Source organism: Cucurbita pepo, chromosome 12, assembly GCF_057944985.1.
Source record: "Cucurbita pepo subsp. pepo isolate OVF chromosome 12, ASM5794498v1, whole genome shotgun sequence".
In the NCBI taxonomy this organism is placed as follows: Eukaryota; Viridiplantae; Streptophyta; class Magnoliopsida; order Cucurbitales; family Cucurbitaceae; genus Cucurbita; species Cucurbita pepo.
Genome location: NC_141809.1, coordinates 14,325,219 through 14,838,671, shown reverse-complemented (window position 1 = coordinate 14,838,671; position 513,453 = coordinate 14,325,219). Strand labels below are relative to the sequence as shown.

General features: G+C 35.4%; 84 protein-coding genes, 1 long non-coding RNA gene and 6 pseudogenes across 169 annotated transcripts; 52 read left to right on the top strand and 39 right to left on the bottom strand.

Moving 5' to 3' along the window:
• Positions 1-532: 532 nt before the first annotated feature.
• On the bottom strand, positions 533-3,174 carry LOC111807072 (PPPDE putative thiol peptidase family protein). The gene is made up of 5 exons (XM_023692646.2): positions 3,043-3,174; positions 2,106-2,194; positions 1,905-2,002; positions 1,152-1,468; positions 533-1,070 (listed from the first exon to the last, which is right to left on the bottom strand). The coding sequence occupies exons 2-5, from the start codon at positions 2,112-2,114 to the stop codon at positions 682-684; spliced, it is 813 nt and encodes a 270-aa protein (XP_023548414.2). The 5' UTR covers positions 2,115-2,194; positions 3,043-3,174; the 3' UTR covers positions 533-681.
• A 964-nt stretch (positions 3,175-4,138) lies between these two features.
• Positions 4,139-8,364, bottom strand: LOC111807071 (putative serine/threonine-protein kinase PBL25). Its single transcript, XM_023692645.2, has 5 exons — positions 7,988-8,364; positions 7,208-7,401; positions 6,844-7,033; positions 5,634-6,025; positions 4,139-4,628 (listed from the first exon to the last, which is right to left on the bottom strand). Exons 1-5 carry the CDS (start codon positions 8,184-8,186, stop codon positions 4,224-4,226), a joined length of 1,380 nt encoding a protein of 459 aa, XP_023548413.2. The 5' UTR covers positions 8,187-8,364; the 3' UTR covers positions 4,139-4,223.
• A 2,405-nt stretch (positions 8,365-10,769) lies between these two features.
• Positions 10,770-11,619, bottom strand: CLE41 (CLAVATA3/ESR-RELATED 41). Its single transcript, XM_087129035.1, has one exon. The coding sequence runs from the start codon at positions 11,364-11,366 to the stop codon at positions 11,031-11,033; it is 336 nt and encodes a 111-aa protein (XP_086985161.1). The 5' UTR covers positions 11,367-11,619; the 3' UTR covers positions 10,770-11,030.
• Positions 11,620-15,464: 3,845 nt separating this feature from the next.
• Positions 15,465-21,800, bottom strand: LOC111807070 (ARM repeat superfamily protein). The gene is made up of 15 exons (XM_023692644.2): positions 21,266-21,800; positions 20,784-20,960; positions 20,579-20,703; positions 20,359-20,500; positions 19,785-19,931; positions 19,607-19,660; positions 18,961-19,056; positions 18,826-18,885; positions 18,315-18,389; positions 18,187-18,240; positions 17,668-17,769; positions 16,932-17,561; positions 16,684-16,818; positions 16,463-16,570; positions 15,465-15,878 (listed from the first exon to the last, which is right to left on the bottom strand). The coding sequence occupies exons 1-15, from the start codon at positions 21,626-21,628 to the stop codon at positions 15,726-15,728; spliced, it is 2,421 nt and encodes an 806-aa protein (XP_023548412.1). The 5' UTR covers positions 21,629-21,800; the 3' UTR covers positions 15,465-15,725.
• A 148-nt stretch (positions 21,801-21,948) lies between these two features.
• LOC111807506 (pentatricopeptide repeat-containing protein At5g28460-like) lies at positions 21,949-23,403 on the top strand (annotated as a pseudogene).
• Positions 23,404-23,982: 579 nt separating this feature from the next.
• Positions 23,983-26,844, top strand: LOC111806561 (3-methyl-2-oxobutanoate hydroxymethyltransferase 2, mitochondrial). Its single transcript, XM_023691929.2, has 5 exons — positions 23,983-24,497; positions 24,954-25,160; positions 25,299-25,445; positions 26,201-26,254; positions 26,345-26,844. The coding sequence occupies exons 1-5, from the start codon at positions 24,081-24,083 to the stop codon at positions 26,561-26,563; spliced, it is 1,044 nt and encodes a 347-aa protein (XP_023547697.1). The 5' UTR covers positions 23,983-24,080; the 3' UTR covers positions 26,564-26,844.
• On the bottom strand, positions 26,645-33,423 carry LOC111807500 (phosphoglycolate phosphatase). 6 transcript variants are annotated; one of them, XM_023693243.2, is made up of 10 exons: positions 33,288-33,423; positions 33,046-33,134; positions 32,327-32,436; positions 31,631-31,948; positions 31,254-31,476; positions 30,551-30,694; positions 30,309-30,433; positions 29,408-29,615; positions 28,582-28,835; positions 28,028-28,350 (listed from the first exon to the last, which is right to left on the bottom strand). In XM_023693243.2, the coding sequence occupies exons 3-10, from the start codon at positions 32,434-32,436 to the stop codon at positions 28,182-28,184; spliced, it is 1,551 nt and encodes a 516-aa protein (XP_023549011.2). In that variant the 5' UTR covers positions 33,046-33,134; positions 33,288-33,423; the 3' UTR covers positions 28,028-28,181. The 6 variants fall into 6 exon arrangements, with proteins under 6 accessions (XP_086985374.1, XP_023549011.2, XP_086985376.1 ...); XM_087129248.1 differs by lacking the exons at positions 33,046-33,134; positions 33,288-33,423 and adding an exon at positions 26,645-26,784 and having other exon boundaries at positions 28,180-28,350; positions 32,327-32,466; XM_087129250.1 differs by lacking the exon at positions 33,288-33,423 and having other exon boundaries at positions 33,046-33,281.
• A 1,046-nt stretch (positions 33,424-34,469) lies between these two features.
• On the bottom strand, positions 34,470-37,205 carry LOC111807241 (uncharacterized). Its single transcript, XM_023692883.2, has 3 exons — positions 36,836-37,205; positions 35,975-36,129; positions 34,470-34,904 (listed from the first exon to the last, which is right to left on the bottom strand). Exons 1-3 carry the CDS (start codon positions 37,011-37,013, stop codon positions 34,692-34,694), a joined length of 546 nt encoding a protein of 181 aa, XP_023548651.2. The 5' UTR covers positions 37,014-37,205; the 3' UTR covers positions 34,470-34,691.
• A 1,308-nt stretch (positions 37,206-38,513) lies between these two features.
• On the top strand, positions 38,514-42,207 carry LOC111807240 (cellulose synthase, putative (DUF1644)). 6 transcript variants are annotated; one of them, XM_023692880.2, is made up of 3 exons: positions 38,514-38,653; positions 39,807-41,710; positions 41,831-42,207. In XM_023692880.2, exon 2 carries the CDS (start codon positions 40,532-40,534, stop codon positions 41,690-41,692), a length of 1,161 nt encoding a protein of 386 aa, XP_023548648.2. In that variant the 5' UTR covers positions 38,514-38,653; positions 39,807-40,531; the 3' UTR covers positions 41,693-41,710; positions 41,831-42,207. The 6 variants fall into 6 exon arrangements, with proteins under 6 accessions (XP_023548648.2, XP_023548647.2, XP_086985386.1 ...); XM_023692879.2 differs by having other exon boundaries at positions 38,532-38,679; XM_087129260.1 differs by having other exon boundaries at positions 38,570-40,033; positions 40,524-41,710.
• LOC147790046 (Galactose oxidase/kelch repeat superfamily protein) lies at positions 41,846-43,309 on the top strand. Its single transcript, XM_087129447.1, is given in 8 exon segments — positions 41,846-42,043; positions 42,406-42,533; positions 42,535-42,732; positions 42,734-42,988; positions 42,990-43,067; positions 43,069-43,125; positions 43,127-43,208; positions 43,211-43,309. Coding segments are annotated over 8 exon segments (1,095 nt in total).
• On the top strand, positions 43,164-44,415 carry LOC147790045 (mitogen-activated protein kinase kinase kinase 17-like; annotated as a pseudogene). Its single transcript, XR_015423291.1, has 3 exons — positions 43,164-43,305; positions 43,629-44,174; positions 44,237-44,415. The product of XR_015423291.1 is annotated as a mitogen-activated protein kinase kinase kinase 17-like (transcript).
• Positions 44,416-44,515: 100 nt separating this feature from the next.
• On the bottom strand, positions 44,516-47,196 carry LOC111807237 (uncharacterized). Of its 2 annotated transcripts, XM_087129261.1 has the most exons (4): positions 46,940-47,196; positions 45,963-46,441; positions 44,958-45,040; positions 44,516-44,870 (listed from the first exon to the last, which is right to left on the bottom strand). In XM_087129261.1, the coding sequence occupies exons 2-4, from the start codon at positions 46,436-46,438 to the stop codon at positions 44,791-44,793; spliced, it is 639 nt and encodes a 212-aa protein (XP_086985387.1). In that variant the 5' UTR covers positions 46,439-46,441; positions 46,940-47,196; the 3' UTR covers positions 44,516-44,790. The 2 variants fall into 2 exon arrangements, with proteins under 2 accessions (XP_086985387.1, XP_023548640.1); XM_023692872.2 differs by having other exon boundaries at positions 44,516-45,040.
• Positions 47,197-47,280: 84 nt separating this feature from the next.
• LOC111807238 (mRNA splicing factor, thioredoxin-like U5 snRNP) lies at positions 47,281-50,691 on the top strand. Of its 3 annotated transcripts, none has more exons than XM_023692873.2 (5): positions 47,281-47,598; positions 48,077-48,218; positions 48,325-48,482; positions 49,798-49,864; positions 50,194-50,691. In XM_023692873.2, the coding sequence occupies exons 2-5, from the start codon at positions 48,087-48,089 to the stop codon at positions 50,290-50,292; spliced, it is 456 nt and encodes a 151-aa protein (XP_023548641.2). In that variant the 5' UTR covers positions 47,281-47,598; positions 48,077-48,086; the 3' UTR covers positions 50,293-50,691. The 3 variants fall into 3 exon arrangements, with proteins under 3 accessions (XP_023548641.2, XP_086985388.1, XP_023548643.2); XM_087129262.1 differs by having other exon boundaries at positions 48,066-48,218; XM_023692875.2 differs by having other exon boundaries at positions 47,281-47,690.
• On the top strand, positions 50,551-54,317 carry LPA66 (Pentatricopeptide repeat (PPR) superfamily protein). 2 transcript variants are annotated; one of them, XR_015423221.1, is made up of 3 exons: positions 50,551-50,679; positions 51,525-53,726; positions 54,176-54,317. XR_015423221.1 is itself a non-coding variant. In XM_087129256.1 (3 exons), the coding sequence occupies exons 2-3, from the start codon at positions 51,715-51,717 to the stop codon at positions 54,241-54,243; spliced, it is 1,983 nt and encodes a 660-aa protein (XP_086985382.1). In that variant the 5' UTR covers positions 50,551-50,679; positions 51,525-51,714. The 2 variants fall into 2 exon arrangements, 1 of the variants encoding a protein (XP_086985382.1); XM_087129256.1 differs by having other exon boundaries at positions 51,525-53,629; positions 54,176-54,243.
• Positions 54,318-57,472: 3,155 nt separating this feature from the next.
• On the top strand, positions 57,473-60,109 carry TMKL1 (transmembrane kinase-like 1). The gene is made up of 2 exons (XM_023692864.2): positions 57,473-58,865; positions 59,296-60,109. The coding sequence occupies exons 1-2, from the start codon at positions 57,473-57,475 to the stop codon at positions 59,934-59,936; spliced, it is 2,034 nt and encodes a 677-aa protein (XP_023548632.2). The 3' UTR covers positions 59,937-60,109.
• A 6,903-nt stretch (positions 60,110-67,012) lies between these two features.
• ABI3 (AP2/B3-like transcriptional factor family protein) lies at positions 67,013-70,167 on the bottom strand. Of its 3 annotated transcripts, none has more exons than XM_023692862.2 (7): positions 69,946-70,167; positions 68,125-69,710; positions 67,942-68,034; positions 67,698-67,798; positions 67,562-67,608; positions 67,400-67,476; positions 67,013-67,314 (listed from the first exon to the last, which is right to left on the bottom strand). In XM_023692862.2, exons 2-7 carry the CDS (start codon positions 69,706-69,708, stop codon positions 67,165-67,167), a joined length of 2,052 nt encoding a protein of 683 aa, XP_023548630.2. In that variant the 5' UTR covers positions 69,709-69,710; positions 69,946-70,167; the 3' UTR covers positions 67,013-67,164. The 3 variants fall into 3 exon arrangements, with proteins under 3 accessions (XP_023548630.2, XP_023548629.2, XP_023548628.2); XM_023692861.2 differs by having other exon boundaries at positions 69,992-70,167; XM_023692860.2 differs by lacking the exon at positions 69,946-70,167 and having other exon boundaries at positions 68,125-69,726.
• Positions 70,168-75,720: 5,553 nt separating this feature from the next.
• LOC111807784 (uncharacterized) lies at positions 75,721-76,327 on the top strand. The gene has a single exon (XM_023693653.2). The coding sequence runs from the start codon at positions 75,796-75,798 to the stop codon at positions 76,117-76,119; it is 324 nt and encodes a 107-aa protein (XP_023549421.2). The 5' UTR covers positions 75,721-75,795; the 3' UTR covers positions 76,120-76,327.
• A 1,249-nt stretch (positions 76,328-77,576) lies between these two features.
• On the top strand, positions 77,577-78,202 carry LOC111807783 (uncharacterized). Its single transcript, XM_023693652.2, has one exon. It carries the CDS (start codon positions 77,640-77,642, stop codon positions 78,069-78,071), a length of 432 nt encoding a protein of 143 aa, XP_023549420.2. The 5' UTR covers positions 77,577-77,639; the 3' UTR covers positions 78,072-78,202.
• A 2,999-nt stretch (positions 78,203-81,201) lies between these two features.
• Positions 81,202-81,627, top strand: LOC147790044 (S-protein homolog 74 pseudogene; annotated as a pseudogene).
• A 1,570-nt stretch (positions 81,628-83,197) lies between these two features.
• On the top strand, positions 83,198-83,656 carry LOC147790043 (S-protein homolog 1-like). Its single transcript, XM_087129446.1, has one exon. The coding sequence runs from the start codon at positions 83,198-83,200 to the stop codon at positions 83,654-83,656; it is 459 nt and encodes a 152-aa protein (XP_086985572.1).
• Positions 83,657-89,547: 5,891 nt separating this feature from the next.
• On the top strand, positions 89,548-90,009 carry LOC111807778 (S-protein homolog 1-like). Its single transcript, XM_023693646.2, has one exon. It carries the CDS (start codon positions 89,548-89,550, stop codon positions 90,007-90,009), a length of 462 nt encoding a protein of 153 aa, XP_023549414.2.
• A 3,142-nt stretch (positions 90,010-93,151) lies between these two features.
• LOC111807781 (S-protein homolog 1-like) lies at positions 93,152-93,613 on the top strand. Its single transcript, XM_023693650.2, has one exon. It carries the CDS (start codon positions 93,152-93,154, stop codon positions 93,611-93,613), a length of 462 nt encoding a protein of 153 aa, XP_023549418.2.
• Positions 93,614-95,772: 2,159 nt separating this feature from the next.
• Positions 95,773-96,228, top strand: LOC147790042 (S-protein homolog 5-like). The gene has a single exon (XM_087129445.1). The coding sequence runs from the start codon at positions 95,773-95,775 to the stop codon at positions 96,226-96,228; it is 456 nt and encodes a 151-aa protein (XP_086985571.1).
• Positions 96,229-108,968: 12,740 nt separating this feature from the next.
• On the top strand, positions 108,969-109,427 carry LOC111807780 (S-protein homolog 1-like). The gene has a single exon (XM_023693648.2). The coding sequence runs from the start codon at positions 108,969-108,971 to the stop codon at positions 109,425-109,427; it is 459 nt and encodes a 152-aa protein (XP_023549416.2).
• A 2,374-nt stretch (positions 109,428-111,801) lies between these two features.
• Positions 111,802-112,257, top strand: LOC111807779 (S-protein homolog 1-like). Its single transcript, XM_023693647.2, has one exon. It carries the CDS (start codon positions 111,802-111,804, stop codon positions 112,255-112,257), a length of 456 nt encoding a protein of 151 aa, XP_023549415.2.
• A 5,182-nt stretch (positions 112,258-117,439) lies between these two features.
• On the top strand, positions 117,440-117,895 carry LOC111807239 (S-protein homolog 5-like). The gene has a single exon (XM_023692877.2). It carries the CDS (start codon positions 117,440-117,442, stop codon positions 117,893-117,895), a length of 456 nt encoding a protein of 151 aa, XP_023548645.2.
• Positions 117,896-124,071: 6,176 nt separating this feature from the next.
• On the top strand, positions 124,072-124,530 carry LOC147790041 (S-protein homolog 1-like). Its single transcript, XM_087129443.1, has one exon. It carries the CDS (start codon positions 124,072-124,074, stop codon positions 124,528-124,530), a length of 459 nt encoding a protein of 152 aa, XP_086985569.1.
• Positions 124,531-126,398: 1,868 nt separating this feature from the next.
• On the top strand, positions 126,399-126,839 carry LOC111807776 (S-protein homolog 74-like). The gene has a single exon (XM_023693643.2). The coding sequence runs from the start codon at positions 126,399-126,401 to the stop codon at positions 126,837-126,839; it is 441 nt and encodes a 146-aa protein (XP_023549411.2).
• Positions 126,840-127,415: 576 nt separating this feature from the next.
• LOC147790040 (S-protein homolog 1-like) lies at positions 127,416-127,721 on the top strand. The gene has a single exon (XM_087129442.1). It carries the CDS (start codon positions 127,416-127,418, stop codon positions 127,719-127,721), a length of 306 nt encoding a protein of 101 aa, XP_086985568.1.
• A 1,553-nt stretch (positions 127,722-129,274) lies between these two features.
• On the bottom strand, positions 129,275-136,270 carry LOC111807235 (transcription factor PIF1). The gene is made up of 11 exons (XM_087129441.1): positions 136,105-136,270; positions 135,507-136,027; positions 134,758-134,927; positions 134,520-134,603; positions 131,888-132,181; positions 131,581-131,679; positions 131,399-131,464; positions 131,243-131,308; positions 129,754-130,179; positions 129,585-129,663; positions 129,275-129,453 (listed from the first exon to the last, which is right to left on the bottom strand). Exons 1-11 carry the CDS (start codon positions 136,209-136,211, stop codon positions 129,449-129,451), a joined length of 1,917 nt encoding a protein of 638 aa, XP_086985567.1. The 5' UTR covers positions 136,212-136,270; the 3' UTR covers positions 129,275-129,448.
• Positions 136,271-140,259: 3,989 nt separating this feature from the next.
• On the bottom strand, positions 140,260-141,943 carry LOC111807775 (palmitoyl-monogalactosyldiacylglycerol delta-7 desaturase, chloroplastic-like). Its single transcript, XM_023693642.2, has 5 exons — positions 141,686-141,943; positions 141,476-141,616; positions 141,269-141,409; positions 141,069-141,175; positions 140,260-140,473 (listed from the first exon to the last, which is right to left on the bottom strand). The coding sequence occupies exons 1-5, from the start codon at positions 141,935-141,937 to the stop codon at positions 140,260-140,262; spliced, it is 855 nt and encodes a 284-aa protein (XP_023549410.2). The 5' UTR covers positions 141,938-141,943.
• Positions 141,944-145,505: 3,562 nt separating this feature from the next.
• LOC111807774 (palmitoyl-monogalactosyldiacylglycerol delta-7 desaturase, chloroplastic-like) lies at positions 145,506-147,193 on the bottom strand (annotated as a pseudogene).
• A 1,689-nt stretch (positions 147,194-148,882) lies between these two features.
• LOC111807773 (palmitoyl-monogalactosyldiacylglycerol delta-7 desaturase, chloroplastic) lies at positions 148,883-150,773 on the bottom strand. The gene is made up of 4 exons (XM_023693640.2): positions 150,467-150,773; positions 150,048-150,395; positions 149,848-149,954; positions 148,883-149,234 (listed from the first exon to the last, which is right to left on the bottom strand). Exons 1-4 carry the CDS (start codon positions 150,734-150,736, stop codon positions 149,021-149,023), a joined length of 939 nt encoding a protein of 312 aa, XP_023549408.2. The 5' UTR covers positions 150,737-150,773; the 3' UTR covers positions 148,883-149,020.
• A 4,684-nt stretch (positions 150,774-155,457) lies between these two features.
• Positions 155,458-161,829, bottom strand: LOC111807232 (transcription factor bHLH155). 4 transcript variants are annotated; one of them, XM_023692865.2, is made up of 11 exons: positions 160,864-161,829; positions 160,189-160,359; positions 160,032-160,119; positions 159,855-159,896; positions 159,719-159,778; positions 158,361-158,474; positions 157,333-158,274; positions 157,139-157,240; positions 156,112-156,252; positions 155,905-156,030; positions 155,458-155,813 (listed from the first exon to the last, which is right to left on the bottom strand). In XM_023692865.2, exons 1-11 carry the CDS (start codon positions 160,959-160,961, stop codon positions 155,733-155,735), a joined length of 1,965 nt encoding a protein of 654 aa, XP_023548633.2. In that variant the 5' UTR covers positions 160,962-161,829; the 3' UTR covers positions 155,458-155,732. The 4 variants fall into 4 exon arrangements, with proteins under 4 accessions (XP_023548633.2, XP_023548634.2, XP_086985449.1 ...); XM_023692866.2 differs by having other exon boundaries at positions 156,112-156,243; XM_087129323.1 differs by lacking the exon at positions 159,719-159,778.
• A 3,182-nt stretch (positions 161,830-165,011) lies between these two features.
• On the top strand, positions 165,012-167,037 carry LOC147790039 (uncharacterized). Its single transcript, XM_087128821.1, has 2 exons — positions 165,012-166,625; positions 166,828-167,037. Exons 1-2 carry the CDS (start codon positions 165,282-165,284, stop codon positions 166,894-166,896), a joined length of 1,413 nt encoding a protein of 470 aa, XP_086984947.1. The 5' UTR covers positions 165,012-165,281; the 3' UTR covers positions 166,897-167,037.
• Positions 167,038-168,592: 1,555 nt separating this feature from the next.
• LOC111807234 (putative WRKY transcription factor 21) lies at positions 168,593-172,582 on the top strand. The gene is made up of 3 exons (XM_087128822.1): positions 168,593-170,967; positions 171,065-171,190; positions 172,130-172,582. Exons 1-3 carry the CDS (start codon positions 170,252-170,254, stop codon positions 172,272-172,274), a joined length of 987 nt encoding a protein of 328 aa, XP_086984948.1. The 5' UTR covers positions 168,593-170,251; the 3' UTR covers positions 172,275-172,582.
• A 1,603-nt stretch (positions 172,583-174,185) lies between these two features.
• Positions 174,186-178,852, top strand: LOC111807227 (putative galacturonosyltransferase 6). The gene is made up of 9 exons (XM_023692856.2): positions 174,186-174,621; positions 174,760-174,794; positions 174,979-175,014; positions 175,097-175,187; positions 175,282-175,337; positions 176,176-176,429; positions 176,518-176,881; positions 177,131-177,652; positions 178,391-178,852. The coding sequence occupies exons 1-9, from the start codon at positions 174,510-174,512 to the stop codon at positions 178,664-178,666; spliced, it is 1,746 nt and encodes a 581-aa protein (XP_023548624.2). The 5' UTR covers positions 174,186-174,509; the 3' UTR covers positions 178,667-178,852.
• Positions 178,853-179,925: 1,073 nt separating this feature from the next.
• Positions 179,926-180,838, top strand: PSBW (photosystem II reaction center W). The gene is made up of 2 exons (XM_023692859.2): positions 179,926-180,094; positions 180,346-180,838. Exons 1-2 carry the CDS (start codon positions 179,998-180,000, stop codon positions 180,660-180,662), a joined length of 414 nt encoding a protein of 137 aa, XP_023548627.2. The 5' UTR covers positions 179,926-179,997; the 3' UTR covers positions 180,663-180,838.
• Positions 180,839-182,013: 1,175 nt separating this feature from the next.
• Positions 182,014-186,356, top strand: LOC111807226 (F-box/LRR-repeat protein 17). Its single transcript, XM_023692855.2, has 11 exons — positions 182,014-182,687; positions 183,170-183,271; positions 183,739-183,883; positions 183,968-184,152; positions 184,287-184,391; positions 184,667-184,764; positions 184,877-185,094; positions 185,172-185,238; positions 185,360-185,445; positions 185,593-185,691; positions 185,999-186,356. The coding sequence occupies exons 1-11, from the start codon at positions 182,086-182,088 to the stop codon at positions 186,062-186,064; spliced, it is 1,773 nt and encodes a 590-aa protein (XP_023548623.2). The 5' UTR covers positions 182,014-182,085; the 3' UTR covers positions 186,065-186,356.
• An 890-nt stretch (positions 186,357-187,246) lies between these two features.
• LOC111806618 (auxin-induced protein AUX28) lies at positions 187,247-189,382 on the bottom strand. The gene is made up of 5 exons (XM_023691990.2): positions 189,034-189,382; positions 188,770-188,948; positions 188,440-188,575; positions 188,295-188,356; positions 187,247-187,629 (listed from the first exon to the last, which is right to left on the bottom strand). The coding sequence occupies exons 1-5, from the start codon at positions 189,321-189,323 to the stop codon at positions 187,592-187,594; spliced, it is 705 nt and encodes a 234-aa protein (XP_023547758.2). The 5' UTR covers positions 189,324-189,382; the 3' UTR covers positions 187,247-187,591.
• A 4,524-nt stretch (positions 189,383-193,906) lies between these two features.
• On the bottom strand, positions 193,907-195,060 carry LOC111806627 (auxin-induced protein 22D). Its single transcript, XM_023692001.2, has 4 exons — positions 194,802-195,060; positions 194,485-194,690; positions 194,295-194,394; positions 193,907-194,204 (listed from the first exon to the last, which is right to left on the bottom strand). The coding sequence occupies exons 1-4, from the start codon at positions 195,002-195,004 to the stop codon at positions 194,126-194,128; spliced, it is 588 nt and encodes a 195-aa protein (XP_023547769.2). The 5' UTR covers positions 195,005-195,060; the 3' UTR covers positions 193,907-194,125.
• Positions 195,061-197,788: 2,728 nt separating this feature from the next.
• Positions 197,789-203,468, top strand: LOC111807491 (protein OSB1, mitochondrial). Its single transcript, XM_023693233.2, has 5 exons — positions 197,789-198,227; positions 201,031-201,169; positions 201,252-201,336; positions 201,430-201,539; positions 203,200-203,468. The coding sequence occupies exons 1-5, from the start codon at positions 197,863-197,865 to the stop codon at positions 203,368-203,370; spliced, it is 870 nt and encodes a 289-aa protein (XP_023549001.2). The 5' UTR covers positions 197,789-197,862; the 3' UTR covers positions 203,371-203,468.
• Positions 203,469-204,912: 1,444 nt separating this feature from the next.
• Positions 204,913-208,052, bottom strand: UNE12 (basic helix-loop-helix (bHLH) DNA-binding superfamily protein). The gene is made up of 6 exons (XM_023693239.2): positions 207,447-208,052; positions 206,997-207,116; positions 206,804-206,869; positions 206,281-206,346; positions 205,741-205,818; positions 204,913-205,580 (listed from the first exon to the last, which is right to left on the bottom strand). Exons 1-6 carry the CDS (start codon positions 207,813-207,815, stop codon positions 205,350-205,352), a joined length of 930 nt encoding a protein of 309 aa, XP_023549007.2. The 5' UTR covers positions 207,816-208,052; the 3' UTR covers positions 204,913-205,349.
• Positions 208,053-209,278: 1,226 nt separating this feature from the next.
• On the top strand, positions 209,279-218,407 carry LOC111806692 (Guanylate-binding family protein). Its single transcript, XM_023692093.2, has 17 exons — positions 209,279-209,730; positions 211,014-211,116; positions 211,763-211,832; positions 211,939-211,977; positions 212,067-212,184; positions 212,267-212,324; positions 213,728-213,792; positions 214,368-214,374; positions 214,461-214,521; positions 215,258-215,317; positions 215,431-215,450; positions 215,548-215,613; positions 215,866-216,033; positions 216,181-216,438; positions 216,790-217,002; positions 217,393-217,664; positions 218,011-218,407. Exons 1-17 carry the CDS (start codon positions 209,645-209,647, stop codon positions 218,150-218,152), a joined length of 1,806 nt encoding a protein of 601 aa, XP_023547861.1. The 5' UTR covers positions 209,279-209,644; the 3' UTR covers positions 218,153-218,407.
• Positions 218,408-218,451: 44 nt separating this feature from the next.
• LOC111806693 (light-inducible protein CPRF2-like) lies at positions 218,452-225,096 on the bottom strand. The gene is made up of 6 exons (XM_023692094.2): positions 224,612-225,096; positions 224,350-224,446; positions 223,191-223,401; positions 222,533-222,608; positions 222,335-222,460; positions 218,452-219,114 (listed from the first exon to the last, which is right to left on the bottom strand). Exons 1-6 carry the CDS (start codon positions 225,059-225,061, stop codon positions 218,752-218,754), a joined length of 1,323 nt encoding a protein of 440 aa, XP_023547862.2. The 5' UTR covers positions 225,062-225,096; the 3' UTR covers positions 218,452-218,751.
• A 957-nt stretch (positions 225,097-226,053) lies between these two features.
• On the top strand, positions 226,054-231,807 carry LOC111807187 (peptidyl-prolyl cis-trans isomerase CYP63). Its single transcript, XM_023692791.2, has 14 exons — positions 226,054-226,192; positions 226,743-226,829; positions 226,927-226,981; positions 227,354-227,442; positions 228,393-228,417; positions 228,526-228,564; positions 228,639-228,756; positions 228,930-229,090; positions 229,184-229,511; positions 229,606-229,751; positions 230,123-230,321; positions 230,424-230,765; positions 230,862-230,942; positions 231,340-231,807. Exons 2-14 carry the CDS (start codon positions 226,752-226,754, stop codon positions 231,671-231,673), a joined length of 1,995 nt encoding a protein of 664 aa, XP_023548559.2. The 5' UTR covers positions 226,054-226,192; positions 226,743-226,751; the 3' UTR covers positions 231,674-231,807.
• A 1,936-nt stretch (positions 231,808-233,743) lies between these two features.
• Positions 233,744-239,730, top strand: LOC147790038 (uncharacterized). Of its 2 annotated transcripts, XR_015423224.1 has the most exons (3): positions 233,744-234,372; positions 236,966-238,380; positions 239,447-239,730. It is a non-coding gene; the product is annotated as an uncharacterized LOC147790038 (long non-coding RNA). The 2 variants fall into 2 exon arrangements; XR_015423223.1 differs by lacking the exon at positions 239,447-239,730 and having other exon boundaries at positions 233,744-234,520; positions 236,966-238,308.
• Positions 239,731-239,834: 104 nt separating this feature from the next.
• On the bottom strand, positions 239,835-260,065 carry LOC111806939 (protein SPIRRIG). 2 transcript variants are annotated; one of them, XM_023692481.2, is made up of 19 exons: positions 259,307-260,065; positions 257,352-257,421; positions 257,112-257,197; positions 256,097-256,232; positions 255,954-256,010; positions 255,363-255,539; positions 253,571-253,762; positions 253,325-253,390; positions 251,845-251,959; positions 250,477-251,645; positions 249,623-250,319; positions 249,413-249,515; positions 248,196-249,310; positions 246,281-247,931; positions 243,110-246,154; positions 242,678-242,986; positions 242,219-242,525; positions 241,775-241,921; positions 239,835-241,574 (listed from the first exon to the last, which is right to left on the bottom strand). In XM_023692481.2, the coding sequence occupies exons 1-19, from the start codon at positions 259,474-259,476 to the stop codon at positions 240,399-240,401; spliced, it is 10,788 nt and encodes a 3,595-aa protein (XP_023548249.2). In that variant the 5' UTR covers positions 259,477-260,065; the 3' UTR covers positions 239,835-240,398. The 2 variants fall into 2 exon arrangements, with proteins under 2 accessions (XP_023548249.2, XP_023548250.2); XM_023692482.2 differs by lacking the exons at positions 255,363-255,539; positions 255,954-256,010; positions 256,097-256,232; ... (1 more) ...; positions 257,352-257,421; positions 259,307-260,065 and having other exon boundaries at positions 253,325-253,361; positions 253,571-253,711.
• A 4,172-nt stretch (positions 260,066-264,237) lies between these two features.
• Positions 264,238-270,464, top strand: LOC111807652 (lysine-specific demethylase JMJ31). Of its 18 annotated transcripts, none has more exons than XR_015423254.1 (8): positions 264,238-264,416; positions 264,504-264,581; positions 265,142-265,234; positions 265,374-265,703; positions 265,941-266,264; positions 267,254-268,455; positions 268,687-268,796; positions 269,123-270,451. XR_015423254.1 is itself a non-coding variant. In XM_023693459.2 (4 exons), exons 1-4 carry the CDS (start codon positions 264,327-264,329, stop codon positions 267,274-267,276), a joined length of 306 nt encoding a protein of 101 aa, XP_023549227.2. In that variant the 5' UTR covers positions 264,238-264,326; the 3' UTR covers positions 267,277-267,558. The 18 variants fall into 18 exon arrangements, 2 of the variants coding, with proteins under 2 accessions (XP_023549227.2, XP_023549231.2); XR_015423252.1 differs by having other exon boundaries at positions 264,504-264,603; positions 265,101-265,234; XR_015423253.1 differs by having other exon boundaries at positions 265,101-265,234; positions 269,123-270,450.
• An 803-nt stretch (positions 270,465-271,267) lies between these two features.
• LOC111806652 (protein indeterminate-domain 12) lies at positions 271,268-274,118 on the bottom strand. Its single transcript, XM_023692031.2, has 3 exons — positions 273,649-274,118; positions 273,172-273,568; positions 271,268-272,263 (listed from the first exon to the last, which is right to left on the bottom strand). The coding sequence occupies exons 1-3, from the start codon at positions 273,767-273,769 to the stop codon at positions 271,345-271,347; spliced, it is 1,437 nt and encodes a 478-aa protein (XP_023547799.2). The 5' UTR covers positions 273,770-274,118; the 3' UTR covers positions 271,268-271,344.
• A 1,608-nt stretch (positions 274,119-275,726) lies between these two features.
• On the bottom strand, positions 275,727-280,640 carry LOC111807540 (heat stress transcription factor A-7a). Of its 6 annotated transcripts, none has more exons than XM_087129151.1 (5): positions 279,875-280,604; positions 278,227-279,395; positions 278,056-278,141; positions 276,234-277,025; positions 275,727-275,958 (listed from the first exon to the last, which is right to left on the bottom strand). In XM_087129151.1, exons 1-2 carry the CDS (start codon positions 280,241-280,243, stop codon positions 278,586-278,588), a joined length of 1,179 nt encoding a protein of 392 aa, XP_086985277.1. In that variant the 5' UTR covers positions 280,244-280,604; the 3' UTR covers positions 275,727-275,958; positions 276,234-277,025; positions 278,056-278,141; positions 278,227-278,585. The 6 variants fall into 6 exon arrangements, with proteins under 6 accessions (XP_086985277.1, XP_086985279.1, XP_086985278.1 ...); XM_087129153.1 differs by having other exon boundaries at positions 276,969-277,025; XM_087129152.1 differs by lacking the exon at positions 275,727-275,958 and having other exon boundaries at positions 276,388-276,648; positions 276,969-277,025.
• A 1,951-nt stretch (positions 280,641-282,591) lies between these two features.
• Positions 282,592-288,485, bottom strand: NEK4 (NIMA-related kinase 4). 3 transcript variants are annotated; one of them, XM_023693447.2, is made up of 15 exons: positions 288,253-288,485; positions 287,223-287,368; positions 287,034-287,100; positions 286,523-286,588; positions 286,388-286,434; positions 286,027-286,072; positions 285,862-285,942; positions 285,675-285,717; positions 285,513-285,562; positions 285,281-285,362; positions 285,144-285,193; positions 284,914-284,987; positions 284,611-284,662; positions 283,619-284,080; positions 282,592-283,374 (listed from the first exon to the last, which is right to left on the bottom strand). In XM_023693447.2, exons 2-15 carry the CDS (start codon positions 287,306-287,308, stop codon positions 282,748-282,750), a joined length of 1,833 nt encoding a protein of 610 aa, XP_023549215.2. In that variant the 5' UTR covers positions 287,309-287,368; positions 288,253-288,485; the 3' UTR covers positions 282,592-282,747. The 3 variants fall into 3 exon arrangements, with proteins under 3 accessions (XP_023549215.2, XP_023549214.2, XP_086985510.1); XM_023693446.2 differs by having other exon boundaries at positions 287,223-287,371; positions 288,253-288,484; XM_087129384.1 differs by lacking the exons at positions 286,388-286,434; positions 286,523-286,588; positions 287,034-287,100; positions 287,223-287,368; positions 288,253-288,485 and adding an exon at positions 286,345-286,367.
• Positions 288,486-293,004: 4,519 nt separating this feature from the next.
• Positions 293,005-297,832, top strand: LOC111806574 (sulfate transporter 3.1). Of its 2 annotated transcripts, XM_023691943.2 has the most exons (12): positions 293,005-293,412; positions 293,992-294,199; positions 294,288-294,459; positions 294,529-294,594; positions 294,692-294,805; positions 295,432-295,548; positions 295,931-296,057; positions 296,150-296,436; positions 296,630-296,820; positions 296,962-297,047; positions 297,134-297,210; positions 297,366-297,832. In XM_023691943.2, exons 1-12 carry the CDS (start codon positions 293,070-293,072, stop codon positions 297,552-297,554), a joined length of 1,977 nt encoding a protein of 658 aa, XP_023547711.2. In that variant the 5' UTR covers positions 293,005-293,069; the 3' UTR covers positions 297,555-297,832. The 2 variants fall into 2 exon arrangements, with proteins under 2 accessions (XP_023547711.2, XP_023547712.2); XM_023691944.2 differs by lacking the exon at positions 295,432-295,548.
• A 220-nt stretch (positions 297,833-298,052) lies between these two features.
• LOC111807284 (protein NETWORKED 1D) lies at positions 298,053-305,662 on the bottom strand. 2 transcript variants are annotated; one of them, XM_023692943.2, is made up of 5 exons: positions 305,331-305,662; positions 305,092-305,135; positions 304,811-305,010; positions 299,669-304,701; positions 298,053-299,438 (listed from the first exon to the last, which is right to left on the bottom strand). In XM_023692943.2, exons 3-5 carry the CDS (start codon positions 304,911-304,913, stop codon positions 298,275-298,277), a joined length of 6,300 nt encoding a protein of 2,099 aa, XP_023548711.2. In that variant the 5' UTR covers positions 304,914-305,010; positions 305,092-305,135; positions 305,331-305,662; the 3' UTR covers positions 298,053-298,274. The 2 variants fall into 2 exon arrangements, with proteins under 2 accessions (XP_023548711.2, XP_023548710.2); XM_023692942.2 differs by having other exon boundaries at positions 304,811-305,006.
• A 5,341-nt stretch (positions 305,663-311,003) lies between these two features.
• Positions 311,004-312,495, top strand: LOC147790037 (methylcrotonoyl-CoA carboxylase subunit alpha, mitochondrial-like). The gene is made up of 5 exons (XM_087129440.1): positions 311,004-311,100; positions 311,304-311,371; positions 311,676-311,815; positions 312,108-312,273; positions 312,379-312,495. Exons 1-5 carry the CDS (start codon positions 311,004-311,006, stop codon positions 312,493-312,495), a joined length of 588 nt encoding a protein of 195 aa, XP_086985566.1.
• On the top strand, positions 311,049-319,913 carry LOC147790036 (serine/threonine-protein kinase 54-like). 5 transcript variants are annotated; one of them, XM_087128872.1, is made up of 10 exons: positions 311,049-311,129; positions 311,304-311,399; positions 312,185-312,273; positions 312,356-312,500; positions 316,602-316,977; positions 317,348-317,469; positions 317,704-317,912; positions 317,988-318,162; positions 318,254-318,388; positions 319,493-319,913. In XM_087128872.1, exons 5-10 carry the CDS (start codon positions 316,614-316,616, stop codon positions 319,697-319,699), a joined length of 1,212 nt encoding a protein of 403 aa, XP_086984998.1. In that variant the 5' UTR covers positions 311,049-311,129; positions 311,304-311,399; positions 312,185-312,273; positions 312,356-312,500; positions 316,602-316,613; the 3' UTR covers positions 319,700-319,913. The 5 variants fall into 5 exon arrangements, with proteins under 5 accessions (XP_086984998.1, XP_086985001.1, XP_086984997.1 ...); XM_087128875.1 differs by having other exon boundaries at positions 312,108-312,273; positions 316,637-316,977; XM_087128871.1 differs by having other exon boundaries at positions 312,108-312,273.
• A 593-nt stretch (positions 319,914-320,506) lies between these two features.
• On the top strand, positions 320,507-324,639 carry LOC111806412 (homocysteine S-methyltransferase 2). Its single transcript, XM_023691716.2, has 7 exons — positions 320,507-320,819; positions 321,818-321,874; positions 321,951-322,180; positions 322,365-322,494; positions 322,738-322,941; positions 323,934-324,005; positions 324,280-324,639. Exons 1-7 carry the CDS (start codon positions 320,628-320,630, stop codon positions 324,418-324,420), a joined length of 1,026 nt encoding a protein of 341 aa, XP_023547484.2. The 5' UTR covers positions 320,507-320,627; the 3' UTR covers positions 324,421-324,639.
• Positions 324,640-324,668: 29 nt separating this feature from the next.
• LOC111806413 (uncharacterized) lies at positions 324,669-326,793 on the bottom strand. Its single transcript, XM_023691717.2, has 3 exons — positions 326,633-326,793; positions 326,129-326,305; positions 324,669-325,419 (listed from the first exon to the last, which is right to left on the bottom strand). The coding sequence occupies exons 2-3, from the start codon at positions 326,286-326,288 to the stop codon at positions 325,037-325,039; spliced, it is 543 nt and encodes a 180-aa protein (XP_023547485.1). The 5' UTR covers positions 326,289-326,305; positions 326,633-326,793; the 3' UTR covers positions 324,669-325,036.
• Positions 326,794-330,475: 3,682 nt separating this feature from the next.
• Positions 330,476-335,114, top strand: LOC111806411 (type I inositol polyphosphate 5-phosphatase 4). The gene is made up of 13 exons (XM_023691711.2): positions 330,476-331,281; positions 331,366-331,453; positions 331,596-331,652; positions 331,780-331,867; positions 331,937-332,041; positions 332,140-332,755; positions 332,837-333,030; positions 333,143-333,251; positions 333,359-333,507; positions 333,591-333,884; positions 333,967-334,038; positions 334,758-334,864; positions 334,967-335,114. Exons 1-10 carry the CDS (start codon positions 331,252-331,254, stop codon positions 333,811-333,813), a joined length of 1,659 nt encoding a protein of 552 aa, XP_023547479.2. The 5' UTR covers positions 330,476-331,251; the 3' UTR covers positions 333,814-333,884; positions 333,967-334,038; positions 334,758-334,864; positions 334,967-335,114.
• A 3,791-nt stretch (positions 335,115-338,905) lies between these two features.
• On the bottom strand, positions 338,906-341,412 carry LOC111806711 (vicilin Cor a 11.0101). Its single transcript, XM_023692136.2, has 6 exons — positions 340,962-341,412; positions 340,690-340,862; positions 340,314-340,391; positions 339,963-340,238; positions 339,566-339,878; positions 338,906-339,204 (listed from the first exon to the last, which is right to left on the bottom strand). Exons 1-6 carry the CDS (start codon positions 341,410-341,412, stop codon positions 339,050-339,052), a joined length of 1,446 nt encoding a protein of 481 aa, XP_023547904.2. The 3' UTR covers positions 338,906-339,049.
• Positions 341,413-341,602: 190 nt separating this feature from the next.
• On the bottom strand, positions 341,603-346,114 carry LOC111806710 (guanine nucleotide-binding protein-like NSN1). 2 transcript variants are annotated; one of them, XM_087128870.1, is made up of 11 exons: positions 345,783-346,114; positions 345,222-345,283; positions 344,907-345,151; positions 344,633-344,744; positions 344,356-344,529; positions 343,688-343,908; positions 343,142-343,406; positions 342,875-343,054; positions 342,403-342,623; positions 342,143-342,305; positions 341,603-341,735 (listed from the first exon to the last, which is right to left on the bottom strand). In XM_087128870.1, exons 2-11 carry the CDS (start codon positions 345,238-345,240, stop codon positions 341,695-341,697), a joined length of 1,641 nt encoding a protein of 546 aa, XP_086984996.1. In that variant the 5' UTR covers positions 345,241-345,283; positions 345,783-346,114; the 3' UTR covers positions 341,603-341,694. The 2 variants fall into 2 exon arrangements, with proteins under 2 accessions (XP_086984996.1, XP_023547903.2); XM_023692135.2 differs by lacking the exon at positions 341,603-341,735 and having other exon boundaries at positions 341,783-342,305.
• Positions 346,115-346,192: 78 nt separating this feature from the next.
• LOC111806712 (F-box/kelch-repeat protein SKIP30 pseudogene) lies at positions 346,193-348,599 on the top strand (annotated as a pseudogene). Of its 2 annotated transcripts, none has more exons than XR_015423112.1 (2): positions 346,193-346,249; positions 347,379-348,599. The product of XR_015423112.1 is annotated as an F-box/kelch-repeat protein SKIP30 pseudogene, transcript variant X1 (transcript). The 2 variants fall into 2 exon arrangements; XR_015423113.1 differs by having other exon boundaries at positions 346,207-346,329.
• Positions 348,600-348,812: 213 nt separating this feature from the next.
• On the top strand, positions 348,813-352,814 carry TRM82 (Transducin/WD40 repeat-like superfamily protein). Of its 2 annotated transcripts, XM_023693295.2 has the most exons (11): positions 348,813-349,040; positions 349,223-349,387; positions 349,684-349,867; positions 350,383-350,439; positions 350,520-350,590; positions 350,716-350,794; positions 350,874-350,933; positions 351,268-351,368; positions 351,460-351,520; positions 351,668-352,094; positions 352,446-352,814. In XM_023693295.2, the coding sequence occupies exons 1-10, from the start codon at positions 348,907-348,909 to the stop codon at positions 352,058-352,060; spliced, it is 1,305 nt and encodes a 434-aa protein (XP_023549063.2). In that variant the 5' UTR covers positions 348,813-348,906; the 3' UTR covers positions 352,061-352,094; positions 352,446-352,814. The 2 variants fall into 2 exon arrangements, with proteins under 2 accessions (XP_023549063.2, XP_023549061.2); XM_023693293.2 differs by lacking the exon at positions 352,446-352,814 and having other exon boundaries at positions 348,814-349,040; positions 351,668-352,411.
• A 1,971-nt stretch (positions 352,815-354,785) lies between these two features.
• LOC111807813 (protein MARD1) lies at positions 354,786-356,075 on the top strand. The gene is made up of 2 exons (XM_023693690.2): positions 354,786-355,734; positions 355,837-356,075. The coding sequence occupies exons 1-2, from the start codon at positions 355,040-355,042 to the stop codon at positions 355,913-355,915; spliced, it is 774 nt and encodes a 257-aa protein (XP_023549458.2). The 5' UTR covers positions 354,786-355,039; the 3' UTR covers positions 355,916-356,075.
• A 2,540-nt stretch (positions 356,076-358,615) lies between these two features.
• Positions 358,616-360,006, bottom strand: LOC111807302 (uncharacterized). 2 transcript variants are annotated; one of them, XR_015423139.1, is made up of 3 exons: positions 359,837-360,006; positions 358,981-359,728; positions 358,616-358,906 (listed from the first exon to the last, which is right to left on the bottom strand). XR_015423139.1 is itself a non-coding variant. In XM_023692968.2 (2 exons), exon 2 carries the CDS (start codon positions 359,649-359,651, stop codon positions 359,055-359,057), a length of 597 nt encoding a protein of 198 aa, XP_023548736.2. In that variant the 5' UTR covers positions 359,652-359,728; positions 359,837-360,006; the 3' UTR covers positions 358,616-359,054. The 2 variants fall into 2 exon arrangements, 1 of the variants encoding a protein (XP_023548736.2); XM_023692968.2 differs by having other exon boundaries at positions 358,616-359,728.
• A 1,181-nt stretch (positions 360,007-361,187) lies between these two features.
• Positions 361,188-362,858, top strand: LOC111807450 (late embryogenesis abundant protein D-34). The gene is made up of 3 exons (XM_023693183.2): positions 361,188-361,546; positions 362,177-362,464; positions 362,540-362,858. Exons 1-3 carry the CDS (start codon positions 361,220-361,222, stop codon positions 362,699-362,701), a joined length of 777 nt encoding a protein of 258 aa, XP_023548951.2. The 5' UTR covers positions 361,188-361,219; the 3' UTR covers positions 362,702-362,858.
• Positions 362,859-366,842: 3,984 nt separating this feature from the next.
• On the top strand, positions 366,843-367,900 carry LOC111807293 (uncharacterized). Its single transcript, XM_023692956.2, has one exon. It carries the CDS (start codon positions 366,911-366,913, stop codon positions 367,658-367,660), a length of 750 nt encoding a protein of 249 aa, XP_023548724.2. The 5' UTR covers positions 366,843-366,910; the 3' UTR covers positions 367,661-367,900.
• A 2,703-nt stretch (positions 367,901-370,603) lies between these two features.
• LOC111807292 (uncharacterized) lies at positions 370,604-378,342 on the bottom strand. 3 transcript variants are annotated; one of them, XM_023692955.2, is made up of 8 exons: positions 375,568-378,342; positions 375,075-375,216; positions 374,800-374,882; positions 374,282-374,523; positions 373,929-374,015; positions 372,592-372,691; positions 372,195-372,408; positions 370,604-372,089 (listed from the first exon to the last, which is right to left on the bottom strand). In XM_023692955.2, the coding sequence occupies exons 1-8, from the start codon at positions 377,896-377,898 to the stop codon at positions 371,383-371,385; spliced, it is 3,906 nt and encodes a 1,301-aa protein (XP_023548723.2). In that variant the 5' UTR covers positions 377,899-378,342; the 3' UTR covers positions 370,604-371,382. The 3 variants fall into 3 exon arrangements, with proteins under 3 accessions (XP_023548723.2, XP_023548722.2, XP_023548721.2); XM_023692954.2 differs by having other exon boundaries at positions 370,604-372,113; positions 375,075-375,213; XM_023692953.2 differs by having other exon boundaries at positions 370,604-372,113; positions 375,568-378,341.
• Positions 378,343-383,935: 5,593 nt separating this feature from the next.
• LOC111807741 (pentatricopeptide repeat-containing protein At2g03880, mitochondrial) lies at positions 383,936-389,534 on the bottom strand. 2 transcript variants are annotated; one of them, XM_023693614.2, is made up of 3 exons: positions 389,370-389,534; positions 388,769-388,872; positions 383,936-387,504 (listed from the first exon to the last, which is right to left on the bottom strand). In XM_023693614.2, the coding sequence occupies exon 3, from the start codon at positions 387,478-387,480 to the stop codon at positions 384,508-384,510; it is 2,973 nt and encodes a 990-aa protein (XP_023549382.2). In that variant the 5' UTR covers positions 387,481-387,504; positions 388,769-388,872; positions 389,370-389,534; the 3' UTR covers positions 383,936-384,507. The 2 variants fall into 2 exon arrangements, with proteins under 2 accessions (XP_023549382.2, XP_023549381.2); XM_023693613.2 differs by lacking the exon at positions 389,370-389,534 and adding an exon at positions 389,033-389,166.
• Positions 389,535-391,195: 1,661 nt separating this feature from the next.
• LOC111806954 (uncharacterized) lies at positions 391,196-392,515 on the top strand. Its single transcript, XM_087128899.1, has one exon. The coding sequence runs from the start codon at positions 391,302-391,304 to the stop codon at positions 392,229-392,231; it is 930 nt and encodes a 309-aa protein (XP_086985025.1). The 5' UTR covers positions 391,196-391,301; the 3' UTR covers positions 392,232-392,515.
• Positions 392,516-393,268: 753 nt separating this feature from the next.
• LOC111806953 (F-box protein At4g02760) lies at positions 393,269-401,605 on the bottom strand. Its single transcript, XM_087128898.1, has 13 exons — positions 401,127-401,605; positions 400,293-400,468; positions 399,514-399,687; positions 399,332-399,442; positions 398,725-398,810; positions 398,522-398,643; positions 396,617-396,681; positions 396,459-396,531; positions 396,323-396,385; positions 396,163-396,227; positions 395,889-395,963; positions 394,393-394,657; positions 393,269-394,008 (listed from the first exon to the last, which is right to left on the bottom strand). The coding sequence occupies exons 1-12, from the start codon at positions 401,457-401,459 to the stop codon at positions 394,444-394,446; spliced, it is 1,557 nt and encodes a 518-aa protein (XP_086985024.1). The 5' UTR covers positions 401,460-401,605; the 3' UTR covers positions 393,269-394,008; positions 394,393-394,443.
• A 1,059-nt stretch (positions 401,606-402,664) lies between these two features.
• Positions 402,665-405,632, bottom strand: LOC111807616 (uncharacterized). 4 transcript variants are annotated; one of them, XR_015423126.1, is made up of 3 exons: positions 404,677-405,630; positions 402,854-403,588; positions 402,665-402,754 (listed from the first exon to the last, which is right to left on the bottom strand). XR_015423126.1 is itself a non-coding variant. In XM_023693416.2 (3 exons), exons 1-2 carry the CDS (start codon positions 405,520-405,522, stop codon positions 403,172-403,174), a joined length of 1,263 nt encoding a protein of 420 aa, XP_023549184.2. In that variant the 5' UTR covers positions 405,523-405,632; the 3' UTR covers positions 402,665-402,995; positions 403,168-403,171. The 4 variants fall into 4 exon arrangements, 3 of the variants coding, with proteins under 3 accessions (XP_023549184.2, XP_023549185.2, XP_023549183.2); XM_023693416.2 differs by having other exon boundaries at positions 402,665-402,995; positions 403,168-403,588; positions 404,677-405,632; XM_023693417.2 differs by having other exon boundaries at positions 402,665-402,995; positions 403,172-403,588; positions 404,677-405,632.
• A 349-nt stretch (positions 405,633-405,981) lies between these two features.
• LOC111806532 (Acyl-CoA N-acyltransferases (NAT) superfamily protein) lies at positions 405,982-408,885 on the top strand. The gene is made up of 6 exons (XM_023691885.2): positions 405,982-406,136; positions 406,254-406,344; positions 406,821-406,953; positions 407,141-407,210; positions 408,375-408,435; positions 408,514-408,885. The coding sequence occupies exons 1-6, from the start codon at positions 406,059-406,061 to the stop codon at positions 408,603-408,605; spliced, it is 525 nt and encodes a 174-aa protein (XP_023547653.1). The 5' UTR covers positions 405,982-406,058; the 3' UTR covers positions 408,606-408,885.
• A 410-nt stretch (positions 408,886-409,295) lies between these two features.
• Positions 409,296-411,708, top strand: LOC111806633 (fatty-acid-binding protein 1). Its single transcript, XM_023692012.2, has 4 exons — positions 409,296-409,711; positions 410,922-411,168; positions 411,270-411,361; positions 411,450-411,708. Exons 1-4 carry the CDS (start codon positions 409,348-409,350, stop codon positions 411,608-411,610), a joined length of 864 nt encoding a protein of 287 aa, XP_023547780.1. The 5' UTR covers positions 409,296-409,347; the 3' UTR covers positions 411,611-411,708.
• A 750-nt stretch (positions 411,709-412,458) lies between these two features.
• Positions 412,459-418,066, bottom strand: LOC111806634 (protein TIME FOR COFFEE). 3 transcript variants are annotated; one of them, XM_087129096.1, is made up of 13 exons: positions 417,770-418,066; positions 417,324-417,680; positions 417,025-417,197; positions 416,620-416,929; positions 416,222-416,501; positions 416,090-416,141; positions 415,919-415,999; positions 415,646-415,823; positions 415,474-415,543; positions 415,282-415,348; positions 414,819-415,196; positions 413,108-414,712; positions 412,459-412,980 (listed from the first exon to the last, which is right to left on the bottom strand). In XM_087129096.1, exons 1-13 carry the CDS (start codon positions 417,873-417,875, stop codon positions 412,951-412,953), a joined length of 3,687 nt encoding a protein of 1,228 aa, XP_086985222.1. In that variant the 5' UTR covers positions 417,876-418,066; the 3' UTR covers positions 412,459-412,950. The 3 variants fall into 3 exon arrangements, with proteins under 3 accessions (XP_086985222.1, XP_086985220.1, XP_086985221.1); XM_087129094.1 differs by having other exon boundaries at positions 412,459-414,712; positions 417,770-418,065; XM_087129095.1 differs by having other exon boundaries at positions 412,459-414,712; positions 417,025-417,161; positions 417,770-418,065.
• Positions 418,067-426,676: 8,610 nt separating this feature from the next.
• LOC111778896 (putative inactive patatin-like protein 9) lies at positions 426,677-428,411 on the top strand. Its single transcript, XM_023658898.2, has 2 exons — positions 426,677-427,816; positions 428,078-428,411. The coding sequence occupies exons 1-2, from the start codon at positions 426,884-426,886 to the stop codon at positions 428,282-428,284; spliced, it is 1,140 nt and encodes a 379-aa protein (XP_023514666.2). The 5' UTR covers positions 426,677-426,883; the 3' UTR covers positions 428,285-428,411.
• Positions 428,412-433,535: 5,124 nt separating this feature from the next.
• On the bottom strand, positions 433,536-436,125 carry CYCP1;1 (cyclin p1;1). Of its 2 annotated transcripts, none has more exons than XM_087128847.1 (3): positions 435,813-436,125; positions 434,082-434,489; positions 433,536-434,015 (listed from the first exon to the last, which is right to left on the bottom strand). In XM_087128847.1, the coding sequence occupies exons 2-3, from the start codon at positions 434,480-434,482 to the stop codon at positions 433,757-433,759; spliced, it is 660 nt and encodes a 219-aa protein (XP_086984973.1). In that variant the 5' UTR covers positions 434,483-434,489; positions 435,813-436,125; the 3' UTR covers positions 433,536-433,756. The 2 variants fall into 2 exon arrangements, with proteins under 2 accessions (XP_086984973.1, XP_086984972.1); XM_087128846.1 differs by having other exon boundaries at positions 435,817-436,124.
• A 1,679-nt stretch (positions 436,126-437,804) lies between these two features.
• On the bottom strand, positions 437,805-441,824 carry LOC111807298 (uncharacterized). 2 transcript variants are annotated; one of them, XM_023692962.2, is made up of 5 exons: positions 441,610-441,824; positions 439,944-440,336; positions 439,780-439,863; positions 439,626-439,697; positions 437,805-438,140 (listed from the first exon to the last, which is right to left on the bottom strand). In XM_023692962.2, the coding sequence occupies exons 1-5, from the start codon at positions 441,655-441,657 to the stop codon at positions 437,940-437,942; spliced, it is 798 nt and encodes a 265-aa protein (XP_023548730.2). In that variant the 5' UTR covers positions 441,658-441,824; the 3' UTR covers positions 437,805-437,939. The 2 variants fall into 2 exon arrangements, with proteins under 2 accessions (XP_023548730.2, XP_023548731.2); XM_023692963.2 differs by having other exon boundaries at positions 437,805-438,131; positions 441,610-441,822.
• A 2,906-nt stretch (positions 441,825-444,730) lies between these two features.
• LOC111807297 (protein FANTASTIC FOUR 3) lies at positions 444,731-445,977 on the top strand. Its single transcript, XM_023692961.2, has 2 exons — positions 444,731-445,436; positions 445,546-445,977. The coding sequence occupies exons 1-2, from the start codon at positions 444,922-444,924 to the stop codon at positions 445,865-445,867; spliced, it is 837 nt and encodes a 278-aa protein (XP_023548729.2). The 5' UTR covers positions 444,731-444,921; the 3' UTR covers positions 445,868-445,977.
• A 4,999-nt stretch (positions 445,978-450,976) lies between these two features.
• On the bottom strand, positions 450,977-460,509 carry LOC111807296 (mitochondrial Rho GTPase 2-like). 6 transcript variants are annotated; one of them, XR_015423227.1, is made up of 15 exons: positions 460,188-460,508; positions 458,942-459,224; positions 458,440-458,616; positions 458,012-458,263; positions 457,506-457,574; positions 457,299-457,354; positions 456,821-456,902; positions 453,852-454,063; positions 453,648-453,717; positions 453,286-453,398; positions 452,683-452,833; positions 452,304-452,490; positions 452,089-452,195; positions 451,790-451,863; positions 450,977-451,301 (listed from the first exon to the last, which is right to left on the bottom strand). XR_015423227.1 is itself a non-coding variant. In XM_087129290.1 (14 exons), exons 1-13 carry the CDS (start codon positions 460,385-460,387, stop codon positions 452,122-452,124), a joined length of 1,926 nt encoding a protein of 641 aa, XP_086985416.1. In that variant the 5' UTR covers positions 460,388-460,508; the 3' UTR covers positions 451,447-451,863; positions 452,089-452,121. The 6 variants fall into 6 exon arrangements, 4 of the variants coding, with proteins under 4 accessions (XP_086985416.1, XP_086985417.1, XP_086985415.1 ...); XR_015423228.1 differs by having other exon boundaries at positions 451,790-451,860; XM_087129290.1 differs by lacking the exon at positions 450,977-451,301 and having other exon boundaries at positions 451,447-451,863.
• A 1,356-nt stretch (positions 460,510-461,865) lies between these two features.
• LOC111806410 (small ribosomal subunit protein eS19x) lies at positions 461,866-463,587 on the top strand. The gene is made up of 4 exons (XM_023691710.2): positions 461,866-462,040; positions 462,410-462,500; positions 462,632-462,815; positions 463,372-463,587. Exons 1-4 carry the CDS (start codon positions 461,957-461,959, stop codon positions 463,442-463,444), a joined length of 432 nt encoding a protein of 143 aa, XP_023547478.1. The 5' UTR covers positions 461,866-461,956; the 3' UTR covers positions 463,445-463,587.
• Positions 463,588-466,503: 2,916 nt separating this feature from the next.
• LOC111807346 (uncharacterized) lies at positions 466,504-469,469 on the top strand. 3 transcript variants are annotated; one of them, XM_023693034.2, is made up of 5 exons: positions 466,504-466,664; positions 466,819-466,923; positions 467,073-467,226; positions 468,882-468,971; positions 469,236-469,469. In XM_023693034.2, the coding sequence occupies exons 1-5, from the start codon at positions 466,584-466,586 to the stop codon at positions 469,376-469,378; spliced, it is 573 nt and encodes a 190-aa protein (XP_023548802.2). In that variant the 5' UTR covers positions 466,504-466,583; the 3' UTR covers positions 469,379-469,469. The 3 variants fall into 3 exon arrangements, with proteins under 3 accessions (XP_023548802.2, XP_023548801.2, XP_023548800.2); XM_023693033.2 differs by having other exon boundaries at positions 467,034-467,226; XM_023693032.2 differs by having other exon boundaries at positions 466,505-466,664; positions 467,028-467,226.
• Positions 469,470-470,357: 888 nt separating this feature from the next.
• On the top strand, positions 470,358-474,595 carry LOC111807345 (non-structural protein). Its single transcript, XM_023693030.2, has 7 exons — positions 470,358-470,556; positions 472,098-472,155; positions 472,234-472,539; positions 472,610-472,658; positions 472,757-472,851; positions 473,369-473,499; positions 474,266-474,595. Exons 1-7 carry the CDS (start codon positions 470,420-470,422, stop codon positions 474,321-474,323), a joined length of 834 nt encoding a protein of 277 aa, XP_023548798.2. The 5' UTR covers positions 470,358-470,419; the 3' UTR covers positions 474,324-474,595.
• A 788-nt stretch (positions 474,596-475,383) lies between these two features.
• UVH6 (RAD3-like DNA-binding helicase protein) lies at positions 475,384-482,056 on the top strand. Its single transcript, XM_023693027.2, has 12 exons — positions 475,384-476,104; positions 476,384-476,664; positions 476,835-476,917; positions 477,023-477,426; positions 478,142-478,335; positions 478,462-478,642; positions 478,746-478,870; positions 480,049-480,138; positions 480,404-480,482; positions 480,567-480,643; positions 481,118-481,226; positions 481,519-482,056. The coding sequence occupies exons 1-12, from the start codon at positions 475,571-475,573 to the stop codon at positions 481,636-481,638; spliced, it is 2,277 nt and encodes a 758-aa protein (XP_023548795.1). The 5' UTR covers positions 475,384-475,570; the 3' UTR covers positions 481,639-482,056.
• Positions 482,057-482,449: 393 nt separating this feature from the next.
• On the bottom strand, positions 482,450-484,142 carry LOC111806928 (uncharacterized). The gene is made up of 6 exons (XM_023692457.2): positions 484,034-484,142; positions 483,745-483,960; positions 483,345-483,662; positions 483,090-483,257; positions 482,726-482,809; positions 482,450-482,646 (listed from the first exon to the last, which is right to left on the bottom strand). Exons 1-6 carry the CDS (start codon positions 484,064-484,066, stop codon positions 482,539-482,541), a joined length of 927 nt encoding a protein of 308 aa, XP_023548225.2. The 5' UTR covers positions 484,067-484,142; the 3' UTR covers positions 482,450-482,538.
• Positions 484,143-486,208: 2,066 nt separating this feature from the next.
• LOC111806929 (uncharacterized) lies at positions 486,209-488,804 on the bottom strand. The gene is made up of 6 exons (XM_023692458.2): positions 488,646-488,804; positions 488,345-488,557; positions 487,213-487,530; positions 486,946-487,107; positions 486,631-486,714; positions 486,209-486,527 (listed from the first exon to the last, which is right to left on the bottom strand). Exons 1-6 carry the CDS (start codon positions 488,673-488,675, stop codon positions 486,420-486,422), a joined length of 915 nt encoding a protein of 304 aa, XP_023548226.2. The 5' UTR covers positions 488,676-488,804; the 3' UTR covers positions 486,209-486,419.
• A 1,118-nt stretch (positions 488,805-489,922) lies between these two features.
• Positions 489,923-493,658, bottom strand: LOC111806930 (R3H domain protein). Of its 4 annotated transcripts, XM_087129237.1 has the most exons (7): positions 493,301-493,651; positions 493,071-493,138; positions 492,314-492,422; positions 491,349-491,431; positions 491,053-491,210; positions 490,729-490,831; positions 489,923-490,284 (listed from the first exon to the last, which is right to left on the bottom strand). In XM_087129237.1, exons 1-7 carry the CDS (start codon positions 493,371-493,373, stop codon positions 490,132-490,134), a joined length of 747 nt encoding a protein of 248 aa, XP_086985363.1. In that variant the 5' UTR covers positions 493,374-493,651; the 3' UTR covers positions 489,923-490,131. The 4 variants fall into 4 exon arrangements, with proteins under 4 accessions (XP_086985363.1, XP_023548231.2, XP_086985365.1 ...); XM_023692463.2 differs by lacking the exon at positions 490,729-490,831 and having other exon boundaries at positions 491,052-491,210; positions 493,301-493,658; XM_087129239.1 differs by lacking the exon at positions 493,301-493,651 and having other exon boundaries at positions 493,004-493,140.
• A 3,761-nt stretch (positions 493,659-497,419) lies between these two features.
• LOC111806355 (adenylate isopentenyltransferase 3, chloroplastic pseudogene) lies at positions 497,420-498,810 on the top strand (annotated as a pseudogene). Its single transcript, XR_015423237.1, has 2 exons — positions 497,420-497,612; positions 497,717-498,810. The product of XR_015423237.1 is annotated as an adenylate isopentenyltransferase 3, chloroplastic pseudogene (transcript).
• A 2,515-nt stretch (positions 498,811-501,325) lies between these two features.
• On the bottom strand, positions 501,326-507,268 carry LOC111807419 (Ubiquitin carboxyl-terminal hydrolase family protein). Of its 4 annotated transcripts, none has more exons than XM_087129301.1 (2): positions 505,959-507,268; positions 501,326-501,816 (listed from the first exon to the last, which is right to left on the bottom strand). In XM_087129301.1, the coding sequence occupies exon 1, from the start codon at positions 507,190-507,192 to the stop codon at positions 505,993-505,995; it is 1,200 nt and encodes a 399-aa protein (XP_086985427.1). In that variant the 5' UTR covers positions 507,193-507,268; the 3' UTR covers positions 501,326-501,816; positions 505,959-505,992. The 4 variants fall into 4 exon arrangements, with proteins under 4 accessions (XP_086985427.1, XP_023548909.2, XP_023548910.2 ...); XM_023693141.2 differs by having other exon boundaries at positions 501,326-501,800; positions 505,959-507,267; XM_023693142.2 differs by lacking the exon at positions 501,326-501,816 and adding an exon at positions 502,721-502,858.
• LOC111807420 (uncharacterized) lies at positions 502,322-502,924 on the bottom strand. The gene has a single exon (XM_023693143.2). The coding sequence runs from the start codon at positions 502,920-502,922 to the stop codon at positions 502,470-502,472; it is 453 nt and encodes a 150-aa protein (XP_023548911.2). The 5' UTR covers positions 502,923-502,924; the 3' UTR covers positions 502,322-502,469.
• A 697-nt stretch (positions 507,269-507,965) lies between the features above and the next one.
• LOC111807200 (uncharacterized) lies at positions 507,966-512,874 on the top strand. 4 transcript variants are annotated; one of them, XM_087129265.1, is made up of 9 exons: positions 507,966-508,142; positions 508,420-508,484; positions 508,677-508,812; positions 509,244-509,929; positions 510,596-510,769; positions 510,858-510,974; positions 511,325-511,504; positions 511,666-511,712; positions 512,164-512,874. In XM_087129265.1, the coding sequence occupies exons 2-9, from the start codon at positions 508,437-508,439 to the stop codon at positions 512,585-512,587; spliced, it is 1,812 nt and encodes a 603-aa protein (XP_086985391.1). In that variant the 5' UTR covers positions 507,966-508,142; positions 508,420-508,436; the 3' UTR covers positions 512,588-512,874. The 4 variants fall into 4 exon arrangements, with proteins under 4 accessions (XP_086985391.1, XP_086985390.1, XP_086985389.1 ...); XM_087129264.1 differs by having other exon boundaries at positions 509,208-509,929; positions 510,858-510,941; XM_087129263.1 differs by having other exon boundaries at positions 507,967-508,142; positions 509,208-509,929.
• The last annotated feature ends 579 nt before the right edge of the window (positions 512,875-513,453 follow it).

Sequence of the window (513,453 nt, the reverse complement as noted above, 5' to 3'; positions counted from 1 at the left end):
AACATTAAAGGTTAGGATTTGAACTTAAATTTCAATGGTTGAAAATTGTCAATATGCTACTCAAGATTATTTATGGATAGTTGTTAGTTAATTATTTTATATTTATTTGCTTAACACACATTCAAAACTCCAAATAAAATATTAAGAAAAAAATATTAAATATTATTCACAGCTCAGATTTGAATTTCAATTTCAACGGCAAATATTAATAAGATTAATTATTAAATATCAAGAAAATATATTAAATTTGTGATGTCCCACATTGGTCGGAAAGGAGAACAAACCACCCTTTATAATAAAGTCGAAGGGGAAGCCCAAAAAGGAAAACACAAAGATGACAATATCTAGCAATAGATCTGGATCGTTACAAAATTAATCCTTAAATCATTTTAAAATTAATCCACCACTAAGATTTGAATTAGTTGATTTTTCTATTAAAATGGCTCGAAATAAAGCATTTTTCTTTTTTAAAAACAATCTTGACTTCATTGAAGTTTAGTAATTCAATAAGTAATAGAAGATATGTATGCTCTTTCTAAAGCACTCTGAATTCAGCCATAGTCAGTCAACTTAATTCTTCCCTCATACAAAGGAAGACATCCCATACAAGTAAGTTACTCTCCTACACCACTCCATCCTCTACAGCTATCATTAATATCGCATCGTTTTTTTAATATGAATCTAGCCTTGAGATAGTGTAGCATGCCCATACTTCTGCATCACTCTTTTTGTTGCCAATGCTGCTGCTTCGCTCGCCCGCAGAGTCCCCGTCGCCATGATTGCTGCAAATTCTTGCCCGATCTCTTCCTGCACCTTGCTACGAACATCCCCGAGTGGATCTGCAACCTCGCTCGCGTCCGATTTCTGTGGTGCTGCTGCAGGCGTTGTCTTCTCAGGTGGCTTGGCATCATCTTCCTCTGACTTTGCTTTGACAGCCACCGGAGTACTAGAGCTATTTGTCGACCCCGACGGTGATGATCTAGTGACGTTAGCTGAAGCAGGATTGAACTGTGGGGTCTTCGGAACGCCGCCTGACTTCAATGTAGTTTCCAGGTTCTGAATCATGGGCACTGGAGAAGAAATCATGTTCATTAAGAATTTACTTGACCCAACTAATGAAAAGTGAAAGCATGGTTGCTAAAATGACATACATATGAGGGCGCCCATGGGACTGCTCATAACTATGTTAGGGAGGTCAAGAATGTAATCAGGAATGGTTGCACCAACTAAAAATTGTGCAACTTCATTACTGAAGTTGTTGCAGTTATGTGAGAGTAAACTATAGGTCTCGGCTGTGTACCGAGGGCTGATATCCTGCAAGTAAATCTCGAAAACGTCCTTGGGAATGTGTGTCGTTCCTAAATCTATCGATCGCATCGGTTTTCCATATGGAGTTCTTCCAGCAGGATCATGTTGAATACCTCCACCAAAATAATATTCATTGCCATACACAACTATTCCTGTGTGCCTGTCACAAATTAGAAATTTGACCAAAGTATAGTAAGTTAGTTATCGAATCGGGGTTTACTTTCTAAGTGCTTAAATCCCTTTTTGGAACTTAAAAACACTTTTTTCAAACACTGACAATTTTCAACCCAAGACTTCAAGCACTATACAAGATCCAAGAAATTTTTTGAAAACTAAAAAAGGGTAGCTTTTAAAAACTTGTTTGAGTTGATGGAATTTGGCTATTGAAAACCATAAGAAAATGGTGAGAAAACAAGCATAGTTTTCGAAACCGAACACAAAAAATAAAACAATTATAAAAGGGAGCCCACATGAGGCATGTTCTTAAGATATCTAAAAAACTCATCACACTATAACTTCCAAATACTAATCATTTGAAGCGTCACAAAGCACAAACATTTGGATTCAATTTTAAATAGGCTATACCAATGACTTACCATATGGCCTCGATTGGTCTCCCGAGGAATGCGGTGGAAAGCTGCCGGGCTAGACCTTGGCTCAAGTCATAAACATTCAAAGTGACCTTGTGACCTTCCTGCAATAGATTCCATAATTTCAAAGAAAATATAGACGAATCAGCTTCCAAACAACAACACAAGAGGAAATTGAACAAATTAAAAGGTGTGAGCCTTCATTACCTCAGCCATGACTCAAAAGTTTGATTAATAGTCTTATTATCTTTAATTGCTCAAGGAAGGAAAATCACTGATAATAAGAAACGGATGACCTACACAAATCACAATGGAAAAAAATAAGGTTCGATATCAAGAAAAAGAAAACGCACATCAATATCATCCCACACAGTAAACAATCAAATCTAAACAATTCACAAAGGAGACAAAACACCAACAAATAGTATATATAAACAATGTCCTCAACTAAGATCCTGTAGATAAATATTGGATTTTTTGTTTTTGAAAAATGTGCTTATTTTCTCACGATTCTTTATAATGATCTTCGTATAAGATTCGAATTCTTAGCAAAATTTCAAAATTAACATGGATTTTAATAACATTGTTGGAAAGTAGATTGATTGACAGAGACATTCAAAGGTTTATGAAGTGTTTATAAGTTTAATTTTCCACAAGATCCAAGAAATTACAATTCCTACAAAATTAGCAGATCTCTCTAGCAAAATACCCCATATCATTGAAAAAAACACAAGGATTCTTTCTTTGTTCCAGGATAGAGGATTCAGGAACGCCTCCACAATCTTAGAACAATATAATCCGTAGCGAGTGAAATCACAAAACAAAACACCATAAAAGTAACGCACCAAGCCAGATCTCCACGCACATTACCAAAAGACACAAAAACAGAAAATTATTGGAACGTCACAGGCTTCTTTCAATCCAAAATACAGAGCATAAACAAGAAAAGATCCGCATTGCAACCATAGAAGGATAATGTTCTAGAGAATTCCATCGCAGAAAACCGGACTCAGATTCAAACACGAGGATTCCAAATGATGGAAAAAAAACAAAAACAGAAACAATTGCATAAGAACTAGAAAACAAGAAATGCAGTTCCCAATAGAAAAGAATCACAAAACAGATCGAAAAGAAAGAGACGAACCTGGGCAAGGTAGGGAATTAGAGGCGATGGCTTCGCTAGAAATAGCAGAACTTGACAACAAATTTGTTGGGTGGAAGCGCTTTTATAGTTGGAAAGGTATTCTCAACCATTGGAATTGATTCTATGTCTTCTAGAATGTACCAATCAAATTTTATTTCAGTTTCAATGGCTTAAAATTAATTAAATTATATTTAAAAATCATTTTTAACCCTTTAAATTTTTTTTTAACTTTCTAATTTATAATCAATTCCCAAAAAAAAAAAAAAACAAACAAAACAAAACATAAAATTAAGTCCAATTTTATAACATCTGATAATATTTTCAATTTTAATTTTCTATTTTTTGAAATTTATATTTGTTTTTTTTTTCTTCTCAATTTTCTTATTTGAAAATCGAAATCTCTCGTTCACGTGGGCTTGCACTTACATAGCTTCAACTCTGACCCTTTCAGTCTGTGTTGACTTTGACCTTAACTGTAACGATAAGGGCGTAACCTTTTGGGTCTAAATTTTAAATCAAATGAATATATTAAAGACACGTATGATTATTTAGATCTGTCTACGCCTTTCTCGAACATATTCTATCTCACTTTCTTATCCTTTTGAAAAGTCTGCTATGTTATTGTTAGAAACTTTAAAGGCATACTTTTTAGGTAATATGACATAAAGATCCGTTTTTAATTATAACAAAATTTAATTGTTATGGTAAATTTTTAATTAATTATATAGTTTAATTAATATACTAAAATATAATATAATTAATAATTGAATGATCATTATGATAACTAAAATATCCATAAATAAAATAATTTAACAAATTAAAATGAATTTATTTAAATTAATATATTTGATCATTTTTTTATTTTTTTAAGTTCTTTTGAATTAAGTACTTATATTAATTTATTTATTCTTACGAAAAAAAAATTAAGTAAATATATACTTTAATCAATAAATTATTGTTTATGCATCGAATAATTTAATATAGTATTTTTTATAATAGGTAAAATTAATTGAAAAAAAGTACCCACCAACTTTCGTTTAAATAAATAAAAAAAAATATATATATATTTTGACCGTTAAATAAATAATAATAACAATAATTTAAAACTATTATTAATTAGTATATTGTAACGTAATTGGAATTTAATATACATATGGAATGAGAGCGTGGGTTTATTAAATTTACAAGGAAGAACAACTTTGGGGGCGCGAAGCGGCGGCGTTTTGCCTGGAGGAGGAGCCCCATTCGATGGCTTCGGCCACCGCTCGTTGGCGCGCCTCGGCCGTTTCGTTGTCGTCGTGAAGATAGTCTCTGGGTTTGGGTTTGGATGGGTTGATTGGACTGTGATCATTAAGTGGTGCGGGGACATCGCCATACGACGATGGCGATGATTGCGTGGCTTCTGCGCCCAAGAAGCTGAGAGCGGTCACGACGTCGCTGATCAACGGGCGTGCCGCTGCCTCCTCGTGCAGGCACATGGCGGCTACCGCCACTGCTTGGTTCAAAGCCCTCACTGGGAAGTCTCCCCCAAGAAGAGGATCGGCCAGCTCCTTGAATCTCGCTGGTTCCTTGAATATTGGGTATGCCTAAATGTAGGAAAAAATTCAACTTTTTTTATCCATTTTAATATTATAAATACATGTATCATGCAATTCTCGGGAGCTTATGCTCAGAGTCACAATATCATACTATTGTATTTCTAATATCTTATTAGAGTTATGCCGTTAACTTGGCCATGTCAATAAAATCTTCAAATGTTGAACAAAAGTTCTGAGACTCGAAGGTGTAGTCAAATGTGACTCAAGTGTCGAACAAATGGTGCACTTTGTTTGAGGACTCTAGAGAAAGAGTCGAGCCTCGATTAAGGGAAGACTGTTAGAGGGTTTACATAGGCCTTGAGAGCTTATGTTGGGAGGGAGTCCCACATTGACTCATTAGTACGAGACATTTTGGGGAAGCCCAAAGTAAAGCTACGAGAGCTTATGCTCAAAGTGGACAATATCATATCATTGTGGAGAGCCGTGATTTCTAACATGGTATTAGAGCTATGCTCTTAACTTAGCTATGTTAATAGAATCCTCACATGTCAGAACAAAGAAGTTTTGAGCCATGAAGGTGTAGTCAAAAGTGACTCAAGTATCGAACAAATAATGTATTTTGTTTGAGAAATCTAGAGAAAGAGTCGAGCCTCGATTAAGGGGAGGCTGTTCGAGGGCTCCATAGGCCTCGGGGGAGGCTCTATGTAACGGCCCAGATCCACCGCTGGCAGATATTATCTTCTTTGGACTTTTCCTTTCGGGCTTCCCCTCAAGGCTTTAAAACGAGTCTGCTAGGCGAAGGTTCACACCCTTATAAATGGTGGTTTGTTCTCCTCCCCAACCAAAATGGGACATCACACTCTATAATGTACTTTGTTCGAGGAGAGGTTGTTGGGAGGGAGACCCACGTTGGCTAATTTAGGGAATGATCATGAGTTTACAAGTAAGGAATACATTTTCATTGGTACGAGACATTTTGGGAAAGCCCAAAACAAATTCACGAGAGCTTATGTTCAAAGTGGACAATATCATACCATAACAATTTCGACTCACCCAAGCGACCAAATTTTGCTGTTTAACTGGACGAGCGTTGTCAATGACTCTCTGGCCGGTGATGAGCTCCAACAAGACGACGCCAAAGCTGTAGACGTCGGATTTGAGCGTGAGTTGTCCGGTTTTTTGATACTCAGGAGCACAATATCCATAGGTTCCCATAACTCGGGAGGAAACATGGGAATTGTCCCCGACAGGCCCGAGCTTTGCGAGACCAAAATCCGACAGCTTTGCATTGAAATCATTGTCTAATAGAATGTTTGATGCCTTCAAATCTCTGTATATCACTGGTGGGTTGGCTTTGTCGTGTAAGTATTCTAATCCTTTTGCTGCTCCCAACGCTACTTTCAACCTTGTTGCCCAATCCAATGCCTTTGTATCAGCTGGAAGGTCTATAATGTCATATCAAACAAATATATAATCAATGCCCATCTTTGTGAGCTACTTATAAAGCTTATTTATAGCTAACCCATTTCACATGTGGTATCTGTTCATTTAAAGTATGGTTTAGATTATCGAGAACATAGACCACATGGGCAAAAAGGTACGAAATCGAGACACTACATTTAGCTTATGCACCAACGAAAACATGTGTTTGTGCGTCACAATGTGTTTTGGGCTTCAAGGTGTGGCGTTTGACGTCACCCTTCTTAATTGTAACAACCCAAGCTCACCAACGAAAACATGTGTTTGTGCGTCACAATGTGTTTTGGGCTTTCAGGGTGTGGCGTTTGACGTCACCCTTCTTAATTGTAACAACCCAAGCTCACCGCTATTAGATATTGCTCTCTTTGGATTTTCCTTTTGAGACTTGCTCTCAAAGTTTTTAAAATGGGTCTGATGAGAAGAGGTTTCCACACCCTTATAAAGAATGTTTCGTTCTCCTCTCCAACAGATATGGGATCTCACGTTAATAACAAAAATTTGTGTTTGTACGGCTTTCAGGGTGTAGCGTTTGACGTCACCCTTCTTAATTGTAACAACCCAAGCCGACTGATAAAACATATTGTCCTCTTTGGGTTCTCCCTTTCAGACTTCCTCTCAAGGTTTTTAAAATGGGTCTGTTAAGGAGAGGTTTCTACACCCTTATAAAGAATGTTTCGTTCTCCTCTCGAACCGATATGGGATCTCACGATAATCTTGAAAAATTAAAGGACGGAGAAATTAGCGTGAAAATATGAAAATTTTAAACTCGTTTTTGGATACTTGCCAAGAAGATGATCTTCGAGGGATCCCAAAGGCATGTACTCATAGACTAAGAGTCTTTGATCACCATCTGCACAATAGCCAATGAGATTGACAAGGTTGTGATGGTGCAAAAGGCTTAGCATCAAAACCTCCACAAGAAACTCTTTGTTCCCTTGCATTCCATTTCTATCTAGCTGCTTCACTGCTATAACCTGTGGCATGTCACACATTCATTAGGGTTATCGAACAAGCCACTCGTATATTTCCTCCCGTGTTCGTCTCATAAATTAGTTCGATTCACGAAACTCAACAAGTAAACGAGCATTTTAAAAACAAGATGGTTATGAAACGAGCGGGAAGAAACAGGTGACGGGTGAAGACGTTACCTGGTTAGTTTTATCGAGTTTGCCTTTGTAAACTCTCCCGAACCCTCCCTCGCCGATGAGACATTCTCGACGGAAATTCTTTGTGGCGGTGGCAAGCTCTCTAAATGTAAAGGTTTGTGCTTGAATGTTATTCTTTTCCCCAATCTCAATCTCTTTCTCTACTTCCTTTTGCACTTGGTTTCCTTTTGGATTTTCTGTTCATGCATTTGTAAAAAAATACACAAACAATAAGCTTTCGAGTTTGATTATGAATTTCTAGTTAATTTCGTGACGTGACACGGGAACATATTAATATTAGAATCAAAAGTTTATGAAGGTAAATAGAAACTTTTTAAAACGCTTAGAGCCTAAACCTATAATATGATCTACTTCCATTCATACATCAAAAAATGATAATGGGGTCGAGAATTCCGATCTTTATACCCTATTTCCGTTAACGGGGTTGGGTTGGGATGATTTTTCATCTCGATTTCCAATCTCTATCGAAACCCTATTGGAAATTTTTCTAAAAAAAGAGAAAAATCTCGAATTAAAAGTTTATGAAGGTGAAAAGAAACTTTTTAAACGCTTAGAATCTAAACTTATAATATGATCTACGACCCTTCATACATCAGAGAATGAAAATGGGGTTGAGAATTCCAATCTCTATACTCTATTTCCGTTAACGGGGTTGGGTTAGAATGCTTTTTCGTCTCGATTTTCAATCTCTATCCAAACCCTAATCGAAATATTTCTAAAAAAAAAATGTAAAGAAAAGAAAGGGAGAAGTGAAAAAATGACCTGCAGGCGTAGGGCGTGGAGGAGGAGGAGGAGGAGGAGGAGCATGATGATGATGATGTTGTTGTTGTTTAAGACTACGAGAATGCAACGAAACAGACAGTTCCATTCGATCACTCTTTGTTCTTCTCGTTGCTTTCCCACGAGACCAAAAACATGGAAAGCAACTCATTTTTCTTCTTCTTTTCCCCCTTTTTTTCATCAAATCTCAATTTTTTCCTAACAATTCCTTTGTTTCAACAAAAACCCAAATGGGGTTTTTCCTTTCTCTTATCTCGGTATCAATTTCAAAGAAAACGCTCGAAAAATGGCTCGAAAATGGCTCGAAAATGGCTCGAAACGGCTAAAAAAATGGCTCTTTTGGCCTAAACAAACAATCAATCAATCAATTGATGAACTGCAAAATGCAGGCTTTGAAAGAGGAAGTTAGGGATGAGGAAAAGAGAAGAAGAATGGAAATGAGAGTTAAAAAAAGAAACCCTAAATTATTGCCTTCAAATAAAAACATCTCTCACATAGAGGAGGTGAGAGGAGACAGAAATAGAGAGAGATTTATGAGCCATTTTAGGCTCAATTTTGACTTTTTTTTTTCCTTCTTATTATTATTATCTTATAGATTAAATCAAAAAGAGATTTGACTCTTTGACTTTTGACCAGTCAAAGTCAACATTTAGGTTGACCTTGACCTGATTTTGTTTCAATTTAGTTATTATGGATAAGCATGGTCCGGTCGGGTCATCTTAATTCAAGTGGTTCCGACCCAAGTGGACCATTTATTCTACGTGGATCAGGCCCAGGTTCAGGCCTGTTCAACTCCTCTCCTATCGGTCACAATTTTCCACATCACTCCCGCCGGTGGAGTCTTAGGTTCGAATCACGGGTCAATCAATCAAACTCGATTCATATAAATTTTTTATCAATTAAATTGAGTTAGTGGGTAAGTTTCCTAAAATTAATTTTTATTAAACTAAAATAATTTTGTAATTAAAACTCGAAATAATTAAAAAAAAAAAAAAAAATCACTCAATTGAGTTTTGACATGTTCTTTGACCCGACACAAGGAATCACTTCAACTCGAGTGAAGTGGTCGAGAATCTCATGGTGTTGAGGTTTATTGGGAGTGAGTGTCCCACATTGGTTAATTTAGTGGAAGATCATGCGTTTATAAGTGAGGAATACCAACTCCATTGGTATGAGGCCTTTTGGGGAAGCCCAAAGCAAAGCCATGAGCACTTATGCTCACAGTGGAGTCGTGTTCGTCTAACATGGTATCCAGAGCCATGCCCTAAACTTAACCATGTCAATAACAAAGAATTGTGAGCCTCGAAGGTGTAGTCAAAAAGTGACTAAAGGGTCGAACAAAGGGTGTATTTTGTTCGAGGGCTCAAGAGAACGGGGTCGAGCCTCGATTAAGGGGAGGCTATTCGAGAGCTCCATAAGCCTCAGGGGAGGCTTCTAGTGTACTTTGTTCGAGGAGAGGATTCAGAAGGTGTAGTCAAAAAGTGACTAAAGGGTCGAACAAAGGGTGTATTTTGTTCGAGGGCTCAAGAGAAAGGGGTCGAGCCTCGATTAAGGGGAGGCTATTCGAGAGCTCCATAAGCCTCAGGGGAGGCTTCTAGTGTACTTTGTTCGAGGAGAGGATTGTTGAGGTTTATTGGGAGTGAGTGTCCCACATTGGAAGTTTCGTCAAATTATCGCTCATTTTTTCGATAAATCACCACCGCCAACTTTGTATACCGTAATTTTCTTACAATTTTGTCTTGATGATAAACGTTATGATTGCAGACAGGGTAATTATAAAGTTTTGAAGAACAGTAAAATGATATCCTCATTATTATCAAATCATAGGCTTAATATAAAAATTATATATATATATATATATTATTGATTGTGGTATCAATAAATGAACTTTATTGGATAATGTGTTAGGGAGAGGACAAAAGCCAAAGTCCCCAAAGCTGTTCAAATTATTTCTAAGGCAAAAACAAAAGGTGTCCTCTCCATGTCAGTGCTGCTGCTCTTCTCCTTCACTGCTTTCTTATTCTTCACAAAACTTTTCACATTTCTATATTATATGCTCTAATTAACGTATTGGGTTAGCTGCGGTTTCGGTCGAGCACTCTCTTTTCTTTTTCAAATTCCATCTTACCAAACATGATTGGCATATGAAAAACTAGGGTTAACAGTTGTTTCGGTCAAGCACCCTCTTTTCTTTTTCAAATTCCGTCCTACCAAACATGACTGACATATGAAAAGCTAGGGTTAACAGTTGTCTCGGTCGAGCGCTCTCTTTTCTTTCTCAAATTCCGTCATACCAAACATGACTGATGTATGAAAAGCTAGGGTTAACCATTGTTTCGGCCGAGTGCTCTCTTTTTCTTTCTCAAATTCTATCTTACCAAATGTGATTGAATTATAAAAAGCTAGGATTAACGGTTGCTTCTGTCGAGCGCTCTCTTTCTTTGTCAAATCCTGTCTTACCAAACATGACAAACGTATGAAAAGTTAGGGTTAACAGTTGTTTCAATCGAACGCTCTCTTTTCTTTGTCAAATCCCGTCTAACCAAACATGACCAACTTTCTAACCAACCCGTTCACGGTTGTGAAATTGGACCAGGTATGAAGAATGAATCTATATCTATGTGCGAAAGTGAAGTGGTTGATTCCAATTCGACAAGGGTCGTATGGTTGATTACGATAAATTTGAATACGAACCCGGTTTATTTATTTTGAAATGAAACCCGTGATTAAAATGCGAAGATTATATGAAATTAAACTCAAATAATATCCAAACCATGACCTTCTATATATGCAAGAAATAGAGGGCTATTACATACAAAGAAAACCAAGAAGAAGAAGAAGAAGAAGAAGAAGAAGAAGAAGAACGCTGCAGTATCTCTGTCACTATACAATTAAAATAACCCAACAAAAAAGGAAAAACAAAACAACAAAAAAACAGCATCAGCAGCGACAATTGAACAAACCCAAAAAAACATCAAACCTCACCAAATGTTTCTTTTTGTGTTCTTTTTTTTATGTCATTCCATTAGTTGGATATAGGGTTTGGACCACTGGGGACTTCATGCGCTTCGGCTCCGAACTCTCCGGCCGTGGCACGAGAGGATCGAGGTCGAGATTTCTTCGGATGGAAGGCGGTGGAGGTGGAGGTGGGGGTAGAGAGACGGCGGTGGGTGTCGGCCGCCATGGAACGAGGCGAAAGAGGAGGAGGAGGAGAGGAAATGAGGGTTATAAGGAGGAGGAAGGAAAAGAAAAGAAGGAAAAGGAGAAAGTGAGATGATGAAGATTGGCTTGGTGTAGCAGTTGCCATACAATTTAAGACAAGAAACCACCCCCCAACACCCCACAAGGGTTCAATATCCATTAACCAGCAACAATTCCTATGAAGGAACACAGAGAAACCAAGGTGAGAGAAGAGGGTGGAGAAGCTTCAACAACAACAAGGAAGAAGCTTTAATGGGGTTGAGTGAAAAGACAATAATGCCCTTCACAATACCATGTTTTTTTCATCACCAAAACATATAAATATTTAGGGCAAGGCTTAGAACATGTTTGTTTTTACTAAATGTTTGCCTACGTCATCGGCTTGAACGAGTTGAACGAGTGAAACAATACCTACAGCTCCTGCTATCACAAAACTAGCTAGAATCACTAAAACAGTGAACATGAGAGTACTCGTAAAATGCAAACAATACTAATATGTCTTAAGTCTTTTGAGAAGAACGGTGCGTATAGCTAATAAGATGCGTCGGGCCTAAATACGCTTTGAGGGAGTATTCCCATAAAGCCCTTGCATGATAGAAGAAAAAGAATAGAGGAAATGGAAGAGGGGTATTATGGTCAGAAAAAAGTGGGGGGTATTGTTGTAATTTAATAACAAAAGAGAAAAAAATCAGATATAGAATCTGAAAAGGAAAAGGTAAATGGGAGAAAGATCATAAAAGAAAAAAGGAGGAAATTTTGTGGTGGCTTTTTGTTGTTTGGACGGTTCCTCAACAAATCTTTCTAAGTCATCAAAATTTGCATTCTTCTTTTAATTTTTTTTTATTTGTTTTTTTTTCTCGATAAGTTAAATTACTATTTTGACCTTCAAACTTTGGCGTTAGTGCATTGATGATTTGATTCTAATTTTTCGTGACATGTTGATTAGACTCACGAGTGATGACTTGACGAGACGAGGTCAAATGGAATAGACTAATTTGATAAATGTAAGAGAGTAGTAATTTATTTTTTACGAGGTGGGTTGATAGCGGAATTAAGTATTAAATTAACGATAAACCCGAAAATTTAAGGTGATGGGTTATGGTAAAATTTAATTATATCAATATTTTCACACTCTTCTATGATTGGTAGACTTGAAATTTGTAGAAAGCGAGTTAAAATCTATAAATTTGGTCGGACAAAGGAAAAGTAGAGAAAGAGAAAGCAAAAAAAAAAAGAAAGAAAAAGCAAGGCAAGGTATTCTCTTCATCGACCATCAAAAGCGAAAGACATAAAATAATGTGATAAAAAAAATCGAGAAACCCTAATGGGTCTGTCTCCCTCTTCCGACCGAGGTTATTATGTTTTAGCTTTCAAAACGGGTGATGAAAAAATACCGCTCTCTCTCTCTCTCTCTCTCTCTCGTATAATTATTTGTGCTCGGTCATGTTCCTCTCTATCATAAAGTGTCTCGTTCGAGCATCTTCGAAAGGGTCAATAATGTGGCTGACCATTTTATACTATAGGTTATAGAAAAGAGAATCATATTGAATAATTTTTCGTCCCGAAAACTCTCTCTCTCGATGTGACGTGTGAGAAATTAGGGTAATGGGTAAAAAGGAAAGGACAAAGAAGAAATGTATGTCTCCCATGATGGAAGAAGAATGGGTCCCCATTGGCCTCGGTAATATGGCTCAAGATTGTGATATATAATCAAACCTACTCCTCCCTCCCTATTTCCCATGCATGCAAATTAATTCCGTAAATCTCTCGTATTTCTACGATAATATGATATTATTCACTTTAAACCTAAGTTTTCGTATATCAGTAGATAAATTATCCGACCTTATTTATATACTTTTATATATATATGTAACGACCCAGATCCACCGCTAACCGATATTGTCATGTTTTCTCTTTTGGGCTTCCCTTCAAGGCTTTAAAACGCGTCTACTACGTAAAGGTTTCCACACCCTTATAAATGGTGGTTTGTTGTCCTCCCCAACCAATGTGGGATATCACAATCCACCGCCCTTTGGGACCCAGCGTCCTCGTTGACACTCTTTCTTTCCTCCCATCGATGTGGGACCACCCCCAAATCCACTCCCCTTTGGGGCCAGTGTCCTTACTGGCACACTACCTCGTGTCTACCCCCTTCGGGGAACAGCGAGAAGGCTGGCACATCGTCGAGTGTCTGGCTCTGATATCATTTGTAATGACTCAGATCCATCGCTAGCAGATATTGTCATTTTTTGGTTTTCCCTTTCGAGCTTCCCCTCAAGATTTTAAAATGCGTATATAATATATATATATATATATATTAAAATAAAAAAGAAAAGAAAAATCAAATCACTAAAAATTGACAAGCCAATGAATTTTTTGGTTGGTAGTATTGTTTGATTTAGTGGGTGGGAAAGTCTCTCATTTATTTCTTATCTCTCATATCCAATTCCACCTAGGTCACCTTACCAGGAGACAAAATCTGCCCACTTAAATAATTCTCTAATTAATTATAATTATTTGTCTAACATATTCAATTATTTAATTTCCTAGTAATGATAATCAACGATTTATAAGTTTCTTTTCTTTTCGCGTGAGATTTCACGTTCGTTAGAGCGAGAAACGAAACGTTCTTTATAAGTGTGTGAAAACCTCCCCGAGCAGACACATTTTAAAATTTTTGAGAAAAAAACCTAAAAGGGAAAGTCCAAAGAGGACAATATTGGCTAACAGTGGACTTGAGCTGTTGTAAATGGTATTTCATGTGTGCCAGCGAGAACGCTAAGCACCGAAGAGGGATGGACATCGAACAATGTGTCAGCGAGGACACTGAGTCTCCAATGAGGGGTGGATTGTGAGATCCCACATCGGTTGAACAAGGGAACGAAACATTGTTTACAAGGGTGTGAAAACCTCCCAACGCATTCTTTTGTTGATATTATGTCTAAGTCATTTCTTTCAGAGTTGTTCTTAAGGAAAACGTTTTGTGATCCGTCGAGCATATACATTTGAATCAACTTAAATATTACTCATCGATCTCTACCTTAAAGTTAATTAAGAGGCGACGTAGAACGTTTTAAACAAAGATCGAAGAAAGGCAGCTCATTGTAAACATAAAGTATGCATACAACTTTACATCTTTCATTAATTTTAAAGATGAAGAGAGTTGGGTGATGTGACATTCATTAGAATATATTCTTCACTTATCAACTAGCTTTTCCCCATACTTCAATGGCTGTGAATCAGATATATATATATATATACATACATACATATATATATATATATATATATAATTCCTTTCTTATTAAGATACCCCCAAGGTAGAAAGTTTGTCCCTAGGCTATAGAGCACCCTTTTCTTTTTGACCAAAGCCCACATTTCTTTAAGTTAGTATGATTTTTGGGATGGTGGAATATGTTTTCGTAGCTCGGTTTCGTAGTGAAAAGTAGGTTATGAGCTCGAGAAAAGAGTTAAAAGTATTCACAAATACTTTCAACAACATCCATTTTCATTTCTTTCAAAAGTACTAATAGAGAAAGTGGTTCTATGACGAGTGTTTCATTGAAAAGTACAGTACCAATCATTCTAATAAACTTGAATATGATCGGTTAATCGCGAGCTTTTAATAAAATAATTTTGAAAAAATTAAAGTTAATGTTTTGTTTACCCTTTTTCATGGTCTATATTGGTGGGTTATTTGGATGAGTAAGAGTGGGTGAAAATGGAGAGACAAAGATGAATGTGTTGAGCCCACAGTGAGTTTGCAAGTCCTTAGCTGTTTCCCAAAGCTACGTTTAAATTCACAAACCCTTCTTGACATGTTCCTATCACTTTCTTGTCCTCTTTATTTTCATCCAAATCAACCACAGCTCATACTCTTGCACTTGTGTTTTTTTCCTGTGGCATCCCATGCTTCCATCCACAAAAATTTGAACTATTTTGTGGCCTTGTTCCATGGTGATTTGTTTGTTCGATCTAGATTTAAGTACGTAAACTCGTTTCTTGATCGACACAAATTATGTTGACATGTTTTATGCTTGTTGAGGGTTCTCTTTTATTTTATAAACCGGGAATAAATAGGGAAATGAGAGTAACGGCTGATCTAAGAGAAGAAGAGATTTGCCCCTCAATGGAATGAAGTGATTAATCAAGAAGTTGCTCGACTAATGAAGGGCAAGAAGTCTACTACCCGACGTCGCTCACCAATCCAGTTATGGCAAAGACAACTGGATTATAGAGCTAGGGACATATCAAATCGTACAAAAGAAAATCCATAGACTAGAACATTCAAAAGGATATTCTTGTTCATCAAAAAGATTCTCTACCAAAGATATTCCTCTTGATTACATTCTAAATCAGAATTTATGTCATCAATAATTAACCCCTAATTGGATCATTCTTATAGGCATTCTTTTCTCAACTAATAAGTTATGAAACAAAATACATAATTGATACTTGGATCAAAGCAATAATTTAACAAAATTTGCCATTCCATTCTTAAAATAAAATAAAAGTAGCTTTACTGCTTCCAGGCTTTCTTCCCTCTAAACTGTTTGCCAGAACGTTGATCTTTCTTCCTCTTGTCAACTCGAGATTTTGCAACTCTAGATCGTTTTGCAGCTAACGGCATGGCCTTCTTGTGTTCTTTCTGTCGATTGCTTAAGCCTCCCGTCTAGTCGTAATAATAATAATAACCCGAAAACAATCAGCTAATATCATCGTATGAAGTATCACACATGAATAAGATATGCTAACTTAGCTTTGAAGTAAAATCTTAAGGATCCATTTGACAATCTGTAACCCCTTCTTGATAATCATAAGGTTTCTTTTTATGTAAAACCGACTTAGTAATAAACAAAATATTTTGAAATCTATACTTAAAAAATTCATAGTTTTAAAATTGGGAAAGAAATAAAGGACAACTAATCTTGTGTAACAGTCTATAAGTCTATACCCCCACTAGCAGATATTGTCCTCTTTAGGCTTCCCCTTTTAGGCTTCCCCTCAGGGTTTTAAAACGCATCCGCTAAGGAGAGGTTTCCACACCCTTATAAGGAATGTTTCGTTCCCTCTCCAACTAATGTGGGATCTCACAACTTATTTCTTGAACAGAGCTATCAACAAAATTAGCATAGAACGTGGAGCAATATGGACCCAAACATTCATTTTAAAAGTGGTGACTTTGGTGACATCTACCCAAAGAACAAAAATATCTAATGGGCGCGAAAATATTCTAGAACATATCGAAACACAAACCTTCTTTTGTTTGACAGCAGCACGTGCTTGGTACTTTCCTCTATCTTCTCTCCCAGCCTTAACTAATGCTAATTTTTCCTCCTTGCTCATCCTTCTCCGAATATGAACCTAGCACACCATCAAGGCAAATATATCAAGTTGAGCTTCATAGTTTGAGAATCATGATAAAATTAGAATTTGCAATTAGAGAAGTATAAATATCCAGTAAACTAGAATCTTACCTCGAGTTTGGATGGATCCATTCGCTTTGTACTCAATTCATCGGTACTCGGAACCTTAAATGCAGTTGACTTCGCATCTGGAGCATTTCTCAACAAACCATGTTGAGTCAAAGCACTTTTTGCATCTTTCTTTGCCTAATCATTTACCCAAAACAACGATTATTGGTTGGGTCGTATTGCTACTTGACAATTAAAAACTACATTTTGAAGATGTTACAAAGCCTGAAGAGTTGCAAATATCAGGTTACCTTTAATTCCTTGATCCTTCGAAAATCTTCATTGGAAAGAATGCCATCGGTTGGTTCTGATGATTTTCCCTCAACTGTGCTTGCTAATTTCTTCAATGCTCGGAGACTTGAATTGGCAGTAAGAAATTGTTGGTCAAAATCAGAATGTTTTCTTTTCTTCAGCTTAGAATCTCTAGAAGTAGTTCGAGCATCTACGGAACCAGTCTCAACAATCTCATCTGACATAGCATCTGGTTCGTCGCCACTATCCTCAGCCTCCTCATCTGTCTCCAATTCCAGCTCACTAGAATCGTTGGCATTTTCATCATCGTCTGTACCTTCATCGGAATCAACTTTAGGTGCTGAACCATCTTCTGTCAATTCATCCTCGTCATCAGTCCCACTGTCACTGTAGATCTGATTATCACCATCGTCACTAGAATCAACCACTTGTTCCAGGTCATCATCAGATCCAGTTGCAATCGTCTCACAGTCATCGTCGTCGTCATCACTATTGACGCCATCATCATCTTGTAATAACTCAATACCAGGAATATCAGATGCAACAGATACTTCCCCATAAGCTTTAGGTTTTGCCTTTGGATCGGTAGGACGCCCACGATCCTTCTTAACCAGTAAGGATGGACAAATCTACCAACAGAGAAGTTGTCAGCTTCACTCGTGTATAATTATAGAAAAATTTAAATAAATGTAGGAAGCAATAAATACAAGTAATGGAGGCCGAGCCTATGCATACCTCTCTAAATAATCCAATAAGTGATCGTGCAGCTACAGAAATTGCCTTCTCATGTGATTTCTTATACAACGCAAGATCTTGTAACAAATCTTCGGTCATTAACTGGTTTGCAGGAATGCAAGAATACAAAATTACTATTAAGAGTATACCAGCCACAAGAACAGTGTACCATATGAAACATGATAGAATTCTATAGTAAAGAAAATGTGTGAGTTAACCTACGTCTGCTTCAATATATATTTAAACAGTGTACCAAATTTCTTTTAAAAAAGATCTCACTTCGAATTAAAAACAGCCAAATCTAAATATTGTATTAACATGCAATGTACGCATTTTTTTTATCTTCATTTTAGACTCTTGGGTTTATACCCTCTCTCTTTTGTAATATTGGATAAATCAAATGATATACGTTGTTTCCTCTAAAAAAATAAAAAAGGAAAACTGCAGGAAAGGTAGAGCACATAATCCTGATATTAACATCTGAATACTACAGAGCAAATAGCAAGTAATGAAAATTACCAAAGGCATACGTAAACAGATCTCCCTTACTACATTGAGTCCAACCGCAATAGCCTGAAAAAGAACAATAAACATTTGGAGTTCAAGTAGATAGGAACAATATAAAGCATCATCAATCATACAAGCACCTCTGTTCGTGAACGATCATGTACAAACTGATTCACAATCTGCTTGAACAAAGGTTCAACTGCATCAGGAGGAACCTGAATTGAAGAAAAAGAAGCTAAAATTACTAACATGGAGTCCATGATGAGAGTTGGCCTTGTAGGAAAACAATACTAATCCACATATAAACATTCTAATTACAAGTTTATAATGTAGATCTTGTTTGATAACTATATGGTCTTTTATTTTATAAAATTAAGCTTATGGATACTACTTCTACCGATGAGTTTTTTTCGTTTGTTATCTATTTTCTAAGAGTGTATTCAAAGCCAAAGCGGATTTTTGACAGTTAAAAAAATAATTTTCAAAAACTTATTTTATTTTTAGAATTTGACTACGCATTCAAAAGATCTAGTTAAGAGAAGTGAAACCCATAGTAAAGAAAAGGGAGAGACAAAACATGATTTTCAAAAACCAAAAACAAAATCCTTGTGGAACGGAGCCATAGGAATTTGAACATCAAAAGTTGCATACCACATCATGACAGGCCTGGACAGCTGCTGCAAGTAAACTTGTGATATCACGTTGATGAGGCTTCATGAATAAACCCGACATTAGATACATGTTAAGGAATCACCCAATTCAGGACGTTAAAACAACATTACGTACCTGAACATACTTCTGAAGGTAAGGGTAAAAGCTTAACAAAATCAAGCGGTGAAGCCCAACCGTTCTAGCAATAACTTTCAACATCATCATTTTAACCTGACATTTAAAATAAAATGTAAGGAAGTTTTGAGTTCTAGTAATAGGAGAACATTTGGCCCATTTATTGTTTTTGTTAGTCGATCGTGTCATGGAAAGACATTATTTGCTGTTCTGTGCTGGTTCATAAACCCTTTTGTTTAATACATTCAGACTTGTGGGGACCTTTCTCTCTATCCATTCTATCAATGGTGTTGTTTACTTTCTCCTATTTATTGACGGGGGAAGGGGGTTGTTTCCTCAGTTAAATCTCAATCATTTTTTTCCATACATATAATTACTTCCGCCCAATGTGTGTTATATGTCAGGGAAAGATGTATATAATGATTATTTATGCAATAAGTAACTACGTCACATGTGTTTACCATATATTATATGTGTTGTGATCATTTGCTTGTCAATTACTCAATAATCAGTGTTTGTCATGTCTATTTCCCCGCAAGTAATCAAGAAATATGGCATTTGTCTATTTCCTTTCACGTGATCAAGAAATATGATAAACCAAAATAAATGGTTATGTATGGTAATTAGTCAAAGTAAGCAAATTCACCTCAAATCGTTCATGGCAAGCATGAAGTCGAGAGAACAGCTTTTCTGCAAACCCCTGCAGGTGCAATGATTTTTTTTTAAAACTCATATCAGTATATCACTCGATCAAACCCTACCAAGAGAACTTAAACAGAGAAAAAAGAATAGGAATGTACAGATAAATATGGAAATAAATAGACCTGTGCATCTTTCAAATGGTTAAGTGGAGAATAATATGAATTGTTTCTGTCTGATGACACACGTTGCTGCCTCTTCATACTACGCATGACTCGTTGCAGTTTTGCCTTTTTTTTCTTCTTGCTAGATGATGTACCTTTATTGTGTGCCTATATGCCCAAAACATAATAATAATAAAGTTTAAAATAAATATAATGCATTCAAAATTTTCAAGCTTGACAGATTTGAAATAGCCTCCAATAAGTTAAAAATCATTCTTAGTTAGAGTGCAAAACACGAGCGTTCGAAGATAAGTTCTTACATTTTGATGTTTTGATAATCTTGTACAAATTACAGCCTCTTGGTGGAACACACACACACACACACAAAAGAATGTAAATACAGCATGTAAATGATTATTACGGATTGACAGGCTCTTTTTGTGTAGTATGTAGTTCTTGGTAGGGGGTGAACTCTACCCCTGCCCCTAGGCCATTTTTGCCTCTTCTTTTGAATATATTTACCGTTTCGTGTTTCTTATAAAAAAAAAACACTTACTCTAAGTTACATAATTTTCTAGCTTATGTCTGCACCAACCTTATAAACCAATTCCTTACTAAGAACAACATGAGGCGATTGAGAAGACACATCATCTTCACCGCTTTCCTCGTCACTATCATCCTCACCATCTTCAATCTTCTCATAATCAAGAAGAAATGATAGAGCAGCAATCATAATCCTAAGGAGTTCAAGTGAATTGTAATCATTCTGAGAAGAGTTAGCAATAGAATATCATTGAATCAATAAAGTCCAATACCTTGGTGATGAATGAAAGCATGCAGTACAAATAGCATTTGCTGTTCTTTCATCAAACCAAACCTTTCTTCGATGAAGTTCACACAGAGTTATAAGCGATCTCTTGGCCTTAGCTTCATCCTCTTGCTACAGTGAAAGTCAAAGTTTATCATCCATCCAATTCAAGCTCAATGCTCTCATCAGCAAAAAATAAAAAGAATTATTACCTGCAGTAGTGCAAACAAAATTTTCTGGAGAGCTCGATTCTTTGCTTCATTTTTATGCTTTTGATTCATTCTTTTAATGCTGTGAATTACATGAGAAAATGCCAATTTTCTCAATGTTCGGTCACCTAAGGTCTGTAACTCCATGAACAACGCAAGATTTTCCTCAATATCAACCATCTGAAGAACAAAGTCAAGAGGAATTTCCAAACAAAATTAACAAATGCACTACATTTAATACTGAGCGGAAGACAAAATTCAAGTATGAAAAGAAAAAATTATACAAAGGACGTGAATTTAATTTAACTAATTTAAATGCAGAAGCACTTTCAATAAGAGCTCATACGTAAACTTCGATCTATAGATTTCCAACTCTTGGAGGTTTAGCTCTCTAAATTTCCATATTTTAACAGAAAGTTTATTCATCCAGATACAAAAAGAAAGAATGTACGAGAACCAATTTGGGTTGAAAATTCCAACACTACCTTCCGATTCATAAGAAGTATAAGAGCCTGCGCTATGTGGCATCTTAAACCTGAAGGCAGCGACTTTGAAGATGAGTTAAGCAAATCCGCTAACTGTTTAGGAAATTCAACAAGATGTTTCGAGTAGAACGGAGTAACATGAGCCAAAAACATCGCCCTATCACTAAGATCCTTAGCCACTGAAGGGTCGCTACCAATGCCACCAACAGAGGTGAAGTGAAGAGATGCCTGTTGTTTAAAGAGCTCCATGGATGATTTAAATTGGTTGTAGAGCAGAACCAACTCACACTCGTATCCTTCCGGATCACACTTCATCTTCGATTGCAGCAACGGCAAGCTTAACCTCTCAGGAGTCGAATTCATAGCTGAAAAACTGGTTCCGCTTTGGTAAGAACCAAAGGATGTATCGATTTTTTTGTTTTTCTGGTTGGTGTCGAAATGAAAAACCCAAACCTAAAGTCGCCGGAATCGCGCGGCTGTCGTGGTTACAGCCGTCGCCGTGAACAAGAGGTGTGCCGGCTGGAAGAAAACTCGCGGGGACTAGGGTTTTAGTTTAAAAAGAATAAAGAAAAAAAACCATAAATTATCCTCCTTTTATAATTTTCCCACGTGGATTTTTTTTTTTTTAATAAATAAAAGGAAAGTTTAGATTTTTTTTAAAAAAATTAATTTAGTATTTTTATTTAATGTTTGATCTTGAATGAGAGCTCTACGAGACAACAAAATTGCAGAATGTCTCGCCCAACAGCGCAGAATGCTGTTCATCTTCTTCGGCGCCTTGGAAGGGCTGGCATGGTTGATGAAGCGCTTGCTGCGTTTTCCGGATTTGATTCCCACACCAAAAACACAAATGTTCGTAATGTAATCATTGATTAGCTTCTGAAATCTGGGCGACTCGACAGTGCATTGAATGTGCTCGACGAAATGCTTCTTCCAGGTTCGGAGTTTCGACCTAATGATATAACTGCTGATATTGTTTTCACTTAATTTTTGAAGTTAAATGAGTCGGAGGGGAGAGTCAAAGGAACATGAAATCGCTGGGTTGGTCGCCAAATTTGGTGAACACCATGTTGTTCCTAATCCGATTACATTAACGCAATTGATCTCCATGCTTTGTAGGAGTAGAAATACAGATCTTGCTTGGAATGTTTTGGATGATGTGATTATGCGGAATGGTCTTAAGGATGCTGCGCCCTGCAATGCGCTCTTGACAGGATTGGGAAAGAAGAGGGAATTTGAGAAGATGAATCTGCTGATAAGAAAGATGAAAGACATGAACATCCAGCCTAATGTTATTACTTTTGGTATTATTATCAACCATTTGTGTAAATTCAGAAGGATTGATGATGCACTAGAGGTGTTCGACAAAATGCAAGGGGAAAAAAGAAGGTCAGGCTCGTCGCATCCGACGCAATCACGTACAATACTTTGATCGATGGGCTGTGTCAAGTGGGGAGGCAAGAAGAAGGATTGCACTTGATGAGAATGATGAGAGCCGATGGCTGTACTCCCAATACTGCAAGGCGGGCGAAATTGAGACAGCCCATGAGCTCTTGAATGAGATGGTCAGGGAACACCTTGCACCTAATGTAATCACCATAAATACTTTAGTCGATGGAATGTGCAAGCATGGTAGAATAAGCACTGCACTTGAGTTCTTCAGGGAAATGCAGCAGAAGGGCTTGAAAGGAAACTCTGTTACTTACACGGTGTTCATTAATGCGTTTGCAAAGTCGACGATATCGATAAGGCGATGAAATTTTTGGATGAAATGTCCAAAGCTGGACGTTATCCTGATGCCATTGTCTATTATACCTTGATATGTGGCTTAGCCCGAGCTGGAAGGTTGGATGATGCAAGCTTTATTATATCGAAGTTGAAAGAGGTTATGTACCTAAACTAGTTAAGCTATGTTCATGGGCGTAAATGTATGTATCATATGATGTATACTATACTTTCCGAGCCTCATACACAATTCTTAGGAATCTGCTGTTGCAAAGTGCATTATACCAAAATGGCCAAACTATTGTCATCAATTCTTTACGATGTATTATTTTAGAGAGCTTTAGCGTTTAAAGATTACGTTGAAGTTTGCTCTTACATCATTTCAAGCTTAACAATACTGAACTTTTCATATATCATACATTTCATTCTCACCCTCATTAGGTTTTCTCCCTTTTTCGGACCTATGCTCTAGAAGCTGTTATGTCTCGGGGGCGAACCAAAAGAACAATTTTTTTCCTATCTCTTTATAAAAATGAAAAACCAACGATAGTTATTAGTCACCGACTTGAAGGTCATAAAAAGATATATTCATAAACCGACTTAACATTTTATAATAGCATACCGGAAGAATGACTTACCAAATTCTTAGTTTTAAATCACAATCTCTTAATATTTTTTTTTGTTTTTGTTTTAATTTGATCATTTTTTTAATCATCATTAAAAATAAATTCAAATTAAAAAATGATTTATCAAATAGACTTAATTTCTTAACTAGAATGCTACAAACTAAAAATAATTATGAAGCTAGAATATTAAAAAAAAATTAAATTATTTTTTAAATGAAAATGTTAAATTTTTTTAAAAAAAAGTTTTAAAATATTAATAAAAATTTTAAAAGTTAGTTATATTTTAATTTTCATTCATTTTTTTAATTTTTATTTTAAAGTATTAAGGATATGCATGAATTTGACACGTGTTGTCGGCGGGAGAATTCCACGTTTGCAAACCTGCAACTAATTCGCAGGCAACAGAGCAGCAACCAACCGATTGTGAAAATCCAATTCATTCGAAGACAAATTTCTCCCCATCAATGGCGCTCTTCAACCTCGTCACCAAGGCCGCAGTTCGTTCCACATCGCAATCGCTGCTCAACACGCTTCGTTGCATGAGCAATGTCCCTGAAAACACGGTCTACGGCGGCCCGACATCGAACACTCCAAACCAGAGAGTCACTCTCACCAATCTGAAACAAAAGTACAAGAAAGGCGAACCGATCACCATGGTCACTGCTTACGATTACCCCTCCGGTGTCCATTTGGATATGGCCGGCATTGATATCGCTTTGGTTGGCGATTCGGCTTCCATGGTTGTACACGGCCACGACACCACGTTGCCTATTACCTTGGATGAAATGCTTGTTCATTGCAGGTCTGTGGCTCGTGGGGCTAGGAGGCCGCTTTTGATCGGCGACTTGCCCTTTGGTACCTACGAATCCAGCTCCGTTCAGGTTATTTTCCTTTTGCCTCTTAGGTGTTCGATGAAATGATAGCCATCTGGATTTATTCAAAATCTAATTTCCATGCTTAGAGATGGACAGCACGGGAATCTAAGAATTTCTTTTTTCTTTTTTCATGCTAGATTGTAAAAGGTAAAAGCAGTTTCAAGCTCTTGTTAGAATTATCGAAAGGATTGAAAGTGGGAGGCCTTAAATTCAAATCTAAACATGTTTCCATTTGATTTCTATGTTAAATTAGGTCACCATCATGTCTCAAAATGCACGAACAGACAGAACTTACTTTTGATAGATTCTTTGATGCTATTGTTTTTATGTCCATGACCTGGTGTAAATGCTCCTTTTAGGATGCTAAAACCTTAAACAAATCAATACCCACTTGACGAAAGAATTGTAGACAACATCTGAATTCTCAAAGTTATTCAGAACAGTGTTGCTTACTATTGTCAGGCTGTTGATACGGCAGTACGAGTTTTGAAGGAAGGGGGAATGGATGCAATAAAATTGGAAGGGGGTGCACATTCTAGAATAACAGCAGCAAGAGCTATAGTCGAAGCAGGAATTGCGGTAATGGGGCATGTTGGGCTTACTCCTCAAGCCATTAGTGTTCTTGGAGGATTTAGACCTCAAGGGAAGAACATCGCCAGTGCTGTTAAGGTCCCCCCCACTCCCCTACTTCCCTCTTCTTATTAGTACTGTTTGCAGTTGTTTCTGGGATACAATTGCTGTTGTTATGTTGCATAGCTTGTCGTGTTCGGTTTGGCTGTGAAATGCTGAATGGTGTATCTTTTGCAGGTGGTGGAAACTGCAATCTCTCTACAAGAAGCTGGGTGTTTCGCCGTCGTCCTAGAATGTGTTCCTCCAGAAGTTGCAGCTGCTGCTACAGCTGCTCTCCGCATTCCCACCATAGGCATTGGAGCAGGGCCTTTCTGTAGTGGACAAGTTAGTTGATTGGACAGACATCCTTTTACATGCCATATGCACATACACACGTACATACATATAGGACTGCCAACCGTATTTCCTTTCCTTGAGCTATTTGTTAGCTTCTCTTTGTTTGACCTTTGCATATAATTATTCTTTCAAACTATTTCTTTTTCCCCGAGTTCAGGACTCGGAGTTTCTTTCTCGAGTTCTCAATTAGAGAAGCATCGAAGGTCATCCTTGTTTAGCTTTCCTATATGGTCCTGTTCTATGGCTATTCGATTCTTGCACCGTGAAATCCGAACAGACTGTAAGTGTTTAAATTGTTGTGAAAATCCCTAGTGGTTCATTGTGCTAGACTGAACTGCAACTGTTTAACTTTAAATTGTTTCGAGAATCCCTAAGGAGTGTATGCATCTGAACATAGAGGACATATTCAAGATTAGAGAAGTATATCTACTTGGTAACAAGTCATGGAGGCAAAATAGCGATTTGTTCATATTTGGGTTCGGATGCCGCTCCCTCGAATTGAAAGGAGCTTAAGAAGAAGAAAATAGACCTTGCATTTCACTCAACAAAGAGACGGGGTTTATGATTTATTCAATATTTCAGATAACTTGTTAGTTTTTCTCTTTAAAGAAATGTTGGTTTCATCATCCATACTTGTTTGATAAGCTTGTCCATTGTGCTGCTCGTTTTGTCTTCGATTACTTGACGACAATCATAGAGTCGAGTATCCTCTGCAGCTGGACTAACTAATTTCTTAAACACAGGTGCTAGTTTACCATGATCTACTCGGCATGCTTCAACACCCGCATCATGCTAAGGTTACCATCAGCCTGCACCTTTGCTTCGACTAAAGTTTCTATATGTTTGTTTAAGGTGTTTTGACTCCTGGATTGGATGTGCCATTGCAGGTGACCCCGAAATTCTGTAAGCAATTTGCACAAATTGGAGATGTCATCAACAAAGCTTTATCAGATTACAAGGAAGAGGTATCTAATGGTTCATTTCCCGGACCGCTCCATAGCCCATATAAGATCAGCGACGACGATTACAACGGTTTCTTGAAAGAGTTACGAAGTATGGGATTGGATGGGGCAGCATCTGCAGCTGCTGCTAAAGCCAACCGATGATTAAACTCAGCTGCATTCACTGCCTCGCCCTCTTGGTCGTCTAGCCTTTCCAGTTTTAGATCATTTATGGAATTTATCAGTTGGGACAATTCGTTCTTAGAATCATTAGCTGAAGAACACTTGAACCACTAGAACACTATTATCCCCTTTAGTTATAGCTGATTTGAAAGATGTGTTTGGATTCTGAACAAAGCCACTGCCACTGCCACAGCCACCGGATTCTGAACAATAAAAAGGATCTAATTGTATTTTTTTTTAAAACATTAATTTGTTTTTTATCACTCGGTGTAGAGAATGAAAAATATTTATAATGATAATGTACACATTTTTTTTAATATTGTTAAAATAAATATTGATGGTTAAGTCATAAATATATGATCCTTAGTTTTAATATGGGTATTAAAAATATTTGGTTTTCATAGTTTCTAAAATTTTAATTTAGATTTTATGATTTGGTTAAATTTCAAAAAGATTATAATATGGTATTTTCTGTTTGATTAATTTTGGGGTTTAGTATGTTAGTTAAGATATCAAATTTTAAAATTGAATTTCAAAATTAAATTTAAATTATAAGACCATTAAATTATAGGTCTTATTTATTGAGACATTAAATGCAATCTTGGATGAATTTTAAATGCTTAAAAATATTTTTACATTTTTTTTTACCCCTAAACATATGTTTTGAGCATTTAAAAAAGAAAAAGAAGAGATGAGTTGATCATTTGGGATAAAAGTTTATTTGCTCATGTAATTTTTCTTTCTTGAACCCGATTCCTGTGAATTTCTAGTAAGAAATTCCTACTCGATCCTTGCAAACATAAAAAAAAAAAATTCACCGAGATGTAGAACCTGATTCCTACGAATTTCTAGTAAGAAATTCCTACCCCAATCCTTGCAAACATAAATAAAAAATTTTACCGAGATGTAGATGACATAATTGAGAAGGATGAGGATGGAAAAGTTTCCTCATCTCCAACCCGCACCCTGCACCATAGACATCTCTAGCTAATATGACACAACTTAATATTTTCTTATGCCCTAAGTTATAATTCGTTGCTAGTCAAAATGTATGACTGGTTGACCACCAAAACTAATACTATAGCATGACATGAGATTAACTATAGTGCTTAATGGTCTATGATACCAATGCCCATTATGTTAAGGTTAGGTGCCTATAGTTATGACGGTATCAAACTCGGACTTGAATGGGACTCCAACCAGTTTTAAATTAGATTGAGAGTCATTTATGGCTAGCCCACATATGTAATTTATAGTTGGTACAAGCACGAGGTAGTACCCTTATATCATATGTTATGTTATGTTGAGACTCTAGAGGGTTGCTAACCACCTCTAGATGTGATTAAGAATCATTTACAGCTAGACCACATATGTATTTTAGTTGGTAGGCATCGAATCACTCCCTTACGAAGGGAATAACAAAACCAATGGAAAGAAAAAATGTACTTCAACAACAACATTCTATACTATCTCATGTTGCAATTGATATAATCTCAAAAATTGTTATGAACTACCAAAATCAAGTTGATACATAAAAGAAATGAGAAGGAAACCAAAATAATGGAGAAACAACCAAATATAGATCAGAACTATCAAACCTTCATTTCCACCTTAGTGACTGCCTGATTCCTGTGTAGATGAGCCCTAAAGATCTTCCAATCAGGCAGACTAGAAAGAACGATATTCCGCTACTGATTTTATCGATTACTACTCTTATCATTGGCATTGTAATGTCCGATAATTCAATCAACAGGCTGAAGTAATACCTCCTGCAGTATGAACCAAAGCGACTCATTCATGACTAATGCATCTCATAGATAACATGAAAAACGTCATCAATTGGCCTCTTTTTATCTTTTCGAACTCAGAAGAGAAAAGCACATGAATGAACTAAAGTGACTCGTTCACTTAAAAAAAATGAAAGAATATACGAGCATACTAAGAATAAACCACGTGTGCATGAAATAGAGAATTACATGAACTATATTGAAAGAACGTACCATCCCCTTAAAGCTCTCAACTCCTTGGTCCGTTTTACAGGCATGGCGAAGGAGTCTATCACAACATAACGCAACTTAGAAGACAATGTTTCTCTTCTTCTGAGGATATGTTTCATCCACCAATTATCAATATTGGCCTGTCTACTGCCTGGTAGCTCAATCTGTTGACTACTAAGTGTACACAGATCAAATCGGTCTTCATACATCGATACAATTGCCTCGATGTTTTGATACAACCATTGGTTCATGGCCACCTATCAACAAGATCCACCCTTAAAATTTCCTTCAATGGAAATAAAACAAAGGAGCCTGGCAAAAGAACAAGTAGCCCAACAAAAACAAAGGGCAAGAAGGAGCCCAAAATTACCTACAAAAGGGGACTCTAATCTAACAAAATAAAACCAAGGTCATAATTGCAAAGCTAAGCTCCAAAGACTTCTTCAGCAATTAAAAGGGTGAAGCAAAAAAATGAAAGGAAGCATTTTGTTTCTATAAATTGGTCAATCGCATTAAGGAAGAAAAAAGATTCTTCATGCACCTTCAAAGCAGAATAACACCGACAAGGGAAATTGCAGACGAGTTAATAAGGCTAGAATGAAATTTTACAAAGGAACAAAATAATCAAACACAAGACATTGAAGTATTCATGTTTATTTTGGCCAAATGACAATAGAGGACAAATAAAATTCAATATTTGGCTCTAAAATGTAAGGAAAAGAAAAATTGGAGTTCCCAAATTTATCATGAGATAATAAATTAAAACAGCTATAAGGATTCATTAACCTCGTTAACCACAGGCAAAAAGTAAACAAAAAACAAAGAGTACCTCATTACGCAATCTTTGGAGTGCTCGTGTTGATAAGGTACACAATGCCAAGCCAATATTATCCACTTCATCAAAAAAACTGCCGTCAACAGAAATAAATTCCAGATACATACTTGCAATCCCGTCAGCAAAGGTTATCAGCAAATCTTCTAATATTGAAATCCCATGCTTGACAAACAAGCTATAGTCATAATAGCAATAATCCCTGCTAAAAAAACAAAATTCCAAAATGGTCCTGTTAAAGCTAGGAAGCACAGACATGTCAAACATGGATTCATCACGAATTTCATCTGGACAAGCTCCAATAATGTGAAACACGGTAAAAAAATATGTTTAAATAATTTTCTTTCCAATTTCGAACACGGTTTGGACACAACTCTTGAAAAACTTTAACCTACAAAAATAGAGGTAAATATAGTGATACCCTTATAGACTCTAATCCTTATTCTTAAAGTAGTAGGAATACATATTCTTCATCTAGTCATGACCAACTAAATCATTCCTATCTTTTAAGTTTTATATTGTTAATCGACTTAAATTTACGTTTTTAATGAAGTATATTTTGTTTTTAAGTTTTTATATTAAGTTTTTACATGTTTCTTTTTTTTATACTAAATAGGTAACCGATAATCAATTGTTTATATCTTATAAATTATGTTTATGAGATCCCACATTTAATTTAATTTTTTTTTTAAGAAAAATTGTTGTGTATAACATAAATATTCTGACTACAAACTAAACACGCTTACAGTTTTGAAGGCCTACCAAGCAAGCAAGAATTGGAGTACCAAAGTTAAATTCTGATTTCCCTTTGACTATGAAGAACAGCCTAGATATCGTAATTTCTTTCGTGAAATGTGAAGGAACTTCCTAAACTTAAAGAGAAAAGAAAACAAAATACCTGCGAGGACCAAAACTAAGAAAGTGCATCAATTCTGCATACAACTCTTCCTTGCCAGACTTCTTAATTCCTGGTAAAATGTTGTCTTCAGCTTTAAGCTTCTCAGACATCAATGAAAGAAATGCCTGTAAACATTCAAGGAAGGGAAGAAGCAAGATTGTTTACTAGTAAATCTAAGAGAAAATGAAAAAAAAAAAAAAAAAAAAACACATCTGAAAGATAAAATCTATTCCTAGAAGTACCTTACTAGAATCATTATTTTTCATCGACAGTTCGTTTTTCAGCCAAGACATGCATACTGGTTGAGAGGATTTTTTAATAAATTTAGAAAATATTATAGACAAATCATCCATGTTCTGAATAGTAGCAGTGGAAAGATTGTTGACCTGCAAAACAGATGTTCAATTAACAAAAGATAAAAATAAAAAAAATAAAAAAAATTTAAAAATCTACAATGAAATTGAATTCTGAGAATCTTCAATTTCCTAAAAATAAATTACCAAATTATTTGGCAAACCGAAATCCCATGAAAACAAGGAAAGTACGCTTTCGACAGATGCCCACGGGAGAAGAGACTGAGAGCTGGAACCTATATTTGAGCTGAGAGGCAGACAGTGCTCTCAGTCTCACTCCCAGTGCCATCCACCGAAGCTTACTTTCCTTGATTTGCAGATCTCACGTAAGGAGCAGAACTCATAACAGTAGGCTATTGTTAAAACTCAATGCTATGATAAAGAAAACAAGTTATCGTAGTTGAAGACTTCTAAAAATGACAAGCGAAAAATATATCCCTCTTTCCATCAATATACAAGTTTCAATACCAGTTTGCATATTTATCTCATGATGTCAAATTTAAAAACTATATAACATAACAAATAACACCACTCAAAGATCAAGAAGAACATGCAGAATAAGGCAAAGGTGTCAGTACAGTTAGATGCCTGCCTCTTCCTCAATTAGTTGAAAAGAAGCCCAAAGCAACCTTAACCTTGGACCCTCACCAATGGCATTCAAGCATAGGGGTTGCTTGGCATGACTTTCTGCAAATTCGAGTACCTCGTTTTCCACACTTTTCCTACGTTCAAAAGCATCTAGAAAATCCAATATCTTTCCTTTAACTACATCTAATGCATACTTCGAATTAATTTGATCATCAGTCTTCATGCCACTGCAATAAAAAAGTATAAATACAATATGAAACCTCAAAATAAACAGGAGTAGAAATAAAGTGCAGATATACACATCAAATAACAAAGCAACAAACAGTAAATTATGTTAGTTAGCGACAACGTAACTCAACCTTGTAAACTGTGCACCCTTACCTACCAGAAAATGTTGGGTTATCTGAGGCTGAATTGGTATTAGAGATGATATTTCCAGGTTGATTAGACTTCGGTACGGGTATTACTCCAGCCATATATGTTAGAAATATACTGGTCATCAGAAGCAATTGATCAACAAAAAGTACCTCAGAGGCTGTTGTTCCATCAACGTTTACCAAAGACCTTAGGTAAGCATGCTCTCTGAAGATCTTCCTGGGAGCAGGACTTACAATTAAGTTTGAGCCCCGAAAACCACTAAGCGCACGCCTTCTCCAAGTTGAGATCCTTGTGAACTTATAGCTCCCACAAGAGGATTCTCTAGAATACAAAAGTTGAAAAAACATAAAATTGTACTTTCTACATATGAAGAACCAAAAAGAACAAGCAATCAATTTATACCAATAAGACAAACCAAAGCATGTTAAAAAGGATGAAATCATTTTTGTGAGCCTCACGTGAAAGAAAAAAATTGTGTAATATAAACATTTTCATTAAGATAGAATAAGGAACCATAAACAATCACCATCGTGATACACTATTCAGTTTATTTTCTCTCTAACCTCTCAGGACTGTTGAACATAAAAAACAAGTTTTACAATTTAATACTCACTTCCTAACCTTATAAAGAATCCTAGACATTCAAAAAACAAACAAACATACAAACTGAAGGTAAGCAACTAGGCAAAATCAGTAAACCTTTGTTCTCTTTTAAAACTGAAACTGCACGGTGCGGAGCTTTTCGATTCGGAGGGAGTTCTTCCAATTTGCAGCTTGATACATGGTGCAACAACCACATTCTCTGCCATCTGCATAAAGTTCATCGCTTACAGTCAACATATATAAGAGTGAAGTAATTGTTTTTATCAAGAAACAAAAAATTTCATTGAATAATTTTGAATAAAAGCAATGGTGAAAAGTAATTTTGAACGTAACCAGCAAGTATAATAGACTTAGTTTGCAAGTCCAAGAGAAACAATGAGACTTGAAAGAAGGCAAGGCACTTGGAAGCGATAGAGAAGCACGAGAATGGCCTCTCTAATTCCATGCCTTAAGGGTAGAGAATCTTTCCCAAGAAAGTGGGAAGCATTATTAATCCAAGGAACCGCCCGAAAAATCAAATTAAGGAAATATGAAGAAACTGGATGTAGAATTAACGCAGAGCTCGGGAACAAGGAAGGGCTTAAAAAATTAAAATCTCCTATAACGAACCCAATCGCTGTTTTTCAACTTCACTTGAAATTTGTTTCCTTATATAACAATAGAAGCCTCCAGGAATTCGCCAAAACATGTGAACAATCAACCAAATTCATCAATTTACACTTGCAACTAAAATAGTTGACCGCAACGCCATTGCATTCTAGACCCATTTTGCAAATCAGAAACCAAACAAAATGTACAAACATCGAGAGCTTTACCGTAAATGGAGGCGGAGGCAGATGCAGCGAGCGTGAAACTGGAGAAAATCACTGGGAGCATCAACTTCTATGCGTATACAAAGAAATCACTGATGAAGTAAAAATCAAAATTGAGTGAATGGCAGGAAAGAACATGTTCAACGAAAATGGAAATGCATTGAAGATGAGAGAAATTGAAGTTTGAAGGGTGTGAGGTGAAGAGGAAGATTGATGGAGAAGATGAGGATTAGAAATGTGCGTACTCCTTTTTCCATTCATCAAACAGACTCTTTCTTCGCCCAATCACAAACACCAAGAATGATTCCTTTTTTTCTTTTTCTTTTTTTCAATTCATGGTCTAATTTCTCAACATGATTCCACCGGTTATTTTAAATTCTTAACCTAAAGTTCTCATGTATACATGTATATACATATATACATGTATATATATAAACATATATATATATATATATATAACGGTCTAGTTAATTAATTTTAACATCTAATAGCTTCTAAAATTATATTTTCACACTAAAAAAAAATCTTTTTTCTCGAAAAAAAAATTATTTTGAGATGAATTCCCTAGTTAATTAATTTTAACATCTAATAGCTTCTAAAATTATATTTTCACACTAAAAAAAAAAATCTTTTTTCTCGAAAAAAAAATTATTTTGAGATGAATTCATATTTTTCTGATAACAATGGTATGGAATTGATAACAATGGTATGGAATTGTTCGATTTAAAAGTACTCGCTCGTGACTTTGTTTTGTGTTTCAAAAAAGAGCTCATACTAATGAAGATAGTATCACTTACTTAATCTATGATTTTCCTATAATTTAGCCAAATTTATCTTCTAACCATGTACAAACCGATTTTTACTTAAGCAGTCATCTATTTGTGGATTTTTACTTAAGCAGTCATCTATTTGTTTATGTATGGCGTTGTATGAGCCAACTACAGTGGATCTCCACTATGGGCTCACATTTGAAGGGCTCACATTCGAAGTTTACAAATTTGATGGTTGATGCCCGATAATTTTACCGATATTGCTAATGTATGGGACGTGACTTTGAGACCATTTGTTGCGCGTTTCATGCCCATGATTCAGATCAGAACTTAGAATTCGAATTCGGCATTTGATGGCCTCAGTATTATCCTACATTCTCAATGATATGACCACATTATCTCCTTGAAAGACTATCTCCAGGAACCAATACAACGGCATGCTTTCAACATAAAAAATAGTTTTATGAATTCAAATACCCAATCAAGCATTCTAGAAAATATTGTTTTCTGAATCCGCACTATTTCGATCATAGATTCTAAAAACAGATTTAAAAACACACTATCAAATGCAATGACTACAATACACGAGTAATCGAGCTCAAACTATGAAAGATACACTGAAAATCAGCCAAATAATTCAACTACAGTCTGCTCGAATGAACGAAAATAGATGATTTACTAATACACATCGAACGATCGTAACTGGTTGTTCGGTCTGAATTATTCAACACCAAGAAACTCATAAGATACCTAATAGACGAACCTTAAGAAGACAATCTCTGTATGATTTCAAGACCAAATAACTAACTTATCATCATCAGACTACATGTTGCAATCATTGGATGTGTATAATAACCAAGAGAGATCGACAAGAGACGATTACTCTTCGTCACCACGAGGAGGATCTTGATTCACCACAGTTTCTGAATATGCGTTCGGACTTGAGCGTTGTTGTCCATTGCTCGAAGCAGTTGGAGAAGAAGTAACTTCGATTGTAGCCGATATTATCGAAGAGGAGATGGGTCCTTGTGCTTCTTTGGCATCACGTTCTGCTTTTTCCTTGGCCTTTTTAGCTCTTTCTATAACCTCCTCCTGTATATAAAGCTCGTTCAAGTAAGAACATGCCATTTTCAGCATAGGCAGAAAAGAAGAGAGCATAAAAGAGTGTCGGTATTTTAGTCCATAAGGGCATAGAAGAAACCCCACGAGATCGAAACTACAAGAAAGCGCTCTGGTCAAGCGAAATAAGACCTAGCGAATAATTACGAAAGAGCTCAGAAACAGAGGTCTAGAGAGTAACAGAGAATCTAATACGAGACCAAACATCGCTAAGAACTCTCAATTGTTTCTCTCGCCCCGACAAGATAGCACACAACCCCGCACTCTCAATATTGAGATTCATTCACCTCATGCATGCCAGTCTAGTTTGAGAGGAAATACCGAAAATGCCAAAATCCCAGCCATAAAAATACCGAAACGTAAACCACAAAATCGAGTAAAAAGCCATCAAGCTTATCAATAAAATGCCAAGCTCCATCTGGAAAACATAATATCTAATACAATCAAAACAATAAGTACTCACAAAAGGAACCTCGTCCAACCATAATGATGCTTATAGCCAGACAGTTTTCAAAAGAAACGAAAACTTAGTCGAATGATCTATAAATTTGACCACTTATTCAAGTTTAGAGCTCAATTCGATGACATTAAAGTTCAAGGTTAAAATCGACTCGCTTAAGAACAGTATAAACGTTTATCTCAGAAACAGTAACCAACATCCCAATCCAGGACTAACGTGTTGCTACAATCAAAAAGTTTTAAGCCACAGCAGTTTCATCAGATACTTATGACTCAAAGTAGTTAATTTCATAAGCTAATCTCCAAGAGAGAAAACATTGCAGAAACACCAGCCATGGATTTTCAATGACTTTGCCATACAGCCATCTTTTTTGTTCATTGGTTTTGTATAATCCGTAGTTCAGGAGACAACGATGCAGTAAATTAAAAACAACAACATTAGGAGATTCTATGCAAATTTATGCCCTCATTTTTTAAGAGAAACTGAGAGTAAACTGGTGATTAACCACACAAATGGGAAGCACATGAAAATCAGAATCTCATATCAGTCATCTAAGTTTATCATTAACTTTGGTGTACCCTACCTGGAAATCAATAATTTGTTGTTGTCGTTCAGCTTGCAGCCTACCAATCTCACTCAAAACCACTCCAACAGTTGACTCGACACGCTCAGTTAAGGTTTCTGCAAAAGCTTTTCCTAAGAAAAAGGCATCTAGAACAGTCCTGTTGTCACCATCACCTGCATCATACAGCTAGCTCATTGCATGCTTGATAAAATTAACAAAACTCGAAGATCACAGAAACCAAAAGGCTGTTTTTCCTCCGTTTCTACTGAATTTTCTCTAATGAGATTCATATCATCTTCTTAAACTTGTCTACTTTTTCTCCTTCAATATATCGGCAATGAGGAAAATACAGAGAAGTGAAAATTCTATGAAAAGGGCACATGGGTATTCCATTGTACACATATTTAGACAAAAAGTAGGATTCTTTTTATTTATGATTATCAGTTTGGAATATCATTGAGCAAGTTCTTCATGAAATCAGAGAACAAGAACATGGTTAAAGACCTAAATACAAAAGTCTAATATAAGATCGCCAAAGAGTGTTATATTTGCCAAAGAGTTAACTGCAAGGAAAATGAATTCCTAGTCTAGAAACCCAATTTTCTTTAACAAGGAAATGCATTGAGTTAAAGAAAACAAACCAAACAAAATGAGGCCAACTTCACACCAAATAAAACCATTGACAATAGATCAAACACCTTGTAGTCAAATAATCAGATAGCTCCACACGAGAAGTAAACCCATCATTGTTTTATGAAATTCAGATAAAAGCCAACAAAAACGCAGAGATTCACTCAAATCTCAGAATCAATAACAGAATCACCAATAACTAACGACAGATTGGAAGACAAAAACAGAGGAGGCGAAGATTAAAGGTACCGGAGCTGCAACTGGCTATGAATCTGAGAGACCCATTCGGTCGAAATTTGAGATTTGAGGAAGTGGATGAGGATCGAAATCGAACGAGAGAGGGAGATGAACAATGGGTAATCTTTGATTTAGTGGGTACAACCGAGAAAAGGGATGGGGAAACTGAAGATGCAACCCCGCTACTCATTTTGTGCGACGGAATGGAAGATTATCCGGCGCACTTTCCCAACGTTTTCTCTCTGAGTTTCTTGACAGCCAAACAGGAATCTATAAGGAGAGATCTTTGGCGGGGAAATGAAATGACAGTGACCCAGAACCCTCCCTGTTCTTGCTCATTCCTTGTTCGACATGCCCAATTGCCGCTTTCGTGGATTGGTATTTGGTACCCTAAATAAATAGAAATTTATTTATTGTATTATTTTCTTTAAATTTTAAATATGGAAAGTGTGCAGCCTACGTGGCAGTGACAGCAGAGCGTGGCACATGCATGGCTGATGACGTGTTAAGAAGTCTATTTGGAGGCCGTTTTGCATCAGCGTGACATTATTATGATCACATAACTAATATTTTTATAATGTTTATTGAACCCATCAACATAGGTTAAACCTGTAATATATATTTACTGGAGTAAAATTATAAGTTTAATCTTTAAATTTGATAAATCTTGAACGTAAAACGTCTTTTTATTATTTTGTGTCCGATGTCATTTATTTCTTTCACGTTAAATTATAAATTTAGTCGGTAAAATTGGTAAATTTTGAGAGTTGTGGGTTAAGATAAAAACGTCCTTGTATTATTTTGTGTCTGATGTCGTTTATTTCTTCCACTTTAAATTATAAATTTAGTCTGTAAATTTCGTAAATTTTAAGATCTATGGGTTAAAATAAAAACGTTCTTTTATTATTTTGTGTCTGATGAGTTTGGTAAATTTTGAATGTGGTTGGCTAAAATAAAAATGTTTTTATTTTTATTATTTTGTGTTGGGTGACGTCACTATTTCATAGATTTTGGTGTTTGTTCAAATTTTTTTTCCTTTTATTTATATATATAAAAAAGTCGGACTGTTAATTATTTAAAAGTATCTTATTTATCTGTAATATAACAAGAAAATCTCATAAAACTCAGATATAAAATATTTACGAGGGACAACACATTATTAATATCGACTACAAATGTTAAATATTCTTAATCTTAGTAATAATTTTAAAAACAAGGTAAAATTAGGTTAGGTTGTAACGATATTTTTGGGTGGTTGGATTGACCCGACTAAAAAGAGCATCAATCTACTAATCGACCCGAATTTTTTATTTTTTTTTAAATTCAAACAAAAAAAATTTAATTGTTATGATTTGAATTGTTCGAGTTATCGAGTCATTTGAACACTCCTATTTATTCAATTATAACTTGTTATTTTATAAAAAAATGCTTAAAATATTTTTCAATTTTAATTTTTTTTTTTAATGAATTTTGATAATTTTTTGTAAGATAAATTTAAAATTTTAATTTTTTTATATGGTATGTTTGATTTTGTAAGGAAGGATATTTTAATTAAATTTATTATCCTCGATACATAATTTATAATTTAACCATTAATTTATTAAACTTATTGTGGCCCAGGCCCATAAAGTAAGCCCATTATCTTACAACATAACCTCTTCGTCACCGCCCACCCAGGTGAAACGCTGCGTTTTGTATTCTATCTCTGTGTCTAAGTCTGGCTATAAATATCCGAATGGATTCTCAAATTCTTCGTCTTTGATCATCTCTGCTGTTTCTGCGCTAGAACTCAGCGAGTTCTTCACGAACTCATCGTCCGACCCTACCACGGTGAATTCCATCGGATTCTGCTTTTAGTAAACCCTAATCTTCCATGTTTCATTTTCGAATTTTTTTTTTTTCGCTCTTGATATTTCGATTGCGATTCCTGTTTTTGGTTTCAATTATTTGTGATCCGGATTCAATTCGTTGCTGCCCTTGTGTTTGATCCTTTGTTTGTTTGTCTAATCGTTTGATTCCCTTGGTAATTTCGTTTTCACTGTGGTGGCTCGATGGATTGGTTGGTTTGGGTTAGGGTTTGTTTTGGATTTGGGGATCTGATTATTTGGATGTGATTTGGGCCTTTTTGCTTTTAGTTTCTGATTTTGTGTAATTGTTCATGAGGATGGTAATTGAACTGGAATATGATCACAATTTAAGGCATCAGAATGAGAATCTATATCGGCTAATTTTCTTTATGCTGCCTGAAATTCAGACTTCGTTTTGGTTTCACTTATAATTTCGTAGCATGGGTAGAGGCTTTGAACTTGGCTTCTTTCTTATGAAACTTTGTCATTCTTAGGATTTGGGTTGGTGGCCTAGCATATGTACACGATTCTATTTCCTCTTTTGCTTATGTCTTCTTGAACTTTGATGGGAAAGGGGGTTTAAGGATTACTTGGAGGGAAGATCAGATGGTTGATGTTAATATAGTCGCCTCCTTCTTTTTTATCTTTGTGCAGACAACTCTCATCTGGATTTTGTTGCTCTTGCATATCTTTCATGGCTCTCTCTTTTTTTTTTTTTTTTTTTGACTTTTTCCCCCCCGTGTAATGGGGATGTCAAGGGGGGTTGCCTTTGGAATCCGAAGGATGTTGTTAAGAATTTTCCTTTGTAGGATAGTGATATTGTCTGTTTTCACATATGCTTAACTTTTTGTTGAGGGAAGTTGTTTTTTGTTTTGCACGTTTTCTTCTTCCATTGTTGCTGGTTTTGGGTTTGTTGTTTTTAACACTTCTTTGGCAGGGTTTGTATTAGAAATAAAATTGACTAGGATTTATGTATTTGTTTGATTTGAATTTTCAAATTTAGCCCTAGATATGTTTTTTTAATGGACATGCCAATAGTTGTTGAATACATTTTGATTTTGTAGTTGCCTTTTCCTTTCAAAATTGAGATCTTGTATTTATAACCATCAAATTTCTTTTACGCTGCATAAATGCAGGTCAAGGACTTGTACAGACCTTGGCGTCTTGGAGAAGTTGCTAATAGTTTTAGTCAAGGGTGTAGTCCACCAATTACTCCTACAGTTACAGTTCTTTGCTTTCAATTAGTAGACCTGTGATTTCGCTTTAATAAAGCCAGAGTAAGCATTCTGTAGATTTGAATTGGTAGCACAAATAGAGACTGAGAAGCCTCCTGTAGGAAATATAAAAAGAGCTGCTTCTCTTGGTGAGTAACCATGCAATTGCTTGATATATTTCCGGGTAATATATTTATATGTACGTTGTATATTTTGCATGTATGGCTACTGTCTTCATCAACTTTCATTTATCTTAGGTCCTCTCTTAATTTGGTTCACATTTTTTTTTGTGTGATATGCAATGGTCAATTTAATGTTTGCGTTGTGTGCACTTTGATAACATGAAATGGATATCTTGATTTTTTTTTTCTGTGTTACTGTCCTTTGTTAAATTTAGAACACTTTTTTTTGTTTATGTATTTACAATTTACGTTTTCTTGGTATGATTTATCTTTGTTTTGATGTTAAAATTGGATGCTTTATTAGTTTTGTGACAATCCTCTTTTTCTCCTTAAAGACCCATAAAACAAACGACTTTTCTAGCTGTTTCTAAATTGTTTTTAGCTTACTATAAGTATTGTGCTATTGTTGTCAGTAGAAGCATTCTGATCTATTAAATATGCTTAGTGATTTACCTAGTGCTCAAGATGGCTGGTGTGAAACGAAGAATTCATAATGATTCAGATATCCTTGCTTTGCATAAAGAATTGGATGAAGTCTCCTGCCCTATCTGCATGGACCACCCACATAATGCTGTTCTTCTACTTTGCAGCTCTCACCACAAGGGTTGCAAACCTTATATATGTGACACAAGCCATAGGCATTCAAATTGCTTTGACCAATTCAAAAAATTAAGAGAAGAAACTAGGAAGAGTCCACGCTTATCAAGTCCTTCACCTATAAATCCATATAGCTTTAGTAGTCCTACAAACAACCTGGGTCTGAGCATTGATTTGAATGAAGTTGATGATAATCAAAATATAAATGAAAGGAACACTGTTGCATCTGCTGGATTACCTGTTGTAGTTTTAGGGGATAATGGAACTGAAAATTCTAATAGAACTTTAGACTCGAATGAGGCTGGAGATCTGGATACTGTTGGTTCTGGGTCTAATACTGAAAGGGATGAGCAGGAAGGTTTGGGTGCTGGGAACTCATCCGAGTGCTCAGATTTGAAGTGCCCCATGTGCCGAGGAGCTGTGCTAGGCTGGGAAGTTATAGAAGAAGCAAGAGAATATCTTAATCTAAAGAAACGAAGTTGCTCCCGTGAAACTTGCTCATTCTCTGGCAACTACCAGGAACTACGCAGGCATGCTAGAAGAGTTCACCCGACAACACGGCCTTCAGTCATAGACCCATCTAGAGAACGGGCATGGCGACGCTTGGAGCGACAGAGAGAAGTTGGTGATGTTGTTAGTGCCATCCGCTCAGCCATGCCTGGTGCCCTTGTGGTTGGAGACTACGTAATTGAAAATGGAGATGGTGGTATGGTGGCAGCTGAAAGAGACAGTGGCACAGGTGATGTCAATGGGCCATTGCTGACTAGTTTCTTTCTGTTTCATATGTTTGGATCGGTTGATGGTGCTCGAGAGCCAAGGCCACGTTCAAGGTCTTGGGTGAGGCATCGACGCTCTGGAGGAGGAACACCCGTACCAGAGCGCCGGTTCCTTTGGGGTGAAAACCTTTTGGGATTACAAGAAGATGCAGATGAGGATTTCCGCATATACATCGGAATGGGCGACGATGCATCGCCACCTACGAGAAGGAGACGCGTAACGAGGCCTGAATCTGATGCAGATCAACCATGAGAGGATTGATCTTCTGTGGTAAACATCTATATGCCCTTGAGTTTGAGGGAGATTTGTTCCAAAATGAAATGGAGTGTGTTTGGTTTCGTTTCTCGGTCTCAATGCCTAAAAACAGGTTAAATTGTTAAACAACCACAGGCGGGCATCCCAGCAATGATCCATCCATCCATCCATCCATCCCATCTTGTTGGGTCGTCTGGAACATCAAGAAATTTGTGCTTCCGAAGTCTCCAAGGGAGGCGTTTTGTTGGCCATCATCTTGATGCAGAATACACCGCCCAGCAATTGGCCCTCGACAAGAAGCAAGAAGCAAGAAGCAAGAAGCAGGAAGCAGGAAGCAGCCGGATAAGAGTAATAAGCGTCATCTTTTGGAAGTGTTCTCAGATGGAATCACAATCCTTTATTTTATTCGAATTTAAGTTCTAAATGATTGCATGATGTCCTTTTCCAATCTTTGTATATAAATGGGATAATGATTTCATTTGATCAATCTAGTGTGATGGTGGTTCTATTTATATGTTATCCTATATTTTATTCAAGTGGTTATGTGTTTATTTGCTCTTAATAAAATATAAATGGAGTGCTAATTTGTGTAAATTTATGGTTGCAAACTTGGAACCAGATTCATGGTTGCAAATCCGGAACTAGAAGTGGTGTAGTTTGCACAAATTCATGGTTGCAAACCCGGAGTTGATGGATAACAATTACCTATCTTAGTGGTAGCCGCCATTGATGCCCTCTCGAGCTCCCTCTTTTCACCAGTGGCTGAATTTTCCAACCTCACCTCCGACTCGAAGGACAATCAGTTCTTCGCCTTCGATCCTCTCTCTGATCTCTGGTTCTTCCTCCTTCCTTGGCTCCGACGGCTTCTTCTTCACTACTGCGCCTCACTTCTCTTTCTCTCCGATCTTCAATCCGTCTTGGACCATCACTTCGCCTCTCAGATTCACACCGATAGATCCTCTCCTCGGAATTTTCCGATCCGGATCCAAGTCGAATCTCCAGTTTATCGTCGTCGGAGGCGTACGACTGCTAGGCGGCCGCCCATTTATCTGTCGAGATTTACGATCCGGACGCTGATTTTTAGGAGCTCTATTCGCCATTGCCCCCGGATTGATCCGAAATCTCCTCGCGCTCTCTCTCTTCCGCTTTGTTCGAAGGTAAGTTCTACGTTCTCGGAAGTCACTCCTTCTTAGTTTCTTGCTTCGATTTACACGATCATGTATGGAGTGAAGTCCAAACTCTTCAACCTCCTGGAATTATCTTTTCATTTTTAATTTCTTGCATCGACCGCCTTGTTCGTTCTGTGGAAAATTGATGTGGAGAGCATGGAATTCCTCGAGATTTCCGTCATGCCGAGCGATCTGCGTGAGAATGGAAATGAAATGCGTTGGACAGGAGAATCTGATCTACGTTTTTAGCGAGGAGTATGAACTGTGAAATCAGGCGTGAGAATGGAAAGTTTGGTGGAAAAGAGTGCCCTCCATTGCCGTCTCCGATGAACAAGCTCAATAAGAGGTCGTTAGCTTCTGTTCCAATGTCGGTGTGCACAACATTCTGGGCCGAGAGGACGAAGAAGATCAAACATTATTCCTCATTCTGCCATGTCTGAGGTAACTCCATTCCTTCTTTCCTCTTAATTTCTTAATTAATAATAATTTATTGAATTATAAATTTATTTAGTCAAATCTATCAATTTTTAATCAAATTATTTTTTTTTTAAATTCACTAAATTATTATATATAAAATTAAAAATTTGAAGTTTGATTAGATATAAAATTTCCAATTTAAATTTATAACCAAACTAAAAAAAATTGAGTTTATAAATATTATTTTTTTTACTTTAAATTAAAAAACGGGAGATTATTTCATAAATCAAATAGAACAAAATCAAAATGATATTTAAATCAAATAATTTCTAATTTTTTAAATTTAGTCTAAGGATTTGGGCCGATGAGCTGACTTGGTGGCCTACTCACTCAACAAAGAAGCCCTCATCTTGTTCAAATTCATCGGCTCTCCCCAAATCCTTCAGCTCATCGGCCACCAAGTCGCCGCCGAAGACGACGGCAAGTGCAGCGTTTACAATCTGGTTTTGGAGTACGCCGCCGGTGGGTCTTTGGATGACCTTATCAACCAACGCAAGAAGCTGCCGGAGGATGAGCTCAAAGGGTATCTTCGTATGATGCTTACAGTGCTTTCTTGCATTCATTCCAAAGGCTTTGTGCATTGTGATTTCAAACCTTCTAATGTCCTTGTTTTTCCCTCTCAACATGGCAAACCCGATCTCAAAATAGCCGACTTTGGTCTTTCGAAGATGTATATGAAAGAACAGAGACCAAAGTCGAGTTTTGGTTATAAATCGAGTTTTGGTTATAAATCGAGTTTTAGAGGGACGCGTGAATACATGTCTCCTGAGTCTTTTATTGGTGAGATTACACCCTCGAACAGTAAATTTATGGCAAATACGCGTGTGATGTGTTGAAACTTGTAAACGAGATAAAAACTCCGACCGTACCAAGAGAATTGTCCTAACACGGAAAGGACTTTCTCAAAAGTGCTTTCAAAGAGACCCTAAGCAAAGATGGTCTGCAGAAATGTTACTTCAACGTCCTTATTTGGTAGAGGAAAACGAAATTACCTAACTGTAGGGTTTCTTCTACGAACAATTTTATCGTTTTAGTTACCTTGTAAAAAATTTACTTTTCATACTAAAATGAAATAAAACTCAAAATACAATCATTTTCGTCTCGAACTATTGATTATAATCCTTTATTGCAAGTTGGGAAAAATGATACCATCAAACCCTGTAGAGAAGGAAGCTGACACTAAATCGTCCTTTCATAAAAACAAGAGAAGGAATGTACATCCCTGCAATCTGCTAATCATCGGCACATTGCATCGACCATATGCTCGAATATTACACAACAAATGTGCAGCGAGGGAGAGGAAGGAACAAGGGATTGGATCGTACACGAAAATTGGTTTTATCAACAATTCTTCCATTGGGGGTTTCGGGTTGGATTGAATACACACATGTACCAACTGCAACATGTTCTTATTCAAACTGAGGGGCCTAACAACTAGTCTTCACCTTCTCAGTTGCTTTCGATTTTAACAGCAGTGGCCTTTCTCGCCGCCCTTCTTTTGACTTGTATTTGGCGAACGCATTCAGCTACTAATACATGGAAATCAGGACGAAGTTTACTAGTCGACGAGACGTTAAGACCTGCCTTTCTTAAATCTCTAGCTAAACACTTTTCGCCTTTTTGTAGATGACCAGGGCAGTAGCAAGGAACAGTAGATCTTAAAACAGGCTTTGAACATAGAAGCGGTCCGGACTGCATACTGCAAATGAAAGAGAATTTCTTGTTAACGAAAAAACGAAAAACGAAAAAAAAAAAAAACATAAGTACAAAAGACCCCAAATGAAAAATAAAAGCTTAACCAAAGTGTGTGGACATCAACTTCGGATCAATGCAATCAAAAGGTGTGACCATCTAATTCAGCTCAACCATGTTGACTACCTTTCAATTATAACAAAAATCATTAAACTGTACGGAGGGAATGACAAGGATCACTACAAATATTCGAGAGTTCTTTGGGAAGGAGCATGTGAAATCCCACATCGGTTGAGGAGGATAATGAAGCATTCTTTATAAGGGTATGGAAACCTCCTTGCAGATGCGTTTCAAAAACCTTGAGGGGAAGCGTAAAGGGAAAGCTCAAAGAGGACAATATCGGCTAGCGGTGGGCTTGGGCCGTAATAGAGCAGATCCTAAGGGAGGCTGCATTTCATTAATCTGAAATTAGATTCAGCTCACTTACATTGCCCTCATAATTTGGGATTGGGACACAAAAAACAGCCTATAGGCCATGGGGCAATAAATTTCCTGTAAATATTGTAATAAGCTTGGTTGGTTTCTTACCACATGGTTTTCACTTGGTAAATTCAAGCAGTAGATAGATGATAACCATTGTTCTTTAACTAAGAGGATTGGAAATGGTGCTATATTCTACAATAGGAATTTGGGAAGACTTGAGCATTAGAAAAGCTTTTACACAGCCTTTATCCTTAGGATCTACTCGGACGAGCTCTAGCAAAATTATATCTTAGGACAGTCCAAAGAGAAAAAAAGAAACTCAAGATATTTATAAATCGTCGTAATGATATCAATACTAGACGAGTCTATATTTATGGCTATTGCTTATTAAGTAGAAAACTCATAGTATTACTAAGCAGCAAAAATAATTGATATAGAATGCAAACCTCTTGATTACAAAGGTGCAACCCTTGTAGAGCCTCTGCTTTTTATCCGAGAGGATATGAGCATGACAGTATTTTGTCAATGCCATCGCCTTCGCCTTGCAACCTGTGACATCACACCTTCTAATCTCATCGCTCCCGGTCACGGAACCTAATCCTAGCTTTCCGTTCTCCCCAATACCCTCTGGATAATCACCAATGCCCTCAGCCTCCTTCTCGTCCTCCTTAAATGGACTCTTGCCGTATGTCCAATAATACTCCCTGTACTTGCGCTTGAGTTCCTCCATTAAAGCCCAGTACAGTTCCCTATATACTCGACAAAGTTGTTTCACTCTCCGGGACCGACGCTCGAGTACTTCTCGACGAGTAAAAAACTCACAAGAGGCTAGAGCTAGATCGTGATTCGCCCCATCAATAACCATAGGATGTGGGGGAGCAGGAGGAGATTGAAACGAACCAGGCGAGTTTGATTCTGCCATGACCTACCAAGTTGTCACATTCCAAACAATTATTCCTAATGCAATTTGCAGGGGTGTAGAACAATTCTATAGACACGCATAACTGCATAATCCACCCTATTCTCTTCGTGAAGACTATAGAGCACCAAGACTCTATCAAATGCTTTACTCAATCCCCCAATTCACGTAAAATCAAAATGTATACTAAATTTACTTCAACTACCGGCTGAAAATGAGTGCATATAAGAAAGATACTTTCCAGAATACATAATTCTCAAGTAGAACAATCCAAATAAGCAAAACAACCTTACATAGCAAATTCCTCAATCATCTACAAAGACCTCCTTAACCCAAAAAAAAACAGTCGAAAATAGGTCGGACTTGGCAGTATTTTAGATCAAATTTAACCTCCTTCCAATTTTACCCTATTTACGAATTGCTTGAATTGAAGAAAAAAAAAAATCCATGCAAACTCAGTAACGAGCATGAGAGAGGGAGGGGTTTCGGAAGACAGAGTGGCACCTTAGCGACGAGCAGAAAATTCAGTGGGCAGTCGGCGAGGAGAAGAAGAAGACTGGGCAGTCGTGCCGGCGAGGATGGGGCAGAGAGGGAGATAAGGAGAGAAGAAAGAAACGGACGTTACCGATGGAGGGCGACAGCGTGCGACTGCAGCGAAGAGGGAAAAACAAACCGGTGCTGATAACTGTGTGGCGGCGGCAACGGGAGGGCGAAGCAAGATAAGGGGCGCAGAATTTAGGGTTTCTTTTTTCTTTTTTTATACAATAATTTTAAAAAATAATATATATATATATATATATATATATATATAATAATTTTTGTTTCTTATTTTTTTTAAAAAATTATAATTATTTCCTCATTTCTTTTAAAATTAAAATGTACATATAATATAATAAATATATAAGTCGTCCGCAACCTTGTTATTGCCTCCCCCAACGTGACTGAACCAGAGAATCCCCGCCTTCAGCCGCGATCACGCGTCCTTCCTCCGCAAATACTTGATTAATCAACCCAATAGCCACCGCCCAATCGGATTTATCCTCTTCGCTGCCGTTAATCCCTCAACCATGCCTGTTATTTCGAACAATTTGATGCTCCAGCTACTTTGAACGCTACATTACCCACCTGTTTCAATTCGTCTTTCCCGATAGCTGCATCTCCCGGTGCTACATTCTTCCTCTCATCGCGCATTAAGTCTCCTCACTGTCTCTTGATTAAGCTTTGTTTGTTCCTTGAATTAATTTCTAGTATCTGGGTATTGTTGCTATTTACCTTTCCTGATTGCCCTTAATCTTAATTTTTCTCTCTCGTTCCAATTTTTTGGTTGATAATCTATGGCGTTAGTATGTTTTAACTTTTGTAGGTTTTAATTGCTGTAATCCGTGTAATCGTATGTTAAATGCACGTCTTTCTCTGTTTCTTGTTATCTAGCGTATTCTGCTATAACTTATGATTTTGGGGTGTTTTTGTTTTGTTTTTAGTTTTTGCAAGCTAGTTTATGGTCTGTGGAACATGTAAAGATATGAAGAGTTGCATTATATATGTGTGAATAGTTAAAAAAAAAAGTTTAATTAGACAACCCTAGGGTGTGTATGAAGCTTGTTTGGTTTCTTTAACTAAATTCGTTTAGGCGGATTGCAGGAGAAGAAGGATGAGCTATCTTTTAAGGACCTTAACAACGAAGAGAGAAGTGGATTCCATCATTAGGGACACTATTGATAAGGTTCTCATTCTCCGATTTGGGCGGTGTTCCGATTCAGTTTGTCTCCTCCTTGACGATATTGTGTGTTACCAATTCCCTGAATTTTGTTTTCATCTTCCATGATTGATATGCTTTTTCAGAATTTATGATTTTGTTTTCCTTATGTTTCACTCTTTTGATGATTTAGCTTGCAAAGTGCGCTCGAGAAGTGTCGAAGTTTGCTTCGATAGCACTGGTTGATATTGATTCAGAAGAAATACAGGTTTACATCAAGTACTTTGACATAACTCTTATACCGTCCACTGTTTTCTTCTTCAATGCTCATCATATGAAGATGGATTCAGGGTGAGTTTTATCCTGCTGGTCTTAGTTAATTTATTGCTTGATTTCTGTTCAAATATGTTTAGTATGGATATGTAACATTGCATATGGTTGATCTGTGTGGCCTTAGCTACTGGATTTGTCACAGTAGAGCACTTAACATCCCTTAGGATTATTAGCAAATAGTTGCTGTTGAAATGAGAAGAAAGAGTATTTATTTTTATTGGAAAAAGAAGGGCAACAATTGGTTATTTTTGTGAGGATGCGTCATCCGCCCAATAACTTACCGCATCTCTTATTGCCAATTGAAGTATTGGCTTCTTATTAGACACAAAATGAACCTCTAAGAGTCTACTCTAGAGGATGCTCAGATTATCTTCGTTTTATCAAGTTTAATTGTTTCCTCAATACTTCATCTTTATGGTGAAGACAACTCTGAGTAAATTTAAAAGCTATAATGTGGTAGAGTGTATAATAGAATGTTTTCTTGTAGCTGTTAATTTTTGTGTTGTTTCTACACGTTTTGTTGTCGTAGTATTCTTCTAATGTTTTTATATTGAATTATAATTCATGAAACAAAAATTAGAAACATGAGCAACTGGGGTTGGCTTAGTTGTGAAGGAACAAGCTATTAGCCCGCAAATGTCTTAGAGATTATTAGTTCAACCTACTAGCCCCCGTATGTTTGTTAGATCAGATAGTTACTCCATCATATGAGTTTTGAAGTGTGAGTGATCTAGTCCCTCTTGGCAGATCTCCCGGTTCATAATAAGGCCATTCTTAAAGTGTTTATAATGTCATTTGGGGAAGTAAATGTCCTCAAAATCAATATTTTTATTTGGTATTTGATTTAAGTGGGCTGAAGACAAGCTTCAAATAAGTAATTTGCAATTTTCTGTTTCTTCTGCTTGTTGCACGTTGCTCAGAATCCAGGAGAATATGCAAATGACCTCTTTATGTAACGCTCTTCCATTAGCTTCTAGTACCTCAATTGACATATTTACTTAACACCTGCTCTTCCGGTGGTTCTTCCCTTTAAAGCTAAAATAATGTGGATTAATCTTATTTGTGCTCTTTTGGGGAGTTCTGATTAGATTCATTAGAAAATCACTGAATTTTTCGTGAGGAAGAGAGATCTTCCAGTTTTGAGGGTATTACTATCTTAATTCCTTTGAACTGAAGTATTCTCTTAAAAGTCTTTTACAATCTTGTTTATTTTTCATCAATTAAAGAGTTATTTTTTTTTATTGAGTATTTTGGTTTAGGAATATCTAATTATGCCTCCTATGTATTATTCTCCGTATTTTTTATGATGAAAGGGTATTCTTTTGACATGCAGGACTGCAGATCATACAAAGTGGATTGGTGCTTTTCACGAAAAGCAGGATTTTATCGATGTTGTGGAGGTAAGTGTAAGCCCTTATAAAAAGAAAACTGATTCTTGAACCCCTTTGACGCTCATGTCACGTCGAGGTACTGCAGAGTCCTCTGTTTTTGGAACATAAACGAGAAGCTACAGATTGTTGAATTTTGGTGATTGGGTAGTACTGCTCTGGATTTATTTCAGGAATTTTGGTACATTGAACACACTGAGCAATTATATTGGTCTTTCACTAAATATAAGCTGTTTTATCATTCAAATTTCATGTCAGATCAGATAATGTGTAATTTGGTTGTCATGTATGCATTCTTTTGGAAACGGACTTGAAAACATTCTTCCTTTTTTTCATGTCAGGCAATATTTAGGGGAGCTATGAAAGGCAAGCTCATTGTGAGTTGTCCATTGCCTCCTGAGCGAATTCCAAAATACCAGTTATTATACAAGGACGTGTAGGAGACGAATTGGCACCAAAAGGTTCCTACTGAATTTTCCTGCCTCCTAGTTTATATTTAACTAGTTGTTTGATCGGATCAGTTGATCTCGTGAAGTCCAATTCGGGTGAATTTCATTAATCGAGATTCTGCGAAGAATGTTGCCAAAATCTCATCAACAAAAATAGAAAATGTTTTCGTCGCTTGGAAGCAATGGAATGAATGGTTCAAAGAGATGTCTTTTTCTTCTGTGATTCACATTGTTTTTATGTATCTACATCACGTCTTTCTATTATTTGGTGTATTGTGCTGTGAGAACTGACTTGTTGATATCAACCATGAAGCCCTTTGAGCAGGTCCCAGCTTCCAAGTTATGGATATCAACTGGGTCATGAGTCTGAGCATGGAGGTTAGTTTCTTATTTTAAGCATCTAATATGAATTGCATCATCCCAGTAAGCAACAAGAAATGATGTCAATAAATACTCTGACTAGATGAAAATGTTTAAAATATACTTAATCTTTTACTATATTCATTAGTAGAAGGAAAAAAAAATGTAGCGTTTTAGCGTTTTAGCGTTTTAGCGTTTTAGCGTTTTAGCGTTTTAGCGTTTTAGCGTTTTAGCGTTTAGGGTTTAGGGTTTAGGGTTTAGCGTTCAGGGTTTAGGGTTTAGGGTTTGACGTTTAGGGTTTATGGTAAGAGAATCTTTTAACCTAATTTTTTTTAGAGGTTCAAGTTTAGGGATAATTTTAAAATGAGGTGTTTGTATATCGAAAATTTAACGAACATAACTGCTAAGATCAAACCACATTAATGTTTAATCTAAAGTAAATAAGTATATAAAAGTGCATGAACAAACTATTCTATCAAGCTTAAAAGGTCATTTTTTTTAAGTATGCATTTACAACAAATATAATCTTTTCTATCCATTGTATTAAACGCCGATGATGTTTTAACGGAAATGTCGATGTTGGATATTTTTTGAAAAATCTATAAATAAATCAATAAAAAAAATTAAAAATTAAAAATTAAAAATAAATAAATTAAAATGTCTTATTATTATATATTGGGTCAGAGGTTGTTACTTTATTTTTTGGTAGATATCCAAATTACATATATATTAAAAATACAATATTTTTTTTATATAGTTTTTTTTTAAAAATATTATTTTAATAAAATGTAAAATAAAAATAAAATATAATACCAAAAAAATCTCCATGGAGCGACAGGTTACGTAGAATGATATTATTGTAGATAATGTCCGCGGGATTATCAAAGACCATTGTCGAAACTGCAAACATCAAAAACACGATTCTGTGAAGAACTCCAGGAACCAAGGCAAGCCAGGCCACTGAATCATCCTCCCGCCATTGGTTGCTCATCATCTTCCTCTCTGTTCATTTCTCAACCCAAAACCCAAAGCTAAATTTGACGACAACTTCCCATGAATTCCGTATTTTACAACCCAAATGGGACCGTCAGTTTTTCAGCTCAACCGTCATCAGTCCTCCCGAGATCAATAACATCATGCAAAACAGCCAGAGACTTGAAGCAACTCCACGCTGTTTTCATCAAAACTGGTCGAATTCAAGACCCTCTTACGGCCGCTGAAGTGATCAGATTCTGTGCATTTTCTTCGCGACGCGATATCGATTATGCCCGCGCGGTCTTCCATCAGATGCCGGAACCCAATTGCTTCTGTTGGAACACCGTTTTGAGAGTTCTTGCTGAGAGCAACGACGAGCATCACCAATCGGAGGCTTTGATGCTCTTTCGCGGGATGTTGTGCGATGGGCGTGTGAAGCCCAATCGGTTCACTTTCCCCTCCGTGTTGAAGGCCTGCGCTAGAGCTTCGAGGCTTCGAGAGGGGAAACAGGTACATGGGTTGATTGTGAAGTTTGGGTTTGATGGGGATGAGTTTGTAATTAGTAATCTCGTTCGGATGTATGTTATGTGTGCGCTCATGGAAGATGCGTATTCTCTGTTTTGTAAGAGTGTTGTTGATTTTGATGGGTCTTGTCAAATGGAAGTAGATAAGAGGAGACAAGATGGGTATGTTGTTTTGTGGAATATAATGATTGATGGCCATGTTAGACTCGGGGATTTCAGAAGTGCTAGAAACCTGTTCGACGAAATGCCTCAAAGAAGTGTGGTATCGTGGAATGTGATGATATCGGGTTATGCACAAAATGGGCATTTCATAGAGGCCATAAACATGTTTCAAGAAATGCAAATTTCCAATATTGATCCAAACTATGTGACTTTGGTGAGTGTTTTGCCTGCCATTTCACGAATAGGTGCACTAGAATTGGGGAAATGGATCCATTTATATGCAGGAAAGAATAAGATTGAGATCGATGATGTGCTTGGTTCTGCTCTGGTGGACATGTATTCCAAATGTGGGAGCATTGAGAAGGCACTTCAGGTCTTTGAGAGGCTGCCTAAGAGAAATGCCATTACTTGGAATGCCATAATCAGTGCGTTTGCGATGCATGGTCGCGCAGAGGATGCAATCGATTACTTCCATTTGATGGAAAAAGCTGGTGTGACACCCAATGATGTTACTTATATTGGAATTTTGAGTGCCTGCAGCCATGCGGGGCTTGTGGAAGAGGGTAGATCATTCTTCAGCCACATGGTTAAGGTGGTTGGGTTACAACCAAGAATTGAACACTATGGATGCATGGTCGATTTACTAGGCCGTGCTGGACGTTTGGAAGAGGCTGAGGAACTTATCAAAAACATGCCAATGGCACCAGATGATGTAATATGGAAAGCTTTGCTTGGTGCTTGTAAGATGCACAAGAACATAGAAATGGGTGAGCGTGTGGCTGAGATTTTAATGGAGTTGGCTCCTCATGACAGTGGATCCTATGTTGCTCTGTCAAATATGTATGCTTCATTGGGAAATTGGGAGGCAGTTGCAGGGGTGAGGATGAAGATGAAAGGGATGGACATTAGAAAAGACCCTGGGTGTAGTTGGGTTGAGATCCATGGAATAATCCACGAGTTTCTCGTAGAAGACGATTCCCATCCTAGAGCCAAAGAAATCCAGGCCATGTTGGAAGAAATGTCCATGAAGTTAAGGTTGAATGGCTACAGACCAAACACCTTAGAAGTGTTTCTCAATGCGGATGAAGAACACAAGGCAAGGGCCTTGCAGTATCACAGTGAGAAGATTGCAGTTGCCTTTGGACTAATCAGTACAGCCCCACAATATCCACTTAAGATTGTTAAGAACCTACGTATATGTGAAGATTGTCATGCTTCATTAAAGCTTATCTCCTTGATTTACAAGCGTCGAATCATCGTGCGGGACAGAAAACGATTCCATCATTTTGACCATGGCTCATGTTCATGTATGGATTATTGGTAACTTCTCAGAGGCAAATGACCGTCGTCTTTTGCACAGAACTGTAGAAGATCGAGTAGTCATTGTGAAGATCATAAGGAAAAGTAGGTCCATTCTTCTCTGTCATCTGTCTCATGGAATGATTTATTTATTCACCGAATTGCATCACTGGTTACTTGCGTTATTTTATAACCAGGGCGTGAGCCAGAATTATACTAATGGCTCACCCCAACAAATCATCAAAGAGTCTCTCATGCTTACATGATACTGCACTATCTCTGCAAGAGATTGAGAGGCTGAAACTTTATTTTTCTCTGAGGCTATTGGATATCTATAGCTCTAGGGAATTTTTTCTCAATGAGGACTGAATCAGCCCTCATCCCGAAGTTCACTTCGAACCTAGATTGGCAGACAAAAGTGAACCTCATTGAAAAATTCTTGTTTTTTGCTTCATGTTGTTTATCATAGCTGAATTACTTACTGTACATGCTATTCCACGACACTTTTCTTTGAGTACTGATAATTCTGCATCAATTTCAATCTCATCAAATAGGTGATGGGGATGCTTCCATCATGCTGAACAAAATCTATCAAAAGGAAAATTGTGTTGCTGATTTCTGAAATGAAGGGAAGCAAAAAAGCTGTGGGGAAAACTTTTTAGCAAAGTGAAAGCAACAAGCATGAAGTTTTGGCATCATTATTCAGGTTAGAAAACTTGTTCCTGAATTGAAACATGTTGATAATTGTCTTGTCTTCTTTCTGATTCAAACTAGATTTTGATTGGCTGGAAAGTTTTTGCTTGGTTTTAGTTTTAAGCTGGGACACAAAAACAGGATAGCCTATATGATACAATCGAAGCATTATTCTTCCTTCTTTGCTCATTAAGATGCTTCTTACATGGAAAAGTTTTGCCATAATGAAAACCCCTTTTGTTAATACTTTTTTGGGCCAGTCAAATTATGGTTTGGCTATACGAAAAAGGTGATGATGAGCTCTCACTTTGAATTCAAAAGCCCTTGTTTCAACGGCCTATTCTTTTCTTTCTTTTTTTGTTTTTCTATACTATTTTGAAGAATATGTGTTTTTTTTTTTATGAGATTTACTCATCTTTTAACTAAGTTTCAAAAATAGAAAAGAACTTTGCAGATTAAAGTAATAGAAATGAAAGTTGATTTGAAATTATTTGTTGGACTTAAAAGTTAGATAAGTTGGGAATAAATTATTAAACTCCCCTATAATGGGTAGTCCTTTAGACCCTCTTTATGACCTATCGTTTCAATCATTTTGATTTATATTTAAACCTTATTTTAAATTTTAAATTTTGGCACTTATAAACTTCTCAAACATATTCATGCCTTTTTTTTTATATATATATTTGCATGAAAATTATTTTTATTATTTGACGAATTTTGAGAAAGTTACTTTCAAAAGACTAAATTTAATCTTTATTAAACGTATATGGATTGAATTAGATATTTAAAATTTCGGGAATAAGCTTGAACAAGTGTCCGATTACATGGACCAAAATTATATTTTAGCCTTTCAAGCAAGCATTAGGTTAATTTTTGTTGCACATTACGAAAAACGGAAACTTAACGGAAACTTACACGAGTCTACTAAGTGATTTCTCTACCAAAACTCCTATATTTAGTTGGGGAGGTTTTTTTTTTACAATTCAACTTTGAAATAGAGATGGGTAATGGTTTGGTTGCCCATTCTCGACGGAATTGTTGAATTACTTTTGATTAAAATACTATTCCAAGCTTAGTAGTTTGAGTTCATGCACTTTTAATAGATTTTCAAAAAATAATTCTAGTTGATTTTTATTCTGACCTTACATTTCTCAGTCTCTAGAGAAGATCGAGAGATTAGTTTATTTAGCTAAATTTTTTAGTTCAACAATAGTAAAACCTCTAACTTTCGGTCGGTCGTGAATATAATGCAATCCTAACTTTTTAACTTATTAGATTTTTTCCATGTTATTGTGGTCAAACTTTATATTACAACCCTAACTTTTTTACAGCTGGATATTGAATCCCTAACTCTTAGTATTGCCTCATCATCTTCGGTCTAAAAAGTATACCATATTTCCAAATTTCATTATTAAGGTGATAAGTGGTAAAAGATAATATTGGAAATAAGATTACTTTGAAAAGATCATACATAGTGCTTTTCCTTTCGTCCCATAATAAGATACACAATTATTTGTTTATAGGAAAGTAATTATTGATTGCCCCAACATTGGCGTGAGTTTGAATAGGAAAAAGGTAGAGATTGTGTTTGGTAACACATCAACAAAAGCCATAAAGGTAATAAACTTGTAGCACGTTATCTTATCTTACCATTAGAATATGGAAAGTTGTAGGAGAACCATGTTTTTTTTGTTTGAATGTTGCAAGAATAGTAGTTTCTTAGAAATCATTAGTGATTAATGGTCTACTGTTTCAAAGTTAATCCATTAGTTTACTATTCTAAAAACTATTTTTTTTTTTTATTGTGGATCAAAGAATCAAACTAAAACTGTTTTTGAGTATAAGCACTAATATGGAAAAGTGTACAAGATCAAGAATCAAAATAAAATGCTGATATTGTTTAAATTGATGATTCATGTTTTATGAGTGATTAGTGTTGTTCTCTTTCTTACTTTGGAGATCTTGAATCGCATGCTCTATAATAGTCATTCTCTAGTGGAGCTTTCGTAGATTCTGTAAGTTGGATGAGTCTATTTAGTTGGGGATTTGACAAGATCCAAGCAATTTCTAATTAATATTGTAACAAAGATTGAATTTATTGTTTCTATCTCCTTCAATGGATTGTCATCTGCAGGATTTTTCGATAGATGGGTATGATGTTTGTCAGAGCAATCCCAACATATGCGAATTTCAATAGAGAGCTTTTGTATCAGGTGAATAATACACACCTCAATTAATCTTAATATAAGTATGATTCTAATCAAATTTATATTAATAGAGAAATCCTTATTAAAGTTAACCTTTTATGGAGACTAATATACATGTATAATAATAAGGTAGATCATAATTCAGAGCTGCTAAATAGTTAAGATATCTTATTTTTTATTTAAAAGTCAAAGCTTGAGAGCCAAAAGTGAATTTAAGAAGCATAACATACAATAATGTTTTTAAATGTTCTTCGCAAGTAACCATTCAATTGGTAATTAGAGATTGTTATAAAATCACTTAATTGCAACACCCAAGCTTTGCCTCAAAATCCTCAACCTAACCCAACAATTTCCAACCGTGCTTTGTATAGGGCAAGCAAGGGTGGCCCACAGCCGAAAGAAGAAACACAACTCTGCATGTGAGCTCCATCAACCTGACTCTACACTTTCACACGCCTACCGTTGATCTTCATCACCATTCCCAATTAAAAGATCATGGGGACATGTTTCGAGTGATGAAAGGCTGCTCCTCTGCAACTATCCGTTTAAAAGGACGAAACTTGGTGAGCTGCTCCATGGGAAATCTTTCTTTCCTCTATCTCCACACCAAATTTGATAAAACCCAAAAAGAAAAATACAACAAAATGAACTGAAAATATGCAAATTTCAAGGGCAAGCGTGCAGAAAAAACAGATGAAAAATACAGAAAAACACAGCAAATAATTTAAATAATACATTTCAGGTCTGCCTTTCCAAGATGCTATTAATCTGTCTGATATTTGTCTTGTACAATCGGACGGTGGAGAATATGGGAGGAAGCGTAAATGGACTATCAGTTCACTCATAGTCAACAGTCCGTCAGCTTTTCCAGCAAAAAAAAAAGCTCTCTTGGTGGTTCTATAAAACCACACTTTAGTAAGTTTCCTATTTCTCTACTCTTTCACCACATACATGGCGATTCTAAAGCTCTTTTCTCTCTGCATTTGCTTCTTCTTATTGATCAGAGCCCCTGTACGTGGTGATTCCTTACATTTCCCTTCTTCTTCTTCTTCCTCCTCTTCTGTTTCTTCTGATGTTCTACTTCTTTTGGGAAAGATCAGAGCTTCACTTGAAGGTGACACTCAAAACTTACTTTTATCTTCATGGAATTACTCTTTGCCTCTTTGTCAATGGAGGGGACTCAAATGGGTCTTCTCTAGTGGAACTCTTCTGGTCTGCAGTGATTCTTCTTCTCCACAGTGGTCTAATCTCACTCTTTTCAAAGACCCTTCTCTTCATGTTCTCTCTCTGCAACTTCCATCTGCTAATCTTACTGGTTTATTGCCCAAGGAGCTTGGTGAGTTTACTATGCTCCAAAGCCTCTATCTAAGCATAAACTCTTTGACTGGAACCATTCCACTTGAACTCGGTTACAGCTCCTCTCTTTCTGACATTGATTTGAGTAGCAATCTGTTGACCGGAGCTCTTCCACCGTCGATCTGGAATCTGTGTGATAAACTTGTTTCTGTCAGGCTTCATGGGAATTCATTATCTGGGTCTCTGTCGGAGCCGGCTTTACCAAATTCCACCTGCAAGAATTTGAAGGCTTTGGATTTGGGTAACAACCAGATTTCAGGTACTTTCCCAGAATTCATTACTAGGTTTCAGGGTCTGAAAGAGCTTGATCTTGGAAAGAATTTGTTGTCTGGAAAAATCCCACAGAGCTTAGGCCAATTAGAGCTGGAGAAGTTGAACCTTTCAAACAACAATTTCAGTGGAATATTGCCTGTTTTTGTTAACTCAAAGTTTGGCGTTGAGGCTTTTGAAGGGAACAGTCCTGGGCTTTGTGGGGAGCCTTTGAAAAGTTGTGCAGGACCTTCCCATTTGAGTTCAGGTGCTATTGCTGGCCTTGTTATCGGCTTGATGACCGGGACGGTGGTTTTAGCGTCATTGCTTATTGGTTATATGCAAAACAAGAAGAAGAATAGGAGTGAGAGTGAAGATGACATTGAGGAAGGAGAAGATCAAGAGAATGGCGACAGTGATGGAAAGCTCATTTTGTTTCAGGGTGGAGAGCATTTGACATTGGATGATGTCTTGAATGCTACAGGGCAGGTTATGGAGAAAACAAGCTATGGCACTATATATAAGGCAAAGCTTGCTGATGGAAGTACCATTGCTCTTAGACTGCTGAGGGAAGGTAGTTGCAAAGACAGAAATTCTTGTTTGTCTGTGATTAAACAGCTGGGAAAGATCCGTCATGAGAACTTGATTCCATTGAGAGCTTTCTATCAAGGGAGGAGAGGAGAGAAGCTCCTCATTTATGACTATCTCCCTATCAGAACTTTGCATGATTTTCTACATGGTATGCACATTCTCTTACGTTTCATTTTATCTCTGAATGTTACAGAATAGTTTCTTTTGTTTGCTTTTTATATCAGCAATTTGCAATGACAATCTTAGAGTTGGCCTAATACTCTAAGCGTCTAGCTGTTTGAAGTTGTATATTTAAATCATAATACTTATAATGACGAACCAATATTCATTAATGAAAACATTTTACTGCTGCATGTTGTTGCAAGTGGCCACCACTTCAATGAAGATCTGATATTCGAAATTTTAGTAAATTTGAAGATTGATACTCTTCTAAGACTTCTAGATGATTTTCAGGTCCTGATACAAGCCTTGCAAATGTGTTAAGTTGTTAGACAAGATAACTATTGGTCTGAAACATTAAAATGACAAATGAATCGAGGATGTTTAACATTGAACGTTTGCTTTATGATTGATTGCAGAGTCTAGAGCAGGAAAACCAGTGTTGAACTGGGCTAGGAGGCACAAGATTGCATTAGGCATCGCTCGAGGACTAGCTCATCTTCACACAGGTCTTGAAGTTCCCATTACACATGGAAATGTTAGATCAAAAAACGTGCTTGTGGATGACTTCTTTGCAGCGAGACTGATGGAGTTCGGGCTCGACAAGCTAATGATACCATCGGTAGCTGACGAAATTGTGTCGCTTGCAAAATCAGATGGTTACAAGGCACCAGAGCTGCAAAGGATGAAGAAATGCAATTCCAGAACAGATGTGTATGCATTTGGAATCTTGCTATTGGAAATTCTGATTGGGAAGAAGCCAGGAAAAAGTGGAAGAAATGGAGAGTTTGTGGATCTGCCATCAATGGTGAAAGTGGCTGTTTTGGAGGAGACAACAATGGAGGTTTTTGATGTGGAGGTGTTGAAAGGGATTAGAAGTCTCATGGAAGATGGAATCGTTCAGGCATTGAAGCTTGCAATGGGCTGCTGTGCTCCAGTGGCTTCCGTAAGACCCTCCATGGATGAAGTTGTGAAGCAGCTGGAAGAGAACAGACCAAGAAACAGATCTGCTCTGTACAGCCCAACTGAAACAAGAAGTGAAATTGGTACGCCTTTTTGATCCCTTTTCTGCCTCTTCAAATCACGATGAGCTTCACTAATATCATTATATTCCCCCCTTCACTTTATTTTTTTACATTTTACTTTAACATGAACTTAATTGTAATACGTGCTGATAGCGTTCATTCATGCTAGTAATACAAGTGATTGTGGTTAAAAGTAGTTTGGTTCCAATGATCTAATGCCCCTAAGCGTGAGATCCCACATTGGTTGGAGAGAGGAACGAAGCATTTTTTTTTATAAGGTTGTGGAAACCTTTCTCTCGTAGACGTGTTTTAAAAACCGTGAGACTGACGGCAATACGTCGTGGACTAAAGCGGACACTGTCTATTAGCAGTGGCTTGGGCTGTTACAAATGGTATCAGAGCCAGACACCAGATGGTGTGCCAGCGAGAACGCTGGGCCCCCCAGGGGTGGATTGTGAGATCCTACATTGGTTGGAGAGGGGAACAAAACATTCCATATAAGGGTGTGAAAACCTCTCCTTAGTATACGTGTTTTAAAAACTGTGAGGCTCACGGTGATACGTAACAGACTAAAGAGGACAAAATATGTTAATGGTGGCTTGGGCTGTTACAATAAGTATATTGATCTGACTATCACGAACTTAATCATAACTTGATTGATAAATGTATATGTCATTGATTACGAGTTTAGAAGTTCAAATCTTCGTCCTGCATGTTGAACTTTAAAATAAAGTCATATTCAACATCGTGGGCAAGAGTTTGAACGAACGTACCGCCCCAATCGCCCCAACGGGAAAATGAGTTGCAATAGTTTAAATGAAATTGCAGAGAACCAAAGGGACCAAAGAAATCATGGTAAAGGAAATAAGTGTCCCATGTTTACTTGCCTTTATACTCAATGCATGTGGGCTCAATACCATTATATTGTCTTTACTTTGTACAGAAATTATTACTTCGCCTTTGGTGGAAATATGCTGTCAATACTTTTAAATAAATAACGGCTATTATTATTATTATTATTATTTTTATAGTTTTTTTTTTTTTTTTTTTTTTTTTTTTTTTTTTTTTTTTTTTTTTTTTTTTTAAATTCACCCGACGAGTAGAAATTCGAATATGTGACCTCTTAGTCGAGAATATATATTTGAACCAGTTGAACCATGTTCAGGGGATGACTGTTCTTTTAGTTCACAACTAATTCTTCTTTACTTTTCCTTGAGTGTTACGTTATGAGTAAGATGACCTCGGTATTCCCCTATGACATGTTTATGTTACTTACTCCTAATCTTCTAATAGTCAAGATTATTCCTACCGATTAATATGAGTCATTTCAACATGTTTTTTCCTTACTCACATGCATGTTAGAAAAATTTGTTGGAGGTCATTTAACATCGAATTACTCCAAATATACTCCAAATAGTACACTTAACCTTGAAGTTCTTATGATTGAGCCACAGAAAAGAAAGATACACCTTGTTGGTATAGATAATAAATTTCATTTCCTTTAAATCTTATCTTATTCTCGAGATCACTCTCATTCGGATAGGAAAATTTAATGGTATTATCGAAACTTTAAAAGTTTAAAAAATATTTTTTAGATAATATCAAAATTGAAGGGTAGTTTTATTAATCTAGCCAAAAAGAATCGAAGCCTTAAAACTTTTTTTAATGAGTGATACCACCAACCAAATCTATGATTCAAACAGGCGTTTTCGTTTATTGCAAGGTATATACGATTGCATCGAAGGAATACGATCATGAATGAATGATAAGTATAGTAGTTGATAGTATGCAATGGCAAACATTTGTGATTATTTAAGGCACAAAACTCAATTAGTGGGAGCAACAACAAATTTCTAATCAAATTGGCTTTATGGATATTCACCATTTTAGTGACATTTATAATCAAATTTACATTATGAGCTACCCATTTTAGGGCTACACCTAGAGAGAGCTATACCCAAACTTTATTCACGAAGTTAATGGACGACCACGATTTTTTTCGAGTGTCTATCATCGTTATATTAATGATTTATCTTTTGGCTAACAAATGCAACACTTATTATCGCATTTCTAACAATTCTTCGAGTGAGTAAAGTACCTCATAGAATCTCTCAAAACAGTAATGTATTAGTCTCTCGAGCACATTGATTTTAAACGAGACCTCCCATCAAATGACCTCTTAAAATGTTACTCATTTTATTACTTTTTTTCCTAAACATTTTGTAACAATCCAAGCCCACCGCTAATAGATATTATCCGTTTTGGTCCGTTACATATCACCGTCAGCTTCACGATTTTAAAACGCGTATGCTAGGGAGAGGTCTCCACACCCTTGTGAAAAATGCTTCGTTCCCTTCTCCAATCGCTGTGGGATCTCACAATTCATCATCTTCGGACCCAAAGTCCCACTCGTCCCTCTCTTCAACCAATGTGAGATTTCATCTCCTATATCTTCCTCGGATTATTACAAATCAATTAATGTGTTGAATATTTGGATCTCCTTCATATTTACCCTAATGTTACTATAGAAATAGACACACCCACTTTTCAACTTGAACATTTGTTGAGTATCAGCACAAATGAAGAACAAATACGTGCATATCTGATTTGATATCACTTAGCAATGCAATAGCCTTTCCTCTATTACCAATTATGGGCAACCCACTTGATCTTGTCAAGAACAACAACCTTATTACATTCTATTTTCTCTTTATATACTTCTCTTGCCTTCAACCCTTCTAACTTTCTCAAGAATTTGGTAAGAAGAGATGAATCTTTATCAAGTTCATCTTCTTGCATGCTTTAACAAGTTTCTTCTTGTTCATTTGTTGTAGGAAAAACGAAGGCAAACTCGAGGAGAATATGTCGAGGAATTTGAAGGTCGTAGCGGTCGTGTTCATGTTCGTGTTGCTATTGACAAGCTCTTGCTTGATTACTAATGGGAAAGTTGAAGAGAATCAAGAGGTTCATGATGAGAGTAATGGAAATGAAGGCAAAGGGAGAAGATTCCCAGATGAACAAATTCCTCATCGTGAGTGTATTAGGCAAGATTATAAGTGTTGGAAACAAGGACTAAATTAATTGACTACTTGTATGATGATATGTGTTCTTGTGTATAAATAAGTTATGGTGTGGTTGTAATCCTTGTCTTCAAAGCTATGAACAATATAATATGAAAAACAAGTGTTGTAATCCTCGTCTTGAAACGTTTTTGAGTCTCGTATAGATTGACGTGCTTGATAGAATGATCGACTTTTATTTTGACAAGTGCAAATCAAGAACGTGTTGATACAATCTGAGTTACATAGGCCTTAAAAGGAAGATCGAGTAGTGGTGGTTTTAAAGAGTAAAAGTGGTAATAATGGTCTGGTAGAGTTCGGAGATAATTTCATTAGAGGTTCTAAGAAGAAAAATTGTTCTAACCGAGCAGATATGTCAAAGGGTTCTAGATCAAATGCTGACATGTCCTTAGGTTGATGTTCATGATATGTTCGTTTTATCATAGTTAGCTTGTGAATGGACAATTACGAAAGGTGTGTGTGATGGAAGTTATGTCGATGATTGAATAATTTTTAGGTGTGCCAAGTGGAAGTTGCACCATAAATTTCAATAGGGTTAATTGACACGTGACGAAAAAAAGGCTTGAAAGCTAGTGTTTCGAGTGGTCTACGTTTATAGCATAATAGATGATAATTTACTAAGTTATGAATTTTGATTGTCGATGAAGAGAAAATAGGTGTCATGGGTTTGTCTTAGCTAACCTTTACTCCCCACGGCATAAATAGTGAACTAAACGTCGGCACCGAATATGGACCAAACTATCTCAAGACGCTCTGCACCCAACTCACATACCATTTTAATGGTCGAATAGCCCAACCCTTAGAATATATTGCAGCCTCAGATGGCGAAGAGATGACATCGAGGTGACAAACCTTACCGTTGATGTGAACTCTTGGAAAAGATCAGTTAAGCTTTTCGAGACAGGTCTCCCGCTTCAAGAATTACACAAACTTAATATCTCATTTTACAGATAAAATTACAAGAAAATACATACTGAAGCAGCTTTCAATACCGGGAATACGAAAAACTATACCTAATATTTTGTTCCCACGCCCACACCATAATTTATTTATATACATACTCATTTCATCATGTCTCCTATTTTGTGTACACACCCACACCATAACTTATTTATATACATACTCATTTCATCATGTCTCCATGACTCAAGAAACGAGTCATTAACGAGTCTTTAACTTGGCATTACAAGTAATTTAGGGTCGTTCGATAACCATTTTAGTTTTAGTTTCATTATTTTAAAAACTCGTGAACGGATAAAACGAGACTTAATGTTTATTTCCAGCGTCTGCATCTATCTTCCAGCACGGATAACTACTCCGAGGACACTCGTGATGTTTATTATTCACATCAACTTTATTATCATCCTCAATCTCAAATTGGTGTTGATTCTTCACTTGAAGCAAGGGTCGGTTGGCATGAATAAGGAAGCAAGAGCTTGTGAGTAGCAACACCAACATGATGCTCACCATTGCAACCTTAGGAGTGATCCTCACCATTTTTTCTCCAATTTTCCTCTCTTTTCAACTGCAAATCAAGAATAAGAACAAGTAATTAGACACATGAAATAGTTTAATCTTACAAAATTAAGTATCTAATTTGAGTATTTCTCACCAAGCGATGAGTTCTTGAGCAAATTTTTGAGGCTATATAAAGAAAATTTTGAATGGGAATTGTTGTTGTTTTTCAAAGGATGAGTGGGTTGCTCATAATTCACAAGATAATGGGTTTAAATAGATTTTTAGCGATGAATTTGAAGGAATTAGTTCTCTTCTAGAGCAAGTTGGAGCAAGTTGGAGCAATCTAGAGTCCATTTTAGAGCATACAACAAAGCCTCTTCCATTGCTCACCACCATCCAACATCAAATCAAATGGTTAATCGTTTAAAATTTTAAAAAATTCAAAAATATTTTTATCGTTAATACTAGGTGTAACGGTCCAAGCTCACTACTAGCAGATATTGTCCTCTTGTCTGCTTATTCTCAAGGTTTTTAAAACTGTCTCGTACGGAGAGATTTCCACACCCTTCTAAAAAAATGTTTCGTTTCCCTCTCCTACCGATATGAGATCTCATAATGAAAAAAATGTTTAACACAGAATGTGTTAATAAAAATAAAAACTTTACAAAAATCTAAATTTTGTAGTTTTTTTGTTTTAGAGGATCAGATCGGTGTCTAGCTTTGATACCATTTATAATGGCTCAAGCCCACAGCTAGTACTTATTGTTCGTTTTGGCCTGTTTCGTATTGTCGTTAGCTTCCCAATTTTAAAACGTGTCTCCTAAGGAGAGATTTCCACACACTTATAAGAAATGTTTCGTTTTTCTTTTCAATTAATGTGCTCACAATTCCCCCCTTGAGAGTCAGCGTCCTTGCTAACACGTGAAGGATAGTTGGAGATGCAAATCATTGGTTAGACATTGACGAAGATTCATAATATATAATAAAAGTAATCGGGTACGATCTTTTTTTTTTTTTTTTGGGGATGAAATCTAAATTCATATAAACTTACCAACATAATTAAGTAATATTGAAGCTTTACATTTTGTAATCTAAAATAATTAATATATACTTGTTTAAAAATATATTTTCCTCTAGAATCTATACTTAGCTTATAATACATATTTGATTAGAAATGTCACTAGAATAATGGAAAATAATATCCATCAAGAAATTTAATGAGAAAAATAGTTTGTCCCACTAATTGAGTTTTATGGCTTAATTAATTATCATGTTGGCCATTAAGTAACGTCACCTACAATGTTAATCATTCATTAATACTTATTTTGGTAAGTCATTCTTCTCTTCAATGCAATTATGTGCAAATTGCAATATATAGAAAAAAAAAAGTAATATTGATTCTATTTTTTTCCCCTTATGTTCCAATTTAGCTCAATCATTATGGTCGGAGAGGGGAATGAAACATTGCTTAGAGGGCAGAAACTTGTACCTGATGAATTCGTCTTAAAACTTTGAGACGAAACCCAACAAAAGAACAATATCGGTTAGTGGTGTGCTAATGAGAACGTTGACCTCAAGGAGGTGGATTGTGAGATACCACATCGATTGAAAAAGTAACGAAACATTTCTTATAAGAGTGTGGAAACCTCTTTTAAAACTGTGAGGTTGACACCAGACAATATCCGTTAGCGGTGAGGTTGACACCAGACAATATTCGTTAGCGGTGGGCTTAGATTGTTACATTTCTTTTTTAACATTTTAAATTAGTTGAAAAAAAAAAGTTTTAAAAGTATAAAATAACATGGATGCACAAGTTATTATGGTGAACTTGTGTATGACACCGTAACCTATACACATGGACATGTAACGTATATCATATTATAAATCTTACTAGAACTGCTCGTTTTTTTTATCAGAAGCTTGTGATTTAGTTTTTGATGCAGCAAGTAGGGGCAAACAATTCTTAATTGCTGGTACAAAAAATAAAGCAGCGGATTCAGTAGCTTGGACTGCAACAAGGGCTCGGTGTCATTATGTTAATAAAAAATGGCTCGAGGGGATGTTAACAAATTGGTCTACTACCAAAACGGGACTTCATAAGTTCAGGGATTTGAGAACGGAACAAAAGACGGGGGGACTCAACCATCTTCCGAAAAGGGATGCCGCTATGTTGAAGAGACAATTTGATTTGTAGAGTGCCCCATTCCTCATAGCATTTTATGATATCAACATAATTATCATGAGAATATACGAAGAAAATTTTGGTATTAGCGTCTCCGATGGTTGAATATCGTACGAACGAACACATCAAATTACACGATATAGTAACCATTGATACAAACAATCATAAAAACGAGTTATAATAAGCATTATTTTTATTATATATGTTCATAGTAAGCCACATAGAGTAGATATTACAAGGCCACATAATAATTAACAACCAACAATATTGTATATGGTACAAATTGAAAGTTAAAAAAAAGGCCCTTAATTACCAACAAACCCTATAGTGGAACCCACCAAAAAAAACACCGAAGTATATATATATATCCCATCATATATATACATATACATATATATATATATATACGTATGACTGTTCTTCATGCAGTGCTCAATGCCCTCTCAGTCTTAAAAAAATCTCAACACAAAAGGCTGATGCAAACAGGATCAAATCCAACCAACCTACATTTGTTTATCTTCTACACATCAAAACACAGCTTCATCAGAGCCTCCTCGGGGTGGCGGGGGTCGGCGGTGAAGACGACAAGCCGTTGGCATTCACACCGGCAGTCGAATGGCTTCTTTGCGATTTTCCTCCCCTCTTGCTATCGGGTTTCGACCCCGGTTGCCGTACTTTCACTCCTCGAATCATCTGTAAATATACATACATACATCTTTTGATTTAAGATCTCACTCGATTATACAAACCCGAAAAACCCGACCCCGGGTCAACTTACATATTTTCCGCACTTGACGTCGGAGTAGATGACAATGAAGTCTCCTTCTTGAAGTCCATTGGCTCTCACAAAGTCGCCTGAAAATGGCATAAAAAACTGACCTTAATAAATGGCTTTCATAAAGTAGAAATGATCTAAGCATTCATTCATTCAAATACACACCTGTATTTTCAAGGAGATACATTCTGCTTTTGTTGTTTGGCCAATATCTAATAATTAACAAAATAATAATTAAATTTATTTAAAAAATAAATAAAATAATTATTGAATATTAAAATTTATAATTAAATTTTAATACCTATAACGCATATTCCAAACTCTTGAAGTTCCAATGTCTTCCATGGCTATGGAAATCCCATCTCTTGCCTCCAATTCTGGGAGATGGGTTTCTGCTTCTTTCTGAAACAAACCCGACAAAATATGAGTTCGTGTTCGTGTTCTTGTTCGTGTTCTTGTTCGTTTCGAAAACGGTATACCGTTCTTGATTTGATCGATTGATGGATCGACACTAAGTTATAAAGGGAAATTCAGTGTTTTTTTACCTTTGGCAATACAATTCTCCCCAGATTTCCCACATCGCTTTGCTTCAATACTTTTTGTAAAAGAAACCTTAAATTTTTCTCTGGTTTCCATCCCTAAGAGATAAGAGACAACATTGTTCAAAATCAAATCTATTTGACGAACTGAACTAAACTTGTAATTTAACTATGGTGTGGAAATCCAACCTGTCGTCGGTCCGATTGGATCCGGGGAGGATACGGCTGGTTTTGCAGGGAAGAATTAGACCGATTGACAGCGTGCACCGGCGAGTCGGCTGGAACTACATCTGTGGAGGATGGCCAGTAGACCCAGTTTCCAGCATTTGGCTGAGAAGTTGTAGCCATGTTGCAATGATCTGAAGCATTAGGATTCATTTGATTTTGGTGGCTGTTGCCGTGGTGGTGGTGGTTGCCGTGGTGTCCACCGTGATTGTGGCGGTGGTGAGCGGAGAATCTCCGCTGCCTTGCCATTCGCTTCTTTCGAGCCTCCTTTGTCGCCGATGAATCCAACCTAACCAAACCATTATCCCCACCGTGGCCTTGAAAATACTGACCCATATAAGGGTACTGCTGCCCCCTACCGTACCCCGCCGCGAAACCTTGTGGTTGCGGCGGTGGCAAAGGCGGTCCAGCCACAAAATTATCAACAAACGAGTTGAAATGCGACGGGGGCAGTCCGAACTGTCCCGGCAAATTACTATTACTATTACTATTACTCCAGGACAATGAGGAGTCAAGTAATTGGTAATGATCGGAATAACCGCGGCCACCGCCATACGCTTCCCCACCACCACCTTGGACATACCCAAGAATCGGTGGAGAATACAACGGCGGAGGTGGTAATGGCGGCGGTGTTTGGATCCAGGGGTGGCCGGAGGAATTAGGGTTTTGAAACCCTATCAAATTGGCTTCATTTTCATTGATCTCTTTGAATTTCCTCTTGTGAAGATGATTGGTTTGAACCCATTCAAGAACAAGCTTCAAAAGCTGTTTCATTCCCTCCTTGCCGCCGAGGCGGCGGGCGGCGCTTTCAATAGTAGCTTTTTTGATCCTAACATTTCTCAAATCATCAGCAGAAACCGTCTCTCTATTACTCCTAAGCCACTCCAAAAACACCTTCGCCAAATCCTCCTCCTCCGCCGCCGCCGCCGCGGCGGCGGCGACGGCGGCGACGTTTTGCTTTCCTCCATTATCATTACTCTCACCGCCATGCATCATCATCAAATCCTCCATTTCCACTTCTTCAAAGCTTTCCAATTGCAAATCCTCCAAAGGGTCTCGTTGTTGTTGTTGTTGTTCGTTCTGAAAAATACACGTCGGATCGAAAAACTCATTGCTATCTTCAAGTAAATCCATGTATCCAAATGTCTCCATCATCATGTCATCCGTACAATCTCCGCCGTTAAACTCAGTTTTCACCGCCGTAGGGGACGACACGGCGGCGGCGGCGGCGGCGGCGGCGGAATTGTCATCATTAATTCTGATTTCTTCAGCAATTTCATCAGCATCAGATTTCAAAACTGCCCATGAAGTGGCGGAGGAGGAGGAGGAAGTCGACGACGAGGACAACAACGACACGGTGGGCTTGACCGGAGCGGGAGTAGACGACGAAGAAGACGACATGCAAGGAAAATCCGGCAAGGGAGGGAAATCAGAGTAGAACATCAAAGCATCATCATCATTATCCGACAGAAAAATTTGATGATTTTGATGTTGTTGTTGTTGTTCTTGTTGATTTTGATCATGAACCCACATCTGTGTTTGATCCATTTCTGCATGCAAATCAAGATCATGAACTTCTTTCATCTTTTCCTCAAAAACCCTTTTCTTCAAATCCTCTGTTGGTTTCAGATATAATTAAAAGATCGCGTTTTTATTTTCAGATCACAATGGATAAGGAAAGAGAAAAAAAAAAAAGAAAAAAAAAAAAAGAAGAAGAACCGATTTTGTATCGAATTAAGGAAGCAAAAAGCAAAAATAAACAAAACCCATCTCAAGATTCCTTACTTTTAACACAAAATTACCAAACAAATTGAAGAACATGGATACCCACATGGTGCTAAATCATGTCAAAGCCACGCCCCCCATGTGCAGCTTCTGGTTTGTTCCATCAATTTTCAAGAGAGAGACAGAGAGAGACAGAGAGAGACAGAGAGGGAAAGGGGCAGTTTTTGTTGTGTTTTTTTGAAGAAAAATACAAAAGATAGGCGAAGGTGGGTGTAGTTTATGAACCAGATTCCGTATTTTATGCAGTTTTCAGTATCCCATACGTTTGATTTTGAATGGTGGCTAATAACGGTGATGTTCAGACTTTTTTATCTGCCTTTAAACATGAATGGTGCCCTTTAACGGTGCTCTTCAGGATCTTTTATTATTTTATTACACCCAGTAAACAAATTTCAATGGAATATTGTTCATTGTTAAATTGTTAATGAATGATGTTATTATGCTTCTTCATGTGGCCTCCAATCTGCTTTTACTGTTTCTGGATTTTGGTATTTGAATCATTTGTGTTCATCCTTCCATTTGGACACTCTCCACTGGTTTGCCTGTTTGTGTTCATCACCAATGAAACCCTTTTTTCTTTTTTTATTGGTTTTGAGAACCCTAATGAGAACAAGTTTTCCAAGCTCAAAAATTCAAACTTGTTTTCTTACCTAATTGGTTGATTCTTCTTTTTGTCGTAGTTGGAGAAAATAATCACATGCAATATGATTTAGGGTTGGACTTACTTTTCATCACTCTTCCTTGAGTTTTACCTTTTGTTTTCGAGTAAGGTTTGAGACATAATACTTCTATACATGGGTCATGCACCCGCTCGTGAACCCATTAAGTGGGCTCGTATATGTAGCTCATGTTCATGCTTGTTGAAAACCAACGAAAAAAAAGGAGGGTGTATGTGTTGTGGTGTAGACGTTCAGACCTAATATACTAGAGAAGTGATCCATGTTTGTGACATACAACGTACATGAGGTCTCACGTTTTAACTACATGATATTCATCACGAAAGACACTAACACATCATAACATAGAAGTATGGCGGTTTCAACAAGAAGTTCATTTACAATTTCAAGCTCAATTTAGTGTTTCTAAGCTCGTTTTAGTCTAATATTTGTAGATTCAGGTTCACGTGATTAAATTTCATCTACATTATTTCATCCATTAAGAAAATCGAGTTTAGAGTCTACCCACAAGCCATCTTTTAACGTTATCTACGAGCTAACAAAACAAAAAAGACAAAAGGACAAATAGAGGAAAATATTATAAATTTTATAACTTGCTTTTTTTCCACTACAAGTTGCAAGTGCTTATCCAATTACAAATATTCACTTTAAATTTTATCCATAAACTTTTTATATTCATAAATTAAGTAATTATAATGTAATGTTATGTGTCTTTTATGGATCAAAATCGAATAATTTTAAAAATTTACGAACTAAAATGTAAGAACGTACATCTGTTCGAGAAATCTTTTGGATCAACTCGAAATTTTGAGTTAGTTAGGTTGGTTCAAGTCACAATGCATCATTGATATCGATTATAAACGTTAAATATCTTTAATTATCCTAATAATCGTAAAATTATGGTCCGGTTGGATTTAAGTTAATAATTTTATTTTCAAGTTAGTCTAGTTGACTCGACCAAGAAATGTCAATTATGAACCAATTTAAATTTTCGATTTTTAAAAAATTAAACTTAAACTAAATTCGAATTTTCGAATTAATCCATATCAAAACATAAAATAATAATAATTTTGGATAAAAAGTTTAAGAAATTTCTCCATAGGATACAGTTGCATCATTACTACGACGCCGTACAGCTGGTACACACTCTTTCTCTCTCTACATTTTTATTTTTTTAATTCATTTTCTAGAGAGAGAAATTCTGAAATGGGATGAAAACGACACGTCGTCTCTCATGATTCGTGGCATCAGCGTCGCCGCTCTTAATATGGCGCCACGTGTCCCATCCATGCAAGGTTTCCACCAATCACATTTGGTTCTTCGGTTTCCCTAGCTCCGTGACGTCCATGATTATCTCATCCGCCTTTGCGTCACCCACACATGAGAAGTTGCCACGTGTCGAATTTCTTGGTCATCCAGTAACCACTGCGGGTCATGGTCAACTTGCTTCCGTGGATCTCAAGTACCCTTAACCCCTGGGTTTGGTTTTGTTTGTTTTTTCACATTTGTGCGCCTAGTCACGTGCCATGTGGACCATCCCTCAGTTTGTTTTTATTTTATTTGATTACGTGTCTAGCATAAATATTATAAATATTACATCAAATATATTCAAAATTATTAATTTAGAATATGTTTAGTAATTATTAAAAATCTTATGAACATAAAATTAAAAGCATATGGTTAGGCTATAAATTCATGGATGCAATATTACCTATGAGATTGATTATATTATTATTTAAAAATGGATGATGCATGCAAAGTGAATGAACCAAAATGTCCACATTCAAAGCGTTAACCACGTTGGATTGGGTTAGGATTTCTTTCTATTTGGGTTAGAGGTCAACTCGATCAACCCAAAAATAGGGTTACAATCTGTAATCCAACCCAATCCTACCTTTAAAAAATTAAGAATATTTACTTGTGTACCCGTTGAATCTGGTTGCGTTATGAACACTATTCCGGTTACTCATATCACCAGCCCAACCAACTCAAAATTTTGAGTGCACTTCTATCAGATATTATCCTTTTTGGGTTTTTCTTTTCCGAACTTTTCTTGATGTTTTAAAATGTGTCTGTTAGGAAGAGGTGGAGGTTTCCACGCACTTGTGGGAATCATTTGTTTTTCTCTCCAACTGATGTGAGATCTTACACTTCTAGGTTTCGTGTGTGATTTGTAGACATGAATTTTAGTATAAAAGTGAATATTCATCGATAAAAAAATGATACATATAACAATAAGATGACAACAATGTATAATAATGAATGTAAGTACATAAGATTATTTGAATAAATCCAACCACGAACGTAAGCAAAAATGAACATGATGAAGATCATTGAAGATAAATAAGAACTATAACCCACCAATTAATGCTAGGGAGGTCAGCATATATATATGCTTTAACATGATCATGTTACTTATTCATCACGTCAAAAAATAAAAACTATCTCGAGAGACTATTTAAAGTCTTTTTATTCTGCGTAAATTTTATTGAAAAGGATAATCGTACAACTTTATCGAACATTTAAGTCATAAGCATAAGATCCCATGACTGTCTTATTATTCTCGGTAAGAAGGTATTTATTGGAATATATTTTATATACGGATACATTTTATCAGGATTTGGTCCGTAGAATATTTTCTCTTATTTTTTTCTATTTAAACATTGTGAACGAAAATGAGACTGTCAATCCCACTTGTGCTTCTCATTCTTAACATGGTATCAGATCATCATTCTTAACAACATAATCGAAGAAGAAAGTGGGAAAAAAAAAGAGAAAATAGGAAGAACAAAGCCGAGACGAAGAACGATTCATTTGGGAGAGCAATCAATAATAAATTTTACTAGACGAACAATTTTCGTCATATTTGTTGAATGATGAAACTCCCACATCGACTAATTTAGGGAATGATCATGGGGTATAAGTAAGGAATACTATCTCCATTCGTACGAGGCCTTTGGGGAAGCCCAAAGCAAAGCCATGAGAGCTTATGCTCAAAGTGGACAATATCATACCATTGTGGAGAGTTGTATTCGTCTAACATGGTATTAGAGTCATGCGCTAAACTTAGTCGTGTTAATAGATTGGTAAATCCTCAAATGTCGAACAAAGGACTCTAGAAGAAAAAGAGTCGAGCCTCCTAGGCATAGTAAAAAATGACTAAGACTCCAAAAAGAAAAAGGAGTCGAGCCTCGAACGAAACAACAAAAAGGGAACGATTTCCATATTGTTCTTGATCCCACAATCTTTATTGCAAATAAGTAACAAATACAATGTGTTTTCAATATTATTGAATCAAAAACACCAAGTTTAGCATAAGAATTAGGTAGTATTACAGCAACAAGAAGGAGGATCTTTGAAGAACCCTAAACATTCACCACCCTTCGCATGCCCTGCATTAATGCAAGCACTCTCGCAGTTTGGGATCTTTGAGCATGGCCCCAGACACGCCACTGCCAAATTTATGGCACTTCCTGGCCTCGTCCCTAGCCCAGCGATGAGAACAAAAGCCATGCAAAGGAGGAACGAGAACGAAGAACGCATAGCAAAGGAGGAGGCCATTTGTTTGGGGATTGAGAGATTAATGGAATCTCACTTTCTTAAATACTGTTCTTTTCATATCTAATTTAATTGCTTTCGAGCTTTCCTCAACGGTTGTCTCGAATAACTGTTGTTTTATCATTGATCTGACTTGACTTTCGGTATATGTATCAGTCCGAGCCATTACTTAAAAACAATTTTTTTTTTTTTTAAAATAGAAAAATGTTCTTGAACGTTGTCGAGATACTCTTTTAAAAGATATGAAAAAGCATACGTGTAGGTAAAACAAATCAACCCGATACTAAGCTTTTATTAAAAAAAAGAACGACCTATTCATAAGTTTTTTTTTTAATAAAGATTAAACTCGATTTGGGTACCCTAGGCCTGGGATCGAATTTGTAATTTAACCTTCCTTGTTTATCTAACCTATTATTATGGGTCTATATAGGTTGGGTCGACAAAATCTTTTGGACTAACCCGAATAAAATTCACAATCCAACTCTATATTTTTGAGTTGGATGGATTCGATGGCCCGATTGTTATTTTGTAATTATTTAAAAAAATTATACTTATCCACAAATATCGAATATTCTTAATCTTCGTAATAATCTTAAAAGTACGGTAACGATAATAGATTAGGTCGTTACTTTATTTTCAGGTCGTGCAAAAAAATGTTAACACATGAACTGATTTAATATTTTGGTTTTCCAAAAATTCAACCTACCGAGAAATAAAAATCTAACGTCCTTTCCCAATCTTTATGAACACCCTATCGATAATGCACGTTGAAATGAAAATTGTGATTCATCTCTATCTCCAACAAATAATTTTATTAATAAAGAATCATAGGTTTAAAATTTTATGAAAATTAATATATTTCAATAAGTATTATTGGAAAAAATCTATATTTTCTGACAAAAGTGGTTGATTCAAATAATATGTCACCTTGCTTGTGATGTACACTAAAAACATAGTCTAAATTTTTATAGGTAGTATTACTACCATTATTATTCATATTTACTATTTCTTTACATTATTATTACGAATTAAATGATTTATAAATTAATATAAGATTTGCATTGCTTATATTATACAAATATAAGAATTATTGAACCCACCATTATTATAGATATTTGAATTATTTTTAATTATTCGTGGTACATTATATTATGTATTTATTTATTAAAAACGGTAACAATTCAAGCTCACCACTCGTAGATATTGTCTTTCGGGTTTTAAGTTTTTACCCCTCTCCAACCGATGTGGGGTCTCACGATCTATCCCCTTTGAGACCTAGACGTGGGATTTCACAATCTACCATTTTTCGGGACCTAGGGTTCAGTGTCCACCCTCTTCAAGGTTTAGTGTCCTTACTAGCACATAGCTTGTTGTCGGGCTTTGATATTATTTATAACAGCTTAAGCCCACTGTTAACGGACATTGTTCTCTTTGAATTTTCTCTTTTGAACTGTTAGTAAATGTGTCGGCATTTAAACTCATTTACTTCTCTCAACTGTCCCTCAACACTCTCTGCCCTTTAAAACGCTAAGCTCACAGCTCCATTGGCCATCAACACATACAAAGACAAGTGTAAGTGTTAGAACAGAAGAAGAAGAAGAAGTCAAAGAAGAAAATGGCCAAATTGCTTATGGCTTTGTTTCTGGCTCTTATGGCCACTCACGCCCTGGCTAGACCTACGCCACCCGACGCCACCTTCAATGACCAAAAGAACTTCCTTACCTACGGTGGCATTGGTAGCTACTCCGGCATTGGCAGCAACGGCCTCCCCTTCGGTGGCATCGGCGGTGCAGTCGGATCGGGTGGCGATCTCGGTGGTGGACTAGGCGGCCCTGCTGGAGGAATTGGTGGACTAGGTGGGCTGGGAGGCCCCGGCGGTGGCATTGGAGGCGGAGCTGGCAGTGGTCTCGGTGGTGGCTCTGGTCTTACCAATCCCTGAAGTTGTTCAATCTCGTTTGATTTCTACTTAACATGTTATTGGTCGTTTGAAGTTTAATTACGTTGTTGTAGGTTATGAGTCGTTAATGTTTTCCTTCTAGGCTTTATCAAATTTTCATTAAACTAGTTTGCTTTATGTTGTTAAATTATTTCATTAACTTTATGTCGTTTTTGGTTGATTAATCGAGTTTGGTTGATGCGTTGATGTAGACTCTTGCCTTTATCTAGATAAGTTAATTGAAGATATTCTAACCGTCCCTACCTCATGATACTGCATATCATATGCATTTAGGACACGAGAGCTAGTCAACTCCTTCTTCAACCTCGTTGCCCGTTTATCGTTTACTTTTGACAAGATGGGTTTCGTCCTCCCGTGTCTATGTTTCCATGATGTTCAACTATCTCCAAAACATTTTCAGTTACAAAAGAAACAACGATAATTTTGTAAATATTCAGTCGAAAAATGAAAAGAAACACCTAATGCGTACAATGATTTTTCAACGACCATGGACGGTGACTCTACGACGGAGAATACTCTAAATGGAAATCACAAATCGATAGCTCAACTTTGTCAGATATGGAACGAAAATCCCTTTAAACAAAATTTAGAAGGGAGAAATTCATGGTATATAAAAGAAGACAATTATCTTTATGGGTACCCGATATTTTACGTGATTATATATAAAAAAAATAAATTGAGAAACTAATATCTAAGTGAACAATATTACGCCATCGTGCCAGATATGATATGGAAAATTGAGTAAAATCTTTTTGAAAAAAATAATTACCACTTTTTTACTAGCAATTGACTACAAATAATAATATTGGACAATTACACCATACAAACATGAAAGTTATTGATCATAACTTCAGGTCGACCATTATTCAAACGCAAAATAATAATAATAAAAAAGGTCGACCATTATTTGTGACTTTAAATTATTTTCCAATTGTTTCGTGTCGGTATTCATCTACTCAATTATGCTAATGGTATCAGAGCCAAACACTTGAAGGTGTGTCAATGAAGACACTGAGTCTCGAAGGGAGGTGGACACCAGGTAGTGTGCCAGCAAGGACATTGAGCCCCGAACGAGGGTGGATTGTGAGATCTCACATTGATTGGAGAAGGGAACAAAACATTGTAAGAGGCTAGTGGTGGACTTGAGCGGTTACACTTTAATAGCTCGTCTACTTTGTTTTAGCTATAAACATATATATGTTTATTGAAATTAAAACCCTAATGCAAATGGACAGATACCATAAGAAGGGTATGTGTGTGAAAAGTTCTTATTTTGGTGATAGACTTGGTGCAGTGGGCTATAGCAATTGCAGAAATTACCACTTTAATTACCCCATTTGGTAATTTCATACGGCCTGGCTCTGCCTTCGCATTTAAACTCATTTACTTTCTTCAACTGTTTCTCAACGCTCTGTGCCCTTTAAAACCCTAAGCTCACACTGCCATTGGCCAACAACGCACACACAAACACAAGTGTAAGTGTTGGATTAGAGAAGAAGAAAATGGGCAAATTGTTTATGGCTTTGCTTTTGGCACTTGTGGCCACTCACGCCGTAGCTAGACCTGCGCCAACCCACGCCACTTTCAATGACCAAAAGAATCTCCTTGGTGGGGTTGGTGGCATCTCCGGCCTCCCGTTCGGTGGATTGGGTGGTGGTCTTGGTTTTCCTGGTGGAATTGGTGGTCTCGGTGGCCCTGGTGGTATTGGTGGTCTTGGCTTTCCTGGTGGCATTGGTGGTCTTGGCTTTCCTGGTGGCATTGGTGGTCTTGGCGGGCTCGGTGGCCCCGGTGGGATTGGTGGTCTCGGTGGCCCTGGTGGAATTGGTGGAGTAGGTGGAGTTGGGGGACTGGGAGGCACTGGCGGTGGCTTGGGTGGAGGTGGCAGCGGAGGCACCGGTGGTGTTGGTGGCGGTTCTGGTGGCCCTTACCCTTGAAAACTTATGTAGTTGTGTTTGATTTCTACTAAAGAGTTGTTGCCATTTGTAGTTTGTTTAATCAAAATTGTGTGGAGAGATGTAGTTTAGTGATCTTGTAATAACATTTGGTGTCATATTTGCTTTTTTTATATTATGATTTGGTTGTGATAATCCTCTTTATATGTAATGAAAAATGATATGGGTTTGCATTCATATGAAATAATATCACGTAGAGTTGAAAAAAAAAACATTTTTTTCGATATCTCAGTAATATCACCTATACTAACGAGATACATCTTTCTTTTCGATATCTCAATTATAAGAACTTCATAATTAATCGTGTTTTCTCTTAAACAATTTTATGTTGGGTGATCTCTTACAAATTTTTCTAGAATGCATGTGAGTAAAGATATAACAGACTGAAAAGACTCGTGTTAATCTGTAGGGATAGCTTTTACTTTCAGAAGTGATGAGTAAATAATGTGATCATGTTACAAGAAAATGATTTTCCATATTCGAATCGGGATTGACCCGTGAACTAGAGGCTTCTATAGAGCAGCTAGTGAATGAATTAAAAGCAATGCATTAAAGAGATGAACTAAGTATTGTACTTAGTTGGGTAAGGTGGAAATATTAACAGCTACCATAATTCACTGCTTATTTTGCTACCTACCAACCACTGATACTTTCATATGGCTTATAAATTCATGGTATGGCTGTGTATCTCATTGTGTTCATGTTCACCGCTAGTAGATATTGTCATCTTTAAATCTTCGCGATTTTCTTCAAGGTTTTTAAAACGTACATCTTTATAAAAGAATGTTTCGTTCTCTTCCCTAACCGATGTGACATTTCACAATCCACCTCTCTTCGGGATCTAGCGTCCTCGCTAACACACGTTTCCTTCTCTTATCATCAAATAGATAATATATTTTCAAGTTCATGATATTTTTAATGTTACTTTTGAAAGTTCATAATATTTTGAAACAAACTCAGTTCATATGCTAACCGTAAAGGTATTAATGAAATTTTAAGAATTCCTGAAGGGTATTTTTGAAATAAATTAATAACGGTGTCGAGAATGGTAATGATATTTTTTATACTTTTTTTTTTTTACCAATTAAAAACTTTTATTCATATATTGAATAATATATTTAAATATTTAATATATTCAAAAATATATATAATTAAAGAAGAAGGGATAATTTGTTTTAGTTATTATTTAAAATTTAAAATGTCATGTCCACATTTAAATGAGTTGTTTTGGCATACCATGGGGCTAATTAAATGCATAATTATCTATTTTTATAAAATCTTTTTCATGCCTTCTCATCTACCAAATATATATATATATCATAACTATGATAAGAATCAATAAAAATTAGCCTCCTAATTTAGTTATTTGTGTTTTATAATACCTAGAAATTTTAATGAAATGGACACCGTTACTCGAGGTGGATAACAATTCATTTATAGCATCTGCAGTCTATTTAAAAGACAACGACAAAGTGATTTTTCAAGTACAGTATCTTCAAACAATGAAAATGAGTTCTCTGAAAAAACAATCTCTGGTTTTCTTGTTTATCTTGTCTTTGGCAATAGTTGAGCAAACGGAGGCCAATTTATCGAAATGGCATATCCACGTGGTGAATGGGCTAAGCAACAACGATGTGTTGTATGTTCGCTGCAGATCAAAAGACGATAATTTAGGGGAACACAATCTTAACGTTGGAGGTGAGTTCAAATGGACTTTTAGAGTAAACTTTTGGAATACGACGTTGTTTTGGTGTTTCTTGCAAAAGCCAAATGGACAAAAGCAGTCATTCGAAACGTTTTGGGTCGAGAAAAGAACGTTTTGGCTCTATCACAATTGCTTCGAGAATGAATGCTTTTGGATTGCAAAAGATGATGGAATCTATTTGAAAGAGAACTCTACGAACACAGATATTTTGGTTCATAGGTGGGAATAAGTATTCACTACAAATGCAAGGCTTTATCATAAATGTCTCTTTCTTTTCCAAATATTGGAATATCCTTTGTATTTGGTGAAGGAAATTAGAGTGTGGATGAAAAGTATGATTTTTATTAAATAATGGGTTTAATATATAACCCTCTTCTTTGTTTAATGTCTAAATTAATTGTTCTTATCATTTTCAATTAGAAATATTAAGAAAAATGTTGATTTAATTCGCGTGAACCTGCCCTAGTTGAAACATGAAGAGATTTCTCATCGTTAGCTAGACGGGGCTAAAGATGGATATTATATTTCATGTCCTAAACTTGTCCAAATTACCACCGTAGCTCTTTTGTGAGATCCCACATCGGTTGGGGAGAAAAACGAAACACCATTTATAAGAGCGTGGAAATCTTTCCTTAGGGTTTAAAAATCTTGAAGGGAAACTCGAAAGAAAAAGCTTAAAGAGGACAATATCAACTAGCGGTGGTAACTTGTATCCTGTTTACACGTAATGAATATCAATGAAAATACAAGTCCTTCGATCCCAATTTTATTTCTTATTCTTAACAACTTAAAAGATTATGTGTAATATTGAAATTTAATTTTTTAAAATTTATGTTGGTAGAACATTATATAATTTGTCGGGTGAATTTGATCCTTGCCTTAATCATGCAATTTTTTTTTTTTGAATATACGATCCATACAACAGAAACTAACTCAACCCAGAAAGCTTATAGTTAAGTTGAGTTGGGTTCATTATCTAATATAAATTATTGGAGTTGAAAAAATTTATAATCGAACAACTGAGTTGAGTCTAAAAAATATCCCGACTCGATCCGATCCAATCCAACCCACAAACACCTCTAACGCTTTGGAAAAAAGGAAATTTGAAATTAAGAGAGCCTTAAAATTTGTGGCTGTCATATATTTTATGATAGGAACATGATAAATTCATCTAAACATTCATTCCCTCCTACCACTATTTTGATTATTTTTGAGTAAATTAGCATATTTAAGATTCAACGACGTCCTTAAATGGCTTGTTTAGCATATTTACTTAAACGGATAGCCATTGATATTAGCATTCAAAGAATTTTTCCAAATGGGGTTTGGACGTTATATCCATTGCACTACACATCCCTATTTATAACCCTCTCACAAACTACATTTCCTAGTGAAATATGTTAAGCAATGGATATGAGAGAGCACTTCTTCCTTTTCGTGTTTGTCTTGTCGTTAACAATGTTTCAGTCGATCAATTTTATCGACTTTGAAAGATGGCACATCCACATTTTGAATGGGCTAAGCCATGGTCAAAGCTTGTTCGTCCACTGCAAATCGAAAGACGATGATTTGGGCATACATGATCTTAGTTTTGGAAGTGAATTCAACTGGAACTTTAGAGTAAACTTTTGGGGTACGACGTTATTTTGGTGCTATTTGCGGAAGTCTAATGACAAATCTGTGTCGTTCGAAGCGTTTTGGGTTGAGAAGACGTCGATTTGGCTGTATTATAGATGCTATAAGTATAATTGCATTTGGACTGCAAAACATGATGGAATCTACTTGAAAGATAACCCCGTTGATAGAGATGTTTTAGTTCATAGGTGGAAGTAATATGCATAAAAAACACAAAACACTTAATTGTATATGGTTAATTTTGATGTATATAAAGTTCTTCCCATACCCATTTCTCTTCCCTTTGTTCTTTTTTTTTTGTTTCTCCTTGTTCATATGAGTTTAACGATCAATTGCATATCGAACAACTACAATATGGGTCAGAATATCCACCCTAAATCGACTGAAAATATTTCTCTTTAATTGTTTACTGAAATAGAAATCGAATCTATGACAATCGTGTAAGGAGAGGTACCTGAATGAACCGATACCATATCTGAATGAAAACGATCTTCAGAGTAGGATGGTTAAGAAAGACTTCAAAAAATTGAAAGTTACTATCTATCTCTGCCATAAATCATTAAATAAATAAATAAAAAGTCATCAAGAGTCAAATTAGTGACACGGGTAAGTAATTAGCACTAAACTTTTTATAGCGTTTTTTGTATAGCTATAATGAATGTTATAATTATAACTTCTAAGTTACCATGAAAATATTTTATAATTTTAATTCAATAATTTATAATTATAACTTATAAATATCCTATGATATTATTTGTTTTTCATTATATAAATTTATTTAATTATTTAAATATAGTTAATTATATTTTGATATAATTTAATTTGAGTACTCCTTTTCTACCATATTTGTATTTTGTATTTAGAATTATTAATATTTTTATTGGGTTAATATGAATCAAATAATAAATCTGTACCTAATTAATGCAATATTATCATTAAATTAAATTTAATAACGCAAAATTAGATAGCTCATTCATTTGCTTTCCTTAATTTCTTGTTTGTGATGTATATTTATATTCACATAATATTAATAGATTGATAAACCAAAAAAAAAAAAGTTTAAAAAAATGATTAGAAACGTGGTTATTTTGTTGCTCATCATGGTGACTTTTGCTCGAGCTCGAGTTGTTACAAGAATTACGTTAACTCCACTGGTACCTACAACTTATAACGTTCATGTTGTTAATGGGCTAAGCAACGTCGGGTTAATTGTGCATTGCCAGTCGAAGGACAATGATTTGGGGACTCACAATTTGCTTAATCGTGGAGATGAATACCAATGAAACTTTAAGGAAAACGTTTGGGAAACGACCCTTTTTTGGTGCACATTTGAGAAGTCGGGTGCTTATGTCTCTTTTGATAGCTTTTGGCCTGAGTTAAAAAACGCCTGAAAGGTGCAGAAATGGAGAAGAAGGAACTTGTATGTGATAACTAAGCTTTAAATTTTTTTATCTAAATTTTTTTTAATTAATAAAAAATAAGTGAAATGTTTACGTAAATTCAAGAAGTATTATTATGATGAACTATCTTGCACAAAATTAGGAACACAGTAATTTTTTTTAGATTTTTTACCATATGTAATCTATTTTTAGTCTTCTAAATAATGATATTTTTCTATCTTAGGCACGAAATTAATGGAGTATTACCATGAACTTAGGTTGCCCAAGCAAAATTAGTTAGATAATTAATTTTCTTAAATTTTTTTTGTCTATATATTTACCTCATGTCCAACGGTAATAGACAGACCCAACAAAAATTTGGTCCAGAAATGATAAAGAATGTGGTTGCATTGTTTCTCGTGATGGTAGGTTTGGTCGGGGCTCAGCTTGAAGTTGAGTCTGAGAAGATCAATGTAGAGCCTCCGCGAATTTCCAGTTATAACATTCATTTGGTTAACGATCTACAAGTCCTTGGTATAACGGTGCACTGCAAGTCGAAGGATGATGATTTGGGAGTTCATAATTTGCCTCATCGGGGAGATGATTACCATTTTAGTTTTAAGATTAATGTTTGGCAATCAACCCTCTTTTGGTGCAGAGTGGAAAAGCAGAATGCATACATCTCTTTCGAATGCTTTTGGACAGAAATACACCACACATGGCTTCGTAATAGATGCCAAGATGGAGATGTAGGAACTTGTACATGGAAGTTTAAAGATGATGGAATTTACTTGAGACACAATTCAGCTAATACGGATGAATTGGTTCATACTTGGATCAATATGTGATAAACAACCTTTATTAATTTATTTTGTTCTTGAGTTATTCATACTCATCAACAAATGAAAATGTATATCAAGGTTGAAGGTGAATAAAAAGATAAGTTGGGTAACCCTTGTTGATGGTTTCGTTTTTTTTTTTTTCTCTAAAACTTAAAATTAATAACAAAATAACTTATGATCTCACAACATTAATAACTAAATTAATAACTCATTGATCTCACAACATTAATAACTTATGAACGAAAAAGAATGATATTTAGATTTTAGAAAATATATAAATTAATGTGTTTATTCACTTATAATATCATTTTTTAAATGCTATAATATAGTATTTATAACTTTAATTTTATATTATAATAAATTTAATAGATCATTTATAATTGTTATAATTATCGTAATATTTTTTTTTTCAATTGTATACATTTATTTAATTCTTTACAAATCATTTGATATAATTTAATTTTAGTACTTATTTTTAGCTAAATCCATCCCATCAAACATATGTAAATAAGTTTAATGTGGTACACAACAAGTAAATAAGTTTCTATCAACTTTTCATCTCAGTTTCTATTCGTTAGATCTTACGAGGAGAATAAATCATTCTTATAATTGTAATGGGTCAAGGGTCAAAATGGACAATATTCACTAGTAGAGACATTTGGTTCACGTTTTAAAATCGTGAGATACATAATAGACAATATCCACTAGTAGAGGCATTTGGTTCATGTTGTAAAATCATGAGATACGTAATGGACAATAACCAAGACACCGAGACATTTGGTTCACGTTTTAAAATCATGAGATACATAATGGACAATATCCACTAGTAGAGGCATTTGGTTATGTTTTAAAAATCATGAGATACGCAATGGACAATAAGCAAGATACCGACCTAAAATTTTTGTATTATGCAAAATGATGTTTTTGTTGCTAACTTAGGTAAGTTTTGAAAATTAATGAAATTTGTTAACTCACGTCACTCATTACGAGCTTGTACACATGCTTCTAGAGCTACTCGGTTAGCTATGGAACCTGGTGCATTGCTCCAAGAGTGCTCCAAAGTTCCTCCGTCGAATTGTAGTTAAGAATCATCTCCAATAATCTCGGCTAGAGCATGACACAATATCAAAAAGTGCGAATAAATCTGAAAATATTATTACTCAAGGAAACGAGTTAAAATGAAAAATAAATATTATTACTCTAAAAATATTATTACTCAAGGAAACGAGTTAAAATGAAAAATAAATATTATTACTCAAATCTGAAATTATTATTACTCAAGGAATCTTCATTCATACATATAAATATGCTAACCAACTAATACCAAAAATATAAATTAACTCTGTCTTAAGAATAAAATAAAATATACTTATAATCAAATCATAAACCGAAAAATATTAACAATATCTAAGATATATTCGATAATTAATATATTCTCCAAATATTAACTGATTACGAATATATTGACTAATTCAAACTAGTACTAAATTCTGACGGCCTCCCTTAGTGCAAGCTTATTTCTCAATAACTCCGAGAGCCTTACGAAAAACTTCAAATTTCATTTGTTAAGTGTCTTAGTAAATATGTATGCAACTTGCTCATTAGTATGTATTTTATGCAATTCAACATCCTCATTTCTTGAATAAGTCTCTTGAACCACAAACATTCTTGAGTAGCCATTGTAGCAGCTACATATTCTGCTTCACAACTTGAGAATGCAACTGTGCTTCGCTTTTTACTACACCATGAAATTGCAGCAGAGCCTACTGTAAAACAAAAACTTCTTGTAGAGCGTCTGTCGTTTGCGTCACCAGACCAAAAAACATCCACAAAACCACTAGGATTTTTATCAGGTTGAGCACCTCGCCCCAATGGTCCAAAGTTATTGAAACCCGACCTAGCTACACCTAAAGAAATGCCTCTTCCAGAGCCTGGAGAAACTGGTGGGCCTCGATCGGTGGAGAAACTGGTGGGCCTAGATTGGGTGACATGCCAGGAGTAAATGGTTGTTTTGCCCATCCGTGTATTGAGGAAACAAATGACATAAAGTCTTTCTGTAATCCACGAATAAGATAACGTCGTAATCGAGCATCATTCACTGACTCCTTAGTATCTAATTCTAAAATTTCAGAGCACAGATTTTTCACTTTCAAGAAATATTCTTCAACATAAAAATTACCTTGAGTTAGTATAGCTAGTTCATTCTATAGAAATTGCAATGAGTTAGTATAGCTAGTTCATTCTATAGAAATTGCAATCGAGCTGTATTTTTCTTAGTGAACAGCTTTTGAAGTATTTCCCACACTTGTTTTGGCGACTTTAAATCATGAATATGATCAATATATTCCTTGCTAATCAAAGTTCGCAAGGTAAATATAGTTTTTCCACGTTTGATATTCCACTTTCGGCGTAATTCAGCATTTTGTGGAGTATTTGCTGGAATTTCTATGTTATCACCCTCAATTAAATCACCTTCACCTTCAATTATAATTATTGCCAACAAGTACTTCCATCATTCATCTCGTTACCAACTTGGCTCTGATACCAATTGACACAATATCTACCACTCAAAATGTGAATATATCTGAAAATATTATTACTCAAGAAAATAATATAAGTTAAGGATGAGAAATAAAATTGGGATGAAAGGTTCGATCTTTATGATATTTACACCAGTTTAAATACGATATAACCAACTAATACCCACAAATAAAAAGAAAATATAAACTAACTCAATCTTTAAATATAATAAAATATACTATTAATCCAATTGAAAAATATTAACGAGGAATATACAAGATATATTTTATAACTAATATATTTTCAAAATATTAATTAATTACAAATATCTTAACTAATTTATACTAGCCATAAGTTGTACCAAATTCTGATAGAGCAGTCATATGCCAAACACCACCACCGTAGAATACATGGTAAAGTAAAATCATCTTTCAAGAAGCTTGTCCAGTATTATTCATATATTCAGAGTCAATAACAAAATATTGATATTGAAAAGTTAATAAATCTCAACGTATAATATGTTGAAATTATCTAACACAAAATTAGGAAGATTTTAATTTTTTTAGATAATTTATTTTTTATCTTCAAATAACTATTTTTTTCCATTTTAGGCACGTAATTAATGGAGTATTATCTTTTTCCATGTTAGACACGTAATTAATGGAGTATTACCCTGAATTGAAAGCATTTTTATAGCGTCTTTTATATAGCTATAATGAATGTTATAATTATAATTTATATAAGTTACCATGAAAACATTTTATAAAGTTTTTATAAAACTATAATATATTAATATAGCTAAAAAAATTTAATTCAATAATTTATAATGGTTATAATTATGGTAATAATTTTTTAATATTATTTCTTTTTCATTATATAAATTTATTTAATTATTTAAATATTGTTAATTATATTTTGATATAATTTAATTTACCATATTTGTATTTTGTATTTAGAATTATTAATATTTTTATTGGGTTAATATGAATCAAATAATAAATCTGTACCTAATTAATGCAATATTATCATTAAATTAAATTTAATAACGCAAAATTAGATAGCTCATTAATTTTCTTAAAACCATTTCATACGCTTTCCTTAATTTCTCGTTTGTGATGTATATTTATATTCACATAATATGATAAACCAAAAAAAAAAAAAAAAAAAGTTCAAGAAAATGATTAGAAACGTGGTTATTTTGTTGCTCATCATGGTGACTTTTGCTGGAGCTCGAGTTGTTACAAGAATTACGTTACCTCCACCGGTACCTACAACTTATAACGTTCATGTTGTTAATGGGCTAAGCAACGTCGGGTTAATTGTGCATTGCCAGTCGAAGGACAATGATTTGGGGACTCACAATTTGCTTAATCGTGGAGATGAATACCAATGGAACTTTAAGGAAAACATTTGGGGAACGACCCTCTTTTGGTGCAGATTTGAGAAGTCGGGTGCTTATGTCTCTTTTGATAGCTTTTGGCCTGAGTCGAAGAAGAACAGATGGCTTCGTGAAAGGTGCAGAAATGGAGTAGAAGGAACTTGTATTTGGACCGCTAAAGAAGATGGAATTTACTTGTTTAATTTCCCTTCTAGAACTGATGAGTTAGTTCACAAATGGATCTTTACCTAATAGACAAGTTTTATTAGTTCATTTCACGGTTGAATTATTCATTAACAACAATGAAAAATAACCATGCATTTAAATTCGAATAAAAAAAGCAAAGTTTCAGTTGGATAATCTTTAATGATTGTTTTTTTTTTTAATTATATGATAATGTATTTGTTTATGTTGAAAATCTGATTCATATATGCAAGTCATAATAAAAAAAGATATTATAGGAGAGATTATACATTAATAATTTTCTATATTTTCTATTTTTTATTTTGAAATATTGATATTAAATTTCTTTGTTAAAAAGTTAATAAATCTCAACTTATTATTAGGATGAAACAAATTAGGAAGATATTAATTTTTTAGATCTTTTTACCATATGTAATCCATTTTTAATCTTCGAGGCTCACCTCGAAGTTGAGCCTGAGAAGATATGGACTGTGGCTGCATTGTTGCTGGTGACGGTGAGTTTGGTCGGGGCTCACCTCGAAGTTGAGTCTGAGAAGATCAATATAAAGCCGCCACTTTCTAGGTATTACATTCATTTCGTTAATGATCTAAGCATCTTCGGTATGATGGTGCACTGCCAGTCGAAGAACGATGATTTGGGAGTTCATCATTTGCTTAATCGAGGAGATAATTACCAATTTAACTTTAGGGTTAACTTTTGGAGAACAACCCTCTTTTGGTGGGAAGTAAATAGGCCGGATGCAAACGTCTCTTTTCAATGCTTTTGGCCTGAGAAGAGGAACACATGGCTTCGTGATAGATGCTGAGATAGAAATGTAGGAACTTCTATCTACTAATAGTTGTCAATATTTTTTATTTCTATTTCCAAATATTGATATTTTTGTTGCAACTTAGGTAAGTTATTGAAAATTAATGAAATATTTTCTATATTTAATGCAATATTATCCTTAATTATCTTTCATAATGCAAAATTAGATACTTAGATTAATTTTCTTAAAACCATTCCATGCTTTTCCTTAATTTCTCGTTTGTGATGTATGTTTACATTCACATAGTATCAATAGATAGATAAACAAAACAAAAACATTTAAAAAAATAAGATAAGGAATGTGGATGTTTTGTTATTCATCCCAGTAGCTTTTGTTTGGGCTCAAGTACTTCCGTCATTATCTATAACGTATAACATTCATGTTGTTAATGAGCTAAGCAACCTCGCGTTGGTTGTGCATTACCAGTTCAAAGACGATGATTTTGGGAATTCACAATTTGAGTAATCGTGGAGATGAATACAAATGGAACTTTAAGGAAAACATCGGGAGAACAACCTTCTTTTGGTGCAAATAGGAGAAGTCCAATGCCTATGTCTCTTTTGATAGCTTGACCTGAATCGAAGAAAAACAGATGGCTATGTTAAAGGTGCATAAATAGAGCTGAAGGAACTTGTACGTGATAACTAAGCTTTAAATTTTTTTATCTAAACTTTTTTTAATGAATAAAAAATAGTGAAATGTCTACGTACATAAATTCTAGAAGTATTATTACCATGAACTATGTTGCACAAAATTAGGAACACATTCGTTTTTTTAGATTTTTTTACCATATGTAATCTATTTTTAGTCTTCTAAATAACCATATTTTTCCATTTTAGGCACGTAATTAATGGAGTATTACTATGAACTTAGGTTGCACACCGCAAAATTAGTTAGATAATTAATTTTCTTTAAATTTTTTTTGTCTATATATTTACCTCATGTCCAACATTAATAGACAGACCCAACAAAAATTTGGTCCCAAAATGATAAGGAATGTGGCTGCATTGTTGCTCATGACGGTAAGTTTGGCCGGGGCTCAGCTCGAGGTTGAGTCTGAGAAGTTCATCAAGTTAGAGCCGCGAATTTCCAATTATAACATTCATTTGGTTAACGATCTAAAAGTCCTTGGTATAATGGTGCACTGCAAGTCGAGGGATGACGATTTGGGAGTTCATTATTTGCCTCATCGGGGAGATGATTACCATTTTGGTTTTAATGTTAATGTTTGGCAATCAACCCTCTTTTGGTGCAAAGTGGAAAAGGAGAATGCATACATCTCCTTTGAATCCTTTTGGACAGAAGTACACCACACATGGCTTCGTGATAGATGCCAAGATGGAATTGTAGGAACTTGTATCTGGAAGGTTAAAGATGATGGAATTTACTTGAGAAACAATGCAGCTAATACCGAAGAATTGGTTCATACTTGGATTATTATGAGATAAAGAACCTTTATTATTAATTCATTTTGTTCTTGAGTTATTTATGCTCATGAACAAATGAAAATGTATACCAACCATGAAGGTGAATAAAAAGAAAAGTTGGGTAATCCTTATGATGGTTCGTTTTTTGTTTTTTATTTTTATTTTTATGTTTCTTTTTTCTCTAAAACTTAAAATTAAGAACAAAATTTCTAAATTTTAATTAAACAAAAATGACCAAAATGCCTTTTTAAATTGACTTTGACATTTTTTTTTTTAATATAGCTAAGAAATTAGATTAAAATGTTTTAAAAAAACTAAAAAGGTTAATTATTTTATTGTTTATGATTTTTGTACCCTCGACCCTTAGGATTAAAGTCAAGACGGCATATTGTTTTGAAACGGATTAAAGTCGCGTATTTTTTTGAAACGGATTAAAGTCAAGACAGCGTATTTTTTTGAAACGAGGCCCTCTGTAAGCGACATAAAAACTCTTTATTTTATTTAAATTTCATAAACCTAAATTAAAACTAAATGATAAATATGATAACTGAAATGATAAATAAATATGATAATTGAAGCGTAATTCAGTAAAGTATTGTACGACAATATATGATACACAAAAGTAAGAGTGGTAAGAGTTTCTTTCTTGATTTGTTCTAAAGAAATAGAACGAACGAGAGTTTAATAATAAATCAATTTTATTGTTTTTTCCACATTTTGAAAAATAATTTTCATATTACGAACTAAACTTTTATTATTTTTCATATTACGAACTAAACTTTTATATTAAATTTAGCTATAAAGTAATAACTTATCATTTATGATATTTTGATCTCACCATCGATAATATTTTTAGATTTTAGAGAAATATATGTATTAATACAGCTGAAATAAAATACCATTTTCAATGTTATAATATATAGTTAAGGATTGTGGCTGCATTGTTGCTGGTGACGATGAGTTTGGTCGAGGCTCACCTCGAAGTTGAGTATGAGAAGATCAATATAAAGCCGTCACTTTCCAGGTATTACATTCATTTCGTTAATGATCTAAGCATCCTCGGTGTGATGTCCCACATTGGTTGGGTAGGAGAACAAATCACCTTTTATAAGGGTGTGGAAACCTTCCCCTAGCAGACGCGTTTTAAAGCCTTGAGGGGAAGCCCGAAAGGGAAAGCCCAAAGAGGACAATATCTGCTAGCGGTGGATCTGGGTCGTTACAAATGATATCAGAGCCAGTCACCAGATGTGCCGGCCTTCTCGCTGTTCCCTGAACGGGGGTAGACACGAGGCGGTGTGCCAGTAAGGACGCGCAGGGCCCCAAAGGGGGGTGGATTTGGGGGCGGTCCCACATCGATTGGATAAAGGAACAAGTGCCAGCGAGGACGCTGGGTCCCGAAGGGGGGTGGATTGTGATGTCCCACATTGGTTGGGTAAGAGAACAAACGCTGGGTCCCGAAGGGGGGTGGATTGTGATGTCCCACATTGGTTGGGTAGGAGAACAAATCACCCTTTATAAGGGTGGAAACCTTCCCCTACCAGACGCGTTTTAAAGCCTTGAGGGAAAGCCCAAAGAGGATAATATCTGCTAGCGGTGGATCTGGGTCGTTACACTCGGTATGATTGGTGCACTGCCAGTCGAAGGACGATGATTTGGGAGTTCATCATTTGCTTAATCGAGGAGAGAATTACCAATTTAACTTTAGGGTTAACTTTTGGAGAACAACCCTCTTTTGGTGCAAAATGAATAGGTCGGATGCAAACGTCTCTTCTCAATGCTTTTGGCCTGAGAAGAGGAACACATGGCTTCGTGATAGATGCCGAGATGGAAATGTAGGAACTTGTATCTGGAAGTTTAAAGATGATGGAATTTACTTGTGAAACAATGCAGCTAATACTGATGAATTAGTTCATAAATGGACCTTTACGAGATAAAGAACTTTTATTATTAATTCATTTTGTTCTTGAATTATTCTTCAACGAAGGAAAGATACACTGAATAAGTTGGGTAACACCCCTTGAATGTTTTTTTTTTAATTTATATTTATAACTAAATCAAGTTTTTTTTCCTCTAAAATTGAAAATTTTTCATTATATAAATTTATTTAAATAATTATATTTTGATATAATTTAATTTGATTACTAGTTTTTACCATATATATTCTATTAATAGTTGTCAATATTTTTTATTTCTATTTCCAAATATTGAAAATTAATGAAATATTTTCTATATTTAATGCAATATTATCCTTAATTATGAAATTATCTTTCATAATGCAAAATTAGATAGTTGATTAATTTTCTTAAAACCATTCCTTAATTTCTCGTTTGTGATGTATGTTTACATTCGCATAATATCAATAGATAGATAAAAAAAATGTTTAAAAAAATGATTAGGAATGTGGTTGTTTTGTTGCTCATCATGGTAGCTTTTGTTTGGACTCAAGTACCTCCAGTCGGTACCTATAACGTATAACATTCATGTTGTTAATGGGCTAAGCAACCTCGCGTAGGTTGTGCATTACCAGTCCAAAGACGATGATTTGGGAATTCACAATTTGAGTAATCGTGGAGATGAATACAAATGGAACTTTAAGGAAAACATATGGAGAACAACCTTCTTTTGGTGCAAATAGGAGAAGTCCGTGGAGATGAATACAAATGGAACTTTAAGGAAAACATCGGGAGAACAACCTTCTTTTGGTGCAAATAGGAGAAGTCCGATGCCTATGTCTCTTTTGATAGCTTGACCTGAATCGAAGAAAAACAGATGGCTATGTTAAAGGTGCATAAATAGAGCTGAAGGAACTTGTACGTGATAACTAAGCTTTAAATTTTTTTATCTAAACTTTTTTTAATGAATAAAAAATAGTGAAATGTCTACGTACATAAATTCTAGAAGTATTATTACCATGAACTATGTTGCACAAAATTAGGAACACATTAGTTTTTTTAGATTTTTTTACCATATGTAATCTATTTTTAGTCTTCTAAATAACCATATTTTTCCATTTTAGGCACGTCATTAATGGAGTATTACTATGAACTTAGGTTGCACACCGCAAAATTAGTTAGATAATTAATTTTCTTTAAATTTTTTTTGTCTATATATTTACCTCATGTCCAACATTAATAGACAGACCCAACAAAAATTTAGTCCCAAAATGATAAGGAATGTGGCTGCATTGTTGCTCATGACGGTAAGTTTGGCCGGGGCTCAGCTCGAGGTTGAGTCTGAGAAGTTCATCAAGTTAGAGCCGCGAATTTCCAATTATAACATTCATTTGGTTAACGATCTAAAAGTCCTTGGTATAATGGTGCACTGCAAGTCGAGGGATGACGATTTGGGAGTTCATTATTTGCCTCATCGGGGAGATGATTACCATTTTGGTTTTAATGTTAATGTTTGGCAATCAACCCTCTTTTGGTGCAAAGTGGAAAAGGAGAATGCATACATCTCCTTTGAATCCTTTTGGACAGAAGTACACCACACATGGCTTCGTGATAGATGCCAAGATGGAATTGTAGGAACTTGTATCTGGAAGGTTAAAGATGATGGAATTTACTTGAGAAACAATGCAGCTAATACCGAAGAATTGGTTCATACTTGGATTATTATGAGATAAAGAACCTTTATTATTAATTCATTTTGTTCTTGAGTTATTTATGCTCATGAACAAATGAAAATGTATACCAACCATGAAGGTGAATAAAAAGAATAAGTTGGATAATCCTTGTGATGGTTCTTTTTTGTTTTTTTTTGTTTTTTATTTTTATTTTTATGTTTCTTTTTCTCTAAAACTTAAAATTAAGAACAAAATTTCTAAATTTTAATTAAACAAAAATGACCAAAAATGCCTTTTTAAATTGACTTTGACATTTTTTTTTTTAATATAGCGAAGAAATTAGATTAAAATGTTTTAAAAAAACTAAAAAGATTAATTATTTTATTGTTTATGATTTTTGTACCCTCGACCCTTAGGATTAAAGTCAAGACGGCATATTGTTTTGAAACGGATTAAAGTCGCGTATTTTTTTGAAACGGATTAAAGTTAAGACGGCGTATTTTTTTGAAACGAGACCCTCTGTAACGCGACATAAATACTCCTTATTTTATTTAAATTTCATAAACCTAAATTAAAACTAAATGATAAATATGATAACTGAAATGATAAATAAATATGATAATTGAAGCGTAATTCAGTAAAGTATTGTACGACAATATATGATACACAAAAGTAAGAGTGGTAAGAGTTCCTTTCTTGATTTGTTCTAAAGAAATAGAACGAACGAGAGTTTAATAATAAATCAATTTTATTGTTTTTTCCACATTTTGAAAAATAATTTTCATATTACGAACTAAACTTTTATTATTTTTCATATTACGAACTAAACTTTTATATTAAATTTAGCTATAAAGTAATAACTTATCAATTATGATATTTTGATCTCACCATCGATAATATTTTTAGATTTTAGAGAAATATATGTATTAATATAGCTGAAATTAAATACCACTTTCAATGTTATAATATATAGTTTATAATCGTTATATTATTCTAATTACTCTTTTTTTAAAGTAAAATATCATTTGATATAATTTAATTTGAGTATTCATTTTTAACAAAATCCACGCCCTATCAATAAGTTTAATGTTGTAGACAAGTAAATAAGAAACTTTTCATCTTAATTTTGTGAAAGTACCCAAGATAAATGTGCCCCTACGTCTCACAGAGCCCCTTTTACACCCAAAAACAACCACAACTGACACAGACAATCACAACACTCAAATAACACATATGTACACACTTACACAAACTCTTATTTCAACACACAAAAGACTAACTCCATTCAAACACACTCACCTTACTCATATCCATAGTTAAACATTTAATGCCAAAACACATAAAAACACACACAAAAACCTCTTAGAAACACCCACACTCAAAGATACCTCAACATTCTCAATAACCAGAAAGGATAATATGTTTTCACCCTTATCCAACTCCTTACCTCTGAGACTGTGGTCCATCTCATCCGAGAATACAATGGATCACAGCAAGTAAGCCACAATCCACTGTGTGCCCTTTCCGCCAAGTTAGTGGTTATGCTAGCGGATGAAAGCCCCACCCAATTAATTACGGGGTGAATCGGCTAGGTGAGTGGGGAAATCCCATTGAGAATGAAGCATTTCTTATAAGTGTGTTCCAATTCTTTTCCGGATACCTCCCAAGTAAAATTTCGAATTGGATTTCGTAGACGCGTTTTAAAACTGTGAGACTGACAATGATATGTAACAGGTCAAAGTGGACAACATCCAATAATGGTGAGCTCGCGCTGTTACAAATTGTATTAGAGACACCGGGATGTGAAAACCTCTCTGTAAAGAGGCATTTGGTTCACGTTTTAAAATCATGAGATACATAATCCGCCAAAACAGCCTTGTACTTGTATTGTAATGTATTGTAATATCGTTTTTAAATTAAAACTAGAAAATTAGGATATTGAAATATTGATATTGAAAAAATAAATCTGAACTTATATGTTGAAACTATCTTGCAAAAAATTAGGAAGATATTAATTTTTTTTAGATAACCTACTTTTAATCTTCAAAAATAACAATTTTTTTCCATCTTAGGCACGTAATTAGAGGAGTATTACCATGAAATTATCTTGCATAACGCAAAACTAGTTAGATAATTTATTTTCTTTAAAAAATTTTTGTCTATATATTTACCTCATATCCAACGTTAATAGATAGACCCAACAAAAACTTGGTTCGAAAATGATTAGGAATGTGGCTGCATTGTTGCTCGTGACAGTTTGTTTGGTCGGGGCTCAGCCCGAGGGTGAGTCTAAGAAGATCACTATACAACTGCCAATTTCCAAGTATTACATTCATTTGATTAACGATCTAAGCATCCCTGATATGACGTTGCACTGCCAGTCGAGCGATGATGATTTAGGAATTCATCATTTACGGAAGGGAGAGGATTACCAATTTAACTTTAAGGTTAATATTTGGAAAACAACTCTATTTTGGTGCAGAGTGGACAGGCCGAATGCATATATCTATTTCGAATGCTTTTGGCCTGAGAGGAAAAGCTCATGGCTTCGTGATAGATGCAAAAATGGAGATGTAGGAATTTGTATATGGAAGTTTAAAGATGATGGAATTTACTTGAGATTCAATGCAGCTAATACTGAAGAATTGGTTCATAAATGGATCATTACGAGATAAAGAACCGAACTTTTATTATTAGTTCATATTGTTCTTGAGTTATTCATGAACATATGAAAAAGTACACTATCATTTGAAATGATAGTTGAATAAAGAAAATAAGTTGGGTGACCCTACTTGATTGTTTTTTTTTTTCATTCAAATATATTTCATAACTAATTTAAGTTTTTTCCTCGGAAATTTAAAATTTAAAATTAATAACAAAAATTGCCAAATTTTAATTCATTTGTTGAAAAATGATCGAATACCTTTATAGGTTGAGTTTGACAATATATTTTGTATTATACTAATTGATTGTCTGTATTTTCAATCTTCTGTTTCGAAATATTGATGTTTTTGTTGCTAACTTAGGTAAGTTTTGAAAATTAATGAAATTTGTGGTTAACTCACGTCACTCCTTACAAGTTTGTACACATGCTTTTAGAGCTACTCGGTTAGTTACGGAACCTGTTGCATTACTCCAAGAGTACTCCAAACTTCTTCCGCCGAATTATAGTACTGAATCATCTCCAAATCTTAGTTAGAGCAGACATATGCCAAACCTGAATACTACTGGGAGACACTTGCATAATACTTGGTAAAAAGATCATCTTTCAACAAGCTTGTCCAATATTATTTAGAGTCATAACGAAATATTAGATACGAGATTCTATATTTTCTATTTTTTATTAATTATTACGAAGAAACTATCTAAAATCTCGAAACTATCTAACACAAAATTAAGAAATAACTTATTTTTAATCTTCGAAATAACTATCTTTTTCCATTATAGGCACGTAATTAATGGAGTATTACCCTGAATTTAAAGCATTTTTATAGCGCTTTTATACCGCTATAATGAATATTATAATTATAATATATTAATATAGCTAAAATAATTATATAACTATAATTTTAATTTAATAATTGATAATGGTTATAATTATGGTAATAATCTTTTAATATTATTTCTTTTTCATTATATAAATTTATTTAATTATTTAAATATGGTTAATTATATTTTGATATAACTTAATTTGAGTACTCGTTTTTTACCATATATATTCTATTAATAGTTGACTGTAGTTTGAATTTTGTATTTAGAATTATTAATATTTTGATTCGGTTAATATGAATCAAAATTTAATAACGCAAAATTAGATAGTTCATTAATTTTCTTAAAACCATTCCATACGCTTTCCATAATTTCTCGTATTCACATAATATTAATGGATTGATAAATAAAAAAAAAAAAAATTAAGAAAATGATTTAGGAATGTAGTTACTTTGTTGCTATCATGGTGACTTTTGCTCGAGCTCGAGTTGTTACAAGAATTACGTTACCTCCACCGGTACCTACAACTTATAACGTTCATGTTGTTAATGGGCTAAGCAACGTCGGGTTAATTGTGCATTGCCAGTCGAAGGACAATGATTTGGGGACTCACAATTTGCTTCATCGTGTTGTTTTTTTGTTTTTTAATTATATAATAATGTATTTGTTTATATCGAAAATCTGATTCATATTTTCAGTCCTAATAAAAAAGATTGTATAAGAGATTATATATTAATAATTTTCTATATTTTTCATTTTTTATTTTATGTAATCTTCCATATTTTTTATTTTTAATTTTGAAATATTGATATTAAAAAATGAAATATTGATATTATTATTATTATTATTTATTATTTTTTTATTTTTTTTTTTGTCAAAAAGTTAATAAATCTCAACCTATTATTGCGATGAAACAAATTAGAAAGATATTAATTTTTTTTAGACTTTTTACTCTATGTAAGGGGTATTACCATGAAATTATCTTGCATAACACAAAATTAGATAGATAATTAATTTTCTTAAATTCATCCTTTTAATTTTTTTTGTCTATATATTTACCTCAGGTCCAAAGTTAATAAATAGATCCAACAAAAATTTGGTTCGGAAAATGGTAAGGATTGTGGCTGCATTGTTGCTGGTGACGGTGAGTTTGGTCGGGGCTCACCTCGAGCTTGAGTCTGAGAAGATCAATATAAAGCCTCCACTTTTCAAGTATTACATTCATTTCGTTAATGATCTAAGCATCCTCAGTATGATGGTGCACTCGAATGATGATGATTTGGGAGTTCATCATTTGCTTAATCGGTGAGATAATTACAAATTTAACTTTAGGGTTAACTTTTGGAGAACAACCCTCTTTTGATGCGAAGTGAATAGGCCGGATGCAAACGTCTCTTTTCAATGCTTTTGGCCTGAGAAGAGGAACACATGGCTTCGTGATAGATGCTGAGATAGAAATGTAGGAACTTCTATCTACTAATAGTTGTCAATATTTTTTATTTCTATTTCCAAATATTGATATTTTTGTTGCAACTTAGGTAAGTTATTGAAAATTAATGAAATATTTTCTATATTTAATGCAATATTATCCTTAATTATCTTTCATAATGTAAAATTAGATACTTAGATTAATTTTCTTAAAACCATTCCATGCTTTTCCTTAATTTCTCGTTTGTGATGTATGTTTACATTCACATAGTATCAATAGATAGATAAACAAAACAAAAACATTTAAAAAAATGATTAGGAATGTGGATGTTTTGTTATTCATCCCAGTAGCTTTTGTTTGGGCTCAAGTACTTCCGTCATTACCTATAACGTATAACATTCATGTTGTTAATGAGCTAAGCAACCTCGCGTTGGTTGTGCATTATAAGTCTAAAGACGATGATTTGAGAATTCACAATATGAGTAATCGTGGAGATTAATACAAATTGAACTTTAAGGAAAACATTTGGAGAACAACCCTGTTTTGGTGCAGATGGGAGAAGTCCGATGATGTCTCTTTTGATAGCTTCACCTGAGTTGAAGAAAATCAGATGACTCTATTAAAGGTGCATAAATAGAACCGAAGGAACTTGTATAACTAAGCTTTAAATTTTTTTATCTAAACTTTTTTTAATGAATAAAAAATAAGTGAAATGTCTACATACATAAATTCTAGAAGTATTATTACCATGAACTATGTTGCACAAAATTAGGAACACATTAGTTTTTTTAGATTTTTTTACCATATGTAATCTATTTTTAGTCTTCTAAATAACCATATTTTTCCATTTTAGGCACGTAATTAATGGAGTATTACTATGAACTTAGGTTGCATACCGCAAAATTAGTTAGATAATTAATTTTCTTTAAATTTTTTTTGTCTATATATTTACCTCATGTCCAACATTAATAGACAGACCCAACAAAAATTTGGTCCCAAAATGATAAGGAATGTGGCTGCATTGTTGCTCATGACGGTAAGTTTGGCCGGGGCTCAGCTCGAGGTTGAGTCTGAGAAGTTCATCAAGTTAGAGCCGCGAATTTCCAGTTATAACATTCATTTGGTTAACGATCTAAAAGTCCTTGGTATAATGGTGCACTGCAAGTCGAGGGATGACGATTTGGGAGTTCATTATTTGCCTCATCGGGGAGATGATTACCATTTTGGTTTTAATGTTAATGTTTGGCAATCAACCCTCTTTTGGTGCAAAGTGGAAAAGAAGAATGCATACATCTCCTTTGAATCCTTTTGGACAGAAGTACACCACACATGGCTTCGTGATAGATGCCAAGATGGAATTGTAGGAACGTGTATCTGGAAGGTTAAAGATGATGGAATTTACTTGAGAAACAATGCAGCTAATACTGAAGAATTGGTTCATACTTGGATTATTATGAGATAAAGAACCTTTATTATTAATTCATTTTGTTCTTGAGTTATTTATGCTCATGAACAAATGAAAATGTATACCAACCATGAAGGTGAATAAAAAGAATAAGTTGGGTAATCCTTGTGATGTTCGTTTTTTGTTTTTTTTCTTTTTTATTTTTATTTTTATGTTTCTTTTTCTCTAAAACTTAAAATTAAGAACAAAATTTCTAAATTTTAATTAAAAAAAAATGACCAAAATGCCTTTTTAAATTGACTTTGACATTTTTTTTTTAATATAGCGAAGAAATTAGATTAAAATGTTTTAAAAAAACTAAAAAGATTAATTATTTTATTGTTTATGAATTTTGTACCCTCGACCCTTAGGATTAAAGTCAAGACGGCATATTGTTTTGAAACGGATTAAAGTCGCATATTTTTTTGAAACGGATTAAAGTTAAGACGACGTATTTTTTTGAAACGAGACCCTCTGTAACGCGACATAAATACTCCTTATTTTATTTAAATTTCATAAACCTAAATTAAAACTAAATGATAAATATGATAACTGAAATGATAAATAAATATGATAACTGAAATGATAAATATGATAAATAAATATGATAACTGAAATGATAAATAAATATGATAATTGAAGCGAGAGTTTAATAATAAATCAATTTTATTGTTTTTTCCACATTTTGAAAAATAATTTTCATATTACGAACTAAACTTTTATTATTTTTCATATTACGAACTAAACTTTTATATTAAATTTAGCTATAAAGTAATAACTTATCAATTATGATATTTTGATCTCACCATTGATAATATTTTTAGATTTTAGAGAAATATATGTATTAATACAGCTGAAATAAAATACCATTTTCAATGTTATAATATATAGTTAAGGATTGTGGCTGCATTGTTGCTGGTGACGGTGACTTTGGTCGAGGCTCACCTCGAAGTTGAGTATGAGAAGATCAATATAAAGCCGTCACTTTTCAAGTATTACATTCATTTCGTTAATGATCTAAGCATCCTCGGTGTGATGTCCCACATTGGTTGGGTAGGAGAACGAATCACCCTTTATAAGGGTGTGGAAGCAGACGCGTTTTAAAGCCTTGAGGGGAAGCCCGAGAGGGAAAGCCCAAAGAGGACAATATCTGCTAGCGGTGGATCTGGGTCGTTACAAATGATATCAGAGTCAATCACCAGACGATGTGCCGGCCTTCTCTCTGTTCCCCGAAGGGAGGTAGACACGAGGCGGTGTGCCAGTAAGGACGCGCAGGGCCCCAAAGGGGGGTGGATTTGGGGGCGGTCCCACATCGATTGGATAAAGGAACGAGTTCCAGCGAGGACGCTGGGCCCCGAAGGGGGATGGATTGTGATGTCCCACATTGGTTGGGTAGGAGAACAAATCACCCTTTATAAGGATAATATCTGCTAGCGGTGGATCTGGGTCGTTACACTCGGTATGATGGTGCACTGCCAGTCGAAGGACGATGATTTGGGAGTTCATCATTTTTAACTTTAGGGTTAATTTTTGGAGAACAACCCTCTTTTGGTGCGAAGTGAATAGGCCGGATGCAAACGTCTCTTCTCAATGCTTTTGGCCTGAGAAGAGGAACACATGGCTTCGTGATAGATGCCGAGATGGAAATGTAGGAACTTGTATCTGGAAGTTTAAAGATGATGGAATTTACTTGTGAAACAATGCAGCTAATACTGATGAATTAGTTCATAAATGGACCTTTACGAGATAAAGAATTTTTATTATTAATTCATTTTGTTCTTGAATTATTCTTCAATCAAGGAAAGATACACCGAATAAGTTGGGTAACACCCCTTGAATGTTTTTTTTTTTAATTTATATTTATAACTAAATCATGTTTTTTTTCTTCTAAAATTGAAAATTTTTCATTATATAAATTTATTTAAATAATTATATTTTGATATAATTTAATTTGATTACTAGTTTTTACCATATATATTCTATTAATAGTTGTCAATATTATTTATTTCTATTTCCAAATATTGATATTTTTGTTGCAACTTAGGTAAGTTATTGAAAATTAATGAAATATTTTCTATATTTAATGCAATATTATCCTTAATTATCTTTCACAATGCAAAATTAGATACTTGATTAATTTTCTTAAAACCATTCCATGCTTTTCCTTAATTTCTCGTTTGTGATGTATGTTTACATTCACATATTATCAATAGATAGATAAACAAAACAAAAACGTTTAAAAAAATGATTAGGAATGTGGTTGTTTTGTTATTCATCATGGTAGTTTTGTTTGGGCTCAAGTACTTCCGTCAGTACCTATAACGTATAACATTCATGTTGTTAATAGGCTAAGCAACCTCGCGTTGGTTGTGCATTACCAGTCCAAAGACGATGATTTTGGGAATTCACAATTTGAGTAATCGTGGAGATGAATACAAATGGAACTTTAAGGAAAACATCGGGAGAACAACCTTCTTTTGGTGCAAATAGGAGAAGTCCGATGCCTATGTCTCTTTTGATAGCTTGACCTGAATCGAAGAAAAACAGATGGCTATGTTAAAGGTGCATAAATAGAGCTGAAGGAACTTGTACGTGATAACTAAGCTTTAAATTTTTTTATCTAAACTTTTTTTAATGAATAAAAAATAGTGAAATGTCTACGTACATAAATTCTAGAAGTATTATTACCATGAACTATGTTGCACAAAATTAGGAACACATTCGTTTTTTTAGATTTTTTTACCATATGTAATCTATTTTTAGTCTTCTAAATAACCATATTTTTCCATTTTAGGCACGTAATTAATGGAGTATTACTATGAACTTAGGTTGCACACCGCAAAATTAGTTAGATAATTAATTTTCTTTAAATTTTTTTTGTCTATATATTTACCTCATGTCCAACATTAATAGACAGACCCAACAAAAATTTGGTCCCAAAATGATAAGGAATGTGGCTGCATTGTTGCTCATGACGGTAAGTTTGGCCGGGGCTCAGCTCGAGGTTGAGTCTGAGAAGTTCATCAAGTTAGAGCCGCGAATTTCCAATTATAACATTCATTTGGTTAACGATCTAAAAGTCCTTGGTATAATGGTGCACTGCAAGTCGAGGGATGACGATTTGGGAGTTCATTATTTGCCTCATCGGGGAGATGATTACCATTTTGGTTTTAATGTTAATGTTTGGCAATCAACCCTCTTTTGGTGCAAAGTGGAAAAGAAGAATGCATACATCTCCTTTGAATCCTTTTGGACAGAAGTACACCACACATGGCTTCGTGATAGATGCCAAGATGGAATTGTAGGAACGTGTATCTGGAAGGTTAAAGATGATGGAATTTACTTGAGAAACAATGCAGCTAATACTGAAGAATTGGTTCATACTTGGATTATTATGAACCTTTATTATTAATTCATTTTGTTCTTGAGTTATTCATGAACAAATGAAAAGTACACCAGACCTTTGAAGTTGAATAAAGAAAAAAAGTTGGGTAAACACTTGTTGATTGTTTTTTTTTTTTAACTCGTTAAAATTATTTCCTTCGAAATTTAAAATTAAAAACAAAAATAGTTTCCAAATTTTAATTTATTGATAAGCAAAGATCTTGACATTTTTTAACATGAAACTATGTTGTTTCTTACACCAAAGTTTTGAGAACGTTTTCTTACGTATGTTTTTCTGTCACCTATTTTAATCTTAATCGAAAATTTTCATTTATTCTTTTCGAATTGTGTTTCAAAAAAAATTCTCTTATATAAATATAATTCTATAATGGTATAGTTTGTTCAATAATGGAATATTTAAAAAGTTTCTTTGTTATCAAATTTGAAAAAAAATATTTAGTGACTTATAAAATGGCTTATACTCAAATTCAAAAACATTATTCATCAAAACGATTGAGAGGATTAAAGTCAATAGTTTAGTAATAAATCCTTTTTATGTTTTCTTTTTCTTTTAAAAATTGATTTTGGTATTACCAATTAAACATTTATTTTAACTATATTATTTTATTATGCTAAATTAATAAATTCTCAATTTGACTAATCGTGGAGATGAAGCCTAGTGTCGTATGTCTCTTTTGATAGCTTTTGGCTTGAAGGCTTGAGTCGAAAAAGAACAAAGAAAGATCTTTACATAAAAAGAACAGATGGCTCCGGCTAGAACTGATGAATTAGTTCACTAGTGGATCAACGAAGAAAAATAATTATGCATTTGAAATTAAATAAAGAAAGTACAATTTTGTTGGATAAAATAATGTAATGTATTATCTTTCACTTCTTTATTATATAATATTTATAACTTTAATTGTATATTATAACAAAGTTAATTAGTCTTTTAAGGGTTAGATTTTTTTTTTTATAAATTTATTTAATTATTTAAATATCATTTATTCGTTATATTTTAATATAGTTTAATTAAAATTCATACCCATCAATCATACAAATAAGTTTTCATCAACTTTTCATCTTAGTTTCTTAATAAGAGTTGCCATGGGTATTTTGTAATTCTTTTTATTGGGAATTTACTCGTTTAACTTTGGAACAGATGAGTTAGTTCACAAATGGAGAGAAGTTTTATTAATTCATTTAGTGGTTGAATTATCTATTAACAATTAAAAATACCATTTGAAACTATCTAACATAAAATGAGGAAGATATTAATTTTTTAGATAACCTATTTTTAATCATCCAAATAACGATAAGGAATGTGAGTCTGAGAAGACTAATGTACAACCAATTTAAGCATCCCGACAATGATTTAGGAATTCATCATTTGCTTAATGCATATATCTTTTTCCAATGCTTGAGAAACAATACTTGGAAGTTTAAAGACGGTGGAATTTACTTGAGAAACAATGCAGCTAAGACTGATGAATTGGTTTATACTTGGATCAATATGTGATCAACCACGTTTATTAATTTATTTTGTTCTTGAGTTATTTATGCTCATGAACAAATGAAAATGAATAAGTAAGATTTTTTTTTTTTTTTTTTTTTTTTATAAACATAATTAATTTAATTTTTTTTTTCTAAAACTTAAAATTAATAACAAAATTTCCAAATTTTAATTTATTCGTAGATACAATGACCAAAATGTTTTAAAAAACTAGAAAGGTTACTTATTTTATTGTCCATCAACACTTAAAAGATTAAAGTCGAGTTTAATAATAAATCAATTTTATATTTTTTTCCACATTTTGAAAAATAATTTTAAAAAATGATTATCATATTACCAACTAAACTTTTACATTAAATTTAGCTCAATAATAATGATATTTTGATCTCCATTAATAGCTTATCAATATGAGATGATATTTTTAGATTTTAGAAAAATAAATGTATAATATATTCCTATAGCTAAAATAAAATACTATTTTTTCAATGCTATAATATATAGTTAATTAATCATTTATAATTGTTATAATTATCCTAATAATTTTTTTTAGCATATATTTATTTAATTCTTTAAATATCATTTGATATAATTTAATTTGAGTATTGGTTTTTAACAAAATCCACGCCCCATCGGTAAATAAGTTTAATGTTGTACACAAGTAAATAAGAAACTTTTCATCTTAGTTTCTTTATGTGAGATTCCTTAGAGATGACAATGAATCATTTCTTATAAGTGTGTTCCAATTCTTTCTCGGATACCTCCCAAGTAAAATTTCGAATTGGATCCTCATAAAACTGTGAGACTGACAACGATATGTAACGGGTCAAAATGGACAACATCCATTAGTTGTGGGCTCGGGCTGTAACAAATTGTATTAGAGACACCGGGATGTGAAAACCTCTCTGTAAAGAGGTATTTGGTTCACGTTTTAAAATCATGAAATACATAATCGGCCAAAACTGACTTGTACTTGTATTGTAATGTATTGTACTATTGTTTTTAAATTAAAACTAGAAAATTAGGATATTGAAATATTGATATTGAAAAAATAAATTAGGGAGATATTAATTTTTTTTAGATAACCTAGTTTAATCTTCATAAATAACCATTTTTTTTTCATCTTAGGCACGTAATTAAAGGAGTAAGGAGTATTACCAAGAAATTATTTTGCATAACACAAAACTAGTTAGATAATTTATTTTCTTTAAAAATATTGTCTATATATTTACCTCATGTTCATCGTTAATAGATAGACCCAACAAAAATTTTATTTGAAAATTATTAGGAATGTGGCTGCATTGTTGCTCGTGACTGTCTGTTTGGTCGGGGTTCAGCCCGAGGTTGAGTATGAGAAGATCAATATACAACCGCTAATTTTCAAGTATTACATTCATTTGATTAACGATCTAAGCATCCCCGATATGACGGTGCACTGTAAGTTGGCCGACGATGATTTAGGAATTCATCATTTACAGAAGGGAGAGGATTACCAATTTAACTTTAAGGTTAATTTCTGGAAAACAACTCTTTTTTGGTGCAAAGTGGAAAGACCGAATAAATATATCTCTTTCGAATGCTTTTGGATGGAGAGGAAGGGCACATGGCTTCGTAATAGATGCAGAGATGGAGATGTAGGAACTTGTATCTGGAAGGCTAAAGATGATGGAATTTACTTGAGAAATAATGCAGCTAATACTGAAGAATTGGTTCATACTTGGATCATTAGGAGATAAAGAACCGAACCTTTATTATTAATTCATTTTGTTCTTGAGCTATTCATGAACACATGAAAAAGTACACAACATTTGAAGTTGAATAAAGAAAATAAGTCGGGTAACCCTAGTCGATAGTTGGTTTTTTGTTTTTGACATATATATATATTTTTTATAACTAATTTAAGTATCTTTTCTTCAAAATTTAAAATTAATAACAAAAATTACCAAATTTTAATTCATTTGTAGACACATAAAAATGATCAAATACTTTTATAGGTTGACTTTGTTTATATTTGAAAAAATATATGGCTATCCTTCTTCTTGCAATTTCACAATCAATATCGAGCTGATATTGCAATTTCACAATCGAATGAAGCACTAAATAATTTATTTCTTCTTTTCTTGGTGCTTGGTATATTATGTAGGCTTCAGGCTTGACAACGAAGATTGGGTACTGGTTGGTTTATAATAATTATTCTCATAGTCCCCGACTTATAAGTAAGTGGTGCATATTAAAACTTAAAAACTATATTGTCGCAAATGTTAAGAAATTAGACTGAAATATTACAAAACTAAAACTTATGCGCTAAATATGATTTTAATTTACTTTTATAAAAATGATTTTCATACCATCACGATGATTTCAAACGATTAAAGTCGAGAGTTTAATAATAAATCATTTTTATGTTTTTTTCCATATTTTGAAAAAGTAATTTTAAGAAATGATTTGCATATTACCGATAAAACTTAGCCAAATTAATAACTTATCAACTAGCATCTCCATCTCATGATATTAAGACTTATGAACGAAAAAGATGAATGATATTTAGATTTTAGAAAAATAAATATATAAAATAATGTGTTATTTTTCACTTATAATACCATTTCAATACTATAATATAGTGTTTATAGCTTTAATCTTATATTATAATAAAGTTAAGGGACGTAGGCCTCCCAAAAGGTAACGGAGGCATGCAAATGTCAGATTGAGATTGGCCCTCGAGTGTAAAGGCAGAAGGGGCCTACACCTAGACATAAAGACTCTATGAAGCTTCATTGTTCCCTCGAATTGGCTTTGGGCCTTTCCTGGCAGCTTAGATGGAGGGCAAAGAAGGCCCCTTTCCAGGGGGCCTGAGCCATCAGTGAGATACCACTCTGAAAGAACTAGAATGGGCCTACACCTGGACATAAAGACCCTATGAAGCTTCATTGTTCCCTCGAATTGGCTTTGGGCCTTTCCTGACAGCTTAGATGGAGGGCGAAGGAAGGGGGCCCGAGCCATCAGTGAGATACCACTCTCAAAGAGCTAGAATCCTAGCCTTGTGTCACGATGTGTTACGAAATAATTATCATAACTTTTTTCAGTGTATAAATTTATTTAATTGTTTACATATCATTTGATATAATTTAATTTGAGTACTAATTTTTAGCTAAATCCACACCCATCAAACATATGTAAATAAGTTTAATATTGGACACAAGTAAATAAGTTTCTATCAACTTTTCATCCTAGTTTCTACTCGTGAGATCTTACATCGGTTAGAGAGAAGAATGAATCATTTTCTAATAAGGCATTTTAAAATCTTGAGACGGACAACGATAGTAACGGGTCAAGGGTCAAAATGGACAATATCCACCAGTAGAGGCATTTTGTTCATGTTTTAAAATCACAAGATATGTAACAGGCCAAAATGGAGAACAAATTGTGGTGTCACCAAGACACGGACCTAAAATTTTGTATTATGCAAACTCATTTTCTATTTTTTGTTTAGAAATATTGATGTTTTTTGTTGCTAACTTAGGTAAGTTTTGAAAATTAATGAAATTTGTTGTTGACTCACGTCACTTATTACGAGCTTGTACACATGCTTCTAGAACTACTCGGTTAGTTAAAGAATCTGGTGCATTACCCCAAGGGTGCCCCAACGTTCTTCCGTCGAATTATAGTTCAAAATGATCTCTAAATCTCGGTTCGAGTAGGCATATGCCAAACATGTATACCACCAGAAGCCACTTGCAGTATACTTGATAAAAAAAATCATCTTTCAAGAACTTGTCCAGTATCATTCATATATTTGAGTCATAACAAAATATTATATACCAAATTTTATATTTTCTATATTTTCTATTTTTTATTTTAAAATATTGATATTGAAAAGATAATAAATCTCAACGTAGATGAAACTATCAAGCACAAAATTAGGAATAAAATTAGGAAGATATTAATTTTTTTAAATAACCTATTTTTAATCTTCGAAATAACGATATTTTTCCATCTTAGGCACGTAATTCATGGAGTATTACTATGAACTTATGTTGCATACCGCAAAATTAGTTAGACAATTAATTTTCTTTTTTTACTTTTTTTTTTTTTTTTATGTCTATATATTTACCTCATGTCCAACATTAATAAACAGACCCAACAAAAATTTGGTCCGGAAATGATAAGAAATGTGGCTGCATTGTTGCTCATGACGGTAAGTTTGGTCGGGGCTCAGCTCGAGGTTGAGTCTGAGACGAACAAGGCAGAGCCGCAAATTATCAGTTATAACATTCATTTGGTTAACGATCTAGAAGTCCTTGGTATAATGGTGCACTGCAAGTCGAGGGATGATGATCTGGGAGTTCATAATTTGCCTCATCGGGGAGATGATTACCATTTTGGTTTTAAGGTTAATGTTTGGGAATCAACCCTCTTTTGGTGCAGAGTGGAAAAGCAGAATGCATACATCTCTTTTGAATGCTTTTGGCCAGAAAGACACCTCAGATGGCTTCGTGATAGATGCAAAGATGGAAATGTGGGAACTTGTATCTGGAAAGTTAAAGATGATGGAATTTACTTGAGAAACAATGCAGATAATACTGAAGAATTGGTTCATACTTGGATCATTACGAGATAAAGAATCTTTACTATTAATTCATTTTGTTCTTGAGTTATTCATGAACAAATGAAAAGTACACCCCGGACCTTTGAAGTTGAATAAAGAGAAAAAATTGGGTACCACTTGTTAATTGTTTTTTTTTTTTTTTTTTTTTTTAAGTTTATTTCCTTCTAAATTTAAAATTTAAAACAAAAATAGTTTCCCAATTTTAATTTATTGATAAGGAAAGATCTCACATTTTTAAATATTTTTAAGTTGAAACTAGGTTTTTCTTACACCAAATTTTGAGAACGTTATGTTTTTGTTTCTATCACCTTTCTTAGGTATGTTTTTGTTTCTATCACCTATTTTAATTTTAATCGAAAATTTTCAAATTTTCATTCTTTCGGGATTGAGTTTCAAAAAAAAAAAAAAAATTCATACCATCAAAATGATTGGGAAGGATTGAAGTTAATAGATAATAAATCATTTTTATGTTTTTACTTCCAACTTTTAAAAAATAATTTTTGTATAACTAATTGAACATTTACTTTAACTATATTATTTTATTATGCTAAATTAATAAGTTATCAATTATCATCTCAGATATTATTCGATCTCACAATATTAAGACGATTGTTCGATCTCGCAATATTAAGACGATTGTTCGATCTCGCAATATTAAGACGATTGAACGAAAAAGAACTTTAATATAGTTAAAATGTCAGTTAGGAATTCACAATTTGAGTAATTGTGGAGATGAGTCGAGTCGAAGAAGGAAAGATAGCTTTTGGCTTGAGTCGAAGAAGGAGAGATAGCTTTTGGCCTGAGTGGCCTGAGTCGAAGAAGGAGAGATAGCTTTTGGCCTGAGTCGAAGATGGAAATGAAGGATCTTTACATAAATGGAACCGATGGCTCCAACTAGAACTAATGAATTAGTTCAGCCGTGGATCAATCACAAAAAATAATTATGCATTTGAAGTTAAATAAAGTAAAGTTAAATAAGGTTTAGATTTTTTTTTTTTTTTTTTTTTGTATAAATTTATTTAATTATTTAAATATCATTCATAAATTATATTTTAATATAGTTTAATTAAAATCACACCCATCAAACATATAAATAAGTTTTCATCAACTTACAACGTTCATGTTGGGTTAATTGTGCATTGCTAGTTGAAGGACAATGATTTGGAGACTCACAATTTGCTTAATCGTGGAGATAAATACCAATGGAACTTTAAGGAAAACATTTGGAGAACGACCCTCTTTTGGTGTACATTTGAAAAGTCGGGTGCCTATGTCATCTAGATGGCTCCGTGAATGGTGCAGAAATGGAGTAGAAGGAACTTGTATTTGGACCGCTAAAGAAGATAGAATTTACTTAATTTCCCGACTAGGACTGATGAGTTAGTTCACAAGTGGATCTTTACATGATAGACAAGTTTTATTAATTCATTTCACGTTTGAATTATTCATAAACAATAATGAAAAATAACCATGCATTTAATGGATTGTTTTTTTTTTTTTTTAATTATATGATAATGTATTTGTTTATGTCAAAATCTGATTCATATATGATATTATATAAGAGATTATACATTAATAATTTTCTATATTTTCTAATTTTATTTTGAAATATTGATATTAAATTTCTTAGTTGAAAAGTTAATTAAAGATAAATCTTTAATTAGATAGATATTTACCTCCAACATTAATAGATAGTCCCCATAAAAATTTGGTTCAGAAAAAAAGATAAGGACTGTGGCTACATTGTTGCTTGTGAGGGTGAGTTTGGTCGGAGCTCACCTCGAAGTTGAGTCTGAGAAGATCAATATAAAGCCACCACTTTCTAGGTATTACATTCATTTCATTAACGATCTAAGCATCTTCGGTATGAGGGTGCACTGCCAGTCGAAGGATGATGATTTGGGAGTCATCATTTGCTTAATCGAGGAGATAATTACCAATTTAACTCTAGGGTTAACTTTTGGAGAACAACCCTCTTTTGGTGCGAAGTAAAAGAGTTACCATGAGTAGTTCATTTGCCAATTTAATATCCAATTTAATATTACTAACTTCATTTGCTTGAAGGGTTACCATGAGCATTTCGTAATTCTTTTTTCTCGGAAGAGATTTACTCATTTAACTTTGGAACTGCATTTGAAACTATCTAGCATCAAATTAGGAACAAAATTAAATTAGGAAGATATTAATTTTTTAGATAACCTATTTTTAATCATCGAAATAACAATCCTTTTCCATCTTAGGCACGTAATTAAAGGAGTATTACCAGGAAATTATCTTCCACAATGCAAAACTAGTTCGATAATTTATTTTCTTTAAAAAAAATTGGTTTATATATTTACCCCATGTTCAAGTTAATAGATAGACCCAACAAAAATTTGGTTCGAAAATGATTAGGAATGTGGCTGCATTGTTGCTCATGACGGTTTGTTTGGTCGGGGCTCAGCCTGAGGTTGAGTCTGAGAAGATCAATGTACAACCGCCAATTTCCAAGTATTACATTCATTTGATTAACGATCTAAGCATCTCCGATATGACGGTGCACTGCAAGTCGGCCGACGATGATTTAGGAATTCATCATTTACATAAGGGAGAGGATTACCAATTTAACTTTAAGATTAATCTCTGGAAAACAACTCTATTTTGGTGCAAAGTGGAATTGCCGAATAGATATATCTCTTTCGAGTGCTTTTGGGCTGAGATAAAGAGCACATGGCTTCGTGATAGATGCAGAGATGGAAATGTCGGAACTTGTATCTGGAAGGCTAAAGAGGATGGAATTTACTTGAGAAACAATGCAGCTAATACTGAAGAATTGATTCATACTTGGATCATTACGAGATAAAGAACCGAACCTTTATTATTAATTCATTTTGTTCTTGAGTTATTCATGAACACATGAAAAAGTACACAAAATGAGGTTGAATAAAGAAAATAAGTTGGGTAACCCTAGTGAATGGACCTATATATTTCATAACTAATTTAAGTTTTTTTCTTCTAAAATTTAAAATTAATAACAAAAATTGCCATATTTTAATTTATTTGTAGACACACGTAAAAATGATAATACTTTTATAGGTTGACTTTGTTCATATTTGAAAAAATATATAGCTATCCTTACTTTTATAGGTTGACTTTTGTTCATATTTGAAAAAATATATAGCTATCCTTTTTCTAACGGCAATTTTCACAATCAATATCATTAATATCGAGATGAGATGAAGTAGTAAATAATTTGTTTATTCTTTTATGGGTGCTTGTCGTTAGAATGTACCATTCATTCAATAGAAAATTTTCTTGTATATAGTATTATGTAGTATATTATGTAGGCTTCGGGCTAGACAGCAAAGATTGGGTAAAATATGAATTTGACGGGTTGGTTTATAATAATTCATGAAGTGAATTCTCATAGTCCCCGACTTATAAGTGGTATATATTAAAATTTAAAAACTATATTGTTTATATTAAACTTTAAAAACTATATTGTTTGTCGGCAAAGGTTAAGAAATTAGACTGAAATATTACAAAACTAAAACTTATACGCTAAATATGATTTTCATTTACTTTTATAAAATTGATTTTCATACCATCATGATGATTTCAAACGATTAATGTCGAGAGTTTAATAATAAATCATTTTTATGTTTTTTTTTTCATATTTTGAAAAAGTAATTTTAAGAAATGATTGGCATATATTACCAACCAAACTTAGCCAAATTAATAACTTATCAACTAGCATCTCGTTCTCATAATATTAAGACTTATGAACGAAAAAGATAGTATTTATAATACAATTTCAATGCTATAATATAGTATTTATAGCTTTAATCTTATATTATAATAAAGTTAAGGGGCGTAGGCCTCCCAAAAGTCAAAAGGTAATGGAGGTGTGCAAAGGTTTTCTTGGGCCAGATATGGAGATTGGCCCTCGAGTGAAGGCAGAAGGGACCTGCACTCGGATAGAAAGACCCTATGAAGTTTCATTGTTCCCTCGAATTGGCTTTGGGCCTTTCCTGGCAACTTAGGTGGAGGGCAAAGAAGGCCCCCTTCCGGGGACCCGAGCCATCAGTGAGATACCACTATGGAAGAGCTAGAATCCTAGCCTTGTGTCTGGACATAATTATCATAATAACTTTTTTGGGTTTACAAATTATTTAATTGTTTACCTATCTTTTGATATAATTTAGTTTGACTACTCATTTTTAGCTAAATCCACACCCACCAAACATATGTAAATAAGTTTAATGTTGTACACAAGTAAATAAGTTTCTATCAACTTTTCATCCGAGTTTCTATTTGTGAGATCTTACATCGATTAAAGAGGAGAATGAATCATTTCTTAATAAGCGTGTGGGCATTTTAAAATCTTGAGACTGACAACGATATGTAACGGGTCAAGGGTCAAAATAGAGATATGTAACGGGTCAAGGGTCAAAATAGACAATATCCACCAATAGAGGCATTTGGTTCACATTTTAAAATCAATAGACAATATCCACTAGCATGTTTTAAAATCACCAGATATGTAACAGGCCAAAAATATCCACTAATATCCACTAGCATGTTTTAACACTAGCATGTTTTAAAATCACCAGATATGTTTTAAAATCACCAGATATGTAACAGGCCAAAAATATCCACTAGCATGTTTTAAAATCACGAGATATGTAACCAGCCAAATTGGAGAACAAATCGTGGTGTCACCAAGACATCGACCTAAAATTTTGTATTATGCAAATTGATTGTCTGTATTTTCTATTTTCTGTTTAGAAATTTTGATGTTTTTGTTGCTAACTTAGGTAAGTTTTGAAAATTAATGAAATTTGTTGTTGACTCACGTCACTCATTACGAGCTTGTACACATTCTTCTAGAGCTACTCGGTTAGCTACAGAACCTGGTATATTACCCCAAGGGTGCCCCAACGTTCTTCCGTCGAATTATAGTTCAAAATGATCTCTAAATCTCGGTTCGAGTAGGCATATGCCAAACCTGTATACTACCAGAAGCCACTTGTAGTATACTTGATAAAAAAAATCATCTTTCAAGGATCTGGTCCAGTATTATTCATATATTTGAGTCATAACAAAATATTATATACCAAATTCTATATTTTCTATTTTTTTATTTTTTATTTTAAAATATTGATATTGAAAAGTTAATAAATCTCAACGTGTTATTAGGATGAATTTATCAAGCACAAAATTAGGAAGATATTAATTTTTTTAAAATAACCTATTATTAATCTTCAAAATAACAATATTTTTTAATCTTAGGCACATAATTGATGGAGTATTACTATGAACTTATGTTGCATAAGCAAAATTAGTTATATATATATATATATATATATATATATATATATATATATATATATATATAATACTCCATTGAACTTATGTTGCATAAGCAAAATTAGTTAGATATATATATATATATATATATTTTGTCTATATATTTACCTCACGTCCAACATTAATAGACAGATCCAACAAAAATTTGGTCCGAAAATGATAAGAAATGTGGCTGCATTGTTGCTCATGAGGGTAAGTTTGACCAGGGCTCAGCTCGAGGTTGAGTCTGAGAAGATCAAGTTAGAGCCACAAATTACCAGTTATAACATTCATCTGATTAACGATCTAAAAGTCCTTGGTATAATGATGCACTGCAAGTCGAGGGATAATGATCTGGGAGTTCATAATTTACTTCATCGGGGAGATGATTACCATTTTGGTTTTAAGGTTAATGTTTGGGAAACAACCCTCTTTTGATGCAGAGTGGAAAAGGAGAATGCATACATCTCTTTTGAATGCTTTTGGCCAGAAAGAAACCAAAGATGGCTTCGTGATAGATGCAAAGATGGAAATGTAGGAACTTGTATCTGGAAGGTTGAAGAGGATGGAATTTACTTGAGAAACAATGCAGCCAATACTGAAGAATTGGTTCATACTTGGATCATTACAGGACAAAGAACCTTTATTATTAATTCATTTTGTTCTTGAATTATTCCTGAACAAATGAAAAGTACCCCAAACCTGAGAAAAAGTTGGGTAATTGTTATTTTTATTATTTTTTTATTTATTTATTTAACTCAGTTTATGTCCTTCAAAATTTAAAATTAAAAAGAAAAATAGTTTCCAAATTTTAATTTATTGATAAGCAAAGATCGAAAATTTTCTAATATTTTTAGTTGAAATTATGTTGTTTCTTACACTAAAGTTTTGAGAACGTTTTCTTACGTATGTTTTTGTTTCTGTCACCTATTTTAATCTTAATCGAAAATTTTATTTATTCTTTCGGGATTGAGTTTAAAAAAAAAATCATATCTTATATAAATATAATTCATTTTATTATGGATATTCTTCCATTTTTAATATAATTTTTATTAAAAAAATGTATAGGTTTGTTCAATAATGTAATATTAAAAACGTTTCATAATAATGACAAATTTGTTACCAAATTTGAAAAAAAAAATATATACTAAAATTCAAAAACATTATTGACTAAAATATATTACAAAAATTTCATATCATCAAAACTCGGGAATGATTAAAGTTAATAGTTTAAGAATAAATATTTTCTATGTTTTTTTTCCAACTTTTAAAAAATGATTTTCGTATAATCAATTAAACATTTACTTTAACTATATTATTTTATTATACTAAATTAATAAGTTATCAATTATCATCTCAGATATGGTTTGGTCACGGCTCAACTTGAGGTTGAGTCTGAGAAGACCAATGTACAACCAATTTCCAAGTATTTCATTCATCTTGTCAACGATCTAAGCATCCCCGATATGACGGTGCATGCAAGTCGATCGACAATGATTTAGGAATTCATCGTTTGCTTAAATTGGGAGATGATTACCAATTTAACTTTAACTATAATTTTTTTGAAACCAACTGTGTATTGGTGCAAAGTGGATAAGCCGAATGCATATATCTTTTTCCAATGCTTCTGGCCCGAGAAGAATAGCACATGGCTTCGTGATAGATGTCGAAACGGAGATGTAGGAACTTGTACTTGGAAGTTTAAAGATGGTGGAATTTACTTGAGAAACAATGCAGCTAATACGGATGAATTTGTTCATACTTGGATCAATATGTGATCAACCACCTTTATTAATTTATTTTGTTCTTGAGTTATTTATGCTCATGAACAAATGAAAATGTATACTAACTATGAAGGTGAATAAAAAGAATAAGTTGGGTAATCCGTCCTTATATGAAGGTAAATAAGAAATTTTTCATCTTAGTTTCTATACTTGAGATCCCACATCAGTTAGAGAGAGAATGAATCATTTCTTATAAGTGTGTTCCAATTCTTTCCCGAATCATTTCTTATAAGTGTGTTCCAATTCTTTCCCGGATAAAATTTCGAATTGGATCCTCGTAAACGCGTTTTAAAACTTTGAGACTGACAACGATAGGGTCAAAACGGCCAACTGGTCAAAACCAGTAGTGGTGGACTTGGGCAAAACGGCCAACTGATCAAAACAAGTAGTGGTGGACTTGGGCAAAACGGCCAACTGATCAAAACAAGTAGTGGTGGACTTGGGCAAAACGGCCAACTGATCAAAACAAGTAGTGGTGGACTTGGGCAAAACGAGTGGTGGACTTGGGCTGTTACAAATTGTAAATGAAAACCTCTCTCTAAACCAGGCATTTGGTTAAAATCATGAAATACTCTCTCTAAAAACAGGAGGACTCGTATTTGTATTGTAATATCATTTTTAAATTAAAACTAGAAAATTAGTATATTGAAATATTGATATTGAAAAAATAAATTGAAATTATATGTTGAAAGTATCTTCCACAAAATTAGGAAGATGTTAACCTATATTTAATCTTCAGAAATAACAATTTTTTTCTATTTTAGGCACATAATGAAAGGAGTATTACCATGAAATTATCTTGCATAACCCAAAATTAGTTAGATAATTTATGTTCTTTAAAAAAAAATTGTCTATATATTTACCTCATATTGGACGTTAATAGATAGACCCAACAAAAATTTGGTTCGAAAAATGATTAGGAATGTGGCTGCATTGTTGCTTGTGATGGTGGGTTTGGTCGGGGCTCAGCCTGAGGTTGAGTCTAAGAAGATCAATATACGACCGCTAATTTCCAAGTATTATGTTCATTTGATTAACGATCTAAGTAGCCCTGATATGACGGTGCACTGCAAGTCGGCCGACGATGATTTAGGATTTCATCATTTACATAAGGGAGAGGATTTCCAATTTCACTTTAAGATTAATTTTTGGAAAACAACTCTGTTTTGGTGCACATTGCAAAGGCCAAATGCATATATCTCTTTCGAATGCTTTTGGCCTGAGAGGAAGAGCTCATGGCTTCGTGATAGATGCAAAGATGGAGATGTAGGAAGTTGTATCTGGAGGATTAAAGATGATGGAATTTACTTGAGATTCAATGCAGCTAATACTGACGAATTGATTCATAAATGGATCATTACGAGATAAAAAATCGAACCTTTATTATTAATTCATTTTGTTCTTGAGTTATTTATTAACATATGATTTGAAAGTTTAATAAAGAAAATAAGTTGGGTCACCCTCGTGATTGTTCCATTTTGTTCTTGAGTTATTTATGAACTATGATTTGAAAGTTTAATAAAGAAAATAAGTTGGGTCACCCTCGTGATTGTTCGTTTTTTTTTTTCATACAAATATATTTCATAATTAATTAAGTTTTTTTCCTCCAAAAACAAAAAATTGCCAAATTTTAGTTCATTTGTAGACACATTTATAGGTTGACTTTTGATATATTTTTTTAATATATTTTGTATTATACTAATTGATTGTTTGTATTTTTTATTTTCTGTTACGAGTTGTAACTCACGTCACTCATTACAAGCTTGTACACATGCTTTTGGAGCTACTCGGTTAGCTACAGAACCTGGTGCATTACTCCAAGGATGCTCCAAAGTTCTTCCGTCGAACTACATGTCAAACCTGAATACCACCAGAAGCTGATTATGATGAAACTATCACGTAAGATATTAATTTTTTTTAGATATTCTATTTTTAATTTTCGAAATAACTATCTTTTTCCATTATACGCACATAATTAATGGAGTATTACCCCAAATTGAAAACATTTTTATAGCGTCTTTTATATAGCTATAATGAATGTTATAATTATAATTTATATAAGTTACAATGAAAATATTTTATAAAGTTTTGTGAAACTATAATATATTAATATAGCTAAAATAATTATATAACTATAATTTTAATTTAATAATTTATAATGGTTATAATTATGTAATAATCTTTTAATATTATTTCTTTTTCATTATAATAAATTTATTTAATTTTTTAAATATTGTTAATTATATTTTGATATAATTTAATTTGAGTACTCTTTTTTACCGTATTTCTATTTGGTATTTAGAATTATTAAATTTTTACTAGGTTAACAGGAATCAAATAATAAATCTGTACCTAATTAATGCAATATTATTATTAAATTAAATTTAATAATGCAAAATTAGATAGCTCATTAATTTTCTTAAAACCATTCCATATGCTTTCCTTAATTTCTCGTTTGTGATGTATATTTATATTCACATAATATTAATAGATTGATAAATAAATAAATAAATGTTTAAGAAAACGATTAGGAATGTGGTTATTTTGTTGCTCATCATGGTGACTTTCGGTTGAGCTCGAGTTGTTACAAGAATTATGTTACCTCCACTGGTACCTACAACTTATAACGTTCATGTTGTTAATGGGCTAACCAACGTCGGGTTAATTGTGCATTGTCGAAGGACAATGATTTGGGGACTCACAATTTGCTTAATCGTGTTGTTTTTTTGTTTTTTAATTATATAATAATGTATTTGTTTATATCGAAAATCTGATTCATATATTAATAATTTTCTATATTTTCTATTTTTTATTTTGAAATATTGATTTTAAATTTCTTGGTTGAAAAAGTTAATGAATCTCAACCTATTATTGCGATGAAACAAATTAGGAAGATATTAATTTTTTTTTAGACTTTTTACCATATGTAATCCAATTAATCTTTGAAATAAGGATCTTTTTCTATCTCTGACACAATAATTAAAGGAGTATTACCATGAAATTATCTTGCATAACCTAAAACTTAAATTCATCTCTTTAATTTTTTTTTTTTATTTTTTATTTTTTTGTCTATATATTTACCTCAGATCCAACGTTAATAGATAGACCCAACAAAAATTTGGTTCAGAAAATGATAAGGATTGTGGCTGCATTGTTGCTGGTGACGGTGAGTTTGGTCGGGGCTCACCTCGAGGTTGAGTCTGAGAAGATCAATATAAAGCCGCCACTTTCCAGGTATTACATTCATTTCGTTAACGATCTAAGCGTCCTTGGTATGATGGTGCACTGCCAGTCGAAGGACGATGATTTGGGAGTTTATCATTTGCTTAATCGGGGAGATAATTACCAATTTAACTTTAGGGTTAACTTTTGGAGAACAACCCTCTTTTGGTGTGATGTGGATAGACCGGATGCAAACGTCTCTTTTCAATGCTTTTGGCCTGAGAAGAGGAGCACATGGCTTCGTGATAGATGCCGAGATGGGAATGTAGGAACTTGTATCTGGAAGTTTAAAGATGATGGAGTTTACTTGAGAAACAATGCCGCTAATACTGATGAATTGGTTCATAAATGGACCTTTACGAGATAAAGAACTTTTATTATTAATTCATTTTGTTCTTGAATTATTCATGAACAAATGAAAGGTACACCAACCTTTGAAGTTGAATAAAGAATAAGTTGGGTAACACCGTTGAATGTTTTTTCTTTTTTTCGTTAACCAAATATTGATATTTTTGTTGTAACTTAGGTAAGTTGTATTCAATTTCCTTTATTTCTCGTTTTTGCTACGGCTCAAGTACCTCCACCGGTATCTATAACGTATAATGTTCATGTTGTTAACGGGCTAAGCAACCTCGCGTTGGTTGTGCATTGTCAGTCCAAAGATGATGATTTGGGAATTCACAATTTGACTAATCGTGGAAATGAATACAAATGGAACTTTAAAGAAAACATTTGGGGAACAACCCTCTTTTGGTGCAGATGGGATGGGAGAAGTCGGATGCCTATGTCTCTTTTGATAGCTTGACCTAAGTTGAAGAAAAATAGATGGCTCCATGAAAGGTGCAGAAACTAGTAGAAGGAACTTGTACGTGATAACTAAGCTTTAAATTTATTTTATCTAAAATTTGTTAATTAATAAAAAATAAGTGAAATGTCTACTATGTTGCACAAAATTAGGAACACATTAATTTTTTTAGATTTTGTTACCATATGTAATCTATTTTTAGTCTTCTAAATAACAATATTTTTCCATTTTAGGCACGTAAATTAATGGAGTATTATGTTGCATACGGCAAAATTAGTTAGATAATTAATTTTCTTTATTTATTTATTTTTTATTTTTTTTTTTTTTTTTTGTCTATATATTTACCTCAAGTCCAACATTAATACACAGCCCCAACAAAAAATTGGTCCGGAAATGATAAGGAATGTGGCTGCATTGTTGCTCATGACGGTAAGTTTGGTCGGGGCTCAGCTCGAGGTTGAGTCTGAGAAGATCAAGTTAGAGCCTCAAATTACCCATTATACCATTCATTTGGTTAACGATTTGGAAGTCCTTGGTATAATGGTGCACTGTAAGTCGAGGGATGATGATTTGGGAGTTCATTATTTGCCTCATCGTGGAGATGATTACCATTTTGGTTTTAAGGTTAATGTTTGGGAATCAACCCTCTTTTGGTGCAGAGTGGAAAAGCAGAATGCATACGTCTCTTTTGAATGCTTTTGGACAGAAATGCGCCACAGATGGCTTCGTGATAGATGCGAAGATGGAAATGTGGGAACTTGTATCTGGAAGGTTAAAGACGATGGAATTTACTTGAGAAACAATGCAGCTAACACTGAAGAATTGGTTCATACTTGGATCATTACGAGACAAAGAACCTTTATTAATAATTCATTTTGTTTTTGAGTTATTCATGAACAAATGAAAAGTACACCGGACCTTGAAGTTGAATAAAGAGAAAGTTGGGGTAACACTTTTTTTTTTTTTTTTTTTAACTCATCAAGTTTATTTCCTTCAAAATTTAAAATTAAAAACAAAAATAGTTTCCAAATTTTAATTTATTGATAAGAACATTTTTTAATATTTTTAGTTTAAACTTTGTTGTTTCTTACCGGTTTTGTTTTCTAACTAGGTTTCTGTCACCTATTTTAATCTTAATCGAACATTTTCATTTATTCTTTCGAGATGAATTTCAAAAAAAAAATCATTTCTTATATAAATATAATCTTTTTTAATGGATATTCTTCGATTTTGAATATAATTTTTATTAAAAAAATGTAATGTTTGTTCAATAATAATGGCCTATACTAAAATTTAAAAAAACCTATTGACTAAAATATATTACAAAAATTTCATACAATCAGACTTGGAAGGATTAAAGGTCAATAGTTTAATAATAAATCCTTGTTATGTTTTTTCTTTTCTTTTAAAAAATGATTTTCATATTACCAATTAAACATTTATTTTAACTATATTATTTTATTATCCAAGTTATCAATTATCATCTTAGATATTGTTCAATCTCGCAATATTAAGACATTGAACGAAAAAGAAGATAGAAAAATAACAGTTTAACATATTAATATAGTTAAAATATTGACCGTCCAAAGATGATGTTTTGGGAATTTGAGTAATGGAGGAGATGAATACAAATGGAACTGGAGAAGCTCGGTGCCTGTGTCTCTTTTGATAGGTTTTTGCCTAAGTCGAAGAAGAACAGATGGCTCGGCTCTATGAGCATAAATGGAAAAGAAGGATCTATCGTGGAATAGATGGGCTAGAATCACAAGTGGATCTTTACCTGATAGACAAGTTTATTAATTCATTTGGTTGAATTATCCATTATCAACCACGAAAAATAATTACGTATTTGAAGTTAAATAAAGAAAATAGAGTTTTGTTGGATAAAATAATGTATTATTATCTTTCACTTATAATAACATTTTTTCAATACTATCCTATAATATTTATAGCTTTAATCTTATATTATAACAAAGTTAATTAGTTGTTACTTCATCAAGATCAATATTTCGTCATTACTTCATCAAGATCATAATTTCTACTCACAATAATATCGATCTATGTGTTGCTCAATGTTCACACGTAGAGAGAAGTTTTATTAATTCATTTAGTTGTTGAATTAACTATTAACCATTAAAAATATCCATGAATTTGAAACTATTTAACATAAAATTAGGAACAAAATTAAATTAGGAAGATATTAATTTTTTAGATCTTATTTTTAAAGGAGTGCTACCATGGAATGTGGCTGCATTGTTGCTCGTGAGGGTGGGTTTGGTTGGGGCTCAATTTGAGGTTGAGTCCGAGAAGATCAATATACAACTACTAATTTCTAAGTATTACATTCATTTGATTAACGATCTAAGCATCCCTGCAAGTTGGGGGACGATGATTTAGGAATTCATTATTTACAGGGATTACCAATTTAACTTTAAGGTTAATTTTTGGAAAACAACTCTGATCTGGTGATTTATTGTGTCACGACATAATTATCATAATAACTTTTTTTCGGTGTATAAATTTTGTGATATAATTTAATTTGAGTACTCACTTTTAGCTAAATCCACATCCATCAAACATACGTAAATAAGTTTAATGTTGTACACAAGTAAATAAGGTTAATGAATCATTTCTTATAAGTGTGTGGGCGTTAAAATCGTGAGACTGACAACGATAACAGGTCAAGGGTCAAAATCGACACTAGTAGAGGCATTTGGTTTCGACAATATCCACTAGTAGAGGCATTTGGTTTATGTTTCAAAATCATGAAATAAGTAACACGCCAAAATGGAGAACAAATAGTGGTGTCACCAAATGGCCTAAAATTTTGTATTATACAAACTGATTGTCTGTATTTTCTATTTTCTGTTTCGAAATATTGATGTTTTTGTTGCTAACTTAGGTATGTTTTGAAAATTAATGAAAGTTGTTGTTAACTCACGTCACTCGTTACGAGCTTGCACACATGTTCTAGAGCTACTCGGTTAGATACGGAACCTTGTGCATTACACCAAGGGTGCCCCAAAGTTCTTCCGCCGAATTATAGTTCAGAATCATCTCCAAATCTCGATTAGAGCAGGCATATGCCAAACCTGAATACCACCCGAAGCCACTTGAAGAATACTTGGTAAAAAATCATCTTTCAAGAAGCTTGTCTAGTATTATTCATATATACAAATCATAACAAAATATTATATATGAGATTCTATATTTTCTTTTTTTTTTTTTCTATTTTTTATTTTAAAATATTGATATTGAAAAGTTAATAAATCTCAAAGTATTATTATGATGAAACTATCTAACACAAGATTAGGAAGATATTAATTTTGGTCGGATAACCTATTTTTAATCTTCAAATAACCATCTTTTTCTATCTTAGGCGCGGAATTAATGGAGTATTACCATGAACCTATGAGCAAAATTAGTTAGATAATTAATTTTCTTTAATTTTTTTTGTCTATATATTTACCTCATGTCCAACGTTAATAGACAGACCCAACAAAAATTTGGTCCAGAAATGATAAGGAATGTGGCTGCATTGTTTCTCGTGATGATAGGTTTGGTCGGGGCTCAGCTTGAAGTTGAGTCTGAGAAGATCAATGTAGAGCCTCCGCGAATTTCCAGTTATAACATTCATTTGGTTAACGATCTACAAGTCCTTGGTATAACGGTGCACTGCAAGTCGAAGGATGATGATTTGGGAGTTCATAATTTGCCTCATCGGGGAGATGATTACCATTTTAGTTTTAAGATTAATGTTTGGCAATCAACCCTCTTTTGGTGCAGAGTGGAAAAGGAGAATGCATACATCTCTTTCGAATGCTTTTGGACAGAAATACACCACAGATGGCTTCGTAATAGATGCCAAGATGGAGATGTAGGAACTTGTACATGGAAGTTTAAAGATGATGGAATTTACTTGAGACACAATTCAGCTAATACGGATGAATTGGTTCATACTTGGATCAATATGTGATAAACAACCTTTATTAATTTATTTTGTTCTTGAGTTATTCATACTCATCAGCAAATGAAAATGTATACCAAGGTTGAAGGTGAATAAAAAGAAAGTTGGGTAACCCTTGTTGATGGTTCGTTTTTTTTTTTTTTTTTTTTTTCTCTCTAAAACTTAAAATTAATAACAAAATTTTCCACATTTTAATTCATTTGTAGATACAGTAAAAAAAAAAAAAAAAAAAAAAAATTGTTGAAATCTGGTTCACGTTTTAAAATCATAAGATAAAGATATGTAACCCGACAAAACGGACTTGTACTTATATTGTAATACCGTTTTTAAATTAAAACTAGAAAATTAGGATATTGAAATATTGATATTTAAAAAATTAATATCGTTTTAAAATTAAAACTAGAAAATTAGGATGTTGAAATATTGATATTGAAAAAATAAATTGAACTTATTATTGGGATGAAAATTATTACCATGAAATTATCTTCCATACCCCAAAATTAGTTTCATAATTTATTTTCTTAAAACTCATTTCTTTAATTTTTTTTTTCTATATATTTATCTCAGCTCCAACATTAATAGATAGATCAACAAAAATTTAGTTCGAAAATGATAAGAAGTGTGGCTGCATTGTTGCTTGTGACAGTAGGTTTGGTCGTGGCTCAACCCAAGGTTGAGTCTGAGAAGATCAATATACAACCATTAATTTCCAAGTATTACATTCATTTGATTAACGATCTAAGAATCCCCGATATGATGGTGCACTTCAACGATTATTTAGGAATTCATCATTTACATAAGGCAGAGGCTTAATTATTGGAAAACAACTCTATTTTGGTGCATAATGGATAAGCCGAATGCATATATCGCCTGAGAAGAATAGCTCATGGATGGAAATGTAGGAACTTGAATCTGGAAGGCTAAAGATGATGGAATTTACTTGAGAAACAATGCAGCTAATAGAAAGTTTCATACTTGGATCGATCATTACGAGATAAAGAACTGATTCTTTATTATTAATTCATTTTGTTCTTGAGTTATTCATGAACACATGAAAATGTATCTTTATTATTAATTCATTTTGTTCTTGAGCTATTCATGAACACATGAAAAAGTACACAACATTTGAAGTTGAATAAAGAAAATAAGTTGGGTAACCCTAGTCTATTGTTCGTTTTTTTTTTTTTTTTTTTTTTTTGACATACATATATATTTCACAACTAAGGTGAAGTTTTGTAAAAACTTGCTTTAAAATATCATGAACAGGTAGGTTGAGCACCCTTTTCAAGGAAATGTAGAATAGCATGAACATTTAAATAGGTTTGATTCTTTATATAAAAAACCCATTACGAAGATATCTTCCTTCTCTTCGGGCTCAAACATCAATGGCAATGATTCAATAAACGACTCATTGGAATAGTAGAGGTATTTGGTTCACGTTTTAAAATCATGAGATACATAACAGGCTAAAACATATAATATCTAGGCTAAAACATATAATATCTTACGTTTCATTTCTCCGAACTGTACTTCGGTTGATTCAAAATCAACCCAAAAAAAAAATTCAAAATGGATAAGAACATATCATGGTATATCATGCAAACCTTTTTACCATATATTTAACCGTTGTCTGTATTTTCTATTTAAATATTGATAAAAATTCGTAACTTAGGTAAGTTTTGAACATTACTATAAATCAAATAATAAATTTGTATCTAATTAATATCATGAAATTTTCATAATGCAAAATTAGATAGCTAATTCATTTTCTTAAAACGTTACATGCATTTCCTTAATTTATGTTTGTGATGTATATTTATATTCACATAATATCAATACATAGATGAACAAAAAAAAAAAAAAAAAAGTTAAAGAAAATGATTAAGAACGTGGTTGTTTTGTTGTTGGGCATGGTGGCTTTTGTTGGGGCTCAGGTTCCGGGAATTATATATCAACCGAAACCTTCAAGGTATCACGTTCATGTTGCTAATGGTCTAAGCACTCTTCCGTTGACAGTGCATTGCCAGTCCAAAGACGATGATTTGGGGATTCACCATTTGCCTAATCGTGGAGATGAATTCCAATGGAACTTTAAGGTAAACTTTTGGGGAACAACCCTTTTTTGGTGCAGATTAGAGAGGCCAGATGCGTATGTCGCTTTTGAAACCTTTTGGCCTGAGTCGAAAAATACATGGCTCCGTGAGAGGTGCAGAAATGGAACTCAAGGAACTTGTTTATGGATAGCTAAAGATGATGGAATTTACCTGTTTAATTTTCCTGCTAATAATGACGAGTTGATTCACAAATGGATCTTTTAGTCATTCACTTTGTTCTTGAATTATTCACAAACAACAAATAAAATACAGCAAAATAAAGTGAATAATTTGAACGCTTGTTGATGGTTCGTTTTTTTTGTATCACATATTTGATAACTATTTAATAAGAAAAATGAAAACTTACGTAAGGCGTTAAAATGACCAAAATACCCTTCTAAGGTTAGATTTTGACTTTTAATTTTTTTTTTTTCGAGTTTCTGAAATTCTTTAATCATTTGAATGTAACCATCATCTTGAAATTCGATCTCAAAGATCCTCAATAAAATCTCATAAATTAAAATTAAAAAAAATTAATTATTGTCGGGACTCGAATATTCAATGACGAATCATGCATAAAGTCCGTAGATTTATCACTATAAAAATTAAAAACCCAATTACCCAAAAGAACTAAAAGAAAAAGAAATGGCCAAATTCAAAATTATTCCTTCATTTCTTCTTCTTCTTCTTTTCTCACAATCCTTGACTCCATCTCTGTGTTCGGAGACCAAAGGAAGTGTCTTCCCTGCCTTTATCCGTTGGCACGTGACCGTCACCAATGGCTTAAACGGGGCGGTAGCGATGTCAGTTCATTGCCAATCACAGGACGATGATCTCGGCCTCCACACACTCCCTCCGACCGCCGATTTCTCGTGGAGTTTTGAGGCCAATTTCTTCCACACCACACTCTTCTGGTGCCGCCTTCAGAAAGGCGGCGGAGGTGGCGGCGGCGGCGTTGAGGCAGCTTTTAAGGTGTTTTGGCATGATGCCCGGTTGTTTGAGAAATGTGGGTGGAAGAACTGCGTTTGGATCGCCAAAGATGATGGCATTTACATTAAGAACTTTGCCAAGGGGATTGATGAACTTAGTTACACATGGGAAGCTTGAATTGAATATTAGTTTTAATCCATTTTTTGTTTTTTTTTTAATTATTATTTGGTGTTTATTCGTCGGAAATGTTTCAATTTGGTTGCTCGTGTTTTAAATAATAGAGATTAAAGTAAGAAAACACGAGTTTTGATAAGAATTGGAATAAAATTTTTAGATCGGTTAAGTATGATACAAGTCTAGAAAGTTGACCTAATAAATACACTAAATTCATTAGCTACGACTCGATTAGCTTTTTTTTTATATTGTTGTTTGAGCCGTAAATGGTGTCCCTCTTCTTAGACCTTGGAATCCACGAGTACCCGCGGAGGACCAAGAAATAACTTGACCCCGTACATCCAGTTACAATTGTATTGTTGAAACTTTCTTGAACATGAATAATGCCCTTTGGTATTTTACGTGTACTTTCTTGAACATGAATATTGAACATGAACAAGAACAGAAGTCAAAATTTTGATAGATAGAGATCCCGTAAAAACTTCTATCGAAGAATGGGCTAGACGTTTTGCTAACCCATCCCTTTTAAATTTTAATCTTATACATATGCCCCATAACACATAGGAAATGGGGGACCAACAAGAAAAACTATTCTACACGTAAGGGCAAATTAGTAATAAACCAAAAAGAATAGTTCGTTCACTTTATTCCTCTTTATTCTTATTTTTTTTCAAGTATATAATTTCTAACTATTCCTACATTTCCCACAAAAAGTGAAAAATAATTACCTTTAACAACCATACTAAAGACACCAATTTGAGCATAGTTGAACTAAACAGAGAGATTAATCACACCAATTTGAGCATAATTCAACTAAATGAAGATTAATCACACTAATTTGAACATAGTTTAGAACTAAACAGAGAGATTAATCACACCAATTTGAGCATAATTCAACTAAATGAAGATTAATCACACTAATTTGAACATAGTTCAACTAAACAGGGAGGATTAACCAAATCATTTGAAACGTTGAAAATAATACCATTGGAATAATAATAAATAAATAAATAAAGTTAAGAATTTTTATTGCATCTGAAAAATGTCACCTTCAATGGTTCCATACCAAAAACTATTCCCAAAGAACAAAAAATGTAAATATACCAAAAATGACCCTAGTTCACACTTTCATCTCCTACAGAAGACCTAATCTTTACAGTGAATTTGCTCATCTTCCACTTTCAGACAACATTGAAAAATTCAGTGTGAAACAAGTTCAGAGTTCATATTCCAAATGCAAGTGGAAATGGCTATGAAACAAGTTCTACTATGATGGAGGAAAAGAATCTTGAATATCATGCAGTGGGAACCATGGTCCAGGAAGAAACATGGAAATGCCTCTCGAGTTTGGAATACTTCAAACGACGACGACGACGACGACGACAACAACCACGTCAAGTTGGATCTATCAGCATCCTGGACCCGACCCCAACCAAATGCAACACAATAGTTTCGTGTAAAAAGAAATTCTCTACTTTCTTTCTATCACAATCTAACAGAATCACAAGTCAGGAAAAGGACTAGGGTGCCATGAATGATCAAAACAAGATCCAAAATGCAAAAGGGGTATAGATTTTTATTTACAGGGACGTGGTTGGTTGTTACATGTTATTTGCGAATATATATCGTATTAGCAAGCAGCGGACGGGCATGTTCAAAGCTTTCGACGCTCTAACATGCACCAAAACTTGCCCAGAAAGTGTGTTTCTTGAGTCCATGCATTCAAAATATTAACCTACAATATGTGAAAGACGAGTAAATAACGATGTCAACCGAACTTATTTCGAAGTGCAACTAATCTATGGACAAAGAATCATACAACCAATGAGTATTTTGAACTCCGAAAAGATATATGAAGAAGTTTACCTGATTGATGATTTTCGTGGTTTTCAGGAACCCGACTCGTACCTGGCCGGATCGTATTCGGCTGAACTGGCTGATGATTCTGTAAAAGGTTTAAGGTTCCAATTTGCAAGGTTGATAATCTAACACGCTGAATTTCAATACAGAATGAAGGTAACATGCAAAAAAGTACCTGCAGAGGCTGTGTCATATGGAACGGCATCTGGTTCGAGCTAAGAAACTGCTGATATGAATCGGGAAAACCCGAAACTGAAGGTGGGGTTGCATTTTGTGTTCCAACTGAGTTAGCCATTGGATTGAGTTGATTATTCGTCGCTTGAGCTCGAGATGGATCGCTGTCGGGAACAGGAGACGTTGCAAAGGGAGGGAGAGGGAATCTCGGGCCCATATGAGCTGCTGCTGCTGCTGCGGCCGCTCCAGCTTGCATTGGCAAGTTTGAACCAGCAAGGAGATTATGAAATTGCATCATTGGTCTATTCATGCCCATTTCCATTCCCATCCCCATCCCCATCCCCATTCCCATCCCCATTGGCTGTGGCAAGTATTGCTGAACGCCCGGGAACATCATCGGCATCATTCCGCATCCCATCGACATCATCTGGGTTATAAACAGTCATTGCTAAAGTTATCAAGATGCATCAGCTTATAATGTTTAAGTGCTAGACATTGACAATAATGTTTACTAATATGCTTGTTGTATATGTATATGCAGAGAAGTCACAATGAACATCTACCAATCTGAGACGTTGAAATGCAGCAGGCAGAATCGCTGCGAATATGTTTTATTTCCTATTCGCTCTATCATCCCTTTGTGAGATCCCACATTCGTTGGAGTGGGAAACGAAGCATTCTTATAAGAGTGTAGAAACTTCTCCCTGTCAGACGCGTTTTAAAAACTTTGAGGGAAAACCCGAAAGGAAAAGTACAAAGAGGACAATATCTCCTAGCAGTGGGCTTGGGCCATTACAAATGGTATCAAAGTCAAACACCGAGCGATGTGCCAGTGAGGAGACTGAACCCCGAAAGGGGGTGGACACAAGGCGGTGTGCCAGCAAGAATGTTGGGCCCCGAAGGGGGGTGGATTGTGAGATCCCACATTGGCTGAGGAGAAGAACGAAACATTCTTTATAAGGGCTAGGGAGGATAACGAAACATTTTTCGTAAGGGCACTGGGATGCTGGGCCCCGAAGGGAAGTGGATTGTAAGATCCCACATCGGATGGGAAGGAGAACGAAGCATTCTTTATAAGGGCACTGGGACGATGGGCCCCGAAGGGAGGTGAATTGTGAGATCCCACATCGGCTAGAGAGGATAATGAAACATTTTTCATAAGGGCACGGGGACGCTAGGCCCCGAAGGGAAGTGGATTGTGAGATCGACTGGGGAGGAGAACTAAGCATTCTTTACAAGGGCACTAGGACTTTGTGGATTGCACATCAACTGGAGGAGGAGAACTAAATATTAAACATTCTTTACAAGGGTGTAGAAACCTCTCCCTAGAAAACGCGTTTTAAAAACCACCTTGAGGGGAAGTCCAAAGAGGACAATGGGGCCATTACAGTTTTATTGATCTAAATAGGAGACATTTCTGATTCATACATTTCCTTATACCAAAGTTAAGCTTATACTTGCATCCCTAAGGAAGAACTCAAACCATGTACCTGCACTTGCAACTGAAGAGTCTTCAAGTACTCAATCGCTTCATCCAACATCGAAGCCTTATCAGTCTGAAAATCAATAGGGAACTCAACTTAAGTTTGCACATTGGAAAGAAAGAAACATTCAACTGAAAACCACAACGAAGCTAAGCAACCAACCTTGTTGCATCGAGGTATGAGCTCCTGTAACGCCTTCATCTTCTCGTTTATCCGATCCCGACGTCTCTGCAAGTAGAATTGCAATATTTCACTTCACATCCAAGAGGAAAACAACACTACCAAAAAGGAAACATTTGCTTGATCACAAGCATACAATAGTACTAATAAACTCAATCGCGCACCCTCTCCGAGAGGTTGTGAACCTCAGCTGCACGAGATCGCTTGGTCGATGTCGACCCCTGCATTTGCTTCTTCAGATCAGCAGATTCGCAGTCAACATCCTAATGAAAAATAACATTAGCAAATCACCCAAGAACTGCAAAACAATACATTCAGCAATTATGTGTGGAGCTTTCAATGGCCACTGTTCAACTACGCATTTCAAACAGTTTGATTTGATGCAATTCTGTTTCATATGATCATAGTGATTTTTCGTTAAAAAACTGATGAAGTGTAACAGTCTTTGAAAAGGATTAGAGTTTTGTTTACATCGCTTTGGCACTCCGTGTCATCGAGAGCTCTTCCCTTTCGCTTCCGGTCATCGGCAGCAAGTTTCGGACAAGGGGGCTCGGCGCTGGCGCTAGAGTCGCCGGGAGACGAAGTGACAGTTATTTCACAAGTCGTCATCTCTTTCTCCCCAATGCCATCGCCACCGACCGACGAACCTCCGATTCCACCGTTGCCGCGAGCGGTCTCGTACCGCACATCACCACAACTCACCACCTCCACAAGCTTCCTCCTCACCATCTCCGAAGCCCTAGACTCCGGTCCCACAGACGGTGTTGAGATATGATTCAAAGTATTCAAAATCAAGATATGATTTAGAGTAGTTAGATATGATTCAAATATTCAAACTAACAAGATTTTAGGAGATTGTTATTAGATTTGAGTTTATCTAGATTTCTATGATTTACTATTTCTGGTCCACTGTATTAGCTATAAATACGGGAATTGTGTAACCCTCTAAGCATCAAGTCAGTAGACATTAATAAAGCACTGCAGCTTCTATCTATTCTCATCTATTCCTATCTCTTTCACTATCCCTCTTTCCAACAATTTTGGTATCAGAGCCAGGTTCGTTCGACACGAGGGCGAGTGATTATTTTCTTTCACAAAACAAAAATGGCAGTAGCTGGTTTTTCTTCCTCTGCACCGTTGTTACCAATATTTAATGGTGAGAAATACGAGTGGTGGAGCATCAAGATGAAGACCTTGCTCAGATCGCAGGAGCTATGGGACTTGGTGGAGCACGGGTTTGCTGATGTATTAGAACCCACAATAGAAGAAAAGGAGAGACTAAGAGAAACCAAGAAAAACGATGCCAAGGCTCTATTCATTATTCAGCAAGCAGTTCATGAGACTATTTTTTCACGAATTGCAGCAGCAACCACATCAAAGCAGGCATGGTCAATTCTACAGAAGGAGTTTCTAGGAGACTCAAAGGTCATGACAGTGAAATTGCAATCTCTAAGACGTGATTTTGAAACTCTACTCATGACGAATGGCGAATCAATTGCTGATTTTTTGTCAAGATCAATGGCAATAGTCAGTCAGATGCGTACCTATGGAGAGAAAATTTCAAACGAAACAATTGTTGCAAAGGTGTTGAGAAGCTTGACTCCAAAGTTTGACCATGTGGTGGCCGCCATAGAAGAAGCTAAGGATCTATCCATACTCTCCGTTGATGAACTGATGGGCTCGCTTCAGGCTCATGAGGCAAGAATCAATAGAGCATCAGAAAGAAACGAAGAAAAGGCACTACAAGTGAAGGAGACAACCAATAACGAAAGAGAAAATATTCATTTAGCAGGTAGAAGTCGTGGAAGAGGAGGATTTCGCAACTTCCATGGTGGTCGTGATAACAGGTGGAGAAGTGATGGACAGAGACAATTTAATGAACAAAGGAATGTCATACAATGTTACCATTGTAGAAGGTATGGTCACACAAAATCTGATTGTTGGTATAAAAATCAACGAATGAATTTTGCAGCAGAGAATGAAGAAGAAGAAGAAAAGTTGTTTGTGGCGTGCATGGATACTAATCCAGAAAAAGGTAACTTATGGTTTGTTGATAGCGGATGCTCGAACCATATGACAGGCACCAAATCCTTATTCAAAGAGCTTGATGAGACGCAAAAGATTAAGGTGCAACTTGGAAATACAAAAGAGATGCAAGTTGAAGGAAAAGGTACAGTGAAAGTCGAAACCAGTCACGGTAAGATAAAACAATTAGATAATGTTCAATTTGTACCTGATTTAGGGTACAATTTATTGAGTGTTGGACAATTGATGACCAGAGGACACTCAGTTCTATTTGATGATAACACATGTGTCATCACAGATAAGAAATCAGGCCATAAAGTTGAAATTGCCATGACTTCAAATAAGATGTTTCCACTTGATGTTTCTAACATGGAGGATTTTGCTCTTACTGCTAGCATGAAAGATGATTCAACATTATGGCATCTCAGATATGGACATCTTCATATGAACGGCCTGAAAATACTCAGGGATAAAGGTATGGTTTTCGGATTACCAAGAATTGACTCAACTAATTTATGTGAAGGATGCATTTATGGCAAGCAGACTAGGAAGTTCTTTCCTGTTGGAAAAGCTAAAAGAGCTTCACATTATCTAGAACTAATTCATGCTGATTTATGTGGGCCAATGCAAACGAAGTCCTTGGGTGGAAGTATATACTTTTTACTATTCGTTGATGACTATAGTCGCATGAGCTGGGTTTACTTCCTACAACATAAGTCAGAAACTTTTCAGAAGTTCCAGATTTTTAAAGCTATGGTAGAGAACCAAAGTGGCTGTCACATTAAAGTTCTTCGCACAGACAGAGGTGGCGAGTTCGTATCTAAAGATTTCAATCTCTTTTGTGAAGAAGAGGGCATCCAAAGGGAATTAACAGCTCCCTACACTCCAGAACAGAATGGAATCGCTGAACGAAAAAATCGAACTATTGTGGAGATGGCAAGAAGTATGTTACAAGCAAGGAGACTTCCAAACCAATTTTGGGCCGAAGCCGTAGCAACATCTGTTTATCTATTAAACATCTCACCAACAAAGGCGGTTATGAATCGAACTCCTTATGAAGCATGGCATGGAAGGAAACCATCTGTAAGTCATTTACGAATCTTTGGTTGTGTTGCTTATGCTTTGAAACATCCTCAAACTCGTCAAAAGCTTGATGAAAAATCTGAAAAATGCATTTTCATTGGCTATTGTACTCAATCAAAGGCATATAAACTATACAACCCCGTTAGTGAAAAGTTTTTAGTTAGAAGGGATGTAATATTTAATGAAAACGTGAGTTGGGATTGGAGTAAAGAACAGGAGCAGCAAAAGATTACAGTTGAAGTTTCCCCAAATGAAGAGACAAGGGTCAACTCCAGTGCATCTCCCAGTGCATCCACTGCAACACAAAGTGTGTCAAATTCATCATCTTCAGAATCACTTAACAGCAATTCCTCTCTTGAAGAACTTTCAGATGAGACACCTCCAAGGAAGTATAAATCTTTAGCTGACATATATGCATCATGTCAATTTGCTCTTACTGTTTCAGACCCTATGAATTATGAAGAAGCAACTGAAGACGGGAAGAAAGCCATGACAGTAGAGATGCAGTCCTTTAAGAAAGATGAAACATGGGATATGGTTTACCTACCAAACGAAAAGTTTTATGGAGATTTACAAGAAGAGGTTTATGTAAGACCGCCAGAGGGATTCATAAAGGAAGACAAAGAAACAAAGGTATACAAGCTGAGACAGACAATGTACGGGTTAAAGCAGACATACTTACGAAGGTCTTGTCAGAAGAAAAGCTCTGTACTTACATCTGCAACTTTGAATCATGGGGGAGTGTTGAGATATGATTCAAAGTATTCAAAATCAAGATATGATTTAGAGTAGTTAGATATGATTCAAATATTCAAACTAACAAGATTTTAGGAGATTGTTATTAGATTTGAGTTTATCTAGATTTCTATGATTTACTATTTCTGGTCCACTGTATTAGCTATAAATACGGGAATTGTGTAACCCTCTAAGCATCAAGTCAGTAGACATTAATAAAGCACTGCAGCTTCTATCTATTCTCATCTATTCCTATCTCTTTCACTATCCCTCTTTCCAACAGACGGCGTGTCACAAGAATCAACCATCGTCGATTCCCGCACCATGACCTTCGAATTCAATGGCTCCGATTCGCCCGTTGCTTTGTTCCTCGAGAACTGCATCGAAGTCTGCGCTTCAGGAATCCGGCTAGGAGGAATCGGTGGCCGCGGTGTAAGAGTGACCGTCGCTGTTGTAGACGGTCGGAGCTCCGGTTGAGGATTGGCGCAAAGAGGAACAGAGATGGCAGGGAAGAGGAGGTCGGAGCAGAAATTATGATCCTCAACGAGAGGATAGTTAAGCCAAGCGGCCATTTCATCTTCTTGCATAAAGAGTTCATGAGGTTCCTCCAAATGAGCCGACGGCCGGATCTCTCTCACCGCCGCCTGATCTTGCGGAATCGAACCATCGAATTTGGACGGCGGAGATTTACGGACCGACCTCTGGTTCTGGCTATGTGTCACCACTTGACCGTTCTGCCATAGCAGCTCCACCACGTCATCATCCGGCCTACGAATTTCAAACTCTCAGTCCATAAAAACAAAATCAAAAACAAATCAACAAATAAATCTTCAAACAACGCTTACAGAGACGATTTTCTCGGCCTGGTTAAATTAGAGAATGTCGGAAGAGAGAAATCGTCGGCCATTTCAAAATCAGGAACGCAATGGTTCATCCTCAATCTTCCAACCATCAATTACCTGGTGAAAACTAAAATCACAGAAACTTCAACCTTCAATCGACTGAGAAGAAACCGAATCGAGACAGGAGGAGGAAGAAGAAGAAAGAGCCACTCACAGAAAAAAGAAAAGAACAATCCGCCATGGATGAACACCATGAAAATAAGAGATTAGATGATATCCAAAACCAAACTCCTCCTCAACAGTAAGCTTCGAAGTGAGCACAACAATGGCGTATATGAAAAGAAACTTCTAGAAAAATTGTGGATAGAAATGGAATCTTATCTTAACAGGTATTTGAGGAGATGGATTATGATGAATTAGGGTTGAGGAAGAATGGGGAAGGCGGCTGGTCCTCCTCCGGCAGCAACAATGGCGGAAAGCCAGAGATAAGGAAAGCGTTTGTAAAAATGGGAATAAAAAAGGGTAGGGAAGACGACCTCTATCCAATGCCCTCTCTCTTTCCCGATGTTTATGTTTTTTTCCTTCCTTTTTCCCTTTTTACCCTCCTAATTTTTTATATTTTTTTTTAATAATAATTTTTTATTTAATCATTTTATTTTCATTATTTAAACCAGACATCTTACAATTTTAATATTTAAATTCGAGAAAAACTGTAACTAACTATGAAACAGTTAAGGTCCCAACATAATGTTGACTTGGGATGGATAGTCGTCAATTCAAACTTCTATCTATTTGGAGTTTCTGACATGACGAGTGAGTTCATAAACAACAATCCTACCTGTTTTCTGCATAGACAATGTCAATAGTACACATAAATTCAATAAAGTGAGTAAAAGTTCGATCTCGATCGGAAAATTTTGTTACCCACCGACGCTTCAAGAGAGAGAAATTTGAAAATTAAATCGAAAGTTGAAATCACACCTGATGATAGCCTTGAAATATCAAGTCATGCAATGTGAGATCCCATGTCAGTTGAAGATGGGAACAGAGCATTATTTATAAGGGTGTGAAAATTTCTTCCTAACAGACACGTTTTAAAATCCTTGAGGGGAAACTCAAGAAATGACAATATCTACTAGCGGTGGGTTTGAGCTGTTACATGCATCATCTTTATTGTTGTGAATAGTTTCATGTCTAATATGAAGTTCTTCATCAGTATGTCGTTCTTACATAAATAAAAGACAAAATGTCATTTTCTAGGGTTTCGTCTCATTAATTAGAGATAGGAAAATAAGCTTGTTCGTACACCATTGGCGTTCGTATAGATTTTTATTGATTTATCTCAAATTTTAATTGGCCTAAGTCAAATTTATTTACATTTATCTTCTCTGTGGATCAATAGGATTTTGAAAATTGTTATCGTATCTCGAGCCTTATCTACACGACTTGTGCTCAAGATCTCTTTACATTATTACTAGTTTTGTCGTAAGGATGAAGCATTCGTCACTAGAAATTACGTATCGAAACTCGCTTTGTCGCTATACTCGCTAGTAGGTTCAACCTAGACCGACTAAACTTAGGAATTTGTGCGTATTTAAATTCACTAATTATGAAGATTAGAGGTGTTAATTAAAAAAAAAATTAAAGATTGAGAATGCCACGTGGTGCGTTTAATTGGAAACGGACAATTAACGGTAAACCGTCACTAAAAGGATTAATTAAGAACCAATAAACATGCCTCCATGTCAGCAAATTAAAAATAAAAGCGAAAAGAAAAGGCTCTCCTTATCCCACGTCATTTCTAGGAGCGTATTAAACACGCGCCAATTATGAGGGGAAATGACAACTATTTCTCCCACTAATTTGAGTGGACCAAAATAGATAAATTTTAATTTTTTTTAATTAAAGAGATAATTTTTTTTATTTTAAAAAATAAATATTTTTTCATTGGAAATTGGTGGCCACAAAATTAGGAGTATAAGTAGACAAAATAGATAAGCTTATACCCTATCATTTTCAAATATGCCATTGCACTTATTACAATAATTAATGATTTACAAATATATATATATATATATATATATATATATACGGAGCCTCGACTCCTTTCTCTTGAGCCGAACAAAGCGACATCTTAGTCACTTTTGACTAAACCTTCGAGACTCACAAATGATTATGATACCATGTTAGGAATACAGATCTCCACAATAGTATGATATTATGCTCTCATAGTTGAAAGAGACCACGTATGAATGAGAATGATTCTCAAGATATAATAATTAAAAAATATTTAAAAGAATTAATGGTTATTATTTACCCGAGCCATAAGAACCAACTTATGGCTTCGAGCCTATGAAGCCTTTTATGGATCGTGTTCCCTAACCATACTCTTAAGTGGACCTCCAAAGTCCAATCCATCTTTTCATGTTGATTTGGAATTCTAAAGCCTCAATCATTCGGTTTAGGAGGAACTTCGCTTCGATGGATGTATACTCCATGACCCATGTACGTGTCGTGTTTTATAATTGAATAACATATACTACGTTACGTTTTATGCTATCATATATCCAAGAACCCAATCCGACCCAATTTGAATTTTTTTTTATTTCATTAAAATTCATGACATCGTTTATAAAAAAAAAAAAAATTCACGTATAATAGACATGTCATGCATATAGTGACGTCTCTATTTTATTAAGAAAAATAAGGTCACGAGAGGTTGGTGAGCGAGGTAATATGAGAAAGATATTGTTGTCGAATGATTGTCGATGGTGGGTCGATACATTTGGTTGTTTCTCACATTTTTTCCCTTCTCTACATATTGTTTTGTCCCTCTTGTTTGTAGCATCTCTTATGATCACCTTTTTTTTTTAAATAAAAAATAAAATTAAGCCATGTGACACGTGTTGCTATTCTAGTGGCGGAGGGAATACATATTTGGAGGAAAGATTAAGCTTACCACGTGTCAACACACGTTTCGTCTCCTGATTGGACCGAAACTTGAAACTTGCTTTGTCATCTTTTTTTATTTTTAGTGATTCAAAAAAAAATATTATAATTATTTTTTCCAACTCGAAATATTTAATTTAAGATTAAATACTAAAAAGCTAATTAATAAACTCAAATTTTAAAAGTTTATAGATAATATTGAATGTTCAATAAATTAAATATATTATTTAACGTAATAAAATAACTAAAATAAATATATTTCATGTACGACTTTTTTTTAAAAATTAATTAAATATTTAAAAAAAATAGTGCTGCAGTTGGAGTTCCCAGACAAAGGGGAGAGAGGGGTGGGATTAAATAGGTGGCAAGTGAAGGAAATGCCAAGTCAGCATTTGGGTATCCACGTGTACGTGATTACGTGTTGCCTATTTGGCTTTTTTTGAGAAACTTTTTGGGGCAAAGAAACTGTCTCCCTTTTGTACTTTTAATTCAGACTCTGCGCTCTCTTTTTTCTCAAAATTAAATATTATATTTCAATTTTATTTTAATATATTATATAGTCTCGTGTTCGTGTATTGAATTGAGACATTTTTTAGACTCAACTTAATTATTTTGAGTAAATAAAAATATATTTTTAAAATTAATTATAGATGTTCGAACTATAATTGATTTTAATAAATCAACGAACTTCTAATAACACTAAAATATGGGAGACAGACCGGTTGACTAATTTTAAATAGTTTATAAGTCTCTCGATTTTGTGATATTGTGTTGCGAATGCAGACATATAGATCATGATCAAAGTGCTCGTTAGTTGCATTGGAAGACTATTATCGTATTTTTATTTGTATTTCTATGTCACTTTTGTAACAACTCAAGCTCACCACTAGTAAATATTGTTTGTTTTGACTCATTACGAGTTGCATATTTTCGTTCTTCTACTTTCAAATGACATCATCATGTATATGAATAATAAACGTGAGTCGATCTAGGGTTTTAGAAAGTCGGGTCGTTGCATAACGAAATATTATTGGTGATTTTCGTTAAAGTTATTAATCATTAATTGTTTTAGTTGTTGTTGTCAAACATTAGTGATTTAAAAACCACGAACATAATAAGAACATAAGTATAGATGTCTCATCTTATTCGAGACGGGTACGGTATAATAAGTTCATAGTTCGATATAGGTGTTCTTAATGAGTCATAGGGTTAAGAAAGGCTAGGTTTTGATTTGTTTAAGGCAGCCAGCTTCTGGGTTTGAGAGGGTAATTTGACGCAGGTGGCTAACCCAATGGCTTGAAGAAACTTAATGAAATACCAACCAAAATCAATCTCCCACCATTCATGCCCATGCCTCGCTGAATACTCGAAGGCGTGGTGGTTGTTGTGCCATCCTTCTCCAAACGTTATCAAAGCTACCATCCTGAAAAAACGTACGAATTTTATCAGATGTAACGACTCAAACCCACCGCTAACAGATATTGTACTCCTTGGACTTGTTGTTTTCCTACTAACCCGATGTGGGATCTCACAATCCACCCCCTTCAAGATCCAGCGTATAAAGAATGTTTTGTTCTCCTCTCTACCCGACATGGGATCTCACAATCCACCTTCGTTGGGGTCGAGTGTCCTTGGCTGACACTCATTCCTTTCTCCAATCGATGTGAAACCCCACCAAATCCACCCCCTTTGAGGATCAGCCTCTTCGCTGACACATCCCCTAGTGTCCGGCTTTGATATTATTTGTAATGATCCAAGCTCACTACTAGCACATATTGTCCTCTCTCGGCTTTCTTTCCTTTCAAGGTTTTTAAAACTCATTTGCTTGGAAGATGTTTTGTTTCCTCCCAACCAATGTGGGATCTCACACTTCTCTTCAAAAATTTTAAAACGTGTCTGCTAGAGAGAGGTTTTCACACCCACATATAAGAATGTTTCGTTCTCCTCTCTAACCGACGCGGGATCTCATAAAAAAGTTCTTCACGTGCAAATAGTAAAAAAAGAGAGAAGAAAATTACCAATTGTTCTTAGATAAATCGCCTGTATTCCATGGTTGCTTTCCCCAAATATGGCAGACCGAATTGATCATAGATGTTACATGCAAGCTCACTACGAACCTCACGCACTACGAATAGTTCAATCAACACAAAACCCTAATCAATTTGGAGGTTAATCAATACTTATAATCATAATCAAACCATGCTTAGATTAATGATACCATTCCCCATATGACATAAGGAACTCCTCCAATAGCAAACAGCAACACTGAAAGAGCCAATGGATGAAGCCAATAGGTTTTATGCATAAACCTATAGAACCATTGTTTCTCCAAGTCTCTGACATTGTCTGGATTTGCATACTTAATAAAGAACATAAACGTGTTTCTTTCCACCTTTTTAAAGTTCTTAAAATAGTTCGGACACACTTTTTTAGTCAAGTTATAAGAATCGAAAAACCACATCATTTGACTAAACCAGAATCCGTATATAGGACTATGTGGATCTCGTTCCGTATCTACATATAGATGATGGCATCTGTGTGTACTCACCCAATCGATCGGATCACCCTAAAAAAAACAAATGGTTACGAAACACAATATAAATAGAATATGACGTAGAGGTTGGCAATGTCGAACCTGAATTGCATGAACGGCACAATAAGCAAGTGAATACTCTAGCCATTTAGGAAGTTTGAAAGCCCGATGTGTAAGATTTCTATGATACGAAACACTAATAGCCATGCCGGTTAGATTTCCTAATATCATAGCAAGAAAGAAACAAGTCCAAGTGAAATAGAAGGGTGCCAATATACAAAGTAGATGCAAAAGGAGAATGTATGAAGCATTATTTGTATCCAGCTTCGTCCACCTTTTCCTCGTAAACAGCATTGGAGGAGATTTCACCATGTTCTTTGCCTCTTTTTTGTTCTTGTTCTTGCAGCTATTGTTGAGGCTTCATCTATGGCGTACGTGTATTTATACTTGTGAAGAACATTAATATAAAGTTACAATTTTAGTTTATACACCCTTACCAATTTCGAGCTAAAGTTGGTTGAACGTTCTCCCTTATTTATTACCCACGTTGATGTAACGACCCAGATCCACTGCTAGCAGATATTGTCCTCTTTGGGCTTTCCCTTTCGCGCTTCTCCTCAAGGCTTTAAAACGCGTCTGTTAGGGGAATGTTTCCACACCCTTATAAAGGGTGGTTTGTTCTCCTCCCCAACCAATGTGGGACATCACAATCCACCCCCCTTCGGTGCCTAGCATCCTTGCTGGCACTCGTTCCTTTATCCAATCGATATGGGACCGCCCCCAAATTCACCCCGCTTTGGGGCCCAGAGTCCTTACTGGCACACCGCCTCGTGTCTACCCCCCTTCGGGAAACAGCGAGAAGGCCGACACATCGTCCGGTGACTGACTCTGATACCATTTGTAATGACCCAAATCCACTGCTAGCAGATATTGTCCTCTTTGGGCATTGTGATGTCCCAATTGGTTGGGGAGGAGAACAAACCACCGATATGTGGAAACCTTCCCCTAGCAGACGAGTTTTAAAGCCTTGAGGGGAAGCCCAAAAGGGAAAGCCCAAAGAGGATAATATCTGCTCGCGGTAAATCTGGGTCGTTGATTTCTGATTCACTAACGTATGCACTCGTTTTTTCTCCTGGGTTAAATTATAAATTCAATCGCTATTGTGTTAGATATGTATAGACTTTACTCGTAATCTATTTAATTCTCTTTAAAGAACGTTTAAAAGATAAATTGATTATATTTGACATGTTCTTGAACTTTCATCAATGCACAAAAATGATGTATGTAGGGTTGGTATGTGAAAGTGATACTCACTTATATATAAAAATGATGCATACAGGACGAAGGTTAGGAAGTATAAATTGATTTTTTTTTAGTAAGTTTCGTGTGCATGAAAGTGATGTTTATGAAACTATGCACATCTCGAGAATTAGTAAAGAATTAGAATCCAATACTAGATTTTAGGTTCTCACCCCGATAGTAGGATCACTATCGAAAAATACATCCTAGATGACGGACGATGTTTACTACAAACCATGAAATATGACCGATATCTACGTCATATGACCGCAGTATCAATTTCTATCAAAATATTAGGGTTAGTTCAATGGACAAAAATATATACCATCTACCAAAGGTAGAGATGTTCGTTTAATCTGTGGGACTGAGGTCCTATGGTGACCTCTTTCGAGCGAGCCTAGAATTGAGGAGGGAGCGAGAGATATTTATCTCCATTAGCAAAATAGGGTATGTCCCCTATTCTTCGTGCTAACGAGGATGTACACCGTTTGAATTGGGTTGGGTTGAGGGAATTTTTTGGACCAACCAAAAGATTAGGTTGGTTAGATTGGTAACCCAATTCAACCCGAAAATTTTTGCAACCAACCTAAGGTTAGGTTATCGAGTTGTTATAATTTTTTTTATTTATCCACAATTCATTATTATTCAATACAATCTTACATAAAATATATTAAAAGATCACAAACAAAAACATACTAATCTATAATCATTAAAAAAAAATTATAATGTCCTAATTCAATATTACTATAGAACTAAGACAACTAAATACAGACACTTCCTTTGAGTTACTTTAACAAATATTTTACATGACATGTTAGAGGTCCTATCGAAAAAACAATGTAACAGGTTGTAACATAGATAATAAACAAGTTTGGAAGCAGGCAGCCTCGAAACGATGGCGATGGACCTCACGTAGGCTATGGTCGACCCACCTCCTCCACGACGTGATTTGCAGCATTGGCAACCGACGTTGAACGGTAAAAGGCAAAAAATCTCAGTCAAACTATTTTTCTTTCGTGAGTGGAGAGACAGAACACTTTTCTATTATTTCTCTGTCGTATGCCTTTTTTGTCGGATTCTTAATAATAAAGGCTAATAAAACGCTACTATTTTCTATAACCATTGTTAGCCTTTCATCTACTAACTCTTCTCCTTTCATTTTTTCACTAACTTTCACTATTTACTATAACAACGACTCTCGACATTTCATCTAACTTTTGGCCTTTCACTTTTCTACTAACTTCCAGGTTTATTTAACATGAACGAGCGGCGGCGTAACGATCTTGGGAGATTTCTGGTAGCGGTGGAGCAAACCCACAAACCAAGACGTACAGCGACGATCCCTCTAACTACAGGTGGCCAACATTTCTCGAGTAGCGACCACGACGCTCGTTCCTTTCTCCAACATCGAAGATTTTAATCATTAATTGTTTCATATACGGTTTCTCGGTTTAATTGTTTCCTTTCTCCAACATCGAGTCGATCTACGGTTTCAGAAAGTGGGATAAACAACATCGAAGAGTTTAATCATTAATTGTTTTAGTTGTTGTCCGACAAACATGCATCATTCTTAATTAATTTCATATAGTTGAGTATTTATTAATACGTGTTTGCTAGGGAGAGGTTTTCATGTCAAACTTTCTCTCAATGTTTTTAAAACGTGTGATCTCACAATCCACCCCCCTTCGGGATCCAGCGTTCTTGTTGAAACTCGTTCCTTTCTCCAATCGATGTGGAACCCCATTGAATCTACCTCCTTTGGGGCTCAGCCTCTTCGTTGGCACGTCGCCTAGTGTTTGACTCTAATACCATTTTTAAAAATACGTGTGTTAGTGAGAGGTTTTCACCCTATTATAAAGAATGGTTCATTCTCCTCCCCAACCGAAATACTATAAGTCTATTATTATCGTTTAAACTTATTTAATTTAAGATTAAATCCTAAAAAGTTAATTAATAAACTATAATATAAAATTAAAAATTTATAGATAATATTGAATGTTCAATAAATTAAATATATTTTTTAACGTAATAAAATAACTAAAATAAATATATTTCATGACTTTTTTTTTAAAATTAATTAAATATTATAAAAAAAAAATAGTGCTGCAGTTGGAGTTCCCAGACAGAGGGGAGGGAGAGGGGTGGGATTAAATAGGTGGCAAGCGAAGGAAATGCCAAGTCAGCATTTGGGTATCCACGTGTATGTGATTACTTGTTGCTTACGGTTCTAAAACGCGTATGTTAGGGGAGGTTTCCACACCTTTGTAAGGAATGTTTCGTTCTCCTCTCCAACCGACGTGGGATCTCACAACTTCAAACACATTACTCTAGATTTTTCATAGACATTTTCTTTCGTTTATTGCGAACTTGGTACACTCGGTACATTATTTTCAAATTTGATTCAAGTGGGGTACTATGTACAAAGTGTAGTTATTTTTTGAAATTGCATATTTTCGTTCTTCCACTTTAAAATGACACGTTCATGTATATGGGTAACAAACCTGAGTCGATCTAGGGTTTTAGAAAGTCGAGTCGTTACACAAGTATAAATGACGAACACAGTAACAACGAACACAGTAACAACACAAGTATATATGTCTTATTTTAATTGAAACGGGTACGATATAATAAGTTCATACATGGATATAATATTGATTTTGCAACACATTCAGAAATGAGACAATATAATAATGGTGTTCTTAACGAATCATAGGGTTAAGTAAGGTGAGGCTTTGATTTGTTTTAAGGCAGCTAAGTTGTGGGTTTGAGAGGGTAACTTGACGCAGGTGGCTAACCCAATGACTTGAAGGAACTTAATGATATACCAACCAAAGTCAATCTGCCACCATTCATGCCCATGCCTCGCTGAATACTCGAACGCGTGGTGGTTGTTGTGTCATCCTTCTCCAAACGTTATCAAAGCTACCATCCTCGAAAAAAAAAAACATACAAATTTGATCAAATGTAACGACCAAAGTCCACCGCTAACTGATATTGTCCTCTTTGGACTTTCTATTCTCCTACCAACCCGGTGTGGGATCTCACAATCCACCCCCTTCAGGGTCTAGCGTATAAAGAATGTACCGTTCTCCTCTCCACCTGATGTGGATCTCGCAATCCACCTCCGCTGGGGTCCAGTGTCCTTCACTGACACTTATTCTTTTCTCCAATCGATGTGGGACCCCCACCAAATCCACCCCATTCGAGAATCAGCCTCTTTGCTGGCACATCCCAGTATGTGGCTTTGATACCATTTGTAATGACCCAATCTCACCACTAGCACATATTGTCCTCTTTGGGCTTTCCCTTTCGTGCTTCCTCTCAAGATTTTTAAAACGCATTTGGTAGGAAGAGATTTTTACACTCTTATAAAAAATGCTTCGTTTTCCTCCCCAACAGAGGTGGGATCTCACACTTTTCAAGATTTTTAAAACGCGTCTGCTACAGAGAGGTTTCCACACTCACATAAAAAATGTTTCGTTCTCTTCTCCAAACGATGTGGGATCTCGTAAAAAAGTTCTTCACGTGCAAATGGTAAAAAAAGAGAGAAGAAAATTACCAATTGTTCTTCGATAAATCGCCCGTATTCCATGGTTGCTTTCCCCAAATATGGCATACTGAATTGACCATAGATGTTATGTGCAAGCTCAATACAAACCTCACGCACTATGAATAGTTCAATCAACACAAAACCCTAATCAATTTGGAGGTTAATCAATACTTATAATTATAATCAAACCATAGTTAGATTAATTATACCATTCCCCATATAATTATAATCAATACTTGTTTCTTTCCCCCTTTTCAAAGTTCTTAAAATACTTCGGACACACTTTTCTAGTCAAATTATACGAATCGAAAAACCACATCATTTGACTAAACCAAAATCCGTATATCGGACTATGTGGGTCTCGTTCCGTATCGACGTATCGATGATGACACCTGTGTGTGCTCACCCAATTGATTGGATCACCTACAAAAAAAAAAAAAAACAAATGGTTGTCAAACATGGTATTCGATAGAATATGATGCAGAGGTTGGCAATGTCGAACCTGAATTGCATGAGCGGCACAATAAGCAAGAAAATACTCGAGCCATTTGGGAAGTTTGAAGGCTCGATGTGCTAGATTTCTATGATACGAAACACTAATGGCCATGCCGGTTAGATTTCGGAAGAAAGAAACAAGTCCAAGTGAAATAGAAGGGTGCCAAAATGCAAAGTAGATGCAAGAGGAGAATGTAGGAAGCATTATTTGTATCCAGCTTCGTCCACCTTTTCCTCGTAAAGAGCATTGGAGGAGATTTCATCATGTTCTTTGGCTTTTTTGGTATTGTTTAGGCTTCATCTATGTGTGTATTTATAGTTGTGAAGAACATACATTAACTTAGTTTATTGATCCCAAAATCTTCAACCATTTCCATTGCAACATTTATGAACTTGCAAGCACCAACATTATACACCCTTACTTATTTCCTGCTAAAGTTGGTTGAACGTCGTCTACGTTAATTTTTTGGGTTAAATTATAAATTTAGTATTGTATTTGATATGTTCTTCAACTTTGTTCGATGTCTCTTTAGATCTTTTTAATGTTAGCATTAAATTGCTCTCGATCCCGAGAGACCTATAGTTGGACAAGTCCTTATTTGAGTAAATCTTTTGTCGCTTAGTTTGAGGTTTGGAGTTAGTATCGTTGGAATGCCTTAGGGCTAAGTTGGATGGTTGGTTGCTGCATATGATCGATATGTGATTGATGTTATGTATGGTTGTGGGACCTCATGCATGTGTGATCGTTGAAATTATAAAATACTCGTATTGTGAGATCCCACATCAGTGGTGAGGAGAACGAAATACCTTTTATAAGGGTGTGGAAACCTCTCCCTAACATACGCGTTTTAAAAACTTTGAGGGGAAGTCCGAAAGAAAAAGCACAAAGCGGACAATATCTGGTAGCAATGGGCTTGGGCCGTTACCTATATAGTTTGAGATTCTACATGCATGAAAGTGATGATTGTAGGGTCAGTTTGTGTGAAAATAATACTCACTTATGTATGAAAATGATGCATTCGCAAACAAGGTTAGGAAGTATTATATATTTGATGATTCCTTAGTGAGTTTTGTGTGTACGAAAGTGATGTTCGTAGAATTATGTACATCTCGAGATTTAGAAAAGAATTAGAATTCAATACTAAATTTTAAGGCGAGTATCGAAAGCTCGGATCACTATCTAAAAAATACATCCTTAAAATACATCCTAGGTGACACACATGTTTATTACAAGACCATGAATCCTAGGTGACACATGTTTATTACAAGACCATGAATCCTAGGTGACACACATGTTTATCACACGACCATGAATCCTAGGTGACACACATGTTTATTACACGACCATGAATCCTAGGTGACACACATGTTTATTACACGACCATGAATTATTCACCAATTAATTTTTTATTTGATATCAATTTGAATTTTATGTTCGATCAATATTTGATTTTTTTTATTAACAAAAAAAAAAACTGACAATGATCCATTTAATAACCGTTTCCTAAGTCGGTAACTGAACCCATTAAGCCAAATTCAATGAATATGAAAAATAATAATAATAATAATTGATGTCTTTATTACCGTAAAAATAGTTAAAAGATTCTAGATTTAAATGTGACAAATTAAAAAATTTTAAATTTTAAATTTAAATAAAAAATTTGAATGATTGGTTTACTTCTCCAACTCAAATCTCACAATTTCGATCATTACCCTACATTTTTTCTAGACGTTTTCTTTCATTTGTTTAGAAAAATTAATACACTGTTTGTGGAGATTCGAGTAGGGTACTCCGTACAAAGTGCCGTTATTTTTTGAAACATATGAGGTCACCACTAGTATATGTTTGTTCTTTCACTTTAAAATGACATCTTCATGTATATGGGTAACAAACCTGAGTCGATCTAGGGTTTTAGAAAGTCGAGTCGTTACACAAGTATAAATGATGAATACAGTAACAACACAAATATAAATGTCTTATTTTAATCGAAACGGGTACGATATAATAAGTTCATACATGGATATAATATTGATTTTGCAACACATTCAGAAATGAGACAATATAATAATGGTGTTCTTAATGTATCATAGGGTTAAGTAAGGTGAGGCTTTGATTTGTTTAAGGCAGCTAAGTTGTGGGTTTGAGAGGGTAATTTGACGCAGGTGGCTAACCCAATGACTTGAAGGAACTTAATGACATACCAACCAAAATCAATCTGCCACCATACATGCCCATGCCTTGCTGAATACTCGAAGGCGTGGTGGTTGTTGTGCCATCCTTCTCCAAACGTTATCAAAGCTACCAACCTGAAAAAAACATACAAATTTGATCAAATGCAACGACTCAAACCCATCGCTAGTAGATGTTGTCCTCTTTAGACTTTCTGTTCTCCTACCAACCCGGTGTGGGATCTCACAATCCACCTCCTTCAAGATACAGCGTATAAAAAATGTTCCGTTCTCCTCTTCACCCAATGTGGGATCTCATAATCCACCTCCGTTGGGGTCTAGTGTCTTTCATTGACACTCATTCCTTTCTCAAATCGATGTGGGACCCCACCAAATCCACCCCCTTCGAGGATCAGCCTCTTTACTAGCACATTCCAGTATCTGGCTTTGATACCATTTGTAACGATCCAAGCTCACCACTAGCACATATTGTCTTCTTTCGGACTTCCTCTCAAGGTTTTTAAAACGCGTTTGCTAGGAAGAGATTTCCACACTCTTATAAAAAAATGCTTTGTTTTCTTCCCCAAGAGTTTGGATCTTACACTTCTCAAGATTTTTAAAAGGCGTCTGCTACAGAGAGGTTTCCACACCCACATAAAAAATGTTTCGTTCTCCTCTCCAATCGATGCGGGATCTCATAAAAAAGTTCTTCACGTGCAAATAGTAAAAAAAAAAAAGAGAAGAAAATTACCAATTGTTCCTCGATAAATCGCCCGTATTCCATGGTTGCTTTCCCCAAATATGGCAGACCGAATTGATCATAGATGTTACATGCAAGCTCACTACGAACCTCACACACTACGAATAGTTCAATCAACACAAAACCCTAATCAATTTGGAGGTTAATCAATACTTATAATCATAATCAAACCATGCTTAGATTAATTATACCATTCCCCATATGACATAAGGAACTCCTCCAACACCATACAGCAACCCTGCCAGAGCCAATGGATGAAGCCAATAGGTTTTATGCATAAACCTATAGAACCATTGTTTCTCCAAGTCCCTGACATTGTCTGGATATCCATGCTTCATGAAGAACATAAACATGTTTCTTTCCACCTTTTCAAAGTTCTTAAAATAGTTCGGACACACTTTTCTAGTCAAGTTATAGGAATCGAAAAACCACGTCATTTGACTAAACCAAAATCCGTATATCGGACTATGTGGGTCTCGTTCTGTATCGACGTATCGATGATGGCATCTGTGTGTGCTCACCCAATCGATCGGATCACCCTAGAAAACAACAAATGGTTATCAAACATAGTATTAGATAGAATATGATGTAGAGGTTGACAATGTCGAACCTGAATTGCATGAGCGGCACAATAAGCAAGGGAATACTCGAGCCATTTGGGAAGTTTGAAGGCCCGATGTGCAAGGTTTCTATGATACGAAACACTAATGGCCATGCCGGTTAGATTTCCTAATATGATAGTAAGAAAGAAACAAGTCCAAGTGAAATAGAAGGGTGCCAAAATACAAAGTAGATGCAAAAGGAGAAAGTAAGAAGCAACATTTCTATCGAATTTGGTCCATTTTTTCCTCGTAAAGAGCATTGGAGGAGATTGCACCATGTTGTTTGGATGTTTTTTTTGTTGTTCTTGATGCTATTGTATGTGTATTTATAGTTGTGAAGAACATAAATATGAAGTTATAATGCCATTTTTCAGAACATTTATGAATTGACATGCACCAAAACACTACACCCTTACTTTAATTCCTGCTAAAAGTGGTTGAACGGCCTCCCTAATTTATTACTCAAGTAATTTTTTTTTTTTTTACTTTTAATGGTAGGTGGACTTTTTAAATGTGAAATTGATTTCTTATTGACTTTTAAACGGGATCAAAACATTCTTTATAAGGCGTGGAAACTTCTCTTTAATAGACGCGTTTAAAAACTGTGAGCCTGACGACGATACATAACGGGTTAAATCTGACAACATCTACTAGTGGTAGGCTTTGGTTGTTACAAATGTTATCAAAGTCAGACATCGAGCGGTGTGCCAACGATGGCATCGGGCCCTAAGGGGGTGGATTGTGATATCTCACATTGGTTGAAGAGGGAAACGAAACATTACTTATAAAGGTGTGGAATCTCCCTCTAGATGACGCATTTTAAAACTGTGAGGCTGACTGTGATACGTAATGGGCCAAATAAGATAATATCTACTGATGGAGACAATATCAGCTAGTAGTGGGTATGAGCTTTGGTTGTTATAAATGTTATCAGAGTCAAACATCGGGCGGTGTGCCAACGATGACGTCGGGCCCTAAGGGGGTGGATTGTGAGATCTCACAATGGTTGAAGAAGAAAACAAAATATTACTTATAAAGGTGTGGAAATCTCCCCCTAAGATGACGCATTTTAAAACCGTGAGGCTAACTGTGATACGTAATGGGTCAAAGCAGATAATACCTACCGATGGAGACAATATCGGCTAATAGTGGGTCTGGGCTGTTACAAATGGTATTAGAGTCAAATATCGGGCGGTGTGCGAGCAAAGACATTAGGCTAGAGGTGAACTTAGGTTGTTACGTAAATCTTCCATAACACACGATCCCAAGATTTAGTGTTAATATTGTGATTTGTGTTTATAGCTGGATTAACTTAAATATAAGTGTAATGAGGAAATCAAATTATCTATTAGAATGTCTTAGTACTAGGTTATATGATTGGTTGTTGCACGATAGCGATGTGTTTTCCTGAAATAACAAGACATTATGTATGATGGTCACGTGTATTGTGAAAAACGTCTCGTGTAAGAAATATTTTGTGTTGTATAATGTTTCAACATGTCTACTAGACGTTTTTTTATAATATTTAGTTTATGTTCTTTTATGTTCGAGGTTATACCAAATAAAATTAAAATCACTTTTAAATTTTAAGGGTATTAAACAAAATAAAAAAAAAATAATACTATTGGATCACTAAATTTATAATTTAATTAAAAACAAGACCAATTTAAAAATTATTTATCTTTAACCATTATAATTTCAAATTTTCAATTTTTTATTTTAAAAATTGTGAAATGAATACAAAACGACGAATTTATTATTTATTTGGCGGCGGACCACCGTGGTGTCGGAAGGGCCATGACCCATACTATCATTAATTAAACAATTAATTATTACAATAAAAAAAAATCATTTTCAACCATTTTTTTAAATTTTTTATACAATTATTTATTCATTCACTAATTTTCAATTTGAATATATTTATCTCAACTTTATGAATAAAATAAATCTTAAAACATTTTAACCATTTTGTTGTTTTATTATTCATATTTTTTAATTAAATATGGGTGTTTATATATATATATATATATATGATTGTTATAAATTACGAATGTCACGCTGTTGTAAAACAATTGATACAGTTACTCATTTAATATCACGTTAATGAAGTGTTAAGTCGGGTTATGTCTCAAAGCATTCAAACATGATTATATCAATAGAGATAACTGTTCTCACTTATATCTCGTTGATCTCTTGTTTTCCTTACCCGTGAATGATTATTTTAGAAGAAGAACGTATATCAAATTGGTTGAAATTTTTCCTCTACGAAAACAAGATTTTACACAACGAAGGTGGCATGAACATACATATAATAGAGTTCGTTTGAATGTGGACGATCGAAAATGCGTACCCTATAAGTTAGCTTGTGATATTAATATTCATGAATGCATAGCTTCTCTCATTGGTTTGACAACTTGACCAAGGGTTCAATCAAGAGCTATATAGATATCATATCAATCTACCCATCTATAACCTATTGATTTAATGACTTCCCATTTAAATAGTCGTATCACAATCGAACTAATCGAACTAATGTGTTACTCAAGCTATAATATTCGTTACGACCAAGCTAAAGTAATGCACTGAATATATAACCAAGTTTGAAATCTCGGTTTCATGTCGTAATTAATACATTTAATAGAGCTTGAAACCTCAACTACTTAGTTTGTTATACAAATCATGTGAGATCTCCATGTCGGTTGGAGAGAAAAACGAAGTATTTCTTATAAGGGTGTGAAAATCTCTCTGTGAGGTTGACACTGATACAAGCGAACAATATCTACTAGAGGTGGGCTTAGGGTGTTACAAATGGTATTAGAGCTAGACTCTGGGCTATGTGCCAGCGGGAACGCTGGGGCCTCTGTGAGGTCCCACATCGATTGGAGAGGAGAACGAAGCATTTAGCGGTGGGTTTGAGTTGTTACAAACATCAAATTCATGTCACAATCAAAATATTGTGTTTCCCAAGCTAAAATGTTCGTTTACGGGTCATGCTACATTAATCCTCTTAAACAAAAATTGATAACCTCAACTCCTTAGTCATTTGACATCATTAATATAACATTGGATATAAAATCTATCGTTATCTATAGCTTATTAAATGACTTTAGCTAAATAATCATGCACATTAATATTTTCGAGGGTCACGCTACATTAATAAAGAGAATAAAATAGCTTATAATCTCGGCTCCTTAGTTCGAGATATACACTCTAACTCGAACGATTTGACATCTTAGTCTAAATTGTCAATTTAAATATTGTTTATGGAATGCTTAATTCATTCTCGTTATGACAACAACTTTAAGAAGTTTCGAGTCGTTAGTCCACATGTTACACATCTTCCATCATAATAATGAGAAATAAGTATATGCATGTGAATCTGTCACGTCGTTGTTCCGTGAATATTACTCACTTTAAGTTCAATCCTTTTGTTGGTAGATACGACATGTTCATACAATCGAGTTAAGTCTCTCAAACAGGTCTCTTTGTAGCAATGGATAGGGATGGACCAGCTTCATGGGTTTGGTACTTTGGATATGGGCATGGTGGCTGATATGAGTTATGAATCTTTTGTTCAGCAGAGTAGCCATTAAATGATCTCTGGTAGCTAAATGAATGCTCAAATTGCTTGTAGTTTCAAATATATGTTATGCAACAGTCGAAGCTGAAGCCCACTGCTAACAGATATTGTTGCTTTAGTCTGTTATGTATCGTCGTTAATCTCACGATTTTAAAATACATCTGTTAGGGAGGTTTCCACACTCAAGGGAATGTTTCGTTCCTCTCTTCCACCGATGTGGGTTCTCACAATCCACTCCTTTCGGGGCCCAGTAAAGAATGTTTTTTCCCTTCTCCAACCGATGGAGATCTCATAATCCACCTTCCTTAGGGGCCCAACGTCTTTACTGACACACCGTCTAGTGACTGCCTCTTATACCATTTGAAATGACTCAAGCCTACTGCTAGCAGATATTGTCCATTTTGGCCTGGTACGTATCGTCGTTAGCCTCACGGTTTTAAGACCCTTGTTAAGTAGAGGTTTCTACGCCCTTATAAGAAATGTTTTGTTCTCATCTCCAACCAAGGTAACATCTCAATCTTTAGAATGGTAATTTAGTGTCTTATTTATCGAGCTATATGTACTCTTTTTATATATATATATATATGTTGTATGTGTACATGAGACACCCGAATAAAAGAGAGGTACATGAATGAATCGAGATTACGTCCAAATGAGAGTAATTTTGAAAATAAGATGACAAAAAAAATACTTAAAAAAATTAAAAATTACTATCTATACCAACAAGATTCACCTTTTTTTCGGATAGGAAGCTGGTTCTTTTAATTGGACATTCATTAATCCATTTCTTCATCTACTTCCATTATTTCCCCAATTCTCTCTCTTACTTCAATTTTAGGTTTGACCATATATGTTTCTCTTTCTTTGCATTAATGTTCTTCTTCCTTCCCTCACAAGATCTTAAATCACCCTAGTCTCTTCTTGGAGGCGTCGTTATATATTACGTATCCTCCTGAGCTCTCTAGTATTGTAAGTACTGGAGCCGACACTAACCTCTATTTTAGATCATAAAAGCTTGCCTCACATGTACCGCTCCAAACAAATGGCATACCCTTCTTCGTTTAACTGTGTAAGAGGCTAGGCTATTCTAGCAAAGTCTTGAACAAACCATCAATAGTATCCTACTAACCCTAGAAAACTGCACACCTCAATAACTGTGATCGGGCAGATCCCACTTAGCAATTGCTTCAATCTTGGTGGGGTTTACTGTGATACCATCTTTTGACACCATGTGTCCTAAAAACGAGACTTGTCGTAGCCAAAATTCACATTTGTCTCACAAGAAGACCTAGTTATCTAGCTTAAGTCTCAAAGTGTGTGCATGCACCTAATTCTCTATTTTTCAGGTCACTTCATCCCGCTTCACAATCGAACTTATGCATATCAACCAATATCATATCCGTGCATCCAACGCTAAAATACACTTGGTACTGTTCAAATGAACTTATAAAAATTGGGTTGTACAAATACACAAAAAAGATGCACTCTATCAAGTTTAAAGCTTTTTTCAAACAAATGACAACACTTGCTACAAAACACACTCAAAAAACAAACACAAAAATAGTTTTTCACACTTGGAAAACAATAATGTTCTTCACAGAAACTTGGTTTTGTGTGTCAGAGTAATACCCTTCTTCTATGTGTTCTTTTTTCTTTAACCTTGTGTTCATCTTTAAGTTCAGCAGTTGAAGCTGTCACGATGTATTACTGCGCTGTAGGATTTGAACAAGGGACCATAAGATATCCATTCTGTGTATGTTTCTGTTATTCTCCCCCTACAATGGTTCAAAACCAGACATCAAACACGATGATTTGACAAGTACGATGAACATGAGCTAGCAGCTAGCTTCCTTTAGCTTCCCTTACCTCAACCACAAAACAAATCCATGTCTTGTCGCCATGAGCTTCCGTTATGCCTTTGAGTATTGTGAGTCCCAAGCTTCTAATAGCCTCGGCTATCTCCAAAAAGTGGCTGCATTCTTCACACAACATCTGCATAGAGGTGTGTCGCTTTTTCATTGAATCAAATGAATGAATTAAAGTTGAAGAAACCACAAAATGTTTATATCATACCTCTACAAGAATCTGTCCATTCTTGTTGAGATTCTCCACAATGATCGAACAAACTTTAAGTTGACCACCCACCTCAACAGCCCAGCTTGAACCCTGGTCAGTATTTGAGGTTCCCATCCTGCCATTTTCCTTCTGATGCAGCTATAAATACATAACATGTAAGACGAAGACAACCGTGTTCATGATTGCAACATAAAAACGTTACATAAGTGCAAACAATTTGCAAGTCTAAGCCTGCTATCACAAGGGACTTGATGTGAGATCCCACATTGGTTGGGTAGGAGAACGAAGCATTCCATAGAAGGGTGTGGAAACCTCTTCCTAGCATACCGTTTAAAATACATTGAGGGGAAGCCCGAAAGGGAAAGTGGGTTTAGGCTGTTACAAATGGTATCAAAGCTAGACATCAAGCGATGTGTCAATGAGGAGGCTGAGCCCCAAAGGGGTGGATTGAGGGGTCCCACATCGATTGGAGAAGGGAACGAGTGCCAGCGAGGATGCTAGGCCCCGAGGGGGGTGGATTGTGAGATACCACAACGTTTGGGCAGGAGAACGAAGCATTCCATAGAAGGGTGTGGAAACCTCTTCCTAGCAGACGCGTTTAAAACACATTGAAGGGAAGCCCGGAAGGGAAAGCCTAAAGAGGACAATATTTGTTAACGGTGGGTTTGGGCCGTTACAAATGGTATCAGAGCTAGACACCAAGCGATGTGTCAGTGAGGAGGCTGAGCCCCGAAGGGAGTGGACACCAGACAGTGTGCCATCAAGGACGTTGGACCCCAAAATGGGGTGGATTGAGGGATCCCATATCGATTGGAGAAGGAAACGAGTGCCAGCAAGGATGCTAGGCCCCGAGGGGGGTGGATTGTGAGATCCCACAACGATTAGGTAGGAGAACGAAGCATTCCTTATAAGGGTGTGGAAACTCTATTTTATTGGATAATAAGCATGCCATCGGCTTTTGCTCGGGCAAAATTAGCACAATAACGGAAAAGGTATCCTAATCATGTAGAAAAGATAAAATTACCTTCATGTTGGCACATTTATTTAGCTTGTCAACATGCTTGGTGATGCCTTGCAAGAACAACATGTGCTTGATTGTGCGCTCCAGCAATGAATCAATACTACACTGCAATACAAGCAAGAAACTTTCAGTGAATGAACCAAAAAAGCTATTTCCATCAAAAGGGAAAAATGGATGAATGGCTTCTCCAAACTTACTTTTGCTCCATTTGGTACGAGCTCCCGAAGTTCTTTGATCCGGTCCTGTATCAATTGTCTGTCCCTCGGCCTAGGCCTACAACTCTCACCTGGCCTAGCCCTTCTTTTACTGTTCTTCCCCGGTTCCGAAGACTTCTCCAACCGCTCACTGCCAGTACCAGAATAAGTCGACGAAAACCCTTTTGGGGACATCACCCCACATATTCCAGATGAGCTTAAAGAGTTTGGCATGTCCTCTCCAATAAAAGATGTTCGACTTTGACCCATAGAGTATCCTTCTGAACAAGCAGATGTTGTAACGTTCGTGGAAGGCTCGGGAATTCGTTCTGATGTTAACAGAGACTGTCCAGACTTGCATAGAGACGTGTCGCTTTTAACATCAGAACCACTGTAACAAACATCAGCCACTACTGCTTCTAACAGATGCTCCATCGGTGAATCAGATGTCAACTGGCTGCTACTCATTCCCTCAGATAAATTGGAAGCTCTACCACCAAAAACGTACTCGGTTTGCCAATCAAGATGAAGGGCATCTTTTAGAAAAGCAGGACCGAGTACTTCGTGCAGCTCGTAACCAGCAGGGAACTTCAACGATGCGTTTGATGGACACCCATCTTCCGATGCTTCGACATCATTTTGCAAGTACATTTCCGTAGGATTGGTTCGGCTCAACATGGCGTTGTGATTCACAGGGAAGCATGCATCATTTGTTATGTCCATGGCAGAGTTTTGTGATGGTGCATTGCATTTTTGTTTCAAATCTACTGCCATATCTTTGTATCCACTAGGCTCCCCTCCACATATCCTGTCATCGAGCAATCTCGCTTTTGATTTAAAACTCTCCACATTGACAGCATCCGGCTGTGTTCTTAGAGATTCGTTGCCCCCAGATCCCGACAACTCTATCCCGACGTTCTTGCTGACACTTTCATCTTCACTTTTCTGTACAAGAAGTAACTTATTAAAAGAAAGATCCCAAGTTTGATCATCATTAGCGAAGAAAAAGTACGATATAGAAAGAGAGTTACCATGTATCCCGAACTCTTACAAGAAGGCATTGGCTCGATATGCCCTGCTGAAGACTCCTGAAGAGTTAGAAAGACGTTTCGGATGTGAGCCACAACGTTGACATTCTCAGTGACCTAAATCCAATAAGAAAACGAACACGGTACAATAAACTAGAGTTAGATGACATTCATATTTAAGAAAGCCATGAACTGAATGTTTATAAGATATCTTTGCACTGATCCATGCAAGCTAAATCAAGCATTTTTATAAACAAGTACAGAAGTTACAAAAGGGTGATTAGGAACCCCATGCCCATCCTGCCCTAAATCTAGATGGCGAGCTTAGAAATTGGTATCTCAGTCACATCTCGATAATATTACAAAAACAAAAACTGTAACAACCCAAGCCCACCTCTAGTGTCCGCTTTGGTCCATTACGTATCGCCGTCAGCTGTTAGGGAGAGGTTTCCACACACTTATAAGGAATGTTTCCTTCTCCTCTCCAACCAACGTGGGATCTCACAATCCACTCCCCTTGGGACACAGCGTTCTCGCTCGCACATTGCTCGGTTTCCGGCTCTGATACCATTTGTAACAACCCAAATCGATGTGGGATCTCACAATTCACCCCCCTTGAGGGTCAGCGTCCTCACTGGCACACTGCTCGGCGTTGACTCTAATACCAATTGTAACAGCCCAAACCCACCGCTAGCAGATATTGTCTGTTTTGGCCTATTACATATCGTCGTCAGCCTCACGGATTTAAAATGCGTCTGTTGAGGAGAGGTTTCCTGTAACGACCAAGGCCCACCACTAGCAGATATTGTCCTCTTTGGACTTTCCCTTTCGGGCTTCCCCTCAAGGGTTTAAAACGTGTCTGCTAGAGAGAAGCTTCCACACCCTTATAAAGGGTGTTTCGTTTCTCCTCCCCAACCGATGTGGGATATCACGTTTCCACACGAATATTTCTTTTCCTCCCAACTAACATGGGATCTCACAAAAACACTCTATTACAAGAAGCCAAAAGGCAATAATAAGACACATGAATTCAAAACCAACCAGTGGCCCAAAGCACGGTTTTAAAACGTATCATCGTCATCGTCAGCCTCACAATTTTAAAACGTGTTTGTTAGGGAGAGGTTTCCACACCCTTATAAGAAATGTTTCGTTCTCATCTCCAACCAATGTGAGATCTCACATAAACACACTATTATAAGAAGCCAAAACCCCAAAAAGATCTATAAAATGGCAGTGAATGAAAGAAATTATCAAAATCTTCATATCCATCAGTGAATATGAAGCCCAAAAAAAATGTTATAGTTCAGCAAGGATCATAATTCACAAGCTTTCACAATCTACCAGATGGAAGAGGCTCTTACTTTATCTAAAGATCCAAGCTGTAAGACCCCGTGCGGAACAACTGCTACAACAACAATAGTCTACAAAGCGTATAAACAAAAATTCAGTAATCAATACGAAAAACAATTGATGAGCGAGAGAGAACGGCTTCCATACCTTAATGCCAGCTAAAAATTGCGTTTGCCAACCATCGCAGTACTATTAAGAAATGATCAGACAATGAGTAACAAAACACAACCCGAAATAGTCGAAAAACAAGCATTAATCATATACCTGAAACGTTCAGATAAACTTCAGTAACTTATATTATTGCAGAACAGGAAAGAATAGCACCTCAAGTGTTGAAGAGATATTCGGTATTTGCTCATCTGCTGCAGTAATCCATTGATGTTTTCCAGTAACTGCTACCTGTCCAACAATCCTGCAAAAGGAGATAATTAGAACCTATCATACAATAGCCATATAGAATGCATTATGCTAAGATTTTTACCCTTCCCCAAGAGAATATACATGATAAGACATCTTTGCAACAGCTAATCCAAGAGGGTCGTGTGAATAATGTCCATCGTGAAATTTCTCGAGCGTTTTTCTGTAAAACTTGCTCGTCGAGGGTTCATATTGTGCAGAATTGTCATAGTAGCCATCCTCCCAAGTCAGCATCCTGAATTCAACATTCATTTAAAAGATAATAGATCAAACTTATATATCAACTATATGCACCATATTGATACACGTTGGGATATGGAGCCTGCTACTAGTAGATAGTAAACGACTATTTATAGTAAAAGACCGGAATACATACGGTAGATATCTATATATACTAGATGGTTATATTTGGTAAAGTTATATATAGTAAACTAAAACCATATATATCGAATGTTCACTTTGTACATACATCAAGATCTTCCTTGCATTTTCTCTCTTTTGTTCTTTGTGTTCATCTAGATCGAATGTGTGCGTTGTTGTGTTATCCTAACAGTGGAGATTTAGACTTATGATCTTTTAGTCGAAGTTACAATAACGTCTTAACCATCCAAGAATCATACTACGAAAACAAGTATTTTCTTTCACATCATCCTAAAATCTGCCTTACAAACAAGAAAGAACAAAAGGGTTCGTCGTATAAATCCTGAAAAAGCAAGAAACCGAAAGGAAAACGACTTACATTCGAGCTCGATGCTTAAGTTTCCAAAAGACAGCATACTTCCACTCCGAGTTGAAACAAAAGCTTTTGAGTATTTGGTGCAAATCAGCAGTACCCATCTCTGACTGAAAAACTTTGTCAAACGCCCTCTAAAAAGACTACCCTACAAAACAGGGCTTGCCCCTAAAATCACCTTGAAAAAAACCCAACTCTAAACGGAAAACAAAATCCCCCAATTTTCCTAGCTTCCCCTGTATGAGCCTCTACCAGCCTGCTTTATCCTCAAGCCTGCTCGCCGTTTTATTGGCGGTCCAATTGCTGGTAATAGCAGAGGATCAGTTCCCATCCCCCTGAACTCAACAATTCAACACAAATAAGATGGTATCAGCAAATTTCAGCACATATCGCATAGCTTCTAACGCAGTGGACTCCATTAGAGTAGGTATAAGTAAAACAATCCATTAAGAACAAGAACAGCAACAGTAAGAGCTCTTTTTCTCGCAGACCCACCACAGATCACTCGAACAAGGGCAAGATTAAACCCTAAATTATGTCGGACGACATGGATGAACTTACGAAATCGTCATAAAAACAAAAAACAGAACAACCAAACAAGAAAAGGGCGATTTCAAAGCTCAAATAAGAGCCGAAAACCAAAACCCAAGAACCAAAAAACGTCAAAGAGAAAGAAAAAGAGAAAGAGGGTTGGATTTTAACAAGCCCCTTTACAGAACGAAACAGATTTGAAGCTTTTTGACCGAAAGAAACGACGAGAATCACAGAGAAATTCAACGCCCTGATCTACATTTTCTTGCATATTCTTTCCTTTTCTTGTTTTGACTCCGAATTTCACAGAGGGAGAGGGGAAAAGGCTGAAATGCTAGAGAGAGAGAGAGATAGGGGTTTTGTATTGAGTTTTGTTCGCTTTTTCCTGAATTTGTGAGGGCAAAATAACAGAACAGAACAGAAACGCACTCACAAGCCACACCAACGGATGGTGGGAGAACTTGAAAAACCAACGCCTTTAATACAACCGGACGGCTCATTTTAGCATTGCCGGGGAACTGGGGGCTGCTCAGTCATTGTATTGACCCGTCTTATTCTTCCGGCGCACGTTAGATGGTGATTCCTTTTTAGTGGGGGTGTTTTGTAATATCTTTTGCAATCAAGGGTAAAAACGGAAATAAGACTTATAAAGCAATTCTATGTTAGATGACCTCCTGAAATAAAATTTCAGGATATAAATAAGGACAAAACATGTCAGAATTACTGTTTGTCAGTAAAAATAATTTTAGAGACAAATGTCCAGGCCATCAGTTACGTGTGTAACGTGTATATATATATAAATATATTTTTTTATTATTATTATTATTATTATTATTATTATTTGGTACATTCACCTTGTGTGTAAGTGTCAAAAATAAAAGTGGCAAACAAGATGATGTTTATGGAAGGAAAATGCTCCCTTGAAGAAGAAGAAGAAAAAACTTTTTTTTTTTTTTTTTTTTTTTTTGTTGGACAAACAAATGCTCGTTTGACGTCTTTTTCAACCATAATTTTATAGTTTATAAAAGTTGTCACAATCACTCTCCATTGTAAACAAGGTGTGTCTTTTTTTTTTTTTTTCGGTAGCTAATCATAAAAGGTTCATGGTTAAGCGTGTTTTATTTAGAGCAAATTTGTTAGACGACCTTATAAAAATTTCACTGAAGTTTATATGGATGAGAATAAAACATGCTGGAATAATTCGTGTTGCAAGAGAATGTCGAAGTCATCATGTATCATTGTTTTAAAATTTTTATTTTAGGTCGTTTCAACGATGTTGGATGGGCCGACATCATTTTGGGAATCCCATGATGTGTGTTTTAAAAATGGGTGATATTGTGGGATTTTTGCTATTCATTTCCAATCATATTTTTTTTTTTTATTATTTTGTTTGTTCGAAAAAGAAAATCTACTTTTTGTCATGAATAATTAAGAACAAAACAAAATAATGTCCAAAAAGGAATTCCTTTATTAAGAATAAAAGAAAATTCAAAAAAGTTAATGTATGATTGTTCTATTGGTACGAGTTCTTTCGGTGAAGCTCAAAAGTAAAGCCATGAGAGATTATCATATCATTGTCAGATCGTGATTCCTAAAATGGTATCAGAGTCATGCCCTAAACTTAGTAATGTCAATACAATCCTCAAATGTCTAACAAAAAATTGTGAGTCTCAAAGGGATAGTCAAAAGTGACTAAAGTGTTAAACAAAGAGTGTACTCTGTTCTAGAGCTTAAGATAAAGAGTTGAGTCTCGATTAAGAGGAAGTTGTTTGAGAGCTCCATAGGGCTCAAGGAGGCTTTATGGTGTACTTTGTTCGAGGGGAGGATTGTTTCATTGATAATGAGGTCTTTCGAAGAAACCCAAAAGCAAAGCCATGAGAGCTTACGATCAAAGTGGACAATATCATACCATTATAGAGAGTCGTGAATCATAACAATTTTAACACTATTCTTAAAGAAACCAAATGATAAGAAAGATGAGTGATCGAAAATCTAGTGCGATCAATTGCGCCTAAAAAATACTCAATTTGTCCAAAGTGATTTCACTAATAATCATTGCATTTTCTTTTTTCAATGAATTATTTGTCGGTTTTCACTATTTTTTGTAATTTTTGTATGTTTTAGCGGTTGAAACTAGCTAAAAAGATCACTCGATATTCGATATAATAAAGTTGCGACACCTAAATAAATAAAAAATAATAAATAAATAAACCGAAAACTATATCCAAATGAGAGCGATCTTAAGAATATGATGACTAAGAAAAGTATAAAATAATTAAAAATTATTACTTATATCAATAAATGCACATTTCAGTTCGTTTGTTGTGGGGATAATTTTCACTCTTAGAAACGAGAACTAGGTAACCTGACCATGTTGCAAGTGAATATCAGAGTCGGGTCAGTATATGTCAAATCCAAATTTGAGTCTAGGCGCGAGCCATAAAAAAAAATAGGTCAAATTATCAATTTTGATGTCGGTGCACATTGCTTGCTAAAATTTATAAAATTCTAGTAATATTAATATTGTTATAACTGAGATAAAAGATACACAATTTACTAAAAGGTCAAAGGTTCGAATCTTTAGATTCGGTAGCTTAACTTTTTACTAACACGTAATCTACAAGACAGAGTCCTAAGTCTTGATACTCATGAATGACAACTTTGATATCATTCAGTCAATTTCGATATCAATTATATGTCAAAATGGAAGACCTATTTGAAAATCAAACCTCCATAATGCATATTTGTGACATTAGTGGACGTCCATTACCTCCAAAATAATATCAGTCTCTTCTCTAGTACTCTCGATATTTTAATAGATTCAATTATTATTTTAAGAGTTGATGGTTCGATCCTCCAAGTATAATTGTTGTATACTCAACGCCAAGAAATAATTTTTTCGCATAAGTGCGAAAAAACTGCTCCATTTCGGAACCGCCCTAGAATGCAAGCGAAAACGCGCCGGTTTCGCAAAATTCGGTTCCCAACCATCGAGTTAGGGCATTCCCCACCACAATGCTAAGAAATAATTTTTTTTTAGGGGAAGTGCGAAAAAACAGCTCCATTTCGAAACCGCCCTAGAACGCAAGTGAAAACACGCCGGTTTTGCAAAATTAAGTTCCCAACCATCGAGTTGGGGCATTCCCCACCACAATGCCAAGAAATAATTTTTTCGCATAAGTGCGAAAAAACCGCTCCATTTTGGAACCGCCCTAAAACACAAGCGAAAACGCGTCGGTTTCACGTTTTGAAATTTAAAAAAGTTTCTAATAAATTCTTAAAATTTTCAATTTTATATCTAACAATATTCGAATTTTCACTTTTGTATCTAATAATTAAAAACAAAGTTTTCTATAATTTTTATTATTAGAAAAATTATATTAAGATATTTCAAAGTAAATTCATTTAAATATATATATATATATATATATATATATATATATATATATATATATATTTTAATGGAAACAAAACTTTATTATCTATAATTTGAAAATTAAACTAAATTTTACCACAAAAAAAAAAAAAAAAAAAAAAAAAAAAAAAATATATATATATATATATATATATATATATATATATATATATATATATATATTTAAGTATAGAACCCTAGCAGTAGCTGTTTTTCCTTTCCGTCTAATTTTCCTCTGAGCATTAAGCATTAGCCAGACGGAGTTCGTAGCTATGGTGGAACTCCAAGATGAGCTCCTTCAAGTCTTCATCTCTCTAACCCGGCGGAACCCTAAGCTCGTTGACGGCGCTACAACATTGATCGTGCTCCACCTCCATCCCTTCCGGTACTGTTTCTACTCTCATCTTTCGAATTTCATCCGCCATTGCTACTAGTAGAAATCGATTCAACTCTTTAACGGCGAATTCTTTCAATCCAAATGGTTTCCAAAACTGTAGCCTCCGCTATTTCTTCCTCTCTTTCGCCAGCTCCGTCGAAAGGCAAGCTCTCGTCTCTGTTTACTCGCCCACCAAGAATTGCATCTTCAAATCCCCAAAATCTATCTCCAATTCCTGCCGAATCCCCACCTATCATCTCGAAACCACCAAATTCGAATGTTTCACCGGAAGTTTCGCTGGAAAAGTCAACTACAGAGATTTCGTTTCATGAACGGCTTCGGACGTTCCTTCAGAATTGCAAGACGGGTAATTTTACCGTATCAGAAGCATTGCAATTCTTTGACCTAATGATGCTTGCGAATCCTACCCCTGCGATGTCTTCATTCAATCTTTTACTTGGTGGACTTGCTAAGACTAAGCACTACTCTGAGGTTTTGAAGCTGTATTATAGAATGAGCTTAGCCGGACTTTTGCCTAATTACATCACGCTTAATATTTTGCTTAATTGCCTTTGTAATGTGAATCGGATTAGCGAAGGTCTAGCAGCCATGGCGGGGATTATAAGGAGAGGTTTTATTCCCAATATAGTGACATATACGTCCCTGATTAAGGGCTTGTGTATGGAGCATAGGATTAGTGAAGCTACGCGGCTGTTTATGAGAATGCAAAAGTTGGGTTGTAGGCCAAATGTGATTACTTATGGGACTTTAATCAAGGGACTTTGTCAAACGGGTAATACTAACATTGCACTTAAGTTGCATGAGGAAATGCTCAATGGGACTGGTCGATACGGCATTAGTTGTAAGCCTAACGTTATTTGTTATAGTACCATTATTGATGGGCTCTGTAAAGATGGGCGGGAAGACAAGGCAAGGGAACTTTTTGAGGAAATGAAAGCTCGGAGAATGCTTCCAGATGTGATTTCTTACAGCTCTTTGATTCATGGATTTTGCAATGGTGGAAAGTGGGAGGAGGCTAAATGTCTGTTCAATGAGATGGTGGATCTAGGTATTCAACCAAATGCCGTCACATTTAATGTGTTGATGGATATACTTTGCAAGGCAGGAAAGGTTATCGAGGCGAACGAGTTGCTAGAGGTGATGATTCAGAGAGGTAATGTTCCTGATTTGTTTACTTATAATACATTGATGGATGGGTTCTGTTTGGTTAGTGATCTAGACAGTGCAAGGGAACTGTTCCTTAGTATGCCAAGTAAGGGGTGTGAACCTAATGTGATTAGCTACAATGTGCTAATCAATGGGTATTGCAAAAATTGGAAGGTGGAAGAAGCAATGAAGATTTACAATGAAATGCTTCAAGTGGGCATTAAACCATCTGTGATAACATATAATGCCTTGCTAACGGGTCTTTTTCAGGCCGGGAAGGTTGATGATGCAAAGAAAATATTTGGTGTCATTCAAGCTCATGGTTTGGTGCCGAGTTCAAGTACATTGAGTATCTTTGTAGATGGGCTGTGTAAGAACGATTGTTTGTTAGAAGCAATGGAAGTTTTTGACGAGCTTTCATACAACTTGAAATTGGACATTGATATCTTTAATTGTCTTATCGATGGCCTATGTAAAGCAGGGAAACTTGAAACAGCTTGGGAGTTCTTCGACAAAATTTCCCGTGAAGGGCTTCTGCCAAATGTTGTGACCTATTCCATTCTAATCCATGGGTGTTGTAAAGAAGGACAAGTAGAAAAGGCAAATGATTTATTTCGAAAGATGGAAGAAAATGGTTGTACGCCCAATGTAATTACCTACAATACACTTCTCCGTGGTTTCTACAAAAGTAATAAACGAGAGGAAGTGGTTGAGCTTCTTCATAGGATGGTTAAGAAAAATGTGGTTCCAGATGCTTCAACCTGCACCATAGTCTTAGACATGCTTTCCAAAGACGAAAAGTATAGGGGATGTTTGAACTTGCTTCCAACGTTTCCTGTCCAAGAGTATCGAGGTTGATGACAACAATTCAAAAATATCTATCGACTGATAAGGGATTCTGGCTTGAAATTTCAGATAAGCTGGATTATCAGAGCATAACGTTTGGAAATTCGAAGCTCTGTTGGTTTCCCTTGTTGCATTGATGTGTAGCAGCTACCCATAAGTTGAGAAAATTTTGAGTTCTCATGAGGAACCTGCCTTGACTTCTGCCTCATGCATACATGTCTAACCCCAGCCAGGTGTTCTTGGCTGTAAGCAAGGTTCATTATTCTACTAGATCCCTCATTCATAATAGTCTAAAGGCAAAGCCACCTTAAGGTCTTTGATCATCACAAGTTTGAAGAGACTACTTTTACTGAGTTAGATATGTAGTTGTGAAGCCAACTTCTTATGGGTTCGAACGTTTTGGCTGCTGACTTAAGATGTTGAATATCTCGCAACTTTGTTAGACTCCTATAACTATAAGCTCGAGTGGAGGAACATTAATGTCATGTTCAATGTCTACAACTTGCTGTATGGTACAAACAAGGATGAATAATACGTCGGTCGTGCTCTTTTGCTTTAGTTCTAGAAGTCTCGAAATCGATCCATTCAGATAGAAACTCAGAGTTAAGAGCACCTGGTTTAAAAAGAAAAGCTTCATCAATCAACAATCACACAAGGAAAAGATTCAGGGTGAAGACAGAAAACAGAATGACCCAGCAACTTCTTCCCTTCCGGTATAATAAAGGTTGTTGAGGATTATTGGAAGTGAGTCACACATTGTTAATTTAATGGAAGATCATGGGTTTATAAACCATTGGTATGAGGGCTTTTGGGGAAACCCAAAGTAAAGCCATGCTCAAAGTGGACAATATCATGCCATTGTGAAGAGTCGTGATTCCTAACAAGGGTCACGAGAGCTCTATTTCCATTATCCTTTGACATACTGACATATAATGAAAGATTTTTTGAACATATTGCCTAATGGGTAAATTCTGTGGCCATGATTTGAGCCTTTCATTCAGATTATCTGCAAATATTCAGTTCAGCACGTGTACTGCTTCACTAGAACATGGCCTCTTTTGTTTTCTACTCTCTGTTCCTTGATATGAAAGAGTGGAGAATATTTCCTCTGTTCTTAATGATCTACAATTTCGGTTCAAATTTAGATTTCATGAACTTCTATAAGATCTGTTTGTCTCTGAATTTTTTTTAATAATCATTTTGATTTTTACGATAGGTAAATAACGTCGAAGCCCGAAGGTATATTAACGGGTTGATGTGACCAAGAGCTCGCATTGAAGCTATATAGAAGGTTGAAGGTAGCAAGTAATATGAGGTATGTAAGGTATATTAAATTGTTTTAAAATTTATATGATTTAAATTACAATATTGTGTTAAATCTAGATTTTGATAGGAAAAAATCATTGGTATAAAAAAATGGAAATATTAAAAATTCAAAAACTAAAATTAATATATTTTTTAATCTTATTTATGAAATTTAATGTTTTTATTATATGAAATCTCTATGTTATAAAAATAGTGATAATTATATGAATGTGGACATAAATTATTATAAAGAGAAAAAAAAAAAAAAGATACCATTTATGTAACAAGGGTTGATTAGATATAAAGGCAAAATTGTTCCCATAAATAAAAACAAAAACTTTATACTATAATTTGAATTTAATTAGACTAAGGTAATAATACATGATTGACCTGACCATAATGAATTAAAATTCAATCTTTGTTTCATAGGCTTTCACTTCTTTTTAGAAATAGCATTTTTTTATGACCAAATTGGACATAATAATACCAAACCCAATTAATAATAATAATAATAATAATATTAGAAAAGACAAAATGGCCTCAAAATTCAACCACAAATAATTGTTTTAAGTAGACATGGATCAAACAAAAATCTTTCACAATCTATTTTATAACTATTTTATTCTTACAAAACTATATTTATTTTTTGTGTTTTTAAAAAAGAAATATTCTTGAATTCAACTGTACCCCTATTGTAAATTCACAACAATTATAGGGGTAAAATTGGGAATATGAAGTGAATCCATCCCATTTTACAAAATAAAAACATTAGGAAAAGACTAATATAGTCAACGGTTTATGGACCCATTGGGTCCCACGCACTGTCAGTCAGTCACCGACTACCAATGCACTGTGATTTTCTCTTCTCCTCACCCATTGCGTAAGTTAGCAAATGCTATTTTTTTAAGATAAAGCAAAAAGTTTTTTTTAAAAAAGAAAAAGCGCAACAGTCAAAACTGCACTTTGAGCTACGTGTCAGCCCTTTAAAGCTGAAAGTATTACACGTGGCACATTATTATTGGTTTGCTTTTACAAATCGCTACTCTCTTCATTTCCTCGTGCCCAAATTGTGGGCCCCACTCTTGGTGGGCGTTCTTTTATCATTTTTATATAAAAAGTATTATTAATTATTTAATCAATTTTGAATATTTGAATCTAAAATTTATAAAAAGTAAAATGTAAAGACTAAAATCAACTCATTATTAATTCATATTTAAAAAAAGATAGAATCATTTTAATCATTTTAAATTTACTAAACCCTAATTTAAAAACATATTAAATACAAAATTAAAATATAAATATTAATTTATATAAAAATAGTGTAAATGGTGGGACCCACGTGGAAATTCGAGACAAAGACGGCAGTTTCATTTCTCTGCTTCCTGTTTCGTCTTCCTCATCCATCTGCTTCTCATCATTTCAATCAATTTTTCCCAAAAATTCCTCCATTTCTTCCTCCTTTTCCCTCTCTATTTCTTTCTCTCACTTCCCACTTCTTCTTCTCTCTCTATAAAACCACCTCTTCTGAAGCGAAACAGAGACAGAGATGGATGGATGGATGATTTGCGCTTTCTCTTCTTCTGGGTCTCTCAGATTTCGCTTCAGTTTATACTTTAATCATACCAATGGCAGAAGAATCTAGTGTTCCTATCCTCTGTTTCTTCATCGCCTTTTTCTCTGTTATTTTCTTTGCCCCCATTATGCTTGATTTCAGCTAGGGCTTTTGGAGTTCGAGATTTCGCCCATTTGGGAAGATGGAAGAGGTTGAAGATGCTAATAGGGAAGCTGTTGAGAGTGTTCATAAAGTGTTGAATCTGTTGACTGTGACATCGCCTCAAGATCAGTCGAAGATTACGCGTTGTTTAATGGCGGAAACTGGAGAGGCTGTGTTTAAGTTTAGGAAGGTTTTGTGTCTTCTTGATTCTGTTGGGTTGGGTCATGCAAGGGTCAGGAAAAAGAAGAAGATCGTGAACTTTCATCTTGATTCATCGCCTTCCCAATCAATGTTCTTAGAATCTTCTTCCCCTAATTGCAGAATGGACCTTCTCCAGGGGAGAAATTTGCAGATGGGTCCTCACCCATCTTTGGAATTGAACTCAAATGTCAAACACTGTTCAATCCAACAGATTCAACCTCAATCTGCTGCTGTTTATCATCATCTGCTTCAGAACAGGGTGTTGTTGAATACTCAGCAGCCTGAAATGGGGTATCTTAGGAGCAATAGTGGTGTTAACTTGAATTTTGATAGCTCTAGCTGCACACAACACACAATGTCATCTACTAGGTCGTTTATGTCTTCCTTGAGCATTGATGGGAGTGTGGCAAACTTGGATGGGAGTGGCTTTCATTTGATCGGGACGCCTCGGTCTTCCGATCAGAATTCACGCCATAAAAGGAAGTGTTGTAGGAGAGGGGAAGATGGGAGTGTTAAATGTGGAAGCAGTGGGAGATGTCATTGCTCAAAGAAGAGGTTGGGAGGTTTTGGTTTTGTTTATGATATCGTTTCAATACCGAAATGGGACGGTTTGATATGTTTTTCTGATTCGATTTTGATGATCTTCTTGCAGGAAACATAGAGTGAAGCGGTCGATCAAGGTGCCTGCCATTAGTAACAAGCTTGCTGATATCCCTCCTGATGATTTCTCATGGAGGAAATATGGCCAAAAGCCAATCAAGGGCTCTCCTCACCCGAGGTATATGAACATCCTTCCACTCCTTTTCAGTTTATTGTGCTGATGTTGGATAGTTCATTATAGATTGATATTGGGATTATATGCATTTGGCTGCCATTACTATATGAGTTCATTGATTGAAAGATGTCGATTATATTCCTTATCTGGTAATCTAGTAGGGATATTGAAAACTTGCTCTATTAGTTTGTGCCTCATGTTCTCCGAGTAGAGTAGTCCATTGAATTCTTCACCGACATGGGGGAGGCCATTTTGTGTCGTTTATAAATCGAGCAGGAATCATTTGTTAGGAATCACGACTCTCCACAATGGTATGATATTCTCCACTTTGAGCATAACCTCTTATGACTTTGTTTTTTGCTTCCCCAAAAAGGCTTCATACCAATGGAGACGAGGATCAACCCCCTAATTAGCTGATGTGAGACTCCTCTTCCAACAATCCTCTCCTCGAACAAAGTACACCATAGAGCCTCCCTTGAGGCCTATGGAGCCCTCAACAACCTCCCCTTAATTGAGGCTCGACTCCTTCTTTGGAGCCCTCAAACAAAGTACACCCTTTGTTCAACACTTGAGTCACTTTTTACTACACTTAGAGAGTTCCAATCTTTTTGTTCAACATTTGAGGATTCTATTGACAGGGCTAAGTTAAGGACATGACTTTAATACCATGTTAGGAATCACGACTCTCCACAATGGTATGATATTGTCCACTTTGAGCATAAACTCTCATGGCTTTACTTTTGGTTTCCCCAAAAGGCCTCATACCAATGGAGATGTATTCCTTATAAACCCATGATCAACCATTTAACTAGCTAGCTGACGTGGGACTACTATTCCAACCATCCTCAACATCTTTCTTGTTCATCTGTCAAAGTTGCATTATGTACTGTATGCAACTTTGTTCCTCGATGTCAATCTTAATTTACTCTCAAACATCTGCAGAGGATACTATAAGTGCAGCAGCATGAGAGGTTGTCCAGCAAGGAAGCATGTCGAGCGGTGTCTCGAGGAACCTTCAATGCTCATTGTTACATATGAAGGTGAACACAACCATCCCAGAATAGCTTCTCAATTCCCAAATACTTGAACCCCATCAAGACTACTACTCGAAAAAAGATTCGAAAACCTCCACGAAACGTAGCGGAACTCGAGAGTTGCTGTACATATGGAAGAAGAATACTTATGGAGCTCTGCATTTTAGCTCTTTTGAGAGGTGGGTTTGCTTGCAAAAGCCTGTTTTAATCACATCTGGCAATTCTGAAGCTCAGAGAATTTTGCGGATTAGGGTGTGAACGTAAAATCTTGAAAGAACTCTCATCCTTCTCTGCAATTACTGCTTCGAACAACTTTATTATTCTAAATTAATGGAGAAGTCCTCAAGAGCATTTTTCGTTATGTCCTTGAACCAATAATCATCTTTCGGCTAAACAACATGATCAACTTTACAAATGTTTTATAGTTAAGTCGGTTCGTTTATATTTAGGAAATTTTTCTAGTACTTCGAGAATATGGATTTACCTTTTATTTATTATCTGTCACGTCAATATCATTATTAAAGAAAGAGAATGACATAAACATAATCATCGTGGTGATTAAGGAACGGTTGATCTTTTGAGCCTTTTTGCGTGGTTTGCTTACTAGGTCAGTTCTCATTGCCCTCGACATGTCAAAATCTAGAGACATTTTAATTTTGGGAATCCATGGTGAACAAAATACTCAATAAACTAGGAGTGTCGACGGAATAGATGGAGACACAGATGAACTTGTCGGGATGACTTCCCCTTCCCAAATTTAATTTCTGTCTACTGGTATGTAGAAATTCTCGGGTCTAAACTCAGCCCATCATTCCACTCATTTTGTTAGAGACTCAAAACTCTCAAATTTTTAGTTGAAAATACGTCTTAACCACTTCATCAATACTCGAGTTGGTTAATATATTAAATTGTAACAAGATAACATCTTCTTATTCAAAAGTCCCATCTAAACCACTTCGTTTGTTTTGTAGTAATGTAAGATGCCTATACACTAGGATGACCTTCTAAGGATGATCTTCCTATTCATCGTTAACAGAAAAAATGAAACTTTTATAATTTAAAATTTTTTTTAATTCAGTAATGGCTAGTAAATATATCTCGTTACTTTATCGATTAAACTATATTCAAGTTGACTTTAAATTTTAATAAAATATTACAAAAATTAAATTAAAGTATATATAATTTTTTTTAAGTGAAATAAATATAAAATAATACTTGGCCAACGCACTGATATAATTTTTTTTAGAGTCTAAATAAAGAATAACAATAATAATAAAATGACAGAAAACAAAATTGTAAAAAAAAACCGTTGAATTTTAAAGTGGGCCCCAACGTAACGGAATCTCCAATGACAGCTGGACATTGCCTCACCATCCATCAGAGCCCTCCATTTTTTTTTTCTTTTTTTAATTTAAAAATCTCGATCCTTTATTAATTTAAATTACTTTTTTTATGTTTTTTTTTTATTCAATCAACGGTAGAGATTTAAATCATCATTCTTGAAAAATAAAATTAGAGAAAATATTTGTAAGAGAGAAAAAATATATATAAACTTTAAAGAGAAAAAAAAAAAGTTAAATAAAGTAAGAATTTTTTAGAAATAGAATAAAAAGGCAATAATTATGAACAAGAAAAATATCTCGTTTCGTTATTAGTGGTGTAGACTTATAATACAAATGAATATAAAAATACGATCGGTAAGTAACTCGTTTATAGACTTATAATTAAACATTAATTAGAGTAATATATCGGTGATATATATATATATATTAACGAAAAAACTTTGGAGTAATATCCAAAATTAGTATGGTAATTTAAGGAAGGACAATAATTTTAATTTTTGATATTTATGGAGAAGTAATAATGTTGTTATTAATATCTGATAAATGTTATTATCATCATAAGCGCCGCCACTGTCCGACTCGGTGCAGAGTACAAAATTACGAAATTTTAAATTATTTTACCAAAAAAAGAAAAAGAAAAAGAAAAAAGAAAAAACTTGTCACAGAAAACTCACATACAGAACCAGCCGAACATGGCGGAGAGCAAGCTTCTTGTTCTTTCTTTCTTTCTCTCTCTAGAACCGGCTTGCTGCAATTGAAGAACAAGAAGAAGAAGAAGACGGATATTATAACGATTGATCCACTTCTCTTTTCTTTGATGTTTCGAATTCTTGAAGTAATCCGTTGATTTGATTCTTCCTCCATTGGCAGCCAGTTTGAAATTTGTTCTTGTATGGTTTTTCTGAGGAATTTTGCGACGGGATCCTCTGTTGGAGGGCGGCGTTGATGAAGCTTCTTCGTCGATGTCTGAGGATTCTGATCCTCTCTCTGCTCTCTGTCTCTGTTTTTGCTCCTTTGGTTCTCGTTTCTTACCGCCTCAAGACCATCACTTCTATTGGTTCGTTTTGATTTTCTCCTCTTATGTTCTTGATTACTGAGTGTAATATGAAGACCGAGGGTTTTGGTTTTGGATTCGATGTCTTCCTTTGTTGAGTTTTGGTTTGATTGATTTAGTTCGTTGTTTGTTTTGATTTAGGGCGGAGGGAGTTCATCGATGACTTATGGAGCAGGGTATGGCTGTTTTTCTTTCAATTCTTGTGTGGGTTTTGTTTGTGGATTCTGTTTTTATGCATTGGAAATCTGTTTTTCGATTTTTTGGTGAGATATTTTCAATCATATGCGATGTTTGTGGTAAATATGAATGCTATAAGAAGATTGAAGGCGGTTCTTTTTGTTTTTGTTCTTTGGAGAGAAGCGAAGAGATGTTGAAGCACTTAGCTCAATGGAACAGGTACTCTTACATATTACTTAAGTTTGCCATGCTCTGAACTTTGTGGATAGTGATTTTGATCTGTACTGGCATTGTCATGAAGGAAGCGGGCGAGAGCTTGAAAGGACCTAAACCTATTGTTTTCAAAGATAATGATTTTCAATCTAGAGAAGGAATTAACTCCCTTGAATTTGGTATGTGTTTTTTCTTGTGCCTTATTTGTCTCCTGCAGTTCTTATTTCTCTTATTTATGTTGCTTTGTTCTGGGCTACTCCTTTTGAACTTCAGGAAGTAATCCCAGCATAGAACATAAGGATAATCGGTTTGATGATGGAGGGGAAAAGGTACTTTGTTCTACAAATCGTGTTGATTCTCTCTTGGCTATGAACTAATAATTGGAACTTATCTCCTTCCAAATGATATTTTGTATGTATATATGTGGTATTTGGCTATATTTAGGGGTGTAATGCCTTGGTTCCGTATATTATTTGTAACAACCCGAGTCTAATACTAGTAGATATTGTCCGCTTTGGCTCCTTACGTATCGCTGTTAGTCTCACGGTTTTAAAACGCGTCTACTAGGGAGAAGTTTTCACACCCTTATAAGAAATGTTTCGTTCCCCTCTCCAACCGATGTGGGATCTCACAATCCACCCCCCTTGGGGGCCAGCGTCCTTGTTGGCACACCGTTCGGTGTTTGACTCTGATACCATTTGTAACAACCTAAGCACACCGCTGGTAGATATTGTCCGTTTTGGCCCGTTATGTACCGCCGTTAGCCTCACGGTTTTAAAACGCGTCTACTAGGGAGAGGTTTCCACACCCTTGTAAGAAATGCTTCGTTCCCCTCTCTAACTAATGTGGGATCTCACCATTCGCCTCCCTTGGGGGGCCCAACGTCCTCGCTGGTATATCGCCCAGTGTTTGGCTCTGATACCATTTGTAACAACCCAAGCCCACCGCTAGTAGATATTGTTCATTTTGGCCCGTTACGTATCACCGTATCATTCATGAACAACTTCCTCTTATAGCTTCTTTTTCTTTGTTCCTCGCTTAAGTTGTCTTTTAGTCCCCATCTGAACCATTAGAAGCACATATATCAGCAAAATTGGAATTAGTATTGATTCTTTAGCATGTATGAACTAAGTTCACCTGCAAATTGGTTCTAAATTTTGATTGCAGAATAATTCTTATAAGGCAACCGGACAACATGATCGGGGTACTGTCAAGCGTGATAAGAATGCACGCATACCCCTGTCTAGATCAGTAGATTATAAGGTAAAGGAGATGACAGATCAACTGATTAGAGCCAGAGTCTACCTAAGTTTCGCGCCACCAGGTAGCAATTCTCATTTGACGAAAGAGTTAAGGCAACGAATCAAAGAGTTAGAACATGCAGTCGAGGAAGTTACTAAGGATTCAGCTCTGACAAAGAGGTAAATAGTGGAAAATTATATGCAGATTTTGATTAGAACAGATATCTAAAGCAGTGAAACTTCACCTGAAATGCTGTTAAATTTACAGTGCTTTGCAGAAAATGAAGAACATGGAGTCTTCATTAGTAAAAGCAGGCCATGCTTACCCAGACTGCTCGGCAATGTCTTCAAAGCTTCGAGCTATGACAGACAATGCTGAAGAGCAAGTTCGTATGCAAAAGAAACAAGTTACTTATCTTGTAAATCTTGCTGCAAGAACCACCCCTAAAGGCTTTCATTGTCTATCAATGCGACTGACTTCTGAATACTTCGCTTTGCCACCACCTTCGGAGAGGCAGCTGCTTGAACAGAAAAAGTTGCTTCATGATACTAAGCTCTATCATTATGCTGTCTTCTCCGACAATGTTTTGGCTTGTGCTGTTGTTGTCAACTCCACTGTTTCAAGTGCTAAGGTATAGCATTTAAAGCTCATTTAGCTCAAAACGTGCCATTTCTTGATTTGTACTGGGGCATTCTCCGACCGACGTTCCGCTCCTTGCAACTGCTTTTCCCTGAACAACCTAATGGATCTACAACAATAACACAATGACAACCAAACCAACAACTATGGTCCTCTCGGCAATGTCCGAAGGGTCCCCTTTGCACATTAGAAGATTTTTGTTAATTACGTTAACCCGTTCATTCTTTGAAAATATTTTCAGGAACCGGAGAGAATTGTCTTCCATTTGGTGACCAATTCATTGAACTTGCCAGCAATGTCCATGTGGTTTTCACTGAATCCTATGGGAAGAGCCACAGTTGAGGTCTTGAGAATGGAGGACTTTGAGTGGCTGTCCAGGGAGTATGATTTAGGATGGAAGGTGCACAATTTTAGTGACCCAAGGTTTACTTCTGAACTCAACTATCTTCGGTTCTATCTGCCAAATATCTTCCCTTCACTGGATAAGGTCGTAGTTCTTGATCATGATGTGGTGGTGCAAAAGGATTTATCTGGTTTGTGGCACGTTGATATGAAGGGGAAGGTCAATGGTGCTGTTGAAACTTGTCAAGAAAATGAGGCTTCTTTTCTACGGATGGATATGTTTATCAACTTCTCAGATCCACTGATTGCTGATGAATTTGACAGTAAGGCATGCACATGGGCGTTTGGAATGAACGTATTTGATCTTAGGAGGTGGAGGGAAGAAAATTTAACTGCTCGCTACCATGAATATCTTCGACTGGTAAGAACATTGATGTAACTTGTTTGTAAAAATTGTTAGTCACTAACTACTTTTCAGTGTGATTCTATCGTGTTTAAGTTACAGTCCACCTCCCTTCGGGACCCAACGTATTCGTTGGCACTCGTTCCCCTATCCAATCGACGTGGGATTTCACAATCAACCCCTCTTCGTGGCCAACGTCGTTACTGGCACTTGTTCCTCTCTTCAATCGATGTGGGATCTCACAATCCACACCCCTTCAAGGCTCAGCGTTCTCATTGGCCCTCATTCTTCTCTCCAATCGATGTGGGATCTCACAATTTTGTCCTCTTCGGACTTTCTCTCTCGGGATTCCCCTCAAAGTTTTTAAAACGCGTCTGCTAAGGATAAGTTTCCACACCCTTATAAAGAATGTTTTGTTCCTCTCTCCAACCGATGTAGGATCTCACAATCCACCTCTCCTTCGAGGCCCAGCGTCCTCGTTGGCGCTCATTCCCCTCTGCAACCGAGGTGGGATCTCGCAAGATCAAGGTGGCCTTGGTGTACATATAACTTTAGAAACATGAAACTTGTCGTTTTTTGGGCTATGGTCTAGAATCCAACTCTACTTTCTGTTGGGTTTTTCTTTGCTTCTGAGGCTTTTTGGTCTGGTTTCTTAGCTTCTATGAATTGCATTACTCTTAAAAAAAAAAACTTTTCAGATGCACATACTGTGTCCTACCACTCCTCACTGCTATACTCTTGTTATAATGCATGCAGAGTAATGAACGGCCAATCTTGAAGGGTGGAAGCTTGCCTTTGGGGTGGGTTACATTCTATAACCAGACTACAGCGGTGGAGCGGTGGTGGCACATGCTCGGACTCGGCCATGACTCTACCGTGCCACCAGACGACATCGAGAAGGCAGCTGTTATACACTACAACGGTGCTTGGAAGCCATGGTTAGATATTGGATTTGGCGAGTACAAAGGTTTATGGAGCAAACATATGGACTTCGACAACCCATACTTGCAACAATGCAACATCCACGGCTAATCAATAGCCATCATCAACAAACAACAACCAAAGCTTAGCGGTCAGTCATTTAGTTACTTTTTCTTACCATTCTTTCTACTTCTATAGCAATTCTTCATGTAAATTGAAACTCCTCATTTCTTCATGTAGCAAAGTTGAATCATAGAAATGATTGAAAATAAGACATTCCACCTTTTGGTTTGGTTAGCCCTTGCAGCCTTTTCGGTTCTGATTCTGCGTTCGAAACTTTTGATGATAACATATTTCATTACGCCTGATTTTAAGTGTTTTTGAACTAATCTATAGTGTAGATATTAGCGTCAGGCACCAGGCGGTGTGCTAGCGAGAACGCTGGGCCGCTAAGAGGGATGGATTGTGAGATCCCACATTGATTAGAGAGGAGAAGGAAGCATCCCTTATATGAATGTAGAAACCTCTCTTTAACATACGCATTTCAAAAATTTTAAGGGAAAGCTTAAATAGTATAATATCTACTAGCGGTAGGCTTAGGCTATTACAGTAGAGCTTAAAAAGATTCCAACCATTGAATCGTCGAAAAAAGACATCAAAGGAAAAAAAATAATTGAATCGCTCAAATTGCTTAAAAGATATTTAAAAAAGCTATTGATGCTTACGTCTAGCCTCGAGACTTACGTCTTCTTTGAATCATACAAGAGGCTTATGCCTTTGTTAAAGTGCATTGCTGTTTTGTTTCGATTATAATTATGAACTTACTAAGAGGTAATCTTGTTGCTTATTCATTATATTAACGAGTTCTTGAACGTAATAAGTTATTAGATCTTTTTTTGAATTCAACATAATGTTCGAGGCGAAAAAATTTGAATATTTGATCCCTTGATCAAGAGTATATATTTTAATCGGTTGAACTATGCTTCAAACGATAACAAGTGACTGGACTTGTTAATGACAAATGTATGACCAAATAAAATTACATTAGAGTTCCAAACATAATACCTTGACGGGTTGAACTATATTTAATTCCGTTATAATTATTATTTTTATTTATTTATTTTCTAAGTAAAAAGACATCAAAATTGGAATCACCTTATGAAAGAACACATGAGAGTGAAGTTTTAGCAAAATCTCATTTTGGACATTTTGGAAGTCCACGTAGGAGTAAGCTATTGGCTAGAAATGGATGACGGACACGTGTACAAACCCAATTGGCCAGAAGTAGATAAGGATATCAACTGAATGGCTGTCCCCCTATCCAGCTTTGTGTGGTTGCCACTCGACACAAACAAATAATATTAACAAACCCTTTGATCGCCACTCCCCAAATTGCATTTTTCCCCCATTTTCCTCCCAAAGTTCAAGAGCAAAACAAGCAAATGGCCGCCGTCACCTCCGCCGCCGCCGCCACCGTGCGCTCTTCTCTGGTTCAGAACCGCCCCCTGCCGGCCGCTTCACCCGCCCCATTCCTTCTGGGTGGGTTCTTTTGTTGCTATGCTCTTACAGTTATATTTTAAGCTTTTGAATGGTTAGCTCGTGATGTTAGAACTTGACTCGATGAATGAATCAATTTATAATAGAATTGGCTTTAGATTGAATATGGATTCTCTTTAAATCGATTTTTAACGAACAATTGAACTAGAACCATTTAGATCAATGTTATAGAAGTTGAAATATACGGTAGTAGTATGTTTAATCGAGTTTTTTCGGTCACCTCTTTGATGTAGGGTTGCCTGCTTTGGGAAAGAAAGGAGGAGTTAGGTGTTCTATGGAAGGGAAAGCAAATGGAGATGTAGAAAACAAGTCGAGCACCTTAGGGATGGGCGCGTCGTTGGTAGCTGCGGCTTACGCTGCGTCGATGTCGAGTCCAGCCATGGCTTTGGTGGATGAGAGGCTGAGCACCGAAGGGACTGGCCTTCCATTTGGTTTGAGCAACAATCTTCTCGGTTGGATTCTTCTTGGCGTGTTTGGTTTCATATGGGCATTCTACATTATTTACACTTCTACTCTCGAAGAAGACGAGGAATCGGGCTTATCTCTTTAGGTCATACTAGTCGTTTTATTATTGTTGTTGTTTTAGATCGTTGTGTGGATATTCGTCTCTGGCTTGAATCGTATAACCTTTTGAGTTCATGTCGTTGAAGCTAAAGCAAATTGGCTCAAAACTACTCTATTTCATACCTAGCTCGACAAAGAATAAATGTATTTTATCATGGTAAAGTGAACGTGCTATGAGGATGGATTTTAACTTTTTTCGGAAGAAGTCATCACGTTTTTTCATTTTCCTAGATCGTTCACATTTTCAACACCGATTTATTTCAATAAATTAACCTCGAGCAATTTATAGGTTATCAATTTTTTGCTCTTAGTTTACCCGTTGTTTGTCAACAATGAATTTATCTCGAAGTGTTTGTCAATGACACCTAAGAGAAGTACATGAATGAACTCCGACCATAATTGAATGCCAAGGTTAAACATGTTTTGTTTGAAGTAGTCCTATGTTGGATGACTTCTTAAGAATTTTCATGGGATGCATCTAAATGAAGACAAAATATACTAAAATGACTCATGTTGATGTTCGAGAATAGTTTTTACTCTTAAAAATAAGGGATGACTTAACCATATTGCAGGAGACTGCTCGGGCTATTAAGTGTCTATATCGTAGGGGAATGCCCGAGCTATTTAGTGTCGAATCCGAATTCCAAATACTAATATGGATATAACTCATATATTTTCCATTAAAAAAGTAAATATAAAAATTTATATGGTTATTTTCATGCGTGTAAAGATAAAAGGTGACAGGGATGGAGTATAAGAGCTAGGGAGAAAAAGTGGCACGTGCGAAGGTAGTGAAGTACCCAAACTACCCTCTCAATGTGGCCGTTGAGCTGCGAAATTATCGCTGACATGTTTTGGCCCGATTTTCCTTTTTTTTTTTTTAATTTTAATTTTTATTACTTTCCTAAATACTTCTATTTGTTATGATTGTGAAAAGGAAATTAATATGAAGAAATTATTGAATTTATATATATATATATATATATATAAATCCACAATTGTGCTAGGTGTCTTACCGAAGGATATAGATTGGTACCGTGGCATTAATTAGAAGTATAATTAGATATTTATTATCGAATCGGACGACAAGATAAGTATAAAGACCAAAATGACCCTCAAAATAAAATGGACATCAAAATTTCATAAATAAATAAATAAATAAAAAAAGTGTAGTAACGGATAGATTGGGAACGAATAGAAAAACAATAAAAAGAAGAAGCCCTCACGTGCCTTTCTCCAAACTCCAACTCATCGAAATCAACGGAAATGGGCAATTTCGTAATTTCACTAATACACGTTCCACCTATATATTTCATTTTCCCCGAAATCTTGCAAAATAAACGCGCGAAATCCCACCCTATCTCCCGCGCCTGTTCTTTCTCCCAATCCCCTCCGCCCCCGCCGCCGCTATGGAGCGCTTCCACCACCACCAAGGCGGGGCCACCACCACAACCACCACTAGTAACGCTACCAACTCCGACCTCAAGTGCGGCAAGAAGCGGGGCAGCTACAACTGCGGCCGATGTGGCCTCCCCAAGAAGGGTCATGTATGTAACCTCACTCCCACCACCACTACCACCACCGCCATCACTTCCACTCCCACCACGGATTCTTGCAATTCCGCTCGCGGTTCCACCATCGACCACGCTTCTCATTCCCACCTCCGTCGCGCCCTCTCCTTCGACGAGGCCGACGATCTTCCCAGCGGCTTCCACTCCGACCTCGACGATGCTGACGAGGCGGAGCTTGGCTTCGATTATCCCGAAATTGATCCGGACGCCTCTGGATGCTTGCCTGCGAGTTGTCTTTGGGAGATTCTGAGGAGGCTGCCGCCGGCTGGGATTTTATCGGCGGCGACGGTTTGTAAGGGCTGGAGAGAGACGACAAGGAAGATTTGGAAAGCGGCGGAGGTGTTGAGATTGACAGTTCCGTCTAGGGCTCAGGTTGGATTTGTTGGTTCGCTGTTGCAGAAGTATTCTAGACTTGTGACACTCTCGCTTAGATTGGAAAGGTTAGGGCTTTTGATCGGACTGTTTAGATCTATTGGTTCTGGTTACCATGAGTTAATGCGATAATGTGTTTAATTGAAATGTGAGAAACGAACTGGATCTGGATGTTGTTGAACTAAAAGTGACAAAAATTAGGTAGATGAAATGATTTGGGCTTTGATCTGTGATGAACTTGAGGACCTGATCTTTTTAATCCATGGTTTTTCATGGTAATAGAACTTCTTGTAGTTGATGACTTTAGATTCTGATCAAATTTATCCACTGTCATACATGGGGTTGACTTTGATATCTTTGGTCAGAAAATTTCCCCTAAATTTAGCTTGCAACTCGTACTTGCTAGCTAACTCTTTAAGTATTTATTTTACTTTGTGGCTCTAAAAATAAGGTATATATGAAATTCTAGCAATCAACCTTAATGAATACTTGTAGGCAGTGTAGTTTGAAGGTCTGATTGTGTTAACATATATATTTCTTGATGTAACAGCGACTTGGATTCGATGTTGTTGGCTTGCATTGCATTCTCATGTCCTAGCCTTGAAGTTTTGGAGATTACTAAGTCTCAATCATCAATAAATCGTATCACAGGGTAATTCAATATCTTTGTGTCTTACATTGTCCAGTAATTTATTTTATTTCTTCTTTTTGTTGATCCGTGTTTGTAAATGACTGTGTGAAAGTGGTAAGATGAGAAGAATAGTGATAGGTGAAGTTCATAACAGAAACTGTGATCCAATGACTGATGTTTGGCCAATTCTTTTTCTCTCTAATATACTTATTCTTTTTGTTGATCCATGATTATAATTGATTTGTGAAAGTGGTATGATGATGAGAATAGTGACAGCTGAAGTTCATAACAGAAAATATGATCAATGACTGATGTTTGGCCATTTCTTTTTTTGATCTAATATACTTATTCTTTTTGTTGATCCATGATTATAATAATTGACCGTGTGAAAGTGATGTGATGAAAAGTTTAGTGACAGCTGAAGTTCATAGCAGAAAATGTGATCCAATAACTGATGTTTGGCCTTCTTTTTAATTTCTAATATACAGTGGTGAACTTGGTCGTTTTGTTGCCGATAAACGATGTCTTAAGACTCTTAAGATGGAAGGTTGTTCTAGTTTGGGGAGTTTTTTCCTCTGTTCACCGAGTCTTGGCACACTTTGGCTTTCAGATCTTCGCTCCCTCTCTAAGATGGTTATAACTCTTTTCCTTTTATCTCTTACAATGGCTACCTCTGTTGGAAAAGGAAGTTTGCTCATCCACTTACTATCTTGGCAGGCTTTCAATTGCCCCAATTTAAAGGAGATTTCCTTGGAGTTTTCTCGTCAAGAAAATGATAGCACTGACCTTGTTGCGATGGTTGATGGAATGGGAAGGGGTTGCCCAAGATTACAGAACATACACATCTCATCTTTCCGTCTTTCTCATGCTGTAGTACTAGCACTCACAGCTGCACAATTGAGGTTTGTGCTACTAGTGCTCATTTAGTATTGCAACAAGCTTGTGCGAAGTGAATTTTTATCTTGATTGTTCAGGGTGGATCTTTATTTTCATACATACTTACCATGGATTATTCTTTTGTTTTTGCATTGATCAGTGAATTGCGGATGCTTTCACTTGTTCTTGGAGTTGACATCACTGATGCTTCTGTTGCTTCTATTGCTTCAAGCTATCCAAACTTGGAATTGCTTGATCTTAGCGGGTATGCATTTCTTTTACTAATCTCACGCACCATTGTAATCTTGAGAATAATGTAGGAAGTGTTGAAGTGATTGGTGCAAGGAGTCCATGTTAAAGGGTCACATGTTTGAGTAAATAATGAAACTGTTCTTGACAGTGAATTGCTTTAGAATTTATCATCTCTTGCTTAAAAATGTTTCCTTAAATTGCTAAAGCGAGCTTATCGATATCATATTATTCTGAAGCCATAATTAGTATAAAGAGATCATCTGAATCGACCATTGATCTTGTTTTCAGGTCTAGCATCAGTGACAGTGGCATTGGAATGATCTGTAATGTATTCCCAGATTCATTGTCTAGACTTCTCCTTGCCCTCTGTCCCAATATCACTTCAAGTAATCACTCATATTTATATCTTATTTTTGTGTAGTTTCATCTTTGTATTAATTTTTTTAGTATGCTGGGTCTTGATTTCCGGTTGCTGATGAAGTTGCCCGTGCTCTACAGGTGGCATACAATTTGCAACGGCTGAATTGCCACTTCTTGAACTCATGGATTGTGGGATGACAATTTGTGACCCTAATGCTCAGGATTCTACATCTGAAACTGGTGATCGTGAGTTATCAAAACAACCAAACTCTAAGTTTCACCTCATTTACCAAAAGCTGATCATCAAACACAACCACCTGAAAAAGCTGAGTTTGTGGGGTTGTTCCGGTTTAGATGTGAGACTCTTTAGCCATTAGATATCAAATCTATACGCCATTAGTTTCTGCGTTCTTAGTCTGTTCTTCACATGCAGGCTCTATATCTTAACTGCCCACAACTAGAGGATCTCAATCTGAACTCTTGCAAAAATTTGCATCCAGGTGAGTTTTTTTATTTTTCTCTTACCTCTTAACTGATGATCTCCTTGAAACTGACTATAATCCATATATCAGATGGCAAGTTTTTCTCCTAATAATATTGGATATATATGTCTGCTCGCAGAGAGATTGTTACTTCAGTGCCCCAGTTTACGAACTGTGCACGCATCAGATTGCAAGGAGTTAGTAGTTGGAGCTATTCGAATTCAGGTACACAAATTGATTGCTTCACTTTAATCTCCTACTGAATTTGAGGTTTGGTTACCTGGAAAGTGGCGACAGTCCATGTACATGGTAGATGGCTCAAAGAAGGATCAGCACTCTGATGTGATTATGCATCTCTTTTGTCCATTTCAGCTTCATAAGGCTGCTGCACCTGATGAGAACCTACTATCATGCAAGCGCTTGGCAGATGGCTCAAAACGTATTCGAGTTCCACCTCTTATTAATTCACAGGTAAGTCAGAACTACTCGTTATCCATATAGCGGTCTGAACATAAACATGGTTGTTAAGAACATATAGCCCAAGAGTGAGCTTACACTTGTGAGCTTAATGGTAACTAACAAGTTTAGGAGTATTTTAACACGGTGTCGGAATAAAAAAAAAGTCTAATACTCAATTTCATGTAGTATAATTTCTTTCTCAATTGTTCAATTCACATATTTGGCTTCATGAATCCAATTAATATCCTAATCTGACACAATGATGCATACACAAACTTCATGTAGTAGTAAATAACAGTGATCTTGTTCTTGTTGGCAGTCATCGGATAATTACACGAAACGAAGAAGGGTGGGAAGCCATCAGTGTAACATTCTTATGTCTTAAACAGTTCAGAAGTTCAGAATGTTTTTCTTCTTGGCACACTGATAGTAATTGTGCGTTGTGTATTAGAGCCAATGAAGGCAGAGTGCATCTGCCATCCATTTGGGGTTATAGGCAGAGCTCCTCGCTTGTGTAAACATTTTTATTTGTAACACTTCCACACTTCCTAAAACTATATTTTTCAGTATGGAACTGAGTCCAGTACCCAGAGCCAAGCCATACATGGAAAGCTTATTAGGGTTTATAAGTTCTTTTTCTTTCCCCCCCAATAAAGAACAATAGTTATTTATGATTATTATTATTTGAGCACTACTTGAGTGACTCCACTTGGTTGTAATAAGTTCATGTTCTGGACGATGAGATTCAGAGTTCAGGGCAGGACTTGGAGGATTTATTATTCAAGGTCACCTACATGAGGTTGTGGTGGTGGCCCTCCAAATTCTTGGATGCTCGGTCAAACGGTATAAAACTATTAGCCACATTGGTTCAGTCTCAATTAAGAGGCTAGTTCCTTTGACTCGAGACAGCTCTCTTTTGCCTAAGTATTATAGGGGAAATCTCGACCTAATCTGCGAGGCTAAATAGGTACGTCAAATCTCAACTATGTTCAACTTTATGCTTCATTAAGCTTGATTCTTGGTTTTTTGATACCATCGTCTTCCTTCACTTGCTATCGATTGATGAAGGTGGGTTTGAAGAATTTCACTTTAATCAAAACTGAAGCAAAATTGAAAAATATCACACATGCAAAGACACTCAAAAGACTAGCACACGTAATGCATATTAATCGATCACGAACACACAGTCACAATCCACATGTGGCAGAGAGACAAAGAAACACATCAAATTAAAAGTTTGATTAATACCCAAAGTTCGAACTTTTTTCTTTCCTTTTCTTTTTAAATTCTTAAAAGCGTTTTTTAACACAATTTTAAAGCTTAGCTATCCATTGCATTATTAGCACAAAAAAAGACATTTTCAATAAATAACATAAACAGCAAACTCAAAACATGAATGGGTCATCCACATAAATGCCTTCTTCAACCATCCACATGACCTTGTTCCCTATGCTCAACCATCCATATGGAACATTTCCATTTAATTATTGGCCCTCTCCTATATATATATATAATAATAATAATAATAATAATAATATATTTAAGAAGAAATTTCAAGAATCAATCATTGAAAAATTATTATATAAATTAATAAACAAAACAATGTTATTATTACTACAAGCAAACAGGGAGTTTATTATTTAAACCCAAATCCATAAATACTTAAACAAAGTATGTTAGACAAATATCAAACCAAGTCTTAAAACTTAAGCAAATAAGTATATATGACAAATATAAAACTACCACTTAAAACGCTTTCACATCTTACTTAATCATACAAGGAACACCCAAACAACCCATCTACCTTCTTTTCTCGAATCTGAACGTTTTTCTAAATTATCGATATTTCGATAATTAGGGTAAACTAAGACTCGAGATCGAACTGAGTTAAGTTGCCTTTGAGTTTACTTGCTTAGCTTCTATTCTTGCATTTCTCCACGGCCCTAGGTGCTGAAATGAGGAGGGAGAGAAATTAAAGGCTAGGTTAGAAGGGTATTGAAGTAAGGAATGATGCTAATAAAGACGTTCGTTGTATTGACCAATGTTAACATTTTCACTTAAATCTTTGTCGAGACAACAAACGGGTTGTGTCAAGAAATTTAGAGGAGTAGGACAGACAATTGGTCAAATATGTTAGTATGGAGTCAGTAACTCTGTTAGAGACATTCTAAGGATAAGTAAAGAAAGATAATGACTTTCAACAAATTAAAAGATATTGATATTTAAAAATAAATAGAACTAAAAATGATAATTTAACCTAATATTCTTAGATTCAACACTTCTTTTTATATTTTAATATTATTGCATAAGATCTTAGACCAATAATTAATATTATTTTAGCTCACAAATTAGGGGAAATAATTAAAAATAAATTTTAAAAACTACATTCTATTTTTAAAAAAAAAAAAATTAGTGGCAGGTTAATAATTTTCAATTCTTAAAATTACCTTATTTTTTAAATTAACTGAAAATTTTTTTTTATTTTTGTATCAAATTCATCAGTCACAACTTATATTTGAAAAATTAAGAAATAAAAATTGTATATTATGGGGGTGGAAGAAAAACCCTCTTAAAAATATTGTTTTAGGGTTAGGAAGATTGATGATAAAACTTACCGAGTCCAATGGCCTCCTTTCCTTTCATGATGCGTAGACGTTTGCAAGATTCAACGAACATTCTATATTTGTCAAAATAAATGGAATTAATGAATTGGTACGTTAACATCGAAATTTATGGCTCCAAAAAAATACTGAAACTTACTCCCATGGAACATCTCCAACCAGCATCCAATCACCGTCTTTGTCTTCATAAGTTGGAACATAATCAGAGCCACTCAGAAGATCCATCAACTTGCTCTCGTTCATGAAATCCTTCATTTCTTGAGATCCACAGTTACCTCGAATAATATAAACGAAACCCAGATTCAAAAAGTCACCAAAGAAGTCAATAAGTAAAGAAGAAGAGTAATTGACGAGAAATTATTCATGGTCGAGCGTATATGAGATTGAAGCCTCTCGAACTAATATCTAGAACAAATTCTTGAATCTACATCCAACGGTTATTATTTGTTAGACGATTACGGTAGCTTACTAATGGTGGTGAAGGAGCCAAACATGGCAGCGAGAGCATCAGAGAGTTGCTTGTAGCTCTTGTACATCTTCAAGTCCACTTTACGCAGATATGGCGCGCCATCCATGCTTACTTTCACGAACGCCAACATGTTGTTCTTTCGGAACGATCGAACCGGTGGCCATCCCACAACTTGTGCCCTTCGCGCATTCACGAAAACAGAAGAAATCATTAGAGGAGATTCACAAAAAAAACCCGAATTGCATTAAATAAATTTGAGTTTACTTAGCCGGAGGCTTGGCTGGATCTGCCGTGAGGACGGTTTTGTCATCGTTTCTCGGGTTGCGATGAGCAGCAACACCGTCATCGTCCCCAGTGGCTTCTTTGGACGAAAGATTAAGCTTGAGATCAACCTTGGAAATGGTCTCACTGCTGACAGTTTCAGCAAAGCCTCGTTTCCGAGCCGTTATCTCTCCCGATTCGCCACCGCCACTACTGTTGTTGTTGTTGTTGTTTCCGGGCAGACCGAGCCGGAGCTCGGTCTCTTCAAACTCCATCTTCTTCTTCTCCGCCATAAACTCTCTCTCTCTCTCTCTCTCTCTTTTGGGTTGTATGTGTATTATGATCTATGAGTGAAAGGCTACACCTTTTTGCTTGTTTGGTTGGTTGGTTTTGTATTATGAAAATAACCCGCGGGTGAGAAGGAGGGCTGTGTACGTGCTAAACATACATGGCGGTGAGGTGGGTTATTTTTCTTTCTTTAATGGATGGGGTTGTGAGACTGTGAGACTGTAGACTGTGAGACTGTGACCTGTGGAGGGTGAAGTGAGGCGGTGTCTTCCAAGCTTCTGGGATAAGTAACGAGCGGGTGAATTTAGCATTCCACCGTCTTCTCTGCCTTTCTCTTGCCTTTGACTGTTATTATTTAATTTAATTTAATTTATAGGCGTAAAAAAAATTGTTATTTTTAAAAATTATTATTGGTTGTTAATTTTTTTTTTTTTTTTGTTAATTATATGTGATATTAATATTTTGTATAATTTAATTTTTATAATCTTATTTTAATGTAATTTTATTAATTAAATAATAATGTGACAAATTTGTTTAATAAAATTGAATTATTAGGGTTTGATATGTTGTATGGCCCATACCAATTTATTTTGTCTAATAATTTTTATTTTTTACTTGTTATGTTGCATCAAATTAATTAATAACATTATTTAATTAGCTAAATAAAAATAAATCCTTTTTTCCCTCTGCATTTTAGTTTATGATTGGCTAATAATTATTGGCCATGAAATGGATGATGTTTGTATTGCACGCGCCAACAAATAGCTATCTAGTAATTGGCCGACCGAATCACAAATTTTGAAAAATCGTTCATTCAAATTGGGTATTCAAAAAGATGTCACGATAACATTCTACACTAGTGATTACGTACAGGGCCATCGAGTATTTTGTATGTTGAGTGGGTGCATACTCTAATGGCATAGTCGAGTCGGGTCGTGTTAAATTTGATTGAATAGTATTTGCTATCAACACCCACTAAAGAAAACATGGAATATGGAGATGTTGGGGTGTGCCCTTTATGTGTAGCAAAGTGCTTTATAATGCCTTCAAAAAGATGAGAAAAAAAGAATAAAAACCAAGGCTTTTACAAATGGTAGCAACAACACTCGAACCTATTTGTTGAAAAAAACAACAAAAGAAAAGAAAGTTTTCGAGACGACGTTCTCAAAAGTGTAAGACCTGAGGCATGTGAAGGTTTTCTCGTGTCAAACTGAAATTGACCCTCGAGTGCAAAAGTAGAAGAAAGTTAGCTCGATTCCAAGATTCACTTGTTATGAGACTAAACTATGTTCTGAGGCGTGCGAAGGTTTTCTCGAGCCAAACTGAAATTGACCCTCGAGTGTAAAAGCAGAAGAAAGTTAGCTCGACTCCAAGATTCACTCGTTATGACACTAAACTATGTTCTGAGGCGTGCAAAGGTTTTCTCGAGCCAAACTAAAATTGACCCTCGAGTGCAAAAGTATAAGAAAGCTAGCTCGACTCTAAGATTCACTCGTTATGAGACTAAACAAAACGACCCATCAAACTCAAACGGGATGTTTATTTTTTCATAAGCTATTGACGAAACCCTAATTGTAGGGACTAAATTGTAAATAGTGAATAAATAGGGTTATTATTATGAAATAGATTCATTTGGAAGGTGGGGGCAAATGGGAAGGGAGCCCACATGGAAGGACATGTCATGTGCATAGATTCATTTGGAAGGTGGGACCCACTTAATGGCCCATGTGAAATTGTAGGGTTTGTGTCACCAAAGTCTCGAACCCTATCCCATGTGCACCGGTGCAGGGTATCCCACTGGCCCCTCCCCTCCCCTCCCCTTTCTTCTCCATCAATTCTAATTTTAATTTACTTTTTTCTTTTTTCATCTATATTTGTCTCGGTTTAAGTTTACGTCGCTCGCCGTACACGGGAATTTGGCTCGATGTTAAAAAGTAAGAACTTACGACGGTTGTCTTCTCTATAAACGTTTACATTTTGAATCTTGAGTCAATATATGAACTTAGGTACGAGATTAAGCTGGTTTCGTATATATATTTTTGACCTAAACCCGACATGGTTTCTATTTTAATTTCTCGTAACATAGCATATAATAAAAACATTATATTATATATATGTATTGATGTAAGATTAAGTTAAAGAACATTATGAACCTTGTTTGGCAGACAAATGAGTATCAATAATAATTATAATATTATGATGATATAAAGCCTAAGTTCGTCTTTTAATAATGTGTATTTAATGGTCAATGATATCTTTATGAGCCAATCTTCACGTTCCCTTTTAATTCATCCCTCTTCTTTTAAGACTAATATTTTAATAATTATAGGTTTACTCGATCAACCTAACGTTCCACTTGTCATGGCAGCGGACTTGCGATTGTGCGACACTCACTTTCCAACGACAAATGAGCTAAGCCAATTCGTTCTTGCGTCGCCTACGGCCAAGCAACGTATGCTCGAGCCTCTGACCTTGGTTTTAAGAGAAGGTTTTAGAAAACGAGGGCAGAGAGAGATTTTTTAAAAAGACATTATATAAGCAAGCAAGAGAGAAATAACAACGGCTCAGAGTATATAACCTTGGGTAGGGAGAAGTTGACAACTAATTTAATTAGGTTATATGAACCTAACGTTCCCGTGTGACGTAAATTGATTCTAAGAGTGAATATTATATCTGCAAATCAACACAAGTTCTCGAAATTAAAGTGGGAGGTAATGAATTCCTATAACCAAATAATATAATTAGGATTTCGTTCTAAGATCGCGTTAACGGTAATGTTGTGTCAAGAGGATTTGGTCTTTAGGTTAGTCGGATTTGTTATATTAGCTAATTGGAAGCTTATTGAGCTATGCTCGAATTGACATGTTAATAAGTGGGCTTTGATGTAGAGAGAAAAGATAAATGATACCGACAATGAAGATATTAAAATTTAAGAATTTGAAAGCGATATTTTTGGCAAGTTTTTTAATTTGTACCGACAAGCTCGAGATTATATTTATTAATTTGAGTATAAATAAATATATTAAAAATATATTTTCGATTAAAATGTGAAATTTTTTTTAGTGAATTAAAAAATTAAAAATTGGTTTAAATCATTAAACTAAAAACAAAATGATTTATAATATATTAATATCCAAATAAAAGATGAAAGAGATGTTAATTGGGCCAATGTCCACAAGTCCAAAGACCGTAACACGCACGTGTGGGAGGAGACCCCACAAGTCAAAGTCCATCATGTTTCATGTCACACGTGTGTTCCAACAATTGATTGAATCCTTCGCTTCCTTGCATTAATTACCCTTTTAATTAATTAATTCTTGGTTTCGAAATTTTTTTTTTTTTTTTTTACCAATTTAATTTAGATGGTTCGAGTCATTTATTTAAATTGTTATTTTTAAAATATTTTTTTCAAACATTTAATTAAGATTTGCGTGTTTAAAAATTGTTGGAGTATAAAAATGATAAAGTTATATATATATATATATATATATATATATATATATATATATATATATATATATATATATATATAAATGTATATTTTAAAATTAACAATAAATTCAGTTCACGAAAGGCCAGTAAGAACATTTCCTTTCAACTAAACAATAATTGAGGGAAAGATTCAATGCACAGAACACATAAAAAGAAGCTTTCAATGAGATTGACCAATTGATTCTCCGTTCTACCAAAGCAGCAAAAAAGAGAAAAGGTGAGGATCCAATGCATTAATGAAAGAGTAGTTTTCTTGTCTCGATATTATCTATTCATGTAGTAACAAAAATTGTTTAAGGTATATATCTTCGACTTTTTTCAACCGAGCATAGTTTAAACTCAAACGTTGGCTGTAGCTACTTATTGGGTACGCGTTTAATCGAGAAGTATCAACGATGATGCTCGAGAGTCAAAATAAACCCTAAAATTTTATGTTCCACGAAAGCTTTGTAGGGTAGTGGGAGAGTGTTAAGCAATTATGAAGGAGAGAGCTATTGGAGTGTGACATTTCTTGCATATCTCCAACTTATCTTCAAATTCGAGCTGTCTTTGTTTGGTGCAAATCCTATGCTCGTGGACTTGTTTCCTTTCACATCCAATGTCACTAACCTAATCTCTTTCAACGTGTCCCACGTCTTTGTGTATGATGTGCTATGTTTTGTAGGGCTACTCAGTTTTAATATTTACTCTATGAATAGTTCGACATTCGAGAGAGTTTGTATTCGAGAACGAGATGAGAATATCAATGCAGAGAAGTACGAGAAACTGGTTAATCTCATGAAGAAAGTGTATACGTATTTTCACCCTAATTCAACCATGATTGTAATGGACCTGTAACGCCAATGTTCTCATAAATAATAGATCATGATGTAAGTGGATACGATGACGTTTGGTTTCAACCCAGAATTCAAAAAAAATAAAAAACCAAACTATACCCTAAGTCATACATATTAGATTTAGAGCGAATGATGAAGTGATGTATACGAGTTCAATGACTAATTCGTTTATCTTATGCATTTTATTTAAACTATTTTCACTTTATTTTATTTTTAAAAAATTAATTAAATAAATATTTGCACTCATAAGAAAATCGGTATTTTTTTGCTCCAAATATTGCTGGTATAATTTAATATGTATCCAAATATTGCTCGTATAATAATATTGTCGATAATGTATATGGGGATGGATGACCCTCTATACAGTTTGGATCTGAATTATTCTTTTACAAACAATAAAGATCTAAATTTTTTTTTTTTTTTTTATGGATCCTTTCTTTCTCGTGTTAGCCATCGGTTGCTGTCATGAAAAGCCTGCTTCAATGGCGGTTCTCCGATAAACCTCTTGCTTCTGTTCCTTTCATGATCCTCAGCCTTTTGCAAGACGAGATGAACATTCTGTACATTTTGAAAATTTAAATTTCAGATCAGAAATGCACTTTTTGTTTAGAACAAAATTAAATGATAAGATCTCATAAATGAACTTACTCCCATGGAACATCGCCCACAAGCATCCAGTCGCCGTCTTTGTCTTCGTAAGTTGCGGTGTAATCCGATCCATTGAAACCTTCTTTCTCCGAGTAACCACCTAAGAGATCGAACGAGATTATTTGTTAAGCTACTGAATCCAAAAGGTTAAGTTTTTAAGTTTTTTTTGTTTGTTAGACATTTTCCTTACCGAGATTGAACTTGAACATGTTTTCCAAGGCCTTCACGAGCTCGGTGTAGCTTTTGTAAATGGTTAGATCAAGCTTCCTCAAGTATGGAGCTCCGTCCATGCTCACTTTCACGTACACTCCGCCGCAACTTTCTACCTCGTTTTTCTTTCCGGCCAAACAATTCCTCCGGTTCGATCGAACCGGTGGCCATCCAACAACTTGTGCCCTATAATAAATCCTTAACATTATTAGTTGAGAACTAATTACGTCTTTCTTATACCTTAAGTCGTTACTAGATCTAAAACTCGAATTTGAGTTCGAGTTTTTTTGTGCTTACTTGGAGGGAGGAGATTGGGAGCTTTGATCGAGGCAATTCCCGGCATCCGAAACGCTGCTGTTACTTTCCTTATCAATCTCTGAAAAGGGTCTCTTGTTCGGCTTTAACCCGCTGCAGCGATCGGGTTCGTTGGAGCCGGGGAGGCCGAGACGGAGCTCGGTGGCTTGGAGATCTCGGTCGTTAGAAACTGCCATTTTCACCATTGGCTTTGGAAGTTAAATTGTTGGAGGGATTATGAGAGAAATGAAAACTGTGAAGAATTGATGATAATGTGGAATATATATAATAGGAAGAAGCAAATTATGGTCTACATGAACTCTACCATTAATAATTTGACACGTGTCTTCTCTTTGCATTTATGATATTTTATTTTCTATGAAAATTAATTGTGTGGCTATGTATTTTCCAAATATATTTTTTAAATTATCCTTTATTAATATTTTTTTTATAAATTATGAAAATATATAATATATATTAGGAAAAAATATTGAACATTAATTAAGTAAATAACAAAGAAATACAAATATGATGACACGTGGGCGCTAGGCTAATTATGTGGCGGTGGCACGTGGTGTAGAGCATCCCGTGTGTGTCAAGCGACAGATATGAATGTTTCCCTAAAGAAGGACACGCTGGAGGATGTGGTCCGACGTGGAGGAGACAAGCCTTAGACAATTACAGCCAATCGTATTAAAAGACCTTTGACCAAAAACAAACGGCCAAGATTAGGTTTTGAAAGGCCCAATCTTGGACCGTCGGATCGAGTTAAGGCATTTGAAAACAGGTTCATGTGATGAGCGGGACCCACTTGATTGATAGGGCAAAATGGAACAGCGTGGGGCCTTCTCTTGTGGGACCCGCTTCTTTATTTTAAAAAACATTTATGAGATTGATTTGATTTGATTGGCATTTTCGTAGGAATGCATGTGAGCTGTCAAAAGCTTAGGGCTAACTGTTAATAACGTTCGATGAGATCTCACAATAGTTGAAGAGGGGAATAAAACATTATTTATAAAAAATGTGAAAACTTATTCCTAGTAGACACGTTTTAAAATTGTGAGGCTGAGACGATACGTAACGGGACAAAATGGACAATATCTGCTATCGGTGAACTTGAGTTGCTACACCATCTTTTTGCCCCCTTTGAATAATCAGTTGTCTTGATGTGCCCGAGGATCTTGAAATGCGGCTTAATGAGAAAGAGGGGTGGAAGAACCTAAGAATGGTACCTCACAAATTCTTAGACTCTGTGGCTATTACCTCGTTGTTGTCATTGTGATCGTGGTAGATTTTTGCTATTCAAAGCTCTTGGCTTCGTGTAAAACTAAGGAGGATTTTTGGCAAGTGCGCTCGTGTAGGAGAGTCCTCCACTGATATTGACTACAAGCCAAATTGGATGTGACTTGTTATGTATAAATAATCGTTGAATTAAGTCGATTGGATTAAATTTGTACAAAATTTGTTTCTTATTATTGATGTGACGTCCCACGTTGGTTGGGGAGGAGAACAAATCACCATTTACAAGGGCGTGAAAACCTTCCCCTAGCAGACGCGTTTTAAAGCCTTGAGCGGAAGCCTGAAAGGGAAAGCCCAAAGAGGACAATATCTGCTAGAGATGGATCTGGGTCGTTACAAATGGTATTAGAGCTAGACACCGGACGATGTGCCAGCCTTCTCGCTGTTCCCCGAAGGGAGGTAGACACGAGGCGGTGTACCAGTAAGGACGCTAGGCCCCAAAGGGGGGTGGATGTGGGGGTGGTTCCACATCGATTGGAGGAATGAAAGAGTGCCAACGAGGACGCTGGGCTCCGAAGGGGGATGGATTGTGATGTCCCACATTGGTTGGGGAGGAGAACAAATCACCATTTATAAGGGTGTGGAAACCTTCCCCTAGCATACGCGTTTTAAAGCCTTGAGGGGAAGCCCGAAAGGGAAAGCCCAAAGAGGACAATATTTGCTAGCGGTGGACCTGGGTTGTTACAAATGGTATTAGAGCCAGACACCGGACGATGTGCTAGCCTTCTCGCTGTTCCCCAAAGGGGGGTAGACACGAGACGGTGTGCCAGTAAGGACCCTGGGACCCAAAGGGGGGTGGATGTGGGAGTGGTCCCACATCGATTGGAGGAAGGAAAGAGTGCCAGCGAGGACGTTGGGCCCCGAAAGGGGGTGGATTGTGATGTCCCACATTGGTTGGGGAGGAGAACAAATCACCATTTATAAGGGTGTGGAAACCTTCCCCTAGTAGACGCGTTTTAAAGCCTTGAGGGAAAGCCCAAAGATGACACTAGCGGTGGATCTGGGTCGTTACAATGCGGGTGTGGAAACCTTTCCCTAGCAGAGGGCACCGAAGGGGGGTGGATTGTGATGTCCCACCTTGGTTGGGGAGGAGAAAACCTTCCCCTAGCAGAGGGCCCTGAAGGGGGGTGGATTGTGATGTCCCACCTTGGTTGGGGAGGAGAAAACCTTCCCCTAGCAGAGGGCCCTGAAGGGGGGTGGATTGTGATGTCCCACGAAAACCCCCTAGCAGACGCGTTTTAAAGCCTTGAGGGAAAGCTCAAAGAGGACAACCGCTGCGGGTGTGGAAACAGACGCGTTTTAAAGCCTTGAGGGAAAGCTCAAAGAGGACAACCGCTGCGGGTGTGGAAACGTTCCCCTAGCAGACGCGTTTTAAAGCCTTGAGGGAAAGCTCAAAGAGGACAACTGCTGCGGGTGTGGAAACCTTCCCCTAGCAGACGTGTTTTAAAGCCTTGAGGGAAAGCCCCAAAGAGAACAACCGCTGCTAGCTGTGGACCTGGGTCGTTACAATTGAATTTTAAGTTTTATATATATATATATATATTTAAGTTTTAAGGTTTAATATTGTTAAATGAAAAATTTATAGAAATTTTATGATAAAAATTGATTCAAAAAATTATTTTTATTTTATTTTTCATTTTTTAAAAAACTTATTATTATTATTATTATTATTTAAAAATCTAAAACCCTTTAACGAAACCCTCGGCCAAGAGTTTGGCGCGGACGCAAAGGAACACAGTCGAAGATAAGAGGGAAATCGAGAGCGATGATAATGGCGGTAGAGAAAACCCTAATTCTTTCTTCGTCGTTTTTATCAAAGAACTGCATCTTCTCCTTCTCAAGAAACAAGTTACGAATCGCTTCCTTGTCCCCTCTTCTCTCGCATCTGAACGCTGCTAAACACAGCCGTTTCGCTACTCGTTTCCCAAAATGCTTGGCTATGGAAAACTACAGCACTTACTCTGTGTCCTACCCCAAACCTTCCGAGATTCCATGGAAGAAGGAGCTCAGTAACTCGGTCAGTCTCATCGGGACAGTTGGTGCGCCCGTGGAGCTCAAGCACCTACCATCGGGCAAAGATGTCGCGTGGACGCGACTTGCTGTGTGGAAGTCATCTACTGAAACATCTTGGTACTGATCTAATGTTCTTTCCCAAATGGGTTTTTATGGTTACATTTTATAGAATATTGAATGATAATGTGATTTTTTGTTTCGGGGGGGGGGGTGCTTATGAGGATTAAATTAATTTTCGAATATGAAGAATAAGCTCTTGTGTAGTTTGGAGTTGAGATGTTAAGAATATGGAAGTTTTAGGACCATGCATGGTTATAGACTAATTTCTGATTACGGGGGAGTGGCATCCCAAAATTGTTGTCTTAATTTCAGTAGGATTTGGAAGCCATACGAATCTTTAAATGAACTTCTGTTTCATATAAATTTTCGGGTTTTACCAAGTTTGGAAGGAAGTTATTCAAATGCCTCTGTTTGGGCGTTGACAGAGAGGATGTGTGGAATTTGGCACATTCTAAAATTCTTAACAATGGAAGTTTATTGCTGGTGTTATTATGTATTTTGTACTTTTTGGCTCGTTTATCGGATTTTTCTTGTTTGTATAGCTTTTGCTCTGTAGTTTCCATCTTACAAAAGCTCGTTTTTCAAATTAAAAAAGTGTTATTTCACTAAATCTATCCTACCATGAAGTCCACTAATCAATTGGCATTTGAAGCAAATTATCTGCTAAAGCATTCTAGAATGATTTCATTCCAACTGTTGTTAGGATTTGCCCTGTTACCCATCTCAGCCGCCAAGTTGTTAGCTCTTTCACCATGTTTAACTTATTAATCATCCATAATTATTGTAATTTCATTGTTTATGTTCGTAATTTTTAAAAGTTGTTAAGGTATGTGGGTATGAAGTAACGACTATTGGTTGGCCTATGGTCATTGGGACAGGTAAAGAAGAATTGTTGTTCTTGAAGGGACCAAAGTACTCAATCTCCCAACTATTTTAATTTCCTTCTAAATTCAAAATGCCAGCCTCCGCTGAAATTGTTCTTAGAGTGACTCATGTCCATTGGAATTAGCAAGGGGTTGAAGTTTAGGAAACAGTAAATAGGTAGGAAGTATGGATGATGAGACCAAGGATCTTCTAAAAATCTAAATCAAAGAATCCTGACTGCCTTTAAATTTCAGGAGGTGATCCACTTTTATATCAAGAAATGAAACCCTAAGCATATTTTGAACAATGGGGACATCATTCTTATAGCTTCCTTACATATCGTCTATGAATAACTTTGCACCAAGTACCATTTGTTCATTGGCGAAGCTTATCAGTGAGGACACCTCCCACCAAGAAAGCTGAGTGCCTGAGCGCATGCCTAGGTGGAACTTTTAAAATTATGACCTTGCACTTTGGGCTCAGATGGCCATTATGCTTCAATGCACTTTAGGAAGATGCACAAGTCTTTTTGGTGAACAAACTTACTACTTCGAGTTTGTATCATCGTGTTAGTTATGTAGGACAAATGTTATTACATTATTAGAAAATTGTAGTCATTAGCTAGGGATTTTATTAGAGAAGTAGTCATAAATAAAGTGTGGCTTGAGATAGGTGTATAATTGGGTATTATCTGAGGAGAGAACTAAGCCTCTCTAATGCTTGGCAACCCATTGTAGTTCTAATCCATTCATTAGCCTTATCAATATCATATTTTCATTCATTTCCATTTCCTATTTTGTTTCCTATCAAATTGGTGTTAGAGCACCAACCACTAGGGAATATGCCCAACTATTTTCTAGTTATCTCCTAGGGGAACCCTTACTAATGGTTAGTGCTGCTGATTTTTGAGGGAACAGATTCTGATATTTGGGCTTTGATAAATTTATCCAGTCAACCAGACTGAGTTAGACAAGAGATCAAAGTTTTTGCATGTTTGATGTGGTATTAAGTCTGTACCATGGATTGATAGGACTTGTGCAAACTTGGACATATATCAATTTTTCATTCTAGAATGATTTCTTCCCGTTCAAATTGAATAGTTAGTTACTAGCCATCAAGGGGTGGCCCCGTTGGTTAAGGCATGTGGTCTCTAAGTGTCGCCTACCTCATGTATTCCAATCTTCAAGTGAGCTTAATAATATGGAAAACTCTTGATGTTTCCATCTTGGGGCTGGCTCAATTGCTTTTGAATAGAGAGTTGGATAGCCACTAGTTTCCTATTGAACCTTTAAAATATTGAAATATTAAAAGTTGACACCCACAAGGAGGCATAACGACCTATAGAAAGATACTCTAATCCAACAAAATTATACTAAGATCATAATTACAAAAGACCTAGTAATTGACACCCACAAGGAGGCATTAAATTTCATCACCACCCAAACATTGTAACATGGTCTCTTCATCTCTCCAAATATCCTATTATTCTTTCAAGCTAAATGCCCCACAAGATAGCAAAACCCAGCAAATTCTCAAGTCAGACCACTCAAAAGGCAAATCGAACTGATTCACTCCTTTTGACATACCAGAAAGAAGCCTGGTAGTACCCTGGTGTGTTAGCTAGTGGGCTAAATCTTTCAAACACTTAGTTATCCTTTGTCACTCTGCTCTGTTGATTAGCATTTCCGATAGCATTTTTTGTTAGCCTCCCTTTCAACTTTTGGTTCCTATCAAACTTTTGTTTTCTTTGATGATGAGAAACAAGTTAAATTAAGATAGAGAGGGAAAAGTATGGGGAAAAAAGGCATAACATTGTTGAAAGACTCCCCAATTCTTGCCAGCCAAATCTTCCACAAAGTGCTACTTTCATTCCTTTGCACGGCAGAACTTTAAACTTCAGATTTATAGAGAGATACAACATGACATTTCAATCTTGAACCGTTCAAATGTAAAGACAATTAGGACTATGACCCAGATCAATATTTCGCTCTTTCAGGATAAATTTAGCATTCTGGGATGAATTGGCACATGTTGCTTCTCAACACGTTCAGAAAGGCAACCAGATATATGTATCTGGCCAGATGGTCGCAAATGTAGTTGAAGCTGATGATGGAAAACAGCAAACTTACTATAAGGTTTTCCCGTCCTTGTTCTCATTGTTCCATGGTTTTCTGTTGATTCATGAAGTAGATTCTGATGCTTTCATATCTTTTGCAGGTTGTAGTTCAGCAACTGAATTTTATAGAAAGAAGCAACTCAACAGCCCCCCATTGTGACCAAGACTCTAATTCCGCAATGGAAGGCACGGGATACGGGATATTCTTTAATTTAAGATTATTGGTATGACACTTTGCTTCAGAATCTTATTATTTGATCCTATCAAATTTCTCCGCAGGGAAAAAGCTCGGCAGTGATGCTGTTGATAATATGGGGGGGTCCACACAAGAACTATGGCAAGCATTCTTTGCCAATCCCGTTAACTGGTGGGACAATAGGAAAAACAAGGTACTTGATTAATTATTCTCTTGCAATTTTCAACATTCAAATGTCTTCTTTTTGGATTTAAATGTACTTAACATGGACCAAGTCTGGTATTTTGCTTGTGCTTTTATGTATTTTATTACTTCTAATTGTATTTTGCCATATTGATGCATAAAAAAACCTTGGGAACTTACAATGAACTGCATGACGTAATAACACAGTTTTATGCATGTTATTATTTCTATTGCAGAGGGCAGGCCACTTGGATGCTTGCATTTTCTTATACGAATAAATTATATAGGTTTTTTTTGGTTAAGAAAAAGAAACAACAATAATAAAAAGCAAAATGTTCCAGGGATACGAACTCCAAAGGGGAGTGGGAATAAAGAAAGAAAAAAAACAAAATCAAGTATTTATAGAAAAAGGAAAAATCAAAAACTTTGAGCCGAACACAAGCAAATAGTGGTTACCCTGCGAACAATATATTTATCCAATAAAACACTCCGCCTTCTTTGAACCAAAAACTTTTAGAGTTTGCAAATCAAGGCTGAAGTGAAGAAGGCTTCACAAACCACCCCTAAAGCAGCCGCAGCTAAAAACAAGGTTAAAACAAACACAGTCGACAGGAACACTGCCAAAAGAATCTTCAATCAGAGCTTTCTGAAAAATTGTTGGATGGATATTTACAAGTATTCAAATACCAGAAAACTAGGTGCAACCTCACAACTGTTTGAGACAAATAGCTTGAAAATATATGCAAACAACGTGAGGGCAGCATTTTCAACAGCAAAGGAACCGAGTGTAATTGAGGCTGTAAAGATTTAAAACAGAGCAGACTAAAAACAACTTATCATATGCCGAAAAGGCAAAAGCAACAACAAAGGAAGGAGCCAGCACAAGGCATGGAAAAAGCAAGCTTCCACAAGACCAAAGATCCCAAAATAAAAAGAAAAAAAATGCACAGCCACGAAGACGATGAAATCTCTAGGAGTCCATATGCTTGAAAACTTGAACTTCTTAATGTCTGTGATTTTATCTCGTAAACCTCAAGACCACAGACCCTTGGGAGGGAGGAAAAATTATCTCATAATGTGTTCTCATGAATGGAGGAGTGGGACTTTGTATCAGAGAAATAATTTAAGAGGGAGGTTTATTTCTTCTAGAGAAATTTTACATAGAACCCTATCAATATCTTGTTCAGATGAAATTTTATCATTCCCACTGTCAATTGGAAAATTGAAATCCAGTTCCTCACTAGTAAGACTCACCATGGATTCGTTGTCTTATTCGAGCACATCCTCCAAACATTGACTCTTTGATTGGTCCATTTGTTGAAAATATGTCATCCTTTGACAGACCTTTGTCAACTAAGAGGCTGAAATTCCAAAAGAGGGGAACTGGGAGAAGAGTTGAATCTTGAGCCAACAGTCATCAGCAGACTATTTTTTAGTTATCATATCAAAATATGATTATTTATTGTATATATGAAATGGTGGGCCTCAATACTTGAAAAGGAAAGTAAAAGGGTTCTACCCTCCCTTTGCAGGCCATTTTAGACATCCTAAACGTCATCTTTTGTTAGTATTTTTAGGTTCCTTTCACTATATGATTCACTTGAATCCTTGATGAGAGATGAGATTCACTCTTTAATGTTAATACACCTGCATTTTGATTCTGCTTGCAGAAGAACCCAAAATATCCAGATTTTAAGCACAAGGACACTGGGGAAGCCTTGTGGGTTGAGGGCTGGAATAATCCACCTTGGGTGAAGTCCCAGCTTGCACTATTGGACATGAGAATGGGTTCTCTTGATAATCAGGAAGCCAAAATGGCTAACTTTGTAAACAATTTTTGATTTCCCATCTTACTGAACTGACTCTGGATTCCTTTAAATTGTTTCCAACAGGGTATTAACCAAATATATATGGAAAGATTCTCTTGTGGTTCCTGGCTTGTATGGTCTGTAAATTGATGTGCTACATGTTAGATTGATAGTAATTCAAATTTTTCTTGAGGGTCGGTACCTTTCATGATGGTATGTTGAAATATTTGTTTGTGTGTGACATTAGTTGAATAAATTGTAAATGATACTCATCTTTAATCTTTCATGTATTACGTTGCGTTTTAAAAGAAAAATGATTAAAAAGGAGAAGCTTAGAAAAGGTCAGGAGCAAAAGAGAATTCTGTTAGTAACAAAACCATGAGAACCAAGCAATTTATGTGCCAACTTTAGATACCAAAGGATTAACCCTGTTTGCTTCAGCCAATAATTTGGTTCTTCACACTGCTTAAGACTGCTTTTATTATTCCTTATGTATAACCAAGAAATGCTCAAAGAAAAAGAAGCTTTATGGGTCAAACACATTCTCTCTCTCTCTCTCTCTCTCTTCAATGATTTATTTGCCCAATAATGATCCATGAGAATACAAAAGTCTTTGATAACTTTGGCAGACACAGCAAAGCACCATCTGCTGAATTTTGAACATAATGCTTCCTCTTGTTTCAAAGCTTAATTATAAATTTAGTAGAATTGTTGTAATCTCTGTGATGGGCTCAAGTCCGCTAATGTATTGTTCTCGTTGGACTTTCTTTTAGGGGTTTCCTATAAGATTTTAAAACGTGTCTACTAGGGAGAAGTTTTTACACCCTTGTATAGAATGACAACTAGTTACACGATTGTTTTGTTTTCACACCCTTATAAAGATGTTTCCTTTTGTTTTCATACTGATGTGGGTCTCACAGTGATTAATAGTTACAAATGGTATCATAGTTATAAATGGTATCAAAGCCATTTCACACCCTTATAAAGATGTTTCCTTTTGTTTTCATACTGATGTGGGTCTCACAGTGATTAATAGTTACAAATGGTATCATAGTTATAAATGGTATCAAAGCCAGACATTGGGCAGTATGCCAATGAGGATGTTGAGCCCCAAAAGAGGATATATTGTGAGATCTCAAATCGATTGGAGAGGGGAACAAGTGTCAGTGAGGGACCCCGAAGGGGAGTAGATTGTGAGATCTCACATCGGTTGGAGAAGGAAACAAAGTATTTTTTATAAAGGTGTAGAAACTAGCACATTTTAAAACTTAAAGCTAAAACTCGAAAGAAAAAGTCCAAAAGGACAATATCTACCCATGGTGATGAACTTGGACCGTTAGACTAATTTATATGATGTTTCATACCAAACGAATCGACATTTATCCCAACAATCCAATAGAGAGTATCGGACCGTTATCGAAACTTTTGAAGCATAGGTAGATACTAAATAAAAAAAATTAAAAGCTCTAAAATCTATAATTAAACCTTATTTTTTTCTCTTTTTGAAACTAAGTACTACTCTCCATTTCAAACTTCTGCATTTCCTTGTAAAGGTACATCATCCAATTAAAATACACAAAAAAAAAAGGAAGAATTCTTATTCATATTTTTACAGGGTCCCACAACCCACTACATAACAAAGGTGCTTTGGTCATATCCCACCACTCCCTCCACCCATTGATGCAAAAACAAGAAAAGAAGAGCATATCAAGTAAAGCTTTGACAAATTCTTCTTGCTTTAGTTCAGCTTGTCAAGACCTGAAAGGCCTGCTTGCATCTTTTAGGGCATTGACATTGATCCATGTTTTGACAAAAGCTACAAAAGTAATCTTAAAAAGCAATATAACTATGGCATCTGACTTTGATTGCAATACCAATACCCACCACAAGTGAAGGGGAACAACCATGAGTGTTGCGACGACAAGAAGCAGCCATGGACCCAACACCGATCCGTAAATTTTCTCTTTTCTTCCCTTTTTTTTACCTGTTTTCCTTTAAGGATCGTGGCGATTCTATGGAGGAGGATTACTCTCTGGCTTCACAACGCTCGAGCTATCGGGCGGTTGCGTGTGATAAATTGCCGAAGCCAATGAGATGGGCATGATGCAGAGTGCCTTCGATTGAAGGAATTGCATCGCAGAACCCACGTTTTCTTCCATAAGCTTCGCAACTTGTCTCTCAGTACCGTCGTTCGACCACTTCTCCCACGCAGGTTGGTTCCTACCACCCTCACTTCCTTCTTCCTAGGATGCAATAAGGATAGTAACCAAGAACAAATCATCAAGATACAACCCCATTTCATAACGATTTTGTTTTCGGATATCAAGCAGCCACAGAAACCCAAAAGTAAAAACACTATCAAACAGACTTTAAAGTCAAAGATTTCGTTTTTCATCTCATTACCTCAACTGATGATAGTGGAATATCCGTTACAAGTGGTGCCACCGCACCAGCTCCACCCAATCTACTCATGCTTAAAACCTGCAAAGTTGATAAATGCAACATTGGATAAATACCTAAAAAAGTAGGATATGAGAAGTGACTGTTACATCCGAAAAATGAGGGAGAAAAACGGGCAAAACTTGAACTATGAACACAAGCAGTCACTTTAAATAACAGCCACAGCCATACCTCTTAAGTTTATTAGCTGCCTCAATCCATCTAAAGAGTGAAATACGCTTGCATAAGGAGTTGGAAATTAACTGGCTCTACAGACTACAGTACTCGAACGATCAAGTTCGTTTAACAAGAAATATAAGTTCAATTTGATTATGACTATATGATCTCTAAAATGATTTTTTTTGTTGCTTCAGTAGAAACATTTAAGACATTGGTCAATTCGACCCAGAGAATAAAGGGATTGAATGTACAAACAATCTTCATATATGTTAAACAGCAAGTTCTAACTTATCAGGTAAAATGTCAGAAGGAATATTACTTCACCTTTACTTGGAGACGTAGAAACTTTACGTAGTCCACTATTTCATCGAGCATTGCAGCTCTATCCGTCTACTCGAAACGAAAAATAAATCAGTATCAATCTAAGATTATGTATCCAAGAATGGAAGAACAGATGCAATTAATTCAGGAAACATTAATGAAATTAAGAATCAGGTCAATAGGCTACTCGAGCATCCACGAAAGTAAGTGGAAGAGTAGACATTAACAACAAAATGACCCCCCCCACTCATTTTCCAATTTTAGAGGTAAAACGCATTCATGCTTAGATATGATTTGACGGGAGCCCTCACATGGGCGAGGGGAATACGAGTTGTAAGGGTAATTCGAGCTATTGACGATTAAGATCTTAACTATGTAGGGAACAATCACCATATGCTAAGACCATTTAAATTCCTTATCGTCTGATGTTTCACCAGGTTTTCTAAGTTGTGGGGCCAAGAGCTTGAAAAAAACAACAAGACAATCATCTCAATAATTTCAATGACTTAAAATCATAGATAATCACCTTATTGACACTCGGAACAAGCTCCTGCAAAGCTCGGATTCTCTCTGCAATTCTTTCTCTTCGTAACTGTAACAAATAAATAGCGACGAAAATTACTTCAAGAAACCTACAAGTGCTGCAATAATATTTTGATACAATAATCATCTAGCAACAGCGAACCGTTTCTGGTTTCCAAAACTGGCATCTATCTTACCCGCTCTGCAATGCTATGTGGATCAGTCGCCTGTCCTCGTCTTGCTCGTACCCTAGGGCGCATCGTTGGTGGATGCGGTGCTGCACCCATAGTAGCATGCATTTGTTGGCCTTGATAAACCTGCAAAAAGCTTAAAGTGAGTCACTCAATGCATTCAAACACTCCAAAGATGTCTGAAATAAATACTTTGCATCCACTCTGACTCAAGAGCAAAAGAATGGCAATACATCAAACAGAACTGTCTGTAATTTCCAGTTTCTCTCAAGCAAGACACCAAAAACCAGAACCATCACAGCCCTAAGTGATCATAGCAGTTCATGTTATTTCAAGAAGAACACAATCATATGAACACATAAGAGAAAGCATAACTCTATCAGTAATTCAACCATAACTCTACCAGCACATAGATTTAACTATACGAAGCAACAATAAAGAGAATCGTGAACTTACATTTTTCACAGATGAAGCTCGAACATCAACAACCTCACCACAATACCTCTTGCCACTTCCAGAAGCTTCCTCAGCCTTAAGAAACCCACTCTTCCCTTGGTCCAAGCTCAACCCCAAAGGAAAAGGGGTTCCGCCATGGAACCCTGCACCACCGACACTTCCACTTCCAATCGTAGAGATGTGGCCACCGCCATCGCCGGAGCTAAGTTGAAGCATCATCGGAGCCTGACCGTGAGCCGCCGCAGCAGCAGCTCCTGCCAATCCGCCGTCGGTTCCAGCTAACCCTTGCTCCGCCGAACCGAAAGGGGAAATCCCAAGAATCTGCTCTAGGAAATCATCGGAGGGAGTCTCGGAATGATTGTTCGCCATGGAATTGAAGTCGAGCGAGGCGAAACCAATGGATTAAGAACAGAACGGCGGTTTCAAATAGCATCTACATGCAAGAGGAAGAAGGAAAATAGAAGTCGATGATTTTGAGCTTCGTGATTTTGTAGTGAGAGGAAGCTCAATTTTGAGCTCGATCTTCTTGAACCTTCTACCTCTCTGCCTCTGTGTCCGTAAGTTCTTGGTTTCAGTTCAGTTCTACATAGACGAAAAAGAAGGAAGCTTTATCCTGCTTAAAAATGTCGCTACTTTGTCTAAAAGGGACTACTTTTTCCTATATTTACATTTCTACCCCATTTTCACTTTCTTCCTAAACGCCGTCGTTTTTCTCTTCCACCCCAAAACCCGTTCTTACCACAAACAAGAAAAACCCGACTGGACTCCCAGACATGGTAGAACTCCTTGTTAGAAGAACACGACTCTCGATAATGGTATGATATTGTCCACTTTGAGCGTATGGCTTTGCTTTAGGCTTCCCAAAAAGCTTCACAATATAGTATTCCTCACTTATAAATCCATGGACATTCCCGGAATTAGCCGATGTCGGACTTTCATCGTCCAACACTCTTAAACCTATTTATTTGCTCACGGATTTTTCTCCTTCAAAACGAAAGTGATTCAAGTCAAGATTCATTCGACTAAACTACCCTCCCTATCCATTATTCCTCGCTTGAGATTACCTAGTCGAGTCAACTCGGTTTCGCTCTTTCGCTAGCTAAATTGTTTGGCTATTTCCTTTCACCGAAACCTATATCCCCTCCAGTTCTTGCTCGTTATTCTTTCACGGTAAACAAAAGACTCAACTCGATATTCATTCAACTGGTCAGGAAGCCAAGTCAGGGCTTACACCTCCACACGAAAAAATTCTCAAATATCATTGATTCTTTCCGCGAATATAAATTTTTAACTAACTAAATAAATAAATAAAATAAATAAAAGTAAACTCGAAGAGAGTTACATCCCCGTGTAAATACGGTTAATTTGAAAATGACATTTATGAACAATTCAAAGTCTTATCCATTAGGACTTTAAATTAATCAAATAAAATTATTTCTACGTATTTATTTATTTATTTAAACCAATATAAACCAAAACTCATAAAATAAATAATAATAATAATAATAACTTTAATTTTTATTTATTATAAAAAGTATCATAATAAGCATTTAATGAATTAATTTAAAAAAATACGATAATAAAAACAAAAAAAATTAAGTTGTGCGTGGTGACTAAATAATTCAATCAAAAAATTAAATTTGGTATAAATTTTAATAATATTGAAAATAATCTGTTGTTGGAATTAATTGGAAAATTAAGTTTTTAAATTAATAGTAATTAATATTATTAGGAAAATAAATCGAAAATGGAGTTGTGGATTAAATTGAGAAATTAAAAGAAATCATTGACTTGTTCCTCCTCTTGGAAATGTGAAGCATTAATCTTTGTGAAATCTCATTAATCATTCTCATAAATTAATCCATTTTGAACACAAATTTCAGACTTCAGCTCTCTCCATGGATCTCATCATCTCCTCCTCGTCTTATTGAATTCATAAATCCAAGGTAACGTGTTTGGAAGATCAATCAGAGCTCGTTTGCTTGTATGTTCTTCTTCTTAGATGCAAAATCCAAATTCACGCAGCTGCATTATTCCTTTCGTATCTCCATTTTTCATGGTTCTTCGTTGTAGATCCCCATTTTTACCCCAAACCCAAAATGTGTTTCTTCTGATCAACACTGCGTGATTTACTGCCCCTTTCATTCTTCTCCGCCTTCGTCGCATTTGGAAGATAGCTGACGGAGGGTTGTTTAGAGATGAGAATTTCATCGAGGGTTTTCGTGTTTTTGATTCTCTGCTCCATCCCCTGGCGGTCTTTCGCGATCGAGAACTTCCGGCAACCGTAAGTCGTTTCAATTTTTTTTTTTCTTCTGTTGTTTTGAATCTTGATGGTCGTTGATTTGTACTGATTTTTGGGAGCTCCAGATGGATTGAGATCTGTTATTCTTGGCATTTGAGTTGCGTAGAAGTTCTTGTTTATTTTCGTTTATTATGTTGTTGACTTGTTGTTACGTAGTGCGCTCAGTTGGTTAGTGCTACAAGATGTCTGCCTTTGGGAACAACTCTCCGTTTAAGTTTCGTTTAGAAGGTATAAAAGCGAAAAAAAGGGGTTAACTAGAAGATTCATGATTAGAAGATGCTGTGTCTGGAACATGAATTCAAGGAAGAAATTTTTGTAGGAACATTTATCATATCACTTAAGAAGTAAATGCATAGAAAAGCGAGACCGAAGTTGGTGCAACGATAACTTAGAGCTACGAAAAGAGACTTTTCTACTCCATATATTTGCAGTTAAGGTACGGGAGAATACCAGGGAATGCCTATCAGCTACAAAATTATCTAGCAAACCAAGATTAGGTGGTGGGTGGAAACTAGAGGATTGAGACAATATTTGTTATTGTGGGGAGATGTTTTAGCTTTTAAGTAGATGGGTAGTCCAAGGTTCATAGAAGAAGCTGTTATGATACATTTGGATGGGAAAGGATAATATTTGGTTTATCTCCAATTTCTGATGATATAATGTTATTTGTACACCTACCTAACTTTGTTGTCAGGTTCAAGTATTTTCATAGTTGGGTATGAGATTGTTTTGCTCGATTCTGAATATTTTGTTTGCTTAATTTTGTGTGATTTATTTGTTGGTTCATGAGCAATTTTCTAACTTAGTTTTGAGGAGGTATCAATTTTACTGTAGAATATAGAGTTTGTTTGATGACATGTTCTTGAAGCTATTTTTACTATTTTAAATTCCTATGTGTCTAGAAAAATATAAGTTTTATTTAATTTCCGAAAACGTTACTTTTTGTTCATTTTCTTGTTTTATTTATTTGTACCGTCTTCAATGAATTAATGATGGACTGCCAATTAATTAAAGTGAGAGAACATTTTAAACTTTCAACAAGGTCTGACCTATGGGACCTCTGATATTAAACTAAGCTTTATACTTTAGCTGTCGATAATTTATTCCACAATGTGTTTCTTTATCATGAACGCTTGGATATATCACATGCTGTACAATATTTCGTTCATTGGTTGGCCATGATGTTCAAACCTGTAGCATCTGTCTTTTGAGTTGTTTATTTCCTTGGTAAGAAAAGGACTAAAGCTCGTTTTAATCACTTGCAGATTTCCTATTGTGGAACCTGATCCTGGCCATACAAAACTTCGCCTTTCTAGAGAAGGTTTAGAGGCTATTGAAAGAATAACTAATCCAATTGCAGCTGTTGCGGTTAGAATGAGATGCTCTTTTGTGACATTAGTACTTTGGCATTTTCACATAACTTAAATGAATGGATATCTTCGAATTGATTCTTGAACCATGTAATTGAGTCCATGTAATTGAAAAAGTTTCTAACAGATTTGTATACTTTAAAGGATATGTCTATTTAGTCCCTATACTATAAGAAGATTTTAATAGGCCCATGAACTTTTAATTTTATGTCTAAATGGTATCTACATTAAGCCTGCTAGTTTAATGCCTGAACCTGCCTAAACTTATTTCCCCTCATTATCCTTAAATGATATAGTTTTTGTGCTATGTAAATGTTAAACTAACATAGACAATGATAAGACACAAAAATGCAAAATTGAGAGACTTATTAGAAACTGCATACAGTATGAAGGCCAAACAAATACCAGTTTGAAAATTCAGGTTCTAATAGAAGCTTTCTGAAGTGCAGACATGAATAGACAACCTCGAAAACATAAGAACCACAGTTGTAACTTAACCTTTTTTCCTTTTTCTCTTTTTTTGTAGCTTTATGGCTAGTATTCTGCTTATTTTTTATCGATGATTATGAGCTTTTTGTAGGTTCGAGTTTTGTTAGATAATATATATAGTCTTGACTGTGTTATCTTTTCTTTCATATGATCAGGTCATTGGGCCATACCGATCTGGGAAATCTTTCTTGCTTAATCAACTTCTCTCACTTTCTTGCTATGAAGGTGCGCTAACTCCTATTAATTTGTACCATTTCTCTTGTTTAAAAAATTAAAGATCCTGTATATATAAATATCATTTCTTGTATAAATCAAATGTTTTGTGTTTCAGGTTTTGGTGTAGGACACCAGCGTGACACCAAGACAAAAGGTAAATGCAGTTGCAATGATATGGTGGTTGTGGATGTGTTATATTTACTTGTTGGATTTTTATATAGTTTGTCAATTTGTTTTGCACAGGGATCTGGGTGTGGGGTACTCCTCTGGAGTTGATGATTGATGGAGTCAAAACTTCAGTTTTCTACCTTGATACAGAGGGATTTGAAAGTGTTGGAAAGTCAAATGTATATGATGATCGGTAATCTGAGTCCGTGAATCATTTTTAGCACTAGTTCTTGTTGCTTATTCCCTTTAACAATCTTCCGTTTTGATGTGTGCAGGATCTTTGCTTTGGCAACTGTTCTGAGTTCTGTGCTTATCTACAACTTGCCTGAGACTGTGAGTCATCATGACTTCTTTTTTTCTCCATCATGTCAATTGTTGCTCTTGCTTGAAACCTTGTAATTTTAATAGCTAAAAAGAATTCGTAGTTTTAATTTTTTTAATTAGAAGACAAGAAGTGAACAATAACTATGTGTTACAAGATTTAATTATCTTTCATGTTTTATGCTTATTTAAGCGGACATGTTTATTTTGATGAAAAAGGGAGCTTCAATGGTGGTAAAATTTTGAGACACGAGAGTTAGGTGGAAAATCTATTAGAATAATGTGATCAGTTAGGACTTTCACATTCCTTGGATCTATATAGTTGTATCACTCATACTTGCCTCCAATGACTAGCTTCACAAAACCATTTGAGCTATTCCTGCTATTAGTCACAAACAACTATGTTATGGTCTCGATTCTTCGCTAAAACATAGCCTACTTATTTGGAAGGGTTGAGAAGAATGCTAGATAGTTTATTATGGATCTTTCTTCTTTATAAGCAAAATGGGACCGAATGAATTAAACTCTTGACTTCTTTCTCAAATGGCTTTTTCATTGCTCTTGGATGCTCTGTCTTTTTCTCTTTGTTCGTGAAGTTGAAGTGAAGGGTTCTATCTGTAATGGTGAGAGATAGGGTTTAAAACCAAAGTTAATGAGGAAAGTTCGATGGATTCATATATGCAAGCCTTATTTTACATGTGTGCAATGCGTCATATGTATGAGATTTTTGTATTGGACGCATTGCTTCTATTTTTCTATGCAAAAGTTTGATTTTTGCCGCTTTCATTTTTATGCTAGTCGCATCTCCCTATAGTACATTTTGAGGCATTTCAAGTCTTCCTGGCATAGATGTGATTTTGCTGAAACGTCATACTCTAAAATTACAAGTTAATACAACAAGAAAACGATAAAGAAATACAACATATATACAAAAGGGTTTGGCATGACATGAGGATGCGGCCACGAGCAACACGCCTTGGACAAACATGACCATGACACCTAGCTGTCATTATTTTTGTCCAGTTCAAAAGTTCTTCAGATATTGAAGTAATATTGAACATGTTGCATTTGAAATACTTCACTACTCTCCTTGACCTCATTGTTGCTCATAGTTATGAGTTTGCCATTTATTGGTTATATTATTTATACCCAGTCATGAACAACCTTAGGTTGGCTTGGCTTTCCTTCAAGTTGGACTACTGTTAACAAATATTTGGTGATATTAGAGAATGCATAAATGTAAGCTATCATACACCATGTCTCTGCTTGATGTTTCATACACCATGTATCTGCTTGATGTTAATGATTGTGAACTTCGGCTTTAGTTCCTATGATACTATCATCCAGTTCAACTGAGCCAATGTTTTTCTGACATACCATTCACACTACTAATGTTTTTGGCTTGATTTCTATAGATCCGTGAAGCTGATATTTCTCGATTGTCATTTGCTGTTGAGCTTGCTGAAGAATTTTATGGGAGGTTTGCATTTTCTAAATTTATTTAATCAATTGTCCTTTTTTTTTTTCTTTTGTTAAATTACAAATTTAGTTCCTAAACTTGAAAGCCTTGTATGTCAATTTTTATTGTAGTACATCCTTAATTGTTTACATGGTTACTTAAATGTTGACCTGATTTGTTGGTGAACTAACTAGTAATGATGTAGCATGATGTGAGAATTGGTCAGTTGAATAAAGTGTATTCTGCCCTATTGGCTCTCACCCCATCAAATATTTTTGCTGGCCCACCCTTATTTTATTCGATTAACCTATTTGAGTATGCCACTCCATGCCAAAGTGCCAAATCATCACTTGCTTATCCAATTAGCATGCCACATCAATATTTGAGTAATGATATTGAAGATTGTGACTTAATGCAAAATCGAAAACTTAGGAACATGATTAAACCTTTTAAGAGTTCAAGGACTCATAAGCTCATTCATCAAAGTTTAGATGCTTTTGTAAATTAACATTTTTTTCTTGTTGGGTTTTTAAATTTCTTATGTTGCAATCTGACTGTTACATGTTTTATTCTGCACGCTGCTCGTGGGCATGTAGAGTGAAGGTAGTAGACTTTTAGCCCTGTTTTAGTTACTTTCATTCTTCCTCCATCACACCTTATAACGGAGATCTATTACTTATAATCTGTAGGGACAAGATGTTGCCTTTGAGCCTGCTAAGTTGCTATGGCTTATCCAGCGTGATTTTCTACGTAGGTTCCCTGCTTTCGTGACTTTTGCACACAGTTTTCAAGTTATCTAATGATTCTGCATTTTTTTATTTTTATAATCATAATTTAATCTTTCAAATTGATCCAAATTGATCACATCAGCATGTCATATGCCGTTTGATTAGTGGGAATGAAGTATGCTTACTAGATAGACGTCAGTATATCCATATTAGTTATATGAGAAGGCAAAGGTGCTTGGTATTGAAGTATACTAAACATCCTTGACTATTAAATCTAGATGGAGTCGTATTCCTGTCGAAGAAGGTGATCTTTGAAATCCCAACACCGTAGGAACTTACTAGTGGGAGCTCCAATTGTCATGATCATAAAGAGCAATATGATCTTAAAAACCATAGCAATTGGTTGAAGAATATTATTGACATTACTTTGGGAGGCTATTAGGTTTAGTGCCTAATAGCCGGAATTCTTATGTCAATCAAACAGAGTAATCTTAAAATCCTCTGGCTATAATGCTGTTAATTGGTCTTGTTTCTTGTTTTCTTTTCTTTTCTTTTCTTTTTTTTTTTTTTTAAACAAAAGAAAAATTGGCCCATTGAGTCTAAGATTTGACCTAATGTATTTTGTTTCTGACACTTCGGCTGGAGCTTTGTATATATTTTTGGCCATCAAATAGGGAATTAAAAGGAGGTATCTTGTTCTTCCTGCCCCCAATTTTTGTACTCTAGATTTATTTGACTCTTCTGTTGCTGTTTTATAGAAGGAAAAAGTGTTCAAGAAATGGTGAATGAAGCTCTAAAACAAGTGCCTAATAGCGAAGGTTGGTTTTAATGTTTTACTGCAATAAGACTAGACTAGTTCATTCTAAAGTATCTTAGCATATGTGTAGGATTTTTTTTTTTTTAATGCATGGTGCTTTTATCATAAATGCAGGAAACAAAAACATTGATCTGGTATTCACCCTCAGACTTCAGTTTCGTTTTTTATGGAAAGAAAAGAAAAACATTTATTTTTCAGGGGAAATAGGCGTGATCTCTGTAATTGCATCAGGTTAACCAAATTCGAGATTCTTTGGCTATTATGGGAGATAATAGTACAGCCTTCAGCTTACCACAAGTATGACCCTTCCTCATTTTTTGATCATCTCTACGTTCAGTTTCATTATTAACATGGGGTTATGCTTAATTGTGGTGTTAGGAAGAAGGGATCCTTGCATGCACATTTACTTCTATGTCAAAACATGTTATTTCTATCAAAACTGATATGCATGGTAGTAGCAAGCTATATTCTAGGCATATAGGATCGTATTTCTTTCAAAACTTTTTCTTGAGGAGTCCAATAAAAGTATGATTTTTATGTTTTTAACAGCCTCATCTTCAAAGAATCAAGCTTTGTGATATGAAGGATGGTGAGCTGGAGCCAACATATGTTACAAAGAGGGAAGAGTTAAAAAAGCTTGTTACAAGCATTATCCGTCCAAAGATTGTGCAGGGAAAATCTATGAATGGGAAGGAATTTGTATCCTTTTTAGAACAGGTGATGTGCATTTTATTGTCTCGAATTTATTTACTCGTTACCAGTCTTTTTACTAGTGGTTCCACTAACAATTGATGAACATTTAAATGATGTATGCATCCATTTTATTTATTTCTAACTTTAATTTACATTTTGCTTCAATTTTAGATTCTTGAAGCATTGAACAAAGGGGAAATTCCATCTACCGGATCTCTTGTTGAGGTTTTCAACAAGGGTGTTCTTGAGCGATGTTTGAAAATATACAGCGACAGAATGGCAACGGTGCATTTACCTATGACAGAGCAATCTCTGCAAGGAACCCATGAAATCCATCGAGCTGAGGCAATGCGAGCTTTTGATGAACAACATTTTGGCCGTCACCATGCAAAGAAGTCAGTCACACAACTTGATGAAGAAATCGACAAGGTTTCAACTTCTCTATTAAAAGTAGTCTTAATTTTTTGGGGTGTGATGTCAAGTATCTTCAAATTAGTGAATAATAGTTGCTCAACATCTGATACCTTGGTGTATTTTAGTCTATTTCTTGTGAAGTTGAAGCAAACAATTCATTTGTATGAAATTGGGAGAACCATCTTGCAGTGCTAGTCTCTTAATAGTTTCTAGTAGTAGTTGTAATAATAGTGATAATCAAAGAGAACTTCTTCATGTTTGGTTCTTAGCATGCATTGTTTATCATTGGCCGATAACATGTTTTTTTCCTTTGATTTCTAAGCCCCTTGTTATGTTAGCTCCCTAACCTCTAAAAATTGTTTATAGGTGCATAGTAACATTATATTGGCGAATCGGTATCAATCCTCAAAGCTCTGTGAGGAACTGTATACGAAGTGTGAAGATCAAATGGACCACCTTCAAGCTCTAAGGCTTCCGTCAATGGCAAAATTCAATGCAGGTTTTCTGCAATGCAATCAAAGTTTTGAGCAAGAGTGTGTTGGACCATCAAAAGAAAACTATGAGCAACGTATGTCAAAGGTAATGCGGCCATCAGGTTATCTTGATGTTTAATTCTGATTTTATGTTAACTTCATGGAACATAGATGACGGTGAAATGGGTGTTTCACTTAGTTTTGCTCGTAAACTGACCTGATTTCTTCATAAAGTTACGAATATCTTTCAAGTTGTTTTAGTGACCTTCATGTGGTGTCTCAATCGGTATTTTGAAATTTATTTTGTTTTAAAAAGAATAAATTTGATTTGTACTCTGTGTCTACGCCAATCGACTGTTCGTACATGACCCCATTTCTTTCTAGATGTTTTCCACATACGTTTTCAAGCTTAGATGGCTGTCCCAATCTGACCAAATCGACCATATACAGTTTCAAACGCTCAATTTTCTAATCATGGATGAGTCATAATTTGCAGATGTTAGGGAAGTCACGATCTCTCTTCATCAAGGAATACAATCACAGGCTTTTCAATTGGTTGGTGGCGTTTTCTCTTGGCATGGTGATTGTGGGAAGGTTTGTTATAAAGTTCTTCTTAATTGAAATTGGGGCATGGCTGCTCTTCATCTTTTTGGAGATATACACGAGGATGTTCTGGTCGGCCGAGACGCTTTACTACAGCCCTGTGTGGCATTTTGTTGTAGTCACCTGGGAAACAATCGTTTATAGCCCCATCCTGGATTTGGACAGGTTAGTAACTTTTCTGGTTATTGAATATACCATACCTTATATCTAACTACGAGCTTCATACCGACTCATTCTCATGCCTAAAAAGTGAAACTTCAAGTCTTGGATCATTTGACAATGTAAATGAATGATTTTATTGAGGAAGGATAGTTTTATCAGTTCCTCCATCAACTATTTCTAGAAATACACCTTCGTGACTGGTAATTTTACAACAAAAACCACTCTTTTTTGGTTTGTTCATGGAGAGAATGACCTTTCATCTCACTAGAAGATCATGTTTGGATGTCATATATGGTGTTGAAACTGATGTGAGTTTTAACTGGTTTTCTTGGTTTATTTGGTGAAACAGATGGGCGATTCCCATGGGAGTGTTGGCTGCTGTTTTGGTTGTGTATTGGAGGTGTTGTGGAAGAAGAAAATATGGATCCCATTGGATCTTGCCATTATACAACAATCCCAAGAATGGTTCACAAAGGCCAAGATCAGACTGATAACATTAATCTTTGCATCTCTCCAACCAGTTTGCAGTTTCTTTTTTTGATCTTTCGGGCGAGCTCTTCACCTTTTTGATACATGAAGCTCGCCGCTGCTTATCAGCTTCAATATTAGTTAGGAACCAAGTTTAGACAGATCATTTATCATCATTCTGTAGCGACAGTATAACAGAAATATATGGATCAAGGAAATATTGCTGTCCGTCAAATATATTTGTAACATCTCTAAAATATTGTATTCAATTTTACTCACCGAAGTGATTTCCTCTCTTTTAACACCTGAAAGAGACAAGACATGACAAGAAAATCTATATCACATCCAATTTTACTCATAGATGCTCAAATTGCTGTATTCAGTTCCTTTCTAAGGCTGTTTGCAAAGTGAAAAACTGGTAAAATATTATATGGAACCAACTAGCCAACTGATTTTTGCTTCTAAAAAAATACCTACTTAAAACGAGATCCAAGTCTTATTACATAATGGAACATGAAATGAAAACAATAGGTAAGGAGTATTTCATTTCTTATTAATCCCTTTAATGCCACAAGCCCGATGAAAACGACGCTCCTTAGAAAATTTGGAACAGAAACGGCATTCAATTCTTGTGGTTTGGAGCAGCGTGTGAGGGTTCTGCATCCCAACCTGACATTGGGCCATGCACGGTCTGCTTCTGCACGTGATCAATATGCACGGAGGGCATATCGGTCATTTTGGTTGCCACGTCATTTTGTGATCTTCCAACATGTGGAATGGGTGGAGAAATAGTTGGAACAGGGCCTTCCAAATTCTGGTGATGTGGGGGGCTGTTTGCAAATGGAGACATGTTTCGGTGGAAGAATTGGGTGTTGGATTGCGTAGGCATTTGGCTACTGACAAATTGCATTTGGCTTTGAGACATGGCAGCAAGCAGTGGATTCACTCCTGTCACTCTCTTCACTGTTTCTTCAGCCATTTTCACCTGAAAATTCACGTACAATATTCATAAATATCCTATTGATTTCCCAAAAACATAAAGTCAGGCATCATACTATTCTCACTATACAGTTAATCCATCCTTGTACTCTACAAGAAAGGGCACCTGAAAAAACTACACCATTAAGAGCCTTCCAATCACTAATAGTCAACAGGAGTTGTAATTACAACAGGTTGTAAATACAAAAGAATTGTGGGTAGAGAAATCCCCTAAGATATTGTATTTTGTACAATATTACAAAAAAGGTCAAAAAAGGGTTCGACGCCGGTTGAAAAAATGTGGGCTTATTTTTCTTTTCTTTCTTCCAATTGGAATTGTTTTTAAGGGACGGGGAAGATATATTTATTTGGGTGTTAAGGGTCACGTTCATACTTTTTAAATTGTGCAACGCCTTGATTTTGACACAATCATAACTAACCTTAAGGGAAACTCAAGCCCCATTATACTTTTTTACCAGCTTTGTGGCTTCATTGGACTGTAGGCGAGGTTCTCCTTCGCCGATCGAACAAAACTCATACAAAAACTAAGCTTCATTCAGCCATACACATCGCATGTACGTGCATTTTCATTTGATTACGACTCTAACTGACTTGGTTCAACCTTGCCTCTACACTAGGCCAAGTTCCTTCAAACGGAACGTCGCATCTCATCTTGTCATCTTGGTTCTTAATAACACAGACCTGATCCGAAGCTTCACCCAGATGTGTTTGGACCCTTCATTGGGTTAAAACAACCTCAAAACACTCAACCAAAGCTTATCGGGTGATTGCAACGCTTACTGGAGCCTATTGGAGCATTATAACTCTTATAAGGGCATGTTGATGCTTGAGCTTATCAAGGCATTACAATGCTTATAGGGACAAATCGGTTCAATACAGTGCTAACCTTCATGATGCATCCTGAGACTTGAGATGTCATCGGTCTTCACTGCTCACTTTGACACGCTTATCGAGAACCAACCCATGAGTAATCCTTTATGATCGAAACATCTCGAACATCCATTCATCCTATTGGTAACACGGCATGAACCCTCTCGTGTCCATGTTTAGTAATTTCTGCATATCTTGTCGAAGAATGACCCTATATACCAATCTCTGACTCAAGGGACGGGGCGCAATGTTAGCACACCCTTGTCGTCCGACACAATCCTCAGAAACCCATTGAAGGAAAATGCCCAAGACACTTGTATTGCGATGCTTCCGCACACCATGACACATGCATGTGTCAAGGGTAGCTCATTTAGGTCATGAGACCCAATGATGGTGGAGAGTTGACACCATGCCTTCACTTGAAGTATATTCTAAGGTATATTGCTTCAGCAAGAGTAGATGTCATTTTGGCAAGGAGTCATTGGTTGAGTGTTTGTCAAGTATCCGATTTACACCAAATTTGACGAGCTTTCATCTTTCATATAGACAGACTTAACTCTAGAGTGCTTGTCAAGAATCACATTGGAACCCTGTAACGGCCTAGATCCATCGCTAGCAGATATTGTCCTCTTTGGGCTTTCCCTTTCGGGCTTTCCCTCAAGGCTTTAAAACGCGTCTGCTAGGGGAAGGTTTCCACACCCTTATAAATGGTGGTTTATTCTCCTCCCCAACCAATGTGGGACATCACAATCCATCCCCCTTCGGGGCCCAGCGTCCTCGCTGGCACTCTTTCCTTCTTCCAATCGATGTGGGACCGCCCCAAATCCACCCCCTTTGGGGCCCAGCGTCCTTACTGGCACACCGCCTCGTGTCTACCCCCCCTTCGGGGAACAGCGAGAAGGCTGGCACATCGTCCGGTGTCTGACTCTGATACCATTTGTAACGGCCTAGATCCACTGCTAGCAAATATTGTCCTCTTTGAGCTTTCCCTTTCGGGCTTCCCCTCAAGGCTTTAAAACGCGTATGCTAGGGGAAGGTTTCCACACCCTTATAAATGGTGGTTTGTTCTCCTCCCCAACCAATGTGAAACATCACAAACCTTGACTTTTGAAGATATGGTCGACCTTATCCAACCCCCTTTAAGTTAGTCTTTGACACTCTTAACAACATTGTTGTCTCAAATTTTAATTATGCCTTAGTTTGTCAATCCTACTCTTTCCTTAATACGGTTGTGACATTAAACGTATCCGAAAGAATAGATGACTTAGACACTGAGATAAGTGTCTTAGATGTTTCCTATCCAATGACACAACACGTGTCCACACTCTTTGGCCTATGTCAATAGACAAGTAAGCTATTGACAACAAATCTACCAATTGAGACTTCCTCAATCACTTTCTATCATCCAAGTGCACTTGATGATTAAAATCATACCTCTCTTATAACACACTAGTCTGGTTGAGGTGGCAATGCCACAACATTGAGAAGGCAAATACACTAACAATTGTGCTAGAGAATGTGCAAATCATGGGCATTTAAATTTTCTGAAATCTTACACCGTCTATCATCAAGGTGCATCGACAAACACAAGATGGTTTCTTTTCGATGTACCTTCACTCGTCAAGGTACAAAACAATTCAATAGACAATATTGTTCTTTAATGTGGTTCTGACGCCTTTGTTTTCCTTCTCTTTTTTTTTTCTTTTAATAATTGTGAATGTTCAGGCCAGATTAAGTGCACCAAGGCTATTCTCATGGGACAACTACATTACCCTACTACATTTAGTTTTCAAAGTAGCTCGTAAGAAATTAAATACTATATAGGTAGAAATCATGATTTCAACCTATTCCCTTTGAGCTCTTTGCTATTTACATTGGCCCTTATTGACCACTAGATTAATCAGTTGTAGTTTCGGTTTTGATGCACTTTTAAAAAGTTTGTTCATCTTGCATTTATGAAAACAGTTTATAGTGCTGCCTAGGAACCAATAAAAACGAGCCTATGATACACGGAGCAGGGTGAACTTGAAAAATGTGGAAATAGCACTCTTACGTGGAAGAAAAGAATGAAGGAACAGGAGGAAAGTACTATCATCCACGATCAAGAATTGCCAAGGTAGATGAAGAGGAATGCATCAGAACTTTAACCATTCCGCAAGGGAGAGCGCAATGCCTAATTTCTGCTTTAATTAGATGTTCAAAGTCCTTTTTGTCCTTGTTTTGGTCTTTTATGTTATTCTTCTTTTCTTTTCTTTTTTTTTTTTTTTTTTTTCCCACTCCTTCCTTACCCCCAAGGGAGAAAGAGAACCAAAAAGAAAAAAACAACAATGACTAACCTTCGCTCTTAAAGTCTCGATATCAGCTTTCAAAATTCTATTGTCAACAGCTGCATCATCGTACTTCTGATTTACATCCGTTAGACGCTTTAACAAAGTAGAGTGTTCAACCCTAAGTTGACCAACCTTTAGAAAAGGAACCACATTTAGTAAATGTTTTAGTAAGAAAGGAAAGTAACCGAGAACATATAAGGGTACCTGTGTCTCAAGTTCATTCAAGTGTGCTTGTTTTCGTCGTCTGGAGCGTCTTGCCGATTCTCTATTTGACAACATCCTAGGCCACCATCAATGTCAAGTGAGTAAAGCTAGGACCGGGCAACAAATTGGGCAGAAGGATTGATTTTTCGCATATGGCTTCTTTTTCTCTCCTTTCTCTAATATTTATTTACTGATTAGAAACAAAAACTCTTCCAGATAATAACATTTACTAAACAAGTAAAAGGACAGGATGGAAAATGAGGTATCTTACTTTCCCAAACACCAATAACGATCACACAAAAAACCCCTCAATAGTAGCAACAAGAAAAGAGGATAGTTTTTATTTAAATGCAAAGTAAACATGCTTGACATATCTCTATTAGTAAAAATTACAGAATTTTTCTAATAAGTGCTCTTTTCCAAAATATTTTATTGGAAGGTGCAACTTCAAGCTTTTTTGTTTCACAAAGGTACAACGCGATTGTGGAGGGGATTTGATATGAGAATTAAGTTTAGCACATGATGAACTTATATCATCAAAGAAGATGTTTATAACGGGTGAAAAGAATAATAGAAGGCATAAGAAGTAAACAATAATCAGAGGGTGATCAAATGATCGTTGCTCGAGTCATATTCTAAATCAACAGAAATATATTACCTCCTAGCTCGTCTTGCATCACCAGGATCCATATTCTCAATGTTTTCAATGTCTCCTTCAAGATCATCATCATCGGACTCGTCTCTGGATGATCCACTAGTTGTTTGAACAGCTTGTATCCCAAGCTTCTTAGGCATTGCAGGTAAGGATGGGATCCCAAGTTGACTACCAGTAGCCTCACTTTCTTTTGTTGAAGTTCCACGATCAGAGCCTTCAGCCACCATTTAGCAAAAGTGATATTGCAGTTATAGCACACAGTTCCAATGGTAAAAAGAGTTGGAAGGGACAAGATACATCAAGAAAAGGGTACTAACTAGTAAAATATAAGATCCCCCCAAAAAAATATATTTTGACTACTATCTTAAGCATGTTTTTTCCCCCTTTTTATAGATGCCAAGCTTACATTGAGAGAGTGAAAGAATAAAAAAAAGCGGCTTACAAAAATTATCATAAAAAATGGAGCAAAAAAAAAAAAAAAACATTGGAGCATTTTATGTGATATCCGATAGGGACCCTCTATATATTCCATTCATCGTATCAATGAATGAGCCTAAATAATACCTAAAGACCTAACAAGATAAAAATAAAGGACTTCAAATAATAAGACGATAGGGATGATAACAAAAAAATTTAGCATTCCAGGAGATCAATAGAATAATCAAACTAGCTTACAAGGAGATGAACATCATCAAATATTAGAAAAGATAACTGTAGAGCTACCGAAAAGAGTCCAGACATTCAATATTACCAGAGTGGAGTGAGAAAAGTCCGGTTGCATGTCATTATGCCATGCACTACAACCGGCAACTTTTCAATCCATAATTCATAATTACGGAAACTCAACTTGATGAGACAAAATCAACACTTCGCAGTCGAGGTGTTCAAAAGATGCGGCTTCTGAAGAAATAACACCACCCTCCGCCAAGAACAATGTACCAACGTGCCCCCCACAACAGAGAACTGGAAAACAAAAGAAATGTTCCATATTTTTTCCACAAATTTGACTTCACGTACTAGATCTTCTCATATACGAGAGAATGCTCAATACTTCTGTCGGCACCAAATGGAAAACGGCCAACGAAAGCCATAGGAATAACTAGATAACTACGATAAATAATGAATATAATAAAACTCATAAGACTGCCTGAGCGGAAGCTACCTTGGCCCGGGGCTTGAATGCCAAATTCGAATGCGTTCGATGTTTGCCCAGGGTGATCGGCTGGCTGGACTGGGCCTTTGGGCTCCGAAGACGCGACCTGCAATCGCGAACACTAAACTGGCTAAAAACAACTTCTCTTTCAAAAGAAACAGACTGAGTTCCTCAATTTCACCTCAAAACACAATTAGAGTTCTGCATTTCAAATCCCAACTCATCAAAGCACAGACACCAATCAGTTTCAAAAGAGAGAGAAAATAGTTACCCGCGACAGAGCCGCAGCAGCGCAAGCCATATCAAGCCGATTCTTCAAAAACACACGGTACTGATCAGGACTACTCCGAGCCATTTTCGACGGATCCAAAGACGGAATTGGCTGAGAACGATCGTGGTCACAATCCGCCTTCTTGATCTCCAAAATCTCATCATCACCTTCATCACGCTTCGATGTCGAAGACTGAGAAGCAGGAGATGCCACATCCACTGGAGAAACCACCACGCGATCGGAGGTAGTCGAAGGGCAACTGTTCACAGGAAACGCCGAAACTTCCTCAAGAAACCTCTCGAGCGCCCACTCAGAGGCGCTTCGGTTCATCGTCAAGGAAGGATCCAGCGATCGAAAAGGAGAATACGATGGCGGCGAAGATGGCGGCGGCGGCGGCTGTGGCGACCAGAAGGATTCGGAGAGGTCTTCCGATGAGAAGAAAGTATGCATCGTCGTTGCCAGACTCCGATTTGTTTCCCTCGTTTCGTACGCGCGTTTTCAATGTGAACGTTTAAGCGCGTGGGCAAAAATCCGGTGCCTTAAGGACCACCATACTCGACCAATGACAAATATCCACGTGTTAATCTGGATTTTTTACTTGTAAAAAAGTCAACATTTGATTTGGTTTCGGTCGGTTCTAGAGACATGGAGGGGTGAGAGAATAGTCAACAACGACACCTATATCATTAAAAATATCATACTATATAACAATGTGACAAATGTATCTCAATGTCCGATAATTTTAATTACATTGAATTTACTTAACATGCTTTTGGACGTGCCACTAGAACCATAATTGTTCTAAGTCGAGTAAAACGTGTACATCAACCATCTTGAAAGTCATAGTACTGACTGTTACATCCCATTTTGCATCGTGCAATAGTACGATGTGTTGAAAATATATAATTGATCTGAAAGTATGAAGAAAAAAAAAGTAATGGAATAGTGCAGCACACCGAAATGAACAACTCTTCTACTCGAGTTCTAAAAAATTAGAGGAACGATAGTCAGCATTAATAGAGTCGTTCACATCAATTTAAAAATCGAACAAATAAGTAAAATTAGGTATAGAAATTAAAATGATAAAAATATAATATTTTAAAAATTAAATTAATAAAAATACAATTGAATTTAACTTTCGATACTATTAAATAAAAAGAAAAATTTAGAAATAGTTTTATTATTATTATTTTCGATTTCAAAAATACTTTCAACGGTTAAAATAATAAAACAAAAAAAAAAATACTATTATCTAATGGGTCATTAGTATTAAAATTTTTAAAAGATTTATATTGAATCAATTAAAATTTAGACATTAAACTCAAAATTTAATAACCTATTTTTTGAAAAAAAAAAACTATTTTAAAGTTTTAATCGAAAAAATAGTATTTTTATTTATATTGTACGAAAATGACCCGAGTTTAATGTAATAAAACCATGCGATAAAATTGAGAATGAAAAAAAAAAAGGAAAAAAAGAAAAGGACGAACACTGGGATTCAATAGCCAAAACCCAACTCACTTCGTTGAAAGCTTAGGCAACTCAGCCGTTCATCTTGGTGGAGGGAGAAAAATCTGTGAGGTAAGCTAATTTCGAGCTCCATTGAAGCCAATTATTTTCAGATACATTCAATCTAATCTAAGGTGATTTCGTTTCAATCATAAAGCTCCTGCTAGCTATTTTTATTTATCCATCAGCTACTTGCAGGATTTCTGTTTCTACGAAGTTTTTCCTTTATTGTTTCCATGAGAATTTGTATTTTGGAGCTCCTAAAGTTCGAAAGATTTTATTATAGGAGCTTTATCTCTTCAGACGAAATGGGTCTTCGTTTAGGGTTTAGGGTTTTGTGTGATTGTTGTCTTGAGACGATACTCGAGCTGGCGTTGTATTAGAAAGCTTTTATGCAATGTAATGTCTTGACGTTGGTAGACGGCAGCCGTTGAAGATTAACATTGATGATTTTGTGGGATCTGATAAGTTTGTTCATTTTATGTTGCTTAAAATCATGAAAGGAGCTACAATTTTTTTATTTTAGATTTTTGTGTTGCGTATTCCATTTTGCCCAGATGTAGTTTTAAGAAATTTGTACATTTGATTGATTTGGATGTACTAATTTCTTCTTTCCTTCAAGCTACACGTGATGAGCAAGAAGAAAAATCCTCTTGTGTTCTTGGATGTTTCAATTGACGGGGAACCAGTGCAAAGAATTATCATAGAAGTGAGTGAATTTCTTTGGTCCCTTTATCTGTTGAAATGAAGCAAAAAGATTTTATGTGCTTGATTTCTGATAACATGTTCTCTTTTGAACAATGCAGCTCTTTGCCAATGTTGTTCCTAAAACCGCCGAAAATTTCAGGGCACTCTGTACAGGTAGGTTTTATTGCTTGTAAGTTTAAAATCTTGTTTCTGATTATCCAGGAAATATCAAGAATGATCTAAATTTGATGCATATTGTAATATTCATTTGTTTAGCCATTTATCATTTTATTATTCAAGAAACGTCGAGAATGATATTTAAATAAATCCTAATCATTTTATATCTGATTTTGAATCCGTTGTCGATTCTTTCTTGCTATTGCTAGATGCCTGGTATATGGAAAATAACCTTTGAAATTATACTTGTCTGGTGTAATCTACATTTGTCCGATAGTAGTCGGCAATAGTGAAAATACAATAACTAATCAACATAGTATACTTTGGGCGAATATATTCTTTTCCAATGACATTGCCTGTTGTTTTCAGGTGAAAAGGGGATTGGGAAGACTACAGAGAAGCCTCTTCACTACAAAGGAACATTTTTTCATAGAGTTATTAAAGGGTTCATGACCCAAGTATGTTACTTTTGTTCTTTGCTTTCGATCACCATTAAATGTTGAGTATTAAAAAAAAAAAAATAAATAAATGGTTTTGATTCTATCCTTAGATAAATGCTTTTCAAATCTCTTATAACTGTTAATTGATTAACGAAAAACACTTTTGATGCACTTATTGTGAGATCCCACATCGGTTAGAGAGGAGAACGAAGCATTCCTTGTAAGGGTGTGAAAACCTCTCCCAAATTGATGCATTTTAAAACTGTGAGGCTGGCGGTGGTACATAACAGGCCAAAGAGGCAAGACCTGCTAGCGGTGGGCTTGGGCTATTACAAATGGTATTAGAGCTAGACACCGGGTGGTGTGCCGGCGAGGACGTTGGGCCCCCAAGGGGGTGGATTGTGAGATCCCTCAGTGGTTAGAGAGGAGAACGAAACACCTTATAAGGATGTGTAAACCTTTCCCTAACAAATGTGTTTTAAAACTGTGAGGCTGACGACGATACGTAACGGGCCAAAGCGAACAATATCCGTTAGTGGTGGGCTTGGGCTGTTACAGTTATTCCTTAAATAGTTGTAAAGACTTGCTGTGAAGATCTCTATTTTTACGTGCTGAATGGCATGTCTTGTTGTGAGTGAAAGAAAATCAAATGAATCTTTCATTTGCTGTATTGGATTAAGTTGTTTTCCACAAATTTAAATGAAGCTTCTAGACATGCATGCTACCTTTATCCAGAAAAGATTTCAATGCCTTTTTCGATGTAAATTATCCATTTTCTTTCCCTCAAATCATGCCTTCGGCCATTTCTGGTATCACCATGGGGGTTTATTACTTCAAAATATTAGGTATTCTAAACATGTTCATTAAGACCTCAGAAGGTTGACACACTGATTTTTGCTAAATCTACTTGTTTATCCCCTTAATATTTCTCCATGACCAATGTTTATTCTTTTTCTTTGCTCCTACAGGGTGGCGATTTTTCTCGGGGAAATGGTACGCCCTTCTTTCTTCTCATGAATTATTTGAAGGGAATTTTTTTCCTTTTAAATGTCATTATTTAATGTTTGGGCGTCTAATGGACAACATTTTACCACCTTGTAGGGACTGGTGGTGAAAGTGTTTATGGAGGAAAATTTTCAGGTATTTTCCCATGTTCATCGAGCTCTTGTCAAAATATGTTCATGTTATGATCGTACAAACTTGGAAAACTGCAGATGAGAACTTCAGACTAAAACACGATGGACCTGGTGTTCTTTCCATGGCAAACAGCGGTCCAAACACTAATGGATCTCAATTCTTCATGACATTTAAGCCCCAACCTCACCTTGATGGGTAATGAGTATTTTCTTGCACTCTCCTTAGGTTTTGAAGATCGATAATTTCTCAATCATCCGTCTGGCTCCTTCTCACCTTCTTGAAAATCAAGAATCAAATGAAAATAATTCAACTTTATTGTATGTGGATAAGTATATGTTTGTTTGACGCTTTTCTGCAATTTTGAACAGGAAGCATGTTGTCTTTGGAAAAGTTGTGATGGGAATGGATGTTGTGAAGAAAATTGAGCAGATTGGGACAGCTGATGGGAAACCTAGACAACCTGTGAAAATTGTAGACTGTGGTGAACCATCAGAAATTAAGGAACCAGCTGTGGTGAGAAAGGAAAAAGGTAGTGAACTAATGTAGGTTATATTGGATTAACCAAAGCAAGAAATAAGGTGTTCTTCTAATTGCCTGTGCATGGTTCTTTGATCTTTTTCAGAGAAAAAGAAAAGGTTGAACAAGATTACGTCTTCAGAATCTAGTTCTGATGGCCAAGTGAGAGGCAGACAGAAGAGGTCCTTAAAGGACGGAAAGAAAAAGAGAAGGAGATACTCTTCATCTGATTCATACAGCTCTGATACTGAATCTGATTCCTATTCTTCAGATTCAGAATCGTCACTTTCTGATTCTAGTTCCTCGAGTGATGGAAAGTACAGGAAGAGGAGATCCAAAAAAACAGCAAAATCCCAGCATGGAAGGAAAAGAAAAGGCCAAAAAAGAGAGAAAAGAGGTCGAGTAGGAAAGCATTCAAAGCGCAAGGCTAAATGGTTCGTGTCATGTCTCGTTGGGTTCTAGCTTTCTGCTTTCCTCTGTTATATTCTTTCAGTGTGTTTCAGGACATTGATAATAATTTGCCTTCAGGAGCTCTGGGAGTTCATCTGACACCGGGAGTATGAGTACAAGTGATAGTAGTAGTAGTTCTGATGGTGAACGAGTTGATCATCGTACCACTACTCGTAAAATAGAGGATTCCAAGCATTCTGTGACTAAATCAAAAGGAATTATCGGTATAGTATCTCTTCCCGCTCAAATATGACTTCTTTTGCATTAATGAGATTGTAACAGCCCAAACCCACCGCTAAGCAGATATTGTTCGCTTTGGCTCATTTTTTATCGCCGTCAGCCGCATGGTTTTACGCGTTTGCTAAGGAGAGGTTTCCACACTCTTACAAGGAATGCTTCGTTCCCTTCTAAGGGTGTGGAAACCTCTCCTTAGCAGACACGTTTAAAAATCTTGAGGGGAAACCCAAAGAGGACAATATCTGCCGGTGGTGAACTTGGGCTGTTATAGAGATAGTAGTGTTCATAACAAGTCCACATGTTACATCTCCAAGGTAATGGTACTGCAGCATACACTTAAATGATTTGAATATTACAGATGAGAAGGAATCCTTGAATCCTATTGCCGAGACTGCTGTGGAAAAACAGAAAAATCAGGACGTCAATTTATTACAGGAAGAAGGTGAACTGTCCCCGAAGCATGATGACATTCCGAACGATAGTCACAAAACTGAAATTGAGAGGCTTGAGAGATCTGCTAATCAACATCCTGTTTCAGATGGCTCTAACTACTCCAGGTTTCAACTTCATTCTCATTCCCTTCTATATCCGTTTTTCAAATTGTTCCGAGTTTATGTTCCGGCAGTTGCTTCATGAACTTTTACATCCGTGACCAACAGGAGCCCTACTCCTGAAAGGCCAAGAAACAGCCCCAGGAACCATCTTAACAGAAATCCTGATAAGACATTAGGAAATTCTGGGATGAAGTATGATGAGCGGAATAGGACAATGCCTTCACGGAGTCCTGTTCATGGTTCTTTCAGAAAAGCTCCTGATCCTTCAGCTTCAAATCACGGTCAAACTTCATCAAGAAGTCATTCTCCAAATGGCACTCCAAAACGTGTAAGGAAGGGGCGTGGTTTTACTGAGCAGTATTCATTTGTGCGTCGTTACCGTACTCCATCACCCGAACGTCCTCGTGGTTATGGTGGTCGAAGCATTTATGGAAGAAATCGTGCTGGGTAATTTTATTATTATTTTGTGGGTAAATATTTATTTTGAGATACTAACTATAATATACAAGATTTTGGAATTTAGTTCTTTCATTTTATATAAAGGTATTCAAGCTACACAGACAAACGTGATCGGTCACCTGATAGGCGATATCGAAGCCCTCCTAGAGGCAGGAGCCCTCCAAGGTTTTCTCCTTTCTCTTTCCATCTCTCACACACGGTCACACAAGCACAGAAAAGTTCATAAGACCGTTGTATGAGCTCGTCTTTTGCTCCTAACGTCTCATTTTCAAAGAACTGCTGCAATGTAGTCCTTGTAGGGGGTGCTTCACTGTGGATGTACTGTTTAAATACTTACCCAAAACATTGATATGGCGAATATATATTACCATAAAACTTAAAAACAGTCGATAGTTACACCTAAGAAGGTTTATTATTTTAAACATGCAATGTTCACTTAAGAGTCTCTAATTTACAGACCATTAGAAAATTGTCTCAAACAATTGCACATGATTTAGTAGACAGCTTTTTCCTGTCTTTATAGATTTATAATATGTTTGAGTTGGAATTTCTATGCATTAAGATATCGAAGGAGGAGCCGGAGTGTTTCACGCAGTCCAGGAAGTTATCGTGGTCGTTACAAAGACCGTAGCAAGAGTCGGAGTCCTAGTCCTTTGGAAAAGCGAACACAGATAAGTGAAAGACTAAAATCACGTCTTGGACCAAAGAAAAACTTTTCCCCTGAGAAAGAAAGATCGCAGTCGAGGAATCATAATCATAGCTCGTCACGTTCAAGATCTCCAGATAAACGTCGTGGTGCTGCAAATTCTGGTTCTCCCAGTCGATCTAGATCCAGCTCCTCCTTGTCTGGGCAAAGGGGGTTAGTTTCCTATGGAAATGGTAGTCCTGAACCCTGATAAGAGCCATAAAAGCTTTTTGTACACAACTTATCTGCAAAGTTAAAGGAATGGTAAAAATACTTGGCCTTCCTTCGACATGATGTTTGTAATTTCTTATGTGATTTGTTTATATTGGGATTTTGCTTCCGTTATTTTCTTTAGCCCAAGACTTATAAGCTTGAGCAGGTAGCAATCACAACATCTCATTTTGACCTTATTTGTTCATATAGATCTGGGGTTAGTACTTTTCTCTAGTTGGTGCATATACTAATGGTAACAGTCCAAGCCTACCGCTAGCAAATATTATACTATTTGGACTTTTCCTTTCAGGTTTCTCTTCAAAATTTTAAAACACGTCTATTAGAGAGTGCTTAGTTTTTTTTTCTCAACTGACGTGGGATCTCACATTAATATGGCTATGTTCAGGCACCTACATTTTCAAATGTATTGAAGCTTTCTCTTCGGCTGTGGTTCCCTTCTGCACAGGTTTGAGCTTGTTCCCTTAAGTTACCTACGCCCTTTGTTTCAAAGAATAGTTACCCTTGGGGGGAATTACTAGCTCATCGTTTCCTTTTTTCTCGATAAACGAAACATATGTTGGGTAGCAAGGTTAGTTTGATCGGATTTGGATCATAGTGATTGGTTAGAAAGTGTTTATTGTTTATCTGGAAATGAAAATGAAGTGGGGGGATTGTGAGCAATGGAGAAAGAGAGAAAAAGGGTAGAGGAGGAATAGTCAAATCAAAAGGGGTGTTATGGAGCCTAATATAGAGGTTTAGAGCAGCTTTTTTGGCACAGAACCTATGGCCTTTAACTGCTACATAGCTCTGTTGTTCAGATGAAATGAAATGAATCAGTGTTCAGAAGATGATACCTGCCAACTAATGCAAAAAAACAAACTCCTTTTCTTTTTCTTTTTCTTTTTTTAATAATAAAAATCAGGTGAAATCCCGTTCTGTGTAGTCCCCATCTGTTACTGTTTCATTTACATGCTTATGCTCATGTTTTTTGTTTTGGAATTATATGTTTTTTTTTTTTTACTTAATATTATCGCTTTTTTTTTTTTTTTAAATAATGTTTTTAATGTTTAAAATAGAGAGTTTTTATGTAATTATTTCATGGTTTATATATATATATATATATATATTAAAATTTTATTTTTTCTCAATAATAATATTTATAAATTTGTATACCACTTTAGGTAATGGTAATATATATTTTTGTTTCGACTTTTTTTAAACGGGAAACTTGAACATAATTTAACTGGTTTAAACAATATTTGTTTATAGATATAGAAAATATTATTTAGTAAAAGAATATTCAATATAGATAAAATGTCAATAGATATAATTAATTTTTTTTTTTATAGAAACGAAAAATTAAGAAACATCGATTTCTCTACAATATAATCAAATCTATTCCACGGTAAAAAACTGAATATACTTATCCAGAACTTCACTGTTTATGTCGGCACTACACCACCTCAGCAGTTGGGACGGTAACTAACTTATTTATTTATCGAGATTTAGAAGTAGGGTGAGGTTTTGATCTTCCATGGCCTATGTCGTTATTATTCTCACCTGGCACTACACCACTTAACAGCTGAGACGGGAGCTGCTTTCACGTTTGATACTCGCCAATTTTTTTTATGATCGAGATTTAGAAGTAGGGTGAGTGTCTAAAGCTCGGGTCATCTCCCTCAATAAGATGATTCAATGAATTGTGGTGCGGAAGGAACTATATGGTTGAATATAGATGGAAATGTGATGGTTTGTTTTGAATTTGAATTAGAGATGAAATTAGGGTTTAGAGAGTGATGTGATTGGACATGAAATGTTGTAGTCAAGGAAAACGAGAGGGGAAAGGGCAGCTGCATGAAATTGACAACTGAGGGTTTCATTCAAAGCATGCGTTGAAATTCCAAATTATTAAATATTTATTTGAAAATTATATAATTATTTAAAATGTCATATTTGTAAATATTCAGTGTTTGGCTAGGGTTAGTTGGCATGAACTGAAGCTCTTAAAAAAATTAAAATAAATCCCTCAACTCCTCTCTATAAATAGACCCGAGGGAGACCCCTCACCTTTCCATTTTCAACGCGTCTTGCAACAAACCCTTTTCTTTTTGTTTCCCTCTTTTTTTTCTTCTGCTTTTCCCAGTCTCCTTTCCCTCTCTTTTCTTCTGGTTCCTTCATCATCTGCCATCCATGGCCCTTTCCCTTTCAAATGCTACTTTTCCTCTAAAGATCGCCGGCTTTCGGTCGCTCTCCATTTCTTCTTCTTCTTCTTCTACTCCTGCATCCTTGAGAGTTGTGACGCTCGGCATAAGGAGGAGGATTTGTTCTTTTCGATTTCCTTTTCTCGGCACTCGATTCGATTACTGGCCTTGGCCTTGGCTTTGGCTTTGGCTCTGGATTGATTGCCTAAAGCATTCGTTGACTCTCTTTTATTACTTTTGATTCTTACGAAAGTATCGATTTGAGTGCGTTGATTGAGTGATTGTGTTCGCGAGGGAAAAGGTGAAGCTGCCAGCATGATCTACCTATGGTCGGCTAGGTTAAGTGAAAAAGAGAAAAGTGAAAAGATAAAAGAGATTGAAATGGATTTGCCTTCATTGCTAACCCTAGTTAGGTCATGCTCTGACAGCCTCACTCCTTCCTACTTCCGAACTGTGGTGAAATTTCTAATCTGCTCCATTTACACGAGGATTATCGGTAAATTGTTATTGCTTTCATTTCGATTCGCTTTTTTCTTTTTATGTATGGATCGTTTTATTGATTGAATCGAGTTATCCTTGTTAGGTGTGCGATTGCTACTTTTTATCGTCTCTGCTTTCCATGTACACGAAGATTATGGGTGATGGTTCGTTTCGATTCGCTTTTGTTGTTAGTTTTATTATTGAATCGGTTATAGGCTTGTTGCTAGGCGTGCAATCGCAACTTTTATCCTCTCTGCTTTTCTCTTTATTTTATTGTTTGTTGCTTCTTTTTTGTTTGTTTGTTTGTTTTGTTTAGAGAGTTGAATTTCTTTCACTTTTGCTTTTATTTGCTGCCAAAGCATGCTTTTCCTGCCGGTGCTTGGTGGTGGGGAACCACCGTCCTGTTGCTCTGTTGTTTTTTGGCCTAATGTTTTTAAATGTGCTTTTGCTTGTACGGCTTTATGCTGTGGTTGGCTGACTCTCTTCATTTTCCTATTGAATCTAAATCATGTCTAGAGTTTCTCGTTAGGTTTCAGATTTGTTCAACTTTTCGCTGGGTCCATCCGCTCTGTAGATTAACTCCTTGCTTTTTACTTCACATTCCATGCAAGTTTCTGAGTGATATTATGACTGAGATCATCTCCGTTCGTTTTTTCTATTCGAAATAACAAGTTCTTTTCCTTCTTAAAGTTGTTAAGGCTTTCATGATTTCGGATGATAATGAGTTTGTACATCATCTCCGTTTTTTTTTTTTTACATGTTATAAGCACAGGTCAGTTGAAGTTGGTATGAGCTTTGCTTTTTAGTTATTTCGTTTCCAATCAAGAGTTAATTGGATTTATGACATGTTCGTGAATGGTTATTACTGGATTAAATCACATTTAGCATTTTCAGAATTAGTTTGAAAAAAAAATTAATTGAACGATTAGAAGTATGATTTTCTCAAACGCGTAATTAAACTTTAACAAATAGATATGAGACCCATCAATATCATGTGTGCAAGTATTGTTCATACAATGTATGTACATCTGCTTTATATATGAATTTATAGCATGAATTTATAATCAAATAATATAATTTCTATTGGAATGAGGCCTTTTGGGATAGATGGGAGCAAAGCCATGAGAGCTTATGCTGGACTATATCATATCATTGTGGATAGTTGTGTTTATCTAAGCATTAGAGTCATGTCCTAAACTTAGTTATGTCAATAAAATTTTCAAATTTTGAACAAAGGACTCCAAAAGATAAAAAGGAGTTGAGGCTCTTTGAAGTCATAGTAAAATATGACTAAGACTTCAAAAGAGAAGGAGTCGAGACTTTTAAGGGGAGGTGTAATTTGTTCAAGGGGAGTTGTTGGATGAAAGTCATGGCAGACACATTTGACAGGATATGGATTCAAGAGCATACATTTGGGTTTTTGTATTAAATAATATGTTTTATGGGTATTAAATGTTAAATCTTAGGTTTCTTCCTTTGTTAAGCTAAAAATAGGTCTCCACCAGTAGCCACATTTTTTACATGAAAGTATGATGAGTTGCGTATTTTGATGAAATAAAGATCAAATTAGGGATTTGTCAGTACTTTTCTTAGGAATTAATAGTTTTTCTCTTGAAGAGTTAATTATACATATGATGATTGTAACATCTAGGATTATTAATATCATTAGAATGTAAAGAATCATTAGTATCTTAACATTTAGGGTTTCAATACTATGTATAACCTATGTTATAGTGAAACCATTAGGGAGTATGGGCATCAAGTAAAGTACGGAAATCAATGGGCATCAAGTTTAATGTTAAAAAAACACATTAGACACAAAACTTTATTAAACCTCTTTCACTTTTAATAAACGTAGGCACGCCTTTTAACATGATATATATATATATATATATATATATATATATATATATAAAATGGAAGAAAAGGAAGCCAAAAACCGTAGCTTTATGGGGATGAATGTTGGAAGAGATGATAGTAGTTTTGGCAAGAAATGTGTTGAATATGAAATTCAAGTCGCACCCTTTGTCTTGTAGTTTATTTGTATGGGGAAAAGTGTGCACGTGAGTGTGGAATAGAATCACATGGTGGTGGATGATTAAAGATACCGAGTATATACCTAGAGAACAATATTACGCCTTCTTGTGTTTATTGGAGTAATAATTTATCCAAAACAGTAACGATGCCATAAACCCAAACCCTAAGGAGTAGTTGTAGTAGTAGTAGAGTAGAGCATGGAATTGTGGAAAAGTGGATGTGAAAAAGAGAGAGAGAAGAAAAGAAGTCCCAATTCCAAAGACAAAATGATGAGAAAAAACAGCAATTATTATGATTAAGAATCAGTTACAAGTAGAAGAGTTGAAACTAGAGGAGAGGGTACCCATTTTGAAGACAATCTCAACTGTTTTATGTCGTGTTCTTTATGCTTTCAATATCAAATCAGATTTTATAAGTTTTTGATCATTTTGTTCATCCTGTTATTTAGGGTCCTGTTTTCTACTTTTTCCCACTCGTGTACGTCGGTGGGTATAATAATTTTTAAGTATCAATTCCAATCATTTACTCATTTAACTAATTTTTTTGACTGAATGCTTACTTTTACGTTACAGTTGGAAAAAGAAAGGAGGAGCCCAGAGAAGGTTGGAACTGGTGAGAGTTATATGGTAAGAATAATTGAATATATTCCACACTTTATTTTGAATTCTTTTAACTAATTACATAAATTCCAAAACTTGTCTAACTAAATTGGCTGGAATTAATAAATTAATATGATTTTGAAAGACAAAACCAATAAATACATAAATAAATAAAATAAAATAAAATAAGAAACATTTCATGGCCCTTAAGTTTTCAACTTTCCTTATACTCCACCTTTTTATCTTTTTCATGGTACTAAATGCATTTGTTGAGTCTCATAGGTTAATTTAGTGGAAGATCAGTATAAATACTATCTTACTATCTCCATTGGCATTAGGTTTTTTGGAAAGTCCAAAACAAAACCATGAGAACTTATGCTTAAAATGGACAAAGTTGATAAACAAACTGGAGAAAGGCACATGGGTTTTGTTAGGTTTAGATTCAAACTTAAATCAGCATAAACTGAAGAGAATTTATTGGCAACTTGAACATAGTTTTTATCCTATTGGCAACTCGAACGTAGTTTTTACTCTTGAACTTTAATCGCTAAAATTGAGCAAGAAAAGGATCTACATGAAAAAACATGGACATATCCTTCAAATCTCACTCTCAACTCCTCGTAGTTGGTTATTTGCCTAAACTAAAAGAAGTTTTTTTTTTTTTTTTTGTAATTTTTATATTACAATCTAAGTTGTAGAGCGAGAAGGAGAGCCACGTAGCAAAAAGTGGAGATTTCTTTTTATAAAAAATAAAAATAAAATTACATAGTTTGGCGTGGGATGAATAATATTAATTAATTGTTTTTGCCCTTTGGACACTATATTATTTTATTTTATTTATGTACTCTCTGACGTAATATAATAATAACAAAATCACTAAATTACTTTACGCCCAAAATTCCATCCCTTCCGAGCCCAACCACCTATTTATACCCCCCTCTCTCTTCTATACCCATTTATTTCTCTCTCTCTCTCTCTCTCTCTCTCTCTCCTCGCCGTGTGCTCCGCCGTGCGCCACTAGCAGTTAAAGCTGCCAGCATGATCTGAATCTGAACCCTCCGCCGCCCCCGACAACGGTCCATCGGAATCGGATCATAGTGGTAGCTTCACCTGCTCATGGTATCACGATTCTCTCTTAATTTTTTCTAACCCTAATTGTTCTTTTTTTCTGTTATTGTATTGAATTAATTCAGAAAATTAGATTGGTATTGGTTTTGGGAATTTGTATCTTTCTTTGATCGGGAATTTTTACCCTAAAAAAAGTCGTAGCCAAATTTAGAAATTTTAAGAAAAAAACAAAAAAGAAAAATAAAGAAGAGATATATATGTTCATGTTAGGGTTTCCATTGGCACAAGGAGAGCGAGCCTTCGATCCAATGCGAAGTAAGGTAATAAACATTTTCCTTTTCATTTAATAATGCTGTTGAAATTGAATTACAAAAGTTTTTATTGTAATTTTATGGAAATTTAAAGTATCAATAATTGTTACCAAATATTTTAAGTTGAGTGATGGTGATGGTGATGGAGATGTTTAACTAATATTTTAATAAAATATTTTAAGTAGTTTGTGTTAGTTTTTTTTTTTTTTTTTTTTTTTTTTTTTTTTTTTAATAATAGATTTTAATTAAAATATCAAGATTAAATTTAAGTTTTAAGGCTTAAATCTGTGAAATTATCTATTTGTTGTTTAAATTTTAGAAAAATAAATATTTTACTGTGTATTTTTATTTAGTCGTTAAAATTTTATATAATAATATTTTTAAAATTTTTATTCTAAACTAGATAGGTTATATCAAATATAATCCATAACTTTCATTTTCATTGATTTTTACTTTAATTTTGGAAAATTGAATGAATTTCAACAGTGGATTTCAGTTTCATTAATTAAAACTCAAATTTGAATAAGTATTGATGTAAATTGATATATTTATTCAAATTTGATGTGTAAGTTGATAAAATTCAAATATTAGGATTAAAATCGATACAAACTTACCAAATTTATTGTTAAAAATGATTTTTTTTTCCCTTAAGCTTAGGTAAGTGCTAATTAGGTATATAAAATATATAATGATTTTTTTTTTTAAATTGAGAAACTGATTAAGAATTGAAATTAAAATTTAGAATAAAAAAATTAGAAAAAAAAAACAAAAAGAAAAGGGTTTTTGTCTTGTTGTTGTTGGATGGTTTTGTAAGATCATGGCCATCTGCCAACAAAAGAATAAGATAAAACAATATAATAAAAAGTGTAAAAAGAGAAAGGGAAAAAGAAAAAGAAAAAGTTTGCTCAACTCCATGCTCTCCAATATTCAATTAAAATTTTATAATACCAAAGTTACTATCTAAAATTTCCTTTCTTCTTTCTCGGAATTTTCTCGCTTCGTACTCATACACTTCCTTGTTCAATTCTTCCACTCATACACTTCCTTGTTCAATTCTTCCATCTCGCGGAGAAAGGGCTATTGAAAGGTTTGAGAAGGCGCGTTCTGCTCATGACTGGTATATAGATCTCTTTGTTCATGTGTCGAGCCCAGATTTGGTCTCTGATTTGATGGTTGTATAGTGCCATTTTATTTTATTGTGGCGTTTGAGACATCCTGAGTAGTCACGGCATATAATCGATCCATGTACATAATATATGCATCGATTATACTAGAGTTGAAAATATAGTCCAAAGTTAGTCAGGTTAGATGTTGTATATGCTTGCATTTCTCGACCTCAATAATAGAGTCATTTTTACTCATTTTTTTTTCATTTTTGGTCGGGTCACGATTCCTACAGTAGTAAAGGCCATAGGCCATATAGAATATGTTGTTTCTAAACTTGCATATTTGATGACAATTGATAAAAGAAACAGTGTTCCATTGCAGCATACCAAGAGAACTTGTAACCAAAATGCATACAATGAGGGCCATAACACAGACCGACCATGCTGAGCCATATCAGTCTCACAGCCCACATCTCTCCTATATACACTTTCATAACAACATACTCATACCCTCTCACTCAATCAATACCTATTTACACCCAAAAACACTTAAGGGCAAAATCTAACATTCTCACTCAAAATCCGAGAACGCTCCTAAATTTCGCCCCGAAAATACACAAACCATGTCCAACCACACAATCCTACAGCCTGCTCCCAAATACACCACCTGCTTCATACTCTTCTTCATCAATTTCAGTAGTAACATTCATGCTATTATGTTCTTCATGTCTCAGATGTTAGTGTGATGTCGTCGTCGTGTTCACCGCCTGGCCAGCCCTGCGGTCATTTTACATCTGACATTGTATTTGATCATGCAGACAAGGACGACAATGACAAGACCATCGACGAGGTTGTCCAAGAAGAGTAGATCAAATATCAACTTGAAAGTTTGAGATATTTTCACTATTCCTGATTGTCATTTCACTTATTCAATGCAGCTGCTTTCAAGCTCTCACCTGGCAATGTCCATGAAACAACATGGCCACTGGAATCACCACTTAGTAACTGCTTTAAGTCACTTGTTAGGTGAAGCGCAGTCACTGGATGCTTGTGAAATTTCAGTATCTTGTGAAGAATTAATCGATACTCCGGTACCTTATTGTCGAGATTCAGACCAACCATGCTACTACCAGTAGATTTTACCTGAGAGGAGGAAGGATTGGAGTAATGAACCTTTTGCCACACCTTCACCGCACCACTCTGATGACCCGTTGCGTACCAATTTGTATTCATCCAATCAGAAAACGTACCGCTCGTTATTGAAAAAATGGAATCCGAGGGCAACTGGGACGTGTTAACCATTGCAAGGCAATCCCCATTGATGCTCCAAACTGCAAGCAGAATTCCAGCTGCAGTCACAACCTCCCCAGTTAAGTCATTAACAAAAATTGCGGAGACAGCAGTTGGGAACTTAGGAAGCTGCCTGACAAAGACCAGGGAGCTCAGATCCCATATAATGACAGTGCAATCATCTGATCCACTGGCGATCAGCATGTAAGGCTGACTAACGTAAAGGCATGTTACTTTTGCAGTGTGAGCAGAAAATGCCTTCTCCAACTGCAATTTTCTAACGAGACGGGGCGCGTGTTTGGTAATTCTCCAAACCCAAACCAGCCCGTCATCAGCCCCTGTTACCAGAATACGGCCATCGTGACTAACCCCAGCACACTGAATTTGGTTACCCTCGTGAAGATTTTCATGGGTAGATAGGAGTCTGTCCTGATCATAGCTCAAAAATCTCAAACTTCGGTCTGGGAATCCCCATGCAACATACTTGGTGTATGATCTTGGTTTAAGCAACGTATTGGATCCTGCCACAAGAACTTTCTCATTTAAAGTGACAATCTGGGTTACACATGACAAACTCTTACGAATTTCATGAGGGACAAGGAGATTAGAATGCTTGAGTGGATGAGGAAACTTTCTGTCACCCCGCCTTTTGACATGGGGCTTAAGGAAAAGTTGTTTGGGTGTCTGCCCAAAGTGATTAATCTGTGCTAAAATGGAGGCTTTCATTGCAGGATCAGTCACTGAATCTATATCCACGCTCCCCTCATATGTGTAATGGTAGAAAACATTGGTAGCTTCCTCTGCTGCCTGTCAAATGCAAAACATCCAACAGTTAAGAAATTTTCCTGTTAACAGAAGTGAAGATAAAGTGACATGCTCCACTGCTGAAGTGCAGTGTTGTGACACAGTTAAACTTCGAGACTGCTTAATAGTTCGATGTCGTTTTTACAAGAAAATTAAACGACGACATAGATTGAAGAGCGAAGGTTCTCAACATCAAAACCCACCTTCCCTCTCTGTTTACATCCAAAGATGAGGTCTATCCAATGATGCAAATTTTCCGAAACAAAGTCAGACTCCAATGCTTCTCTATGTTTCCTGATGAACTCCTTAGCACTGCCATTGGCCCATGGAGGTAAGACAACGTCACCAACCTAGCAAAAAAACCATGTCCAATGATAAACAATGTGGTGGGGAAGGGATGATTCTTAAGATTGTAAAATAGTTGCTAGCAGTTGGTTTTGGTTCAGTTTTGTTTCTACTTTTGTCGCTGGAAGCATTTTGAATTAACAATTTATTGCTCCAACTCCTTCCCCATGATCACACACAGCCAAACCCCCACCAATCCAGTGATAGACTATAATACGTCAGCAACTTTTAAGGGTATGCCATAGAAGTAAGCAAAAAAGATATTAGATACGAAGAATAACAAATAAAAAAAGTGTAGAAACCTTTTCTCCAGATTGTTTCTCTCCCAAGTCAAGATTGAACCTATTTTCGAGGAACTCGGGCATGTAAAAGAATTCTGGAATGAGCTCCTTCACGTCTGATGTGTTTCCCTTTCCAGCTGCGCTTAACCAAGTATCTCTAATGCTGTTGAAAAGACGATCAGCATGATCAAACTGCCCTCCTTGAAGCTTTTGATTCTCTGCACTAAATGGTGGGAGCCGTAGCAGATAAAAGAGGACAATTCCAGCACTAGAATAATGAGAACCATAGTGAAATTTTGGAACCTCCGGATCATCCCAACTCTCATATCTGAAGGCGAAGTTAAAAAAAGTTACATAAACACCTGATGTAAAAACACATTATAGAGTACCATAATGTGAACGTAAAACAGTAAAAAAAAAATATAAGTAGATTGAACACAAATATGAGATGTTAAACATAGTAGCTATAAGAGGGTTGACCTTTTCTTAAACTCCTCTTCTCCCTCGGATGTCTGACAACCCATTGGTTTAGCAAGCATGCGAAATGTTTTTGGATTTGTCAAGTCCAAGTTTTCACTTTCATAATCAGCAAGGACCCAAGGGAACACCGGATACTGTGTAAGATCGCTGTATCCTCGTCCTGCCAAGGTATTGAGATGCATAAGATATTGAAAATTGCTTATTTCACCATTTTGCCACCTTTTAGAAAATGATTTGGCCATTATCTTAAAAAGACGACTGCCTTCGCTGCTCTCTTGTTTGGTTGTTCCAGAGATTGTAGTGTCCAACCTGAGAGAAGGATAAGTTCATGTCAGAAGTTTCAAATAAGAAGTGACTGTGCATTATAAGTACCAATAGACAAGGCAAAAGTTATAGCAATGAATGGTTTAGATATTGATAGTTTATTCCTACATGCTGTTTCTAGGAAGATTGATGGCAACAAGATTTTTGAAGACTTCTTCTCTCTCCTTTTTGTGGAAGACCAGGAGGTCATTGCATCCATCCATGCTGAATATTTCAACAGCAACTGGTCGCAGCTGATAATCTCGCTTCAAAATCTCGTGAACACTGTCGAGCTTCCACATACGCCAAGGATGAGGTAGATTACCGCTGCTGCCTACTTTCTCCTTTCCCCAAGCACCACCACTATAGGCCCATGCTCTTCCTCCAGACCATGACTTAACTGTACCTCCCCAAGACGAGGTTGACTTGGACTGCAAATCCATACTTCCCATACAATCCTTCTTTACACCCAAAGCCTGATCAATAACCGACAGTTCATCTTCACATTCTTTCTCACAAATGCATCCAGAGTCATTGATGTAGAAATTCTCAATCACATACAGACAAAGTTCACCAATCAGGAAGATACCATCATGTTTGTCAAGACCAATGACTCGCTCGCAGTTATAGCGAAATCGTATTTTTTCAAGAGGCTCCAAATATGGTCTGATAAGGTACTCACCATCATTATGTAATTCTTTTACATATTTATCATCGCTAACTTTTACCTCATCGATTTTGGCAGAAGATGATTGTCTAGGGGATCCTAGGTCAGATCTTCCTTGTATGCTCTCTGCTAGTGGAATAGAAACAGCACTAGACTTGGCGCCAAACTCAAGTGCAGAGTGAAGACTTGCATCATTTACACTACTAGCTCTATCATCATTCCATCCATTTTTAACAGATGCTTCATCCCTGACATCATCTGATTCAAACATAGGTTCCTCAAACAGGTCACTATCCGAATCATTCTGTTTGACATTATCATTTAAAAGATGAAAATAGGGTTCTCTATCTCTATCAGAAGCATCAAGGCCATTTCCTCCTTTTATCAGCTCTGCTTCTTTCAGTTCAAACTTTCCATCAAGAGCATTTTGAATGGTATCTATCTTCAATTTACTACGCTCTAGTTTCTTGCGCATTCTATATGGACCCTCTATAGGACAGAGCTGCCATTCAGGATCTTCTTTCACAGAAGATATGGATATTGGAAATATACCGCGCTCATGAACAAGTTGCTGGAGATGACTTTTCCATTCACTCTCAGCATGTAGAACCCATCCATACTTATCCTGACGAAGTACTCTTAATTCGGTAGAGATTGAGTTGCGAAGTAAGTCCAGAGCATACCTCCGCTCTTTAACTTGCTCCCAGTGTCTCATATCCAACTTAGAAATATCTCGAGATCTTCTCCCCATCTCCTTCTTACGTCGACCCTCTATTGCCTTTATCCTCACTCCAGGAAATTTTGCAGATCCAGAAATATACTGCCCCCACATTATAGCAGCACAGTTTTCCATTACTTTATTTACCATCTGTTCAGAGGTCTGAAGCCAGTCGAAGAAGTCAGACAAGTTTTCAGTCAGCAATTTGTCAAAGCCTCCATGTAAGACATCCGAAGACTGTCCAAAGTTTGATCTGGTCACGAGAAAATCCTCGAAGGCAGGCCGTCGATGCACCAGAAGATATCTGACAACATCAACTGCCATGTTCTGAACATATTGCCTGGAGTCACGAAGTAGAGCTATTAAATTGACACAAAGACAGCAATTTAGATCAGTATCAACATTGCTTGGACAGAAGATAATTCTTCTGTGAGCAACTAATAACTGTAAGACGGTGCAGATATCAATTCCAGAATCACCATGATATGATGAACTGAATGATCTTTTCTTGGGTTCCATTAGTAAGCCCAAGCTAGAAAGGAGACCATCTTCTCCAATAGAGGTCAAGAATGATGGGAGGAAGCAATACATAATAATTCGAGTGGTATTCTTCAAAATTGAATGTACATAAGCATCAAGTTGCTTGTTTCCTCTTGCAATAGATAAAAGACCTTTTCCAGAAGGAGATAGTTCTATTCGACCATCCTTGTTTGACAGTTGCAACATAGAAAGCAAGAATTCAAGAGTTTTTAGCACACCAGCAGGTTGAGGAAAGGCACCCATATATACACGATCAACAATCATCCAGCAAAATGCATCTAAATTTGCAGTCCAGCGAGTTTTGTCCAGTTTTTTTTCATCTTCTTCATCATCCCGCAGAAGGCGCCTTTCAAGGAAGTTCATCAGTCTGCTAAGACACAAACCCTGAAAGACTAACATAGATTCTGTATCAACATATAAAGGAACATTTTCCAAGATGCTCTCTACGACTGGTGCTGCCTTAATCTGCTCAGTCAAAATATCTGAAAGAACTTCAGCCATAAAATCCAAGACTGCAGTAGCAGCAGCAGAACAAGGACCACCTCCATAACCAGAATCATCCATTTCAAGAAGTTGTGTAGGGCTAACTGAAAAGAAAGTATTTGCAGCTGGATGTCCTTGAGAAGTAAACTTCAGATCTGACGATGGATCAAATGCTACGGCTGATGCAAAAGATTCCACAGATGGTGGAGCAACTGAAGGAGGTTTTAATTCACTATTACTTGAACTCCCAAGCCAAGATGTCAATGCAATAACTGGAGATGATGAGTGTGTGAGAGGGACTCGATAATTAGATTTCTCTGACAGGATAGGAGAATCAATTAGAGTTAGAGAAACAGAGCTATGAGAATCAATTGGTTGTGAGTGTTCCACAGCATCTTTTCTTGTTCTGATGTTAAACTCGTTTGTACTGGACGTGACAGACTCCTGGTCAATATTTTCACCTTCTAAGCTCTCAGCAACCTGAAAATCATGCTCTGATTTTCTTGGCAGTTGAGGAGAAGGAATAGTATTATTCACCTCTTTACGACTAGACTCATTTTGCGGCGCAACAGTATCATCAGAGCTAGTACTTGCCTGCCCTTGAGGGAAACTTCCAACACTGATGGACGTTTTCACAGACAAATCTTGTTCCTGTGGCATGCTAGTGAAGGTGTTCTGTGAACTACTAGCATCATCACAATCATTTGAGTTCTTGTCCTCAGTCTTTAATGATAGCTCTTTAGCCATCTTCACAGCACAAGCAGCCCTGTAGGATGGTGATCAAGGAAAATCTAAGTCAGTAAAAACACCATTCAATGAGACTGTGCCTGGAACTTTTTAAACAAAAATGAAGCAAAGTAAGAGCAATTGAGAATGGTATCCAAAGACAAACCTGACACAAGAAAAGTAAAGGTCAACACAGCTTTCAAAAAAATCTGTTCGTCTGCAAACTGCAGAAAAAGGATGGCACATTTTTGCCAGATCAACCATAAACCTAAGGACAGAGGTTGCAGCAGCAGGGGCTGATGCCTGCCCACCCATTAGACGAGCAGCATACGTCTTATGCATCAGAGCTTCACCTTGAAGCTCTCCCGCATTGTCTGCATTCCCCTCTGCAAGTTCAGCCACAAGGCCAGCACTAGCCTGGGAAAGATTACCATTTTGGTGGGCAAGCATTGTCTGAACACTTAACCTATCAAATGTGGATTTTGCCATTGCAATTACAGGTTCCAGAAGATCCACAAATTTCAGTTCCACAAAACTTCCGTCACTTGGCATAAGGGCATGAAAGTCTAGCATCCGGACTTCAGGTAGTCTAGGATAAACTGGCTTTCCAAATATCAGGCAGAAAAGGATATAATATATATCAGGGGAATCATAGAAATTGGGAAGGACACGCACCAAACCTTGATAACCTCCACTTGTACGGAACTTAAGTGCAAACGTAGGTGAGGAGGTAAGACATACCCCAAGAAGTGTCATGATCCATCTCATGCTAGAAGGATGAGCAGCTTCATCAAGAAAATATGTTATCAACTTGGACGAAACAATTTTATGCCATTGCTCTAGCAGATCTTCTGATTTTATAGTCACTTGCAAATCAATAAGCATTTCTAACAACATATTTCTCACAATCACATGCTTTCCCATGGACTCCCGCAAAATTGGTCGCTTTGATGTCAGTTGAGGTGGATCAAATGTCATGATCACAAACTTGACTACAAGCTCCAATTCAGAAACCAAAAAACCATCTTCTAAAATGACTCCAAGCAAGACAACTAATTTCTCCAACACAGGAACCTCAACATCCCCCCGCTGCAAAGTCACTAATAAATGCTGAACAAGGTTGATTCGGCGAAGAACTGTAAGGTTGTGGTTCCTGTACCGGTGCATCGAGACTAGATGCTCAAGAAAACCCAGGAGGGCAATTTGGATTGTGACGGGGGCTGTTACCCACAATGTCCAGTCAAGTAAGACATGCTCAACCATATCTGGATTTGACAATACAACACAATTTGAAGTTTCACCTGGTACTTCAGGATTTTCTAGCTCTGAAATATGACTATATGAATCTTTCTGAGCAGAAAAATCATCCAAGTCACCATGTGATCCGTTAGAGGAAACTTCATCACGCAATTTTGATAAACTAAGCTCATCATAACTGGTCTCCCGAAAAGAATTAATCGACAAGAAATTAGTGTGAACACTTTCCAACTTTTTTGGCTCCGCAAATGAAGCTTCACATGCTGCAATCTGGAAAAAGATTTCTAGTGACTGCATGTCAAACAGTGACATCCGTCGGTGCAGAAAAAGAGCCAGTAAATGATATCCTCTGTACGTCTGCATGTCCCTTACGTTCTGCGGATTTTGATGAAGTGCACATGCAAGTAATGTTAGGGCCATGTGCAGCATATCCCTTGTCTCAGAAGCTTCAACAAGGGCAAGGATAACAGTCATCCCACCAACCGGACGTATAGTGTTACCAATTATACATTGCTTACAAATAAAAACGTCTCCATGAAGGCGTCCAAAACGGGGAATACCTGAAGAAAACATTCCAAAGAAAAAAAGAGTGAACATAATCCTTCAATGATGTAATATCTTCATCAATACAAGGCCCAATTACTTTCAGTACAAACCACAGCTAAATTTCAACTTAAATGTAAAACTTATGTTCATCAACTTGGTTTCCTACCCACAAAAATCTTGCAACGATGTTATTACAAAACCCAACTGCTTTCAGAATAATCCATAGCAAAAATTTAAACTTGAATGCAAAACTTAGTTTGTCTAACTTTGTTTCTTACCCCCAATAGGAGAAGCAGCAGCCGACATCGGATCTACTAGATTGAACATAGATAAAACTCCTGATGCTCGCATCGCTTCGCCTGATGTTCCATCAAATGCGAATATTAATTTCTTTCCTGAGAGCTGTAAGGAAAGATTCCCTAGTCTCTCCATATCCCAAACTATCCCACTACCATCTCCCCTTGTATCCCCCAACTTGTTTGCGCCCTCATGCTTCTGCATATTGTGGGTCAAAGCTAAGTCAGCATCTAATGAATCTAAAATAGCCATGGTACCACCACCGCAAGCCTGGTTTGGCACAAAACGCAAAAGATCTGTGTCTTGGAAAATCCCTCTATATCCTCTACCAAGTATGTACATGAAACATATGCAGCCTGGAGTAAGGACCTCTTCGAAAAGATAGCAGGAACGGAGCTTCCAATGCATGTCACTAACTTTAGCACACGCAACAGGGGTACCAATGTTGACCTGTAAAGGTTTTCCGACAGGAGAGGGTGCATAGCCCAGTTTCCCAGTGTGTTTCAGCTTTCCATTAAGATACACATAAGCAATACTAGCTTGGAATAGTCCAGCTAGAGCATTTGGTTTGCTGTGAACAACTGCAAGGTGATGCCATCTGCCTTCCTCAAGCTCAATACCAGAAAATGATAGTGAGGAAGAGTTGCTAGTGGCAAGGGTTAGAATACCATCCTCCTGCAGATAAAGCTCGGCATAAAATGTATTGTCGCTGTTTGCAGCACCAACAGAAAATATACGGAGAATTTGCTGCTCCTGGGGCTGAGCACTTTTGGCAGTCAATCTCTTTGACGGGCCTACTTTTGAGAGTTCAAACTCTTTTCCTTGAGATTTAAGGAAATTGTGGAATTGAAACCAGCAAACGAAAGAGTAACCAGCAGCTGGAGGCCATGATCTTTCTCCAAGAGATACTTGAATAGAGGCATGCCCAATCTTACTCATATCCATCTCTATAAATGGTGCCATAGCAAGACTCTCTGATGCCATATCTTCCATATGAGCCAACCTTTCCATCATGTCAATAAGAATATGACCCGACTTCAGCAATCTCAATTGGAGAACAAATCTAATTAGCATTTGAAGATCTGACGCAGATAACCTATCACGAGGAAACAGAAATTACTCGCAATAGAAAAACTGAACAAATACTAAACTGAATTAGTCGTATAATATGAAAAAGTAACGTGTCATAAATTTCAACCTATATGCCCCAAGAACTTCCACTATCTTCAGTGTATATGCAAGTAATGGAGATGATCCCAATAGGAAAGGACGAATTGTCTCCAATAGAAGTTCCACGCAGCCTTAACATTCCAGAAAAAGAAAAAAAACAAAAACAAAAACAAAGTCAGACTGCAAGAACATAAACTAGGTCTGATTAATTAAAAAGGCCAGTATGATTAATGCACACCTACTGAGGTGAGATTCTCCTTATTAAAGGGGCCAGCACGAGCAAGCTTTTCAATGATGCCAAGAACTTCCAACTGTACCTTGGGAGTAAAGAGCAATAGCAAACGGATGAGAACCCTAATAGCTCCAGCATTGTATACACGTTCTTTATTAGGATGAAAGGAACCCGATGGAGTTATCAAGTTAAAACTGGATGCATTGTTCTCCATGGAACTTGATGATGGAGCATCTTCTAATTTGAAGTATGGTGGTAGAACCATCTCAAGAGAAACTTCCAACAGTAACTGTATGACTTTCTTTTCGAACTCCACACATATCAGGCCAGACTCAGACAGAAGATCACTAAATGTTTGAGACAAAATAACTGTGTGCAGTTTTGTCCTGTTCAAAGCATTATCATGCACTCCAGCTGTCGCAACACGCATTAAGTACTTAAATACCTTGATTCGATCCTCAACTGGACACTGATATGAGTCACCTCCTCTTTGAAAACTATGAAGTGTAGTAAGCAAAAGAGAAAACCCAGTCACTTCACCAAAGATCCTCTGTGCAGAATTATTAACTCCCAGAATGCGCCACAAGGTCCCCATTGTTTCACATTTTGCCTCATTATGAAGTCCATATTGAGATCCTGAAATGCTGGTGACCATTCCACTTTTCAGAATTTCAACAATGGCACTTAATTCTTCGGGATGAGCCTGGTAAGAAGAAAGGAAAAAATCAAATTTTGTAGTATAAACACACTCGTTTAGGCAATATTAACTAACTTTGTAAATAATTTATACATGAAAAGCGAGGAATGAGATTTATGTCCAAATGGCCGTTCATTACGACACCATTTTAAGAAGATAGTACCTGCGCAGTATCTTCTATGATCAAACATGACAACAGCCTGAGAACCCCTTGACGATGTATATTAGATACTAGAAATGGAAGGACAATGGCCACACCATTAGATGATCGAAATGACGTTTGACTGACTTCAGCTTTCTTCAGTAAGGAGACGATACAATCCCATGCAACAGTAGCAGTACTCTGAACTTCAAAAATAGGGAACTTCCCAGAGACACCAGATTCCAACAACTTGGGTGAAGCAAGAATTGTGTCCTTATTGTCCAAATGCTTCTTGAAGCTGCTGTTGCTGGATGGTTGGGGAAAGTTACCAACACGCTGGTCAGGACCCTGAAAAAACTTGTGCTGCTTCAAATCATCCAACAAAACCTCCAGCACACCAACTTCTCGCAGGACCTTCTTATAATGATGGTCAAATGACAATAGTTTTACAAAAAAGGATAGTATGGTGTGCTTTAATTCCGACATTATTGGCTGCTGCAACAAACAACACAGTGAAAGCAATTCCTGTTCGGGTACACAATTCACAACAGTGACAGCATATTCAAGAATTTTTAAAATAATCTCTTGCAATGATGAAGGAAAACCAGCCATATTCAGGATGAGAAGTGGAACGGTTCGTAACTGCTGGCACAACTTATAATTTTCCAAATGACTAGAAAATATTCTGAACATTCTATTTAAAACTTCGGCCTGCAATTCTCTGTTATCTGCCTTCAGGAAAATATCTTGCAACATTTGAACAGCTTCTAGATCTTTTACTTTATTATTGCCTTCCTCCCAAAGATCATCAGTAATCCGATCAGACGTGGATGTTTTGCTTCTGCTATGGTCAGTGCTTCTGGAATGAGTAGATTTAGATCTTTTTCCGGTAGATGAACACTCAGATTCCTGCGGACCAGTTTGGGCTAGATTTACCAGAGCATCAAGCAACCTTGACAATGTAGGGGAAAGTTGCAGGGAAGAGGCATCTCGTTCCATATAATCTTGCTTTTCTTTATCACTTATTTGGGATACATATGCGGCTTGAATGTGATCATGTGGTAGACTAGATTTTATAGACTGAGAAGCTGGACCCGTTGGCAATGTAGAAAGAATCAATGCAAACTGGACAAGAAAGTGATAACCGTGAGCATTGCGTATATCCTCCCTGAGATTTATACCATTGGCCTCTGCAAGTTAAAATTGCAACAAAAGCAGCAGTTAAAAGTATTAAACGTACACTAGCTATAGTAATTAAAATTGCCAAAGATTTAGAAGAAATGTTTTTATTAAGACAAATCTTTGTGACATTAATATCACGGATGCATCAAACCTATCAGGCTGGTTACTAAATTGGTCGAGTTAATGATCAAAAGACAAGTTACTTACCAGGCCTATGTGACAATCTCACGCACTCAAGTAGCAAGTCCACTATCCCCATAGTATAAGCAGAGTCACCACAGTTAGGATTGTAATCCTTCACTGCCATTAAAAGAATTTTTATCTGCACATAGAATCACCATAATGACAATCACATGCTTCTGATAAACTAGAAAATTTAAGCATATGGAATGAAAGGTAAACAACAAAGCATACAACTAGGCCAAAGAATCCAAGAGGGCAATGGTTCTTCCCAAAAGTCCTGTCTCCACCATTTTTGCACAGGGAGGCCCTCATTGTTTTGACTTCCATATCCATAGGAATCAAGAAAGAAACAATAGTACGTCTTTGGGCTTATAATTAGTGAGAAGATGTGAGGATTGCGTTGCATTTTAATACATTCATCATGGCATTTTAGAACAGGACTTGTTCAAGTAGGTTGTAAATTTATTTTATATTTAACCATCATCTTTTATGGTCAAAAGTTGGGGTATTTTTGTGTAAGTTTCTGCACTCAGTTTTGGCCAGACTACTTTTTGGGAAGACACTTCTCCGTACTACAGATGGAACAGTGTGGGGGTAGAATTGTGGATGCCCTCCCCTTACCCAATTTTGTGGAAAAATATATAAATTATTTAATATTTTAAATTTATAATTCAATATAAAATATAAACATAGATTACTGATTTAAAAAATCAAGAATCGTGGATCAGGGGCGGGGACCCTGTCCTTAAAAAGAAAAGGAAAAATATTTCCCTCATCCCTGACACTAACTGCATTTTGAACGGAGACTCCACGAGGTCACTTGAAGCCTTCTTGTGGTCTCTACTTTCTACTCTCATCCTCTTGTTAAGGTTAGTTTCTTGTTCATAAAAAGTAGTAATAATAACAATAATAATTAAATAAAATAAAATTCTAGTAATAAGTTGCCATCCCAACCAAACATCATGCCGGAGGATATATATATATATATATTCTCGCCATTACCAATTCTTAAAGAAAGAAACCTAGAGAAAACGTCTTTTTTCTCCAAGATAGTCCACCATGAAAAAACCAAACAAAATCTATTAGCCTATAATAGTTATCCATCACCTCATGCCTAACTCAGGTTGTTCTACTGGAAATCTCAAGGCAGTTTTCCCAACAACCCATCGTTCTTTCTTATACAATTCATGGCCAAGCCACCATAAGACGAAGTTTTAGAAACTTCATTCACTCGACCACGTGTTTCAAATCCCATTACCACTGCCAAGGAAAATTTTAGCTGCTTCTCAATTTCATTTACCCCTATTCTTGAAGTTGGACTCTTGTGTCCTTTATTAGGATCAGATACAATGCTCAAGAAAATGGTTAGGTTCCTACATCTTACAAACATGTGCAAAAAAAATGAGGATTCTTTCTGGCGACAAAGAAAGATTTACATATTTCAATGACTTCAAGCGCTAATATTCAAGAATTAAAATGTCTGTATATCATGAAAAATACATACCAAGTGATGTTTGCGTATATATTTGGCAGTACTTCCACTGTCATTGACCAGAAGAAGATTAGAAATCTGAAAAGTTCATCAGAAAGAAGAAAAGGCACATCTGAATATAATATCTAAACAATGAGAAAAATGCATGTGAGAAGCTAGACTCCCACAAATAAAATTTAAAAAAAAAATCCATAATAAATATCCTGTAATGAATAACATTAACAACATAAAAGATGAAGCAATATTCAATTAGCTAACCTGCATAGCATGTCTATGAAGTTGAATATTGTGCAGTGGAACAAGACCCTCCTTATACTGAGAGAAGGCTGTCAAAGACCCATTTACAACCATCTGAAAAAGCATCTGAAGGGAATCGTCCTCGATCAAACTCTGGGCACCTGATGGATGGGTGGCTAGAGCCTTCATGATATGAACAACACTACCCTCAACCTACATGAGAAACATGAAAATAGGTAAGATCATCAAAAGCACAAGCCAAAATGAAGCAGGAAGCAAAGAAATATAAAATTTTACACCGGAACATAAAGTGCATGGTTTTTCTTTTAAACCAGAAACGAGAATTTTTCATAGATATAATGAAAGAGATTAATGTTCAAAAGATACAAAACTCTACAAAGGAATGAAAAGAAACACTGAGAAGGACTACAAAGGATATAAATAACAATCCAAATAAAACGAAGTCCTCTTCATCAAAGAACCAAAACAACGAAATAGAAGCCAAGACCACTGAGTCCTGAACAAACTAAATAGAAGGAGGGTGGAGTCCTGGGAAATGGAAGAACATTGATCTTCGAAGCTGAAAAGAAAGCCTAAAACAACCAGAATATACTGACCAAAAACTGAAACCTATAGAAGCATAATCAAATTTTGAAAAGGAGAGCCAACTCAAAAATGCCCAACCGAGAAGGCTACAAGCCCCAAAAATCTTCCAAAAAATGGCTTCATTAAACCATGTTCTCCCTCCGAATGCTTGCAGTTCCATAAAGATTGATCATCCTCCCATAAAACTCATTAAGAATAATAGTAAGGCACAGAATAAGGAACTCTCCAGCAACGTGGTCCAAAAGAAAAAGAAATCTCAAAACTCAGAACAAAAACTTTGATGCCCTTAAAGAATCTACTAATTGAGAATCCTTTAGACGAAAGAGAGGCAGAAAAATAAGTAAGAATTCCTGGATACCTTTCAAAGTGGGGACCGTCCATGGCGACAGACATGTAAGCTTGAATAGCTCAGAATGGAATAAAAAATGGGAGATTAAATTAAAGAGCCAACTCTTGTCTCTAGATTTTTCTACCATATTGCAATCTAGAACGAAAGAAATGACAGCAGAAACAGACGGTAGAAATGTGGTGAGCCATAAGGACCTAAAAGCTACAGCGATTAGTTTTTCCAGGTTCTTTATAGAGGTGGAAGGTTTCTACCTTACAGGACTGATTGAAGTCCAATCCCTACCACTAACAGTTCTTGGCCTCAGAGGCCTTGAAGAAGAGAAAATGTGGAGGGTTGTGAAGGAGTTTGAGATCCTCTAAAGTATCAAGCCTTGATGGTTATTCAGTGAGTCCTTTAAAATTGAAGAAACCCCTAGAAGATAAGTTGCTACTTTTGGAGTAGATACTTTTAAGTGGATAACTTGCACCCTAGAAGAGGACCTGATTGGGAATATGGACTATCATTTCCTTTCACATGGGAGGACGTACTTTCTTCGCCTTCCTTTTGTATTTCCTTCTAGTCCAATAAATAGTTTCTTATCCCAAATGAGTAACATCAACATCAAGATGTCATAAGAGGGAAATGCTAAACACAACTATGAAAATTTTTGAACTTCCAATATCTTTCAGATTAAAAATCTAACAATCGCCAAATACCAAATATATATCAAGAAAACAGTTTTGGATGTTCTAAGCTGAAATAAAAATGAAAAGGAGAGAGAGAAAAAAAAAGATACATCATTATATCAGGTTCATCTGCTCATACACAAGCACATGGCCAAAAAAATAATAATAAAAAAGAAAAAAAATTAGAAGTTACCTCAAGCCGGCGGCCTTGTCCACCACGACCATTGTGATCTTCACCAAAGACTGATTTTTCTTCATAACTAGCTGTCTTTTCCCTCTGATTGGCTTCATCAGGATCCAGGAGGGCATTGAGAATGTGAATTAGACAGCAGAATATACCCGAATCAAGAAGGGATTGCTTGTCAATAGGCTGCAAGTGATTGTCTGAAAAGTAAGATTCTAAGGAAGGACTCTGCACTGCTTGGTTTAATAGCATAAAAGAAACAGCCATCAAATTCCACAGCTCTTCGTTTCATGAAAGTAATATTGTCATGAAAGGAAAATATGGTTGCATACTTGTCCACCAAATATCTTTGCCTGAATATGTTTGTTACTTCAATTATATTACATAAGTCTTCTTCATATGTCAATTAAGATTGATACTTTATCAACAATGGGAAAGAAAACAAATTCAGAGAAAAGATCAGAGACCGAAGAATTCAATAGGACAGCAATACACACTGACACTAGAATGAATGATAAGAAATAAATAGATCACATTAATTTTCATGTAAAATAAAGATGCTGAACTTAAATAGAATCTCCCTAAGTTTAAGGAATATACCCCAGATATAAGGACTTCAACTGCAGTTAACAGATTTGCACCTGGACAAATAACATCCTGCAAAGAAGTTACGACTTAAGTTTGACTGAATAATATGTCTAATCGGTAATTTGGATGAGACAGCAAATCACTGTAGAGCAAACCTCGGCAACTTCTGTAAAATACTTTAGTACTTTTACTACATCCAAAGACCTTGTTTTACTGCTGATTTTTAGCTTCTCAATATCTGTAACAAATGCTCTTCCCACAACAAAAGAGAATATATGTGTTTCGACTATCCTGTAGTGCATCAAAACCCTCAAAGTCAGTGATAAACTCAAAAGAAAGAAGACTATATGTCATTAAAGAAACGTCTAAGCCAGACACCGACGCTCGTGACACTCTGTCATACAATAACATAAACTAGACTACCATTAAACTTAGAATTTGGACTTCTCAAATATCAGGTAAATGTAATATATCAAAGAAATTGATCCCATACTCAAATCGCTTAATTGATTGTCTCCTCAATTCAATATCAAAAGTCCACAAGTTGACCCTATATAGTCAAAGTGAAATCTCCTAATAATAAATCCGAAGTCTAAGACAAGACAATAATCTCAGAGAATCACCATAAATAAATTTGAAAATTTTAACCAAATACTTTAAGCTTTTGGGATTAAGAAGACAAGTTGATTCCATCATGTACCATCTAAACGCTAAAAGAATCTCAAACCTCTTTCACCAAGTTCTGTCAGTTCAGGTTGATGAACCATTTGTTATTACATTCTTATATCCAAGGCATGCATGAACCCGACATAACTTTCAATTGCGACTCCAGCCATGGATTTTGGAATATATAATCATTTGTGGTGGTTTAGTTTTTTGCATAAAATTTCAAATATGACTGGTTCTTAGACGAAAAAAATATAAAATAAACTTTTTTTTTCTTAAAGAGGTGCCAGGGCAGTTCTAATATCATTATCACCAAATAAAGCAGGTTACAAATAAGAGCTACAGGTTCATTATATCAAACAAAAAAGTATCATATATAGACTCTCATTGACGAGTATTTAAATTGGATACAGAGGAACAACGAAAAAAGATTTATCAATCAAAATACCAGCGCAAAAAGAAATATTCAACGTCAAGAGAGCAAGGCAGGAGTGGTAGTCATACAAAGTAACTAATTGAGCTACATTAGCATGTTGCTTCACTAATCTACAAAAAGTATCCACAGTCATATTCAAGGCCGCCTCTTTGTCCTGCATGGTTGATGAAGAAAGGGTAGCAATATCAGTTGTCTATCACAGCCAATACATTATCTTGTGGGTGGGTGCATATGAGTTGGGTTTCGGGGGGCAGAGAGGAGAACAAATAACATAAAAAGACCAATTAATTAGTACAGTCGTCAGTCACCTTTTCAGAGCTGGATGACCGAAATTCTTCCCAACAACGCTTGAAGTCCAATTCCAGTTCATGTCTGCTTCTGCTTAAAAATAAAAGGTACCATCAATACTAGAATGTATTGACAAATTCAATTAGCAAAATTAAAAAAGTATTAACAGAAGCCATAGACCCTTTTTCTAACTGATTTAGATTAGCTAACCGAAGTGCAAGTGAAAAGCACTGATAACTCCCCCAAAATATCCGAAGTCCCAAAGTTAAACGCAAAATTGACCTCAAAATATATGGGGGGAAGAAAGCAAGCATAAGTCACAATATATACCATTAGAACTGGAGCAACCAACCAAAAATGACACCTATCCTCTAAAACTATCTCCACCGAAAAATACAAACAAATGCTTACACTAACTAAAATTCCTTTACATACATCAATTCTTCTGCTGTGCACGAATAAGGCAAAAACCTCAACTTCTTAGGCATCCAACTAGACACCTCAAACAACAAAGTGCACCATCTACGAGAAATGGCCTTAAAACCCAATGGTTTGGAGGCAAAGAATGACAGCACCGGTTTTTTGGCATAACACTATATATCTATAACCTCTTACACTAACTAAAATAGAAAGGGAATCACAAATTTCATCTGAATATCAACCAAAGTCAACTGATAGGCTTCTAAAACCTAAAGGGGGAAGAAGTACTTAATGCTCCATGAAGCTCGTTCAAAACAAGAAGTAAACTCACAATACCTCTACCCCGGTAATAGTTGAAGAATAAAGATCACAATGCTGCCACAGGAGGGTTAAACAACCAGGACATAGTGAACGATCACACACCAAACGCCTTTTAGAACATTTCTAATGGGTAGAAATCAAAGTTGCTAGAAATAATACTAGTTTGTTGACTCCTAAGAAACCATGTTCTATTGACCAACATTTCTTTTATCAAACTCAGCATTATCAGTCCATGACACTTGTTTTCAATTTTAACAAACATGAGATTCTACACCGATACTAACACTGTGATCTTACTGTAATGAAAGGACAAAACCAGTGATTCTTGCCCATGATTTTCATTTTTCAGAAAATTTTGCATGCACAGTGTCAAATGATGCACAAACCCACCGCATCCATTTTGATGTAAGCTAAGTTTTCATATAACTTCTTCCCATCCTGTTTAGCCTAACGATTGAAGTTTGTATTGCTAGCATTATACAAGTGAGAGCTCCAAAGTTTGTGATTGGTTCAAATGCTTTTATTAAAGAGAGCAGAATAGTAGTAAGCTTTGAGTTTATCACCTAGCATGTTTATGGACTTTTTTTTTTACCTTTTTTTTTTTTTTTTTCAAAATCAAACGCTAAAAGAAACACAAGGTAGCTGAATTAGTCTATTTCTCCTTCACTACAACAACACCCAAAAGAAGGTAATAATGGGAGTCAGCCAGACAGAAGTTTTCTAAAGCATTTATCGTTTCAATTTTTGTTAATATAGAGAAGAGTGGGTTTTGACACATGGATAAAGGTGCAATTCCTTAATTTCCAGCTAACATGAACTCCCTAAGAATGTTATATCTCACAGGAAAACCACATAAACATATCAGAGCCAACAATGGTATAGATATTGGGGCATCGCAGGAGTACCATTAACAGTAACAAACAGTGTTCAAAAAATGAAATGGTATGGAATAAAAGTAAATTTTACGCACGTCAAACAAATTTCAAATAATCACACCACGAATCAAATGACAGATTCATTCACCATCGACACAAGCAACACGGAAGGCCAAGAACAGAAAACGAACATTAAATCAAAAATAGTAGACACTGTTCCTGCCAACGACACACACGAAATTTGAATTCAACCAGGAACTCAATTCACCATTCCCATCCAAAACCCACGGAATAAATGTCAAAAGTACAGCGATTTTGGGCAGATTAAATTAAGAAAGAAATAGAAAGTGGAAGCAGACCTTGCAGGAGATGAAGCGGAGTCAGGGCGACGAGCTGAGTAAGGCGCATGATTATCATGGGCGGAGGAAGAGTGTATGGAAGAAGAAGAGGAAGCAGAGGGAGCAGAACCATGAGACGGAGTTAACCCGACCTTCTCTTTGATGTCCTTAAGCAATGTAACCCATTTCATCGTTTTGCTTTAGGATCCTTGAACCATGCGAGCCTTCCGTTTTCATCCGCCGCCGGGTGCTTCCTCTCTAACCAGATCGGAACCCTTCTAGGCCAACCTAGAAGGATATCCTCAAACAACCCCACCAGCTCCAAATTCCTCAAAATGCCTCACAAAATCAAAACCAACCCAGCTCCTCTAAATGTCTCCTCTCCTCTCCTTTTCCAATCGATCAAATTGACACGGCAAGATCTAGAACACAACAGAAACCTATATTGATTCCGATTTCCACTGCTTCTTTGAAAAAAAATAATAATATATCTTTTTCCCAGAAATGTAATGTTATCCCTTAATCAATCGATGGCAGTAACAAAACGCGGATTTCCGTTAAGAGAAAGGAAAAAATACGGAGAAAAAAAAAAAAAACAAAACAAAACAGCCACAGCCACAGCCACAGCCACAGCCACCACTTCAAAATCTCTCTCTCTTCTGCGATTTTTTGTTTTTGGACAGCCACTCCGCGCCTTCTTTCTCGCCCTATATCCTTCCTTTCTTTCACCTTCTTCCTCCCTCCTCTATACACTTCCATTTTCCATTTCATTTCAATCTTTTTACATTCTCTCTCTCTATCTCTCTCTCTCTCTAAGACTGAACATGATCAACTGCGTCAACGTGGATTCCACGTCTACGATTTTGCCACGTGTCCATTCAACATTTACACTGGGCCCCGCTTCTTCTTTCTCTCGTGAGGGCTTTTGTGGTCTTTTCCTTTTTCTTTTTCTTTTTTTTTTGTTGTAATTCTTAGTTCATTAATTATTTTGATTCATCTCTTTTTGCCAAAATAAATACCTCTTTGGCTACCTTCAAATCTACGTCTTCTTTTTCTTTTTTTCTTCCCCTCTATTAATAATTTTATTTTTATAATAAATTTTTAATTAGGGTTATTCTATAAAAATATATTAAAAAAATAATTTAGTGATATAACTAAAGTTATATTTTTTAAAAGTTAATTTAAATATTGACGAGCCATCAAATTTATTTAAAATTAAAATTGTGTAAGTTTCGACATATAAATTTATTTATTTTATTGGTTGTTTTTGCTTCCTACTTTATTTTTTTTATTTTTTTTTCATTATTATGGTTGTTGGTAGTCACAATATGTAGTTGAATAATGATGAGTATAAATTAATATACTATAAAGTATAAAGCAAGTAAAACACAATATGAGAATATCTTCTGCTTTTTTATTTTTATCTATTTTTTTAATTATATTTCTCATGAACAAAAAATATAAATAAATTGACGTTTGTCCAATGGAGGCTTTTATGTAAATGGAGTAATTGTTAGACAATTATAATTTTATATTTTAAATTTAAAAATTAATATAAATTTTGTTATAAAAAATTATTGAATCCAAGAGATTCAATGAGAGAAAGTGGTGGGGGAGGGAGGATAGAGACAGGTACCTACCTAGGACTAGGAGTAAGTACACTAAATATAAATGGGATAAGAGATTTAAATTATTTTAACATATAAATTAAACTAATAAAAATATTCTTAATTTTGAAAAGTTTGAATAATACCTAATTTGAAAAAAAAAATTAAAAATATATTTAACATTTTGTTTTTAAAAAAATACCCATATACTTTTTTTTTTAATTCAAAAAGTTATTTAATGAAATTTTATAAGTAACATTTAACGTCATTTATCTTTATTTTTAAAAATTCAATTAATTACTATCATTAATATATGAATGAGAATTATATATTGATCCTCTCTTGACTTTTTAATATTATTTTTAAAATTTCTTGAGTATTTTTTAAAACTAATATTAACCGTAAATATATTTTTTTAATTTTTTAAAAGTTTTAAAGATCGTTTTGAAGCTTAAAAAAACATTTAAGTGTTTTTTAAGTTTAAAAAAAAAAAAATCAAAGGTATTTTTTAAATCTTCTTAAAAAGTTTGTATTTTTTAAACCCTCTTAAAATATTTTTGAAATAAAATATTAACAATTTCTATAAAATAATAAATAAAAAATAATAATTTTTTTAATTTTTATTTTTAAAATTTAGAGAGATCATTAAAATATTGGAAGTTTGTGGTGTTTCTTTTTTATAGATAGAATGCAAAGTTGGATAGTTATTAATTTAGCAAATATATATATATTATATCATATGTCCAACTCTTTGATAAAGACAATTCACAAATTACAACGTGCATATGCGGTGATAGATTAGGTGAAATTTGACCCGCAGGTGAGACTTAACATAAATGCAAGCAAAAGAATTTTATATTATTAATTTAAACTACTACCAAAAGAGTTATTATTATTATTATTATTAATTTAAAGATTAATTAGCTCACAATACAGGGTTTCTTCTTAATTATTTCTACTTACTACATTTTTTATTGTGTGGTTTAAATATTTACGTGGGGTTGATTATTATGCTTTGAATAATTAAATATGAAAAGCAACGTGTAAGATATACCTGCTCTCTTATGTATAATATAAAATTTTTGGTGGCTTAAAATAACACTTTTCTATATCTAGTTTTATTTGCAAGCTTTTAATTTTAATTGAATTTTTTAATTTAAAAACTCAATAACTTATAAATTTAATTTTATTATATAATAAATGTGGCTAAGATTTAATACGCTTTCTTAAATATATAGATTAATAGAGTAATTAAAGATTAAATGAACCTAGGTTATAAATATATAGTTCTTGAACTATAAATAAAAAAAAGGAGAAATTGTTGGGGGATTAAAGAAAATTATTGAACAAATAAAGTTATTAAAAGATGCATTTGCACATTCCTTTTATGCCCTTCACTAGCATTGGCTTGGCCCCTCGTGCCCCCACCTGAGTATCTACAAAAACACCCTTCAATATATTTTAATCACTCTTTATCAACCAAATAATTTTCTAAAAATGCCAATAAATAAATATATATATATATATTTTATGGTGTGAAATGATGATTTGGTACATGAATGTATTGGACGATGAAAGTCTCACGTCCGCTAATTTAGAGAATGATCATGGGTTTATAATTAAGGAATACTCCCTCCATTGGTATGAGACATTTTGGGAAATTCCAAAGCAAAGTCATGAGAGCTTAGCTCAAAGTGGACAATATCATACCATTGTGGAGAGTCGGCCATGAGAGCTTATGCTCAAAGTGGTCAATACCCTACCATTGTAGAGAGTCGTGTTCATCCAATAGAATGAATGAACCAATACTACATCCTAAAAATGAAATGTCTATAAAATATTTAAAAACTGGTGTTGGTTTGTGGGGAAATATAATGAAATGTCTAAAAGTTGTTAAAATCATATCATTGTGGAGAGTCGTGTTCATCCAACCGAATGAATAAACCATTACTCCATCCTAAAAATGAAATGTCTAGAAAATATTTAAAAACTCGTGTTGGTCCGTGAGGAAATATTCATTTAAAAGAGAGCAAAAATATATGTATTTATTTTGGGGATGACACGTGGAAGAAAATAATTTATTTATGGAGAGAGAGAAAAATGGGGCTGAAGAAGAGAGAAAAGGAAAGGAAAACAGAAAAGATATTTGGGTGTGGGTCCCACAGTGTGAAGAACGAGAAAAGAAGCGCGTGAAAGTGGGTCCCAACCAAATTTGATTACAGCACCACGATGCGGGCGAGAGAAGAGGCGTGATTTTATCCAATTTCCACTTTATTTATTTATTTTCATTTTAATAATTAAGTTTTTGTGGTTTAATAAATGCTTAAATTTTTATCCCCAACTTAGATAACATTCCACGTGTATTTTCATTGATTAATGTAATTAATTTAATTTCAAATTTCATCCATTTTCTACTCTAAATTCAACATGTTTAAACATACCATATCTGCACAACATATATAATATGATGTGATATTTGAGTAAATAAGTGATACATGAATGAATGAATAAATACTACATTTAAACGAGAGTGATCTTGATGATAAAGTGATTATATAGGAACTTTATGGTTAAACGTATTTTATTTTGAGCAATTCTATACTGAATGACCTCCTGTAAATTTTTCTGAGATGCACGTGAATGAAAATAAAACATGTTGGAATGACTCGTGTTAGTAGGTGAAAATACTATTCACTCTTAAGGAGCTAAGAGTAAGTAACGTGCTCATGTTGTAATACATGCAACATAATGGCCTTAACATTCTAGAATAACTCGTATTAGTTTGTGTGGATTGTCTTCACTTTTAAGAAACGAAAAATAGGTAATGTGACCATGTCGCAGAAAAACATCGGGACCATCATATGTCAAATCCACGTATGAGAGGTTCAAGTCGTTATAATTTATTTATTGTAATAAAAAAGAAAAAAGAAAGTGAATTTACGGCAAAAATATTGTTTATAGGATAAATAAAATTATTTTTTATTGCATGAAATAATCATTAAATATAATATTGAAATGGAAAATTACCTACAAATTTTAATTTAGGATAAGTTACTATATTCGGCCACCGCTGTATTATGACAAAAAATAATATTAAAGAAATAATGATAATCACAAAATGCCAATAACCACATTGGGGGCTGATCCAACCCTTGTGGGCCCATAGGCCACATCATAATTGGGCCGACAGCTGCAACCCTCATGGGCCTCGTGGTTTTTGGGCCCAACGTCTGTATGACTCAATTTATATTATTTGTCTCTCCGCCTTAAATTTAAATATATTAACTAATGATAAAATTTATAAAGATTTATTTATTTATTTATTTTAATGTTTAATGATAAGATTATTAGCTTTAGAGATATAATAGAAGATGGTTCCCATTGCCTCTTAGTTACTTACACTCGAGCTTCAACTCCACACGAACTCCCGATCGATGGACGAAAATCTGAAAATCCAACGCTTTGAAGTTCCTCCTTCGGCCTCAGACTTCGAGTTTCTCATCGAATCTCGCGACGTTCCCGCTGTAATATTTGTGAAAGTTCCTTTGGTTTTGATTCGTAGGTAACTCCATTGCATCAGTTTTCATTTCTTGTGTTCTATGGCTCCGAAGGTTCTTGTAGGATGCGTTAAGGACTGGAGAGCTGTATCGGAGTGGAATCCGTACAATGGCGCCCTTGACAATCTACAGGTTGTATTTCAACGTTCCCGCTGTAAGCTAGCTCCTTGGTGTTTCGTTAAGCTGCCAATTATTTTTCCAAGCTAGCTTAGGATTTCTTGCTTGTTTTGATATATATATATATTTACAATTTAATCCTTGTAATTAAAAAGACGTAATCAATAAGTACCTCGTCAAAGATTCCTCTGTAGTTCAGCCATAGGAATAGGTATATGGTTGGCATTTATCAATGCATAGGTAACTCCAAATAAGATTTGTAATGAACTTTTTGATGTAAAACATTTAACCGTTACATTTTTAAGAAGTACGAGGAGAAAATTGCTGTAAAGAAAAGTAGGAAGACTAGAACGTTATAAATGTCATAATATTGGGACTCTCGTGGAGTATTGTGCTTAAGCTTAAGTTATTCTGGCCTATGTTTTGAAAGCTTGTAAGCTATGATCACTAACTGTATGATGAAAATTTTATAGATTGAGTTTGAATGCTCAGTATCTCCATGAACTTTTCATTATGCTTTTTTTTTTCATTAAGGCTATTGTGCTAGAGTTGGGTTCGACATCTTTAAAATTCAGGTCAGAACGAAGTTTTGCATGTGCGTTGTTCTCTTGCTGACATGAATGAAACAAAGAGCCATGAGCATGTCGTACCAAGTATCAGAAGGATGGGTAAAGTTCTCTTCCCCACTCTAGATTTCTCAATAGTATTTTGAACTCTCTCATAAGTAGAGAATGGGGTTTAGAAGTTGCATTTTAAATTTGGTAGTTGAGGCAATTTGGTATATTGATCTTTGTTATTAATCACCAGATCAAGGAGTTCAATGTTTGAGTCATTTACTTGAAGGTGGGGATTTGAGGGAAAAAGAGCTAAGGGAAGAAACTTATTCTCATAGGCTCTGCATGGGCTTATTACTATAGTTCATGACAACATAAGCGCGTCCGATCAAATTAAACACCTAGAATCAAGTTCTACAAAAGGTTCTGCAGATGAGGTGGAGAGGATGGAGATGACTAGTTTACAGAGCTTGGAGAACGATCAAATAGCTACCTTTATTTGGAATTTGGAACCATGTATTCTTCAAAAGTTCCTTCTCACCATGGCGGTGATTTCTTTTGACTTCCCCATTACATTTACAAGGTTGAAATTGTTTTTCATGGAAGGCCTTGAGGAAACTAGTTTATTCCAATTATTCTGGTCTAATTAATATACTAAGGTTTCTCATTATTGAAATAGATGCATGAATATATTCGATGGATGTCAAACTATTTTTAGTTTTAGTCGATAGATGTGTGAAATTGTTCCTCTTTTTCTTGCTTTCCCCTTCTTTGTTTCTTCCTTAGCTTGTCATCTTATCCTACTTTCTTTTCCATCTAGAATGACTTCCCAAGAACTCTAGAGGCTCTTATACTGCACTTGCTTTCTCCAGTTGGAGCAGAAGTTCTTACTCGAAAATTTGATTAGATGGATCAAGGAAACACCGATGAGGATCAGTTTATTATATTCTTACAAAAAAAAAAAAAAAAAAAAAAAAAAAAAAGATTCTTCCTATTATTATGGATTCTGTGGGAGATGTTTTACTTTTGGCTGATATCTCTTCATCCCTGGAAAATACTCTACGGGGTTTTCTATAGTTCATTTGATGATCAATTTGCTGCGATGGATGCAATTCTAAACAGGAAAGAGTCTTTTGCTCGTCAGGTCATTGTAACTCTATTTAACAGTAACATTTTTATTATTTGTTATTTATTTTACTTCAACCATGATATCTCCCCTGTTTATCGTAGTAATAGCTCTGTGCAATTTGTTTTTAATCATAGGTAGGATTTGCCTTCTATATTTTTCTCTTTTCCCGGAACAAAATACTGAGCCACAAGTAGATGGTAATAGTTATTGGTCTCGAAGGCAATCTTTGTAGGCTAACAACAAAAGCTCTTCTCATATCTTTATCTCATCCTCCATAAATTTGGCTGGCCTCAAATTGCAAACAGCATTCTGCATTTTTGTGCTCAGCTTTTGTTCTTGTGAAATATCTTATTTGGCTTATTAGTTAGACACTTCTATGTAGCTTTCACGCAACCTTGAAAAATGGGCAGCATATTTGCTCAACCAAAACCGCCAAACAGGTACTGTTACATAAGTTGATCTTGCAAAGATCCTAATGAATTATTGTGTTTGGCTTCAAGGAACTGCAAATCTTTTTTTTTTTTTTTTTCTTTTTTGGTTGTTAACTTTTCTGTTTCAGGACTAGAAGCAATTTATTTAATTTTTAAAACTAAAGTTTGATGAAGTGCCTAAACTGAGTTCTTTCTTCTCACAGCCTTAAATATCTGTTCCCTTCCGTGAATTTGGTATCTATTGATACTTTTGAATCTTAACGAATGCGCATGCTCTCTGGCCGCAGTTTTCTACTTGTGTCTATATATATATATATTTTTAATTTATTACGCCAATTTCAGTTTCTGTGCTTTGAAGGGAAGCATATTTATTTCCATTCTGCATTTATTTATTTTAAAAACATCATTATTGTCGTCACCAAAGAATAGACACAACTAGCCAACCTGCATATTCATTAGGACTTCTTTTTATTCCCTCCCTAATAAATAAGCATGACCAGAGAATATTCTGCTGCAACGCTTTGAGACTTTACTTGTTGTGTTATTGTAATTTAACTTTAATTTTTGCGTCAGGCGTTCAAGAGTGTGCTGGATAAATACTTGGGAGTAAACTTAAATGGGCCAAATCCGGGATCTTGAAGGGGAAGTCCTTTAAAGAAATTGGTCCTGCAGATTCTGGAGCATATCGATGCTATCCATTTTCTAAGCTTTTCCTCGATTGGTACTTTTACGTATAAGTTATCCATAGCTATATAGAATAAAAATCATTACCTATTTTAGGCATTGCTTTGTAATTTATTTCAGACCCATTTTATTTTGATCAGAGAACAAAGTAGAGAGTGGCTTAAAATCAACGCGATTTAAGTTTCAACTTTATACTCCCAGTATCTCCATTTATCATCTAGTTTTACATAAAAACTGCCGAAGTAAGCCAGCAGCGAATGGACCTTTACGTTTACCTCATTCTTCTAGCCAATGAAATCAAATTCCTTTAGTGAATAAGGTTAATGAGCTAAAATATCGTAGTTCAGGAGAAATCATGTAAGCAGCAAGTGAACCTAAATGCTCTTTCCTGGTACTTGAGTTGGTGATTGGATTACCTAGCAGCTTCTGTTTATCTACAGATGAGACTGAAAAGTACATTAGAATGCACAGGCATTGACCCCATTTTCAATTACTCTCCTATTTGGACCCTTCCCCCCTATGATATGTCATTATTCTTCTGGCTGTATGTGAACTGAACTTGCTAAGATGACAACAAGGGTAGGAAAACCATTCTGATAGGCCTAGTTAGAACGAAAAAGAACATTGTGGAGGGGTATAGATGGGGAATGTAATTAGTAATGAATATTCGTTTCTTGTAGAATGGGGAGTTCCAAGATGGGATTTAGAAAAAAAGATGAGGGGTAGCATAGGGGTCTGCAGTAGAAGGGGGGAAAAAAAGGAAAGAAAAGCATTGGAAAGAAGGGTCTGTAAATAATCGAGATTGGAAGGAAGAAAAGAGGGAAAAGAAAAGGTAGCTGAGATGAGATTCCCTGATGGATGATGACATGGGCAGGTAATTTTAATAGAAGAAGAGGCAAGGGGAGAGGGAATAGAAGCCTTTTGATTTTTGTCTGTTTGTGCAGCTCAAAGGGAGATAAAAAAAAAAAAAAAGATGCAGTCTTTTTTACCAGGCAAATGGCATATTGTACCTTAATCCTGTTACTCATGCACATACTTTCTAAAAGCTAGGATATACCATAATGCCCAACCCTCCTTTCATTAATCCCCAGGTTCTCTCTCTCTCTCTCTCTCTCTCTTTGTGTGTGTTTTTGTCTCTCCCTGCTCTCTCTCTCTCTCTCTCTCTCTTTCTTTCTTTGTGAATATCCTAACCTTTTCTTTGGTTAAGTTGATCAGCTTTGCCATTTTTTAAACTGCGTGTGTGGTTTTTTTTTTTATAAAAAAAGATATTCCAAAACCCTTTTATCCAAAGTAAGCTGACTGGCATTTTTACGTGGCTGCAGGAATCACATAAAGGTAGATGCACCACTTTGCATTATCACCGTGGCCTTTTACTCTCATCAGCTTGGGAGAATATTAAATATATACACATACTAAGCTGATTGAACCTCTGGTAAATTCCTGTGCTATTTTCTTCTGCTTCAACATGAAGTAAAATATATACACATTAGTTGGTTGAATGTTCACATTTCTATCCTATAATTACACTTCTATATTCTCAAAATATTTGATCGGAATAGGAAAGTCTAGTTATAGAACATGAGAATGTATCCATGTAAAAAATCTTCCCCTTTTTTGTTTGACAGTAAAGTATCTGATTTCTTTTCAAGCATGCTGAAGAATATGTTGCATCAATGATTGATATGATTACCTGATAACAGTAGACTAGAAAAGCAGAGAAGGACAAGGTTTTAGTCAATAATTGGGATGTTATTGCAGGTTAAGCTGGCTACTAAAGGTTGTGTTGTGTGGGGAATATGCACAGAAATTGATAAAGCCCCTCTTAGCAACAACAGTAACAAAAGAAAGACTCACCACAGAATTGCAATTTAATCTTCCAGAGCTCTTTGTTGGTATCATTTTCATCCCCGTTGACATTTTCTTCTTTTTTTTTTTCTTTATTTTCCTTTCCTTCCTTTAGGTTTTAGTTTGCAGCAGCACCCAAATCCCGGACCACCACCACAAACACTCGCTCACTGGGGCACAAATCCACATAACACCATCAACTTAGGTTGCCTTTATTTTTTAAGAGAGGAAAAAAAGAAAAAAACACTCGCACTAGCAACTAAATTTTACTGCTCCTTCCATCTGACTTCACAAAAGGCTTCTCTATTCAAATAGTTCCAGTAATTTCTCAGTACCTCTAGAAAAGTTGTGAAGGGGAAAAAAACATCTTGGGATTTGATTTTTTCAACTCAAATTTCACCCATGATGTGGAAAAAGAATGTTTTGCCCATTCTTGCCTATGATTGTAATGGTAATAAGGTTGAATATCTAACTTGTTAGGAATCACAGATCTCCACGCCACTTTAAGTATAAATTCTTATGGTTTTACTTTTAGTTTCCCCGAAAAGCCTCATATCAATGGAGATGTATTTCTTACTTATAAATCCATGATCATTTTCTTAATTACCCAATGTAGAACTCCCTCCCAACAATTCTCAACACGAATTTGTGAGTTTTAACCTTCCAAAGATAGGTTCTACACGACCTAAGTCCAATATGCCATATTTTGAGTTTGTGAGGAATAATTTTCAAAGTCCTGTTTCAAAACAGACTCCTAGTCATCTTAAGTATAAAACTAGGTAACTTTAAATGAACCACTTTAAATTTGTCATTTTTGACTTGGTCACCACAAGCCTCCAATCTTGATCATTACAATACATTATGAAAAAAGAGGCTGGAAGGAGGAAGAGAGTGGCATCGCTGTCGCACAAATGGTGGGTTTGGGGTCCTCTGTAGAGCAGTAGGGGCCATAACCATTAACCACACTGGTCGCTCTCGAAGAGTACACGCATTGGCTCCCACCACCGACATCTCCCTTTGTCCACATCCCAATATTACTTCTCCTCCTCCTTTCCTATTCCCATTACTTTTCTTTTAGGCTCTTGAGTTTTTCCCAATAATCATGTGGGAATTCGGTCAATCCGATTCTATATGAATTTGATTCTATTTTAATCTTTGCTATTACCCAAAGTTTGATTAGATTGTAATAATGTTCTTATATAATTTGATCATCTTAATGGGTCGGAAAATTTGTTTGCTTTCTTTTTAAAAACATGATTCAAATTTAACCATTGAAGAAGTGTGCGAGATGAATGAATCGAGATCTTTAACGTCTTTTCTCTTGTCCTTCTCATATTACTTCTTTAGAACAAATGTTATTGAGATGAAAATTTTTGGAAAGTAAGGCAGAGGTCTTTAGAAGGGCACAATGGTAATTTCAGCAGCATGTCACTATTATTTTCCGTGTTCATGCAGGTCCATCCTTCCATTATCATGGGAAGAAAAAAAGGGCTTCGGTTCTAATTTTAATAATTTTGTTTCCCTTTTTCCTTCCTTAAAATACAAAATTAAATTATTTAATTCAAAAGAAATTGAAAAAAAAAAAAGAAAAAACTTATATATTCCATAATAATGGTGTCTAAATTGCATTACCATCATAAGCTCTCCCTACCGACCTTTGTCAATTCTAAATCATACAAAATTGTTTTTCCTAATATTAAATATCACATTTTCAATATTTTTAACTATAAAAAGTCTATTAATTTTTTTATAATTATTTAAAAATAAATTATAATTTGAAATGTAATTTTGAAGATTAACACCAGTTAATGATTTTTATTACGAAAGATTATTTACAAAAAGAAATAATAAAAAAAAGAAATATAGAGATGATGGGACATATGAATAGTTATTTAAATCTCAAATTTCAAATTACACTAAAAGCCAACTCAAGCATAATTCAATTAACGTATAAATAAAAAAGTAGAAAATAAATAAAAATAAAAAGACTTGGTGATCAAAGTAATAGTCTAGATTAAAAAAAAAAAGCATTCATTAAAATTTAATAACCTCCAAAAAGAAAAAGAAAAAAAAAAAGATAAATTGGAAATAAAAACATTTAATTCTTTTTCTCCTGTGAAACGTCACCGTTTCATTCAGCAGTCTCCCCAAGTTCCATTGGCAGCTGCCTCCCCATATCCAAAACCATTACTATTATTATTATTATTGTGAGGCTTAAACATCTCAATTCCACCTGCGTACGTTAGCATATCCTTAACGATCATGCTAACATGTACCGCTCCACCGCTGCCGGAACCACTGCCATGTCCGGTAAGACCGAGGAAGTCCCTGGTCAACCGGTCACTCTTCTGCCACGTGGCGTAGTCTGGACCGAGTTGACTCAGCGAGCTAATATGATTTGATGGGCGGAACTCGGGGATGTTGAAGTGAGTTATATGACCCACTGACTCGGGCTGATGGTGACCTGATTTTGCAGCGCCAATGCCAACTGTTGCGGCCTTTTGTAGTAGGGCTGTGGCTGATAGCTGAGCTGACGTGGCAGCATTTGAGGCCGGTTGCACCGACACGTGGAGGTTCCTAAAGGGTGAGGTTATCATGGAAGAGGAGGAGGAGGAGGAGGATGAGCTCGCCTTGTGGTGGTGATCTTGAATTAGACCAAAAGGGTGGTAATTGTTATTATTGGAGTAGTCATCGGAGAGGGGCAAATTTGTAATTTGGTGAAAATGGTGAGAATTTGAGTCTTCAGGCTTGATCATTTGAAGGGTATGATTAGGGTTAGAGTTTAGGGGATGGTTCCAAGGATTTAGGGACACGAGCGTTTGCGATGACGACAACGACAGTGACGATGGAGACGACGGTATCAGTGAATTCGAGAACTGATAATGGTTGCCAAAAGGGAAGAGAGATTGAGCAACCGTGGTCGAAGACAGGCTTATGTCAACATCCGTGGCACCCGAGGCAGCCGAAGCTATGGCCAATTGGTTAGCCGAGAGCCGTGCACTCTCTTCCGCCAATGCATCACAAAAAGCTCTATGGGTTACGAACCTATCTTTCCTACACAAATTAATAGATTGATTAGGGATTCACCAAAAAAAAAAAAAAAAAAAAACATTAGAGAAATCACAAGTGTTAGAATTTGAAGACATGCATGCAAACAAAGAACACTCTAAATCTTTGCTTCATTTCTGTCTCCTTGTTCTTCTATGAGAAAGTAAGAGAGAGAAAAACATGAGGTGATCAAATATCAGATTTGTTGCAGATTTATGCAGTTCTTCATAATGACTAAATGGTTCAGAATTTCAGAGCTCTGCAACTAAATAATAATGATTCAAACTTGTCACGGATCCATACTAACTATCCTTAAATTGAGTACATATGGTTCTTTTATTCGTGTTTGAAGCAAGAGCTTTCTACACTTTTATAAAAGAATGTTTCGTTCTTTTTCACAACCGATGAGGGATCTCACAATCCACCCATTTCGAGGCTCAGCCTCTTTGCTGGCACATCCCTTGATATCTGGCTCTGATACTATTTGTAACAGCCTAAACCCACCATTTGTAACAGTTCGTTACGCATCATCGTCACTCTCACTGTTTTAAAACGCATCTATTATAGACAGATTTCAACACCTTTATAAAGAATGCTTCGTTTTCCTCTCCAACTGATGTAGGATCTCACACTTTTTCTCGCAAATTACACACGAATCACTCAAAGTTTTCATAAATTTCCCATAATCTACACCATACCCACTAAATATAATGGAAAAAAAAATCGGTTTTCTTGTAGTTTTTGCCCAAAAAAATGGATGGGAATCCAAAAAGAAGCATTTTTGTGTAAACATTGAATGCATAGAGGGTTACCATAATAGTGAAAGATAGAATTTTTCCAAAATTAAGAACACTAAGGCTTCCCATTCAAAACAAAAGACCAAACAAAATTGATTAAAAGACATGAAATTTGACCTGGAGAAGAGGGTTCCACAGTCACATCTATACTCTCTAGTTCCACAAGTTTTGGAGTGAGCTTTCCAATCAGATTGAACAGCGTAGAGTTTGGAGCATTTAAGGCATTTCCATTTCTTTTCTCCATGTTTTCTGGAGTAATGTTTTTTGATTCCTGTGAGATCTCCTAATGCTCTTGAAGGATTATGATGAACACAACCTTCCTCTGGGCACACATACGCCTTCTTCTTCACTTCTTTGCTGCTTCTTTGCTTCAATTTCCATGGAAGTTTGTGGCCTCTTCTGTGAAGCTGCAAGTTTTGATCCCTTTGGAAACCCTTATTGCAAATTTCACACACAAATCTATTTGTTGCAACAAGTGTTGTTGGTGAAAGTGCTATCACTTCTGCATCTGGGTCTGTTTAGAAATCAATAGATGAATTACCATTTACGAACGAGAAACGAGAAATGAGAAACGAGAACGTTTTGAAGTCGTACCTGGGTTACCGGGGAGGCTTCGTTTCTTCTTGAGCTTTTGTGGAGAGTGGTGAATATTGGAAAAGATGGTAGCTTGATCAGACAAGGAAGTTGAATTGGACATAATTGTTGGAGAAAACATATTAGAAGCCTTTTTTTTTTTTGTTTGTTTGGGGTTTGGGGTTTGGAATTGAGCTCAATTAGACACAAACAAGAACAAAACATGAAAACATGGGTATGCCTTTTGATTCTCTATGATGGGTTATTCTCTAAATTGGTCACTATCTCTCCTTTCTCTTGTTGTTCTTCAAAAACCCTCAAAGAATAAGAGCTTTGAAGAGATATTAACAGCTCTGGCTATGGCTTCTTCAATGGAGAGAGAGAGAGAGAGAGAGAGAGAGAGAGAGAGAGAGAGAGAGAGAGAGAGAGAGAGAGAGAGAGAGAGAGAGAGAGAGAGAGAGAGAGAGAGAGATTTGAAGGTGCAAATTGATGAAGTGGGAGAAGAGAGAATGAGAATTAAAAGGAGACTCAAATGGGAAAAAGGCTATAAAAATACTAAAAAAGCTAAAAAGAAGAAAAAGTTCTTCAAGGAGAGAGATAGAGAGTGAAGAAGGGCAAGTCAAATATTAAACCGAGAGAGACGAGGAGTAGATCTAGACGGGTCGAAGTCCTCGTAGAACTCTAATATTGAAAATTTTCTTTAAGTACGAGAGAAGTTCTTATACTACTGTCATACTAGAAACCTTCTCGAACCCTAATTTTGTATAGCACTAGAAATTTTCTCGAGCGATAATACTCGGTTTACTCTATAACCTAAACCCTTTTTAACACAACTCTTATTGAGCTTTTTACTTTTGATATGAAATCATTTTGGTCTCTTCTTCTTCTTTCCTTTTCTCATCTTTCTTTATTCCAAACCTAAATCTAAAGGCAAATGGGACAACAATATAAGCACTCAAATTCCCCGTTTTAGCCTCCTCCATTTACCATACTTGCCAAAAACTTGGCCTCAATTTCCACCTTTATCAAAGGGTAGGATTGTCTTTTCATATCTCCTTCATTTTTACAACTTTTTAAAGGGATATTCCCAATCTCTTTTTATTTTTGTTTGGTTTTGATAAGGTGAGATTTATGCTTCATTTATTCACCTTTATTTTAAATATATCAAAGAAAAAAAAAAAGACCCTTTCAAAAAAAAAAAAAATATTCTCCCTTAAAAAAAAAAAACATGTTATCTATTTGTGTTTGGCTCTAGTATAAACATTATCCTTTGTCGGGATGGGAAATGACATTTGTCCCATGTTCAACGGTGATTTTTAGCTCAATGGAAGGATGGAGAGTCGAACCTATGATATGTTCGTCGCTGGGATTTACTATTAAATATTTGAACAGTTAACTGATTAAATCAGTGAAAATATTTGAATTTACGATATAAATAGCTTTCATGATCACAAGAAATAAGAAAGTCGTACTCAACGAGTTCACGGCTTAGTCGGTGCTTAATAGTATACATTAGGAAGTTAATAGATTATCCAAATTATTGTTAGTGAATGGTAAAGAAAATAGAAATATTTACAAAAACGAACCCTAGATTCTCTGCCACACTCTTTTGACAGTTTCCTTTTTGGAGACACAGAAAATTGGGTTGACTTCCTAATTTTAGCCTTTTACAGGTACTGATTTGCAAAATAACATTTATTTTTTAATTTATTATTATTATTATTATTTTAATGATGTTGATGAATATGAATATTCACGGGTTATTGTATCACCAGATTCTGCCATCTAAGTTTTTTCCTCTTTTTTTCTTTTAAGCCCTTATGTTTAACCCTATTTAACAATTTTCTACTCTTTTCTTTTTTCATCACCCCCAACATTTTCCATTAATATATATTAGTCCTCCACATTTATGTAATTTGTGCTCAATACCCTCACAATTTTTTGCTAATTTAAACGTGTTTAATTCATAAGATTATGATATACCAAACTAAATTAATCAAGAATATGAGAAATTGCTAATGTGCTAGTGAGAAATTTTAACAATCTCAAAATGTCCGAAACTCAAATAAAAATATCGAGAAAAAATCAATCCACAGCCAGAATTTGAACCTGGATTTCAAATATGAGAAATTGCCACGGAATTCTACTCGTAAATTGTTTTATACCTTCAGAATGCATGTCCAAAACTCAAATAAAATATCAAGAAAAAATCAATGTGCTATGTGGAATTCCAACGGGAACTAGTAAATTATTTCATACCTTCGGAATGCATGTCCAGAAAAACTCAAATAAAATATCGAGAAAAAATCAATCCACAGCCAGAATTTGAACCTGGATTTCAAATATGAGAAATTGTCAATGTGGTACCGTGGAATTCTAACAAAGAACTATTAAATTATTGTATAGCTTGGAAACGCATGTCCAAAACTCAAATAAAATATCGAGAAAAAATCTAAAAAAAAGGAATGGGCAAAATTTTGACAGATATTAGTAAATTATTTTATAGTTTCTTAAGGCATATACAAAACTCAAATAAACTAATCCGCAATTTTATATTATAAGAATACAATAAATTATATTTTTCCAGAATTCCATATACTATGAACCTGTAGGCTCCAACTCCTGCCTTTCGCATGAGGACACTAGTTTACATAATAAACTAGTGTAAAAAAAAGGAATGGGCAAAATTTACATAATAAATAAAATATCGAGAAAAAATAAAATATCGAGAAAAAATCTAAAAAAAAGGAATGGGCAAAATTTTGACAGATATTAGTAAATTATTTTATAGTTTCTTAAGGCATATACAAAACTCAAATAAACTAATCCGCAATTTTATATTATAAGAATACAATAAATTATATTTTTCCAGAATTCCATATACTATGAACCTGTAGGCTCCAACTCCTGCCTTTCGCATGAGGACACTAGTTTACATAATAAACCGGTTGACTGGAAATGGCTGGCAAAGTTTGTAAGCCCACATTAAAAAAGCCCAATAGGCCCAAATAACGATGGTACCTACATCATTTATACAATTGGATTTATGAACTAAGTTTATGATCTTGTTATTCGTGGACTTAAAATTTGAATTTTTGTTAATTTGTTTGAAATTATATTTAATAGCATATAGTACATAACCATTCTCTAGTATCTCGTAGAAACTGATGGTAAAATATTATAAAAAAAATATAAAATAGAAAAATTTCAGAGACAAATAAAACTTTCACAATTGGTGATTTGACAAATTTGACAAAGTTCAGATATGACTGAAATGAATTTTTAATATTAAAGTAACAAAGAAGAGTGCTTAAAAGAGAAATAAATTTGTCTAAACTCACCTCCAACTGCTCCCAAACTCAAACTGATACCAACTCGATTCTTAAATGATTTAGAAACTATAACAAAAAAAAATAAAAAATAAATGTATTAATAACGTGCACGTACTTATCGGTGCATCAATAATATGTCAATATGTCAACACATATTCAAATGTATAACTTCAAGTATATCGTTAATGTATCAGTAATTCATCAATATTGATTCTAATTTCATATAACATATATTATTAGTATATCAATGATTGGTTAATACTCAATATAACATTCAAAATAAATCTCTAATCTTAAAAGAAGAAACATATATTAATTATATCATCAGACTCTACTCTTATCATATAGTTTTTAAGATATAAATACATATTTCAATTTAACAAAAAATGTATTAAATTTATAACTAGACATACTATTAATTTTTTTATAATTTCAAAATTTAGAGGTTTGAATCACATAATCAAAAAAAAAAAAAAAAAAAAAAAACAAATCTATATTCCTTAAACTTCGAAAATCTATAAAACATAATCTACACGACCTTCTAAACAGAACTTTGATAGTCATACATACTCTACACGACCTTCAAAACAGAACTTTAATAATCATACATAATACAGAAGTTCAATAATCATGATCTTAGGCATCTTAGGCATGAAGATGATGAATTAATCATTGTCTGATAGTGACATACCATTGGACAAATATTAATCAATTCACCACCATAAGATAGCTACCTAGTAAAAGATGGGACAAATTTGTATATGCATGCATAAAATCTTGATTTTGTCAAACTATAATTGTTTCGACCTTTTTACTACGTCCAGCCGCCAAATTAGTGGATAATTTAAGGATGAATCATGAAACATCAGCATCCGCCAATGTTATACACTAACACTAATTCCCAACATTTTTTTTTTTCAGATCCAAACAGATCTCAATCTATGACAGTATATCAGATCAGTTTGACACGGGGGAAGTAGAAAGCTGGCAGCAGATGAACAGCGGGCTGATTGAACATATAAATTAGATGGTGTTCATAGTCCTATCAAGTTCTTAGTTTGGATGAATGAATGATAAAAGAGAGAGTTTTGCTAACCACGGAACAGCATGTGATTGATTCTTCAAGGATTCAGCAACACATCTTTTCTCTTTTCCAATTTGATAGCTTTTGGAATGAGCGATCTACATTTGTGTGTACCGGAATGAAGTATTACAAAAACATGAACGTGGAAATGGAAGGAAATGTACATAAAACAGAAACCAAAACCTTGAGGCTTCACTAACAGGACAAACACAGAATTTGAGTCCAACCAGATTAGGTTCCTGCAAACCTAACAAAAGCCACAGTAGAGAAATATATATGAGGAAGTGGCTGCAGAAGGGGGAAGGGAAAGCATCAACGATTATTTTTGTGTTAGAAAGATAATGCCAAAACAGAAAAAGCTGTGTCCCTGATAGCACCGATCTTTCTTTTCATCTTCTTGTCCTGCCAAAGAACAAACCAAAAGAGGGTTATAAAGGGGCTTAGAACATTGCCCCAAAGGCCTACATGGAGCAGCCTTTTCTGGACTTCCAGATCAAATGGGTCGTTTGTGAATTCCCCATATGATGCTCGGCGGGATGGCTCTATCGTGGGTTTGAGCCCAAATAGCCCAACCGATCAGCCAGAACTTTCACATCTTCATCGTCACCACTGGCTACCTCCAACCTTTCGCTGAACAATTCTTCCCAAAACCCTTCATCAAGTACTTTATCTCCATCCGCTGGTGGAGGTAAATGATCTTCTTCCTCTTCTTCTTCTTCTTCTTCTTCTTCTTCCTCCTCCTCCTCCTCTTCATGTCTTGCCCTGCCAAGCCCCTGCATCTCCAAGGCAAGTGCTTCTAGCTCTGTAATCCCAAACCCATATTCTTCAGGTTCAAGAGGCTCAATCTTGATGGTGCTTGAACCTTCACCCAAGAATCTCCCACTACCACCTCCGCTCTGTTTCCCACCTTGTTGAATAGGCCTTCTTCTTTTCCTAGTTATGGCTTCTTCAAGCACCTTCCTCTTCTCCTTCTGCTGGAGTAATTGCTGAATGAACGATGGGTTTTGCATAGCTCTTGCTAAGAAATTCATCATTTGTCTCTGCTTAATTTCAGTTCCTCTAAGCCTTTGCTCCATTGCTTGAAGATAAGCTCTCGTGTTCTGTTGCTCTTGCCTTAGCTTCACTAACTCCATCATTAGCACTTGCTTGTCACGTTTTAAACGATCCATTTCTGCATCTACACCAAATTGACCAACCTCTACACAAGCTCCACTAGCTGCTTGTGATTGGGGAGTTTGGTGGTGGTGATAAGTTGCCCTCCTCCTCTTTATGTTCTTAAGAAGATGCTTTTGGCCTCTGAGAAATCCCTCATTTGCGAACTCCCATCTATCTGGATCTATCTTTCTAAAGCCCTGCAAGAATTTACAAGAAACAATTAAAAATAAATAAAACCTAGAACCCAACCTCCGAGATTTCCTTTCGCCTGGACAAATTTCTCAAGAACCTTTCCCTTACAACAAATTGTTCCATGAAAAAGATACTAGATGACCGTACAGGTGAAGAAAATGGCAAGATATCTGCTCTTCTGATCGCGACATTTTCAATTGAATTTCCCAATTTAGGAAGATTCTGGAGACATGGCAAGAAAGGCCTGGAAGGTAAAGCAGCAGAGCTTTCCAATCGAAGATTCCAGAATAATGCAATATAAAAATTGGCGAAATTACATTTCTACCCATTCGAGCTACGAAGCAACAACGAGCCAAAAGAATGGCAAAAACGGTATTTCAGACTACGATATTTTCAAGGGTCTCCAGAAACGGAAAACACAACGAATTGATGTAAAAGAAAACCAAATTCCAAATTCAAAACGGAGCGATAGAAAATGACTTACGTAAGTATTAAGCTGCCGAACGAAACTGGAAAAGTTATTATGCTTAAAGAATCTGGGAAGCAATTCAGTGGAGAAGCAATGGGGATCCCAAACGACGAAGCTATTTCCCCCAAAGCTCCAAGAAATCACATGATCGGTATTAAAATCATCAACGATTTCAAACGTCTTCGTCAGAAACGGCGGTGGACCGGCATCGTGAAGGCCCTCCATCGGAATCGGAGGAGCCATAGCCAATCGCTCTCTGTCGGTCCCCAACGAATTCGATCCAGGAAACTCTTCCTTAACCGAAAACAGAGGATTCATCTCTGCAACAATCGCGTATAAATCAACCATACAAATTCCCCCCCAATGTTCGAATAAAAGATTCATTCACCTTCAATCATCTTACAATCAACAACAACAACAACAACAACAACAACAACAACAGAACAACAACAACAACAACAACAAATCAAAAAAGAAAAAAGAGTTCAAAATCAATTACAGAAACGAGAGAAAAATCAATGAGAGGGAAGAAAAGCAGAGTACAAGAATTCCATTGAAAAGCATCAAAAACAGCATCCAAATGCTTAAATACGAAACGGAAGGAGATAGTTGGAAAGTTCTAGACCTTGTAGCATAAAGAAATGAAAAATCGCAGAGAAGTTTCTTGGGGAAGTTGGAGGAGAGAGAAAGTAGAGAGAGAAAGAGAGAAATGAAGGTTCTGGAAGGTCGAATGGAAATGGAAGCTCAACGATGAGGTGGAGCTCAGGGCTCGCAGTCTTATAAATTGGTGACCACAAATGACCTTAGGAGACGCCAGCGGGTCCCTTAATATATAATAATAAATTTCTATTGGTTCGAATTTCGAATATTTTATTTTTATTTTTATTTGTCTTCCTTCAATTTAACCAAAAATTCGTAAAAATAGGAGAACGCTTACGTGGCATCACCAAAGGAACAGTGAAATCGCCACGTGGCTGCTTAAAAAGCCTACACGTAATAATTCTTCCAACTCGGCGTATGACCCCAACTTCAATCACTTCAAATAGGAAGGCAACACTTGTGCAAGTTGCAAATATTTTAATTCGAAATATTATTTTAATATTGATGCACTAACAAAAAAAAAAACAATAAATAAATAATAATAATATTATTATTTTAATGTTTCATGTTTCTAGACTCTTCCGTCGGATAATGTTATGATATTATTATTATTATTATTTATATTAATATAACCTTAGTATCAGAATTAATAATTTTATTTTTTTAAAAAAAATGATGTTTTGTAAATAAATCGGAATTATTTAAAGATGGTTGATTTATAATTTTAAAATGGAAATAAATTTTATTTCTTAAAAATTAAATAATAAAAAAATAATGTAAAGTCAAAATGAGATGAGTTGACTTTAGGAGTGTGAGTTTGGAGGAAGGTTCTGGAAGGTTCAAGAAATATGGAAATGGAAGAAATGGTGTGAGGGTGGGGATGGGGTTTGCACGTAGTCTTATGAAATAGTGACCACGAATGGCCCGGAGACATGGGAGACTGTCCAATCTAAATTAATAAACTTTTTTTTTCAATATTGCTGATTTTTAATTTTATTTTTTACAAAATTTAATAATAATAAAAAGATATTAACTTTGTGGATGATATTTCATAGGAGGTATTTTTTTTGTTTTTTTTTTTACTATTTTTATTTGTGTTTTGGCATTTAATTATTAAATATCAAACGGATAATTGAAGGATTCTCAAAAATTCAAAACAGAACAATAAAATGGATTAGTCGTCGTGGCTACTTCTCATAAAAAGCAGCGAAAATTGAAAATATCAAAGTTGGCTTACGTGGCATATTTTACACGTGGTGGCTTTTTCATCCGCCACGTAATACTTGTGCTCTATCTCTGACCTCAATTTCGGTGTTTAGCTTAGCCACTTGTGCAAGTTGGTGAGTATTTTAATTCCAAATATTGTTTAAATTATTATTTTTGCACTGACATGTATTATTTTATTTAAATTGTAAATATTATTTTAAAATTTTGAGCACCAAGTTCTTAGCTCTTTCTAGACTCTTCTTTAGATAATGTTCTAAAATTTAAATAATGAAATGAGAAACTTCGTAAATTCTATTTTTTGTTGTTTTTTTTCGGGAAAAAAAAAAATCTAACTATTAACTATTAAAAGTTCAAATAAATTAAATAAAATAGAAAAGGAAAAAAGAAATTTAACTTATCCTATCTACCATACAATAAAAAATACTTATGGATGAATAACTTTCCTCTGTGGATACTGTTAAGGATAGTTGGATAAATAACTTTCATGTATGGATACTGCTCATTATGAGGCAAATATCTCACGGCTTACCATATTTACCCTTTTATTAGCCATTTTATTATAGTCAAATATATTGTATTCATTTATTATTCTTTTACTTTAAATGTTATTTTTATATTATTTGTAGTTTACCATATTTCTGTATTCGATAAATGATTATAAATTAGAGAACTCTCACCACGTGTGGTGGATTTAGCAAACATTTATGGATACAAAAAATGGCCCATTAATAAAGAATAAAGGAATTACATTTGAGATATATACATGTATAATAATTAATCTAGTATAAAACTATGTCACGTGGAACATGGATATTTCAAGACTAACTATAAAGTTACCAATTAAAATGATCTTAAGATTAGTGCAAGTATCAAAATTAGTAAGACAAGCAAAAAAAAACCTAAAATTTCAAGAGGTGAAGAACATTTTTCTTGAAATTTGCAGAAAATGTTAAAAGGGTACAAGAGAAGCAAAAACAGAAACAGAAAAAGGCTAAGCTCCTAGTAAGTTGAGTGACAGTTGAGGCAATATATACAAGTGGTAACGGTCGGTCGTGTTCAACTTATACTGTTGCCTCCTTAAAGCTCTTGGCCAACCATATGGCAGTTTCCCTCGGAGAAACTTTTTCAGGTCCAAAGGGTTTCAGCAACACCCCAAGCTCTTCAAACCTCTCTTGTTGGAGTAATTTAGCACTGAACTCGAGGAGCCCTTCCAGTGCCTCCGCTCGTTGCTGGTACGACGAGGTGTCGAACCGTCGTTGCCGTGATTCGAAGGATAAACGGCTTGAAGAGGCGACTGCTGGATTGTGGTCGAAGTAATCACTTCCATTCCCAGGAACTCTATAGCTGGATGGCGTTGTGGTGGTTTTGTCCACCACCTGGACAGTGCACTTGTCCTTTGTAATCGAGCAGTTGGTGAAATCTTGTGAGTTGGCAGAGCACTGTGCTGATGTAGATGATGTTCCACGGATGTACAGGAGAGGATCCTCGGAAGAAACCAAGGGGAATTCTGCAATCTTATCGATTCTAGGGGCATTGACAGAGATATCTTGGGAGTTCATGCCGTGAAGCAGCCCAGTGTTCGACCTATAAGGGGTGCCAAAGCCTGCAGCTTTTGTTGACAGTGGAAGAGATGCCCTGCGAGTTGAATGTGAAGAAGATCTTCTAGCTGGAGTATGGGATGCTGGAATCTGCAAACCAACAGACCGAAAATTAATAATTTCAATTGTTGGTGTTTAACATGTCCTTAAGATTAAAAGCATGAATTTCAAACATTACAAAAAAAACCAGACATATTAGAAAACACCCCTATAATTAAACTCAGCTTGAACAGTTGAGCCAGTTATGGCAAAGCATCATTAGATGCTACAGGTCAGCTAAGCTAAAACCTAATGTAGATCAACAACACTACATACAAATTTATAGTAAACTTACAGGATTGAAGTTTGCAGGTGAAAACTTTGATGAGATTGTCTGCTTTTTGGGTGTAGCAGAAGGTTTAGCATTAGTCAACCTTGGGGTTTTCGAAGTTGTTGGAAACTTTGAGGTTCTTGATTGATCAACATCACTTTCTTTGTCAGCACAACTACCAACAGATAATTCCTCAAACTTTTTATTCAAATAGCTGGGCAACTGCTGTGATCTTCGAGAGGAACATTGTGACTCTTCGTCCATCGTGGAGACGCTGGGATTCAATGCCCTGTCATTGCTAAAAGACAGTCTCTTCTCTCTGAAAGTTTTTAAGCCACCAGATCCTGGCTCTACAAATCTTGTTTTCTTGATGTAGTTTGTATCAGACCGTTGAAGAGGAAAAGTACTTCGCCTAGGGCTATTCAACTTAAGGTGAACCTTAAGAACGTAGGGCTGGAGATGTGGATGATTGAGTAATTCAGCGGCCTAGAAAGTAAAAGCGAAAGAACAATGTCAAGAAAAGTCCACCAAAAAGATAAAAAGTTATGTCAATGCTCCATAGAACTCCATGCATATTATCAGAATATAAAGAAATGAAGACTTCATTACAAATGCACACAAATTGTTCGATTCTATAAAGACCAATTCAACTACTTTCTTCCCTACAAACGATCTTAGAAACTCGAGTGTGAATATACAGTCTAAACTTGGCTAACTATCACACTTCCCAAAACATCAGCAAGAACATATTGGGACTAAACATCGATAGTATTCTAAAATAAATTCTGTCCATCATGACAACAATATTGAATAAGAACAAAAATAGCGCATCGACAACTGTTAGAAAGAAAACTGAGCCAATTGTACAGATTGAGCCCAAGCAGAAATGACTTTTCATTAGACATGCAAATATATAATTGACTTCAGCTTATAGTTCATTCCCCAATGTACGTTTATTTATTGAGATAAAATCAATTACGCAGGCAAGAAAAGAAAAACAGGAAGAATATACATACACTTGGTCGGAGCTCCGGATTTTTCCTCAGCATGCTTTTGACAAGCCCTCGACTGAATGAGTGATCAAACAAATATTTCAGAAAACTGGATGTCATTGCTCAATGACCATATAAGTAGAAGAGTACGGATAAAGATAATTGATGATCAATTATAGGATAGGTTGACAATTTACAAATAATGGTTAATGGAAATGCAGGAAGGAGAGAAATAACATCAAACGTTTTGAATCAGACAAAAGAAAGTCAGAATATAGTTTAGATTTCAGCTAGTTGATCAAATGTACAGACTAAAATGGGACTCACAATGCACCCGAATACATGGTTGGAAGTGGAGCCACGATGGATTTGTTAATTTTATTGATCAAGGATTGCATATCCTGCTTGGGAAAAATATCAAATTAGTCTTGCCCAAGAAAACAGGAGCACATTGCTGCTTAATCTAATTTAACTACATGATGCAGGTAAAATGGCCCATCAGTTTTTCTGGATATAAATATGACCATTGATAAGCAAAGCAACTACAAGCGACTTACGAAGGCTTTAAACGCTGGTTTGTGAGCAGCCATTTCATGTATGCAACATCCTGAACAGAAAGTTGGCCCATATAGACATTCAAAAAATCACAACTGATATAAGATAGGGATATAGGAATCAGTAATAGGTGGTTTACCAAGAGACCATATATCTGACTTTGAACCATAAGGTATGTCGGCAAGAAGCTCAGGGCACATGTAACTTGGAGTACCCACAACCTGCAGTGCATCAGAAATATTACAATTCTGACCCTAGCAATCCCTTTCTGGTTCACAACCACCAACACCGCCAAACACGGAATAGATATACATGATTTCTGAGAAAAAACACATTATAAATTTATCCAGACTCTTTGCCATACTACTCACAGAGGAAGCAAGGTCATCCGAGGTCAACATTTTAGCAAGGCCAAAATCACCTACAAGGCATATATTCAGTTATTTTTCAAAAAACTAGAAATAAAATATTTTATGAAAGTTCAAGAAAAAAAACTATATAGAGAGAAACAGTGGCCAAGGCAGATGGGTTACCTAGGCGTATGTCTTGATCTTTTGTCAAGAATATATTTGAACACTGTATCAACCATTAAAAAATGAATTTAATATAATATAATTTTTACTATTAAAAATAAATAAATAAATAAAACTTTTTAAGAGTATAGTAGCTCAAAGGGTCATGTAATGTTATCTAACAAGGGGATGCGCAGTAAGGTAGTACCTTGACATCACGGTGAAGAATATGGTTGCAATGAAGGTAATCAAGAGCCATAAGAAGTTGAACAAGCCACCTACAAAGTTTCTGCACAGTACAGTCAAACAAACCAGGTTGATCAGCAGAACAGTTAAAACAATAGTATTATCAGCGGTCAGAGACAAAGGGCACCTCTTCAGGAAAATGAACACCATTGACTCTTTTTATAGCCTCAGCCCTGTGGAAAATAAGGAATACAGGAAAGTTATAGAGATACCATAGATAAATAAAACTGAAGATGAAATTGAATGAGATATCTTGCAGTTGGTGAGTAAATTCTATTTAGATAGCTTCTTCTTGGTGTTCTATAGAATTTAGAACACTTTTCTGTAATTATTCCCCTGCCCAAGTAGCTGCCTACAGAAAGGTTTTCTGTATTCATTCTGGTCAGCCTTGGAGGACATCTCACTAACATTTCTTTTTTATAATAATGAAATTGATGCTTCTTACCACAAAAATGAGCTATTATGGAACAAATTTCAGCAGAACTTACATGTCTCCTCCTTCACAGTATCCTATCACAATACACACGAAACAGCCCTGGAAGAGAATATTTCAAAATCAATCATCCTTGAGCAACATTGTAATATAGTTTAAGAAACATACAGAAATTTCAAAATATACCAACCTTTTCTACCCAAGAATCTTTATACTCCACAATGAAGGGGTTGCGTGCTTTAGATATAAGCTCCATCTGAAAAAAAAATATATATATATAAGAAAGCAACTAATTATGTGATATTTGATAGCGTTTTTTACAAGACTAATCATGCAAACATCAACTAGCAGACACAGCCTTTAAATAGTATTTCCCGTATCACGTCTTAGAACGTACAATTTCAAGCAATTTAAAGACTACTAAAACCAACCTAGACATAATTAGATTCATTTGTTACTTGCACCAACCAATCCAATAATATAAGTCATAATGTTAACGGCCTATTTTTGCTCACAAAAAGAAGTAGGTGGCATTAAAAGATTTGATAAGTGACTGCAACCTGCTATCTTTCAAATGCAAGTCACATCAATAAGGTGACATTTTCAAACCTAGGTTCCCAAAATTAGAGTAAATTCCTTAGTACGTCACATGTTAATAAGACAGCAAAAATAATATTCCCTTCAGCAGAGTTGCAACTAACCTCCTGATGAGCTGACCTTCTTGTTCTATCAGTCTGGCGAGCAAGACGAATCTTCTTGAGGACATACCTAAGAAATTGCAAAGGTAAAATTACAATTACTATAGTCACTTAACCATTTCTTTCATCCTAAATTACATTTCAACTAAAGCCACAATGCATAAACTGCATATAACCAGGAAACTATAATACCTTTTCTTTTCAAGTTTATGTCTTACAAGAAGAGCAGAGCCGAAAGAACCCTTGCCAATCTGCTCTAGAATTTCATACTGCTCCATTTAAATTCCGCCAAACTGTTGTCCTTTGATAAATGAAAGAGGGGAGCACCCAGGCCAAGGCTACTGATTGACGTTCATCAAAAAATTAAAATTAGACATGCATAGAATCACCATCGCTTATACTCTTGAGTTATAAATATTAATAAATTTCCAACTGAAACGCTTATTACTTTTTGTGGTATAAGAAAATAAGATACGACTCGCGTCGTTTGCCACCCACAATGTGAATGACATGATTCAAAGTTTTCGAAAGTCAAAAATAAAAAAGCGTCGCAATAAAATTATGCAAATCCCAATTGTCAAATGGTTGATAAATTAGAGACAGAGACTAGAAAGGAAGAGTCAAAGTGCAAATAATAACTACGTATATACCCATTAACTAGGAAACAAGCACGCTAGGGTTACGGAGAAAATCCCGCGCCATCGAATCAAAAAATTCAACTCACACTGACAAAGACGGAGACAGTGCGCGTAAAGAACCATGGTTTTGAATTCAAACACAAAAACAAACGGCATCAAATCACGTGAACGTTATGTAGCCTTTACTCTTACTCAAAAGCATTAAACTCAAAGCCACAAGGAAGTAACATTCATCTCCGCCCACTCATCCTCGCCATTCACTCAACATTAAAGGTTTCGAAAGCCATAAGAACTGAAGTACTCAACGTTTACAAGCAAGTACAAAAATAAACCATACACCGCACCAGATTAATCAAATACAAGCAGCAAAACAGTAACAGAAAGCAAAAAAAAAGCACGACGACCGACGAGAGAGTTTCTTCACCAAAAACAGACAAAAACATTAAAGAAAAACCAAATGCAAGTAGACACAAGAAGAATGGCAACTGTCTAGGGCAAAAACAGCGACATCTAGCATCAAATTTTCGGCGACAAGTTTCGTAATGCGAAAGAAACTAAAAATGAAGTACAGAGAGAGTTGCAACCTGGAGGCAAAAGAGGCGATTCTCCGGCGAGCTCCCGGACGGAAGAAGAAGAAGAAATGAAGAAGCGAAAATGAATTTAGATTGGTGTAAGCGGAGAGTGGGGAAAATGGCGGAGGAGGGAAATGGAGAGAAGGGGGCGGATGGAAACTCTTCAACCATTCTTTATTGTAAAATCCATTATTGTAATGAGAGAGAAACAGAGATTTGGAGAAAAAGCAAAAGAGACAGAGAAGAAATTCAAAGTTTCAAATTTGTAGTGAGAGAAACAAATGTAGAGAGAGAGAGAGAGAGAGAGAGAGAGGAAATTTCCTTTTTCCTTTTTTTTTTTAAATAAAATTATAATTTTAGTCCTAAACTAATATATTTTTTAATAATTTTAAATTTTGAAAAATCAATTATAAAAATGTGTCTAAATTCTGTTATTTACTTAAAAAAGTATTAATATATTTCCAAAAGTGATTTTTTATAAATATTTTAAAATTATTAAATAGAAATAATAAACAGTGACTTGAGTGCGATCGCCTTCACACAATTCTATGTTTTAATTACGTTCAATTTTTTTAATGAAAAGTGAAGAATAATATATTGCTAAAAAGGTTTTTTTTAATTATTTTTTTTATTTTTAAAAAATAAAATGATAAAGTTATAAGGTATTTTTTACAATTTAAGCAATATATATTATATATATGAATTTTGATTTTGTGGCATTTTGTGGGGATTCTTGAAAGGGACGTTGCGTGTGTGAAATGCATTGCCGGACGGAGGGCCACAAAGGGATTCGATTCTGTACCCCGCTGTGTACGAAATCTTACGGTGTTCTTCTGCCGTCACTGAAACGACGCCGTTACACTCTTCTATTCTTTTTTTTAATATTAAATAACAATTTTACTCCTTTTTTTTAATATTTATCTTCAACAATATATTTATAATTTTGTGTTTAATATAGAATTTTAAATATCAAATACGTCAATAAACTTTTAATTCTTTTTTTTTTTTATCTAATAAATTTAATTTCTTTTTTTTTTTTTTAATTTCAAAACTCTATTTGAAAAATAGAGAGAAAAGTAAGGGCCTCAAAATTCAAATAAATTATTTTATTTGAAATTTGAATTTAGAAAAGGATAGTTTGTCACATTTTCCCTAATATCATCTTCTTCTATGAGGAGCAAAGTCCAAGCAAAGCATCATCCTTATAAACCCGACACACTTGTCTCGACTATTATCTTCATCATCTGATCATCGACTCGAGAAGTATCCCTCGTTTTCATATATGATATATCATACAAAAAAGCACGAGCTATACTATTCAGTCACAAGAGTATCTCCTTCTCGATTCGTTGTTCTTCGAATGTTCACGAGCATCGTTCAAATACTTAAACTAAATATTAAGATGACAAGTTAAAATTCTTGTATAACATTATGGATGCCTCATCAACGTTACACAAATTTTAATAAATCTCTCAATTTTAATATATTATTATATAAAAAAAAACACAAAGAGAAAAACAATAATATTTATAAGTGAAAGTATTTTACACATTATTAATTTTGTATATTAAAATTTTACAAAAGAAAAAGAAAAAAAAAACGTGAAATTCTTATTGGGCCGTGGGCCGTGGGCCGAAGAAGAGAGTGGCTGGACTAGGAGAACCCTTATTTTAATTTGGGCTCCAAGGAGACGGATCCTGAATGAAACAATTTTTTTTTTTTTTTTTTTTTTTTTTTACTAGCTCAAAAAATTTATTAATTATATGTATCTATTGATTTATCATATATATATATATGTAATATATAATTTTAGTGTTTAATAACTTTAAAATAATTTATGATATATAAATTTTGAATTTTTCGTGTGAAACAAAAAGTAAAGTCGTAATATTATATATAGAATTTTATCATCATTTGAGACGAGTACGACCCTTGCCCACCACCACCATAAGGATTTGTCACTACTAGCTTCCGCTTTTAGGACCACTCAAACAATTAAACATCTCTGTTCAATGCATACAATTAACAAGACTTTGAACTATTTCATCGTTGTTTTTATTAATCTATTTGGAACAATTTTTGTAAGCAGTTGAAAAAGTCGTTTTAAATAGGTCTTTGGTTGTTGACTAAAACACGTACAAGAGCACTCTTAGAAGTATGAGCATGTGGTTGAATTCGAGAACGGAACTTGATTATACCTATGGAGCTGTGTATGTTTTGTTGCCTGATGCGATCAAATCATCCACACCATGGGTATGGGGTTGATAGCTCCATCCATTATGGGAAAAGGCAAAGGTTTAGATAACGAGAACGTGTGAATGAACAGTGTGAAGATGGCTAAGGGTGTAAAGAGTGGTGGAGGGATGTGGTGTGGTTTCTCGCTTTTTCAGTCACTTCAAATAAAACGCTTTTTCTTTTTGTAATGCAAGAGAGCTGATATTGACATTCGAGCTAAAGCTCCTAAAAAATTATCGATAAAAAGCACGGAGTCTTAAATATTAAACATAATTAAACCTCCACATAAAACTCTTGTAGTCAGAGGTGTGGTATTAGCACCACAAATGACTTTTCTGAAGGTCCACACGTGACGTTTTCTTTAATAGTAACTGTACTAAGGCGTGTTAATGCTTCGATAAAACATTTATAATAATGGAAACTTGTAGAGTGAGCATAATTCCTATTGGTATTATTTTGTCTTTTTTTTTTAAAAAAAATTGCTATCATTAAAATATTAATATTATAAAAAGCAATATAAAAATTTGAGGTTGTAGCTTTTTTTTTAATCAATTTTAGAAATAAAAGAAGACTACATTCTTAATTTTTTAATACAATAATTTGAATATAAAATAAAAATAATATTATTTTATTATGTCTATGTCTTATAAAATTTTGACCAACTTAATTAAGAAAAAAAACATTTGATTTATTGCGTATAAAATAGAATTTTATGTCTAATAAAATCTTAAATTTTGAATTATCGTCTAAAAATTCAAAAATAATTTAAAAAGTTTATCAAATAATACACAATTTAAAATATTATTTTTTTCTTCTTTTCTCCAATCTTTATTGATTAATAAATTAATTGATTAGGTTAGGTAATCAATACATAATTTTAAATATATACAAAAGCGTGCAAGTTGTCCCTTCAACCATATAGACTTTTTTAATTTTTTTTTTAAATTAAAATTTAAAAAAAAAAATTACACTACGGTGGAAAAAAGAAAAGTGTGTCGATCTTCAACGAAAAAAATAAACAAGACTATGAGGATCCTGTATCTAGCAATCCAACTTGAAAACGAAGACTCAGACTCGACTTAGACCATGTCTCTCAAACAATCTCATTATCTATTGTGCAAGACTGTAACAGTCCAAGCTCATCATTAGTAGATATTGTCTACTTTGGCTCGTTAGCCTCACAATTTCAAAACGTGGTTACTAGGGAGAGGTTTCTACACTCTTATAAGAAATGCTTCTTTTTACTCTCGTACCAATGTGGGATCTCACAGAGAGAAATGTTTACATCTTTATCTTACAATCCACTTTCTTAGGGGCAGCGTCTGTATACTGCGGTGCCTGACTTTGATACTATTTGTAACAGTCTAAGTCAATTGCGAGTAAATATTGTTCGTTTTGACTGGTTACGTATGGTCGTGACTTGTTATTTATAATTCAAAGAACATAAAAAGAAAGAAATAAAATCGTGAAAATCCACGTGGCAAATTTCATATTTTCAAACCCCATTCACTGAGATTAATCATCACATGTGGATAAATACATTTAATACATATAAATTTTAATTTAAAATACGGTCCCATTAGGCTTCGGAATTCTTAAGGCTTCAAAAAAGTGATTTGGGTAAGAATTAATTACTGAAACCTATCCTCTCTGTCAGTAACCCAATTGCGAGGGATAGCCGACGTGTCCAGTTGCTTCCAATACACGTGGCAAAGAGACTTGCTGATTCATTTATTAATGGACACATCACCCTTTGATTTGTGGTCAGCGTGGCCTCAGAGATACACCAACCAAATTCGTTCCCTCGACATTAATTTCTTCGACAGCTTTTAAATATTAACTATTTAATTGACGGCAACATTACTACACATAATAATTATAAATCTATTCCCTTTATTTTGAGCCTAAAATTAAATAATTATTAATCGATATTAGAAAACTTAGCAATAAATGAATTTATTAAAATTTAATAACTTTGATTATCAATATTAAATAATACAAATTATAAGTAAAAAATCCCGATGTAGTATGGTCCAAACTATTCTATTTTCTTAACTAACTTCGTAATAGGAAGATATAACATAGAAAACTATCTCTACAAATTAACACGAGCCATGTTTTCAAAAGGTCATTCAACAGAATTGTTCAAAGCAAAACATGTTTAATCAGCGGCTTTCAATTATTTTTAAGTTAGTATTAACCATCTTATTCTCATCATCGTGGTATCGGTTTATTCATATATCTCTCGTTATTATTTTAATTTAACTTAAAAAGAAATTGATTTTTAATAATTAGAAACATACAAATAAATAAAATATATGGGTAAACTTACAAAATCAAAATAGGATACGCACGAAAAAATAAAGAGGAAAGAGACAGTGAAAGAGCAAAGGGCACGTGTCGCCTGTGGGGCCCACATACCACTCGAAATAAAATTAAATAAAAATAAAAATAAAATCTCCTTTGTTTTTAGTTATGTATATGTATATGTATATGTATACGTATATATAAAGCCCTCTCTGCGTGACCATTTCCCTCCATTCCTTGCTCGAACACACTCCCAAAATCCCAGACAAAAAAGAATTTGATTTCCAATGGGTAACGCCGACTACGTGTACCCATCGGCGGCGGAAGACGGCGGGAGCTTGCATAGGGCGGCGATTCCGCCGCCGCAGCCGTTCGTCAAGTCGCTGAAGAATTCTCTTAAGGAGACGTTTTTCCCCGACGACCCGCTCCGGCAGTTCAAGAACCAGCCGGCGAGGAGGAAGGTTGTTCTGGGTTTGCAGTACTTTTTCCCTGTAGTGGAATGGGGGCCTCGTTATAATCTTGGGCTCCTGAAATCGGATCTCATCTCCGGTATCACCATTGCCAGCCTCGCCATTCCTCAGGGCATTAGCTACGCCAAGCTCGCTAACTTGCCACCTATCCTCGGCCTCTGTAAGTAAATTATAAGGAATCACGACTCTACACAATGTTACCGTATATCTACTTGAAACATAAGCTCTCATAATTTTGCTTTGAACTTCTCTAAAACAGTGTCCTATATGAATATTTCTTAAATTAGCCTGGTCCCCTCTCCGCTATCCTCCTTCAAACAAACTATATTATAGAGTATTCTCTAAACCATATTCAGCTTTCGAATAGCCTTCCCTCAAATGAGGCTCGACCCCTCCTCTTGGAGTCCTCGAACCACCATTTGTTCGACACTTCAGTCACTTTTGAGTATACTTTCCTCACGATTCTTTCTTCCACATTTATAAAATATATTATTTATGGAATATCTATTAGATATTATATCTTAATATTATTTGATTTATAATATATTTTATTTTATTTTTAATATTTAATTAATTTATATTTTATTTATGGGTAGCGGTATACTATTTAAAGTTTATGAAAATCAATCCGGATTTCAATTCTATTTATATTTCTCATTCTTTAACATATTATCTACTTTGAACGTAAGCTCTTTTGATTTTGTTTTGGCTTACACAAGCACGTATTAATGTAATGCAGATTCGAGTTTTATTCCGCCGCTGATATATGCAATGATGGGAAGCTCGAAGGATTTGGCTGTCGGAACGGTGGCGGTGGCGTCGCTTCTAATGGGCGCAATGTTAGGGGCGGAGGTTAACGCCGTTCAAAATCCCACTCTTTATCTCCACCTTGCTTTCACCGCCACTTTCTTCGCCGGAGTATTCCAGGCCTCCTTAGGCCTCTTAAGGCAATTCCCTTCACCTTTCAAAATTCAACATTTATATTTTAATTCTCAATTTAATAAAAAGTATTTGCATGGATATGAATTAATACAGGCTAGGGTTCATCGTGGATTTTTTGTCACACGCAACCATCGTCGGATTCATGGGCGGCGCTGCCACCGTGGTGTGCTTACAACAGCTCAAAGGCATCCTTGGTCTCACCCATTTCACTCACGCCACCGATCTTGTTTCCGTTCTCCGCTCTGTTTTTACCCAAACTCACGAGGTTAAATATTCATTTTTATATTTAAAAATTTCAATTTAGTCTCTAATTTAAAATTTTAAAATATTACAGTGGAGATGGCAAAGTGGAGTATTGGGATGCGGTTTTCTACTCTTCCTCCTGGTCACCAGATACTTTGTGAGTATAAATAAAATATAGCTTTTTAATAATTTATAAAAAAAAAAAAGAAATTAATTAATTAATTAATTTGATTTATGTTAAATTATTATTTCAGAGTAAGAAAAAACCGAAATTCTTTTGGATATCAGCAATGGCGCCTTTAACGTCCGTGATTTTAGGAAGCCTTTTAGTGTTTCTCACTCATGCGGAAAAGCACGGCGTCGAAGTGGTGAGTTTAAATAGATAAATTTAAATTATTAAAAAATTAAATTATTATTTTTTGGGTGGAAATAATAGAGGCCAATTTGGTAAAATGGCTTTCTTTAAACCGCCATACATAGACAGGATAGAGCTTAAAAAAGAAAAATCAGGCTTGGCCGACTACCAATTTTGGAATATTTAAATTACACCACATATTTTCTTGAAATTAATTTTGGTTAAAATTCTAGTCCTTCAATTAGTATTTTTCTTTTATTTTGGCCCTTATTTTTTACATAAATTTTGTTTTAGTCCTTCAATTTACCTACAATTTGCTTATTGTCAATTATAAAGATAATCATTAGAAAAAAAAAAAAAAAAAAAAAAAAAACCTGTTTTGTCCATTCTATGTACAAAGTGAATGGGCCCCACCAATAATAGAAAACTCTGTCTTTAATTTATTTATTTATGAATTATTTGACGTAAAATTAAAAATTTTATAATTTTATAGTTAACCAAATAATTAGTTTTAATTTTTTTTAATATGTTAAAAAATATATATAATTAAAATTATAATTTAATTCATGATTTATATTCTTTCCAAATAATATTGTGTGTTTTTTTTTTTTTTTTACTCAATATTTATTTCGAAAACAGATTGGAGAATTGAAGAAAGGGCTAAATCCAGTGTCTATTACAGATTTGGGGTTGGGGTCGCCTTATCTTTCCACAGCTATTAAAACTGGCATTATTACTGGCGTCATAGCTCTTGCGGTATTCATCCCATTCTTTATTTGTGGTACAAAATTTGATTTTTTTTTTTTTTTTTTTTTTTTTGGTATCGGGCGGAGAATATATGTCTTAACTAATTGATTTACGTTTACGTTCTTATTATAAAAAATAGGTGATAAAAAAAAAATTAATTGCAAGATAATTGTTAAGTTTTTTTAACCATTTTATTAAATAATTATAAAAATATTTACACAACTAATATCAACGTTTTTAGTTAATCTGAAGAAAAATTATTTTGGTTTCGTAATTATTTAATTTTAAATTGATTGTTTATAAATAAAAATAATAATAATTTGTGAGACTATGATTTTGAGAGTTGATTAAATCAAAGAAATTTTGGGATGAAGAATTGATGAATGTGCAGGAAGGAATAGCAGTAGGAAGAAGCTTTGCGATGTTCAAGCATTACAACATCGATGGCAACAAGGAAATGGTGGCTATTGGCACCATGAACATGGTCGGCTCTTGCTTCTCCTGCTATCTCACCACAGGTTCGAGAAATATTCCTCCGTTCACAATCAATTTATCTTCCATTTCTGAGGAGAACCAGTTCATTTTGACATCGAAATCGCCACATTTGCAGGCCCGTTTTCGCGATCGGCAGTGAACTACAATGCAGGATGCAAAACGGCGGTATCGAACGTGGTAATGGCGATTGCAGTGATGCTGACGCTGCTGTTCTTGACTCCTCTGTTCTACTATACTCCTATTGTTGTGCTTTCTTCTATCATCATTTCCGCCATGCTTGGCCTCATCGATTACGACGCCGCTATTCACTTGTGGAAGGTCGATAAGTTCGATTTCCTTGTCTGCATTGCCGCTTATGCTGGTGTTGTCTTTGCTAGTGTTGAAATTGGCTTGGTCATTGCGGTATGTTCTGACTTCTTCTTTTGTGGCTTTTGATGTGCCCGTAAGGTGTTTGTCAAAATGTCTAGCTGAGTTTCTTCCTGTTTTACGCCATTTTTAGGGTCCTAGAACCTATTATCACTGATTCTTAGCCACATTTCTGTATATTTAAACTTTTGTAAATAATATTCACAACATTGTGGCCAACTCATTGCAGGTGGTGATATCTCTGCTAAGACTACTTTTGTTCGTTGCGAGGCCAAGGACACTCGTGCTTGGAAACCTTCCCAATTCCACGGTTTACAGGAACGTCGAGCAATACCCGAATGCCGATAATGTTCCTGGCATTCTCATACTTGAGATCGACGCTCCCATTTACTTTGCTAATTCCAGCTACTTGAGAGAAAGGTATCCCATCTGTCACATTGGCACCTCATTGACAAGCATTGCACTGTTGACTTCTTTCAAATACATTTGAATACTGAGTGATTCATTATTTGGATGGATTTTTGGAAGTTTTCTCTGAAAGTCGAAACTGTTATGCTTTAGGATTATAAGGTGGGTTGATGAAGAGGAAGACAGGATAAAAGCTTCCGGCGAAAGTACCTTACAATATGTAGTTCTGGACATGAGTGGTAAATGTTGGATCTTCAACTGCTGAAAAATGGGCAAACATGTTTTGTTTTTGATACAGTAGTCTGAGAATTAATCTGTTTTTCAGCTGTTGGCAACATTGATACGAGTGGAATAAGCATGTTTGAAGAGATCAAGAACATTTTAACTAGAAGGGGATTGAAGGTACAGTATGCCACTTTCGAAACTTCCATTTTCAGCTGCATACTCTTAAAGCTGCTGAAGTTATGATGAAGTTTAGAAAACATTTCCAGTCCAAATCTTTTTACCCTTGAATTTGCTATCCACTCAAAGTTCCTTTTCTTTTCCCATGTATGCAGATAGTTTTGGCCAACCCTGGAGCTGAGGTGATGAAGAAGCTGGACAAGGGCAAGTTCATCGAAAGCCTTGGACACGAATGGATCTATCTTACTGTCGCTGAAGCTGTAGCAGCCTGCAACTATAGGCTTCACTCTTGCAAACCAAACCTTGTAACTGATGAGAAAGCAGAGCCATGGAACAATGTCTAAAACATTGAATCAAGGAAAGCAAGTAGAGCCATGGAACAATGTCTCAAGCTGAAGTTAACCTCCGGGGTAATTTTTCCTCCCCCTCTCGATAGTATCACTTGTAGGCCAAAATAGTATTTATATATATATCAACTATATGGAATTTATACTGAAAAAAGAGAGAGAAATGATGAAAGTAAGGAAATGCCTGTAATGTATCCCCTTTCTTCTCGATCGAATTAATAATTGTAAAGTATCTGAAAATAATGCCAAGCCTATTTTCCTCTGGAATCTTTTCATCTTTTTCTCTATTGGGTAAGTCTGTTAGAAATGCATTTGAATAACAAAACTACAAGAAACTAGCGTTGAGTTGCGAACAATTCGTCAAACTTGAGCCTAAATCAAAACGAACATAATTCAACAATTCGTCAAACTTGAGCCTAAATCAAAACGAATGTCGAGACATTTTTTTTATATGAGATTTGAAAGATTAAATTTTGGCATAATAAAAAATCAAAATTATTAAAAATGTTCTGCAAAATTCTATAGATAATGAAGAGCCTCTAAAAAGAGTAGCTTTCTCTGATTAGATGCAGCCTTTCATGTACAGCATAATCTCAAAGCTAAGGTAACATAAAAACCTCTCTATACAAACAAAGAAAGATTGATAGATGATGAGCCAAGTGATATTTCCTTTTCACTAAACTAGAATTGATTATTTCACAGATAAAAATCAATGCCTCAATCACCCCTTGTTGGAGGTCTCATACAAGCACAAAAAGGAGCCTTCTTCTTTTGCTTCTGCTTGGTTCTCGTCCCGCCGTAAAGATAGTCTCGTAGAAGAACTCTCGGACTCCGCTCGGATACTTTAGTTCTTCCCTTGGCCTCCTTTTGACCATCAAGTTTCAATATTAGAAACTGTAGCCTCTTTAACTCCAACTGCAACCGCCCGATCTTCTCTGATCCCCTCCGTGCTTGTTCTGAAATTCGCCTACTTTGGACATTCTCATTTTCCTCTGGCCCCAGTGTGGATGAGCCTCCTCCATCAGCAGCCTTAAAACTATCTTGAACATTCTTTGTGAGTTTAAGGTTCATCTCATACAACTTGGTGATGGCTTCTTCAGCTTCTACTACTTGCCCCTTCACTGTATCATATTCAGTACCTTTTTCTATCTTGCTCTTCTCTGTAATCTCCATCTTCTTCTTCAAATCTTGTACAGTTATCTGAAGATTTGCCAATTTCTGAGCATCAGAGTCTAGTCTTTCTAGAATCCTTCTCTTGTTTCCTTCTTGTGGGAGTTCAGAAAGTCTCTTGGAGATCTCTAGTTTATCCACACCCAGTTCCTTCTCGATCAATGATTCATTTGAAAGGTGCTTGCTACTTCGTCTCCTGGTCGATCCAACCCGGTGATATTCGGTAGATGAGCTTGCTAGCATAGGAGCCTTGCCAATGGCCCGGTTGTAGCTGCCATCTTGATCAGTTGATTCCCACAGCTGAAGCATCCGATCACCAGCTGCTGCAGTTTCTCTTTGACTGGTTCCATAGGATGAATGGTCAGCAATCCGATCAAGTAGGATGTCTTTTGTCAGAACTTCATTTCCTGCTTCATAAATTTCAGACTTTGAATGTGATCGATTATAACGCTCTTGTCCATGGAGTATTGATTTGTCCTTGGTCACACGACTACGATCTCGGCCAGTTTTTAGCTGTTCCATCTCCTTCATTACTTTCTCTAGCTTGGCATTGGCGTTACACTTTTCTAGTGCCAATTCTTGAAATGCTAATTCAATTGCTTGAATCCTCCTATTCAAATCTTGCAGCTCAACTGAACCATCATGGTGAACTTGATCACCACGTGGCTGCTGGATGCTTTCATCATGCTGGGAATTTGCAGAACCAGATTCCTGCAGAAAGGAAAGTTAAAAGGCCCTCAGATTATGCAACCAAAACTCAGACACCCCTTTATTGATTGAGCCTGTTGGAAAGCTAAATAAACTTGGATTTATAAGTTTCCTCTACTTGCAATAAGATGCTTTAAACAGTAAACGAGTTCTGAACTATATGGATATGAACACGACAAAGACTGTCAGCGAAAATAAAAATTGATATACAGAAAAAGCGATATTGTTATTACCTTCAGTTCTTGGTCGTCAACTTTTTGCGTTTTTGTCAAAGAAATAGCATGCCTTTCAAGAGAATTTATAGAATCCTTCAAGGATTGAATAGCTAGAACATATGCGGCCAACTGAGTTTTCATTCTTCCATTTTCTCCTTCTGAACTACTAATTTTGTCCTTCAGCAATTCGATCTCCACATCTTTAGAGGTATTTCTGTCTTGAAGGTTCTGGCATGCTTCTGTTAGCTCATGACTCTTGGCTTCAAAAATTGATTGATAAATAGCAGAAATCTGCAGCTCACCAAAGAAAATGGCAGCTTGAGTTTCCCATGATTGAACTTCATTGTTCTTCATGTCAAGTTCAGATATTAAACTTTTCTCTCTGAATATATTCTTTTCAGCTTCCTTTTGCATCTCCTTTAGCTTCGAATCCATTTTTTGATTCTCTTCGTGAAGAAATTCAGTTTCCATTGCCAGGAAATCTTTATCTGAAGAGATTTTGTCCATCTGCTTCTTTTGTTCATCGTTTATCCCCTCCAACTCGTTACACTTCGTCGATAGCCGCTCCACCATTTCACGGAGCTCTAACTTTTCATTGTCCTTCAAGCTTATCATTGTTTCTACTTCCATGATCTCACATTTTGACCTCTCCAAGGACTCAACGAGTTCAAGATTCCTAGTCTGTTCATCTCCCAACTTTCTTTCCATTAGTTTTACTCTCTCTTCAAGGTCTTTATTTGTGGACTGGAGATTATCCATACACTCAACGAGCTTCCTCAGTTCTCGTAGATTTTCAGATACAATATCCTTGTAAACAAAGGAAAGTTGGCTTTGAAATATCGTTTCACCGAACATATCGATGTTTGCGTCTTCTAATTCATGTTTATCTTCCCTCAAGCCTAAGATTTCTTTTCTCAAGGATTTTTCCTCCTCAAGTGCCTTGATTTTCTCAGCATGTAATATCTGATAAGCCCCTTCCAAATTTTGCAGCTTCTTGCTTACATTCTCCTTTTCAGTCATAAGTAATTCTTCTTTGTGATTGCTATCTATTAATTTTGAGCTAATATCTTCATTCAACTCCAGAAGTTTCTCCATCTTACCCTGTAGTATTGAATTCATTTCAGATTGATTGCTGAGCTCCTGGTCAAGCATGTTCCTTTCCATCAGGTAATTTTCAGCCTCACTCTGTGACTTTTCCAAGGAATTCCTGAGTTCTAAGTTCTTTGTTTGTTCATCTCCCACCTTTGCTAACATTAATTTCATTCTCTCTTCAAGGTCATTTTCTCTGCAGCGGAGTTCATCCATGCATTCAGTAAGCTTTCTCAATTCTGCAAGATTTTCTGAGATAGCATCCTTGTAAAGAAAGGAGAGTTCACTTTGAAATATGTTTTCAGTGAACATATTAATGTTTTCTTCTTCTATATCTTGTTTCTCTTTGTTCGTCTTGCAACTCTCATCATGAAGAATCTGGTAAGCCCCTTCCAAATCCTGCAGCTTCTTACATAAACTCTTCATTTCAGTCATTAGGCCTTCTTCTTTGTGAATTCCTTCCACTATTTTCAACTTCAATTCCTCATTCAGCTCTAGAAGTTTCTCCATCTCGGCCCGGAGCGTCGATAATCGTTCAGATTGGTTCCTATGCTCCTGATCAAGCGTGTTCTTCTCTGTCAAATTCTTTTCAGCTTCACTACGTGACCTCTCCAAAAGCATTGTGAGTTCTAAGTTCATCGTTTGTTCATCTTTCACTCTCTCTTCAAGGTCATTATTTGTAAACTGGAGTTTATCCCTACACTCAGTAAGCTGTCTCAGTTCTTCAAGAATTTCAGAGATGATATCTTTACAAATGAGGAAAAGTTGACTCTGAAATATTGTTTCATTGAACATATTACTGTTCTCTTCTTCTAGTTGATACCTCTGTTTAAGAGCATTGGAATTCTCTACTTTTAAAATCTGGTAAGCTTCCTCCACATTATGCAAATTCCTGCAGACATTTTCCATTTCTGTCATGAGCGTTTGTTCTTTATAGCCACCCTCCATTACTTTCAACCTCAGTTCTTCATTCAACTCCACAATCCTACTCTGGAGAATCAAGATCTCTTCAGATTGGACTCTGTTCTCCTGACAAAGTGCATCCCTTTCCATCAAAATGTTAGCACCTTCATCTTTCAGTTGCAGAAGGAACTTCTCATTAATAGATTTCTCGATCACTAACTGATAGTATTCATCATAAATTTCATTTATAGAGTTTTCTTTCTCCTGAATCTTGACAAAAATATGGTTCAGAAGTGTTTGATCTTGCTCAGTCTCGTGATCGAATCCAGGGTATGCATCGATGTCAAGAATACTCAATACCCGTTGAAGCCCTGTCCTCAGGAATTTATTTTTCTCCATGAAGGATTCAACCTGCCCCTGTCTTTTAATATTTTCGAGCTCTAATTCAGAGATGGCTTCTTTTGATCTCTCGGATGCCTCTAAAAGTTTTTGAGACTCTACATGAAAAGAGAGATTATTATTCTTCATATCTTGTATGCAATTCTGTAAGATGAAGATCACAAACTGGGAATTTATATCTTTGTCTGTCTCTTCCTCATATTCCTTCTTCCAGTGATCGCGTTCTTCTTGTAATAGATGCATTTGCGACTCCATATGAGCTACCCGCTTCTTACTGATTTCAGTAAAACTAGAATGAGCTTGTTTTTCTGCATCCAAATAAGCCTTCAGCTTTTCTATTTCACAAAATGCAGATTCTCTTTCGTTGGCGAGCACCGAATGTTTCTCTACCGATTCTCGTAATCGTTTATCCAGATCTTCCAGTGAGTTATGGGAGGTCTCCAGCTGACATAGTAAGCTCTCTCTCTCTGTAATGAGGCCAGACTTCTGTTGAACATGTAATTCGCAGGAGTCTTCTAGATCCTTCGATTTCATCCGTAATGCTTCGAGTTCAGCAATGGCATCAGAAAGGGAGTTCTCCAAAAGAATATTTTTTTCTGAGAGTTCCTCCAGATTCTTAGTTGTAATTAGTAGCTGAGAAGTCAAGGCAACCTTCTCAGAAGAAAGAGCTGATTTCTCTCCCAACAGAGATTGACAAGAATCTTCTAACATCTTTACTCTCTCCTTGGTCTCTTCCAAGTCGACACTCATATCAGAAATGGAATTTTCTAAAAAGGAATTTTTCTCAACAAGTTTCTCAAGAACAATCAACTTCTCCAAGAGAGCAGCTTTCTCACTTTTCTCTGTTTCACAGGTTTCCCTCATCCTTGAATACTCATCTTGCAGTTCCTTAACAGATGCTCCAAAGCTGTCTAAACTATAGCCTGTAGACTCCACCTGCTCCATTATGGCCCCATTTTTCTTATTCAACTCATTAATCTCTTCTTTCAGACAGTAGATTTCTTGCTGAAGGGCATTACGTTCATTCGTTCGATGTTCTACCTCCGCTTCAAGTTTACTTATCTTCTCCCTCAAGCTCGACAGCTCAACTTGCAAATCTTTTATCGACAGAGCTGACGACATATTGAGTTCACCAAGCTTCCTGTTTTCATTCTTCACCTCCTGAACTTCAGCAATCAAGCTTTGGTTTTGAATTTCTAGGTTCCTTAAAACTTGTGTCCTATTCTGAATCTCAGCAGCAAGAGATAGCAGCTCCTCTTCCGTCTGGGAATGCAAATCTTGCAACGTTTGGAAAGCAGTCTCGGCCTCAACAAACCGCAAATGCTCGTCCTGTACGCAATTCCAAAGTCTTCCCAGTTCATTTTTGTTCTCGGTGAGTTCTTCATTTTGAGACCCCATTTTCAGTACCAATGACTCTAACTCAGATTGCAGAGCCAGATTTGATGTCTCCAATGAAAGACACTTCTCTTCAGCAGTTCTTAACTTTAAAACTCCGTCATCGATTTCACGATGCAGCCTTTCCGCCTCTTCTTCAGCACATGAAAGTCGATATTCAAGATTAGAAATCTTCTCCAAGCACTGCAGGTACTGGACAGCTGCAGTTTCCTTTTCTTCGGTTAGTTTTTCGATTGTTTGCTTAAGGATAATCAATTCACTTTCAGCTTTTTCAGCTAGTTCATTGTATCTTCTTGAACTTTCCTCTGCATGAAGAAGCTTCTCCTCTAGTTTCACTATGATTTCTAAACTCTCTCGATATTGAACAAGTACAGCTTCCTTTTCAGCTCCTACTTCAGCAAGGCCTTGCTTCAGACTTTCAGTAAGGTCTTCAGCTCCTCTTTGAATGTCAAAGATATTACTCTCCAAAAGGGATACTTTGTCCAGACACTGTTGATACTTTAGAAGACTAGCTTCCTGTTCAGTCTCTAGTTTTCTGAGGGCTTCCCTCAAATTCTGGGCTTCGGTTTCAGCTTTCGAGGCTCGATCATTTAGTCTTTCGGAATCCTCTTGTGCACGAGAGACTTCTATCTGGAGATTAGAAAGCTTATCAAGACTCTGTTGATATTGAAGTAGATCAGCTTCCTTTTCAGCTTCTAATTTAGCCAGAGCCTCCTTTAAGGCCACAATCTCCGCCTCAGTAGCTGAAACCTTGAGATTATTCCTCCCATTTCGCTCATTCTCCTCGAGATCGTGGAAATTCAGGCCTTTCTTTGCCCTTCCTTCCCCAGAACCAAAAATATCATTAAACTGCTTCAAACCCCTCCGACTCGTAACCAAGTTCGATTCTTCTGTAAATGCTCCATTTCTTCTGCCACCACCTGATTGAGGTGAAAGCCCCAAGCCATCTTTTTGCAACTCATCTGGGTCAAAAAGAGCACGTATAGGTGATGGCGTCCGTGGATCACCCTCATTACCTGAACCTGCAGGCAAATCATCAAATGGTACCTGGTTAGGAAATGCCTCAGCCATGGTATGATGAGCCTGACGAAGCACCCCAGTTGCATTATCATATCTTTCTGCCAATGCTCGATACGCCCGGTAGAATTCTTCAACCAATTTCATAAGTTCCGGGCGCTTCTTGTAGTACATCTCAGCCCTCCTCGCAAACGAATCGGCATCCTCTTCAAGAAGCTTGATCATCTGTTTCACTTTGGTATCCATATCTGTTTTCAAGCAGCATAACCAAGTACAAGTTAGTCAGCCATTTTCATTCATGGAGCACAAATCAATAGCTTCAAGAGACTAATAACTTCAAAGGGCACAAACCAAGACCTGTAAGATTTTCTTGAAGCCATTTAGAATTTTTTGGGCTAATGTGACTATCCCACCACCATGAATACATGCGCCTAGAATTTGTCCGCGAGGTAGTCGTCATGACTTCAGCCAAACAGAACAAACACTTTCAAAATAACTCCAAGTCTCAAGATTCTTTGGCTTTCACTTTGGTCTCTTCTTCTACCCAATCAACCTTCCTAACCCAACACAATCAAAATTAGATACAAATTTTCTTGTGAACTGAAAAATAGATCCCAATTTTAGGTTGAAAAAAGTACCTGATCAACAAACCAAGCTCCAGAACTGAATTTGAACAAAGTAGCTGATAGAAACCAACAAAGAGCACCCAGATAAGTGACAAGATTGAAGATGATGAAGAAACGAAGAATCTCAAACAAGAACACCCAGATCAAGAACATCACGATAAAAAACAGAGATGGGTTCTACAGTTTCATCCATTCAAGAACAACAAAAAGAAGCCCACATAGAAGAACAGAGGGCAGAAGCTAAAATTTACCAGAAATCTGGCATATGGGTCTTGAATCAGCAGCTGTGACTAAAAATCAGCTTCAGCTGCTATCGCATCGCTCTCACCCCATGGTTGATACTCACAGATCTCTGTAACCCTCTTCCTCCTCCTCCTTCTTCTTCCTGTTTCTCAAATTCTGGTCTGCTTTTTGATTCGGTGTTGATATTATTGACTTATTGGTGTACTATCGCAGCTTTTGCCAAAAAAAAATAAAGAAGCTGCCAGAGAGGGAGGACGAACACTGGGCTTAAAGCAGAGCAAAACAAAAATCCGACCAAGCAAAAATAAACGGATCAATGTAAGGCTTCTCCCTGTATAATCTGTCTTTCGTAGGGTTTGATTAATGAATAAATGTGACAAAATTCTAAATTTCTTTGTTTCCTTTAATTTTCTTGTTGTGTTGGAGAATATTGTGAGAGTCGGTAAAACAAAGCTTTCTTCTTTTTTTTTTTTTTTTGAAAAAAAAACATTGGTAATTATAAAGAAGTTGATTTGACCAAATTACCCTTTTGGTTAGGGCATCAAAAATGTTCTTTCCTTGTGCTTCCAAAAGTTTGACTTGCTTACTAGGGTTCCAAAAATCAGCGTTTTCTATGACGATTTCCTGTTGCCTCAATTTCACGTGTTTAAAATTTTTAATCTTTTTTATACAAAAAAAAAAAAAAAAAAGTTTACTTTTTTACTATTAATTTAATTGAATTCAATAAAATAATTTAAAACTCCGTCAAAATTAAATTAAAAAATTGTGTATCGTCGTCTCTCTATGATATAATATTCATTAAAAATGGAAGAAAACAACAAATTAAATTAAACATATTTTTATCTAAAATTACAATTTTAATTTCTTACCCCCACAATCTTTTAATTTAATAAATAAATAAATAAATGAGGTTGCCTAATAAGGCAATATTGGTATGAGAAATAAATGTAAATAAAAATAAAAAGAAATCTCATTTTTATAATGATGGTAGTGGAATTATTTGGTAATTTTAATGTTATTTATTACATATCCTACGTGTCTGAAATAAGTAAACTATTTTAATATTGCTTCTGCATAAATAAAAATAATAATTTCATTTCTACTTTAAGAAAATAATTAATAATTTCATCTTCATTTTTCAATAATATTTTTATTCCATTATTTTCTGGTTCAAACAAAACGGTGAGGTGGTTATTAACACTTTACTGAACTTTTCTTAAATAAAAATATCATTAAAATAATTTACACTAACTCATGTTTATTCAACGAACCGACAACAATGGTAGAAGCAGAGAATTGTACGTTCAATATAATTCAAATTAGCCTAAACTTTTATTTTCTAGAATAATACAACACATATGGGTTGTGGGTAATTTTTGACCTATCGAGACAACCCAAAAAAGAAGACGAAAGCCAAAGATATAACCAAGGCGAAATTGGCCCAATGGCAACCACGTTCCAGGTCGACGAGCACACTGGCCCTAGAACTTAACTCAAAACCCACTCGAACCACGAGGAAGAAGAAAGAGAGTAAGCTAAAGGCACAAAAGCTCATAGCAGCTTTGCCAAATGAACTATCAATTAATCTAAAAAGAACGTGTCTCACGTAGAGATGTTTATTTTATCCACAGGAATCCGCTCACTCGAATGCAAATGGTACCGTTGAAGCACGTGAAGATTCTTTGCCCGATTTCGGAAAATGTGCATATTTATAAAAGAAAAGTAAGATTATAAAGAGAGGGTAAGGGGAAAGTGAGAAAGGATGACGATGAAAAGGGGAGATTTAGGGTTTATAAATAAATTAATAGCTGGCAAAATGCGAAACGGTCATTTCCTTTGGTTCAAAAGCTGACGAGATTCAGAGTCAGGGACGGTGGGCGTGGATGAGGTGCGCGTGGGTGTGGGCGCAGGCGCAGGCTCATTCCTCACCACCACTAATCATTTCCCTTCCCTTCCCGCCCTCCACGTGTGCATGCTCACAAAACGTGCGCTCTTCCTTCTATTTATTTATTTACTTATTTTCCACTCCTTTTTAAAACATTAATTTAAAAAATTCAAAAATACCTTTTAAATTTTTTTAAAATTTTAAAAATACTTTTAAATATTTTTAGTATTACTATTCGTAAAAAAAAAAAAAAAAAACTCATGAAATTGACCGTATATATATATATATATATTTTATAAACATAAGGAGGGTTAATGTTACTTTTAGAATTTCATAATTATTTTTTAAATATAATACTAATAGCACCGATGCTTTTATATTTTTTTTAAATGAATTACGGTTCAAAACTAATAGTAATAGTATTTTTAAGATTTTTTTTTAATTTTTTTTAATTTTAAGAGTATTATTAAAATATTTAAAACTTTATGAGTACCGGTGAGATAAAGTATGAAGTTTAAGGATATTTTTATTAATTTAACATTTTTTAATACATTACGTTTTATATTTAATTACAGCTCGATCAACTTTTTTTTTTTTTATCTTTTTTATTTTTAGTATTGATCGGGAAAAACTTTTTATTCTGTTTGACTAACTAACAAACGTATCAAACTTTTTATAATAGTAAAGTCATTTCATATCATTATTATGTAACAAATAAATTATTTTATAAATAAATTATATAATATATGCTATCATTCGGTTGACTTTACGTTTCTCTTGACTTTTTATTCTCATAAGCTTCATACATAATAATGAATTATAGTCTATAGTCGATCGGAATTAAAAACTCAAATATTTGGTCTTTTTGGAAAGAGAACTAATGTTATAATAGTCGGATTTTGTCAGAATATGAATCAATTAAATAATTATCGATATCGACTGAATATAAAAAAGAAATATCACCAATTTAAATTTATACTGCAAGCTTTATAAATTTGAGACGTTGATATTTTTATCGATAGCGGTGGATCGAATCTTTATAAGAAAGGGTTGTTTCAAGACTTGGTCCCAAAGAAAACGCTTTTTGTTTTATTTGAGTCATCATATATAAAGGCTTACCCCTTAAGGAATAGGAGTATGAGGTAAACCATGGCGTGAAGCATAGAGCTATTAAAGGCTTCCCTTTTATGAGCCACAAGGCTTCTTTGTTGGACCATTCAGTCCATCCAACAAAATGGGGCTTTTATTCAAAATATGTAAAATAGGATGTTTTTAATTTAAATAAAATATTTATTTTTCAAAAATAAAAATTACTATTTTTAAAATTTTAAAATATAAGTATGCAATAACATAATAATAATAATAATAATAATTAATAAATAATAATAATAAAAAAGTTATGAGAGGCATAAGAGGAAGGTGGTGTGGTAGGAGAAAAAGGTGGGATGGTGGGAGCTGTGTCAATCATGATGTCTGTTGGGCTGGGAAGGTAGCGACAATTAACAATGAAACACGTCTGTTAGGAAGAGATTTTCAGTTGGGATGAGATATCACAATTCACCTCTTTTGGTGCCTAGTGTTCTGGTTGTGATAAGCGCCAACATGCTGAATTTTGCAAAGCTAGAGATCATTTTAGCATCATTGCAAACTTTCACAAATAAAGCTAACTTGAATGATTCCAACCAAGAGCGGGTCAGAAAGATGAATAACTCTTAAATCGAACTTTGAATCTATAATGGTCACTCTTAGATATCAAGACGACTCACTCCACCATTAGCTTGATCATGACTAATCTAATGAATCGATTTTAACATCAAAACTCAATCAAGGTTTGAAATAAATATAACACCCAAAGGGTTTCAAATACAAAGTTTTTGTACTCCACCTTGATTTCAAAATTGAATATTACATGTCTTTAAATAGTCCAAAAAATAATTCAAAAGCTGTCAACTCCAACATGTCTGCCAAAAAAAATAAAACATAATGTAGTTCACTGTCGAACTACAAACTAGCAATAGAAGCTATTAAATATAAATGGAATAAAATAAAACATAAAATAAATAATTTTAAATATGTTCAACTACCTGAGATAAAAAGTCTTTAAATCAAGTCATTCCATTTTTTTTTTCTTGATTTAATACTTGAATCTTCTTTGCATTGCTTCTTGTAATGGTAACTTTGGATATATGCAATTGATGAGTGGTTGGATTCATATTACGTTGGCAAACCACCCAGTGTCTAGTTTCAAGATACCATCTATAACAGCTCAAACCCACCGCTAGTAGATATTATCTATTTTGGCCCGCTACGTATCACTATTAGTCTCACAGCTTTAAAACATGTATGCTAAGGAGAAATCTCCACACCCTTACAATAAATGCTTCGTTACCCCTCTCCAACTCGACGTGGGATTTTACAAAAGTAATATCATTCACTTTCGAATTTGAATTTTGTTTTCTCTCTTCCATTATTGCCTACCGAACACCTTATACAAGAACAACATGAAAATGAGAGGCATTTTGTTTTATTACGTGGAAAAGGAATAAAAGATGATTGAAATAGAAAGGCCGGTGAGGGGATAAGAAGCAAGATTGAATGGAATCAAATTAAAACATTAGCTTATAATTTATATTAAATGTAACGCATATGATTTTTTATTGGAAGTTTGGAGTGAAAATGAAATGATTGGCCAATCACATCCCAAAGTTTTTTTTTTAATTATTTATTTTTGAAATTTGAGTATAATAATATATATTTAAAAGTTTCTTTTCAATTAATGTGTTTTAATATCTTTTAAATAAAAAAAATATTACGAAATATAATAGTTTTTAGAAATTAGATGACTGGATACTTACAAATTTAAATTTTTGCCGACTTTTTAATTAAATAAATAAAGCAGAAATATATTGACTTTCTGGTTTTGGGCCTTTAAGTTATTAAGACGAACGGGACATGCCACAACCATAAACATGCCCTTGATGCATCCCATGTTGGCTTGCTATCCATCAAATACGACCCGACTTAATTATTTGAACTCTTCGTATAGATGTCATTTTCACGAACGTGTCAACCAAATCGATGATCACAAAGAAATTAGATTAGTGCTACATACGTTAATATAAGCATAATTTAGCTACTCGTAACAGCCTAAACTCTCTGTTAGTAGATATTGTTCGCTTTGACAAATTACGTACTGATGTCAGCTTCACGGTTTTCAAATGCGTTTACTAGGAACATATTTCCACACCCTTGTAAGGAATGTTTTGTTTCTCTCTCCGACTGACGTGGAATCTCATATTACTAGTTGTGTTAACACGAACAACTCAGTAATTAATATGTATCTTTTTCGTTAAGGTCGAATATTCAAATTTTTGTACTCCACATTTGTCGTACTAGAAAAAGAGATGTTGCTATTTAAATAATGGAGTTTGTATGATTTAAAATAGAGCTAAGTTCTAGAGAATGTTACGTGGCACATATAGTAAGCAGAAGAGCTAGTGACTAAAACAAAGTATTTATTTAAAGAAGTCGACAATATTTTAAATTTAAATATATATTTGAGAACGTTACGATCATGTCTAAATATTTAATTGCACGTGAAGTTCAATGATTCAAACATAATATATTTTTATTTATATAAAATATTAGAATGGTTATAATTAAGAATATTTCATCGTAATTAAGGGCATGTTTGAGAGTAATTTTAAAATGATTAAATTAATTTTAAAAACAAAAAAAATTAGGAAATTAGGAAATAATAATAAAAAGGACAATAATTAAATGGGCCGGCCCAAAAATGGCGCGGGTTTCCAAATCTCATTCGATAAGAATAATGCAAGCTGTAACTGATCATCGATATGCAGGTTTCGTTCCGGCGACTGGAAGTCTTCACCGTAATTGTTCCGTTCGTGTTTCAAGTCCAGTACGATATTTTACTTCACGAGTGTAGCAATTCAATCTTCAGTTTCTGCAACTAGAAATGAATTTTGTTGAAATATCTTAGATGATTTCTTAGTTATGTCTGATTGCTTACTACCTTTTACTTGGAATTTTCTTGTTCGCTTTTATTTCCATGTTTTTTTCTTGAAATTTTCAGTTTCTGCAACTGGATTTGAACAAGGAGATGCTGTTAATGTGCATTATGATCCTATGATTGCTAAGCTTGTTTGGGGAGAAAATCGTGTTGTTTGAGGTAAATCTAGTCAGAATTAGTTTGCGTTGCGGAATTTACTGTTCAACATGATTTTCTTTTTGGACAAGAAACTAAAGTTTTCATTGAAAATAAGAATGATTTGGAATTTGAAGTAGTGAAGGTGGTAGACTTGGTTGCTTCAATGGCTAATATAGTTATTTTATAGCTGCTATTGATCAAGTTGCCTTGACGGCCAAATTTACTTGACCTTTTCATTTAGTTTATGGCAGTTATCTTAGGTGAGAGTCTAATGATTCAATCTCACATTGCTTGTAGGTTTATGTTCAAGAGGTTTCTGACTTCGGCTTAGCCTTTTTAATTGACAGTCTGCTAAAATTGTGTAAACATTTTGTAGCTAATTTTCAACCCTTCAAAAATTCAAATTCATCCAGAATCATTGAGGCCATTTCTCTTACGTAAGGTTTTAGGTGTCCCAACCAACACCCAACCCCACCGCTAGCAGATATTGTCCTCTTTGGACTTTCTCTTTCAGGCTTCCCTTCAAGGTTTTTAATACACGTCTATTAGGGAGAGGTTTCCACACCTTTATAAAGAATGTTTCGTTCCTCTCTTCAACCGATGTGGGATCTCACAATTCACCTCCTTGGCCAGCATTCTCGTTGGCACTTGTTCCTCTCTCTAATTGATGTGGGATCTCACATAAACTTTCTATTAAAACTTGCAAAATCATTATGCATTTGAATGTAGGGACGTGGAAACTCATTTTATTGAGCGCTATAAAGATGACCTCTTTGTCGATCCTTCTAATCTTTTGATGGCAAAAGAAGGATATGAAGCTGCTGGACTTGATGCCCGTCTAGCTGCTGCTTGTATCGTCAGTTTGGAACATTCTAAACTCACTGAAATTCTTCTGGTATTGCAAGCTCTTATCTATTTCTCTGACCTTAATTGTTTTAGAAAGCACTTCTTAAATTGAAAATTCTATATCTTATCAGGGAATGATTTATATTCAGTATAGAGTCCTCATTGTGCTAGGGGCACACTGGAGTTTGAGTGGGAGAATCAATATGATAGCAGTGTCTCCAAGCCGTTTGCACTTACAAAATCACCTACCAGCATGATGGGGCCTTTTTAATTGAGGTACTGTATTCCTTTTAGAGGCACACTCAATTAGCCATTCAATTGAAGTCTTGGTTTTTGATTTCTTATTTGAATAATATCCCCTGTATTTATCCTCTCCTTTACAAAGATCCATGGGAAGAATTTCACTTTCTTAGGAATTTTAGCCCTCCAAATCACCTTTGACCGATTAATATCAATAGGAACCCAGTGAATGCGTAACTGAGAAGTTAAGGAATTGACCGAAAATGGAACATCTTTGTTAAGGGTCCAAGATTTGGAATCCTCTAAAGCTGACGACACATTGATTATGCCTAATCAAAATGTACTATAGAGGGTAAGATTGGTTGTCAATCCTTTTGACCTTGGTCGTATTCTATCAAAGCGGTTAATCTTACCTGCTTTCTAGCCTACAACAAATGTTTTTAAAACCTTTCTCTCAACCCCATTTTCTAAAATTCTTTTCTCAGAAACGGGGTAGAAGTTGAGAGGTAGGCAAGTTATGCCACCACCGTTCCAAATTCAAGTTGGCCGACTTGCTCTAGGGAACGAGCAAGTATTGCACAATCACTTTACACAATATGGACAGATTTTCCCCCCCTGACGATTTCATAACTTACACTGTCAAATGAAATTGTTGCTCCACGAAGGATTTAGACTCTCTTACTAGACTATCCTTTTGTAAGAACCTTTGGAAGTCCCCCAGTCCTAGGAAATGTAAATTCTTTTTCGATCTCTTGTTTGTGCTCATGGAAGAATAGTCTGGTTTAATGCAACGAGGGGATGTGAAACCTTATTTGAAAGGAATTACACCTTTCTCGAGTCTTGTTTTGTATGTCCTAAATTGCAATGCTAGGAGACAAAATTGGTTTAGACACATACTTTCGATCAAAAGATCAGATTCGAATCTCCCAACCCCAAATATTAGACTCAAAAGACAAAAAGAAACCGAAAAGGTCCAATGCTAGAAGAACTGTTGTTACATCGACCTTAGAAAAAAACAATCTAACAATGCCCGATTTACCCCCTGGAGAGAGGAGGAGGTGACAAACAAAAAAAGCTTTGTTTGTTACCTAATCTAAGCAAGTTGTTCATAGTTTAGTTCTTATTGTAGCTATTGTTTCAAAGCAAAGTTTTAGAAACTGAAATAGTAAAAGCTTATAAATGAAAATGAAACATGTTCATAAATAGGATTTTCCTTTTCGATTTTATGAGTTGAGACATTCATTTTTCTTTGGTACAATGTATTGTACGAAGGAAATTATGGTGAGAGGTCTAATTGATTCTTAGAGAGTTGCGTGAAGGGTCGGGAAAGCTTCTTATATCATCAATAGTGCATACCATACATCAATTATTTGACATATCATCAGATAGTACAGTCTTATTGGATTCCACGCTATTCCTAATTTCTTATTTTACGACGAACAATGAATGAAAGTAGCATAGAAAAATTGTCGCTTTTTTAAGTGGACTAAAAAGCACACCAAATTTCTGTACATCAACATACACTCCTTATTCAATTACTGAGAGTGAACTCCATAACCTTTGAAGTCAGAAAAAGAGGTCAGTGCAGTGGTTGACACTTTCGCTCCAGAGCCTATACTGTCTCATTGCTTCTCGCCTTCTCCTAGGTATTCTTATTCTTTAACTGATCTTGCTTGATCCTTGAACTGTAAACACTATCGATTCATTCTACTTAACTACTGAACCTGATTCCTACTTAACTACACCTGAACCAGATTAAACTGATCCTTCTCCTTATTACCATTTGTTATTGTGTTATTCTTTCACTATGTTTACGGGCTCGTTGCTTTGCTCCTTGCCTTGATTCCTACTTTCTCTCCGTAACCCATTATTGATTGATTCTTTCTCCTTCAACTGATTTAAGTGATTCAGCTATCGGTGTCTTCTCTGTTCTTTCCCTGAACTGTAAAGAGGGAATATTCAAAAAGTTGATAAGAATGCATTCACATCTTTCTTTGCCTAACTTAGATCGAGTTGTGTTAGTTTAAGCTAAGCTGTTTCGATCCTTTGTTTAATAAGCTCAACCGGTCTTACGTAAATTTGCCCAATTGAAATTAAGTTAAGTTAGTGTTGGTTGTTTTGCAATTCGTTCGACAATGCCAGTTATTCAAATTACAAGTCTATCCAATTGTGGATAGAGTTCGTTCGAGCTCGTTCAAAATTTTGTAAGAATTAGATTGATCATTGAATTTTATTTTGTAGAAAAAATATATCATACCTACCCTAGCTAGATCTAAGTTGGATTGATCCAAGTTTTTGAAAGTAATGAATTTCATTTTCATCCATTACTTTGCAAATGCTTTCAACAATACTATGGATGACTTTTTGAACTGCTACTAGTGGTAGTGGGTGAGTTTGCTTTGTGTGCCTCTTTATATTTGCTTTTTTATTTTTATTATTTTTTTAATGAAAAAAAATCAATTTATAAATGTCGAGGTCATGAATGAATAGTAGTGGATTTCTTTATTTATGAGTAATTTTTTCATTCTTCTTGTCCTCTATTATGTATGTTTAAGGATATATAAATGAACTGAGTTCATATCCGAATGAGAGCAATATAAGGATATAAAAGTATGGGTAAGAAAGCTTACAAAATTGGTAGTTACTACCTATATCACTTTTTGGTGACTTGGTGATAGGAACTTCGACATTAAGTGATGTAACAATTTTTTTCGGAAACAATGAGTAATGACAAAACATGTTAAAAAGACTCACTTTGGACTTTACATTTCTTAAGTTCGTGAATTTATTAGATGACGTCAAAATTTCAAAGACCTGTTAGTTATTAATATTTTTTAGTTTTCCAAGACCGAACCAACATGATTGTATATGTTCGTGCACTAAACTTATAATGTAACAAATTAAAAACATATACATTTCATTATATAGTTGACAAATAGTTGTCTGTATGAGCATAGCTCGTTAACCTAAGTTTATATTTTTGACCAAAATGTTAGAGTTTTAAATATTCCGCTCCACGTAGTATTTATTTATTTTTTTAGAAAAACATATAACTTAAATTATTTGATATTTATATAATAAAGACTCGAAACAATCCTTGGCTGTAGTTGCATTACGATAGGGCAATACGACAAGGCGAAAAAAAAACCTAATAAAAAGAGAATAAAACCAATAGGGTCATTTCAGGAATTTCACAAAAGAAACCAAAATTTGTACGGAACATCCAAGGAGGAACAAAACTAATAAATAAAATAAAAATAAAAATAAAAATAAAATACCGTTAAATCCGTTGAAGGCAAAGCGTGGCGTATCAGAGGGCCCGATTCTTCGATGTTTTTTGTTTTGGCATTCAGAATCCCGAAAAGAAAATTCTCCCCCGAAAATTTCATTCTTTTTGCATAATTTTTTTTAATAAAAAAAAATCTCCATTTAAACGATTTTGTTATTCTCCATGTATCTTCCTTTTTTCCGATTCCCTCTCTGAATTTGCCAATTTTTTCCTCTATAAGTTGTTGTCCACAAAACCCACCCCTCTCTTTCGCTTTCTCCCACCAATTCAACGATACCCATCTCCTCTTTGTTCACTATTTCTTTTATTTGGGATATCCCCTTCCGATTTTGGTGAAGGTTTTTGGGTTCTTCATCCTGTTCTTGTTGTTTTTCTACGATTCTTGGCGATTCTGCATGTGGGTCGGTTTTCTCTGGGCTTCTTTGTTGCCCAAACTTGCAGAAACTGATCGAAGATAGTAAAGTTTCACGGTTCTAAGCTGCTAGATTTGTGGGGTGGTTCGAACACTGGCTGCTTATCGAGTTTTTAATCTTCCAATACCATAATATTTTATTTGTCGTTTGAGTTCCTTGGTTATTGTTTTTTTTATATATATAAAAGAAACAAAAGATGTGTTGAGAGGTTTCTGGTTGTTTGTTTGTTTGTGTTTTTAGATTAGAATTATGGTTGTTTCGTTGAACTGGTAACGTATTGCTTGTCGTCTTCTTGTCATTTTCGTTAAGTTTTTTGAACCAATTTCTAGGTCTAGTTTTTATTGTCTTCCATGTGTTTGTAAAAATGTCCCTGTGTTTTTTTTGAATTCCTTTTGTTTTCCTTTTTCCTCTTTACTTTCAATCTATCTGTCAAAGCTTTATTGGAACATGGATTTAACAAATGGGGGCAGGGCCGGCAAAGCTCCGATAGCGAATAATTCCGGTACCGAAGTAGCTGATATTGTTTCTGGTAAGTCTAGCAATCCCCAAGAGAATGATTTGGCATCAAAGTTGGGGGTAGGAAGCAAAAGCAACAAGGATATGGTATTTCGTGCTGATAAGATTGATTTCAAGAGCTGGGATATTCAGCTGGATAGACACTTGAGCAGGGCATGGTCAAGGGACAGGGAAGTGCCTGCCAAAAAGGAAGAATGGGAGATTAACTTGTCTAAACTTGATATCAGATATGTTAAAGCTCATGGCACTTATGGTACTATTTACAGAGGAAACTATGATGGCAAAGATGCTGCAGGTAATTTACACCTCGTTTTCGAGTATTTTTCGCAGTCTAGACAATCATCGTAATGATCGACCATGTGTTCTTGATTAGATATGGATCAGTTTTCAAATGATTAAGCCAGTCCATCTTTGTTTTGAGTAATTTGATAATGATGCCTTTTTCCTTATTGAAGCTGACATAGCTAATTAAGTTTAATGTGATCAAAAGATGTTGAATGTGGTTCCTATGTTGGTAGTCTTCCTATAAGAGAATTGCTCTGACAATTATAGAGTTGATAACGTTTTGGAAGTACTTTAGCTCCATGCATTAGATGATTACTGGACGACATAGTCGAGTTTTTGTTTGTATTTTCGCTTTTATGACGATGTTCTGAATATTGTAGTGAAAGTGCTTGATTGGGGGGAGGACGGTGTTTCCTCCGTTGCTGAAATTGCTGCTCTTAGAGCATCTTTTCGCCAGGAAGTTGCTGTATGGCATAAGCTTGACCATCCCAATGTTGCCAAGGTCAAGTATCTTTTACATGTAGTGTATGGTATTACAGTATCTCAAACAGGTCAAACCATTCATTTTTACTGTGATTATTCTAATAGGGAAGGCTTTGATTCTTTACATTTGGTACTTCCACTGTTCTTCATGTTCATATTCTCCTGCTGAAATGTCAAACTATTTTGTTTTCCTGTTCTATGGGGCTCTTGTGTTCATATGTGAAGATCAAATGATAAGAACTTTATGATACAGTTTTATGGAGCTTCAATGGGGACCTCCAACCTTAAAATCCCTCCCAAAAGCCCATCACTTGACAGTAACCAATCTTTTCCTTCAAGGGCTTGCTGCGTTGTTGTTGAGTATCTTCCAGGTGGAACGCTAAAGGGCTTTTTAATCAAAAACAGGAAAAAGAAACTTGCATTTAAGGTTGTGATTCAACTTGCTTTGGATCTTTCTAGAGGGTAAGGAAACGTTAGATTCTACAAATCATTCCAATATGCTGAGTTTTGAGGCAGTTGCTTATTTTGATCTTGCAGTTTGAGTTATCTACACTCCAAAAAGATTGTACACCGTGATATTAAAACGGAGAACGTGCTGTTTGATGCTCAGAAGACTCTCAAAATTGTTGATTTTGGCGTTGCTCGAGTCGAAGCGCAGAATCCACGGGATATGACTGGAGAAACTGGCACGCTCGGTTACATGGCTCCCGAGGTTCCTTCATTTTTTTCTCTAAGATCTTATGGTTGATGATAATTGGCTTTTCATTTCAATACAGTTCATTCAACAGATCCTTTTTCTACAGGTCCTTGATGGTAAGCCTTATAATCGAAAATGTGATGTCTACAGTTTTGGTATATGTTTGTGGGAAACATATTGCTGCGATATGCCTTACCCAGATCTCAGTTTTGCTGAAATTTCATCTGCAGTTGTACGCCAGGTATGTTTATTTCATTAACTACACAATTATTGACACTACAAATACGAAATGGTATGCTTTAACTTCGAGAACGTTCTTCTTAATCTACCGTCATTGTAAGAGTATTGTTTTCTTTTTTCGGGTGGGCGGAGACGATGTAGCTCAGCCAGGTCCGAATTGGCCATCAACTTCTATAATCGATTGTTTTTCGTCAAGTTTGTGAAGTAGTTTCATGAACTATTTAGGGAACATTGTCTTTCTAAGAACTTGCATTTGACAACTAATCATAGAAATTGTGAAATCCCTTATAAAGATGTGGAAATTTCTCCCTAGCAGATGCGTTTTAAAAACTGTGGTGTTAGAGTCAGACACTAAGAGGTGTGCCAGCTAAGATGTTGGGTCTCAAGGGTGTGGTGGAATGTGAGATCCCACATCGGTTGAAGAGGGGAACGAAACATTCCTTATAAGGGTGTGGAAACTTCTCCCTAGTAGACGCGTTTTAAAACCGTGTGGCTGATAGTGATACGTAACAGGCCAAAGTGGACATCTGTTAGCGGAGGGCTTAGGTTGTTACAAATGGTATCAAAGCCAGATACCAAGATCTGTTAAGGGAGGGCTTGGGTTGTTAAAAATGGTATTAAAGCCAGACAGCAAGAGGTGTACTAGCTAGGATGTTGGGTCCCAAGGGTGGGGTAGAATGTGAGATCCCACCTCGGTTGAAGAGGGGAACGAAACATTTCTTATAAGGGTGTGGAAACCCTTACTGAGTAGACGCATTTTAAAACTGTGAGGTTGACGGTGATACGTAATGGGCCAAAACGGACAATATCAACTAGGGGTAGGCTTAAGCTCCGAGAGAAATAGCTAGAGATATTAGTTTTTTTTTTTTTTTTTTTTGGTCTTCCTAGCTTTCCATCTATAAACTATTTCATCTATTCAATAGATTTGATTGATTAGCAATTTTTAAGTGGTTTGTTCAGATCATGTGTATCCATAGAAAAAGCAACTTTAGTCGAAAAACTTAATCCATGCTATAATGTTGACAAAATTTGACTGTGATCTACGATGAGTGCTTTGTGGTTGTATTCTGAAATTGAATTCATGAGTAAATATTACCTGCAACAGAATTTACGACCCGAAATCCCTAGATGCTGTCCGAGTTCATTCGCAAGTATCATGAAAAGATGTTGGGATGCAAATCCAGAAAGGCGACCCGACATGGACGAGGTCGTAAACTTGTTGGAAGCCATCGATACAAGCAAGGGAGGTGGCATGATTTCTAAAGATCAGGCTACTCGTTGTTTTTGTTTCGGCATACCTCGTGGTCCATAGATAAAGAACTATTATATAGAAGTATGCAGTAGTGCAAATTAGCTAAAGGTGTGCGTTCGTGACCCGACCTCAAAGTTTCAATCAATTCTTGTCCACCTACTCAAAACTAAGAGGGGATGCCGCGGCTTCTACGAACTTCTTTTTTATGCCACAAGTACTCTTGTTTAAGACGATTGATTTCTTCGTTGCTAGTCATATTTGGGATTTGGAACTATTTTGATGGTTTAGATTTTGAATTTAAACTTTTAAAATACATATTTGTAGTAAAAAAAAAAAAAAAAAAAAAAACGAAGTCTAATAATATAGTATTTTTTTTTTTTAACATAAACATATTCATAAATTTAAATATATTATATCAAATACATTTTTGAATATTAAATTATGGAAGCCAGATGTATATAAATGAAAATTTTATATTAAATATCCAAATTGAAAATAGCTACTAATTTTTTAAAATTATATTTATATATTGAAATTGGCAACTAATTTATTTTTATATTTAATCCGTCAATTTTATTACATAAACATAAAATGTAACAAAAAAATAATTGTAAGAAAAAAAAAAACAATAAATTGTCTAATTATGCGAGGTAATAAATATTTTTTTATATGTTATCCGATAATTTTGTGGAAAAAAAACTTTGTAATTTCTCGATTAATTTTCATATAAAATTAAATAAAGAAGGGATATTTTCATAAATTCATTAGTTTAGTAAAATAAATTTAAAAATAATAAAAAGAAAAATTATAAATTGATTAATAATAATAATATAAAAGGCTGAATGAAAAATTAGGAGGAACAGTATAAATGCCCTTCGAACTCCCTCTTCTTGAATCTTGATTGGCTCAAGAAAAGCTTAGACGGCTGATAAACACATTCATTATCGAAAATTCCCATTCCTGAATCATTGAATCTTTGAGTAGTTGGATGTCTACAATGGCGGAAACTACTTCCGACAAATTGTCATCGGCGTTCATGGCAGAGTTTCTGAGAAATGCCGGTGGCACCGCCATTATTGATGGTGGTTTGGCCACGGAGCTGGAACGGCAAGGCGCCGACCTCAACGATCCTCTTTGGAGCGCTACATGTCTCCTCACTTCCCCTCACCTGATTCACAAAGTATTTGTTCTTCCACTTTATCTTCAGCTTTTGGTTTTTTTGTTTGTTTTCGTAATTAGTGTAATCAGAAACCGGATGATTGCTTTCGCAATTTGTTTAATCTCAAATTCTAGTGGCCATCTATGTTGTTTTGAAAGGATAATTATAATAATTGTTATTATAAAGTTGGTTTGGCTTATCTGTTAGCCTCACTTAGGATTTCGCTTTTACTTAATTACAGATTCATCGTTCGTAATGCAGGTGGATGAAGCCTTTTTGTGCTGATATCTTACTTCTTTCATGCAATTAGCTCTACTTTGAAACGAATTAAATTCTGTTTTCAGTTTCGTGGATGTTGAATTTAGAAAGTTGCATTCCCCCATTGGCTTTTGAATTTATCAATTATCAGCCCACTTTTAGGTCTGTTTGAGAGTGCTAAAAAGTTCTTTTTCTTACCATAAAAGTTGTTAATGTTAGGAATCACAAACCTCTACAATGGTATGATATTGTCCACTTTGAGCATTAGCTTTCATGACTTTGCTTTTGGTTCCCCCTGAGGTCTATAGAGCCCACGAACAACCTCCCCTTAATTGAGGCTCGACTCCTTCTTTGGAGCTCTCGAATAAAGTACCCCTTTTATTCGACCCTTGAGTCACTTTTAACTACACCTTCGAGGTTCACAACTTCTTTGTTCAATATTTGAGGATTCTATTGACATAGCTAAGTTAAGGGCGTGACTCTGATACTATGTTAGAAATCACAGACCTCCACAGTAGTATGATTGTCCACTTTGAGCATTAGCTCTCGAAGGTTTGTTTTTTATTTCCCTAAAAGGCCTCGTACCAATGGAGATGTATTAAACCCATGATCAACCCCTTAATTAGCCAATGTGGGACTCCTCTCCCAACAATGATCAACCGTTAATAACTTTGATATTTGGTTCCATAGCTCTTTGGAATTTTATGCGTCATTATTGCTTTGATTCTTTTCAATTATTTCTTTGGTATTGTGAGGTGCAGGTACACATGGATTACCTTGAAGCAGGGGCAGATATTATTATCACGGCATCTTATCAAGTAATTCTCCAGTCTGAATTTCTAATGATGTTAATGTCATAAAAAAGTCAAACCAAGTATCATTTTATCTCCACAGGCCACCATCCAGGGATTTGAGTCCAAAGGACTTTCAACAGATGAAAGTGAATCATTGTTAAGAAAGAGTGTGGAGATCGCCTGTTCAGCACGGGATAATTATATTGATAGGTGTAATACAAGCATTCCTGATGAGACTCCAGATGGTAAAATTTTCAAAAAACGTCAGATACTTGTAGCAGCTTCAGTGGGGAGCTATGGAGCATATTTGGCTGATGGGTCTGAGTACAGGTGAGTCGATACTACTTCCAGGGGGCTTTTACATCCATATATGAACTTTGATTTGGATGTTCCAACAGTAAATGCAACCTTTTATTTATCAATTTTCTTTACCAACTATTACCAATGCAGAAATTTCTGTCCAGTTTCAACTCTGAAGTGATTCGATGTTCTTTTTGTTTCTGTGCCTTCTTAGTGGTAATTATGGTGACAGTATTACACTTGAGGCTCTGAAAGAATTCCATAGGAGAAGGGTAAAAGTGCTTGCAGAGTCAGGGCCTGACCTGATTGCATTTGAAACCATTCCCAATAAACTTGAAGCTAAGGTATTTGATCCTAATGCAATGAAATTAACGTGCATATCATTTTTTGGTCTTATAGTTGCCATATCTGTGACCAGCTCCTTTAATTGAAATTTATAGTACAACATGAAGTTTCCCTATGATTGCTTTTGGTTTTTTGGGCTCACTGGTTTCTGATAAAATGATCACCTTACCGGTGTTTCACCGTTGCATGCTGTATAAAGTGCTCATTGACAATTTTTTTGATCGTGTATGCTATGTGCACAGGCATATGCAGAACTCTTGGAGGAAGAAAATATAAGTGTTCCTGCATGGTTTGCTTTCAACTCGAAGGATGGTATCCATGTAGTTAGTGGTGATTCTTACTCTGAATGTGCGTCGATTGCAGAATCGTGCAGAAATATTGTGGCAGTGGGAATCAACTGTACACCGCCTAGGTTTATTCATGGTCTAATATCTTCCATTAAGAAGGTAAGATATCTCGTTTTTATTTTAATTTTTTTTTGTTGAAAAATCTCAATTAAAGAATGCACTTCTATCGAAGTACATTATATGAGTTTAATGTATATTTCATTTGTCTGTCAACTTTTTTTTAGAGAGTTGAATGTTAGAGTCTTTTCAAGGTCAAATATCAAGGAATATATGTACCTTTTTTATTGCCTCTTCTATTAATGTGAGATCCCACGTCGGTTGAAGGGGGAACGAAACATTCTTTATAAGGGTGTACTAAGGAATATATGTACCTTTTTTATTGCCTCTTCTATTAATGTGAGATCCCACGTCGGTTGAAGAGGGGAACGAAACATTCTTTATAAGGGTGTGGAAACCTCTCCTAGCATACGCTTTTTAAAAATCTTGAGGGGAAGTCTGGAAGAAAAGCCTAAAGAGGACAATATCTGCTACCGGTAGGCCTGGATGGTTACAAATGGTACTAGAGCCAGACACCAGGTGGTATGCCAGCGAGGACGCTGAATCCTGAAAGAGGGTGGACACTGGAAAGGGGGTAGACACTAGGCGGTGTACCAGCGAGGACGCTAAGCCCTGAAAAGAGGTGGACACCAAGCGGTGTGCCAGCAAGAACGTTGGCGCCCCGAAGAGGGGGATTAGGGAGTCCTACATCGATTGGAGTGGAGAACGAGTGCCAGTGAGGACGATGGGTCCTGAAATGGGTGGATTGTGAGATCACACATCGTTTTAAAAACTTTGAGGGGAAGTTCAAAAGAGAAAACCTAAAGAGAACAATATCTGCTAGTGGTAGGCTTGGACACTTACAATTAATATCGGTATAAAATTAAAAGTCGAAAGAACAGAAAGAAAATTTTCATTTTGTTCTGATTATTTGTTTATTGCGTTAATGTCTTTTCTTCTCTCTTTCTGAGTTTTTTGAATGGATATATCCTTAATTCCTTACCTTACAAGATGGTTATGGAGAACTAATTGTTTCTAGTGAATCACTCTTTCAGGTCTCTACAAAGCCTATTGTGATATATCCAAATAGCGGTGAAAGTTATGATGCTGATCTAAAGGAATGGGTGGTAAGTTCATTTTATAACCATCTTTGATTCACTTCTTTTCAGACATTTCTTTGGTTGAAATGAATGTACTCCCAAATTTACAATTATCTCTGAAATGTATTATATATGTTGAAGTTCAATTGTGATAGTATTGCAGTTCGAAAGAGCTTTGATATTGCTAAGTTCATGAAATAAGACGAACGAGCTGTTTCACTTAGCCCTTAACTATGATATTTCTCAACGAACACACTTCTTTTGGTCTATTAAAATGTAAGCTTTTTGGTACGTGATGCAGCAAAATACTGGGGTCTCTGATGATGATTTTGTATCATATGTAAACAAATGGTGTGAGATCGGGGCGTCGTTGGTCGGAGGTTGCTGCCGAACCACTCCAGATACAATCAGAGCTATTTACAGGACCCTTTCAAAGAGATAAGAAAACCATTCTCTGAAGTAACATCTCAAGGTAAGCTGATTCTCTGAGGATGTGTCTTGGACTCGTAATGGCTTCGCTGATGAATGCAAGGATTGTATTTTCTGGAAGCACATTACTTACTACCGTTCTTAATTTTGACTCTTTTAACTTGTATTAATTTTTACCATACATCAACTTGCACCTCAAATTTAAATAATATTACGATCTTACTCCTCTTAAGCAATCATCTTCAACCATTAACATCCTGATTAGCCCCAAGAGAATTTCATACGCAAATTCTTGGTGATAAATAGCTTCTTTCACCATCATATACACAACTGTTTGTTACTGAAGCTCTTTTATATATGACCATGAAAACGTTAAACTTGATACAACTGAACAACCAGTAAAAATGGTACACAATCAATCAGCTATACCCCTGCTTCATATGTACCATAAAAGCGACTATGGGGGTTAAACCCGAACGACATGAGGATTGTTGATATTTTGCAGTGCGTCGGGCTGGGTTCCTGTCAGCTGCCTTTCCTGGGTAAATGCTATAGTCCACTGCAAATGTAATCTTGTAACAGAGCTTTGACATGCAATGCATTGTTAACAATTTAGTTGCAATGGAAGGTTAAGTATCAAAACCAGAGTAGATTCCACTCTCCCTCAACGTTCTCTTTTCTTCCTCGACATAATTTTTCCCCCTGCTTGCTTGACCAAGCTCTCTTTTCCTCTTTTCTTTCTGGGAGAAGGAAATGTTCTTCTTCTCCTTCTGAGTTAGCGCGGTTAGCAGCTGCTCTCCATTTTCTAGTGCAGCTCTTGTTTTCTGTCTCTCTTCGTATGATTCTTCAGTCTCTCTGTTTTCCCGAGTCTCCCTGCCAGTAGACCATGACCAATCTTGCTTCTCATTCTCTTTTGGTGGTGGTACTTTCAAGACTGATGGACCACCTTTGTAGCCGTGGCGTTTCAATGTATCGAAGTCCACAGCAATGCTCTTCCGCTTCCCAGATTTTACTGCAAACATGAAGCAACACATACACAACCACTGAGAAATGATGAAGCTAATGACTTATAGAGAGAGAGATGTTGCAAATATTACAGAGCATATTTTCCCAATTTATTAGAACTGAACTACATAATCCATGAGTCGTTTTCTTTCGCTCACGTCCAAATCTTCCACCTCCACCATGCTCATAGGACTTAAAGATAGAGAATTTTACCAGCATTACAGGAAAGTCAAAATGTCAGAGGTTAATTTATGATCCCAACTCCTCCTTTTTCACCCTAACATTTGAAGTTTCTTCGAATATGTACAGATAAATCAAGATAACTCTTGATTAACCAAACTATGTTATGCATTTGCATCTTCGTTTAAGTGAGCTAGTTTAACCTTAGTAATTCAACCTAAATGAACTCAGGAAAACATAACATACTCATAACTGTAAGGCATAAACCAATTATGTTCATCATATATATATATATCAAGCCCAACAACTGAAAGCAACATACTCGGAACAAATTATGCACTTCAAACAAAATGTAGCATGTATGGGAGAATATCTAGCAGTGAGAATTTTTCATTTCTTTCTGACACAATACGGCTTACTTTATTCACTAAAAATGCAAAACAGAGAGAGAAACAATCAAACGAATTCCATGAAGCATTAGGTTAAAATTTCATATTCAGGAGTACTAGAAATATTCCCAGCAAAGCAATTATAACCTTCAGTGCCCTTTTCTTTAGAGGACCGGCCAGCTTTAACTCGAAAGATCGCTTTTGCATCGCCACTATCTTCATCAGCGTCTGAATCCGACTGTGATAAAGACGACTCTTTAGATGACGAATTGTCCTCTTCATCGCTCCATGGCATTGCTCTTTTCATGTCAAAGCAAGACGAATCTGAAGCAAATCATCCAACAAAGATCTTCGGGGTTCAAATCAATCAACCATAATCGAAATATTGAAAAAGACCCCCCCTCCCCTCCCCTCCCCTCCCCTCCCCTCACCCACCCACAATCACAATAAGAAAAATAATTTAAGAGCTACATTTCAAGTCAACTTCATATCAGACAGTACACAAAACTCACTGACTTGCTTCCTCAAACAAATCGAAACTTGCCGAAACGCATAAACCGCGAAAGAGAAAATGTTTCGTCCAATTCGAAATTCGTATTAACTACAAGATTCATTCTAGAATCAAAGATTAGAAGGAAGAGATAGTCATACCGTGTAGAAATCAGGAGGGCCAAGGCAGGCGATTGAGCTTTGATTGGAAGCTAGGGCTTGTGAAAGCCTGGAAAAGGAAAATGAATCCCTTCTTTTCCCCGATAGGTTCAGTGGGTTAGGGTTTTTGATGAAGATTAATCCAATTGAGTTAATGTTGATTAAGATAATTAATTAAGTAAAAAATCATCCTAGTTTAATAATTAAGATATTAGTTTAAATTTTGAGAGTAGCATATAATCATGTATAAGCATAAGTGAAATGATTGGGCTCCTTTTCATATTGGGCCTGATCCAACTAGCCTTTGACATAGCCCATTTGGCCCACAACAACTTTATAGCCCATTTGGCCCACAACAAATTTAGGTTTCTCATAACTTTGTGGAATTGTTGGAACAAATAGGGCCACATAATATATATATATATATATACAATATTTTTTAATCCAAATCGTTTTTATTAAATAATGAATCTAACTCAACTCGACCATAAAATATTGAAATTGGGTGAGCTAAAATTATTAAATTATTTATTTAGAATCTAATTTAACCCACTGCTAGCAGATATTGTCTTGTTTTAACTTTGTATTTGGTGCTTTAAAGTTCTTGAGACATGTTGTTAGAGAGAAGTTTTCACATCTTTGTAAAGAACGTGTGTTTCTCTCTCCAATTGATGTGAGATCTTACAATCTATCTTTTTCGAAGTCTAACGTCTGATCCACCACCGATGGTTGGTGTTGTACCGGCATAAAATAGTATAAAAGGAAGGTGAATTTAAATAGATAAATTAATGAGCTTAAAATATGATGAAGAAGGAATGGTTTTGGACAATAAATGAAAAAGAATAAGGACAACACCTGTTTTGATTTGATAGGGGACGTGTGGTGATGCACCTTTTATGACATTCAATTGCCATCCATACACGCACTTTTTTTTTTTTCTTTTTCTTTTTTTCTTTTTTCGTCTCAATTTTGATTATTAATTAATTATTCACAAGGATGATTTTGATATTATTTAAGGTTTGGGGATGATTATGATATTGATTTTGATATTATTTAAGGTTTGGGGATGATATGATATTGTTTAGGGTTTAGGGTATGGAGTTTGGGGTTTAAACCCTTTAACCCTAAACTGATGATTATGATAATGATATTATTTAGGATTTAGAATTGGGGAATTTGGGGTTTGGAAAGGATTATGATATTGTTTAGGGTTAGGGTTTGGAGTTTGAGGTAAAAACCCTAAACCTTAAACCTTAGACCGATGATTATGATATTATTTAGGGTTAAGGGTCTGGAGTTTGGGTTTAAATCCTAAACCCTAAACTAATGATTATGATATTATTTAGGGTTTAGAATTTGGTGTTCGGAAATGATTATGATATTGTTTAGGGTTTAGGGTTTAGGGTTTGGAGATGATTATGATATTGTTTAGGGTTTAGGGTTTGGAGTTTGGGGTTTAAACCCTAAACCCTAAACTGATGATTATGATATTATTCAGGGTTTAGGGTTTGGGGTTTAAACCCTAGACCCTAAACCCTAAATAACCCCAAACTCCAAAAAAAACTAAAAAAAACTTAAAAAAAATGACTAAATTCAATTGAGAAAATAATAATTAAATATATATATATATATATATATATATATATATATATATATATATATATATATATATATATATATATATATATATATATATATGACATATTGATTTGGACATTTGCCTTCCAAAATGATTCATTCCAATTCACCTATTTGTGTTCGTGAAAGTTATGAGTACAAAATAAAAAAATAAAAAATAAAAAATAAAGTATTATAGGATTCCGAAAGCTTCGAGAGGCTATTTTGCGGTTGACCGACCATAAGGGATTTATTGCTCAAGACCCTTGTAGAAAAAAAGCTTGACCCCGACTTCATCATGTTCGTTTATTTGATGAGAGAATGAATTTTTTCCTTTATTAAGTCGGTATAAGTTGGGTGCTATAACCATTTAGCCATGGATGCGAAGAGACTCGAGTGAAAGGAATACCTCCTTCTATTAGCAAAAAAATGGACGAAGGTCTGATTCAGCAAACAAAAGGGTAGGTCAGCTTTCCTACTAACCAAAGGGCTACTGTGGTACCAAAGACATATTCAAATATTTTTTTCTCTCTTGTGAATGCACGATATGTTTGACTATCCTTATGAAGAATGATTCGTTCCCTTTCCAATCGATGTGGGATCTCATAATCCACCTCATTCGAGGCCCATGTTTCCTTAAAGCTAACAAACTCCGTTCTAGTTTGACTATCCTTATAAAGAATGATTTGTTACCTTCCCAATCGATGTGGGATCTCACAATCCACCTCCTTCGGGTCCCAGCATCCTCGTTGGCACACCGCTCGGTGTCTGACTCTGATACCATTTGTAACAGCTTAAGCCCACCATTACTAAATATTGTATTATTTGGGCTTTCCCTTTTGGGCTTCCCCTCAATGTTTTAAAACACGTCTACTAAGTAGAGGTTGTCACATCCTTATAAAGAATGCTTTGTTTCCCTCTCCAACCGATGTAGGATCTCACAGTAACCATACCCACGAAATTTTTAACCCTAATATCAACGTGTTTAGTTAGGTACTTAATTAGCCAAAATGAAAGGTAAAGTGAACTCATAATCTCTGTTAAGGTAATGGAGAGCCACACAAAGTCTTTGACAGCCCATACTTTGGGAGAGAATGGCCTATAAAATGATAGTGGAACCTTCAAAAAGAGTATATAAAAATGAGTTTGTTGGGTGATTCCCCCACTTAGGGGATAAACAATCAAATTAGGGTTTTTAATTTTGAAGGCCCAATTTGTTGCTGCCAACCCCATTTCTTTAATCATTTCCATTTGTTTAATGTTAATTACACTACTAAAAAGGCAATCAAGGCTACTAATTGATTACCAAACAGCCTTCAAATATGAGGGCTAGGGTTAAGGTTAGGGACCAAGACACACTCTCCCACATGTAGCATGTGTGTTCTTGGATTAGTCAATTAAAATTAAGCTTTTAATGGACCTCATTTTGCAAACCCTAATGAAATTGGGTGTTTTTTAATGTGAATAATCCTTGAAGTAAGTATTTTGTGGTGGAGAGTGAAAAAGGGTGTTCATGGGGTTTAGGGTAGGGAACCCTAATTAGTGCCCTAAACAAGATCCTACATGTATGTTTACTCGGACCATATTTCACTTTTACCCATATGGGTTTTTGTTTAAAGATTGTACCGCCTTTTGTGCGGGTCGGAACTTACTCGACAAGGAATTTCACTACCTTAGGACAATTATAGTTACAATCACTGTTCACTGGAGCTTCAATCGCCATCTCCCTTGTTTATCAAGTCACTAACTTGTTTATAGTCAATGTTGACCCTTAAATTAGGACTCAATGCACTTGTCTAATTGGACACAGGTCTTGGATTTGAGTCAACATGCACGAGAGTGAATTGTATCTTTCAAGACATAATATTATGTTCCATCACAGAAATGCTAAAACTATTTATGATTCGAGGCTTATAAGAAAGTAGGGGTGAATTCATCCATTTATAACGTTTTTTCATAAAAAATTTCTAGCTTTGACCCTGATCGAACATCAGTATCAGCTAGGTTATAAGATATCAATATGAATTTTTCGTCAATTCATGTAAAAGCTCGTATTCCTTTTTGTTTTGTATTATCGTTTAAATTTTGATCTTAAATCTCGACATTTATTATACTCGTACTAAAGATAAAAAGTTTGGATTTTTATGGATATTTATTTGAAAAGATTGAAACTTTGGGGAATAGGATTGAGTTTAAAACAAGAGGAAGGCCAGATGTTCAAAAGGAAGCAAACGCAGCAAACGCTTTTTCTTTGCCATTCTTTTTCAATTGCTCTTTTCCACAACTCCGTTGGTTTTGTTGAATGGTGGATTTACAATACTCAAGTCTTTTGGGGCAGAGAATGTGCATGCTTCTACACTAACCCCAGATGCTGACCGCGGGCAGCTTTTCAGAGAGAGAAAGAGAGAGGAGAGAGAAAGAGGCAAAATATGGGTTCATCGGGCAATGGCTGGCTCGGACGGGTACCCTATAGATCCACAGAACTTCCCCATCTCCCAAAATTGGGGTTCTCCTTAAATTTTGAGCACAAAAGCTTTTAAAGCGTTCAAATTCGAAACCCATAAGGGTTCTTCATTGCTTGTTCTTGCCTCACTTGGAATCTCAACCTACCCTTTGATCGCTGCCCCATTGGGTTCTCATTTCGTATCTCCTTCCTAAGCTCTTTTGACTCTGTTTTTCCCATTACTTGTTTGAGCATTGGTGAAATTAGAAGACCCAGTTGGGCGATTCCCTTTGTGGGCGGTTTTGGGTTATGTGTTCCTGTTTGGTAGCTGGGAAAATCATAATGCCAAGAAACAGAGATTTTCCTTGTTCACCCCTTTTCTTCTCTCTCTCTTGCTCCCTTGATAGAACAGAGGATTGCCCATTTGATTACATGCTTTCATTTCTTTTTACTTCATCATTATAGAACAAGGGCTTGTGTTTTTCCTCACTCAAAACTGAAATTTGTGGTGGGTTTCTACTTATTGCTGTGAATCTGGGGGTTATATGAACTTTGTACAACAATGAGAGATGAGAATTCGAAGAAAAACAAGGTTAGATAAACGTTTTGTTTGTTGCTTTTGTGTGTATCTCTGAAATTTTCTGATATGCTCCTGTTCTTACTGTTCTTAATGAAGTTTTCATGGCCTAAAACACTGGTTAAGAAGTGGTTCAATATGAAGAACAAGGCTGAGGATTTTGTTTCAGATGAAATAGCTTACAGAGGTGATTACTCCTTGTGTTTGGTATAATTTCTAAGGCGAGTTCTTTTTCGTTGTTGATGGATTTGAATGCGTGCGTTTGATGATGATGAACTGGGAAATAAAAGCATAGCTTTAGCATTCTTTTGTTGGTGTGTCTTTTTCAGGTGGCGATCAAGAGTGGAGGAACAGGGAGACGTGCACTGTCAAGAAAAGCAAAACAGGTTGGTTCAATTTCAGACATCTCTCAATTGTTCTCTTTTGGACCACAACAGCCTTAAAAACTCCAAAAAATGGACAAATAATATGTCTTAATCGTTCCTCGTTATCTGCTCCCGAATTCGTTTACAGACCGATCCAACAAACGGTATCCAGATCGAACCCGGAGAGGCAAGATTGACCTCAATGCTACACAAGTTACTGACGTGCAAAATTACAGGTAGCCTCTCTTTTTTGTTGCTGTTTGTTGGATTTGTTCTTTGTTTGCTTATCTGTTTTGTGTGGACAGGGTTTTTGTTTCTACTTGGAATGTGGCTGGTAAGTCTCCTCCTAATTGTTTGAATCTCGAAGACTGGCTTCATACGTCGCCTCCAGCAGATATCTATGTTCTTGGGTATATATCGAATTCGATATGCAATCTCTTTGTGTTGCCATTTTATTCGAAAGTTTGGAGATAGTCGAGGAGAAGCTTAACGTTGTTAACTTTTGTAGGTTTCAAGAAATTGTTCCTTTGAATGCTGGTAATGTGTTGGGCACAGAAGACAATGGTCCAGCCAAGAAATGGTTGGCTTTGATTAGGAAGACTCTGAACAGTCTTCCTGGCACGAGTGGGAGTTGTCGCACGCCATCTCCTATCCCCGACCCAATTGTGGAATTAGAAGCTGATTTCGAAGGAGCAACGAGGCAGAAGGGTTCGTCGTTTTTCCATCGAAGATCGTTTCAATCACTGAGCCGCAGCATGAGAATGGACAATGACATGTCTGTGCCACAACCACGACTCGATCGACGGTTCAGTGTCTGTGATCGGGTTATGCTTGGACATCAACCGTGTGATCGTGATCCCAGTTACCGATGGGGATCCTCAGATGATGAGAATGGAGATTCGCCCATTGCCTCACATTATTCACCTTTCTCTTATAATGGTTTTCTTCCCATGGAGGATCGAGATATTAGGCATTCCGGTCATTCGAGGTACTGTTTAGTTGCTAGCAAACAAATGGTTGGCGTATTTTTGACCGTATGGGTGCAGAACGATCTCCGTGATGACATTCGAAACATGAAAGTATCTTGCGTCGGTCGAGGATTAATGGGTTATCTTGGAAATAAGGTAACAAATTTGCTTAGTTTATGCATCAAACTTGAGGAGCCATAATATAAACTGAATCCAAATTTCTTTATGGATATGCAGGGATCCATTTCAATTAGTATGTCTTTGCACCAAACAAGTTTCTGCTTCATCTGCACTCATCTGACCTCGGGTCAAAAGGAGGGTGACGAACTTCGGAGAAACTCCGACGTCATGGAGATTATCAGAAAAACACGGTTTCCTCGAGTCCACGGCATGGGAGACGAGAACTCTCCTCAGACAATTTTAGAGCACGAGTAAGAACTCTGATCATTGAACAAACGTTGCGTAAAACGTATGAACTTTGGTTGTTGGTTGAATGTTAATAACCTTATCTAAAACTTTGTCATTATGATTGTCCTGTGCCAGTCGAATTATTTGGCTCGGGGACTTGAATTATCGGATTGCATTGTCGTATCGATCGGCAAAGGCTCTCGTGGAGATGCAAAATTGGAAGGCGTTGTTAGAGAACGATCAGGCATGATGCTACAAATCTCCTTTAAGAGCAAGAACATCCTGTTCTTTCAGGTACGACTCGAGCCATGTTCTCACTTGATCTAAGATTGTAATATCCTGTTCTTTCAGTTACGACTCGAGCAAAGACGGGGCCATGTCTTTGAGAGATGGAATGAAGGAAAGATATACTTTCCTCCCACGTACAAGTACTCAAATAATTCAGACCGATATGCCGGAGATACGAGGCACCCGAAGGAGAAGAGAAGAACTCCTGCTTGGTATGAAATTGTGTTTACATTCAAAACGATACGACATGTACCCTCTCTGAAAATGTTGGTTTTAACCTCGATTATACATGAAGGTGCGATCGCATACTATGGTACGGAAGAGGCCTTCACCAACTGTCGTATGTACGTGGAGAATCAAGATTCTCAGATCATAGACCCGTGTACTGCATGTTCTTAGCCGAGGTCGAATCTATAAACCATAGCCGCATCAAGAAAAGTATGAGCTACTTGAGTTCCCGAATCGAAGTAGAAGAGCTGTTGCCTTGTATGTATGGACACCCTGAAATGAACTTCTGAGGGATATTCTTTCCACAGCCTGATTTACCAAGCCAACCAACAACGTATCATCTAATCTCATACTCTATAAGGTAATTAATTAGCCAAATCCTAAGTATATCTATATCTTTCAAGCTTACCTTATAATAATCATACTTCCATGGCCGTTACCAGGTCGGACTCCTTCAGCTTTCGACCATCGTACTCAATTTCCTCATAAATCCAACTAAAACTCACTCTCTCAAGGTATTCCCGTTATCTCCCATACTCAAAAAGCACGTCGTAATATGCACTCATTAGTGATCAAGTTTGATATCTATTGTAATAGCCCAAGTCCTCTGCTAGTAGATATTGTTCTCTTTAAGCTTTCCCTTTCGAGCTTCCTCTCAAGATTTTTAAAACGCGTCTGTTAGGGAGAGGTTTCCATACCCATATAAAGAAGGTTTCGTACTCCTCCCCAACCGATGTGCGATCTCACAATCCACCCCCTTCAGGGCTCAACGTTCTCACTGACACTCAATTCTCTTCTCCAATCGATGTGGAACCCCCTAATCCACCTCTCTTCAGGGCCCAGCATCCTTGTTGACACACTGCCTCGTGTCCACCCCCTTCAGGGCTCAGGCTCCTCGTTGGCACACTGCCTCGTGCCCACCCCCTTCGGGGCTCAGCCTCCTCATTGACACATCGTTTAGTGTCTGGCTCTAATACCATTTGTAATGGGTCCAAGTTCACCCCTAACAGGCGCGTTTTAAAAACTTTGAGGGGAAACCAGAAAGGTAACTGTTACATCTATTCTGGGGTAAACGGTGTAGTAACTTTAATTTTCAAGCTACCCAATTCAAAATCTGATAGAACAAGAATTACAAAGCATTTACTCTGAAACCCACTGCAGCAAAAGTTGTATTGTTTGAAGAACAAGTTAAGGTTTAGATATATTGGTTGGCCTTATTCCCCCACTTTTGCAGGCTCTCTCTCTGTCTCTGTGCAGCAGAAATGGAGAAAGAAAAGGAATAAGTTGCTTCTTTTACACAGCAATGGCACCCCTCTGAGTATCTGCAACATCAACAACAAGGTCCATTATGAGTTCTCTCTCTCTCATTCTCTAAGCATGCCACCATCTTCTTCACCACTTTATGATATCAATGCTTCATGTTTTCCACTCATCACTGTGCAGGTGGTGCCTACACACTGCAAATCTGTTCATCACTAAGATTCAAACTCATATGTTCAACAAAATAAACAACAAATTCAATTGTTCATTGCTGGTGATGATTCTTTTGTATTATTTCTATAAATGGTTTAATAATATTTATATTTGTTCATACATTTTCTTTTATTTTGTATTGTTTATTTTATGCTTTATCTTTAATTCAATTTGACCAAACTTAAATTTGTCTCACTCAGAATGAAATTGGTTTGAATCCTATTTTGTCCTTTGAAAGATTCTTCAATTTCCCTTTTTATTTATTTATTTTTTTTGGAGAAAATATATATATTCTTAATTATAATTATATCAAACAAAATAAAAATTCAATTGTAAAATGGGTTTTTTTTTTATATACATGAAATTAAAGTATTAAAATAAAATAAAAAAGATAAAAAAAACTCAAATTAAATGAGAAATTATTAAAAAAAAAATGATATTCCGTTAAACGTTGGAAACGTCGTATTCCTCGAGATGTGTTATGTTTTTCATGGCCCGTTGACCGTTTAATAAAAGCCAACGTCCAAACACCGTCCAGGAAAATAATAATAATTAATAATTCCGCATAAAAATAAAATATTTTTACCTTTCTCTATTTTCCACGGAATATAATTACGTGGCGAGGTCCCATTGGAGAAGTTGGTTCAGTAAAGTTCTGATTACTCCAAGATTTCTGATACTCTTTTTTAGAAATATTAATAATATTATTATTATTTTAATTATTTCCACGTCAGCGACAGATACCAATCCAGAATTTCAAAACGCTTATTATATTAATCTCGTTTATAATTTTAAATTTTTGAAAAATAATTATTTTGATTTGCAATCAATTGATAAAATATAGTTTTCATAAATCTTAAATAAGAAAGTTACTTAATCTTTTTATTAAATTTTTTTAAGAAGCATATAAATGAAAACAAAATATGTTAAAAAAACTCGAGTTACTGTATAGAAATAGTGGTCATTTTTTTTAAAAAAGTAACTAGTAAATTACGTACTAAATATGAATTCTAAACATGGGTCGTTTGCAAAAACACGAGATTTTATGAAGCAAAGAAAGAAAGGGAATGGGCTGCAAAAGCTAACAGATAAATGAAGAAGAAGAAGAAGTTCAATTCCCCAAAATTCAAAGCATCTATCCATCAAATCACCACCTTCTTTTTTCTTTTTGATGAATCCCATGATGTAAAATCATTTTTTCTTTTTAACCTTTTGACTATGTTAGCCAATATTTTGATATGTACGAGTATTTAAACGTGCACGTTGAGTGATATATTGAGATAGTCATCTAAAAAAAAGAAAAGAAAAGAAAATACTCAGTTAATTAAATATGACTAATGTTCTTTATATTCCGTTTGATAATTTTTTTCTTTTTTTTATTACTGAATCTAGTACCAAGTGTATTCCGTGCTTATCATTAAAAAAAAAAAAAAAAAAAAAATTAAGAATGGTGTGGAACCCATGAATTTTATGGGCATTTAAATTTTGAATAGAAGAAGTATGTACTAACCTAATGTCCTATTGCAATATGTAACGTTTAATCATTGTTTATTAGTGTAAATGGAGAGTTAATAAATAAATAATATTGTGCATTAAATTAAATATTTAAATGATTTATCTGTATATGACGTCAGAAGGATTTTGCTGACTCTGTCACTGCAAGTGATGACGTCATTCGATGTGTAAGATGCCTCAACTCTTGGATTTAAAAATATTTTATTATTCATTAGACTCTTCACTAAAAAAAACAAAAACAAAAAACAAAACAAAACTAAATTGAAGTTCAGAACAAAAATGATATTTTAACTTAAAAGATGATCTATATTTTGACATGTCCTACGTGTTCATGAATTAACATTAACGATCGATAAGAAACATAAAATGGAAGAAACAAAAGAAATTATTATTGTGAATATGGTCAACATCGACATTTTTATATTTTCGTCGACAGTTAAAGTCTTAGGTCATTTTACATCCCAATGAAAGATTTAGTTTCGAGTTAATTTATAAATTTGTAGAACTTTAAATATTTGAGCTCTCTCAAAACCAAAAACCAAAAACCAAAAGTGACTTTTAAGAGTTGAGTTTAGCTTGGAAAGTTTAAAACTAAATAGATAGAACATTCAAAGTTTGATAAGCCAAATTTCATCATTTGTTATAGGTATGAATTTATAAATAGGGCAATGATACTGTAAGATCCCACATCGGCTGGAGAAAAAAACGAAACATTCTATGTACGGGTGTAAAGACCTCTCCCTAACATATGCATTTTAAAACTATAAGAGGAAGCCTAAAAGAGAAAGGCTAAAGAGGACAATATCTGCTAAGGGTAGGCTTAGATTGTTACAAATGGTATCAGAGCCAGACATCTGATGATAGTGCACCAACAAAGACACTGGCTCCCAAGGGGGTGAATTGTGAGATCTTACATCGGTTGAAAAAGGGAAACGAAACAAAGTAACTTCGAAGGCTTCTAGAGGCGGAATGTGAGTCTCACATTAGTTGGAGAGGAAAACAAAACATTCCTTAGCTTGAGAGCTTCTAGAAGAGGGTAAAAGGGAACTGTATGATAGCTTAAAAGGAAAGCACAAACAGGACAATATCTAACGGGTAGGACCCATCACATTAAAACGGGTAGGACCCATCACATTAAAAGAGTATTGGAATGTGGGGATGGGTGAAATATCCAATAAATAGCAATAGTCTTATATGGTTAAGGGTGGTGTGTGTGTCTGATTCTGAGAAAGCACAGCAGTCAGTGTACTACAACTCTGTCCTAACTGAAACGCTTACACCTCCAAACTTATTGAATTTGGCAACAATGGAGGTTGGTTAGCTTTGGCCATGCTGCATTGAAAGCAGCAGGCACATTTTTTTGGGACAACCAATGAATTCACTTCACTACTCTTAAGTTTGATTCAGCCAAAGCTCATTTATCACAGCAGAAGACGCAGCAATATGTATACATGGAAATGAGCTGCTGCAGCAGCAGCAGCTGCTGATACAATTCTGACACTGTTAATGCACGCTTCAAAACTACACCAATGGCAATCATCATCAATGCCATCCCCTCCTCCCGACCCTCTAAGCAGCGACGTGGTGGTGAGTAGCTAAATTTAACCATATCAAGAGGTAGATATCAGTATTCACAATCAGTGGGGTTTAACTTGAGAAACAAGGGATGTCAGAAGATGAGAGGGGTTGTGGGGACGACTAATTATGAGTCAAAACAACGAAACCAGGGCAGAGAAGCCAATTGGGAAAGAAAAGGCCATGTGGTTTTGTGGGTAAATGACCTCACTCCCTGCCTAAACACTGCAAAAAAATAATCAATGGGGCTTTGTTTTCATGTCTGTGTTTGCCAGCTTAAGCATATGGAGTAATAAAGAGCCAAACGAGGGAAGTCCTCGATTTGGTTCAGGGACTCAATGTTTTACCTTTTCTTTTCTCTTTTCTTGGGATGGTGTTTGTTGCTCCCGCATGGTACCAAACTGTGGTCGATGGAATCAATCATCAAAGATCCAAGGTGCCCTACAAAACAAGGGGAGCTAGATTAACATATAGAACAAATTCATATTTTAAGTACATCAATACAAACCAACCCATTTCTTAGAAGCCAAGGCCGATTCTGTCTTCCTTTACATACTGATGACTCTTTCCCTCTCTATCCTGATAGAAACTGAGCTAAATCCTTGGTCTTGTCAGCTTCTAAAAACTAAACATATGGGTGTTATTATTATAGTCCTAAATTTGTAATCCCACACGTTGTGAAGTGAATCCATCCAAATCCCTACCCTTCCACTACGTGGTAGCCTTTGAAATAGCTTTGGTAAGAGACCATTCCCTTAGGAAAGTTAAGTTCCTGGCTCAGTCAATGCCGGCACAAGTATTATGTAAACTTAAAGCCCATAGCAGAAGAAAGCTCATTTTATTTATGATAAGCCTGTACAAGGGAAGGAGTAGCTTGAGTCGCTACAGCCTAGCCATAACTAGTTAAGTGTTCCGCATATATACACCATTTTTACATTTGGTTCTTTCTTCAGTACTTCAGTTTCAGGCATCAGTCCATTCATGTTCTTGTTGGTTTGGTCCTGGGAGGAAGAACTCCTCTTCTTGCTGTCTGAACATTCTTTCAACTTCTCTTCCAGGTGTGTTGAATCCCAACTCTCTTGCTACGCTCTCCATCTTGTTCACTATGTTATCTTTCCCTGCAATTTTTTAAATAGACAGCTCAAGATTTTAGCAATGAATGTGGCTTGGTGAGATGTTAGCTGAGCAGAAACTTCGAAAGAAAGTATGAGATCGACATTGAATTGGGTAGACATTGACATGATACCAGCTGAAATATCCAAAATTTTATGTACAATTGTCTATGATTTTGGATTCAAATTCAGTTGTCCCAAAAGGTTTCCTTGCGCCCTCAAGTGCAAAGGCGAGAGGGAGCTGGACTGCCAGACCCCACCATCAAACAGGGACGAAAATCGACCTTAGTTATCTGACATCCAATTACAGTGTAAACATCTAGGTTTTCAATATAGTTCAAAGCTTGTTAATCTGATTGATTTATACCTGCTAGAAGATACTTGGTGTTGCCATAGGCATTGACTTCAAAGCAAACAATCTGAAGATTGTGGTTTGGAGAGGCAAAGACTGAAAAAGGATGACCTGCCGGAATTATGAACACCACCCCACGTCTCAGCCGCCCTCTAATCTTCTGGTAAGTCCCCTCGCCCGTCCGCTTATGCTCTCGCTCCGACCACCGGCCACCTCCCCCAGACGATGATGAAAGGTGCGGACACGCCATTTGGAACCCCCCTTCGCCGTCCACCACCACGGCTATCTTCGTGGCTTTGGAGTAATAGTGAGGAGTCATCATTGAACCCTTCAATGGAAAAACACAGCAAAAATAAGCAAGCAACCTGCAGCTTACAAATGAATCAACCTACGAAGTAGAAGTAAATCATACTTTGGTCATGTTGGCGAAGGCGACAGCAACATTGAGGTCTCGAAGCTGGCGGAACTCACCAGGATCGGCTTCAAAGAGACGACCGAACTTATTCGACTGCCATGGATCTTGCTTGAGCAGATTGAATGGACGCTCAGTGTCACCTTCTGAGAAGGGCCAAATCCTTGGGATGAATTCTTCAGGTCGGCTAAGAGATCGGATCTGTTCTCTAGAAGCCTTGATTATGGTCCCCTCTTTTTGTTGCTCGAAAAATCTCTTCAACTTATCTTTTGGAATCTGTTTGGCAGCCAAGAAAGTTAGAAGGAATACAAGTATATATAAACCTAACACACTGTTTAGACAGCTTATAACCTTGAAGGCTGCTTCAAGCAAGTCCCAGCTGAAAGCTGTGTAGAATGATTCTGGGTTTTCACCGCCTGGCTGGAAAATCTGCTCCAAATATTCATTCTCAGACGAATTCAACAAAATAAAAAGACCCCTGATACGAAATAAGGTATCTAAATCATGCCATAATGATTTAGATCTATTTTAGCTTTGTTGAAAGCTAAACTTTTAGCTTGCAATTCTTGTGTTTATAGTGTTCATAACTTGCATGCTAAGAGTTGTTCAATACTCTTAGTCAAGATCATTAAGATAATTCGTTCCAAAACTTTCCTTATATCAACTATCAAGATATCTATCTTCTTTTATGAAACGAGTTGAAAAAAGAAAGGACTTCGGGGATTACCTCAAAACTTCCAGGAACAGAGGTGGATTGAAGAAGCTTAACAATCTTGAGCTTCTGATGTTCGTCCTTGTTTATGAAGTAAAAGGGAGCTCCAGATGGAACTCTGAAAACATCTCCACATTCAACATCAAAGCTTTGTCTCTTTTCCTTGATCACTGTGATCGTACCTCGTCCTGCAACCAACCAACACAAACTCCATAAAAAAAAAAAAGGTTCAAAAGTTTAAGCAATGAAAAAGTGTGGTGAGGAAAGGAAATAAGAAACTGGCGTACCCTCAGCGACGAACAGAATGATTTCAGCATCGAAATGGGAGGGACTCACGAACGTGGAAGGATTGGCCTCCACCAACGAAACCCTATAATTATCGATCCCACGAAGAAGCTCCGATCGCTGAGTGAATCTCTGAAGAACCCTAATTCTACCCTCCCCTGTTTCAACCCTCTCTCCGAAATGCTCATCATCAAACACATACGGATTACTCTCTCCATACTCTTCTTCTCTTTCTTCTTCGCTTTCGTAATACCTTCCTTCTTCTCTCTCCCTTTCCTTCTTCATCTTATGGTACTCATCGCACATTTTCTCGCAATCGCGCTTCTGCTTCTCGCCGAACTTCTGCTGGACCCTGCACTGGTGCTTACACTGCTCCAGCTCAGGGTCTTTGAAAGCGATGCAGCCGACGGTGACAGATAGCAGTAGGAGGAGGAGGTAGATTTTGGAAGCCATTGTTGCTGAGAAGTGAAGGAAAGTGGAGGGGGGTTTGGGGATTATAAGAAGGGTGTTGTGGCCTCATGCATGAGGACTGGTGTCCTGTTTACGTGTCCATTAATGGAGGAACTTGAAGCTTGGTAATGAGATTTGGATGGAGGAGACAGGTAGCTCAACTTCATATTAATTTTCATTTCAGTGATTCTAACATGATATTCATAAAAGGATAACTCAAACCTGGGGACGATTCATTTGGATTCCATCACCTTGTGGCATCTGCACAACTCTCCACGTTTGTCCTCACCAAGTTTCTAATAATATTTGGTTTTTCATGCCTTTCACTATAATTTCAAATCAACACAAGAAATAGGAAGGGAAGAGCCAGCCAAAGCCAAAAAATGAGATTCTATAATTTGATTCCAAGGTTCTATATCACGTACAGGTGAATAAAAGGCCAAAATTTCCTAAGATAAATCTAAGTGGGCGAAAAATCTATGAAAAACTTAACTTCAAATCAAGATCATAACACAAAACTATGAATTTACACCCCGTGTTCATAGCTTTGATTTCCATGGCAACCGGTGATTGTTGTTTTTCTGTTAGGAGATTGATTAATTCTTTTTGAAATCCACTTTAAAGTCATAATCATCATCTTCCATAGCGTCTGTAGACATTGATGATTTACTAATGTTGTTTGCTTTTTTTCTCCTCTTCTTCTCTGCTCTCCTCATTTTTGTGTTCAGAATACCTTCTGCTGAATACAGCTTCTCGTTTTGCCTGCTAGTTGCATCTTGTCCTTTCGTTTTGCCCTCGTCATCGTCTTCTTCCTGCTCCATTGACTCGTCGTCACTATTGTCCGATGCATTCTCCAGGACTTCGTCGTCTTGTGTAGATGGTTGATCATTTCCATTCTACATTGCAAAATGATAACATATAAAGTCCTAATCCTAAACCCCACATGTAAATAACAGAAAATCATCAGGCTATAAGAAGATGCAAATCTCGAACCTTTGGCTCTTGCATAATATTCTCATCAAAATTCAGTGGACAACTTGGGGGAACTTCAACAGAACTGAAATCATCGACGGATTTGAGGCTTCCAATGAATGAAGATTCGCCACCATAAACCTCGTCAATGTTGAACTCTTTCCCAAGCTCTGTGACGATCCTTGCCTCTGAAGGTTCTACCTGACTCCTAACTGGGGGCATTGTGTAATATGGAATTTTGCCTATGACATCAAGCAAACAACATACTAAGAGCCCACAATCGGGAAAACTTATTTATGCTTTGTATGGAAGCACCCATTTTCTTATGTCCTAAACTAAGCAACAAAGCTAATTTCTTATCACAGAGAGAAAAGGAACATTTTCTTTTGTTTTGTTTGATGACTTCCATTCAATAATGCAAGCAGGCAACTAGTTTTGCACTTTTCATTTATCAATAGAAAGTTTAGACTTTTTTTTCTTAAAACAGAAATACCTTCGTTCCAGTCATGTAGAACAATTCTAGCAGCAGCTTCAACATCCACAATTCCCCCCTTCTTAAGTTTGCCTCGAATAACTGCTATCTTCTGCAGAAAATCGTCGACGGTATCGAAGCTTGAAAGCTTATACAGAGTTACCAAGGTTTTGGATGGGCAAAGCTTCAAGATCTCCTTAACTAAGATATCCAAAAGTAGCAAATAAGCGGAATACAAAACTCGAGGACCACAAAAAAAAGAGTTAAAAACATGGCAAATCAATTTACCAGGAGCAACGGGATCTTCCAACTTCTCTATTCTTTTGCAATTCCGCAAAGCTATAGATGGCTCATTTTCCTTAGACCTTACCATTACAACACCAGGGCAATCCAACAATTTGACATTCTTATCCAAATGGACCTCTTGCATCGATCTAGTTAATCCTGGCGTAGCACCAACGTTGACAACATGGGATCTCTTCAGACTATTGATAAGACTGCTTTTGCCAACATTAGGCAAGCCAATAACACCCACAGTAATTGATTTTTTAATCTGCGAAATTCAAATACACAATGGACCACATCGATTAACCAAAATTGAAAAGGATATTTCCAGTAATTGATCAGAGAAACTTTAAGAACAATAACTATATATGCTAGAAAACTAATCCCACGGAGGAAGGATATAACAAATCAGTGCAAATACATCCAAAAATAATCATCAAAATCAGAGTGGGATGATCAAACATATCAAGCTTTCAAATTCACAAAAAGCAACGCCAAATAAAACAAAACAGAATGTTCAATTCTTTAAAGTTGAAACTGTAGAAATACCTCATAACTTCTTGAATAATTCTTCAATAATTTAATAAGTGTTTCAGCTCCAAGACAGTCACTTCTCTGCAACAAATTGCTCGTTTTCGTTTTGGATGTCTTTGAAGATTTCCAACCTAAGTTGGACCTTTGTTCTTGCGTGCTACACTTGAAAGCAACGGCAGGCAATTCTTCTCTCAGATAATTAAGCCACTTCTCCACCGCCTCTCGAGGAACAAGATCTGATACAAAATATATATATAAATACGCATTAAAATTATAATTGCTACAGATGAAGATAAATACACAGCTTATTAGGCATCACATGACTAATCCATCCACGGCTTTAAGAGGATATCTAATAGCTTGTCACTAAGTTCATCTGATTAAGAGCAAGTTAAAACTAGCAAGCACGAACAGTTGACCCAGTTTAACTTATAAGTGACAGAAAAGCAGTCATTTTACACAAAACTTAGTCTTACATCCTTCACTGGTTTTCGACACATCAAGTCAAACATGAAATGCAAATTCACATATATTAGGAACAAAATATTGAAATTTTAAAGAAAAACATTGAAATCAGTTTTGAAAAAAATGTATGCGATAACCGTGTCGTATGAGATCTATTTTCTATGTTTGTATCCATCTTCATTAGTCAGTAGAATTTTTACACAAGGGGAAAAATTTACCAATTTTGTTCAGAAGTAGTACGAGATGCTTATCAGGACCCGCTTTCATCACCAGCTTCTCCATATCAATACAACGGGTGCCAAGGGGATCACGTGCATCCAAAACTTCTAAAATAACATCTGATGCCTCAATAACTTTGACCAATTCCTTGTAGAAAACCCTGTCTGAGTTATCTGCAAATTTATAGTCAGAAACACAACGAAAGACAATGGACATGAGTATCACAACTTGTTTACTCCATTTTTTATCCAAAAATCTTCATAGAAAACAGCCTACCACGATTCCGGGCAGACCCTACAGATTTGTCTACATCCTTTATCTCTACTAAACTTTGATCTGCAGAAGGCATATTATCATCATCTAGCAATCCCAACTTCCTCTTTTGAGCCTGAACAAGATTAAACGGTCAAATTACAAGTAAATTGCCACACAACGATGTAATATGAATGGAGTAACAAAATGCATGCATACATGCATTCACCGGCCCATAAATATATATATGCATACAAAATCTAAAAACGTCCATGATAGAAAGTAATAAATTTAATACCCTCTCCTTCCGAGCAGCTTTCTTTTGTTCCATCTCATCAAGAGCACGGGCACGACGAGCTTCAAGAGCTTTGAGCTCCTGTTCCTTGAAGGGCCAATCATTGGGAATACCTGGGTCCTTCTCAACTTTGCTCTTCCCCTTGAAGCTTAGCTTCTTGGCTTCCTTCGCCTTCTTCTTGTGATGCTCCTTCACCTTCCTAATGATCTTGTACTTCTTCTTTAACGTTACCCTCTTGCTTTTACTCTCTACAAGAAACAACACATTTTAGAGAAGAAAACCGGGTGTGTTCCAAAATTATAAATAGAACCCACTTACTTTTGCTCCTCTTCACCATCCTTAAGATTCAGAAGACGAGGGCTTTGTGCAAATGGCCTTCACTGTCAACACAAGTGAATGACTCAGACAAATGTTCTTCCGAAGAATGCATGAGGCAATATCACAAGCAATAGACAAAGAAAGGCCAGGATTCAAAATTCAAACATACGCCTAATCAAAAGTTCATCTGCATCAACATATTTCTTCTAAATTCAAGCAAACTCAACACCATTCAATCAAATTCAAACTCAATATTAGTTTCCACTTTACTGGTTACTGTGCTATTTTCTTTTAACTCACAATACTAATCTCAATATTTTCGTAAACAATATTTCACAATTTTTATAGCCAATCAAAATGCAGCTGAGTTTTCTTTTTTCCTTTGTTCATCTTAAACTTCCTCTTCTATATATAAGATAAGAACAGTATGTTTTTATCCTTACGGGATTTTTTTCCTAATCTTTGATGCATACACTCTTAGTTTTATGTTAACCCAACAAACAAAATACAATATATATATATATATATATATATAAAATAAAAAATTAAAAAAATTAAAACCTGAAAATCTGAAAATGTGCGGCGGTACGATATCACCAACGGGACAGGCCAGGGGCTGAACCACTGTGCTTTTCAGGAAAAAAGAAAAACAGAGATGAATAACTTGAGTATCTCCGTTTGCTCGGAGAGGCGAGAGACTGTGGAAGGGAGGGAGCAGCAGCGACTTCGTCGGAAGGATGATAGTTCAAAAGCTCAGAGTGAAGCGTCCGTCGGAGACGGCGTTAGGGCGGGAGTGGAGGTCCAGCCGTGAGTTAAATAGGGTTTAGAGAAAGAAAAAAAAACAAATAAATAAATAAATAAACTGCTTCTGCAACGAGAGGAAAATGTAAGAAAAGTAAATAGAAAATAGGGAGAATTTTTATTATTATTATATTAAGCGTAATAAATATCTATAGTGAACAACCATGGCCTCACATTCTCGGCGCGCGCGGGGGGTGGATATACTGCAACTAGTCTCACCATTTCAGGTATCAATCTCTCTGAAAGAGCTCGAGCTCGAGCTCGTTGGACTCCAGAGTCGTTTCATATTGCTTGGATTTGTTCCCAGGTGAAATCGAAATTGCTCTGCTTCTCTATTCTTGACCTAATTTAGAGCTGTTGAACCATATTTTAATGCATGTTTACCTTTAATCTCGTATGAAATACTCATTTGAGCTTTGAATGGATTGTGCGGCTTTCGTTAGTTCTTGTGTTTGATATTGAAATATACTGGAATTTGCCTGAATTGACTGTCATATAATGAACATATACCCAGGTTCAAGAAAGGGATTGTGCTTATAGTTTTGTTGGCTACGTTCCCAGAGTTGATTTGGGAAACGGAGGCTTTCATTTATATAAACTTTGATTCTCTTTCTGAGATACAAATTAAGTTTTGCTATTTGGGAAATTTGTTTCCTACTACCTTGAGACACATAATCACTTTAGTCAAGCTCACCGCTAGCAAATATTGTATTATTTGGATTTTCCCTTTCGAGCTCCCCCTCAAAGTTTTTAAAATGGATATGCTAGGGAGAGGTTTCCACACCCTTATAAAAAAACGTTTCGTTCTCCTCCCCAACCGATGTGTGATCTCACAATCCACCCCCTTCTGGGCTCATCGTCCTTGTTGGCACTCGTTCCCTTCTCTAATCGATGTGGGACTTCCAATCCACCCCCTTTGGGCCCAGTGTCCTTACTGGCACACTGCCTTCTATCCACCCCCTTCGAGGCTCATCGTCCTCGTGGGCACACCTGCCCGATATCTGGCTCTAATACCATTGTAACAGCTCAACTCCACCGCTAGTAGATATTGTCCTATCTGGGCTTTCCCTTTCGAGCTCCCCTCAAGGTTTTTAAAACGCGTCTTCTAGGGAGAGGTTTCCACACCCTTATAAAGAATGTTTTGTACTCTAATCCATTTAGTTTCTTTCTAAGCTTTGTACAATCACAGACTGACCCTCAGTTCTTATGAATCTCAGTTCTTATGAATACCGTATGTAATCTAAGCTCCTTCATTCCTTCTTCAATGTTTTAAAACTAGAGGAAGGTTGTGATTTAGTGTTAACTATCTAATGTTTTCAACTATGATCTTAGTTTATATATTTCTTGATGTTTCAGCAAGCTGGCCTATACGAAAGAAAGATCATGTCTGGTTTGATTGAAGGACTCCCTGATGCAATTTCCATAAGATGTCTTGCTTTTGTTCCATATTATCTCCACCCCAAGTTGGAACTCGTTTCTCGCTCTTGGAAAGCAGCTATTCGTAGCACCGAACTGTTAAGAGCTCGACAGGAAGTTGGTTCGTCCGAGGATTTACTATGTGTGTGTTCTTATGATCCAAATAATACATGGCAGCTTTATGACCCTCTTCAGAACCTTTGGATGACCATCCCTGAACTTCCCTCTAAAATAAGGCACCTTGCAAATTTTGGCGCGGTCTCCACTTCTCAAAAGCTGTTTGTGCTCGGTGGCTGTGGCGATGCTATTGATCCAGTGACCGGTGACCGTGATGACAACTCTTCAACCAACGAGGTCTGGTCATTTGACCCTGTAACTCGAACGTGGTCCCTGCGAGCACCAATGCTCGTGCCACGTTCTACGTTTGCCTGCTGTGTTGTGGATGGGAAAATTGTAGTTGCAGGTGGCTTCACCAGCATATCAAAATCAACTTCTCAGGCAGAAATGTATGACAATGAGAAGGATGTTTGGATTCCTTTACCTGATCTACTTCACACCCATGATTCAACCTGCATTGGCTTGATGATTGGAGGAAAAATGCACATTATGTACGGGGGGGTCTCCACGGTGCAAGTTTTTGACAGTTTGGAGCTGAAATGGAGAGTTGAGGATTACGGCTGGCTTCCCGGCCACAAGGCTGTGGTTGGAGGTTCACTCTACACCATGAGCCAAGGACTTGTCTTCAAGCAGGAGGAACGAGACGCGCAGGCTGTTGTTTCCGCGTCTCAGTTTGTCCAAAGGATCGGTATGGCAATAGTCGGGTTTAGAGGTGAATTGTATGTAATTGGAGGCGTAGTTCGCCCCGAACGCTTCGATGGTGACCTTGTAAAACTATCTGACGTGCATGTTCTTAAGGTGAGGAATGAGAAGCCAAGTTGGTGTTGTGCTGCTCCTATGAGCCGATGCTCTGGGACTGTTCTTGGGTGCACGGTGTTGAGAATATAGGATTTAAATGCTAATTTGAACCTATTTACTATTCTTGAGTTAGATCACTACTTTTTAATTAGAGAATATGTCTGAAACATATGAACTATCCTTGAGTTGATCACTACTTTTTAATTAGAGATTATGTCATATGAACTATCCTTGAGTTGATCACTACTTTTACTCCGTCTCTCTCACAAAAAAAAAAAAAAAAAAAAAATCTAAATAAAAAAAAAAAAAAATTGAAAAATAAACAATTAGAAAAATATGAGACAAATATTTGAATAATAAACAAAAAAAATTAAATATTTTTGGAGAGAGAATGAAAAGATCGTGCATTCGTGGTGATAAATTTGAGGTATAATGTGAGGGTATTTCGTAATTTTGTTGTTTGAAATACAGCAATTTTCCGCCAATTTTCTCACGAGAACCCTAAAATTTATCCTAAACGCCCTAATCTTCTTAGTTTCAGTTCACCGGAAGAATGGAAGAAACGCCGGTAGAAGAAGGAGATACTAACAAAGATGTTGAGATTGCTCCGGCCTTAATTGCAGTTCATCCAGCCGAGAAATCTGTTGCCGTCGCCGTTGGGTCCGACCTACGTGTATTCGACCTCGTGTGAGTTTTTTCGGCTCCATTAATTTTTATCTTTTATAAACTTGGATTGATGTTACAATACGACTATACTCACTCTCTTTGTACTAATTTTGTTTAAAATTAAAATCTCATCTGTACTCACGTTTGTAGCCCTGTTGAATTGCTTGCTCGTATGTTGATGGGTTGTTTTGAGTTAACTGCAGAGGTAATTGTCCGGTTTCTTTGGTTGATGAATCTGGGGGATCATATCATAAAGACTCCATTAGAACGATTTGTTACGGTTCGAATGGGCAGCTCTTTGTATCTGCTGGTGATGATAAGACTGTTAAGATTTGGTCGACTGAGTCTTGGCGCTGTATTTATAATGTGTAAGTTTTATTTTTCTTTCTCTCCTGTCCTTTTTTCTAGGTGATTTATTTCGAGGATGTTCATTGGCCATGGATTTGTGAACTGATTGATGTATTTAGGCGTTTTCACGTGCATATTTGCTTTATGAGTTGGTACACGCAAACCAGTGGCTTAAATATTGCGCAAATTTGGTTACTTTTTGTGGTTATAATACGTATAGTAGCTTCTGGATTATCAGGAAAAATTGTAACCAGCTGCATGCTTTCTTGATTGGTTTTCTTTGTGTATACTGAAGTTTTCATAATTCTCCTGACAGGGGTTCTGAAAAACGAGTGAGTGCAGCTGCCATTAGCCCTAATGGTATGCATGTTTGTTTTGCTGACAAGTTTGGGGTTATCTGGGTTGTGGATCTTGATGGAGGGGTTGATGGAAATCAACCTCTGGTCAACAAGAAGGCAGTGTCATTGCTTTCACATTATTGCAGTATAATCACTAGCTTAGTAAGCACTCTCTCTTAGCCATCCTTTTCTCTCACATTATTGCGTTTTCTGCAAGTGGCTTCAAAGGAACATCACCCTTTCTTGATATATAATTAGCTTCCGTATTTAAAGATTCATGGCCAACAATGGGGGTGAGGATTGTTTTGAAGTTATTTTGAAATTTTACATTTGAACGTCGAGTGACTTCTATGTGGAGAACCAAGGCAAGATACATACGTCTGAGCATAACCGTAGGATTTTGTATGATTGATGTTTTGGGGATCCGGAGGTTTGCTTATGCATTTAGTTTGTTTGTCGTGATTGCCTATCTATTTTGTTTTGGAACAGATATTTTTGTACTTATATTCCTCATGAAATTTTCTTTTCTATTCGAAAGCCAAAAGAACTAATGTTGGATGAGGTTGATTCATATAATGCTATAAGATATTTATAATGGTGGGAAATGTTTCTGCTGTTTTTCTGTTTCTACTGTTTTCATGCAGTTAATTACACAACTATTATCTTTATGGTCGCAGGAATTCTCATTGGATGGGCGGTTCTTAGTTAGTGCAGACCGTGATTTTAAAATTCGGGTAGTCATTCTCTCCTCATTAGCTATGAGAGTAACTCATAGAAATTCATGTTTTCTAAAACGGTGTTGCTTTTGTTGAAGGTTACTACGTTCCCCACAAAACCTGTGAATGAAGCTCATGAGATTCAAAGTTTTTGTCTTGGCCATACGGAGTGAGTTTCCATGATCTAAATCTATTATATGACAAGATATAGGTGGATGGTCAGTAGTGGTGGCATTTTTAAGCGATATTTCCTTCGATTTTGATTCATATATTTATTCCATGTGTCTTTTCTAGTTTCGTATCCTGCATAGCCTTCATTTCGAAGCTGGAATGCCCACATGGATTTATCATCTCTGGAAGCGGCGATTCAACTGTAAGACAGTCTCATATGAACTCCTAGTTTGCTTTTGGTGCAATATGTGAAACACAATCATATTTTGTGGCCTTTTCAGGTACGTTTATGGGATATTCTATCTGGATCACTCCTTGCCACTTGCGAGATTGGAGATAAGGTGTTATCGCTGTTCTGAGCTTATTTTGGACCTCTAAAACTTTCAGTCGATAGTTTTAAAAAAATGAAACTGATGAACTCTACATTGAATAATACTAAGCTCTCTCAGAATTATTACCCTGATTAATGAACACTAAAGCTAGGACAAGATACTTGTTAACTTAGACAAGAATTTATTGTATCCCATATTAAGATTGATGTAAAATATCTTTGGATTGTTCAAGTCTCCTCTTCTGTAACTAGAAGAGTTAAGTAAACTGTGCATCCTTCTCTTTTGTGGTATGGATCTTGATCTCCTTGTTCACAATTTGATTTCTCTCACTAACTTATTGAAGGTAGAACTCCTTGACTCTAAAGAAAGAGAGGGCTGCCATTCAGCTGTCACAAGTATCTGCACGATTGCCGATGGTGGCCTTGTTGCAGTGGCGATTCAGAGGCAATTTTCCCATCTATGCTCTTTTCTCTTCTTTGGTGGAGTCTTACCATCGAATTTTTTACCTAATTTACGTTATCATTTTTCTTTGTAGCTTGCATGGAATAATTTTGCTAAACTGTGACCTGTCAAATCATACTCTATCTGTAGTCAAGGTAATGACTCATGGCAACTGGAGCAATCTCAATGGTTATTGTGACTGGGTTCTCCAGATTAATGTTTTATAAACTTCTGTTTGTGAGAATCTGAGTGTATTTATCTCCTTGTTTCAAGCTATAATTCATTTGTTATTGATATTTCAGGTGGTTTCTATAAGTGAGGAGACATTCATCCCAACTAGCCTATCATCCAGTTGCTCGACTCAATACCTATGGATGGTAACCGGTGTCTCCGGTTTGCACAATTTGGGGCACTCCTCTCTGGCCCGTGTCAAGGTCATCAGTGGTTTCAACAAGGACAATCCAAATTCCACTGAGAACGAGTTATCCATACTGGAAGATGATGCAATACCCGGGGGAGAGAAGCTGCTTGAAAAATTGCAGGGAGGAGTAACATTCGACGAAAAAGTATTCTTGGCAGCTGCCGAAGCTGTGAAAACTGCAATGAGCAATCTGTTGACTAAGAAACAGTACTCCACAGAGAAGCGGGACTTCCGAAAGAGAACAAGAAATGATAGGAAGCTTAAACAAGGATGAGTATCACATCAGCAGCAACAGTAGCCCGTTTCATGTAAAATTAGTTCTTTATTCAACTTTTTTGGTTTAACAGAGGCTTTTAGTTGTTAGATTATTGTGATAATGTTCTAGTTTATTCTGCAAGAGAAACTTGACGTGCATTAGCCGCAGTTTTCTTGGTCAAAGCCATATCAGTAATAGGAAATTAGGAAGGTAAGGTAAGTTGGTCCCCTCAATTATTTTGTTGAAGAACATGGGCAATGGCCAAAATAGCCCCAATTGTCGTCGGCCTCTCTTTCTCATGGAAGAAAACTGGCCCTGGATCGATTAAGGGTTCCCTTTTTTATCAATGGAAATTGAATTTTGATGATAGATGAGTTGAAATTTGTTTGTTATATGTCTTCAGGAGGTGCACTTGAAGCTCAGCAGCAGCCGGAGGGACACCAATTTGAAGGGGGGCAGGTATGTAATAATTAGCTTAAATTTATGTAATGATTTAGAGCAATTGTCTTGGAATTTAGTGGGATTTGAAATCCATCAGCATCAAATGTCAATAATGGAGGGAATATTAAAATAGAAGGGTGGTGGGTGCAGTTGAAAGAGAAGAGGACAAGCAAGCAATCTTCATCCTGTATTTGTTTATTCATTCATACCATACCTTCTAGTGAGTCATAAGCAAGCACGTCGTTTGCTTCATCACATGAAACTAAACTACTCTCCACAATTACGTAGTCTTGTTAAATTCTGCTGCTCCCCCACATTACTGATGTTTTAACTTGATTTGGTGGATTATTTGGACCATTAGCAAAAGTCAGAGAACCTAGAGTAGACGAGTCTAATTCATGATAATGTAAGCTTCGTTTGGACTGATATTTTAAGCGTTTGAAAAAGTTTTCGAGCCCTTAATATCCTATAAATTTTTTAGACAACTGAATGTAGTTAGAGTCGAATAGTTGTTAAGGGTTTGTTGATAGTAGCATTGTGAGATCCCACATCGGTTGAGAAGGAGAACAAAACATTCTTTATAAGGGTGTGGAAACCTGTTACTAGTGCGTTTTAAAACTGAGGAAAAGTTCGCAATGGAAAGCTCAAAAAGGACAATATTTGCTAACGGACTCTTAAAAGTATCATTTAGTGATTGGTTTTGAAATGAAATTTCACATAAACTCCGACTACCCAACTCAATCAAGTATTTGATCTCATCCTATACCAGCAGTTTAAATTTATTTTTAACTTTTATGTGTCGTCGGTAGTCTCACAGTTTTAAAACTTGTCTACTTTGACTAGTATATTGCACCGACCGTCTGTCTAGAGTGGACAATATCTAGTAGGTTGTTATAGGTTCGAGACTAAGGAAGGAGGGTTATTGGTTGGTTGAGTTATCTTATTCCAAAAATATAATATTAGAAAGTTGAGTCATCCAAACCTATAAGTGCGTGCCTTTCATTCATATCTAGGGCTCCGTGTTTTGCACAAGCCGTGTCAGAACAAAACACAAAAGATTCCAATATTTTTCATTTATATTATTATAAAATAAAACCTCTCTTTTTCTTTAATTTTATTTCTCATAAACATACTTAAATTATAAATTTAGTCTAAATTATAAAAAAATAAAATTCCACCGACACAAGATTATCCATATTCTTTTATTTTTAATACATTATTATTATATTATTAATTGTTGTAGTGAGTTACGATCTAAATTAGTATTTATAAATGTTTGTAAATCTCAATTTAAATAAAAAAAATTTAAAAATTATTTATAGTACTAAAGTAAACTAAACGTTAATAAAAGTACTTTTTGTAATTTAACTAAATTTGTATATATGTCCCAACCCAAACAGATTTAATTCAAAAGTGAGAGAGAGAGTCAGGATAAGGCTTCACGTGAACTAAGCATGAGAATGAACTGACACACTACACGACAAAACCCCCCACCATAAAAGATAAGGAAAAAAAAAAAACTAAAATTAAAAGAGAAAATATTTTTTGTTATTCTATTAAATTTGAGAAATATCATTACTTGAGTATAATTTAATTTAATTAATTAGGTACTTAACCATGATAAGAGTTAGATACTTAACTATGGTAAGAGTGAGGGGACGAACAAAAAAAATAATAGACTATTTTCGTGTAATGCATAATTAATTATGATTACTGTTAATTTATGTAGCTTCGTTATATATTCACGTCACACATTTCTATATAGTTCTATATGTTAAACCACGGCCCGCCTACCATATGACTAGGTGGAGTTGGCCCCTAGTTTTACTTTTTTTTTTTTTTTTTCCTTCCAAATTTATTTACTTCTTTAGTTGTTCCTCAATTTTGAGTTTAGTTTTGATTCGGTATACACATTTCAAAATTTACCTTTTTACCCCTCATTTTTAGTAGTCCTTACTTTTTGTCTTTAATAAAAGACCCTCTACCCATAGTTATATATTGTGAGCAGTAATTGTTATTCTCTTGTTTGCATATATAACGTCTCTTTAAAAAATCTATCTCTGTCCTCGTTTTCTAAAACCTTCTTCTTAAACCGAGGTCAGAGGTTCGAGCATACGTCGCTTGGCCGTAGGTGATGTAAGAACGAATTGGCTTAACTCACTTGTTGTTGGAAAGTGAGTGCCGCACAATGGCAAGTCCACTACCATCAAGAATACGATTGTGACAAGTGGTCATGATTTTCAAAATGATAATCAATGTCTTACCTGTGGATAGTATCAAATATGAAAAGAAGTTGGGAAGAAGGGATAAAGGGATAAGGTTTGTTGTAATTTGAATTAGTCATAATATATTTCCACTAAGTTTATCAAATTGTTTGACAACTTTTAGAGTGAAAAAAGGAACCATTTTTGGGAACCCACTGATCTCATCTTCTTCATCTTCTTCATCTTCTTCTTCTTCTTCTTCTTCTTCTTGTAAGCTCAGCCATGGAAGCCACTGAAGTTTAGCTTCCATTTTCACAACCTTTTCTCAAATTTCCATCCAAACCCATAAACCATGCTGAGGAACAGATCCAGAGCTGTAACTGGGAAACAAGCTTTAATGGCGGATCCCCCCTTTCAATCTCCTTCTTCTTCTTCTTCTTCATTCACAAAACCACTTAAAAACCCCATCTTTGGTTCCCCAAGATTCAGAGCTTTTGCAACAAGAACAGCTGATCACTCTGTTCTTAGCCCCACCTCTGTTCTTATTAGTCCCTCCTCTGTTCTTATTAGTCCCTCCTCTGTTCTTATTAGTCCCTCCTCTGTTCTTATTAGCCCCACCTCTGTTCTTGATTCCAAACCATTTTTCTCTCTCCAAAATTCCAAACCAATTTTCCCAGGAAACAAACACAAAATTTCACGCCCAAACCCCATTGGGCTTGCTCTAATTGAGGACAAAAACGACTCCAAACCCACTAAGAGTCTCATTTTTAGCGCTAAACTTCGTGTCCTAATCCCTCCTCCCACCGTGGACGGCGGCGGAAGCGGCGGCTCTGGGTTGATGACGGTGAAGGAGATGGAGGTGTGTGAAGAGTATACATGTGTTAGAAGACATGGGCCTAATGCAAAAACCACTCATATTTTTGACAACTTTGTGGTCAAAAGCTTCGTTGATTATGATTCTCCGAAGAAGAAAAATAACGAGTTCCTTAGCTTTTGTTTCACTTGCAACAACCCTCTTCAGCTCACCAATGATATCTATATTTACAGGTAACATATTTGACCTTTTATTACAGGCAAATATCTCTTTAAATATGTTTTTTTCATTTTTTTTCAAAAATTTAAATAATAATCCGCCATTGTTGGTTGCAGAGGAGAGAAAGCTTTTTGCAGCCATGAATGTCGCAACCAAGAAATGTTGTTGGATGAACAACAGGAGGATTCATGTTGATCATCATGTTTTTCATAAAATTCATGCAAAATTTTACTTTTTTTTTGGTTTTTTTTTTTTTTTTTTTTTTTGCTCTCATGCAGATAGAGATAAGAGAGAGAAGTGTTTGTAGAGAGAGAGAGAGAAATTTTCATAAAAAAATATATATTCACTAATATCATTGCTGCTTTGGCTTTTACTATAATATGTATATATATATATATATATATGCATGCATGCATGTATATGTATATGTATGTATATATCACTTTAATGATTATGCATAAATTCGATATTTGATGATCCCGACATTTTATTGTATCTGTTATAACATGATCACATCTTAGTGAGACAGATAGTAATTGTCAACTTTTTTTTTTTTAAGTATATTTTATTTATTATATTATCGAGATTATTCTCGAGTTTAGTTAATTGTTTTACTTTTCATTTACTCGAATGTATTTAAATTATAAAATATATACAAACCAATTGGCAATATTAAAATCATAAAAGATTAAATAGTTTCTAAATTATTATTATTATTATTATTATTAAATTTTTTAAAGAAATTACTATAGTTAAAAGAAAATATTGTAAAAATAATATCTAGTAAAAATTGAGATAAAATATTATAAAAATTAGCATAAAATTTAGTATGAATATAACCAATCAATATTTAGGTTGATATAATTATTACGTTATAATTAGTGAAAATCAACAATATCTAATTAATTAATTATTCATAAGATGATAAATATTAAACTATTTTTTTAAAATAATTTTTTAAATTTTTTTAAAAATAAATATGAACTTTACAAATCTTATAGAAAATGTAACTATTTATTATTGTATGGTATTAACTAATTTTAAATGAATTAAAATCACAAACAAATTAATAATTGATTAAGTTAAATATTAATTAATCATTAACTTGTTTTATTTTTCTACTATATTTATTTTTGGTGCACATGCTACAATAAATGTGAGGTTTTGAGATTTGAACCAACTCTATATTAATATTTTTTTTAATTATATTTAAAATTAGTAAGTAAATAAATTATAAGTTTAGTCGAGAATTTCTATTTAATTCCTATATATTAATTTTTTTTTTTCTTTTTATAGATTAAAAAAATCAATTATTATCTAATATATTTATAATAAAGTAAAAAAAAAAATTAAAAAAATGATTGAAATATGGGTTTGGATTCTGTTTGGAAATGAGTAAAAAGGGAAAAAGAGGGATTGTGGAGTCTCCCACTATCAATTGTCGATTCCTTGTCTCTTTCTTCCTTTTTATTCCAAAATTAATTAATAAAAAGCCAAAAATCTCAACCTCCACCATCATTTTCGGTGTAATACGGATATATTAAGTATTTCTGACCTAATTCGTTCAACCGAGTAAATGGAGATGATCCATTGAATTTAATGAATGAAATAGGTGAGAGAGCTCGAAGTAGGGAGGTCAGTATAATTTCATTGAATAGTAGCTCGACTAAGTATTGAAGATGAATCGTCCCATATTGAGGTAGTCTCGAGGATTATTGACTTCAACTAGTGAATGAATGACACGTATGTTTCTTAGAAATTAAAATGATCAATCAATAATTAAGCTTAAGGTTATCGGCACACGTAAATGCTTCCCTTACTCAACTTTGCTTCATTCTAGCTTGATCTAATGAGACTTATAAAAATTTGTGACTTTTGAGTATAGTGAATGCATTTTACTCCAAATTGAATGCATTTTATTAAGCTTGAATGTGTATACTTGTGTGGTGGACCCTTCAATTATGCTTCAATTATTCATATGATGAGTTGTAATACATTAAAAAGAAGATCGAAGGAAAAGAGAGTAAAAATTTAGGTCGGTCCAATATTTGCGATTATTTTAAATGATTAGATAACTCTTTGTTTTAGTTAAAATTTAGAGGGTTTGATATCCACGGTAAAATTTAATTTGTCAAAACTAAACCGTACTTAGTATTTTTAGATATATAACAACTCAAACCCACAGCCACCCGATATTGTCCTATTTAGCTTTCCGAGATCCTCTTAAGATTTTTAAAAGGAGTCCGTTAAGGAAATGTTTCCACACCCTTATAAAGAATACTTCGTTCCCCTCTCCAACTGATATGAGATCTCACAATCCACCCCTTTGGGGCCCAGCATCCTCGTTCTACTTGTTCCCCTCTTCAATCTATGGGATCTCACAAACCACTCCCCTTCAGGGCTTAGCATCCTCACTGGCATACCAACCAGTATTTTGCTCTAATACCATTTGTAAGAACCCAAGTCCAATTGTGAGATCTCTCATCGGTTGAAAACCTCTCCCTAGAAGATACGTTTTTAAAACTTGGAGGGAAAGCTCGATAAGAAAAACCTAAAGAAGATAATATCTACTAACGGTGGACCTAAGCTATTACAAGATATAAGTCCAATACCTATTTACAAGCCTAAATCTGAGCTCTCAAAGTGTATAATGAACAAGAAGATTTAAGTCCAATACCTATTTGGGTCCATCTAGAATTTTCAATTCTCTTGAAATCAAACCCTATCCAAACTGAAAAAATCTAACTCAAAGCTGTACTATTTCGATCCAATATAAAATAGTGTGAAAGTTCATTTAAAAATGCAAGAATTCAAAGGGAAGGATTTGGCATTACCCCTAAAGTTGGAATTCAAGAAGAAATTCACCTTTAAAAAAAAGGCTCAATGGAATCAACAATCAGTAGAAAGTATAAACAAACAGGGTAGTGTATAGAGAATCTTATAGGAATCGAAAAGAAACCTCGAATTTCTCTAAGCTAGATTTCATTTACAAGCCTAAATCTGAGCTCTCAAAGTGTATAATGAACAAGAAGATTAAGTAAGAAGATAAGAGTTCAGAATTTACATCTTCTTTTCTAACAAGTTTGAGGTAGCTGGATTCCTTGCTGCTTTACCCTGTTCAGTGCTTCAATCAAGCTATATCTAAGCAACTCTTCGCAGGTTCAAGAAGATTGAGATTGAATAAAGCTGTGAAAATCTACCATCAGCTACAAATCCCACTTCTCAAAAACTTCAAAGAGAATCAAATTTCTATATCCTACCCATGATGTTTCATTATATTTAGTGAGCTTGATGCTCACTCAAACACCATTCCTTCATTCATTCATTCATTCATTCATTCAGAGTCAATATCAAGGTTAAGGATTCGTCTAAGTGTTCTTGTTGCAGAATCAGCACCATGGAATGGCTCTCGTGTAGAAGGATGAGTATAGCGGCCCCGAGTTGGGTGAATTTTTTCAACTGATTCCGCAGCTGAATTGGTGGGCAAATCGAGTGACACAGTTCTGTTTCCTGGCATTGAAAATTTGGGCATCGGCAGTGAACTTGCCGGGGGTGAATTTGAGTAAGTCGGTCCAGCCCAAAGCTCAGGAAAGGATAACCTCTCATAACAGCAATGTTCATCGAATTCATTGCTCTCTCTTCGACAAATTTCCCTATTAATCGAAATTAGGGCACTTCTCGAAATTGTTGAAATCGGCGTGCAGTTATAATCGGCGGAGGGGGGCGGTGTTCTAGGGGAAGAAAAAAAATAAACAGGAATCGAAGAAATCTTCAATGGATTAGGGCGAAATTGATTTTTCCGTTTTCCTTCCTTAATCGTCAAATTCCCTAATCGATCCGATTCTAGAGTCTTGGCCAAATAGCAGAACTCATCTCGGTACTGTTCTACAATCACTAATGTTTCCATCGCAGAATCAAATTCCAACAACATTCAATTGCAAAATCGATTCAAAGAACCACAAAATACCGAAGAACATCAATTCAACGACGAACACGCGAATCCTCAATCTAAATAAACAATAAAAACAAGAAAGAGACAAAATGCGATTCAGAACACAGAAATCCTTCGCTATAATCGGAAAAAAAGAAAACGGAAGAGATGAAACATGAACTGACCTGAAATTTGGAGAAGAAATAAATCCTCAGCGAACGATCAAATGCAAGATAGTGAAGATCAAAACAAGTGCTCTTTCTATGAGCGATTAAACTCGGAACTTGAATGAATCGGGCGGCTTGTTCTTCATCTTTCCCATCCTAGTCGGGTTTTAAGAAGCAGGACCGGGCTCGGCTTTTTATGAAGTTTACGGTATTTGTCCTTGTGTTTGACTGAACTTCCTCATCGTGGGTGGCAGGATTTGAGGGGTATCTTTGTCTTTTCCTCTGTATTTACATTTGGATATTTGAAATTTGAATGGGAAGTCCTCTAAAATAGAGGGAAAAATATTGTAATGAATCCAACTATAGAATAAAGGCGCGATTTATTGCATGTTTTTTTAAAATAAATTATTTTTTCAATTAAATTCTAAAAATAAAAAATATATTTTTAAAATTATTTTTCCTAATTTCTAAAACTATTTTTTAAATATAATTTTATTTCCAACTTTGTTTGGATTCACAAAATGATTCTATAAATATTAAATTACCATAAATCAAATTATGAGAAGTGAGGAAGCTTTAAATTTGAGGACAATATTGTAATTTTCCTCTTTTTAAAAAAATTAATACAAAATTAAAAAATTTTAATATAATTTTTAATGAATTGGATGAGATTATTCTTAGGAACCACCGACATCTACAACGATATGATATTATCTTGTTATATATCGTTGTCAGCCTCACGATTTTAAAATGTATCTAATAGAGAGAGATTTTCATACTCGTATGAAAAATGCTTTATTATTTTCTCCAACTGATGTGGGATTGCACAATTCACTTCCTTTCGAGGCCAGTGTCCTTGTTGGCATACCGAAATGCTTTGTTCCATTCTAATCGATGTGAGATGTTACAATCCACCTCGCTTTAGGGTCCACGTCCTCGTTTGCACACCGAAATGTTTTGTTCCCCTCTCTAGTTTGATGTGGGACCTCACAATCCTTTTCCCTTTCATAGCCCAATGTTGGGCTCTGACACCATTTGTAATAGTCTAAGCTGTTAGCAGATATTGTCCGTTTTAGCCTGTTACGTATCGTCGTTAGCCTCATGATTTTAAAAATGTATCTATTAGAGAGAGATTTCACTCGTTTTCCTGTCCAACTTAAGATAAGAAATGAGTCAAAGAAGATATACACGTGTTTATTGTTCATAAATTCCAAGCGTCAATTTGGCATGCTGCCATACCTACATCATTCATATCCACGTGTACGTATTTCCAACCTTTCTTTGAAACCTCCTCATTCTCCTGTCGACACCTGTAAAGCCCCTCCAATTTTTGTATTTAAATTCATTACCCATTTATTACAACAAATTTCAACCCAACTAGACAACACAAAGACCGTCAACATGAGCCAAGCACAGCCCCAAAGACCCGCCGAGGAGTATCAGGATCCCATCAAATATGGCGACGTTTTCGACGTCTCCGGCGACTTGGCTTCCAAACCCATTGCCCCTCGTGATGCTGCCACTATGCAGGCCGCCGAGAATATGCTCCTCGGCCAGACTCCACGCGGCGGCCCCGCTGCTGTTATGCAGTCCGCTGCCAACATCAACGAACGCACTGGCCTTGTTGGTCACTCTGACGTGACCGATGTCGCTCGAGACCAAGGCGTCACTGTCACTGAAACTGTCGTTGACGACCAACGAGTCATCGTTGAGTCCATTGGCGGTCAGGTAAAAATTGCTAAAAATACATTTTTATTAATTCAGAGAGAAATAACTTTCAGAATTACAACTGTCCTGGCTCACTTTGAATATAAGATCTCATAATTTTGCTTTGCATTTTTTCGAAAAGGGCTTAATTATCTTATATAAATTAACCCAGGTGGGTCTCTCAATTATCTTCCCTCGAACAAAGTACACCATAGAGCCTCCCATGAGGTTTATATAGCGTTCGAACAACCTTCCCCCTTAATCGAAGTTTGACTTCTTTTTTGAGTCCTCGGACAAAATACACCATTTGTTCGGTGAGTCACCCTTGACTACACACACGTGAGTCACCCTTGACTACACACACGTGAGTCACCCTTGACTACACACACGTGAGTCACCCTTGACTACACACACGTGAGTCACCCTTGACTACACACACGTGAGTCACCCTTGACTACACACACGTGAGTCACCCTTGACTACACACACGTGAGTCACCCTTGACTACACACACGTGAGTCACCCTTGACTACACACACGTGAGTCTACACGTCTTTGATATCATGTTAAGAATCAGACTCTCCACGACATTGTATATTATAATAGGTTCAATTTTAAGCATAAACTCTCGTGACTTTGCTTGGGGCTTAGGTGGTGGGAAAATACGTTCAACCTAACGTTCCAATGAGATCTCCGGGAGCAACGCTCGACAAGGACTCAATAACTATTGGGGAAGCCTTAGAAGCAAGTGCAATAAGCGCAGGAGACAAACCCATAGACCAAAGCGACGCCGCCGCAATCCAAGCGGCCGAGGTGAGAGCCACAGGGAAGAACGAGATAACACCCGGTGGAATCGGGGCGGAGGCGCAGTCTGCCGCCTCGCTCAACACACGAGCCATGCGGGACCAGGACAAGACAACGCTGGGCGACATTCTAACCGTAATTCTCGCATCAAAATTCAGTTGGGTTCTTTCTTAAAACTCTTAACCCATTGACACGTGTTGGTTTTTAAAGGATGCCACGCGTAAGCTGCCGGAAGATAAGGCAGTGACGAAGGAAGATGCAGAGAGAGTGATAAGCGCAGAGATAAGGAACGACCCGACAATGACCACCACGCCCGGAGGAGTGGCGGCGTCGGTGGCGGCAGCGGCGAGGATCAACCAACAACAGGGCTAGCTTCCAAATCTGGCTCTTGTGTGTACTGTGTACCATATCCACGTAGTTTGTTTTTGCTTGTTCTACGCATCTCATGTCATCAAGTTTTGAGTGTTTGTATAATCAGCTTGGATTCTGGAGTTCGGTTAAATAAATAAATTAGTTAATTTAGAGAGAATATATTTTTTATTTATTTTAAAATTGTTAATTTGTATTTTTTTTTCAAGTTTTAATAGAATAAAAAAAATAATTGGTATTGTGGGTAGAGGATATATTATGGGCCGTTGTCCAGTGGGCCTAATTTAGGGAGGCCCATAATTTGGTCAAATGGGGATATTGGATAGTCAACCCAATTTAAATATAAATTATATAATTTTTAAAATTTTAGTTAAATATTACCCATTTTTTAATTAATGGTTAAAACTCATTTATTGATAATTTTAATTAGTTTAAGATAATATTTAAACAACTTTGTGTAAATATGTTTTTTTTTGTTTTTTTTTTCAGATTCAACAAAAGCGTACAGCTAAGAACTTAGATCTCTAATAATAATAATAATAAAAATAATAATCCCATTATTATTTAATTAATCTGACTTAATCAAACCTTAATCATTTCATTTTCCCAAATACATTATGAGATTTGCATGTTTATTTACCCTCTAATAGTGACGTGGATAATTGTGAGTCGAGTAGGATTCGACGAACGAAAGGGATCTCTATGGAGAGACGGGAGAGAGTGTGAAGACGTATGAAGTGACCGAGCTTTAAAGCTATACGTTGGATGGAGTTTTTAAGCCTACCCCACTTGATTCAATCGAGCGCCCAAACCAATATACGAATCTAGTTGTACTCTTCTGAAGATTATGATTCGATCATCATCGCTGAAACCAACTATAACAGTTCAAGCCCACAGCTAATAGATATTGTCCTTTTTAGATATCTCTTATGGAAGTTCTACGTCTTATAAGGAATGTTTTGTTTCTCTCTCCAATCGATGTCGGACCTCGCACCAGCCAACACAAGATTGTAACTTGGAGAGTAGCTGAGAATCCTCTTTACTTCCTTCAAATGTGAGGTTCTCGGTATCTCTATAAAATTGCTTATAAGTCGTGTTCAACATTCTTAGCATTTTGTCATCCGAATAAGGAAATGGACTTAGAAATAAACGGCGTGCACCCACGAAAGTATATACAACCATTTTATACTTTTTTTTAGACATCAAATAATTAATTTTAATTAGTAAATATCTAACATAATTGAAACGTTTTACAAATTTATAATTAAATAGATGGAATATTTAAATGAATAATTTTTTTATAATTAGAACATGTGATTGCAATTCTTTTTTTATTGAGAAGTTATATTTCAAGAGATTTCTAGGAAATTCATTATTGTTATGATTTATTCAAGGAAATAAAATGAGAGATTTGGATTTTAATATATAAATATAAATATAAATAAATAAATAAATAAATAAATATATATATATGAAATTCATTATAATATGTGGATTTTGTTTGATAATGTAAAGGTTTTTTTTTTTAATTAAAAAAAAACGCATCAGTTCGTATAATTTAGAGATAAGATTTGTTCCATTTTCTTTTATTTCTTATTTATTTATGATAGTTTTTGTCTTTTTCAATTTTTTGTCTTAATATTATTCAATTATTTTAAAATCAGATAAATTTCATTAAAAAAAAAAAAAAGACACGAAAAATTCAACCTAAAATGCACGTCATAAAGGTTGGGTTGGGTTGAATTTTTGTAAAGTCAAAAATTCGGTTTGATTTGCAGGTTGACATTTTTTGTTCGGGTCAACAAAGACTAATCCGAATGTAGTGTTACAACCCAACCCAACTTTACTCTACTCCTAAAAAAATTAAGAATATTTAACGTTTGTAACCGATATTATTGATGCGCTGTAACTTATAATGAACTTGTATCGTGAATACGTAGAATTTTTTAAAATAATTCAACAAAACAACTCAACCCAAAAAAGAAAGGGTTAAGTTGGGTTCGGTTGTGAACTATGTTTGGACTGATCGAGTCCCCAACTCGACCCGTATACACTAAAATGCTACGATCTGGATATTCATACGAGCATTCCACACACCCATGTGCTAGGAATGGCCAATGTTAAAGGTCCCCTTTTCTTTCACCCATATAGAAATTATTGATTGTTTTGAGGGTCACCATTGACCATACCTTGGAATTTATGAAGTGTTGGATCCAAAGTAGATAATGTTAAGTACTAAGTAAATATGAGACAAGATATTTATTCAATTTATCTTAGGTTTATGTGTCTCTAACAAATTTTTATTAATATGTTTAAAATTATATATAAATTGTTTGTCTACATTCATCTCGAGCCTAGAGAATAATGAGTCTTTTAGAAATAAGATCTAAAACTTCCTCAGGTGTAATGCTGTACCGGGTCGTTTAAATCAAGTCTCTATTTTTTATATAATAAGGGGTTTATTATGGAACTAATTATGCATTTACGTGTGTGCTTGAAAATATAGGTCGTAGAGTCCACTTTAGCTTAGCTGCACTATTCGAAAAGCGAGCTATTACAGCGAGCCACTGAAACTGTAGGGAGTCGAGGAACAAAGCTGTAGATAAGATCGAGTTAGGCTCTCGGTGGAGCAGAGGAGACGGTTAGGATGTGTAACAGTAATCGAAACTCGTTCGAAGTTATTTAAGTCTCAATTTTTATTTAGAATTTAAAATATTTTGTATAAATTATAAAAATTATAAATTAGAGTGGAGAGAGGCAGAAAAGAAAGACAATGCCTCCAACTACCCGTCTCTGCATGTGCGCCTTGCTTCCATTCTAAACCTAGAGAGCTGAGTTACTGAACTCTTTACTATATCCCACGCGCATATTAGCGCGTGCATTACTGTTTCATTCATTGCTTGAAGATTGAAATGAAAGCACGTGGCAATGTGGCTGTGAGTGCGCGTGGAATTAAAGAGACAAAGTTTGTGGAAGGCATTAAATGATCCGGTTTGACGTGCACAGGCTGTTTGGTCAACATTTTGGACTTAAAAGAACTCACTCAGTACCCCTAATTTTAATATTGTTAGAGGTGAATTTGAGCATACATATGGCTAACATAATTTGGACCAAGGTTCGACCAAGGCTACAAATTATAGCCCAAGGCTCGAATAAGGCAAGCCACGGGTGAAAAGTTTACAGGCTCGCTCGCCTCAACCATGGCCAACTAGGTCACGGTGCGTTTTATTGGTTGAATGTGTGTAAATTGTACACCTATGAATTGGAATAAGTCTGATAAGTCCACTTTTGACAACTTCCTCTCAAGGTTATAAAACGTGTTTACTAGATAGGCTTACATACCATTATAAGGAATGTTTCGTTCTCCACTCCAATAGACGTGGGATCTCACAGTCCACCCCCAAACCAGTGTCCTCGTTGGCCCACCACCCAGTGCCTGGCTCTGATAATCCACCCCCAACCCAGTGTCCTTGTTGGCCCACCACCCAGTGTCTGACTCTGATAGTCCACCTCCAATCCAATGTCCTTGTTGGCCCACCACCCAGTGCCTGACTTTGATAGTCCACCCCCAACCTAGTGTCCTCGTTGGCCCACCACCTAGTGCCTGGCTCTGATAGTTCACCCCCAACCCAGTGTCCTCATTGGCCCACCACCCAGTGTCTGACTTTAGTACCATTTGTAACAGCACAAGCTCACTATTAGTAGATATTATCATCTTTGGATTTTTCCTTAATGGGCTTCTCCTCAAGATCTTAAAATGTGTCTTCATTCCCTCTCCAACTGATGTGAGATCTCACAATAAATTTTCATAGTTCGTCTATTAGAGAGAGGTTTCCACACCCTTATAAACAGTCTTAAAATTCTTATCTATCATAAGCGTTGAAGCCTATGTGGTAAACACAACATCAATGTGCAACTTTTCACTTCGGTCCTCGTCGATCTATTTTTAGTCACCTCATTCCCAAATTACAAATTCATCATTGAAGTGCGTGCAAGTTAGGTGGTTCTCCTTACCCACATTGAGAATCAACAATTATCGTAATCACTAAACTTAAAACATCTCTAATGCAACTTTTAATTTTATATCTAATAGTCTCCGAGTATATTTGAGGGTTTTAATAATTAACGAATATCTTCTTATAGGTTCTCTTCTCCATATATAAAGAGAGGAGATCTTCCCATTGCCCATTTTTCAAATTCACACCAAAAAAAATGCCGACCAAACTTGGAAGAAACTATTTGAATCTATGTTTTTCAAAGATCAAAAACCAACCCTCCCCTCAATCTTCTCCGCCCACCACCCACACGGCTGACCACCGTCGTCAACCCCGCTCATTCTCCACAGCCGCCACCTTCATCTCAAACTACAACTCCCTCTACGAAGTCACCACCTCCGACTCCAATTCCACCTCCAAACCCCTTTTTGCCCCTGCCAACGACGGTGCCGATCCCGACACCTATGTCGCTGTCGACTTCATCACCGCCTTCACCTCCCACCGCTTCTTCTTCTCCTCCCCCGGCAGCTCCAACTCCATCATAGAATCCACCACAACCACCGCCGCCGAATCCACAACCACTTCACTATCTTCCGACGACTCTGCAGGTGACGACGACTTGATGATCTTCAATAACAGCCTTGCAATCCCGACGTACTCGCCAGACCCGTATGTGGACTTCCGTCGGTCAATGCAGGAGATGGTGGAGGCGCGTGAGGAAATCGCGACGGCGACGAAAAAGTCAAGATGGGAATTCTTGCATGAGCTTCTTTTATGTTATCTCGCACTTAATCCTAAAACCACTCACAAACACATCCTTAAAGCCTTCGCCGACCTTGCGACGGTAACAAAACCGCCATTGCCGCCGGAGGAGACGGAGGCGGACGGGAGCAGGGATCGGGAAGGTGAGTCAGTAGCCGACGGCGGCGGGTGTGAGGTCTCCGTCCAACAAAATGATAGAGATTGATGCATATAATTATTAAATGTGGGGTTGCATGAGAAATTGATTAGAAAATAAGTTTGATATGATTTTGAGTTTATAAATATTTATATAATATATGGGGGAAAAAAATAAGTGGGTCCCACAAGACATTGGTTTTTGTAACCTTAATTATTAGATCAAACCCTTATCTTACAACTTTTTCTCTCTTTTTTACATTTTTGTCCCTTCTTATTTACATTTGTATATTTTTATTGCCACAATAAATAGTTCAATGCCAAGAGGGGTTTAGAGTAATTTTCATTCGTCTTTAATAGATTCGTAAATTTTAAAAATCGTCAAAAGTTTAAAATTAGATAAATTCTTTTAAAATTGACTATTTTCCCCTTTATTAGAGGTGGTTTAGAAAGGTAAGGGATTGAGTAAATAGCTCGACGATCGAATGGATCGAATCGAATTAGAAATAAAAAAATTTGTACAAATTGTACTTTTGTCACTATAAATAAATATGAAAGTTCAGAGACTTATTAAATATAATCGGTTTAGGGGCCAAATAAATACAAATATAAAAGTATAACTTAAATTAAATACTACGTAAAAAATACCGTAAAAAGGTAAATAAAATAAATTAAAATGTTGAAAGAGTAGAGTTAAATAATTTAAAAGGAGACTGAATTTAATCTAATCCAACATTTCATATCTTCATTCCAATTAGCATATGAAAGTGCAAACCTACACGAACACGAACACTAAAATATTGATCGAATTACTATTTAGATAGGTGCAAAGTTACACAACAAAAACAATGAGGGGAAGGAACTTATGAAAAGAAGCACTTTCACTGGTTAGGAATCTCGAACCTTCAAAATGGTATTATATTGTCCTTTCTGAGCATAAACTCTCATGACTTGGCTTTTGGTTTCCTCAAAAAAGTCTTATATCAGTAGAGATAATATTTCTTACTTATAAACTCGTGATCAACCCCTTAATTAACCGACGTAGGACTCCTCTCCCAATAATGTTCAACGTCACTTTCATATAGTAGATAAAGCAATACAGAGGGAGGATGGCTTATTTTTTGCTCACAAATTCTCACAGTTGTCCTTTCCCACCACAACCAAACAAAACCCAGTTTCCATACATTTTGTACACATGGGGGTACTCAGAAAAGCCATAGCCTGCTGATCTTCTAAGAAAGAACCCTAATTTCAATGGGTGGGGTCCCACTCCAAATGTCCCTCTCACCCCCATGAAAAACACAGCAAACAAGTCATTAAAGGACAGATTACAGAAAACAAGAATAATTTAGTAATGGTTTTCAGAGATAGGCTGTCCAATGCTGTGGAGACAAATGATGGCTGTCCTAATAACATTACATTGGGCCAAATGGGAAAAAATTAATAGATTAATGCTGCCAAATTGGGGAATCTTGATTATTTTGTTCTAAGTTTGAAAGGGAGGAGAAACAGGGTGTGTGGATTCATATGCACTCATAAGATTCAGTGAATTTTGTTGTAACCAAGTGGGATACTTCAGCTCTTAAACCCATTTTCCACCATTTTTCATGTGGTGGGTTTCTTGATCATAGTGAAAATTGGGGTTTTTTTAAAGCAAGTGGGATATTTCAATGACTTCTGCCGAAAGGAAATGATGTCAAGGGCAATTCAGTTGTAATTGGTTGAACCCATTTCATCTAATTTGTTGTACTTTGCAGTAGTTCAGTTGTTGTGGATATATATTTTAAGTAGAAGTTGTTGAGATAGTCTTTTTAGAAATTATTGGGATTCCTAGTTTTTTATAGAAGTTGTAATCATAGCTGGTTAGGTATATTATAGTGTCATTGCTTTAAATTGTAGGCTACATATAAAGTATGCCTTATTCTTCTAGATTTTAAATTTTATTGTAAGCGTTATCAAGATATTTCGATCAAGTACTCGTGTAAGAGAGTATATTAATCGAAGTAGAATATGGCATGCATATTCATGCCATGATGTGCACCCTAATCATTCAAATAGATTTGATCCAAGGCAAAGATAAAACTTGGAACAAAGCTATTATAAAGTAGGCTTGTATGTGAGATCCCGTTGGGAGGAAAATGAAGCATTCTTTATAAGGGTGTGAAAATCTCTCCCTAGCAAACTCATTTTAAAAACTTTGAGAGGAAACTCAAAAGAAAAAACCCAAAGAAACAATATCTACTAGCAGTAAGCTTGAACCATTACAAATGGTATCAGAGCTAGACACTGGGCGATGTGTTAGCGAAGAGGCTAAGCCCCAAAAGAAAATTGGACAAGTAGCGGTGTGCCAGCAAAGACGTTGGACCCCGAAGAGGGTGGATTAGGGGTCCCACATTGATTGGAGAAGGGAATAAGTGCCAGTGAGAACGCTGGGCCCCGAAGGGGGTGGATTGTGAGATTCCACATCAGTTGGGGAGGAAAACAAAACATTTTTTATAAGGGTGTGATTACCTCTTTCTAGCATATGCATTTTAAAAACCTTGAAGAGAAGCTCGAAAGAAAAACCCAAAGAGGACAATATCTACTAGTTAGTGGGCTTGGGTCGTTACACTATTGATATGAAAAGAAAAAAAACAACAAAAGAGAGAATAGCAACAAATATGATGCAAGATTGGAGAAACAAACGAGGACATTCAAAATTATAATCTGCAAGTCAGTATAGAGAGCTCATAGTTCAGAGAGTGAAACTAGTATGATTACTAAAGCAATATGCTCATCTAATTTTATATATTGATTGTATAGAGGTAATTACCGTATTGTCCTTTCGAGTCCTACGATGTCTGGGGATGAATGCTGCTCAATCTTACTCACCTGAATATGGGAATCTTGAAGAGAATGTAATACAAAGAACAACTTGGTCAAGCAGTTAGATAATTGCATGAAAAACCCTTTTGGCAAGAGGTGATTGAAGCTGCAGCCACTACCTTACAAATATATATAACTAAGAAAACAGTTCGTTTAAGACTACAAAATGATATTAATAGTTTTTCAAAATAAGATTTTCCAGAACCATCTTGTAAATTTAAACAGATTCCATGTCTTATTTGCCACAACAAGACATAAAGATAAATACACAGAAGAAAGTATGTACAAAGGCAATAACATTTTCATAGTAAGCCAATTGAACTTTTAATTACAGTAAACAAGGAGGCTTCAAAATCCACAGCCCTTTCGGACACTTTAGTAACGTAAGAAGAGAACTCACAGTGCTCTCCGGAACTGTATGCCAGAAACAAAAACGGGATGTACAGGCCCCTCTACGCCAGGTTAGATGAGCATCAAGACAACATCGGGGGGGGCTATCAGGGGGGCGGGGGACATCATCCATCCCAAAAAATGGCACAATTGGTTAGTAAGACCAACAAAAAAGAGTTCTGCAGCACTCTAGCCATAGCCACTGAAGATGCATCGGTTTGAGACTAAAAGGATATAAGTAGCTTGGTTCGACAGAGTCATACCTGAGCGTTACCGCGACAAAACTACCTTCAGCTGTGCAATGGCGCGAAGAAAAGCCAAAGCAGAAGCAAAGTTTTAGTAATCTATTATACAGTGTGGCATGTGTTAATCTGTGCACCAACACCTGTTGATTCGGAAAACTATTCATCTGAATTCTCTAAGGAACTAATTCTGCTTCAGAGGTGGAGATTAGACTAAGCTCCAGTCGTCACTTATTTCTGCTCAGAATTGTCCTCCTAAGTAATTACTGAAATCCCAGTGACCCAGGTCATCTGCCTACATCACGTCCTCCATTGGATGGCAATTAGAAGAAACTTTAAGCCTATCACCATCAGAGGGAGAACAAGTTTTCTCGTCCATATGTAAAGTGGCATCATAACCATTTGCAGTTTCTGAGTTAAAGAGAACCGTCTGTCCATCATGTACTGAAGCAATCTTTTGCGGGTTACTAGAGCTGATTGTCTCCGACTGATTTACATGCTCGTCGTGAGTAGACTCGAGTTTGTCACTAGGAATACAAATTTCTGCAGTCGCCTGGCCATCAATGCTATCAGTACCTTTGGGAAATTCCAGGCAGGACTTTGGATCAATTGCTGAGCTTCCATCCATTTCTCCATTTAGTTCCGATGTCCGGTCTTCAGGGTCTGAAATGGTAGAACCAAGAGACGTTTGGTATTGGCCAACCTCTTTAGCTTCCTCACATGTCAGGCATGTAGAGCACATTAAGTTCTCAAACTTTTGGTTCCTTTCACCCAAAGTACTGTCGATAACATCTGCATTATGGGCTTCGACATCTTCAGAAGTATCATCTATATCATCATTCAAAATTTTATCATTTTGTTTAACACTGGATTCAACAACTGCAGGTTCACCAGAAATCCCAAATCCATCACTTGCAGTGCCCTCGCTGCATGAATTTACACAAGGACCAGGCAAATGTCTCTCTTCAGGACAGGTTGCAACGACCTCCAGCGTTTGTGGTTCTGCAGGTTGAGGAGACTTAGAACCTACATGAATGAAAAATAAATTATTTGATCCATATGAATGTGATGAGTGCACAATGAGCACAATCCCTAATAGATAGATACCTTCTGCAAGAGGTGTACACTCCATTGGAAGATGATCCTTCAATAGCGGTTTCTGCAGCATTTCTACACCAGGAAAGACCAACAAACTCATTTTCCTCATCCTTCGCTTGCTAGTCTCTTCAAGGGGCTTGAAACCGAAGACAGAAGTCCATGTATCTCTTAGTTCAGATATTGCGGGAATGACCAACTTTTCCACATTAAGAGAGGACAAAGCCTGACAGAGAATAGGGTAACAGAAGAAAAACAGGCATGTATCAGTAAATCAAATAGCACAATGATATGAAAAACACAGAACAACCAACTGAAATCTAGAAGATTGATCAGCAGTAGTAATTTATTGGACAACACACAATACACAATAACAGGAAGATACAATAAGACACAATTTATGACCTACCGATTCAATCACACCAAGAAAGCGACGGCACATTCCCTGACGCCTATACATATAACGAGTTCCAATGAATGGCATCTCTGCTAATTCATTTCCATGGATCCTATTTTCATCAATCAGGAAAGAATTTCAATGTTAGTGTTTAATAAATTCAAGGGAGTAAATAAAAAATACCCGATAATGTAGCATGTATTAAATAATAAAACCAGATTGAGAAAATTCTAGACCGCGAAAGCTCTGTATACAGAGCATCCAAGGCACTGGAAAAAGCCAGGCCTTTGGGTAGAAAAGCACCCAAAACCAAACAGATCTTCAACATGTGCCATTAAACCAGAAATACTTCAAAGAGTTTCGATGGAGAAACAATCCATCTGGGTTGAGAAAACTACATATAGGAAAGGTGTTCTAGCTGAAATGGATAGACTAGAAAATCAAAGTGTGGCATAAGGATGGATTTTTCTATCTAAAGTTCACCTTGGAGTCAACAGCTGCCCAAAAGGGACATGGTAATGCCCTCTTATGAGGGCTGGATTAAAATTAAGGAACAGAGAAACACGGAAGACAATAGGTGATATCTGTGGGGGGTATACTTCAACAGCTAATAAAACCGTATCACGTCTTAATTTAATGTAAGATGGTTTTATTTTTTATTTTTTATAATTTAGCTTGTGGCATTAGAGAGGGTTATTTATTTACCAGTGCCTTCATCCTCAATGAGACATACATCCTCTATAAGGAGGCCACAATGGACTGACGCGACATATTGGTTCACTAACAATCTTCGTAGCATTTCCTACAGAGTTCTTAGCTATCTGCCAAATAGAGTGGGAATTTGTTAGAGGAGATGCTTATTAAATTTTTGCTTGGACCAGGAGAAAGGTTCATTAAACTGCAAGGAACCCCCCCTACATATGAACTAAAGCATTAGTTTGGAACAAGATAAGAGGCCATTTAAGCATTGTTCTACGAAGTAAAGATTTGAACATTGCACATTTTAATATTTCCTTCTAAGCCTCGATTTCTCTTAATTTTTGTGATGATCTTCTCAATTGTAACTAATGATAAATAAGTTCAGATGTAAATGGAAACTTTTAGTACAACATTCTTTCAGAAGTTAGCAATTTTCTAACCTTATTTGCCGGCTTACTTTGGTTGTTCTTCGGATTACAATTTATTGTCTAGCGGAAATAATCTACCAAGTCACTAGATTGTCATTTTTGTTGAATATAGTCATTTCTTTACCAAAATCAAATGAATATTCCAACAGTATAAGATAAATTCAATAGTGTTTGCAATGAATTCAAATGGGATTTAAGCACCATGAAAAACAAGACACGTACCTTAAGGATGCGGCACATATTATCTCATCATCCTTCTCAAGAATTGCAGTGTAAAAGCCACTAAAATTTAGACGAGTAAAATTTGACCTGGAAAAGGAATTAGCACTTTTAAGTACACGTGTTGCTTTAGTAATTAGTACAGCAAGCACAGAAGTTGAAGAAAATTGTAGGTAGTCAAAGGCTAAAATACATGTCCAAAAACAAGAGTGATTGGACTTATATTTATTTTACATATGGAAATTTTACAGCCCATTGTTAATGCTTTTGAAGCCAGACATTTTGCCTCATTTCACCATATATTTTGTATGCAGACAAAAAAATCAAGTAGCTAGTCAGTGTCGAAAGGTACTTACCCACAATTATAGAGAATGTTATGAAGCAAATTAATGCCACTTCTGTGGTCAATGATAGGTAAAAAGCACTCATCCATTACAAACAAGGCAACTGCAAGCTCGGAATTCCATTTAATCTTCTGAGCTACTTCACTGCAGAGACTAACATCTGAGCCAACATCACTTCTACGAATAAGAGTCCATGAAAATCCTTCTTCCATATCCTGCTTGACCCCAAGAAGCATTTGAAGCCTTTCATGTAGCTGGAACAACAACATCATATGGTCCAACTAAGTGAAAGTGCCATCAGGTTAAAAAAAACATTCTCAGGGGAAACGAAAGGGGGGGGGGGGGGGGGGGGGGGGGGGGGTTACTTATTTGAAAGGAAAGAATTGCATAGCCACTTCACCCAAATTAAGATTACCAGAGGTTTTTCAGTATCATATTATCAGGGATAAACATCAATTCCAAACTATGAACTCATAAGAAAGTTAGATATTTCCAAGTCTGATTATTATAACAAATAATTGAAATATTACCATTTGACATTTCTTCCCGCAAAACAATGGGTTATTCACGTCATCACCAGAAGCATCGTTTGTCTGAACACATATGGGATGATCTGAAAATAACATTTGCAATGAATGACTAAAATGATGATCTCTGATGTTATTTTCCTATGGCAATTATGGCAGTGATAATATGGTTTTGACAACTAGAAATGAAGCTTCAAAAAAAGTAATATAACAACATAAATGTTGCAAAAGAATAAAAGTGAAGAATCTACAAGAAAAAGAGATGTAATATTCATTACACTTTTCCTCACAGAGATGGCATTTACATAACACAGCTGCAGCTGCCTCATGATGATCATCCCTTGGACATAACCCCATCGTGACTTGTCCACATGATTTGCATGAACAATACAAACAGTGCCAGGGACCAGAAGGAAACTTCTGAAAGTTAAACAAAACAGTTAGAAACTCAATGCCTCGACAACATGTGTTAAAAAAAAATCATCCCAAATAGTTTAAAAGACTTTCATTAAACAATCACTCGTAATTGATGCAATATGCAAGACTGAAAACTCATCCAGACATCCAAATTCTTTATGTAGAAAAGACTAGACAGGAGTACCTCAACATATTAACGGCTTACACATGAATGTATAGTTTAGTTGTACAACCAAAATGAAAGTTTTAACTTAAACAGAGTTAGGGTAGCCCGGAGGAAGGGCATGATCCAAAAGATCACTTGATTGCATTTGAATGTAACTCACACATACCAATATTATGATGAACACTTACCTTAATATCCAAGCAACTTTGATGAAATGTAGATGGACAACTATCACAACAAATCAAGTCTCCACCATCTCCACAAATTCCACAAGTATCATCATTAGGATCTTCGACATCAACATCAACAAAATTGTACCCTTTACACTGTGGTTCATTTTGTTTATTCCATGATTCCAACAGGCATTGGAGGAGGGAAGAACCAGTATGTACATATATATTTTCAAGTGGCTGACCAACTCTGCCTCCGGCATGCATTTCAAATTTTGAAATTGTAAAAACTTCATCACAGCAGTTGCAAAGAATTCCATCTCTTGTAAGCCTACCCTCAAGCTTCACCCGTGTCTTTCTTTGGTTCATGTACTTTACCTTCTCATCAAGTGACAAAACCCCCAAATCTATCATCCACGCAAGTAGTGTCCGCTTCCCTTTATATAGAAAATACCCATCATTGCAAGAATTGGCAGTTTCCTCTGTATTTCGAACCAATAAAGCACATCGCTTACTATTTTGTGTCCGAGGAAACCCCTTTTCTAGGTTATGGCCAGAATTATCAAGGTCATGATGCGACATATCTTTTTTCCTCTTCTTAATTAACTTGGAAACTGGACTTCTTGAAGATTTTGCTTTCTCTTTACACTTCGTCCTTTCAATGAGCTTTTTTAATTTTTCATTTCTCCTTCGATTCTTCAATTCTCCAATCTTCCTAGCTCTTGTAAACCTTGTTAGTGTCATGATTTCTTCCTCCGGTATTGGAGTAAATGTAAAACCAGTCCTATAAACTTTGGAATCACCGTCACCTATTTCATAGTGCCTTTTAAGCACATTATAAGCCAAGGTGATTGACCAGTGAGTTCGTCCCTCTGGACTTACATAAACTGCATCCTTGTACTCCCGTTTGCATCGGGGCCTATACTGAACTGTCCAACCAGCAGTTTTTAATATTTCAGTAATCCTCTCTCTCAATAAATTCTTTGCTACTGACCTCTTGTATTCATCTACATTGATCTTGGGCTTTTCTGCTTTCTTCACTTCCCTAATCTTGTCACCGCAAGTAATTACCTTTGAACTCGCTGTCAGTGCTACTTCTGGTATCAAAATTTCCTGAGATAAATCATTTCCAACCGGTATAGATTTTCTCATGTGTATTTCTTTCCTAATATGCCTCTTATATGAGGATAAACAATAAGTTGGAACATTATTCTTTACCCCGTATCTCAACTTCATACTTAATTTTCTTGCCAGCCTATCTTTTCTTCCCTTAGTGTGTTCATCCTTCAGAGCTCCATTGCTTTGTTGCAACTTTGGTGGTCTTCCACGCCTGGGTTTTAAGTTATTCAATTCACCAAACAATGGATGGTCAGTTTCCTTTTCAGTCTTGGGTGGCCTTCCCCGCTTCTTTTTTAACTTCTTCGACTCACAGACAAATTGATGGTTGTTTTTACACTCCAAATTGGGTGGAAACAATGGATTTTCATTTTCCTTTTCGATCTTGGGTGGTCTTCCACGCTTCTTTTTTAACTTCTTCGACTCATAGACAAGTTGATGGTTATTTTCACTCTCCAACTTTGGTGGAAGCAACGGATTATCATTTTCCTTTTCAGTCTTGGGTGGCCTTCCACGCTTCTTTTTTAACTTCCTCGACTCGCAGACAACTCGATGGTTGTTTTCACTCTCCAACTTGGGTGGTCTTCCAGGCTTACGTTTCAACGTCATCATAGGGCTAACAACTACTTCCTCAGCTTCCTTTTCCACCTTCAGCGGTCTCCCACGCTTTCTTTTTACCTCCTGATCTCCAGAGAGCAATTGATCTTCACTTCCCTTCTCCAACTTCTCTAATTTCTTGCCATACCTACTGCTCCTACAATTCTGCACCACCATAGTCTTATTATTCCCGTCACTATCAGCTACACTATCACACTCCATCTTTGCTGCAAAACTCGACCGCAAAACTCGATCACTACCCCGCAGTTTATCAGCCATAAGTTTTATTTTCACTTTCTCCACTACCTTTATATCTCCACCTTCAATGTGGTCATCATCCACCTTCCTCCTTTTGCTACTCCTTATTTCCACTTCAGCATTTTCCCCACTACCCTTAAACACATCCACCATGACTTCCTCCACTCTCGCCTCATATCCCTTCTGGATTTCCAACTCCAACAACTCTCTCTCACAATCACAGCTGATTGAAACCGAATGCAGATTTTCCGCACCATCAATATGAAGATTCTGCAACACTTCGTTCCCCTCCCCATCCAGAACTCGATCAAGATCAAAATCAAAATCTTCCTCCTTCGCCTTCCTCACCAATTTCTCAGCACTCAACTCCTCCTCCATGCCCCCACGAACACCCAAAATTTCCAAAATGCTCAAACAGAACAACCGGAACCTAACCAAAATTCCCGCCACACGACACTCATAACAAAACAACGAAGAACAACACAAATTCCACTCCTCCTCCCACCGCAACCAAAACCGCAGACAGCAAAATAATCCAACGCTGAATCAAAGAAGCACATAAAAACAAGAAAAAACACAAAAATTGCTGAGAAAGAAAAAACCAGATCAAACCCCGGCCATGGCAACACCGAAGAACATCCTTCCAATGCAGCAAACTCCGAGAAATTACAGCATCGTGGGAGTTGAACAACGCTATTGAGGTCAACAGCAGCGTGATTCGGTGACAAAACTCTGCATATTTGGGAATGAAAAAAATTGATTTTGTTATTTTTGGTTTAAAAGTAGAAAGAAAGACGACGGGTTTAATCTACAGAAGAAGGGTAGAGTCGTTGGGTGGCTTTCTATTAAAATCAGTTCATAGAGGGTAGGTTCGTACGTAATTACTTGAGCTAAAGAGGGCTAGAATCGTCATTTTGCCATATACGATTTCTAATTTTCCCTCCACAAAGTATTTCCAAAATTAAAAATTATACGTATACCCAACAAATTGGGGGAAGAGAATCCAATTAGGGTTTTTTTAATTTTTTAATTTTTTAATTTTTTAATTTTTTAATTTTTGTTAGCTAATGTCTTCTAATTTTAATTTATAGTATTTTTCTACCAACAAATATACTTCAAAATTAATTTAAAAAAATTAACCTTAAACAACCAATATAATAAATATTGTGTCTGAAAATAAAAAATATGAAAAACAAAGCACAATTAAATTTATTTATTTATTGTTAAGAGTATAAAATTATAATCTCAGGTTATTAGTTCCTTTTAACATTAGCTTGTGTTTTTTTTTAATTTAAAAATAAATATATAATTATTGAGATTTTATATTTGCGAAAGTGTGGTATAAAACTAGCTCGAACATGTATATGTTACTATTGAATATTAATCGTATAGAGTCATAATTACGATAAGGCTAAAGGTTTGAATATTTTGATAAAGGGTTTTTAGGACTATGTTTTTCAACCGCTCGTAGATAAGTGGGAATATTAGGGCTATACCCTAAAAGCATGAATAATTTTTTAACGTATAAAGTCAAAATAAAGCAAGTAAAATCAATATATTTTTAGATCTCGAATATTGTCGTTGCTTTGTCTTCACAAAAAGAAGTTCATAACCCGTAGTTTTTACCTTCACATGGCACTACGTCAGCCTTTCGCCCATTACAAGTACTGACTTCGGACAATCGCTTCATTTTATTAATTTTTTTATTTTAAAATTTTATGTTCGTGTTCTTGTCATTATTATTATTTTACTATTTTAAAAAATTCGGAATTGAAAAAAAAATCAAATACATTGTTAAATAACCATTTGAATTTCTTTATTTTATTTTAAAAATTGGGTTTGATTTTAATAAATAATTAAATATTTTTTAGAGTCAAAATTATTGGTTTATAGAAAAACCCATTATAGTTTTTATTGTAAATCACAAAATTAAGTATATTCCCACGAAATTAAACCAGGGGGGTTTTACAAAATGCGCCAAACTGGTGGCGTGGTGGTGGTGCTGTACAAGAACCGCCATCCCTTACAGCGGAGGAAAGCTGGGATCACGGCGGCGATGGCGGGTGAGAGGAGGAGCTGCCGGCCTCGACGAGAATGGACCAAAGCATCTGGACATCTTCACAAGGGCAAGACTTGACATCTTTATACAAAATGTAGATCCCTTTCCCTACATCCAAAAACAGCAAAACTTCATCGGAGTTAGACGGCGGTCGGCCGGTGATAATTCCGACCAAACAAAAGAGAGATGATGATGATGATGGAATGGAATGGTTACGGTTTCTATGAGGGGAGTGCAGACGAACCCAGAGCTTCTTCAATGGCGAAACGAGGAGCGATCTGAACCATCCCATTTGAACGAACAAGATTTGGCGCAATTATTAATGCCACAGTGGCCGTGAAATCATCAACCTCCCAATGTTTGGTTCATAGTTGGTGAAGAAGGTGAGAAGGAAAAAAGCTAGAGAGAGAGAGAGAGGCTTAAAAACTTTAATTTGTTTGCTTCTTATCAAACATATATATATACACACACGAGTTTGATTATTCAATTTTTTTATTCTCCATGTCCAATAATATGGTGACATTTTAAATAATATATATATATATATTTGTTGAGATATATTATTTATGGAATATATCTTAGATATTATATTTTAATATTCTTCTATTTTTGAATTGGTATATTTTATTTTATTATCCGTATTTAATTATTTTATATTTTTCTCATTTGTACTGGCTTGTATCCTATTTAAAAGATATCAATATCAATGATAATATAGACCTTTCCAATTCTATTTTCTATCTCATTTTTAATATATATATACTCGCGTGTGTATACATATGTTTGTATGTGTATATATATATAGAGTTAATTATAGTATATTTTATTCTGAAATTTCTAATAAATCTTTTAACAGTTTTTTAACATATTCAAAAAATTTAAATATTTAAAGTTATGAATATTTTTTAAAATATTGAATAAAATTAAAAATTAAAAATTTAATATAGGTTTTTTTTTTAGTTTATGGGTCTATTTTACGGATTAGGAAAAAAAACAATTGAATTTTTTGAGAATCGAATTTTAATCTTATTTATGAAGATTTGGAAAAAAATAATTGTGTTGTACATAAATTATTGAATGTTATAATGGGACTTACTTATAATAAAAGAATAAGTCTAAGTTTGATGTAATAATTGAATAAATTATGACACGGGTAGATGAATGTATATAAATTTTCTATAAATTGAGTTTTGATTAAATGTAAATGTTTAATCAATTGAACTATGCTTAAGTTGATAGAAATTATTAATGATTTGTTTATATTAAAAATAATAAATTAAATTCTAATTTTTTTTTGTATAAGCGATATTATAAATATTCACGTGGAAACTGCGTCATAAATAACTACGAATTACGTATTCTTATGGTTGTAGGAAAATCAACCACGTCATGAAAGAAGTTGGAGAGGATGGAACCAATAATTTAGGTCATATATTAAATGTGTATGGTGTATTATTGCAATTATAACAACTAAAATGGTATATATTAATTAAAATAATTATGTTACATAAATTGTTTATAAAGTTAATATTGGTGGTAAGATTCATGATCTAGTTGGAACGATCGGTGGTGCGTGTCTACGTCAAGAATTTTTATATTTAACATGTGTCATAAGTTTTTTTTTTTTTTTTAATATTAAATTGAAATAAAAATAAATAAATAAAGTTTAGGAAATTAAATTTTTTAGTAACACAATTGTTTCAAGTAGAGATGTCCATTTAATTCGTGGGGCGTGGTTCAGTAAGGATGGAAATTCCCTGTTTTTGCCCAATTTTCAATAACACAAATTAATAATTTATATTGATTTTTTTTTTTTTTTTTTTTTTTTTTTTTTTTTTGTAATTTTTGCCTCAATTCCTACAAAAAAAAAAAAAAAAAAAAAAAATAATAATAATAATAATAATAATAATAATAATAAAAAATTTCGCGACCAAAAGATTTATTGTTTCCTTAATCTTCTAGAACATCAGTAAAAATTTGCCTACTCTTATCTTATTATCATATATCAAAATATTAAAGTATATGACATAACAATCTTGAATGTTTTATTCCTAAAAATATAACTTTGACTCTTTAATTATTTATTTATTTAAAAATCTTGAAAATTAACAATTCCAGCTCATTTCTTTAGTAACAAGAGAGGAAATAATATAAAAAATATATATAATAATTAACGTATATTCTCGTTACTTTTCTTCAATAAATAAAATTACGAAAATGACCTTAAAACAAAACGGTCGTGAAATCGAAACATATTACCAAAAAAACGTTCCTATAGCAAAAATCTAACGTCTCTTTTAGGTATCAAAAAATTAGTAAAAATAGCATTAGAGTTTCACGTTGGAGTCAACACGATGCATAAAGAAGTCTTTTACCAAAATACCCCTTGCAATTTTGTACTCTAAATATTATTTTTCTTTCTAATTATTTCTGACACTGACATGCATTCTTGCAAGAAAAACATGCATAATTTTTGGTGTTCTGTCTTCATCAAGGATCTCTCTCTCTAAACCCAATTTTGTATTAAAAAAAAACCAAACATTTAATATATATATAAAATATCTGTGTCAATCGGAGTACGGCTCAATTCATCAAATATTTATTATCATTTAAAAAATTCACGGTAATTATTAAACTAAAAAAAATTCACATATTTTTTATAAATATTTTTATAAAAATTAGAGTTTGATATTTACATCGGCGTCCAAATATTTGGTAATAAAAAGTCGTTAGGGTAGTTATATTTCATTCGTAATTAATGATCTAATATCGGAATTGCATCAATCAAATTAAAGAAAAGAACATATTTTATTTTTAATATACGATCAATATGTTGCTCTTTACTCATACTTTTCTTTTACTTGTGGTTTAAGTTAAAAAAGATTTGAAATTTGAACTAAAAGTTTAATAATAATCTTAAGGTGGGATATGCATGTAGCTTCACATCGAAGAGTTCAAAATTTATTTATTTCAATTTAATGAAAAGACCCAAATTTTCAAAGAAGGCTAAACCATTCTATATGGATATTAATTTTTAGGGTAAAGTCTAAACTTTTAATATAATAAAAAAAAGTCCATAATTATATGACTGGTTATTCATGAAAATATTATTTTTTTATTAAAATTATAGTTGAGCTAGGTTCAAATTGATGTAAATTAATAATATTTTAAGTCTATGTATTTTTATTATGTATTATTAATTAATTAATTAATATATTTAATATTTATTAAACACTATTTGAATAAAGGTTTGAAATTATTAGATTTTCTTTTTTTCAAATAATGGAATAAAGATTCTCTAAATCTTAAAAGTTATTATATATTAAAGAAGGAAACTATAAAAGTCAAAATTATAAAATAATGATGGGTTTTAAATATTTGAGCAATTTTTTTCATAATTTATGGTATTGAATCATCGGGCCACTCTATTTATAAGGCTATTCGACTCTCCTCAAGCCATGTTCCTACGTCGGTTAAAGAGAGGAATGAAGCATTCCTTAGAGTGTGGAAACCTCTCACCAGTAGACGCGTTTTAAAAATTGTGAGGCTTATGGCGATATGTAACAGACTAAAGTGGATAATATCTGCTAGTGGTGAGCTTGAGTTGTTACAGACCTGAAAGTGAAAGCTTGAGACGACAATATCTGATAGTTTAGGATTTTAGTAATTATTAATTTTTGTAGGCATTTCTTAGTCATTTACTTGAATATTTAGTAATAAAGATATTAATAATAATTCGTTGTAGATATTTGTGAAAATTTTTCGATGACGGCTCAATCATAGAAACTCTCCATTGCTAAGCGTGATTTGCTTGGAGTAATTCTAGATTGAATGACATCCTGGAATTTTTCTTAGAATGCATGTGAGTGAAGACAAAACATGTTGGAATGACTCGTGTTGGTTTGTGGGGACAGTCTTTACTCTCAGAAGCGAGGAGTAAATAACATGATCATGTCACAGAGGGAGAATGTCGGGGCCACCATAGGGCGAATCCGGATTTCGAATCCTGGGTATAAGTCCTACAAGAGCATAACTTAACTGATTAAAAGGCATACTCTCAACTAAAAGATTTAACGTTCGAAAAGACCAAAAAGTTCAAAAGTTTGAATCCAAGAATTATGTCTAATGTAATAGCTCAAGCCCACTATTAGTAAATATCCGCTTTGACCCGTTATGTATCGCCGTTAGCCTCACGGTTTCTACACCCTTACAAAAAAAAAAATATTTCGTTCTCCTCTCCAACCGATGTGGAATCTTACATCTAATGTTACATAGAAGTCTAATAGCTACCTGTTCTGAGACTTTACTGAATAATCCCACACCCATATTCCAGACAGACATCATTGATATGCGATATCCACTTTAATACGTAATAATTTTTTCAAAAGAACATAAACAAATAACAACTATGTTTAGTTGCAGACAGTTTTTTTGAAACTACCATAGATAGCTATAAAATACAAGATGATCATTACACGAGGTATATTGATTGCGAGGATTAGACGTTTGGATCGGCCATTAGTCTTCGTGGTTCGACAAGATTCCCGAGGCTAGCAACGGGAAACAAGTACCATCATACTAAACTGCAGAGGTTGAGTCCGTGCCTGATGGCAGTTATGCTGCAGTGAAGTCCCATATAGCCCGAAAAATTTGCGACCTCGTCATAACGAGAACTCAAGTCCATCCGAGATTCAAGAACAAGGCCATTTCTCATCCCAATTAGACATGCTTCATTTTACCTTTTACGACAGTCATGTCGACATTTTGCAGTCATCTCTCGAATAGCCTATCGTGTCGTTGCGTTGACCGCACAATTTTATGTGTCTGTAAGTGACATGACAATACTGTCTTCACAGTTGCTCAGTAGCAGATTCGTCTGTCACAAAACAATAAACCGATTCAACAATAATGTCCATGGGGAAGTCACATCACCAAAAATCGTTACACGAGCAAGCGCCATTCTTAAAATGGTGAAATCTATGAACATCACGAACAACTATTTCCCGATTCGTGATACTCGATATAAGCTTCATGACATCATGACAATCTCCACAAATACGTAGATTTTTCAATATACGAATTTTTTTCATCGTGCTGGTACTTATAAGTGCAAAAGCAACGGCCAATCTTTCGCTATGATATCGAAGATTTTCCCTTTTTTCGGTTTCTCCAACGTTATGAAGCACGTAACGAGTTTCGGGCACATAACCTATAGAGGTCAATTCTCTATCAAGCTCCTCTAGCTTTACATGTATTTCCTGAATTTGTGGATGTGAACAATCATGAGCCACAAATGTATGAGCTTGACCATTAGCCTCAACCCAGCTACACCCTGGCTCCTTTTTAATACCTTTACGAGCCATCAAAGTTCGAACTCTTTCGACATCGTCCCACCTTCCTTTCATCGCAAAAATATTCGAGAGTAATATATAATTCGTCTCCTTCTCGGGTTGAAGCTTAAAGAGTTCGTTAGCAGCTTTCTCACCGAGTTCTAAATGGCCGTGCATTTTGCTAGCTCCAAGAACAGTCTCCCAAATAAGTGCATGTTGTGATAGTTTCATTTCTCGAATGAACTCTTCAAGCTCGTCGAATTTTCCGACCCGCCCGAGAATATCGACCATACAAGCACAATGGTCGACCGTAGGAGAAATACCGAAATCTCGGGACATCGAGTTAAAATGTTCTTTCCCTTCTTGAACTAATCCTTGGTGACTACAAGCTGAAAGAATGCCTATGAAGGTCACCTCATCGGGCCATATGCCTTCATCTAACATAACCTTAAAGGCCTCGAGAGCTTTATAGCCTTGCCCATTTTGTGCATAGCCACATATAATGGTGTTCCATGACACTGTGTCTCGCCAAACCAAACCTTCAAATAGCGCCTCAGCTTCTTCCATACAGCCACCTTTTGTGTACATATCAACAAGGGCACTGCCAACAAACATATCACTTGAATGTCCACTCTTAAAAGCCATGGAATGAAGCTGTTGTCCACCTTCTAGAGACGCCAAAGACGAGCAACCGCTCAAACAGCCAGCGAGCGTGAACTCGTTCGGCTTTACACCTGCTCGTTGCATTTGTCTAAAGTAATTAAGAGCCTTCTCTCCCTCGTTCGCTTGTGCATGACTCGTAATGATAACCGTCCAAGTAAAAAGATCCCTACCGTTTAACCTGTTGAAAGCTATATCAGCGTCTTCCAGACGCATACACTTTGCATACATATCGATCAAAGCCGTTTGAACAAAATCGTTATCAACCAGACGAGTTTTGATTATATGAGTATGCACTTGCCTCCCAAAGTGTGCATCTAAAACACAAGAACATGATCTTAAAACACTAATGAAAGTATACATGTTCGGGATAAAACCTTCCTCTAACATGTCACGAAAGATGGTAACCGAACGATCGTACATTCCGAACTCATGAAACCCAGATAAATACGTATTCCACGAAACCAAATCTCGGTCGACCATAGATTCGAACAGGCTAACACCCTCATGAACACATCCATTTTTCATGTACATTGTGACCAATGCATTGCTAACAGAGACATCAGTTTCAAATCCATATTTCCAAGCACAAGCATGGATGCTTCGGCCATATTGCAAGTCTCCCGTGTTCGTAGCAGCGCTTATAAGGCTGCAAATCGTGTACTGATTCGGGATAATACCGCTCGATCTCATTAACCGAAACAACTTAATCGATTCCTCGCTTTGTCCTTGCTGATCAAGGCATGTAATCATGGCACTCCAAGCCACCATATCAGGCTTTTTGATGTTCTTAAACACTTCTAATGCATCAATGGCAAGCCCACACTTTGAGTACATATCAACCAAACCACAGCCTAAGAATTCATCGCCTTCATATCCAAATTTGATAATCAACGAATGGATTACCTGCCCATGTCTTAAGTTCTTGGAGTTTGCACAACCCTTAAGAACAGTAGTTAAAGTGAACTTACTACAGTTCATATCTATTTTCATCATACCACAAAACAATTTCAAGACTCCTATCCCGTCGCCCCTTTGAGCGTAACCATTGAGTAGCACGTTCCATGTCACGTCGTTTTGCTCGGGCATGCCAATGAACATTCTAGATGCAAGTTCTATATCTCCACATTTAGCATAAAGGTCAACAAGTGCAGATCCAACAAACAAATCTAGTAATAATCCAAGTTTAAAAGCTTGAGCATGCATTTGCTTTCCAAGATCTAAGGCCATACACAAAGAACATGCTTTTAATCCAGTAGCTAGAGTGAACTCATTAGGCATGATTCCTTCATTTTGCATCTCCTGAAATAAATAAATACTATCATTAGCAAATCCTTCTGCTACAAGACCTTGAATTAACGCCGTCCAAGAAACGACGTCACGATTAGGCATTTTAGCAAGTACTAACCGAGCGTATGCGGAGTATCTACACTTTGCATATACGTTCACTAACGAAACCCACAAATGGGAATCTGGATTAATTACATCTTTCACGATAAGTCCATGAATGGCTTTTGCAACACTCAATGATCGTTTTGATGCACATTCATGTAACATCCATGAATAATACTTTAACTTCTCCTTGCTACTCGAGCGAACTCGATTTTCCATAGGATCTTCAGTCTTTTGGTGTTCGAATTTATATCCGTATGAGGAAGTTTGAACCGCGTTGTTAAGTTCATGACCGAGTTGACCTTTTGACATTGAAATTCCAATAGAGTTGGAAGGATACCTGGGATCTTCTAGTTGTGGTTTGAAACTAGTTCGTCGAATGGGAAAGAACAACGATCTAGGAATGTTTTGAAACTTGTTCGGGAATTGAGACGAACAGCGTAACCAACTCGATATCGACAAATTTTGAAACCCAATAGGTGAACCATGAATTCTCATAGCAATGAAGTTCCTCTCCATCGATTCAAACCAAAAGAATTACTCCTACAACAAAACCAAACATTTGAAATATCCATTTAAAGAAGAGAACCATGTTAGAAAAGATGCACGATTGTGTGTATCAAGTAGAGTGGAAGGTACAACATATAGAAGCAATTTGAAGTCGTTAAAACATCATGCTTCTCAATAACAGGTTTCATGAGCCTAAGGACCCCATACGTAACAAGGAACAAACTATATCAATGCCAAAATAGATAGCAAGCGAAACAAACATTCTTGCCCGCTAGCAGATATTGTCCTCTTTGGATTTTCCCTTTCGGGTTTTCCTTCAAGATTTTTAAAACGCGTATACTAGGGAGAGGTTTCCAAGTTTCCATACTCTTATAAAGAATGGTTTGTTCTCCTCCCCAACCAATGTGGGATCTCACAACCCACCCTCCTTCGAGGTCCAGCGTCCTCGTTGGCACACATTCCCTTCACCAATCGATGTGGGACCCCCCAGTCCACCCCACTTCGGGGCCTAGCGTCCTTGCTGGCACACCGCCTCTTGTCCACCCCCCTTCGAGGCTCAGCCTACTTGCTGGCACATCGCGTGGTGTCTGGCTCTGATACCATTTGTAATGGCCCAAGCCTACCGCTAGCAGATATTGTCCCCTTTGGGCTTTCCATTTCAGGCTTCCCCTCAAGGCTTTTAAAAAGTGTATGCTAGAGAGAGGTTCCACATCCTTATAAATAAGGGTTTGTTCTCTTCGCCAACCAATGTGGGATCTCACAAACCACCCTCCTTCAGGGCCTATCGTCCTCGTTGACACTTGTTCCCTTCACCAATCAATGTGGGACCTCCCAATCCACCCCACTTCAAGGCGCAACGTCCTTCCTGGCACACCACCTCATGTTCACCCCCTTCAGAGCTCAACTTCCTCGCTGGCACATCGCCTGGTGTCTGGCTCTAATATCATTTGTAATGGCTCAAGCCTACCGCTAGCAGATATTGTCCTTTTTGGCTTTCCCTTTCAAGCTTCCCCTCAAGGTTTTTAAAACGCATATGTTAGAGAGATGTTTCCACACACTTACAAAAAAAAAATGGTTTGTTCTCCACTCCAATCGATGTGAGATCTCACCAATAACCTCTCCCGAATCCCCAAACATTCATTTAAAATGTAATACTCATAAAGAAAAGAGGGTAAAGAACACTTTATTGTAAGGTAAGAGGCAGTTCATTAATGGAAACAGCAAACATTCACATAGCTGCAGCAGTTTTCATGGTAATGAAAGCTTCAAACATCTGTAAGAAGAGGTAGAAGCTTACCTTCCTTGTTATAACTCCAAAAACCCAATAATGGGGAGTGACACCAAAAACAGTAATGTTCCAAAACAGAGAAACCAGATGCAGCCACTTGGGAGAGTTTAGCTCTGAAATAAAGAAATGGGTAAGCTGTAAATGGTGAAATAAGTGGGAAAATTGTGTAGATTTAACCAAAGAAATGCAGGGGGGAACAGACTGAAACTAGAAATTGCGAGAATCAACGAAACAGAAATGAATGAAATGAAAAATTTTAAAGTTTAAGCTCACCAGTGCGAGGAGTGTAAAAGATAAGAATCGGTGATGAAATTAGAGGATGATAGGTTGAGACGTGAATGTAGAGAAGCGGTATTATCCATTAAAAGTAATCCCGATCACTTATTAGCAATTTTTTCCCAAAAATAAAATAGGAAATTAGCAATGGGTAATTAAGTTTGTTGGTCATCAATTAATGTCTTTTTAATTAGATGGTTAAAAGGAAGTTTTCAACCCCTTTATAAAAACAAAACAAATAGCCTTCAAATAAGAACCAAATGGACCGGCCGGTTCAGTTTCAGATAAAGCCGGTTCGCGTATAAATAAATTATAATTCCTTAAAAGTTCTCACCGGGATAAAACACTGTAGAAGCGAGAAAGATCGTCCGAGGAATCGGCGGCATGAAGCGGCGGAAGTGGTGGCTTGGTGGGCGGCCGGCGGGAACATCGTAAGAGCAACATTATATGTCTGCCGTCACCGGACTGAAACAATCGAGAGAGAGCTTGTGGTAACGACGGCGTTCCGCCGAAAGAAAACTGATAACGATTGTTCAACTAATAAAGTGGGCTCGTTTAAACAATCACCAGTCGAATTTGGGCTCGAAAAGCCCAAATATGACTGATAATGTGGGCTTCTTTAACAAGATAACAACGAAAATGGCCCAGATCAAATTAACAAAGTGGGCTTGTTTACCCATTTACCAGCGGGATTTGGGCTCAAACGGCCCAAATCAAATTAACAAAGTGGGCTTGTTTACCCATTTACCAGCGGAGCTTGGACTCAAAACGGCCCAAATCAAACTAACAAATTGGGCTTGTTTACCCATTTACCAGCGGGATTTGGGCTCAAATGGCCCAAATCAAACTAACAAACTGGCTTGTTTACCGATTTACCAGCGGGATTTGGGCCCAAACGGCCCAAATCAAACCAACAAACTAGGCTTGCTTACCGATTTCCCAGCGGGATTTGGGCTCAAACGGCCCAAATCAAACCAACTAACTGGGCTTGTTTACCCATTTTCCAGCGGGATTTGGGCTCAAATGGCCCAGATTAAACTAACAAAATGGGCTTGTTTACTCATATTTACCAGAGGGATTTTGGGCTCAAATGGCCCAAATCAAACTAACAAAGTGGGCCTTTTTAATTTGTCATAATTTATTTAAATCACTCTAAATTAACTATATTAAAATATATATATATATATATACCATATACAAATTGAAAATTTAATATTTCATCATACATAATATCCAAATTTATACTTAATAGATTAAATACTTTTTTATAAAATTAATTTATCTTAAATTTAATAACCACAAAATTTAAATTTAAATTCAAACCCTCACTAATACTCTTTAATTTTTTTTTATCATGCAAATATTTTAAATTTTACACCCGCAACAACCAATTCAAAAGATGAACAAAAAACATAGAACATGGGGGAGGAAAACACCAAAAGAGGAAGCACAATATCAAAATTATATGTTTTCCAAAGAGTATTTGGATGAGTTAGTTTGACCCAAAACAAATTTAAAAGGACACATAAAATGGGTATATGAGAGAATCCCTTCAACAAATTGAATGCCACATGACATGTTTGATATGGGAGAAGACCCACATGGTTTCAATTATTTGTTGCTCCAATATCATTTCGGTTCAAAATATTCGTGTATTATAGAATAATTAGAAATTGAACCCCACGTTGAATTAATTGAATTGGTTGAACGAGGGACGGGGTCCAAAGGATATGACCCATCGAACGTATGTTGATACAAATTAAGAAGTCACTATGCTTTCAAAATTTAAATGCGGATGCTTAAGCCTATCTAATTTCTACTCATATAGAACGATATGATTAAGTTTCTGCTAATAATTAGTCGTTTGTGGTCGAAAAAAATATATGAACGATGTTTCACGCACAAGATATTTTTAAATGAAATATCTTTTAATGAGTATTTTAAAAAAATAATATATTTTTTTTTAAAAATTCCTTATCTACATAATACCATTTTATCATTCTTTTAATTGTTAAAAGAAATATAAATTCAAATCCGAATTTCCTTTTGCGTCATATAAATGTCTCTTTTATCCTGAAATTCCCCATTTCATACTCTCATGGCTGAAACCCCAAATCAGATTCAACTATCCACGGCCTGTTCTTCAACAATTTTGGTATTTCAAATTGATTTTACTTACAGTTTCATTGCAGCTACGGCCAGAAGATCATACTATTGATTACATTTGGGATCATTGAAGTCAATTTTTGGTATATTCGTTGCTATTATGAAGGATTTTCCTTCTTGTTTCGGTGAAAATGGCGTCCAAATTGCAGATTCTTCTTCTTCTTCATCTTCATCGTTTTCGAGTATCAGTAAAGCCGCTCAAAATCTAGTCACCTGCGTCTACCAGTGCAAATTACGCGGCCGATTGAGCTTCATCGCTCTAACATGGACCAAGCATTTGATGGGACAAGGTTTCTCTCTTCAGATCGAAAACTCTGCAAATCACTGCCTGTGTAAGCTCGACATTAAGCCATGGCTGTTCTTAAAGAAGAAAGGATCCAAGATTTTCGAGATCGAATCGAGAAAAATGGAGATACATTGGGACTTAACAAACGCCAAATTCGGCAGCGGACCGGAGCCAGAGGAAGGATTCTTCGTCGCCGTGGTGTTCGATCGAGAGCTCATATTCCTCGTCGGCGATTCGCCGTCCGAATCTGCCAAGAAAATCGCCGCGGTTTCCGCCGCGGCGGCGGTGTTCGTGGCGAGAAGAGAACACGTGTTCGGGAAGAAATTGTTCTACGCGAAGGCTCGATTCAGCGAGAAAGGGAAAACGCACAATGTGTCGATCGAATGCGATAGTGGAGGATTGAAGGAACCGAGTTTGGTGATTCGAATCGACAGCAAGACGGCGATGCAAATCAAGAGGCTGAAATGGAAGTTTAGAGGGAATGATACGATTGTGGTGGACGGAATTCCAGTGCAGGTGATGTGGGATGTTCATAATTGGCTGTTTGGGAATTCCGCCATGAGTAGTAGTGCTGTGTTCATGTTTCAAACGCACAAGAACAGTGGAAACCATACCCAATCGTCGCTGTTAAATTCTTCGTCTTCTTCTTCTTCTTCATCATCATACCATGAACAACAAATTAAAGATTCAAAGTTGCAGAGTATGGATTTCTCCTTGATTTTATATGCTTGGAGGAATGAATGAATCAACCACTGCTTAACCAAGTGGCCTTCAAAATTAAGCTATAAATTATTACTTATTGCTTTTCACATTAATCGTAAAAATTAAACCTGTAAATGCAACTATATATATATATATATATATATACACACACACACACACACACCGTCAATACCTCGGTGTAGGTCCGAGATAATCCTTTGTTCCATGGATCTATTTACAACTAGCCAATTAAGAATTCTCAGATGTAGTAGTACTAGCAAGTGCATCTTTGATGCAATCATCGATTGTCTCGAGAGGTCACAATTACTGCGAGCAAATATATTAATGACGACAAACATATTTTTGCTATTCTACTAATACTTGTACATTCTGTCGAAGCCTAGCTGAGGAAGAATTACGGGGGATGTAGTAGTACTAGCAAGTGCATCTTTGATGTAGTCATCGATTGTCCCGAGAGGTCACAATTACCGCGAGCAAACATATTAATGACGACAAACACATTCTGCCGAAGCTTGGCTGAGGAAGAATTACTGGGCATAAAACAAAAAAAAAATAAAAAATATGTCGATTCGAGTTGGGTATACTATATTTAATTTATACATGAATCCCGCTCTTAACCCATTCACGAAAAAGAAAAAATAAAAAGATAAGGTCATCTCATTTCAAAAAAAAAAAAAAAAAAAAAAAAAAAAAAAAAAAAACTACACCCAAGTTCTATATATATATTAATTATATAATTAGATTTCAATCCACTAAATTGGTTAAATATACACCTATTATATTACAAATATAATTTTAAATTAAATAAAAATATTAAACAATTATGACATGTAATTTTTTTAATTTTGATTTATGCATCCAAAATTGGTAAAACAAATATTAAAATCTATAATTTTTTACTTATGTGTTTAATACTATGTTTTATAATATTTAAATTGAACAATACAATACATGTAATGTTAAAATTTGAATTAGAATTGAAAATTCTAATTATATATATTTTTTCATATGGAATATTATTATTTTTATTAAAATATTAAAAAATCTCTCAATGAAAATTACATTAAAAATTACTCATGTAAACATATAGTTTTTTAAATTATATTCTTTTTTGTTGAAATTGTCGTTTTAAAAAAAAACAACATAAAATAATTAACTCATAAATACTAAAAAAACAAAAAGACCCCAGCTTCAATAATAATAATTGCGCCAAATGAAGGTGCAAGCAATCAAGGGAAGACAAAAGGGTTGGCCAGCAGCAACCACAGCAACCACAGCAACCACAGCAACCACCTTACCAAGATTTGATTTGCTCTTTCATTAAACCACCAAAGGATACAAGAAAGGAGAGCAATGCCACAATTTGAACTGCTGCTGATGCATACAAAATGTTATCAATTAGAAGAGTAACTTCCAACAACTCTATCGCGTGGGATCGGCGTACAAACGCTACAAAAGCTATAACAAAATTTACATTCATGCCAGATTAACATCATCAAGAACTAGAGCTCTCTCTACGAAACATCGACGATATGTGATCGCGATCGATCATCTACGATATAATAACAAGGGAAAGGGATAGGGTACCAGATCTCCCATCTTCTCCTCTCCTCTTATTCTTGTAATTCCTCTTATAGAGAAAGGGTTGAAAGGAAGGAGGGTACCTGGATATAGCTTTTGGTTGTATCTCAGTAAATAAATGGGGATGTCAAGTCAACCAGGCTAATGGTTCAAAATTTTCCAATCTCAGTAAAAATCCAAGCACCAATCACAGATTGTAATGCGTGAAGGCTCCTCCCTGCATGGAAAACTAAAGGTTAGAATACAAATTTAAACTCGAATTTAGTCCCTATTCTTCAAAAAGTTGTGGTAATATCCCATGACTTTTATAATTTTATGTACTCCCAACCGTTAACTGAATGATGATCGTACATAACTATAGCGTTAAATAAATGATGACATTAGATATGATATGCCTATTTGTTAACATTGACTAATCCAACACGTCGACAATGAAGGCAGGTTTATCGTGGAAGAGAACGAGGTGGTATCGCCTTGACTGTTTCCTGCAACACAATACCAAACTAGAATTGTGGACGCATTTTGGACAAATCCTATACCACTATACTTATATTCAAGTGTATGTGTGCATTTGGAAGAATGGAGAAGAGAGTCTCTTTACCGAATTCATTTGGTTGCTGCAACTACCAGCGCTTGCTTAAGACTTCTCCTCCTACAGGGCAAGAAAATCCACCTCGTCTGAGCTCTCCTCAAATATTACATAGCTGGCATCTCGGCCATCCTCATTGCCACTACCTTGATCACTATTATAGCTGCTTTCTGAAGAACTTATAAACATCGAATCAGATGTTTGATTGCTCAGCTGTGACTGCAGGCTAATATCACTGTTTATTTCGCTTTCCAGCATCTGTTCAATTTCGAAGTAGCTGCAAAGAGATCCAAATGCAAAACAGAAAAGAAAAACACAATTAGAAATGCTTGAGGGAAGTCAACCATAAACTTCTAAAGGAGAGATGACGGACCGGAATATGAATAGAAAATTATGAGAAAATGTTGATTCTTATTAATTTGGAAAAGGAAAATTACAAGGAGTTCTTACACATTTATTTGGCTTCCATAATCTGCCGAATCACTATCCCAATAACTCACTCTTTACTATAACAAAACCAAACTAACCAATTAGTATGACTATTAGACTCTCAAATCCGAACATTACTCCACCCAAAGTCAATATCTAGTGTCGAAACAGATCCGAAGTATATATACCAGTATACCCCCATACCCATTCCTCCAAAATACTTCTACTTTTTCATTTTTCCCAACCCATAATTGATTTACCGGCCAATATGTACCTAAATTATGCTGGATCTAAGCAATTCTGAATTGCTCCTCCAATAATTCCCATACTTGGCTCCAATTTCACCAAACTTCACTCCAATATTGCCAGAATTGAGAGGACTATCATACCATTCCTAACCTTAATTATATCAACAATGAAGTGTTCTGCCCGTTATGATGTGGCTTAACTACTCTGTCTTCCTTCTTTGAACTAGCTGTTTTATTTCATACTTGGCCCAGCTGCATTTTTAGTTGGTCGTTAATCAGTTGGGGGTTTCAGTTTGGCAGTATTTTGGTTTACACCACCTTATCCTTTTGTATTCATCCCTCAAGCCACCAAAAATGTATCAGTAAAACCTAGCTGCTCGATTCATTAAAATTTCATATCTCTGAAATCCAGAAGCCTGTCCAAAGCTATTCTGAAAACAAGAAAGTCAGGTTTTTTCTTGGAGAAAGACCTAAGTCTTCTTAACGGTGTTCTTTGTTTGATAATTATGCATTTAACGATATTGTCTGCTTGGGTTGCATTCGTTTTCTCTTACTGGCTTCATTTTCTGGTTTCTCTCTTCCAATGGGAGTATCTTGAACAAATTTTGCTTCTTTTCATCAATCAAATGAAAATTTTGTTGCTTGTTTAAAAAGAAAATGTAAAAGAAAAAAAAAGGGTTAGTAGATAATAGAAACTCAGCTCTCTACCAAAACGCTAACAAATTCTGCCCTAATCCATTTCCACTTCATCAATATATCTGCTTTCTAGTAACAAACTCACCAATAAATATGACTATTATACCCTCAACAACAATCCTAACCAGTGATTACCTCCCTTCTGATGGAAAATCAGCCAGCAAGCATACATCAGGCCTTTCCTTCATTACTTGCTCAATTGGAATGATCCTGTCCATTAAAATGGTCAATAAGAACCAGTTGATGAAATCTCAGTACCGTAGAAGCCTAGACCCGTATTTTCTTAATTAAGAGGACGATAACTAAATGGTTAAAACTATAACCAAAAGGAAGGATGAAAGTTGACTTTCAGGGGAAAATCCAAACAAATATTGAACCTTATAGAGAGGTTTTTTAAAAGAAATATCACCTTGAATTGTAGCATCTCTCATACCAATCACCCTCAGATGCCAATCCTTCCCTATTGGATATATCCTGTTTGATGAATATGGTATTATTCAATTAAATGACATTTTGAACCTTTAACCAGATATTCAGAAGAAAATCATTGTCAATTTCCATCTACTCACAAGATGTCGAAGAAACTTGAAATCTCCAGCAAGTAATGATGTCATGAAACGAGCAACTTCCACCTGCATGCAAAGAAATTAAAGGCTTACGACAATGTTTGGGAAATGAGGTGTCAAAATAATAAATGATCCTGACCTCTTTGAGATGCATACAATCTCTTAAAATTAAGACCTCCAATAAATTACCACCTATACTGTTGCCAAGGTTTCTGAGGAAAACAAAGATGTTCTTTTTAACTATTCAAAGCATCAAAAAATTATTATAGATAGGAACAATCCAAAGAAGATAGTTACCTAAGAAAGCTTCCAGTAATTGAGTAAGACGTTGAAAAGTCAACATATTTTAGCTTCCGAAGTCCCTGGAAAAGTATTCAAAGAGATAAGTTTACTGAGATTAAAAATTCCAGAGTTACACGATACAAGAGTATTTGAAACAACCATCACCAACAACGGCCAAAAGAGGTCATGAAAGAACCAACCTACACAAGCAAATCAGCTATACACGTGATGTTTTTTTATGGACGACAATGACACAAGGAACCACATGATTAAGAGTTCCAATTGTCTACTGGGCTCCTGAGAGTAGTGTTGATTTCTCGGATTAGTTTCCATTGTCCAAGCTTTGTGAGGAACAGGGGTCTCCCGGTTCAGGTTTAATTAAGGAAATTTGGAAAGCTAGAGGTCATCTTTTCCTCAGTCGTTGCTCAAGATCAGCTAGGCACCTAAAATAGAGTTCCAATAAGGTTTCCCCATTGTGCCCTCTACCCTGACTGGCGCACTCTTAGTCAAAACAATTCAGATGATAATAAACACCTTTTCTTTTCAATGCTCCTTTGCAGCTGATTGATGAAGAAACATTTTTCATCTTTTCAACATGTGCTGATGCTTCCCTAAGAATAGTAGTATGATTCTCAATCAATTCTTATACGGGCAGCCTTCCGAAGAGAAGGCTAATATCATTTATCATTTGGTCCAATGACATTATGGCAATCCTATGGCGGCTTTCTGTTCTTTTCTTTTTTTCTTTTTGGAAGAAATCCTGTGGAGGCTTTGATTAGAAAATCCAAGAATTTTTCAAGTAGCTTCCAATGGTCATGAGTTGAAGGGATCTAATTAGATTTTTCTTGAACTCTTAGTTCCTTTTTCAAGGAATTCCGCAATAACAAGTTCTAGCAGATTTTTGCCAACTTGGAATTTTTGGGGGGCTCCTCGTCTCCCTTCTTTTCATAAAATAATATAAATTCCAATTCCTATAAAAATATTTTTAAGAAAGCCTTCGCCTAAATTTGAAAGATCTTCTTACTATTGCCTTTAATTTATTTTCAAATACCTTCTCCAGAATTATGATCGAAGACTCAAAACCATTTTTATAATTGAATCATCAAACAATGCAGAATAAAGTACTAAAGACAATATCATAACCATAAGACTGACATGAAAGAAAATAGAGCTCAATACTAGCCACATTTCAAACCTCCATGCCCCATACTAAGTGCACCAGTATGATCCAAAAGCATTGACACAAATACTCATCATGGATTGGACAAAGCTTAAAACATGTAAAACTTTATTCTTCGTTTGTTCCATTTTTCTAGAAAGAAATAATTTTAATTAATATGTGAAAAGGATTAGAAAAAGAAGGGAGAAATAAAAGATCTAAACACAAAATTTGTAACATTTTTAGAGATCTAGACATGAAAATTCTGATTTCTTAAATGCTTTTGTGCCAATTTGAAAAAAGAAGGGCAATGTCTTTCTCTCACCATGCAAGGTGATTTTCTCTTTCACAACCCCCACAATAGAACATTAGTCCAAGTATGATAAAAGGAGGAGAAGACAGGATGTCAAGTTGAAGAATCCACTACCAACAGAAAATAAGTCCAATTATGATAAGAGCCAAATGAGTGGGTACAAGAAAATTGCAATTATCCTATGAGATGGAACACCAAATATTCCAGTGAAAAAACTAGGTAAATGAAAAGCAAAACAACTTATTTAGATTACCTATTATATTTTTTTAAAAAAAATTAATGTTCTACATGGCATACTTCAAAGATAACGTCCTAAATTCAGAATAATTAGGCATAGAAGTAGTTAAATTCTTAGTTAAATATTGTTGCAATATAAGAATCTAAAATCAGAAAGGGAAATGATTTTGTATGTATGCATCACAAAATTCCTTGTAAATGCAGACATTACCTTAAGAAGAATGCGAACTTTATAATCATGGAGTTTAAATCCTCTAAGGGCTAAAGACACTAAACGAGGACACTTTTGAACTAGATCAACACATGTCGGTGATTTCAAGCTATCATCTCTGCCTGTCATTTGCAAAATAGCAATGAATAAGCGGATGGCTAGAAAGAATAAAATGAGGATATCAAGTGAGATAGATGTTAAACCTGTTTTTGAGGATTCAAAGAACAAACGCTCTATAAATTGACAGTTTTCAATCACAGATGTCAATGTCTGTCTCAACTCCACAAGACTGTTCAATAAAGGATGTGGATTATTAACTACGATTCATAAATCAGAGTAACCCAAATGAGAGGGCATGAAAAAGAAGCAGCGAATGAATTTAATTTTCAGAGAGAGCATTTTCTCCAAAATATGTTAGCAATTACCATGTCCTTAACCGAACATTAAATCTTAAGAAGAAGAAAACATACCATCATCCAGTTAAAAGCACCATACACCGAGATGGGTCAAGAACCTATTGGGGGGAAATGATTGCTATAATTGTTTATTAAAAAACAGAGTTTATTGAAGAGAATTTTTTTTAATGAATTAACTATTGAAAAATGACAAGAACAAGTGTGAAGAATCAGAGATATCAAGAGAAAAGGTGAGATGCGTCAGGGCAGGAATTAAAGAAATCTTAGTCCTGTATTTTTACTAAAGGTTGAATCTGAATCACAGTTCACCAGTATAAACATTTTAAACAAAAATATCATTTTCCAGCTAAAACTATTAAAAAAACAACAAAATCAGTCAACTAAAGCAACTTACAGGCCCACAATTTCCAGATCAAGGAGAGACGGGCAAGCAGATAATGCAGCACGTAGTGATGGATTATCCATTCTTTCAATATTGTAAAGATGCAACGTTCTCAAGAGCATCCTATAAAATTTAACAATTCAGAAACAGAACTCACAATGAGCACATTCTCAACTTCAAAAGTAAGCCCATACCCAGGAGTACTGGCCCCACCCAAAGGGCTTAAGCAGGATCTTGTGAGAACTGATGACTCCTTCCCTTGTCTGGATCTTTTGTCATTCCATGAAAAACTAGTAACATTGTAAACCAACGGTTGGCAAGATCCTAGGGATGCAGTTGGGCCAGGAACTATACCAAGTTTAAGAGATCTGAAATTATTGAGGGGAAAAGAATGGCCAAGTCAATCAAAGCTTAGAAAAATATAAATAATGCAATCAAAGTATTTCCCATCAGAGAGTACTAAGGAATTACTGTTGGCATTGATGTTCAATGAACTTAGTTCATATGCCTGTGCAAGCATCTAGAATAGACGAGGTTGGTAAATAATGCAAACTAACATTATAAAATTAATCATATGGGTGGGGAAATTCAGACTTCTTTTTCATTTAATAAGTGAAAAGAACAGAATTTGAATAATGTCAGACCACAGAGGGAATAATTTACCATCTTCCCCAGACACTAACATTATGAAAGAGATGGTGGGTGACACCAAGATTAGGAAAGACAAAATTCCTTGCCTAAGCTTAGACAGTCAGCATCATCCATACTTGGGTAGAGAATAGTAAAAAATGTCTAATGAAAAATGTATAACTATGTTGGCCGAAAGACACAATTCAAAGACCTCATCAGTACATCGCTAGTGAGCTTAATCAAGTATGAATCCTTCTGTTTCAGATCCTCAATGTATATATTACCGCATTCAAATTCAGCCTATGAAGATTTGATAGTGAACTTTTAATTGAAAATATCTTACTGAAGAGAGTTTCCAGCTCGATGAATCATTGTAGAAACCACTGCATTATTAACTCTTGGAGAAACTGTTGTTAAGTCAATGTTGGCATAGCAGGAAGGATCCATTGCACACTTGTGAAACATTGAACAAGTAGCTGTTGCATAGCAAAGACTCTGTGCGTCAAGCATGGAGAAAACCTGAAAAGCCACAGTTCATCGTCATGCACACCAGAAAAACCCAACATATTTTCATCAACCGTTACGGATGTTAGAGCACAAAACGGAACCAACCATAAATAACATGATGATGAGTTGAAGAGGGTCAGCCTAGTAATAATGACTTCCCATCTCGAAATGAACGAATTATAAGTATGGTCTTCGGTTAACGCAGCCCCTAATACCGGCGGTAGCTCAGCCTCATGGGGACAATACTCTAACCTCGACTCAAAAATACCTTTGATGTCTTAACCTAACAGCTCGATTACGCCCATACAAAAATATGAACTAAACTACGCATATTATCTCTACCTATTGCCAATGAACACATACAACTAGGGCTGGGAAAATTATATTCACATCATCACCAAACTAACATCTCACTCTCAAAGACATTCCTGACTGCAAGCTTGCTTCGAGTTCGCTCAAATTCCAACAGAAAACAATTTAAGCACATTCGACATTGGACACAACAAAATCAAACAACGAAAATCATATATTAAAATACTCCAAATCCAATATTCAAGAACAAGAGCACTCATTTCCAAAACCGATAAATCCAATGCAATTCCAAGCCGCAGCACAGTTGAAACGATTTCAAATGTTCCGACAACGAAAGAAGAATCAAAGACAAACATACTTTGATGGTGAGGTCAGGAGGAAGAGCCCAAACGACTGAGTTATGCTTGGTAGCTCGTTTCCGAGCAGAGCGTTTGCTAGCCTCGAGCAAGAAGTTGCCCATTTTAAGGGCGCGATCGATGAGGCGAGACTGATCCAAGTCAGATGGCAAGGAGTCGAGAAGCCTCTCGAATGAGAAGTCGATACAGATGGAAGGAGAGTCGGAAAGGCCCAAAAAGGCATCGAGAAGAAGGTCCATCTGAGTAAAGGTCGGTATCCTAGGGTTTTGGGATGGGCACGGGCGCTTCGCCATGGTTGATGGTGCCGAGGTTTGGACTTGAAAGAGAGCATCCATAGCATCAGCGGGTGGACACGGGAGAGAGCAGAGGGAGAAGAGAAGAAGGAGAAGTAGGAATACGGACGAGCCTGTGAGTGCCACGTGTCAGTGTGAGTTTTGGAATAAGGGCTGAGAAAGTAGGTAGCATGGAAAAAACGTGATACTTTGGGTGAGATCATCCAAAGACTTGGCTTCTGAGCTTTTGTTCTTTCTTTTTAATATATAGTTTTTGTGGGGGAAACGAGAAAAATAATGAATATTAAATAAATAAATTCTTTAAAATTAGGAACATGACGTCACTTCCTTTTTTATCTTTTTTTTTTTTTTTGGTTTTTTCGAAAGTACAAAAAATATTTATATTTATGAGGTAATTAGATTTGGCGCCCACATTATGCCACGTGGGGATACAGTTGATGCGCAGTTTCTCTTTTCCATACTTTCATGGAAACCACTTTTAGCCGTCCAAAAACATTATTTTAACGCTAATTTTTTTTTTTTTTAATATTTCTTAAATTAATAAAAATACTTTATACAAGTTTTAAAAATTTAAATACCACCTGCAACTTTTAAAAAAATCTAAAATATATCCTTATAATTTCAAAAAATTAAAATTATTTTATATGTTGAAAATTCTATAATCCTTTAGTGTTTTATTTAAAATAATTACGCTTGTAAATAGTGGTAGATGATCTAATTTAGAAAATGATCATGAGTTTATAAAAAAAATACTCTCTTCTTTGATATGAGGCATGAGAAAACCCATGAGAGGGACAATATCATACCATTGTGGAGAGTCGTGTTCGTCTGGCTCAATTTCATTCATTTGTTTAGATGAAATATTTTTAAAAATAAAATCAACTTTCTAAATAATAAAAAAAATATGTAATTCAAATATTTTATGAAAGAAGATATAAAAATTATTGTAAAATATAAATAGAATATTAAAATAAATCCGACACCTGGTGCTTACGTGTATATTCTCGTAATTATTCGGCAGGTCCTTCTCAGTCTATTCCGCTCTCATTTTCCTTCCCAATATTCGATCATTAATTTTTAATTAAATAAATGCACAAAAAACAATATATGAATTTAAATATTAAATTTTAAATTTTTTGTACTATGCACTTTTAAAAAGTAATGAATATATTAAGAATTTTATGCACGAAATTAAAAATTACAGATTTATCAAATATTGTTTTAAATTAAAAGAAAACACCTTTCAGTTGGGAATCCACTACAGTGATAGTGACTTTATTTATTCCTACTGCACTTGTCTTGTCATCCTACTCAACAAAATAGAAGGTTCTGAAGCACTGTTCCATAATTTAAGAACGTTTAAAGACTTCAAAATCTCAATCAGTATTCAGATATCATACAGATACAGAATAGCAGCTAGGAGAGGTTCTTCTTACCGGGTAGCGATCTTCTGGGGCGAACGTGTTTCGAACCACTTCGTTGGGAACACGCTGCTTGCCTCGTCCAGATTATTTTCTGCTAGCAGGGACTGCAGGTCATACTGTTCACAAAGCTCTTGAATTCTATGGCCTGAAAACACTGTCGACAAATCGTCGTCAACGTTTTGATAGCAAGTATTTGGCCGTCGATAGACTTAAATCTCAAACAGTAATCAGAAATTGACTCAATGACTACCAAACTATGCTGAGGAGATTTAGATTATATATCATGAAGACTGTAAAGAATAGCAGCCAGGAGAGGATATTGTAACTTGCTTAGCTATCTTCGGGGGCGGGCATGATTCGTAGCCGTTCATCAGATCCCTGCTTGCCTCCTCCAGAAACTCTCTCTTCAGCTAGCAGGGACTGCAGGTCGCTACCATTTGCCAAGCTGTTAAATTCTACTGCCTTGGATGGCATTGTTGGATAGCGCCGTTGACAGAATGTCATCAATCTCTTGATTGATTGTAAGTATTTCCTTGTTGTTTCGTCATTCATGATATGGGCCACACTGTTGGTGTAGATCTTCTCACGAGCTGAACGTTCGTGAATACCAACCATAGTGACACCAATAGGCCAGGGGGCATTTCCAATAGCCATCTTAATGTATTGATCCATGGCAGCTAGATAGTCTCGCTTCATGCAGCATTCAACAACGACCAACAATGCTTGCCGAATATCGTCGGGAAGAACCTAAAATCAAATTTTAATAACGTTAATGAAAATTATCTGCTAAAAAGGAAATCTTACAAGATACTCAATTGAGAAGCAATAATCTCCGATCTCTTGGTCGAATGTATATGACTTGAGTAATTGAGTTATGCTCGGTTAACCCAATAAGTTGTAAACTTGTATCATATAATTCATCGCCAATTAGGACGAGGCAGTCACCTTCACACAACAGTCAGCAACCATCTAAACAGCTGACCATAGTCCTATGCTGTAATCGTAAAAAAGCCGATCTGATAAATGAAGTAACGGTTTATCGTCAGTATCTACTTCTCAACACACTTCTAAAGACGATTACCAATTGGTGACCTATTATCAATTAAAATGATTTAATCTCCAATAGGATCGAAGTGTCGATTGGAATGACATTCCTATAAACTTTTGGATGGGTGATGATCCACTTTCAAACGCTTACCCAAGGAGATCCTCTGTCTCAAATTGGAACCCCTCTACTTGAAGTTAGGACACCCTGGTTTTAGATTCTTTTTTTCCTTCATTTTTTGGATCTGAAACTAAAGAGTGGGTCTCTCTCCCATATCTACTTAGTGTTCTTCCAATAAATGAATTTGGCCGTTTGACAATACAGGGTTTTCTCCCCTCTTCTTGCAACTCCCTACTCAAGGATACAGTGAATGTATGATTCCAAAGAACCCCAATCTTTACAAGGTGATATGTCACTTGAAATATATCAAAAGGAAGTTGAGCTTTTCTTGTGGGAGCTCTCTCGTGAGAGTATCAAGACTAACAGAACTAATCAAAAAATAATTCCAAATTGGTGCCTCTCCCAAGGCCAACTGAAATGCAAAATGTATCAATGAGTTTAAGACGAATCATATGCATGCTTATTCTATGTAGCCATCACTAACATCTACATGCTCGCAGGGGAACCTTTTCACCAGAGCACTAGCAGAGCAAACGAAATAAGAAAGAAAAAGATGCTCTGGTTATTCTCGAACCTACCATGAAGTCTAAAGATATAATGATGCAGAATCATCACGAAAAAGAAACATTCAACAGATCGACTGTGAAATTAAAGGGGGCAAAAATTGTACCTTCTTCCTACAAAACTTGAACAGAGGATGCAAATAACGAGCACACTGCTTGAATGTTGCTACCATAGACTTCCCTTTGGCTGTCCGCTTCTCTGCTTCAGGCATTTCATCCAACTCCTGGTTCCACTCGTTCAACAACCTCTTAAAAAACACCAATATCTTATCTTCCTCACATAACTCATCAAAATTGGCTTTGATTCTCTTCAAATCTTTGTCAGCGTCGACGCCACTCGAACCCCCATCGGCACTATCTTCATCAGCCCCACCTCCATCTCCCTCTTCCCCAGCACCATCCTCCTTCTTCTGCCTCTTCCTCTCGCTCAAAATCCCCGTCTTCTGCCGCTTCCTTAACTCCGCAATATCCCGAAGAAAATCGTTGGTTTGTCCCTCGGTCAAATCACTATCCACCTCGAAAAGCCCCGCTTTCAGCACAAACTTCAAACGGTCGAGCCGAGCATCGTCATCTTCCCCGAAAAGCGTAATGGGCTGTTTCAGAAACCGGAGTCTCCGAATCACTTCCTGTCTGGGAAGGACGAGATTGTCGATGTTCTGCTCGTCCGTTAGGGATTTCGAAGTGGTGGCGGTAGAATTGATTGCAGCAGAGGAGGAAGTAGTGGAGGCCGAGGCTAATGAATTGGATTTGGAAGATGCGGAGGTGGCCTCGGCGTTGGGAGAGGAGGTGGAGGATTGGCGGAGAGCTTTAGCTTCCAATTCGCGCTTCTCTTTCTCTCGCAGCTGCTGGATTTGCTTCTGTTCGATCTCGGATCGCTTGAAGACGCGCTTGCCGCCGGTTTCAGTAGCTAGGGCTTGACGTTTCTTGAGAAGTTCTTGCTTGAGGAGATCCATTGATTCTGTTCTGGGGTTCTATCTCGCCGGAATCTCTGTTAGGGCTTACTTCCGTAATCTAATTAGACGAGAGGAACACAATTTCTTTATGATTCGTTCCTCTAGCTTGAGCTTAAATTATGAATGTAAATTACATTTTAGTCCCTACTTTAAACATAATTACATTTTATATTCCAGCCCAAAATATTTAACACTCACTTAAATTATAATTTTTTTTTAAAATAAAAAAATTATTATCATGATAAAAACAAATAAATATATATATATTGAAATTTACTTTTGCTTATGAAAAATGGTTGGATTTATTTAGATGTTTTATAATTTTAATAAAATTTATATTGAAAATTGTAATTATATATTAAAAAATTATTTGAAATATAAATATATTTTTTAAATAAGGCCTACGAAGGGAGGACTAGAATGGAATTTCACACTCTTTTGTATGGGCTTTTGGCCCATTTCAACAACAAAATCCTCTCTGGTGAAGAAGAAAGGCAGAACAGAGCATTTACGGACACAGGGTGAGAGAAAAGGCGATGACGACGTTACGCAGATTTTGCTGCAATGATCTGCTTCGATTCACTTCCGTCAATCTCGATCACCTCACGGAAACCGTAAATTTTCTCTGTTTCAATTTCAGCTTCTGATTTGAAAATGGTTTTCCGGTTTCTAAATGCACTCTGAATCTTGTCGATGTTGATGCAATCTTCTTTGGCTTTTCTTTTTTGCAGTTCAACATGTCCTTCTATATGACCTACTTGGCAAGATGGCCTGATTACTTCCATGTCGCAGAGGCCCCTGGGAACCGCATAATGGGTTACAGTGAGTCGCTATTAGTTTGTTTATCCACTAATTCTTTTCTCGTATTATCTTTTAGTTTGGCCGAATGTTTTGTGTTCTTCTTTCTTCTTGCTTGGATTAGTCTCATTGTTTGGAGCTTTATTTCTCAGTTGGATCGTAGGTGTGGGTTGAATTTATTTATTAATTGACTAGAGACACGCATATTCATGGCTACATTCAATTTGTGTGGGATTATCGATTCTGTTGAACTTTAGAGCCTATAAATTATGAAGTACTTCGAATTTCAGAAAGTCATTAATTCTAGTTAAGTTCTCATGTTTATTCTCATCACTGAACTGCCAATTCACTCTCTGAATAGAACAACGAGCTAGATCTTGTGTAGTAGGAACGAAATTATTAGATAACTAAAGTGAGTTCATTCAAAATATTGCGGTCTTGATGACCTTTATTTCAAGCTGTTTGAAACTATTTGATTTTTGTATGATTTTCCATTGCAGTCATGGGAAAAGTCGAGGGGCAAGGCGAGTCATGGCACGGTCACGTAACTGCTGTAACTGTTGCTCCAGAATATCGCAGGCAACAATTAGCTAAGAAGCTCATGAACCTGCTCGAGGATATTAGTGACGAAGTGTAAGATGAACTTGATTGTAATTATATATCTGAGAAACACTATTTTATGCACAACAAGATGTAAGATGTTAGTATAATAAAACCTTGAAAAAAATTATTTCTGGTTCAAGATTTAATGTTCAATTCAGTTTTTCTCTTCATCTTGAGCTTTATATTTAATGAGAGCCTTTTTTTTCCTTTCTGGCAGTGATAAAGCTTATTTTGTTGATCTCTTTGTGAGGGCATCGAACACCCCTGCAATCAAGATGTATGAAAAGGTAGATTTCCTCTTAGAAACGTGTTAGTGAAGTTGCAAGCTACTGAAACTGTGTTGCTTTAGTTTCTTAAGTCATTCTTAATATTTCAGTTCTATCGAAGTTGTATATATCGCCGATTATAGTCAATCTGGTTTAAGGTGGATTGACTGGCCTAAGTCAAGAGCGAACAAAGTTACGAAAAAGACTGTTCACGCTACTGATCTTGGGTTAGAATAAAACAGTAAGCTTCCAAACATAATATTTATTTCCTCCCCCTGGACCCAAACGTCATGTACAATGTACAATTGGTCTAGTAGTGTTCGCCAATATGGTTTTCGCCTTCCTTTCCAGGACTCAGGAGACGAACACAAAGCATCAAAGAAAAACTGCTATTTATGTTACCTCTAGGTCTCTCATAACTGGTGCTCGAAACACACACGAGTAATTTTTCTTCCATTTATTTCCAAAGCTTTTAACTTTTAGGATAGTATCCAAAAGGCTCCAGTTGACCTTATCACAAGTCCTCCCATTATCAAGCTTGAAGACCATTTTTTCTTTCTTCTCTTATAATCATCAACAATGAAAGCCATAAGGATGGATTATTTGACTTCCAAACCAATAAAAGCTGATTGGAACTTAGAAATACTGCACTAATGCTTGATTCACACTTTTGAGTTGTTTGGCAAGGGCTTTCAGTGTCAAATAAGCACTAGTAAATTTAGAAATGTAATACTTACCAATTTATTTGTTCTCGTTCTATCTTCTATATGTATTCATCCAAAGCAAAACTGCTGTTTCTTTTCAACTTTCTGCAAGTGGTATCAGGTTTATTCCTGTTTTACAATGCCCTCTTTGTGGAGTTCTTCTGAATGTTATGCAGTTTCTAAGATCCTAATTTGGAAAAAAATTATTCAATAGAAAAGTAGAGAAAAATGCGAGGAACGTCTATGAGTGGTTTAGTGTTATCTATGTCAACCTCACAGAGATTCTAGTTAGAATATGAGTGTTTGGTCATATTTCTTCTTATAAGCTATATATATTACTTACGTGAACCTTTTATTTTTATGCTCAGTTGTGTTCTTATAATTTCCCCTGCTGAAATGGTTCTTTTTATCTTCACATGGAGGAAGGCAACACTTACCACGGACATTCTTTTTTTATTGTTTATTTTTTTCCCTCAACCAGCTTGACTATGTTATCTATCGGCGTGTGCTGCGTTATTATTCGGGGGAGGAAGATGGATTAGGTGAGTCTACCCGACCCAAGAGAACGAAATAAATGATTTTGGTAATCTCTTAACTAGCTTTGTTATGGTCTATTTCAGATATGAGGAAAGCATTATCGCGAGATGTCGATAAGAAGTCGATCATCCCACTTAAAAGGCCAGTGACTCCCGACGAACTAGAATATGATTAGCTTGAGAGAAACGTCGTTCAATCATTGATGAAGAAAAAATATCATGTGCTCATGAGTTGAGGATAGCGAGAGGCTAGCTATCGTCTTCTTGAGAACGGGCTGTACGTGCATTGTAAGTACTTGTATTACCCTGACAAAAAATGAAGCTAAACCTTTTACTTCAACTATTTAGTAGCTTCAAACTGTTGTTTCATTTAATTCTTTTTCAATGATCACCTAATGTTGTTGAAACACTCTGTTTTCTGGGACTTTTGTTTTTAAGGAGAAGAATTCTTCACAAGATAGAAGAACCTCAATATCCATAGAAGTTGCTGCCCTTGTATGTCTTATTAATGATGCTTAAAAATTTGCAATATTTGGTTGTCAAATCTTGTTCACTTCTATCCAAGTTCGATTTTGTGTGAATCTCAGTCCTACCAAATCCTTAAGATGATAATTAATACATTATTTATTTATATTAATCTATTACATATTTACTAAAATGTAAAGTTATTTACACTTATTAATATATACTAATTTACTTCATTAAAAACTTTTAAAGTTTAGAAAATTATTTCACACTAATTATATATAATTTCCTCTAGGTCATAAATTGTGATTTACCACGTATGAATTCAACACCTCCACGTGGACCCATTTTAGTTCCTTTTTTATTTTTATATTTTTTTCATTCTTCTTTCCAATAACTCGTAAGGACACTGTTACGTATCGAACCGCCAAAAACAAACATTACAAAAAAAAAATGGCATCTCTCCGCTTCCCCTTCTCGTTTCCTCAGCCACCAAAGCCCCCACGCCACAGCTTTCCCCGCCCATCCTACGCTGTCGCCGCATCCGCGGCCGTCGGCGCTGCGGCGACAATCGGATTTGTCGCCGCAACTAGAAATTCGATGAACCTACTAACCCCATTTCTTGAAAGCACGTTGAATTCATCGCCCCTGTTGGCTTCTCTCTCTCTAGCGGACAATTCGACCGCCCATTCTGTTGTTGACCCGAGGACCGGATTGTCGTTTCCGTCTGTGATTAGAGATTCCCAGCAGCTTCTCGGAATTGGGTTGCGGAAAAAAGCTGTTCTGGGACTGAAGAACATCACTGTTTATGCATTTGGTATGTTCTACCACATTTCTACTTTTTAGGAGCTTTATAGTTTGATTGAATGTTGAATTTGGACTGATTGATCTGATGGGTATTTGCGATTCTTGGTTTGGTATCATCTATGGCTTTGGGAGACTGTTTTTAGAAAGATTTTCTGGCTCAAATATGTTCTTAATAGCGGCATTGGATGGCCTAGATGTAGTTTTGTGTTGTTTTCACTTGAAATCATGAGTTAGAGATTGAAATGTGTGTTGTTTTCCACTTGAAATCATGAGTTAGAGATTGAAATGTGTGTAATATCATCAGTAATTCTCAAAACAGATCAAACAAACTGAAGAGAACTAAGAAAACATGAAGAATCTTTTAAAGAAGAAAGGAAAGCAAAAGAAGACGACTAGTACAGGACTTTAATTGATTTTTTATGTTTTGGAAGAATCTGAAGATGGTTTTGAAAACCATTTCTAAAGCAAACCACAAGATTCACCAACAACAGCATTTGGCATAAAGTATGTATCATCGCGATCAAGAGTTCAGAGGCTCAAATTCTCACCTTGCATATCATTTGTGAGATCTCACATCGATTGGAGAGGGGAACGAGTGCCAGCGAGGATGCTGGACCCCGAAAAGGGTGAATTGTGAGATCTCATATCGTTAGGAAGAAGAATGAAGAGTTCTTTATAAGGGTGTGGAAACCTCTCTTTAGCAAACACGTTTTAAAAACCTTGAGGGGAAGCCCATAGAGGACAATATCGGCTGGAGGTGGGCTTGGGTCGTTACAAATGGTATCAAAGCTAGACACCGGGGGATGTGCCAATGAGGACATTCGGTCCCGAAGAGGGGTAGATTGTAAGATCCCACATCAGTTGGGGAGGGGAACGAATCATTCTTTACAAGGGCGTAGAAACCTCTCCCTAGCATACACATTTTAAAAACCTTGAGGGGAAGCCCAAAAGGGAAAGCCGAAAGAAGACAATATCTACTAGCGGTGACCTTGGGCTATTACAACACATCTTAGAACGTTTGGAAAAACAGTGGAAATGAACTTCAATTGAGCATAAGATGATGGAAAGGTGGTCGAGATTTGTCGATTCATGAGTTACAATCTTTGTTAAGAGAGACTTTCCTGATCTACCAATATGTATGATGTTTTGAAATACATTATGGCATGGTTAGTATGCTTTTCTGCTTATGTGATATTGAAATGAGTGACGACTGTGTGTAGGTGTTTATGCTGACAGTGATGACCTAAAGGAATCACTGAGTGAGAAGTATGGGAAACTCACTGTATCTGAACTACAAGAAAAGGACTTTGAAAAAGATGTCATGGAAGGCGATATACGAATGACTGTTAGACTTCAAATAGACTACGAGAAACTGAGAGTCGGGTTCGTTCGAAATGCATTTGAAGAGTCGATTGGAACCCGACTCCAAAAGTTCGGGGGTTCAAACAGCAAAGCATTGCTTCGAAAGTGAGTCAGTTATTGCCTTAGAAATGAATGAGTGATTTTTACTGTCTAGACCACGTCGTGTTATTGGGAACACCGTCTCTTAATTGCTTGTTTCTTTGCAGATTCACTTCCCAATTCAAAGATGAATATAAAGTATGTCGAGGATCTGTAATCGATCTCTCAAAGGAACGAGGGCACGTCCTCCGAACGATGGGTGAGATTTAGATCCTTATTTAGAATGATGGAGAAAGAGTGATGATGTGAATAATATGGAATGCAATTGTTTTTGTTGTGTTTTGAAGTTGATGGGAAGGAAGTGGGAAGCATTCAGAGCCAAATACTGTGTAGAGCCATTTTAGATCTCTATATTGGTGAAGACCCATTTGATAGACAAGCCAAAGAAGATATCAGACGAGCTTTATTTACTACTCTTCAGAAGGAATTAAAAAAGAAAGCCAAATAATATGGAATGCATTTTTTTTTTTTTTTTTTAACATTTATTTTCAATTTGGTTTTTATACGACTCAGTTTCGATCTCTAAAATTTCAAAATATTTGCTTTGATTATATTAAACTTTTTGGTTTGTTTCGTTTCATTTTACTCCTTAAAGTTTCAAAATCCATGAATTTAATAAAAAAAAGTAGCCGTATCTGGTCCTATCTTTATTTTTTATGATATAGCTTTGAATAAACGTATTAGAATATTAATACGAATGTATAATTAAAGCCACATAAGTTGAAGAAATGTAATTCACGAGTGAATAAGAGATGATAAAATTATATAACAAAAACTAGGATGCTTCGTTTTTTACATGTTTAGTAAACATTTGGAAGGATAAACGTTCAAAATGGAATAAATTTAAACCAAAACCTAAAATTTTAAAATAAAAAGCAAAACTAAGGCCTAACAGTACTTTGCCATTACTTTTTAGGACTAGAAGCTGCAATTTCAAATTAAAAATAAAATGATAGTTTTAAAATAAAGTAACATTTATTGATATTTATTAGTTGAGTTGTTCTAGCATCAAATAATTAGATGACCCATCAGATTACCCAGAAAAAAGTAGACAAGAAGTTGTCATTTTTCCTGCAAGAAATGAAGATTTCAAATCAAATCTGCAAACTCCATCCCTTCCTTATTCCATGTGCTTTACAGCATCAAACTGCATTATTGTTTACACTATACTGAAAATGACGATGAGAGAATTAGAATCATAGTGGAAAAGCTTTACTGACCTTTTCAACAATCTTCCTCCCTCTTCAGATGTTCATCTTCCTTCCCTGTAAACTCAGAATGAACAAATAAAATTCCTAGCAAAGAATGAATACGCTGTTTTTTTTTTTTTTTTTTCCAAGTATAATATCATATTCACATGTCTCTGTCTAGCAGTAAACAATATATAAACCAAAAAATAGGCCCTACTAATAATATGCAATCACTTACAATATACATAATCTAACCAAGTCACTAGGGTTAAACTTCAAGTTTTGTGATTTTTTTCCCACAAAAATCCATGCCCATTTGTCGAAATGCTCCTCGACATGCTTCTGGTGAATCGTGCCATCAAAATATCTTCGTGGTTGCAAACTTTTCGAGCCTATGATCCTCGTAATGCCTCTCACTTCATCGAATTGATTCTTTATGTGCATTGGCAAGTTTGGAAAGCATATCATGGTTTGAGTTCCATGAATCATCATCCCTCAAGAAAACCAAACCTCTTTGGGTGCTTCCATGTTTGGTTCATCTTCCACTGGTCTTGCTTAGATATAATGGTATTGAGCAGCCACCACTTCTAGGGTTGAATCATCCATCAAAACATCTAATGGGGAGGAGCTGGAATTAATTCAACTCGATGTTAGTGTTTCTATAGCTGCTGGAACAAAAAAAGAGTCTAGTATTTAAGTTCTGATAGATGACTGGGGCATGTGTTCAAGATTGAAGGCACATTTCTACCACACACTGGAGACGATTTCTTGCCAGCTCCAGTAGATGAGCTTTCATCCTGTTTCGGTTGGACGGGAGCAACTGAGGGACTGGTTTTACTGCTTGTGTTTCTTAATTTTCCACTGCTAGATGGAGAGTGACCGCCAGTTGGAAGGTGTTGCATCTGTGTAAAACCTGGCTTGAAATCTCCCCCAAAGGATATCTGGGTCTGGCCGTGAGGAGTATTATTGCCTTTCTGTTGAGTGGAACTCTTATGGACTGCAGTGGAGGAAGCAAGATGGAGAGATGTCATAGGGACAACGGTACCAACCATTCTACCCGAGTTCTTCTGTGCAGGAGACTGGATAGAATTGTCGCATTGTATCAAAGGTTGTGAGAAACCAGGAGGGGCACTGCAAGGAAACTTGGTCGTAGCCGACGAGGGCAAGCTATTATTAGACGGTCCTTTACTTCGAGGCACCATGGTTGCCTGTTGCTGTTGCAATATGTGCTGCTGTTGGTTAGCTGAAGAACTACCAGCAGGTCGGTTCGTCGTGGAGGGGGAGGGCCAGTTTACAGGGACAGAAGATGTCATGAAGTTTAGAGTCCTTGAAGAATTACCGAAAACAAGGGTCTGGCCTGAAGTTGCAGACGGCTTTGCAGAAGAATTTCCAGTGTTCCTGTCACTGGTACCGGACACAACTCCATTCCTCCCTTCTGAAATTTGGTGATTCTTCTGCTTTGTAGCTTGGGGAGCAGGTGCTCCCTGAAACCCTGTACGTTGCATATCAGGAAGATTCTGAAAGACAGTTGGTGTGAAGTTGAGGTTTGATGGGGTACCATTTCCATTATATGAAGCAAAGGACATTGTGAGTCCCTGAGATGGAACTAAGGCAACTGTGCTCTTCAAATTTTGTGGATGGGACTGTTTCTTCTCGCCATTATTTCCACCATTGCCATTATTAAATGTTCCAGATGGCATCAAGGTGAAACCCAGTGCTGGAACAGGCAAAATGAAGTTTTGTCCATAAGCACTTTTCTGAACTGAAGCTGGCCGCATGTCGGAAAGGGATGTACTGTCCTCTCCACTGGTCTCATTCTCATGCTTGCGAGATTGCTTAGGCAGTGGCAAATGCTGTTCTGTCGACTGCTGCTTTACTTGCATACCATTTGATGGCGGTACGTTGTTCCCAGGTACGTGCACACTCCATTGCTGCTGCTGAGTTTGTGGTTGTTTATGGGAGCCACTTGGTTGGTGATGAGATTGAGTTTGTGCTGGCTGAATTTGGGATGGATGGAACAGCTGAGATGGATAGAAAGATCCATTGAAAAGAGGCAAGGGTTGTGCACTGCTTGCTCTATATGTAGCACTCGTTCCCGCAGGAGTAGAGAAGGTGAATGGATAGCTATTGTTCTGATGTTTTCCCAAGTATGGAGCTTCAATTGAAACCACATTCGGATGAGTGTAGCTCATGTTACTAGATACCGCAGGAAATGCTGGAAAGCTCACAAGTGTTCCAGCTTCTGGGTTAGTGAACAGTGGTGTCGATTGGTTAGAAGATTTGGTGGACCCAGATTGATTTGCGGTGGCTGCTGTCGGTGCTTGATGCTGACTGATAGGGAATATGAATCCAGAACCAGGCTGCAGTAGAAAGAAAATAATTTTCTGCTGTTATAAGCCGACCAGTTAACTGAAAGTAAATAGATTACAGAAATTCAATGCAGAAAAATAGTCAAGAAGATCGTACCATCGAGTTACCAAACGACGCTCCCTGTCCCTGCTGAAATACAAGCTGCTTGCTTTTAGCCATATCAGCCAAGTAGGCAGCCTCAGGAACTTTATCATTTACCACATTACCAGGAAAGTCACCTTCAGCTTGCTCCTTCTGTCGAGCAGAGTTAAGGTTCATATCCAAATGATTTCCGCCCAATGGGTTACTCAAAATCATGCCTTCTTTTGAGGACATGTTCTTTAGTTTGGCCTCTGCAAGAGATGCAGAAGCATCGCCTGATGGGTGGAAATAGTTCGTCTTTGTAAATTGCTGGTGTAAATAAATGTTTCGAGCAATATCATAGTGGGTCAAGCATCTCTTCGGTCGAGGGTGCGAGAGAATAAATTTCGGATGCTGCAAGATTTTGGACATACAATAGCAAATTCATTGACAAATCCACAGATGAACTTGACAGATTTAGAAAAATCCTGAAAGGTACCTGTAGTTTGGTGGATGATTTGTCAACAATATCCACGGGTAGAACTGTCCGGAAGGGTGGCATGTACCTGAAATATAAGGGGGGAAAACGACCACGTCTCATTTTGGTGTGAATAGGAAAATTCTTTCAACAAAATACATATAAACTAGCCATTGGCTTAGGCAAATAGTTTGTAAAGAAATGATTTCTAACCCGACAGGAGGAATTTCGGTAGTTGGCCAGCCGCCCAGAATTACGGGCAAGCGCACTGAAGTGGATGAGTCTGGGGAAAGTACAATTATCACAACAGTTGAGAAGACAGTTTGGCATATAATCGTGTTTTAATCAACATAATGAAAGTTCTTCAAGATGAAATGATGGGTACCATTATTTTCAACTGTGCCGGCGGCTCCCTTAGGCTGCTGCTTTTGACTCTGTTCTTGCATTGCGATGCAATTTCTATCTAATTGTGGTTTCTCCAAATCCAGTTTAAAGAATTCGAACTTTGTCCCACTTGTCACTATGCTATCTTCATTTTCAACCTTATTTGAAGTCTCTTTCCCCTACACGAGATTTATGGGGGGGAAATATCCATTAATCAAAAGTTCTAAAAAACAAAGGCTTAGCATATTGCTAAAATTGCAAAAATCTTATTCACCATTTGAATTCCCAGACTCAAAGGCTTAGCATCTAATACCATATCAGCCAACCCATCCCTTTCTGGAGATGCTGGAGGAGCCTGTGTTCAACAAAGGCACTTATCAGAATCTTCATACTTAAAAAATGAGAGGAAATCAAAATTGAAATTGAGAAAACTGCAGACTCTGACCATCAAGTCAAATTTGAACTTCTCTTCTTTCTGTGTCTCAGCCTCTGGAATCCTAAGAACGCACACAAAATTGATATTGAAATTAATTGTTTCAGGAAGAATTGATGGAAATGAAGATCTTATATCGCTTACGATTTAGTAGGGGGCGACAAATCTTCAGGATCAACATCCCCTTCGACGCATGAAGTTACATCTTCTTGTACCAACACAGTTTTCTTGCTCTCCTTATTTTCATCTCCACTAATGCAAACTTCCTTTTCTGGTTTCATTTCCTCAGTTTTGCGTTCATGGGAACCAAGATTCAAACTAAAATCGGATGCTCCTCCCAACTTTGAGGGGTAGATTTCAATCTCTGCAGGTTTCTCAGATTCGGCTTTAGCTGCACCATCCAACGATTCGGTCTTCTCTACAGCTACAATGGCAAATGGAGTGAAAATGGACGTTATCAGTACAGGATAATCGGGATAGAGAAGAGTACTAAGGTTCCAATTGGAAATATTTGCTTTAGCTCAAGGATTCAGAATACCCACCAACATTAAGTAACAAATCTGAAATAGCATCATTCTTCTGAAGCGAAACAGATTTTTGGAAGGCAGTTTGTGCAGAGTTCGCCGCTGTAGATGTAACCGGAGGCTTGGTACCGTCACGAAGAACACTGGAATCCTCTGTTTCTTGGTTCGATGATGGTTTCATATTAACTTCTTGCTTTTTGGAGCACTGTGGTTGTTTCTTTAGTCCGAAAAGAACCTCAGCGATCTCAATCTCAATATCCCCCTCCATGGCAGACGGAGAAGAATCCTTAGACGTCTTCATTGATCGAGTCTTCGGTCCAGAGGATTTCTAAAAATTCATGGAAAAATAAAACTCACTCCAACATTCCGAAAAATATATGCATCGAACAATGATTAAAAGGGGGAAACCCCCGACGAACTAACCATCTTCTTCTTAGACGAAACAACGGAAGTCGATGGCGAAACAACCTCAGCAGACGACCTCGCTGGCGAATCGGACTGGTTCCGATGGCTGTGGTCGTCTGCAATGTCTTCTCCGGCTCCACCAACACCACTATTTCCTGAAACCGTGCAATCATGTGATCTTTTGATAGAAGCTGTACAAAAAGAATTAAAAACAAACTTTACCATCATGAAACGGAGCATGATTCCATAAAATACAAAAAAAAAAATAAGGAGCCAATCGTTCTATTTCCTTTTTCTTTCTTTGCTTTACACTATACCTGAGCGAGCCTTTCTCGGAACCGGAACGCCAATCATCGCGTCATCGACAACCTTCCATTGTTGCTTCGCAACTCTTGGCGGAAGAGAGTTCCTCTTCTGGTTCTGATTCGAAGCCGAAGCAGCCGTAGTAGAAGAGAGAATAAGAGAAACTCCTCCACCGTCTTCAACCTCATCGCTGTCTCCATCAGCAACAATATCTTCAGCACTAGTATCTCCTCCTTCTTCCTCCACCTCTTCTTCTCTATTTCCCCCTCCTCTCCTCCGCTTGCTCCGACTCGCAAACTCTCGATCCCGGCCTCTCTTCCCTCCTCTCTCCCTTAACCGCACCGTTTCTTGCAACTCCACCTGACCTTCCTCTGCAACAAACAACAACCATTAATAAAGAATCACACAACAAAAAGAGAGTTAAGCCAAAGTCAGAGAACGACGAAAGCGAAGTTCGAACCAGGTAAATCTCTGAAGGCCGTAGCTCTACTACGTCGCCGTGAGGATCCATTTGCGGCCACTATACTCGACGAACTCCTCGCTTCTCTGCTTTTCTCCATGATCATGCGTCTCAATCATGAAATCAAACTCTCTCACCGAAATGAATCCCGATTCCTCTTCACCTCCGGAAGTCAAATCAAATCCACCCTCACCGGAAAACAACCATAAACTCCGGCGAACTCCCGATGATGAAATGAACAGCAAAATCCCCCCCTCTCTCTCTCCTTCTCTCTAGCTTCTTGTTGTTTATTTTGTGTGCTTTTATGTGCTTTTAATCTAATCACTTTCTTTTACTTTTTTATTTTATTTTATTTATTCTATTATTTATATATATATATATATATATATTTTGGGAATTTGACGCTTTCACGCAAAATCTGCTTTTGAAGGGGAGGAATGGACGGATGAGATTTCAGGAAAGGGGCTGCCTAACCGAGTAAAATCATTGGAAGGGAAATGAATCGGACGGCTGTGATTGGCTGACGCCAGCAAGGCAAAGGCAAAGAGGGTCGTTTTTCGATGGAATATTGCCACTTCGCACACATAAGCCACGTGTAACCTTATTTTATTTTAATGAATTTTTTAGTTATCCGAATCGAAATATATATTTTTTTTTTTTGTTTCACTTATGCTCAACTCGCCACGCGCCTTATAACGCGTGAGGTCTAATTTCTCAATTTCTCAATTTCTCCTCCTCTTTGGTCTTTCCCAATTCGGTCAAAGGACGGTTCCACAATTGCTGACGTGGATCTCAGTTGATGACACCACCCATTTCCCATTTTTCTCTTTAAATATTTATTATTTAACTATTATTATATACTTTTACTTATTGTTGTTAATAATTTATATTTTATTTTTTTATAAATATAAAAATTATAATTAATTTAATTAATATTTCATTCAACAATGGTGTCTTGACTGTTTTTCTTATATTAAACAGGTTAGGAATAATAAAATATAAAATTATTATTACATTTATTATCGTTTTAAAAAAATCGGATTTCCGCGAAAATGATATGTAAAACTATTTTCACGTTCTGGCGTGAAAATCAACGGTCCAACAAATATCTCCACATCCGAAACAGGCGTAGCCGGTAGCTGGTTGCCAGTACGATGAAATTCCGAAACTTTCCACAAGCAACTGAGAAACAATGAAGTAGGCCTAGCTGACCGATTCAGCCGGTCAGTTCCAGTCTCAAAATCCCCACACGGGTCCACTCGACAAGTATTAATTACATGAACGCAGCACCACCGGTTAACTACTAAACCAACGGACCAGGTCGCTTATATCAACTGTAAGCAGTTCCAAACCGTAAGATTAGAATCCGACGTGGCAATATCTTAAATCTTTATTTTTCTAAAAAGAAATTAAATCAAAAGGTCTCTGAACTGGCAGCCACAATCATCTGCCTCCTCATGTGAATCAAATTAACAATCGTGGGCCCCGGTTGGTCGCCTACCTAGCCGTCTACCTCTGCCCTCACGCGCCTTAAAAAGCTGACGTGGAAACGTGAGGATAAAAACTCTACGCTGCGGGTGGTATCATTTTAGGAACATGGACCTTCGTTGACTTTTGAAAGTCAATCTCCATCTGACGGCTGAGATTAGAAATGACGTGCCGTGAAATTCTAAATGATTGCCACGTGGAAAAATAATTTGGAAATTTTTTGGTTATATGTATTACTCCCATTAATTTATTGACGCAAAGCATTTTAAAAAAAATGTGTATTATTTAAATAATGGTTGTCATGTCTACTATTATTAAAAATATTTATGAACACAAAATTATTAAAAATACTATACTCGTTCAATACAATAAAGTAATTATTATAGAGATATCTATTTAACTTAAAGTTGAACGTGAAACGAATAATTCCATTTAAATAGACATCAGAAAAAGAATTCCAGTCGGTATATATAAATGTAAATATATATATATATATATCAAAATTATTTATTATTATTATTTTACTCAAACTACTTTTTTATTGATACTTTAACTTCACATTTAATTCAACCGCTTACCCTATTATTTTGTCTTATTTCAATAGTGCAAATTATCCAATCACGATCTGCCACGTCACTATCTTTCGTTCCTTAAAATTTAATTCTGAATTTTATATTCCCATTCATTACATCTTCTTTTAGAACAATCGATTAGATTTCCATTCTTATTATTTAATTATTTACTATTTATTTTTTAAAAATTAACTTTTGCTTTTCTCTATTTAAAAAATAATAATAAATAATTTGTTACAGATTTTCGAATCGGTAAAAAAAATGATTACATAAAATAATATATAAAATAATTAAATAATATTATTAAAAGAGTTGTTTGCTGCCTTATGCCTCGGAGAAAACAAAGTCATGGCTACAAAATAATAATAATAAAATAAAAGTATAAAAATTAATTTTTAGAATATTAAAGTATCAATAATTTAATAATATATATATATATAAAAAAAGAGAGAGAGATTAGCTTTGACAATTTGTTTACTCTTAAAATAATATTATTTCTTTTCCTTTGTCCTTTGGGCAAATAAAAAAGGATGACTAAATATATTATTTTATTAATATTATTTTAAAAATTAATTATTTTATTCATTAATCAATTAATATTAAAAGTACAAACATTATCTTTTTTCTTCCCATGTTTTCTCTCACTAAAAAAAATAATATTTTTCAATTAAAAAAAACAATATCCCATTAAGCTTTTTTTTTTAATATATATATTTTTTTAATATCAATAAACAAGACACTAGGCAAAAGAATCCATCCCCTCTCCCACTTGCTCATTTTTCAATTTATACTTTTATTATTTTAATATTAATTTTAAACTATTTTATCTATTTAATTATCTTAATAAAATTAAATTAATATTTTATTAAATCATCCTTAATTATTTTTAATAAACGAGTTTATGCGCATCTTGATGAGATTTAATATTTAAATATTAAATTTCAACTCATCTAAACGTGATTATTTACTAATTCCATTTCTTTTTTGTCATTTAAATAATATAATCATTTCAATTATTTTATTTTGACCTAAGTTTGGTTCGACATTATTTTAATACATATATAGGATCGGAAGGGAGTTTTAAATATTTATATATATTAGTGGATGGAGACAAATTCACCATTATCATATAATATACACGAAAAAAAAACATTAAAACAATATTAATCGGACCATAGTATTAAATTTATTATAAAGTTTAAATTTTGTGTCATTTGAATGAAATTTCCATTCCCGCAAACTTTAAACGAAATGATTCACGTATATTGCACGTGTTTCAAATTAATTTTTTGAAGTGTATCTATACGTGTATATACTATATTCACAGAACCTAAACCACGATATATTAAATTAATAAAAAAAAAATTAAAAACATGAATACTTTAATAATCATATAATAATTAATGGTTTAAATCTTAACATGTCAATCTTTTAAATAGTTTATAAATTCCAAGGACAATTTTATTTAAAGAATAAATTATTTATTGATCAATTTATTATTATTATTTTGGTATGCAATGACTTGGGATATGGGCTCTATTATATATTTTATTCTATTATTTTACATTATATTCTCAAAATATTAATATTCAAATAAAAATTATTATCTAATGGCATAAAAAAAGTGGTGGGGCAAGTAGGCATAAACAATTCCATTTAATATATATATTATTGTTATATTTAAAGACCATATATTATATTTAATTGATTATTTAATAATTAACGAAGGAATTCAGTTACCATTAGATATATAATTCGTGACATTAATATTTTATTGCAATAATGGCCCATGATTGTTATATATATATATATATATATATATATATATATATATATATATTCATATTTTAAGTTTATTAAAATTGTTGTTGACTAATCAAATGTTTGATGTTTTAATTGAAATTCTTAATTAAAATAATTTAAATCCTAAAATAATTTAATTAATTAAATAAATAAATGGCTTTTTTACTTTTTAGGAGTAGATGGATTAAAAAATAGGTTTAATTAGAAATGAAGCAACTCACTGCTTTTTTGTCATCAAATAAATAATATTTGATCATTTAATTAATGGAAGCTTCCTAGAAATTCCCATCTAATTTTTTTATTATTAATGGAAGCTTCAAATTTTGTATTTATTTTTATTATTAATATTTGCTTAATTACAATATCATCATTTATTATTATTAATTTAGGCTTAGTTTGGTAATGGAATCAGAATTTAACCTTATTTTAAATAATAAAAATGATTAAAGAAGTGGAGGATATTTTAGGAAAGATAATTAAAATTTTCAAATTTGCATTATTTATATTCCCTCTAAAGTAGAAAAATCCATGCAATATCTTATTAATCATTCTATTTTCAACTTTACCTTTATTTTAATACATATTTTAAATAAGGAATTATTGTCAAAAAGTTGTCAATTTTATATATATTTATTTCTTTTAAGAAATTAGATGTGATTTTTTTATAAATATATAAATTAATTTGATTCCAATTTTAAAAATTGATATAAAGAATTGAAAAATCTTATCTTAAATCATTAGGGTTTTTAATTTACTTTAATTATGTTCTTAAATATTAAGAATTTTGAATTATTGTGGGTATAATTTTTGTGTTGACCTTTTCAAATTGAGAAATAATTGTAATTTTTATATTTTAATTAAATAAATATGAATAATAAATAGGAGTTATTATGATTATTTAGGTTAAATTAATTTGAATTTTTAGGTAAGAATAACATTTAATTATTTATTAGACAACATTAATATTTGAATTATCTATTAATCCACTAATTTGTAGATATTTTATTTTATTTTATTTTATTTTTAGTAATATTTTAAAAAGATAAAATAAATGAGCAAAAAAGTCTCTCATCTATGGTTGTAGGAGGATGATTGATTAAACTTAATTCATTAATTAATTTAGAATTAAAAAATTGACTTACCCAATCAAAATCAACTGGTTGACTAAAAAACTTAATTTAAATTATAATAATCTAAATATTATCTATTTTAACACTAAATCGGGTTTATGTCCACTAATCAATCTTAATGAAAGTTTAGTCCCTTTAATAACCATAATTTTGACTTCTATACATATATATATAATTTAATTTAAAAAATAAAAGTCTTAAATTCAGGCCCACTTCTGTATTGGCCCAACATTGTATCCAAGCTCGGCCCATCAAGCCTGCCTAACAATTAAGGCAATAAACTAACGAGATTGAAAATAATTATTTCACATATTCATTTTTTTTAACAAATATTATTTATAATTTTTCCATTTTTCTATTTTTGGCTAATTTATCCAATTATAACCACGATTATATTAATTTACAAATTTAATGATTTTGTCTAATAAATTTGAAGTGTATGAATGACTGATGTGACGTGACATGATAGCTAATGCCTGTAATACATTATCAATGATGATAAGCGCCAACAATGCTGAAATTTGCAAAGCTAGAGGTCCTTCTAGAATCCTTGCAAAACGCTCATAGAGAAAGCTAACTTAATGGATTGATTCCAACCAAGAGCTGGTTAGAAGATGAATGACTCTTAGATCGAACTTGGAATCTATGATGGTCACTCTTAGATACCAAGACAATTCACTCTAGAATTAGCTTGATCAAAACTAATTCAATCAATCGGTTTAAACATCAAACCTAAAGCAAGATTTGAAAAAGAATAACACCAAAAGGGTATTAAGAAAACACAAAGGTTTTTTCTGTATTCAACCAAAATCCCCCCAACATGAGTATTACATGCCTTTAAATAGGCCCAAAAGATAACCCTAACAAAATAAAGTTCAGCCACCAACCACTAATAAATGCTATTAAATACAAATTGAAGAATATAAGGCAATTCATACAAACTTTTAATAAATGCTATTAAATATAAATTGAAGAAAATAAGACATTAATAATTTCTTTAATTGGTAATTCAACTACCAAGGCAAGTCTTCTAATTACTTCTAATATCAGCCACTCCATTATCTTCTTGATTTGATATACTAATGCTATAAAGATTTTTGGGCTCAAAAGTCTTTGTTTCAACCAGTACACTAGCTAGCTTTTGAAAATGCAATGTATAGGCCTCTTGAATCTTCTTAACTTGCTTCTTGTAATTGGTCCTTCGGGTACATGCACGTGATCAGTTGTTGGATTCATATCAAATGAGTAACAGTGAAACCCAAGTCCACCACTAGTAGATATTGTCTGTTTTTGCCTATTACTCATAGTCCCAAGTCCATCATTGACAGCCTCACAATTGTGAGATCCCACATTGGTTGAGGAGGAAAACAAAACATCGTTATAAAAGTATGAAAATCTCTCCAGATGATACGTTTAAAAATTGTAAGGCTAAGGGTGATATATAACTAGTTGAAAAGCAAACAATATCTACTAGCAGTGAACTTGAGCTGTTATAGTAACGATCGGTAGATACAAGAATAAATAACACGGAGTGAATCAATTTAAACCGTTGATGCTTCTAAATTATTAAAAGGGTGGTTGACAAATTAAGTTTGTGGGGGAAGAAGAAAGAGAATTAAAAATATTGACTTTGACCATAATAAAAAGGGAGTGAATTAGGTTAGTGGGCCTATTGGGCTTTGAGAATATTTATGAGCCCAACAAAATCATTTCATAATAATTCACTGTCCTTTATACCAGCCCCAAGAATAATCTCACACAATTATTATTTTATTTTCATTATTCACCTAAATACCTTATCTTACTATTTGTTTTATATCCAAACTACATTATAAAATACCGGTTATGTACCGCCATCAATCTCAAAGTTATAAATAACGTTGATTAGAGAGAGGTTTCCACACTCTTATCGGGAAGGAATGTTTAGTTGACACACCGCTCAGTGTCTGACTCTAATACTATTTATAACAGTCCAAGCCCACCGCTAGTTTTGGCTCGTTACATATGGTTGTTAGCATTTAAATTTGACATTTCGGGTGAAAAAATGGGATAATAGTTGGGTTAGGTATGGTGTGTTTAGGGTATGGTCCTAGCTAGATGCCCTTGTCTATATTGGGCAAATAAAAACAGTCAATACTTTTCAATGCTCAATGTGCATTATAATAATAATAATAATAATAATAATATAATAAAAGACATCCACATTCATTTGGGTGTATTATATTATATTATATGGTTTTAAAACCTATAGCATCTCAATAAATATGAGTACTAAAAAAAAAATTAAATTATAAAATAAAATACTTTAATATTTTTTAAAAAAATAAAAAATACAATTATTCACATGCCAAAAAAATATTAAATCTAAGATTTGAATATCCTAACAAAAACTCTCATATGGGTTTTTCTTTTAAAGCAATAAACTTAAATATCTAACCATTTTTTATTTATGGAAAGTTAATTAATTATTATAATAATTTGGTGGTTAAATTCATTTATTATGGAGATATTGTGATACAAATTACCAAAAATGTTTGAATTTTTTTTTTTAAATATAGAAAATGTTGGTTATAAAAAATAAAAAATTAATTTTATGTCAAATAAATCTTTTTTATTTGATATTTTTAAAATTCATAAATTAGATATAAAATTTAATGTTTATGAATATTATAATTTAATTAAATTATTCATTAATATGATAAAATTAAAATAATATTTTTTTAAATATAATAATATGGATATAAATATTTGAATTTTAATAAAAGAAATTGTCAATTTACTATTTAAAAATTAATAAGAAGATTCTGGAATCATTAATTGATTGTAATGGGATGGTATTTTGGTCCTTTTTACTGTTGAAATCTTAAATTGAAGGCGGGATTTACAACCATCGTTTATCTTTTTAATTAAATACAATGGTCATTGACATTAATGCCCTTTTTATTATTTTTTTTAATTTCATACATTTATTATTATTTTCCAAATTCATTTATTTGGAATGGGTTCCCTTCAATTTTTTTTAATTTTATTTTTATTTAACTAACTTTATTTTTCTCTTAAATTACATTTAAAAATAATAAGATATGTCACTTTTGGCCTCTGGATAACTGGGAGTCGCTTGTGCAGCACCTGTGTTATGACTTAGAGATTAAACCATTATATGAGCTTACGTGCACGGATTTGTAAAAAATATCATTTTAAGTCAAACAAGGAGCGAGCTTCGTCATATTGTGGGTAGTTATGAATAATGATATCATAGGAACAAACTCATTATTTTACACTCAACATACAAATAACTACTCGTGGTAAGTGAACAAACGACGTCATGATGTTGCAAGTTCTTACTAAGATAGGTCAACATGTCAAGAACAGGACCACACTTTTAAGAACCTAAATGTAGCGTAACTTGCAGTAAATCGAAACAACGAGAGAATAGATCGATAGTTTAAAAAAAATTTACCCTACCGTAAAATTACATAAAATTATAATTCAAAATTTAGGTTCGGTAATTAAAATGTTTTAAAAATTACAAGCTATGTCACGCCACTCCGTCCTCGAATTGGCTGTTTGGTTGTTTTCTTCTTGTTTCGATTCCATCCCCATTATTCAGTTAAAAAAGAAAAATATAAATAGTGAGTAAAAAATAATAAATAAATAAATAAATATATATATATATTAAAAAGGAGCCAAGAAGCGCGAGCCGAGCCGGCTAAAAAGCCGAGATTCGCGCACTGTGAACTCAAGCAAAACAGACGCCGAACAGCACGTTTTAAGCCAGTGCCTAGTGCCTTCGATTATTATATAAAATTAAATTAAAAAATATAAAACTTTTTGAAATGTATATATATAAATAGGTAATAAAAGGAAGAATATCCCGTCCCTTTCGTCGGCCTCTCTTACACTTACAACTACTTTTAGGGCTTTTTTTTTTTTTTTTTTTTTCCCTCGATCTGTTACTCAAAAAACTCGCAGACCTTCTTCCTTCCGCCATTAATGGCTTCCACCTACAAATCCTGAACCTCAATCCACCATTCCTCTCAATTATTCCATTTGCTCTCTCTAATTCTTCCTCACTCCCATTCATTTCTTCTCTTTTGCTTCCCCTAATTCCCTTTCCGATTATGGAGTTGAGTAAGGTCACCTTGGAGATCTTCACCAAGCTCGAGCAGCAATGGCTTTCTCATCACTGCGACGCTGCTAAGAAGACTCGCATTCTCAGCATTGATGGCGGTGGAACCACCGCAACTGTCGTCGCTGCGTCGCTCATTCACCTTGAAGACCAGATCCGCTTCAGGACTGGCGATCCTCATGCTCGCATTGCTGATTTCTTCGACCTAATTGCTGGTACTGGCATTGGAGGCATTCTCGCCTCGATGCTTGTGGCGGATGATGGCTCTGGCCGTCCTCTGTTTTCTGCTAGGGATGCTGTAAGTGCGATTTGTGCTAGGAATTCGGAGATGTTTAAAGTGAAATTCGGAAGCGGATTTTGCCGACGGCGGAGATTTTCTGGTAGGTCTATGGATAGAGTGTTGAAGGAATTCTTTAGAGGTGAGAATGGTAAGGATTTGTCTCTGAAGGATACTTGTAAGCCTCTTTTAGTTCCCTGTTTCGATCTCAGAAGTTCGGCGCCTTTCGTGTTCTCTCGCGCCGACGCTTCTGAATCGCCGAGTTTCAACTTCGAGCTTTCGAAAGTCTGCCGTGCTACGGCGGCGACGCCGAGTTCTTTCAAACCGTTTCATCTCTCTTCCGTTGACGGAAAGACCTTATGCACTGCCGTCGACGGCGGCTTAGTAATGAACAATCCAACCGCCGCCGCCGTCACACACGTGCTCCATAACAAACGCGATTTTCCGTCCGTCAATGGTGTGGAGGATTTACTTGTTCTGTCGTTAGGCAACGGATCGGCAAGCGGCGGCAACGGCAAGGTCCGCCACAACGGCGAGTGCTCAACCTCCGCCGTCGTCGGCATTGTGCTCGACGGCGTCTCCGACACCGTCGATCAAATGCTTGGGAATGCCTTTTGCTGGAATCGGACGGACTATGTGAGAATTCAGGTATAATGGAAATTCTCTGAATTTCTACTTTCTCCGACACTCGAAGATTTTGTTTGTTTAGTTCCTGAGAAAATCCAAGAAAGTAGACCCCAAACTAACTAACGGCGTTAACCTTTTCATTTAAATTACCAATTTATTCTTTATATTTCCTATCCTTTTAAATTCTTCCATTTTTCATGCAAACTAAAATGAATGAAATTTGCAATTTTATTATATTTTTGTTCCTTTTTTTTTTATAACACCGTTAAAACTAACGTGCAGGCAAACGGCTTAGTGGACGAAGAAGCGGAGGTATTAACGGAGAGAGGAGTGGAAACGTTGCCATATGGCGGGAAGCGGTTACTAACAGAGAGTAACGGGCAGAGAATTGAGAGCTTCGTGCAACGGCTGGTGGCTTCAGGGCGTAGCAGCCTGCCGCCGAGCCCGTGCAAAAATCTAGCGGCCGTCAGCCCACTCTCCGGCCGTTAGGATCGAATATTATATAAATATAAATATTTTTTTTCTTTTTTGGGAAGGAAAAAAAATTATTGTTATTATTTTTATTTATTTCATCTTTTAATTTTAACATGTAACCCATCTCAGGTTCACATTTTAACCTCCCTTCGGTGAATTGGAAGTAACTGTCTTAAGCTGTTAACATTTATTTAATTAAAAATATATATTTTACAAAAAAAAAAAAAAAAAAAAAAAAAAAAAAAAGGCAATAGAAAAGAATAATGGAGAACATGTCGGTGGCTCGAAGTAGGATACGATGGGGATGGAGCTCCCACTTCCCTTTCTCTCTCTACAAATCTCTATTTTATATAATATTTTTAATTAATATACTATCAAAATTAAATTCTATTTTAGCATATAAATTTTGATTTATTATATTATGATTTAAATTTAATTTAATTTCACAAATTATATTAATTTCATTGGCCCTACTACTAATAAATTTAACATAAAATTTACAAGTAACTAATTTAGTTTAATTATGTTTTAGCTGCGAGAAATTAAATTATAGAATTAATTCAACCCTTTTCATATAAATATGCCCTTAAATATATATAGAATTATTCATATTACTTGAATATTTGCGAGTATATTTATAATATATATTGAAATCAAATATTTATTTTTAGGAAAAGACGAGAATTCTAAAAATTAATAAATTAAACGTACCTGTCTCTGTTATTAACCCAACCTAAGTAAGTCAGTTCTATTGTTTTGTTTTCACATACCAATACAAGTGGTAATATATTTTGTTTTTACTCACATACTTCGATTATAGGTTCATAAGATGATTTTGTTTTTACTCACATACTTCAAATATAGTTTCACACCCCAAATAAAATTGGATCCAGCCAAACATATTTAATTTTGGAGTTTTTATGTTTGAGTTATTGAAAATAAATGAATTAATTTTTTTCAATTAAATATTTATCATCACAAAATATTAATTATTTTATTACCCGAATTAGAATTACCTTTAACAAGACATTAAATTTGCTACTCTATTTTAAAAAAATTATTGCATTTCCAAAATATTCATCCATGCATGTTTTAATCTTCGTAAAACATTGTCTTTTGTCTGATAAAAAAATAATTTGAGTATTGTAATTAATATTTATTTTAAAAAATATTTCATATTAAAATAAAACCAGCTATACGAAAATAATAATAATAATAATTTAAGCAAGTTTGAAAAAGGGTATGACCATACACACGTGTGTCCTCTTTCATAGTCATACACACGTGCTTTCTCGCTCATGTTATTAATTTTTTAATATATATATATTATTAATTTTTAATAACAAAAATATTAAAGTCTTTTTTAATTTGTAGGAAATTGTTCATTCTCTCTAATTTTAAGTTAAATCCACACATAGATTTGAGCGAGACAAAACAAATTACAAGATAATTAATGCTTAAACTTTAAATTTATTAACAAAATAAAAAAAAAGTTTGGAAAAATTAATAATAAAATGTTATATTTTGAGTTAATTTTTTTTAATTATTAATAAAACTACTCCCAACATCATTTTTTTATTAGGTAGGAAATAATTTATTCTCTCTATAAATTAAACGATAATAAAGTTAGATTATTATGTACCTCTAAAAAAAATTATTATTATTATTGTGTAATTATTTAAATTAGTCAAATTTATTGCTTTAATTTCAAGTTAAATACGGTTGTAGATTCGAGAGACTAATATGAAACTATATTCTTAAAATCATCGAACTATCAAATTAAAAATATATATATTTTGTAGTATTTAAATTTATACAAAGATTATACATACAAATTTATATTAATTTAGGAAGGTGGTCAGATCCTTCTAAGCTTTTAATTTAATATATTTTTTTTCTAGTATTGATATTTATTAATTTATTTTAGCTTAGTGTACAAATTGAGCCGACCACATTAAATTCGACAATACAAAAACATTATAAAACAAAAAATCTCCGCGTTTAATTAATTAAACTAAAACGTAATAAAAAAGAAAAAAAGAGTGGCTATTTGAAGTCGAAAGAAAACGTACGAACTATTTGTAAAAAAAAAAAAACGGCGTCGTTTCCGAGGTTATGTGCACGGACACGTGGCGTCCATGCAAGTGATATGATCCACGTGTGCATGCTTTATTAATGGAATCCGACGGCTGAGATTGGTTTTTGACTTTTCTCTCCAACAAATTAGACAACTGGCATTGGGTCAAACGCGCTTCCAAGTAATCTAGAGAATTGTAAAGTATCTAAAATTCGATTTTATTTAATCATTTCATTTCCCTATAAATCTAATTAATTAGCATTCATTAAAATTGATTCCCAACAAAATCATGCTTTTACTTTCCTTATTATTATTATTATTTTTAATTAAAAATTAAAAAAAGAAAAAAAAAATGCTAAATAATGTTTGGAGCGAGCGTTGATTTTCAATGCCTTGAAAAACAAGTCGATTTTCATATTATAACGTCTTTTTCTAGCTCGTAACTTAAAAAAATGGGATCGAATTGTTAGCCAATCGTATTAAATATTTGACTAGACATACTAAAAAAAACTCGTAATTTTATTTAAATGAGTTAATAATTAATTTATAATTACTTTTGAGGTTGTAAAATCGTATTTTAATTTCTTTTTTTAATATTATTTAAACAATAAATAAATAAATAAATAAGAAAATGACACACGAGGAAGCAAGTGTAGGGAACAAGTGTGGTACTGTACTGGGAATTGGTCGGTAGGAGCAGTACTCTGGTGGTGGCAGGTACACAGTAAGGACGCAGTTCGTCACGTGGCCACGTCATAATTTTTTATTTTCCCCTAAAGCCAAAACCCTGATGAGGTGGAAAAACTAATTTTTAATTAATTTATTATCATAGCATCTGATCTCGTGAAACTTTTGTTTGTTTCTGCTTAAATTTTATTACCATTAATTAAATTTTAATTTAAACAATTTGAATTTCGTTGACTAGGCTCCACCTACACCAACACGTGGAAGGAAACCCAACACGTAGCTTCTTTCTTATGAGATTTGCCTTCCATATAATAATTCAATTTTTTTTTTTTTAATTTTCTTAATATATTTTTTTTATTTTTATAAATTCATTTTTACATATCAATCTTGGAATACGATCTTCTGGGTGTGTTTAGTTCGATACAACTCGGTTTAAGTGAAGGAATGGTCAGTCTGTTAGAACCATCTTCGTAATGTAAGTAACCTAATAAACAAACGTGTATACATGTGTGTATATGTTGATACCTTACATATGTGTGAAGACGTTCGTTCTAAATGTTATATTGTTATGTTCGAGAGGTGAGAATTACGAAGTTTATTTGATTACTCCCTGTTCGAGTGAGATATGATTCTTTCATTTTTTTATAGAATATGAAACTCCTCGATTGAAATTTATTATGCGTTCTACTTTCAAGCCCACTTTTATAAGGATATCATCGTGAAACTTCATTAGGATTACTGAGTCGATATATCTCATTATGAGCTCCGGCTTGCATTAGTATACCCCATTAGTGCTAAAATTACTGGGTTAGCTCCAGTTGAGCGTTTTAAGGACATTTTGACCGAATGAAGATCCAAATCGATGTAAAAGCGTGTGAGTCGTGCTGTTGAGAACGTAAGTGAACCTTGGATTCTTGGGGGTGGTTGTTGAATAATAAAATAAGACAATTTTATTTTGGTGTGTTATGGGAAATGGGGTTGGGAGTGTTGGTCATTAGAACACAAACAAACAAGCAATAAAACAAAGTACAAAAACAAAAGGATACCCAATATCCATCAACCCAATTATTGAACATACAAACTTCAATTATTTAGATGCTATTATTCCCAACCAAAAATATTGACAAGTATATCAATTAAAATATCAATATCTTTCAAAGATTTCCGAAAATTATTGATGCTTAATTTCTTATCTTACTATGTTCTTCGTCTATTAATGGAAGAAAGAACGATGTGAAAAGAAATATGATGTAACAACTCAAGTCCACTGTTATAGATGTTGTTCGCTTTGATCCGATCGTTATCAGTCTTACTGTTTTAAAATGTGTTTGCTACGGAGAGGTTTCTACATCCTTTTAAACCGATTTGGGATCTCACAATCCAGAGGCTCAACATTCTGGTTGGCATACCACTCTGTGTCTGACTATGATATCATTTGTAACGACTTAAGCCCACTGCTAGTAGATATTATCCGTTTTAACTCGTTATGTATCGCCGTCAGCCTTACAGTTTTTAAAACACGTATGCTAGGAGAGGTTTTCACACTCTTGTAATAAATGTTTCGTTCCTATCTCCAACTATTGTGGGATTTCATAATGTAAAAAGTGCTACAAGTGGGCTTGAGTTGTTATAAATGGTATCAGAGCTAGACACGTGAGGCGCAAACAAGTGTGGATATAGACAATAAAAATGTATTACAAAATTGAAAAATATCATTTTCAATATGAAATATTTAATGGGCTCTAACTACCAATAAAAGCCCACTGAGCTTTAAAGTTTCGGCCCAATAACAGTGGAATCTTCAGAGAGATTAAATTTTAAATTGAAATAAGAAATCAAATTTAATTTTTAGAAAGAAAATACTTTAATGTATATAAAATTTTAGATAAATAATCTTGTAATTATAAACTAACATATTTTTTAATATATAATGTCTATTTATTTCCTCTCTATATATAATATAAATATAAATTGAAAGCATGAAATAATACTAAAATTTAAATTTTTAGAAGTTACCATCATAATTTTCGTATTAATTCCTATAAAAATAAAATTAATCAATTATCATCGAGATGGCTTGGGTATGACTTGTGAGTTCATCATTTTCTTTACCAAACCAAACCAAATTGCTTTACTTGGTTTAGTTGGGTATGGACCAGTTGGATTCGGTTTGTATGTCACTTCAGTTAGTTCGATATCTTACGTGTAATAGTCCAGATCCACCATTAATAGATATTGTCCGCTTTAGCTCGTTATGTATCGTCGTCGTCAGCTTCACGATTATAACAATGCACATGCTAGAAAGAGGCTTCCCACACCCTTAGAAGAAATGGTTTGTTCCCTTCTTCAACCGACGTGGAATCTCACAGTATGATTCTTAATCTTAGAAGAATTATTACGACTAGAACATAGTTCAAGCAGTTAGCCACCGATATATCCCCGAATCATATGTTCAAGTCACTTCATTCTCATTCGTATGTAATAAAAAAAAAAACCCCGCTATTACTCGCAAAACTAGCATTCAATTTATAAACATATATAGAACATAATTCAATCAGTGCTCTTCTACTGCAACAATGGAGTCTCACCAATGCTTAAATGAAGACGAGGAAGTCACAAGAACATAAAGGATAGATTGGAAATAATTTCTAAACGAATCATAAATGAAGCAATGTAAAAAGAAAAGGTAGTGATTTTACATACAGTGGTTTGTGGTAAAAAAATCATCTGGCTGTTGTGGAAGAAGCATGGGATTTCTCATCTTTATTTGACCAGCTCTCCTTGATGCTACAAGCTCGAATTGAGCGTTCGATTTGACGTGTTCCGGTGCCTTCTTTTTCCAGTTGATAACAGTATCGACCGAACGTCTGTATATTCACCTGAAGTCTGAAGTCTATACTAAACAAAAACTTCATCTCCAGTTTGTTTAACTCCGTCGTGCTTACGCCCCCAACTTTCGCGTAGTATGCATTGTTGAAGAATCTGCAAATCGAGTAATTGAGTTGCATGTATATCACAAAATAGAATCATTTATAGGGTGGTGCTTACGAGTCGTCGATGAACTTAGCAGCCAGCATTATGCTCGTTATCAGCAGCCGATGAACGTTAAGAGAAGTTAACTGAATCTCCGTGCACTTGAGAAATCGATCGACATAGATATTCGCAATGACGAAGCATGATGGGCTGCAGCCGAAGTACTTGAAGATGCGATCGATATAGCATCGAATACTCAGGGTGGGAGCTCGAAGACCATGAAACATCGTACGAGCATCTTTGACTTGTGTGGCCTCCATTAGCAATTCATTATTTTTAACAGAGCGTTCCAAAAGTGAAGAAAGAAGCGTGAGAACCCGAGGATTTCTTCGGATTCCTTTGCGCAATGACTTGAGCCCGAGATTAACGTAAATATCTGAACAAATGTCTTCGGTTCCCGGTTCTGAAGCTGCCATCTCCAAGCTGCATAGTAACATATTGTAAGAGAGGTAAAACTCTGATAAATTCAGTGATTGAAGTAAGTCAAGACAGCAATGCTGGAGAGAGTTCACTGATATATATTTGAATAATCATAAACAGAGGAAACACTTCGAAATCAAGGACGGACGAGAATTTTCGGTTTTCACCACAGGCATGCAAAGGTTTCCTCGAGACAAACGGAGATTGACCCTCGAGTGCAAAGGTAAGAGGGAGCTTGACTACAAGACCCATCCATCAAGAAGGGACAAAAGTCGGCCTTAGTGATCCAACAGTGCCTCGTGGAAGGGTTGTTGCTCAATGGATAAAAGTTACTCTAGGGATAACATTTTGATCTTCCCCTAGAGCCACAACGACGTGAAGGTTTAGCACCTCGATGTCGGCTCTTCGCCACCTGAGGCTGTAGTATATGTTGAGAACGGTTGGGAGAGGAGTCCCACATCGACTAATTAAGAAGTTGATCATAAGTTTATAAGTAAGGACGCATACGTATCCATTGGTATGAGGCATTTTGGGGAAACCAAAAGTAAAATCATAAGAGCTTATGCTCAAAGTGGACAATATCATGCTATTGTGGAGGTTAGTGATTTATAACAATATGTTCCAAGGGTTGGGTTGTTAGCCCATTAAATCATGTGAGTTGGGTTCAGAACATCGTGAGACAATTCGGTCCATATCCGGTGAGGGCATTAGAGCATGGAGAGGACCTTTCCCTAGTACGAGGGACCGACGACTCGAATCTAATCAAACAACGTAATTCATTTGGTGTAAACTAAGTTAAAATGAGGGCAAGTTATCTAGAATCACAAGAAAACCCTGCAGCAGATTGAAGGATCTAAGTGGATGACCTTAATGTTAAGTTATTAAGGTTTCAACCTAGAGGTTCCAAGCTCCTTTTTCTTAAGTTCATAAGTTTATCCAACAGGAATAAGTTCTTAAGTTCAATTCAAAAACACACATAGGCAGGTCCAGTTCAACTTTCATCTTCAAGAACAAGAAGAAAAAATTAGGGAACAAGATCATCTCCAGTGTACTTTCCTGTACTAGAAAAGGTTCAATAATGAACCAACTCAAGAATCAACACGCAGCTCAACAAGCCAAAACAAAAGAGTCTAATCCAAAACCAAATCCAAGTTTCACAGAGTAACTTCAGCCCTAAAAAGTTGAAATAAATTCAATTCACGCAAAATCCAGATCCTATAAACAGAAACAACAACGAATCCAACAATTTCAACTAAAATCAAAATAAAATCCGATAAGATAAGAACAAAAGAAGCAATCCATGAGTAGATTCGAGGAAGAACATACTTACAGAAGAGAGAAAACGGGAGATAGCAATGGGATCTAGTTCGAGCGCTACATGAGAGGGAAAAGGAGAAGAGAATCTGAATGAGATGGAAGAAGGATAAACAACAATGCGTAATGAAGCTTGTTCTCTGCTCTATCTTCCATGTTCCTTCCTTCTCCCTTGCTTTTCTGCTCAATCTTTTGCTTTTTTAGATACAAATTGGGTTCAAGGATTCTCTCCCTCTTCACATGGGAATTCTTCACACATTCACAAGAACAGGAACTTCTCTCACTAACTTTCTCTCTCTAGAATGCAAATGGGCGAGAAATAAATAATGTAATAAAATTTTGGGGGTAACATTTTATCAAACAATCGCCGCTGTTTAAGAGGCAAAGATAAAGGAGCCAAAGGCCAAAATTTTGTTTTTCTTTTCTTTTTTTATTTAAATATTTAGATTTTTTTTAAAAAAATTTGTCGTGTTGTGTAGAAGAGGCCGGTGAATTCCGGCGAGATGTCTATTTTATCTGCATGATTAGCGGCTCCAAACGTTCTTCGTTTAGACGGGTAAATGACTATCTCAGCTCTATTTAATATAAAAATTAATTAAATAAAATTAATATTTATTTTCGATGAATTTAATGACAATATTAATCTACCCTTTTTTAACAAATAAATTGATTTGTTTCCTTAATTGTAATTTTCTCATAATTTATACTTGAAAACACAATTAATATCAATAATGGTCAACTTCTAGTTGATTCAAATTATCTTTATTTCTACCCTTAATTTCATATTAACAAAATTAGTTAATATTTAAAAAAAAACATTTTAAACAATAACTAAAATTATTTTAAAAAAAACATTTGGATAATCATAATTAGGCCATAGTTAGTGGGTCACTTTTGCAAAAAGAAATTATTAATTACCAAACTTTTGTTTTGGAAAAATAAATATTATCTTTCACTTTTTTTAATGCTCACCCATACTTTTATTTATTTATTTATTTATAATTAATTGGTCACCTCAAATATTTTTTTTCTCGTCTAAAGACAGGAGGGGTGTGAGCTTTTTCACTATACAATGACCAGAACGAAGGACCAACGACGATGAAGGAGGAGAAGGAGTTTGAGTAGGAGCTAGCCTTTAATATTTTTTTATTGTAATTTACTATAAAGTTACCTATGATCCAATTAATAAATCACTAATAAAAATTAAGCTATATAATTAGAAAAATTAATTGTTATGAATTTGAAAGAAATAATAAATTATTTATTTGTATAATTGGCTGCAAATATTTTATTTATTAAGATAATGATGGGTGCAATCTTAGCAGCAATTATTGCACACCCACCGGTAATAATTATTTTATATGATGACGATTTTCTATTTTTTTTTTTCATCTAAAAAGGAATAAATTAGAATATTAGCATTATTAAATTAAAAATATAAATTTTAAAATATTTATTTCGATTTATTTGGTTTTCAAACTATTAATATCTTTATGAATCCTTCCATGACACAAATGAGTAAATACTCAACTATACCAAAAAAAACATATCATTAAAGTCTAGTCAGCATATACCCAAAAAAAACATATCATTAAAGTCTAGTCAGCATATATTAATTACACACGTCAATTTAAAAAAATAAAAATAAAAAATTGAAGTAGAATGGAATGAAAAATGATATTAAAAAAAATAAAAATAAAAATAGAGCAGCCGCCGACGGTGGCAGCTGGCAACTACTGTCGGCACCGACAGCACACAACTAAGCCACCTCATTCATTTTGTCCACGTGTTTTCCTTTGTTTGTTTCTTTATATTTTTAGATTAAATATAAATGACTTAATATCCAAAATAAAAACATTTTTTTTTTATTTTTTTAAAGTTAACTAACCTATTAGATTTAAGAATTTATTAAAAATAAAATTTAATTTAAATTTAAATTTTGAAAAAAAATTTAAATATATTAGATACAAAATTAAAAATTTAAGATCCCGAACAAAAAAAAAATAAAAAACTAAATTTATAATTTAATATATTTTAAGAGCCACCGTTCTATTGTATAGTCCAACAAACAAATAACTGCAACATAAAGAAGTCTTAACTAAAGAGTAATAAGCATCCAGAGGGAACTCATATTCAAGTTCATTTTTGTTTAGTGAGCTTCTTTCTCTTGCTTGAAGGAGGTACATTGCCAGCGTCGAGACCCGGAACCTTGTCGAGTTCTACTTGAGACGTAGCTTGAGTCGATTCAGAAGCTCTCAAACCGTTCGAGATCAAAACAACGTCCTTCAACTTCTCTAACATTTCAAAAGCATCACGATTTCCGTTCTTGTACTGCACAATCTTATAACTAAATAAGTATCGTTATGTCTATGTTTGGTGTGTGAGTTTGCTTATGCCGAGCTATCGGTTTGCTAATCCCATGTATTGTATAAACTCATGTAAATAATTAACAAACTTTTTAGGCACTAAACATCAATTAGGTTAAAGGTTAGAAAGTCAACAAGTTAAAAAGTCAGAGACATGACATAATTTAGACATGGACATAACACAAAATAGAGCATTAGTGATGGCAACACATTGTTTTCAGAAAATGATGCATGTAAATTAACAATATAAAATGCTCAATCAGATGATATTCTTGAGAATATTTTGGTATAATAAGGACCAAATTCAACACGATTACTTTGTTAATGCCTTTGGACTCTATTTGATCGAGAAAGGTCTAAAAGACAATCTGTGAGATCCCACGTTAGTCAGAGAGGGGAACGGAACATCTCCTTAGTAGACGTGTTTTAAAACCGTGAGACTGATTGTGATACGTAACGGGCCAAAGCGGACAATATTTCCTAGCGGTGGGTTTGGGCTGTTATAAATGGTATCAGAGTCAGACACTGGGCAGTGTGCCAGTGAGAACACTGGCCCCCAAGGGGGTGAATTGTGAGATCTCACATCAGTTGAAGAGGGGAATGGAGCATTCCTTATAAGGGTGTAGAAACCTCTCCCTAGTAGACGTGTTTTAAAATTGTGAGGCTGATGACGATACGTAATGGACCAAAGGAAAACCTCGGTTGGTTTGGAATGGAAGGGCTAAAATCGCTATACGAAATGGACCAAAGGAGAGATTGTTACTGTTCGAGAGGGGAACGAAACATTCTTTATAAGGGTGTGAAAACCTCTCCCTAGCAGACGCGTTTTAAAAATCTTGAGGAAAGCCCAAAGAGGACAATATCCGCTACGATGGACTTGGACTGTTACACATGGTATCAGAGCCAGAGATCGGCCGTTGTGCCAACGAAGATGTTAAGCCCCAAAGGGGGTGGACATCAGGTGGTGTGCCAGCGAGGCCACTAAGCCCCTTCAGGGGGTGGATTGTGAGATTCCACATCGACTGGAGATGGGAACGAATGCTAGCGAGGACACTGGGCCCTGAAAGGGGAGGGGGGAGTGTGAGATCCCACATCAGTTGGAGAGGGGAATGAAGCATTCTTTACAAGGGTGTGGAAAACTCTCCCTAGAAAACACGTTTTAAAAACCTTGAGGAGAAATCCGAACGGGTAAACCCAAAGAAGACAATATCCGCTAGCAATATTTTTGCTACCCACTTTTGTAGGCAAGTCATTATACAATTCTAACTATTATAACTGAGCTGGGCGCTTTGTCTACTAGTTCTAAGGCTCTTTTGGGACTTTCTTATGGACATTTTTATCCTATCAACAAAAGTTCTTCCGTTCCTTTTCAAACAAAAAAAAAAAAAAAACAAAACAATGTCCATGCAGATCATAATAACCATGATAGCTAGCAGAAGTAGAATTCGATAATACATACCGCTTCGAATCGTTCGTGAGCATTCTCCAACTTTTTCGTAAGCACTCGATTTTCTTCAGCTAGTTCTTCGATCTGCACATAACCAAATAGTTGGTTCTTTAATGAGCTCAAGTTGGCATCAAAAACATTTGAAGATGGATATCACTAAGAGAACCTTTTTCTGGGAAGCTATATACATGCTCTTGTAATTCATATCGGGCGTAGGTACCGTTTCGGTTAAGAACGATCGTTTGATTACCTGCCATTCACCAATTAATGAGCAAAATCATTCAACCTAAGAACACAACAGAAAAGAACCAAAAAAAAAATGGTCTGTACCTCTGTCTTTATTGAGTCTAAGGTATGGCCATGTGTTTCGAATAGTTTAAGAATATAGTCAATTTTAGCTTCAAACCTCCTTGTCCCCATCATTAACTCTGACCAACCATTCTCTTTGCTGGGAGATGGAGAACTTTTCTCATGGTCGGTAGGTAACTCATCTTCTTTATCACTTTCACTAAGATTAATCTCTTCAATGACGTTTTGTATTTTGAAGTTTAGAGGCGTAGAATTTTGTATACGCTCCGATCGACGGATAGAGACCGTATTCACTTTCTTTTTAGAAGAACTTCGACTGGTCGATGGTGATTTTACTTTCTTCAAGGATGGATTGGTACCTCCTTCTGATCTCTCAGATGGTGTCATTGTGCTTTCGTGTGTTGCTTCTGTGCTCTGCAAAAACGAATGATCTTTTCGGGCTTCGATTTTGAAGTACTAACTCAGCAGATTGATTCGAAACGCACAAGTTATTCTACTGTTTCGAAATTTACACGAGAGAAGGATAAAGGTCATGCGCATATAGACACAAAAAGTATAGGAGCGTGTCAAATGCAATGGTGAGATCCCATATTGGTTGGGGAGGAGAACGAAACAACCTTTATAAGCGAGTAGAACCTCTCTCTACTAGACGCGTTTTAAAAATCTTGAGGGGAAGCTCTGAACGGAAAGTCCAAAGCGAACAATATTTGTTAGGGGTGTTCTTGGGCCGTTACAACAACACCACACGCCCAGGGCAAGGATGAAAGTTGAGATACTCAAAATAAAGTCTAAAACATTGACCCTCACAAGCACAAACAACCAATAAAGATTTCATGAGCGGGGTATTGATGCAACGTTCTTGAACAAAGAACATGGCCAAGTAGCATACATAGCTAATGTAGCATCTCAAGCTCACCGCTAGCAGATATTGTCCTCTTTGGACTTTCCCACAAGGTTTTCAAATGCGTCTACCAGGGAGAGGTTTCTACACCCTTGTAAAGAATGTTTTGTTCCCCTCTCCAACTGATGTGGGATCTTACAATCCACCCCCCTTCGAAGTTTAGAGTCCTCATTGGCACTCGTTCCCCTCTCCAATCGATGTGGGATTTCACAATCCGCCCGGTGTCTAGCTTTGGTACCATCTGTAACCGTCCAAGTTCACCATTAGTAGATATTGCCCTCTTTGGACTTTCCCTTCCGGGCTGCCCCTCAAGGTTATAGAACGCATCTACTAGGGAGAGGTTTCCACACCCTTATAAAGAATGCTTCGTTCCCCTCTCCAACCGATATGGGATCTCACAATCCACCTCCTTCGAGGCCCAACATCCTCGCTGACACTCGTTTCCCTCTCCAATCGATGTGGAATCTCACAACTCTAAACTCCTAAAACAACCCTACAACGAAAATTTTGCAGTTCTAAAGGACGATTGAAGAAAAACTTCAGCAACAAAGTGACGATCATTATGTGAGTCTATAGTTCGTTACTATGCCATTGCTATCCACTTAAGATTACATAAGGGGAAAGATGATTAAGATCATTAAGTTCTTCAGATTTTCATCACTACCAGGAGTTTACTAGCTTCAACTTCAAATTTAAAACAAGAAATTCTCAAACACAAACAGCTTAAGAGTTCGAAACAAAAATGCATGAAACAAACAGAACAAGAATAAGAGTCGAATCACATACCAATTCTGCATTCTCCCCAGATTTTGCCGCCTGCGATTTGTTCCTCATCTTGTAGCCGCAGCGAAAAAACCCTTTAAACAATAACCGATCAAAACATAACGTTTCAATCGAATGAGAACGACCCAATAACGTGAGCTATCAATCACTTTCCGGAAATAGAATCTTCAAATTTCAGAAGGTCTGAGCATTTGAAGCACGATTATGGCGCTGTACGGAAGATTTTGGGTTGATTTTAGCTTAACTTTTTTAAAACCTTACTTCAAGGTAGAATTGGTTACCATCTAACCCTACATGTTACAAATATTTAATGTTTATAACCAATTCATATATATTTAATATTTAAACAAAATTTTAGTTATTAATCGTGTATCGCGGAAAAGTAACATTTTTTTTAATAATTACACAACCCAACCTAACCTAACCCGAAAATATTGGATTGGATTCTAAATTTTATTATTTGGATCACATCTCAACTAATATAACATTTCGAGTTAATATTAAAGATTTTTTCAACTCAACTTAACTTAATCCGTGTACATCGGTGTCAAGTTTTTTTTTTCTTAAATTTTAATTTTTTATTTTATAATTAAATTTGAATCTATCAATTTATTTCGTCTATACATTAAATATGGAAGGAAATAATATATTAATGTATTCTTCCATATTTAATGGATTATAGATATTATTATTAATATTTAGTGTATAATATATTAAAATATGTGATTTGAATTTAATAATATTTCTTTTTGAGTTGTTATAAACAAATACATGTCATGGATTTATTTAACATTTTTTTAATTTAAAAAATGGAAATTAAAATAGTAATTTAAATAATATACTATATATATTTTTTAATGATTATAATATAAATTTTACTAAAAGGTAGGACATAAGCCCAACGAAGGTTTAAACATGATACCTACGGCCTACACCTTCATGAGTACCTTGGGCTTTAGGCCCAACATCTGTCCTAATCCAAACTCATTTTATAAATTTGGGTATCTTCAATGGGCTTTAGGCCCAAACTCTGGCCTATAATCTAAACTCATTTTATAAATTTGGGTATCTTCAATGGGCTTTAGGCCCAAACATCTGGCCTATGATCCAAACTCATCTTATAAATTTGGGTCTTCAATGGGCTTTAGGCCCAAACATCTGGCCTATGATCCAAACTCATCTTATAAATTTGGGTATCTTCAATGGGCTTTAGGCCCAAACATCTGGCCTATGATCCAAACTCATTTTATAAAATTGGGTATTTTAAATGGGCTTTAGGCCCAACATCTGGCCTATAATCCACTCATTTTATAAATTTGGGTATTTTAAATGGGCTTTAGGCTCACATCTGGCCTATGATCCAAACTCATCTTATAAATTTGGGTATCTTCAATGGGCTTTAGGCCCAAACATCTGGCCTATGATCCAAACTCATCTTATAAATTTGGGTATCTTCAATGGGCTTTAGGCCCAAACATCTGGCCTATGATCCAAACTCATCTTATAAATTTGGGTCTTCAATGGGCTTTAGGCCCAAACATCTGGCCTATGATCCAAACTCATCTTATAAATTTGGGTATCTTCAATGGGCTTTAGGCCCAAACATCTGGCCTATGATCCAAACTCATTTTATAAAATTGGGTATTTTAAATGGGCTTTAGGCCCAACATCTGGCCTATAATCCACTCATTTTATAAATTTGGGTATTTTAAATGGGCTTTAGGCTCACATCTGGCCTATGATCCAAACTCATCTTATAAATTTGGGTATCTTCAATGGGCTTTAGGCCCAAACATCTGGCCTATGATCCAAACTCATCTTATAAATTTGGGTATCTTCAATGGGCTTTAGGCCCAAACATCTGGCCTATGATCCAAACTCATCTTATAAATTTGGGTCTTCAATGGGCTTTAGGCCCAAACATCTGGCCTATGATCCAAACTCATCTTATAAATTTGGGTATCTTCAATGGGCTTTAGGCCCAAACATCTGGCCTATGATCCAAACTCATTTTATAAAATTGGGTATTTTAAATGGGCTTTAGGCCCAACATCTGGCCTATAATCCACTCATTTTATAAATTTGGGTATTTTAAATGGGCTTTAGGCTCACATCTGGCCTATGATCCAAACTCATCTTATAAATTTGGGTATCTTCAATGGGCTTTAGGCCCAAACATCTGGCCTATGATCCAAACTCATCTTATAAATTTGGGTATCTTCAATGGGCTTTAGGCCCAAACATCTGGCCTATGATCCAAACTCATCTTATAAATTTGGGTCTTCAGTGGGCTTTAGGCCCAAACATCTGGCCTATGATCCAAACTCTATCTTATAAATTTGGGTATCTTCAATGGGCTTTAGGCCCAAACATCTGGCCTATGATCCAAACTCATTTTATAAAATTGGGTATTTTAAATGGGCTTTAGGCCCAACATCTGGCCTATAATCCACTCATTTTATAAATTTGGGTATTTTAAATGGGCTTTAGGCCCACATCTGGCCTATGATCCAAACATTTTATAAATTTCGAAATAGGGGAGAAACTAAATACCGACTAAATTTGTAATTTAATTAGCCTTTAACATTCTATCGTTGATCGAGTTAGCAAGTTATATAAATATCTTTATTATGAAAATTAAGAATATTTGACGTTTGTAGCCAATGTTATTAATGTGTGGTGACTTGTGAATATTTGATATTTGAGGTCCATGATATTTTAGCAGAGATAAATAAGATTTTTTAAAATAATAATAATAATAAAAGAATAGCTTGACAACCCAACCTGAAAATAGAGAGTTTGGTTAGATGAGGTTGTAAACTTTAATCGGGTTGCTCGGTCACTAACCCCACCGGGTTTATTCAAAAGATTTTTCTAACTCAACCGAACCTAGCTCGTGACTTTATTTGCAAGATGCAAGAAGATGTTAGTATCATCAAGTGCTGAATTTAGATTACGACCCACTAGCTCGTAATTGCCACCGAACAACAAACATTTTGCCTATATTTTCTCCTTACCTTTTTGTTATGTTCTTGTCCACATAGGAGAAGAGCAAGAATTAATTAAAATATTCATAATTTTTTTTTTTTTTCCTTATAAATTGTTGCCCTCAACCACTTATTTGTTCATATTGAAGTCAATTTTGTGTGCTCCACAAGCCAAGTATCATCAATTCCAACCAAAACCCATCTCTTTTTTTGTGTTCTTAGTTCATATAAGCTTCAAAGTTGCAATCTTTTTCACAATTTGTTCATACCCAAATCTCAATCTTTTCCTTACTCTGTTTACAATTTGCAATCTCGATACTTCAAAACGATGTCGTCGAGTATCTATCAAGCCTTGCAATCATGTCTTGAGCCTCGCCTAATCGAACCACGTGTTCTAATACTCAAATTAACTCCCTCCAAATCCATCTCTTCCCCGCCGCCGGCGGAAGAAGATTCCGATCTCTCTGCAACTCATTCTGACCCACCAATCGAAACCCATCTAGAAATGGAAGAGAATGACACCGCCGTCATCGTCGCCGACGCCGAAGCTTCTCCGGCGGCCTCAAATGGCAGTCGGAGTGTTGTTGGTGGGTGGAGTATTCTCCAAGCTCTGTCGGGTCTGGATGGCCGTCCTCCGGCGAAGCAATATTCTCCGACGATGGCCCTCAGTTGGAAGAGCCTCGAAATGTGCACCGAGAGCTTGGGCAGTGAAACCGGCAACGATGGCAGCGACGAGAAGATTACTCTGTTTTCATCCGAAACAGAGGTGTCGCCGTCGTCTGTCTCCGGCGAAAAATCAGTGCAGTTTTCAAGGCTTCGAGCGAAGAAAATCGCCAAACCGAGGTAAAATTACAACAATACTCAATAAATTACAATAATTTTAATCTTTTAAGCATATTCTGAAGATAGATTAGTTTATAATTAATCATTTAATTACATTTTTAATCTTCAGTTATCCTCCGCCGTTGATGTCGATGAGCGGGCCAATCGGCGTTAAGGTGAAGCCTTATCGGGAAGGTGGGCGGCTGGTGCTGAAAGCGGTGTCGATTCCATCGGCGCAGCCATGTTTCGAGGTGGAGCGCAGCAGGGGAAGCCTGAGGCTGCGGTGGCTGAAGCGTTCTGATAATTTAGAAGAGGCGGAGGAGAAGGGAGAGAGTGAGGAGGAGAGCAATGAGAGCGGCGGAAGGCGGCGGAAGGGGCGGCGGTGCAAGGAAGGTGGCGGAGGAGGGAGAAAAGAATTGGTGAATTGGGAGCCATTTTTGGTGTCCACTTGAACATCTTTATTTTTTAATTCTCTCTCTGATTCTGACTATGATGCCTTTTATGATACATTTTGTACGTTTATTTTAAAATATGCTAATGACAGTTATTATGGTTAATGAAATTAATTATTTTAAAAAAAATCATAATATAAAGAATTCTATTAAATCCGCGTGACCGGAGCGAGGACTCACCTGAGAAAGAATCATCTAGATATTATATTCCCCATCTTTGTCCCAAATCTTCGAGAGATTTTATTCCTCGTTCTTAGCCCGACCCTCGATTTTGTCAAAATCCATGTCCCGTCCGAGTATATAGTCGTAATTATGAAATATTATTGAATTTATTATGATATTTTATATTTTTAATAGAAATTATATTCAAAATAATATATATATATATATATATATATATATATATATATATATATATATATATATATATATATATATATATATATATTTGGCGAGAATTCTAAATTTTTGCGAGGAATCTTGCCTCGATATCTATAAAAATAAATGAAAATTCTCGCGAGAATGACAATTCAAATAGGAGATGGAGACGGGACGGGGTAGAGAAAATTTCCTCATCCCTGCTCGGTCTAAGATCTCCGTCATCATCCATGTGCTGAGGTTTCTAGATCCACGTCATATCACACACATACGTCTATTTTCTCTACCATCAAAATCACTGTATACAAAATCGATTATTTCAATTTAAATTGAAAAAAAGGTACGAGAAACAAATTTTAAAAACCTAATGAAAGTTCATTCATCGTTCATCATCTCAATCTAAATTCATCCAATAATCTCGTCCCATTAGTCAAAAAACTCGATGGTAATCTCCTATGTACAATATGTTCAATACGATAATATCTAAATAACCCTAATCGTATTTCTGCGAATAGAATTCCCATCATTGTCATGTGCCAGCTTCTGATTAGTCTAGCGGTCGTATGTTAGAAATAAAAACATTACACAAACTCTTAATAAAAAAAATTAATTTGTGTGGCAATAGCTTGTGACACCTCTTAATGGTTCTGACCACCGGTAACACTCAGACAAATTTGTAATTGGGAGTTTCGTTTTCATTTTTCATCTCGAGACAAAAATTGGATAGCTGATTTATGATTATGATTCGAATTATCCAAATTTTTTCTCTTAAAATATAATTTTTATTATTAATTTTCATTTTTTTAAAAGAAACCCTAAAAACCCGTAAAATTAGGTCTGGATCAATTTTGATACCCTGTTTCTTATTAAGTTTCTAAATGAGTTTTGACATATTAAAATGCTAAATAGTGACACGAAATGTCTATTAAACGAACGAGATGACTAACACGTTACGAGCCAGACAAACAGATATAAGATAAGAATTAAAAAAGGGAGGGAAGAAAGCCAAGTTTTGATGCCTTCCTTCCCTTTCCATGAAACTAGAGAGCAAAACCCACCACATAATATGAATAAAGCTTTCAATTCTATTAAAAATCTCTGTGATTTTGAATGCCCAAGCTGTCATTGTCCCATTCTTCTTGGTATGCCATATAGAATATAGTTGAAAAGCCCACCACAAATATAAAGCCAATTTGTGTTTATAGAGTTTGAAGTCGGGATACATGTCATCGACCTAATCCGAGTATTTGGAGCGAGATTCTCTAAAAAGTCAAGGGTTGCTGGTGGCCAAGAGGCCCCATTTTCATTCTCGCTCATTTTTCTTTGTCGTATTTCTCCATGCAAAATGAATAAAAGTTAAGGTTGAAAATTTAGCGCGAGATTTTTTAAAAAGCAGAGGTTGCTCTCGTTTTTTTTTTTTTTTGTTCGTTCGTCTCATTGCTCTACACAAAAGGAATAAAAGAACAATTCCGATGTAAGAGTGCAACTTAGGTTCGAGATCGGTTTAAAACTTGATAAAAATTTTAAGTTCGTTTAAAATTAGGGTTTGCTCAAAAATCTATTTTCGTTAGAAATATTCTTTCTCAACTCAATTACGAAAAAACATTATTTTAAAGTTTTACGTCACTTACTCACACGACATGATTTGAGGTAATATGATCATGGCGAAGTCTTAAGAAACTCTGAGGAGTAGAATCGAACATATAGAAGCAATAAACCTACTCGAGATGGACTAGAAAAAATTTACAACCTGTACAATTGAATTGGGTCTAAACAATGTCCAAACTCGACCAAAACCGACACCCCTAACCTATACGTCAGCATTATGCATGCTAACTTTTGAGTATGAACTCAACTAGGACAGTGGATTGCAGAAGAATGGAATCAAGAAAGGATCCATTAGTCTCTCTATATAAATATGAAAAAAAGGGAAAAAAAAAAAGAAGCTTGTTAGGTATCAGAAAATTTTCAAGCTCTACTCGAGCATGAAGTATGGATACTAATTTCACTTATTATCCGTGATATCAACATTCTTTTAAAAACAACGTAAGCACGTAAATAGCGTTCAAGTACTTCTCTACACGATCTATTTTTAAACACGTAATTAGAGTTCTTCTCTGTTTACAAAAAAAATGTTTCTCTTTAAGCATTTGCAAATACATTATCGACATATCGAGACAATAAAGTATGTCCGTAGATCCTAATCGATCCTAGATATAAAATTTTTCAACAAAAAAATATTAAAAGGCAGGAAGTAGGTGATTTGATGGGAACAAGTTGGGTATGCAAATCCAAAGCCTTAGAAAGGGAATTTCGATGGGAATCAATCTAAAAAGCAACACAAAAATGGCTATTATTTACTTTGTCGGGAAATTAAAACCACAATATCCCATATCTTCTTGAAAGCTATGCTACAAAGAAAAACAAAATCTCCATTGCAGAACTGTGCTGTACAGAGAGAGATGCTGTGGGGAATGATGGGGATGGATGACATTTGCTTATAAATTTCGATGTTTTATATGTACATGTCTCGAGAGAGAAATGTCGAGACCTTAATTTTATGAAAATTTCTATAAAAATACCGATAAATTATTTGATAGATATTTTCTAGATTTTCAAAATTAATAAAAAAAAATTTACACTTTTTTACTACGTTAAAATGCTTCTCTCCCTACTACCAACATATACCTCGAACCATTAGTTTCACGTTAGGACTCAAAGAATTTAGGGTCACAAATCCATCACAAATCATATTATTTTAAAAAATTCTCCCCACCTCTCTTTTTTTGTCTTTCGAATCTACCTTTATCGGTAACATATTCTTAATTATCTACAAATTATCGTTTAATTAATTAACATACACATTATTTTACCATCATTAAAATGATTGTTTAAGACCTAAGTAAGTTTTCTTATAAAATAAAATGAAATGAATTTTAAAATACAAAACAAAAATAATATGTTGTCTAAAATGTTAAAAGATGATTGGTGTAAGTGTGGGATACCAAAACAGATTCCCCAAATCCAACAATTTGAAATTCCTATATCATATGAGCAAGTGGGATTTCATTGCACACAACAATCCAAAACATCAATCATTGTGCCATTTCTCATGGCTTGGATTTGGGATCTATTTTGTGTGTAATGTAATGCATTTCATGCATGCCAAGCTATTACGTGGTTGAAATGTGACCAAAAAAAAAAAAAAAAAAAATGGCATGCATCAAAATTCTATTAAATCAAGCTATTCCAAAGCAACCACATTTGTCGGGATAAATTTAAGATATTCTATCACAAGCTATTTGCATAGATAGAAAGAGACTGCACCAACAAATGCTATTGCTATGTGTCGATAAAAATTTCATTGACATGACAAAAAAAAAAAAAAAAAAAAAAAAAAAAAAAAAAAAAAAAAAAAACATTAAAGATTGAATAATCTATCAAATATCAAATATAAAGTTGAAAGTTCATATAAATTAAATATTTTTTAAAATTCAAAAACCTATTTTACATAAATTTGGCGACATATAAAACATGTTTTTAAAAATATTTAAGAAAATAAAGCTATCATATCCATCTAAATTTGCTTCTTTTTTTTTTTTTTTTTTTTCAAGCAAGCAAATAAAAGGCAAAGAAGCATGAATGGAAAAGAGGCAGGATTGGATCAGAAAAAGACAATCAGAAAGAAGCAAAGGCAAGTGGATGCTGTATGTGCTTTCCCTAAATATGGCAGTGTATTTGCAGAATTGAAAAGAAAACAATTTCAGATATCATTACTCTAAGACAAAGTAGAGAAAGTTGGAGAATCTAGAGAATTACTAGCAGTAATAAGTAAGAACAGATTTTTGGTATATCCTAATTTCCCTAAGCCCCCCTATTTATTTGGTTCTTGTTCCTCAGCATTCAAATTTTACTTTTAAATATTTTCTTGTAATCTTTAAATTTCTTGTTTAAAATCTAGATTAAAAACGAAAAAAATTATACATGAAAATTAATTTTTAAGATTATCCAAATATTGTATGATATATATATTTAAAATATTTGTTATCCCTTTTATAAGTCAAGAATGATAAACTAATTATTTATTTGTATTTTAGAAAAAATTGGAAACATGAATAAAGACAAGAAATTAAATTTTGTTGTTCCCAAAATTTTATACACAGTTCCAAAAAGTTTTTGAAAAATGAGAAGCAGGTGACAATTATAAACCCTTGCGTTTCTCAAATAAGCAGCCAAATTTGGAGCCATCTAGCATGACTATTATTAGACAATTTATAGAAAAAAAAAATGAATTTAAAAACTGTCAAATCAGACGAAATTTCATTTAGTTATCATAGACTAAACTTATAATTTAATCATTAAAATTTGAATGAGATGTTTACCAGTTCAGCGATGAGAATGATGGCAACCTGTGTAAGAAATACTATGCAGGAGATAATAACTTTAAAATTCTGAAGAGGTATGATACAATCATATATACCTGTATATGTATTCCCCTAATCACTTTGATGATAGCCCTTCATTTATCCAAGACAATGAAGATAAAGAAGAAAGAGATTCATGAGGATTATATGAAAGCAATTCTTTTAAAAATATATATATAAATATAAGGAAAAGACACTTGAATGATTTTAATTGAAGATTCAAAAGGGCTTAGAGATGTTGAAGATACCATTCAAAGTCCTTGGTTCAAGCCTCGAGTTTAAAAAACTCGAAATGTTAGTCGTCTTCAAAAGCTAGCCTTCAAATGGGCAAAACCTCCATGGAAATGAGTGTAAGGTGAGTGTTATGAGCCTAATGTAAGAAATAGGGTCCTAACTTACACAAAATACTATACAAGAAACCAATAAGTGATAGGAGAGTGTGTTCCTTACTCGAGATAAGTCTAGTAGTCGATAATTTACTATCGCCTTGTTCTTCGTTTTCTTAAGAGAATAATTAAAATGAAGAACAGTAGTATAGAATCATGAAGATAAAAAAATTCAGGGAAGAAAAAGGACAAACTATTAATGGCAGCAATGGAGAAACTCACATGAATGAATCATGGTGGAAGAACCTGGAAATGGATGCACATATTAGGATAAGATATAAGAAATCGATATAAAATCATAATTGAACCATTGAAATTCTTTTTTGAATGGTACAACTTTAAACTCGTGGAAAATGAAGGAAATTATGAAAACAACGGCAAGAGAGAACAATTACATAATTCGGTTCAATAATGAAAACTACTACTTTTCAAGTAACTAAGAAGATGGATTTCCAAGAAAGGAATAGACATGCTCACTCACATTAGTAAAATAGGGACTTGTTTGAAATGACTTTTTAAATACTTAGAAAAGTATTTTTTTAAGTATAAAAAGAATGTTTTTAAGCACTTTCAGTCATTCCAAACCAGTCCTAAGTATGATAATAAAATAAAATAAATCATGATAAAGGACTAGACTGCATAATTGTACCAAAAATAAAGCACAAAGCCATAAAAAAATCAGAGAGCAGCATCTATCTTTGCATTATTATAATTGCTTTAAATAACGCAGTTACATGGAGAACTGGTAGCCTCAACAAACTCGTTCCACTTGCAGGACAGCCAGCCTCAAGTCCTCTTTGAAATCCTTCTGGTCCATAAATACAAGTTAGACAGATATAATTTGAAACAAATAACAAAAATTGGATGAATGATTTGGTGCATACGAAACTTAAATCCCAACTCGAAAAGAAAATAGCAAAATATTATTTCTATAAATAACCAAATATGCTTCTAGATTACACCAGAGAAATCAATTAGACAAAGAAAAGACGTAGAACTTAAAAACGAAAATAAGACAGTGTTATCGCAGTACTTGACAGCGACCACGTAAGTTGATTTCTTGCAGCTAATTTGAGGTATTTTTCCTGGCAGCGTATGCACGGAAAGCAGCTAGTCCAATAACACCCACAGCAGCTCCAACTATAATTTGCAACAGAAGAGAAGTCAGCATGGTGGTAGTTTTCTAACATTTGTAATATGTTTCTATTCTTCTCTCCTGTAAAAGAAATGGAAGAACCACAAAAGTACCTGAGACAAATATCAGAGAGCGATTAAAGAGTTTGTGATACCGTTTACGGTTCCTCCCTCTCTCTGTTTCGGGAATGTTTGCATGAGGATGTTCTGCGGCGCTCAGAATTTTATTGAATACGTTACTCGAGTCGCCTGATTTTGAGCTCGCAGGTATAGGTGCTTCTATTCCCAATCCCTGACAAACCTAAAATAGATGACTGAAGTTAAATTAATATTCTAGTCAGTGTGCAAAGTACGTTTGTAAGCCTCAATGATGTAAAACAGAGAAAAAGGGGTGAAATTTCTTTCATCCATTCACATTAAAGAGCAGGTACTTCGAAAGAAATCCGTGCATGAAAGTTCGAACTACGTATAAAGGCAAGAATGGTAAGCCTACCCTCACTGAGTCTTGCACGGCAAGTGGAGATGTATCAAGATCATCCTTGGCAGCAATAACAATGCAAGGAACTCCAAAGCCGTTAACTTCTCCTTTCCTCGCAACCTCAACAAGTAGTTCTCTTGATCTATTCCATGAATCTTCATTTGAACTGAAGAGAGTGAATCAATATCGAAGTGAAGCTTTGTATTAGAGGAAGAAACATAATTGACAGTTCAGACACAATGATCCACCTTGATAGTGAATACTACATTCATCAAGAATCAATAGCATTTTAGCATTTAGATTAATGTTAATTATCTTAATTAAGATGACATAAGAATATGATGTACCAAAGTATGCATCGACTTATTAAAGCTCACGTTTCTAACCATCCTAGATCACATACATTTTAAGCCGAATACTAGCAAACCCAAATTCTAACAAGTCATATTTAAGCAAAATTAATCAAAAGTTTTGTTTCCAAAAGTAGCATATTTCACGCATCTCAAGCAGCCAATCTTCAACTCTTAAAAGTTGCAGTTACCCCAAATGAAATGGTAGGAAACTTTCATATTTTTTTCTGTCATATTACCAATGAAAATCTAGTCAAAATGACGTCACCTGTCATAGACAAAGACAGCAACATCACATCCTGCTAAACACTCTTCATGTGAAAGAAATTTTTGGACGCCATCTTCAGGTATCTCTCTCAGTATAAGTGTCTTCTGACCTCCCTAATAATGTAAACGGTACAATAAACATGATCAAAAGGCCAAATAGATTGAGACTTTAGAACTATGAAAACTATACTATAACAGGTAAATATTAATAATATGAAAGCACTAAACTCTACGCTTCAGCTGTGAAACTTAAAAGATGGGGTTCTTTTTTTCTTTTCTTTTTTTTTTCTTTTTTTTTTTTTTTTTCCCTTTGAGGGAAGGTGAGAATAAGAGAAAAATCATATAAAAACACATTGTTGCCACCTGAGCACTTTCCAGCATAGTCATAACGTAACCATCTTCAGTTGTTGAGCTATAGTTTTTTGAAAAAGGCCTGTAACAAGAGTAAAGAAAAAGAAAAGTAAAAGGCAACTCAAAGATGGAAAATGAACATATTTATAAATGGTTGAGCAATAAAGCTGACAAGGTGGTATTAGAGAAAAGAAGTGATCAGTTAAGGAATGAGACCTTCGAATTAAGGTATTCAAAAGAGCAGACTTTCCAGCCTTTTTAGGACCAAAAACAAAGCATTGAAACACATTCCTTTCGGTTCTTTGCTTTTTGCGATCAACCAATCTTCTCCTAGTAACATGGAGTGCTTTGGCTGGATCACCACCATATCCAATGTATATTAAATTTGCCAAACTACGTGGAGGATCCAGTATCGTCATCAGAGCCCACTGCAATCACATAATGGATTTACGGTTAGTCATAATAGATCAATAGTTTTTTTCAGAAACAAAATATTATTTCATTGGACAAATGAAGTTAATAAGGGAGACATAACTTCATGGAAATATTAATAGTTTATTTTTTAGATGAGAAACAGTAAATTTATTGATGGAATGAGAATGAAAAAGACATGAAAAGATACCTAAAATCTTCAAGCCAAAGAAATTGCAGCAAAGGTTGTGCATAGAAAACTGCCGAGTAATATTTTTATTTACTTCTTGGACAAAAAAACAGTCCAATTGGCAATAATAAAAACGTCATGGGATAGTTCCAGAAAGAATTAGATAAAGAACTCCCAAAAAGAGGCCACCGAAGAATAATATTCTACAAACCTTTGAAACGTTCTCTCATTCCTCTCTAAAGCACTTCCAACAAAATGGCCCCAAAGGCATTGAGCCAAAGTGTCCTCACCTTACCTTTGAAGCTTTGACCAAAAAGGAGAAACTATAGGGCTTTGTTAATTCTCCAAGCGAAGGGGAACCAAACGCCGAAAAAGTTTAAGCAACTTCCACCAAAACTTTAGCATGCAACGTCAGATGAGTAAAAGGTGATCAGCAATCGATCCTGATATTTTGTTATTTGATAGGAAATGCTATTGATATGTGAAAGGAAAACTACGATATTCCAAACATTTCGAGAGGCCTAAACTTCCCCAAAAACATTCCTCAAAATTGCCTTGTCCTTAAACCCCCCAAGTTATTTTATTTATAACCACTTCTTCCTACAAAAAAATAATAAATACATAAATAACAAACAAACAAATATAAACACGTCTCTAACAAATTACTTAGCCAACGGGTAAGGATAATGTGGCCCCTGATATCCTAACAATACGTGTAAAGTAGAAATTTCTTCGTTTAAGAATTGAGAACCAAGGCTACGACAAGTGAAAAAAGTAAAAGCACTCCTGGGACATTGGTTCGAATCATATAGTGGCACCTACCAACAATATTAAAATCCAACTAGATTTTTGTCAACTAAATGTCATATGATCAAGTAGTGGTCTAAGGAAATCACTTGAGGCATAAGCTAACATGAATGCTTGTGGATATCAAAAACAGGGGGAAAAGAAAAAGGAGAATCAAGGGCTTTTTAGACCTAATGCAAGAGTGTGTCCAACTGAACTGTTCAATTAGTCTCGTCACCATAAATGCAAGCAATAAATCTATCCCATGAAGTCTCAACTCCCAATGGGAATCTTCATAACCACTTGGCATATCCAAGGAGGAGAAACCGTACTCTAGTTAACACCAAGTGGGTTGGTCATCTATTTCTACCATGTCCAGGAAGTCTCAAATTAACTACTATTCTTCTTGACAACTAAGCAACGGAAAATAAAGACTTTAATGGAATAGGCTGGGAGAATTGTTTTAGTATGAGTGAGGCTGTCAGTTTCTCCTCTTAAGAACATAGATTTCTTCCCTTTACTAAGCCTGCTGAAACCTTTTCCACCATAGGCCAATAGAACTCCTTGCTTTCAAGGATACCTTAAAAGAGGACACAAATATTCAAGGGACCACTCCCCAACTCTACTCCTTGGCTATCTCTTCAAGAAAAACAGATCAGCACCAGGGAAACAACGCCAACAACCGAGGTCAAAGTTTCTAAACAAGTTGTAAAGAAGTTAATAACTTCAATTTTATCCCCCACCAGTTGCCCACTTTTTTGTCATTTTGGAAAGTTAACACTCCCAAGTAGGTCAAATTTTTTGGGTTGGATTTTACAGAACGAATTAACACTTTGGATCGTATTGTGAGGCATAAATCCTTCCTGAGAAGTGCAGAGAAGCATTGAAGACCTAGATCACTTCTTCAATGCAAAATCGGTTTTCTGAGACATTCAATGTTTATTCGGCTCGTGCTAGAGTTTGTAGTTATGTGCTTAAGAAGGTTCTTCTCCGCTCTCCATTTCATGAGAAGGGGCAGTTGTCATGGAATGTTGGCTTCTCTACAATTTTCTAGGGGATTTGGATCGAGAGAAACAAGAAGATTTTCAAAGGGTTGGAAAGTTCTTGGGAGGAGGTTTGATCTCTTGTTACATTTCGCCTTCTTCATGGGTATTAGCGTTCACCTTTGAGGTTTTGTTTCCTTTTAGTTTAGCTCCTCTTATTAGGATGTTTTTTGTGTACGCCCCTTTGTAATCTATCATCTTTCTCGACAAAAATTTGGTTTTTTATCCACAAAATAATAATAATAATTAATTTGTCAGCAGGTGAGGTATGATAAGGTGTCCCCAGCGATATATCACTAGTTTTAGAGGAGCAGCATCAGTCCCAACCTGAAAGCCTTCAGTGAGACCTTCCCTCAAGTAGCCTACTAAAGACACCAGCAACTAGCACAAAGAGGAAGGGAGAAACGAAATCTCCTTGTCTCACTTCCATCTAATATTCAATCCACCTTCTCTCTCCTATTAATGATAATATAAAAACTAAAAAATGGGTCATTGTTAGCAATGAAAATTTTTGGTTCAAAACACGGGAGCATGGACAATAATATATTGAAGCCATCCTTAAAATTTATAGAGAAAATGGATGAGAAGAAAGAAATTCAGCCTTCACAATATCGTTTGCTTCACACTTACCAACATACCTATAGGTTTCCAAAGTTGCAACTCTTACCATCATTTACATCCAGAATGATAGTACACATATTTACAGAACCAATAGGAACGGTTAATGTAGCAAACAATAGCAACCATTAACATACCCGGGATAGAAACCCATTGAGAGTTAAATTTCCAAGAGCAGTTTTCTCTGCAGAATCCTTGTAAGGAGGCTCGTCCCAAGGACTGATTTAAACGGGCAATGAGAAAAAATTAGTAAGAGCAGTTAATATAATTAACACGTGCACGTATTAGTGAAACAAATTATTTCAAGGAATTATACCCATATGATCCATATTCAACAAAGTAAAATTGATCATGATTAAACAGCTAGATAGTTGCAATAAAATGTTTATTGAGATTAGTTCGGTGATAACCTTTCATAAAAATACAAAGTTTTTCTAATTCTAAGATGGAAAGAAAATTTTGTTTAAAATAAAATAAAAAATAAAGATACAATTGCATGCAATGCCCATAATGAATCTGCACAAAATTGATGTCCAATGGAGGACATGCCAATAAGTTAATACGAATGGATGATATGTAACGTGAAAAAATGTTTCTAGAGTAACAAAGTCTTACCTTTCTGGAGCAGTACTGAATAGTTCCTCGAGCTCTATTGGGCGCAGGGCTCCATCCTAGCAATCCCAACCAAAAGAATTTTGAGGTTCAGATAAAGAAGGCAAACACCGTTAAATAACCTCAAATATCAAATACCACTGCAGTAGGAGAGAAAAACACTGCACAACAAAAAAAAAAAAAAAAAACTCTGGGTAGGGGAGTACACACATTATCTGTGTCGAGCAATTGGAATACACCACGCAAGAAATCTAAGGCTTCATTTGACAGCTCCATGCTCTAACAATAACATCCAGTAAGTATCTTATACACAAACATCTGTTGAGTAAATTGTAACAACGGAAAAAAGAAACACATATTCATGGTAGTCACCTACAAGAAAAATCAAACGACAAGAAAATGATACGTTGTTGAATTGTGGATTAATAGCAATCCTATTGATGGATCCTGATACAAGAGGCCTTCACAGACAAAGTATCAAGAAACAACTACCCCACATTTCCATAAATTAAAAAGAAAAATAAATGGAATCTATAAGTTCAAAGGACAGGGACACCAAAAGAGATATCTTACACCCAATACGGCACAGCAATCGAAACTTACAAATAGAAGTCCCTTTGTTGACATGTAGCCTACTATATTTGGCCTTTCAACTAAAATAATAAACCAATTTTCGTTTTATGAAAGGGTAATCGGGTGAAGAAAATAAAAGCTACCTGATCAGGAGCTTGCTTAGATGGAACTGGAAGATAATCTCCACTCAAATTTAAATCATCATCATAGCCAAATTTCCTTAACACTGCCCAAGTAGTCTCAAGGCGGCCTTTTTCTATGAATAAAGCATGAAGGAATAGGAACCCAGGAAGGGTAAGACCACGATCATTAACTCCACTTGGTAAGTTCTCTTGCACAATTCTTTTAACACCCACTATTTCTGCAGACTGCAATGGAGCATTGAAGCACTTAACCTGTGCAACACTTGAAAGATGTTAGCTTCAAAGAAAAAGGGAGAATAGGCAATAAAAAGACCCCGGGAAAGCAGGAAGGATTATTTATTTATTTTTTTTTGGGGGGGGGGGGGGGGGGGGGGAGAGAGAGAGAGAGAGAGAGAGAGGGTACAGGAAGAGAGACAGGAGAATTTGACCTGAAATTCATTTAGCTCTTCATCACTAAGGGCACCATCCATATCACGATCACAAAGAGTAAATATCCTTCTCAAAGCATTTTTGCATCGGGGTTTCAAACTTTGTCTTTCTAAATCAAATAATGGTGCTGTTGGATGAAGCACAGCCCTTTGAGCGTAATAAAAAACTTCCGGCACCTGTGAGCAAGTAGTTTAGAGTTTCAAGATTCAAATTCACCAGGAACAAACCTGGAATGCAAAATAGGCTTTTAATTGACAGAGAAATTTAAGCACTATGAGATATTTTAAAATATACTACAATAAATAAGGATAACACTAAAAAGGTAAATGGAAATGATAAGGAGTGGGGTTGATAAGTTCCTTCGCCCTTCTTTCATTTCAAAGCTTCTTTAATTTTTCTATATTTTGACGGTCTCCCACAAAAATGGACATCTGACATGCAGTATTCTATGCAAGTTTCAATAAATAGATAAGCAACAAGAATGAATGGCTTCTCAAATACCTGAAGTAGCGTGGCCGCAGAGCATTCTATGCAAGTTTCAATCTCCCTGAACTGTTTCATAATGGGTGCCACTATATCCTCCATACTCACTTGCTGGTGTTCATCACGCAAATCTAGCTTGCAACCAACCAGAATAACCGGTGCCTTCACCTCCAACTGGCGCAACTCATTGAGCCAGTACGAAGTCAGACGACTAAGTGTCATCGGTTGATCACATGCATAAGTCAATAACACTGCATCCGCACGCTTCAGTTCTTCATAGAGTTTAGATTTGTTGTCCGTGCTAATTATAGATAGATCATAAGGAATTAATCAAACATTGAAATCACAGTGAGAAAATGCGTCGCTTCGGACGGGAGAAATAAAATAGGATATGATCACTACCGTGAACTGATATTTTGAGGAAAGAAAAAAACGAAGTCATTAAACATTAACATAAACTGAAGCACATACACGAATCTATATCAAATACAACATTCGAATTCAGAAGTCACAAATACAATAATATTCTTTTCATTTCAGCGTGAAAAGGAACTTTGACGAAAGAAAAAAATGGCAGTTGTATTGAAACGCTAGCATTTCTACAACTGAAAAAATAAAGGAATCCTTATCAATTATAACATTCGAATCACTCAGATACTCGATCATTCTTTCATTGAACCGTTGAATTAAAATTTTGAAGAGAAAAAATGGACGTTATATTAAATACTGGCATTACCTAAGACTGAAATCACAGAAGAATACATGTAAAATTTGACATTCGAACCACTAAGCAATCACAAACACGTGAACATTATTTCATCGAACCGAATGAAAATTTCAAGGAAAAAAAAAAAGAGTTACACTAAAAATTAGCACTCTCTAAAACTGAAAAACACAAACGAATCCGTATCATATATGACATTCGAATCACTCAGGTATAACGAATACACAAGCATTTTTTCATTGAGCCATTGAATGAAATATTTTATGAGAAAAATCGAAGTTACATTAAACACCAGCACTACCTAAAACTGAACACACGGACGAATCCATATCAAATATGACATTCGAATCACTCAGAAATCACAAGCACACAGGCACTCTTTTACTGAACCGTTGAAGGAAAATTTTTAGGAATCAAGAAAAGGAAGTTACATTACACACCAGCATTTCCTAAAGCTGAAAAACATAAACGAATCCCTATCCAAAATGACATCCGGAACACTCAGATACCACAGAAACGCAAATACGAACAGTGCCATACCTGGAAGAGGAGTCTATAATGGTGAGCGGGACGCCGTCAGCATAAAAATCGGCGGGAAGATGAGTCGGAGGAAGCACGGCGGGAACGCTGTCAGGGAATGATTCGGTGGCGGCGGCAGCAATTAAGCTGGATTTGCCGGTGCCTCGATCGCCGGCGACAACGATTCGAACGCTAGTACGTACGCCTGTCTTGGCTGCCATTGGAACAGCAAAAAACAGAGAGAGAGAGAGAGAGAGAGATGAGTTAGTTCGTTGGAGGTATAAGATCCAAGGCAACGACGTGGGAAATATTGGACCGATGGCGCCTAAGGCAAATGCGCTGTGTGCTGTCTACCCAATATATTGCCAATTTAATATTCATACCAAATCCCTTGAAACCGGTTTTAAAAAACAAAAATAAAAACCAATTTTGTTAAATTTTAAACTTTATAAATAAAATCTTAGATAAAAATTTTATTTATGCATTTAATAAATTATAAAGTATATAATAAACAAAAATTAATTAACATTTTTATTATTATTATTATTTACATCTATATGTTTTGGTTAATTTATTTAATAGTTAATTAATTTTGTTCAAAACTTTAATTTCTTGAAATTAATAAATTTAGGAAGATTTTTACCCTCTTCTTTGGGGTGAAGTAACTTGAATAAGGTAAAAAATAAAAAATAACAATAAGTTTGAGATTATGGTCGATAAAAATTATTATTTTATTTCCTATAATTAAATACGAAGTTAATTATAAATTTTAGTTTCCAAATATGCCTGGTATATATTTTGTATTATTGAAAATTAATCTATACTAAACGAAATGCGGTATTCGGAACAGGTGTAACAATGCAAGTCAACTGATAGCAGATATTGTTATTTTAGGGCTTTTTCCTTTTGAACTTTTCTCAAGATTTTAAAACGTATGTACTCGGGAGAGGTTTTTACACTCTTATAAATAATGTTTCGTTCTCCTCTCCAACTTATATGGGATCTCACAGACCGATCTGTATACACCCTTACTTTTCACTAGTTACTTTTGGAATTTACTCGACCAGGTTGTAAATTCTCGAGACATAGGTTTCCCTAATACAATAATTTTTTTTTTGTCAATGAATCGTGCATTCATAAGAAGCTCAATTTAGAAGCTGCACACGGATGAGCGGCCACGACACAATGTTTTGATGTGCATTGATTAATACAACGTGTTAAATTGGACGATCTTAGAAAAAATAATTTATTAATAAGTTAGTTTATTAAAATTAATTTTCGCCTAAGCATTTACATATTTGGTTTTATTGTCATAAGTGATTTTAGATTAAATAATTTAATAGAGATAAAATCGCATCAAAGAATATTAAAACTTGATTTTCAAATTTTCATTCCGTAATTAATGAACTAAAAAAATATAATTAAAAAGATAATATTAGTTTCAAATATTCATTTTATTTTTAATGCGTCCATTTTGAGAGTATTGGATTTTGTATTAACATTTTTAAAACTAAAATTAAAATTTATATATTAAATTTAAAATTTTAAAAAAATGTAAAATAGAACTAGATAGTACTAAGTTAGCGATTTAATATTTTAAAATATTTGTGTGAAGGGGTAATTACGGAAACTATAAAAAATGAAGACGGCCCAACTGAAATATCACAAATTCCTGAATATAAATATAGGGCACTTATCGCTCCACGAAAACCCTAGAGTTTGAGAAAGGCGGAAACCCTAGTTCTGCAATCGGAGCTTTTGCCGGCCTTTGCTCGCTGAATTCCGCAGCCATGGCGACTGCAAGGACCGTTAAGGATGTCTCTCCTCACGAGTTTGTCAAGGCCTATGCCGCTCATCTCAAGCGATCCGGAAAGGTATCTATTTGGTTTCCTCAAATCGGGCTTTTCTGTTTTGGTGGCTGAGAGAACTTGATTTTCGGTTCAACGGAGTTTTTAGGATGTCGATAAACAGAGCGAATACTGAATTTGAAGTTCCAACGGTTCTAGTTCATTCGTGGAGTGTGCTCGATTCTGCATTGTTTTCCCATTTTATTTACTTGTTTTGGCCCCTATTGTAGGTTTTTTTTTTTTTGAACATATCCTTCGCTATCAAGAATGGTGGTTGCAAATGTTAGGCTGTAGACTTTTCTAATGACCTGCAACTAATTTGTAGCTAATAAACCAGTTATGATCTATAACATATGTGATTTTAACTTAATTTCTGTGTAAATCATTGCCGAGCAGGTTGAACTTCCGCCATGGACAGATATAGTGAAAACTGCAAGATTCAAAGAACTCGCCCCATATGATCCTGATTGGTATTACGTGAGAGCTGGTTAGTTTCCCTTTTTCTTCTTTTTGATGTCCAATTATATGAAATAAATAAATAAAAATGTAATTTAATTGCGGCCGTTATGCATGTTCTATCTGTGGTATTCTTATGAACACTATTTCAAACTCATTCAGCATCCATGGCAAGGAAGATCTACTTGAGAGGAGGTCTTGGTGTTGGGGCATTTAAGCGAATTTATGGTGGAAGCAAGAGGAATGGAAGTCGCCCTCCACACTTTTGTGAAAGCAGTGGTGCCATCGCCCGGCACATTCTACAACAGTTGCAGGAGATGAACATTGTTGATGTGGACCCAAAGGGGTGAGTACAAACTTCTTATAGACCATGTTTTATATAAATATTGGGGCTTGCATTGAGTCAAGACTCACTTTTAGCCTCGAGAACGCCTTCTTTGAACATAACAGGCTCATGCCTTCCATAGAGAAAAGCCTTATGCTATGTAAAACAACCCATTGAGGCTTAAAATATTTATGCCTTCCGCAATGATTAGAAAAATAATATTGATTTGCCTCATTATTTATAAATACAAATGTTTGAGTTGTGACAATTTGAATTATTGCTACGACTTTGAAACATTGAAGAAAATAAATTATAGTACAAGTCAATCCTACTTCTGATAATAGCAAGTGATGTTAAAGATTAAGGGTCAAATTGTAGTAGGGAGGTTCTTGTATTTTATTTGATTAACTAATTTAGGATTTTAATAATGTTTTTAATTACATTTGAGACTTACCCCTCACACGACCTCAAGTCTTATTGCCTGCTCATGTCGAACAACTTTGAGGCTGCCTCCCATTGCAACTGATTATTCATTTGATTATGTTGGTTGATGTGCTTTTTCATTTTGGGTTTGCAGTGGAAGGAGAATTACTTCAAGCGGGCGACGAGATCTCGATCAAGTTGCTGGCAGAATTGTTGTTGCCCCTTAGATTGATCAATTACCTGTTTTGTTAACTCGAGACTTATATTTTGCTGATGAGATATAATTTCTTATGTTTTGCGCCATTAAAGTTTTAGATTTAGCTGTTGAAAGATTTTCCAGATGAAGATGGTTGCTCATGTTTTATCTCGAGTTTTGAATTGTCTGCATTTGCTCTTCCGTTCATTATATTTTTTATGCTCTCAATGTTTTATCAACACTAACTTTGATGCTTGGCCTACAGAAGTTTTGCATTTAGAGGTATATTTATTCAGTTTTGTTTGTTTAGTTCCTATTTCAGAAAAGTTCATTTTTTTATTTTAATACACAAATGTGATGAAATATAAATTGATTTACACGTTTTTTGAACTCTTTGTCACCTATGCCATTTTTTTATGTTAAATGGCGAGAATGAATTTATAACTATGATGTTAGAACATTTGGTTGTTAGAAAGCAAGGTTCGTTTTAGCGGTGGATGAAGCACGCTAATACCTTGACAATAATATAATGCTAAGTATGGTTGAAGTGTCTTTACTTTTAAATGTTCACGGTTTAATACTATATGAAAAAATTGCTTTTATTATTACTATTTTGAAAATATATTTATTTAATTTCAATGTGCTAAATTGGAATTAGTCTTCAATCGATGGCCAAAGTAGTATTTTAACAAAAAAGAAAAATTCTCAATATTGTGCAAAAAAAAAAAAAAAAAAAAAAAAAAAAAAAATCTTTACTACTTGGTAAATAGATAATAGTGGTCACTTTGTTTTTTTATATAATTCCATACATGAATTTTATATATTGTAAATTTTATAAATTGTAAATATTAATTTAAAAGATAAATATCTTACTAAAGGATCATATGTGAGTTAATTTTTATTGAGTAATTATGATTTCATATGGTTTGTAATTAGATCAGGCAAGGAGGCTAATTTATAATTAGATCATAAAAGTCAAACCTATTACATAATTAATGGTGTTTGAAGTATAAGTTGATAAGATAAACTTTTAACTGAAATATAATCAAAAGTTAGCGAAAGAGGTGCAACTTTACCGTGGAGGGACATTAAGTTAATAAATGAAAATTAATTAATTGTTTAGTTAATTAAGCTCATTATACCGCTCTATAACAATTTTCTATTACCTTATAGATATCAATTATTTTACTCTTTTAATATTATTGTAACTAGAATTGACCTTGTTTTCAACATGGATAACAATCAATATATACATAATTCAAAGGTAAAAAAGCGCATCAAAGTAAGGGTTAAAACAAAAATTTTAAAGACATAAAATATATTTTAAATTACGACAGAAAAAAAAATATTGCAAATATTATCGATATTTCCATATTATTTTTTTCTTTTTAAATCATACTCATCTAACCCAATAAAATTAAGTTTTAGTTCCTCTTATCCACTTTGAACCTACTATTTGAACTCCAAAAATTTTTGTTCTTTTTTTCCTTCTTTTTGGAGAAATGGACAATCCCATTTGTTAAAAGGGTTGACCTAATCCAATTTTATTTGGTTTGGTTTAATAATTTTGAGCTCAAACCTCAACTAACATAACATCAACCTAATTTTAGCTTTATTTTATTATTATATATATTTTTTTTTTTTTTTTGTCCAAAGTATATTCTTTAATCAAATAACTTAATTTCATAAAGTCAACTCAATTTAAGAATTTCTCAAATTTTCAAAACATAAACACAAAAACGTATAAAAAAATGTCAAAAGTCAAACTAAGACAGGATTTAAGCTATTATCCTAAAATAAAATGTAAATTTAAAAACAAAATTTGTAATTTAGTTTTTTTTTTCTTTTGAATTTGCAATAAAAAAAAAAAAAAAAAAAAAAAAAAAAAAAAAAAAAACAAACAAACAAACAAATCCACTCTACCATATACTTAGCTTTATGCTTAATCCTCTAACCCAATCTAGGTAACCTATAACTACTACTAGTTGCCACGTGTGGTTTGATACCAAGACAAACATATTAGCTTACCAATAGCTAAGAATTAAGAAAATAATATAATTTAAAATAACCCAATGTTTTAATTTAATAATTTTTGTGATTTAATTCTTCAAAATCTATAAAATAATTCCGGATTTAATTATTAAATTATGCTTAATTTTAGATTTAAAATCTCAGTCTTATTATTATTTTTATATTTTATAATGAAATATAATGATAAAGTTAAAAATAATATATATTAAATTGAGAATTCGAAATTTAAACTCAAATTTTTTATTTAAAATATATTTTATTTACGTTACATTTACATATGGGAAAAAAGTTAAAATTTTGGTTGGTTGGTTAGAAAAAAAGACTTCTTCATAAATTTAAATTAAATTGGAAAGAAAAATAAATAGTAAAATATTTGGAAGTGAAGCCAATGCCGAGTTGGTTAGCCCAACCCAACTCCCTCTACTTACTTCTTTCTCTAAATTCCAATTTTGCCCTTTCTTTTATTTCTCGGTTATCATCTACCCTTCTTATCGGTAATTGACATGTATTGATTTTATTAATATCGAACGTTTAAATTCTCGTGCCTCATATTTTAAATTTGGTCGTTATAATGGTTTATTTATCCAATTCGGACGTGATTAATTAAAGTGTCGACATGAACATAACTCAATAATAATTGATATCAGTTGTAATTTTTTTATTTATACAATTATTGATTTGAGATAATGAGTACGAAAAGTTTAAAGTATGGTTAATAAGTCATTAATTACCAATTTTCGAATTTTAGAAGAAATATATTTTGATTTCTAATTATTGAATTTATATAAAATATTAATATAATTTAAAAAATTATAGGGTTAAATTTGTAATTTAACAGGCACACGTGTGGAAACGTGCACAAATCAAGGTGAAACTTCTCTCGTGTTTAAAAACAAAAAAGGAAATAAAAACGACGGCGTTTGAATGTGGAAAAAAAGTAACGGTTTTATGTAAATAAAAATATGAAATATGATTTTTGGGAGCTTAATTAATTTATTTTATTCCTTTAATCTCCCTCCTCCCTCTCCGCGTAACTATATATTTAGTTGAGTTACAGGTTAGACATTGGAGCTCAACTCTCTCTCTCTCTCTCTCGTCAAGTCTCTGAATCTAGAGAGAGAAACAAAAACTTCACTTCCATGGCTGCAGAGGAACTTCGTGTAGAAGAAGCATTGCCATGGCTTCCTAGTCAAGTTCTTGACGAGGCTTGCGATATCAAGGTTTTTCTCTACTTCTACTTCTCTTAATTACTCGATTAATTTTCTTTTTCAGTTCTGTTTTCTGTTTGTTTCTCAGGAAAACAAAATTTTCCGAGAAAAGTTTTTTAAGTTCCGTGTTAATTTTTCTTTGCCGCTTCTTTTGTATGATCATCAGGTGTATATGAGGCAACACCACCACAAACAACAACCGTACTTCCTCCAGCGGCAACGGCGCCACGATCGTCCTCTGTTGTCGTCTTCTGATTTCGCTCTTTCATCGGTACGGTACTGTTACAGTTTGATCGCGATTTTAATTTCTTCACGCACTAGGTTTTCGACTGTGTTCTTGATTTTGTTGTTTTTGATTCGGTGAAATTGAATTAGAATCAGAAATCGAAGTTCAGTAATGTCTCTTCTCTGCCGCACCAGAGGCAAAAACCAGCGGTTTCCGCGGCGAATTGGACGGCTGGAGGACATGGAATGCAAGCAATCTTCCTCGATTGCGGGCGGCAATTAGGAGGCACCGGCGTTTTTCTTCCTCGAGGAACGGGCGGCACCAATTACCAACCAAACAAGAAGCCAGGTACGATTCCGATTAATCTTTTAATTAATCAATAATGATTCCAATGAGATATTTAAAAATGAAAAAACAAAAACAAGGAAGAATTCTGTATTCGTGCGTACCCGTTTCTGCTTCTCTCTCTCTGTTTTCAATCAATTAATGGAAAAACGAGGAACAAGAAACAGAGAGAGAAAGGAATTTGCCTCTTCATTCCTCGTTTTAATTAATCAAACTAGAATATTATTGTTCATATTGAATTAAAAATGAGATTCTGGGAACTACATGTCATAATCAAATGAAAATCAACTAATTGTAAATATAATATATATTCTTTGAATGTCATCTTAGAACCTCTAATTCTCAATTGATTATGAATCCTTATAAATATTTAGATATTTGGTCTTAAAATTGGGCTTCCACGATAATATACCAAACAAAATTTTATGTTTATCTAATAAATTTTATGTTACTCTCTTATATTTGTGTGATTATCCAGTACATTGAACTATGAAATTTGACTGATATTAGGTACTGAACTACTAAATTTGACTGATATTCGATCTAAATTGAGTATTATTTGAATTATTCTTGTTCTTTTGTTGTCATTATCAACTACTTTTGAGATAATCCTTTGTGTTTATCTAATACAGTCTCAAATTCACTATTAGTTTGCTATCGTATTAAATAAGAATATATACTAAATAAATATTAAATGATGATATAATACAGATTGTTTACGAAACTAAAGTAATTAGGAGTGGAAATAATAGTTACCATAAAAATGATTTTGTGTTATATATATGTCAACAAACTCTTACTATATAAGGTCATATTAATGTATTTTATAGATTTAGGATTTAGGACATGTTTAGAAAGTTGCTTTTAAAATAGGTTTTGTTAGGGATTAAATTAATTAAAATACCTTTGAAGGATTTAGATAAAATTCCAAAATACCCTTAAATTAAAATAATAATAATAATAATAATAAATGTAAAAAAAATACTTAATATGATTTTAAAAATACTCTTTTTAACTTTTAAAACTATTTAGAAAATACCATTAATTTTGTTTAAAACTTAAAAAACGTCATTTTTTAAAAAATTTAAAAATATTCTACTATTGAACTTTAAAAAAATTAATATTTTTTAATAAATGTAGAGAGAGTTAATAATAATTTTAAAAGTTTGTGGGTATTTTTTAAATATAGTATTGTATGAGTATTTTTTTTTTAATTTAAAGGTATTTTTAAAGTTTTTAAAGAAAGTGTAATTCTTTATATATATTTTTTAATTTTTTTTAAGTTCAAAGATATGGTTGAAATTTTGAAAGTTTATATGTATTTTTTTTTTAGAGAATCTAAAAAATTTCGAGATATTTTTGTTAATTTATCAATAAATTACAACATAAATTTAAATATTTTCTAATCGTTTAATTTATTCATTTTTGGAAGTGTGTTGTGTTTTTTATTTTTAAAACGTTGACATTTTCTAAATGTTTAATTAATTTATTTTTCCCAAGTGTATTATGTTGCATCTTTTTTTAGTAGGTAAAATCTAATACAAAATTTTTGTTATAAATTAATCAGATAATTATTTGTTTAAACTTTATGACGTATTGTATAAAGACAAATAATAAGATTCATAATTTTAGACTGAAAATGGCAATATTATTTGCAGCTTGTTCCATGGTTCTAGTCCCTGCTCGTGTTGTTCAAGCTCTTAAACTCGATGTGCAAGCACTAGGACTGCAAATTTCCCCCCGCAAAGGTATGCTCATGTATTTTCTAAATTCCTATTACATAGATGGTACGTTTAAAACAATTTTAAAAGTTTAAGAATGTTTTTTAAATAAAATATTAACGGTTTCTATTCAACCTTAGTAGTAAGAAGGGTATTTTTGGTATCATTAAAAATTTAGTAATATTTTAGAGATAATGTTGAAATTTTGAGAGTATTTTTTTAATTAATTTAAATATTGTTATTCTAAAATATTTTATTAACAAAAAAATAATTTGGTATGACTTATTACAGATCCCAAAATTAATCAAAATGGTAGAGAATGCAACTCGATGGTAAAAAATAAGAAGGGCAAAGATGTAAAGTGCTCCTTCGTGTCCCGAAATCAAGCCCATTCATCCCAAGAGATATTCCTTCCAAAAGAATGGACCTATTAATATCCAAATTACTCACATATTTGTACATTTCAATAATGTCATATTACAGTGTTCGTAAAAGTTTTACGACGAATCAAATATCGTTTTATCACTTTATTTTTTTTTTATCGTTTTAATTTCTTTTTTTAGTTCACCAATTGGATGTGTAAAAATCGAACAATCGACTTTTAAGATAATTATTCGGTAATTTATGCATTGAACTATGTTCAAATCGACGATTTTTCTTTTCAAATGTTATGTATATGCAGTCTCTGTCGACTTTTAGATGTTTGTTTTAGAAGAAAAAAAAAATTTCGATTGCTTATTATTTTGTCGTGATTGAGCTTGAACTCACAAATATGAATACTAGAGACGATGAATATTCATACTCAAGATAATTCAAGTTGAAGATAATTAGAATTATCTAGAAATAGAAACAAACTGGTTTTAAATTTTAAAAAATTGGTCGACATGTCTACGAGTGGTATAACAATCTCGGGAGAGAAGCGAATTGAAAATCGGTGTTAATGACAAAAAAAACTAAACATTTTACCATTTTATTAAATTATTTAATTGAATTAGTTAACTAATTTTATTATGAATTAATTGATTAATAATTTTATTTATGATATCAATATATATTATAATTTAAGGAAATATAACTCTACATTATTGTTATATTATATTGTTTCTATCTAGTACAAACATATACTTCAACCTACATAGAATAATTATTATTAATTAAAATATCTTGAAATGTAATTTCTTTTAATAACTGATAAAAAAAAAAAACTTTAATTACTCACTAAATATATATTTTTAATTATTTTAATTATTTTTAGTGTAGTTCGATTTCACAATATTAAATGAAAGAAATTCAAGATGAAAAAATAAAAAAAATAGTTTTTATAATTTTTATTTTAAAAAACATATACGTATAAAACGGTGTCGTAGTATCATGTTCCCTCCCTCTACTCCCTTTTTCCCGTCCCATTTTTCAATTCAAATATACAAACACATCCCTCGCAAAACAGCTTTTCCCTCTCTCTCTCTCTCGCCGGAATGGAGGGAGAAGGTACCTCAGAGATGGAGTATACGGAGATCGAATCCTCCGCCGATTACTTCGACAGCTCCATACTGTTTAATATCATCAACGATGTCTCCGCCTTCGTCTTGTATATGCACCAACAAGTCCCTTCGTAAGTTACTCCTTCCAATTCCAACGTATTTTCCGTTTGTTAACTTCGAAACTGCTGGAAAACGGGGGCAAAATCCATTCAGGTTCGATTCCCGATGGATAATGTGTGATCGATGTTACGTTTGGTTCAACCTTGGCGATTATGACTATGATCGACACTTTTAGTTTGTTAAGTTTTGAGTCGATTGTAGTTGCTGCCTGATTTATGCACGTGGTTGGACTTGATTTCCTCAGTCACTCTGTTTGAAATTGTGCCTTGTGAGTTTGGGGGAGGAAAATTAAGGATTCTAGGAGCAATGAGATTTGTTCGATTCGAAATTTACTGAGGCTTTCGCTCTGTAAGATTTGGGAAATTTAAATGCTCATTTTTGGTATGTTGAAATTTTCAACCTGTATCTATTCTAAATGTCATATAATATTAGTGATTCGTTTTAGGATTTGTAAATTGCTGAGATGATCGTTTAAAAATGTGTTTCGGATGGAATCGTGAATAGAAAAATGCTAACGTGTCCTTCAGGTCGAGGTTCAAATCTCGGTGCCCAAAAAACGATGAATAGAAGAATGAATGTTGTCGGCTAACAGAACATTTATTTTGCCTAACATTGCTTAATTTGTTCTTCTTTTTATCTGTTTTGTGTCTCTTCTATGATTTTTGCATGTGTCGTATGGCCTGTAATGCAATGTTTTTTTATTGTTTCTTTCCTAGTATTACAAAAAGCCCTTGCAAGAACACCTTTATAAAGTAAATATTGCGGATGATATGTTCTTGAGAAAGAACTCTAGGAGAAAGCTTTAAAAGAATTAAAATATTTTCTTTTGTATTGAAAATACTGTGTCAGTGACTTTATGTAGAGGCCAACTGTTAATTACAAGACTGATTAGTTCAAGCATAAGTAACTACAACAACAAACCAGATGAACAGAAGCTAATTAACTAAACAGAAACAGCCCAACGGAACAGAAAATAATCGCTACGAATGATGCTCCTTAACAGTGGAGAAAAGGATCACCCATTAAAGAAACAAACATACGTAGTGTTGAATGATGAAAGTCCCACATCGGCTAATTTAGGGAATGATCATGGGTTTATAATCAAAGAATACTCTCTCTATTTGGCTGAGGCCTTTTGGGGAAGCCCAAAGGAAAGCCATGAGAGCTTAGGCTCAAGTGGACAATATCATACCATTGTGGAGAGTCGTGTTAGACACGTAGCTTTTGTTATTTTGAGACTGAAAATCAGTATGCGAGAACACCTTTTAGTCTTTGAAATAAAATGTAATCTACATTTTAAATGTACATGTACACAGAGTTAGAAACTTCTCTTTTCAGTTTCAATAGACATTGGTTTTCTGGTTCAATCTTCAGTAGATCACTTATATCTAGGAAGCCAAAAGTTCATAAATTTTATACATCCCCTACTCTGGCTCCTCCTCCATTTTGCTATAAACTAGAATTATATGATTTACAAGGATTTAACATTGTATGAGATATCTATTTGGTGTGCTTGTACCATAAGCACTGATGTCTGGTGGCTTATGTGCAGAATCCTACAGGACATGAGCATTGAATTTGACACCTTGCATGAAGAATACAAAGAGCTGGTATGTTAGCTGAGAAAGGGTAGTTTCCTTTACACTTTTTTGCATCAATCTGAGGATCATAAGAACGGTTATTTTTAGGGAAGTGAATTGGCACAGAATGAACTAAAAGCATCGTCACGAAGAAAGCATACTGGCAGAATGAGGGAGGTCAGACAGGGAATTAAGAGAATGGAGAAGTTAATGAATTCAGTCTCTGGGTTTCAAGCTGCCATCAAATCGTTGATTAGTGAGACTCCTAACGTCCAGGAAGTACTATTAATTCTTGGAGCAACCCCACTGCGGCCGCAATATGTTTATGAACTGTGCTTTTCACATAAAAATGTTGTGGTAAGAGGTGCAGATTACTTCGTCAAGCACAAAGCAGCAGAAGTTCTTTCAAGAAAGGTGCGTGTGAATTCTAGTACTTTTCCTAAATTTTTTCAGTATTTGATTCAAGTTTTGTTGTTAATAGCAGGCTATTCGAACATTAATCTCAAAGGATGCTGGGTCTGCCTCATATCCAGGTACACAGTTGTGCACATTAAAGCAAATTGATCAAGTTGGGAGAAGAATTCTCATCCTTCAAATTTTCTCATTAAGAAATGATAACATATTCTTCTAGGCCCTACTAAGTTGTTTCTATTGGTGAAGGCCCCTTCCTCTATCAATCTGCCCTTGCACTTCATTCCAAAACGTGAATTCCGGTATAGCAAAAAGGTAACCGTTGGACGTTTTTGCTTTTATTTTCATATGAGGATATTAATGAGATCATCTTGGAGGTTCTGTGATCTATCTCTCTTTTATTGAAGAGTGCTTTATCTTGTTTCCGGTTAAATCAATTATTAATGGTAAAGAGAATCTTCTTAATGTCAGTTAGCTGAGGGACTGGAATGCCAACCAGTTTTCTGACAAAAGAATATAGTATGTCCATTTATGAAAAAAAACAGTTATTTGCCAACTGCCTACAGTATCCTGAATCTCCCAATCATATTTGATTATCTAGTTCCATGAGAATTTGACTGTTTTAGTATAATATACTACATCACTTTTCATTTATGAATATCATTTGGTATTAGATCTTTCAGTTTGATCCAAATGGATAATCTGAGGTTATAAGAGGATGTTGATCATCTCGATTTTCCAGGCTATGAAGCACCATTGCGTGCATCTTTCTTGGTGCATTGGAATCTGTTAATCAATTTGATATCGTATAAAACAAAGATCTTTGATGCAGATAAAGCCCTTCAAACTACGATTTAAATGCAAAGCCCAAATCCACCAGATGAATGATCCTGGTACTGATCGTGAATTTCCAGTTGGAAACTCTGATGACTTGGCCAACTCTTCAGTAGAAGATTCAATCTGGTATGGAATGTTTAATATTCAGTTATTATTATGGAATTGTGTTGGTAATGGGTCAAAGTCTAACCTTGGCTAGATAAAAAAAAAAAAAAATCATAGATATATAAGTGAAGGACATCCTCTCTGAGATCCCACATCGATTGGGGAGGAGAACGAAACATTGTTTATAAGTGTGTGGAAACCTCTCCCTAGCAGGCGCGTTTTAAAAACCTTAAGAGAAAGTCCAAAGAGGACAATATCTGCTAGTGGTGGGCATTGCCCCTTACATTCTCTCTATTGATATGAAGTCTCTTGAGTGAAATCAAAAGCAAAAATATGAGAGTTCATGCTCAAAGTAGACAATATCACACTATTGTAGAGATAAATGAAAAAAAGAGTTTGTTGTCTATAATAAATTTCCATTCATCGTTCAAGAAAAATGATTGATTAAGTATATATTAGTATTGACATTTAATACGTCAGGTTAGGTCTTAAAATGGTGCGTTGTCTGTGAGTGATTAGCTTTGCAGACATCAACAGAAGGAGGGTGCTATTGTTAAGAAATAAAGTTAGTTTAAGAACAATATAATCTCATAGACTCATATCAAGTCATTGGATGACATTTTTAGTTTTAAGAACCATGCTCATTTACTAATATTTTTCTTTAGAAGGCATTAGAGATCATTAAAACTAAAAATGAAAAAAAACCATGTTTTGGTGAAAGTATGTGCCAAATTAAGAGCTTTGATCCTTTTATGCAACAATATCAATACTTCATTCATCATTCCAGGTTTCAATGTCGACATGCAATCAAGGGGATAGCATTCAACAGACCTGATGAAGATTGAAAGTGCCGACTGGCAAAGTTACAATACAAGTAAACACTAACCTGTAAACTTGCAAATGAATTGCTTCTAATTGTATTTTGTAGGCCAAAAATCCTTGACCCTCGAGATCTTAGCTTTCGATGTGCAGCAGGTGATCTGGACTAGGATTTACATCCTTTTAGCTATAATTTCAATGGTGGCGATTTAAAGTAAACTTCTATATTGTCCTTCAGCTATTAAAATGGTGAATCTTAGTTAAGTCTTCTTACTACCAAAGATGCTAAGCTTTGTAATCTCAAACCGTGCTTTGTCTAACTTGGTCATAGTTCATCGGTTACATCACCTCCAATTTATTCTACCAAAAAAATTGTCCCATGTTTTTCTTTCGGATTTGGACCAGAGATGGGATGAAGATGAGTCGAGGCATATAATCCTTGTAACCGACTCCATTTAGCTAATGGGAGGAATCTTTCTTTACTCCCTCCCCTATTTCTTGTGGGTCTCGTCCTGCACTTTAAATGGACATCTCTAGTTCAACTGGTATGTTTTTAGTCCGTTGAATTATATTATGTGACTAAACAAAAGACATAAGACATTTGAAGTGAGAAAATGAGATAAAATAATTGAACGAAAAATATATGGTTAGATTATCCATTACAACTTTTACCTACTTCATCTACAAATTTCTCAAAATGCACTAAAAATGTCAAAACTAAAGAACAAAATCAAATTCAGTTACACACAAAATTAGCCTTAAAAGTAAATCACTCCGACCTCAAATTTTAACAAAAGTTAAACTCTAACCTGATTTTTTTTTCTTAAAGGTTAAATTTATATTAGAAATATCTTTTATAATATGTTTATATGTTATACAGTTATTTATTTATTTGTTTTTTAAATCACAAGAAGGTCTATTTAGAGAGTAGAAAGTAAAATTTATTCGTAAATTGAAATTAAAATTCCCGAATTTATTTGATTTTTTATTCCTTTAAACTTAAAGGTAAATAATTTGGATTTTATTTTCAGTTAAAAGAAATAGGTTAAATCTTATTTGCATTAATACGGAAAAGAAAAAACAAAACAAAAGGGAAAATCGGGGGAAAGAGACGGAGGCTTTGTGAAGTGCGGGCTGAAGTCTCTGTTCGCGTAAAAACGAGTCACCCTCGGCCAGACCTCTGAAATCTCTCTGCCGCCGCCGTCGCCGTCGCCGTCGCCGTCGCTGCGGCTCTGGCTCTCTGTCTAATCTCGTCACTGGCGGAGCAAGCATCATGAAGTTTCAATTAGAGGATGTCACAGTCTACTTCCCTTACGATCACATTTACCCCGAGCAGTACGCTTACATGCTTGAGCTGAAGCGAGCTCTCGACGCCAAGGGCCATTGTCTTCTCGAAATGCCCACAGGCACTGGAAAAACCATTGCCCTCCTTTCCCTTATCACTAGCTACGTCCTCTCCAAGCCCCAAAACCCCGTCAAGCTCATCTACTGCACTCGCACTGTCCACGAAATGGAGAAGACCCTCGCCGAGCTCAGATTGCTCCATGATTACCAGGTTCAGCAGGTTGGCCCTCGCGCTCAGATCTTGGCTGTGGGGCTTTCTTCCAGGAAGAATCTGTGTGTCAATCCGAGTGTTTTGGCTTCAGAGAATCGGGATTCTGTCGATGCTGGTTGCCGCAAGCTGACGGCGAGTTGGGTTAGGGCCATGGCGGCCGAGAATCCCAATGTGCCCACTTGTGAATTCTTTGAGCAGTATGAAAAGGCGGGTTCCAGTGCGGTGTTGCCGCCGGGGGTTTATACGTTGCAGGTACTGGTTGAATTGAGATTATGACTTGCACGAAATTTAGAATTCCCTATCTTTTTCTTTCCCTAATCACCAACGGTGGCCTAAATTGTGTAGCAGATACTAAGTAATTAAAACACTTATGCAGTCTTTTACCTTTATAGTGTAAATACGAATTGTTTCTTAAATCATTTATATATACTAGGTTATATTGCCAAAATTCCTCTAATATTCATTTCTATAGATGGAAATCATTTATGCCTTGAGTAGTTAATTCATGCAATTTCCTCACTGAATTTATAGGATCTGAGAGCTTTTGGGACAAAGAAGGGTTGGTGTCCTTACTTCTTGGCACGGCATATGGTACAGTTTGCAAATGTGGTTGTATATAGTTATCAATACTTGCTTGATCCCAAAGTAGCTAGCATTATATCCAAGGAAATGCAGCGAGAATCTGTTGTAGTGTTTGATGAGGCGCACAATATCGATAACGTGTGTATCGAAGCGCTTAGTGTTAGTGTGAGGAGGCAGACTATTGAAGGTGCCAGAAGAAATCTCAATAAGATGCGTCAGGAGATTGAGAGGTATAATCAGATGCTAAGTTGCTTTCTCTTAATCTCATGCCATATCTAGAAAGGCCATGGTTCATTTGTTTTTAGTGTTCTTATTGAGAAATTAATGTCTGGGTGTTTAGGTGTTTCTTTTACTTTTTGAATTGAAATTTAATCAGTATTTTCCTTGATATGGTAGGAAGGTTTAAGGAAACTGATGCAGGTAGACTGCGTGCGGAATATAACAGGCTGGTAGATGGTTTGGCACAAAGAGGAAACCTACCTAGTATGTTTTACATTATTGCATTTGTGTAACAAGATTTCATGATTTTTTTTTTGGATGATCGTTTCCTGGGATAATATCCTAACTTTCTTTAATTTTGTCATGCAGTTTCGGATACGTGGCTCTCTAACCCTGCTCTTCCAGATGATATTTTGAAGGAGGCTGTGCCAGGAAATATACGGCGAGCTGAACACTTTATACATGTGTTGCGGAGATTGGTTCAGTATCTTGAAGGACGTTTGGACACTGAAAATGTTGAGAAGGAAGGGCTTGTAACTTTTGTTAGCTCTATTGGTTCTCAGGCTGGAATTGACCAAAAAACCCTGAAGTTTTGTTATGATCGTCTCTACTCCCTCATGCTGACACTTGAAATTACCGACACTGATGAGTTTTTGCACGTACAGACCATATGTGACTTTGCAACACTCGTTGGGACATATGCACGAGGTTTCTCAATTATAATTGAGCCTGTTGATGAGAGAATGCCGCATATTCCTGACCCTGTACTGCAGGTTAGTTTATATCTGCCTTAATTCTCATATATATATATATGTGTGTGTGTGTGTACTTCTTGAATACCTTTTGTAGTATGGAATTTGGATGCTAAAAGTTTTGATCTTAAGTTTAGATGATCCCTTGATGGTGGAGAGGTGTTTAAGTTGGACCCCTTCACAGATTGGTACATGATTTTTGTCTCTAAATACTGTTCTGATCTTAATGGAGAGGTGGATGCTTCGTATATTAGGAGAATACACACAACTTTTGCAACTCTTTTTCTCTGGGCTGGATGCTCTCTCTTCTTCTCCTATTTCAATATCGAGACTTTCCAGAAGTACTAATAAAAAATAAAAAAAGAGAGGGAAAAGAAAATCATAGAATCTTTCAAAACAAGGAACGATCCTCGGGGGAATTGCTCGAGTCTTCTCCTTTTTTTTTCTTCCACTTTTATCGAGTTGGAGAAGTTTTTTTGTAATCTCCAAGGATGAGCTCTCCTTTTGCACCTTCTATTTAATCAATGAAATTGTTTCCTATCCAAAATAAAGAAAAAAAGTAAAAAGAAATCCTAAAGAAGTAAGCATCTATCTTTGTTCTCTAGTTGCATAGCCCCTAGCTCGTGCATGTTGCCATTGAATGAAATCTAAAATTGAACTTTATAGTTTTTTTTCAGTAATTATGTCCATTGTTTAAACTAAATTATTTATTAAATATTCCTTATTTTCTCCTCAGCTTAGCTGTCATGATGCCTCACTTGCTATTAAGCCTGTGTTTGAACGATTTCAATCAGTTGTGATTACATCTGGTACTCTGAGCCCAATTGATCTCTACCCTCGTTTGCTCAATTTTAATCCTGTTGTTAGCAGAAGTTTTACAATGTCCCTGACCAGAGACTGCATATGCCCAATGGTTCTCACTCGTGGCAGGTGTGTGGTTTTGTTGAAATACATTACCCATTTGTTCTATATATTATTATTAAAGTTTACTTATTATTCTTTTTAGTAAAACGTAAGATCTTATGTACTGAACATAGTTTGTTTTGTTGCCTATAGCGACCAGCTTCCAGTAAGTACTAAATTTGATATGAGAAGCGATCTTGGTGTGGTAAGGAATTACGGTAGGCTCTTGCTCGAGATGGTTTCAGCAGTTCCTGATGGGATAGTATGTTTCTTCGTCAGTTACTCATATATGGATGGGATTGTAAATAGTTGGAATGAAACTGGCATACTAAAGGTGACGATTACTCATGTTTGGCTTGGTAACAGCTTTTTAGTGGGAATTAGTCTTAACATGATCCACCCTGATCGTAACTAAATGGTTGAACTCATTTCCTCAGGAAATAATGCAGCATAAACTTGTGTTCATTGAGACCCAAGATGTGGTGGAGACTACCCTGGCTCTTGACAATTACCGCAAGGCTTGTGATTGTGGGAGAGGTGCTGTATTTTTTTCCGTAGCCAGGTATCCTATTCCTCTGTCAATGCTCCCCCTATTTTTTCCTTTTGTTTTTTAGTCACCAGAATAGTGTGGTTCAAAAGGGGTTGTCTTATCCCTTTCGTACAAGTATAATGGTGAGATCCCACGTCGGTTGGATAGGGGAACAAAGCATTTCTTCTAAAGGTTTGGAAACCTCTCCCTAGTAGACGTGTTTTAAAACCTTGAGGGAAAGCCCTTGAAGGGAGTTCGGTCCAAGGTATTGACTTTCCTATGTAAAACCTGATATGTAGTGAATTTGACCTTGCGGATTTTAATCTTCCAAAGAGAGGAGAAAGCCAAGGCAATATGAGGGAGAGGAGTTGCATAAAGTGTTAAAGAACAAATGGCATAAGAAGTCCCCAAAATGATTAGGAGTCCAAACTCTAAAGTCCTTCCCCAAACGCACACATATAGGTCACAAAGGATAGAAAAAAAGGCCATTGCTTTTGTTCTCTCTCTATCGAAAAGAGGATGACAAAAGCCTAAGGAAAGTGAAAAGGAGGAATTTGATGAAGACAGGAGAAGTCACCAAATGTTACTTCATATCTGAAAGGTGGTATAGACGTGGAAACAAAGCACAGAGGGGAGAACCCCCACCCCCACATTCCTCTCAAAAACAAATCTTTGAGCCCTCTACAAAACATTTCATAATATTTCATAAGCTGGGAGAAGAAAGGGAATCGAGAAGAGATAGCTAAATAGAGGCTCTGTGTAGACAATGATGATTTATTTTCTTCATTGTCAATATAACTTTTTGATAGCATTTTGCTTGGACACCGTTTCAAAAAGAAATGAAGATGTTCCGGCTACAATTGTTAGATATTTTTTTTTTTTGGAGTTTTGGTTAATATAAAATAACACAATAGATTCTTCAATGGTATAAAAAAAAAAAACCCATAGATATTTGATGTAATTTTTGTTGGCCTTTCTTCGTGCAAATTTCTTTTCCACTTGATATCTATGGTTTATGTGATCTTTGTACCAAATGGAATAATTGTTTGTAATCTTTCTTGCTTGGGAGACTATCCTCTCCTTTTGTTGATTTCATACCATCTCTAAAATTATTGTATTCCTTCGGGAAAAAAGCTTTTAAATAACTTCATAGAGATGGAGATTACGAGGAGGGATCAAATGTAATTTGGAATTGATCTATGTTTATGCAGGGGGAAGGTTGCCGAAGGTATAGATTTTGATCGACATTATGGACGATTGGTGATAATGTTTGGTGTTCCTTTCCAGTACACATTAAGCAAGTGAGTTTCATCTTGTGACTTTCTAATGAGAAGCTTGTGGGGCAAAAATATGATTAATCAATGTAAAGCATTTTTCTGTTTCTAAATTTAGACTTATCAAAACCATGGGGTTTTTTTATCCTCACAAGAACAGATGAAATTTTTTTAATTGAAAATTGAGTGTATTCCTTTCTTTTTGGGTGCATAGGCTGTCCATAATGGTGTGGTCCTTTTTGTGTTAGACTTGGTTGTTTTTTACTGTTGTATATAATGATTTTGTTTTCAGAATTTTGCTTGCTCGGCTGGAGTATTTACGCGAGACATTTCAAATCAAGGAAGGGGATTTTTTAACTTTTGATGCTTTGGTATGGTAAACTTACTCTTCTAACTATCCGTTGAAGCTCTTTTTGGTGTATGATGGAAATAATTGGTTCTGACAATTTGAGCAGAGACAAGCTGCACAATGTGTTGGTCGAGTTATCCGGTCGAAGGCTGACTACGGGATGATGATATTTGCTGATAAAAGGTTTGATTTTTACTTCATAGCTAGTTCAATTAATTCCTCGTTTACAGAACATATTTTCAGTTATTGCTCCAAGGGTTCACAAATCACAAGTTACTGATTCATTGGTTCGCATGGATCTTAATTAGATGTATGAGTTTGTTCATACTAATTCAACTGTACAGCACCTTTTCAACTTTCCAAGTTGTAAACCACGTGAGTTAAAGTGCAATATAGGATATCATATGAATGAGGTTGGTACATGAATAAATAAAGCTATCAATAATGATGATTTATAAATAAAATAATTATACAGAATGCTGAAGAAACAATCATCGATTTTTAAGATAATTGTAAACCACGTGGATTTGGAATGTGTTTAAAAAATACCATGATGTTTGCAATTTATTAGTACAAAACATATTGAAAAAGAATGTCTTGGAACTATGAATTTTTTTAGTCTTTGCAAGATTTTATCTTTTGTTTACCTTTGTGCAGGTATAGCCGTCATGACAAGCGCTCTAAGTTGCCTGGATGGATATTGTCACATTTACGTGATGCGCACTTGAATTTGAGCACAGACATGGCACTGCACATAGCACGGGAGGTTCGTAATTCGTTACCGTCCTTGTCCTAGATATTGACAAATTTTCTATCATACACCTCTACAAATGTTTGGCATTCAAATCAATTCATTCGTGTTCTAAGAATGCTGAATAATTTGAAGTTGCCAAATTTTTGGCATTTTGAGTTCGCAGTTGGAAGCAAAGTTTGGGTTAATTATCTTAAATGCATCTTCTATAAGATCTTAACTTCCAAATGATTAAGAATGTCTGAGCATTTTCAGTTTCTACGTTACCGAAAAAATAATCGAATCGAAACAAAATCTGTGGGTGCAGTTCCTTAGGAAGATGGCACAACCCTATGATAAGGCAGGGAGCAGTGGTAGAAAGACCTTGTTGTCCCAAGAAGACTTAGAAAAGATGTCTGAAGCCAACATGAATGAGATGTTATATTAGTAATCTTAACACTGCAAATGGACTCTTTCTTAGTTCAGAGTGCTGTTTTACATTCATCTTGAATCCTACTTACCAAGTTCGTCTGATTCATCGGCCCGACAATTTGGTTCGATAGTTTGAAAAAGAAATTCCCTTCCGGGATTCTACCGACGAGGAAAGAACTCAAATTTGAATGATGCCTGGTTATGGAATCGACGAGGGCTGATAACCTTTCTGAATGAAGAACTCCAGAAGAAATTTTGATCAAGTAACTTATAGTAGTATATATATAGAAACGATCTCTTGTTCTCTTTTAACTTGGAGCGTTACTCATTCTATTTTTTGGTTAACTACTCTGTTTATCTTTCAAGATTATGGTTGCTTTAGTTTCCTAATACAAACTTTAGCTGTTTGGCTGGGCTTGTTCCTGTTATTAACATTTTGATGCCTGTGCTACTTTTAACTAATAAAGCAGGTCGGAGCAGTAGAGTTTCTAGTTCGGGAATGGATGGAATGAAGTTACAAGAGTTCTTCACTCTGATATTTTGAACCCATTCTAATCGTTTGGGTCGTAAATTTTTATAACTCAAACTAACTTTTGCTAGGCTGTGAATCCAATCTAAACTAACTCATAAAATTAGGTTCGGTTCGGTTCGTTACATTCTATCGAGTTCAATTAAATTCATTTTTCTTATAGGTTCTATCATTCATGAACTATGTTGCATGTAGAGATATCCATTTAACTTACTTTGAATTGGACGGAAAATCATCGTTATTCTAGTCTATAGCAAGTTAAATAGTTTTTAAAGCACCCATATTCGAAGGCTAGAAAGAGTAGAATGGTGCACGAGAATATTTATTTAGAGTTTGACGTTCTTCATAGAAAGAACATATAGAACAATGGTGCCTAACACCAAAGTTTTAAACTAAAACAACGCCTTCCGTGATAGTAATAGCTTTCCCTCGCAGCACAACGTTCTCTTTCTGCTCGTCTAGATGGACGTTCAGTATTCCACTTCTAGGTGATGCCTAACCAAAAAGAAAGAACAAAAGAAAAGTTAACAGAACTAGCTAGAGAGAGAGAAGAGAGAGGAAAGAGAGAGAGTACCATATAAGCCACAAAATCAGACTTTCCCAACTTTTTTGCCCAATAGACTGCCAAAGCACAATGAGCCCTACCACATACACCTTCCTGGACATGCAACACATGGTATGTAAGAACGCGGTAGCTTTTGAGGTGTCTTGAGGTATTGTTAGGAATCCCGACCCTCCACAATGGTATGATATTGTCTATTTTGAGCATAAGCTCTCATAGTTTTGCTTTTGGGCTTTCTCAAAAAGCTTCGTACGAATGGAGATGTATTCCTTACTTATAAACCCATGATCATTTCCTAAGTTAGTCAACGTGGGACTCCCTCCCAACAATTCTCAACAGACACCATAATTTAAAGAGGTATTTGAAGAGTTAATACCTCATTGATCCCAGATTTTGGGCAGAACATACGTGTATAAAAATCAAATTTTGACTCGGCCGAGGGAGAGGGTGCTCCAGTTATGATTATTCCACTTCCGGGACACTTCTTTATCTCATCAAAATTTGGTTCAAAATCTATAACGTCTTTTGCTGAAGGAAGAACAACCTGCACAATATTGTATAAGTAGTGATTGTTCTTGTTGTATTATGAAGTAGATATCCAGATGGGGACGAGCAATATGAAGTGCTTTACCAAGAAATTATCGAAATTCTTTGAGACAACCATCTTTATGTCGATCATAGAATCAACATTCAATGTTTTGGAGATTATAGAAGTATCAGCAGAATCGACTTCGATGAACGGAATAGTTGGAAATTTGAATTCAATAAGGTAATTTTCTTGTGCTTCACTGTTATGAACGTTTGGAACTCGAAGTGGCTTGACCTCTGGAACCCTTTTAATGGTTAGATTTCCTGAAAGCGTTGAAAACTCAAAAGTGTCTGAATTTACTAAACCATATGAGAAGAGTGCGTGTGCTGCCGCTAGTGTTGCATGACCACACATCTCAATCTGGAAAAACTTGTGTAATCAGTACTCAGGGCATTACGTTCAAAATAGTTGATAGTGAAATGAAAGGGGGGAAAAGGAAAACCTCAGTGACCGGAGAGAACCATCTGAGGCTAAACATAGAAGAAGGCTTCAGCGAATCATTGGTTTGTTCTTTCTCGTTTATGCGAATCAAATAACACGTTATTGAGATATTAAACTCAGCAGCCAAAGCCTGCATCCATTCATCTTCTTTTTCCTCCTCTAATATACAAACAACCGCTGGATTTCCCTTAAAAGGGGAATCAGTGAACGCATCAACCTATTTAATTACAAAGCAAATCAGTTCTTATTCATAATCTACTAGAGAGAAAGAGACGATTAAAGTAAAATACCACAAAATATTTGATTGCTTGTTTAGCGGCCATGGTTGAGGACGAGAGAGAAGAAGAACAAGTTTTTTGTTCATATATTTTATCTCCTCACTTCCTCTATTTATTGAGAAGAAAAATTATTATTTATTGAATAGAAATATCCATTTAATCTCACAGAAAATAATAATAATAATAATAATAATAACAATTTTTTTAAAATTTAAAATTAAAAAAAATAATATTCTTACTATTAATATATAAACATAATGATTTTTATTATTATTTATTTTTCTACTTTAATTTTTTTTTATTCCTTCTACTCTTGTTCATCTTTTTATTTTTTGAAGCATTTGTTCTCGTGTACCATCGTCCCATCCTTTTCATTCTTTTTCACTCGAATTTTAAGATGAAATTTCTATTCAAAATGCATAAATTTATATAAAAAAGTTTCTATTGGATATAAAATTTATATCCAAATTTGATAAATAAACTCGATGGTCATTTAAAAAGAAAATTAGATATTATGAAAATATATAGACTAAAATGCAAAAAAAAAAAATTAATATACAAAAACAAAAATAAATATTTTAAAATTGTAAAAATCAAAATGACTGAAATTTATTTTTGCAGAATAACAAAATGGTCATTAAAGTTTATATGGATGAAATTAACGAAACTTTTGAAAGTTTAAGTTATTTTTTAGTTTTTTTTTTTTATCTAAAACAAATCGTTATAATATTTTTCAATATCTTTTAAAGTTTTAAGAGTATTTTTTAAAAAGTTTAAAATATTATTAAAAATTTTGAAAGTTCTGTTATTTTTATTAATTTATATTTAATTAAAAAAAAAAAAGCATTTTCACAACCTATAATATGCCATTTTACATGATATTCTAAAAGTTTTTCTCTTTATTTCAAACATTTTTGTGTGAAATATAATATATATTTTTTTTTTCACACCACCTTAAAAAAACGTGTAATATATATTTTGGTCCATATTCCTTAATTCGTTTAAATCCTTATAATTTATGAAGCATATCTTTTTGTTCCTTCACTTTTAAAAGTTACCGCTTTATTTCATTTTCATTTTTTTCATTCGAATATTAAAATAACATTTTATTCACTAAATTTATATTAAAAAGTTTTTATTATATTGCAAATAAAATATATGTTCAAATTTGATTAATATGGTAATTTTTTTAAATTAACTAGACTAAAATAACCTTCAGAAAAGTATATGGACTAGAATAATAAAAATGGACGGATACCAAAATAAATATTTTAAAACTATAAATTAAAAAAAAAAAAATATATATATATATATATATAATTAGGGGCTTAAAAAAATAAGATCAGGAGTCCAACTCTAATTCTATTGGATTAGGTTTAAATAAATGAAAATTTTATAAGTTAAGTTGGTTCGAGTTACTCTAAAATAAAATTAGGTTGAACGGATCCATTTGAATTTTATGTTAATTTTAAGTGATAAATTTTTTTATTACGATAGGGCTATATATATATATATATATATATATATATATATATTTTATTTTTATTCAATTTCATAATTTTTTTTTAATATTCTCTAATCACTATAATAATTTTTAACTATTTATTTTATAACCTAATTTTTCAAAATGTATATTCAAACTAAGCTGTAAATTTTAATTAAAATTTTTAAAACAAATAATTAGATGTTTTGAAACTAATATTTTACTTTTATTAAAAACAAAAATGTGTAAAAACTAATAACCTAACCCAACCCAAGAATTGAGTCTAAAAAAAATTAAATTATTCAAATTAATATTAAATATAAAATAAAAAAATATAATAGAAATGTTATTAATATTTCATATATTAAATATATTAAATATAAAAGAAAAAAAATATAATTATTGTACCTACATTAAATTTTAAAACAATTATTGTATATTAGAACATATATATTTGAATTATATATCGATACAAAAATATGATTTAAATAAAACCAAATGTGTATCATGCACTTCTTCTCGATATGTTAGAACTCTATTTGATCACATTTTTCGACCCTAACAATGAGATCCGTGTATTAACACATGTTTATCCAATAAAAGCAAGGACCTCGAGTGCCAATGATAATGCTAACAGAAAATACCAAGGAAGGAATAATATCGAAGTCAGTCAATTTTCTTCCTGTAATTTATGCATCAGCTGAGAAATAACAACGGCTCACAATATATAACATTCTAGGACATTTCAGGTCTAACAAGCCTAGACATGATATTTCTAAAACGTCATACTTCCTAGAAATACAAAAGTAAAACACTAGAATATGAAAAGACATAAAGGGTTGGGCTTGTCATGAGCATGCGGTCATGGGCAACACGCCTTGGACGAGCATGACTGTGACATCTAACACCAAAGCTTCAAACTAAAACAACACCTTCCATGGTAGTGATAGCTTTCCCTCGCAACAGAACTCTCTTTTTCTGCTCGTCTAGATGGATATTCAATATTCCACTTCTAGGTGATGCCTACCCATAAACAAAGAACAAAAGAAAATTTAACTGAACTGAACTGCCTAGAGAGAGAGAGAGAGAGAGAGAGAGAGAGAGGACAGAGAAAGAGAGAGAGTACCATATAAGCCACAAAATCAGATTTTCCCAACTTTTTGGCCCAATAGACTGCCAAGGAACAATGTGCACTACCACATACAGGGTCCTGAACATGCAACACAGGCATAATAAGACGTAATCTATAAAGAGTTTCGTAATCCAACCCACTTCTAAGCCGCCAAACAACTTGGAAAACGTCATTATTTGCATTTCAGATTCCAAGACTTCAATTTTGCGCATAATAAGAGAGGATTAGCATAAGCTAATGTCATGTATTTCCTTCACAATTTCTACACTCAAACCATTATAACATCAGGGAAGATTGAAGATTTAATACCTCGTTGATCCCATATTTGGGGCAGAAGAATCGGCTATAAAAATCAAACTTTGAATCACCAAGGGGTGCTCCAGTTATGATTACCCCAGTTCCTGGACACTTTCGTATCTCATCAAAGTTAGGTTCAAAATCTATTACTTCTTTTTCTGAAGGAAGAACAACCTGCAAAATATTGCAATATTGCATTAAGTTAAACGGTTCAAGTTAAATGGAGTTGATAGCAGAAAATCAAGGACAATCGAAAATCAAACCAATTGAAGGGCTTACCAAGATATTATCCAAATTCTTTGAGACAGTCATCCTTATGTCAATCATAGAAGCAACATTCAATGCTTTGGAGACTGAAGAAACATCAGCAGAATCGACTTCAATCGACGAGATCGCTGGAAAATCCAATTCAATAAAGTAACTCTCGTGTGCTTCACCGTTATGGACATTGGAAACCCCAAGTGGCTTGACCTCCGGAACCCTTTTAGCAGTTAGTTTTCCTGAAAGCGTTGAAAACTCAATAATGTCTGAATTTACTAAACCAGTTGAGAAGAGTGTGTGTGCAGCCGCCAATGTTGCATGACCACAGAGGTTAACCTGGAAAAAGATGTCTAATCAACAAGATTTACAGCAACAAAAGAATAATATTACCTTCATGAACAAAACAAAGAGTAAAGCAATTAGTATTTGCTGCGTGATAAAATAGAAACTAATGCTACTTGATAAGATAATGGCCGCATCCCATCAATTTTTGTATAATTCAACAAAAGGAGAGATAGATTATACAATAAGGAAATAATTTAAGAATATTAGATTTGTTAAATTACAAGTTTAATCATAAACTTTAAGAGTTATGTTCATTTAATCTTTGTACAAAGTTTCTGAACTTACAAGGGTTTAGGCCATTACTAACTCCATCAGTTATCTAATAGGTATAAGCAATTGGTCACATGAACGACAAAATTCAGACAGAGAACCAATCAAATAAAAGTAAAAGTTCAAGGGGCCTATCAAAATCCTCCTACAGTATAAAGACTAAATGAATGGAACTTCAAATGTTAAAAAAATCTACAATACAGGGATTAGATTCACAAACCTCATCAAACTTATAATTGAACCTGCCAATTTTTTCCCCCATTCTTATCCCTTTGAATTGGATATGATCTTCATCAGAAAGCAATTACTTGGTAAAAAAACAAAAATATGATTGCTGCTACAAATAGCAATTCAAATCAGTTTTCAGTTCTAGATGTATTTTTCTCTAATTTTCACAATACTCGAAGCGTCAAGGTCAATTTCCATCTAAAACGAAAGCAGCAGACGCAATTTTTTGTTTCATAACTTCAATCAAACAAAATCAGAGCAATTGTTCAAAACAGTCGACATTGAAACGAAAGGGGAAAAGGAAAACCTCAGTAACAGGAGTGAACCATCTGAGGCCAAACTTGGGCGGCTTGAGCGAGCCATCGGTTTCTTCTTCCTCGTTTATGCGAACCAAATAACTCGTCTCTGAGATATTGAACTCAGCGGCCAAATCCTGCAGCCATTTATCATCTTTTTCTTCCTCTAATAGACAAACAGCCGCTGGATTTCCCTTGAAGGGAGTGTCAGTGAAGGCATCGACCTGTTTGATTACAAAAACAAAAATCAGTTCCGAATCAGAATCCGAATCAGAATCCGAATAAGAGAAAGAGATAGTTAAGGTGAAATACCACGAAGTACTTGACAGGTTTCTTCGGCATTGTGGAGGAAGGGAGAGAAGAAGAGTGAGAACTGTGATTGTTGCAGAGAGAAGAGTTGATGAGGGCGAAGACGAACGAGGAAGAAAGTCGAGAGCCGCCTCCTCCATTCCGTCACTGCTTACGAAAATTTAAAAAACACACACAACTTTTTATTTTGGTCAATTCTCATTTGAATTATTTATTTTGGTCGTTTTTTTATTATTAAAAAAAAAAATGATATTATCCAGATACATATCAAATATTCTTAATTTTTATAATAATTTAAAGAATAGGACGGAGTGAGATTCAATCGTGAACCATATTTTATAGATGGGCTAAGTTAACCCAGGACCTGATTGAACTGTGAACCATATTTTGTAGATCGGCTAAGTTAACCCAAGACCCAACCACAAAGTTAAACCGATTAAACTGTGAACCATATTTTATAGATCGGCTAAGTTAACCCAAGACCCAACCACAAAGTTAACCCAAGCCTAACCACAAAGTTCGAGCCTATGAACTAAACCAATTTTCCTGTTGTACAAAAATTCCAAAAAAAAAGAAAAAAAGAAATCTAACCCAACTTTGGGTTAGATAGTCTAGACTCAACCACAAAGTCCGAGGCTAGATTAGACAGTCTAGACCCAACCACAAAGTTCGAGCCTAGGAACTAAACCAATTTTCCTGTTGTACAAAAAAATCTAACCCAACTTAAACCATACGTGTTGGATTAGATAGTCCAGACCTAACCACAAAGTTGAGCCTATGAACTAAACCAATTTTCTCTGTTGTACAGGAGTTAAAAAAAAAAAAAAAACAAAAAAAAATCTAATCCAACTCAATCAATACGGTTTTGAGTTAGATAGTCCAGATTGTTTAGTTTTGAGTTAGATAGTCCAGATTGTTTAGATCATCAGATCATACGAGTACCACTCAATAAACATATATTCGGAGGAATATTCATTGAGCATTTCAAAGTTTAGAAGTAAAATATACATAAAAATTCAAAGCTTAAGAACATTATTGAGATTCATTCCAACGTTCAAAGATATTTTGGTATAATTTATTCACATGCTTTTGCAAAGCATGTTCAAAAAGAGTACTAAATGTAATTTTGTGCAGAACTTTATGATTAAAAATTCATCTCATCTACATTAATTCGATCAATCCACAATCTTTCATCACAAGAACAATTCATCATTTGCCCACAATTTCAGCCACGCTTATCAATCAACGCCATAATAATACTCGGTCGAACCCGATCGAACTAAGAGAAGGAAGACAGTTTTTTTTTAATAGGAAACAATACATTTATCTACTCAAATGATACTAATGGTACAATTGGTGCCAAAAGAATGAGTGTCCAGCAGCAGGATTTGAGCAACTCTACACTACCTACACTCTAAATATACCTTTGATATTATCGTAACGAGCATTAATTTATAGCTATCGAGTTTCTTTACCTAATGAATCGAAATTACCATGTTCCTTCTTTGGACATTTTTAGAAAATGGGTCAGAGTAATATTTGGGATCTCGACCAAGGCCTTCTTCTTCCTTGTTACCCGAGTCATCTTCGTAGAGCTGCCGTTCTTCAACTCGGGAACTGTCACAGAGTCCAAATTGTAGAACTACCAAGAAAACAATTTGCATGATGTCAAAATGATTCAGCCAAATATTTAGCTTATTCAGACTAAATGTACAAATAGTACAACGACTTGGAAGACTCGAACCTCTGACCTCTTTTAGTCGAGAGTGTTGTCTCAGAGTACATAGGGACAAGTTTTAAGATTTATCAGGAGTAGGACCTAAATTAAGATATTTGAAAGTAACGAGACTAAAATGAAATGAAACTCAGAGTACATAGACTAAAATGGTATTTCAACCTATCAAAATTTCGAGATTAATATGTCCTTTAACGTATAGATGTAAATAAGAGCAGTTTGTGTAAATTTCAACGGCTTTTATTTTTTCGGATAAGTTACAGTGAATCAAGTTGTACGAACTATGAAGTATATTTCGGATCTCATGGTTGAGCATGCTTATTTCCTTAAACTTAAACCCGGAGGAAATACCTCACAAACTCCATGTAGCAATAATCTGTGGAATGGGTCTCGAACCCGCAACGTTAGGACATCTTCTTTACTACCGTCCAAAACGAATGATCTTATGCTATTCGGAAAAACAAAAATGCAAGAAACTTATTACCAAATTATAAGTTAACTTGATTGATGCCTTGCTAGTTGCCACTCTTCAACAAACATTCAGATTCGCGATCACGTAAAAACAATGTTTTAAAGATGGAGAAAAAGCTTAACCTACCATATTAATCATCCAGTAAATGCAGGAAAAAAAAAAAAAAAAAAAAAACTTGATGACTTTTTCTACACATACATACCTCAAAAGCTTCGACAAGCTCTGGAAGAAAGCTACGGCGAAGTGCCTCTCTCGTTTGACACTCAATTCTGCGCCAGGCATTCAAGAAAGCCACTTTGTCTGCATCAATATGACCCTTTCTCTTAATGGATGAGTTCTCCAAGACTCCAATGAACTTAGCCTAACAAGAAACTTACATAATTGGATTATGTTCTTAGATTAGGCATCTGCTTTACCGTTCTTTAATTTCCGAAACATTCAGCTGTACTGAGGTTCACAAAAATCAAAAGGGTAACATTAAAGTGAAAAGTACAAAGACCTCTTTATCCATGTCAATACTCCTAAATTTGTCCCAGTCTCCTGCATTAGTCATGGAGAATGTTGTGGGCCGTACATCGTCACCTGCAAAGTAACCTCAAACCATGATGAATCCTTTCACCAGGGTGAGGAATTTCTAGGCTCGAGTAAAGGGATCGATAAAAGTTAGCATAGACTAGATGAGAAGATATAGCCCTTCCCTCAAGGAATTAATAGTAAAGCCACTAGATATGACTTGGCAAATGCAACACTTACATTATTAAGCCATTCAAAATAGCTACTACTTCTAACAGGTGCTAAGTTTAGTAACTGATCAATTGGAAGTTTACTGAGAACTCTTAGGGTTTATATATCATAGTCTAGATCACTATATGCATAATAATATCTTCAATGTTCATAAAGCATACGTGTACGGTAGGAATTTTTGTCTCTTGTAATTATTTTTTATAGGATTTTGTTTTTTGTATGCATTTCTTTCATCATATCAATGATATGTTTTCTAATTCCTATTAAAAAAAGGTGTTAGAAAGGTTCTGATGGTCTTTCGAGAGAGGAGGGGTTTTTGAATTCTCCTGTCTTAACGAGTTGCGAAGAATTATAAAGCTTCCCCTCGCTCCCAAGGATGCCGAAATTAAAGACCATCCAGAAAATGTATCTCTTAAATCTCCCTCCTTTCACTAAGTAAGCCTTCCTCGCCTAAGTCTTCAGCCCCCCAACCAACTAATTACAAAATCAATCTCGACTCTCTTTCCTCACGTGCCTTCTCTCGTATAGATTCCCTAGGGGGCTATCAAAAGAACAGCTACTTTGATGCCTTACCTCAAATCCTAAAGCATAACATAACAAAGGTGATGAACAAAAGAAGGCTCTACCTTCTGAAACATCTAGCATTTATATTATTCAGAAATAACTCTAATCACAGCTTGCATAGTTACGAAAAGAACAAAGTCTTTATACGTATCACACCCCAAGGTGGTGGAGCAAACAAGCCTCTAATTTCTTCAGCATTCAAACGAGGAACAAGCTCCATCAAAAGACGATCATTTAACCATCTACGAGTCTTCCTATTAGTAACCTGAAAAGAGTAAGGAAAAAACGTTAGAAGTTAACAGAAAAAGCGAGTTGCCGTGGACAAAGACTAGCAAAAATTAAATAGGAAACTACAGTATTTATTTATCATTGGGGGGAAAAGTTAGTTTTCTTAAACAGGAGCATTTTAATAAGTTGTTGGGAGGTGATAACAATATGAACACCAGCAAATAATACAAACGATATGCACTTTTTTACCTCATATAATAAGAGAGTTGTCACTGGTATCACTAGGTAGCACATTTAAGCGTCGAGATGAATAGTTTCGATGGAATTCCAACTTCAAATTAGAGAACAGAAAACAACTACTTGACAACCTTGCCACACGAAGACGACTCCAAATAAAATTGAAAAGGTGACCATTGAGAAAATGACCAGGAGAGGTTACTAGTTTTCCCTTAAAATGGAGCCAATCACATTAGCATGCAAAACAGAACAAAACACACACTTAGATTGATATCCATAATATCCCCAATTAAGCAGTGCACTTCTATTTCATCCCAAGCACATTGCAAAAGCATCATGTCGCATTAACAAAGCTATAATCAATGCAAGTAAACAGCTCACAGAACAGTCCTGATGGAGATCATTATGGCCTAAGAAGAACATTTGCAACACTTCCAAACACCCTCACCTTCCCTGTCAAGCTCTCCAGAAATTCTATCTTCTTCTCGATTGACATATCCCGAGAATCCATATCACCTGGGAAATTAACTCAATAAGACGACTGAGAGAAATATAAATCCCAAAGAAAATGTCAAAATTATATAACTGAAACAGGAAAAATCATTCCGGGTATAACTAAATCTACATACCGGATCCGTTATCGATAAGCAGATATGCTTAACAAAAGAGAAGAAGTACCTTTGAGTGGATCACTGAGAGAGGAAAATGTAAAGCGATTCTTATGTCGTTTAAGAACATCAGTGGACGCCATGATTGGAGTGGAAAACAGAGAATCTGATCGAAGCTCTACTCGTGCTTCTGCTCCGTGGATGGGATTGAAAATCTTGTTCGGAGACGGAAAGGGAGAATCGGCAAAAGGTGAAGATGAGGGAGATCAGAACAGTAGCGCAAAATCGAATCCAAGGCTTCGAAAAGGAGGAACAAACAGAGCGTTAGAAATTGCAAGAGCAACCGAGAGAAGGATTCGATACGGAAGAGTATTCTCTTTCAAATGGGATTGAGAAAGCGTCTTTCTCCGCCGCTCACCGCCGCCGAGACTATTCATGAAATGACAAAAATACCCTTCAGACGACAACGGTATGGTGACCCGACCCGACCCGACCCGACCCGAAGTGCAACAAATTTTAAGAATGTTTACCGGGTACGACATAATTTAATATACCAAATTAGCATAACATTCTCGACAACATTGATCTAAAATTATCGAGGCCCGATGACTCTTCTACCCTTGCCTACTCATTTGTGCATACCGTCACGAATCCAACTCTATGCCCAAATATCCGATCTATGAGAAGTTGCACAAATCGTCATACTCGTTCATGTCATTTGCAATGTTCATCTATGCCACAACACACACGTGTTGTGGAGTGATTCATTTGGGTTATGGGCCCTTTTAGTCCGTTCTTGGAAGAATACCTTCAACCTGCCACAGACCTCATATGGAGCTCACCAAAAATCCCGATACAAACCCTACTCTTGGGACTATAGTCAAATTGTCTACTTTTTCACCGTTGGAATTTGTAATTAACACTATTGCTACCACCATTGCTTCTAATCTTATTGGTGCGTTAAACAGTGCATCTTCCTTAGTTTCATTGTGATACTTTTTTCTCGACCCTTAACATGACCTAATGGGTAACACTCATATCACCACCACTCACATATGGTCGCGACATTATTTACCTCAAACAAATTCCTCACCATAATATAATATAATATAATATAATATAATATAATATAATATATATACATATTTAAATGAAACATAATATAACATATCTTTAAAAAGAAAAATGTCATTCAAATCTAGAAATAAACAATATTTTAATTAACTCAAATATTCCATTCAATGTTTTTTATTCCTAAAATTTAAATAATACTTTTCATTTGAATTTTAAATAAGTGAGATTTGATTTAAAGATATCATATAATATTTTAATATGTATATATAAAATATTAAGCTTTAGCAATTAATAATTAAAATCACCTATTTTAAAATGATTGAGAACCAAATCAAACCGTTTTATGATTTAATTTATTTTTTATTTTTAAACTTTTAAATATCTTATTCCCTTTAAATATTTAAAATTATAAAGTTTTTACGATTGAGCCAATAAAAAGTAAGATGCACCTTATTAGTACAGATAGAGACTTTTAATTTTTTTTAAGTATTTCTTAGTCATCATATCTTCAGGATCGCTATCATTCAGACGTAGTCTTAGTTCATTCATATACTTTTCATTTTCAATATAATTTTTAACAATTAAAAAAATGTACAACATCGTCTTTAATTTATATTAAATGGAGCGAGATAGACAATCGGGCAGGACAGGAATGGGGAATATAATCCCGTCCCCAACCCCATTTATTTAACGACGAATAATCTAACCTGCAATGAACATAGAAGATACAGTAACGCTATGAACAACTCAATATCAAATACCGAAGATAATATTAGCAAAAAAACGTTCTCTGTGCTTCCAAACAAGTCAAGCTCCACATCGGTTCGTTGATAAGAAAGAGGGTAAGACCCTTATCCTTATCGTAGGCACCACTCGCATGCCAAGCCTCTTGACTCGTGTTGTAATCATAAACGATGATTAACACTTTATTTGGATAATGATTGATTTGAAAGGCAATGCAATTAAGCTTAATAATTGATATTGCAATCATTTGGCATATGATTTTTTTTCCCCAAGTGATTTAAATGCTCTTAAGCTTGTTACCTAGATTTGATTGAAAAGGTAATGATAATCCTAACGAAAGTAGGTACGAATCACGATATATTATATCGAAACCACTCGATTAAGATCTTCAGCTCAATCCTTCCCACTTTCGTTGTTTATCTAAAGTTATGGAATCTTCTAGGCTTGATCTGCGTAGGGCACGTGCCTTATAACGGTTAGTAAAGGTTTCTACACCCTTACAAAAAATGTTTCGTTCCCCTCTCCAACCCATGTGTGATCTCATAATCCACCTCCCTTAGGGCCTAACGTCCTCACTGGACACATCCGGTGTCTGACTTTGATATCATTTGTAACAGTTCAAGCTCACCGCTAGCCGATATGGTCCTTTATGGGCTATTCCCCTCTCCAACCAATATGAGATCTTACATGCTTCCTGTGAGCTTCTATGATTGAGTTACCGGAAAAGAAAATCATCCTACCTTTAAGGTCACTCTCATTCAAATATGGTATCGGTAAATTCCTATAACCCTTCTTTACTCAGATGTCACGTGCCCCTTCAAGATTTTGAATTTTATGCACGTATATAATTAGTTTTAAAAAAATATATTATAAGAGTTTCGTATCGCTGGTAAAAATCGTCACAGTTGATATCTAGCTTTCATACTGAATATATTTTAATCATCTGATTTATAATAAGGAAAATAAAAACAGATACAATATCAGAATGTTAGCTTATCATACTGAATAGTTTGATTTCTCTCGGGAAACAATTCTAAGTCGATTTTGATGTTCGAGATGCAATTGGTGCACGCATGATGAACTAAATCGTACACCGCTTTGTGACGGGTCCAAAAATTCGAGAACCGATTTTTCAGCTTAAACGATCGTTAGGGCATGAAATAATTTTAGAAGTATATATGATTTTTCAATAACTTTATAAAAGAACAATATCTAGAGATATCATGGATTGTGAAAATGATATCTTGGAGAAGGGAATCAAATGGTGTCTTCATATCCCACTTACTACAATGATAATTGGCCATTATGAACTAAGAAACTCTTATAACACAAAATGAACTGAATTGAAAAGATCGTCACGTACCGAAAAAAACGTTCGTCTAAAAATATTCAGGCACAAATTGTTGTACGTTGAAAAAAATAAAATTTTCCTCATTTATCACAACGATAAGGTTAAAGTATCTCACTTCGATTGTTCGGTACGTTTCAAATCATAGTGTTATACCTAACCCTGAAGTGATTTTTACTCATGATCGTTTGATCTCGAGCGTATCGAAACCTAAATATAACTTTTATACTTTTAGCTTATAACATTGATCTCTTTCAAATTATTTTCAACGCATTTTCTCGCTTATGTTTTCTAAAAACTCGAAGCTCGAGCATACTCCAATATGGTTCGTAACGTCCGAATTTCACATGGCTGACTTCTTCGTTGGATTAGAACAAATGTCGTATATTGTCCGTTTTAGCCCGTTACGTATTGTCATCAGATTCATGGTTTTAAAATATGTCTGATAAGGAGAGGTTTTCACACGTTTATAAAAAAATGTTTCGTTCCCCTCTCCACCCAGCTTAGGGGCCAGTATCCTTGTTGGCACACCGTCTAGTGTCTGGCGCCGATACCATTTATAACCGCTCACGCCTATTGCTACCAAATATTTTCCATCTTAACCCGTTACATATGACCGTCAGCTTCACAATTCTATAACGCATCTACTAAAGAGAGATTTTCACTCGTTTATAACGAACTTTCGTATTCAAATTCACCACATTTTTAAAATTTACGAACTTATTAAAATCGGTAGTTCGGCAATCACATCAAAGATGGAAAGTGTAAAGCATTTTCATTATGGTTTCAAGTCGATTTTAAAACTCAATATTCCCCAAGTTAGTGAGGCCAAAAAAGTCATATTCTTATGCAAATGGCTACTACCCAGATCAAATCAATCATACCAAGAACCTTTAAATATTTTTAACCCATTTTATTTTTTATTTTCAAAATCAAAACTTTTTTAAAAAAATTTATTGGGTTTTTTTTGTAATTAAAATTAAGTTCTTGAACAAAAAGAATATGATCAAGAGAGAGAGAGAGAGAGAGAGAGAGAGAGAGAGAGAGAGAGAGAGATCTTGACCCACTTTTGAAGATCATGCTTATAAATGGCATACCCATTGACCCAAATGAGTATCCATTTTGGCTTCAAAACTTTGAAGGGAAATAAAGATTGATATCAAATTTGCCTTCCAAACCATTCATTGCTACTCATTTCTATATTCTCTCAATAAAGGTGAGGCCTTTTGTTCTCTCTCTCTTTCTCTCTCTTGATATTCTTCAATTTTTCTTTTCATATGATTGGCTAATTTTGGTATACTTTGATGATGAAATTATTAGATTTATAAGCATGAATGTGTCCACCATGTTCATGAGCAAAGAGATTATCACTCAACCATTGATAAATCTTCCTCCTAGAAGAATAAACTCTAACCCGTTCTTCAATCTCCCCAAGCTCGGAAAAGAGAAGGTGGTGATCGTGATCGGCGCTACTGGCACGGGTAAGTCTCGGTTGTCGATCGACATTGCTACCCGATACTCGATGGAAGTTATAAACTCGGATAAAATGCAAGTTTACGATGGGCTAGATATAGTAACAAATAAGGTCACGAAGAGAGAACAACGTGGTGTACCGCATCACTTGCTTGGAGTTATTGATCCCTTTTGTGACTTCTCGGCAGCTGACTTCTCTGATATGACTATGTTATCTTTGGATTCTATTTGTAGCCGTGGTCGGCTCCCGATTATCGCTGGTGGCTCGAATTCTTATATTGAAACCTTAGTTGACTCGAACTTTCAGTCGAGATATGAATGTTGCTTTCTTTGGGTAGATGTGTCAATACCTGTATTGCAATCCTTTGTATCTGATAGGGTAGACAAAATGGTAGCTAAGGGAATGGTTGACGAGGCGGAAAAATTCTTTGATCCTGCTCGAGATTATTCTCGAGGGATCAAAAGGGCAATTGGGGTTCCCGAATTCGACTCCTATTTTCGATACAAATCGTTCTTAGACGAGGAAACTCGAGAGAAACTCTTACAAGAATCCATATCAAAAGTGAAGGAGCACACGTGCAAGCTAGCATTGAGGCAATTGGGAAAGATCCAACGACTGATAAATATCAAGGAATGGAACATACACAGACTCGATGCTACAGAGGCCTTTACAAAGCGAGGAAAAGAAGCAGAAGAAGCATGGAACAAGCTCGTCACTGCACGAAGCACAACGATTATCGACCAATTTCTTCATCCGAAGATCGTCACCGTCAAAACCCAGAAGAATTTAGCATCCCTCCCCGGCCCCGGCGTGCCACCGAAGAAAAGTGCAGCCATTGCAGCTGCTACTCCTTGAACAAGGAAGCCAAAAAACATTACAAGAAGGAATATATACATTACAAAAACTATAAACAATTTGAAAAGAGTGTATTTATGTATATTTATATTGTATGATATTATATATATATATATAATGAAATTTTGTTCGATAATGAACGTTAGATCGATCTTCTCTACAAAATCCTTTTATCTATAACTCGTATACAAGATCAATGCTCGTGGGAGCCTCTTGACGGAAAAGGTCTAACGAGAATACTCGGTTCTCTGATGAACGAGAAATGTATTATTTTCAAATTCAGCAAGATGGGTCTTTTTCACGAGATCTTTCTAGTTATGACTCGAACACAAGATTAGGATTTGTGACGAGAGAATTTTTCGTGTTTTGGAGGATACATGTCTAATCTACTCGGAATTCTCTTACTTCTTCCGCTCACTTTTAGGTTATCTCTCTAACCTGTTCCTTTTAACGTCTCTCGTTGTCGCATCAGGGTCGAGAAGAGCAAAATTTTACTGCTCGAGTTGGTAATTGAAAATTTAAAGAGCTAATAAAAAGTCGAGAAAGTGTATCGTATAAGAAGATCGAAAGATCTTAATAATTTAAAGGGAAAAGTGGATTCTTGGACAAGGAGGAGGATATAGTTGAAGGTTGGCGTGTGTATATGGTGCGTGGCGTGCGGCGGTGCGGGCGGAGGGTTGAGTCAACACCACATGACGCAGCGCGCATGGCTCAGCGACCCGACTTTATCAAGTGGGCGGCGCTGTTTGCAGTTGACGCTGTCAGTGCTCAATATTTTTTTTTTTTTTTTTTTTTGAGTTAAATATTACCAATATACATTTTTTTTAAATAATAATAATATTTAATGATTTGCTAAAAAGTTTAGTTTCGTTTTCTATATGTTAATTGAGATTCACGAGTCGTCGGAATAGGGCAAAGAATCTCCGTTTTGGATAGGGACAGAATTGAGAGAAAATTTGCTTGTCTCCATCCCGATCGACGTTACCTATTTAAATATATTTTATATAAAAATCTCAATTTCATACAGGAATCCCTCTTCGTTCTATTATGAAATTTAACGAAAAAATTCTAAATAAATATTGTTTTAAAGAGATGATTTTTTGTTATGTAACCCGACACCTTGAACAACTTAAACTACCTAATCTAAGCTAATCTAAGCTATAAATGTTGGGTTGGATTTAATTTTTGAAAAATCGAAAATTTGGTCAATTTGCAAGTTGAATTTTTTTTTTGTTGAACTCTACCCTATCTTACTTTTAAATTGTTATGAAAATTAAGAATATTTGAATTTTACTGTGTTTCAAATTTTTTTTAAGAATTTTAAAACTATCCTTTTTAACTTTTTTAATTTTTTTTTAAAAAATATTCTTATTAATTAAAATTAACACTGAACGATAATTTTTAGTTTTTTTTTTCAAGATATTATTGAAATTTTTTAAAAATTTAAAAATAATTTAAAGAAAAAATACAAAAATTGAGGGTGTGTTTAGTAATTTAACCTAATTTGTATTCATAAAAATCAAGCCTCATTTGCTAACATCATTTAATTTTTTTATTTTTCATAACCATATATTTTGACGTCCATGCCAAATTTTACAAAAATAAAATAAAATAATAAATAATTAAAATTATTATTATTATTATTATTTTCTAAAATTGATTAAACAACGAAAAGTATTTTGTTTTGATTTTTTAATAATTATTTTGGAAAGAAAAAAAAATGTTAGAACAAATATTTAAACGTCCATATTTTGATAAAGAAATTATCACAGCCCTTAATAATTTACTGAAAGAAGTTCTATTAAACAAACATGATTCACGAAAAGAAAAAATCAAAACCAAATATATATATATATATATATATAAATTCTAGAAACTCGAATGTTTTCAAATCATGAGGAATTTACCAAAGCCATTCATATCGTTCATATCATGCACAAAATAATGACAATAATTATATATATTTATTAATGGGAACTTGTCAACGTCCAACAAATTGAAAAATCCTTTACGTGTTCAATCAATTAATTTTAGTGCGATTTTTATTATTTATTTTAGTCTTGTATAACTAATTATTAATTTAATATACTTCTCCAATTTAGCGTTTAAAATCAATTTAAAATTTTTAATGTATACATATATATATATATATATATATATATTAAATTAAAAGATCAATTGTTTTAAGAGAAAAAATAATAATAAAAATGCTATCAATCACCGATGTTTCTTGTGATTTTATTATGTATTATCTCGTCTCGTCTCATTTCATTTCAATTGATTTGATTGTAGTTATATCAAAGTTATCGTGTCTTATCATCATGAATGAAGCAATGGTCGAAAACAAGATTTTTGGTCAACTTTGCAACTCACATGTTCTTTCACGAAAGCACTAGCTTCCTCCTAGAACCACCTAAAAATGGAGGTGTTCAATCGCATATGATTATAATATTTTTTTTCTCGAAGAAGAAGTATAGTGTTAGTCTTATGATCTTATCAACTTCCATCATTCAAGGCAAAATTCTAAAGTTGATAAACGAATAAGGTGAAATGACCCCAACGAACTTGATCTTGTTGTTGAGTTACCTATAAAAAGAAACTGATCATTGTAATGGAGAGCATTGAATTAATAAAGTCAAAAGAAAGAAACAAAGCATGCCTTCATAAAGTCATTATAGGATAATCATAGCACTACTAGGCATTATGACTTCAATCCTAGCAAATGGATATAAAGACGACAAATATTGTCCTCCTTATGCTTTCCCTTCAAAATTGAGGTTCACCTCCCTCGGAGCCTAGTGTCCTCGCTGGCACACCGTCCTATGTCCATCCCCTTTCGAGGCTCAGTGTCCTCGCTGGCACGCCATTCAGTGTGGTTCTGATCTCATTTGTAACAGCTCAAGCTCACCGCTAGCAGATATTGTTCTTTTTGGATTTTCCCTTCCATGCTTTCCCTCAAGATTTTTAAAACGCGTTTGCTAGGGAGAGTTTTCTATACCTTTATAAAGAATGCTTTGTTCCCCTCTCCAACCAATGTGGGATCTCACAATCCTAGGAAAGATCGAAAGAGAAAGCCTACAAAGGACAATATCTGCTATTGATGAGTTTAAGTTGTTACAATAGATAATCATCATAACATAATATGTTAGAGGGTAAGACAATTATCTCATGAGAATAATAGATTTAATACCTTATAAGTAACTTCCACAACTAAATAAACAAAGAGTTAGGTAGTTGTCCTATTATTCATACAAAGGAAGTAGAGCGATATAGAAAATCCGAGGCAAGAGAATCATGATATTATAGGTCTGAAATCTACCATCCACAAACTGTAAAAAAAATGGTGCCACTAGTTTTGGTAGGCAGATACATTGTTGATAACATTCTCATATCATATCGTATGATAGTCAAGCAAATACTCCAAACATTGGCAACGAAATTTGTAGCATTTTCCAAGATATCATATCAGAGTATATGAGTAATGAGCCCTAAAACTAAAATATTATTATGTCTTTGACATCTTTGGTGCATTTTTAGTTGTATTTGAACCTAATAACCCCCTAACTTTGGAACCTATACGAACACCATTTAGAAACTGTTTTAAGTGACATTTGTATTTCTTAACAACAGAACTAGTGAATCATATAACATCAACACAACACAGACATGAAAATCCAAAACACTAAGAAAGATAAGGAGGCACTGAATCACACTATGACTCGAGCATAACCCGAAAATTTTAGCTTAAATTATGGTTCCTCCTCCGCATGAGAATGTAGCATTGCACGAACCGCCAACAGAAAAAGAAATTTTATGTTGAGGCCTCTCTAAGAATGCAGGCAACCGAGACAACAGCCTGCATAAACATTGACTGTCCAACTGCTGCACCCACTTACAACAATTCTCCTCCATTGGCGATAGGGATATCTGGTGCTGGTGTCCGTGCCAGTGCGTGTGCAAGTGTCTGTGGTTTGGCGGAGGGCCGTGGCTTTCATGGTTATCAGAGAGTGACAGTGATGGAGGTGACAGGGCCATGGTGGAGTAAGGCAGCATTGCGCAAGCAAGGTTTGCTAGCGCGATCTGGGAGGGGCAGGGTGGCCGAGGAGCAACTTTCGGTGGCTGCCATTGAGCCTCTGTGTCAGGAATCAGAGCCAAGAACAAAGTTACAGCAAATAAAAGGATCTTGAATCTCCCCATTCAAGTAAGCTATCTAGATTTTCCGAGTCAAAGCAAGAACACAGGAACCTGGGAAGGCTTTATGGCTGTTGCAGACTGATAACAATGGTATTTATACAGTCCAGAATTCCTAAGACCCTTGGGTAAGAGTTTGTTTGCATTTTTTTTATGCTTCTTTCTTTTTCTGTGGGAGTGAAGTAGGTTCTGTTTGGTTGGTATTTTGTTATGGCCTCATTCATGGCGCACAAGAGTTAAATTAAACCTCATGAATGAATAACCTTCATCACAATCTTGTTGAGTTCATTCCTGCAATATACGAGATAAGCAAGATGAACTCTCACAGAAAAGAAAGTACTTATTTTAATGCTTCTAAGGTGAATGAATTTCGGGGTTGGAGATCCATATAAAAAAATTGTTCTTAGTACTCAGATGAGAAGATTTTCCATCCAGTGAAAACTTCAACCTTTTTTTCCTTGCATCATTTGTCACATGAACAATATAGTATCAGAATATAAATGTGCTCCGTCAATTTGTTTTGCACACAATAATGAAGTGTCACCTCACTAAGAAGCATATATAAAGAATAGGACAATAAGTTTCCTTGCAACATGCAAGAGATGTGAAGAAGTCATTCCATCGATACTAGATTATTTGCAAGACCAAATCCAACCTGCATGATCCTGTACTTCACATAGATATAATGGTCTGTACTACCTACCATGATGAATGGTTTAGGCTGCTTAATGAATTTGGGAACCATTGCAGCAAATTTCTAATGTTGGGTATGAGGTGACTAATGGGGATTTGGCGCGAGGGAAATTGGACACAGAATTTCAAGCAGGGCTCAATAGGCCATCCGTTACTACTTGCTTGAAGGCTAATTTGAACATTCCACTGCTAGACCATTTAGCACTTGGCATAGTTGCTAGATAGGGTGATTTCCTGAAGATTGGACATTATACCATCGTTAACTAATGAGACGGAGATGTGTGCATTACATCTTCGAGCAATCATCAAGAAACCTAGAAATTTTTTTACACTGATTAGAGCAGAGTTCATTAGCTGATTGTCATTGTGGAACCAAACGTTGGAATTACATTAATTTAGAAATGTTCCCAAAAGGGAGTTATACCTCTTCCGAATGTTAATGGCAGCTGAAATGAAGCGAGACACAACAGTTACAAAATGAATCAATTCTAGCTCTACATTAAGTTGTGCAATCCAAGCTGCAAGTTTATCCATAAAAGCAGGAGTAGACTCCATAAAGGAAGCTTCAATAAGCAAGACACACGGGAATGCACCAGAATACTATTTGATATACTACTTTCCTAACACCAAAATTTTCCTCTGCTGGGCGAGGCATGCTCATGGGGTTCGAGTCCAAACTTTGTAATTCTGCATATCCAGAGCTTTATTTTGGGGGACATTTTGATCAGACAAACAAACAGTTTCTCTTAAGGAAAACACAGATTTCCTAGGAACTTGCTATTTTTATTGGTATGCTTTCATCCAAACTATCAGAGCTCTTTTGTTTCACCTAAATAATTCTAATTGAATAATAATAATAATCATGCAAAACTTCCTTGGCTTTGGTTGAGTTGAGGCTGTTTATTATCAGAAAATAATATTTTCTCATGGTCATCCATAGATTTGTTCTTTTTACGAGAAAAAGAAGGGGAAATTTTGAGTATAAAAAATATTAACATTAATGCGAAATCCCCCCATATACACGATAGGAACTAAGCTCCATATCCTAATCCCACTCATTTTTAGACTAATCACATTTTTATTGGCCAATTATTGATAAACATTACTTCTATTTTTGTAAGAAACTGAACATAATATAATTCAGATAAGAGGACACAAGCTGATAAGGAAATGCTAGCCAATTGAATCTAAGAACCCTCGTAAGCACCTGAATTCGCAAACCCTTAGTTCTCAAATGCTAAAATCCCCCGATTAAGTGGATTTTATTCTAAATGATTGCAACTCTTGAGAATTTGATTTAACAACCTTATTGAACAATAAGAACTTTAAATCTAAATATATCCAAAAACCTCAAATGAACCACTCCAAGAAAAAGTAAGATTTGAATTATCTTGTTGATCGAATATCTTAAGGCAAACACACTTGTTTAAGATTCAAACCACTCCACAAGCAAGAATAATCAAGTCGAGCTTGAATGATTCTAAGCATGCAACCTAAACTACATAGAATTGCAAAGAAACTTAGCCCATGGCTAAAAGAAAGCACAAATGCTCTCTTACTATATTTTCCAAGTCTACTTTACAAAGACAACATACATGATTTTATATAGTCCCAAAATAAAACTTTTGACCTTCCATGGGGCATTTTAAGAGTCGTAACATTCATACTTTATGACCATAATTAGCCACCATGTAAATGTAACCTTAAAGTAAATATAAAAATCTTAAAATACATTGATGAAACAACATAATTCTAGATTATGATCCACCCAAAATTTGTAATCATCTAAGAATAAATGAAGCTCATCTTCTTTAAAATCATATTGCGTGATTGAGATGTCTTGGTTCATATCACAAGCATACATGACATGCAAAAAAAAAAAAAAAAGGTAGGATTTCCTACTTACGAGTAACATTAAGCATAAGAAAACAGTGGCTCCAGAAAATTTTATAGTTAAGGTTTCTACAGAATCATATTCCACAGAAAATTGTAAAGGTTGAACTGAATTACAACTACAATCCTAACCTGTCCAATCAGACAAAGGAGTCATATTCCAGTCTATGGAGAAAAAAGGCAGCTAGATTGATCATTTTTTGGCTGTGTAGCAAGGCTAAATTCTTGACGCGAATTTGCCATGCTTGAGCAGAAATAGGAGGCTCTCTTTTTTAACTTCAACACATCATATAAACTCAAAAGAGAAAAAAGAGGGAAAAAAAAAAAAAAAAAAAAAAAAAAAAAACTAGAATGAGGCAGCAATTTCACTGCATATTCAAGTTGATTATTCGACTAGATTAAATTAAAGGTAAGATAAATAGGATTAAAAATGAAAATTTCCCAAAATCTACTTACCTGGAAAGTCATCCTCATCATAAAACTCAGCCCTTTAAGCGTCAGCTCTTGCAGCCATGAATTCCATGTCGTTCCTCACTTGTTTAGCCTGCTGCCTTCGCTGCTCAGCTCTCTCCCTCCATCCTTCTTCCAACAACTCCACGAACTTATCTTTTATTTCAAGCAATGGGTCACAATCAATCAACTGGCTACCCTTATATGCCTCTCGAAGCATCGCAGTCTCAATCCCACCTTTCAAAGACAAATAAAATATCCCAGAATGCCTTGTGAACACACTGGAAAATGCATTTGAAAACCGGTACTCATCACTAAATTTTCCCAATATCGGCACTGGAATCCTCTTGAACAATGAAAGTGATAGCAACTCGTGAAAAACTCCTACTGTTCTCTTCTCCATCTCCGGCGAAGCTTGGGCCAAATGGGACACGTCCTCGTACGGCGATATGTAATCTAGTTCTAACCAATCTCTAACCCATTCTCTCATTTCCTTTCTTAAGAAGAATCCAGGAGGAAGATTGTAGTTGAAATTGGGTCGAATATCAATGCCTGTCGATATGGATTCGTCCTCGGCTCTTCTCTCAATCACTGATTTCGCAAAGTTAGGGTTTCGAGAAACCAATTGAAGAAACGATTTTTCGTCTCCAGGACTACCAATTATCTGAAAATATTCAGGGTATTTCGGCACCAAATTGACCAAAAAATCATTTGGAAACCCGAATTCCCGCTTAACCTGCACTAATTTATCGACACTGAGCACTTTATCCTTCGATATCATCAATAACTTGCACAATTTCGAAACGAGCAACGCTTCATTTTCCATCGTAATCCTCTTCTCCACTTCGAGAAACCCCCTAAGCCGGTCGCTCGGGCGTAAGAACAGGACGGGTTCAGATTTAGGTTTGATTCTATCATAGTAAGTATCCAACAAACCCGGATTAAAACTCATAAACGTCTTGATTGACACATTGAGACGCAATCTCTGCCGTCGTTTCTCCAGATATCGAAGCGGAATCACCTGTCCAGGCTCGTTGAGAACTTCCCTCACAACCCGCGCACATAGCTTGTACCGCTTGTCGTTCTCAATGGCTTCGTCCAATCTGGAATCCTTGCGCCAAATAACCTTCAAACTCGAAACGTCTCTGATCTGTAAGACGAATTTTCGCCTCACAAAAGAAGACTGAGCAGATTTGAAGCTGCGCAGACATGAGAAGAGCGCATAGGGCGTAGAGAGCATACCGAGCAATCGTTGTTGGATCGGCTACGGCTAGCTTCCGCAACTCGCAACGGACCTTTACAGAAATTGCGGGTTCTAAATTTATATCTTCAATTCTCCATTTATTTTTAATTTACGTTTATTCCTTTTATATTTATCGGTCCACAATATATATATATATATATATATATATATATATATATATATATATATATATAATAAATTTTAAAATTTTGAACTTTTTATATAATAAACCCAAAAATTTAAATATTTTTAAAAACTTAAAATTAATTAATTTCTAAAAAATTTAAATATTGCAAACGAAATAATAATTGTAAGCCAATTTTAAAATTTAATGACTAAATTAAATATTAATAATATATTAGATTCAAAATCGAAAGTAAAAAATTACCACATAAATAAATAAATAAATAATTGAGACCGAACACGAACCAGATGGAGAATATAATTTATGTGTCAGGAGAAAACTCTCTTTATCTCCGTGATAAAATAGATGACGGACATATATTCAATTAGTTTCTACAAAGTTTTCTATAATCTGCGCGTTAAATATTCATTAAAAAATGTTTGTATTTTATAATCTTATTTAAATATTCATTAAAAAAAATCTAATTTTTTTTAATTATTAGAGAATAAATAAAATAATAATATGATTAAAATCTTAAATAAAATAAAAATAAAAATTTAAAAATTAGTCAAATAAAAATCAATACTTTTTAACTACTAGATTGATCTTTTTTTTTTTTTTTTAAATGAAAATCAATGATCTGATATGATCGCGAAACAGATTGACGATAATGCCCAATTCCTTGCCTGCTAAGTAGGCCGACTCTTTCTTAAACCCAATTCATCAATTTTCATTTCCTCTCTCTTTCGATTCTCTCGCTCTCAATCACTGGTTGATCTTCGTTAGTTTCTTCCGTTTGCTGTTTGGTTGCTGAGAAAATTTGGTAACCTATATGCGTTTTTATCTGTCTTTTGAATTTCTTCATTGGGGGTTGAATTATAGCTTTCATTTGCCTCTGTTCTTGTTCTGTAGCGTTGTTTTGTGAACTCGATTGTTTGGGAAATGCGTTAGTTATCGTCTCAGTCGAATGATTATGTGAAATTTTTAACTCTTGTTCGGGGTTTTTTTTTTTTTTTTTTTTTTCCTCGATACTCTCCTCTTGTTGAATTTTTTTTGGGGTTTTGTTGATTGACGAGGCAGTGTTTGGTTGTCTCCTGCAGATTAATCTTGTTGGGAAATGAATTTCGATAGCGTTTATAAGTGTCTAGTGGAACTCTTTCCGGAGGTATGACGTTGATATGATTTTGATTTGTTCCTTTGCTAGTTATTAATTGTCACCGATCATCCCAAAAGTTGTGTTATGATACAATTTTAATTCAATTGTCTTGTGACGATTGAAATTTATGAAACTCTGCTCTTATTTTGGTCATATGATGAGGTTTAAATTACATTTGGTTGCTAATATGTTCATTCTCAGGTTGATCATCGGATGCTAAGGGCTGTAGCTCTTGAAAATCCCAAGGATGTTCATGTAGCTATTAATGATGTTCTCACTGAGGTTATACCTTGTTTTCTTGGAGAATATCAATTACCCCCGCAGGATCCAAAAGAAGGTAGCCCTTCCTAATTGTAATGTTCGGCTATAACATTTTCGATTTCTTGGTAAAGCTGATAATCTTGTCTTGTGTTCAAACTTTTAAGTGTGTGTTTGGTTTATCATTGGAAAAAGAAGAGAGTTTTAAGGGAGCACTTGTTTTATATACACTTTTGAATGAAAATTAGTGAAATGCTTCCTCTAAGGGCTTTTTATTAGTTTTTAGAATTTCTCAAACCACTTTTGATTATTGGAAATTCTTAAAGGTGTTTTTAAATGGCCTAGGACACTTCTTAGCACTCCTTGAAATTTTATTCAAACACTACCTATTTTAAGAAAGAACACGTCAGAAGATGTGTCGAACACCCTATTAATATCATGTGTTATTTTTTGTTGGTTATGTGGAACGTGCAGTTGAGAACAAAATGCAAATGGATTCTTTGAAATCAGGTACAATTGGTGATGAAGCATCTGATGTCACTTCCCAAGGGAGTGGTGTGGCACATCTAGATTTCGCATTGAATCAATCTGTCTCTGAAACTAGTTATGTTGCTAGTGATGACTTTAAGCAATCATGTGAGAATACTGAAACTGCAAGCCTCGAAGCACTAGCCAGTGTACAAGAAGACCGCAGTGATGTAGAATTGAATCAAGTAGCACCTGGAAAATTAAATGGTTTGATTCATGAAGATAGTGAATACAATGATCACGAACAAAATCTTCAAATCACCAAAATCTTGAACCTGGTCACTGAGGATATCAAACAGAATAAGACACCGTTTGATGGGGTTAATCATTCTCATAACATTCATGATTTGGACGGCTGGCACGTACATGAATCATACCGTGATGATCGACCGTTTTCTGCAGATGAGAATTGTGATAGTCAGACTGCCAACCCATCTTTTGGAAATCATTCTCCTGTTCAGTCTGTAATCCATCTTCACTCTGAATCTGACTATCAGAAATCAAATGCAAATGGCACTTCAAATCCTAGTCCCAAGCAAGAGTGTTCTACTGGTGAGATGATTGTGATTGAAGATGGGTTGGTGGGGCATACCATAGTCACACAGTCAGGCCAACCATGTAGTATCGAACTTCTTGAAAAGAACATTGAGGATGCTAAAAGTAACAAGGTACTTGTTAACTTGGTGTTAGTAAATCTCAGATTGAAAGTTCTAAATATGGTAATGCTCAATGTTTTGGATTATTTGCACTACAGAGCTTCACCAGTCCTTTAGTTTTCTTGGTTCAGTTCATTTAGTTGGTTTAAATGAAACCACTTTATTTTGGTGTGTCATTTTCATTTTGGATCTTTTGTAACCATCTGTCGAGGAGAATTTGCTATTTGAAATTGTGTGCTCAAAGGAACATATTTGCCATGCCTTTGCCAAGATGAAGTTGTACCATGCTGCAGTGTTGTTTGTTGTTTCATATTGCAAAAAACTTATAGTAATCTTCGAGACATGATGGTATCTGTTAGTTAGTTACTCTGTCCAATTGCTTTTTCTGTTTATCTTGTATGATGTTTTCTGACTAGCCTTTGGAGAATAGGGGAAGTTAGATACTAACAGGAAACTAAGAAGTTATGTGGTGCCATGTTTATGTCCTAGATTTTCCGAAAAAGGCATGCAGCTTGTCGTGTCATGTCGATATCCATGCTTCCGAGTACCTTTGCAAATATGAAGTATCACTATGTTATTTATTTATCTCTCCATGTCGTAAGACTTGGATCCTATATGATGCATAGGATTGATGATATCAACATATTGTTGCGTTCTAAACAATTGACCTTTCTGCAGATAACGTTATTTTCAGCGATGCAATCTGTTATCGATAAGATGAAGGCATTGGAACATGTGGAGAAATATGTTGAAAAAGTCAAAGAAGATTCTGCCAATGGAGAGTTAGAAATTCTGGCCAAAGTGGAGGAAATGAAGCAGATTGTAGCCCGTACTAAGGAAGCAAATGATATGGTGGGAGATTTTCTCGTTTAGATCCTATAGGGTCTGTAAGGATTATGCTTGTATTTTTAATTAATGAGTGAAATTTCTTCTTCTACAGCATGCCGGAGAAGTTTATGGAGAAAAGGCGATTTTAGCAACGGAAACGAGGGAACTACAATCTCGTCTGCTCAGCTTGTCTGAGGAAAGAGACAAATCTCTTTCAATTCTTGATGAGGTTTTTAAAACATATTTTTTGGTTTTTCAAAATCTCCCTCTTTTTTTGACCCTTCATGCATGCCTTATAGCTATAACCCGTGTCTTTTTGTCTCCCTCTTTGTTTTTTTCTTCACTAACTTGCATCTTTCTGTAGTTATTATGAAGGATATAGATGACTCAAGTTTGTTTATAAAATAAAAAGAATACATCATCATATTATTGTTTATAAAACATATTATGTTCAGTATTTTGTTTTAAGGAACAGAAAAGTAAGATGACTCAAGTTTGAGTTATTTCTAGCCATGAGAGTCATCATCTGTGAAAGATTGGTAGTTGAAGAATAACTGACAGAAGTTCTTTATCATCCAGATGCATGCCACAATTGGAGCAAGAATGACTGCAGTAGAGGCTGTGCTGAAAGTAATACAGGAAGAAAACCTCGCTAAGGAAGAATGTGCTCGAAAGGCTCTTGCCGAGCAAGAGGCCCTCATGGAGAAGGTACTTGAGGAATCAAGGATACTAGAACGGGAAGCAAAGGAGAATGCCAAGGTAACTAACCATAGTTGTAGGGGCGGAGCCAAAAATCCTCATTTCTGGATATTAAAGGGGGTAAACTAAGCAGCTTCTTTGCACCGCCGTGAATGATGTGCACTGTTCAGGGGAAAGTTGATTATTGACTACTGATTTTAATAATTTTTTTTCTAATGCAGTTGCGGGAGTTTCTAATCCATCATGGGCAATTAGTTGATATATTACAGTAAGTTTTCTCTCCTATAAACTTAACGATGTTAGAGATTAACGTTGTCCCTGTGCATTGTTGTTCATCACATGAAAAACAAACAAGCCTGCACCTTATGATAAGCATCTGCATAACGAATTTAAACTCGTGTCTTTAATCATTACTGCATTATAAAATCTGCTGGATATCTAATTTTCTTTTATGATTGCCTCTGTGGTTTACTAATTTGCGGGAATACGTTTCTTGGGCATCACATGCCTAACGCCATTTGTCCCTATGAGGCAGAGCTACCGCCTAGGGGATGCGTTAACCAAAGGCGATTTTCCAATTTTCAGAACTATTATTTGCATCCTTATCTGTATAATATTTATACCTACATTTTGTCCTCAAAATTACCGGTACTGCTTTACGATTTCACAACTTCTATCTCGGTATGAGAAAACGAAAACACTACATGGTATGCTTGCAGGGGAGAAATTTCAGTTATTGTTCAAGACGTGAGGCATCTGAAGGAGAAGTTCGACTTGGATGTACCATTAAGCAAATCTCTTTCCTCTAGTCAAACAAGCTGCATTCTAGCTTCATCAGGTTCATCTCTAAAAAGCGCAGCAAGCGATTTGGCACGTTTTTGCGCACCCTTAACAGACACAGCATCTCATCTGGATGCTGAGAAAGGTTCGTCCTCAAATCTCGATAAGGAAGGAAGCCGAGCATCCTCGTTCATTAGCTCCAAATCTAGCATGTCATCAAACAATCTTAAAGAAGAAAGATCAGAAAGAAACCATTTGAAAGCATGCTCAGATGATGGGTGGGATGTATTTGACAAAGATGCTGAGTTTGCTGATGCTCCACATTTGGTGGATGCAAAAGAGCGAAGTTTGAGGGAGTTTTGAAGAGTCCAGAAGTGAAGATATGTTAGGTTAGCCACTTGCTTTTAAGTTTTATATTCTTTTTCTGCTTCAGTTTTAAGTAGAATTTTGGTACTTAGAATGCAAAATAAATTAAGTCCAAGTCTTTAGATATATTGTTTATAGTAGTTTTGGTACAGTCTACAAAGCAATGGATTGGATATTCGCTGCTCTTTGGATCATAAATTTAGTGATTATAGAACCAGTTTGGATTGTGTTTCTGTACTGACATTTTGGTTATTCAATTTCAACTTGGATTCCCCATTTTGATACGTTGAGAGTAAAAGTAAATTTAAACTTCATGGTGCGATCATATTATACGACTCTTTATGTATACACTCGAGACTAGATCATTCATATTTGATAAAAACCCTAAGGCAGGTTTAAGGAGTGCCCGACTTTGATGATTAAAATCTCGAGTTTGGTAAACTAGTTCTTATTCGAAGTTTAAATCAGTTTACTAGGACTACGTCAACCTAACTTACTCGATTCTGGCTTCTATCAATATCGTGAATTGTAAATATCAGTGGATGTCATGGTTCTTTGAAGCTCGAGAATGGTGAAGAAGTCCTCAAATATTCATTCATTTAAAAATAATAAAACAAAGTTAACATAAAAAGTCAAAGTGCAAATTAAAAGTCAACAAAAGTAAATAAAATTAAATTAGAAAAAGGAGGAAAAAATCTTGATTGAAAAATGGCCAAAACTGAGTACCCCACATATGGCCAACCAAATCTTTTGAGATACAAATTCTAAATACATATTTCCTTTTTTCTTTTCCCCTTAATTTCTTTTGCAAATGATCTTCTATTTTCAAAATTTAATATTCAAAATCTATTTTCATTATATGA

Bases quoted from the DNA above. Each gene is read 5' to 3' on its own strand.
- LOC111807241 (XM_023692883.2), bottom strand. From the start codon at position 37,013: ATGAGTAGCGGGGTTGCATCTTCAGTTTCCCCATCCCTTTTCTCGGTT. The intron at 36,130-36,835 runs GTACCTTTAATC...TGTATGATGCAG, and splicing joins CATAGCCAGTTGCAGCTCCG to GTGATGGTGACAACAGGACT. The intron at 34,905-35,974 runs GTAGGGTACACC...CTTTATATACAG, and splicing joins AACAAATTATTGATTTCCAG to GAGGAGGTTATAGAAAGAGC.
- LOC111807227 (XM_023692856.2), top strand. From the start codon at position 174,510: ATGAAGCTTCTTCGTCGATGTCTGAGGATTCTGATCCTCTCTCTGCTC. The intron at 174,622-174,759 runs GTTCGTTTTGAT...GTTTTGATTTAG, and splicing joins CAAGACCATCACTTCTATTG to GGCGGAGGGAGTTCATCGAT. The intron at 176,882-177,130 runs GTATAGCATTTA...AAATATTTTCAG, and splicing joins CCACTGTTTCAAGTGCTAAG to GAACCGGAGAGAATTGTCTT.
- LOC111807778 (XM_023693646.2), top strand. From the start codon at position 89,548: ATGATAAGGAATGTGGCTGCATTGTTGCTCATGACGGTAAGTTTGGCC.
- LOC111807200 (XM_087129263.1), top strand. From the start codon at position 508,437: ATGAATTTCGATAGCGTTTATAAGTGTCTAGTGGAACTCTTTCCGGAG. The intron at 511,505-511,665 runs GTAACTAACCAT...TTTCTAATGCAG, and splicing joins AAGCAAAGGAGAATGCCAAG to TTGCGGGAGTTTCTAATCCA. The intron at 511,713-512,163 runs GTAAGTTTTCTC...GTATGCTTGCAG, and splicing joins CAATTAGTTGATATATTACA to GGGAGAAATTTCAGTTATTG.
- LOC111807784 (XM_023693653.2), top strand. From the start codon at position 75,796: ATGGCCAAATTGCTTATGGCTTTGTTTCTGGCTCTTATGGCCACTCAC.
- LOC111807346 (XM_023693032.2), top strand. From the start codon at position 466,584: ATGGCTGCAGAGGAACTTCGTGTAGAAGAAGCATTGCCATGGCTTCCT. The intron at 466,665-466,818 runs GTTTTTCTCTAC...TATGATCATCAG, and splicing joins ACGAGGCTTGCGATATCAAG to GTGTATATGAGGCAACACCA. The intron at 467,227-468,881 runs GTACGATTCCGA...TATTATTTGCAG, and splicing joins CCAACCAAACAAGAAGCCAG to CTTGTTCCATGGTTCTAGTC.
- LOC111806634 (XM_087129094.1), bottom strand. From the start codon at position 417,875: ATGATCATGGAGAAAAGCAGAGAAGCGAGGAGTTCGTCGAGTATAGTG. The intron at 416,502-416,619 runs GTGGGTATTCTG...TTGCCATTGTAG, and splicing joins AGATTTGTTACTTAATGTTG to CTGTAGAGAAGACCGAATCG. The intron at 415,824-415,918 runs GTGAATAAGATT...AATCTCGTGTAG, and splicing joins TGAGTCTGGGAATTCAAATG to GGGAAAGAGACTTCAAATAA.
- LOC111807500 (XM_087129248.1), bottom strand. From the start codon at position 32,451: ATGAACTTTATGCAGATGGCAGAGAATGTGGTTGTTGCACCATGTATC. The intron at 31,949-32,326 runs GTTTACTGATTT...TTTGTATTCTAG, and splicing joins AGTTTTAAAAGAGAACAAAG to AGAATCCTCTTGTGGGAGCT. The intron at 31,477-31,630 runs GTAAGGGTGCAC...TTTTTATTGCAG, and splicing joins AACCCAACATTTTCTGGTAG to TGGCATGAAGACTGATGATC.
- LOC111807783 (XM_023693652.2), top strand. From the start codon at position 77,640: ATGGGCAAATTGTTTATGGCTTTGCTTTTGGCACTTGTGGCCACTCAC.
- LOC147790043 (XM_087129446.1), top strand. From the start codon at position 83,198: ATGATAAAGAATGTGGTTGCATTGTTTCTCGTGATGGTAGGTTTGGTC.
- LOC111807232 (XM_023692865.2), bottom strand. From the start codon at position 160,961: ATGGGTACTGCTGATTTGCACCAAATACTCAAAAGCTTTTGTTTCAAC. The intron at 159,897-160,031 runs GTGCTATTCTTT...ATTTCTTAATAG, and splicing joins ATATCTCTTCAACACTTGAG to TACTGCGATGGTTGGCAAAC. The intron at 155,814-155,904 runs GTAAGGGAAGCT...GAACCATTGTAG, and splicing joins GGATTTGTTTTGTGGTTGAG to GGGGAGAATAACAGAAACAT.
- UVH6 (XM_023693027.2), top strand. From the start codon at position 475,571: ATGAAGTTTCAATTAGAGGATGTCACAGTCTACTTCCCTTACGATCAC. The intron at 476,105-476,383 runs GTACTGGTTGAA...CTGAATTTATAG, and splicing joins CGGGGGTTTATACGTTGCAG to GATCTGAGAGCTTTTGGGAC. The intron at 478,643-478,745 runs GTGACGATTACT...TCATTTCCTCAG, and splicing joins ATGAAACTGGCATACTAAAG to GAAATAATGCAGCATAAACT.
- LOC111807235 (XM_087129441.1), bottom strand. From the start codon at position 136,211: ATGGTTGGAAGATTGAGGATGAACCATTGCGTTCCTGATTTTGAAATG. The intron at 134,928-135,506 runs GATGAGAATAGA...CATATATGTCAG, and splicing joins TAGTGAAAGAGATAGGAATA to CTAAAGATTTATACTTCCTT. The intron at 131,680-131,887 runs GTAAACAAAACT...ATTTTTCATTAG, and splicing joins ACACGGAGTGCCAAAGCGAT to GATGTTGACTGCGAATCTGC.
- LOC111807813 (XM_023693690.2), top strand. From the start codon at position 355,040: ATGCTGAGGAACAGATCCAGAGCTGTAACTGGGAAACAAGCTTTAATG. The intron at 355,735-355,836 runs GTAACATATTTG...TGTTGGTTGCAG, and splicing joins AATGATATCTATATTTACAG to AGGAGAGAAAGCTTTTTGCA.
- LOC111807779 (XM_023693647.2), top strand. From the start codon at position 111,802: ATGATTAGGAATGTGGCTGCATTGTTGCTCATGACGGTTTGTTTGGTC.
- LOC111806711 (XM_023692136.2), bottom strand. From the start codon at position 341,412: ATGGCTTCCAAAATCTACCTCCTCCTCCTACTGCTATCTGTCACCGTC. The intron at 340,239-340,313 runs GTTATAAGCTGT...GCTGCCAAACAG, and splicing joins TGCTTGAAGCAGCCTTCAAG to ATTCCAAAAGATAAGTTGAA. The intron at 339,205-339,565 runs GTATAAATCAAT...AAAAAATTGCAG, and splicing joins CACCAAGTATCTTCTAGCAG to GGAAAGATAACATAGTGAAC.
- LOC147790039 (XM_087128821.1), top strand. From the start codon at position 165,282: ATGGTTTCCAAAACTGTAGCCTCCGCTATTTCTTCCTCTCTTTCGCCA. The intron at 166,626-166,827 runs GTTGATGATGCA...TATGTAAAGCAG, and splicing joins GTCTTTTTCAGGCCGGGAAG to GGAAACTTGAAACAGCTTGG.
- LOC111806618 (XM_023691990.2), bottom strand. From the start codon at position 189,323: ATGGCGGAGAAGAAGAAGATGGAGTTTGAAGAGACCGAGCTCCGGCTC. The intron at 188,576-188,769 runs GTAAGCTACCGT...ATATTATTCGAG, and splicing joins TGGCTCCTTCACCACCATTA to GTAACTGTGGATCTCAAGAA. The intron at 187,630-188,294 runs GTAAGTTTTATC...TCCTCATTTCAG, and splicing joins AAAGGAGGCCATTGGACTCG to CACCTAGGGCCGTGGAGAAA.
- LOC111807776 (XM_023693643.2), top strand. From the start codon at position 126,399: ATGATTAAGAACGTGGTTGTTTTGTTGTTGGGCATGGTGGCTTTTGTT.
- LOC111807187 (XM_023692791.2), top strand. From the start codon at position 226,752: ATGAGCAAGAAGAAAAATCCTCTTGTGTTCTTGGATGTTTCAATTGAC. The intron at 228,757-228,929 runs GTAATGAGTATT...AATTTTGAACAG, and splicing joins CCCCAACCTCACCTTGATGG to GAAGCATGTTGTCTTTGGAA. The intron at 229,752-230,122 runs GTATAGTATCTC...TGAATATTACAG, and splicing joins TAAATCAAAAGGAATTATCG to ATGAGAAGGAATCCTTGAAT.
- LOC111807540 (XM_087129151.1), bottom strand. From the start codon at position 280,243: ATGAATCTTTTATTCGAACATTGGGGGGGAATTTGTATGGTTGATTTA. The intron at 279,396-279,874 runs GTAAGTCATTTT...AAATTCTTGCAG, and splicing joins TTCGGCAGCTTAATACTTAC to GGCTTTAGAAAGATAGATCC.
- LOC111807652 (XM_023693459.2), top strand. From the start codon at position 264,327: ATGGACGAAAATCTGAAAATCCAACGCTTTGAAGTTCCTCCTTCGGCC. The intron at 264,417-264,503 runs GTAATATTTGTG...ATGGCTCCGAAG, and splicing joins AATCTCGCGACGTTCCCGCT to GTTCTTGTAGGATGCGTTAA. The intron at 264,604-265,141 runs GTAAGCTAGCTC...TTTAAAATTCAG, and splicing joins TGTATTTCAACGTTCCCGCT to GTCAGAACGAAGTTTTGCAT.
- LOC111807420 (XM_023693143.2), bottom strand. From the start codon at position 502,922: ATGGGGAGATTCAAGATCCTTTTATTTGCTGTAACTTTGTTCTTGGCT.
- LOC111807237 (XM_023692872.2), bottom strand. From the start codon at position 46,438: ATGGCAGAATCAAACTCGCCTGGTTCGTTTCAATCTCCTCCTGCTCCC. The intron at 45,041-45,962 runs GTTTGCATTCTA...TTTCATTTGCAG, and splicing joins TGCACCTTTGTAATCAAGAG to TATGCAGTCCGGACCGCTTC.
- LOC111807491 (XM_023693233.2), top strand. From the start codon at position 197,863: ATGATAATGGCGGTAGAGAAAACCCTAATTCTTTCTTCGTCGTTTTTA. The intron at 198,228-201,030 runs GTACTGATCTAA...TCGCTCTTTCAG, and splicing joins TCATCTACTGAAACATCTTG to GATAAATTTAGCATTCTGGG. The intron at 201,337-201,429 runs GCACGGGATACG...ATTTCTCCGCAG, and splicing joins CTCTAATTCCGCAATGGAAG to GGAAAAAGCTCGGCAGTGAT.
- LOC147790037 (XM_087129440.1), top strand. From the start codon at position 311,004: ATGGCGCGGGTTTCCAAATCTCATTCGATAAGAATAATGCAAGCTGTA. The intron at 311,101-311,303 runs GTAATTGTTCCG...TGAAATTTTCAG, and splicing joins GGCGACTGGAAGTCTTCACC to TTTCTGCAACTGGATTTGAA. The intron at 312,274-312,378 runs GTATTGCAAGCT...TATTCAGTATAG, and splicing joins AACTCACTGAAATTCTTCTG to AGTCCTCATTGTGCTAGGGG.
- LOC147790040 (XM_087129442.1), top strand. From the start codon at position 127,416: ATGTCAGTTCATTGCCAATCACAGGACGATGATCTCGGCCTCCACACA.
- PSBW (XM_023692859.2), top strand. From the start codon at position 179,998: ATGGCCGCCGTCACCTCCGCCGCCGCCGCCACCGTGCGCTCTTCTCTG. The intron at 180,095-180,345 runs GTGGGTTCTTTT...TCTTTGATGTAG, and splicing joins ACCCGCCCCATTCCTTCTGG to GGTTGCCTGCTTTGGGAAAG.
- LOC111806561 (XM_023691929.2), top strand. From the start codon at position 24,081: ATGGCGCTCTTCAACCTCGTCACCAAGGCCGCAGTTCGTTCCACATCG. The intron at 24,498-24,953 runs GTTATTTTCCTT...TACTATTGTCAG, and splicing joins ACGAATCCAGCTCCGTTCAG to GCTGTTGATACGGCAGTACG. The intron at 26,255-26,344 runs GTTACCATCAGC...GTGCCATTGCAG, and splicing joins AACACCCGCATCATGCTAAG to GTGACCCCGAAATTCTGTAA.
- LOC111807616 (XM_023693416.2), bottom strand. From the start codon at position 405,522: ATGGATCTCCTCAAGCAAGAACTTCTCAAGAAACGTCAAGCCCTAGCT. The intron at 403,589-404,676 runs GTACAATTTTTG...ATTTGATTTTAG, and splicing joins TCAAGTTTTGTAGGAAGAAG to GTTCTTCCCGACGATATTCG.
- LOC111807450 (XM_023693183.2), top strand. From the start codon at position 361,220: ATGAGCCAAGCACAGCCCCAAAGACCCGCCGAGGAGTATCAGGATCCC. The intron at 361,547-362,176 runs GTAAAAATTGCT...CTTGGGGCTTAG, and splicing joins TTGAGTCCATTGGCGGTCAG to GTGGTGGGAAAATACGTTCA. The intron at 362,465-362,539 runs GTAATTCTCGCA...TGGTTTTTAAAG, and splicing joins CGCTGGGCGACATTCTAACC to GATGCCACGCGTAAGCTGCC.
- LOC111806410 (XM_023691710.2), top strand. From the start codon at position 461,957: ATGGCGACTGCAAGGACCGTTAAGGATGTCTCTCCTCACGAGTTTGTC. The intron at 462,041-462,409 runs GTATCTATTTGG...ATTGCCGAGCAG, and splicing joins ATCTCAAGCGATCCGGAAAG to GTTGAACTTCCGCCATGGAC. The intron at 462,816-463,371 runs GTGAGTACAAAC...TTGGGTTTGCAG, and splicing joins GTTGATGTGGACCCAAAGGG to TGGAAGGAGAATTACTTCAA.
- LOC111807419 (XM_087129301.1), bottom strand. From the start codon at position 507,192: ATGCTCTCTACGCCCTATGCGCTCTTCTCATGTCTGCGCAGCTTCAAA.
- NEK4 (XM_023693447.2), bottom strand. From the start codon at position 287,308: ATGGAGCAGTATGAAATTCTAGAGCAGATTGGCAAGGGTTCTTTCGGC. The intron at 285,363-285,512 runs GTGAGTAGTATG...GATGCACTGCAG, and splicing joins CGGATGACCTTGCTTCCTCT to GTTGTGGGTACTCCAAGTTA. The intron at 283,375-283,618 runs GTAAGTTTACTA...GTTGGTTTGCAG, and splicing joins CACCTGCAAACTTCAATCCT to ATTCCAGCATCCCATACTCC.
- TMKL1 (XM_023692864.2), top strand. From the start codon at position 57,473: ATGGCGATTCTAAAGCTCTTTTCTCTCTGCATTTGCTTCTTCTTATTG. The intron at 58,866-59,295 runs GTATGCACATTC...GATTGATTGCAG, and splicing joins TTTGCATGATTTTCTACATG to AGTCTAGAGCAGGAAAACCA.
- LOC111806928 (XM_023692457.2), bottom strand. From the start codon at position 484,066: ATGGCCGCTAAACAAGCAATCAAATATTTTGTG. The intron at 483,961-484,033 runs GTATTTTACTTT...GTAATTAAATAG, and splicing joins AAGCAATCAAATATTTTGTG to GTTGATGCGTTCACTGATTC. The intron at 482,810-483,089 runs GTATTAACTCTT...TTGCATGTCCAG, and splicing joins CAAAATCTGGGATCAATGAG to GAAGGTGTATGTGGTAGGGC.
- UNE12 (XM_023693239.2), bottom strand. From the start codon at position 207,815: ATGGCGAACAATCATTCCGAGACTCCCTCCGATGATTTCCTAGAGCAG. The intron at 206,870-206,996 runs GTAAGATAGATG...TATTTGTTACAG, and splicing joins CACATAGCATTGCAGAGCGG to TTACGAAGAGAAAGAATTGC. The intron at 206,347-206,803 runs GTGATTATCTAT...CGTTTCGAGTAG, and splicing joins TTGTTCCGAGTGTCAATAAG to ACGGATAGAGCTGCAATGCT.
- LOC111807297 (XM_023692961.2), top strand. From the start codon at position 444,922: ATGTCGTCGAGTATCTATCAAGCCTTGCAATCATGTCTTGAGCCTCGC. The intron at 445,437-445,545 runs GTAAAATTACAA...TTTAATCTTCAG, and splicing joins AAGAAAATCGCCAAACCGAG to TTATCCTCCGCCGTTGATGT.
- LOC147790036 (XM_087128872.1), top strand. From the start codon at position 316,614: ATGGATTTAACAAATGGGGGCAGGGCCGGCAAAGCTCCGATAGCGAAT. The intron at 317,470-317,703 runs GTCAAGTATCTT...TTTATGATACAG, and splicing joins ACCATCCCAATGTTGCCAAG to TTTTATGGAGCTTCAATGGG. The intron at 317,913-317,987 runs GTAAGGAAACGT...TTGATCTTGCAG, and splicing joins GCTTTGGATCTTTCTAGAGG to TTTGAGTTATCTACACTCCA.
- LOC111806939 (XM_023692481.2), bottom strand. From the start codon at position 259,476: ATGAAATGGGTTACATTGCTTAAGGACATCAAAGAGAAGGTCGGGTTA. The intron at 253,391-253,570 runs GTTAGCTAATTG...TGAACTTTTCAG, and splicing joins TTCATAGACATGCTATGCAG to ATTTCTAATCTTCTTCTGGT. The intron at 251,646-251,844 runs GTAAGTAACTTG...TTTAACTTGCAG, and splicing joins GAGATTGTCACATAGGCCTG to AGGCCAATGGTATAAATCTC.
- LOC111806692 (XM_023692093.2), top strand. From the start codon at position 209,645: ATGAGAATTTCATCGAGGGTTTTCGTGTTTTTGATTCTCTGCTCCATC. The intron at 212,185-212,266 runs GTAATCTGAGTC...TGATGTGTGCAG, and splicing joins TCAAATGTATATGATGATCG to GATCTTTGCTTTGGCAACTG. The intron at 212,325-213,727 runs GTGAGTCATCAT...TGATTTCTATAG, and splicing joins TCTACAACTTGCCTGAGACT to ATCCGTGAAGCTGATATTTC.
- LOC111806954 (XM_087128899.1), top strand. From the start codon at position 391,302: ATGAAGGATTTTCCTTCTTGTTTCGGTGAAAATGGCGTCCAAATTGCA.
- LOC111807302 (XM_023692968.2), bottom strand. From the start codon at position 359,651: ATGTTGTTGGAATTTGATTCTGCGATGGAAACATTAGTGATTGTAGAA.
- ABI3 (XM_023692862.2), bottom strand. From the start codon at position 69,708: ATGGATCAAACACAGATGTGGGTTCATGATCAAAATCAACAAGAACAA. The intron at 67,799-67,941 runs GTAAAAAAACAC...GGTTTGTTTCAG, and splicing joins GGAGAATTGTATTGCCAAAG to AAAGAAGCAGAAACCCATCT. The intron at 67,315-67,399 runs GTAAGTTGACCC...GTATATTTACAG, and splicing joins ACGTCAAGTGCGGAAAATAT to ATGATTCGAGGAGTGAAAGT.
- LOC111806627 (XM_023692001.2), bottom strand. From the start codon at position 195,004: ATGGTGAAAATGGCAGTTTCTAACGACCGAGATCTCCAAGCCACCGAG. The intron at 194,691-194,801 runs GTAAGCACAAAA...GATTTATTATAG, and splicing joins TCCCAATCTCCTCCCTCCAA to GGCACAAGTTGTTGGATGGC. The intron at 194,395-194,484 runs GTAAGGAAAATG...TCGATCTCTTAG, and splicing joins CATGTTCAAGTTCAATCTCG to GTGGTTACTCGGAGAAAGAA.
- LOC111806413 (XM_023691717.2), bottom strand. From the start codon at position 326,288: ATGAAAAGAGCAATGCCATGGAGCGATGAAGAGGACAATTCGTCATCT. The intron at 325,420-326,128 runs GTTATAATTGCT...TCATGTTTGCAG, and splicing joins TAAAGAAAAGGGCACTGAAG to TAAAATCTGGGAAGCGGAAG.
- LOC111807345 (XM_023693030.2), top strand. From the start codon at position 470,420: ATGGAGGGAGAAGGTACCTCAGAGATGGAGTATACGGAGATCGAATCC. The intron at 472,540-472,609 runs GTGCGTGTGAAT...TGTTAATAGCAG, and splicing joins CAGAAGTTCTTTCAAGAAAG to GCTATTCGAACATTAATCTC. The intron at 473,500-474,265 runs GTATGGAATGTT...TCATCATTCCAG, and splicing joins TCAGTAGAAGATTCAATCTG to GTTTCAATGTCGACATGCAA.
- LOC111806411 (XM_023691711.2), top strand. From the start codon at position 331,252: ATGAGAGATGAGAATTCGAAGAAAAACAAG. The intron at 331,282-331,365 runs GTTAGATAAACG...TTCTTAATGAAG, and splicing joins AGAATTCGAAGAAAAACAAG to TTTTCATGGCCTAAAACACT. The intron at 333,252-333,358 runs GCATGATGCTAC...CTGTTCTTTCAG, and splicing joins CGTTGTTAGAGAACGATCAG to TTACGACTCGAGCAAAGACG.
- LOC111807072 (XM_023692646.2), bottom strand. The intron at 1,469-1,904 runs GTAAGTCATTGG...AATTTGTGACAG, and splicing joins AGACCAATCGAGGCCATATG to GCACACAGGAATAGTTGTGT. The intron at 1,071-1,151 runs GTATGTCATTTT...TTTCTTCTCCAG, and splicing joins TCCCATGGGCGCCCTCATAT to TGCCCATGATTCAGAACCTG.
- LOC111806953 (XM_087128898.1), bottom strand. From the start codon at position 401,459: ATGGATGCTCTCTTTCAAGTCCAAACCTCGGCACCATCAACCATGGCG. The intron at 398,811-399,331 runs GTAAGTTGCTTT...TTTATTGAACAG, and splicing joins GATCTGGAAATTGTGGGCCT to TCTTGTGGAGTTGAGACAGA. The intron at 396,228-396,322 runs GTGAGTAGATGG...TTCATCAAACAG, and splicing joins TCAAGTTTCTTCGACATCTT to GATATATCCAATAGGGAAGG.
- LOC111806930 (XM_087129237.1), bottom strand. From the start codon at position 493,373: ATGGCGTCCACTGATGTTCTTAAACGACATAAGAATCGCTTTACATTT. The intron at 491,211-491,348 runs GTCTTTGTACTT...GTTTCTTGTTAG, and splicing joins GTATTGACATGGATAAAGAG to GCTAAGTTCATTGGAGTCTT. The intron at 490,285-490,728 runs GTATTTCCTCCG...TTTTCTTGGTAG, and splicing joins TGCTACATGGAGTTTGTGAG to TTCTACAATTTGGACTCTGT.
- LOC111806693 (XM_023692094.2), bottom strand. From the start codon at position 225,061: ATGCATACTTTCTTCTCATCGGAAGACCTCTCCGAATCCTTCTGGTCG. The intron at 222,461-222,532 runs GTACCCTTATAT...CCTTTTCTAAAG, and splicing joins TGAATGAACTTGAGACACAG to GTTGGTCAACTTAGGGTTGA. The intron at 219,115-222,334 runs GTTAGTCATTGT...GTGAATTTTCAG, and splicing joins TCGAGACTTTAAGAGCGAAG to GTGAAAATGGCTGAAGAAAC.
- LOC147790042 (XM_087129445.1), top strand. From the start codon at position 95,773: ATGATTAGGAATGTGGCTGCATTGTTGCTCGTGACAGTTTGTTTGGTC.
- LOC111807781 (XM_023693650.2), top strand. From the start codon at position 93,152: ATGATAAGGAATGTGGCTGCATTGTTGCTCATGACGGTAAGTTTGGCC.
- LOC111806574 (XM_023691943.2), top strand. From the start codon at position 293,070: ATGGGTAACGCCGACTACGTGTACCCATCGGCGGCGGAAGACGGCGGG. The intron at 293,413-293,991 runs GTAAGTAAATTA...AATGTAATGCAG, and splicing joins GCCACCTATCCTCGGCCTCT to ATTCGAGTTTTATTCCGCCG. The intron at 296,058-296,149 runs GTTCGAGAAATA...CCACATTTGCAG, and splicing joins CTCCTGCTATCTCACCACAG to GCCCGTTTTCGCGATCGGCA.
- LOC111806532 (XM_023691885.2), top strand. From the start codon at position 406,059: ATGACGACGTTACGCAGATTTTGCTGCAATGATCTGCTTCGATTCACT. The intron at 406,954-407,140 runs GTAAGATGAACT...CCTTTCTGGCAG, and splicing joins GAGGATATTAGTGACGAAGT to TGATAAAGCTTATTTTGTTG. The intron at 408,436-408,513 runs GTGAGTCTACCC...GGTCTATTTCAG, and splicing joins GGGGGAGGAAGATGGATTAG to ATATGAGGAAAGCATTATCG.
- LOC111807238 (XM_023692873.2), top strand. From the start codon at position 48,087: ATGAGCTATCTTTTAAGGACCTTAACAACGAAGAGAGAAGTGGATTCC. The intron at 48,483-49,797 runs GTGAGTTTTATC...TTTGACATGCAG, and splicing joins CATATGAAGATGGATTCAGG to GACTGCAGATCATACAAAGT. The intron at 49,865-50,193 runs GTAAGTGTAAGC...TTTTCATGTCAG, and splicing joins ATTTTATCGATGTTGTGGAG to GCAATATTTAGGGGAGCTAT.
- LOC111807226 (XM_023692855.2), top strand. From the start codon at position 182,086: ATGGAGCGCTTCCACCACCACCAAGGCGGGGCCACCACCACAACCACC. The intron at 182,688-183,169 runs GTTAGGGCTTTT...TTGATGTAACAG, and splicing joins CTCTCGCTTAGATTGGAAAG to CGACTTGGATTCGATGTTGT. The intron at 183,272-183,738 runs GTAATTCAATAT...TCTAATATACAG, and splicing joins TCAATAAATCGTATCACAGG to TGGTGAACTTGGTCGTTTTG.
- LOC111807775 (XM_023693642.2), bottom strand. From the start codon at position 141,937: ATGCTGTTTACGAGGAAAAGGTGGACGAAGCTGGATACAAATAATGCT. The intron at 141,410-141,475 runs GTGTGTCCGAAC...TTCTTTATTAAG, and splicing joins CTTATAACTTGACTAAAAAA to TATGCAAATCCAGACAATGT. The intron at 140,474-141,068 runs GTAATTTTCTTC...ACGTTTTTTCAG, and splicing joins GATTTATCTAAGAACAATTG to GATGGTAGCTTTGATAACGT.
- LOC111806633 (XM_023692012.2), top strand. From the start codon at position 409,348: ATGGCATCTCTCCGCTTCCCCTTCTCGTTTCCTCAGCCACCAAAGCCC. The intron at 409,712-410,921 runs GTATGTTCTACC...GACTGTGTGTAG, and splicing joins CATCACTGTTTATGCATTTG to GTGTTTATGCTGACAGTGAT. The intron at 411,169-411,269 runs GTGAGTCAGTTA...GTTTCTTTGCAG, and splicing joins AGCAAAGCATTGCTTCGAAA to ATTCACTTCCCAATTCAAAG.
- LOC111807780 (XM_023693648.2), top strand. From the start codon at position 108,969: ATGATAAGAAATGTGGCTGCATTGTTGCTCATGACGGTAAGTTTGGTC.
- LOC111806412 (XM_023691716.2), top strand. From the start codon at position 320,628: ATGTCTACAATGGCGGAAACTACTTCCGACAAATTGTCATCGGCGTTC. The intron at 320,820-321,817 runs GTATTTGTTCTT...TGTGAGGTGCAG, and splicing joins CCCCTCACCTGATTCACAAA to GTACACATGGATTACCTTGA. The intron at 322,942-323,933 runs GTAAGATATCTC...TCACTCTTTCAG, and splicing joins TAATATCTTCCATTAAGAAG to GTCTCTACAAAGCCTATTGT.
- TRM82 (XM_023693295.2), top strand. From the start codon at position 348,907: ATGGAAGAAACGCCGGTAGAAGAAGGAGATACTAACAAAGATGTTGAG. The intron at 349,041-349,222 runs GTGAGTTTTTTC...AGTTAACTGCAG, and splicing joins CTACGTGTATTCGACCTCGT to AGGTAATTGTCCGGTTTCTT. The intron at 350,440-350,519 runs GTAGTCATTCTC...CTTTTGTTGAAG, and splicing joins ACCGTGATTTTAAAATTCGG to GTTACTACGTTCCCCACAAA.
- LOC111807239 (XM_023692877.2), top strand. From the start codon at position 117,440: ATGATTAGGAATGTGGCTGCATTGTTGCTTGTGATGGTGGGTTTGGTC.
- LOC111807293 (XM_023692956.2), top strand. From the start codon at position 366,911: ATGCCGACCAAACTTGGAAGAAACTATTTGAATCTATGTTTTTCAAAG.
- LOC111807773 (XM_023693640.2), bottom strand. From the start codon at position 150,736: ATGGTGCAATCTCCTCCAATGCTCTTTACGAGGAAAAAATGGACCAAA. The intron at 149,955-150,047 runs GTATAATTAATC...AACTATTCGTAG, and splicing joins CTTATGTCATATGGGGAATG to TGTGTGAGGTTCGTAGTGAG. The intron at 149,235-149,847 runs GTAATTTTCTTC...TGTTTTTTTCAG, and splicing joins GATTTATCGAGGAACAATTG to GTTGGTAGCTTTGATAACGT.
- LOC111807741 (XM_023693614.2), bottom strand. From the start codon at position 387,480: ATGGAGAGGAACTTCATTGCTATGAGAATTCATGGTTCACCTATTGGG.
- LPA66 (XM_087129256.1), top strand. From the start codon at position 51,715: ATGAATTCCGTATTTTACAACCCAAATGGGACCGTCAGTTTTTCAGCT. The intron at 53,630-54,175 runs GTATGGATTATT...CTCATCAAATAG, and splicing joins TGACCATGGCTCATGTTCAT to GTGATGGGGATGCTTCCATC.
- LOC111807071 (XM_023692645.2), bottom strand. From the start codon at position 8,186: ATGAAAAAAAGGGGGAAAAGAAGAAGAAAAATGAGTTGCTTTCCATGT. The intron at 7,402-7,987 runs GTCATTTTTTCA...ATGCATGAACAG, and splicing joins TCCACGCCCTACGCCTGCAG to AAAATCCAAAAGGAAACCAA. The intron at 6,026-6,843 runs GCAAGTATCCAA...ATGACATTATAG, and splicing joins CCTCGAAGATCATCTTCTTG to ACCTTCCAGCTGATACAAAG.
- LOC111807296 (XM_087129290.1), bottom strand. From the start codon at position 460,387: ATGGCAGCCAAGACAGGCGTACGTACTAGCGTTCGAATCGTTGTCGCC. The intron at 452,491-452,682 runs GTAGGCTTACCA...CATCTATTTTAG, and splicing joins CCGTGCAAGACTCAGTGAGG to GTTTGTCAGGGATTGGGAAT. The intron at 452,196-452,303 runs GTACTTTTGTGG...TGCAAATTATAG, and splicing joins CTCTCTGATATTTGTCTCAG to TTGGAGCTGCTGTGGGTGTT.
- LOC111807234 (XM_087128822.1), top strand. From the start codon at position 170,252: ATGGAAGAGGTTGAAGATGCTAATAGGGAAGCTGTTGAGAGTGTTCAT. The intron at 170,968-171,064 runs GTTGGGAGGTTT...ATCTTCTTGCAG, and splicing joins TGTCATTGCTCAAAGAAGAG to GAAACATAGAGTGAAGCGGT. The intron at 171,191-172,129 runs GTATATGAACAT...AAACATCTGCAG, and splicing joins AAGGGCTCTCCTCACCCGAG to AGGATACTATAAGTGCAGCA.
- LOC111807292 (XM_023692953.2), bottom strand. From the start codon at position 377,898: ATGGAGGAGGAGTTGAGTGCTGAGAAATTGGTGAGGAAGGCGAAGGAG. The intron at 374,524-374,799 runs GTAATATTTCAA...TTGTTGTTCCAG, and splicing joins GCGGGAAGAAATGTCAAATG to CTACATGAAAGGCTTCAAAT. The intron at 372,114-372,194 runs GTATCTATCTAT...TCATTCATGTAG, and splicing joins GTGTACACCTCTTGCAGAAG to GTTCTAAGTCTCCTCAACCT.
- LOC111806652 (XM_023692031.2), bottom strand. From the start codon at position 273,769: ATGTTTTCTCCAACAATTATGTCCAATTCAACTTCCTTGTCTGATCAA. The intron at 273,569-273,648 runs GTACGACTTCAA...ATTTCTAAACAG, and splicing joins AAGCCTCCCCGGTAACCCAG to ACCCAGATGCAGAAGTGATA. The intron at 272,264-273,171 runs GTCAAATTTCAT...TAATTTGTGTAG, and splicing joins TGTGGAACCCTCTTCTCCAG to GAAAGATAGGTTCGTAACCC.
- LOC111806710 (XM_023692135.2), bottom strand. The intron at 344,530-344,632 runs GTAGGCTGTTTT...ATAAATTTGCAG, and splicing joins AGGGTCTGCCCGGAATCGTG to ATAACTCAGACAGGGTTTTC. The intron at 342,306-342,402 runs GTTCGAGATTTG...TTTGCAATGTAG, and splicing joins ATATTATGCAAGAGCCAAAG to AATGGAAATGATCAACCATC.
- LOC111778896 (XM_023658898.2), top strand. From the start codon at position 426,884: ATGGAGTTGAGTAAGGTCACCTTGGAGATCTTCACCAAGCTCGAGCAG. The intron at 427,817-428,077 runs GTATAATGGAAA...ACTAACGTGCAG, and splicing joins CGGACTATGTGAGAATTCAG to GCAAACGGCTTAGTGGACGA.
- LOC147790041 (XM_087129443.1), top strand. From the start codon at position 124,072: ATGATAAGGAATGTGGCTGCATTGTTTCTCGTGATGATAGGTTTGGTC.
- CLE41 (XM_087129035.1), bottom strand. From the start codon at position 11,366: ATGGATATTGAACCCTTGTGGGGTGTTGGGGGGTGGTTTCTTGTCTTA.
- LOC111807070 (XM_023692644.2), bottom strand. From the start codon at position 21,628: ATGAATTCGACTCCTGAGAGGTTAAGCTTGCCGTTGCTGCAATCGAAG. The intron at 18,241-18,314 runs GTGCTTGTATGA...GTTCTTTTTCAG, and splicing joins ATGATCGTTCACGAACAGAG to GCTATTGCGGTTGGACTCAA. The intron at 17,562-17,667 runs GTATGCATAGGC...CTCTGTTGGTAG, and splicing joins TTATTGGATTATTTAGAGAG to ATTTGTCCATCCTTACTGGT.
- LOC111807298 (XM_023692962.2), bottom strand. From the start codon at position 441,657: ATGAGGAACAAATCGCAGGCGGCAAAATCTGGGGAGAATGCAGAATTG. The intron at 439,698-439,779 runs GTTCTCTTAGTG...GGTTATGTGCAG, and splicing joins ATATAGCTTCCCAGAAAAAG to ATCGAAGAACTAGCTGAAGA. The intron at 438,141-439,625 runs GTATGTATTATC...TTTAGTTATAAG, and splicing joins CTCACGAACGATTCGAAGCG to ATTGTGCAGTACAAGAACGG.
- LOC111806929 (XM_023692458.2), bottom strand. From the start codon at position 488,675: ATGCCGAAGAAACCTGTCAAGTACTTCGTG. The intron at 486,715-486,945 runs GTATTAAATCTT...TTGCATGTTCAG, and splicing joins CCAAATATGGGATCAACGAG to GACCCTGTATGTGGTAGTGC. The intron at 486,528-486,630 runs GTACTCTCTCTC...GTTTATGGGTAG, and splicing joins CTGATTTTGTGGCTTATATG to GCATCACCTAGAAGTGGAAT.
- LOC111807284 (XM_023692943.2), bottom strand. From the start codon at position 304,913: ATGACGACTACCTCGCGGACAAATTCTAGGCGCATGTATTCATGGTGG. The intron at 304,702-304,810 runs GTCTTGGTTTGT...GCTTGAAAACAG, and splicing joins GCTTCAAGAAAATCTTACAG to ATATGGATACCAAAGTGAAA. The intron at 299,439-299,668 runs GTAATAACAATA...TCCTTTCTGCAG, and splicing joins TTGACGACCAAGAACTGAAG to GAATCTGGTTCTGCAAATTC.